The sequence below is a fragment of the Pan paniscus genome, chromosome 2, assembly GCF_029289425.2.
Source record: "Pan paniscus chromosome 2, NHGRI_mPanPan1-v2.0_pri, whole genome shotgun sequence".
NCBI classification, from domain to species: Eukaryota; Metazoa; Chordata; class Mammalia; order Primates; family Hominidae; genus Pan; species Pan paniscus.
The window spans coordinates 121,404,481-121,860,615 of NC_085926.1; the positions used below are offsets into that span (position 1 = coordinate 121,404,481).

At 44.1% G+C, this 456,135-nt stretch overlaps 2 protein-coding genes, 2 long non-coding RNA genes and 1 other non-coding gene across 15 annotated transcripts; 3 read left to right on the top strand and 2 right to left on the bottom strand.

Moving 5' to 3' along the window:
* Positions 1–40,307: 40,307 nt before the first annotated feature.
* HACD2 (3-hydroxyacyl-CoA dehydratase 2) lies at positions 40,308–136,553 on the bottom strand. The gene is made up of 7 exons (XM_034957204.3): positions 135,931–136,553; positions 133,254–133,371; positions 118,839–118,857; positions 76,818–76,906; positions 51,289–51,410; positions 49,251–49,429; positions 40,308–43,715 (listed from the first exon to the last, which is right to left on the bottom strand). The coding sequence occupies exons 1-7, from the start codon at positions 136,083–136,085 to the stop codon at positions 43,633–43,635; spliced, it is 765 nt and encodes a 254-aa protein (XP_034813095.1). The 5' UTR covers positions 136,086–136,553; the 3' UTR covers positions 40,308–43,632.
* A 16-nt stretch (positions 136,554–136,569) lies between these two features.
* Positions 136,570–182,291, top strand: LOC117979742 (uncharacterized). Of its 3 annotated transcripts, none has more exons than XR_004670688.3 (3): positions 136,570–136,859; positions 180,964–181,151; positions 181,966–182,291. It is a non-coding gene; the product is annotated as an uncharacterized LOC117979742 (long non-coding RNA). The 3 variants fall into 3 exon arrangements; XR_004670689.4 differs by having other exon boundaries at positions 136,598–136,852; XR_004670686.4 differs by having other exon boundaries at positions 136,604–136,859; positions 180,961–181,151.
* Positions 163,777–435,482, bottom strand: MYLK (myosin light chain kinase). Of its 9 annotated transcripts, none has more exons than XM_034957195.3 (34): positions 435,356–435,482; positions 427,704–427,762; positions 382,748–382,870; positions 344,947–345,114; positions 303,550–303,757; positions 291,244–291,292; positions 290,188–290,353; positions 288,669–288,834; positions 286,688–286,706; positions 284,977–285,512; positions 284,186–284,392; positions 277,255–277,389; positions 273,478–273,630; positions 261,087–261,224; positions 260,031–260,228; positions 259,088–259,337; positions 252,794–252,865; positions 251,379–252,364; positions 244,102–244,218; positions 233,620–233,706; positions 218,576–218,626; positions 217,658–217,785; positions 215,545–215,698; positions 208,571–208,873; positions 200,615–200,647; positions 200,425–200,518; positions 198,677–198,880; positions 191,767–191,984; positions 189,547–189,670; positions 180,944–181,096; positions 178,288–178,411; positions 171,673–171,802; positions 170,108–170,239; positions 163,777–165,818 (listed from the first exon to the last, which is right to left on the bottom strand). In XM_034957195.3, the coding sequence occupies exons 4-34, from the start codon at positions 345,109–345,111 to the stop codon at positions 165,574–165,576; spliced, it is 5,745 nt and encodes a 1,914-aa protein (XP_034813086.2). In that variant the 5' UTR covers positions 345,112–345,114; positions 382,748–382,870; positions 427,704–427,762; positions 435,356–435,482; the 3' UTR covers positions 163,777–165,573. The 9 variants fall into 9 exon arrangements, with proteins under 9 accessions (XP_034813086.2, XP_034813089.2, XP_034813092.2 ...); XM_034957198.3 differs by having other exon boundaries at positions 170,108–170,236; positions 435,356–435,462; XM_034957201.3 differs by lacking the exon at positions 284,186–284,392.
* LOC117979743 (uncharacterized) lies at positions 252,785–270,047 on the top strand. Its single transcript, XR_008624855.2, has 4 exons — positions 252,785–253,133; positions 255,222–255,362; positions 263,700–265,657; positions 266,167–270,047. It is a non-coding gene; the product is annotated as an uncharacterized LOC117979743 (long non-coding RNA).
* LOC112439455 (small nucleolar RNA SNORA5) lies at positions 365,330–365,460 on the top strand. The gene has a single exon (XR_003027732.1). It is a non-coding gene; the product is annotated as a small nucleolar RNA SNORA5 (small nucleolar RNA).
* Positions 435,483–456,135: the final 20,653 nt, after the last annotated feature.

Sequence of the window (456,135 nt, forward strand, 5' to 3'; positions counted from 1 at the left end):
AGACCACACTCCTACCCAGCCTGGGCGTAAACAGCTTTTACTTTCCCCTTCTTCATCCTCCAACTCTCTCCCCAGAGCTTCTGACAGGGAGCCTAGAGGTCTAAGTGAGCTTCCTTCTTTGTCTCTCTCTGCTGGTCATCTCTGCAGACTGGAAGATAAACCTTGCCAGAGTTACAAATTGGGAGGAGAAAAATTCCAAGAGGTCAGAATAAACTAACCCTTGAGTAATCCAGCCTTTGAGTATTCCACTATTAGCCAAGTTGTAAAAAAAAACATGAATTTAGTCAATAAAAATTCTAGAGAACCCTCAATGTACAAAGCACTGTGCTAGTTGCTACCAGGATAGAGAGATGACCAAACTCTAGACCGGGAACAAGTCGAACAAGTCAGTGATGGAGAAGAGCTAGCCACTATCTCTAGGTCAGAGCAAAGTTCTGGGTTCAATAGAAGTGCAAACAGCACCTCGGGCATTCAGAGAGAGGGGGTGTCACTTCCCACTGTGGGGGCCAAACAAGGGCCTGGAAGTCAAACCTGGGTCTAGCAGGGAAGGATGTCTAAGAAAGGGAGGATGGACTAATTAATATTTTCTAAGCAACTGTTGTATGTCTGTAAACATTTTATTGTCAGATAACTATTCTGAGGAAGGTTATCCCCACTATAAAGATGAGAAAACAGACTTAGGGAATCAAATAGTTTGTCCAGCCAGGCATGGTGGCTCGTGCCTGTAACCCCAGCACTTTGGGAGGCTGAGGCAGGCAGATCATCTGAGGTCTGGCGCTCATGACCAGCCTGGCCAACATGGTGAAACCCGTCTCTACTAAAAATACAAAAATTAGCCGGGCGTGGCGGTGTGAGCCTGTAATCCTACTCTGGAGGCTGAGGCAGGAGAATCACTTGAATCCGGGAGGTGGAGGTTGCAGTGAGCCGAGATCGTGCCATTGCACTCCAGCCTGGGTGACAGAATGAGACTCTGTCTCAAAAAAAAAAAAAAAAAAAAAAAAGGCCGGGCATGGTGGCTCACGCCTCTAATCCTAGCACTTTGGGAGGCCAAGGCAGGCAGATCACGAGGTCAAGAGATCGAAACCATCCTGGCCAACGTGATGAAACCCTGTCTCTACTAAAAATACAAAAATTAGCTAGGCGTGGTGGTGTGTGCCTGTAGTCCCAGCTACTTGGGAGGCTGAGGCAGGAGAATTGCTTGAACCCAGAAGGTGGAAGTTGCAGTGAGCCAAGGTCGCACCACTGCACTCCAGCCTGGCAACACAGCGATACTCTGTCTCAAAAAAAAAAAAATTATATATATATATATATATATATATATATGTTTGCCCAAAGCTCATAGTTGTAGCAGTCTGCTCGTTGTATTCTACCATGCAGCAATGTAGCAGATATGACATGGGTGGCACCCTCAAGACATAGTCAACTGCACGGACAGGGGCCACATGGCCAGAGGTATCAAGGCTATTGATCAAGGTTCCATCCTTGATCCTCTCATCTTCTCATTCCCAGAGCTATCCCTAAGTCATTCCTCTTAATTTTATTCAATTTTTAAAAATAATTGTCTTACAACAAAAGCCATGTATGATTGATGTGGGAAAAAAATTAAAAAGAAAACACACTCATAATCATATCACCAAAGAACCAGTATTGGCCGGGCGCGTTGGCTCACGCCTATAATCCCAGTACTTTGGGAGGCTGAGGAGGGCGGATCATGAGATCAGGAGTTCGAGACCAGCCTGGCCAACATGGTGAAACCCCATCTCTACTAAAAATACAAAAATTAGGCAGGCGTGGTCGTGGGCACCTGTAATCCCAGCTACTCGGGAGGCTGAGGCAGGAGAATCACTTGAACCCGGGAGGTGGAGGTTGCAGTGAGCCGAGACTGCACCATTGCACTCCAGCCTGGGTGAAAGAGCAAGACTCCGTCTCAAAAAAAAAAAAACAGTATTAATATGTTAATTTTTTTCTTGAACAATAACTGGATCTTTTACTCTACAATTAGAGTCTACCGTTTTCTACTTAGCAAAATATTGTGGATTTTTTTTCATGTCAATAAGCATCCATCTACAATATCCATTTTACTGTCCAAATTGCATGGGTATAGTATACTTTATTTAACCAATCCCCTACTGTTAGGCATTTTTCACTGTCATAGCAGTTTATAAATAAAAGTTTCCCCTCCTTTACTGTTATAAACAGTGAGCATTTCTGTAGATAAATTTTCACACAAGCTGGGCACCGTGGCTCACATTGGTAATCTCAGCTACTCAGGAGGCTGAGGTGAGATGATCTCTTGAGCCCAGGAGTTCGAGGCCAGCCTAGGCAACATAGAGATAATGCTGTCTCAAAAATAAATAAATGAATAAAAATTTACACATATCCTTAGGAAAAATTCCTACAAATAGAATTGCTGGGCCCAAGGATAAGCATGTTTTTTTCTCTAAGATATTTCTGAAATCTGTATCTTCAGCCCTTGCCTCCCTTCCCAGTTCCAAGCTTCCCTCTGGCTACTGGAGAGCTCCCCATCGATGCTCCTTGGGACTCACCAAATCCCAAATTCACTGATTCTGAAAATAAGGTCATCTCCCAAGTAGCTTGCTCCTCACTCCCTTTTCATGCTGCTGGTGGAATTACCTTCGTCCAAACTCTGTGATCTTAAGAGTGGTAATCTCTCCTCTGCCTTGTCTTTTCGCATTTGTCTCTTCTTCCACATTCTCTTACCACAGCCTTCATCCCGATCATCCCCTTCCTTGCCTGGATAATTGCCAACTCTCCCTCCTTGCCCTCAAATCTGTCCTCCGCCTTGTCCTCATCTGATCTCACTCCCACTGAAATCATGTCCACAAAACAGCCTGTTCCTACCTGCCAGCTTTCACTGTGAGTTCACCACCTTCCTGTCACCCAGCCCCCATGAACTGCTCTTGTGCCTCTGCAGAGATAACCCTTTTTCCTCCACAAATCAAACTCAGCACCTGAGGGAAGCCCTCCCTAATACCCCTCCCCTCCCTCCACCCCTCCCCCATGCCAATAGGCACTCCCTCCTCCTCCTCTGCCCCCAGCACACCTTGCTTATATCTATTATAGCACCTGTCACATTGTATTATCTTGACTTGTTTACAGAACGGTCTCCACAGTCTGCTGAATGCCTTGAGGGTAGAGTTGGGATCTTATTCCATGCCCAGTGTTTAGCCTGGTGCCTGGCACATAGGAGGTGCCCAATAGTTGCTGGATAAACACATGGTACATCTGGGGAATGGTAATCAGGGTGGAGTCTCGGTATATGTAGGGGAGGAGGACTTTCGACAGTGGGTGAAGATGGACAGGTGAGTTGAACTCTGGAACATAGTGCAGAGGAGGTTGGGCTTCAGTTTAAAAACAATAAGGAGCCCCCAAATTTAGGGACAGAAGTCTCCTGGTTCATTCTGTTTTAAGAGGCAAACTGGTGATAATGTTACTACATTCAAGAAACAAGATCCCTGTAATCCCAGCACCTTGGGAGGCCAGCGCAGGAGGATCACTTGAGGCCAGGAATTCAAGACCAGCCTCGGCACCATAGCTGATAATAGTGAGACCCCATCTCTACAAAAAAAATTTAAAAATTAGCCACGTGTGGTGATGTGCCCCTGTAAAACCAGCTACTCAGGAAGCTGAGTCGGAGGACTGCTGGAGCCCAGAAGTTCAAGGCTACAGCGAGCTATGATCATGCCACTGCACTTCAGCCTGGGTGACAAAGTGGGACCCTGTCACTGGAAAAAAAAAAAAAGTGGGAGTGTGTGTGGGAGACCAGTCAGGAAGCTATTGCAGAACAGATGTAGATTGGGCCAAAAGTGACCTGGTGATGGGAATGATGCCATTGGCTGGAAGAGGCCTGTGGAGGGCTGAGAAAGAAACCCTGCGGGGCTAAACCCTGGGTAAAGGAGGAGTCTTCACAGTCAGAAGAAATCAAGAAAAGCTGAGGATCACAGGAATGAAAGGCAGAGGTTTTCAAGACAAACTCCAAGATGTGCACCTGGTATCAAAAGGAAAGGATGAGGCCAGCACAGCAGCTCACAGCTTTAATTTCAGCACTTTGTGATGCTGAGGCGGGTGGATCACTTGAGCCCAAGAGTTCCAGACCAGCCTGGGCAACGTAACAAGACCCCATCTCTCCAAAAAAAAAAAAAAAAAAAAAAAAAAATACAAAAATTAGCCAGGCATGGTGGCACATGCCTGTGGTACCAGCTACTCAGGAGGCTAAGGTGGGAGGATACCTTGAGCCCATGAGTTCTAGGCTGTGGTAAGCTGTGATCACACCACTGCACTCCAGCCTGGGCAACAGAGGAAAATCCCATTAAAAAAAAAAAAAAGTAAGAAGGATGTTGTCATCAGAGAGAATGCCGACCTAAGCACCATCTCTTGTCTCTCTCTTAAGTGAATGCTTAGTTTGCTGGAGGTAGGGGGACGACAGACTCCAGAGCACAGCAGGCCCTTTGGGAGACCTGTAGATACACCTCTGTCCTCCTCCAGCCATCTTCCCCCTCGTGCCTCAGTTACCCTTCAGGACTTAATTCTTCACTCCCACAGGCTGCTTTTTATAAGAATATTTCTATTTCACAAATCAGAATATTCACATGTTAATATTTTAGAATAATCAGAAATACTTTTAGAAGTGGGTAGCAATAATACTCCCCTACCTAAAAATAACTCCCCCACACACTGCTTAGAACTCCACTATTAGATAGTCATGCTTTGGGATAACACTCATTTGCTAAATTGATTCAAAATCAATGCAGAAAATTGAGAGACAGAAAGATTAGTGCTTGCCTAGGCCTGGGGAAGGAGAAGAACGGGGAGTGACAGCTAACAGGTATAAGATTTATTTGGGGGGTAACGAAAATGTTCTAAGATTAGTTATGGTGATGATTGTACAACTCCATAAATACAGTTGAACCTTGAACAACACGGGTTTGAACTGCGGAGGTGCACTTATACCTGGATTTTCTTCTGCCCCTGCACTCCTGAGATAGCAAGACCAATTCCTCCTCCTCAGCCTGCTGAAGATGAGGATGAAGACCTTTATGATGATACACTTCCACTTAATGAGTAGTAAATAAATTTTTTCTCTTCCTTATGATTTTCTTTCTTTCTTTTTTTCAGACGGAGTCTTGCTCTGTTTCCCAGGCTGGAGTGCAGTGGCGATCTCAGCTCATTGCAACCTCTGCCTCCTGGGTACAAGCAATTCTCGTGCCTTGGCCTTCTGAGTAGGTGGGAGTACAGATGTGCGCCACCGTGCCCAGCTAATTTTTGTATTTTTAGTGGAGACGGAGTTTCACCATGTTAGCCAGGTCTTAAACTCCTGACCTCAAATGATCCACCCGTCTCAGCCTCCCAAAGTGCTGGGATTACAGGCATGAGCCACTGCGCCCAGCCCCCTTAACATTTTTTTTTCTAGCTTACTTTATTGTAAGAACACAGTATATAATACATATAACATATAAAATATGTGTTAATTGATGTGCATGTTATCTGTAGGGCTTCCAGTCAACTGTAGGCTATTGGTTAAGTTTTGGGAGAGTCAAAAGTTTATATGTGGATTTTTTACTGTGCAGGCACTGGTGCCCCTAACCCTAACCCCTGCATTGTCCAAGGGTCAACTGTATACTAAAAAGCACTGAGCTGCACACCTAAACCAGGTGAGTGTTACGGTATGTAAGTTATATCCCAATAAGATGGTTGGAAAAATGAATGCAGATACCCCTGGGAGGTTCAGAGATTTGCGGCAGGACATCAGTCTTTGACAAGTCAGTGTAATGAGTTTTTGTTTTGTTTTATTTTGTTTTTGAGATGGAGTTTCACTCTTGTTGCCCAGGCTGGAGTACAATGGCACGATCTCGGCTCACCACAACCTCCGCCTCCTGGGTTCAAGCGATTCTCCTGCCTCAGCCTCCCGAGTAGCTGGAATTACAGGCATGCGCCACCACGTCCGGCTAATTTTGTATTTTTAGTAGAGATGGGGTTTCTCCATGTTGGTCAGGCTGGTCTCAAACTCCCGACCTCAGGTGATCCACCAGCCTCCGCCTCCCAAAGTGCTGGGATTGCAGGCGTGAGCCACCACGCCCAGCCTCAGTGTAATGAATTTAATCAGCCTCTGCTACTACTTGGCCAAGGTTGTGGGCACTAGGAGAATGAATGCTTGCTATTTAGGAATAGGGATGAGTTAGGAAGGAGAGAAGAACCCTTGGGACCAGAGAGCATTTCCTGGGTCAAATGAAACCATAGAATGGGAGACACTAAGTAGAAGAGGGGCTGAGGGCCTGGGTGCCTGGGAGCTAGAAGGAGGAGGGCAAAAATGAAAGCCAGTTAGGAACTGGGGGTCAAAAATGAACTTTGCCCCCTGCACAGTTTTGTCCAGGAGAGACCTGCACTGTGAGTTATTCAAAAGGAGTTAAGAAACTCTATGAACCCAAGGCTCTCTTGAGACTGAAAAGGATCTTAAAGATCATCTCATTCCGACAGTCAGGTAGAAATGACTCTACAAAGTGTGCCCAACCTCTCCTAGATGTTTACATTTTGAGAGCAAGCCCCATGCTCCAAACTAGAGAGATGACTTACCTTTCCCGCAGGGAACTATCTACTTATTTTCCCTAAGTCAGAAAATAGTTAACAGGATGGCGCATTGGGCATCTTGTGGGCTGGTCATCCATCAGGCAGTGGGGCCCAGCATCTTAGCCATCAGGTACAAATGACTGAGTCCCTGGGAACCATCCTCCACTGCAGCTGGGACCCCACCATGAGCTCTGAACGTCAGCCCTCTTACTCTTGACCTTTGGCTTGGAAATCAAGGATGATACGTTTGTAATTAGCCATCTGGGGAACTGGACCCTAGATTTTTCCAGACCCCATCCTTATGTCTAAACCTCTGGGCCTCAGGGAACAGGAAATACTCAAAGAGCTCAGATTGGAGCTGAGGTGGAAATGGCTGATAATAGCATGATCTGCCACTCTCCCAGGTGTTGACATTTGCATTTTAATGGAGGCGGTTAAGGCCTCCAGTGCAAGGAGTGACTAATATGTTATTTCAATTGCTCCTGGAGGTAGGTGGGAGACCCTTTGTGGCCCAGGGCCTTTTGATGTCCCTCTAGTCACATCACAAGGACTGCACCTGATTGGTAGCTGCCAACCCTTTGGACTCTGATACCCACATTCTACATTTGATCTTTGTTCCTGTTCTTGATTTTACTTTCCTTCTTGCACTTTTCCTGAATCCTTTTTTACTAAAAGTCTGGGAACATCCCCGTGAGTCATTTATTCTTTCAACATACATAAACTGATTACCCATTTGAAGCAGAAAACTATGCTGGGCACAGCTGAGTGGGGTGAGTAGGGGGCACTTGCAAGGTATGTCAGCAAGATCCACCCCCAGGAAGTCAGAGGTGAGGAATTCACAGAAAGAGCTAGAGAACAGACAGCACAGCAGCAGCAGAGATGGGCCGTGCAGCTTTTGCCAAGTGCTTCTTGAACACTCCAGACAAGAGGGAGTGAATTCATAGAAGAAAAATATTCCATAGTTTGGAATGAGCAAGAAGTCTTTGGGGAGGCTGGGCGTGGTGGCTCCCTCTTGTAATCCCAGCACTTGGAGAGGCCAAGGTGGGCAGTTCGCTTGAGTCCAGATGTTCAGGACCAGCTTAGCGAACATGGCAAAACCCCGTCTCTACAAAAAATAAAAAAAATTAGCCAGGCATGGTGGTGAGTGCCTATAGTCCCAGCTATTCAGGGGATACTGAGGCAGGAGGATCACTTGAACCTAGGAGGCAGAGGTTGCAGTGAGCCGAGATGGCACAACTGCACTCCAGCCTGGGTGACAGAGTGAGACTCCATCTCAAAAAAAAAAAAAAATTAGCCAGATGTGGTGGTGCACACCTGTGGTCCCAGCTACTTGGGAGACTGAGGTGGGAGGATCACCTGAGCCTGAGAAGGTCAAGGCTGCAGTGAGCCACAATCGTACCACTGCACTCCAGCCTTGGGCAACAGAGTGAGATCATGTCTCAGAAAAAGGAAGGAAGGGAGGGAGGAAAGAAGGAAGGAAGGAAGGAAGGTCAGTCTTCAGGGAATGGAGGTGGTTGGGGTGAGAAGGGGTCTTAAAGTATGCATAGGAGTTGGATATATGAGACTGGGTTGAAAATATCCCACTAGTCTCAAAAAAGCACATACTATATGATCTTGTTTATGTGAAATGTCTAAAAGAGGCAAATCTATAGAAAGTAGATCAGTGATTACCTGTGTCTACAGCCTGGGGGAGGGAAATGGGGAGTCATTGCTAATGAGTACAACAGGGTGGCGAAAAGAGTTCTAGGATTATGGTGATATGGTAAGAGCTTCCATGACTCTGTAAATGTACTAAAAATGAATTCCACACTTGAAACTTATGGTATGTAAATTATATCACAATAAAGCTTTTTTTAAAAAAATTGAGGGAAAAAAGTGGGGTCAAAGAAAAGCAATACTTCAGTAACCCTGCTTCATAAGTATGGAGGAAATATCCTAGTTTTAAGTCCCTCGTCTTTTTTACCTTTAAAGTGGGCCTGCATGACTTGTCATGAGGAACAGAACAATAATGTGATGGTCCTTTTCAAATTATTCACCCTTACATAAAATGGGAGGCATTCTTAATAATAGCAAATTAATAAGTTTGCTCTTAATAAATCAGGTGTTCATTTATGAGGTTAGCATGGAGTGAAATACATCCCCAGGTCTCAAGCGCTTGCATACATTTATGGATGGCTGTGATAAATATTTTTATGTCTGTGCCGTATGTGTACCAACTCCTCTAGTAGTCTGGGAGATCTGCTCTTTCATCTCTTCTGTGTTCAAAGCAGGGCCCCCAGGGCCATGCAGATGAGGTCTCTGTTCTCAAAGACGTTCCCTCTTTCAGGATTCTGACAGACTACAGCCTGCCTGCCCCGCAGACTGGAGAGCTGCGTCCTCCTGCAGGCGTGGGTGGTGATTAGAGTGGCCTGGGGAAGCTTGAGTGGTGCCGAGCGTTGTTTCTTCCTCAGTGGCCGCTCTGGCCTTGGAGTGGTCCTGCCCAGTCTCTGTGTGGCCAACTCTGAATCTGTGATTGAGGATGGCAAACCAGGCTGTGTTAGAGATCGTGCTGGGGCTGGCTGACCTTCCCCAAACCCGGATAATCTCTCTCCTTGGCAACAGGCTGGGGCACCGGGGGACAGTGACAGATTGTGAAATCCTGTGGCTGGGCTTTCTAGAATTTACTTAAAAAGAGAAAACGGTAACAATACATTGCATTTGTGTCATGCTTTTGGAAACAAAGCAAGCAAGCAGTCTTTAAAAACTGCTCAAGGAGAAAACAGCTTTAGAACTGTCTGGTAGAGAGCAAACCAGGTGGGTAAGAAATGTGTTGTCTTATTCTTCTCCACTCAACAACATTGAGATGCCGAAAGTGTTAGGAGAAATCATTTTCTTGGGGGGATGCAGAGAAAGAGAGAATGGGAGTGACTTGATCAAGATCACACAGCATTAGGGGCTGCGTTTGACCTAAACTTCTCGACTTTTTTCATCAGCCCAAAGCAGGCAGACAGGATGAAGTGGGATGACATTACAGTTCACTTGGTCCACCTGAGAACCTGAGATTCTGGTATGTACACAGCTTGTCTGAGTCAGGTTGTGAACTTGGTCCTTTAGGGCACATGAAAATATGTCTCTGCTTATAGGTCTGAAAGTAATAAGGAAGAGTAGGGTTTGGGGCATGAGAAAAATGGGCATTCTCCTGCAAAGTCATTTGCATTAAGTATCTTTAAGCAAGGCAGGACCAGACTCAACAGATAGGGATGGGTGGGACTGCTTCTGTTGCCTAGGGAAGCTTAGTGGAGTTTGGAGATTTAAAGGTGAGCAAACTCTGACCAGTGGGCCAAATACAGCCCACTACCTATTTTTGTAAATAACGTTTTATTGAATCACTGTCACATTCGTGTATTTATTGGCTCAGTCTGCTTTTGCTCAGAGATCAGACGGCCCACAAAGACTAAAATCTTTACTATCTGGCCCTTTAAGAAAAATTTGCTGATCCTTGCTTCACACCATACACATAAAAAATTAACTTAAAATTGGGCCAGGCACAGTGGCTTACGCCTGTAATCCCAGCATTTTGGGAGGCCGAGGCACACAGATCACCTGAGGTCAGGAATTCGAGAACAGCCTGGCCAACATAGTAAAACCCCCTCTCTACTAAAAATACAAAAATTAGCCAGGCGTGGTGGCACGTGCCTGTAATTCCAGCTACTCGGGAGGCTGAGGCAGGCGAATCACTTGAACCCAGGAGGCAGAAGTTGCAGTGAGCTGAGATCTCACCACTGCACTCCAGCCTGGGCGACAGAGCGAAACTTCATCTCAGAAGAAGAGTCTGGGCGCAGTGGCTCACGCTTGTAATCCCAGCACTTTGGGAGGCCGAGGCGGGCAGATCATGAGGTCAGGAGATCGAGATCCTCCTGGCTAACACGGTGAAATTTTTAGTACAAATATTTTGTACTAAAAATACAAAAAATTAGCCAGGCATGGTGGCGGGAGCCTGTAGTCCCAGCTACTCGGGAGGCTGAGGCAGGAGAATGCTGTGAACCTGGGAGGCGGAATTTGCAGTGAGCTGAGATCGCACCACTGCACTCCAGCCTGGGCAACAGAGCGAGACTCCGTCTCAAAAAAAAAAAAAAAATTTACTTAAAATTGGCCGGGCTTGGTGGTTCATACCTGTAATCCCAGTGCTTTGGGAGGCCGAGGCAGGAAGATCACTTGAGGCCAGGAGTTCAAGACCAGCCCAGGCAATGTAGCAAGATCCCCATCTCTACAAAAAATTTTAAAAATTAGCTAGGCACAGTGGTGCACACCTGTAGTCTCAGCTGCTCAAGAGGCTAAGGTGGGAAGAGCCTGGGAGGTCGAGCTGCAGTGAGCTATGATTGTGCCACTACACTCCAGCCTAGGTGACAGAGTAAACCCTGTCCTGCAAAAAAAAAAAAAAAAAAAAAAAAAATTAATTAATTTATTGTAAGTGTAAAATGTAAAACCATAAAATTTCTAGAGGAGCATGCAGGAGGAAAATCCTTGTAACCTGGAGTTAGGCAACAATTTCTTTGATACAACACCAAAAGCAATTTATTATTTTTCAAATTATTCAAATTTTTTGATAAACTTTATAAAGAACTGCTCTACAAAAGAAATTATTAAATGAATGAAAAGATAAGGCACAGGCTGAGAAATTATGAACAGATAACATATCTAATAAAAGATTTGGCTGGGATCAGTGGCTCATGCCTGTAATCCCAGCACTTTGGGAGGTTGAGGCGGATGGATCTCCTGAGGTCAGGAGTTCGAGACCAGCCTAGCCAACATGGTGAAATCCTGTCTCTACTAAAAATGCAAAAATTAACCAGGCATGGTGGCATGCCCCGGTAATCCCACCTGAGGTGGGAGAATTGATCAAACCCGTGAGGCAGAGGCTTCAGTGAGCCAAGATCGTGCCACTGCACTCCAGCCTGGCAGCCTGGGCAACAGAGCAAGACCTCGTCTTACAAAAAAAAAAAAAAAAAAAAAAAGATTTATATGCAAAATCTCTAGAAAATGCTCTAAAGTCAGTAACAAGAAAACAACTCAATAAAAAATAGGCAAAAGATTTGAATAACCGCTTCATTCAAAATGGGTGAGGATATATGGATAACATATACGGACATGAAAGGATACTAACATCATTAGTCATTAGGGGAAAGCAAATTGAAATCACAATGAGATACCACTACACACCTATTAGAATGGCTAAACTTAAAGAGTGGCCATACCAACTGTTGGACAGAATATGAAGCAACTGGAACTCTCATACACTGCTGGTGAGAATGCAAAATGGTACAATCACTTGGAGAAGAGTTTGACAGTTTCTTAAAAAGCAAAGCATACTCGTACCGTAGAATCCATTATTTTACTCCTAGCCAAGAAAAATGAAAGCATATGAACATATGTCCACAAAAAGACCTATATGCTAATGTTTATAGCAGCTTTATTTGTAACTAGAAATAACCCAGATATCTGTCAACAAGTGAACAGAAAAACAAGTTGTGGTATATTCATGTAATGGAATAATACTCAGCAATAAGAAGGGATGAACTATTGATAAATAACAACATGAATGGCTCTCAGTTATAACTATCCTGAGTAGAAAAAGCCAGACACAAAAGGAGTACATACTGTATTATTCTATTTATTAAAAATTCTAAAAAATGCAAACGAATTCTATAGGGATAAAAGCAGATTGGTGGTTCCCTGGGGATGGCAGGGGGCAAGGAAGAGCAGAAGGGCTTGATTGCAAAGGGACACTTGGAATTTGGGGGTAATGGATATTCATTATCCTCATTGTGGTGATGATTTCATAGGGGCATGTGTATGTTTGTATAATGTCAAAAGTTATCAAACTGTTCACCTTGAATGTGTGCACTTTATTGTATGTCAGTTGTGTCTCAATGAAGCTATTTTTTTAAAAAAAAGAAAAAAATCCTGATCGTGTCATTTCTTTCTTTAAACACTCTGTGTAGTTTAAGCAGCCAGTCCAACTCCCCAGGCTTTCTGTTTCTTATCTCACCACAGTGGCTAGCTCAGCAGCCACTCTGTCCTCTGAAGCCTTCCCCTTCATTCTAGGTGACCACAGGTGAGATCTGTATTGCCACTATGAGTGATATGGACTACCAGATGCTATCTCCCAATGTAAATAGAGGATCATTGTTGCCTTCCAATCCAACTAGGTAAGAGAGCCAATCTCAGATGCTCATTTCGTTAAGAGTCTGTTGCTTGCCACCATCCTGGTGTCAAACACTCTATTGGGGAGGGTTAGTCACGGAAAGCAGAATCCACTCTACCTAGTTAAAACAGAAAATAATGTATTAAAAGATGCCGGAGACAAGTTCAAGGAGAAAGTTCTCAGCCATTTCTGCATAAGGGAATTACCTCAGTATGTGAGGAATGATCTGACTGTAGAATGATGCTATCTCTGTTACAGAAGTACCATTTAATGGTGCGTCTCTCCAACACATCATAACTTCCCAAGTCACCTTCTTATCAAACTGCTACTAAAACTCAACTTAGAGCCTTTGATGAATGGCATATTCCAGGTATGGGGTAGGGAAAGGACAAGGTGAACCTGGAATACCTCATCGGGCTAGAAAGCAAAGATGTGCTCAAAGATTGATGGAGACATGTGAAAAGAACATGGGATGATACACATCTGTTAAAATGGATGAAGCAAAACAACAACAATAATAAAAATCTGACAAGGTTGCAAGAAGTGATTCCAGGCTCACTCCAGGATGATTCAGCGAACCAGCCGTCTGATGTAAATGAGACACCTCCCACAGAAGACCTGGACGTGGATCAAAGACAGAGGATCAGCCTCCCTGGGAAATCTTTGAGGAAGCCACCAGGATCGTGTCCTGGTGGAAATCAGGAGTCTTGAGTTCTAGGCTGGTCCTGCTGCTTACCAGCTCGTGCCTGCCAAGAGCAAGTCTTTTCCTCCTCAGAGCCACAGGTGTCCATGTGTGTTAATAAGTGGGAAGGGGTGGACACTAAGAGTTTTCAAACTGTGTTCCTTGAAGCCCAGGACTCCTGGGAATTGCTTTGGGATGCTGCAAGGGCCAGAGGGAACCGGGTTAGGGGAGAGCTGCACCCAGAACAGACCAGCTTTTATCTGCTTTATGTTTGGCAGGTTTCATTCTCAGTTGACAACCTCAGGGGGTGCAGAAAAATCAATTCCTTTACTTTCTAAATTTCTAAATTAATTTCTGACTCCCAGAACCCATCCCAGAAGCTAGATGAAGTGTTTACCCCAAATATTGTTTTTTTTTTTGTTTTCGAGACAGAGTCTTGTGCTGTCGCCCAGGCTGGAGTGCAATGATGTGATCTCTGCTTACTGCAAACTCTGCCTCCTAGGTTCAAGTGATTCTCATGCCTCAGCCTCCCGAGTAGCTGGAATTACAGGGTATGTCACCACATCCAGCTAATTTTTGTATTTTTAGTAGAGATGGGATTTTGCCATGTTGGCCAGGCTTGGTCTCAAACTCCTGGGCTCAAGTGATCCAACCGCCTTGGCCTCCCAAAGTGCTGGAATTACAGGCATGAGCCACCACGCCCAGCTAATTTTTGTATTTTTAGTAGAGATGGGGTTTCACCATGTTAGTCAGGCTGGTCTCGAGCTTCTGACCTCAAGTGACCCGCCCACCTCGGCCTCCCAAAGTGCTGGGATTACAGGTGTGAGCCATCACACCCGTTCAGATATTCTTAGGGTTCTCAGACAAGGGTGCCCACTAACAAGCCACATCCCTGCCCAGTGGCCCCTGTGGGCCCAGCTGTCTCTGCTGATTCTGTGTCACTCCTGAGACATGGGTGCCTTTTGGGAGCTCACCAGTGTCCCCCTGCTTTTCTCTCCTCATCCCACAGCCCCACTCCCCAACCTGGGAAAGCCCTTCCTAGCCTGGGGGAACTCTCCCTTTGTGTTTCTTCAAGACGTTCATTTAGTCTTTGCCAGAGTCCCCGTTATGGGATAAATTGTGTCTCCCCCATCCCCAAATTTCGTTTGTTGAAATCCTAACCCCCAGTACCTCAGAACAGACCTTCTTTGGAGATAGATTCTTTACAGAGATAAGTTAAAATGAGGTCATTAGGATTGGGCCTAATCCAATTTGACTGGTGTCCTTATAAGAAGAGGAAATTTGGTCACAGGCATGCATAGAGAAAGATGATGTGAAGAGATGCGGGGAGTAGACAGCCATCTACAATCCAAAGGAGAGGCCTGGGGCAGATCTGCCCTCACAGCCTTCAGAAGCAGACAACCCTCGTGACACTTGGAGCTAGGATTTCTAGCCCCCCGAGCTGTGAGGCCATCCATTTCTATCATTTAAGCCACCCAGTCTGTGGTATTTTGTTGTTAGAACCCTAGCAAACTAATACAGATTCCTTCCCCATCTTTACCTCTCTTGCAAACCCTCTAAGTTCTCCCAGGTATTACAGGCTATTCCCCTAATGTCTGTTTGAATGGGAGAAAGGGATAGGGAGAAAAATTTAAGTTAACTACTTCATAATCTAATTCAGCTACACATACATAAGGTTCCGTTTGAACAGAGGACCAGAAGCTAGAAAGAGTTTTAAAATGACGGTTCGGCTGGGCATGGTGGCTCATGCCTGTAATCCCAGCACTTTGGGAGGCTAAGATGGGTGGATTGCTTGAGGTCAGGAGTTTGAAACCAGCCTAGACAACATGGTGAAACCCCATATCTACTAAAAATACAAAAATTAGCCAGGCGTGGTGGTGGGCGCCTGTAATCCTAGCTACCTGGGAGGCTGAGGCAGGAGAATCGCTTGAACCAGGGTGATGGAGGTTGCAGTGAGTCGAGATCATACCACTGCATTCCAGCCTGGGCAACTGAGCCAGACTCTGTCTCAAAAGTAAATAAATAAATTAATTAATTAAAAATGACTGGGTTGATGAGTTGATGAGTGTTATCATTGGATGATGGGTCTATGGGGGTCAACTGTATTATTCTCCCTACTTTTGTGTATATTTGAAAATCTCCATTATAAACTGTTAAGAGGGAAAACAAGAGAGTGAGAAAACATCACTTAGACTAGACGACTCAGGTGTTTCCCACCTCTAGAGTCCATCATGGCATCATCAGTCCCTCTCCTTGTCCCTACCAGCCAGGCTCAGCTGACAGCATCAAGAGCCATCCTCCAGCCCCCACAACCCCCACTGCCACCAGAGCCCATGGCCTTCCTTCTCCAGCTGGGCTTGGTGCAGAGACATCCGTATCCCCGGGCAGCCACAGCGGAGCAGAGCAGGCATGGCAGCCAGACCCCCAAGTACCGAGCAGACTCCCCAGGCGAAACTTGGCTGCCTCTCTGGGTCCTCCTGAATGGTCCCTGACCCCAGCTCCTCTCTCTCTGACCCCAGCTCCTCTCTCTCTTCTCAGGAGTCATTTTCCCTGAATCCTGTAATACCATTTAAAATATCAAATCACAACTCCAGTGTTACTAATGACCACTCAAATCATTTTTCTGGGACAGCACAGTGGCTCTTGCCCAGGACTTCTCCTCGTTGAAAGCTCTTGTTGACCCCCAACAAGGTCAAAAGCTCCTGTTGACCCCCAACAAGGTCAAGGCAAAAGAACCCATAGAAATAACAGTATTCGTGGCATTTAAAATGAGTTCCAGATACTATTGGTACGAGGGTCACAGGTCACATTACTCCTGGCACTGCAAGGGTCACGTTACTCCTGGCACTGTGGTTAAATAGTTACTAAATAGCAGCCCAATCCTTCTCAACTTCCTTATGTCCCATTTCAGGGGCTACTCTTTATTTATTCCCTTTTAATTCCTCCTCTAAACTCACTTCTTCCTTTAGAACCAACACTAATGTTGAAATTTCCACTGACAAAATGAGAAGAGGAAAATGAGCTTTTCATGGGACTGATTTCATAAAATTTAAGAGACTGTCTTTTTTTTTTAATGATTATCTTCTTACTTTTTGGTCTTAAAATATCTTTTCTTTCCTGACACAGTGGTATCAGTGTGTCATGATGTATCAGTCAGAGTTTAATTGCAGGTACAGCAGTCACTCTAACTATTTTAAGCAGAACAGAATTTAACACGGGGATTTAAGACTTTACAACATGATTGGAGGGGCTGGTGGTGCAGACTGAGCCCAGGCTTCTAGGAATGCCTCCCAGCATGGTAGGACTGGTCTGTCAAGAGCCGCACCATTGATGCCAGTGTCAGGAATCTCGGGGGTCAGGAAGCCACTGCCCCCATCTGCCAAGTTCAGGACTGCATCACCAAAATGGATGCTGCAGAATCTGCCTCTTGACATCCACAAAACTAGAGATGGGTCCTGGGCTCTTTGCCATGTCTGCCCCAGGAAAATCAACCATCTCACCTCCAAGCTTTCCAGGAGAAACAGTGGAAGCAGCAAAAGCACAGGCTTGGCCACACTGCTGCCTTGCAAATCTCATGCCAGTGCACCTGCCTGGCAGGGGGCTGGGGTCGTGTGTGGACCTGGAGCTGTAAGGCCTGCTGCAGGGGTGCAATGGAGTTGTGTGAACTAATCTGCAAGATCCGCCACTGGTGATAATTTGTTTTCCTTGGCAACATTGTGGCTGATCTGCCATATTATATTCATTTGTGAAATGCAAAATCTGAGAGTGGGAGGCATCAATCCTAAGAGAAGCCCCATCAAGGACAGAAATTAAACTACCTGTATTCATACCAGAATGTCCAGCACATAGGGAAAGGTGCTCCTCTTCACTGTCATCAGGGCAATGCAAATCCAAATCATGATTAAGTCACAACTAAAGTCATCACTCCATACCTTCTAGAATGACTAAAATGAAAAGGAGTGATAATGCCGAGTGTGCACAAGGATGTAGAGCAGCATGTGTATATTATTAGTAACGCTTTGGGGTGCCACAGTGCCTACTAGAGCAATGAGTGTGGGTGACCTCTGACCCAGTAATTCCATCCTGAACCCATCAGAAAAACATGTACGAGAATGTTCATGGCACCACTGCTTATTTATTTATCTATTTATTGAGACAGTGTCTTGTTCTGTTGCCCAGCCTGGAGTGCAGTGGCACAATCATGGCTCACTGCAACCTTGACCTCCTGGGCTCAAGCAATCCCCTGTCTCAGCCTCCCAAGTAGCTGGGATCACAGGCACACACCACTGTGCCCAGCTAATTATTCTTTGTAGAGACGGGGTGTTGCTATGTTTCCCAGGCTGGTCTCAAACTCCTGGTCTTAAGTAATCCTCATGCCTCAGCCTCTCGACTAGCTAGGACTAGAAGCACATTCCACCATGCATGGCAAATTTTTAATTTTTTTTGTAGAGACAGGGTCTCACTACGTTGCCCAGGATGGTCTTGAACTCCTGTCCTCAATTGCTTCTCCTGCCTTGGCCTCCCAAAGTGCTGGGATTACAAGCATGGGACACTGTGCCCAGTGGCACTACTGTTTTTAAGAACCAAAAACTGTAAACAACCCAGATGTCCCTCAGCAGCAGGATGAATGAATATATTGGGGTATAGTCACACAGTGGAACTCTACACAGCAATGGGAGACAACAAACACCACCGAGCAGTAGCACGGAAGAACATCACAGACATGATGCTGAGCCAGTAAGGACGGACACGAAGAAGGCACACCATTTGTTTCCATTTATAAACCTCAAGAGCAGGGCCTTAGCAGTTAGCACAGTGGCCCCCCTTGTAGGTGGATGGGAACTGGAAGGGAGCACAAAGGGGGCTTCTTGGGTGTGGATCATGTTCTGTTTCTTGATCTGGATGCTGGTGACACACGTGTGTTCACTCTGTGAAGTTTTGTCTTGCTCTACACTTATGACATAAGTACTTTTAAATATGTATAGATACTTCAATAAAACTGACACAAACCAAACAACTACTTAGCGTCAATCTTTCTTTCTCTGAGCACCCTCCCACTTACACCAGGCTGATGATCACGATGGTTCCATTTATGGAGCACCTGCTGTGTGCCAGGCTCTGCTGATTCTCATGACCTCGGGGCAAGGTGGCAGGATGCTTGCCCCATTTTGTGGGTGAGGTGGCCTTCCCACAGCCCTCCCAATCACATACCCCTGCAGTGCAGCTCACTGCTTCTCCACTGTGCTCAGTCTCTTTTCCTCGTCTGCAGCCTGGGTAAGTGGTCCTTTGCCAAGGATGTGGCACTTCCCTGTCCCCTCCCCTCTGCTGCTGTCCCCGAGATCCAGGTTGGTAATGCTGAGCAGCTGCCGCCATCGCCAAGCACCCCAGAGGGCAACATGTTGTTCCTTGATGACAAGCCTCAGGGAGCCATGCAGTCACTGCCGGCCACACGGGGGTGGTCTAGGATTCTGGAACTTGTTCTTCCCCTTGTGCCAGTCTCTCCTGAGAGAAGTATGGGCGGTGCTTGAGGGATCTGCCAAGCCAGGGCCCACAGGGGCAGGGAGGGAGGGCTTGTACCCAGGACTAGCCCCTTGTGGTTACCTGCACTGCTGCACCATCTCTGGGGAGAGTAGGTTCAGAGCCTCTGGTTAGTCTAAGCCCTTATACCCCAGATGGCTCATAGAGGACACTCCTGATGTCCTTCGGGAGGACCCTTCCCCAAGCTTTGGGAATATTGTGCAGGTGCATGTGTGTGTCTGGTGTGCTCCCTGAAGGCAGGCACTGCCTCATTCTCCCCTACCCTCAACCTGACACTGGCAGTGCCTGGCATCAGCAGAATGAAAAGAAGTGCCAGGTATGGACAGATGAGATCAAGAAAGACACACTCTCCCTGCCCTCAAGTAGCTTATAGCATTGGTGATGATAGCAACTGACATTAAGTAATTAAATTATTTATTTATTTATTTTGAGACAGAGCCTGACTCTGTCACCCAGGCTGGAGTGCAATGGCACAGTCTCAGCTCACTGCAACCTTGGCCTCCCAGGTTTAAGTGATTCTCCTGCCTCAGCCTCCCAGTTTGCTGAGATTACAGGCACCTGCCACCATGCCTGGGCTAATTTTTAGTAGAGAGGGGGTTTTACCATGTTGGCCAGGCTGGTCTTGAACCCTGACCTCAAGTGATCTGCCTGCCTTGGCCTCTCAAAATGCTGGGATTACAGGTGTGAGCTACTGCACCAGGCCCACAACTAACATTTATTGAACACCCACTATTTGCTGAGCACTGTTCTAATTTCTTTCTTTTCTTTTCTTTTCTTTTCCTTTTTTTTTTTTTTTTTTTAGACAGGGTCTTACTCTGTCACCCAGGCTGGAGTGCAGTGGTGCAATCATGGCTCACTGCGCCTCAACCTCCCAGACTCAAGCAATCCTTCCACCTTAGCCTCCCAAGAAGCTAGGACCACAGGCATGTGCCACCATGCCTGGCTAATCTTGGAAAATCTTTTGTAGAGATAGGGCCTCTATGTTTTCCAGGCTGGTCTTGAATTCCTGGGCTCAAGCACTCCTCCTGCCTAGCCTCCCAAAGTGCTAAGATAACTGGTGTGAGCCACTGCGCCCAGCTCTTATTTCTTTATAGACATTGTCTCATTGAGGTCTTAAAACAACTCTTTGAGGCAGGTCCTATTGAGTCTCATTTTGCTGACAAGGGAACTGAGACTTAGAAGTTTAAGGGACCTGTGGAAGGCAGCCTCTGAGAGGGCCCTGGCATCCCACCGCCTTGTATTCATGCTCTCATATAGTCCCCCTCCAGTCCAGGGTGGACTCTCTCCTACTGAGCAGAACAGGGCAGAGGTAGTGGGATGCTGCTCCTGAGATTGTTACTCAAAGACTGTGGCCTCCATCCTGGGTGCTTTCCCACTCTCTTGGGTCACTTGCTTCAGGGGAAGCCCTCTGCCGTGTTGCTAGGCAGTCTCACGGCGATACCCTCACGAGCGAGCTTGGACCCTGTTCCTCTCTTAGTTGAGCCTTAAGGTGGCTGCAGCCTTGGCCTGCATCTTGACTGTAACCTCATGAGAGACCCTGAGCCAGAACCACCCAGGTAAGCTGCTCTCAGGTCCCTGCCTGACCCACAGAAACTGGGAGATAGTAAGTGGTTGCTTTAAGCAGGCAAACGCTGGGGTAATTTGTTACATAGTAGTAGACAGCTAACACACTTGCCTGTCCTCACAAGGCCTGTCTCTGATCCTGCTGGAATTTGAAGCCAGTTATGTCTGACCTCAGCATCCATGCTTTTTTAAAAAATTGCAACTTTTATTATAGATTAAAGGGTACACGTGCAGTTTCGTCACTTGGGTAAACTGCATGATGCTGAGGCTTGGGATCTCAACCATCTCATCACCCAGGCAGTAAGCATAGTACCCAACAGGTGGTTCTTCAGCCCACATCCGCCTCCTCCCTCCCCTCTCTAGTGATCCCCAGTGCTATTGCTTCCATCTTTTTCATGTGTATTCAATGTGTAGTTCTCACTTATAAGTGAGAACATGCAGTATTGGTTTTCTATTCTTGCATTAGGTCATTTAGGATAATGGCTTCCAGCTCTATCTATGTTGCTGCAAAGGACATGATTTCATTCATTTTTATGGCTGCATGGTATTCCATGGTGCATATGTACCACATTTTCATTGTCAATTCACAGTTGATGAGCACTTAGCTTGATTCCATGCCTTTGCTATTATGAATGGTGCTACAGTGAGCATACAGGGGAATGTGTCTTTTTGATAGAATGAACTTTTTTCCCTTGGGTGTATACCCAGTAGTAGGGCTGATGGGTCGAATGGTGGTTCTATTTTAAGTTCTTTGAGAAATCTCCAAACTAGAGTCCATTTTTTTTTTTTTTTTTGAGATGGAGTTTTGCTCTTGTTGCCTGGGCTGGAGTGACCTTAGCTCACTGCAACCTGTGCCTCCTGGATAAAAGTGATTCTCCTGCCTCAACCTCTGGAGTAGCTGGGACTACAGGTGTGCACCACCACGCCCAGCTAATTTTTTGTATTTGTAGTAGAGACAGCGTTTCACCATGTTGGCCAGGCTGGTCTCGAACTCCTGACCTCAAATGATCCACCCGGCTTGGCCTCCCAAAGTACTGGGATTACAGGCGTGAGCCACTGTGCCTGGCCGCATCCGTGCTCTTAACCACTCCCCTATACTGCTTCCCCTGCACAGAAGAAACATAGTCAATGCTGCTTGGACTGAATTGAGACTACCCTGAACTGATAAGAAAGCTGAGGGATGCCTAACCCCAGTAGATTCTTAACCATTCTGGGCCGCAGTTTTCTCATATGAAAGATGAAAATGATAATAATACCTAATTTCATAGGGTTATTGTGAGGAGTAAACAAGTTTATAATCGTGAAGAAGAAGGTCTTCGAGCAATAACAGCCATTATTAGTATTAGATGAAATAACGTATGCAAACTTTTTTTTTTTTTTTTTTTTTGAGGCAGAGTGTCTTGCTCTGTCACCAGGCTGGAGTGCAGTGGCGCAATCTCGGCTCACCACAACCTCCGACTCTCTGGTTCAAGCAATTCTCCTTCCTCAGCCTCCCGAGTAGCTGGGATTACAGGCATGTGCCACCATGCCCGGCCAATTTTTGTATTTTTAGTAGAGATGGGGTTTCATCATGTTGGCCAGGATGGTCTCGATCTTCTGACCTCGTGATCTGCCTGCCTTGGCCTCCCAAAGTGCTGGGATTACAGGCGTGAGCCACCTTGCCCAACCTAATGTATGCAAACATTAAGTGAAATAATACTTGGCTCAAGCTCCTCTGACAATCAGTGTTCTCCTTTGCAAAATGGAGATATCAATGTTGTCATTCCTTGCTGTCAGGATTAGATGGACTGGCCCAGTGCCTGGCAAATACTAGAGGCTTAATAAATGGGCCAGGTGCAGTGACTCACACCTGTAATCCCAGCAGTTTGGGAGGCTGAGGTAAGTGGATCACCTGAGGTCAGGAGTTTGAGACCAGCTTGGCCAACATGGTGAAAACCCATCATCTCTACTAAAAATAAATAAATAAATACAAAAATTAGCCAGGCACGGTGGCAGGCACCTGTAATCCCAGCTACTCAGGAGGCTGAGGCAGGAGAATTGCTTGAATCTGGGGGCCGGAGGTTGCAGTGAACTGAGATCACGCCACTGCATTCAGCCTGGGTGACAGAGCGAGACTCCGTCTCAAAAAATAAATTAATTAATTAATTAACTAATTAAAAAATGGCATCCACAACATGATACATCAACAGATTTTTTTTTAATTTTTTAATTTTTATTTTTAGAGATGTTGTCCTGCTTTGTTACCCAGGCTGGCCTCTAAATCCCAGCCTCAAGCAATCCTCCCACCTCAGCCTCCCAAAGTGCTGGGATTACAGACGTGAGCCACTGCACCCAACCCATTGACTGATGTTTGAAGGGCGGCACGTGGCAGATGAGTGATCTGTAATAGCTGTTACGGGGCACCACTATGGATCCTGCTCATTGGAGACACCCCATTTCCCTGCCCTGGAGTCTGGGAGCTGGCTGAAGGTGGAGGGCAGGGTGAGGGTGTGGCATGAAGAGCTTGTGAATCGAGGGACATCTAAGAGGCTTGGCCCTTCCTCTTGGTCCTTGGGAATGTTCTCCTTCAGAGGCCCACAGCAGGCCCACTGTGCTGGCTGCTGGCAGGACCCTCGACTCTCCAGTGAAGGGATTATGTTAACAGTCCCAAGAAGGAAATTGATTCCATGAAAATCCCCAATCCCTGGGGCTGGGAAACTTAATGAGTCCCAGCACAAAGGAGTCCCCGCCATTTCTCGTTCCAATTGGATCTTTCTTGCAATGGCATGGTTTGTGCTTCAAATGTGCTCCAAAAGAAATAAATGAGTAAATAACGCAAAAAAGATGGGCCTTACTCTGCAGCCCTATGTGGAAATGTTTGGGAAATTGTGATGACCATCTTCAAAGATTTGGAGATTTGTGAAACATGCTTGTATAACTTCTTTTGCCAACTTCTTGTTGAGTTTTTTTGGCATATTGAAGTATGAAATATCATAAAAGGGAAAACAAAAAACACGTAGCCCCCAAATGACACTGGAACATACTTATTCAAAAAGTTCATCTGCAGAGCACCCCAAACTTTATCATTTTCACTGAGGTGGATGTGGGCTGTGAACTTAAGGATGGCAAAGGTGAGTTGTGATCTGGCTGGGACAGATCACTTCCCTTCTTGGATTTTCTCATCCACTAAGTATCAGGCTTGGACCTGATCAGTGGTTTTCACACTGGGTTCCTTGAAGCTCCTGGGGGTGCCCTGAAAGGGCTCCCAACCTGTTACATCCATCAGAACTGTTTCCCTTTCGTCAGCCTCACATTTTAGAGATGAGATTCTCTAACTGGGAAAAGGGATTTTCCTGCTTAGGAAAAAAAAGGCTCGAAAGTTTCTTAGATCATCTGTAAGCTCCCGTGAAGTTCTGATACTGTGAGTCTGCGTTCAAAAGAGGGAAAAGGGATTGAAAATGGGATGCAAAGTATAAAGTCAAACTCAGAAAAGAACTTCCTAACAGCAAACAGCATAAGTCTCTGTCACAAGCAACGTGGAAGGAAAGCTGAGGAGTTTTCGTTTGCAGGGCTCTTTGAGGAGAACAGCAGAAGAGTCTGGACGCAGTGAGGAAATTGCCCGTGGCTGGAGGATTCCATGCTCCTGTGAAATTCCTAAGTGGGCCGAGCAATTCCTAAAAGGGGAAAGGCCTTGCAAGCCACAAGGCAAAGTCTACTTTTCACATTTCTTTCCTTCCACCTGGACTTACTCCTCCCATATTTCCAACTCGAGTTGTGCCCTTGACAAATGTTTGCTGAGTGCCTACTACGTGCCTAACGCGATGCGCGTAACGCGATGCGCGTGCTCGGGAGACAACGCTGAACAAGTCAAGAATCGCTGCCTTCTCGGAGCTTCCCTTCTGAGAGGAAATGAGGCAGAACCGGAACTACTAGCCACAGGCACTTAGGGATGCCTGTGCCAGGACTCAGAGGGAAAAACATAGAGCAACAGAACATTTCCAGGGGAGTCGGACACAGAGGGCTCCTGGGATAGGCTTCCCGGAGAGGTGATGTTTGAGAGAAAACCGGAAAGACAGGTGAGAATGAACCAGGGGGAGAGGGAAGGATCCCTGCAGCGAGTGAGGAGCCCTCTCCAATGAAGGAAGTTATCGGGGCGCCCCAGAGATGGCTTCTCTGATGCACACACATGCTGACCATGCCTTGTGGGTTTAGCTCGTTTACAAGTTCCAGATCAATGAGTTCACTCCCTTCGTTGTCTCACTATCTGGATTAGCTCCCTCCACCTCCTCTAAACCTGCTGCAGACCTGCCTGGCTTTTCTCTGTGGCTCCCTGCCTCCTCCTGTCTTCTTATTTTGGCTGGAACGCGAGGAGTCCATTTTCACATGGTTGTCACTGCAGGGACCAGGGACAGGAGACAAAGAACCAGAGAGGGTAAGGAAGGCAGGGGTGAAAAACAAGTGGGTTTCACAGATGAGCAAGCCGCTGGCCCGAGTGGGGGCAGGATGGACCCCATGGGAGTGAACTTGGACACTTGGAGGGGCTTTGAACTTTGGAGCTTCTCCCACCTTTGGAGCCCAGGACCCCTTCCCCAGCCAAGGGAATAACTCCAACAGAGGCTTTTAGAGGCACCTCTACAGAGGGGGCATGTTCATTGGATTTTAGCAGGGTTGCTGTGCTGTGAGACACTTAGCCAGCACGGCAAGTGCTCAGTACAACATAGTTCTTTTTTTTTTTTTTTTTTTTTTTTTGAGATGGAGTCTTGCTCTGTCACCCAGGCTGGAGTGCAGTGGCGTGATGTCGGTTCACTGCAGCCTCCGCCTCCCGGGTTCCAGTGATTCTCCTGCCTTAGCCTCCCAGGTAGCTGGGATTATGGGTATGCCCCACCAGGCCCAGCTAATTTTTTGTATTTTTAGTAGAGACAGGGTTTCACCATGTTGGCCAGGCTGGTCTCAAACTCCTGACCTCAGGTGATCCGCCCGCCTCAGCCTCCCAAAGTGTTAGGATTACAGACGTAAGCCACAATGCCCAGCCCAACATAGTTCTTAACAACAGCCACAGTAGCGGCTCTGGTTGAGGAACTGATCCCATTGTGGAGACTCAGCCAGGATCCCACCTACCTTGCCCAGCTGTGAAAGCAGAGGCGGGCAGTAGGACTTCTATTTTTGGCTGTTTTGTTTTTGTGTTTGTTTTTTGGGTAGTGAAGATTTAGGAAACAGAGATCAGCAGCATAATTAAAAGAAGCTAATAACAAAATCAATCTGCCATGTAATTATATATGTAGCTGCTTTTTGCTGCATGGTAATTAGTCATAAATAATAAACAGTCGATAAAAACAAAGGTAGCTGATTTGCCTTTCACACAGCCAGGCCATGGTCACAGCCTTCCTCTTTTTGTCTTCTTAGTGCCCCTAGACTGGCCATGGATCAGGGCTGAGAGTTTACCTGATGCCAGGGAGCATTCAAGCACACTCAATGCTGACACTCATCTGTCGTGCCTCAGTTGCCCCTATGCCCCAGGCCATTCCTTTCATCCTCTCATCAACCCCAGAAACTGCCCACATCCCCCCACCGTGGGGGTGTCCTTTGGCTCCATTCAGCTGCCCCTTCATGTCTGCTCTGACCTCAGGCTGCCTTCCTCCTCCAATGATCAAACACTCTGTGTGCTCCTCCTCGATGTGCCAGGCTTTGCAGCAGGTGCTGGAGGGACAAAGGTGAAGGATACCAGTTAGATTATCAGGAGAAAACTGTGAAACATTTGGGTGTATGATGATGAAATATTCTTGCTCTGTGATGTCTCTATACACGTACATATTATTGCTCGTGACCAAGATATTTTTGTAGGACTCAAAAAGGGTTATTTTAAAAGAGAGAGAGAGAGAGATGAATAAGATCCAGTTCTTGATCGAAAGGAGCCAATAGGCTGGGAGAGGAAACAGCCTCTATACAGCTCATCCCGACGCCCATGCTAGAGGGGCGTCTACAAAGGCCGCGGAAGCAGATGTGCAGGCAGTGCTTTCACTTGGGTGAGAAGAAAGGGGTTGGGAGACAGCTCAGAGCAAGTTTCATTGAGTTGCATCTTGAAGGGTGAGGAGGAGTTTGGCAGGTGGCAGAGGAATTGTGATAATAGCTCACATTTATTGAGCACTTATGAGGCACCAGGTGCTGTTCTAAGAACCGTATGTGTGCTGACCCATGTAACCTTTGAAACCACGCGGTAAGGCAGATGTTATTGTCTTCATTTTTAGAGGAGGGAACAGGGTGTAGTGAGTTGAGTTTTGTTCCCACCAAAAAGATGTGTCTAGGTCCTGACCCCTGGTCCCTGTGACTGTGACTTTATTTGGAAATAAGGTCTGCAAATATAATTAAGGATGGAGATCTCATTTTCAGATATTAAGAACTTATCATGAGATTACAATCTCATTTCTTGATGAGATAATTTTGATTTAGGGTAGGCCTTAAATGCAATGACTGGCGTTCCCATGAGAGAGAAGAAAGGAGAGGGGGATTTAAGGCACAGAGACACGGGAGAATGCCGTGTGAAGGGAGGGGCAGACACTGGAGTGAAGCTGCTGGAAGCAAAGGAAACCTGGAGTCTCCAGAGGCTGGAAGTGGCAAGCAAGGGTTCCCCCTAAAGCCTTCAGGGGTAGCATGGCCCTGCCTGTAGCTTAGTTTCAGAAGCCGTAGAACAAGCTCTCCTCTGGAGAATCATTGTCTTGAATCACTGTGAATGATCACCATCTCTTTTTCTCCCTCCCCACAACAGAGGTCTTTCAGTTCCACATCAATGAAGGGTAAGGCTACCCCCTTTCCCCAGGGTAAAAATCAATGACCCAGTGAACCAGGTCCCAGACTTGCTTTAATGCACTACAAACAAGAACCCTATGAGCTGATGATCCTTTCCCTGAACAGCAGGCTGTTCCCACTAGTGTGTGCCTGGGCCACCAGCAACAGTTTGACTTCAAGAGTCACTCAGTAGGGGCAGTCCTAGGGCTAAGGGAGCCCCCTAAGTGGAGAGACAGGAAAAGGCTGGGCTCCTGCTTTGGGGAGGAGTCTCAGGGCTTTAGGCCAGCAGCAAGCTTGGCTGCCTGTCCTGTCAGGAAGAATAGAGACTCCCTTGCAGGCTGGTCCACACCTCCAGTGCCACTGGACTATTCAGATGGACGGTGCTGGAGCAGGCAGAGCTTTCAGGTGTACAGTGCTGGGGCAGGCAGGGCTTTCAGGTGGACAGTGCTGGGGCAGGCAGGGCTTTCAGGTGGACAGTGCTGGGGCAGGCAGGGCTTTCAGGTGGACAGTGCTGGGGCAGGCAGGGCTTTCAGGTGGACAGTGCTGGGGCAGGCAGGGCTTTCAGGTGGACAGTGCTGGGGCAGGCAGGGCTTTCAGGTGGACAGTGCTGGGGCAGGCCAGGGGGCAGGACTTGGGCAAGGGGCACGTTTCTGCGTCTCCACCATGTTTTTGTGTTTTCGCTCCTTTGTCCTGATTCTCAAGAGACGGCTGGGGACTGGCTGTTTTTTTCTAGGGAAGTCAAGTCTTGCGATAGCAGGAAGGAGACTTGGTGCTCTCATGGGAGGTGAGAGCAGCAGCCAGGACCTGGAGAACCCGAGGATGAGGGCGGGCAAGGTTTGGAAGCCTGTGGAAAAGAATCATATCATGTTTCCTGGGACCCTGAGCGCCTGGGCTTGGGAACTAATGGACCACAGGGACACGCAGGTGCAGGTCTAGAAGCCCATGAGTGTGCTGAGCAGCTCCACCAACGTCTCAGTGGGAATTACCCCCACGGAGGGCCAGCTGCCCAGCTCAGGGCCTTTGCAGGGCTGAGGAGGACTGGACTCCTGTCAGGGCAGAATGCAAGCGGATTTCCTCCCTTCTTTGCTTAGATTCTCCATCTACTGGTCCCTGCCTGGCATGCCTTCCCCTCCCAGGGTAGCTATTACATTTCTGCCAGGGTCTAAGCAAGAAAACAACACGGCTCCATTGTGTCAGGTTCTGAGAATTCTTTTTGTGAGCGTCAGGTTGGTGTCAGTGTCCCTAGGAGGGGCTGAAGGAGCCCGCCAGTCCCAAGGGAAAGGGACCCAGCCTGCAGGTGCAGAAGGAGCTGTATCAGGCCCTCAAGGCTAGCACTGAGCAAGACGGCAAAAATGAGGAATAGAGATGTGGGGATTTTATCATTTTGTGGGCACTTGAATGGGTTGCTTTATGTTTGTGACAACAAAGGGAAGAGGATTTCATTGTTGAGCACTTACTTTCTCTGTGTGATCAAAAGATTGACTTCAAAACGAGAGTTCTATCTCCAGGCATTTGCCTATTGCGGGTGTTGTTTGGGCTCTGCCATGACGCGGTGCTCATGGGTACCCAGCTTGTGGGCCAGGCTGGGCTGCTGCAGCTGAAGTGATTCAAGATGGCGAGAGAGGGGCTGAATGCTCAGCACGGGGCACCGCGGTCTGGGAGCTACAGTAAAAGCGGTATAATTAGCACAGTCATGAAAGGTGTAAGTTCTGGAACTCCACAGCCTCCCTTTATAGCCAGGCTCTACCACTCACCTGCTGGGTGATTTTGCGCCAGTTATTTAACCTTTCCTCAATGATTCCTGTTTCTTCCTCTGTAAAATGGGAGTCTAACAGTGTTGAAGTTGTAGAATTATTGGGATAATTTCAGGAGTTAACGCATGTGAAAAATATAAACAGTGCTTGGCACAGTACATGCTGAGCAGTATCAGCAGTATTCCCTGTGGTCCTGGGCAGGGGCAGACACCTGGCTTTGGGGATTTTGGGGGAGGAGGGGGAAGCATGTCCTGAGATCCTGGGTGACTCCTGGGTGGAGCCCAGCCTGGGCCTGACTAGTGTCTAGCAGCCCGATGAGGCTTGTCACTTAGGGGAGTTCCTGTCCTCAAGTGTCAGAGGCATTGGCACCTCTGGGCCCCACTGGGGGTAGCCTGTGCACACGTGCTATGTCCTGGGACTACAGAATGGGGAAGTGGCTGAGGTTTCTGCCGGGCCAGGAGAGGAGGCCACAGTCTCTGCTCTCCACTGAAACAAACTCAGCTGTCTTTGACCATTTCATGAGCTAGGGAACAGGGCAACCTTGCAAACGAGGTATCATTTTCTCTCTATTTTTTACATAAAAGAGGCTCAGGAAAGTGGTGAAGACAAAAAGTGGAGCAGGAATCGAACTCAGGCCCAACTCCAAAGCATCGCAAGGCTCTGTCTCCAAGGAACCAGGCAAGGGCTGGGAGATTGGTATTGGGCAAAAATAGAACCACATAAGTCAATGATATAGGGTACTCAAGAGAAGTGTGAGAAGAAGGGAGATAACTCAGAAGACTGAAGAGTGAAGAGTGAGAAACCGAGGGAGGAAAAGGAGAAATGAGGCCCTATGGTACCAGGGGTGTCTCTGCTCTATCTCTGCTGGAATGGAAGGTCCCAGGTATGTGGAGCTCTAAATCCAGAAATCTCCAAGGCCCAGGCAGGGAACTCAAATGAATGCACAGGCCTGGTGAGGTGACCTGGAGAACCCACTTGTAGAAAGGGGACAGCCTCCACTCAGTCCCCGCGGGTGTGCCGAGGCGTGCAGGAACCAGGCCCAGGCTTGCCAGAGTGCCACATCTTCCTTCAAGAGAAGCAGGAAATTCATTTTTTAAAATGTGAACTCTCATAATTTTAAAACGCTGGTAACCAAAACAATTTAAAATATCATTTTAAGAAAAACAAAAACAAAAACGAAAAGCCTACTGGCTGCCAGGATACAACCTCTGCTTTATGCCACTTGTTTACATGAGGGGCTCATGGTCAGATTGCAAGTCAATCCAGGGCTTCTCAAGACCCCAGGAGGAGCAGAGCGTGTGTGTGTCAGGGCGGTGAGAATTGAGGACTCTGAGGAAGAAAGCATCCAGATTTCCAGAGAGAAGGAAACAGAGTAAGACCAATGCATTGCTACCAGAAAATGCAAAAGGGACATTTGCCTTTGACCACTGAGGTGCCTTCCACCAGCCCTTCCCTGTCACAGTGGGGCAGGGCCTTCAGCTCCACTGGAGGATATGAGGATACCCGTGCAGAGAGGGCTGAGGGAGGCAGGGAGGAGGGGTGCTTGGGGGCGGTGGAAGCCGCTCAGCTGGGCTGCTGAGGAGTGAATCACATTTCCATGTGATAGGTGCAGTTCACACTTTGTAAGGGAGCAGGGAGCCTGACTTTTCTAAATATACCAGGCAAGCCAAACAGCCACCTGGCTTGGGATTGACATTCCTGACAGGAGGCTGGGCAAGCCCTTGGATTCCGTATCTGTAGGCTGCACCTCAGGATGCTGCTCTGACTAGGGGAGAGTGGCTGAGGCAGGAGCTGGGCCTTCTGGAAGGTGCCTACAGATAGCAGTTCTTGGGTAAATACATGTAGGAAACTCGGGAAAACCCTCACAGGCCCAGATTAAGCTGTGCAACCACAAGCTTCCAGAGGGGTTACTGGAAACTCCTGGTGGACCTCCCTCTTTCTGTTGCCCTCGGTCCTCCCCGGGCTGCCTGAAACAGTGGCCCCCTGGTTGTGTCCTCCAAGCTTATTCGTGGCAGTATTCACGACATCCTTCTCAGGGCCTGGGAGGGTCCCCCCTAAATCCAAAATCTCCCGGAAAATCCCCACCTGAGATCACAATGTGGGCAGCCCTGACTCTGCCTGCCTTGGCAGCAAGCTCAGGTCCCTGGAGGAGTAGGAAGTTACCTTCTTGGCTTACCCTGAAATGCCCTGCACACCATCCTGCAGGCTGTAGGGTGGGGTGGGGGGGATGAGGAGTGGCTCCTATCCCTCTGTTGCCCAGGCTGGAGTACAGTGACGCAATCTCAGCTCACTGCAAGCTCTGCCTCCCGGGTTCAAGCCATTCTTCTGCCTCAGCCTCCCGAGTAGCTGGGACTACATGCATCCGCCACCATGCCCGGCTAATTTTTGTATTTTTAGTAGAGACGGGGTTTCACCATGTTAGCCAGGATGGTCTTGATCTCCTAACCTTGTGATCCACCCACCTCGACCTCCCAAAGTGCTGGGATTACAGGCGTGAGCCACCGTGCCTGGCCAAGTGGCCCCTATCCCTCTTGGCATCAGTTTCCAACTCTGTACAAGTGGAGACTGGAGGTGACAATGCCAGTCTGAGGCCCCTTCCGCGCCTGATATGGCATAGTTCCCTCAGGTACGATGTGGGCTGGGAGCTTGTGGTGCTGTAGCGGGTAGGGGCAGTCTTCCATGGAGCGGGTGGGGCTGCTCTTCGGCCTACTTTGGGCATGAGGTAAAGCAGCCCGAGCTGTGGGCAGGCAGTGTCAGTGTGTGCTGCCGGGCCCAGAAGGGCTTTCAGGGAAAGCTGGGGCTTGAGCTGCCCTAATGCTGGGAAGAAGAGGCAGCAATGACCCAAAGAAACACAGGCAATGTGGGCTTTAGGCTGTGGGCAGAGGTGCCCCTGGCATGGCCCACCCAGCCCAGCCCTGGGGAGGGGGCTTGGTCCCAGGATGCTGCAGATAAGGACCTGGAGGCCTGTGAGAATCTTGTGAGCAGACTCCGAGCTGCCAGCAGCTCTGCTAATGACCGGGACCCGATGGTGATGCTGGGTCCCAGGAAAGTCAGGAAAGTTTGGAGCTCAGATGCCCAGTGCTCTGACTACAGCAGCCATGGAATGGTGCTGCAGCCTGGGCTCCAGGAGGTGGGGTCCTCCCAGCACCTCGACGTCTTATCACATTCACCGTGCTTGTCAGGAGCCCCAAGGGCTCAGAGAGGCTCCAGTCTCTAAGGAGCTTCTGCAACCTTTGAGAGGCTGCCTTGGTGGGCAACTCACATGATATTCTGCCACAAATGAGGCTTGACCCTGGTGGAGGGAAACAGTTGTGGGCTTTGGGGTCAGTGAGATCTGGTTCAAATCCTGAATCACTCCTCAGAGAGACTTCATCTGACCACACTTTCTAACACATTGCCTTTCTAGGTTTCTTCACAGTCCCTTAAACTACCTGATTTAATCATCTGTTTATGAGCTTCCTGACATCTCCCAAACCCCAGTGAAAGGCTGGGCCCTGAGAATACAGTGGGAAGCAAGCCTGATGAAGTTCTTACCCTTGGGGAGCTTTCCGTCCTTGGTGGGCAAACAGGTAAGAGGCGGCAACGAGGACTGTGATGGGGAAACATGCTCATTGTCACAGAGCAAGTTAGCAAATTATTTAAAGTGTTGTTTTTTTTTTTTTTTTTTTTGAGACGGAGTCTCGCTCTGTTGCCCAGGCTAGAGTGCAGTGGCGCGATCTCGGCTCACTGCAAGCTCCGCCTCCCAGGTTCCCGGTTCATGCCATTCTCCTGCCTCGCCTCCCGAGTAGCTGGGACTACAGGCACCCGTCACCACACCCAGCTAATTTTTTGTATTTTTTTAGTAGAGATGGGGTTTCACCATGTTAGCTAGGATGGTCTCGATCTCCTGACCTTGTGATCCGCCCACCTTGGCCTCCCAAAGTGCTGGGATTACAGGCGTGAGCCACCGAGCCTGGCCTAAAGTGTTTTTAAAAAAATTATTATGTTTTCGTAGAGTCATGGTCTCACTATGTTGCCCAGGCTGGTCTTGAACTCCTGAGCTTAAGTGATCCTCCTACCTCAGCCTCCCAAAGTGCTGGGATTACAGGTGTGAGTCACTGCACCTGGCAAATTATTAAACATGTTGCTGGACACACACTTATGCTGAAAAATTCTTCATTGTTGTCTGAAATTCAAATTTAGCTGGGCTTATTTGTTTTGACAACCCTGGCACTGTGGGAGCATCTAGGAGGAGCACCATAGCCAGTTCTGGGACCTGGGGCAGGTATTTCCTGGAGAAGGGGGCCCCAGTCACACCTGAAGGATGGAAATGAATTAGCAAGGTGGAGGGGGAATGAGTCTTCCAAGTGGAGGGAATGTGGTGTACAAAAGCCAGGATGTGACAGCCAAGTGCCCCGAGAGCCTGATAGGCTTTCTCAGGATGGGGAGCGGAGGGGCTAGGGACACAGGCAGGCAGGCACAGGTCGATGAAGGTCTTAGGTCGTGTTCGGGAGTCTGGACTTTACCCCAAGAACAACACACTTACTGAAGGCTTTTAAGTGGAAAAAACATGATCTCACATTTCGTTTTGTTCATTTGGGTTTTTTTTAAATTTTGAGATGGAGTCTCGCTGTGACGCCCAGGCTGGAGTGCAATGGCGCAATCTCTGCTCACTGCAACCTCTGCTTCCCGGGTTCAAGCAATTCTCCTGCCTCAGCCTCCTGAGTAGCTGGGACTATGGGCATGTGCCACCATGTCTGGCTAATTTTTGTATTTTTAGTAGAAATGGGGTTTCACCATATTGGCCAGGCTGGTCTCAAACTCCTGACCTCAAGTGATGCGCTCGCGTTGGCCTCCCAAAGTGCTGGGATTACAGGCGTGAGCCACCACGCTTGGCTACATCTTGCATTTTTAAAAGTTGATTCTGGCTGCTGTATGGAGAATCAATTTGGGAGACCAGAAGTGGAAGGTGAGAGGCTGGTTAGGAGGCTTCAGCTGCCATCCAGCTGAGAGATGATGGTGGCGTGGACAAGAAAGGAGGCAGTGGAAGAGGGAAGTTGATAGATTTGATAGATTCAGTCCATCCTCAGCAGATAGAATCAACAGGATTTAGCTACTGATTCTAAATGAAGGGGGCTGGGGGCCAATCAGGGAGCAGAAGAGGAAAAGTGACTCCCAAGTTCTTGACTTGAGCAACTGGACGATGGGATGCCATTCAGCGAGGTGGGGGAGACAGGAGGAGGGCAGGAGGAGGAAGAGGAAGAAAAGATTGGTGGCAGAGGAAGAGGAGGGTGCTTCATTTTGGATAGGTTGAGCCTTTGGTGCTCATGGCATACCTCAGTGGTGATGGCCAGCAGAAGTCTGAAATGATGCAGGCTTAGATAGAGGCCTGAGCCACCAGCATGGAGATGCAGCTGGAAGCCATGGGAGCCTTGCTGCTCCTCTCCAGCTCCTGCTTCAGAAACCTGCAAGGCTGGCTGGGCAGGGACAGGGCTGAACCAGAGTCTCTGGACAGGAAGCACTGGGGCCTAAGCTGAACCCTTTCCCTAGTGCTCCATCCAGTGGGGCAGCTCCCCCTGGTCCTTGCAGATGCCTGACAGGTAGGAGTGTGGACTCCTGGAGCCTCACCTTCTGATTTTTCTTAGATGGTTACATGATGTCTCTCAGTTTTAAAGTGTTTATAACTGGTTCCACTTTAATACAATGTGGGCAGAACAGAACACATGGGCCAGATATGCTCTGGGGACCACTGGTCAGGGGTCTGGGGTTCGAAGTGAGAGGAGATGCTGAACAAAACCCTCAGGATCAGGCACCTTTAAGGCAATGTTCCCCCAAATTAACCCAGAAGCCCCTGCATCAGAATCACCCATGGAGTGTGCCTAAAAATGGAACCCCAAGCTCTGTCTCCAGCGATTCAGATTCAGAAGGCCTGGGGAAGGTCCAGGAATCTGATTTTAACCAGCGCCATAGGTGCACACTCAAGTCTGAGAACCTCTGAGTTGGGGGGTTGGCAGGGGAGACAGGGAAAGGTTGGTTTAGGCAGGAGAAAACCAGAAGAACAGGATCTCAAAAGAAAAGGTCATTTCAGGAAAGATGGCTGGCTGATGGGAAGGAAAGATGTTGGCTTCCTGGGAAGGATTCCAAAGTCCATCTTCATCCTTCTCCAACACATCTTCGTTCCTCCCTAAGGAAGAGGAATGTTGATCTTAATGTTCAGTTCTGAGATTGTGATGGAGCTGCATTTGCTAGTGGGAGTGATGGAGCCAATGGGCATTAAGAGGTCTGTGCACAGGGGTGTGGTTCCCTCTTCTGTCTCTCCAGTCCTAAGTGGTAAGTGGAGCGGGGTGGGCTCTCTTCTTGGATGCTTTCCTGTCCTTCCTGGCCCTGGCCCCCCACCAGCCGAGCATGGTGGCACATGCACTCAATCTTTATGAATTTCTGTCCCAGAGCTGGGGGTGTCGGAGCAGCCTTTCTCCCCATTTCAGTGGATAAGAGCTAAGTGCTAGGATGGAGAATGGGATGGGGTCGGGTGAGAGGTGAATTGAGCAGGTCTCACAGTTTCCTGTGCTGAAGCCACTACCTCTCACTGGTTTAGGAAGCAGGAGTGTTCTGTGAGGTTCTGCCCAGACTACCATAATCCTACCCTAGGGCTCAAGCCAGTTAACTGCAACACGAGTTTGCTTGCTTTCCATTGATTCTTTTGTATACAACTCCACTGGGAATGCATCGAGGAGAAATGAGAGTTCTGGGCTGGGACTGGGCATTGTTGGTCCCCCCAGTCTACTCCAAAACCGTATCATTATTTCTAACATCCAGCAGGACTGCACGCCAACTTCAACCACAAGACAGAGACAAAAAAGTGTGCACTGGCTTTCATAACAAGGTCATTAGTGACCTTGAACAGAGAGGGATGATAGGAAAAGCCAGGCTACAGTGAGACAGGAAGAGTGCCAGATAAGAAAGAGAGAAGTGGGCTGGGCACGGTGGCTCATGCCTATAATCCCAGCACTCTGGGAGGCTGCGGCGGGTGGATCCCTTGAGGTCAGGAGTTCGAGACCAGCCTGGCCAACATAGTGAAACCTCGTCTCTACTAAAAATACAAAAATTAGCTAGGCGTGGTGGTGCAGGCCTGTAATCCCAGTTACTAGGGAGGCTGAGGTAAGAGAATCACTTGAACCTGGGAGGCAGAGCCTGCAGTGAGCTGAGATCGTGCTGCTGCACTCCAGCCTGGTTGACAGAGTGAGACTCTGTCTCAAAAAAAGAAGTGCTTCATAGGTATCTCTTCCAGAGGACAGGAGAGAGGTGGAAGTAGTGGAGGACATGGGGTCAAGGCCAACATGGGAAGAGCTGGCAAAGAGGAAGTACAGAGAGAGAGAGAGGGAGAATTGACAGAGTGAGGTCTGTGAGGAAAGGGAAAGATAAAAACATCTGGAGCACAAGGTAGGGATTAGTTTTGGTGAAAGGTCACCCCATCCATTCTAACATCAGGAAAAGGAAAGGATGATCCCAGCAAGGGCAAGTTTATAGATCTGGTGACAAAAAAAGTGGAAGGAATTACTATCTGATGGCTCTGTTTTCTCTGTGAAATTGGGGGTGATATCCTGGGCTGATAGTGAGTGAGAGATTGAAAGATGAAGTTTAAAGGAAATTACAGAGAGTGTCCCAGGCAGGCAGCCCCAGGGTGAGGCCCAGCAGATTGATCCCAGCACCACAGCTGCTGCCAGTCCCAGCCCAGTCTGCTCAGACAAGTTCACATCAAGTGGAAGCCTCCAGCCAGTGCTGCCGACACCTGGGTTCTCAGCCTAATAATTCAATTACCTATTTGATGATGGTGATTTCTATATATTTTTAAAGCCCCAAGGGGCTGGGCATGGTGGCTTACGCCTATAATCCCATCACTTTGGGAGGCCAAGGCAGGAGGATGGCATGAGCCCAGGAGTTTGGGGCCAGCCTGAGCAACATACTGAGACCCCAGCTCTACCAAAAACCTCCAAAATTATTCAGGTGTGGTGGTGCATGCCTGTAGTCCCAGCTATGGGGGAGGCTGAAGTGGGAGGATTGCTTGAGCCCGGGAAGTTGAGGCTGCTGTAAGCCCTGATCATGCCGCTGCATTCCAGCCTAGGTTATAGAGCAAGACCCTATCTCAAAAGAAGAAAAAAGATCCCTAGAAACAACAGAGCAGGAACAAGGAAAAATCTTCCTAGAGCCCAGGCTAAACCCCCATCTCTCATTTTTCCCCTTGGATAGGTCAATATTCCCTGATGGGGACAGCTGCCACCGATAGATTAGTATTTTTCAAAGTGTGTTCAAAGAACTTTAGCCCTGAAGACGTTTCAAAGATAAAGGTGAAAAACAGGTTCGGAAAATCCTGCATTAACACTCCTCTTGGAGGTTGCATTCATATACAGAAAGATCTGAAACATTTAGCAGGAGAGAAAACTTTAATTTTTGTTTCAGTGTTTTAAACCACAGACTCCTCTCCCTAACATGCCCATGTTCCCATGATCACTGAGAACTAATAGTCTGTGGATTTCACCTTAACATATATTCGTTAAGTCAGCAAATCACTTGAACATGACTATCAGCCCAGGCACAATCAACTAGTTGTGGTTAGTGAAGGACATTATCCATTTGGTATGTCCAAAGTGGTTGTCATTTAAACAACTATCTCTTGAGGAAGATTTTCAGCCTGTTGAAGAGTGAGAATAATCTGTGGCATGAACAGAAGCATTTTAAATCTGTGAGAAAAATCACAGTCCAAGAGTCAAGTTAACTGAAATCCACAGAATAGACTGAACATGCTGCAGACAAGCATTCTTGGTCCAGACACCGCCTTATAAGGTGGCCTGACATTTTCTCATGGCCCAGGCCACCCTCCAAAAATATCCAGAGACAGAATAAGAGTGGGAACTGGCCTCCCTGAACGTTTCAAATATGAACAAGCAGGCTCTCCATGAAACAGGAGGGCTGACACCTGCTTTGCAAGCCAGCTCCAAAAGCGCTCTGCTTTTCAAAACCAAGTAGTTGCAGGGTCTGCGATGGGGAGGAGGGCTCTGCAGCTGGGAGAAAATAGATTGAGCCTCGAAGCACGCACCCAAGCTGGTTTCTTTGCTCCAAAAAAAGTGTTATTTCCTGTACTCCTCCAGAATATGCTTTAAAATCTGTCTTTGCTTTATATGGACAATAAAAGATCCGTGACTGATTTCATTAGACTGCCTCTGCCCCTTTCCGTGTCCTTGGGATGAAGCTGTTTCCCAAACTCCTTTGGCTCTTAAGGCCCCGATCGCTTGTGAGGTGCTGCCCCCCAGTGGGGAAGCCTGGCTACAACACCGAGGGGGAAATACAGATCCCGGCTTTAACCAAGTGCAGCATCTGGAAACACATCTGGATTGCCTCCACCCAAAGCCAAAGATAGATGTGAAAGCACTACCATGGTAACAAGTCTATGCTCTGGAATTAGGGAGCAGAAAGCGTGACTTCCAAACATAAAAATATTTATGAAATGGGCACTCTAGGTGCTTATATACACAGCCTTTCACATTCTTATTTTTGCTCACCAAATGAGATTTTAGGGTGAATTGCCTTTTGTGGGAAGGATTATTTTTGGTATTGAGACTTGCCCTCATAGCACTAATATATCTTTAAATTAAAAGAAGTATTGGTCAAATAACCACACGGCTCTCTCTTCTAACTCTGGTTCTGTTATAGGCAGAGAAATGTTAATAGGTATGGCTAATTTTGGTAATAGTTGCTTAGAACAGTTTCTTCACCATTAAACTGTATGACAATGAGCCAGGCTATTTGTGAGGCTGGGATTTTTTTCTTTTCAATAATAAAAGGAATTGAAAAGCTAGTCCTCATTCTTGTTAAAGGGAATAGAAAAACACAGCAGTATTTTTGGAATGCTGTGTAACAGTAGGTCTCTTAATTATACCAATGGTAATTCCTCCAGGCTAAGGCTTATATTAACATAGTACACATAATTGCCACAAAATATGACAATGACAAATTGGAAAGCCCTTGTCTCCATTACCATGCTAACATTGTAAAGGTTGTGTTTTCTGAGTAGCCTCTACTATTAACTTTACCATCTGTTCCGCAGTTTCAGTTGCAATACTTTTTTCATAAATGAAAAAGCCAACCTCTGAAGCTGAATAGGCTCTACACGAGGAGAGGTGGTCTAACCTCTGAGCTGGGAACATCTAGGCTGCGATCAGATGGCATTTAGAAGGGAAGTGTTCTCCTTTGGAACAAAGACCACACTCTTAGGCCGTGGTGATGATCTGAGAAAGAGCCGGCAGACTCAGGTGGGGAGCACATCACTGCTGCAGGCACCATGATCAAGTCGTCACTGGGAAAAGTGACTAGAACATACCCAGCACCAGAGGCCTAGAGCTAGATCAGCTGTGACCCAGCGGAGGACACCCCAAGGCAGTGTCCTTCCCACCACTTCTTACTGTGAGCCTGAGTAAGGGGGGGCCACTCCTGGGATTCCTGTGTTTGGAGGCATTTTCAGAATGAGGTACTTGAACTTCACCACATCTTGCTTTAATGTAAGATGAACAGTTCTGGGCAACAGGATCTCCCGCTGAACTTCTGTTAGAAAAGTTACACTAACAGGCTGGGCGTGGTGGCTCACACCTGTAATCCCAGGCGTGGTGGGAGGCCAAGGCAGGTGGATCACCTGAGGTTAGGAGTTCGAGACCAGCCTGGCCAACATGGTGAAACCCCATCTCTACTAAAAATACAAAAAATTAGCCAGGTGTGGTGGCGGGTGCCTGTAATCCCAGCTACTTGGGAGGCTGAGGCAGAAACATTGCTTGAATCCGGGAGGTGAAGGTTGCAGTGAGCTGAGATCGTGCCATTGCACTCCCCTGGGCAACAATAGCGAAACTCTGTCTCAAAACAAAAAAAGAAAAGTTACACTAACAAAACCCCAGCTTGTTATAAGACAAGGTTCCTCAACCCCATGCTGATTAATATCTTAGATTCCCTGGTCACTTGCATGAGGAACCCCTTGTCCCTCTGCAGCCAGCTTGCAGACTGGCTTAGCCTGAAGACTGACTGGCAGGGAAGGACTTTTTGGAAACCTCTTAATATAATCTGTCTTTCCTGTAAGTGCAGAACCATTATGAATAGCAGAATTAGATTTTAAAATTGTCAAAGAGCTAGAGTCCATAATTGAACTGAAATTCTCCCATATTCCTGCAACACCACATTCAGGCCTACTGACTATGAAAAATCACTGCACTCACTGGTAGGTATTTCAAATCCAGGCAGAGCACACACCAGTTTATTTTGAAATGCAACACAGATCAGTATTTTATGAATACAACTTATTACTACATTAACATTATCAGGTAAAAACAGCTTTCAAATGCATGCATAGAAAGTTAAGCGTAGTCTCTGGACTCCTTATTTCTAAATATACAAAAAATACATTTAAATTATATAATTTTAGTGAATCAAAGACTTATAAAATTACAATTTTGGTTTTCACAACATAGAAAAAATACAAAAATGACTATATATACGGTTGTATAATTTTTTACCCAAATTTCAAAGGAGCAGTATGTATTGAATTTAATGTTTTATAATGTTTTATCTGAAACTCAGAACTGCAAGTAATTTGCAGGTTGTACCACATCAATGCCAACCTTTTATTATAAATGAATAACCAAAAAAATAAGTGAAAAATGAGGGCACGATCTCTTCTTACACCTCTTCAACTCTCCAGCATCTAAACCTTTCCTGTCAGAAGTCTGCTCTGGAGACTTTTTTCATCTGCAAGGACAGTGCTTTATTCCATGACTAACTCTCCATGGTGCCTCTGGATAATGGTTGGTACGTGTTAAATGAATGAGCCCAACCTCAGCAAACAGAACGCAGCAAGATGTAGATTAGCAGTCTGTGCTGACAAAAGCACTACTGCGGACCTCAAAGAATTCTCTGTCAGAAGAAGGCCCCCATGGGGGGATCTGAAACACATAATCAAGTGGGTAGTTGGGAGGATGATGCCTTTGACTATGCCCTGAAATGAAACCTCTAAGTCTGACAAAATACCCACAAAAACATGACCTTCCTTGTTCACACTTTATAAGAAGGTGTGACATTTGGTGGTGTGGTTGTTCTCAATTTATAAAATAATAAATGACTTCAAAGGAGAAATGAATTCATGTTAGGGATAAAGAAACCAGTTACTGAGAGAGGTTACTGAAGGACACAGTGACATGCCTTACTTATCTGCCATAAGTATTCTAAATGTTGATGTACAAAAATACACACGGGTTGAGACCCTTTTTGAAAAGGGAGCTGTGTGCTGTGTTCTCATTGCCAAAGTTCAATTCAATGCAACACCACTGTTTGCAACAGAATGTTTTTTATAAGTAGTGACAAATTATAATACGGAGGCCCAAATAAAACCCCCAGTCCAGCAACCCTGGAAAAGCTGCATTTTTCATCCTGATTTCTAGAATTTTTCCAAAAACAACTGAAAAAATCTAACAGAATAAAGTAAATGACAAATATAACCCAAGTTGATTCTATTTTATAGTAGAAATACATTATGGAAGAATAAAACGAGAAAAGCCATGCAAAAAATCTTTCCCACATATTTTGTCTATCAAATACAAGAATAGATTCTAATTTCAACATGTCCAAGTTGAGTGCTGACTTTAAGAAGCAGAATTTTAATGTTCAATTCAAAAATAATTTATTACACACCTGCCTGCATTAAAGTTTCAAACTTCTATAAAAATAAGCACTTAAAAATTTAGTTTTCCAGGGGTTGGGTGCAGTGGCTCATGCCTGCAATCCCAGCACTTTGGGAGGCCGAGGTGGGTGGATCACGAGGTCAGGAGATCGAGACCATCCTGGCTAACACGGTGAAACCCCGTCTCTACTAAAAATACAAAAAAAATTAGCTGGGTGTGGTGGCGGGCACCTGTAGTCCCAGCTACTCAGGAGGCTGAGGCAGGAGGATGGCGTGAACCCGGGAGGTGGAGCTTGCAGTGAGCCGAGATCGCACCACTGCACTCCAGCCTGGGCAACAGAGCGAGACTCCGTCTCAAGAGAAAAAAAAAATTTAGTTTTCCAGTATGAGTTTTCTGATATTCGCAATTATATTTTAAATGACAACTACTCAATAAGCTAAACTTTTAAACTCTTAAAGTTCAACATCAACACCCCCCCCAAAAAAAAGGCAGCTGCAGGGGATGGGGGAGGAAAAAAGGCTCCATAAAGAAGATACTGTGCTATTTAATACTTAATGCACATCTAAACTTGGGCTTTCACACTTTCATCCAACTCTTTCTTTCTTATTTTTTTTGTTTACCTACAGTTGCAGTACCAATCCTTTCTTGAGGAGTTTTAAATGCATGGTTGAGCAATTAAATTGTATGAGGATGTGACATGGATTAGACAATGTCGGTAGTACCAAACTATTTCTTGGCTGCTCCAACATGCAGAGATGATACTGCTTTTAGCTCATGACAGCCCAAGTGGAATGTTTTACTGACTATGGACTTATAGCCTGGTGGAAATTAACATAGGACGTTAATTAGCAAAAGTATCCAAACAGAAGAGTGAATGAAAATTAAAAAATAAAACAATAATGGTGTATAAATCTATTCCTGAATGTTTTTCCTGACTACCTTTCTAAAGCAACACCTTCCATGTGCTTTCACTAACACAGCCTCCTTTCCTATGTGACTGGATCCGCTTCTTCAGGGCCATCAGTGCATCAGTGAGAATAGCTACTGGCAAACACGTTACTCAGAGGTGTTCTGAGAACGGTGCTGTGAAAAGGACTTGTCACTTATGAGCTATTGAGCTCCCCCTTTCTGAGACCTGTCATTTTGTTAAGACATGATTGAGGCTGAGCTCCAGATAAGATATATTCTTTACGGTATACACATACTTATTAGATTCAAGCACGTTTCTTAGTGGCAGGCAGTAATGACTCAATTGGAAACAAACAAAAGGGTTCTAAGTTGTTTTCTGATTACGGGCACTACCCCGAAGCTTCATAGACATATACATTCATTCATTAGATATGAGGGGATAGGTCCCAGCCATAACTTCAGAGCATTCCAGAGAACAGAGTTTGCCGCTTCAAAAATACAAAGTTTCCAGCATGCAGTCAAGCACTTTGACAAGGGAATGCTAAACACACTGCAGACTGAAACATAACTATACTGCAAGCTGGGCTATTCAACTGGTACGACTTCATTATTCAGACTGTAACTCTCAAGTACTTAGTGTTACAGGTCTTCATTGATCAGATACATGAAGGACACAGAAGGACATAAAATGCCAAATCCCTTTCTAGTGCCATCATAAATATTAAGAACTTCTGGTTGAAAGAGCATGCTGAAATGAACTGGCCAGGGTGTTTTATGTAACAACCTTTTTCTAAAATAAAATCTCAGGCCCATGTGACACTGGATTTTTGTTTTAGTTTTGTTTGAATATTTTAAAAATAGTTCTTACTTATTTTCTATGAAACGTATTGGGAACTCAAAAAATCTGCAGCATTTTTTGATCATTGAAAAGTTTGTTTTGGTGGGAGGTGCAGAAAGCAGGAACTATTCAAATTTCTTGTGTTCTTCAGTATGAGAAAGGATCTTTCTTCTCTGGTGTATCATGTGGAAGTATAACTGGGGAAAAACTGAAAAGAAAAGAAAAATTGGTTAAGAGGATGGTTTAAAATTGCATATGCTCTATTTAAAGCATATGAAGTTGAGGTCCTCTCTGACCCTCTGACTAATTTCTCATCCAGCAACCAAGGAAGGTAACAAAGTGGGCTTGGGGAAAGGAAGAAAAAACACAGAGAGACTTACCTCCTTTCTTTTCCTGCTTTAGCTGAGGGAAGAAGTGGTGTGGAATACAATGACAGACACTATTGTCACTATCATGACCTATATCGATGCCACAGAACAGCCAAATAATATTCTGTACACTCATTCATGTATTATCTCCACATTTATTCTGATTAACTTCACAACAACCAAGTGAAGAATTCTAGTGATGAAGTTATTATTCCTATTTCAAAGAGGAAGAATTTGAGCCCCAGAGAGGGTAAGCAACTTGTCTAGGGTCTCACAGTAAGCCACAGACAGAGTTGGGACCAGGCTCTTGGCTCCTGACCCTCAGCCTAGCCCCATATGGTCCCAGGGCAGGTGATTCTTTGGGAAGAGCAACCTCTCTTGGGAAGTAGTTTCGGGTAAAGACTTGAGGAGGAGGAGGAATGCCACAACATTTGCTTTGAACACAACTAAGCCAGGTTTGGATGTCAAAAAAAAAAAAAAAAAAAGGCCTTATGAAAAGCAAGCCAGTGTCTTAGGCACTGGGGATTCTTCTGTTCTTGGTCATTTTGTAGAATACTTTAGAAAGCACTGGTTCTCAAATGAATGGGATGGTACTGCCTCCCTCGGAACTATTTGGAACTATTTCGATAGTTTGACTATTTGGAAATAAGGGAGAAAGGAAAAGGTTACTGGCATTTGGCATATGAGACCAGGGATGCTAAAACATGCCACAATGCATGACAGTACCCACTACTAAGAAGTATCCCACCCAAAATGCCTATAGTGTCCCTGCTAGGAAATACCACTTTGAGCCACCTGGCCTTCACAAGGTTACTGTGTGTAAACAACTCCAGGTAAAATGCTCTTTGTTGTACAATATCCTTCCTCTCCTCATCTCTCCAACAGCTCCAATCTCTATTTTATTGTTATTATTTTTTTAGACAGGGTCTTACTTTGTCACCCAGGCTGGTATGCAGTGGTGTGATCTTGGCTCATGGCCTGGACCTCCTGGGCTCAGTCAATCCTCCCCACTCAGCCTCCTGAGTAGCTGGGACTACAGGTGCACACCACTTCACACCCAACTAATTTTGAATTTTTTGTAGAGATGAGATCTCCTACGTTGCCCAGGCTTGTCTGGAACCCCTGGGGTCAAGGGGTGTGCCCGCCTCAGCCTCCCAAAGTGCTAGGACTATAGGCATGAGCTACCAAGCCCAGCCCAGTCTCTCTTTTTTATACTGTCACGAATATTTTTTCGAAGATAATTTCTACTACTACCAACTCTCTCCTGACAAGTTTCTTCCTTTTTAAATGGGTTCCAAGCTGGCCAAATTTCAAATGATCCTCCCAAAGTATGCCGGGACACCAGTGCATGTGTGACAAAGATCTGCTAACCTGCAGAGGAGGCAGCACGTGGAACAGGGCTGCCATCCACGCCATTGCTACTGCCAGGCAGGACGTCGTTCACAGAAAAGACCCCACTTAAGCATATAATTCGACAGGCAGAGAACTATTTTGGCACGAAAGCCAGAAAATTTGACAAGCTCTATAATCTAAAAACTGGAAGTAAAGATATAATTAAACCATTAGGAATGTTAATGGTAATCATTTAAAAATGTGGGGCCAGTCCCATTTCTATAGATTTACTGTAATGAAGGGAAACTGTGAGCTGGGCATGCACAAGACCTTCCCACTGGTTGCATTTGTGTTCACACAACCCCATAATGGGTGGCTGCAGTCTCACAGCTGGTTCAGAGGGCCCGGGGAAGGAGAATGACCTGGAAGTCATGCATTAAGCCCTTGGTGGCAGTTCAAGGAAGATGGCCACGCAGACCTTCGTTTCCATGGGCAGGGCCTGCCACCTATCAGAAGGGTCAGATGATGGCGCTTTCACTCCTTTACATCTCCCAGAGATTCCTCAGTACCCAGAGAAAGGAATGTGGATGGGAGGCCAAGGGCCTAGGGTGTCTGGCCTATTCTCCAAAGTTCAGGCAGTGGCTTCTGGCTGACCAGAACTATGATTCTGTCTCCATCTGAATCACCTACATGTTCAGACTGACCCGACCATGAGACTGAAAGCTTTTCAGATGCACGGCTGCTACTTTTAACAACATGAGCTACATTGAGGAATAGCACTGAAAAAACCCCTCAACCCGACAACAGGCTATTGAGAATTCCACCTTCTGATGTCCCAACTCAGGGAACACAGAATGGGGACACTGCTGGGCACGTGTGTGTGTCGGTCCCTGTGTGTTGGGGATGAGGGGGGTGTGGGTGCTGCTGGGCCCTCCTTTCTTTAAGAAGATGGCCAGCCCTCTTGGGGCTCTCTTCCCCTCTGGGGAGAGAACTGTGGAGGACGACAGCACCAGATATGCTCTCTGCCTGGGCCAAGTCTCCTTGGTTTCTCTAAAAATCAGAGGTGTGGTTACAGTCACTGACAACCTGGAAAGCGCCAGCTTCTCCAGGTCCTCACCCCTCATCAATGTATCTTGCCCTTTTTTGGCTCCCTCCACCATAACCAATTTTCACCAATTTGAGGGTGGAATGTAAACAGGCCTTAGACATCTACTGAGTCCTGCAGGGACTGTGTTGTACTAATCCTGTATATATTGCAACTACAGCAGAACAGGAGAGGAGCACCTGGCCAGGGCACCCCAATATGAGGAAACTCCTGGGGTCAAGCCTCATGAGCCACAATTTAGGCTATGTGTGCAACAATGCAACAACGGATGAGGCCCATGAAAAGGAGGTGTTACTTTATATAATACATGTGTATCATCAACTTGCCACTAAAGATTAAAAGAATGCTACCTTGTTTAGAAAGAAAGCCAAATTTGGTAAAGGAGACTGCATGTCAACAGCAACCTCTCCTAATTCTGCATTTTCTTCTGATAAATACAAAGCTTTGGAAAGTTGGAAATGTGCAGCTGGCCAGAATGAACTGTACACTCTGGCCTCAACAGTAACAACCTGAACCACTGAGAACATCCAGAGCTGCTGGCTCAGGCCACAGCACAGTGAGGCCAGCAGGCACCAGGGTGACTCGCATCAGGAGAGGTGGTCTGTGTGCCATCTTGAACCTGGGTGAGGAGTCAATGGTTTGCAGGGAATCTTTTAATCATTATTTGAGATCCACCCTTTTCTCCGGTCTACAAGAGGTTAGCTGCCTTAGAAAAAGAAATTATGTTAGACTTTAACTGAGCCAAGTTCTCTTACCAAAAGGAGGCTGAGACTGCAAGGGGGAATTACTTAAGGTAAAGAAAGCAGACTTCTGTTGGGAGGAGAGTCCTTCCCTACTCTCTAAAAGAGGGGTCCCCAACCCCCACCTTGGAACAGAGCTGCACAGCAGGAGGTGAGTGGTGGGCAAATGAGCATTACTGCCTGAGCTCTGCCTCCTGTCAGACCAGCAGTGGCTTCAGATTCTCATAGAAGTGTGAACCCTGTTGTAAACTGCACATTCAAGGGATCTAGGTTATATGTTTCTTATGAGAATCTAATGCCTGATGATCTAAGGTAGAACAGTTTCATCCTGAAACCATCCCCCGCACCGCCCAGGGAAAAGCTGTCTTCCCTGATGCCTAAAAGGTTGTGGGGACTGCTGCTCTAAAAGACAGCTGGCTCTGGGGTCAGTGTTTTCTCTTTCCTCGATCTCTTTCAAGACCAAGATGAAAAGCTCACAGGAGTGGGTTTCCCTCAGGAATGCTATCGTCATGGAGGCTGCGTGTGGTACCCAGGCACTGTCACTACACCAAGAGCTCAGAAGGAAGAGGCAAAGCTCAGCACTGGTTGGCTACCAGAGCATAAAGAGACAAACATGCAGACAGATGGAGGCTGCCCTGGGGAGTGGTTCCTGGAAGGAAGCCTTGCTTCCTAGAGAGGTTGGAAGTCTTGCAGGAACTCTCAGGTAAGAACGCCTAGATTTTTGTCAGTGTGGAAGCAGCTTGTTATGGATCTGATTTCATAAAAACCTCCCTGCCCCTTTCCCAGTCACCCAATATGGTACATATCTCCTATTCATTTGACTATGGTGAATTCAAATAAAGCCTGTGGTGCCCACTGGGATAATATGTGTTAGTTACTCTGGGTGTGGTAAAACTGCAACTGTGAACTGCTGCTCTAGAGACTGGAAAATGAAACTCTAAAAAAAACAAAACAAAATTAGAAAGGTGATAAACTATCAGTTAATTTTTATTACTTAAAAGTTCAGATGATTTCACATTTATCATCTGTTTGAAAATCAACTACTTTTTACATTTGAAGAGAGATGGCCTCTGGTCGCTATGATTCCAGCACTAGAGAGGAGGACTCAACATGAATAAAGAGTGGAAAATGAATCATGAAGCAGAACTGTATCCAAGAATTTCTGCAAGATAAAACACTCACATGAAATCTGGATGTAGTTTTTTTCTCACAATGCATGAAATGCAATTTTCCACAGAGGGACACAAGCATGTCGCTTTGTTAGGGTGATTCATTCCGATGATGCCATGGAATGAGAAGAAGTCCAACCCTGTCTGAATTTAACCTGGGGTTTAGGGAAGAATACAGTATCTTTTCTAGATTAAAATAAGATTCAGAGTTACAGTGGTTATAGAAATAGCAAAATGAGAAGAACCACTAACACTGTATGTCCTTGGTTATAAGAAGATCTTTTGGTATATAGAAATCAATCATAGGATTTATAATTGAACATCAGAATTCCAGCAAAGGACTAAACTCCTCATCCTCAGAAAGTAGGGCTCACTTCACAGAGACATCAAACATGTCTTTTTCTCTGTCACTGAATACACTGATAGGCACATTTGATTATCCATATACTTAAATCTTCAGCAGTACTATTAAAATAATTGGAAACCATCTTGAAGAGAACACTGTGTCCCAATCAGTGCTCAACAAGAAAATGAAAAATTTAGAAAAAAATAAATCTATTATTATTTTGTTATGTTTCTAGTTAACTACCAATCCCTTCAAAATGAAGTTAAATGTCTATTTTGATATAGTAACCAATGCAAAAATCTTTTTATCATGTTTTTCAAATACTGTAACAAGCAGTTCTTAAGACACAGAAAACTACAATCAAGGTAAGGCCTTTAATGGCTTTTTTGTTTTCCATTCAATACTTTCCCCAATACATACTTAACCTAGCCTGGTATTCAGTTTCAAACCCACATGCTGAGAAGGGCTGCATTTTGGCAACTGTATTGAGAAGGGTTCATCTTTATTCAATTACTACTGGAAAAAAATTCCTTTTGATAGTCAGCATTCAATAAAAACCAAGAATTCCCAATAAATGAGATTTACATTTACTTGGATATAGTGCAAAAACAGTCAAAGATATTTAGTTATTGTAGAGCCAAATTTTAAAACATAATTAAATATACGCATAACTGTTTACTTACTTGGAATGTAGGAGATCATTATTAGAATCAGGAATGCATAGTAGTCAAAAGAGAAATTGTATTTGTTGGGTAAACTGATGGAATATAGGCCAGCTTGTCTGACAAAGGGCAGAGCTGCATATATTGTGAGCAGTTCTCCTGACACTCCCATTGGGTACAGCACAATGAAAAGTGTGTACCTAAAACAAAACAAAATATTCATTACTGAGGCTCAAAGTCAGCTTTAGAAGGAAGCTGCACTTCCCACCCTTCTAATCAGTACTGGTCTTTTAGAAAATGATTGTTTATACATTTTCCTGTTTACCTGCTATTCAAATTCAGGTTTTACAAGCCAGTTTTTGAAACCAGCCTACAGCAGGTATATGTTTCCAAATGTTCTAACGACAAAATAAAGGCCGTTCAGGCAGCCTCAAAATTTGGTCTGACAAAATAAACAACTCTTCAAAATTATGCTCTAAAATAACTAAAGTGATGCCAAATGTTGGTAAAGTAGGGGAACTGAGTCATGGTTTATACTGACGGGTCCTGCCCTGTGGGTCTTGGGATGGGGTTGGGGTGGTAGTGGCGGAGGTGTTGGAACCTGTGGTCTAGGAATTCCACACCACACACAAAGACTGAACAACAAAAAAAATAGCATAAGCATCTGTATACTGCTACTATTTTTCAAATGTTTGTACATGCTATTGTGAAAAATCAAATATATGCAATTAAAAAAATTTAAAATTCATAATAGCTTTTGGTTACTATGTAATTTTCCAATCAAAACACCCCACAATTACAATTATCGTCACATGGGAGGGGAATCTGCATAATTTTTTTCTCTTTAAAAAGGAGTTCTCCATATTCCACAAAGAATTCAGAGAGCAGTCACTGTCCCATGGAACTGTAAGCCACTGTAAGTATTGCTAAAGGAATCATCAGCTCAGACTTTAAACAGCCTTTGGCTGTTTGTGGCTCACAATGTGCAACGGACTACAAACTTCTGGGCACAGGAATTGTGATGAAAATCTCTGAAGTGGAAGGGAAGACATATTCCCCACTGCCAATTTTAGCCACACTAAGTAGGATGGTGGAAAAAAATCTTTCAGAGGCCATGGAGAACAGTGGACGAAAGAATCTTTCTCCAACAGTAAAATCAGGGCTTGGTCAACAGACTTCCCTAACAACCAGGGTAAAAAGCTTCCACAGTGGCTGTCCAGGTTGGTTAGTAACTGCTATGTTTCCCATTCTTCCCCTTTCCTAATAAAAATGTTCATTGCAAATGAGAGAAATAATAAAATAACGAAGGAGTTCCCATACTCAAAATGTTGGAAACAATCGGATTATGTCCCTAATTTAATTACTGAACTCATAAACAGTCTAGGAACCACTGCTTTCCTTCCACCAAATAAGGCATTTCGGCTCCAGGGACTTGGATCCTTCTGCTTTGTCACTCTCCCTCAAAGTCCTTCCCAGCTCAGAAAACTGCCTACAACTGTCTCATGGACTCATTAAGGTAAGCAGATGAACTACTAGCCTTTTACCAAAGTCATCATTACTTGTAAAAACAATCAAAGCAAAACAAAAGTGATAAGCTAAAACTGACATGTAATGTTTGTCATTACTTAAAAATTAATTTAAGAGTCACAACTTCTTGGCAAAATTGAGACTAGGAGAATAGGACTTGGTCCAAAAAAACCCATCACAATGGCAGAAGCTCATCAGTAAAAAATGTGATGATATGGACAAAAAAGGGCTGTTACGGCAAATCTCTATTGATTGCTACTTGGTGATGAAATTTTTTTAAAAAAGAAAATACTGCATAAGAACTGATCCCAATTAAAATAATTTAAGTAAAATATAAAAACCTTAAAACAGTATTTCCGTCAGTCAAAGTTAAGTACAGACTCCTATTCTGATGAAATCTACAGACAAAATTTCTACCCAACCCCTGTCTCAATTTTATTTTTAGAAACTTTGAGGCAATATTTAGGCAATAAAGGGCAAATGCAATGACAGATCATTTCAAAAGTGAGCCTTTTGAAATGTGCTTTTTTACCTGGCCCATTTGATGAGGTAAGGCAGATGGTTTAATAGACTGAATGTATAAAAGGAGTAACGAATGATTTCCGTGATCGTCCAGGCAATAACAAACAGGAGGACACTGTCTTCACTCTGTACCTGAAGGAAGAGGAAAACAAAAGAAAAAAAACACACAGACAACGTTAATGAAGACAGTGTGCCGCACCCAGCAGAGCCAGGGAGTGAGTCGGCACAGCCGCTGGTCTCTATCCTCAGGACCCCTGTACAGCAGAAAGAGCTTGCGTGTAGAGCTGGGGCCTAGGATGACAGCTGTGTACATCCCAGAGATGAGGGCCAAGTGCAAAGGGCCTCAGTCACCAGGAGCGAGAGCAGCAGGGTGGGGGTAACAAACACGAGGGGTGGGGATTTACAGGTTTGCCAGCCTCATGCGGAGAATGTGGACTGATGTCAGTGGTCACGCCTGTAATCCCAGCACTTTGGGAGGCTGAGGTGGGTGGATCACATGAGGTCAGGAGTTTGAGACCAGCCTGGCCAACGTGGTGACACCCTGTTTCTACTAAAAATACAAAAAATTAGCCAAGTGTGGTGGCGCATGCCTGTAATCCCAGTTACTCAGGAGGCTGAGGCAGGAGAGTCGCTTGAACCCGGGAGGCGGAGGTTGCAGTGAGCCGAGATAGCGCCACTGCCCCCCGCCTGGGTGACAGAGTGAGACTGTCTCAAAAAAAAAAAAAAAAAAAAAAAGCACAACTGAAGATGAGGCTAGCTCACAGAGCAAGAAGAATTCCAGTGAGAGGAGGGCTCGGGACCATCTGCAAGGCAAGGGCCCATTTATTTCCTCCCATTAGAGACTTCTTCCCCCAAAGGAGGCCTGCATTAACTCCTCCATGATTAGGGAAGCTTCCAAGCTGTTCCCAGGAGGCAGTTAGAGCCAGAGAGCTTTGAAATCCCCAGTCTCCTCTGAAGTTGTTTTTATGCTGAAAAAAAACAATAAAGGTTTAAAAGAGCCCCTAGGTGATTTTTAGGAGGTATTCTCTTGTGTTGAAAATTTACTGCCGTGGCTTTAACTTTCAGCACCTCCCCCAGTCCCTTCCCAGCTGGGTTTGTAATGACCTTTTGTGCTTGAAAATCAGCAAGAAACACCCTTGCACCCCAATTCATATTAGTTTCCATGCATCAAAAGAAAAAAAAAAAAACCATCCAAGAGTCGGATGTAAATAAGAAATCCCACCCCATAAACCGAACAAATCTTGATGACAAGATGGACTTTCTGTCCCACTCCTAATACCTAATACAGCAAGGGAATGGCATTGTAGCCTTAACTTTTGCTTCTTTCCATTTGCAATGTTAATAGTTTTTAGCACTTATATTCTTCCTCAGAAAGTGTACATGGAGCGGTCCACCTACACAATGAAATAAGTAGTCATTTACATATCTATTAACTAAATTGCTCTGACAAAGAATTTCATAAATGCAGTTACTATTCTCTAAAAATAATAAGAATTTTATACTGTCAAGAGCAAGAGTACTTTCTGTTTTCCTGGTGCTCTCATATTAGCCAAAGTAAAGCAAAAGCTAACCACCTCTAAAGCTTTCATGGTGAGATTTTTCAGTCTGTCTCCAAATCCTTACTTGAATCCATCTATAACAAAATATAATATAAATATAAAAGCACACTTTGCTTTTTGATGTATTTTATAATCCTCTTTATCTTAAGGAGATATGTTTTTACAGCTATGAGTGGAAGCCTTGCCTAAAGAGCTCTGGGTTATAATAGGAAGTTCCTCTAATATTTTGTACTGTAAACATCTTGAAAGCAGGGAACGTGTTTATATTCATCTTCTGTTTTCCAAAAACACTTTGTGCTTTTCACAAGTAAGAGCTCAATAAATAATTGTGGAGCAAATGAATTCAGTCCTAATTGGGTTACTCCGAGACTCAGTTCCCTTCTTTATGGTGCCTGATAGTTTCCGTGTAGTCTTAGTGACCTTCAAATAGGTTAAAAAAAACAAACAAACAAAACCCAAAACCGCCCAAAACCTCCTGCTTTGACCCAGCCTAGAGATTGGTTATTATTCACCTACCATCCGTCCCCAAGTTAGACCTTAGCCAAAAGAACTATGACAAACTCAGACTCAGGCTAAGTATGAAAGTAGTCTGTTCCCAGAGTCCAGCTGTGAAGACGATGGCATAAGTCTTTTAAAAAAGACTAGGGATGCAGGAAATGACCATTTTGTGCAAAATGATTTCTTCCAATCAATAGGAAATGCAACATTGTTATCAAGAAGGTATTTGGATAAAGAGATTGACCTTATGTGATTTATAATTATACAACAAATAACTCAAAATGGACAAATGTAATGTATAACTTAAAACCAGCATGATCAATGAGACTCGAAGAGATATTTGTACACTCATGTTTATAGCAGCATTATTCACAACAGTCAAAAGGCAAAGAAACCCAGGTGTGTACTGATGGATGGATAAGCAAGATGTGGTCTATACATACAGTGGGATATTATTATATACATACAGTGGAGTATTATTCAGCCTTAAAAGGGAGAAAATTTTTACACATGCTACAATGTAGATGAACCTCGAAGACATCATGCTAAGTAAAATAAGCCAGTCACAAAAAGGTGAATACTGTGTGATTCTACTCATATGTGGTACCTAGGGTGAGGCAGAGACAAAGAGTAGAGACAGAAGGTTGCCAGCAGCTGGGAGGATGAGAAATAGAGAATTATTGTTTAATTGGTATGGAGTTCCAGTTTGGGAGGATTAAAAAAGTTCTGGAGATGGATGGTGATGATGGTTGCACAACAATGGGACAGTATTTATGCAACTGAACTATACACTTAGAAGTGGTAAATGGTAAATGTTGTATGTATTTTACCACAAAAAATAAATGAAAAAACCCCCAAACCCACAGTAACATAAATTTAATAAGTCTAAATGTAATTACATGACTTAGCAACAACAAAATGACTCCAGATCAGAATGGAGAAGACCCACCTTATGAAATCAAGAGATCTGGAGTTTTTGGTGAACCATAAGCCTCACAGGAGCCAACAGGGTGTGAGGTGGCTGTTCAAACAAACAACACTCCAGGATTCAGCCACATTAACAGTCTTATCCCAATTACTACACTGTAAATAGATGAGACCCCATTTAGGGAACAGAGTCTGCTAGAAGAACTCTTCAACTAGCAGAGCTGACTTTGGAAAAGGAAAGAGAGGGTAAGTACTTTAAAATATGTAAAAGGATACCATGAGCAAGAGGCATATGGACATGAGACTAGTAAAACTGGCAGGGAGTAAAATGCTGGGTTCAACCTAAGAAAAACTGAGTAACAAACCAGGCGACTAATCACATAGGCCACCGCACAAAGTTGTGTGCTTGTGGGCCCTGGACATATCCAAACCAGGACTGCCCAGGAAGGTCCTACCAAGGACAGGGGGCTGAGCTGCCCTGGGGCAGCCAGGGCTGCTGCTGTTCTTTGGAAAGATGCGTGCCCATGATCCCTCCACAGGCAAGGCGTGAAACGCTGGCTAATACTGACTTCCTTGCATGAGCTGAAATTATTCTAGTTGGTGAAAAAAATGGGTAGAGGCTTTGATAATCTTCTTAAAAATAATTTTTTCCTTCATCCAAAAGGCCAGAGAGGAGAGAATAACTGACAAGCTCTCCTGTCATCATTGCTGACTGCTGAGCATGTGAAACGTGAACAGTTCTCTGGCAATTACTCCCTGCTTGATGGCAAGGTCTTCAAGGGCCCAGGTCTCATCATTTGGCTTCCTCAGTCCTGACAGAGGTCTGGACACAGGGACGTGTGGAATCAATGCCCCTTAAATTAGATGATAACTTATATTTTTCTTTTCCTCCCCATTTTTTTTCCTTGAGACTGGGTCTTGTTCTGTTACCCAGGCTGAAAGGCAGTAGCACAATCACAGCTCACCACAGCTTCAACCTTCAACCTCCCAGGACAGCCTCCTCAGGACTGATCCTCCCACCTCAGTCTCAAGAGTAGCTGGGACTACAGGTGTGTGCCACCACACCCAGCTAATTTTTTTTTCTTATTTTTTGTAGAAATGGGGTTTCACTGTTGCCCAGGCTGGTCTTGAACTCCTAGACTCAAGTGATCCTCCCTCCTCGGCCTCCCAAAATGCTGGGATTACAAGTGTGAACCACTACACCTGGCCACTTTTCTATTTTGAAAACAACAATTGGGAACATTTTTATAGTAAGTGGGGAGCCTCCTTTCTATTAAGTGCCAGTGACTCATCAATAGCCTCAGAGAAGTAAGAAAAGCTAATTTAGCTCAGGAGGGGTTTTTTGAGGGGCAACGGATTTGGATTATAAGAAGTTCTACTCAGCTGCTTTTTGAATTTATAACTAGAAACATATAAACATATGATTTTATTAATTATCAAGAATAAGAGGCTTATGACTGAGTGGCTCCTGCCTATAATCCCAGTGTTTTGGGAGGCTGAGGCAGGAGGATCACTTGAGGCCAGGAGCTGAGATCAGCCTGGGCAGCATAGTGAGACTCCGTTTCTACAATAAAATTAAAAAGTAGCCAGGGTGGTGGTGCACAACTGTGGTCCCACCTACTTGGGAGGTGAGGTGGAAGGATCACTTGAGCCCAGGAATTTGACATTAAAGTGAGCTATGATGGTGCCACTGCACTCCAGCCTGGGTGACGAGCAAGACCCTGTCTTTTAAAAGAAGAAAAAAGGAGGTTTAATAAGTCTGCTCAAAGATTTTAATGCAAATGTTCATAGAGTACTAGTCATAACTGAAAAGTGAAAACAACCCAAATATCCATCAACTGGTGAATGGATAAACGACAAGTGATATATATATATATACCTGTACAGTGGAATACTATTCAGCAACAGAAAGGTAAGACATATTGACACATGCGACAACACAGACAAGCCTCCAAAACATCATGTTGAATGAAAGAAGCCAAAAGCAAATCATCATACATTATATGATTCCATTTATATGAAATATCCAGAAAAGGCAAATCTAGAGACAGAAAGTAGAATAGTGGTTGCCAGGGGCTGGGAGTGGGAACTAATAATAAAAGGGCATAAAGTCTCCATGATGTGCTTATTTCACATTGCATCCCTGTATCAAAACATCTCATGCACCCCATAAATACAGATACCTACTATGTACCCACAAAAATTTTAAAAAATAAAAAAAATTTTTAAAAAGGGCATGAGGGATCATATTTGGGTGATGGAAATGTTCTAAAGTTAGATTATGGTGATGGTTGCACAGCTTGGTACATTTACTAAAAACCATTTAATTATACACTTAACATGGTTGAATTTTGTAAATTACACTTCTGTAAAGTTATTTAATAAAAAAGTATCTGGGAGGCTGAGGTGAGAGGATAGCTTAAGGCCAGGAGTTCGAGACCAGCCTGTGCAACATAGTGAGACCCCCCCTCTCTTAAAAAAAGAAAAAAAAAGGAGTTTGCTTTAAATACATATTATTGCCTTTTAAGATAAAAGGGGCATTTAGGGCAAAGAAGGAGAAGGGAGATGATGAAGATTTACCAAGGATTACTAAGGAGAAAAGGGAGACAAAAGCCAGGTTTAGGATAGGTTGCCAAAAATGCCATAAAGCCGTTTCAAAGTTGCATATTCAGAACGATGGGCACAAATAGGGGAGCGGGTACCATGAAGCCCTTCCTGTTAGGGAATCTTTCTTTGCCTGGCACAGTGAGCTGTGTATTGGATACTCCATGCTGCAGACGGAAGGTTTCCACCCCCTGCTCTAAAGCGAGGGAGGAGGCGGCTGGGTGTAGGCGGCTTGTGTAATTTAGCCAAGGGAGTTTACATAGAAATTCAAGCTGGAGAAACAAATGGGTGCAAGAGAAAAACCTTTACACACAAATAGCATCATATGTTTGACTTTAAAAGGCACAGGGAGTATCAGTACATGAAAAGCTGTCATTTTTATTACAGTCAAAGAAAAACAGATGGTGCCACATAAGAAAACCACTATTGTAGAAACCCTATTCTTCTTAGCATTTTGGAACCCGCTGCTTACTGCGCTGGTTATTTCAAAGAAATTCCCTGACCAAGCTTTACAGCAAGCATTCTTTCCTCTTCTTAAAACCCCTTTCATTTGTGAAGAGATTTGGTAAAATCTAAGAGGGTAGGACTAGGCTTTGCTTTTGGAAAAACTGTACCTTTGTCTTAGTCTGCTCAGGCTGCCATAACAGAACACCATAGACTGGGGGGCTTAAACAAGAGAAAAGTATTTTCTCACAGTTATGGAGGCTGGAAGTCTGAGATCAGGATGGCAGCATGATTGGTTTCTGGTGAGGGGTCTTTTCCTGACTTGCAGACGGCCACCTTCTAGATGTGCCCTCCTTCACATGGTATCTTTTTTCATAAGGGTGCTAATCCCATCATGAGGGCTCCACCTCCGCATGACCTCATCTAAACTTATTTCCCAAAGGTCCCATTGCCAAATACCATCGCGCTGGGGGTTAGGGCTTCAAGGTATGAATTTTTTGTGGGAGGAGACACAATTCAGTCCATAGCAATGCTCTAGACTAGGTGTTGGCAAACTTCTTCTGTACAAGGCTAGTTAGTAAATAATTTAAGGTTTGCACCACATGTGGCTGTTGTAATATATTCATCATTGTTTTTTAAACCCTTTAAAAACTGCAAAAACTATTAGCTGGGCATGGTGGCATGTGCCTATAGTCTCAGCTACTCAGAATCACCTGAGCCTGGAAGTTCAGGCTGCAGTGAGCTGTGATCGCATGACTGCACTCCAGCCTGGGCAACAGAGCAAGACCCTGTTTCTAAAAAACAAAACAAACCCCACCAACCAAGAAAAAAAGTAAAAACTATTATAAATTGCAGGCTAGATTTGGCCTATAGGCCAACCTCTGTTATAGATTCATTTAACCCCTCCAACCTTCCCCTTCCTGTGACTTCTTTTTTTTTTTGAGATGGAGTCTCGCTCTGTTGCCCAGGCTGGAGTGCAGTGGCGCAATCTCAGCTCACTGCAGGCTCCGCTTCCCGGGTTCATGCCATTCTCCTGCCTCAGCCTCCTGAGTAGCTGGGACTACAGGTGCCTGCCACCATGCCCGGCTAATTTTTTTGTATTTTTAGTAGAGACGGGGTTTCACCGTGTTAGCCAGGATGGTCTCGATCTCCTGACCTCGTGATCCGCCTGCCTCGGCCTCCTAAAGTGCTGGGATTACAGGTGAGCCACCGCACCTGGCCCCTGTGACTTCTTTAGCATACAAATGTTATTCTGCAACATTTCTCTGACAGATTGTGTGGGGAGGCGGGGAGAAGGGAGTCAATGTCTATCACCAATGGACACTATGGGGGAAAAAACAACCTTGTAAGAACATGTATAGGTAGGTTTTTCATCTTACCATCATTTTAATATCTCAGTAATTTCTTTGTGTGTGGATAATATAAAATAAAATTTATCATTTAACAATTTAAAGTGCATAATTCATTGGAATTAAATACATTCACCATATTGTGCAACCATTACCACTATCCATTTCCAGAAGGATTTCATCATTCCAAACAGAAACTCTGTACCCATTAAACAATCACTCCACATCTTCCCCTCACCGCCCCCAGGTACCCACTATTCTATTTTCTATCTCTAAGAATTTGTTAATTCTAGGTACCTCATATAAGTGGAATAATACAGTATATGTCTTTATTTTTTTGAGATGGAGTCTCACTCTGTTGCCCAGGCAGGAGTGCAGTGGTCCAATCTCGGCTCACTGAAACCTCCACCTCCCGGGTTCAAGTGATTCTCCTGCCTCAGCCTCCCGAGTAGCTGGGATTACAGCCACCCACCAACACGCCCAGCTAATTTTTATATTTTTAGTGGAGACAGGGTTTTGTCATGTTGGCCAGGCTGCTCTTGAACTCCTGACCTCACATGATCTGCCCGCCTTGGCCTCCCAAAGTGCTGGGATTACAGGCGTGAGCCACCGTGCCTGGCCTAGTATGTGTATTTCTATGTCTGGTTCATCTATGTGGTAGTATGTATTAGAATTTCCTTCCTTTTTGTGTCTGAAAAATATGTCATTGTACGTATATACTACATTTTATCATTTGTTGATGGACATTTGGGCTGTTCCTATCTTTTTGGCTATTATGAATATGCTGCTATGAACATTGGTGTATAAGTAAGTTTAAGTACTTGCTTTCAGTTCTTTTGGGTATATTCTTAGTAGTGGAGTTATTGGACCATATGGTAATTTTATGTTTAACTTTTTGAGAAACTGCCAAACTGTTGTCCACAGTGGCTGTACCATTTTACATTACATCCCTACCAACAGTGCGCAACAAGAGTTCCAATTTCTCCACTGCTCATTTGCTGTGTTTTTTTTTTTTAAATAATAGCTGTCCTAATGAGTGTAAAGTGGTATCTCACGGTAGTTTTGATTTGCACATCCCTAATGACTAGTGACGTTGAGCATCTTTTCACGTGCTTATTGGCTGTTTTATATCTTCTTTGGAAAAATATTCAAATCCTTTGCCCATTAAAATGTTTTTAGTATCTCTTTTTAATATTTATGGTGACAGCAGTAAAAATAATTATACCTAATTGTTACTGAGCTCTTACTATATGCCAAGCACTTTTTAACATATATTACCTCATTGAATCCCCATTTTACAGACAAGTAAAGTGAGGTTTACAGAATTTGAACCCAAGGTATGTCTCCTAAACCTGAACAGCTCTGACTTGTCTTCTTGGGCTTGGGGTCTCACATGCATATGCACACACACACACATACACACATACACACACACATTATGGGGTAACAATTATCTTTCAAAATCAATAACTATTGGAAGGAACCCTATACAAGAAGAGCCTAGAGAACAGATAAGGTAAATGTGATGTTTACTTAGTGTCAAGAAAGCCATTAGTTCTCCAATAAATGTTGCCTACCTCTGAAAAGGGAATAGAGAATAATAGGATTTGGACTTCAGGGACTGAGTGGAAGAGGTTCACCAAGAAAGACTGAGTAAAGCATAAAAAACTACAGGTCGCTAGCACCCAGAGGTATCTCTAATATGTCCATGAAATGACTTCTAGTTGTGCATCAACTGACCCAAGTTAAAACACAACATAAGAACTTGAAACAAACCCTAATGAATTACCTAAAGTTAATGTAATCTTCTTCCCTGAGTCTTGTTTTGCTAACAATCATTTGTTTTTTGTTTTGGCCCTCCTATGGGTTAGGATATTTGACCCTCCAAACCTCATGTTGAAATCTGATCCCCAATGCTGGGGGTGGGACCTGGGGAGAGGGTGAGTAAGTCCTTACTGTTAGTTTCTGATCTGCTGGTGAAGAGCCCGTTGCCACCCCCAGCTCCTCTTCGCCATGTGACCTCTGCACAGGCTGGATCCCTTCACCTTCCCCCATGAGTGGAAGCAGCATGAGGCCCTCACCAGATGCAGGTGCTGGTACCATGCTTTTTATACAGCCTGCAGAACCATGAACCAAATAGACCTCTTTTCTTTTTAAATCATTCAGCCTCAGGTGTTCCTTAATAGCAGCACCAATGGACTAAGATGAGCCCTGTTTATTTCTGGATTTAACTTATTGTCAAGACCCCTAAAAATCTATCTCGAAAGCTTGTTTCTCTTTTCTATCTCTGCTAAGCAGAAATTGAAATACAAAATATGATTTCAATTCAAAATGAAAAGAAATGCATCAACACAAATATTTAAAAAAGAAAACAGGAAAAAAGGAAGAATGGAGTACTTCACTAGGCAAGCTTCTGGTTTTCCAGAGACCAGCCCAATCATCTCAAATATGTCTTTGGGTAAGATTCACCTGAGACTCGCTTCTTTCCCTTCCCCACGTGGAGGACACAGTATGGTGGCTGAAAACTCAAGGTGGTGAGGACATGGAAAGGTGAGGGAAGGTGGTGGGCTAACACAGGTATGAACCAGAGGCCTGCAGTTGAGAATGGGGGTGGTGAAGGAGAGACAGAGGTGACAGGTGGAAGAGATGGCCAGTGTGGCGGGAAAACCAGTTACATGGAGCGAACAGGCAAACTGAGCAAAAAAATCAATATATTAAGAAAAATGGGCTTCTTGCTGTTGGAGGAGGTATTAACAGACATGGAGGGGAAAATGCTAGAAAGAACACTGAGGTATTAGACTGTGGTTGGAGGGATCAGTATGAACCCATGATTTATATACACACACAGCTATATAAATACTCCAGATGTAAATGTGTGTGAGTGTATATGTGTGTGTATGTGTGTATATGTATATGTACCCAAGCTTTCTCTACTGAGAGGGCCTAGAAGCAATGACATCTCAGTAGCAGTGAGCACATCATCTACCCAGATCCTGGGTCCTAAGTTACCATCCTCTACTAAAAGGAACCAGGCAGGGCTCTTTGGCAAAATGGCTGATTCCAGGGCTGGGGCTGGGGAAGTACAAGATGAGTCTGGAAATCTTTTTGTGCCAGATCATAAGGAAATACTCAATGGATGATGGAAGGAAGTTAAAAGGACCAGGAGGAAGAACTCCCACTGGCCAAATCCTAGATAGTTTTAGCATCAAAATAAATAATAGACTATAACCCATTGAATTATACAGGAATTAATGAGTCCAAACAGATATAAATAAAATAAATAAATGGGAGAAAGGGAAAGCTATTTCTTATAGAATGCCAACTCCTATGTGTAAAAGAAACGACAGAAATAGACAGTTGCCATTTGATAACCATCACAGAGGTGGCTGACACAGGCAGGAGTCATTCCCACAAAATACTAATTAATAAAAAGGAGGTGAACTGGAGGTGGAGAAACCCGGCAGATACTAACAGGAGCAGGTGACAGAGGTCAACGTCACCAGGAGTGGGAAGGGTAGTCATGGCGTGCCTCCTGAGAAGAGCAGGCATGGCTTGAATTGGTTATCAGGGAACGCTGAATGGACCTAGGCTGAGAACTTACAGCCTGTACTCTTTAAAACTGACATAAGGCCATGAGGGACAGGGCAAGGCTGAGGAGATCGTCCAGACTGAAGGAGTCTGGAGAGACCTGACAAAGAAACATCACACGGATGTGGCAGGACCATCACAGCAACCGCATGTCTCCTTCTCCCATGAATCCCAGTGCTCAGCACGAGACCTGGAACGCAGAAGATACTGATTATTTTCTCCATTCCAGAATGGAGAAAAAAGACATTGTTTGGACAGTTAGTGGAATCTGAATGGAGTATACTGGATTAGACAGTAGTGTTGTACCAAGGCTGATTTCCTGATTTGGAGAGTTCTATGCAGGTGATATAGGAGTGTCTAGAACACATACTCAAGTACTTATGGGTGATAGGATGTTACACACAGGTTGCTCTCAAAGTTCAGAAAAAATAAATGATAATGCATATAAAAACAAAGAGAGGCTGAATATGGTGGCTCATGCCTGTAATCCCACCACTTTGGGAAGCTGAGGCGGGCGGATTGCTTGAGCCCAGCAGTTCAAGACCAGCCTGGGCAACATGGTGAAACCCTGCCACTACAAAAAATACAAAAATTAGCCGAGCGTGGTGGCAAGCGCCTGTGGTCCCAGCAACTCAGGAGGCTGAGGTGGGAGAATCGCTTGAGCCCAGGAGGCGGAGGTTGCAGTGAGCCAAGATCTCGCCATTGCACTCCAGCCTGGGGCACCAGAGTGAGACTTGTCTCAAAAAAACAAAAAACACAGAAAGAGTAGGAAACGAAACAAATGAAGTAAAATGCCAATAATTGGGGAATCTGAGTGAAGAGAATATGAGAGTTCTTTGTCCTGCTCTGGCAACTTTTCTCTAAGTTTGAAATTACTTCAGAAAAAATTGTTTTCTAAAAATCACCTAAATACTAAGCAACCACTCCGGGGGTACAATGAGAAGGAAATATAACTATTATCTGGTTTTCTAAACATATTATTTTGGGTGTGAGGCCTCAGGATCTGCTGGAAGAGGTGGGTTTTATAACCATAAAGACATAACATTTATAAGAAAACATATCAACAAGCGTACACGAATGGAAGGTAACTTGAGAGGGAACAGCAGAATGAACACTGGCCCCAATCTACCTCCCCATCAGTATTGTCTTAGACCATAAACAAGCCGAAGGCAAGGTCACAAACTTGCTTTGAAGAAGGGCTAGCTTAGTTATAAGGCAAAATCAAATTCTTAATAAATGCTTTAGATTGGGATAATAATGATGATTAAGATAATGATAGTTCCCATTAGCAGGGCTAATTATTCCTTAAGAATGATAAAAGTAATTATGCATAAATTTTCACCAGCTAACTGTGAAACTATTTTAGTATGTATAAAGAACATATTCAGTTCTGTGTGAAAAGCCAATTATATCTCTGTTAGAAACCTCAGGACACAGAATTCAAAACAGTTATACAGAAATTTGTCATTAAATTTTTGGGGAAAGATTAGGTTACATTATACCCAGTAGGTAGCTAAGATTTATTGAGCACTTACTAAGCACCAGGCAGTGTTCTAAGTGCTTTGTATGTGTTAACTCGCAGACCACCTCATGAAGGGAACCACGGGGCCTGGGAGACTGGCACAGCTCCCGAGGAACTGGAACAGCCTACTCAGCCCTCAACTGGGCAACTGAGGGATGACCCAGCGGTCACAGCACTGTCATCCCTCTGCCTTAGCAGTTATCCCACTCACTATATGGTGTTTGCTGTCTGCTGGATTCTGCTTGACTCATACTAGGCTGGAAGCCCTGTGAGGGCAACAACTGCATCTGTCCTTTTCTCATGTGTCTTACTTAGTGCTTAGCACAATGCCTGGGGCATAGAAGATACTGAATAAATATTTGTGGAATGAACAGGAATGAAGAAATAATAGATGGCAACCCAACTGCAGTCTCAGCAAATGTGCTCTGACTCAGCTGGTACAGCCTTGGGTGGGAGGGCAGCTCCTAAGGGGCTGCAGTGCTGATGCTGGTTGGTCCGTCAGCTGAGGGCTTGGGCTCTAGAACAGGACAGTTCTAACGACAATCTGGGTCCTTTCTCTAACTTGATTAAGCTTTTTTGAACAAAAATGTAAGTCATTTGGTTATTTATCTAAAAGGAATTTCATCCTTGATATTGAAATGTAATAGTAATAGATACACACATGGTGGTTTAAAAAAAAAAAGATATTTGGATGAGTATGTTGGGGTTTTTTTTTTTTTTTCTTTTTGAGACGGAGTCTTGCTCTGTCACCCAGGCTGCAGTGCAGTGGCACAGTGTCAGCTCACTGCAATCTCCGCCTCTCCAGTTCAAGTGATTATCTTGCCTCAGTCTCTGGAGTAGCTGGGGACTACAGGTATGCACCACCATGCCCGGCTAAATTTTTATATTTTTTTGGTGGAGACGGGGTTTCACCATGTTGCCCAGGCTAGTCTCAAACTCCTGATCTTAAGTGATCCGCCCTCCTTGGCTTCCCAGAGTGCTGGGATTACAGGCATGAGCCACCGCGTCTGGCCTAGTATTAGTCTTTTCACACAACAATTTTATGTATAAAGTGTCCTTTATAATTTATTAAAAATCCATGATAAAGTTCCTGCTAAACAAAATACTATTCCTATTTTATGAAAAATGTGAGTTATAAAAATATTAATATTTCTTCCCCTTTAAAGGAGAGAATAATGTGCAACATAGATTTTTTTTTTTTTTTTTGAGATGGAGTCTCGCTCTGTCACCCAGGCTGGAGTGCAGTGGCATGATCTTCTGCTCACTGCAACCTCCGCCTCCCGGGTTCACGCCATTCTCCTGCCTCAGCCTCCCGAGTAGCTGGGATTACAGGCGCCCGCTGCCACGCCCGGCTAATTTTTTGTATTTTTAGTAGAGATGGGGTTTCACCGTGTTAGCCAGGATGGTCTCAATCTTCTGACCTTGTGATCCGCCCACCTCGGCCTCCCAAAGTGCTGGGATTACAGGCGTGTGCCACCATACCCGGCCAGATTTTTAAAAAAATCCTACAGTGACAAAGGAAACTGGTTAAAAAGTTCTTACCATTACAACACCAATAACTGAGAACTATTTTTTTGATGTGAATAATGGACTAGTTAAATGTTCTGGCCTATCAAAACAACTCTTGGTCACAAAGTAAACTTTTCTGAACATGCAATGAAAAGATATTTAAGCATGCAATCAACAAGCGATACATGATCGATTCTGCATTTATGACAGGCCAGACATGCAGAATGCTAAAATGTTCCCATTAGTCCAACTTTAATGGTTCCTATGTATTCAGCCTGTTGTCTGGAAAACACGAAGAAAGGATGGTCGGTACCTCAACTAGCCTAGCTTCACCACCACTGGCCTCTACTCCAATTGAGTGCAACTCTGGAGTCAAACAGATCTCCAGACTTCCTGGCTGCATGTCCTGAGGCAAGTTACTTATCCTCTCTGATCCTCAGCTTCCTCATTTGTAAACTGGAGAGGTCAGAAAAACATATTAAGTGCTTAGCAAAGCCCTTGCCATTTGAGCAGTTACCATTATTATTCCATGAAGGGAAAAATTCAATTTATTGAGATCCTACTATCTATTCTAGTCACTGCTGAGACTCCATACAACCTGATGGCTGTCTCTTAGGCTTAATTACAAAGAAATGCTTTGTGTTTTTCTTGTTTTGCTTTTTGTTGCCCAAGTATTGTTTAAAAGATGCCACCTCTCCCTCTACTTGAAGGTTAACATACGTCTACCAACTCTGAGATGTCTAAGGATCTCACCAGCTGCTAGTCTTTCCCAATATTCTTCCTTAGCCCTGTTTGATTTGCTCACCTCCAAAAAGCGTGTTACTAACTGAAAAACTTTCATGCAACTATTACCTTCAACTCAATTCAAACACAGACACTGCATCAGAATGGAGTCATATTTAATCCCAACCTTCATCATATATATCTAATCCAGTCTAAATATTCCATGAAGTGATAGTCCTTTAACTCCAGCAATGATAGCCCAGAGAACAATATTCTCAGCAATTGGTGACTGTGGCCCCAAGGAAAGAGCTGGGGCCTACTCATCCCACAGTCCGCCCCCAAATCTCCAAATGCAGTATCCCAATGTGCCCACCCAACACTCCAGTGGGGAGAAGATTTACCACTGACAGAAAGGTAACTGAAATGTCAAAAGAACATGAAACTGGCAATATATTTTTGTGAAATGTCATGGTTCTTTCTGTTCTATGGCAGTGTAATAATTGCAAAAATTTCAAAAGGTGGGAAAAAAAAGCTATGAACACCATCTCTTGGAGCAGAAATATCAAAATGGTGACCTACGGTCCCTGACCATAGATGTTCTGTTTGGGCTTGTACAATGCTTTAAAAATATTTGAACCAGTTTTTAAAAATTAGGGGATTTCTCATTTTACAAATCTAGATTTCTGCCTTTTCTCAAAAAAATTAGATTTTGCACTACTGAATCTATCTGGCAATCTCTAGCTGAGGTGCACACTGACTGCTTGTGTGAGATGGCATGCACCCTCCAGTCACCATGCTTTTCTTCCATGTTCTTTTAAAATCCTGTGGGACAGACCTCTGCCGCCAGTAGATAGCCTCTGCTACAGATTGTAAAGTGCTACACAAATGTCATGCAACATATTTGAAAACTCTAAAGTTTCAAAAACTTTAGTTATTTAAAAGTGTTATTTAAAAGTCTGATTAGTTTTTACACTTGAGGCTCTGAACATACTTTTCTTTAAGGCAATGACCTTGGCAAAAGATTCTTTAAACCTGACCTAACAAGACAGCACACCAGTGCAGAAGGCAAAAGAGATTCACAATTTTCACATTCTGGGTTATTCTGGCAATAAGCCAGAGCAAAGGCCGGGCGTGGTGGCTCATGCCTGTAATCCCAGCAACTTCGGGAGGCCAAGGCAGGCAGATCATAAGGTCAGGAGTTCAAGACCAGCCTGGCCAATATGGTGAAACCCCATCTCTACTAAAAAATACAAAAATTAGCCGGTGTTGTGGTGCGTGCCTGTAAGTCCCAGCTACTAGGGAGGCTGAGGCAGGAGAATCGCTTGAACCAGGGAGGTGGAGGTTGCAGTGGGCCGAGATCGCGTCACTGCACTCCAGCCTGGATGACAGAGTGAGACTCCAACTAAAAAAAAAAAAAAAAAAAAAAAAAAGCCAGAGCAACAGGAAGTGAGAGGGAGAAGGTGCCAAAACTTGTCCTGCTAAAAAACAAACCTTTATGGTCTGAAGAAAACAAAAGCTAAAACTCTTTAATGTGGCAAGCCTAATAATTAGTTTTTCTGAAGAAAACAAAAGTTAAAAATCTTTAGTGTAACAAGCCTAATAATTAGTGTTTCTTCCCCTCTAAAATGCAAAGCATCCCCTTAGCATGCATACACACAAATCCACACATGTACACCAAGGCACATCTTACAAATTCCAGAAGTACACCAGGGTTTTATTCCAGACTTGGAAAGAGTCCTCTCTCTGGAAAATGCAGACAGCTTAGTCACATGCTTTATTTTTTCTGTGATGCATCTCAGTTTGCAGTGAGAGGTTTTGACTACAGGGCTTCTTGATATGGGTAAGTTTAAAAAGGTTACTAAACTCTCTTCCCTGAAGAAATGGAAATACACTGTGTGGATATTTCACAGGAGTGATGGGGGATAATTTTTTCAGGTTCCTCTATGGTCTTTAAGATTCCCAAAGAGATCAGTTACCTGACTGAATTTACTGTGCGTGACAACTATCAAGGGGTTATAGGTACTGGTATTCTTGTCATATTTATGTATTTTTAATTAAACTCTCTGATATCCCCTATTAGTATTTCAAAATAGATTTATTTTGAAAAGCTACACTACATAAAGGACTGACATTTTGGCAAAGAAGCAGGTAATACGAGAGAGTTCCTCCTCCCGCAAGTTTTCAAATGAATATTAATCAATGCTTTAAAAATGCCACCCATTGTACTGTGGAGCACATCTGCTTAAAAGTAGTTTACAGGTAATAGTTTCTAACTTTTCTTGGCTTTGCTGACACAGTTTAACATGCTCACGATGCATACCAATCACCTCACTTTTACAGTGAGAAATGAGAATCTTCAAACTCAGTGGGATAATAACGCTGACTGTACACCTATGGCATATTTTAACTCAAATAGGAGAGAAAAGGCATGTAAAATGGTTTCCAACAAAGGCAAACTTATCAGGTGAATCCATTGCAGAGGCCAAGCTGCAGCCCTCTGAGAGGTGAGGCCTGTATGGCCTCCTGACTCACCATCTAACCAATTGCTACCTCTGCAGTGCATGAGGAGAACACCATCAACATCATTTCCCACACCTGCAATTAGGATTTTTATGACAATTTAATCTAAAGTACTAAAAAAACCCCTTAATTTAAGGAATACAACATACCAAACATAACTTATAAATTTTCTTTTGTTCCTTTAAAAGAAAAATTATACAGCCATTCACATACACGTAAGATAAAATATATGAAAACCGAATTGCCTAAAATCAAGAGAATGGTAAATAATGTCATACTGAATAGCCAGAGCTACACTGTCTAATAGTGCAACTTCTAGTCACATGTGGCTATTTAAAATACAATTAAACTGAAATTCAATTCCTCAGTCACATTAACCATATTTCAAGTGTTCACATATGGCTAAGAGCTACTGTATTGAAGAATGCAGATACACAGAACATTTCCAGCAATGCAGAAAGTTCTATTGGACAGTGCTGGGGTAGAGGAAATACCCACAGCAAACATGTTGGTAACCAACATCTTTCCACCACTGTATGGTACTAAAAACTTATTTTTTGTCTTGGAATAAACAGTCTAAATAAGCACCTTAATTCATTTCACTTTGAAGCCATGGATTAAAGCTGGTTTGAATGTCAGGATTCACTTACTGGTGACTCCCCACTGATAATACAACTTGACAACATAGTTTAAACATAGAGCCTTGTTTCCCCGTGTTATTCATTAATTTAAGCTGATCACATATAACTAAAGTTAAAACCACACAGGCTCTTAGCCTGGAAATCTCGTGTGCTTATTTGGAGAACTACTATTTTAAGCCCAAGGTAATGATTTTTTTCTTCCTTCACTCTCATTCCTTTTCTATGACAGTTTCCTAAAGTGAAAAGTCAAGCATCTTTGTTAATCCCAGAACTGCAAGTAACCAGATTTAAATCTAAACAGGCTTCCCACTATCGGAAAGTAGCATCAATACATATGTTAAGATACCACCCAACAGTATAGACACATCTTATGCTTGAAGAGAATGTGTTCCAACAAGCTTGTCAAAAATTTCACCATCAAAAATAGGAGTAATGTAGGAGACCCCATGGATACATCCAGAAGATAAATTAAATGAGAGGGGGTTAGTATCATATTTTAGAAGGCTAACCAAAATGCTAAATGCACTGAAAAACCTATAATCTGGAAGTCCTGGGGCAGAGGGAGAGGAAGAAGTTGATCAGTGCTCAAGCCTGAAGGGACTGGCGTCTGCCAGGACAGTCTGGAATGGGGTAGGCTAGGGCAGGGACAGCTCTGAGTCCTAGGGGAACCTCAGGACAGTGGGACATTTTTCTCTGGGGCTACTAGGTCAGGACCTGGCCCTTCCTCTCCTGAATGAGATTTCCCCAAATTAAGATAACTCTGCAGACTTCTGGTATAAATGTCCCTTCTTGCGTTAGAATTGACAACTAGGAATGGTGTATATCAGATTTTAGCCCTTGAGGTGAGAGAGCCAAAAAAAAAAAAAAAAAAAGGCCCTGAGAAGCTTCCCATGTCTAGGTGTTTTCAGGAGCAGAGTCACCACAGGGAGGAGGGTGCAGCGTGCAGTGGAGGTGAGCCCAGAGCAGAAAAAGATTAACATTAAAGACAAGTGAAACCAATTTCCTGATTTTGCTGAGCTTGGAACCTATCCAACTATTGCTTGACAAAGAGGTCCTGTATAAAGTACGGTATAAAGTGGTGGTAACATTGGATTCTGTGATTTAAGAAGACGCTTGCTTGCTTGCTTGCTTTCTCTTTCTTTTACATGTAACTAACTAAATTATCATCAGGGGATATTATATTTTAAACAACAACTGAGTTCTGGTGGAATTTTTCAAGGGCTATAAAGGAACTAAGACAACAGGAGAAAGATGCAACATGGGATGACAGAAGTGAGCCCACTCTTGGTTGGTGTGGTGGCTCATGCCTGTAATTCCAGCACTCTGGGAGGCTGAGGCAGGAGGATTGTGTAAGGCCAGGAATTGGAAACGAGCCTGGGCAACGGTTCGAGACCGGGCCTCTACAAAAATAAATAAATAAATAATAAAAAATTAGCTGAGTGTGGTGGTGTGCACCTGTAGTCCCAGCTACTCAGGAGGGCAAGGCTGGAGAATAGCTTGATCCCAGGAGTTTGAGACTGCAGTGAGATGACTGTGTCACTGCACTCCAGCCTGGGTGATGACAGGATGACAGAGCAGGACCCTGTCTCCAAACAAAAAAAAAAAAAAAAAAAGAGAGAGAGAAAGAGAAGTGAATCTACACTGAACCTAAAAGATCTAAATATTTTTTCAATATTTTGAAATAAAATCCTCATACACAGTACAAGGAAAATGTTGGAAAGGGACAGGCAGAAAAACACTGAGAGAAAAATAGACATTCTGATTTTGCCAAAACCATCTATGCTAAATATAGGTAACGGCAAAAGGATCCAGCTAGCTATGAGATAACTAACACAGTCTTTAAGTGGAAATGCCACTAAGTGCTGCTGCATTTGTCTAGGAGCTGCCTCAAGTTTGACAGTGTCTGATTAACAATCAAATAAGGAGACTTTTTTTTTTTTTTTTTTACCTTTAAGAGAGGTGCTATTTTAAAATGAAGGTGATGTAAATCCACCTACAAGAATATTTAAAATAGAAAGTAACCAAATAGATGGAGTAGGGTGGAGGATTTTAGACATTCAGCTTTTAGTGGGGACAAAGGATACTGAATATAACTCAATGGCCTTTGCTAACTGAGCTGCAGTGTCACTGTGGAAAGGGCACTGGGGCTAGACGACAGGATGGCACAGCTTTGGTCCAAGCACAGGGCCCAAGGAAGAAATGACGTGCCCCTGACACAGCATCTCATCTCCTCATCTGAATGATGGGGGTAAGAAGCTGCCTTTCTGCCTCACCATGATACCATGTTCACGGATGGCGCATGCTGGGAAGTCCACAACACAGCTATCAGGGATAACACAGAAGGCGTGCGGCCACAGGAGACACGCCAACCAGGGAAGTGGCCTCAGAGGCAGGAAGAACATGAGCACACTGTGACCCAGCTTGAGGACCCAGCAGGGAGGAAAAACCCCCAATAACGAAAACAGGTCCGGAAGCAGGGGCATTAGGACATTATGTATCTGGTGTTTTGGCTTCTACAGGAGTTGAATGGAAGAGGGAAAGAGGAAGAAAGGAAAACCGTGTTCTCTCTCTGAAGGAAGTGGCACTCCTCTGCACAAAAGCCGCTGGCTGCTTTGTAAGGGTTTCAGAAGCTGCTCAGTGAAAACCTGCATGCTGGAGACCTTGAATTCTCTCTCGATAACTGCCACCTTGTTCTCATATATCCTTCTCACTTCATCTTCACAAAAACGGCAGTATAGCAGACAGGGCAAATATTAGCATTATTATTTTACAGATGAGAAAAACAAGACTCAGCAAGTTGAAGTGCTTCATCCTGTCACAAGGTAAATGTTAAAGCCCAAACTCATCAACCCTTCACCTAAATTTTGGGTGCTAAGCCTCCACATTCTAGAATACTGAGTTCTAATTACCTAGAAAAGAATAAAACTGTCCAGGTGAGGTGACACTTTTGAGGAATTCCAGGAAGATGTGTCGGCACTGTGTTACCTCAGGTGGGAATGGCCTCTGAACTGATCTCCCTGACAGCTCTGTGAAGAGATCTCCCTGATGGCTCTGGCCCACAGCATGAAGCACATGCCTGCTACAGACCCTTCCCAGCAACTCCACCCCAGTGTGAGGCAGCTGGATTCCTTGGGCCTCTCTCTTAAAAACAAACCAAAGTCAGTCTTGCTTCTTCAGTGCAATGATTTCAGATCTTCCTCTGCCTTAAGGCAGGCTCCTCAAGCTTCCTCTTACCTAGTCATCAGCAAAGACGCTGGATTTTGGACAGAGCACCAGAAATTCCACAGCATCTTTACTTAGCAGTTTAAGGGAACTCTAAGGTTTTCATTCTTCAAGAATGAAACAATGGCTCTTGGAGTTAGAAAAGAGATGCTGAGATTGGGTTAGGCTTCAAGTAAACTAAGTAGAAAAGTAAATTAAATCAAGGGAAGGTCACAAAAATTACAGCACAACACATAGGTATCTTAGATCATTTCTCAAACCTTGGAATTCTTAAAATTATTTGAGAAGCCTAAAAAAAATTCAGATTCCCTGGTCCCACTCCCAGACATTCTGTATCAAGTGTAAGGTGGGTCCTGGAATATGCGTTTTTAATAAGCCCTCTGGGTGATTCTGGTCCAAATAGTGCATACATCCTAGTTTGAGAAAGAGTCTTAGAACTTTTAAGGAGAAAGGCTAATTGGAAGGATTCATCTCAGAGCACTTGAGCCGTAAAAAAACAGAGAAGCAATGTGTTGCAGATAAGCACCTAGGACCCACAATTGATGTGTACATCTGATGTACAGATGATTTAGCAGGAGAATCATATCCTAATGTGAATATGGCATGGTGGAACTGTTGAGGAGGAAAAGCACCTATGGATCTCACACAGGCATTTCCACTCCATAGGAGAGTGAGAGAAGTCAGCACAACAAAAGTTAAAAACATTATGTTTACGTCAGGTGTTCTTGTTTTTTGTTTTGTAGAGATGAGGTCTCACTATGTTGCCCCAGCTGGTGTTGAACTCCTGCCTCAGCCTCCCAAAGTGCTGATATCACAGGTGTGAGCCACTGTGCCCGGCCACCATCATGTTTTTAAAGGGTGAGAAGGTGGCAGCTCTGATGCCGCAGAAAGACCCTGGATTTAGAATCCAATCCTGACTCTGCCATTTATTGGGTGTGCAATAGTCACTTTGCTGCTGTAGCTTCCAAACTCTAAATGGAGACTACAAGCTACCTATCTCAAGGCATGGTTGTTAAGAGAGAATGATCATAACGTACTTTAATAAAGCCCTCTGCAAACCGTAACATATCAAACAAAAACCAATGCTATTGTAAAAAATATAAAGGAGGTTACTTTCTTTAACACTAATTACAAGATTTTCGCAAGCATCCTGCTGAAAAGTTGGTGAGAATGGTAAGTTAAGTGTCACAAAGCCCAGCAGCAAGCCAGAAGGGGGCGGGACACAGCTGGCTTGTTTCGCCAGAGCTTTTGTTTGTTCATTTATATGGTCTCTTGGAAACGAAAAAGGTGGATGGGGTATTTGCTATGTTAGGTCAAGGAAAAGCATTTGAGCATACGGATCACAATTCTTTTTTTCTTTTCTTGCCTCTGTGTATTGATTCAAATTTTTTCATTAATATCCTGCTGATCAAGGTGTCACACTAGCTGATGGGTAGATCCTTACACATAAGAGAAAACCATCTGATCACTTTTTAGTTTCACAATGTACGTGATGACATTTATGTGACTAGCATTCCAAAGGGTAGAGAATTAAAATGACAAGCAATGATGCATGTCCCATAGGGCTTCTTAAAAGGAAATATACCTCACGTGAAAAAAGTAGAGTCTAGTCTGAAAAGGTTATATAGGCTACACCCTAGCACATCATGTACAGGTACAGAAAAACAAGGGAGATGAGCAAAGGAAACACGCAGGGCAGAGGGGGTGGAGCAGGAGTCCAAATTCACATGTAATGTGATTAAAATGAAGAATTCTTGTCCACTTTAGAGGGGAATATGATATAAAAAGAAACTGAGAAATGATAGTAGTGTGAAAAGAATTTGAACATTACTACAAGAAAGTGAGATATATGTGATTAAGCAGTTATTTCTAAGGTCAATTTCCTTATGCATTAATTATACAGTTCCCACCATGAAAGTAAGCAGAGTTGAATATTAAGGAAAATAAAGATATTTTTAAGATGCTTCAGGAAATCAAAGAACAGAAGTCATATGTGATGTTATACAGAACAAATTGAACTATAGCTAATATGAAACTCCAAGGCAGGAAAAATAGCATTCGGCCAAGAGAAGGGTCCAGGGAACAGTTGACAGAGAGCAAGCACTGGCCTCTGAGGGGCCACAGCAACAGCCTTTTCAAGGTGACATATAGCAAGTACTGGCCTCTGAGGGGCCACAGCAACAGCCTTTTCAAGGTGACAGTTAGTAAGCACTGGCCTCTGAGGGGCCACAGCAACAGGCTTTTCAAGGTGACATATAGCAAGTACTGGCCTCTGAGGGGCCACAGCAACAGGCTTTTCAAGTTAGCTGTCGAAGACATAGGGCAGGGATGGAGGGCACCTACTGCTCTAAACAAAACGATGAATGAGGAGTTCTGTGCAGAGAAAAAGAGAATGAGGAGAAAAGAACCATGATCCTAGGACAGCAGAAACGCTGAAGTCCAATTACAAGTGAAAAGAGTAAGTCAATTCATCAACAGTGCATATGTAAAAACAAGAGGATCCAAGAGGCGATGGGAAGGCAATAAAATATACTGAAGAATGTACTACATACTTCAGAAAATGATATGCCTTTTCTTTTTCTTTTCCTTTTTTTTTTTTTGGCAGGTAAAGAAAATGATATGTTAATGTTAGCAGAAATTGAGTCACTCTGGTTGTAGAGAAACAATTTTGAATATGGAAATGTAATGAGTATATAACAAATTACTGTAAAGCTCAAATGTAATAATGTATGTGAAACCGTCTGTTATATGTTAAGTCCTTTGCATCTGGCAGGCAGCATGGTTATGGAGGATGACACCAAGTCCATGTACCTATAATCCACAGAGACATTTAATAGCTTTGCAAGCCAACCAGTTTCAATGATCTACACAGGAAATCCTGGCAAATGTTGCTAACAGCAACTTGACTAATAGAATTGCTTGATTTGAGTTGTAAAGCATTTTTGACGTACCTGTCTACCTGCTTTGGCAGATGTGCTCATAGCCGAGGAGTGGCCACTAAGTGGAAGGGAGGAAGCAGAGCCCATGAAGAATCTATCAACTGGTGGATTAGCACCTGGACAATTAATATTTGACTATATTGGCAAAGTGATTGGATATTTCATAGTGAACAATACTTTGACTTCATGTACCTAGCACTTAATTACTGAAAGTACATTAATTATCTATTTAAGAATGTAAATTAGTTACTACTAGGAAGAAGTTTTAGGTCATTGGAGACTACTGGAAGATAAAATTATGAGTTGTTGGTTAAAATGAAAAGGAAATGGTATCTACACAAAAGTATGAGAGGAAGAAATATCGCAGTCCTTGCTTATCTGGAGTTTCACTTTCCGTAGCTTCTGTTACACCTGGTCAACCACAGTCCAAAAATATTAAATGGAAAATTCCTGAAAGAAACAATTCCTAATTCTTAAGTTGTACACTGTTCTCAGCAGCATGATGAAATCTCATGTTGTCCCACTCTATCCCACCTAGGACACGAATCTTCCCTTTGTCCAGTGTATCCACACTGTATATGCTACTGGCCCATTAATCACTTAGTAGCTAACTTGGTTATCAGTGCTTGTGTTCAAGTAACCCTTATTTTATTTAAAAACAGCCCCAAAATGCAAGAGTAGTGATGCTGGCAATTCAGATATGCCAAAGAGGAGCCATAAAGAACTTCCTTGAAGCGAGACAGTAAAAGTTCTCAGCTTAATAACAAAACAAAACAAACTGTATGCTAAAGTTGCTAAGTCCTACAGTAGGAACAAATCTATTTGTGAAATTGTGAAGGAAAAAGAAATTTGTGCTAGTTTTGCTGGTGAACCTCAAACTGCAAAAGTTGCGGCCACAGGGCATGATAAATGCTTAGTAAATATGTAAAAGGCATTACATTTGCGGGTAGAAGGCATAAACAGAAACGTGTTTCGGTCAGCAGCAATCGGGTTGTGTGCTAGCCACGGTTTCTGGTATCCAGTGGGGGTTTTGGAATGTATTCCCCTTGGATAAGAGGGAACTACTGCATAGGTTTAAAATGATGACTTGGGTCAGGTGTGGTGGCTCATGCCTGAAATCCTAGAATTTGGGGAGAGTGAGGCAGGCAGATTGCTTGAGCTCAGGAGTTCGAGAGCGGCCTGGGCAACATGATACGAACAAGATATCAGAAAAATATAACTGAGTTGCAGACCACATCCACACCATCTGAACCTCCATGAGAACTCAGATTACAGGACTTTACCATTTAATCAGTCTTCTTTTTAACAACACTGCATATCTGGGTTTCCCACTATTAACCCAGTTCCTACAGTGAATGTGAGCTTTATCTCAGCTATATTGACATGACCTGGAACTCTGACCTGGAACTCTTTAGCCATAACAAACATGTGAATCAGAAAAGTTGACTAGTGTTTGTTAGTGTTGACATTATTTTAGTCTATATAAACACTTACCTCTTTGACGCTATGTGTTACTGCCCATATTAGAAAAACTCTTGACATCACCTGGAAAGAAGTCAGGACAACAGAAGATGGAACAATTCCTGAAAGAAATTTTGGGATGGATAAATAAATGTACTGTACTAAGTTTCGATATATAATATATTTTCTAAAACATTCCAACTTAAATGTTTAGAGTCAAAACGGTCTTGAGCAACTGAAAGGTGTCTATATTGCTACACAGACTAAGTTTTCAATGCAGTCCACATTAAAACAAAGTTTTCTCCCTAAAAACAATAATATTTTTAATGGTATTATAAAACCATGGGATCCAGGTACCTTTCTTAAACCTCTCAAAACCACTGACCAAGTACAGTATTTTTTACACTTACTGTATAGATGGAGAAAGCAAAACCACTACCTAATCTTTAAAATAAGACTCATTTTACAATACGGGTTTCAAAACAAATAGGAAACAAAGGATGAGAAATCAATCCTATTTGTGTCTAATGAGTGCTGGAAGCTCATGGACATCAGACTTGATACACTATCTAATGGTTAAGTTAGGTATCTTTTATTATCTACTTGAATATTTTGCCAAGAAGCATAACAACATAAAAGACTATCTTTAAAACCTTTTTTTTTTTAATCACCTTGTTCATTACAAGCCCTGGCACAATTATCCTCCCAATGTCCTCGAGTTATAACACTGGAATCATCTTTGATTATTTTATTTATTTATTTTTTGAGACAGAGTCTCACTCTGTCACCCAGGCTGGAGTGCAGTGGTGCAATCTCAGCTCACTGCAACCTCCACCTCCCAGGTTCAAGTGATTCTTGTGCCTCAGCCTCCCAAGTAGCTGGGACTACAGGCATGTGCCACCATCGCTGGCTACGTTTTTGTATTTTTGGTAGAGATAGGGCTTCACCATATTGGCCAGGCTGGTCTTGAACTCCTGACCTCAGCTGATCCGCCTGCCTCGGCTTCCCAAAGTGCTGGGATTACAGGCGTGAGCCACCACACCTGGCAGTGAGTTATATCTTAACAAAGCTGTTACTAAAAAAATAAATGGCCAGAAACAGTGGCTCACGCCTGTAATCCCAACACTCTGGGAGGCTGAAGCAGGAGAATTGCTTGAGTCCAGGAGTTCTAGACCATCCTGTGCAACATAGTGAGAACTTATCTCTACTAAAAATAAAAAACATATTAGCTCGCCATGGTAGCGTACGCCTCTAGTACCAGTTCTAGGGAGGCTGAGGCAAGAGGATTGCTTGAGTTTGGGAGGTTGAGGCTGCAGTGAGCTGTGATCATGCCACTGCACTCCAGCCTGGGTGACAGAGTGAGGTCCTGTCTCAGAATAAATGAGTAAAAGTAAATAAATACATAAATAAATGTATAAATGAATTATAAAACCTGGTTATATAATTGTGTAATACAGCTAACAAAGCTAATTAGTCAGTCAAACATTTAGTGAATATATTTAGCCAGATCACACTTAGATGGGACAATATGCAGCTGTGGATTTCCTCTAGAAACCAATTAAAAAAAAAAAAAATTGAAGATGGAAAGCTCATATACTGCAAAACAAGGCTTATGTTTTAAGCCATTCTTGTAAAATAATGTTTAATATTTAGGAAAATGGCAGAATTGTACTCTTCCATATTTCTATTATAACAGATCTATTTTGAAAATCATATTTTGCTTATTAACATGTTAAGTTTCATTTTGCTGGGAGAGGGGGATTAATGAGGTTGAAGCAATAACTACCTAGGCACCTGTAAGGAAAGCACCCATATAGAGGAAGCCTTTGATTTCTTTGATTTCAAACAAACAAACAAAAAGTAAAAAGAAAAGAACTGAGAATTAAAGGATTTCTTTTTTTTAAAAAAAGAGACCAGATTTCACTCTGTCACCCAGGCTGGAGTACATGACGCCATCATATCTGTCACTGCAGCCTCAAACTCCTGGGATCAGGCCATCCTCTCGCCTCAGCGTCCCAAGTAGCTGGGACCACATGGTGTGCCAGGTAATTTTTTTTTTTTTTTTTTTTTGAGACGGAGTCTCGCTCTGTCACCAGGCTAGAGTGCTGTGGGGCGATCTCAGCTCACTGCAACCTCCAACTCCCTGGTTCAAGGGGTTCTCCTGCCTCCGCCTCCCGAGTAGCTGGAGTTACAGGCATAAGCCACCATGCCCGGCTAATTTTTATATTTTTAGTAGAGATGGGGTTTCATTATGTTGGCCAGGATGGTCTCGATCTCCTGACCTTGTGATCCGCCTGCCTTGGCCTCCCAAAGTGCTGGGATTACAGGCGTGAGCCACCGCGCCCGGCCTGCCCAGGTAATTTTTTAAAGTTTTTGTAGAGACAACGTCTTGCTATGTTGCCCAGGCTGGTTTCGAACTCCTAGGCTCACACAATTCTCCTGCCTTGGCCTCCCAAAGTGCTGAGATTACAGGCGTGAGCCCCCATGCCCAGCTAAAGTAACTTTTTTTTGTTGTTGTTGTTGTTTTTAGATGGAGTTTCACTCCTGTCGCCCAGGCTGGAGTGCAATGGCGCAATTTCGGCTCACTGCAACCCCTGCCTCCTGGGTTCAAGTGATTCTCCTACCTTAGCCTCCCGAGTGGCTGGGATTATAGGCACGCGCTACCATGCCCAGTTCATTTTTGTGGTTTTAGTAGAGACGGGGTTTCACCATGTTGGTCAGGATGGTCTCGATCTCTTAACCTCATGATCTGCCCGCCTCAGCCTCCCAAAGTGCTGGGATTACAGGTGCTAAGAGTAACTTTAAACAAATGGAACTAGAAGGTCTAGGGGCAAAAACTGCAATTCAGCTGAACACAGGTTTATTAATTATTCCCTCTCCACTATAAATCACCCTTCTCTAGGGAATATAAATTTGTATTTGTCTCCCTTTCAAAAATGCCATACATAAATTAACAGTGTTTTTCTTTTCTTTTCTTTTTTTGAGACAGTCTTGTTCTATCGCCCAGGCTGGAATGCAGTGGCACAATCTTGGCTCACTGCAACCTCCGCCTCCCAGGTTCAAGTGATTCTTGTGCCTCAGCCTCCTGAATATCTGGGATTACAGGTATGCACCACCATGCCTGGCTAATTTTTGTATTTTTGTTAGAGGCAGAGTTTCAGGTCATCTGAAACTGACCTCAGGTCATCCACCCGCCGCCTCGGTCTCCCAAAGTGCTGAGATTACAGGTGTGAGTGAGCCACCACACCTGGTCAACAGTGTTTTTCTTAAAAATGCTTTAGTATCCACACACACACACAACGATTTATTTAGTGTATTTCTCACCAGTCTTTTCCTCTAAGCATATTTTAAACCAGTTTAACTTCTACTGTTTATATAGTTTTTGCTTTTCTCATTTAACATTTTAAGAATTTTCCTTCTCTTCTTCAAAAGATTTTAGCTTAAATCATGATATTCCTTTGAGTTAATATGTTTGTTTATTCTCCTTCTGTGGGACATTTAAATTGCCTCGAATTTCTTGATACTATAAATGAAGTAATGAAGCATTACAAATAACACTCAAAATTCGAGGCTTAGACCTTTTTTTAAAAAAAGGATTATTTCCTTGGGACATTTTCCCAGGAAGTAGAAGTACTAGGTCAAATGGCATGAATGCTTTTAAGGCTCTTGAAATGTATTGCCAAATTGCTTTCTAAGAAGTTTATTATCAATTTATACTCCCACCAGCAATATACAAAAGTGCCTGTCTTAGCACACCTTTGGCAGTAAATTTAAATCTTAATAAGTAGTGAACAAAAAGCTGATCAATACTTTCTAATTGATGTAGATGTCAAGATGTTTCTGGCCTTGCCTGCAGGTGCTCCTACCATTCTCTATCCAGTGAACTCGCCTACTTAGACACCTTAATTTCCCCCAAATCATGTCATTCAGACCAACTGTCACTTAGTTTCTCTGTAGCATAGACAAGTACTTCAACCAGTCACCCAGCAAACAGCAGTTCAGGCCCTCACCTGACAGCACAATCTCGAAATGCCTGCTCTACTGGACCAGTCAAAAGGCCAAGAGCTCTATCCCTGAATTTAAGCTAAAGAACAGATGGCCACATAGATGGGCATTATCTCAGCTCTGAACAGAGCTGGCATCACCAAGTTGGGCTTATCATTATTATCAGGTGAATTTCATAAGAAACTAAGGCCAGGCACAGTGGCTCATGCCTGTAATCCCAGCACTTTGGGAGGCTGAGGTGGGCAGATCACCTGAGGTCCGGAGTTTGAGACCAACCTGGCCCCTGGCCAACATGGTGAAACCCCGTCTCTACTAAATACAAAAATTAGCCAGGCGTGGTGGCAGGCGCCTGTAATCCCAGCTACTCGGGAGGCTGAGGCAGGAGATCTCTTGAACCCGGGAGCGGAGTTTGCAGTGAGCCGAAAACGTGCCACTGTACTCCAGCCAGGGTGACAGAGTGAGACTCCGTCTCAAAAAAAAAAAAAAAAGACTGTCAAACAGTATTAATGTTACCTTATTTGCCGTAGGAATGGTGTACAGTATAATGTCCACCCTATCACTCAAAGCCTCTCATACAGGTAGGAAATTTGTTTTAGAGCTCAATGTTAAGAAAGGTTTGCTCCTTTCCAATAATAAGAATTATATAACTCTGTCACCCTCTTTAACTTGGTAGCCAGAAACCTTCACGCTAGATCTGAAGCATACTATAGTGTGATATTTTGTGTATGAGCTACCACAAATCCTTGTAGAATGTGGAATATAGATAGACAAGACAGACTAGATTCTCTCTTTGATTGGACAGGGTCTCACTCTGTTGCTCAGACTAGAGTACAGTGGCACAATCATGGCTCACTGCAGCCTCGACCTCCTGGGTTCAAGCTATTCTTCTGCCTCAGATTCCCAAGTAGCAGGGACTACAGGCATGTGCCACCACGCCCAGCTAATTTTTGTATTTTTAGCAGAGACAGGGTTTCGCCATGATGCCCAGGCTGGTCTCGAACTCCTAAGCTCAAGTGATCTGTCCGCCTCAGCATCCCAAAGTGCTGGGATTACAGGCATGTGCCTGGCAGATAGATCCTCTTTCTTTCTGGCACTTCTTGCAGTCAATCCCACTGTTTTTGCATTTACATGCCATTACTTCTTATTTGAACACAATGGCATAGCATGTTAAAACCAAAACTACAGATATTTTTGTTGTTGGCTACTTAAATTGGTTATTTACAGATGACAGAGAGATTCTGGAATCTTACTAGTAAACTCTCACTAGCCTAAAATTCATTCAAAAAAGATGTACCAGACATCTACTATTTGTTAATATTTGTGGAGCGCCTACTCTGTGCCAGATACCACTCTCCACACTGGGGATGCAAAGGGAAGACAGTGTCCCTGGTGAGCTCACACTCCCAGGCTATGACTGATATGTTTTAGCGTAGTTCTCAAAAATAAGACTTTTTCCTGAAGGTGATGAGGGGTGACCAAACATTTGTAAACAGGAGGACAGCATGATTACAACTTGGTTTCAGAAAGATATCTCTGTCAGCAGTGCAAATCTTTGGCAAGGCAAGGTTATAACTTGAGAAATAGTTATGGGAATTTATGTTGAAAGGGCAATGAACTTTTGAAGCAAAAACACTGGCAGATAAAAGAAACATAGTGGAGTGTGTGTGTGTGTGTGTGTGTGTGTGTGTGTGTGTGAAGCAAAAGCTGTATAAAGGGGATCTGGCAATTGGTTGCTTGCTTCCCCAGAATGAGGGTGCTCTGAGGACTCCCCAAACCACTGAGCCCTGCAAAGCTGGGCAGCACTAGAAATCCTCCCTGCCTGGTGCAACCTTCAGATGGGGCAGGTTAGTGAAGTTGGGAGACTGGCTATACCTGACAAAGACCAGGTTGACAGTTGAGTACAGTCACGCACCACACAATGGCATTTCGGATAACGACGTACTGCACATATGATGATGGTCCCATAAGACTATAATGGAGCTGAAAAATTCCTGTTACCTAGTAATGTCCATTGTTAACATTATAATGCAACTCATTACTCATATGTTTCTGATGGTGCTGGTATAAACAAATCTAGTGTGCTGCTAGTCATATAAAAATAGTCATATAAAAAATAGCATGTCATATAAAAGTCATATAAAATATAGCACAGTACATTATATACAGTACATAATACTTGATAATAAACGACTATGTAACTGGTTTATGTATTTACTATACTATAATTTTTATTGTTAGAGTATAGTCCTACTTACTTAAAAAATAGTTAAGTGTAAAACAGATTTAGGCAAGTCCTTCAGGAGGTATTCCAGAAGAAGGCATTGTTATAGGAGATGGCAGCTCCATGTGTGTTAGTGCCGCTGAAGACCTTCCAGTGGGACACGATGTGGAGGCAGAAGACAGTGATAGTGATGATCCTGTCCCTATGTAGACGTAGGCTTGTGTGTGTGTGTGTGTGTGTGTGTGTGTGTGTGTGTGTCTTAGTTTTTAACAAAAAAGTTTTAAAGAGTAAAAAAAGAAATTAAAAATAGGAGAAAGCTTATAGAATAGTAAAGTATTTCTGTACAGCTATACAATGTATTTGTATTTTAAGCTAAGAGTTTTACAAAAAGCAAAAAAGTTAAAGAAAATTAAGCTTATGAAGTAAGAAGGTTACAATAAGCTAAGGTTAATTTATTATTGCAGAAAGAAAAATATATTTTATAAATTTAGAAGCCTAAGTGTACAGGGTTCATAAAGTCTACTGTAGTACACAGCAATGTCCTAGGCCTTCACATTCCCTCACCACTCAATGATTCATCCAGAGCAACTTCCAGTCCTGCAAGCTCCATTCATGGTAAGTGCCATTTTAAATCTTGTATACCATACTTTTACTGTGCCTTTTCTATGTGTAGATACACAAATACCACTGTGCTACACCTGTCGTACAGTCCAGTAACCTGCTGCAGAGGCTTATAGCCTAGAAGCAACAAGCTAGACCATATGGCCTAGGTGTGTAGTAGGCTAACATGATAACAAGAGAAATCAGATCACAGAATCTCCCTAACCAAATACAAAATATACTGAATCTAAAGTAATAACATTAAATCACAACAACAGCAACAACTACAAAAATTACCAGCAGCAACCAAAAAGCAATAGGTACAACTTAATGCCATGTATTTTAAAACATGCTAGTCAGGACAAGAAAGAGATTATGGCACAGTCTCTTCCCCCAAAAGTAATATTGGTGAATCAACAAAATCCTGAATGTTTATTAATGAGCCAGATTTGGAGAGAAATACAAATTTCTGGATAGAGTGTGACAGAACTGGAGGCTGAACAGCAATGGTGAAGTGGGGGAAGTGACTAACTAGCAGCCACCTCATCCATGCTGAGCCTTCCGGGCCCCACACTGAGTTGGAGACTGATACAAAATTCTCTATGGGAACCAGGGACACTTCCTTCAGGGTTGAGGAATCCTACAACAGGGCAATTAAATCTCAGAACAGAAAGCAGTGCCCACATATTTAATACATAGCTCATTCATGTTGCTTAAGATTCAAGAAGTATAAGAAGATACACAGAGAAAATTCTCCCTCCCAATCCCATCACTACCCAGGTCCCTTTTCCACAGGTAACCAATTATTAATTCCTTGTCTAGCATTCAGAGATAAAGTATATAAAGCAAATATGTAGGTGAATGTATAAAGACATATTTATATACATTCTTTTTTCAATTTATATAAAGGAAGAATTTTATACACATTCTTCTATACCTTGCTTTTCTTCCCTTAAAATTTATCCTGAAGATCTTCCTATATCAATATGTAAATTTTAATGACTGAGGCTTTATAATGTTTTCATAACCATACACTCTCCTAACCTGTACCCCCATGTCCTCAGGGTGTAGAAAAATGTGTAAAACAGAAAAATTCAAATCCTTAAATTGTAGCTCAGAGGGGAGAACAAGTGAATCTTCAATACTGTGGAAATGCAGGCAGGGAGAATTTGGTAATAACTCTATCAGAGCAAATAAAATTGCTGGACAGAACTGCTAACACTTCAACAAGATGAAGAGACATGGCAACAACACAAACAGAATACAAGAAAGCAAGGAAACAAAAGGAAACCACCCATTGCATCCAGGGGGAAAGTCAAAGATTAAAGCAACTGGAAGATACTATGGAAAACGAAGACAACCCAACATAAGGATAACTGTTATCCCCAACGACGGGGATGCAACATGGAACAGAAACCTGAAATGAAAAAACCAAATCTGCACTGAAAGAATACACTGTGTTCCACATAACAACTGATAGTGAATGACTAAAACTGAGAAATTTCTTGGTTACAAAAATAACACTTCAGAGATCCAGACCAAAAAAATTACCTATAAAGTAGTAAAAACTCAGCCTGAGTTTAGACTTCTCCATAGCAACATCCAAAGTAAGAAGGCAATGAAGCAACACTATAAAGGTCTGAGGCAAAAAGAGTATGTTCGAGGATATCATACCCACCCAAGAGGTCATTTCAATACTACAATAAGGCAAAAGGTAGACATCACCAAATGTGAAAGAACTTCACGTATAATGCTTATGTGACCTTGAGAAACACAAGCTGTCAGAAACTCAGCCAAATGAAATAAATCAAAATAAAGAACTCAGGAATGGAGAAGTCATAATAAAAATGCCCATGGTGGGCACTAAATCCATTCAAATATAATATTAAGACTAAACAATTCTGGTAGTTATGGTCATAGACTATATTATAAATGCTATGAACAATAATAAATTAATAACAATTTAAAAATAGGAGTGAGGGAAGAGATACTAATTTCCTTAACAGAATTAAGAATATTGTCTAAATGTCCTTAATAGAGTTAAGAGATGTTATGTAAAATGAAAATATAGGTAAACATAATTTGAATCTAGAATTTTCATAACTTTTTTCTTATATCTTTTAGCAAATAGTGTTGCCAGGCATGGCAATCCCGGCTCTTTGGGAAGCCAAGGTGAGACAATCACTTGAGTCCAGGTGTTTGAGACCAGCCTGGATAACAGTGAGACTCCACATCTACAAAAATTTTTTAAAAAAATAGCCGGTCATGGTAGCGTGTGTCCGTAATCCCAGCTACTCAGGTTGAGGTGGGAGGAACGCTTGAACCAGGAGTTTGAGGCTGCATTGAGCTATGATGGCACTAACTGCAGTCCAGCCTGGAATGACAGTGAGACCCTATCTCAAAACAACAACAAATACACACACACACACACAGTAAAAAAAAGTTAAAAAAATTTTTTTTGATGAATAATGTATTTAATGAAAAATGTCTTTTTCATGATAGTATAAGCTATGTCTGTCTGCCTACTTTTTCTTTCTCATATTGATATACATGTGAAGAGAATGCTCTCTGGAATGACATTTAACTAATACTAATGAAGATTAGCCCTATTGATAGAATTTAGAATAATTTTAAACTCTCCTCTTTATACTTTTCCACATTGCCTACTTTTAAAGAACACAAATTAAATTTTCAAAATTAAAAAAATCATTATTCTTAACAATAAATTAAACTTTTGGCACTAGCAAAAAGATAATTCTAAAAGTGAACCACTTCTAATCTTAAACAGGAATTTTCTTTCTTTCTGTTAGAGTACAAGCTAATCTCAGGGTAACAGAAAATATTTCTGACCAAAATGGAGAAGGATGGGATATAAAACAGGAGCTGGAGCAGATTCAAACACCATGGGACTCAGAAAAGAGGATGGCTGGTGTTTTCAGAGGACTGACAGAGGGCAATTCTCTTTTCTTTTTTCCCAGAACATAGAAAACTGGCCATGTCTCTTGGGGTTGCAGCTCCCGACCACCCCCAGAAAGCAATATTCAATACATTTCACATAACCACACTTAGGTTATTGGGTTCTGACAAAAGAAATTTGTCTTAGACTGAAATCAATAGCAAAACTATGGTATTTGTAAGTTCTGTGGATTTGCTTGAAGTTGGCATTCTGAAATATGTACTAAACTTTAAAAGGGCATTATATTTTCTTTGTGCTAAAAGGATAGTGTTACTACATATATTCATGCTTAATTGTAATGAAACAGAAATGAATATTAAAGGAGAAACATAAGAAATCAAGTATATTGATATTTCAGGTGTCATCATTGGTAAGAAGTGTGGGGCTAGATTGAAATCTTTTCCATTTAAGTGACAAAACTAAGTACAGAGGTGCTTCTCTAACTAGGGCATGCATACCCAAAAGATGTAACAGTGGTGTCCAATCCAGTGACATCCTACTAGTGGTGAACTTACTCAAACTCAGCTATATGAACTCAACCAAAACAAAATGAACAGAAAAATAACTTAGTGTGAGCAACTGCACCCAGCATTTTACGATGTGAATATGTGCACCAGAATGAATGGTGGTCTTAGGTCCCCTGGCCTCTCAGCATGATGATTGTGATGTTACTGTTCTTTATACTATCTTTGGATAATGTAATTTTAATATAACATAGTTCCTAAATGAGAGCCAATTATATCATATGGCATTCAAATGAAGGAAGAACGAACACTTTCAACTGGAGAATAAAGCAGCTGTGCTAGACTTACTAGGAGCCGATACTAAGTTGTACTGTGATGTACGAGTAATTTAAATTTAAGGTATTTTTCATAGGAATTTTACCCCTACATAAGCAATTCTACTTCAGAAGATATAGCCACTGGATATATACAGTATATCTTCATGGAATATTGATTTTCCCTGAAAACTTTGGGGGAAATCCATTTTTACATTAAATAGATAAAAGGGGACCCAAAGGTGTCTCATTTAAGGAAGGCTACCTTGCCTTTACTCTCAAAACCTTCTGGGGCGAAATTATATTCCCCATTGGTGTTTAGAAAACTTGGGAAGAAAAGCTGAAAGAGCACTATAATACATCCCACATATGGGGCCGGCTCGGTGATTCACGCCTGTAATCCCAGCACTTTGGGAGGCCGAGGTGGGCAGATCACTTGAGGTCAGGAGTTTGAGACCAGCCTGGCCAACATGGTGAAACCCCATTTCTACTAAAAATACAAAAATTAGCTGGGCATGGTGGTGTGTGCCTATAGTCCCAGCTACTCGGGAGGCTGAGGCACAAGAATCACTTGAACCCAGGAGGGCAAGGCTGCAGTGACCCGAGATCTCGCCACTACACTCCAGCCTGGGTAACAGAGTGAGACTCGGTCTCAAAGAAAAACAAAATTAAAAAAAGTATGGTAGAAGTCAGGCTCAGGGAAAATAAGGGTAAAAACAATAACTTAAAATCATGAGAGAAATTAATACCTAAACAAATGCAGAGAAGGCCTGTGCACCTGTTTGAGGTGGATCACAAACTTGGCTCTGAGCTCCTTTACAACCAATACAATGAGAGAAAATAATCCAGTTGTACAATTCATAGGGTCCATGAAAGAAAGAAAACCTGGGCTGGGCGCGGTGGCTCATGCCTGTAATCCCAGCACTTCAGGAGGATCACTTGAGTTCAGGAGTTTGAGACCAGCCTGGGAAACACGGCAAGGCCTCGTCTCTACTAAAAAAAAAAAAAAAAAAAAAAAAAAGACAGGCATAATGGTGTCTACCTGTAATCCCAGCTACTCAGGAGGCTGAGAAGGGAGGATCACTGAGCTGAGTCTGAGGCTACAATGAGCCATGATCACGCCACTGCACTCCAGCCTAGGGGACGGAGTGAGACCCTGTCTAAAAAAAAAAAAAAGAAAAGAAAAGAAAGAAAAAAATCCTGGTGCTTGGTTTTTTGAGCCGTGTTCCTATATATTAATGACTTTGCTGTACTGGTTTCTAGTTCACTGGATGTACTTTATTCATTTTCTTTTCTACTTCCTCCATTTCAGATGGCCAGCTGTCCAAATATCTGCCACTAGCATCTTACTCATCCAGGTAAAAAATAATAAATTGGTTTCAAGAGAGGGCCCAGAGACCTCTTAAGGGAATGACTTTTTTGAAAGCTTTCTCGAACATTCAGAGCCTCCTCACTTGCTTGTTTACTTTTGAGGTCTCCACTCTGAAAGTCTAACCTCTGAATGAGAGCAAAATATAGACATGAAATAAATGACACATATTTCCTTTCTGAAGATAACTTAAAAGGGTGTCACGTTTTGAAAAAGATGAAAATGTGAAGATAATAGATGTCATTCTCTGACAGGACACAGTGAGTCAATTGTAAGTCATGGAAACTTACTCAAATCTCTGTATTATAGTTAGCATTCCAATAGTAAATTCCCACCCTATTATTTTTATTGTTTATGGAATACCAGTGTTTTAAACCAGATTGTTAATTAGAGCCTTGAAATATGAATGGTTCATATGTATTTCACCAGCAAGAGCACATCACAGACAGTTTTTTTTTTAATTAGTAAAACTGTCAGGGCCGAACAAAATTGAACTTTTAAAAAACAGTTGAACTATTATATATATCATCACTTTTTGCTAACTTATACTAATAACCCATAAGTATCTTGAATGCTGGATAAAAAAAATTATTAGTATTTCTATTTTAAAAATTTATCAAATACTGTTTCAATATACTTTTGAAAACTTTTTTATGCAAAGCTTTTTCAAAAAGCTAAACCCAGCCGGGCACGATGGCTCATGTCTATAATCCCAGCACTTTGGGAGGCCAAGGTGGGTGGATCACCTGAGGTTAGGAGTTCGAGACCAGCCTGGCCAACATGATGAAACCCCATCTCTGCTAAAAATACAAAAATTAGCCGGGTGTGGTGGTACGCACCTGTAATCCTAGCTACTCAGGAGGCTGAGGCAGGAGAATTGCTTGAGCCTGAGAGGCGGAGGTTGCAGTGAGCCAAGATTGCACCACTGCACTCCAGCCTGGGCAACAGAGTGAGACTCTGTCCACAAAAAAAAGCTAAACCCAACCTAATAGCCACTTTCTTGAAATAACACAAGATCTAATAAACAACAAGGTTGAGAGAACAAGTCATTTTCTCTTGACTCTACTAAACCAGCGATCGCAGGATTTCACTTAAGCAAACCAAGAAATATACTCCTATTGGCAATGTTCCTTCTTCAGAGTTCTACCAAACTATGTGGGCAGGGAAAGAAGACTGGAGATAATATTTAGCTGTACTAGAAGGTTGTGAAAAAAGGCATCCATGGGAAAGATTCTGTATGTAAGAGAGCAAGGAACTGCTGGGGTTAAATATGGTGCTTTTTTACTAAGAAAATGTTGGCTGTCAGAGTTGGAAAGGATCCAAGCAATCAAGTTCAATTCAACACTTGATAGATGTGAGGTTGGGAGAAAGTAAAGTGACTTGCCAAGCTTACATAGATAGTTCAATATAACAAATTGGTATGTACGTTTAACATTTGGTGGTCACTCTCTAAGAAGGTAAATTAATGGTCTTTATATAACTAGGACAAAATCAAATATTTGCAACCAATGTTTGAAATGTTCACAATGTAAAATGCTTGCAACCAATATGACAACAGATTAACATTTAAAGTATATAAAGAATACAAATTGTTTTTATCTTAAAAAAAATCAAGATGCTAATAGGCAAATGAGCAAAGGGCATAAATAGACAATTCACACAAAAATGGCCACAATTAATAAACAAACATATGGAATTATATTCAACTCCACAATTAGCAATAAAGCGCATCAAAGAAACTATTAATACTTATGATTTTTCTATAAGTAACTTAGTGAATATTAAAAAAGAATCATAATACCCAAATGCTGGTACTATGTTGAAACAACCATACTCACATTTTGCAAATGGGCACAATCCTTTGGGAATTCAATCTGGTAATATTATTTAAGAGTTAAAAGAATATTCATATGTTTTGAATTAGTCATTACACATAAAGATGTATGCTAAAGGCATAAGCCAAAGACTAAAACATCTATCTATCAACAGAGATGCCAACGGCATAAGCAAAAGACTAAAGAGTGTATATATCGACACGGACATTGGTTGAAAAATTATTTCTAATATTTTAAAAATGAGAACAACTTGTTCTCCACTGAGAGAGACATGATGATACATCTCATTATCAGGTATTTTGTAGTAATTTAGAAGTATTAGTGAATACAAGATGAGCCGAAACATTCTGTCGTATCAGAAAGCAGAACATTATTAAAGATCACTGGGGTCCTTTCAAAAAGGACTCAGAAGATAATCTGAAGATGCTCCAACTGGCCAAGAATGGGCTAATATGAGCATCAGAAAGAATCGTTAAAATGGATGGAATCACATCAAATATGTTAAAAGCTATGAGATTATGACAAAATAAAATGAAAACCTTCACTGTCCCTTTGACACTCTGATTCTTGCTGTTTGGGGGGAGGGTGTGTGTATACGTCAGTATTAGTGCCTGTCTGAGTTGGGAATATTACATTCCAGGTTCTGTATGAACAGAGGGCTGTATAAAGCAACAGGAAACACCAGCCCTCATTCTGTTTTAAATTACAGACCAATGTAAAACTAATTTAAACTGGATTTCCCCCCTCAAAATGGAAACAGTTATTTTCTTTTAGAGTTAATGAAGTATTGGTAGCTGAAGCCAATTTGACCGTCAACGGATGAGAGGTATTGCTGTCTGATTTCAAACTAAACCCTGAACCTTTTTTTAAAGAAACCAATAAAACACATTTTACATGGAAAAAGAAACCCTACACACTTTCACTGGTCTTCTTTAGAGGATTCCGGGAAACCAACACATTATCCTGAAAACTCGTAAATCAAGGGAAAGAATCAAAGTAAAAAAAACAAAGAATATTGTTATATCACAAGAAATGAGGAAAAACTGTTACCTCTGAGGAAGGGCACTGGATGGCTGGGGGACTGGGGTGGGAAAGAGACTCACTTTCCACTGCATACCCTTTTATAGCTTTTGCATTTTATACCATGTGAATGAATTACTTATTTAAAAAAAACTCATTTAAAGTGTCACTATAAAGGATCACATAACAAAAGGGAAAAATGATTATATTAAAGGAAAAAAACTGTCAGAATCCAAATGATAGCCACTCGAATTATAACAATGTAGACACTGGATATGCATACAGACCAGGTCTAAAAGGAAACACAGAAAAATAAAAATTATTGACCAGCATTGCAGAATATGGGGGCATTTTTTTCTTTTCATTAAAAAGAATTCCGTTGCTATATTTATAATTTATTTGTCTAATAAGTAATGTTACAGTGACATTTAAATGGAAAAATACAGTCTTTTTTCCCTTTCTGTCATTTATACTTTTAGGAAAGCTTGGCTTTTTGAATCTTGAGCCCATAATCAAAGCACCAAGAACTGTTTGGGGGTAACAACTCTGAGTGCAGGCAAAAGATCCAAGAAGGATAAAAGGGACTCTTGAGTGCTGTTCACACAGATGTTAAAAGTACAAATGACTTTGCCCAGCTCTGCTTTCCCATCCTGTACTAATACGGGGGTGGTGGCAGTGGTGGCGTTCCCCGAGTAGGAGGCCCACAGAACATGGAAAGAGCCTGTCGACAGCACATAAAAGACACACACTGAAAACACTGCTCGCAGGAGGAGTGAAGCTTGTCAAAGTACTGCAGAGGCTGGGAAAGTGAAGAGAAGAGAAAGAGCAATTATAGCCCGCACCTAACAATTTCTCAGCTAAATTTAACTGGAGAGGTGGAATGTATCTGCAGCTTGAAAACGATAGGCAAATGAATGTTCAGGTACAAGAAGACCCAAACCACACAGAACATTAAATGGTCATTGCAAAAAAAGATATTTTTTCATATCAATCTTCTGTAATATTCTGACATTTCCATTGTCATGCCCCCAAATAAATAAATGGCCTCAAGAAGGAATAAGGAAATGCTAGGCTCAGAGTGAAAGCTTTTATTTCTTGTTAGAAGATAAATCAAAATCAATAAGAATTTATCAATGTCAGGTTTTTTCAGAAATGCTACCTAAAAAATTTCCAGCTATAAATAATGGAAATAAAATGTTAACTTTTATTTACTTTTTGAAGGTTTAAATGGAATTATTTATCTAAAGTTTTCCAAATTTTTATGTCAAGAGATATCTCAGCTAATATACTTATTCATACTGAACTATGTTCACAAATAATTCCAAATATAATTTCTAAATTTCAAATGCCATTTTTGTTATGCACAGAAATGTATTTCAAGATGGTAACACAGGCAGGAGGAATGCTTGAGCTCAGGAGTTTGAGACCAGTCTGGGGAACATGGCAAAACCCTGTCTCTCCAAAAAATACAAAAACTAGCAGCATGTGGTGGTGCATGCTTGTGGTCCCAGCTACTCGGGAGGCTGAGGTGGGAGGATTGCTTGAGCCCAGGAGGTCGAAGCTGTAGTAAGAGAGACCCTGCCTCAAAAAAAAAAAAAAAAAAGGGATGGTAAAAATATAATTATTTCTGCGTAATGAGATCAAGGGTGTTATTTACCTTCTTCTTTAGTACTTTGGTACTAGCTGTTTTTTTTTTTTTTTAACAATGTGTATGTGTTACTTTATATTAGAAATAAAGTCTTTTGGTCAGGCGCAGTGGCTCACGCCTGTAATCCCAACACTTTGGGAGGCCAAGGCAGGCAGATCACTTGAGGTCAGGAGTTTGAGACTGGCCTGGTCAACATGGCGAAACCCCGTCTCTACTAAAAATACAAAAATTAGCTGTGCGTGGTGGCACATGCCTGTTATCCCAGCTACTCAGGAGGCTGAGGTGGCAAAATTGCTTGAACCCAGGAGGCAGAGGTTGCAGTGAGCCAAGATCATGCCACTGCACTCTGGCCTGGGCAACAGAGCGAGACTCAGTCTCAGTCTCAGTAAAAATAAATAAATAAATAAATAGAAATAAAGTCTTTTTACTTTTAAAAAAAAAAAAAAAGACCACAATTTGATTTAATAGTCACCATATTGCCAATTCTGTTAAAAATAAAAATGGGTACAATTTCCACTGAAACAATATACAACAATCATTTTCATATACAACTTATTTACAATCATCTTACCAAAAATATATATAATAAGAAGATTTTTTTTTTTTTTTTTTTTGGAGACAGTCTCCCTTTGTCGCTCAGGCTGGAGTGCAGTGGTGCGATCTTAGCTCACTGCAACCTCCACCTCCTGAGTTCAAGTGATTCTCCTGCCTCAGACTCCTGAGTAGCTGAGATTACAGGTGTGCACCACCATGCCCAGCTAACTTTTGTATTTTAGTAGAGATGGGGTTTCACCATGTTGCCCAGGGTGGTCTCGAACTCCTGACCTCAAGCAATCTGCATGCCTCAGCCTCCCAAAGTGCTGGGATTACAAGAATGAACCATCATGCCTGGCTCAAATATATAAAAAAAAAATCTAAATGGAAACAGCTTTTGGAAGAGTTTATTTATTCAAGTACCCCTTATTATTAATGAGGACTTTAATGGGAGGAAAACAAGATCACGTACAAGATCATTATTGAGATTTATGACCACGTATATTACCTAGGGGTAAACTACTCTGTGTTTTTGCTTCTGGATTCCAACACTAAAGATATAGAGCCGATTCATTACTTACACTGAGTACTGTACTATCACTATGTGCTATTGCCAAGTGGATGGACTCATGGATTGCTCTATCGGCTCAGGACTTGAGCAACCATCCAAACCCTTATGGCAGACAATACCATTTGCTTACCCACTATACAAAGTCCCTTTCTGTCTCACTAACAGAACACTGATCTCATCTGGGTTAGCAATGTACCCTGCTAAAACACTAGCTTTCTTGGGATCCCATGCAACTTGAGGAAGCCACCTAGCACAGTTCTGACCAAGGAAACATAAACCAAGTTTCTGGAAAGCCTTGCACTTTCTGCCTGGAATGTAAACATGACACCATATTAACTCATCACAGACGTCTTATAACTATAAGACTACAAGTACAAACACAGAAGTCTCACACTAAGGATAGTAGAGCAGAAAGACAGACTTCCTGTTATATAGGAAAAATAAATCCCCACCTGATTAAAGCCACAGTAGTCAGAATTCTGGTATGCATAACCAAATGCAATCCTACTTATCCTTTTATAGTTGAGAAAATGAACTCAATATCTGAAGAGAATCTGGGTGGACTTAAGAAGTCAAACCATCAGAGTGCAGGACAAGGCAACACTTTTAAAAGAAGCCATTTCAATTACACTTTTCAGTCATGGAAAGCAATGACATCAATAAGAAAAAATATGGTGGAAATTTGGTGTAATAATTTTTTTCTGGTAAACAATCTTCTGAATCATCTATAAAACAGAGTTCACATCTAAAAAAATTCGCTAGTATATTATGTCCAAAAATTTTAAAAATCTGCTTGCTCTTACAATTTTGACATGTAGTATTCATGAACATCTTTTAAAAACATCTTTCTAGAGCCAAGAATGTGGCAACTCAATGTCAGGTCAAGATCTACCAGATATAAATGAAGTATTTAACGAATGTACTTAACTATTATAAATAGTTGATTGCCCTTTAATAAATAATTTTCCTTTAAAAGTGTTGGAATTGTGATTACGCCTTCCTCCACACAGATTATTTTAAGGAAAAAATTTCCACCCATAAGCATTATACTCTAACCAACTAAGCAAATCAGCCCCAGATCTAAGATGAAAATGTTATATGAATAAACTCTAAAGAGCTAGGACATATGTATTCCCCTTGATTCTTCACAGTAGATAAAGTACTGTGGGAATTACTTTGCTTTGAATTCCAGGGACGTTTCATAAATATTTATGGACTGAAAGTGTGAGTGAATGTGGAGAACACTGAACACAGCTCACAGGTCCCAGAGCAGGTTCCTGTCAAGTTTAGGAGGAAGCCCTTTCCAAGTGAGAGTTCTGGAAGGGAAAGGGATATTCCTTACCATGTATCAACAAGAAGCTAAGAGCCCTCACATGCTATACTACTACAGGTGGAGTCTGCACTGAGAGTCATCAGCCCACTTGGCTCCTACCATGTATGACCTACCAGGATGACCAGAGCCTGTATGAGGTGGTGTATGTTAGACCAAGCATTATGTTAGATTACATAGAAATAAAGGGAGAAACAAACTGGGCTATACTGCTGTTCAAACGACAATAACGATACTAAAAGTTAACATCTATTAAGAGCGTTCTATGCATCAGGCCTGGATCTACATCCTTTACTTATATTAATTAATTTACTTCTCACACACTTCTGTGAGGTAGGCACCATTTTCCTCAACGCATACATGAGGGAACTGAGGTCCAGAGAAGGCAACTCACACTTACTAAAGCACACAGTAAGCAAGTGGAAGAACCAGAATCAAAGCCAGGCAGTCTGGCTTCAGAACCATGCTCTTAACTACTAAGCTGTACCACCTTCAACCTAGGAAGAAAAAAATCAGGAAAAACAAGCCTGTGGTGGGTGGTGCTAACAATACATCCATGAATTCTTTGATACTCCTCCCTTCACAAGGCAGAGCCTAATTCTCCGCTAGGGCGTGATGTGGGCTTAGTAACTTGCTTCTAACAAATAGAAAACAAGCAGAAGTAATGGTATGTGACTTAAAAGAGACTGGATCATAAAACGCACTGCAGCTTCCTCCTTGCCCTCTCTTAGACCTCTTCTCTTCCTTGAGGAAAACCAGCTGCTATGTCACAAGGGACATTCTAGCACGTGGTGAGGAGCCAGGACCCCCTGCCAACAGCCATCCCCCAGTTCCAGTCCAGTCTGCAGATGACTACAGCCCTAGCCAACACTTTGACCGCAACTGCATGAGAGACTGGGCCAGAACTACTCACCTAAAGCGCTCCCGAATTCCTGACCCACAGAAACTGAGATTGGAAACATTTTGTTTTAAGCAACTAAGTTGTAAGATATGTTTTAATGTATCAATAGAAAACCACTACTACTACTATCCAAAAATAGATTACAACAGGCAGAATCTTTTATCAGAGCCAGTTTTTTTTTCTTTTTGAGATGGGGTCTCGCTTGTCACTTAGGCTAAAGTAAAATGGTACAATCACAGCTCACTGCAGCCTCCACCTCCTGGACTCAAGCAATCCTCCTGACTCAGCCTCTCTGAGTAGCTGGAACCACAGGTGTGTGTCACCATGCCTGGCTAAATTCTTTGATTTTTTTGTATATATAGGGCCTCACTATATTGCCCAGGCTGGTCTTGAACTCCTAGGCTCAAGTGATCCTCCAGCTTTGGCCTCCCAAAGTGCTGGGGTTGCAGGTATGAGCTACCGTGCCCAGCCCAAGATTTTCAATATCAAATCATATTTAGATAAGCTATAAATTGTGTAATTACTTAATGATCTCGTATGTTTGTTCACTCTCTGGAAGCAATACCATTTTGACCATTGCAGAAGGGTAGAACAACATATCCTTTATGTCCCTTCAAAAGCTTAATGAATAGAACTAATTAATATCTGAAATTCTACCCTACTTACTTTATTAAACAAGGAGTATATTAAGGTTAAAAGATTATTCCTGCCTTAAATTGTCACATATTCGCTTAAGTCAATAAAAAAACAATATATTCCACCTCCAAAAATCTGTAAGAACAAGCTGTCTATTCAAGGTGCTAATCTGCCATTATTTATAGACCCTTGACTCCTTTCTGAGCAGCCGTCATTAACAGAACAATTTAGGAGTTCAAAATACTCTTTACTGAACTCAACTGCCTCCTGAAGTTATTACTCATACTTCTCAAGGCTACAGTGTGATAAGTGCTAAAGATGAACTGCATCTCAAGAAGGCTGTGAAGAAGAGCCACCATCAAAAGCACCAAGATCAGGGCTGGGAGCGGTGGCTCATGTCTGTAATCCCAGCACTTTGGGAAGTCAGGGCAGGCACATTTCTTGAGCTCAGGAGTTTGAGACCAGTCTGGACAACATAACGAAACCCCGTCTCTACCAAAAATACAAAACTTAGCTGGGCGTGGTGGCATGCACTTGTGGTCACACCTACTTGGGAGGCTGAGGTGGAAAGATTGCTTGAGCCTGGGAAGTTGAGGCTGCAGTGAGCTGTGATCACACCACTGCACTCAAACCTGGGTGACAGAGCAAGACCCTGTCTCCAAAAACAACAACAACAACAAAAACACCACAAAGATCAGCTGCTGCTTGCAGACTGACATACCTCTAAAGCCCTTCTTCCTGATCATTCAGATATCTTTTATTAGGTTTGAGGATTTCTGGGGGTGTTTTCTGCCCCAAAATTATAACTGCAGTCTTCAAGGCACCCCAGAGTTGTCATTTGGGAATCCAGGTATGCTCAGAGGACAAATACTGGCCTACCTCTTGGTGTAGAAGGGAAAGAGAAACAGTAAGTTGGATTTTAGTCTAGAAGTATTTAAGGCTGAGTGTGGTAGCTCACACCTATAATCCCAACACTTTGAGAGGCTGAGGCAGGAGAATTAATTGAGGCCAGGGGTTCTAGACCAGCCTGGGCAACATAGTGAGACCCTGTTTCAACAACAACAACAAAAAGAAGTATTTGATACTTTGCTTACCCCATTCTCCCATGCCCCAGGCTTTAGCAATGGCCAGCCTCAAGCTGTCCCATCGAAACTCAAATCCCCTAAAGGAAAAAGAACAGGCTCAGGATCAAGATTGGTATCTGCGCAGTGAGGACTGAAGAGAATGTGAATAGGGAATGAGAAGGAACCACTAGAGAAGCAAGAAGAAAAAGAGAAATGGAGAAAATCAGCAGCAATGAAGCGGCTAGAAAAATACAGAGAAAGAAAGGGCAAGAGGGAAGAGAAAAGGGGGAGATTTAGAGTAGGGAATGAAGGCAAAACAGGTTTTGTTTTAAAGAACAGAAACACATTGAGGCACAGAAGGGTGAAATAACTTACTGATGGCCACACAATTAGTTGGTTAACAATGGGAGAAAAAAATTTTGATGACTCGGGCGGCGGCGGCGGCGGCGGCTCGGGTGGCTGCCCTGGGAGGCGGCGGTGAGAGGCTCGCACGCCTCCAGCCCGACCCCGGCCCCCCGGGACGGAGAGCCGAGCAGCCCCGGCTCTGGGCTACGGACTATGGGCGAATAGCTCTGACCACCCGGCGAAGCATGCCGCCTGCCTTGGCCTCCCAAAGTGCCGAGATTGCAGCCTCTGCCCGGCTGCCACCCCGTCTGGGAAGTGAGGAGCGTCTCTGCCTGGCCGCCCATCATCTGGGACGTGAGGAGCCCCTCTGCCTGGCTACCCAGTCTGGAAAGTGAGGAGCATCTCTGCCTGGCCGCCATCCCATCTAGGAAGTGAGGAGTGCCTCTTCCCGGCCACCATCCCATCTAGGAAGTGAGGAGCGTCTCTGCCCAGCCGCCCATCGTCTGAGATGTGGGGAGCGCCTCTGCCCCGCCGCCCCGTCTGGGAAGTGAGGAGTGCCTCTACCCGGCCGCGACCCCGTCTGGGAGGTGAGGAGCGTCTCTGCCCAGCCGCCCCGTCTGAGAAGTGAGGAGACCCTCCGCCTGGCAACCACCCCATATGAGAAGTGAGGAGCCCCTCCGCCCGGCAGCCACCCCGTCTGGGAAGTGAGGAGCGTCTCTGCCCGGCAGCCACCCCATCCAGGAGGGAGGTGGGGGTCAGCCCCCACCAGGCCAGCCGCCCCGTCCGGGAGGGAGGTGGGGGGGTCAGCCCCCCGCCCGGCCAGCCGCCCCGTCCGGGAGGGAGGTGGGGGGGGTCAGCCCCCCGCCCGGCCAGCTGCCCCGTCCGGGAGGGAGGTGGGGGGGGTCAGCCCCCCCACCTGGCCAGCCGCCCCGTACGGGAGGGAGGTGGGGGGGGTCAGCCCCCTGCCCGGCCAGCCGCCCCGTCTGGGAGGTGAGGGGCACCTCTGCCTGGCCGCCCCTACTGGGAAGTGAGGAGCCCCTCTGCCCAGCCAGCCGCCCCGTCCGGGAAGGAGGTGGGGGGGGTCAGCCCCCCGCCCGGCCAGCCACCCCATCCGGGAGGGAGGTGGGGGGGGTCAGCCCCCCGCCTGGCCAGCCGCCCCATCCGGGAGGGAGGTGGGGGGGTCAGCCCCCCACCAGGCCAGCCGCCCCGACCGGGAGGGAGGTGGGGGGGTCAGCCCCCCGCCCGGCCAGCCGCCCCGTCCGGGAGGTGAGGGGCACCTCTGCCCGGCCGCCCCTACTGGGAAGTGAGGAGCCCCTCTGCCCGGCCAGCCGCCCCATCCGGGAGGGAGGTGGGGGGGTCAGCCCCCTGCCTGGCCAGCCGCCCCATCCGGGAGGTGAGGGGCGCCTCTGCCCGGCCGCCCCTACTGGGAAGTGAGGAGCCCCTCTGCCCAGCCAGCCGCCCCGTCCGGGAAGGAGGTGGGGGGGTCAGCCCCCCGCCCGGCCAGCCGCCCCATCCGGGAGGGAGGTGGGGGGGTCAGCCCCCCGCCCGGCCGGCCGCCCCGGCTGGGAGGTGAGGGGCGCCTCTGCCCGGCCGCCCCTACTGGGAAGTGAGGAGCCCCTCTGCCCAGCCAGCCGCCCCGTCCGGGAGGGAGGTGGGGGCGTCAGCCCCCCGCCAGGCCAACCGCCCTGACCGGGAGGGAGGTGGGGGGGTCAGCCCCCCGCCCGGCCAGCCGCCCCGTCCGGGAGGTGAGGGGCGCCTCTGCCCGGCCGCCCCTACTGGGAAGTGAGGAGCCCCTCTGCCCAGCCAGCCGCCCCGTCCGGGAGGGAGGTGGGGGGGTCAGCCCCCCTGCCCAGCCAGCCGCCCCGTCCGGGAGGTGAGGGGCGCCTCTGCCCAGCCGCCCCTACTGGGAAGTGAGGAGCCCCTCTGCCCGGCCAGCCGCCCGGTCCAGGAAGGAGGTGGGGGGGTCAGCCCCCCACCCGGCCAGCTGCCCCATCCGGGAGGGAGGTGGGGGGGTCAGCCCCCCGCCTGGCCAGCCGCCCTGTCTGGGAGGGAGGTGGGGGGGTCAGCCCCCCGCCCGGCCAGCCGCCCCGTCCGGGAGGTGAGGGGCGCCTCTGCCCGGCCGCCCCTACTGGGAAGTGAGGAGCCCCTCTGCCTGGCCAGCCGCCCCGTCTGGGAGGGAGGTGGGGAGGTCAGCCCCCCGCCCGGCCAGCCGCCCGGTCCAGGAGATGAGGGGCGCCTCTGCCCGGCCGCCCCTACTGGGAAGTGAGGAGCCCCTCTGCCCGGCCACCGCCCCGTCTGGGAGGTGTACCCGGCAGCTCATTGGGAATGGGCCATGATGACAATGGCGGTTTTGTGGAATAGAAGCGGGGGAAAGGCGGGGAAGGGACTGAGAGATCGGATGGTTGCCATGTCTGTGTAGAGGGAGGTAGACACGGGAGACTTTTCATTTTGTTCTGTACTAGGAAAAATTCTTCTGCCTTGTGATCCTGTTGATCGGTGACCTTACCCCCAACTCTGTGCTCTCTGAAACATGTGCTGTGTCCACTCAGGGTTAAATGGATTAAGGGTGGTGCAAGATGTGCTTTGTTAAACAGATGCTTGAAGGCAGCATGCTCGTTAAGAGTCATCACCACTCCCTAATCTCAAGTACCCAGGGACACAAACACTACGGAAGGCCGCAGGGTCCTCTGCATAGGAAAACCAGAGACCTTTGTTCACTTGTTTATCTGCTGACCCTCCCTCCACTATTGTCCTATGACCCTGCCAAATCCCCCTCTGTGAGAAACACCCAAGAATGATCAATAAAAATAAATAAAAAAAAAAAAAAAAAAAAAAAAAGAACAGAAACACAAGTGGCAGAGAAATGATGTTCCCTGAAAGGAAAAGAGGTAGACAGAGAAGCAGAGGGCAAATGGTGAAGAAGACAAAGGCTGACACCCCAGGTTCCTGATTAGGAACGAGGTGGAAACTGGTAGTGCCACTAGCAGATCCAGAGTACAGAGGAAAGCAGGTCGGGGAACAATGATGAGGTGGCTTCTGCACATGTTGAGTCTGTGGTGTCTGCAGAGGAACCATGTGGAGATGTCCAGGTGGGCAGCTGGGACAGAGATGCAGGAGAAGGATGTGGCCCAGAAGTGGTATGTGGGAGCCACTGAAGCTGTGGGAAGGTACAGTGGCACCATACAGGGAGACTGCAGAGGGGAAGAGAAAGGTTATGGGCCAGAGCACATGGAGCACCATTTGCGGGATGCAGGGAGAAAGAAGAACCCATGAGGGAATCTCAGGACAAAGGCAGGTGACTAAGGTGCAGGATGAGAGCTGGGAGAGAGACTGGTAGTGTGGGAGAGTGAACAGCCTCACTCACCTTGAGTGGCAGCAATGTCCTCAAGTAGTCAGGTTTTCAGTAAGGTAAGAAACTGAGGATGTTCGTACTCTGTGAGGACAGAGGTGACCTTGTTTATAATGGAAAAGGGTTCCAGAAAGCCCTGCGGCCTTCCTTCTGTGTTCCTCTACCTCTTTGAACTTACCCTTTCGGCGAAACATTTGTCACACTGTCCCTCTGTGCTTCATGTTTACCTCCTAGGCTTAAGGGCAGGTGTGGGTCAGACTGAGTTTTGTATCCTCAGTGCTTTGTCAGTGCCACGCCTGCCACCCAGCAGAAACCCGATAAATGATAAATATAGGCCGGGCACGGTGGCTCACACTTGTAATCCCAGCACTTTGGGAGGCCAAGGTGGGTGGATCATTTGAAGTCAGGAGTTCGAGACCAGCCTGGCCAACATGGTGAATCCCCATCTCTACTAAAAAAAAAAATATAAAAATTAGGCATGGTGGCGGGTGCCTGTAATCCCAGCTACTCGGGAGGCTGAGGCAGGGAATCCCTTAAACCCGGGAGGCAGAAGTTGCAGTAAGCTGAGATTGTGCCATTGCACTCCAGCCTGGCGACAGAGTGAGACTGTCACAAAAAAAGAAAAAAAAAAAGAAAAATTAATAATAAATACTTGTGGGTTTTCTGGAGGGACACTGGGAAGTCTATATTAGTAAAAGCCTTGGAATATATAACTTTTGACCTATTTCTGGAAATTTATCTATAGAGATTAATCACAGCTGTATAAAGATTAAGCTACAAGTAGTTATAATTTGCACACTTTAAAACCACCAACATATTTAACAAATAGACAACTGGTTAAAAATCACAATATATCTATATAGCTGAATATTAGAAATCCTCCAAAAATCTATACAGATCAACAGTAACAAATACAAGCATACAAACCTCACATCTTCAGCACAATTAATTGACACAGACTACAGACTCAATACACCTGTAAGTAAAAATAATAAACAGCAAATTCCAAGCACAGCTATCTCCTGAGGTCCCACTGCAAATCTTTGTGGAAAGTGAGGAGAATTTGGAAAAATGGCATGGAAGAGAGAAGAGCAGAACAGAAGGCCTAAATCTGAGCCAAAATCACTCCTGAAAGAGACAGTCTACCCTAATTATAAAAACACTGAAAAACATCTTATTTGGAGCACTAACCACAGGGAAGAGACAGAGTCTGTGGGATGCTATGGCAATCTGAAAAAGGCATTGCTTCTAAGGAAGAAATGAGTAAAAAAGAAGGGAGAGGAGGTGCCCTCTAGTGACTGGATAGGGAAGGAGAAAGAGGCAGGAGGAAATTTAGATTCCTGTAACACAAAGGCGAGGTAAAACAATCAGGGTCATATAATTCCTCCCCCACCGACCTCTTCAAGCAAAAAGCCATCCACTAAAGAGACTATACTTCACTGCATTTAAGCATTACAGTGTTTGCAAACTAGGGATCTTATAAACCAACCCAAACTTCCAATCTTGTCTACAAAAGGAACAGATGCAAGTAGTTTACAACTATACAAAACCATTTTCAGGAGAAAATAGAAAAAGAAGATCAAAACATTTCAGCTAATGAAAATGCCCTCCAAAAAATCACAAAGGAAACTTTAACACAATAACCCAAACTGAATTAAATATCCTTAAATAGGCATTTGGGCTATGAAAAAAATACATGTTTAATCAATTCAAAAACTGAAAATAGAAATGGACTAAAAGTGGGCAGAACTGAAAGAAAAATTGATTTAATTCAGTAAAAAAAAAGAAAAAGATAAAATTATATCTGAAATGAAGACTAAATTTCAAAGCGCCCAAAGGAGAACAGATTCAAATAAAAATGTAATAAAGAAAATTGAATAATAAAAGGAAAATAACCATGAGAATGAAAATAGGATAAGTAAAGAAGAGGGATCAGAGTAAAGCAGTTGAAAGGGAAGGAGGCAAAGAAGATCCAACACACATATGTTTGGAATCCTTAAATTAAAAGAGAAACAAAATAATGAAACAGAACTAAAATTTAAAACTATAGTCTAATAACACTTTCAGAAACAAAAGAAGGCCCAAATCTACATACTGAAAGGGCCTATTGGGTATCTGGGAAAATCACCCTGTAAAGCTCAATTGAGGCATGTCCTAGTAAAACTATTAGACTTTAAAAAGTATGTATATTTACAGAGACAGAGAGAGAGAAAGATCTCAGAGTTTTATGATAAAAAGACCACATATCTCAAAAGGGCAAGATAATTAGGTTGGCATCAGACTCCCCAAGGGAAACATAAAAACAAGGTGACAATGGAGCAGCATTTTCAAGAAATTTAAGGGAAGAAAAAGTCAACTAAGGATTTTGTATCTAGCAAATCAGTCCTTCAAATATCAAGGCTACAGAAAAAGTCTTAAACATGGATGGACTCAGAGAATACTATGCCCATAGCCCTTCTTGGGAATCTTTTGGGGGCAGGCATTCTGCCATGGGCCCTGGGCATTCCTGCTAGGTATGCCAAAAAGGCAAGCTCCTGACTGCTCTTTTCCCAGGTCATTTCTTAGGCTTGTGTTTTCAAGGAGCAACCTGGAAGGATAAGGCAGCATTGATTCCCAAAGAGTTTCCATTTACTATAAAAACACTAGATTCCTCAAGTGCTCTAACATAAACCACTGCATATTTAGATATTCATCTAGACGCACATGTGTCATCCCCATGGGACTTGGGGGACATGGAGAACTGATGCAAATGAAGAGGGTGTTCTGGCTATTGTTTTTCCCATGAGTAATATGGCAATATATTTGTACCTGGCCCAAGAGTCTCATGTTTTCTGTCAGGATCCATGAAATGCTAACAAACTTACTAGCTTGTGAGTAAGGTGGCGTCTCCAATGTGTCACAGTTCCTGACACTACTAGAGAATGAGCTTCATCCAACTAAAAGAATAATATATATTATTCTTTTATATAATATATATTATTCTTCCCTTGACTTTTTTTCCCCTTAAATTTCTTGAAAATGCTGCTCCATTGTCACCTTGTTTTTATGTTTCCCTTGAGGAGTCTGATGCCAAACTAATAATATATATTATTCTTTTATATAATATATATTATCCTTCATCCAACTAAAAGAATAATATATATTATTCTTCTGCCCTATGCCAACCTTTGTTTTAGTCTTAAGACCACATTTAAATATATTAAATGTTCACTGTCTGTAAATATATTTAAATGTGGTATTAAGACTAAAACAAAGGTTGGGATAGGGAAGAAGAATAATATATAAATGTTATATGTTCTGACAAGCTATAAATAATGTAAGTTTAAAAATGGGAGAAGGGAAAGAGGAAAGTAGAATAAGCTCACTGTTATACTGGCAATAGGTGGGAGTTAAAAGACAACCTTTAAAAACTGACAAGCTTGAGAGTAAAAAATTAAATAAGAAAACAGAGGACTAAGGGCATTTAAAAAGATATAAAGACATATCAGTAGCTGGACATGGTGGTACACATCTGTAGTCCCAGCTGCTTGAGAGGCTGAGGCAGAAGGATCACTTGAGCCCAGGAGTCCAAGGCTAAAGTGTGCTATGATCACTTCTGTGAATAGCCACTGCACTCCAGCCTGGGCAACACAGTGAGATCCCATCTCTCGAAAAAAAATTAAAGAAAATAAAGAAAACACATCAGGTAGGGAAATACAGCAAATATAACAGAGTATGTAGCAATTATAACATAAATGTAACAGAGTAAGATAAACATATCTGTCATATCAAAAACTATGAATGGGCTTAACTCACCTATTATATGAAAGATTTTCAAACTGGCTCACAAAACAAAACCCAACTCTATGCTAATATTAAAGTGATTGATTAAGGGACAGAAAATAAAGGAATGCACAAGGGCATATCAGGCAAATGGAAACAAAAGAAAGTAGAGGGTCATGATTTTGATTCCGATAAAGTAAGATTTAAGACAAAAAAGCATTAAATCTGACAGACTTTTTTAAATGCTAAAGTCACAACTGACAATGAAGAAATAACAGTTATAAATATTTATGCATCAAATAACATAGCAACAACTTTTGCTAAAGCAAATGCTATAGAAGATGCAAGGAAAATTAGAAACACATTAATACTTAGAGATGTTAACAACATTATCATTCTAAGTGCAAGACAGGTCAAGCAGACAAAAAAATAAGTAAGGATACAGAAGAACTTAAAAAAATAGACATTGAATTTTATACCGTGATAGTAAAAATGAAGTAGAAAGTGTATATGCCTTCAAAATTGGTTGGGGAGAAAACTGAGCTAGGAATAATTTTATCTTATTGAGTAAAGAATATGAAGAATGTCATACTGGAAGTCTTAGCCAGTGCAGTAAGACAAGAAAAAGAAATAAAAGGTAAATAAACTGAAAAGCAAGAAATAAAACTGTCTTTGTTCAAAGATGATATGATTATCTATATAGAAGATCTCAAAGAATCTACAAACACACACACACACAAAATCCTAGAACTAATTAGCAAGGTCACAGGATATAAGATCAATATATGAAGGTCAATTGCCTTTCTCTGTACCAGCAATGAACCACCAAAATTTTAAAGTTAAAAAAAATCATTTATACTAACACCAAATAAAAACACATATAAATCTAACAAAACAGAGAATTGCTATGTGAAAAACTGCAAAACAATGATAAAAGAAATCAAATATCTAAATAAGTGGAGAAATATTATATGTCTGTGGATTGAAAGAGTCAATATTGTTAAGGTGTCAATTATTCCCGACTTGCTCTATAGATTCAACACAATCCCACTCAAAATCCCAGGAAGCTATTTTGTAGATGTTGACAAAAAGATTCCAAAGTTCATATGGAAAGGCAAAAGACCCATACAATACTGAAAAAAGAAGGAATAAAGTTAAGAGGACTTCTACTACCAGATTTTAAGACTTATAATCAAGATAATCCTGGTATTGGCAAAATAATAAACACATACATCAATAGAACAGAGGGGCCAGAAATAGATCCAGCAATAACTGATCTTTGACAATGGCATAAAGACAACGCAATGGAGAAAGAATAGACTTTTCAACAAATCGTGCCGAACAACTGGATGACTATATGTAAAAAATAAATAAATAAAACTAGACACAGACCTGACACCTTTCACAAAAATTAACTCAAAATGGATCACAGACTGAGGCGGGAGGATCACCTGAGGCCAGGAATTTGAGACTGGTGTGGGCAACACAGCAAGACCCCATCTCTAAAAAATAAATTGAGGCCGGGTGCAGTGGCTCATGCCTGTAATTCCAGCACTTTGGGAGGCCAAGGCAGGCAGATCTATTGACCCCAGGAGTTCAAGACCATCCCCGGCAACACGGAGAAGTCCCATCTCTACAAAAAGCACAAAAACTAGCCAAGTGTGGTGGTGTGCGCCTGTAGTCCCAGCTGCTTGGGAAGCTGAGGTGGGAGGATCACCTGAGCCCTGCAGATCAAGGCTGCAGCAAGCCATGACCATGACACTGCACTCCAGCCTGGGTGACAGAGCAAGACTCCGTCTCAAAAAAAAAAAAAAATTGATATACAATAGATGTGCATATTTTCAGGGTACATGTGATATTTTGATATATTCATGTAATATGTAAAGATCAAATCAGGGTAATCAAGATATCTATAGTAACAAGTTTTCAGACACAATACCAAAGCACAATCCATGAAAGGGAAAACTGGTTAAGTTGTACATTATTAAATTTAAAAATCTGTGCTTCCTCAAAGACACTATTAAAAGAATCAAAAGACAAGCCCCAGAGCAAGAGAAAATATTTGCTGAACACCTGTCTGATAAAGAATTTGTATCCAAAATATAGAAAGAATTCTTAAATCTCAACAAAAAAACAATCCAACTGAAAAATGAGCAAAGACCTGAATAGACACCTTGCCCCAAAAGACGACAAATGAGCATATGAAAAGATGTGCCATAGCATTTGTCATTAGAGAAATAAAAATTAAAACAACAACTACCACTACACGCCTATTAGAATGTCTGAAGTCCAACAAACTGGCAAACTGGACTTGACTAAAATTAAAAATTTCTGCTCTGCAAAAGATACTGTAAAGGGAATAAAAAGACAAGCCTCAGACCAGGAGAAAATATTTGCAAAAGATAATATTTGACAAAGGACTGTTATCCTAAACTTAAAAAGACCTTAAAACAGGGGTCCCCAGTCCCTGGGCTGCACAGCAGGAGAGCAGCAGGTGAGTGAGTATCACTGCCTGAGCTCCACCTCCTGTCAGATCAGCAGCAGTGTTAGATTCTCATAGGAGCATGAACCCTAGTGTCAACTGTGCATTCAAGGGACCTAGGTTGAGTGCTCCTTATGAGAATCTAATGCCTGATGATCTGAAGTGAAACAATTTCATCCCAAAACCACCCCCTCCCCTTATCCCCTGTCCATGGAAAAAATGTCTTTCACGAAACCAGTCCCTGGTGCCAAAGAGGTTGTGGACCGCTGCCTTAAAAGATACTTTACCAGGCTGAGGTGGGAGGATCACTTGAGGCCAAGACCAGCTTGAGAAAGATAGCAAGATCCCATCTGTACAAAAAATTAAAAAAATTAGCTGGGCACGGTGGCTCACACCTGTAGTCCCAGCTACTTGGGAGGCTGGGGCAGGAGGATCACTTGAGCCCAGGAGTTCAAGGCTACAGTGAGCTATGATTGCTCCACTGCACTCCAGCCTGGATGACAGAGTGAGACTGTCTCAAAAAAATAAACAACAAAAAACACCTCATCAAAGAGGACCTACAGATGCAAATAAGCATATTAAAAGATGCTCTACGTCATGTATAATCAATACACCACTACACACCTATTAGAAGGGTCAAAATCCAGAGCACCGACAATACCAAACGCAGCAGAGGATGTGGAATAAGAAACTCTCATTCATTACTCTTGGGAAAGCAAAACGGTACAGACACTTTAGAAGACTGTTCGGCAGATTCTTACAAAACTAAACATACCCTTAGCATATAATCTAGCAATCATGCTCTTTGGTATTTATCCAAAGGATTTGAAAACTTGCATCTGCACAAAAACCTGCACACAAATGTCCATAGCAGCTTTATTCATAATTGGCAAAACCTGGTAGCAACCAAGATGTACTTTACTAGGAGAATGGGTAAATTGTGGTACATCCAGACAACGGGGTATTATTCAGTGCTAAAATGAAACGGGCTATCAAGCCAAAAGACATGGAGAAAACTTAAACACATATTACTAAGTCAAAGAAGTCGGTCTGAAAAGACTGCATACTGTATGACATTCTGGAAAAGGCAAAACCATGGAGACAGTGGAAAGATCAATGGCTTCCAGGGCTTTGGGGGATAAACAGGTAGAGCACAGAAGATTTTTAAGACAAGCCCCAGAGTGGGAGTGAAAACACTCTGTATGACAGTATAATATTAGATATATGTCATTATAAATTTGTCCAAACCCAATGATTGTACAATGCTAAGAGTGAACTATGGGCTTTGGACAAAAATGATGTGTCAATGTACATTAATCAATTGTAACAAATGTACTACTCTGGTTGGGGATGTTGATAATGGGAGACTATGCACGCGTGGAGGAAGGGGGCGTATGGGACATGTCTGTACCTTCCTCTCAATTTTGCTGTGAACCTCAAACTGCTCTAAAAAAATAACATATTTTTAAAAATTAATGGAAAGATGTTTACAGTGAATGAAGAGAAAAAAAATCCTCTCCCAAGAAAAGGGAACTGAACTATAAAAATGACATATCACGGTCATACAAATTTTCCGAAGCTTTCTTGCTCCCTTTTAACACATTGTAACCATTCAACTCCTGCCACAGAAGCATAAATCAAATTATTCTTTGGCTAAAAGATGACTCAAGTTTTCACTTTTTGGTTCAACAGGATTTACTCAACTTGGTAACTACGTGGTGTTCCCAACTTTGCAGGACTAACCTTGCTTTTGAAGCTAAGAATAGGTGGAAGGTTGACTTCAGACTATCACAAACCATCGCACCAAAGAACTGCTGAAATATGGAACCCATTTTCATCAAGCAAATCAAACTCATCTTGGATTTAAAGGTATCTTATGCTTTACAATTAAGAAATATTTATAAAATAATCTCCCTCAGGGCAATGTAGACAGCTCCAGCTTTTCCTTACCTCGAATCTTAAGGATCAAGTCATCAGACAGTGATAGAAAAACATCCATTTCTATTTTCTCTGCTTAACTTGCTCATTCCTCAGTTTCAGCTATTGATTAATTACTATCTATTTTTATTAGAAGCCATCCCGAAGCCCTATAATTTCTGAGAAAAATCTCCTTACTAATACAAGGGTGCCATCTAGTGGTGACCATAGTAAACGTCTGTTACAGAAAACGTGTTGTGTGTGTCCTCTCTCAATTCTGCATTCTGATGGGACTTTCAAAATTTATCTAGAGGGAAAAAGGTAGTAGAACTACTGTACTTGAAATGAATTTCCAAACACTCATACTTTGGCACGTTTAAACATCTAGCATACCCTCCCTTTACATCACTACTCAGATCATTGACATTCATTTCTGAAGCAACATCACATTTACAGGTTCACAGAATTTCAGAACGAGTGGCTGTAAGGAATGATAGAGATCATCACGTATTCAGTCCAATGCCCTCGTTTTTCACATGTGGAAACTAGGCCCAGAGGGAAGGTGTCTGACTTGTCAAACGACTAGTAATGTTTCCAACAGGGTGTGCCCTGGGTTGATTTCTGACGGACTGGACAGCCAGCTAATACTATCTCATAGAGAAGGCACCTTAAGGTCTCAATAATAGGTTTCCATTCCAAAGAAACACTTAGTTGTTCCTGCAGGGACAGCAGAGGATAAAATTCCCTGATCTGGGCTCTCTTCATAGCTTTCCCTTCTGAACTCCAACTAGGCACAGAAATCCTCGGGGACTGTTTTTGCCTCATACTTGGGTGCTGCTCACTGAGTGCTTGCAAAGTGCGAGGTACCAGGTGGTGTATACCTGGGTAAGTCTTCCACCCTCCCTGCTCAGGCTCTTTAGGCTACAAATGAGCATGCTCTATTTCTCTCTTCCTTTCCTTCATCTCAGTTACATTCACACAGAGCAGGGAACAACTAACAGAGCTTGGTGTTCCAGGCCAAGGAAACCATATGTACAAAATTATGGAGGTGTGAAAAAGCAAGGTTTATTCAGAGAACAGGGGCTGAAGCTTTGTGTATCAGGAGCACAAGATGCAGGTGCATTTTCTTCTCTCCTTGTCTGGAGGGGAGCAGGGAACATTTGATCAGGAGACAACAGAATGAACCAGAGCTAAGGCAGAGGGAGGCTACTAAGCTGGTCTGGTCTGAAGGGCTTAACTGATTTGGGAAAGATTAAAGTTTGAATATGACCACTTATGGTCTTGACCGTTAGAGCTCCATTGTCAGGATGCTGGAAAACTACTGTATTTGAATAAATGACAAAGGCAGAATTAATTGCAAAGGAGGGGAAGGTTGGATTTGGCAACCTCCTACCCAGGCCTCCAATCTCCCCAGGCGGCTCTCCAGGGGTCAGCCTTAGAAGCCTCTAAGCAGGGGAGACAGGCTAGCTGCCTGGCTAGGTTACATCCCTTTCTCCCCCATCCCCCTGCCATCACCACCACTAAACATGCTCCCAGGCAGAAAGCAATATTTAAATCTGAATAAGAAATGTTTGTTATCCATATTTGTGACAGGGGTCCCGGTAAGAACAAGGCTTAAAGAGAGCCAGTAGAAGCTGCGCCAGCCCCCAGAAACTAAAAGAGAGTTAGAGCTTTGGATCAGAAACTTGTTCTTTGGGGATGGTGGTTTTTACACTGTACTGTCTGTATTTTGGGTAATTATTCCTTTTTGTCTCTTTCTTACAATTTGGTAAGGTTCATTTTTAAAATGTCAGCTAAGTGGAAACAATGCAGTAATGTTTCTGTGCCCAGCCACACTGCTGAAGGCTGGGCACAGGTGTGAAAGCAGAATTCCAGGAGAGAGAAATTTGGAGGAATTCCCCCCTTCCCTCTAAGATGCTCTCCTTCCAGAGTTCTCTTCTGCTAAAATTTGGTGGGTTCTGTGTCTGGTTTTAAAAATAAGTGATGGCAGTTCCTTTACAATACTGCATTGTGAATGACTGATAAAAGCTTGGCCCTCTCAAAGTAGGGGGGGCAGAGGAGGGAGTGTTACAGTTCAAGGGAGGATTCAGTTAGCTCTAATTAGTGGGCTGGAAAGATTTTTTTGGTAGGAAGAGGGGTGGGTCTCCCTAGCGGCTGCTCTGCTTCCTACCTGGCAACCTTTGTTACCTAATAAAATCAGTCTGGAGCCATACGCTACCAATGAATATTAAGGTGATTATAATTTTTTTGGAATTCACTTAAAATTTTTTAATAAAGTGTCTTCTGTTTGAGGGAGGAGTGCAAGCTGGCACACACAGCAAATATCTGAAACCACAAATCCAGGATATCCTAAGTGAAAGGTCTTTTGTCCCTGCCTGTTGATGAAATTAAAGTGCGAATACTAAACTTTAGATATAACTCTCTGGGCTGTGACTGAGCTACAATTTTCTATCAAAAGAAAACTTCTAGAGTTGGTAGTACAATTTCTGACATGAAAGTTCACTAAATGCACAGTGTCACATCTTACCAAGAGTATCTTCAGTTCCACTACCTGCACCTCTAATCCCCATCCATAAAGAGGGGAACCATATTGCAGAGTCAGCTGAGAACCATAGCCCCCATGCCTCTTCCACAATCTAATCTTGAAGACGACACAGAAAAGATATAACACTTCTTAATACTTCATTCAACACAAATCACACCACATGAATAAAAAACCACAACTCTTCTTTGCAGTATTACGGAAAAAAAAAAAAAAACATATCTCAGGGTGGGTTTTGGTGTCTGTTTATTTTTTGAGACGGGGTCTCACTCTGTCGCCCAGGCTGGAGTGCAGAGGCACGATTTCGGCTCGTTGCAACCTCCGCCTCCTGGGTTCAAGTGATTCTCCCACCTCAGCCTCCCAAGTAGCTGGGACTACAGGCGCCTGCCACCATGTCCAGCTAATTTTTGTACTTTTTGTAGAGACAGGGTTTCACCATGTTGGCCAGGCTGGTCTCGAATTCCTGACCTCAGGTGATCTGCCCGCCTTGGCCTCCCAAAGTACTGGGATTACAGGTGTGAGCCACCACGACTGGCCTATTTTTTTAAATTCTCATTTCTAAAAGGAAAAACACTGAATAAATATAAAAGCTTTGCAAATCTTAGATTGAGGGCTGCAGCCACAGCATTTGAGAAATCCCATCCTTCTATTATCAATACAAAACAAACCACCTACTTTGAAAAAGTTGAGGTGTGGGAACTCATTTACAGCTACACAGAAATGAGCCCCTCCATGGATTTTAGTTGATTGTTTCTGGAGGCCGTATTTGCCAAGTTGCATTGTCACAACCGTGAGCAAGACGCAACCCCAACTCATACTAAGAATGAAGGGCCCTGAAGTGCTCACTTGCAAAGAAATTATAATTTAAGAAAATTAAGAATATGAAAGAGTTACATTTATATATATCTAAATATTGAACATTAGAGGAACAATAATCTTTTAATATTCTATGAGATTATGTTGCTTAAGTAATAATAACAGCTACCATTTTATTGGGCAATTTTCAATACAGCCATGTTTCAGATATTGTGCTGAGTGTTCTTCATGCATTTTTCCATTTAATTTTCACAGCAACCTGTGAGGTAGGTATTCTTATCCCCCTTTTACTGATGAAGAATTAAATGAGCACAAAAATTGAGTTACTTCCTGGAATCACACAGCTAGTGAGTAACCCTAGTCTGACTCAAGTCTATACTTTTCATCAACAATATGTAAACTAAAGGTATCTCAAGGCTTTAAAATAAGTTTCTGAAGACTAAGTTGTTGTAATGAAAACTTTCAGAATGCTACCGAAAAATAAACCATCATTCCACAAATAAACTTAAGTGATCTAAGTAAAAATGAAGCATTGCCTTTAGGTTAATGCTAGAAACAGCTTACTCCTTATTGTTATCTCTAATTCCTTTAAGGAACTGAAATAACTTTGAAATAAGTTTTGGAAATTCCCACCAGAATTTGGTAAGATGATGATCAAATATTCACCAAACTCCTGCTAGGTACTATGTACTTACTGTACTTACCAGGATACAGAGATCAATAAGAAATAGCTCTTGCTCTAAAAATATTCAGTGGTACTGGTGGGGACATGGGTGCGGTGCCAGACCACACACATAATACATTGTGGAAGGTATAAAACCGAGTTAGGTGCAAGGTATTACAGAATAGTGAGGAAGGGTCTCTACTCTAGCTGTGGGTGGTAGGGAAGTTTACTGGAAGAGACACACAGAGCTGGCCAGCTGAAGGGGCTGGGCTGCTCATTCCAGGCAGAGAGCAGAGCCTGGGCACAGCGCAGATGAGCATGGAGTGGGAGGCAGGGAGTAGGCACTGGAAAGACTGGAGAAGTGGGCAGGGCACAGATCACGAAGAAATTTAAACCAGCAAAAGGTTTTAAGTAGGCAAATGACATGCTCAGAATGGTCCTATAACTAAACCCACAGGAGCAGTGTGGAGCATGGACTTGGAGCCACACAGCCATAGGTTCAAGTCCTGGGCTAGGGCTTAGTGCTGTGTGAACTTTGGCAAGACATGATACATTTCTTCTTTTTTGAATTGACAAAAAAAAAAATATATATACACACACACACACACACACACACACACATACTTATGGTGTACAACGTGATGTTATGAAATATGAATATACTGTGGAATGACTAAATCAAGCTAATTAACATATGCATCACCTCACACATTTATTTGTGGTAAGAACAAAGACAGGAAACCTTCTAACCCTCAGTCTCAGCTGGAAGATGGGAAGTAAATGAGATAATGAATGTAAAGCACTGGAATACAGTAAGTATTTAAGAAATGGTGGCTCATTATTATTATTATTGCTATAAGCCTAGAAATTCAGGAAGATACATGGGAATCCAGATGAGACATACTGAGGTCCCAAGTAGGGATGAAGAAACAAGACAACCTGAAAGACACCCAGAAAACTGAATTGACAAAACCTGATGACTGCCTGGCTACAGGCATGCCGGTGAGAGAGGAGGAGACACCATCGACAAGGTCTCGTCTGGGATGAATGACTGAATGGCTGGTGGCCGGCGGCAGCCCTGACAGACAGAATAGTGAGGCAGAACGAGTCTGGGAGTGTGGGTCATGCTGAGGAGGTGCCTGTGTGCACCCAGGAACAGACATCCAGGAAATCAGTGGACAGGGCTGGAGTCTGGGATGCAGGTGTGGCTTGGAATTGGAAAGGTATGCATATCTCATGCCATGAGAAGAGATCACCCACAGAGGGTATGTTCAGTCAGAAGGGCAATGAGCTAAGACAGAACTCCAGAAACACTCACGATTAAGGGACAAGGAAAGAAAGAAAAGCACCCAAAGAAAGAAAAGGACCACAGAGGATAAGGTATTCCAGGAGGGCTCAGTCCAACGAAGGCTGAAGGAGCAGGATCTCCAGGAGGGAGTCATCAGCGGTGCCCCATGTAGCTAAGTCCAGGAACTTCCAACAGTGTCCTCAGAATCCAGTAGACATTGTTGCTGACTTTAGACCAGAGGGTGATTTTTTTGTAGAACAAGGGGAACAGACACCCAACTGCAAGGTTCAGGTATCGATGGGCATGAGGAAGTAGAAAGAGCCTACCATAAATCTGGGAAAAGGGACGGAGAACAGTTATATAGTAGTATAAGGGAAATACAGGGTCAATGGCCAGGTTAAAAGATTTTTAAGACAGAGTGCTCTGAGCATTTTGTGCACTGAGAAGGAAAAGGCAGATAGCACAGGGTGATGAGGCAGGAGCAAGAGATGCACAGACAGAACAAGGTCCTTGAGGATATAAGAAGGATCCTGCCGCTGGGCTCTGGGGATGCAGAGCTTAATGAAACAGAATCTGCCCTCAAGGAGCTCAGAGTCTGAGGGGGAAGCAAACCTGCCAACCCTCTGAGCAGCGTGTGATGTGCACACCAGTCCTCAGGATGCACTATACCAGAGGAACTCAGGGGATGCCCATCTGACTGTGGGTTTCCTGGACCTAGGTCTGAGCCCATTCACCTCTCTACTCCCACTGCCCAACAGCACCTGGTATGCACACGTGCTAGGCATTCAATAATTTTCTTGGTGTGAATGAAAAAATATACTTGTCAGAAACTTTATTTCCAGGTGTAGAGAAATTTTATAAAGACATATAAGGGTATATTTTAAGACAGATAAAGGGATTTGGGGTATTAAAATAAAACTAACATTAACTAAAAATCATAGTACACATGCTTGGTGCTGTACCCTGAATGTCTACGTCCCTCCAAAATTCCTATGTTGAAACCTAATGCCCACTGCAAAAGTATTAAGTGGTGGGGTATTCAGGAGGCGATTAGGTCACAAGGGATCTCATGAATGGCGTTAGTGCCCTTATAAAAGGCCCAAGGGAGCTCACTTGCCCCTTCCACCATACAAGGACACAGTAAGAAGCTACTGTCTATGGGCAACAGGCCCTCACCAGACAGGGAATCTGTCAGCACCACCTTGATCTTGGAATTCCCAGCCCCCAGAACTGTGAAAAATAAATTTTTGTTATTTATAAGCTACCCAATTTATGGTATTTTGTTACAGCAGCCAGAACCGGCTAAGATACTTGGAAAAGACGCATCTGAGAGCTTTATACAGAGACAGCTGAAGGTTAAGAGAGTTGAGGAAGAATGAGGCAGGGTTCAGTCATGTGGAGAAGGCCTGAGAGGTTCCAGAACTCTCTCTGGCCAAATATATCCCCCAATCTGCTAGGATGTGCTTAAGATTTATTTAACCGTTTATGAAAGGATAAAATTTTTCATTTCAAAATTAAAAAGGACTAAAAAGGAAATGCGTGTAAGACTGCACAAAAGTTTAATACCCATTCATCATAAAATGAAATCAGGCAGGTGTCAGACTGACCTGTCTCCAAATGAGCTTCCCCATTTGCCAGCTGTATGAGCTGGGCCAGATCACTAGTTTTCTCTGGGAAAGCAGACCACGGGACAGATGAGCCCCCAAGCCACTTTCAAATCTACCATTCAAAGGTCCTAAGCAGTATTTCTTAGCCTTTTGGGAATCACAGACTCCTCAGAGAATCTAATTGAAGCTATGAATTCTCTCCCTACATGCCCCTCCAAATAAACACAGAAACATACATATAAAATTTTGCACATCATTTGAGGGGGTCCCTGGACTCTCTACCCGTAATCCCAGGTAAGAAGTGGGAAACCAGTAGAGATGCAAATCTTTTAAATCCTTTTTTTTTTTATTTTTTAAACAGAGACTCACTCTGTTTCCCAGGCTAAAATGCAATGGTGTGATCGTGGCTCACTGAAGCCTCAACCTCCTGGGCTCAAGCCATCCTCCCACCTCAGCCTCCTGAGTAGCTGGGACCACAGGCATGCACCACCACACCTGGCTCGTTTTTTATTTTTTGTAGAGATGGGGTCTCCCTGTGTTGCCCAGGCTGGTCTCGAACTCCTGGCCTCAAGTGATCCTCCTGCCTCAGCCTCCCAAGGTGCTGGTATTACAGGCATGAGCCACCACACCTGGCCCAAGGTGCAATTCTTTATAATAAGGTTCTTGGCCAGGCGTGGTGACTCATGCCTGTAATCCCAGCACTTTGGGAGGCCAAGGTGGGTGGATCACTTGAGGCCAGGAGTTTGAGACCAGGCTGGCCAACATGGTAAAACCCCATCTCTACTAAAAATACAAAAATTAGCCAGGCATGGTGGCGCACGCCTGTAATCCCAGCTACTCAGGAGGCTGAGCTATGATCGCATCAACGCACTCTAGCCTGGGACCCTGTCCCTAAAACAACAAAAAAAGAAGGTAATGGAGCCAGATATCACAGTGACCTCTGCTAGACCCACAGTGGACAGTCTGGTGTTCTCTACCTGTGCGCCCATCTGAACTGTAAGTTTCCCTGAATATAGCAACTACCCACTTAAGTTATGGATTAAATTGATGGGGCCATAACGGTATATAGATTTGCAGTTCTCAAATTTTTTGACTTTCAGTGCTTCTAAGTATCAACTTCAAATCCTCCCTTTGGGAGACATACCTGGAGTGCACAGCAATCACTACGGGCTTGCTCTATGGGGTCTATCAACTTTCCAAGACTGGATTTTATTCAATTAGAAGGTTCTAGCCACCCCAAACTAGACGTTATGCCTCTATTCCACAGCAATATTTGATGACTCGCCGCTCCCCACAAAAAGGAAAAGAAAACATATTGTATCTGCTTTTAGTAGAAATCCCCTACATTTGTATAACCCTTTATACTTAGTACTTCTTTAATCCCTCTCACAAACATGTAATATTCACCTGGGAGGTAGGCAATACTCCCATTTGAAAGATAAGGAGAGAGAATGATACCATTTAAGTGATCACAGAGAGGGCTTTTCAACACAGCCCAGCACCAGAACTCCAGCCACATTTTTACAAAAATGCTAATGTTTCTATTACCCTTACACTGAGAAGGTGGGAGACACCTCTTTTAAATTAACAGAACAAAATAGCTGTGAACTTTAATAAAGTGTTCAGTCATAACATCTAAATAGTACCTATGATTTCAGAAACTGAAAGCCACTCTAATTTCAGCAATTTCATACATGATGACTAAATCATTTCATTTTTTCAATATTTAACAGAAATCAATCAAGCCTATCATCTATGACTTTGTAAATAAGCAGAATTCACTGTACATAGTAGGGGGGAATATCCATACTTACCTATAGCACAATGTAAAATCTAGAGGAAAAAAGGGGAAAAAAGAGGAGAATTAGTAAGAATCAAGATATTAAAGTTTTATTTCATATAAACTAATGTTTCAGTAAGAATAGAGCAGCGTCTGCCAGCAGTATTAAATATGAAAAATGAACATTCCACTTTTAAACTTGGCTACAAGCTGTTTAACAAAATGTAAATTCTTGTTCAGTTTTGTTTGTTTGTTCATTTTTAGTTTGTGTATCTTTGAAGGATTTTCTGAGGAGGATTTACTCTTCCCACTCAGTAGCTTATCAGATATCAAGGGCTCTTTCATAATGCACAAACTTGTTAAGAGCAATAAGTGTACAGCATCTCCATGTCCCATACGCTATAGAACAGAACCACCATGGACTCCAGAACACGGGGTGAGAAGGGCCTTTGTTGGCTCTTCTTGCCTGGCAGGCCCTTCAATGCAGACATTCATTCTACTAAGTTCCACCCTCAGTCCCCATCTTGCCTCATTCAATGATCTCACTGCAGAGGTGCTCTCTGGTCCAATCCAACCCTGTCTCCTGGGGATCTGGGCCTACATCCCAAGCTGCCTCTGGACAGCTCCATCTGGGAGCCACAGCAGCGGCTCAAACACAGCCTCAGTGGGAAGCACACGCTTTCCTTCCATTCCGCCCGTTATCCCTCTTGATAACCAGCCTCCCAGTCTTTGGGGTTCAACAGTCCTTCCTTCCCCTCATCCTCAAGTACAACCATTTCTAAGTCCTGCTGGTGATTCTGGGGTCTGTCTTCCCCATTTTTATTTCCAGTGCATTGAGTGAGACTGCCATCTCCACTCCATCTCAATGGCCATCCAACTGGCAAATTAAGTCCTTCTAAATCCCCTTCCAACTCATCCTTAATATAGCAGTGATTTAACTCTGGGGGTGGTGGTGGCAAAAAAGTAATTTGAAGCCATTTATAAGATTGATTTAATGACCAAAGCTTTTCTAGATGATATAACCTAACAGCTACTGTAGGGCATTTCAGAATTTTTACATTTCTCTAGCAGTCTTTATATTGTTTGATCCTAACAATTACCTGGCAGATAGGCAGGACAGAAAATCTCTACTTGCAGACAAGAAAACCAAGGCTCAGAGAAGCCACACAACTTGCCCAGGGCAGTAAATGATGGTCAGGACCAAGAACTTAGGTTTTATTTCTATTCTATCATATTATTTCATTGTGCATTAGTTATGAGAGATCTACAGAGTCAGACTTGACAAGACTTAGCTTATCTAAAACATGCCTGAGCCTGATAAGGCTCTGTGCCTTATCAAAAACTACTATTTCACTCAATTTGTGGGGGAGGGAAGTGGGGAGATTGGATTAAAAAAACAAATCAAGCTGCACAATGTTGCTGGTAACTGACAGGAGAACAAAATAATTACCACATTGCAAATCTTACAGTCTTTTTCAATAGAAAACACTGTTAAGTAGATACTAAAGTGTAAATATGATAAGCTACACCTCCTGCTGCAAAGTTCAGGAGAACTAAAAGACAGATCTAGATCAAAATGGGGAATGAAAAACATTATTTGAAACAAGAAGACAGATGACAGTACCTAGACAGAAAACCTGTTCATTTTTTTGGACACAGGATCATATTCTGTCACCCAGGCAGAGTGCAGTGATGCAATTACAGCTCCCTGCAACCTCAACCTCCTTGGACTCAAGCGATCCTCCCACCTCAGCCTCCTGAGTAGCTGGGACTACAGGCAATTGCCACTATGCCTGGCTAATTTTTGTATTTTTTGTATGGACAGGCTTTTGCCATGTTGCCCAGGCTAGTCTTGAACTCCTGGGCTCAAGTGATCCGCCAGCCTTGGCCTCCTAAAGTGCTGGGATTACAGGCATGAGCCACTGCACCCGGCCCAGAAAACCTATTCTATCCATGTATGCAGAAAGACACCCAGACTGGCCGGGCATGGTGGCTCACGCGTATAATCCCAGCACTTTGGGAGGCCGAGGCAGGCGGATGACCTGAGGTCAGGAGTTTGAGACCAGCTTGGCCAACATGGTGAAACCCCATCTCTACTAAAAATACAAAAAATTAGCTGGGCGTAGTGGCGCATGCCTGTAGTCTCGGCTACTCAGAAGGCTGAGGCAGGAGAGTCGCTTGAACCCAGCAGACAGAGGTTGCAGTGAGCCGAGATTGCGCCACTGCACTCCAGCGTGGGCGAGAGAGCAACACTCCATCTCAAAAAAAAAAAAAAGACATCCAGGCTGCTGATTAGCAACAGGACACTGCAGGAGAGGACACACAGCAATGAATGGCTAGCATGTCTTCTTTGCATGACAGAGCAGTAGGTCTCAGTCCTCAGATGCACTCTCCCCTTTTTAATCACACATATTTTATAATGCCTCCTCTACCATTCTGAAAAGAAATTCATAGATAAAATGACCTACCTACACAAAATTTTCAAAAGCAAATAAATACAATGTCCCAACTGATACGCAAAGAAGAAATAAAGTAATTTATTTTTCAAAATACGTATTTCAACTTGTAAATGGGGACATAATGATGCAGTCAGATGTACATAGTAAGTTATGAAAATAAGTTTGGATTTAAAAATTAGAGTAACAGAAACCACTGTGGACAAGCACAGGAAAATAAAAGGGCAGATGTAGAGGTACAGCCTAATACTTGGAAAAAAGAGTATTAATAATAGAAATAAAGAAGTAACCTTATACAAAGTTGGAATAACATGCTAAAGTAAGTAACAGTCAAAGTAGAGAAATTGAAGGAGTACATTACTATTTCAAATCAGCTAGGTCTTATTTATTTATAAAGTGTCAAAATAATCTAAATAATCTCCTAGGTTATGTCATGGGATGGGGTCGGAGGAAAGTATCACAGAAAATCTATCCTTCTGCCTTGAAATCCTATTGAGACATACAATCAGTGTACGGTCTGTAAAAAGACCTTGAAAATGTATTCTTTAAATGGTGCAACAAGGAATAGGAGAGGAATTAGATGTAAAAAAACTGTAATGCAAGAGGCAATAAAGCCATTGTGTAACAGGGGATACTTTTAGGACAAAACAGAAGACGAGCTATCCCAAAATAAAATTTACATTTCACAACCTAGATTTCATACCATTACACACACACACACACACACACACACACACACACACACACACAGGCAATAATATGAAATATTAGTCTATATGAAAGAAATCCAATGAAATCCCTACATATCATGTGTCTCCAATAATTTAATAATTGAAGTCTAAACAGGAATCTCAAAACTGATTTTCAATGATTTTCACTACTGCGCTGAAATCCTTTTCAACTAAATATGCAAACTAGAAATGCTGTAATGCTTACAGAACAGAATGTGCAGAGAGAATAAATTACTTAATTATTTTGAGACAATACCTTCATTTCACTTAAGCTTCTCGCTTCATACCAATGATGGTGGTAGGGCAGCATTCTTAAGGCGATCCCCCACAATTACTGTTCCTTGGCTATTCAATCAAACACTAATCTAGGTACTGCAGTGTAGGGATTTTGCAAGTGTAATTAAAGTCTCAAGTCAATTGATTTGAAGATACAGATATTACGTGGGTGGACCAGACCCAACCAGATGAGCCTTTTAAAAGCAGTTTCCTCTGGCTGGTGGCAGAAGGGGAAGTCAGAGATATTCAAAGAACAAGAGGGATTCAGCAGGCCACTCTGGCTTTGAAGCTGCAGGGGAGTCACGTGCAAGGCCTGGAGAGCAGCCTCTAGGAATGAGGAGTAACCTCCTACTGACAGCTAGCAAGGAAATGCAGACCTCACACCTACAACTAGATTCAGCCAATAACCTGGAGGAGCTTGAAAGTGGATTCTTCCCCTGGAGCCTCCAGATAAGAAATCAGCCAGCTTGGCTGACAACTTGATTTCAATCTTATGAGACCCCCGAGCAAAGAACCCAGTCAAGCCCAGCTTCTGACTTAGAAAACTATGAGCTAATCGATGAGCATTGTTTTCACAGCTGCTAGGTTTGTGGTATTTTTGTTTTACAGCAACAAAAACTAAGACCACAACCTTCTTCTAACTTAATAAGCTTTTTAATTTCTCCTGAAGATTTTTCAGTATTAATATGTACTACAAAATGGTCCATTTATATTTGTAGAGGGGTTGGCCTGGGGAGATATGCAGAAGCCAAGGAGGATGCAGAACAAATCTTCATGAAGTTGGACTGTCTACATATCGTAGGACATCTAGCCAGTAGCATCTCCAGTCATTGTGGCAATTGAAATACTCTCACAATTTTCCAAAATGCACTCTGAAGTGGTGAAGTGAAGTGGTGGCACTGCTTTGTTGAGGTCCACCAAGAATCACTGGATAAGAATAAGCACACCTCATCAAAAAAAATTTAGATGACTTGCCATATTCAAAATCTCCCTTGAAAATACATGTTGCACCAGGCACAGTGGCTCATGCCTGTAATCTTAACACTTTGGGAGGCCAAAGCAGGAGGATCACTTGAGGTCAGGAGTTCAAGACCAGCCTGTGCAACACAGTGAGACCCCCATCTCTACAAAAAAATTTTAAAAACTAGCTGGGCCTGGTGGCATGTGCCTGTAGTCCTAGCTACTTGGAAGGCTGAGGCAGGAGGATCACTTGAGCCCAAGAGGTTGAGGCTGCAATGAGCTACAATCATGCCACTGCACTCCATCCTGGGCAACAGAGCAAGACCCTGTCTCAAAGAAAAGAAAATATGAACCATAAACTCCTCTCTCCTCTTGTGTCCCTTCCATTTCCACTGGCAATAAACTGATTTTAGTTTTAAAATTTAACCTCAATGTAAAAATGCCATTTGCACAATAAATTACTTGGAAACATCTTTTCAAAGTTTCTAAAATTTGAACTAGGGGAATTATTTTTGTAGGTTACCAACAATTCTGTTCAATTTCATTTTTAATCCAAGGTAAAACAATAACAACAAAGTCCCAAAAAGTTTAACAAGTCTCAAAGGGAATAGAAACCCAAGCAGCTTTCAAGACCTCAGCTGCAGCCCATGGACTTAATGTGATTCATCTACAGTGATTCCCCATCTCTGTCTTTCAATTCAAAATTCCAAATTCTTGGGAGGAAAAAAAAACCTGACTAGCCCACTCTGGGTCAGTTACGCACCCCTGGATCAGCCAGCTATGGCCTAAGATGCAGAGTCAGGGAATAGAGACGTAGCTGCTAAGGGTCCAGCCTTGAGAACCAGACAAATTCCAGAGAGGATACGCTGAGCTGGGCAGCTCCACAGACATGTCCACCACACTTGTTTTACGGTGCAGAGGTCCATAACCAATTTGAGTTACATCTACCAATATCTGATTTGTTTTAGGAATTATCATATTCTACACATATATGATTTCATTCTTGCTTAAAACTTAATAATAATAATATATAGTCTTCAAGGATAGACACCAAAATGTTAACAGTGGTTATCTTTGGATTATGACTGCTATGCATTTTCTTCTGCATCTGAATTTTTTCTACAATGAATATATAGTACTTATTACTGGGGGAAAACACCTTTCCACTCTCTTCTGGTTTCTATAAGGATGGATTTCCACCACATAGTACTAGTCTCCTTTAATTACTTTACCTCTGGAAAGGATGACTTATTTGAGCGTAAATTTGGGAAGAATAAATGGGGTGTGTTCAATTCAGCTCCACTAGAGAGGTTTCATAGAGAACCTCAAGTTTTCATGGTTTCTTCTAAGACAGCCCATCTGCTGCTGCTCAGGACAGGGTGAGTGGTGAGTCTAACTGTGGAGTTCAGTTAGCAAACCCATTTGACTCACACACTAAAGCATGTCCTCAGCCTTTATCACTAATAAAGGTGATTTTTAGGATCCTTATGTAACTCCTTTGAGTTATTGCTCAATGTTCAGAACATAAACAAGCAAAAGGGTGTTGGTTATTCACTGGGCTCCCTCAGACTCCAAACATGTTTTCAAAATCCTTTTACATCCAATTTTAAGGACGAAATAGGTAAAAAGTTTCCTCAATTATCATTATTTTTCCTTTATCATTTAATTTCACCTTTCTTGCTATTTCCACCTCTATAATTTATTAATTCATTATTTGCTTAATTTTCATATTTTGATAGTGAAATGTTGAAGTCTCACAGAACTTAAAAGTGGGGAAAAATGTAAGGTCACCTAATCCAGGGTATTCACTGCACATAATGAATTGAGGGCGAGAGAGGTTAAGATCAAGGTCACAGGGCTAATTAATGGCAAAACCAAGTCTTCATACCCAAACCGTGACACCTCTTAAGAACAATTCTATTTTTTAACTTCTATAGCATTTCTGCCAGCTTTTTACATATTTTGTTTCTCTGTTCAGATAATCATTCATTCATCATATGATTTCACCAACATGTGTCTCCCATGTTCTTGCTACTGACAAACTGTGAACTAAGGTTCTCTTCAGCTTCTGCTCCGAAATCAACTTTATCTTATGCTGTAACTGGGTAGTCCTGCTTTTCTTGACACTTGGTCATGGCAAGCTGGTTTGTCCCTTAGTAAACTTAAAGTCAGTCTCATAAACAACAGATTGTTAGACTAGTTTTTAACCAGTAACCATCATTTCATCTTTTCATCTTGATAAATTTAATCAGTCCATTTGCATAAACATAAAAAATGATGTATTTTTACTATACTCTATTATGCTATAGGTTTATTATTCTCCTGCCATTAAAAAAATTAACAGGATTTGTAGATGTAAAACTCTATTTCTCTTTAAATCGAAAAATAAAATAAGCTGCCTATTGTCTTCCTTTTTCAAAAAACTTTAAAATCTTATTTTCCTCATTCATCTTGTTTTCAATTACATATAATATAGAATTTTATTTTTAAAAATTATAAGTTTCATGTAAGTGATATATAAATATATACTAAAGTATATTAAAAGTGGTAATCTTTTACTCCCCCCCTTGCCCCAAAATACCACGCCCCTCCAGAGGTAAGCTCTAATTAACAGTTTGATATATACTCTTCCATACCTTTTTCAGTATCTGCAATCGTGCTTTTATTCCCTATTGATTTTCCTAATCTGAAAACATCAGCATATAACTATTCTCATTATTATCAATTTAAAAATTTATGAACTCTGGAGTGATACAAAATTTACATCGTTATGTTTATCCTCCTTCCCACTTCATTCTATCCTGGTAAAATCTGAACTATCTTATGGGATTCCACATGATCACACTGCATTCTGTACCATGGTCTAAAGGCTTATACTGTGCAGCCACTAGCCATATGTGCCTATTTAAACTTAAATAAAGAGTAAAGAATTTTCATTTTTTTTTTTTTGGAAAACAGGGTCTTGCTCTGTCTCCTAGACTGGAGTGCAGTGGAGTGACCATAACTTACTTCAGCCTGAAACTCCTGGGCTCAAGCGATTCTCCTGCCTTAGCCTCCCGAGTAGCTAGGACTAATATGCGCCACTGTATCCGGCTAATTTTTTAAATTTTTAAAATTTTTTGCAGAGGCGAGGTCTTGCTATATTGCCCAAGCTGGTCTTGAACTCCTGGCCTGATGCGATCCTCCCACCTTGGCCTTCTAAAGTGCTGGGATTACAGGTGTCAGCCACCACTCCCGACCAAAAGTAAATAAAATTAAAAACTCAGTTTCTCAGACCCACTAGCCACATTTTAAGTGACTAGTGGCTACTGTTTTGGACAGCGTTCCAACGTTATCACTGCAGAAAGTCCTATTGGACAGTGCTAGTCTGAAAACTTGGTTAATTTTATTTATTTATATAACAGTTACTCTTTGATAACAGCTAACTACTCTGATTAAAGTTAAATACTCTTTGGTAAGGTGCTTTCAAAGTTCCATTAGCTTTTCTAAGTGTTTTCAAAATGTTTCCAGCTGTAGGAAACTGCATGGTCTGTTATCCAGGAAACTAATAATTCCTACTACACGGGGATTTTTTCTTCTTTCAAGTTTAAGGTCCCAAGTTGTTTTTAACTATTACATTTTAAAATCCGCTCTTTTATGCTGGAAATTGTTTAAGTACTCAGGAAGGGAAGAAATTTTTTTGTTGTGGAACACCATAAACTCTCACTAACCATAGTGAGGTGGCCTTTCAGTTCAGCGAAGTTTTCTATAACTTTTCTCCCTGATTATTTATAAGCTGTATATTCCAACCTTTTCTACTTCCTCTGGTAGTCTTACTTTTTGAAAGCTTATACACCCTCATCAGGTTTTCTAGATACATGGGTTCTATACATATTGTTTTTCTGTTACGTTTTGTAATGTTTCTTTTACATGGTGAACTTTGAAAATTTCCCTATGACTTCTGTTCTGCAATTCATTTTATATGAGAACGTGAGTGGAAACTCCCGCCTTTTTTGAATCTTCAGTATCACCTATTTCTTGCACTGTGGCTCCTTCGTGCCCTATATTGCCACCATTGATATTTTTAGTTCTTTTTTTTTTTAATTTCAGTACATTCCCTTCTACAGATGTTAGCTATTGCACCTCTTTGAATACCACATCAATTTGCTTCTATTTGCTTTAGTCACCAAGCAGTGAGGCCTGTGTGGGTGGGTTCCTGTTTCCTTCCAGCTCCCTCTTCCCTTCTAATGTTGTGACACTTATTAATTTTAATCAAGTTAGAGTTTTCCTCTGGTTTTCACACTGTTTGAGAAGCTGGTTTTTCTGGGATTTGTTGTCATTCCTATTTGTGTTAGATATCTACACTATAACTTGCTCTTGCTAGCTTTTCAAAAGCCTCTTTTAGAGATGTGTTTCCTCAAAATTGGTCCAGAATAAAAGGAGCCTAACACATGCATGTAGCTTGCATTTCAGAAGTTCCTTTTTGAGACTATTACTGGGAAATCAGAATGTTTCCACAAGAAGGAAAAATATAACAGACAACGGTTATGTCCTCAAACCAGTTCACAAAAGCAGTCTGAAGCACAATACCTCCACGGCAAAAATCAGTTAGTGTTTGAGCCATAAAGAAAGAAAAACTGGCAGGGAGATAAGAAGGGATCTTTCTTCTTAAGGACACTGCAAGTTTCTAAGACTTTGCTGTATTTTATAGAAATACCCAAAATCAGTTTCCTATTCATTAAAGGATCTGAAAAGCATTGTGAAGTGAGGTCTGCAGAGTGAGACCGGAACACACAGATGAGGCTGAGAAAGTGGTGGGGTTAGAAGACTAACAAAAGCTGTCTGCTGTCTCCCACCACTTCTCCAGACCCTGCCCTAGATCAATTCCAGGACACGATCAGAAATGAGATTGGGTTGTTTATTCATTTTTGTAGATAAAGGGTTTTAAGTAGAAGAAAGATCTGGAAGAGAATGGGAAGAAAAGGGAATTCCTGTGGTCCATCAGGAAGTCCCAGATGCACAATGGTAGGTAAATGTCATATACAGCAATGTACATATGTTGAAGATAGCCTGTATCAATCTCAACAGTTAACCTCTTTGCAGAGCAATCTTTAACCCATTTGAAATCTCACTGTCAATCACAGAGGCATATCCAATCATGAGTATTTGAAAGTGTCTTTGGCCGGGCGCAGTGGCTCACACCTGTAATCCCAGCAATTTGGGAGGCCAAGGCTGGCGGATCATGAGGTCAGGAGATCGAGACCATCCTGGCTAACACGGTGAAACCCCGTCTCTACTAAAAATACAAAAAATTAGCCGGGCGTGGTGGCGGGCGCCTGTAGTCCCAGCTACTCGGGAAGCTGAGGCAGGAGAATGGCGTGAACCCGGGAGGCGGAGCTTGCAGCGAGCCAAGATTGCGCCACTGCACTCCAGCCTGGGCGATGGAGCAAGACTCTGTCTCAAAAAAAAAAAAGAAAGTGTCTTTGCTATAATTACAGTCTTATGTTAACCAAAGATATTTAGAAACCCAAATTCTCTCAGACATAATTTTAAACTGCCATAACTGCATTAGTCCACTAATTTTTAATCTAACTATACTTGACAAATATGCAAAGATAACATCTGCCTTATCAATGAATATCATGGACTCCAAAAAATGAATAAAGTAGAAAACACCCACAGCTCATTACAGAGGAACTCGTTTTTTAAAAACTGACATATAATTCACATGCCACAAAATTCACAATTTTAAACTGTACAATCTAGTGGTTTTTAATATGTTCACAGAGTTGTGCACCCACCATCACTATTTCAAGAACAATATCATCACCTTAAAAGGAAATCCTGTACCATTAGCAGTCACACCCCACTCTCTCTCCCCACAGCCCCTAACAATTCCTCTACTTTCTGTCACTATGGATTTGCCTATTCTGGATATTTCTTATAAATGAAATCATACTATTTGTGACTTTTTGTATCTGCCTCCTTTCACATGCATTTTTTCAAGATTTATCCAGGCATATATCAGTAATTCATTTGCCTTTATTAATTTTATGAATGTTTATATCCATAGACCACATTTTATCCATGAGTAGTATTTTATTTATAGATACTTTTTTTTTTGGAAATGGGGTCTTGCTCTGTCACCCAGGCTGGAGTGCAGTGGCACAATCATGGCTCACTGTAGCCTTGAACTCCTGGGCACAAGTGATCCTCCCACCTCAGTCTCCTGATTAGCTGGGACTACAGGCATGTGCTACCATGCCTGGCTAATTTTTAAATTTTTTGTAGAGATGGGGTCTTGCTATGTTTCCCAGGATGGTCTTGAATTTCTGGCCTCAAGCAATCCCCCCATGTCAGCCTCCTAAAGTGCTGGGATTACAGGTGTGAGCCATGGTACTCAGCCAGGCTTCCTTTTGTACCTCGCTACTACATGCTCCTTTGTACTTGCTTGGTAAATGTTTTTATGTCTTTTAAAAAGCAAAGTGTTATTATTTTCCTAAGAAGATGTGAAATTGGAGAACAAGTAATTTCGATTTCCTTTTTAAGTAAACTCCCACAGAACCTAATAAAGAATAACATTTAGCATAAAGAGATATAAATGAGTAGCTGCCTTCCCTGGATTCATTTTCTCCTCCTGTAAACAGGATATATGTCAACACTAATAATTCCCATCAGGATAACTTATGTGTAATTAAACAATACCACACACATCTAATTATTACACAGTGTAGATGGGGTAGGCAATGAAAAACTCCTCAACCACAGAAATTGTGGTTTTAGCAAGCCTGCTCTATTGCCCAGTCCAAGGGATTACTTCCATCACTGACCTTTGCAACGTTAATTGCCTGCATGTTCCTGGGAGTCTTCACTTCCTTATGCACAGACCTTTTCCCAAAATCAAATCCAGGATTTGTCACTTAATTGGTTCTTAGTGGGGATAACAGAGATAAAACCAAAAATCCAAGATATTTTCCTAAATCCCTATTAAAAATTCTATAAGGATAAACAGGCTAATCCTTCAAAGTCTAAGACTTGGTTCCTGAGTGGATTTTAAAGTATGACACTGTTTAATGTCCCTACCTTCCATAAGATATACTTAAATTTTAAAAATTATACTTCTAACATTACCAAGTTTTTTTTTTTGAGACAAGGTCTCACTCTGTCATCCAGGCTGGATTGCAGTGATGCAATCATAGTTCGCTGCAGCCTCAAACTCCTGGGTTCAAGCTCAAGCCTCCCATTTCAGCCTCCCAAGTAGCTGGGACTACAGGTACCCACCACCCAGCCCAGCTAAAAAAAAAAAATTTTTTTTTTTGTAGAGATGAGGTCTTGCTATGTTGCTCAAACTGGTCTCGAACTCTTGCCCTCAAGTGATCCTCCTGCCTTGGCCTCCCAAAGCTCTGGGATTGCTGGGACTATAAGCATGAGCCACTGTGCTCAGCCCTAATATTATGATGTCTTAAAGAGATAGAAACCCCTTTAAATTATTGAAGTATTCCAAATGGGGACAACCCCCTACTATATCAAGTACTGGGAGTCTGATGGTCTTGACTCCAAATTTGCTTCTCTGTAGCTTGTGGGAACTGTACTGGCCAAGGCTCTGAAAGAGAAAGTACTACTTATTTACTAGTGTCCGCTTCCAAAAAAAGTTCAAGCCTCTAAGTTTAAAAAATGGTTCACATTAGGATTTGTTAAAATTTCCTCACACTCAAATGGTTAGGCTAGTAAGGGACTTTAGAAATCTACTTTAACCTAATTATTTACAAATGAAAAGGAGGTGGATAAGAGAGAAAAGACTTGCCCAAATCTATAGAGTCAGTTGGGAAAACTATTATACTTAAAATAAAAAGGTACTCAGGCTTCCAGCTGGAAGCTCATTTCATCATACCACCTACTTAAAATGCCTAAGTTTGGACACTATTGAAATTCCTCTGTGTTGCAGTGAGCCGAGATCCCACCACTGCACTCCTGCCTGGGCAACAGAGTAAGGCCCTGTGTCAAAAAAAAAAAGAAAAAAGAAAGAAAGAAAAAAAGAAATTCCTCTGCCTTCTAAGAGAAAAAAACAAAAGCAAAATGGATAACTTTCTGATCTAGAAAGTGAGAGTGGATCCAGCCTGGGAAACACAGCCAAACCTCACCTCTACCAAAAATATAAAAATGAGCCAGGCACGGTAGTGCACGCCTGTGGTCCCAGCTACTTGGGAGGATGAGGTGGGAGGATGGCTGGGGCCTGGGAAGTTAAGGCTGCAGTGAGCAGTGATCACACCACTGCACTTCAGCCTGGGTGACAGAGTGACTCTCTCTCAAAAAAATAAATAAATAAAGTGAGAGTGGGCTGGGTGCAGTGGTTCACGCCTGTAATCTCAGTGCTTTGGGAGGCTGAGATGGGAAGATTGCTTGAGCCGAGGAGTTTGAGACCAGCTTGGGCAACACAGGGAGACCCTGTCTCTATGAAGTTTTAAAAATTATCCATGTATGGTGGTGCAAGCCTGTGGGCCCAGCTACTCTGGAAGCTGAGGTGGGAGGACTCCTTGGTCCCAGGAGTTCAAGGCTGCAGTGAGCCACGGCCATGATGGCACCACTGCACTCCAGCCTGGGCGACAGAGCAAGACCCTGTCTCAAGAAAAAAAAAAAATTGAGAATGAAAGGTAGAGGTATCACACTTCATTTCATGAGATAAAGAATTTTTTTTTTTTTTTTTTTTTTGAGACAGAGTCTCGTTCTGTTGCCCAGGCTGGAGTACAGTGGCGTGATCTCAGCTCACTGCAACCTTGCCTCCCAGTGGCTGGGACTACACGCCCGTGCCACCACACCCGGCTAATTTTTGTATTTTTAGTAGAGACGGGGTTTCACTGTGTTAGCCAGGACGGTCTCAATCTCCTGACCTCTTGATCCACCCGCCTCGGCCTCCCAGAGTGCTGGGATTACAGGCGTGAGCCACCGTGCGAAGCGAGATAAATGATTTTTTCTTAAGTATCATTCCATAGTTCAGGTTTTAAAAGTTGCCAGTAAAGTATAAATGTTATGATGGTCTTGCCTGGAGGCTAAGCAAAATGAACCAGATCTTCCCTGCAATCCGAAGGTTTTTCACCATAATGAAATATACGAACTATGGCGGCTATTGATTTTGTGTGCCCAAAGCTATCCCCATCCCTCTTTTCCATAAGCAAAGTCTATAGTCCCTTGGACAGAAGAATGGGCATGTGTCCCAAGATTGGCTAATCAAGCACCTCATATCATTGGCATAGTCTAAGTAGGGCCAACCAGAATCCTCTCTGGGAACTGTGTGACACAGATGCTGCGAAAAATAAACACCCTCCCTGTTTCCCACCATGTGGAGAGCCCAAGACCAACATTCAAAGAGAAACAGACAAGCAGAAATGAGAGAAAGCAAGAGAATCTGGCAGTGTCAGCTCCTTGGTTCTCATTCCTGAGCTAGTTTCTTTGTAAATTAATCCTGTATCTGTATCAACTACAGAGGCCAGAAAATTCCTTTTTTGCTTAAAATAGTTTGAATTGGGTTTTTGTCCCTTGCAATTCCAAAATCCTAATCTATACTTACCCCAAGAGAGAGGGCTTGATATACATTGCCCTTAATGCAGGGAAATCAATACATTTTTGTTAAATTTTTAAAATTTGGACGCCTCTAGACAGGCTCTCTATTATGTCTTCTATCTATCACTTCCAATATCCTACACCCACCAACTTCACTATTTCTATTACATAAACCCTGAAAGCATCTGATTTTGCCAGTGATTCCCCAGGATGTCCCTAGAATTTTTAAAAATCCTAATATAAGCTTGCTTCAGTTGATTTCCCAAAAAAGTCGAATATAAAATACATTCAAGGTAACCTAAGTTAAATGAGATTTTACCCAATCTAGAACATCAAAAAGCCTAGGTATCGACACTTTAGTATGTGAGGAGGCAAAATTTCAAAATTTAACATGAATCCAAAGGGGGTATGCTACTTCAATATAATTTAGTTGCATGTTTTTCTTCATACCAATGGAAATCAATAACAACAATAAATCTCAGGACCTACCTCCAATAAGGCTCCAGTTTGAAAGAATTTCAAAGGCTTTTCAATTGAATAATAAAGGCTATGGTAGCTACCCTTAGCCAGGTATGCTCGGACAAGACCAACCGCTATAACCAGCCACCTAGTAAAAGACAAAACAGCAATCAGGAAAAAATAAAAATAAAAAAAAGTAGCATTTAGGTTAACAGACAGCTGTGGCAATAAAAGATATTGCTAAAGGTGACCTCAAGCATGAGTAACCTGGATTTATGGACGATAGCTCTCAAATGCCAAGCTGTAATGCACTGAAATGTTGCAACACCGACAGCACCTTACCAAGAGGGCTCAGTGAAAGCATAGTGGCACCTCACCCATCTGGAGCTCATTTTTTTGGCAACTTTGCTATTGAGATCAAGGCCAAAAGGAAAGGAATAAGCTAAAATGGTCCTTGTGCCACTAAATCAGGTGCCAAGAAAATCTAAGACAAGAAAAAAACAGTTAAAGGAAAATTTTAAACAGCCTGTGCAGTTAAAGGGTTTTTAATAATTACAGGGTGGAAAGAAGATGCTTTAAACTATTGTTATAATTGTCTCACTGGAACAATTACCCATACCTTAAAATCTATCCTTTTAAAATTATGAATAAAGGGCTCTTGCTTAAAAAAAAAAAAAAAAGTTTTTTAGCCAAATTTCCTAAAATCAATGCAGAAATGAAAGCCAGATCAATACAAACCACGAAACAGGAAAGCACTTAAGCATACAGCTGTGAATGTTATATTTTTGTTCCACTGTCCTTCTCAAAAATAAACACAATGTTTTGTTAAGTTCCATAATAAAACAAATGGACCTTTTTATTAAGGTATGTCTCCTGGAAGGATTTAGATAAATGTATAGTATCAACTAGGCAATGGGGTGTGTATGGTCTATGCTATTTCCAAAAACTATCACATAAGGACATCAAGTAAGAGTTTGTAAAAGAAGAAATTATTTAATGGTGTAACTGGTACAACCATTAACAGCCTTAAAAAAAAGCTTACTTTGCTCTCACAATCTCAATTTATCTTCCTGGTTTAAGATACCACTCCTTACCCTCCACCCCATTCTCTATGTTCACTGGTCAGGAATAGACTTCTTTCTTCTTACCAATGTACCTCAAAATCCCTCTCCAGTCCAATGCCCTCACCGGCTCTTGCTAAGACAACAAGAATTTTATATATAAATATTAATACACACAGTGAGATTCCTGGATGTTTTTTTAAAAATCAATCTATGTGACCACTGATGTGATATAAAGCTTGTATCTGTACTAGTTCTTCATTGACCTGTGAGTCAAGAGAAATGATTTCTAGATCTGGAACTTCTACTAACAAGTTCTATGATCTCATGCAAGTCACAACTTCTCTGAGCCTAGGTTTCAACACCTACCATTTCTAATACTAGCAATACATATATGATCCTCCCACGATATATTTTCTTTTTCGTGAAAAAAAAGCAAGGTGCTGAACTGTAAAAATATTAATATATTGGCATTTGTCTTATTTTAAAAAGGGATAGGGGGATGTATAAACATATTTGCTTGCATCCGCATCTTAAGGATACACAAAATTAACTGCCTCGAGGGAGGGGAGCTGGGTAGAAGGGAAAGGTGGGAGGAAAGATTTTCACTGTATTCCCTCATGTTTTTCATTTTTAACCCTAACAATGTATCACCTACTTTAAAAATAAATAAAAATGGATGTTCACTATACAATTCTTTCAACTCTTCTGTATGTTTGAAATTTTTCATAATAAAATGTTAGGACTTCTTAAAAAATTACAAATGAAGATAACTTAAAAATATATAACTAATTGTCTGATGCTGTGATCCTACTCACCAAAATGACAAGATAAAGAATTGCAGAGCTGAAGGAACCTTCATCACCCAGACCAACCCTTTAGTTTTACAAATGAAAAAACGGAGGCTAGAGAAATAAGATGATTTATCCAAAGTCACACAGCTAGTTAGTGGCAGAGCTTGAACTAGAAACCCGCCGGGATAAGGGATGGACTGAAATGAAAGAGACAGAAGATGGGTAAAACCGTTTCGAGGGTCCATTCTCCCCCTTTCCAGTAACTCTGCCTTCTACTCCCCAGTTTCTTCCCCACCCCAACCCATCCTAAAAGTCTAAACTCATCTAAAGCCTAGCTCTGCTCATGTCGCTGGCCAAAAACTTTGAACGCTTTCCCAATACCTTTCAGATTAAAGCGCAGCCCAGATTTTGAAAACAGCCGCCCAAATGAATGGTCACTCTGCAGCCACAGCTCCTCCACTCCCCATGCTGGCGCCGTTCAACATCCGAATCTGGCCGCCCAGGACGGGCTCCGCGCCGCAGGTCGTCCGGCCGCTGCCCCCGGCCCCGCACCTGTGGCCAGCCCCACCTTTCCTCCCGCGGCCCTCGCGAGCCAGCGCCCGGCAGCCGTCCCCGCGCCCCAGTGCCTGGGAACTTGGCTCGACCCCCAGCGCAGGAGGGAGCTCGCGGGCAGCCACCGGGGCCGATTCAGCGCTCGGCCGCCCTCAGCGCCCAGGTACCGGGTCCCGGGCACCCCCCGCCGGGAATGCACTGCCTGCGGCGGGCCGCGCCGATCCTATCCGCCCCGCCGCTGGCCGCAGGGCTCCCTCCCCGGCCGCGCTGGCTCCCCGCCTCCCCGAGCCCCAGCCTCACCCGGCTGTCATCACCACATTGTAGATGACCAGGTACGCCGTGGCCAGGGGCCCCGGGCCCTTCTTCTTCCGCGTGCCGCTGGCGTCCCCGGCCCCGGCCCTGCCACCGCCGCCCCCGTTCCCCTTCGCCGCTGCAGTCGCCGCCACTGCCGCCATGTCAAGTGCCCGAAGCCCGCTCTCCTAGCGCGAGCGGCTCGGGCCGGACTACGCGAGGCGAGGGGGCGGAGGGAGGCACGAGGGGAAGGCGGGGCCAGGGCCGCGGGGCGGAGCCGGGACAGGGTCCACGGCAGCCGCCATCTTGGCTGAGGGCAAAGACGCTCCTGGCGCTCCCGTCTTTCGGCTTGCCTCAGTTGCCACTGCCATCTTGGATCAGGGTAATTCCCGCCTCTTGGGCGCTCCAGGTTACAACCTCGGCGCCATCTTGGATTAGTTCAATGTGGCCACCCTCTCCAGGCCCGCTGCTTCTGCCAGCTGGATGTTGCGTCGTCCCTCGCTATTCGCCCTCCTATAATCACTGCTTCCATGTTGAATCAAAACAATTATGCTTTCGTTCTCCCTTCTTCAATGGCCCTATCTTCACACCTAAACACTATTGCTCCGGTATCCTGCCATTTTGGATCAGGGCGGTTGACGGTGGATTCACTTCCCATCAACCCTTGAGGCTCCAGGGACCAGCCCTTTGCTAGGTGCGCTTTGCTTCCTAACCCGTTGCCGGGTTGGAGATTCCACCTCCGAAGTTTTCTTTCTGACTTTTGATTTTACATTCCTAGTACAGTGGAGAAGCCCAGGCGGCCTAGAATCCAGTGTCGTCCGTGAGTGCTTGGCTGGTGGTCAAGTGCATCTTCCAGCCTGAGACCGCGTGGACTCGCTCATCGTGAGGGCGAGAGGAGGATAAGCCCATTGGGCTGTCGGCTGAGAGTGAGGTGCGGGGTAAGGGAGTAGATTTATAGCTATAGTGACTAAAAATAAAAGGATGTTGGCTTAGGTGGAAAACCTGTCTGCTTTGGGAAGCTGGAGCAGCTTGTGGGCATTGCTTCAACCAGCTGATCCCACTTTCCATTCATTGCTTTGTTTCAGGAGGTTCTTTATTTGTAAACGTCCCCTGCAATTTTTTACACACCCAAGCAGCTCCTTAAATGTATTACTGTATATGTGGTAGTATAAAATATTTATGGGTTCATTCCAGCAAGTGTTTATGGAGCGTCCACAAAGTTGCCCTGGAGTTCATGGCACTAAGTGAAAGAGACAAAGTCGTCAGTCTCCCAGGGATTATATAGAGCAGCGGCCCCCAACCTTTTGGTCAACAGGGACCGGTTTCGTGGTGGGGGGGTGGATGATGGTTTCAGGATGATTCAAAGGCATTACATTTATCATTAGATTCTCATAAGGAGCACACAACTTAGATCCCTCCAATGCGCAGTTCACAATAGGTTCCCCGCTCCTATGAGAATCTGATGCCACCGCTGATCTGAGGGAGGCGGAGCTCAGGAGGTAATGCTCCCTTGCTTGCTGCTCACCTCCTGCTGTGCCTCCTGGTTCCTAACAGGCCAGGGACTGGTTCTATCCGCAGCCTGGGGCTTAGGGACCCCTGAGGGAACCAGACGAAAATGCTCGTATTAGTTGGTGAAAAGTGGTATCAGGAAGTTATTACAATAATCCAGCCATGGTGATAGTGGTGTGGGCCAGAGTGGTGGAAATCGAGGTGATGAAAACAACAATGAATTCTGTGCGTATTTTAGAAGTAGAATTATAAGATTTGTGGATATATTAGTTTTGGAGTGTGAGGTCAAAGGCGTTTTGAGCAACTTGTAAGAAACCATTTTTAAGGCGGAAGTCGGGAATTTTCTTTTTTATATGTTGAATTTGAAATCCTTATTAAACATCCAAGTGGAGAGGCTGGATAGACAATTAAATTTAGACCCTGAGGTTCGGGAAGGAAGTCCAATGGGCTAGAGATATAAATTTGAGAGTTGTCAACCTAAAATAATAAAAAAGGTAAGAATCTAGTTTAAAAGAAGTTTATTCAAGCATAAAGGTTGAAGATGGCTACCTGGGAGCATAGATTCAAGTTACCCTAAATATACACTCTGATTAGCAGCAGTTATGAGTGGGTTTTTAAAGGAAAAAGAGGCAGCTTCTAAGTTGTTTACTAAGAATTTACATTAAAATTACATTAGCTATTGATTGGCTATAAACTATTCTTTGTATCACAGATTCCAGGAACATGAAGATACTGGGTGAGGCTGCTAGTCAGGAACAAAATGTCTAAACAATTGCCCCCAGGCAAACTCTTGTCTCTCTGGGCCTGATAAGTTTTTGCATACTTCACATAGCTCAGACAGCTCAGAGCTGTCTGAGCTATTATCTTTTCTCAGAGTTCTGAGGGTGGTGGTGGTATTTAAATCCATGACACTGTAATCACCCAATACGTTCTTCCTGCCCACTGCACAGACAAAATCAATTCATAGAGACCATGGCATTGCAATAAAGAATTTAATTGACATGAGATAGGTCTTGGAGATGGAGTTATTACTCCAAATCTCCCCCAAAATTCAGAGGGTAGGGTTTTTCAAGAATAGTTTGGCTAAGATCTGAGAGCTATAGTCAAAACAAAACAAAACAAAACACACCCCCCCCCCCACACACACACAGTTTGGCAGGCAGGAGGCTGGAGGAATGGGTGCTGCTGATTGGTTGGGAATGCAATTATAGGGGTGTGGAAAATGGTCCCCCTGCACTGAGCCTGCTTCTGGGTGGAGGCCACAGGACTGGTTGAGCCAAGAGTCAAAGGTCTCATTGGGGTCGTCAGCCATCCGAAATGCAGAAGCTTGAAAGTTTATCTCAAAAGGCCAATCTTAGGTTCTACAATAGTGAACTGGGGAAGCTGCAAATCTAGTGACCTCTGGAATAGTGGCTGGTAATCATTTAACTTAACAAAGCCTATGTCTTAGCAGAATTCAAGCTCCTCTTATCCTTCTAACCTGGTGGCTTTTCATTAGTTTTACAAAAGTGGTTTAGTTTTGGGGAGGGGCTACTATCGCTTAAACTGTAAACTAAGTTTCTCCCAAAGTTAGCTTGGTGCAAGCCCAGGAATGACCAAGGGCAGTTTTGGAGGTTAAAGATGAGAAAGGAAAACCCCAGATTCACTGAGCCAAAGGGAAAAGTCAAGCTGGGAACTGGGTCACACAAACCTGCCTCCCATTTGGTTCCTAAATAAGATAGCTACAAAGATAAAAGCTATATACTTCCCTCACATTTTACCCACAAGGAAATTCCTTTTAGGCCCAAAGATCTTTACTCTAAAACAGTTCTGTTGAATTTCAACCTGGCAATGTAAGTTGATATCTTCACAGGTATGGGACATAGGACAGAATTCAAAGTCTTCCCTCTCCTCACCTGAGACAAATGCATATCTGATTGCTTCCTCTGCCCTATTGTCTACGTTATCTTATGTAAAAATACAGATTAACTGAGCCAGACTAAGGCATGAATATTTCCTCCACTCCCCACTCACATGAAAATTGTGTATTCAAAAGGATGCAACTGTTTTATCTTTTTATCTACTGACACAATTTAAAAATATTTCTTGGCTGGGCGTGGTGGCTCACGCCTGTAATCCCAGCACTTTGGGAGGCCAGGCAGGCAGATCAGGAGGTCAGGAGTTTGAGACCAGCCTGGCCAGTATGGTGAAACCCCATCTTTACTAAAAATACAAAAATTAGCTGGGTGTGGTGGTGCGCGCCTGTAGTCCCAGCTACTTGGGAGACTGAGGCAAGAGAATCGCTTGGAGTTGGAGGTTGCAGTGAGCCGAGATTGTGCCGCTGCACTCCAGCCTGGTGACAGAGCGAGACTCTGTCTCAAAAAAAAAAAAATTTCTCTTCCCCCAGTATCCACCCTTTCCCCTTTAAGTACTGAAGCCCTCAAAATCATCTTTGGAGATAGGCATATACCTGCCTCCCTGGCATGCATCCTTTACTATGGCAAATAAACCTCCTAAAATGATTGAGACTTTCCTTGATCGTGTTCTTTGATTTACAGAGTCAAGGTGGGGGCTGGTTAGATCAGATCTCTCTCAGTCATAATTTTCTCACTGTTACAATTTTTGCAAAAGAAGTTTCAAGACCTCAAGAGATGAAGTGAGAGGCATAAGTTGACAATTGTCAGGGTCCCATCCTTTCCCGCCATGGCAGATTGTTTAGAGATTCTGTTGCCTTGTTTTCCTGAAATTTTTTTTTTTTGGAGACGAAGTCTTGCTCTTGTCCCCCAGACTGGAGTGCAATGGCACACTCTTGGCTCACTGCAACCTCCGCCTCCCAGGTTCAAGCAATTCTCCTGCCTCAGCCTTCCAAGTAGCTGGGATTACAGGTGCCTGCCCCCACGCCCGGCTAATTTTTGTATGTTTAGTAGAGACGGGATTTTGCCATGTTCGCCAGGCTGGTTTCGAACTCCTGACCTCAGGTGATCCACCCGCCTCGGCCTCCCAAAATGCTGGGATTATAGGCATGAACCACCACACCCGACTTTCCTGAATTTTTTAAAGAGCAAGTTGGTGAGCCCAAATTGCACACTGTGATCAGAGGGCAAAGAAATTTCTTTGCAAAAGAAATAAAGAAGTGAACCATTTTACAAAACCAAATAATCATTCATCTAAAAGCTTCTTTCATTCATTTGACTAATTTTTTTTTCAATATAATCTACTTAATGGGAAAGTAGGAGGAGGCAGGAATGCATAAAGTTCTGTTCAGTTGGAAATCAGTTTAAAACTCAATGTATCTTCTTGCAGTCACTTAGGCCCAACTCCAGTCTGTTGTTTATAGCAGCAATCTCCAACCTTTTTGGCACCAGGGACTGGTTTCATGGAAGACAATTTTTCCATGGACTGGGGAGGGAATGGTTTCAGGATGAAACTGTTTCACTTCAGATCAGCAGGCATTAGATGGAGCCTGCAACCTAGATCCCTCACATGCATGGTTCATGATAGGGTTCGTGTTCCTATGAGAATCTAATGCCGCTGTTGGTCTGGCAGGAGGTGGAGATCGGGTGGTAATGCTCACTTGCCTGCTGCTCACCTCCTGCTGTGTGGCTGGGTTCCTAACAGGCCATGGACCTGTACCAGTCTGTGGCCCAGAGGTTGGGGACCCCTGCTCTACAGTACAGCCAAAGTGATCTTTTCCACATACAACCTTGTTCATGTCTACTACCTTCCTCTGCCCCACCCCTGAAGATATTTAAATGGCTTTTGATGACACTTAGGATAAAGCATAAAATATTTAATGTGGTATACAAAAATCTGCATAGACTAGACCCTACCTGCCTCCTCAGTCTCACCATGCCCCTCCTAGTCATACTGGCCTCATCTTAGGTCTTCCATCAAGCAGTACTCCTTTTTTGCCTCAGGGAATTTGCACATGCTATTCCAATCATACCTTCCCAACAGTACCCCAAAGTCTTAACTCATTTCAGCATTAACTCAAAAGTCCAAGTTCAAAGTCTGATCTGAGACAAGGCAAGTCTCTTTCACCTACAAGCCTGTAAAATCAAAAACAAGTTAGTTACTTCCAAGATACAATGGGGGTACAGGCATTGGGTAAATGTTCTCATTCCACATGGGAGAAATTGGCCAAAACAAAGGGGCCACAGGCCCCATGCAAGTCTGAAACCTGGTTGGGCAGTCATTAAATATTAAACCTCTTAAATAATCTCCTTTGACTCCATGTCTCACATCCAGTGCATGCTGATTGAAGAGGTGAGCTCCTAAGGCTTTGGACAGCTCTTAACCTGTGGCTCTGCAGAGTACAGTCCCAAAGGCTGCTTTCATGGGCTGGAGTTGAGTGCCTGAAGCTTTTCCAGGTCCAGGGTGCAAGCTGTTGGTGGATCTACCATTCTGGGGTCTGGAGGACAGTGGCCCTATTCTCAGATCCACTAGGTATTGCCCCAGTGGGGACTCTGAGTGGATGCTCCAACCCCACATTTCCCTTTTGCACTGCACTAGTAGGGGTTCTCCATGAGGGCTCCGCCCATGGAGCAGACTTCTGACTGGACATCCAGTCATTTCCATACATCCTCTGAAATCTAGGCATAGGTTTCTAAACCTCAACTCTTGGCTTCTGCACACTTGCAGGCCCAACACCACATAAAAGCTGCCAGGGCTTGGGGCTTGTACCCTCTGAAGCAATGGCCCAAGCTGTACCTTGGCCCCTTTTAGCCATGAGCTGGAGTGGCTGGGACACAGGGCACCATGTCTTGAGGCTGCACACAGCAGTAGAGCCCTGGGCCTGCCCAGCCCAGGAAACTATTTTTCCCTCCTAGGCCTCTAGGTCTGTGATGGGAGGGGCTGTCCTGAAGATCTCTGAAATTCCCTGGAGACATTTTTCCCCATTGTCTCAGCTATTAACATTCAGCTCCTTGTTACTTGTGCAAATTCCTGCAGCCTGCTTGAATTTCTCCCTGGAAAATGGGTCTTTGTTTTCTACTGCATGGTCAGGCTGCAAATTTTCCAAACTTTTATGCTCTGCTTCCCTTTTAAACATAAGTTCCAATTTCAGATCATCTCCTTGTGAACGCATATGACCGTTTGCTTTCAGAAAAAGCCATGTGACATCTTGAATGCTTTGGTGCTTAGAAGTTTCTTCTACCAGATACCCTAAATCATCTGTCTCAAGTTTAAAGTTCCACAGATCTCTAAGGCAGGGGCAAAATGCTGTCAGTCTCTCTGCTAAAGCATAGCAAGAGTGACCTTTGCTCCAGTTCCCAATAAGTTCTTCATCTCCATCTAAGACCATCTCAGCCTGGACTTCATTGTCCATATCACTATCAGCATTTTGGTCAAAATCATTCAACAATTCTCTAGGAAGTTCCCAACTTTCCCACATCTTCCCCATGTCTTCTTCTGAGCCCTCCAAACTGTTCTGACCTCTGCTGTTACCCAGTTCCACACTTGCTTCAACATATTGAGGTATCTTTATAGCAGTGCCCCACTCCCAGTACCAATCTTCTGTATTAGTCCATTTTCACACTTCGATAAAGAACTACCTGAGACTGGGTAATTTATAAAGAAAAGATGTTTCATTGACTCACAGTTCTGCATAGCTTGGGAGACCTCAGGAAATTTACAATCATGGTTGATACAATTACGCTGTGTTTCCACCCACATCTCATCTTGAATTGTAGTTCCCATAATCCCCATGTGTTGTAGGAGGGACCCAGTGGGAGGTAATTGAATTGTGGATGCGGTTACCTCTATGCTGTTCTTGGGATAGTGAGTGAGACTCACAAGCTCTGATGGTTTTATAAGCATCTGGCACTTCCCCTGCTGCCATGTGAAGAAGGATATGTTGGCTTCCCTTTCCACCATGATTGTAAGTTTCCTGAGGCCTCCCCAGCCATGCAGAACTGTGTCAACTAAACCTCTTTCCTTTATAAATTACCTAGTCTCAGATATTTCTTCATAGCAGTGTGAGAAGGGACTAATACAATGGTGGACAGCAAAGGAGAAGCAAGCACCTTCTCCACAAGGCAGCAGGAGAGAGAGAGAGAGCAAAGAAGGAACTGCCAAACACTTATAAACATCAGACCTCGTGAGAACTCACTATCACTAGAACAGCATGAGGGAAACCACCCCTTGATCCAATCACCTCCCACCAGTCCCTCCCTCAACACGTGATGATTACAATTTGAGATGAGATTTGGGTGGAGACACACAGCTAAACCGTATCGCTCCTTTTTTGCATTTATAATTTTTAAAATATCACTTATTCTTCCCCCTCTACTTACTGGAATTTGTACATCTTGCTTCTCTTCTTTTATGGGTTACCATAGAAATTACAGCATGGATCATTAACTCATTAAAGTCTAATGTTAATCAGTATCTTTATCATCTTCCTAAACAATACATAAACCTTTCAAATCTGTCTGGTCATTTTTAATAATCCCTTGTTCCTTGCCTATATGAATTTTTATGAATATATAATACCATGTATCTGTCATGGCACATTGTACATAATAGTTTCACTGCCCTAAAAATCTGTGCTTTACCTATTCATCCCAAACCAGCCTCCTCCCACACCCATAGTAACCATTGATTTTTTTACTGTCTCTACAGTGTTGCTTTTTCCAGAATGTCATATAGTTGGAATTATACAGGATGTTGCCTTTCCATTGTTTTTTTTTTTTTTTTCACTTAGCAACATGCACTTAAGGTTTGTCTGTGTCTTTTCATGGCTTGACAGCTCACTTCTTTTAATCACTGAATAATATCCCATTGTCTGGATGTACCTTCTTTTTTTTTTTAACCTATTCACCAATCGAAGGACATCTTGGTTGCTTCCAAATTTTGGCACTTATGAATAAAGTTCATATGAACATTCATGTGCAGGTTTTTATGTGGACATAAATTATGTTTTTTATTTCATCTTTTATTTTCTTGAATATTTTATACAGGCTTACTTTATTTTCCCTATATGATAATTCCAATATTTGAAGTTTCTGGGGGACTAAATCATTTTTTTGTTGTTGTTGTTTTTGTTCACTGACTCATGGTGGCTTAATCTCCCTGTAATTTTTTATTGTTGAGTTTATTTCATTGAATTTAAATCAATGGAAATTCCAAGGGCCTACATTTGGGATGCTTTCCTTCAGAAGGACTTTTATATACCTCTGCTAAAAGCCAGATGGCATCCGGACCACTTTAGTGTGCCCTTCAAGGATCCTGGAGCTTCAGCTTCCTCATGTTGCCATGGCTCCAGGTTTAGCTTCTCATTCACAGAACTGGTGTTGGCATTTGCAACATAGTGAAAACTCCCATATCTAATTTTTTAAAAAACAGAAATTAATGCAGAAGAATATTACTTCAAAGGTATAGAATTTTAAAACTATCAATGTCACCAACCATAAATGAGAAGATTCGTACATTTGACTATATTAAAATAAAGAACTTTTGTTTGCCAAAAGATAGCATGAAATAAGCAAAAAAGCAAGGTACAGAGTACAAGATATTTGCCACATGTATAATTGATAAAGAATAGCCTCCAGGATATATGAAAACTCTTTCAAATCAATAATAGACAATCACATTGAAAAAAATGAGCAAAGACTTGAACAGAAGAAAATATAAATGGTCAATAAACATGCAAATATGCTCACTCTCATTATTAATTAGGGAAATGCAAGTATAACCACAGTGAGATACCATTAACTATCCTCTAGATTGGCTAAAATTCAACAGTTTGATAACACCAATTGTTGGCAAGGATGTGATGCGGCAGAAACTCTTCAGACTGCTGTCGATTAATTGGTGTGTTCAGTTTGGGAAACAATTTGGCATTATCTAGTAAAGTTGAAGATACATATATCCCGTGATGGCTATTCTACTGCCAGGTCGATGATCTTAAAGATCTCCTAGGATACATGCATCAGGATATTCAAAGCAGCATTGTTCATCATACCCCACACTGAGTACAACACAACGTCTATCCACAGTAAAATAAATAAATACATCATGGTACATTCCTATGATGGGATACTTTACAGCAATGCAAATGAACAAATTGCAGTTCTACTCAACAACATGGATGAATCTCATAAACAAAATATTGAATGACAGAAGTAAGGCACAAAAGAATATACACAGTATGATCCATTCATCTAAAGTTCAAAATGAGGCCAAATGAAATGATGTTGTTTAGGGATACAGACACAGGTGGTAAAACTGTATAGAAAAGCCAAGAAAATGATTATCACAAAAGTCAGGATAGTGGATACCTCTGATGAAGAGAGAGGAGTTTATGACCAAGAGGGGACAAAGAGAAGGGACTGGGAGAGGGTATGAGGAGGGGTTCTGGGAGTAGGAAGTGTTTCATTTCCTCACATTGGTATGGTTCTGTATGTTTTCCTTTCATGATGTTTCATCAACGTGTATATTTATGTCAGTTATATTTCATAATTGTTTTAAACAAAGGAATGATCAGCACAAGGAGCGGCAGAGGTATGACATCCAGGAAAAGTGCACGGGTAGCTTCACCATTGTTGGTAATGTTCTTAAGTTAGGTGTGGATTCATGAGTGTTCATTTTTATGCTCATAACTTACATATAGTTTATATGTTAGATACATCTTATACGTTAAATATGCATAAGCAATTTATAATAAATTAAAAGCAGAGAGGAATCCTGATAGTAGGAAATAGGATGGTTTGCACCAGGATTGTCATCTAGGAAGCTATCGTATAGTTAATCTGGACATAATAAGAATGTTAGAGACTGGAGTCACTGCCATCTCTTTCAGGGAAGAGATTGACAGACAGGGGCCATATTTTCTACCATATTATTCTCATTCCCCTGACTACATACATAGATGCTAAAACTATAAAGCAAAATCATGAAATGTTTATCTCAAAAGTCAGGATAGTGGATACTTCTGAACTGGAGGTGGGCACCCCTCTTTCTTATCTTTTTGTCTTCATAGAAAAGTACAAACAGACATATGTACTAACCAAATTTCGAGGTTCCTAAATAATGGAGACTAACTCTCGGTTAGTTAGAGAGAAAATGAATTTATTGAAAGGACATTACATAGCTCACAAAATTGATGGAAAAGCTGAAGAATGAGGCTTGGAACTTGGAAAGGAGCCATGGGAAATTAGGCAGCCCGAAATAGAGACCAAATCAATACACAGGAAGCATCTGGTTAGTATCCAACTGCGTCTGTCATTGGCACAACCACCATCGGACATTGGACAGTACCCTTATTGCTTCCTCTTCCACCTCTGGAAAGATTCTAAGTGCCATTTGCTTCTTTCTGTTACTCCAGAATCAAGGTCTTAGGTAGGAGTGTCTGATTGGAAGGTCCTGTGCCCAAATTCTAGAGACAAGGGATCTGGAAAAGGGGCTATTTGTCCATACTTAAGCTTCTTTATTGGATTTTTTTCCAAATAGGAAGTGTTAGATACTAGGAGGCCAAAAATGAAAAACTCCTATCACAAGGAATATTAGAAATAAACATATCTGGCCTCTGCCTATTCACAGCGAGGAGAAAAGATGAATAGGATCAGTTAAGATCTGTGAAATTCACAGGGCCATGCTTTTACTTGGAGACAAGGGATTCTGCATAGTCACTGAACTGAAAGGCAGCCAGGCTTTCTCTTCCTTCTGCTTTGCAGTGCACCACTCTCTCTTTTCTAGTTTTTCTGCCTGTGATTGGCAGTGGGAACTGGGGTGGAATTCTGATCAGTCCTGCCAGGCCAGGAAGCTATCTTTAATTCAGGAAGGTGAGATGTGACCCTGCTGCTGTCTCCAAACTGGCCAGCATCAGAGAACTCTTCAAGGGTATGTTTTTGGGTGCCTGACCAACCACGAAGACAACTGACATTTGGGCCGGGCATGGTGTAATCCTAGCACTTTGGGAGGCCAAGGCAGGAGGATCACATGAGCTCAGAAGTTTGAGGCCAGCCTGGGCAACATAGTAAGACTTTGTCTCTACAAAACATAGAAATATTAGCTGGATGTAGTGGTGCACGTCTATAGTCCCAGCTACTTGAGAGGCTGAGGCAGGAGGATGGCTTGAGCTGGGGAGATTGAAGTTGCAGTGGATGGTGATAGCACCACAGCACTCCAACCTGGGCAGGCAACAGAGCAAGATCCCATCTCAAAAAAAAAAAAAGACAGCTGACATTTGGATTCTTGTTTGGCTGGTGATCTAGTTTTTCTGTCATGCAAAACCCTGGAGGAAAAGAGGGATGGGTGATAGGAATCAGACTCTAAATTCCACCCTAAACTTCCAGTTAGCGGTGCCTTAGACTGGCTGGTGATACAACCTAATATGAAATGGCTATATCAGATTCATCTCTTTGAGAATCTGAACTTGGAAGAACTGAGCCCTCAGCAGATGTGGGGAGAGAAGAGACACATGTGAGAGGCTGTGTGATAGTTGCCTTAGTATTTGATGACGCTGTGATCAGCTGCAGGCCATAGTCTCCCTACAAATAGTTAATGAACACACTAATGAAGTTCAATCACGTTTATGAATAAACACTGATTAAAACAATGAGATAGATGTCTTCTTCTTTTTCTTTTCTTACTCAAAATGTCAGTAACCCTGTTGGCAGGGGTATAAGAACAGTTGTGCTCTTACACTTTGCTACTGAAAGTATAGATTGATAGACTTTCTGGAAGACAGCTTGGAAATACATAAATACATACTGAAACTTTAAAATTATGCGTGTCCTTTGACCCAACAATTACACTTCTTGGAACTTTTTTATTTTTATCTGTTTTAGAGATAGGATATTGCTCTATTGCCCAAGTTGGCTTCCAACTCCTGGGCTCAAGTGATTCTCTCACCTCAGCCTTCCGATAACTGGGACTACAGGCACACGCCACTGCACCCAGCCATTGGAATTTATCCTAAAGAAAGAATTTAGGATGTGAAAAAAGATTTAGTTATAAAAGTTCATTCATCACAATGCTATTTACAATAAGAATATTTCCAAACTGTTGGAAACAATCTAAATGTCCAGCAGTATAGACTGACTAAATTATGATGGAAGCTTAAAATAGTATATTCAGCCATTAAAAATGGTTTTGCAGAAACTTACTTTTAAATGAGGCTTCTGAGTCAAAAACAAAAACAATCATTTGTAGCAAAAGCAGCAGCCCAAGCAACATCCTATGTTGGTTTCCAAGGGTCATCGTGAGGGCGAGATGGTACCTGCACATGCAGCGGGGTGCATTACAGGAGAGGAGCCCTGTAAAAATTAGGAAACTCTGATCTTCTATATAACTGCCAGAGACCTGCCCATCATCCTCTCCAGAGAGAGAGAAACCTTAGTTTACTCTGGAATGTAAGCAAGTCTTGTCCAGGAAGGGAGGAAGAAGAGTTCTTTATCTTTACTATCCTGGACCATCTCCAGGGAGGTAAACATGTCTACGCTTTACTATCCTGAGATGTCTCCTTATATAAGTATTCTTGAATTGTTTGCAATTGCCTTTGATCAGAGGACCTGAGCCATGCAGAAAAGTGAGATGTTCAGGGTAAATCTTCTTCTAACATTGATTGTATGTGAAGGGCATTAGATGCAACTGTCAATTTTTTTTTCTCAGTTTGAAAAAGTTTTTATTTTTTATTTCCCATTTTTTAGAGACAGGGTCTTTCTCTGTTGCCCAGGTTAGAGTACAGTGGCATGATCACAGCTCACTGCAGCCTCGAATGCCTGGGCTCAAGCCTCAGCCTCTCAAAGTGCTGGGATTATAGGCATGAGCCACCATGCCTGGTTTTGAAAAAGTTTTAAGAGAAAGTTTGGGAAAATAATATTGCATAAATGTATTTGACATGGACGTTGTTTAGAATATGCTAAGTAAAAAAGTGGATTATACATGGCATGTAGTAAGATCCCATTTTTTAACAATTAGGTATAGGTGTTTGTCCATGGAGAAAAAAATCTGGAGGGGGTATACCAATATATTAATAATGTTTATTTTTGGGTGAGAGACAGCATCATTTGTTTTCAAATGTTCTTTCTGTTTATATGTGTTTTGCTTTTTCTCCAATGAATGTAGTAGTTTTTATGATTAAAATTTCTTTTTCTTTTCTTTTCTTTTTCTTTTTTTTTTGACAGGATCTTACTCTGTTGCCCAGGCTGGAGTACAGTAGTGCAATCATAGCTCACTGCAGCCTTGAACTCCCAGGCTAAAGCAATCCTTCTGCCTCAGCCTCCTGAGTAGCTGGGACTACAGGTGCATACCACCACATCTGGCTAATTTTTAAATTTTTTGTAGAGACAGAGTCTCCGTATGTTGCCCAGCTGGTCTTGAACTCCTGGGCTCAAGTGATCCTCCTTCCTTGGCCTCCCAAAGTGTTGGGATTACAGGCATGAGCCACTGCACCTGGCCTTAAATTTTTTCTTTGTATCAGAAACTATAATTCCTCTTTTTCTTTCTGTCTTCTATTGAGGGTAGATATCAGTAATATGGGTTTTTTGTTTTTTGTTTTTTATTTTTGCTAGTTTAGCTAAATCTTGGATAAAATTAAACTTTCCTATATGAGGGAAGAGAAAAGGGTAAGAGGAAAATAACAATACTAAGAGAGAGGATGGAGGCCGGGCAAGGTGGCTCACACTTGTAGTGTCAGCACTTTGGGAGGCTGAGACGGGTGGGCTGCTTGAGCCCAAGAATTTGAGACTAGCCTAGGCAACATGGTGAAACCCCATCTTTACAAAAAATACAAAAATTCGCCAGGTGTGGTGGTGGGCACCTGTAGTACCAGCTACTCAGGGGACTGAGGTAGGAGGATAGCTTGAGCCCAGGAGGTCGAGGCTGCAGTGAGCCTTGAGTGGGCCACTGTACTCCACTGCACCAGACAAAACCAGAGAGAGCATGGGGGAAAAGTAAAAACAGGGAAACTTGGGAGAAGAGGCAGGTCTTGCGGGGGTTTGAAGTGAAATGCTGATTGATATAAACTCCTTTATCCACAACCCTTACAAAGTCAGTAAATTCCTTGATGTTTTCATATGAGTGGAATTTTTAGTGGGAAGCTCAGAGAAAAGGAAGAGGAGACAATAGTAATATAGGTTGCATTTTGGGTGTTGTATAGGTGCTTCAAACGAATGTGCTTAGCTATATTTAGAATAAATGATCACCTAGAATAGTGGTTCTCAAACTCTTAAAAGTTATTGAAGATCCTAAAGAACTTTTTCTAATGTGGCTTATAACTATGTATTATTTACCATATTAGAAATTAGAACTAAGAAATGTAAAATCACAAGAAAATATAAACCCTCACAATGATGACTTCGTTACGCATCGGGTAGACTCTGGAAAACTCCCTTCTACATTTGTTGGTGAAAGAGGGTGAAAAAGACAAATAACAAGTTAGCATTATTATTAAAATAGTATTGACTTCATGTTCTCCCTGAAATGGTCTTGGAGTTCCAAACCAAACTTTGAGAACCACTGACCTAGACAATTAATATTTTGTGAGGTAGGATATTGACTTCTACTTCTGCCCCATTTTCTCTTTTCTCTCTAGTGTTCTGTTGTTTATATATTGAACCTCTTCTGATTCTTTTATCTTTTCTCTTCTGTTGTTCATTGTCATCTTCTTGTTTTTCTTCCCTTCCCCCCCCACTCCTCCTCCTCCTTCTTATTTTTTCTTCTTCCTTTTTCTTCTTTCTTCCTGCTCTTCTCCTTCCTCCTCCTCCCCTTCCTAATCTTCCTCTTCCTCCTTCTCCTCCTCCTCCTCGTCCTCCTCCTCTTCTTTTTTTTCTGAGACAGGGTCTTACTATGTCACCCAGGCTGGAGTGCAGTGGTACAACCACAGTTCACTGTAACCTCAACCTCCTGGGCTCAAGTGATCCTCCTACTTCAGCCTCCCAAGTGGTTGGAACTACAGGCACACACCACCACACCTGTCTAATTTTTTAAAAATTTTTTGTAGAGATGGGGTTTCATTATGTTACCCAGGCTGGTCTTGAAATCTTGGGCTCAGTTGATCCGCCTGCCTCAGCCTCCCAAAGTGCTGGGATTACAGGTGTCAGCCACTGTGTCTGGCCTCTTTTTTTATTTCTTCCTGGGAGATTTCTATAATTATGTTTTCCAACCTAATTCTTTGAATGCTGCTTTAATTTTTCATTTTTATTTTTTGTATATAGCATCCTGTTTGGTTTTGGGTATAATATTTTCTTAAATTTCTTTGAGGATATGAATTATTGTTTTCCTTTCCTCCCTATATGATCTCTATTTCTTCCAAGTTCTTTTTAATGCTCGTTGTCCTCTTTGTCTTTTGTGTTAGAAAATTTTCCTCAAATATCTGATGTTATTTAGTTGTTTGCCTGTATTTAAGAGTGAAGCACTAAAAACTGAAACTGTGTGACTAGCTGGGGCCTGTTTACTGTGGGCCTTGCTGTAGAATGCTCACAGTCATTAGAATGACCTTAGCACTATCTGACAAATCCATGATAATGCAGAATTTGGTTGGATATCATTTAATGTCCATAGGGGTGTGACCCTACCATAAAGAAGGACATGAAAACATTTTGGGATTCTACCAACTCCAAAAAGGTTTTAACAGACTGTGATGGTTAATATTGAGTGTCAACTTGATTGGATTGAAGGATGCAAAGTATTCTTCCTGGGTGTGTCTGTGAGGGTGTTGCCAAAGGAGATTAACATTTGAGTCAGTGGACTGGGAGAGGCAGACCAACCCTTAATCAGCTGCCAGCACTATCTAATCAGCTGCCAGGGTGGCTAGGATAAAAGCAGGAGGAGGAAAGTGGAAGGACTAGACTGGCTTAGTCTTCTGGCCTCCATCTTTCTCCTGTACTGGATGTTTCCTGCCCTTGAACATCAGATTCCAGGGTCTTCAGCTTTTGGACTCTTGGACTTACACCAGTGGTTTGCCAGGGGCTTTTGGGCCTTTGGCCACAGACTGAAGGCTGCACTGTCAGCTTCCCTACTTTTGAGGTTTTGGGACTCGGACTGGCTTCCTGGCTCCTCAGCTTGCAGACAGCCTATTGTGGGATTTCACCTTGTGATTATGTGAGCCAATACTCCCTAATAAACTCCCTTTCATATACACATTTATCCTATTAGTCCTGTCCCTCTAGAGAACCTTGACTAGCACACAGACTTAAATAAGAATCCTGAGGATCCAATGGAATGACCATAAGTATCTTTACAGGTAGTTGGAAAACATTACATATCTAAGGAAAATTGAAGAAATGTAAAACCAAGTAGTGATGAAAGATGTTAGCTACAATATTTTTTTTGAGACAGGTTTTCACTCTGTCACTCAGGCTGGATGCAGTGGCAGATCATGGCTCACTGCAGCGTCAGCCTCCTGGGCTCAGGTAATTCTCCCATCTTAGCCTCCCGAGTAGCTGAGACTACAGGCACACACCACCACACGCAGCAGATTTTTTGTATTTTTATTAGAGACAGAGTTTCACCATGTTGCCCAGGCTGGTCTCGAACTCCTGGGTTCAAATGATTCACCCGCCTTGGCCTCTCAGTGCTGGGATTACTGTGCCTGTCCTAGCTACAATCTTATTTGGGGTTGCAAACTCCAGGAATAAAGGAATATTTAGGACTGAAACTCAAGGACTGGATTTTAGAGTCCAGAATGTAGTGACTACAGAAAGGAACTTAGCTCGGCAATCAGAGTCACAAGAAATATTTCCAGGGTGTGTTATAATTCCAAGTCTCATGCTCAGCTGAAGTGTTTGGTCAGAGTAAACTCAGCCAGCTGAGAAGATGATGTTCCCCTAAGTGGAAAGGCAATGTTTCTTCAAATAAACAACTTTCTTTAACTTTATGAAATTTAGAATTTAGAAAAGTTACAAAGTAAACATATGGTATTAAATGTTAGTTAAAATCCTTATTTTAGGTACTCCTTTTTATTCTTTTTTTAGAGATGGGGTCTTGTTCTGTCCTGTCAAGGAGCAGGTGTCCCTGAGAACCCAAACATTCCAGAGAGTATCTGAGAACCTACCTGGGAAAAAAGTCCCATAACACACACAGTAGGCAAAGAGCCAGAAAATTAGTTTAAAAGCAGCATAGGGATGGGAGGCAGCATGGGCCTCTAAAGCTGTCCTGCTGCTGTCCGGTAGTACCTCCTATATAAGTCCTAATAAACTCATCTACTTGCCAAACTGGACTTGTCTGAGTCATTGTTTGGTCTCTTGGCTCCCTCCCAGCTTGGGGGAAGGTTTTTCTATATGATTCCAGGTTTTTCTCATTACAGGCATGATAATGCATGCATGTAGTCCTGAGCTACTTGGGAGGCTGAGGCAGGAGGATTGCTTGAGTCCAGGAGTTTGAGGCTGCCGTGAGCTATGTCAGCACCACTGTATTCCAGCCTGGACGGTACCTTGCTAAAAAAAATAAAATAAAATAAAAAGGCATATTAGAGAAACAGATTAGCCTGTGATTCCAATTTAACATATAAATTGTGTAACTGACTTAGATTTGGGATTCAAGATTTAACTCTTACTAAATTTATAACAGTATTGGACCATTTAAGAGACATTAAGTCTTATTGTATTTATAAATTTAATTATCATGAGACATTTCATTTGAGAAGTTATTTGTAGGAGCTTTTCTTGGGAAGTTTTGTTATAAGCCAATTGAAGAATTTAAAATGAAAATGAAATTATTATACACTAGTAATAATTTTCATTTGTTTGTTTGTTTGTTTGTTTTGAGACAGGGTCTCACTCTGTCACCCAGGCTGGAATGCAGTGAGGCCATATCAGCTCACTACAACCTCCACCTCCTGGGTTCAAGAGATTCTCCTGCCTCAGCTTCCTGAGTAGCTGGGATTACAGGCACGCACCACCATACCCGGCTAATTTTTTTATTGAGACGGAGTTTTACCATTTGGCCAGGCTGGTCTTGAACTCCTGACCTCAAGTGATCTGCCCACCTCAGCCTCTGAAAGTGCTGGGATTACAGATGTGCACCACTGCACCCAGCCATGTTTGTTTGTTTTTTGAGACAGAGTCTCACTCTGTTGCCCAGGCTGGAGTGCAGTGGCACAAACATATCTCACTGCACTCCTGGCCTTAAGCAATCCTCCCACCTCAGCCTCCCAGGTAGCTAGGATTACAGGTGTTTATTACATTTATGAACATGATTTGAAAATGATTAAGGGAATTAATTAATTAGATGCTAAAAATTCCCTTAAAAGTTAATATTGCATTTTGGTAGATTTTATAAACCTACCAAATCAGATCTGGAAATTGAATTTAAAAGTTTAAGGAAGAACTAGGTTTTAAAAATTGCAATAGGTAAAATATGAATTAAAAAGAACAAACTGGTCTCTGAATAATTTTTCTGTGTGCAAAAAATTGCCATTAAATGCATAAAGTACCCACATTGACAATTTGATGAGAATTGGAAGTTTTTATTGAGAAATTCCCATATGACAGTATATGTGGGTCATTTCTCTAGATTGTCCAGTTTCCAAGAACAGTCCTTCAATCCCTTGCCTGTGCAAGAATAACCTGCAGCAGGGCTGGCTTCATGGGCCAGCATCCCATGCAGTCTCACAGGGCCCTGCTCTTAGAAGGACCTCACACTTGTTCTAATGCTCTGCTCAAAAAAAAAAAAAAAAAAAAAAGGCATATTAGAGAAATAGATTAGCCTGTGATTCCAATTTAACATATAAATTGTGTAACTGACTTAGATTTGGGATTCAAGATTTAACTCTTACTAAATTTATCACAGTATTGGACCATTTAAGAGAAATTTTGCCATCTTGAAAATTTTATTTTAAACAAGGAGCCCTACATTTTTATTTTGCACTGGGCCCTGCAAATTCTGTAGCCAGTCTTGCCCTGTAGTCAGAGTTGTGGCAGCCAAGCAGTGGGAGAGGGCTGGAGTTTCAAAGGTCAGTGTGCAGACTCTCCCCAGTCCCTGAGTTTTCTCAGTTGCCTCCCTGTCACCCGCCAAGTTGTGCCTATTGTCCACCAGTCCGTGGTCTCTCCAGTCCAACTTTAAAAGATCCACTTTCCTGCCAGGGTCGAGGGGAGGAACTGTCAGCTGGCCATATGGGCTAGAGGAGGAGGAGATGAGGGGGATATCTAGTTCCCCTGCTTTTGCTAATTCTGTGGTAGGAATTACCTTGCCTTTTTCATTTGTGTTTTTGAGACAGGGTCTCATTCTGTTGCCCAGGCTGGAGTGCAGTGGCATGATCATAGCTCACTGAAGCCTTGAACTCCTGGGCTCAAGCGATCCTCCCACCTCAGCCTCCCGAGTAGCTAGGATTACAGATATGCACCACCACACCCAGCTTGAATCACCTTGTTTTTGAGGCTTTCTCCCCTGCAGACACTTGCAGAATGGAAAAAGTTGAAACTTAATTACCAATTAGCCTATTCCAAAATTTTGCTGACATCTCAACTCTAATGTATCTCCTTTCTCATTATTTGCCCTTATGGATTTATGCCTTTTGTTCCTTTATTTAGGTTTTGGGAGAAACAGGAGAAAATGCAGGTGTTCAATCTGCCGGGCATGACAAGTAGTCTCAATTTAGCTTCCATAGAAACAACTACTTTTCTCCTTAGTACTCGATTTTTGTTGCTTTATGTAATACTTAATCAAATGATATAATTACAATGACAAGTACAACTGGCATAAATAAGCTTAAGAACAAACCCATTTTGGCCGGGCGTGGTGGCTCACGCCTGTAATCCCAGCACTTTGGGGGGCCGAGACTGGTGCGTCACGAGGTCAGCAGATCGAGACCATCCTGGCTAACACGGTGAAACCCCGTCTCTACTAAAAATACAAAAAAATTAGCCGGGCGTGGTGGCAGGCGCCTGTAGTGGAGGCTAAGGCAGGAGAATGGTGTGAACCTGGGAGGTGGAGCTTGCAGTGAGCCGAGATTGCGCCACTGCACTCCAGCCTGGGCGACAGAGTGAGACTCTGTCTCAAAAAAAAAAAAAGAATAAACACATTTTGACTCTTGGTAAATATGCACCTCAGTTAGTGGGGACAGAAGTATGCGGGCATTAGTCATTTTACAGAAGGAATGAGAGTTGTGGTTAAGTTGGGCAAGTTGGATTAAATGGAGATTAGTCAACTGAATTTCTATTTTAAATAAATGAATATAAGGCATTCATTAAGAGGGTGCATTATTGAAAGTCTAAATGATTTGGCTTCTTGGACAACCAATTTAACTTTAAAGAAGCTAATCTGTCTTTTTTTTTTTTTTTTCTTTAGAAAAGAATGGGGTTTCATTCTTTTTGCCCAGGCTGGAGTGTAGTGGCGTGATCACAGCTCACTGCAGCCTCAATCTCCCAGGCCCAAGCGATCCTCCCTCTTCAGCCTCCCAAGAAGCTGGGACTAGAGACACATACCATGACACCCGGCTAATTAAAACACAATTTATTTTTGTTTTTGTTTTTGTTTTTGTAGAGACGGGGTCTCCCTATGTTTCCCAGGCTGGTCTTCAAGGCTCAAGGAATACTCCCGCTTTGTCCTCCCAAAGTGCTGAGATTACAGTTGGGAACCACCGTGCCCAGCCTAATCGGTGTTTTAAAAAGCCTTAAGCAAACAACTGCCTTTCTGGGATCAGAGTCTTTTCTGCACTTTGACATGGGTAGTATCGAAGAGTCCAGAGTAACCTCCTGACTCTTGGCCCCTGCTCTGTCCTAACTCCCAACAATCCCTGCCTCTGCCTTTATCTCCTAGTGGACTTTTGAGCTGCTTTGACCTCAAAGACCTTGGTTTGCATGTATGAGTCATACCTTGTGAGGCTCCCTTTCATAGGTACCTGGCTGTTTAGCCTCTAGCCTTTGGGGAATTCAGGGCAGACTGACTTGTCTTTCTGTTGGCTTCCTCCAATGCAGGATGTTAGCTTCAGTTTCTCTGCTCTACGTCAGTTATCCATTCTTTGTTTTCCATCTTCCATAATTCTGACATTTTCCATCTATCATCACCTGTATTTGTCTTTATATTTGAAGAGTTTACATCTCTCTTTTTTTTATTTTATTATACTTTAAGTTTTAGGGTACATGTGCACAACGTGCAGGTTTGTTACCTTCACAGATGGGAACTGAACAATGAGAACACATGGACACAGGAAGGAGAACATCACACACCGGGGACATCTTTTTTAAAAACATTGTTATCCCTTTACTATCAGTTTAATGGAAGTTCTGAGGGGTAGAGAATCACTGCTTCTCTTGAGTAATTCATGTTTGACTTTCTCTCTACTGTGGTAGGTTCCTATTTCCTAAGCTGATATTTCCTTCATCTCCTGATTCTTCTGAAAACAGGAGTCTCAGTTTTTAGCTTTCTAGACAATTTGAAAAAGACATCTACTCAGCCTTCAGAGCCCTATTTGTTCTGTGGTTAATATGCAGCCAGAAACAAGTCAATGTAAGTCAGCTTTTGCAAATATCAATTAGAACTTAGGGGATGTGTCAGGATAAAACTTAAAGTGTAATTGGTTTAAGTCAAGCTAACTCTGGGAAATTTCCTCTTGATAGAAAAATAATATTCATAAGGTCAGATGAGCTTTTTTCCTTTGACTGTGAAGAAGGGAATATTTAGGGATTGGAAGTTAAAATTTTCCTTAGAACAAGATTTAGATTTGTAACATTTCCTAAACTCACAGCAATTGTTTTTTTGTACAATTGCATGGCACTTTCAGTTTCAAAGATCCTTTTTTTTGGGAGGTGGGTAGAACTTAAAATAATACCTTCCATCTTTAGTACAGTTGTTGGTGGGGTATTGGTTCCAGGACACCCCCACAGATAACAAAATCTGCAGTTGCTCAAGTCCCTTATATAAAATGGCGTATGTAGTATTTGCATGTAACCTATGCACATTTTCCTGTATGCTTTAAATCATCTCTAGATTACTTATAATACCTAATACAATGCCTACACATCACTTCTTTCACATAGATTCAATGTAGTACTAGGTGAACAGCAAATTCAAGTTTTGCTTTTTGGAATTTTGTGGAACTCCCCACCCCCAAATATATAATATATATTATATTATATATTTAATATATATTATATATAATATAATATATATTATATATTATATTATATATAATATATATTATATAATATATATAATATAATATATATTATATATTATATTATATATAATATATATTATATAATATATAATATAATATATTATATAATATATAATATATAATATATAATATATAATATATTATATATTATATATAATATATTATATATAATATATAATATAATATATAATATATAATATAATATATAATATATAATATATAATATATAATATATAATATTATATATAATATATAATATATAATATTATATATAATATATAATATTATATATAATATATAATATATAATATTATATATAATATATTTTTATAATATATAATATATAATATATAATATATAATATTATATATAATATATTTTTATAATATATAATATATATTATATATTATATATAATATATAATATTATATATATTTTTTATATTATATATAATATATATATAATATATAATATATAATATTATATATATTTTTTATATTATATATAATATATATATAATATATATTTTATATTATATATAATATATATTTTATATTATATATAATATATTTTTGTATTATATATAATATATATTTTATATTATATATACTATATATATTTATATTATATATACTATATATTTATATTATATATACTATATATTTTATATTATATATACTATATATTTTATATTATATATACTATATATTTTATATTATATATACTATATATTTTATATTATATACTATATATATTTTATATACTATATATATTTTATATACTATATATTTTATATTTTATATACTATATATATTTTATATTTTATATACTATATATAATATTTTATATTATATATATTTTATATTTTATATATATAATATATAAAAAATATATAATATATAATATATATTATAATTTTACATATATAGTTTATTTATATATATATATATATATATATATATTTTTTTTTTTTTGAGACAGCATCTCGCTCAGCCACCCAGGCTGGAGTGCAGTGGTGTGATCTCGGCTCACTGCAACCACTGTCTCCCGGTTTCAAGCAATTCTCCTGTCTCAGCCTCCTTAGTAGCTGGGATTACAGGCACCTGCCATCATGCTCAGCTAATTTTTATATTTTAGTAGAGACAGGGTTTCACCATATTGGCCAGACTGGTCTTGAACTCCTGACCTCAGGTGATCTGCCCACCTCGGCCTCCCAAAGTGCTAGCATTACAAGCACGAGCCACCACACCTAGCCTCCCACCAAATATTTTTCATCTCCAGTTGATTGAATCCATAGATTTGGAACCCATGGATACAGAGAGCTGACTGAATATAACTTTTTCACATATTTGGGGTTTTTTTTTTCCTGCAGAAATGTAATCTGTTCTTTCAGAGTAGAGATTGTTTCTGATACATCTTAGCATCTCTGAGTGCCAGAATGAGGGCGTACCATAAGGTCAGGCACATAGAGCTTGTTTAATCTATCAAGCCATGAGTGAGGAACTACTATAACTCTAATTTTATAGCTGTGGAAACTGAGGCACAAGCTACACAGCTGTAGTAAGAGGTAGAGGTAAGAGGTAGTAACTTATTTTACAGAGGGAATGAAAATGGTGGGTAAGTTGGACAAGTTGGTTCCTAGGATAGCACCAAGAGGAACTGACTCCACTGATTAACCAGGTTAGCTGCCTCCTACCCAAGCACACTGCAGGATTTGCCTTCAGTGACAACATGCAAGGTGCTTTCTGGAGAGGCATATCTGGGACTTCATGGAGCTTGCAGAATCGGTTGTATGGCTGCTGGCTAGTAGGTGTTTGACAAGTTTGGCCTGAGACTATCTCTGAAACATACCACCTGAAGCATGGTTGTGGAGAAGCCCCATAGCTCAATCTTAACTATTGGAGGCTACTGATACCTGCCTTAAAGATGTTATTAATAATAAATATGAATGACCAAATTGACTTAGGTTAATTTGTAACCTCCTTCTCCCTTAGTTATCTCCAGCCGAAAGAAATCTAGTCTAAGAGAGTCACAAAATATCTTGTGAAAATTTACCACAGGCCTCAAACAGAGACTCGGGGGACTGAAGTCTCTGACATGAAGCGCTTCCTGCAGGGTATAAGCATTTGGAACACGGGTAAGGCCTATGGGCTAAAATCTCCAACCAGCAGCGGTTAGAAATTCAATGTTGTCCCCAAGCACTTTAGATCTCCTGAGTGTTTTGAATTCCAGTGGGAAGGGAGTTCTGATAAAAGGCAGCTGAGTTTGGAAGGATTGTAGCCTCAGGATGGCTCCTCTCCCTTTTGACCCATGGTTGAGGAAATTCTGCCTCAGCAGCCCTGTCTCCCTTTCTGCATCCATCTCATAGTCCCCACTGGTGATCCCCCATCTCAAGTAGCAAATTCCAAAGACGTTGGAGAATGTTGGCCTTGTTGGTTGTCTCATATCAGAAATAATCTGAGAGTTGCTTGTGAATTGCAGGACTATTTAGATTTTGAGGTCAGAAGCGTAGAACTGGTACTTTTTTTTTTTTTTTTTTTGAGATGGAGTCTCACTCTGTTGCCCAGGCTGGAATGCAGTGGCGCAATATCCGCTCACTGCAAGCTCTGTCTCCCGGGTTTATGCCATTCTCCTGCCTCAGCCTCCCGAGTAGCTGGGACTACAGGCGCCCGCCATCACGCCCGGCTAATTTTTTGTATTTTTAGTAGAGACGGGGTTTCACCGTGTTAGCCAGGATGGTCTCAATCTCCTGACCTCGTGATCCGCCTGCCTCGGCCTCCCAAAGTGCTGGGATTACAGGCGTGAGCCACCGCGCCTGGCCAGAACTGGTACTTTTAAAATGTCTTTTTATTTTTTAATTAATTTTTTTTAAAGAAATAGAGATGGGGTCTTGCTATGTTGTGCAGGCTGGTCTTGAACTTCTGGCCTCAAGCGATTCTCCTGCCTTGGCCTCCCAAAGTGCTGGGACTACAGGTGTGTACCACTGTACCCAGCCTTTAAAATGTCTTAAAAAGTGAAAAACTATATTTGAATATAAATAAAGAATTAAGAACAACACTTGAGTATTGAGACTATATTATCCAATACAATTGAAACTATAGACCATACTCTCTAGACTTTCACACAAGCTTTTCAGTTTTAATTTCACATAATTTGAAAAGTGATGTACATGTGACTATCGAGCATTTGAAATGTAACTCATACAACTGAGGAACTGAATTTTTTATTTTATTTATTTTAAGTAACTTAAATTTAAATAGCCACTTGTGAGTAGTGGCTACCATCCTGGTCACCACACATCCAGAACATGGTGATAAGCCTGTATCAGGATAGTCTAGGTTATGTTGCAGCCACTGAGAACCCCAAAATCTTGGTGATTTATAAGAACAAATGTTTATTTCTTGCTTGTGTTATGTCCCCATTTTGGGTTGGCTAGAGACCCAGATGGCTGCAGCAGCCACCATCTCATGTGTTGCCCGTCATTATGGAGAGGCTTGTACCAGCACATAAATGCTCTAGTCCCGAGGGTACATACATCACTTCTGGTCACAGCTCACTGACTAGGACTAGTCACATGGCCCCATCTAACCAGGAAGCCGAGAGTGAAGCCCTAACTCTGTGCAGAGATCCTTAGCAACAACTGCCACCAACATTAGCCCCCCCTTTCAAAATACAGAGAAGGAGTCCCAAGGGATAAAGAGAGTAGTGCTACTTGTGTTTTCTTGAAAAATGGAGAATTGAGTTTCTCACAACTCAATTATTTATTACCTCCTATGTACTTATTAGCACAGATTTATCAAAAACAGGTGAGGTGTGGAGCAAAAAGCAAATTTCAAACATTTTAACAAAAATAAAAAATCTTTACATAAATTTAGAGCTGACAACAGTCAGCATGTCTTATTAGTTGCATGTAGGAAATATCTTTTAATAAGATATGCAATGCAAGGAACAATCAATGGATTATTTTTTATATGTTTGGGATGAAAATGAATGGAAGAAAGTATATCTGTTATTTTTCTCAGTGCAGCATATAAATTGTACATTTTTCACTAGCAAGGAATAAAAAGTCATTTTCTTTAAAAATGATAAATTGCTAGGGACATTTGTGGATTGTGATTGTCTTAAAAATGAAAACACTAAATATTTATTAACTGGACAATGGATTGTTTCTTTCCAGACTACATCAAAGAATCAGAGAATTATCTAGCCCTACATTTAACAGCATGTCTTAAACTCTTTCTAGACCATCCACAATATTGTTTGAACATCTGAAGACATGGGGGACTTGCCATCTGATATCTGATAACAGACTTCCTGTAAAGCAGGACTGGTAGTTTCCTGATAACAAATTCTTCAATATGAAGATATGGATAAAGCATTTGGCTGCCAATAATGAACTGCACCAAAGTCACCAATTCAAACCATGCATAGTATCATCAGTGATGATGATGATGATGATGATGATGATGATGATAATGTCACATGTTAAAAATGTCATATAGATTTTAGCATCTTGAGGACCTGATACTCTGTAACAGTGGTCCCTAACCTTTTTGGCACCAGGGACCACTTTCATGGAAGACAGTTTTTCCGTGGACCAGGAGAGGGGGTGGTTTTGGGATTATTCAAGCACATTACATGTAGTGTGCATTTTATTTCTATTATTATTATATTGTAATAATATATTTTATTATAATATAAAATAAGTATACAACTCATCATAATGTAGAATCAGTGGAAGCCCTGAGCTTGTTTTCCTGCAACTAGACTGTCCCATCTAGGGGTGATGGGAGACAGTGACAGATCATCAGGTGTTAGATTCTCATAAGGAGAGTGAAACCTAGATCCCTCACATGAGCAGTTCACAATAGAGTTCGTTCCTGAGAGAACCTAATGCCGCCGCTGATCTGACAGGAGGCAGAGCTCAGGCGGTAATGCGAGCAATGGGGATCGGCTGTAAATATAGATGATGCTTTGCTCACTTGCCCACTGCTAACCTCCTTATGTGTGACCTGGTTCCTAACAGGCCACTTACTGGGGGTTGGGGACACCTGCTCTATAAGATATCCTTCTAGAATGATATAGTACTAAGCTGATGCTCAAGAGAAATTTTGAACTAAATGTGTAAATTCGGCTACCTATATAAACAAGAACTTCCTAAATCATTCTGTTCCATAGCAAAACACAACCACATAAGCCAGTTCTTCACATCTAGGCACCACAGTGTTTGTTAGATATAGCTGTGTCCTTTACAACTGGTAGCATGGAAAGAAAGAGAAGTCTGCAAAGATTGAACAAACAGCATGCACTGTGGTATCCTTTATTTAAAAATTGTGAGCTGACTACAGTTGTAGTGTTCTCATTTACCATTCTGATGGCATAATAAACCAAGAGAACATTAACACAATTCCAAGAAGCCATTAACCTGTAACACACATATACGCCACACATGCACACACACAACATACACGCACACAAAGGTTATATTCTGAACACAAAAGTGATAGAAAAAAGCTTTGAATGCACTAAATCAAATAAAAACCCTTTATTATAATAAACTGTGGCAATACTGTGGCTATTATGAAAAATATTGTAACTATTTTAAAAGCAAAAGGAAAAATACTGGCAGTTTGAAACTAGCAGCAAAAAGCAGATAAAAATAGAATGGAAGATAACATAAGACTAATATCAAAATTCTAATGTTGATACTGTGTAGGATTGCACTGAAGTAATTTTAAATTGGTTCTTAAGGAACTCTTAAAAAGTCCCTTAAAAATATTAAATTGTTGCACCTTACAAACAGTGGAAAAGAAAAAAAAGTATTTGGAATGTTACACACACACACACAGAGGAAATGTATTAGGTCTATCATCAATTATGGTCTTTGTTTATGACCTTCAAAAAGTTTTATAAAGAAAAAATTTAAGTGCCAATGTAGTGAAAGAAAGTTAAAAATTCCTAAAGACGCAAGTCTGAGTGCATTTACCAGGTCTAAGAATATATTTAAAGGTTGGGGGCAAGGCATGATTGATGCACATTTAAGAAGAAAAATATGGAACCCATAAGGTAGGTCAAGTTCTTTGGAGAGTGTTGAGAATGAAGATGTATTAAACTCTGGCTATCTTGGAGGAGATTCCAAAGTACATGGAGTTCTCCAGCTCTTTATCAGTTGAAATCTGTTTCATCGTGGCCAATAGATAATTAAGACTAACTTTTCAGCAAACTGATTTCTCCTACATTCAAACACAAAAATCTTTACCACACGTTCAGAGCTGATATTCTATAACAGCACAAATAAGAATCCTGGTTTACAAAGGAAACCACATTAGCAAGGATATTTTTTTCCCCATGGGTTCTTAACCAAATGTCTGAAGCTGCTAGACATCTGCAAAGAGGGGATAAGTTTAGATTTCCTACTGATTTTGGAAGAAAAATATTTTCCTAAGGAAGCTGGAGTCATCCATGAGCAGGGACCTGTCTTCAGAGTCTAAGAAGCATAATGTCCTTAATGCTTAAACTCATGACAAGTTGAGAGTCAGCAAAACTGGCAGGTGGAAGGGGAAAGAGAAATGGAGAGTTTGAACATCTGCAGTGTACTTTGGAATAAAGTGGCTCAACTGCTTTCAGAAATGAATTGCTGGAGTACTGGGAGAAAACCCAGTTCTCTAGAGTCAGGGGGTGGGGAGAGGGAGGCTTCCCATCCCCAGGAACCCTCTGGGCTGAGCTGTGGCCCAGAACTCTTGTTTTGGCCTTATTTTTCATGAGCGCATTCAAGTGGAGAATTTATGACTTTGCCCAGATAAATATTTGGTTTGGTTACTTTCTCTCTAAAATCAATTGGTCAGTCAAGTTACTGGTGATTTCCCTAAATGAAATCTAGCTGCACTAGTATCTTAAGGTGCCAGCTAACGTAGATTAATGCCCATCAATAACGCTGCTAGGTATCAACTGCTGTTTCTGAAGAATCAACCCACAAATGACCTAACCGATAATCTATCACACTAGGTGCTTTTACTATCTTGAGTTTTTTTTTTTTTTTTTTTGAGTTTTAGAGAAATAGTCCTTTTAATATGACTTAGAAACTGCTTTTCTCTGGCTTTGTTTCACTCTTCTTCCTCTTCCCCTTCCCCTTCACCTTCCTCCATCGTTTCCACAATGAGCTCTGCTGTGCAGGTGGCTTCTCCAAGACTGTTGACAGCCTTGCAGGTGTACTTGGCATCGTCATCCCCGCAAACATCACTAATAATTAAAGAGCAGTTCCCGTCCTCATCGTAGTCTATCTGGAAGTGGCGGGACTCCCTGATTGACTGGTCATCTTTGAACCAGACAACCTCGGGGTCTGGGTATCCTGCATCACAGGGAGAGAACACAAGTTGCAGGAACTGTTATTCAAAATTTCTTATCAACTCATGCAAGCAACTTGTCAGCTACCACTATTGATTAAGGTGGTTAAGGAGAAAATTTTGATGTTGGCCTTTATCGACTGTTTTGATATCTACATTAGAATATGGACATGTCTTGTAAATACCAATATCTGAAACCCCAAATAGAATATTTTAAAGTTGTTCCATTTCCCACACATGTTGGACTAGCACCACATCCCACCTATTAAAAAACTTATTTAATAGTTTTTTTATTTTTTTTAAAGTGATGAGTCTCACTCTGTTGCCTAGGCTGGAGTGTAGTGGCATGATCGTAGCTTACTGTTGCTCAAATTCCTGGGCTCAAACCATCCTCCCTTCTCAGCCTCCTGAGTAGTGAGACTATAGGCATGAGCGACCGTGCTCAGTTAAACATCCCACCTTTCACTTTTTGGGGGGTAGGGGGGCAGGGTCTCATTCTATCACCTAGGCTGGAGTGCAGTGGCATGAACATGGCTCACTGCAGCCTCAACTTCCTGGGCTCAAGTGATCCTCCTCCCTCAGCCTCCCAAGTAGCTGGAGCTATAGGTACATGCCACCATGCCTGGCTAATTTTTTAAAAAGTTTTTTTTTGTAAAGACAGGGTCTCCCTATGTTGCCCAGGCTGGTCTCAAACTCCTGGGCTCAAGTGATCCTCTGACCTTGACCTCCCAAAGTGCTGGGATTACAGGTGTGAGCCACCACACCCACCCATCTTTAAACAGACATAGAGTACTACCTGAGGCTAGGCATGGTGGCTCATACCTGTAATCCCAGCACTTTGGGAGGCCAAGGTGGGCAGGAGTTCAAGACCAGCTTGGCCAACATGGCAAAAATAAAAATTAAAAATAGAGTACTACCTGAAATACTGCTCCAACTCCAACTCTACACCTAGATCTGAATACCTTCTTAGATTGAAAATACAATTTTCTTTTTCCTTTTTTTTTGAGACAGAGTCTCACTCTGTCGCCCAGGCTGGAGTGCAGTAGCGTGATCTTGGCTCACTGTAACCTCCGCCTCCTTGGTTCAAGTGATTCTTGTGCCTCAGCCTTCTGAGTAGCTGGGATTACAGGTGCGCGCCACAACACCCGGCTAATTTTTGTATTTTTAGTAGAGACAGGGTTTCAGCATGTTGACCAGGCTGGTCTGTATCTCCTGACCTCAGGTAATCTGCCTGCCTTGGCCTCCCAAAGTGCTGGGATTACAGGTGTGAGCTACCTGTGCTCGGCCGAAAATACAATTTTCTATCTTTTTTTTTTTTTTGAGACAGAGTCTCACTATGTTGCCTAGGCAGGAGTGCAGCAGCATGATCTCGGGTCACTGCAACCTCCAATGTCCAGGCTCAAGTGATCCTTCCACCTCAGCCTACTGCGTAGCTCAGACTACAGGTACACACCACCACACCCAGCTAATTTTCGTATTTTTTGTAGAGATGGGGTTTCACCATGTTGCCCAGGCTGGTCTTGATCTCCTGGACTCAAGTGATCTGCCTGCCTTGGCCTTCCAAAGTGTTGGGATTACAGGCGTGAGCCACTATGCCCAGCCTAAATTTTCAATTTTGTATAACAGTTTAAGTGAAATAATTTAAATGAAAAATAAGAGTCAAAACAAAATGGGAACAAGGGATCTTTCTGGAGTGATGAAAATGTTCTAAAATTGGATTGTGGTATAAATTCATTAAAAATAATTGAATTGTGCATTTAAAATAGGTGAATTTTATAGTATATAAATTATAACTGAATAAAGCTAATAACAGCTATATAAAACATAATTTAAAAGAGCTGATAATATTGCTAAGAAGAAGAAAGCAATATTTGTCTTAGTCTGATCCAAAGCAGGTAATTTGCCTATGGACAATTGGAAATGGACCTCACCAATGAGCCTTTATGCATTAGTCATATCTCTGCAAAGTTCAGCATTAAAAAATAAAATACACATGCATATAAAATATATATTATATGTATTTAATGTGTATGTGTACATATATATGTACAGAAGCATTACCAACATTATGCATTTTGTTTGCAGGTACATAGTATATACATGTACCCCGCTTTTAAAGTCATATATATACACATACCTTTAAAAATACACAATATATTCCACCTGACTTTCTCTTAAATGTTGGTGAAGTATTTTTATAGGAAAAAAATTGTAGCCCTGATACGGTTTGGATATTTGTGCCCCTTGAATCTCATGTTGAAATGTGATCCCCAGTGTTGGAGGTGGGGCCTGGTGGGAGGTGTTTGGGTCATGGAGGCCGATCCCTCATGAATGTCTTGGTGCCCTTCCCGAGGTAATGGGTGAGTTATTGCTCTGTCAGTTCATGCGGATCTGGTTGTTAAAACGTGGCACGTCCTTCTCTCTCGCTCTCTCACTTGCCATGTGACATGCCTGCTTCTGCTATGATTAAAAGCATCCTGAGGCCTCACTGGATGCAGATACTGGCACCAAGCCAAATAAGCTTCTTTTCTTTATAAATTTTCCAGCCTCAGGTATTCCTTTATAGCAATGCAAACAGGCTAATATGAGCCCTAACCAGAATAAAAATTATACATAAGAAATCAAGAATTCTAATGTTCTTTTCAATGTTGTTTTTTCAAAATAATTTTAGAAATTGTTTTTTTGAAGTAATTAGGAACACCCAGACCATGAGGAAAATTGGGTCAGGAAGAGCTGGTCATAAAGTACCCTCCACTCCCATGCCCTGCACTCTCAGTGCAAAAGTTTCAATTTTGTTTTTATCATAACAGCATCCATATGCTTTAATTTCTCATCAGAGCCCCAGGCAAAAGTTACATAAATATCAATGAAACAATTCCAAAGAGAAAATTAAGTATGAAACAATCCCAAAGAGAAAATCAAGTACAAAATGATAATCATTATGTTATTTTAAAACATTCAAAAAGGAAAAGAAACTTCAGAAGACCCAAATGCAATGGTAATGGTGAGAATTGCAAGCAGTGGCTCCAGAGCGTTCAGCAGAATCCCCAGTCCGAGAATTTTCACATTATCAAAGGCAGCACATCCACTTTCTTTTAATTGAGTGAGGAAAGGAAAATGACTATGGTAGACGAAGCATTGATAAGGCACTTTGATAATATAAAGATGCAGAAGAAAAACTATTTTTTCCATTCCTAACTTTGGGTTATTTTACTCAAAAGGCATTGTCTAGTCACATTGCTGGAGAATCAAAGAAAGTGAGAGGCACAGTTTGTTCTGACTGCTGTACTGTGCTATGCGGCCTTGGGAAAGTTGCCTAATAAACTTCTGTGCTTTATTTGGTCAGACCAAAATGGGCGATAACCCACCACCCTGGTTGGCAGGTGAAAGTCACAGACTTGAAGCAAAGAGCCTGTCTTATCTTGTCCCTTCTCTTTCTAGACGGTTGCAATCTATATGAAAATGGAAACGCTTTGTGTCATCAACTTTGCTCATTTCTCAGGTGCTATGCCATGACCCCTTAAGGTCCCTTGAGCTCTGACCACTGACAGGTCTGTGGCTGCATTATTCCCAGCAGGCAGATAAGCAGCCTGGGGAAGATGGTGCCGGCTGAGTGCTTTGTCCCGGGTGCCTGGCTCCCAACTGGCCTCAGTCTGAAGTCACAATGCATGCACTCTCTCTGTACCTGCCAGTCCCACAACTTTTCCCTTTGCTCTGTGACATCTTTACAAGATCTAAAAGGTTCCCCCTTCTCACGTATGTCCCCTCACAGAATCCCCAGAGCCACTCCATGACTTAGCTATCATCTTACAGCAGAGGGACCGTAACTCAGGGGAGTTGGACCACCATCCAAGGTCACACAGCCTGTGGACGAGTAGCAGAGCCTGCCGATTCCACATCCTATGCCTTTGTGCCAGCCTTCCTTTGAGGGCCTCGTATGGGCAAGTCACATGCTTTTCAGCAGTTTGCAAAGCTCATTTCACTAAGCATGTTCCAAAGCCAGGTAAGTCCATGCAAGGCCATTTCTAAACTTAGGTCTAGTGGCTGGTGTAAGTAGGTGAAATTTCAAATGTGCCCCCTGGGGAAGTGACTGAAGGACACACCTTCAGGAGGTGGGAGTGCAGGGCATAGCCCTTTATGAGCAGCTCCTGCTGACCCAGTTTCCCCCAAAGCTTGGCGGTTCCTCATTGTCCCCAGCTGCACAGAACTGACTTCTTGCCCAGGGTGCATGGTAGGGACTCTACCATCCAGCCACACCCTATTCATGGTGAAGAGAAGCACAGCTACAACTTACCTTCAATCTTGCAGTCAAATCTAGCAGCACTTCCCTCCACAACTTCTAAATCGCGAATGGTCTTAGAGAAATAGGGTTTTACATGAGGCTTTTCCTCAGCAACAGCCTCAAGGAAAGCTTGGGACACATCTTCTAGAAGACAGAGAAGAAGACCAGGTCATTTCTTCACTCGTTGTTCTCGCCTCGCCTCTAGCTTAAAGAAACTAACTTTTAAAAAAGTTGCTATGATTTAGCAAAGAAGCCAGCTTTGAGAACTGAATCATAAGCACGCCTTTCTCCTGGGGACAGGTTGGCCTGCTGCCAAATGGTTTTTGGCAGAAGAAGAAACTGTGCCCAAGCTGAGGAAGTGATCAGACTCCCCCTTCCCCTTATGCTGACATGTTGAAAGAGGAAATCATCTTTAAAAAGGATTTCTGGCTGCATTTCATGCTGTTTTAGGATTCAGCTGAGGGTATCTGAGCAGGGCAGGACCTCACCAGCCTTCCTAGTCTTGGTATCCCTCTGCCTTCCTTCTGCAGCAGGTGTTCCACCTGCTTTTTACAAGGGAGGAGTCAGGTCCTAGCCGCATCTTTAGCTTCCAGTGGCTCTTTCTCCATGCTCACACTGCCTTCATGCTGTGTGACTGTGGACCAGGATGTGGGATTGGTTCAGGGAAAAGCTGTAACTTGGAGGGACACCTGTATCTCCTCCCTTCCCTTCAGGCTAGTCTGGGTCATCTGAGGAGGGGCAGAAGTGGCTCAGGAGGGACCAGGCCTGTGTGCTGCAGTCTCTATCCCTGGCTGTGGGGAAGCTCCAGAGCAGGCAGTTGCTGGCCTCACCAATAACCCTACCTTTGCTCACCAAGGGAATCTAAACTCAGATTCTCACCTGTGGATACAAAAAGCACCAGGCAGGGAGGGACAGAGGGTGTCTCTGGCCAAATGAGATAAGGGTCTGGCCCTGCATGCAACTGAGGCAGGAAAAGGCTGGGGCTTTCACTGAGGAGATGGACGGGACAGCATCTAAGATGGTGAGCAAGTAACTGACCCTATTAGTCTCCAGGAGGAGACCTGCCAGTCCCAGTCTGCCCAGTTCAAATGACACGATTCAGCATCATGAACAATGCCAAAGAATGTGGACCATATGAGTTAATTTTTATTTAAAACAAAACCACAAAGATGGTAGAAAATAGAATATTTTATAAATCTTACACAACTACATGTAATTTTAATGTTATTTTTGCCTATTAATATAGAATATCACTTTTGCCATAAGAACAAAAGAAGATTTTAATACAGTCTTTGTTAATTTTAACACAAAATATATGAAAAAGCATAGCTGAGGTCATCTAGTTCTATTAGACAAATAACAACTTTCCCCCCGAAAATAGTTAAGCTTAAAGTTAAACGATTAAGAATAATTATTAGACTTAGTAATTGTCAGGGCAACCCAAAATTACTTCTGAATTTATCCTTGCAGGGAATATTAAAAAAAAAAAAAAAAAAAAACCAACCAAAACCTCAAAATGCCCCTTTGTTCCCCAACCCTTTCTTTCTCACCAGCTGGCTGGAGAAACTCCTCCTTACCTTCAGATTCTAGTTTTTCTGCATTGAGCGGGCTGGTTGGTGACCCTGTTGAGGATTTCCTGCCACTGAGCCCTGAGATCATTGCCATAGAGGACAGTCTTCCAATGGCTCTCACAGCATTGCCCGTTTTCTGGAAAATAGACACGAGGGTTGGACTCAGGCGTTGTCCCTGGTTCCAGCTGGGTAGTGCGAGGGGCTGCAGGGAGTAGAGCCCAGCCCCAGAGAAGCAGCTGTTCCCTGGAACAAGGACCTCCTGAGAGCCGAGGTTCTGCCAGAGGAGCGAACCCAACCTTGCTTTGCTCAGCACTGTCAGTGTGTCAGAAGATGTTCAGAGAATGGAATGGGGCCTGGAACTGATGTGTGCGTTAATGTGACTAAACAAGGTCAACATGAGACAAAAACCCTTTTCATACAGTGCTTCAACTCCCATAAAAGGGATAGTTTATATAAAGCAACTGCAGGCTGAGACAGCTCCAAAGACTTATTGCTGACTGGGCCTAGCGGGGCTATTTCTCGTAAAACAATGCCAGTGATGTGATTATAATTGGCCAAGAGAATAGTTACTACAGATCCCACAAGTCCTGATGCAAAAATAATCATAATAATAATAACACAGCATCCTGTTGACCTTGGGCAAGTCACTTAACCACTCTGAGCTTCAGTCTCCTTCTCTAGGAGGGGGCTGGACAAGATGATCTCCAAGGTCCCATTTAGCTCTGTTTATAATTCAGAGACTTAAAAGATTTTGAGAAACACTCTGGCTGGCCCCTGCACAAGTCCATGATGCAGTGAAGCTCTGGAGGGGAGCTCTTCCTTGGTGTGCATTCAGGCACCAAAAAGAAGCATTGAAGAAATAAAAGGCAACGGCACTTTGCTTCTCAGTGACTAGACTTGGGAGAGGAAAGAATTTCTGCTGAAAAGGATCAGAACTTGAGATGTAATTTATTTACATTGCAAAAATTCTACCAAGCATAGGATCCCTAATAATGTACAATTGTGTCTTATTGTTTCTTTTCTTTCAGTAAGTTTTTCACCTTTTTTCTAAGGTTAACAGGAATGACTAAGATAAGAAAACTAAGGCACAACCAAGTCTTTCCACCCCTGCACCCAAAGCATCTTTTTTAGGCATCTAAAAGCTGTGCATCTAGACAACAGATGTCACCACAGACTGGCTACTTGTCCCCCCTGAGAGAGGGAGGAAACAGCCTCTTCATAGGCAAATGGCTTGTACTCATTGCATCTCAAACTCTGCCAGCAAAGCCATTTTCCTCCTCAGTTCACTTCACATGCTCAAGTACTTCAGTAAAGCCTCACAATTTAGGACTAGTTGGAAAGCCAGTAAGCTTCAGTAAAAAGACTGATCATTTTGAAAGTAAATAACTTCTGGGTGCTAAGGAAACATACAGAAAATTGTGTGCGTGTGTGTATGGTTAAAGAGGAGACCTACTGCAGTGAGCGGGATGACCTTACTGTCATGCCTCCTGCCATCCTTGCTGCAGACTGCTCTCATGCACTTTGGACAGACATTTCACCTTGCTCTGTCCCCTGGCCATCCCTTCTCACACACATCACACTGTATGGTGTGGGTATGTTTCTGGCCTCTGCCACCACAGTGAGGCTGGGTCGCTGAACAGAATCCACGCAGCCCCAGGTGGAGGTGATGAGGAGGGGAAGATGGTGAGAGATGAAAACTGAACAACTTAACTGTGCGCAGAACCACCGTGTGGCCCTGCGGAGAATGCCTCTGCAGGCTCAGGCCACGTGGCAACCTTTCATGCTCTTCTGGGAGATGTTACTGGTTCAACCTGTTTGTTGTGCTAGACAGAGTGTAGAGAGAGAGAGACCCAGCTCTTCCCATGGGAGGTTACCCTGCCCTCAGGAACAGGTAAGAGGTGGTACCAGCCATGGCAGCCCTCCCTACGTAGTCAACGTCAGACCAGCCTGCTTCCTAATCAACCCGATTCTCAGACTCGGCCCTTCTCTGCTCTCCATTCCCTTTATCCAACACAGATTGGTTTGTCCTGGGCTAGGAGCCTCTAAACCCAGAGGGTTCATTCCCAACAAGGGACAGGTTAGTTCTCTAACCCTAATTGCTGGGAGACCTTGTGCAAGTCAGTTCCCCTCTCTGGGCCTCAGTAGCCTGGGAGCAGAAGATTCTAATCTTCCTGCAGTTCCAGACCTCTACAGAACGACTCTGGTTTATATCCATAAATGTGTAGCAAGGAACACCCGCCTTGAGCCCATGGGCTCCCCAATTCCAGACATCAGGATTGGGACTGATGAGGACTGTCTTCACCTGTGTGGTGTGGCGAGACGATGTCTTTTTTCTTCCAGATTTTATTTCATAACAAAATGACTAAAATGAAGCTATCAGAATGAGGAAACAAAAGAGTTATAGCATTTCAGAGGAAGTAGTAAATATATTAACAAATAAATATGTCTCACATAGGGAGAACTTTTCTAAAAGATGGAGATATCCAGCATATAATTTTTAAAACATAGAAAAATATTTGGAAATTGATTTGTGAAAAAAAATTGCCGAGGAAGTTATTTGTCAGAACTAGAAATGAATATATCAGTATGTTCTAGTCTTCCAGTTTTATGCCTTTGAGCTGACAATTGGTTGTTGCTTTACTGACCAAAGACCTTTGGAAATTTTTGGAACATCAAGATCGCCAAGTTTTGATTTTGTAATTTCTCCCTTTTTCTTGCTTGAGGGCAATTGCCCAGGCTGGGTTCCTGTGTCGCTGGTGAGCAGTATCTGCACCAGCCTCCTTCATGCAGCACAAATTCCCTGCCCCTTGGAGAGCTTGTGGGGCCAGCCATCCTGGCTTGCCCAGGCAGGCTTGTGGAGTTTCCCAGGATTAGGGTCTTTTGGCACCAATACTAAGACATTCCCTGACAAACACACAGCAAGCTGGTTACCCATCAAAGCCCCCCATATATACCAGTAGCCCCAAGACTACAGTTTCCCCTGAGCAGTGCATACCATCCAAATGGGATGGCCAAGAATACTCCGTGCTATACTGAGTCCAGTGTTTTCTCCCCTAATGCCCTTGGTCCATACTGCTGGGGTCTTTATGGTTCCCAGAAAATAAAGATGGCTACCTACGGGCCTCTGATGTCTAGTCTTTTGCTTCCAGTGTGCATGCGGAAACCCTGTTAATCTGCTCAACCTACCTGCCCCCATTGCTACACCTTTCCAACATATCTTTGTAAAATTCTTTTAATATAAATTTAAAATATACCTTCTTTCGGAATAACTTGATTCTAAGATGAGTAATATGATTAGTCATCTATACCCAGCCTAGCTTTGCTTGTAGGGATTTGTTCCCATGTCACTTCATTCCTTCTAGGGCTTTTTATGAAAACCACACCAGAATAACAAGAAGGTGCCTTCTCTGGCACAGCTGCAGAGAGTTCTGGGCCACCTGAGCCTGATCTTCCCCTCTCCCTCTGCCCCCGCCCACAGCCCACTCCACCCCACTGCACAGAACCTTGGCTGCTGCAAGAGGGAACCCTCATATTCCAAGGGGAGCTAAGGCCCTGGTGATTGCAGTTAAAATGCAGAAAACATTTTCCTGAGGGAGCAACGTAACATGAAATGGTTAGAGCTGTTACCAGGGAAGCTACTCTTCAGGGAAACTACTTGTTGAATGGAATTTTTGTGGACAACTTTTGTGTGCAATTTTGTGGAAAAATCATTTCCAAATGTTGCCATCTATACTAAAATATAAAATTAAGGTTCATTCTCTGAATTCTACCCTTTTCTTCCCCCGCCCTTCCAGAAAACCCTATTGCTAATAATGCCGTAAACAAGAAGAAAAAAAAATTGATTAAAATATCAGCATAGGCTGGGCACTCAACACTTCGGGCAGCCAACGCAGCAGCATCGCTTGAGGCCAGGAGTTCAAGACTAGTCTAGGCAACACAGTGAGACCCTGTTTCTACCAAAGGAGAAAAAAAATATTAGCCGGTCTGGTGGCATATGCCTGTAGTCCCAGCTACTCAGGAGGCCGAGTCGAGAAGATTGCTTGAGCCCACGAGGTTGAGACTGCAGTAAGCTATGATTGTACCATTACCCTCCAGCCTGGGTGACAGCATGAGACCCTGTCTCTTTAAAAAAAAAAAAAAAAAAAAAATCAGCACCACTATGATTCCCTGACTGATTTAACTGAAAAATTCCCTTTGCCTCCTCTCCTGTTTCCTCATCTCTTCTCTGCTCCTAGCCCCTGGGTTTAGGCATCCTCCTGGCTTTAGTTCATCTGCAGATGTTCCCAGGTGATAAGGCTGCCCCTTAACCTATAGCCTCAGCCAAGCAATATCCACTTAGACTCGCTGCTCTGAGGACTGCCCCGCCCTGACATCAGCTTCCCTATCCTTTCCAGAAATATTTCTTTGAGACCTGCTGGCTACAGGATTATTAATACAGCTGACTTTGACTTTGTAGATCCTCCCCCACTTTTTTAAAAAGAATATTTGCTACTCAGATCCTAGTGGCACCAAAAGGTAAGCAGCTACAGATGTTTCAACTCACCTTGCACTTGAGGGAGGCCTGGAGACCCACCTTCCCATGAGGGGTGTAGCCAGGAACTGACTTCCATGGTGGAGGAGCACAGCTGATATGTGCTCGGGATGGTGGTCACTTAAACTCCACACTTGTGGCCCCCATTCGCCTTTGCTCCCTCTTTCAACCTCTGAGTGACACTCTACTTTTTGAGGCAACTGTGATTTAGTCACCTGGTGTGGTAAATGACCAGTGTTCCAGTTGCCTCCAACACAGTGATTTCCCTTTTCTTTGCCACCCAGGCAAAGTCTCAATGCCCCTGGGTCCCTTGAGTATCCAGCTAAAAGACTCTGCTCCTGTCCAGCCGAGCCCAGCCGGAATGGGTCCGGCTCCCACCTCTGTGCCTTCTCCTCCACCTGTGCAGTCCTCTTCTCTGTATTCTGACTGAGGTTCCACACCTAATTCAAACTCCTGCACCTGGGAGCATTTCCTCATAATCACATCCAACTCTGGTTGCGACCAGGTCCGTTCTATCCATACACACCCATGGCTATGGAGAACTATCCGGATAGTTTATACATCTTGGTGCGTGTTACATCCTTTCATGTCTAGTTGCTTCAGTTCCCCATTGCACTACATAGTCCCTGAGTAAGGAAACCATGTCCTCCCAATTGCTTGAACCTGGGAAGCAGAGGCTGCAGCGAGCCGAGATCGTGCCACTGCACTCCAGCCTGGGTAATGGAGTGAGACTTTGTCTTGAGAAAAAAAAAAAAAGAAACCATGTCTTCTCCAGCAGCCTAAGAATTGTAATTCTAGGTCGGGAGTGGTGGCTCACGCCTGTAATTCCAACACTTTGGGAGGCCGAGGCGGGTGGATCACGAGGTCAGGAGATTGAGACCATCCTGGCTAACACAGTGAAACCCCATCTCCACTAAAAATACAAAAAATTAGCCAGGCGTGGTGGTGGGCGCCTGTAATCCCAGCTACTTGGGAGGCTGAGGCAGGAGAATGGTGTGACCCGGGAGGTGGAGCTTGCAGTGAGCCGAGATCATGCCACTGTACTCCAGCCTGGGCAACAGAGCGAGACTCCATCTCAAAAAAAAAAAAAAAAAAGAACTGTAATTCTAATTGTGGTAATAAAAATGATAAAATAGGTGATGATGGTGATAAACTGAAAAACATCCTGTGGTTTTGGATAATAATTTTATCCACCCATGCCTTTTATCAGAGGCAGTCTTGGGGTTAAGACTATGTGTTTTGCAGTCAAGCTCTGGGTTTGAATCCTGACCCTTCTGCTTATTAGCTGTGTGATCCTGGATGGCTTTCCTAACCTTTTCTCTGCCTCAATTTTGTCTGTAAAGTGGGGATAATAATAGTACCTGCCTCCTAGGGTTAAAAGATTTAGTGCATAGGTAGTGCTTTAAATAGTCCCTGACAGATGGCCTACCTTCATACCTATTAGCGACTGGGATCGCTTCTGGACACTCACCATGTGCCAGGCATTGTACTACTAAAGGCCACATGAGGATGATCTCGTGTAATTCTCATAATTATCACAACAATGCTGTGAAGTTGGTACCACTATTATCCCCGCTTTATAGATGAGAAAAATCCACAGCAAGGTTACATCATTTGCTAAGGACACATGGCTATTAACATACAACCTTCCTAGATGGTGGGACCATGTCTCTCTCTTTAGATCATGTGCCCTCCTTCATCATAAAGAAATGTGAAACCACCATACTACCACCCCATTCTCAGGGTTGACAAATGGACCTTAAAGTGATGTTGCTCATCCCAAGCCATGAAGACACAAAATGTCATTGGCTTAACCTGAATAAGGGTTTACGGTCCCCTGGGGCAAAGGTGAGCAGGAACAGAGAGACAGCTAAGCTAAGAATCCATCCCATCTCCTTGAGAAAGGGACTCTGCACTCAGGACTAAGCAAACCAGTGTACCTTAATCAGCTGCCTAAATTGGTCCCAGACTACTTCAGAAATAAATTTAAACTTTCTTGGTGTGAGGCCAGGGCAAGCTGGAAATGAAAGTGGCTTGAACAACACAAATATGAGGGGCAACATCCCAGTCCAAAGTGACCCTCGCATTACCTGCCATTTCCTTCTTGCCATGTACTTCTTCATCCGGTCCTTGGAGAGTTTCTTGGCCTCCATGTTCTTGGTATCTTTCATTAGCCATGGATGCTGAAGGCACTGCGTGCAGTCCAGGCGGTTTCTGACAGAGGCAGAGATCAGGAGATTTTTGAGCAGGAGGAGACCTCAGAGACCACTGGTTAGTTCAGAAATGGGAGGCCACCTGTCCCTGGTCATGAGGGCAGAGCCCAGGGCCCCTGCTCCCGGACCATCCACCGTGATCAGGATCACTGTGCTCTTCACCTTTCTCCTCACTTGGTCTGGGTCACACTAACCAGAACCAGCATGGGTTGGTGTTAATGAAAGCCCAAGCACCAAGGAAGTGACTGGGCTCCATGGCCTGCTCTTGGGATCGAGGAAGAGTAAGTGCTGCAGGGCAGACGTTTCTGGGATTGGCTGGCACCCTATTCCAGGGTGGCGTCATTCTGCTCCTCCCATGAGGGCTGGGGCCCACAAAGCCTAATCCTCCTGCCACCCTGTCTGGAGGAGGGGAGAGTTAAATCCTAGGATAAAATCTCCAACAATCACTGAACTTTCATGTTTAATGTCTTACGGTGTTGTTGAATATCAGGTTTTTCCATTACAACTCAAAGAAGTAGGTCCTGCCTATAACCTATGAATTATGACTACTTTAGAACTGCGCTGAAACTCACTTCATCTTTCTGAAAGCTCTGGGGATCTAGAAACATTTTAGAGCCATTGCCTTAACTGTAACAGGACTAGGAAAGCCTAAAGAACCAAATGCCAACATACATAGAAAAATGACTGGAAAGAAGTATAGCAAAATGTAGTGATCTTTAGATAAAGGGATTATAGATGATTTAAATTTTATTATATTCTTCAAATCCTCTATAATTTTCATGCATTATTTTTATAGTAGGAAGGAATTTTTTTTTTAAGTGCTGATAGGTGGTGATTTCTGGTTGAAGAGAGGCTGGGTATAAGAGTTTATGGGAATTTAGTGTCTTGATCTATTTGAATAAGATCAGTTCTTTGGTGAATCCATTTTATGAGCACAGAGGGATCCAGTACAGCCTGTTACTGACTTAATTCAAGGTCAGATGAGAAAATAAGATATATACACACACAATACCTTGTTTACCAAATCTTCAGTGAATAAAGCTTGGATGACAAAAGCCATCCTTGTACCAGAGTTACTGAGGAGGTTTCCATCTCCTGAGGCACCTTGGGTTTGGGGGTCCCTCATATTGGAAGAGAATTTAGACTTCCCACAGTATCTCAGTTCTCCTTGGGTCATGCCCATTTCTGATACAGACTGTGACAGCAAAAGGCTAAAAAGATCTCATTGTCAAGGAGTGTAGAATGGGGCCTCTGGGGGAGTTTGGCCCTGAACTGGCTAAAAAGGACTGAGAGTGGGGTGCATCACAGGAAAGCCTGACAGAGCCATCTGAGACACTCCAATATTGCTCCTTCAGCAACTAACTGTGCCTTCCTGCCCCAAACAGCCATTCTTCCTCGGGGGAGCCATCGGCAGCCCCGCAAGGCTGCAAAGTCACCTGGGAGTGCAGAGCCTCCTGCCTGCCCTGGAGCCAGGCCCCTCCCCTTCTCTCTAGCACGCCACCCATGTCAACACCACCCTTCTTGGCAAGGCTACAACTGCTCCCTGGGATTGCCAAGTATAGCTCCAAGCTCCTCGGCACCCCTACAGTCAGGCCCTGCCTCATCTAGTCACCTATTTGCAGAGTGGGTGAGCTGCCCAATAGGCCAGCTGTTCTCACCTGAGTCCCACTGCTCCCTTTCCCTGGGCAGCTCTCCCTACACATACAGAGCCCAGGACAGTTCCTTCCAGGAGATTCTGTCTAGGCACACCCACTGCCCACCTTCAGCCAACCTCCCACTCTGGTCTCCTCTACAACTCCAAGCTCCAATCTTCTACTGAAACACAGAGGGCTTGAGTGCCTGACCTTTCCCCACAGCCCATGCATGCTGACCTCCCACCGTTCACTTCCCTATGTTCACAGCTGCAGCAGGCACAGGTGGGGAACCTCAACAGAGGAGGAGCTGGGAGAGGGCTAAGCCCAGTGGTCTGGGATCATAGCCTCCCTTTGGCCAGATGTTAGAAGGTACCTGGCTGTATTCAAGCAGGCAGTTATTAAATAACTGAGATATAAAAAAACACTAAGCCAGAATAATAATAATAATCTGGGGATATGATCGGGACCCACAGAGAAGATCTAAGATGCCCGTGTCCTCTGCTCTTGCTTGTTGAGAGGGTCCTTCCCCTGCAGCCCCTGAAGAGGGCTATGGCTGGCCACAACTGTACCCAGAAAATAAGAAGGGCGGTCATTATTCACACAGAACAGCTGCCCCTTGCTCTGTAACGTGGTCAAGTGTCGCTTTTCAAGTCAGGTGTCTGAGCCTCTGAAGGTGAATCCCATGTCTAGCTCCAGGGGGCAGGGCCTAGGAAGTCGCCTCCCCAACCCACATGCATTTGGGTCTCTTACCATGCCCACCCTCCCTTCCTCAGGGAATGCTAGGAACGACCCAAGGCGGGGTGGCAAGGAGGGCACCCCAACAGGCAAAGGAATCCCCCTTTGCTTCCCAACACAGGGCAGGGAGTAGGGAAGCAAAGACTGAAATCCCAACTCATTACTTCATATCTTTCTTCAGCAGATTGCTGATGAAATCCTTGGCATCGTCGGAGATCTCATCGAATGCCTCGTCGTCGAAGTCCCAGGTGGCTGAGGTAACGTTGGCCAAGGTTTCGTTATCGTTGTCTCCCATGAAGGGGGAAAGGCCACTGACTCTGGAGAGACAAGAGCAGGACAGCAGGTGTGGCTAGGAGAGGGCGCGACGACCAGGTGAGTGCTAACTGAGGTCAAAGGCGAGGGTCGGCCAGCCTCCCCACCCCCAAACTCACGCTCTGTGGGCCTTGCACCTGCCTTTCTTCCACTTGTGGAAAGAAAAGAGGGTGTGGTTCACAGCCCTGTCTTTTCTTGGTCACCTGCCTCTTGACACCACCTACCTGTGAGGCTGAGGTGCAGCAGGTTGGCTTTAGATTACGGGCTTCTGCAAGGTACGCGGCAGGGCTGATAAGTCCCTCTGTCCCGGTTTTCTATTATTCTCCAAAGCCCAGGCTAGAGCCTTCTCCAAGCCCCTTCCTCCCGTGCTCCTGCCCCCTCTCTGTGGACTGGGCACATGGTAGTGATCACCACTGCACCCTTCTGTCCCCTCCTTCCCGCCTCTCTCCACACACCTTCAGCTCTAAGAAGAGGGCCCGGCAAATAGGAGAGGCTCAGCAAGTGAAGTGTGTGCCCAATGGATAGATGGACTTTGAATCAGCAATGTAGGTTCAGGGAACTTGAGGCATTTATGCCAAACTAGAAAACTTCCCTATGAGGTGCCATGGCAGAGGACAGAGTGCAGCCTCTCCGCTTGCTGGATGGCCTTGGACAATTCCCTGATCTGTGTCAGTTTTCTCCTCTAAAATGGAGAAGCTGCCATTTAACTATAGGGTGGTCACTTCTTCATCCTCATAATCATCATGATGGCAGCAGACATTCATTGAGCTTTTTCTATGTGCCAGGCACTGGGTCAAGTGCCTAAAACAAGTGAACTCACTTAATCTTAACACTGCCCTATGATGCAAGTAATTCTTATAACTTTGTTTTACAGATGAGGGAATTGAGGCACAGCCCAGGCTCAAGTAACCTGCCCAAAGATTCGCAGCCAGTGAGATTGGAAGCCAGGTATCTGCCTCTAGAGCCTGTCCTCTTAAATGCTATACTATCCTAACATTTCTGTGAAGATGAAGTAAATTGCAGTGTTCAGCACTGGCACCAGGCCTGGTCCACAGTAAGGAGGCAGTCCATGCCTGGAGATCTCATGCAGTTCTGCTGGGTTCCCTCCACTGCCTTACCAAGCTGTGAGTGCAGGAATGACTTTGTGACCAGCAGCTTAAGCCAAATAAACTTTATAAGGTAAAGAATTTCAAAACAAAATAGAGCAGATTTGTGGCTTATTGACCTTACCTCTCACCTCTGTGCACCTCACCTTCACAGCAACAACTCACCCCACTGTTCATGAGGGCCTTGTGAGTCAGCCTCATGGGTGTTTGACCAGCACAGTTGCCCACAGTCCCACCCTTAGACGGGCCCTGTGCTTGGTTTAATGCTCTGCTGCTGTCATCTCAAGATTCTCAATAAGGTTTGAACAAGTGGCCCCACCTTTTATGTTGCAAATTATGTAGCTGTTCCTGCCCTGATCTCAGCTGAGCCCCATGAGATGGGTCTGGGGGCCAGGCGTGGTGGCTCATGCCTGTAATCCCAGCACTTTGGGAGGCCAAAATGGATGGATCACCTGAGGTCAGGAGTTTGAGGCTAGCCTGGCCAACACGGTGAAGTCCTGTCTCTACTAAAAATACAAAAATTAGCTGGGCATGGTGGAAAGCACCTGTAATCCCAGCTACTCGGGAGGCTGAGGCAGGAGAATTGCTTGAACCCTGGAGGTGGAGGTTGCAGTGAGCCAATATCGCACCATTGCACTCCAACCTGGGCAACGAGCGAAACTCAATCTCAAAAAAAAAGAGAGATGGGTCTGGGGCCCTCCTGCCATCAACCTGTCAAGTTAGGGCTTTACCAATGTCCCTTCTCCCAAATGCTTATGAATCCATCATCATGAGCCAAGCACTGACAGCTTCAGGAGTAAGGCTTTGGTTGAGTTTGACAGAACAAACCCCACTTGAAATATTGGGAGAAAAAGCTTGCCATGGGAGGAACCCTCTGGTGAAACCTTTTGTAAAGAGAAGAAAGCTTTTACAATGTGAATTGTCTCATCCTAATCAACATATTTGTGTTTCTGAATAATAGATTTTTGTGGATGGGATTTTTTTTAAAGCAAGACCCTGATTTATGTTTTAAGAAGGCAAAGAGAATCATTCTCGGTCATGTCCCCATGAGGGAAGGGTGGGCATTTACCTGTCCCCGAGTCTGCACTGTTATCTGCTGCTCCTTTCCCCTCTCTGGGCCTCAGTTTCTCCTTTTTCTTTTTTTTTTTTTTTTGAGACAGAGTGTTGCTCTGTTGCCCAGGCTGGAGTGCAGTGGTGCGATCTCTGCTCACTGCAAGCTCTGCCCCCTGGGTTCATGCCATTCTCCTGCCTCAGCCTCCCGAGTAGCTGGGACTACAGGTGCCCACCACCACACCCAGCTATTTTTTTTGTATTTTTAGTAGAGACGGGGTTTCACAGTGTTCGTTAGGATGGTCTCGATCTCCTGACCTCGTGATCTGCCTGCCTCGGCCTCCCAAAGTGCTGGGATTACAGGCGTGAGCCACCGCGCCTAGCCAGTTTCTCCTTTTATACATCAAGGGGACTAGGCTAGATTTCCTAGGGGCCTCCCAGCTCTCTCTGTCTCTGTGACCCCGACCCCCACGTGGCCCATGCAAGCCCCATCAGGAAGCAGCCTGTCTCTTGCCTGTCAGCCACCTGCTGCTTCTTTACATTTTCCACTGGAAACAGAGAGGGGGGAAGTCCGGCAGTACTCCAAAAGATGGCAGGAAAAGCAAACAACCCTGCTGTGGAATGTAGAAAGTTCCCCTTCTGCAAACCTCTTTTCCTTATTAGGAACTATAATCCTGCAAAGATAGGTCTTAATCTCTGCAACTCTGGGCACAGTCAGGGAGAGCCTCCTCGCCTCTGGCCTCTGGCACTCCTCCTTCCTGGCAGCCTATCCATCTGAAATACTCTCCTCACCCTGCCTGGCTTCTTGCCTGCCCAAGTTCCCCCAGCATTCTTCCTATTAAAGAGCATGTGTCTAGAATAAAAAATATAACACATACACAGCATGTTGACAAAGAGGGTGTTTGAATTTTCAGTAATGCTGTTGCTGGGTGGTGGGGTTTTACAGGATTTTTAAAAACCTTTTTGGGGAACTTTTTCTTTGTTGCAGAATTTGCATAAGGGATCATGTCTTTTAATTTTTTTTTTTTTTTTTTTTTTTTGAGATGGGGTCTTGTTCTATTGCCCAGGTTGGAGTGCAGTAGTGCGATCTCAGCTCACTGAACCTCTGGCTCAAGCGATCCTTCCACCTCAGTCTCCTGAGTAGCTGGAACCACAGGTGCACGCCAACACACGTGGCTAATTTTTTGTATTTTGGTAGAGATGGGGTTTCACCATGTTGCCCAGGCTAGTATCAAATTCCTGAGCTTAAGCAATCCTCCCACCTCTGCCTCCCAAAGTGCATTACAGGCATGAGCCACTGTGCCCAGCCTTGTTTTTTTATTTAGAAAATGGTCATTATTATTATTTCTTTTTATTTTTTTGAGACAGAGTCTCGCTCTGTCACCCAGGCTGGAACACAGTGGCGTGATCATGGCTCATTGCAGCCTCAACCTCCCCAGGCTTAGGTGACCCTCCCACCTAAGCCACCCAAGTAGCAGGGACCACAGGCGCACGCCACCATGCCCAGCTACCTTATGTATTTCTTGCAGAGATGGGGTTTTGCCCAGGCTGGTCTCAAACTCCTGGGCTCAGGCCATCCACTCACCTTGGCCTCCCAAAGGGCTGGGAGTATAAGCATGAGCCACTGCGCCCAGCTAGATAACAGTCATTATTTGTTAAAAAAATCAACCGGTCAACAAATAATGTTAGCATTAAAACACCTCTTTATCTCCCTGGTCTTATCTAGTTTTTAACTAATGGATTGATCTGTTTTTCACAAAATTGTAATCAGTCTGGGCAAGTCCTTGGATGCTTTACTTTTTCTTCACTGGATGTATCAAGTACAGCCAGACTCTACATGTTGATTTTTAATGGTCAAATATTAGTCTTTGTGCTGATGAAACACAATGGTCATGAATGCAGGGCATTCTAATTTCTTAATTCTCAGCTCATTGCAAAAGAAATTCCCCCAGGGAATCTGATGTGGAAGCCTGTTTGGCTGTGGGGGCAGAAGGTTAGGAGAGCAGAGGGTGCAGAAATGCCTCTTGGACTACACTTTCTGTGTGTGTGTGTGCGTGTATGTGTGTGTGTTTTAAGAAATGGGGGTCTCGCTATATCAGCCAGGCTGGTCTTGAACTCCTGATCTCAAGTGATCCTCCCATCATAGCCTCCTGAGTAGCTGGGACCACAGGTGCACACTACTGCACCTGGCTTCTGTGTTGTGTTTCAAGCAGCAGACAGATGCCCCGACTGTACCAGTGGCCAGCTAAGGGGACCACACATCTGCTGATGGAACTACTGACTGCTAGGAAGGGGTTAGTCTTTTATCCATATTAGCCATCTGATACTCTGGTGGGAGAGCTGAGAGGGCTGAGTAGGTCCACAGGAAGAGCTGTGCATCATTTTGTGGACTGGCCGAGGAAGCAGCGACCTGGGGTTTAGTTGTGTTAGTAAAAGTTGAAGGTGGTGGCCGGGCTTGGAGAGGGAACAGGGATCCTAGGGCTGGAATCAGAGCGTATTTCCAGGCTCAGCAGCAGAGAGGGCAGCGGCAGCCCCAGGTGGGGAAGGCAGAGGTTACTGGATCTGGCTGAGGAGCCCTGCAGTCAGACCCTGGTCTGAGGAGGCCCCCGATGCCCCGGCACTGTGACCCTTCCTCAGCTGACTGGGCAGCTGTCACCAGAAGAGCTGACCTGCCTCCCCACCATACACACCTCTCCTCCCTCCTGGCATCTCCCGACCACACACCAGGGTGGGGAGGGACAGCTGACAGCTGTCTGCACCACGGTGGGTGTTGGACAGACAAACAAGCATGAATGGGAAGGCTGTGCTGCTGGGCCTGGTCAGGAAGAGGCAGGAGGAGGAAGCAGAGCAGCCATTGCTGGTTCGCTCTGGCTTGAGGGAGGCTGGGAGAGAAGGCATTGTGGAGTAGGGTGAGGGAAGGGCTCGGAGAAGAGCTGTTGTGGCCTCCCCACAGGCAGCAAGGAAGTACCAAGTCCAGGAAGTAGGGGAGGGAGACAGCAGGGGGCGGAGGGCTCTTAAACGGAGATGGACTTAGGATTTCTCCCGTATGGAAGTGTGGCCTCCAGCTCTCTGGTATTCTCGCTTCCTGCCAGAAACCGCATGGCTATTGCTAACTTCAGAAGGTCTCTAGGTACTCACACAACCTACTATCTCCTTTCAGGATCCGGGGTAAGAGTGTGGGGGCTCCACGACCCCATCCTGCTCCTTCCCTATAGGGCCAGAAACTGCCCTGATGGCTGGGCTGGGTGGGAGAGAGTAAAGTCACATCGTCCTACGGTGACACGGTCTGTTGCCTTCCCTTCCAACTCCCTGGCCTCTCCATCTCTCACTGGCCCCAGAAAGGAGAACAGGAGGGGCTCTGTGGTACAAAGGTGGAAGTCGCCCTGACAGGGACTGCCCGACAGATGACTAGGCTCCAAAGAGAGGGATAGAGTGGGCCAGAGGATGCCATGAGGGCCACCAGAGAGCCTCTTTTGGGTGCTCCCAGCAGTGGCTCCAGAGTTCTGCATAACAGGCGCTTAAAGGAAACCATCTCCTTGGCGCCAATGTTTGTTTTCAGCACCGCTCTCTGTTGAGAGCCCTGGCTTGCCGGGGGAACTCCCTGACTTCCATCCATGCTGAGAGAGCCAGCCTGGAAAAGCCCCAGAGGGCAGTGGCTCACAGTGGGGGTCCAGGAGCTAAGATGTGGCACAGGATTGATCCAGCCTGAGTCTGTGCCACCTGGCCTGGGTCCTTGCCACACACACACCCCTCCTCCCTCCTGACAACCCTCTGCCCAAGCACTGGCAGCATCAAAACTATCTTCTCCCCATTTCCAAAACTCTGCCCTAGTTCTTGGTCTTTGCTTTAAAAGTAATCTGGTAAACAAGGTAACATAGTGCCCAAATTACTATGTTCCTCCACCGAAAAGAACTCTCATTTGACAATAAAGTGCCCTATGACCCAGTTATTCTAGTTCTAGATTATATATCCAACAGAAATGTACAAATATATTCACTGAAACACGTGAACCAGAATGCTTCCAATGGCCAAACTGGAACCCACTCAAAAGCCTATCAAAGCAGAACGGATAAATTAACTGGATTATATTCACACAATGGGATACTACATAACACTGAGAATAAACAGTCTACAATGACACATAGTACTATGAATGAATCTCACAAACGATGTCAAGCAAAAAAAGCCAGACACTTCTTTCTGTATGATTTCATTGACATTAGCCATGAGGGTAATGGTGACCTCTGGGGGTTGGTAACAGGGAGGGGTGCCAGAGGGCTGTGGGGGCCTGGCAGTGCTTGGTTTCTTGATCCGGGTAGAGGTTACACAGGTGAAAACTTAGTGAGCAGTCTAGTCACTGCTCTGTCACTGACCAGTAGAGAGACCAATTGTCCTGGTTTGCCTGGGACTGTTCCCATGTTAGCACCAAAAGTCCTGTATCCTGGCAGACTGGGACGACTGGTCCCCTGGCCCGACTGTGGGAAGTGGGCAGCCACATGGGCTTCCTTGGCCCCTGTCACCTCAACGCCACATGAAGATGGAATCCCTGCCATGACCCACTCTTGGGTTTGTTGTGAGCATCAAACAAGGTCCTATGTGAAAATCTGTAGCTGCAGAAGATCCTGATGCCACGGCAGTGGGAAAACCCACTGAAGAATAAACAGTAAGGCAAGTCTCCATGACGGCTGGAGGGGGACCCTGGGACCAAGCGAGACCACAGTGCAGCTGGGGCTGAACAGAGAGAGCTGACCAAGGACTGCTTCTCAAGGGTCTGGTGTTTTTCCCAGGGCCAGAGGTTAGCACTGCCCAGGCCTGGGGCCGCCCTGAAAGGGGCAGGCTGGCCCCACCCCCTACCCTGCTGTTCCTTACTTATCTAGGGAGCCAGGGAGTCAAGCTCCAGTCCAGCTGCTGTCTTCACTTGTCAGCGCCCCTTCTCCAAGAGGGGGCGGGGCAGGGAGACAGGCAGGGAAATGCACACCTGGCCCGGGGTTTTTCTGCTGATCTGGGGAAGGCTGTGGTGGTGGGGCTAATCCCAGGCAGGAAAGAGGATAACTGTCTGGGCTACAATGCCTGTGGCGCAGGTTCCACTGAGGGGACTGTCCTAACAGGCTATAGTGAGTAAAGCTCCTGAGCATGTGAAAAAGTCACATTGCACAAAATTCACACCACTTCTGCTAAAGCTTTTATAACACTGGTTTCTAAACCTGGCTATGCATCAGAATCGCCCAGAACCTTCTCTCACACTGGAGTCTGAAGGCCCCAGAGGTCTAAGAAAGTATTCATAGAGGTCTTCCTCATTTTCTATGAAAATGTTAAATTTTTCCTTTTGTTCTGACAGTAAAAACATTATTGAATGAAAGCATACACATCTGCATCTTTGGGGACACCATCCCATAACTGCATGTGGCCACACAGGTTCAGGGGCTGCCACACAAGTTCTGAGGCTAATGACTGTCCGCACCCTGGGGCTTCAGGGACTAAAGCAGCCAGACCCCACCGACAGAGTGTTCTCAAGCCTTGTTACTCAGAGCGCAGTCGTTGAACCAGCACATTCGCAAACCTAGAGCCTGTTAGAAATGTGGCATTCCAGGTCACCCAGACCTGAACAAAAACCCTGCAATGTAAGGAGACGCCTAGGTGAGTCAGGCATGCTAATGTTTGTGAAGTGCCGGCCTAGATGGCTGGCCTCCCCTCTCCTGCATTATTGTTCATTGAAATGGCTTTGGATTTCCCACCTGATTTTTCAGTTCTAATTACTGTGTTACTTTCTTTTATCTGTTAGTCCCATTGAAGGCTCGATCATCAATAGTGTTTATTAATTCATCCATATACTAGACTCAAAGATGAGGCTGGTAGTTGGGGTCCCCATGCCTTGGGGATGGAGTGCTATGCCCTGAAGACAATGAGGATGCCCAGAGATTCACCCCTGGCCTCCTGCCCTCCTTCTTTGTGGACCCACACAAGTGAGGTTTTATTACTTGGTGCCAGCCACATTTCCCACCCTCCTGACCAAAGGCCCCAGGCTGGCCAGCCTTGGGGACAGTGAGCACCCAGAATGGGGATCTTAGCATGTGTAGCTACATGATGCTATAGAATATGCATGCTACTGACTCCCTGGGAGCCCAGGAGCAGGGTGGGCTGCCAGGGATGGGAGGGGAGCCTGCCACCCTCCTGACTCTGGGGGGGCTCCCCATCATGACAATGGCAGGGCAGCCTGGGGACCCTCCTGTGGAACCCTCAGCCCCCACCCACTGGTCCACCAAGTGGTCCACCAGTCCACCAAGTGCCCCAGGACTCACAGGATGTAGCAGATGACCCCGATGCTCCACATGTCTGTGGCGTAGCCGATGGGCTCATAGTTGATCACTTCAGGAGCCACAAACTCCGGGGTGCCAAAGAGGACCTTCAGAGACCCCGCGTTCTCTGAAACCAGGATGGAGAGGGATAAATTGCCAGCACATCACGGAGCCAGCTTGAGACCAGCAGCTGCCCGAATCTGTGTGTTGACCTCAACCTGGGAGGGGCCAGACACAGGCTTTGGCACAGAGAACAGGCACAGAGACATCTGACCTCCTTGTTAAACAGGTGCGTCAACACACCAGTGAAACCAACAAACCTCACACTCACCTCAAATGTCCTGTGCAGGGTGGGCAGGGGGAGAAGAGGCCGCTAAATCACCCGCCCCTGAATGGTCTTTTTGTGAGTCTGTCTCATGTGTTAGTTCCCCTAGGCAGGGACTGTGACTTATGCTTAATAATAATTTCTAGCATTCACTATGTCCTGTGTACCCCACCGGCAGCTTTACAAGGGTTCTCAACCACCCCAAGGGGTAGGTATAATGCCCGTGCTACTGAGGACATGAGTGAGGCCCAGGGAAGTACAGTGATTTCCCCACCCGGTTAACAAGTGGTGGTCAGGACTCAAGCCCAGGTAGTCCGACTCCTGAGGCATGCTTACCACCGTTCCTCCCTCCTGCCTCTCCTACTCCTCACACAGCTTCATGGCTGTCGTTCAGGAGCTACTGGGAGGGTAGTCGGGAGAGGCTTCAATCCCAGGGTGGTACCTCTTGGCCATAAAGGACCAGAGATGCCTGTTAATATGTGCAAAAGGCAGGTACCTGTGGGCTATATCTGGTCTTGCTTAACTTCGCAGAGCTCACAGCAAATGTTCTAAAACAAAGCATTTAACAGCCCTCAGATGTGAAAGCTCTGCTCCAATTCCTGCCTCTCAGCCCTTTCTGCTACATTTTAGCCACTTCTCAGTTATCCGGTCCTTGGTGGACACAGTTGTTCCCACAATATCCCTCACCAGTGAAACCTGGACATTGTGTTCCCTGGGCTCTGACACTGCCGACTCCTGAGGACAGCGGCCTCTCTATTTGTTTAATTTATCGGTGGTCACTGTTCAAAGGCAGGCCCTGTATGCCAGCGACTGCCCCTACCCTGTCCTCTTAGCAGGAGTGAGCAGAGCAGAGCAGGCACACGCGCCCAGCGCCGAGGCATGTTTCTCACCTGACTGCACTGACCACCAGACCGGTCATAGTCTATCGGAACCTCGCCCCCGCTTACCCCTTTCCTCTTTATGACCAACACAGCCTCAGCCAGCACTGAACATCGTGGGAGACATTTATTGGGTGGCATTCATTTGGCCCCTCCTTTCTACTCCCTGCAGGGTGGTGAAATAAAGCCAGCTCACCCCAGCCCTCGGGCTCCTTGCTAGCAGGGCAGTGGCTAAGAAGGGAGGATGAAGCTGTTTCCTCAGTCACCGGGACATCAAAGGGCTGCAGAGGCAGGCTGGATGCAGGCAGAATGTGAGCCAGGCAGGCATCTACCAAAGTGCTTTCAGGGCGGCCTTGAGACCCTGACCGCCTACCCCTGTGACCTCTCTCCTGGCTAGCATAAGAATCAGAGGTGCTGCAGAGCACCCTGAGCAAGGTCTGGGGTCCTTGTTCCAATCCCAGCACATGCCCTGGCTCACAGTGGGACCTCCTGGGCAAAGCTATTGTGAACCTTTGTTTCCTAGTCTACAAGTTGGGGCTCATAAAATCTACCCTGCTCACCTCATGGTGAGAATCATAGGGATTATTTTTTATGTGAAAGTGCTCTAGAAACTGTACAGTATGATGCAGATGTGCAGAGCCACCATCACCAAAATGACTTTTGCTGCTAATGGCACCAGAGTGAAAAACAAAAGGGGATAATCATCATCATATATACAGCTAGCACCTAAGCAGTCTTACTATGTGCAAAGCACTCTTCCCATCCCTTTACCTATATTAACACATTTGATCCTCCTAACAAATCTGTGAGTTAGGTCCTACTATGATCCCACTTTTCTGATGGGGAATTTGAGGCTTACTGTCACGTCTAGTATGTGGTAGGGGCAGGATTCGAACCTGAGAAGTCTTCATGGTCTCAGATTTAACCCCAATACTGTATGTTTCCTCTCACACTGAGTGTGAGAGGAAACGGCCAGTGCAATACACACTGGTGTCCATGGGAGAGGCAGATGAGCCTTACCCAGCCTCCTGGCCAGACCAAAGTCGATGAGCTTGATCCTGGTGCCCGTCTTGTTGACACACATGATGTTCTCCGGCTTGAGGTCCAGGTGCACGATGCCCTGCTTGTGGATGTACTCCACCCCCTCCGAGATCTGCCGCATGTACTTGATGCACTCACGCTCCGTCAGCTCAAAGTCCTCGTCAATGATGCGCTCAAACAGCTCCCCTCCTGACACGCTGCGGGAACACGTGCACGGGGTGGTCAGGCCACAGGCTCATGGAGGCCAGGCTGGCAGGGAGTCTGGCCAGGGTAGGCTGGGGGTAGGAGAAACTGGCAGGAAAGCCCAGGGAATGGGGGTGATGGGCAATTCCTGAATCCCCACCCTCCGACATGGGAGAAGGGTCAGGGCCTCCTGGTTTCCCATCAGGGAACCCTGCCCTGCACCTTCTAAGCTGCTGGGGACTCAGGGAAGCATCTACACTAGGCAGTTTCAGAGGTGGGTGTGAACACAGAGATCCAGACATGATCTTCTTAGCAAAAAGAGTGACCTCTAAACAGTCTCTTTCCCTCAAATGACCACACATGCCTAAGGGAACATTCTTGTACTCTAGCCGTGTCTTTTAGTCACAGGGAACTCAAGTTCAAAATACTCACAGTTCCCACAAGCATTTGTTCTGCATAGCCAGGAACGGAAAAATATCTTCAATCATCAATAATGAGCCTCAGCAAATTTTCTAAAATTAGTTGGCTGTAACTCATTATACCTACAGCTGTGACAGATTTGCTTACTCTGGCCAGGCCTATAGTATTGGTTTACTCCCTGCAGTCATAATTAACTGGTCTCCCTTGGACCCCTTCCTTACCCCAGCTGTGTAATCCTTTCTAACTGGATAGGCTTTGGATCCTGGCTATTTCTAGTGAACTTTGCTTCTGCAGCCACAGGCATGCATCCTCTGCTAGGGACTGCCCCGGGGTCTCAGCCATCAGCATATTGCCCTTCAGTGCAAATGCATGGCCCCACCGCCTGAGTTGCATGAGTCCTCTCTGTTCCCCTGTCCTAGCCCTCTGACCCACCTTTCTTGGTCTCTGCTTAGCAAGTTTAAAGCATCTCTCTGGTAACTTATGCAGCACCCAGATATCAGTAAGCTTGCTTTTCTTTTTTTCTTTTTCAATTTTTTTTTTTTTTTTGGTAGAGACAAGGAGTTCAAAGTTATGTTGAGCTATGATCACACAACTGCACTCAAGCCTGGGTGACAGAGCAAGACCCTGTCTCAAAAGCGAAAGAAAGGAAAGGAAGGAGGAGGGGAGGGGAGCCCAAGCTGGTCTGGAACTCCTGGTCTCCAGCGATTATCCCACCTCAGCCTCCCAAAGTGCTGGGATTACAGGCATAAGCCATCATGCCTGGCCTACAACCAACAAACCTACCTATCTTCCTTCCTTCCTTCCTTCCGTCCTTCCTTCTGTCCTGCCTGCTTTCCTCCCTCCCTCCCTTCTTCCCTCCCTCCCTCTCTTCCCTCCCTCCCTTCCTCCCTTCCCTCCCTTGCCTCCCTCCTTTCCTCCTTCTCCCCTCCCCTCCCCTCCTCCTTCCTTTCCTTTCTTTCGCTTTTGAGACAGGGTCTTGCTCTGTCATCCAGGCTTGAATGCAGTTCTGTGATCATAGTTCAACATAACTTTGAACTCCTGGGCTCAAGCAATCCTCTTGCCTCAGCCTCCCAAGTAGCTAGGACTACAGGTATGTGCCACCACACCTGGCTAATTTTTTTAATGTTTTGTAGAGACAGGGTCTCTCTCTGTCACCCAGTCATAAGCTCATGTTTCTGCAGTGGCCTGTAGGTCCACCAGTTGAACAAGGCCGGGTGGGTTCTGGGCCTGTCCTCTTGCAAGGGTATTTCCTCTCCTACAGAGAGTCCTCACGAAGAGGAAAGGAGCTGAGTTTGAATCCTGCTGCTGCCTTTTATGAGCTGTGTGACATTGGGCAAGTTGCTTAACCTTTCTGAGTCCCAGTTTCCTTATCTATCCCTGCCTCATAGAGTTTTTAGGAATGTAGGAGGCTTTGTAAAGTATCATGCCTAACACACAGAAGGTGCTCAACACTTATTACTTATCGTTTGATAAGCTGTGGTGGGCTAGGTGGATCTTGTCACTGACCCCTGCAGGAGAGAGACAGGGATGCACTGTGGGGCCCAGCATACCACAGCCTCTGCCACGTGACACACACACTCACTTCTGGAAGGGCTGAACTGGAGAAGGTCAGTCTGTGCCAGTGACAGCTGGAGGCAGCTAGAACTCATACTTTAAAACCCATCTGAGAAGAAGGTCCCCAAATGGCCAGCAGGTGGCGCTCTTGTCCTTATGCCCTCCATTTCTATTGCTCTCTGCCAAGGCTCCAAGACAAACCCTCATCTACAAGAATTCTTAGGTCTCAGCCAGTTCTTAACATCTCTGTGCTTCATTTTCCTCATCTGTAAGATGCAGATTAAAAACAGCCTCACCTCACAGCGTGGCTCCAAAGACTAAATGAGTCAACACAGGTAAAGTGCTTGGAAGTGTCTGGCACACAGTCAATGCTCAATATTAATGATCAATTTTCTATGTAAAGAATCACTTGGGGCTCTTATTAAAAATACAAATTCCCAAGCTCCTCCTCTGGAGATTTTGATTTAGAAAGTCTTGGGAGAGATCTGAGGATCTATATTTGTAATAATTACTCCAGGTCATCCTTATGATCAGACAAGTTTGAGAAATACTGGCTTACTCAACTACCACTCCTGGGAGGCCAGCTGAAATTCACGCCCTCTGAAAAAGTCACTCCCCATTTCTTCACATGGAATGATCTTTCCCTCACTGGGCATCCATGGCCTTATGTCCATGGCCTCATCTCCGCACTTTGTGTATCAAGTTGGCTTTGCCTTGAAGTTCTGAACACATCACAGGTGGCAGGCTCATCTCTAGACCCTTATTTGCCTCTGACTATATTTGGCACAGACAAGGTGCTCCAAAATGTTTACATTTAAATTTTAAATATTCTGAAAAAGCAAGCAACCATTGTTTTCAATGCCCTTGGGAATGTCTGAGGCAGTGAGTGGTGGGAATCTGAGCCATGGAGATAATTCCTGCTGCATTTCTGGAGGAAACCTATTCAATATAAATTCAAATAGGTTCAATCCTATTCAGATATACTTATTATATTTTGAAAACTGTTCCTATGGTTCAACTTTCTAAGATGGAAGGGGTTAAACAGGTAGGATTAATGGTTCTGTGGGTTTATCTTCAAAATACTTAATGCTATGGGTGGAAAATATTGGTTTGATAGACAGAAACTGCCACCCACAGTAATGGGATAATGCCAAGGGCCAAGATTAGGCTTAAATTAATGGTGAGTGAGTGAATGACTAAATAAATAAGTGATCCCTATCCTAAGGAATCAGATTCATCCCCCAAACCCTAGACCTTGGCTAGCCCTCATAGGAAGCAAGAAGGAATGGTGCTATCACTGGACTCGAGACCCCCCGCTCCTTGCCCTATGGCAGCCAGCTGGAACGTTCTTTGATAAATTTTGCTAATAGTAGCACAAACATGAGATAAGCCATGGATGACACAGCTTAAACTTCACATTGTCTTCAATGCTCAGGGTCCCACAACCACCTGGAATGTCCCAAGCACTTCCAAAAGGACAAGCCCAAGTAGGCCAGGGGCCTGAAGGAACCGCTGTGTCAGACCAGCTGCTATATGGTGGGGGCTCATCCAGTAATCAGAAGTCAGAAAGGATGAAGACACATTCATTACTATTTCCCACTAGATCTGAGGCAACTGAACTTAAGGCTGGGACCCTGGAATACATTTCCATTGTTCTATCCCCAGGCATCATCCTTCTTTTAATCTCAGTTTCTCCATCCAACAAGGTTAGCACATTGCACTGGTGAAAATCATTCTTTCCCTTCTCAGTGGTCAAGTCTTAGAGTGTTTAAGCTGGAAGGGATGTATAGATGGAGTATGAACCTGTTCCCTTCTTCTTTGGTTGACTGAGTTCTTACCAAGTTCCTACTCTTGGCGACCTGGCCAAGGTCCCAAGTGCAGGCAAATTTTCTGGTATCTGGGCATGGAAGACCTGCTGCTGTCCACAGGGGAGGCATGGGGTGGAGGGATGAAAGCCAGACTAGCTGAAGCTTTCTTACATTTTCTCTTTGCTTTTTCCATCCAGCTTGCCAACTCCCAATTCCAAGCTAAGTATGGTATTCTGCCCACTGGTGCTGCTGCCTAGCCTTCCCCAGGCCCTGTGACTCCTGCCCTCCCTGCACCCTCTCAAGAACTTGCTCAAGGTTTAACTTCTAAAGATAAGACATTTCTCCACATGTCCTCACATGCCCACACTGCCTGGACTAAGCAACCTGTTCTAGAATAAATGTGAAAAGATGCAGCCCACCGGGCTATTGTGAGGGTGTAAAGAATGAGGTCACAGATGTGGGCTACGTATTTCCTGAAAATGGGGAGGAACATTTGAATTTGGGGCTGAATGTAGATTGTAAGATACGAATGGAAATTCTTCACCGCATCTTTTATGGTTCCATGAAATAGTAGAATTTTATAACCAAAAGGGGCATCTTGAGATTGACTGTTCTAATCCAAGTACTTCTTCGTGCTGGTAGGATTTGACAATTGCAAAATCATGACTCAGTAGTAGCAGAAACTGAAGCCAGGCTTCCTGAATACTAGGGAGGATTTGTTCCACAACACCTTGTTGGAAGTTAAATGCTCAAAAAGTATTTTTAAGTGGAAAAAGACCAGGATACAAAAAAAGTCAATGTATCATACTACTAACAATAACTCCCCATTATAGAGCACTGTGCCCTATATGCATTATTGCATTGAATCCCACAGCGTTCATGAGGTGGGTGTCGTATCTACATTTATGGATAATAAAACTAGGGATTGGTACAATAGAATAACTTACTCAAGGTCAAATAACAAGTTAGAAGCAGAGCTGGGATTTGAAGTAAGGTTCATTTGACTCAAGCCTACACTCGGAACTACTATTGCCTTTCCTAAGGAACACATACGGAAAGGAAATACTTGTGTGCCAGAATGTTAATGGCATGAGGGGAGAGAAAAGACTAATATTCCACTCATATCTACAGCTTGGGGATGTCTTACTGGACTCAACTTTCCCGGGAGAGAATTCCAAGATGCTAACAGAGCCCTCACCAAAGGACAGAGACCCCCCCAAGTTCAGGATGAGCATTTCAAGGACGTTGAAAGCAATTTCACACTATCTCTAAAGATTTCAAATGTGCATACCCTTTAACCCAGCTCTCCTTCACTTCTGGGAGTTTATCCTATAGATATTCACAGGCATGAGTGAAAAGATGTGTGTACAAGGTTACAAACGATGCTTGTTTGTAAAAGCAAAAGGCTGGAAACCACTCAATCTCTATCAAAAGAAGGCTGCTTAAATGAATTGTGATTTTCTATACAACAAAACCCCACAGAGCTGTGAGAATGAGGAAGCTCACTAGGTAGTGAGATGGGACTAACTCCCATAGCAATTTGCTGAAAAAGCAAAGTAGGTTGGGTGCGGTGGCTCACGCCTGTAATCCCAGCACTTTGGGAGGCTGAGGCAGATGGATCGCTTGAGCCCAGGAGTTCGAGACCAGCCTGGGCAACATGGTGAAATCCTATCTGTACAAAAATACAAAAATTAGCTGGGTGAGGTGGCGTGAGCCTGTGCTGAGGTGGGAGGATCGCTTGAACCTGGGAGGCGGAGGTTGCAATAAGCCGAGATGGCACCACTGCCCTCCAGCCTCGGCGACAGAGTGAGACTCTGTCTCAAACAACAACAACAAAAACAAACAAACCAAACTAAAAAAGCAAAGTATATGATGGTGAGTATAAGAAGTTACTTTTTGTGTTAAAAGGCAAGAAAATAAGAATATATATATATGTGTGTGTGTGTCTGTATACACTTATATTTTCATAAAGAAACTTTGGAAGGATACAGATAAAAGCCAATAAAATTGTTTGTGTTGGTGATGGTTGTGGTGTTTAGGAAAGGATAGACAGGAATAATGGTGGAAATTAGACTTTTCACTGTGTATTTCCTAATATTTTTTGAGGTGATTGTAGCATATATTCTAAAAATTCAGATAAAAAAGGAAACTGTTAAGAATGCAGATGCTGTGGGGGATGCCTGGCTTGCTGATGCCAGTGTGCATGCTTGACTGTATGTGTGTGTGTGTGCGTGTGTGTGTGTGTGTGTACACGCATGCACCAACAGCTCAGAGGTAAGGGAGGTGGAGGATTCAGGTGCAGAAGAAACAATGAATTCTGCGAAAGGCTTGGCTGGAGGTCATCTGATAATCCCCCTGCCTTTGTACAACCCCATAGGGAAAGCACCACTCTTTAGTGAGTGACAAGTCCAAAGAGTACAAACAAGAGTAGACCAGGGGCATGTGGAGACACAGGATGGGACTGAGGACCAGAGAGAGGCTTCCATCCTGGATTTCAAGCCCCCAGCCAGGGGCCCCCTTATCTTTCACAGGGAAGTCAGGAAGCTGCCCTGTCCCTCCCCTAAACCACCTTCAGGTGTGAATGCCCCGAATGAAACCAAGGAGCCTAGGGATAGCTTTGGCCCTTTCATGGGGAGATGAGGGCGAGAAAGACACCAGGGTCCTCAAAGATCTACTGGTTTGTTTTGGAAATAAGCACAAGGCTGCAGCTGGGCTGGTGCTCAGAGGCTCAGGGCCAGCACTGTGCACAGACCTTCGGTTCTGTTTGGTCAGGCCTGGCTGTATGGCTGGTGAGCATCTTACATATCACACTCCTGTCTGCAGTGCTTTCCATCTTGGGGCAGAGGTGGCTGGGGTAGGGCAGTAGGGGAGACACGTTTGGGGGCTCCCTGCGGTGCCCACGCTGCTGGCAGTGGGCCACTCACATCTCCAGGACCATGACGATGTTGGCCTTTTCTTCAAAGGCATCCACACACTGGACCAGCTTAGGGTGGTGGAGGCAGTTCATGATGCTAATCTCCTGCCGGATATTCTCTTTCTCTTTTGCTGAATATGCCTTGAAGAACTTCCCTGCCCAGACTTTTCGAGTTTTCTTTTCTACAAGTCGAAAGACCTGTCCAAATTTCCCACTGCAAATGAAAGGGGGAGGAGAGAAAAGCCACATTTAGCCAAGCTTTCCGCTAACTTGGGGTTGGCAAATTATGGCCCATGGGACAGATCTGGCCCACCTCCTTTTATAAGTAAGGTGTTACTGGAGCACAGCCCTGCCTGGCTGTTTGCATGTTGTCTATGGCAGCTTTTGTGCTACAGTGGCAGAGCTAAAGGCATATCGCCCATAAAATCTAAGATATCAGCCTTTATGAAAGGCCCAGACTCCTGCTCTAGAGCAATGAGGCACATTTGTTTTTTCTTATCTTTAAACATTTTTTTTTTTTGTAGAGATGGGGTCTCGCTATGTTGCCCAGGCTGGTCTTGAACTCCTGGCCTCAAGCAATCCTCCCACCTCGGCCTCCCAAAGTGCTGAGATTACAAGCATGAGCCACCACACCTGGCCTTTGAGGCACATTTCTAATGTTGACAAGCCTACTGTCAACTTTGGCTGATGGCATCTCTTCCCCTCCCTGCAGTGGAACCCATGAAGATGGGTGGAGACAGCCCTTCCCAAATGCAGAGAATTACTGAGCAGTTGCCTTCCTTCCTTCCACTCCCTACCACTGACCCCCTGGTGATGGCCCAGGCAGGGTCCTGCTTCCTACTGCTGAGAGAGGGGAGAGTGGGGCTCCTCTGTGATGGCACTGACTTCTTTCTGACACTGTTACCCAGTTTGCATCACTCCTTCATTTCCCAGAAACCACTGGAAATACAAGTGGAGTCCCACTCCTTTCTCTCCCACCTCTTCTATTCCTCCAGGGACAGCGTAAGGGCAGATGAACAGCTTGGCTCAGGGTTGGGGTCTGAGCCCACTCTATCTTCCATGCCCTAGGGAGAAGCCAGAGTAAGCAGTGCGAGCCAAGTTCATGAGGGAGCTTGATGACTGCTGCGCGTTTAATGGAGCACTAGCGCAGGCATTGCTTTACAGTGAGCACTGATCAGGCTACACTGACTTCTGTGGATCAAATGGAAGGGATGCCAAAGATAATCTGATCCAGTCCTCTCATTTTATTTTATTTTAAAAATTATTTTATTTTATTGTTTTTAAGTTCCAGGGTACATGTGCAGGATGTGTACGTTACGTAGGTAAACGTGTGCCATGGTGGTTTGCTGCACCTAACACCCCACCATCTAGGTATTAAGCTCAGCATGCATTAGCTCTTCTCCCTAATGTTCTGCTCCCCGCACCCCCTGCTCTCCCCTGACAGGCCCCAGTGAGTGTTATTCCCCTCCCTGTGTCTCATTTTGGTCCTGGGCTCTGAACAGAGGCACAGAAAAGGAAGGACTTGCCCACAGCCTTTGCAGAGTTGGGGCAGTGTAGGACCGCATGGGCAACTCTGCAGAGAGTCCTGGGTGAGTGAGTGATGCTTTCGTGGGTCAGTCCTTTGGATCCTGCAGGACTCTCAGTCTGGGGAGGAGGCAGGCCCCAGGGAGCAACAGGAAGCTGAGGCACTGAATCTAACTGTGAGACCCGCACCACCCTCACCCTGGGAGCCCAGAGGCAACTTCCCACTCCACTTACGATCCTAATCTCTCCTCAATGTCGTAGAAGTCAGATACTTTTTGTTCAGTATTGATTGTCACTGTCCGGTAATCAACCTCGGGCTCCTTCTCATCTGTGGGGCACAGGTCAGGGTTGGTGTGAGTCTCAGATGCCCCCACTCAGCCCCTCCACCCCAAGAGCCTGACCCAAAGACAGGGGCTGCACTCACCATCGTCTGACACCTCCACTTCATCCTTCGGCTCTGGGGGGGGGGGCACAAGGAAGGACAGAGAGGACACAGGTGATTAGTACTGAAGGCCCACTGAGAGCAAGATGTGCTGGGGGCCCTGCCAGGCCTCAGCCTCCCCAGGCAGACGACTACCAGGCCCAGAGCTCTGGGCATCCCCTGGGGCTGGTCAGTCTATATAGCAAATAGGGCCCGGTGCAGACTGGCAGGTGCCAGCCTCCTCCCTCCACTCAGCTCCACTTCTCCACCAGGTCTCCCCTCTGTCCCATCCTCTCTAGCCTCATGGTCCCCAGATATACCCTTCTCCACATCTCATCCAACCCTTTCTGACTTTCAGAACCTACACACAACTGTGACAGTCTCTTTCTGCCCTGGCTCAAAAGTCAGCAACTTATAACTGCTTCTAGTGTCAAATCCATGTAGCCATTCATTGAACATTGTTGACGGCATCCCAGCACTGGACCAAGCATCTTGAATGCCAGTTATTGTGGGCATTCAAAACATATTACACAGAAGGCATGGTCTCTCCTTTCTTATAGCTTATAATTTAGTTCAAGAGGCAAAAACATATATACTTGAAGTAACAATTTACTAAGTGTACCATAATCACGCACATATCCCCATGGTTCAAAGTGAATACACAACAGAGGAGGGTGACACAAAATGGGGCAATTGTAAGTGACAGCAATTATTCTTAGAAGAAATAGCCTTTGAGTTGCGTCTTACAGGAAATGATGGAATACAATGAAGGCGTGAGTGACGTCACACAAATGAAACCAATAGGTATTTGTGAGGCAGGGCAGGGAGGGACACAGTCATGCCAGCTGCTCCCATGGCCGTGTCAGGAGTGAACAGGGTCCGGGGAACAGGAGGGGTTCCCCGGAACAGGGGGGCATCCAGCACAGCACACCCACTTCAGAGCTCCAGGCCTTCCTTTGCCTCGATACAGGTTTGTTTGTTGACAGTCGAGCCACTCTGGCTTCCTGACCTTGGCTGATTGCCTTTCCCTTCCTGGGCCTTGGTTTCCCCATCTGTAAGAGGAAGGGTTGCACCTGATGTCTCTGGCCCTGGCTAGCTCTGGATGCCACGCTTCGTCATGTGCTGTGTGTTCCTCAGCCATCGTCTGGGCTGCGTCCTGGCTGACAGCTGGACAATGAATGGGAGGTTTCCCAAGGAAGCAAAACAAAGACAGGAGAGAAAGCATAGAGGGAGGAAGAGGATTTTTAAAGTGTGAGTGTGTGTGTATGTATGTGTGTGTGTGTGAGAGAGAGTGGGCATATGAGTGTGAGTGTGGGTGTACCGGTGTGAGTGTGAGTGTGAGTGTGTTTAGAGTTCTTAAAATGCTGCTGACAAAGCTTAGTTTTTTTAAAAAAAGACTAAAACTAAACATGAATGGGATTGGAAAGTATATTTTATCACAGAAAGGAAGCTGCCATGGAAAAATAAAAAAGGATGAGATAGACAGGGACACCCAGATAGTCTAGCTGAAGTATCAGAGGTGGGTTTCACGGTTACTGTCGGGATGTGGGCCTAACTGGTCAATATTCCTAAATCCACATGTTGGAGAGTTAAGAGTGGCATTGTCCAATTCACAAGTGGAAAGGATGACCTGAGAGCAATACAACTAGAAGCCAGGAATGGAGTTAGTGTTCAGGAGAATCTGATCATTCTACCTTTTAGGGTGGTGAACCCTAAAGTCCATAGTTAAAACCCAAGACAGAAAGAGCAGCTCCTCAATCTACTGCTCGGGCTGTCAGATGCTGTCACAGGGCAAAGTGTGCACGGGCCCCAAACAGGGGTGAGTACTGGGTAGCTGTTGAGAGTGCCCTGGGTGCCTGCCCTGGAGCTCTGGCTGTCAGCAGTCCAAAAGCCACAATGGAGCTGGAGGTGGCAAGCAAGACCACTGAAGGGAAGGGCTATGTCTTAATCAGAAAAGGTAAGGCCTCTGAGGTTGGGAAAGAAGTCTAAAATGGGCATGACTTTAAAGAGAATCACACAATCGCCAAGGGTGAGATGAGGGTTTCGGACTTTTCATCAACTCATGACTACTGCACCTTGGGGGAACCATTTAGTGTTCTACCTCACGTAGGAGGAAGGCTGGAGGGATATGGAACTCACACATGAGAAGTACCACTAGAATAATAAGTATGTTCAATAGACATTTAGGTTAGTTCAGTGATGATATTATAAACAGGGTTTTAAGAGAAGCAAAAATATTGGAGTCAATGAGTGATGGGACACCAGGTGGACCAGTCACTGGACTAGGTCTTCGACACAGAATCATCCTATTTACTGTCAGGGAGGCCCCTGTCTTGACCTGTGGTGCTGCTGCCTGATATAGTGGTTCACCAGTTGAGTCATCCTTTATTTCTTGTTCCTGTGCCACATTTTCCCGGCGTGGCATGGAGACCAGTGTATTCCAAGCAGCAGAGTGAGAGGGAAAGGAGAGGGCAGCTTTCCTGGCCTGGTGTCAGGAGGAGCAGTCTTGCCAATGGCCCGGCAGCAGGAGGCTTTCCCTGCGTGCCTTGAAGGGGGCATCCAGTCCTAGAGCTGGCCCCTGCCTGTCACTGTGAGTCCAGGTAGACAGCCACAGGGCCAGCCTCTGGCCTCACTCATGAGCCCACATCCACGCCTCACCTTCGCCTCTCACCCCAGAGGTCTGTGGCAGATCTGATTCTCCTGCTAATGCTCTGGGGGAAGGACCTAGATCATTCTCAAGGAATTCCAGCCCCTCTTTCTAGTGCACTGTGTTCCTTTATGCTGCAGGAAACTCGGATCAAGAGTCCGGACTAAGCAGGGAGCAGTGGCAAGTGCCTGTAGTCCCAGCTATTCGGGAGGCTGAGGCGGGAGGAATGCTTGCGTCTAGGAGTTCAAATCCAGCCTGTGCAACAGAGCGAGACCCGATCTCTTTAAAAAAGAGAAAGATTCCAGGCTGCTACATCCCCTTCTGCTTTTCCCTTCTTGTCCTGCCTCTCTTCTATTTGACCACAAGGGGAGGAGTGAGAGAGAAGTAGAGGAAAGACCACAGTTCAATTAGCAGAGCTCTTGGTGCATAAAGGGTTGTTGAGAAAGGTGAACTGGTTTCCATCTTTCCACTAGGGAAGGGTCTTCCACTGAACTTAAAAAAAAAAAAATCTGTTCAGAATGAGCTATGAGATCCATGAGCTAAGTGGAAGGCTGTTTGGAAGATGGTTCTGAGATATTTCTGCAAACAGATGAGTCTCGTTACCCTGGAGTGTTTGGGAGAGGATCAGCTGAGTGCTCAGGACCCTCACATGGCACAAGTCCAGTCAGTTCCCTGGACAGAGAATTGTCCCTTCCTGCAGCCAAGGACTGTTGCACACCCAGAGAACACTAGAGGGCACCCCCGCCCCGGAGACGGCCTCTGAGGCCAGGGCGTAGCTGCAGCCTGGGATGGGAGCGGTACAGGCTTTATATCTCGAACTGTCCTGGGGGTTGCAAGGAGGCTCCAGTTCTGCAAGAAGCCTCAGTCACAGTAGCTGTTTTGCTAACAATTATACAGACTAGAACAAATTAGGGTAAGGAGCAGGGATGGAGTGGATTTGAGTGACAGCAGGATTTGAGGAGGAGTACAGTTCAAGACCTGGCTGGGCTGGGAGGGAGCGGGGCTGTGGTAAGGTTCTGGCTCTGTGCACTTGGGTTTGGGAGTACATTGTCAGTTCAGGGACCCTAGTCTTAGGAGTGGCTCTGGCATAGAGAAGCCACTGGAGCTCCATGGGGAACCCATGCTTTGTCCCCCAGTGTATCCCCAGTGCCCATGGCAGTGCCTAGAACACAGGAGGGGCACAGAACACATGGTGAGTGGATGTGGGATGAGGGCTAGGGTACCAACAGGGATGCAAATGAGGCATGAGAATGAAGTAGAAGAGCGAGAGGCAGGAGTGGCAGTGGCTGTGGTGGTAGTGGTGAAGGTCAGCGCCAACATTAGCTGGGCTTCATGGAGTGTGGGTTAATCAGCACTGCCTTTTTAATATGATCCCACCCCAACTGCTCCACAGAAATGACCTACAATGACCTGTCACTTGATCCCACCTCTCTGCCAACACACACACACACACACGTGCGTGAACACACACGCCACTTCCCTGAGAGCCATTTCCCTCTTCAGCAGAGGGATGGCCTATGAAGCTTTATAACTAACAAGCATCTGAGCAGACCGTGGAGGACTTTTGCCTGGAATCCCCTCAACCAGAGTCCCCTGCCCTGAGGCCTAACACTTGCCAACTGTTCTGCCCTCTTCCTCCTCCCCCTTGGTAATCCAGCCAGCCTCAGCTGGGGAGTAGCTTCCTGTCTGGAAGCCCTGGGTGGACTGGACTCCTCCTCTGGATTTCAAGTGATTTCAACATTGCCCTTTGTCTATTCCCAGCTGGGAGGGGTGGCAGCAGGGGAGGGGAGTCTGAAGGCCCAGAGAGGGTTCAGCGGGCTGATGGCTGGGAACAAGGGAGAGGCCACTTGCCCCAGACAGGCAGTCCCAGCTCTTCCTCCTGGCAGAGTCTCCACACAGCCCTGGGAGCAGCTGTCCTAGACCCCTGGGGGCCACACCTTGTAGCTCCCGTGGCCTCTGGTCCTGCTGCCTGGGGTTAGTCGGGGATTCTCCAGTCTCTCCCTCTTTACACCATAGCACAGACCTGGATGATTTCCTTTCCAGCCAATGAACATCTTCACACTGCAATCTTACTCCTTTTCCTGTCACTTTTCCAAGTAACATCCTAACACCACAGACTGGAACTTGATTGCCCCCCTGGGACCCACACTCTATGCAGCCCCCACTCTGCTCATTTCAGAGGGATGGTGTGTGTGTGTGTGTGTGTGTGTGTGTGTGTGTAAGAAGACAGTGATGGCAGTTTTGTTACTCAGTGTCCCCCGACAGACATTTGGGAGTGGCTAGTGGTTGGGATCCCTGCGAAAGCTGTCCCAGGAGCAGGCATCACGCCTCTGTGACTTGCACCATAGCTCTCAAGGAGACCTGCTCTACGCATATTGACATGGCTCAACGGGTAAAGGCCGCCCGACACACAGCTGCTAGCATAAAATTGTAAAGTTGGTATGTTTTCCATTGGTACCCTAACTTTCTTTCTTTCTGGAGCCCTTGTTTAATTGAAAGTAAAATTTTAATACCTATTTTGTACCTAATTTTCAATTTTTTTTTCAAAACTAAACAGGGTCATTGAATCAGATGACAGTTTCCATACTCACGATGGCTCTAGCTCTCTGGTGATGCCAGGCCTGCTCGCTTTCTCGCTTTCTGAGCTTTGCTCAGGTTCACTATTTCCCTCACTTGATTTCTAATTCCTTGTAATTAGAAGAAGTCAAATACATTCTCACCTACTGATCAGTTTTGGTTTTCAAATGACACTCTGCATGTGGAGCTCAGTCTCCTTTGATACTTGAGTCTTCTACCATCTGCCTCACAACTCTACATTCTCCTGTCTCCAAGAGCTCTCTTCCCTTGATGTCCCTCCACCTTCTCCTAACCCCCAACTTTTTCTTGTCCTATATTCTTTAATTCTTTTTTTTTTTTTTTTTTTGAGACGGAGTCTCACTGTGTCACCCAGGCTGGAGTTCAGTGGCGCAATCTCGGCTCACTACAACCTCTGCCTCCTGGGTTCAAGTGATCCTCCTGCCTCAACCTCCTGAGTAGCTGGGACCACAGGCGCATGCCACCATGCCCAGCTAATTTTTTGTACTTTTAGTAGAGATGGGGTTTTGCCATGTTGCCCAGGCTACTCTTGAACTCCTGAGCTCAGGCGATCCACCCGCTTCAGCCTCCCAAAGTGCTGGGATTACAGGTGTGAGCCACCACGCCCGGCCTCTTATCCTAAATTTACAATGTCCTTTTCCTGTTCTTCACATAAAACTTCTTGAAATAATATTCCATGCTTCTGGCCTCTCTTTCTTCCATTTATTCCTTAACCAGGGCAACCATCTTTTCACTCAGTGGAAACTCTACAGACTTTGATCACAAAGATCACTACCAACCAAAGGACTAAATCCAAAGACCCTCTGAGTCCTCATCTTCATTTTTATTTAGCATTGGATGCAGTTTATGAAGCCGTCTTTGCACCTTCTCCCTCCCCTGTTTCTTTGAGACTCCAGCCTCCTCTTGGTTCTCTCCCCTCTCAGTCCTTTCTCCTGGTACTGCAAGTTCCTTCTTTATGGTGTTGGTATTGACTTTCTCTACCACACTCTCTGTAACCTTATCAATGCCCGTGGTTTCAATTATTATTTAAATAGTGAAGACTTCCAAGCCTGCCACACTAGCTTAAACCTTTCTCCTGGGCTCTAGACCCAACAGTCTTAGGATACCTTCCCTCGGCTAGCCCTTAGATGCCTCAACTCAGCAGGGCTGAAACCGCAGCTCCCCTCTCCTCCCAGACTGTTATGTAACCTCCAAGTTACTCAAGTCAGGAACCTGGAAGACAGCCTGACCTCTTCCCTCAGTCTAACCAAAGGAGCACAAGCTTCAGGCCAGACAGCTCTGAGTTCAAGCATCAGTTCACCAATTACAAGCTCTGTGACTTTGGGCAAGTAGCTTCTCCCCTCTAAATCTCATTTCTCCTATCTGTAAAATGAGGGTAATAACAGTATCTGCTTCATTGGGCTATTGGGATTGGATGAAATGATGCATATAAAGTGATTAACACATCGTAAGCTTAGAGTAAGTGCTCAATACATGTTAGCCATGGTGAATTATAACAATAAACCTCTAGCTGGCTCTTGAATTTGTGTTCAGTTACCCCAGCCAGGAACTGTAAGTCATCTTAGAATCTTCCAGTTCTCTTCCTCAACTCACTATGCAAAAAGTCATCAAGTATGGCCAATTCTACCTCCTGAGGCTTGAAGTTCGTGCCCTTTCCATCCCTCCCCTGGACTGTCATCCCAGAGGCCCATCTGGTATGGCTGACTGCAGTCTCATCTCCTCTGACCCACCCGCCACTCCAGTGCTTCTCAAATGTTCGTGTGCCTCTGAATCCCCAAGGAGTGGATCATTTTCAGTCAAGGCCCAGAAGGGCCTGGGGGAGTCTGCTTGCTAAGAAGCTCCCAGGATGCCAAGGCTGCTGGTCCACAACTGCACTGTGAATAGCAAATCCCTGCTTTTTCCCTAGTTCTCTGAAAACCAGATCTAATCGTCTCGATCCCCTGCCTGAGAATCTTTGATGAACTTCACAACTTTACCTAAAATGCCCTTTTAGTCTTACTTCCTCCTGTTCTGTCTCACACAACATATGCCTTGGCCACACACGAGCATCTGAAAATGCCACACACTGCCATGGCTTTGTAACCTTTGCTCATGCTGTTTCCTCTTGTAGAGTGCCTTTCCTTATCTTCCCTGCCTTTTAGAATCCTATCCCTTTTTCCAAGACTCAGACTAAGTGTCACCTTCTCCAGAAAGCCTTCCTTGGTCTCCATGGAAAAATGCTCCATGCATTTTGTTATGTCCCCTTGGTTCTTTTTTTACCCAGCTATAATAGCATGCATCCCTTCTCATTATAGTTAGCCATACACACCTCTCTTCCTCTAGATTTTAAGCTCCATGTCTTATCTTTGTGTTCCAAGAATCTGACACCAAGTAGACACTCAAATATGGATACAAGAGGAGGAGAGAAGGGGTGGAGAGTGGAAGAGGAACATGAGGCCGCTTGAACTCCTATGCTCCTGAGTAACATACCATCACCCCCTGGTGGCAGCATGCCAAAATTGCTGGTTCAGTGTTTTTTGAAATGTCCTAAGTATTAATACTTTTTTTTGAAGAATGGCTCAACATCACTGTCTTGGAAACCAAGACCCCAAAAGACCCTGCCAGTCATCATTAATGTTTCCTCAGTTCCTTTTCACCCCTTTCAGTACAGTCTTTACATACACAAGGTCAGTCACGCACATTTATTTCAAGCCACTGATGAAGTGATGGCAGCCTACCTTCAGGTTTCTCTCCTACCGTTGTGAGTTCAGACTCCTGGCTTGGCTCACTGGTTCCATACACGTTGATTGCACGTACACGGAACTTATATTCGTGGTCAGGCAGCAGGTCCTGGACGTTGAAAGAGGTGCTGCGGCATGTGGCTAGTTCCTTCCACGTCTTGTTGGCTGAGTCCCAGATCTCGATGCTGTAGGACTGTACAGCACTGCCCCCATCATATGAGGAGCCATACCAGGACAGGGTCAGTGAGGAGCTCCGAATGTCAGAGGCACAGGGTGTGCCAGCTGGGGGGTCTGGCTTATCTGGGGATAGAGAAGCACAACATCACCCACACTTTCCAGAATTGCAGGCAAAGGAAGTTTTTGAATTACCTGTGTCATGGGGGGAAGGCAGCCTAGAGAACCCAATCCAAAGTCCCTGGTCCTGCATCTCTTTCCCTCATCCGCACATCACAGTTAGAGCTATGTACAAACCCACCTGTACGGAAAGCCCCATGTATAATTATTTGCTCCAAAAAAGGCCCCCTCACTTTTTTTTGCTAGTTTTCCAGTCTACATACAAGTCACGATTTCCTGTACTTTGCCCAAGTCATAAACATATTTGTCAGAGTAAACAGATCTAGGAAGCTGCCCAGAAGGCGTGGACTATTTCCTATCGAAAACATGTTTTGAGAGAGAGAGAGTTCAGCATGAGTGTGTGTGTCTGTCCTTCAGGCCCTTGGCCAATGACCTGTGACATAACCAGGGGTCTGCCTCCACTTTCTCTGGGTCTTGAGAAATGCCTGCCCCACCAAGGGGCGGTATAGCGCAGTGTTTGTGCTCTGAAGTCAGACAGATTCAAGTTTGAACACAGATCTGTCCCCACACAGTAGCTGTTAATTGCCCTGAGCCTCAGTTTCCTCATCTGTAAAATGTGAATAACAACAGCACTTGTATCACAGGTGGTTGTAAGAAATTCTTAGAAGAGTGGCTGGCTTGACTAGTCATTACTATCAAGATTATTGTAGGAGTTTATTTCTAACTTTATATACTTAAAAATTACTCCTACCCTACCTCTTTTATTCTCAGAGGGCTGTTGAGATATAAATAATTTCAAAAGCAAACCACAATAGCAAATCACAGCCATCCCTGACTAATGGACAGAAAATGAGCTGAGGACACAAATAAGAAGTGGCCCTTTTGGCTGGCTGCCTTCTCATTCAGATGACCTGGCCTCAGAACTAGCAGTACTGCCAACTTCAAGTCAAATCATGGTAGCCAATACTTTAATGAGGCTCTTGAGTTTTGCTGATTTTATTAGTTGCTTATCTGAGCAAAACTCTCCTATTCTTCAGATTTAGTTTTTGCAGATGGTTGGTTAGTTACAGATATCTGTGTTCATTAACCCTTCATCTCCCCCAATGCTGTTTGATTTCATGAAGCCTCACAAACTAGCAATTGAAACCATGCTTTTAAGCTATGTCAACCCCAGCAAATTTGAAACTGGTTTGTTTGCCTGGCTTTCTCATTCAGAGAATGGTGCTAATATGTTCCTACCTCTTAGGGTTTTTGCAAGCATCAAGTAAGCAAACATAACTAAAGTACTTGACCGCTACTCTCCCACCTCCAGCAAGGCAGGAAGGCCAAAGGCAATGGCTGCAAATGACCCTGTGTATATGGAGAAGAAAAATCTGCATGTATATACATGTGTATATGAGTATATATACTCATACTCATATTCATTCTTGTCCCCTCTCCCAGCCCTGCCGATCCACATTCCAGCCCAGAATGCACTGCCCAGAAACTGTCTACCCCAATAACCAAAGCCCTGGGAATGATTCTGGGATTGTGACACAGCCACTTCCCAGCGCTGGCAGTCATGCCAGAGGCCTCCTGTGATGGAACCACTTTCACTGGCTGTTTAATATGTTCTCTTAGAAAAACTGTTTGTTCTGAGAGATATATTAGCCTTTTTTGAAACATTTCTGGTTTTGGCTAAGATGTTTATTACTCTAAACTCTCTTAAAGACAAGTGGTTCAAGTCCTCTCAAGACCCAGCTAAGGAAGTAAAAAAACCTGAAGAGGGATGGAAGACAGACCCACTACTCCTCCCAGAGAAGACTGCCTGGAGACCATGTGATTGGCCACAGTTGGAGTCGTGTGGGCTTATAAATGAATGCACTCTGCCAACTGATCTTCCTTCTGCTTTGGTCAAGAAAAGAAAACTGAGAAATGGGTGTTGCAGAAGAGGTGCCATTTGTACCCTACCCTGTTACAGATGTCTCTTGGCTGAAAATGAGAACCTATACATGACATATGTGACACATAAGACTTGTCACACAAGAGAAGATGCAAAATTTGGGGAGACGGACTTTAATTCCAAGTAAAACTCCAACATTTTTAAGGAATTTGCTACCAAATTAGGGAGTTCAGAAAAGACCCAAGTCAGAAGTCCTAGGAGATTGGAGGCCTCCCACCCCTCCACCTGCCTTTAGAGCTGTGGGCTGCACCTAATGCTTTCTGTTCTTTCTAAGCTATGAGCCCCATGCAGTGGCTGAACTAGTAAAGGGATGAAAACCCTCAGAAAAGAACAGACGTCCTTAGAACAGGGAGCTCCTGTGAGTGTGTCCTCCACGGCGACACACTCAGACTGGGAGGGAGACCCTGGGCATCTCTGGGCAAAGGAGACTCCACATTTCCTCTGAATTCTCCCAGGGCTCCCTGGAGGCTTGATTAACAGAATAGGAAACTCAGCTCAGTCTAAGACAAGAGTCTCCAATGGCAACAGCTCCAGGATTTTCTCCTCAGCAAATGTTCTAATTCCCAGGAAAATGGAGGATCCTGTCCTACAGCTTCCCACTAGAGTAACTGCTCTTGAGGTCTCTTGGTCCTCGCTTATTTGAAGATGACCAGTGGCTATGCCTAGCCCCACCTGGATGTCCCTTCCCTGGGACTTCAGCAGCTGCTGGAAGGGCCCCCAAATGTCATCTACCTGGATAATCCTAGCCCTTGGGAAATGGGTCCTCAGCAGCTAAGGCATTTTGCTTATCAAGAAAACCCAGTAGTCAGTGGCAGAGTCAAAAGGAGATTCCAAAAAGCCTCTGGACCCTCGCTCCAGGGCTCAAGACTTTCCAGGCTATCAGGCAGAATGAGCTCAAGAAGGCATCTTGCTTAAGCCTGAGCTGAGCATTAAGATGGGAAATCATGCAAGCTCCAAACTCAGTTAGTATTTGGGGATTATTGGGTATTTGGGGTTCTCTCTACTTTGTTTTTCTCCTTTAAAGATATGAAAAGAGACCTGCTTTTCTCGTGCTGGGTGAGTGACCTTAAGGAATCCATCTGGGTGTGCTGCTCACTGTCCCCTCCCTTATTCCCCACAGGCCAAGACCAGGGGTGTATGTGCAGGAAGAGGCTCTGAGCATTGCAAATTCCTGGGCTGCCTTTTAAAGTATAACAATAATAAGTCTCCAAAATAGCTAAATATCACTCATTTAAGCTAACAGAGGGAAAGGCTAGTTTTTATTATTGTTTGAAAAATAGGAGCCAGAGAGGATCTGAAAAGAAAGTGGCCCTTTAAAGAATATACAATAAGAGAAGTTTGCTGCTAACAAGGAGGAGTTGTATTAAACTGGCCTTATTTAGCTGGTCTGTAAATGCATGAAAACTGTCCGGAGCAGACCAAGTGATTCCTGTTTTACCTCATGTACATTTTACATCTGCTTAATAAACCCTGATCAGAGAATACAGAGATGTCCCTGGAGATGCACAGGTAAATCTGAGCTTCATCCAGGTTTACTTTGAACTAATTCTAAGTGTACAGGCTCTGAATGAATGTGGCTTTGCTGTATCCATCAATGTGAGTCCTATTTTATTGAGCAATTCTATTCTTAGTTCTTTGAGGGGGAGGCAGACAGAAAGCCTCGGTTCTCCTCCATTCCATTCCCCTCCCAGGACGGCATTTAACATGCTGCTCCTGCCAGCTGGCAGACAGCCACGCCAATGGCCCTGTCAGCACTGGCTGCAGAGAATAAGAAACTAAACCATAAAAGGCCAGAACTGCAGCCCGCGCAGTGGTGATCGGAGGAGGGGAGTGCGTGGCACTGCGCAGGAGCTGGGCATCGTGGGGGCTGGGGGGAGGGAGAGCTTTTCTGTAGAAAAGCAGTTCAAAGAAGCTGACCCCAAAGTTGCTTAAGGAGGAGCAGATGAGAGAGAACATCAAAGAAAAGTTTAAACTGATGCTTGCTGATAGGACGGGAGTACAGGGCCAAATCAGTGCTTCAGAACAGATCTAAATGTACCAGTAAAGTGGATCACTAGCACCAAGCCTCCACAGGTTCCTGACTCCTTGGGAGGAAATTATTCAAATAAACACCTGGAGTCACCAAAAAGAGACAGAGTGAGAAAAGGGTTGTTCTTCTCCTTTAGAAATGAAAAACCCATTCCCTGACCCCTTTGTACACCAGTCTTCCCCGATCTGAAACTTCTAACCAAAAGAAACAAAAGAACGGGGTCAGAGGAAGGAAGACAAAGGGAAAAGAGGGGACGTGGGACAGGGTGACGGACACTGAGAAATGGCTGAAACAGAACACAGGGTGAAGAAACAAGGCCAGGGAGAGGAACAGAGCAAGAGAGAAGGTAAACAGAAATATGGACAACTGGGGGTGGGGAGTGGATGCTGGAGCTCAGTCCTCTGTGAATTCCCTCTCCCAGGTCCCCTGTGTCCAGGGACAATCTTCCAGGGGGCTTTGCAGTACTTCCTCTCTGGGGAGTCGGGCCAGGGTGTGGAACCTGTGGTCTGTTCTGGTAGCTGGCATGGGCATAGCTCACTGGCCACCTCATTTGTCTTCCCAGCTCTGTATTACTTTGACCTTTATCCTCGTGTCTTCCTTATTCACCTGGTTGGACAAGGACTTCTTCTTCCCCAGCTGCTTAGGGGCTGAAGGGAAGTGCTACAGGGCTTCCTAAGGCTCAGCATGAGAAAAATGGAGGCACAGACATCAACAACTCTCTGGCATGTGGACAGCTCCCCAAAAGGCTTGCATGTCCCCCCTCAAGAAGAGTTTTGCAGCCAGAGTGTTCCTTTACCTTTTGGGACATTCTGTACCTACTTCACACTCCCATGAGTGGCACTGGAGGACAAGTGTTTGAAAGTTTAGAGCTAGTTCCCACGTAGCCCCTGATGCGCTATGTTACTTTGTTCAGATTAGGCCTCAGTTTCTCCTGCATAAGGCTGGAAACATCAGTCCTGTCCATCCTAGTCCTAAGGTGATGATACGAGATGAAGATAGGGGAGAAAAACTGCTTGAGAACTAAGTCAGGGAATCACAGAATGTCAGAGAACAAAGTCAAGGAATCACAGACCACCAGAGAACAGAGGTGAGGAACCATAGAATGTCAGAGAATAGAGTCGAGGAATCAGAATGTCAGAGAATAGAGTTGGGGAATCATAGAATGTCAGAGCTACAAGAGACCTTAAGAGTCAATGTCTACAACTTCTAACTTCATATCTAGATACTTCCATAAGAGAGATTCCAGTGGAAGACTTCTAACCACTGTAGCCACACAAGCCCTGTTACCAACAGATCCTTTTGTTCTGTGTGCCCACGTGTGTGTGCACCAGGAACACACAGGAAAGGCTAGTTTGCAGGAAGTTAAGGTTGGGATCAGCACACACAGCTGAGAGTTTTGTGCACTGCATAAAAGGGGTCTAGTAGGGGCATCTGGGCCAACCTGTCCTCCCCAAGGCCAGGTCATGAGTTCTGGGGTGAGGCTGGGGGTGCTGTACCCTTTTCACTCTGCCCAGCAAGGCCCCTTTTTCTAATTTTCACAAATGTACCCTATAAGCTTGAAAGCCAAGGACAAATGGAAAACCCACTCGGGTCTCCTGCACATATCAATAAATGCCAGGTCAAAGGCTTTCACATGCACAACATATGACGGCCCACAAATGCATGAGGCATAGAGTCTACTCTCTCTCTGTCTGTTCCTCTGCCTGCTCATTCTTCTGCTGTCCCAAGCACCTGCCACACGGGGAACAACTGGAGCAGAACATGACAACAGCGGGAGACTGGTTAGAAAACTCTCTTGATGCTCCAGGAGAGAGCTGACCAGGGCACGAAGACAGTGGTAAGGGAGGAGAGGAAAAGTGAACTTGAGAATCAGTCTGGAGACAGACCCCACTCAATCCTGGGATGAAGGAAATCCTGGTATGAAGGTAAGGAAAATCGAGTGGAGTCAGGATTGGGAGGTCATGGTGACCTCAGAAGAACAGTCCCTGCAGACTAATGGGGCGTGGGGGTGAGGCCCTAGGAAGCTGGAGGGTGCTGGGGGGTGAAGAAGCAGAAGTGCAGTAGAGACTCACCCCTGTCAGAGAGAGAAGGTAGGGTGGCTAGAGTGAGAGAGAACATTGCAGGAGTTATTAATGCCTGTGCATCTGGCTAAGATGGCGACACTTATGGGCTGCTGGGAGGAGCCAGGAGAGAGGAATAGGTTGAAGAGAGAAGTAGGGATGGTGGAGCCCCCAAGGACCTGGGGTCCAGAGCACAGGAGAAGGGAGCAGCCTTTGGTGGGACCAAGATGGGCCATCCCCAGAGCCTGGAGGGTGGAGTCAGGATGGGGACAGATACAGACACCTGTGGCGTAGGGGCCAAGAAGTTGACCAAGTTTATGCCTCATGTCTCTTATTTCTCAAATAAGCTAGATGCCAAGGCCTGAGGGCGGGGAACTCCAGGAACAGCTATCACAGAGAGGTGTTGATAGAGACAGGGAAAAGGATTTCTGCCCAGCCTTGGCCCCTCTGCTGAGCCTGGAGGTCAGCAGGGTCTAGCAGGGAGTCTGTGGGTTGCCGTGATCTTCTTTCTGTGGTGCCTTATAAATCAGGCACAGGAGTGGTGAGAGATAATGGGTGATGAAGTCCTGAGGCCCACGTATCTTGCCTGGGGGCTCCCTGCCTTCCCCTTGCCCCAAGCTCCATGCCACCCAGCCACCAGACTCACCCACGACAGTGAGGTTGACCTGGGCCTGCCTGCTGCCCAGCTTGTTCTCCACCAGCAGTGTGTAGCAGCCGCAGTGCTCCTGGCGCGCGGCCAGGATGGTGAGCTTGCTGCCATTCTCGCTGTTCTCCACCTTCATGTGCTCGCTTTCCTGGATCTAGGGGCGGAGGATGGAGCAGGTGCTGGAGCCTTGGGCCCCTGGGCTAGGAAAGGAAGGGGGCTCCTCCCCATTCCCTACTTCCTGAAGGATGCAGCTGGACAAGCTGTGGGGGGGCTCAGTCTGGTCTGGACTCTGCCCTTCTCCCTGAGGCCCCTTCTCTCCTACATCCAGAGTCCAGCTTCCCTGAGGGTGCCAGGTCTGGGGTGGGCAGGGAGGGTGTGGAGCAGGGGCGGATGGATGAACTAGCTGAGCACTCACTGCTCCCAGAAATATCCTGGTCTCCCTCTGCCTCTCTGGAATGGGATGATAGGAGAACACATCTCAGCAAAGTCATTCACAAGGTCCACTCCAGTGGGTTCTAGCCTCTTCTGTGCTGTCCAATGCTGTAGCCACTAGTCACATGTGGCTATTTAAATTTTAATTAGTTAAGTGGAAACAACCCAGATGTCCATCAACTGATGAACAAATAAACAAAATATGGTCTATCCTGACAATGGAATATTTATTATTAATTCATTGAAAGGAATGAAGTACTGATTCATGCTACAATAAGAATGAGCCCTGAAAAGAGTATGCTAAGTCAAAAAAAGAGAAAGCTACACAGAGAGAATGACATACTGTATGATTCCATTGATATGAAATGTCCAGAATATGCAAATCCATAAATACTGAGAGTAGATGAGTGGTTGTCAGGGCCTGGGGGAAGGAGAGGAATGTCTGCTAATGGGTCTGGGGTTTCTTACTGGGATGATGAAAGTATTCTAGAATTAGATAATGGTGATGCTTGCACAACCTTGTGAATCTACTGAAAACCACTGAAGTGTACACTTCAAGAGGGTGAATTTTATGGCATATGAATTATATCTTAACAAAGCTGCTATAACAATTTTTAATTAATTAAAATTAAATATTCAGTTCCTCAGTTGCACTAGCCACATTTCAAGTGCTCAATAGCCCCATGTATATGGCTGGTGGCTGCCATATTGGATAGCACAGAGATAACACTTTCATCAGGGCAGAAAGTTCTGAAGGACAGAGCTGGGACTTGGCTAAATGTCTCTGAAAAGTGATGAGATTCCATCTTATTTCAGACAACAGTAGTCCAGATGTCGCTCAGGGCAAACATGCTCTGGGATGCTAAAGGCAAACTTCTCATTTCCATCTTTTGAGACCAACCCTACTTTCCTCCCTGTTAGTACTAAGTGTTCATCTCTGGGGCTAGGAGAATTTGAGTGATTTTAAAACAGAGTAACAGAGGGCTCAGAATAAATCTTCACAACTTCCCACTCCTGTGCCAACCCATCATTCCAGGGTCTCTGCTGATCATGCATACAGGCACACACTACCACCGTGGATTGGTGGAGCTGCTGGGCTCCCCAAGTCCTTTCAATGCTGGTTGTCTAGAAATTCAAACATTTTTCCATAGGAACCATTATGATAAATTGTAGCTAGATTTCTGGGTCAGTCAGACACAATTCTATTTATCATACAATTCTTCTATCCAAATACTCACATTTGCTTTTGTCCCTTCAGCATGTGGCAAGTTTAAGTGGTTATAACAGACAGGAATCAGTGGGCTGGCACAGAATCACAGCAAGCTCATGGAGTCTAAGGGTCATCTTGGGTCACAGGCTCGACTTTCCTGACTCTGAATAGGATTCTAGACTGTGCTATCAAACCAGATGAGGGACATGGATGGTTTCTACTTTTCCCCTCACACTTCTCTCTATTACACAAATTGTCTACAAAGGCGGTGATTATTGGTAGGTTCAGAAGCAAAGGTTAACAAGAACTCAGGTTTGGCAGGTGAGCAATGGGTAGGGGAGTGGCCTCTCCCATTTCTAAAGCTACGAAGAGTGAGGCCATCTCCAGCACGGCATTTCTCATCCCTTTCGGCCCAAAGGCTGTACGGATTATTCCCAGCACCCCCAGTGCCCACCCCATACCGTCACTGACCTGCTTTCGGAACTTCATCCAGGTACAGGTGATGGGCTGAGTGCCTGTCACTTTGCCAAACAGCTCCACTGACTCTCCTGCGCGTACCTTCTGGTCCTCAGGGAACTGGATGATCTGAGGGGGCATTGCTGAGGGAGGACAGGGAGAAAGTGAGCGAGGCAGAAGGGTCTCAGGCATTCTGATCACATTCGACGCCATTGTCCACAGTGGTCTGTTGGCTTCTCTCTTGGCTTCCGGAACCTTCAGGGTAAGACTGAGGGGCAGTGATCCTGCTGCAGGACATCCAAGTTCATGGACCTGCTAGGTTTGTTCACCTCTTCATTCTGATTCCCTCAGAAGTGACCCACACTACTTACATGGCATGATTCTCCATTTATGGGTTGTACTGGAATTTGTGTCTTACCCTAATTTTTTGAATTGAGGTCCTAACTCACTTATGAATTAAGCAGCACCTTGCCTTCTAAACTCCAGGTCACCCTGGCTGGCAGGCTTGATTCAAGTCCTCAAGTGTCATCCAATGGAAAACAGACAAGGGCTCCATATAACAAGGACACACGGAGCCGGGCACAAAAATAGCCCCGAGAGGGTCATGTACACAAGGGTAGGGCAGAGGATGGACAGCAGGGCAGAATTCGTAGAAGGGGCAGGCAGGAGAGCTGCTAGTCCTGTATGATGCCGTCAACATGGGAGGCAGATGGAAAGACAAAGCTGTGGAAGGGGACCAGGAGCCAGGCTGTGCAGAGGCTCTCCATGAGCAAACTCAGCCTGAAAAATGCAGAGCTGGAACTGAGGGTGGGGGTGGGGTTGCAGTGGGGTGTCTCCTGGGATCACATACCCAGGAGTCAGTCTAGCAAGGTAAAGGCAAAACCCCCATGGTAGATGACTTCTTTGACCCCAGATAGTACCGTGGCCAATTACCTGCCTTCGGAGGTGTCTTGGGGGCAGGTTTCTTTTTCACAGTCGCATCACCTGAAACAAAGAAGTCCACAAGTTATTTCCTGTAGTTCTGTTTTTTTCACAAAGTTCCTGATCCTAGGAAGATGCAGTCTTGTCCACTGGCCCCTCATCCAGGGAGGACTCTTATTTGAACATGTCTTTTCAGGCTGAGCACGGTGGCTCACACCTGTAATCTCAGCACTTTGGGAGGCTGAGGCAGGTGGACCACTAGAGGTCAGGAGTTTGAGACCAGCCTGGCCAGCGTGGTGAAACCCCATCTCTACTAAAAATACAAAAAAATTAGCTGGGCATGGTGGTGTGCACCTGTAATCCCAGCTACCCAGGAAGCTGAGGCAGGAGAATCGCTTGAACCTGGGAGGTGGAGGCTGCAGTGAGCAGAGATTGCACCACTGCACTCCAGCCTGGGTGACAGAGTGAGACTCTGTCTCAAAAAAAAAAAAAGAAAAAAGAAAGTAAATGAATATGTCTTTTGAGAGATCACCTTGCCCTTTCACACAGACAACCTCACAGACAAAAAAGAATATCAGTTCTCAGGGACCTATGAAAGGGTCCCTGAAGCCTCCAATGAGATTAAAAACTCTCCAAATGCTTGTGCTCCCATAGCCCTTTTCGAAGATGATAATGCCACATTCATTAACAACTCTCTCACCCTAACTTTCAGGAAACTCAGAAAGGAAATTATGTCATGTCAGATAAACCAACTAAAATTAGCCTTTGGTGTGGATCCAAGGGTCGCAAGCTTCCTTTGGGTCACAGACTGTTGACTGGTGGCTTTCATTTTTTTAAAGTTTGTTGGATGGATGAATGGATGAATGAATAAATGGTCTCCTCCCTTCTTACTCCTACTTCCTCCAAATAACTCAAATGAGAAAAATGACTCAAACAGAACAGTCATGCAGCACAAACCTATTCACTTGGCTAAATCACAATATAGTGCACGTGCGAAAACATCTTGAGCTGTCTTCACGGCTTGTTTCAAATCCTTTCCAGGTCTTTGCTCAAAAGCCATCTAACCTATCTATCCAAATGAAATGAAAACCTACAGGCACACAAATATCTGTATGCGAATATTTGCAGTGGCCTTATTCATAATTACCAAAAACTAGAAGGTATCCAAATGGATGAACTGTGGCACTTTGATGCCACCAATAAAAAGGAAGAAACTACTGATACACAGAACATGGATGAATCTCAATGATTTCTCTTTTTCTTCTGCTCAGAGAAGCCAAATTCAAAAGGTCACATACTGTATGATTCCATTTATACGACATTCTAGAAAAGGCAGAACTATAGGAATGGAGAACAGATTAATGAATGGTTGCCAGAGGTAGGGTGGGGGAGGGGTGGGCTGCAAAGGGGCACAGGGAAATGTTCTGTGGTGACAGAACCAGATCTTGACCATGCTGGGAGTCCATGATGACATTAATTTATCAAGACTCACGGAACTGTGCACTAAAGAGGGTGAAGTTCACTGCAGGGAAATTATACCTTAACATAAAAAATGAGGAAAAGCCACTTCACCAGTGAGATCTTCCCTAACCACCCCATACAAACGGCAGCCCTGCCCCCAGCACCCCTCATCCTTCTCATCTCGCTTTATGGTCCTCCCACCCCGTAGCACTTATCACCATGTGAAAAACTATATCTTCACTTATTTATTTACTGTCTGCCCTTCTCCTCCTAAACTGTGAGCTTTTTGAGGCCAGGGACTTTTTTGGTTCACTGCTGTATATCAATGGGCCTGGCACACAATAACGATTTGTTGAATGAATGAGTGGGCTAATGTTAACAATTATTCATCCAGATAGCTTCACCTCTGCAGATGAAGGGGAAGCGGTGTCATTGGCTTGGATATGGGTTGCCCTGTGACCACAGGCAAATTAGTAACTTGTGGAAATTGTGCATTTCCACGACAGGACACGTGCTGCTGCCCAGTGAATGCCCCAGGAGGACTGCGTGAGGCAGCGATCCCTGGCAGGGGCACACTGAGATCACCGAGCTGATGGCTGCCGGCTGTGTGGTTAAGCCCAGGGTGAGGGCTTCCACCAGGTTCCCTCTGGCTCATTGTCATCATTGATCCATCCGTCCATCTCCAAAAAGTTACTCAGGGCCTACTGTGTGCCAGGCAAATGCTAGTCAGTACACACGACTAACCTGGGTACTGAGGAGGAAACCAAACAATGTAAGAAATCAGGCCTCAAGGTCTTAAATATCAAGACATGGTCCACAGGAAAGAGGAAAGGCTTTTTTTTTTTTTTTTTCTTTTGCCATAAAGGACATTTATAGGATAACTGGCAACATCTGAATAAGGTCAATAAATTAGAGGATAGTATTGGATTAGTGTTAATTTCATGTTTTGATCATCAAACTGTGGCTTTATAAGAGATTGTTCTTGTTTTTAGGAAATACACACTAAAGTATTTAGGTGTAGAGGGTATCCTGTGTGCAACTTTCAAACTGTTCATGGTATATACATATATATATGTGTGTATATATACATGTATATATGTGTGGAGAAGTAGAAGGAAGAGAGAAATGGAAAAAGAGAGGGAGAGAAAGAATATATGAAAAAGCAAGGCCAGGTGCATTGGCTCACACCTGTAATCCCAGCACTTTGGGAGGCTGAGGCGGGTGGATCACCAGAAGTCGGAAGTTTGAGACCAGCCTGACCAACATGGCAAAACCCCATCTCTACGAAAAATACAAAAATTAGCCAGGTGTGGTGGTGTGTGCCTGTAATCCCAGCTACTCAGGCGGCTGAGGCAGAAGAATTGCATGAACCCAGGAGGTAGAGGCTGCAATGAGCTGAGATCGTGCCACCGCACTCCAGCCTGGGTGACAGAGCGAGACTCCATCTCAAAAACAACAGCAACAACAAAAAAAAGCAAACATGGTAAAATGTTAACCTTTGAGGAATCTAGATGAAGGGTATATACAATAATTTTTCATGCTATTTTTACAATTTTTTCTGTGAGTCTCAAATTATTTCAAGATAAAAGTTAAATAGAAAGTTATAAAAAAAGATGTGTTATTCAGTCAACATGATGTGGCTGTTTGAATGGAAAAAGAACACTGTTGGTGGAGGAGATGGTTAGTTAGAAGGCTAAAAGATAGGATGTAAGATGGACCTGAAGGCTAGGGAAGGTCTGAACTGGAGAAAGGGGAGAACCCACAGGTCAGGAATAGACAGTGGCTCAGAGGTGAGACTCAGGGTGATGTTTGGTGGAGGCTGGCAGAGCACAGGGCTGATATTGGACAGCAGTGGTATGAGGATAGTGGGCACTCTAAATTAAAGAAAATTAAGGTGAGGCATAGTGGCTCAGCCTGTAATCCCAGCGCTTTGGGAGGCAGAGGTGGCAAGATCACTTGAGGCCAGGAGTTCGAGACTAACCTGGGCAACACGGCAAGACCCTGTCTCTGTAAAAAATAATAAAAACAGCCAGGTATGGTGGTGCCTGTCTGTAGTCTCAGTTACTTGGGAGGGATTGCTTGAGCCCAAGAGTTCGAGGTTACAGTAGCTATGATTTTGCCACTGCACTCCAGCCTGGGTGACAGAGAGAGACCTTATCTCAGAAAAAAAAGAAAGAAAATTAAAAATTTGGTTCCTTGGTTGCACTAGTCACATTTCAGGTTCTCAATAGCCATAGGTGGTTAGTAGCTATCACATTGTGTTGACATAGGACATTTCTTTCATCACAGAGGGTTCTGTTAGACAGTGCTGGCCTCAAATGCTAAGCTCACGAGCTAAGGCTTTGTCCTGATTGAACAGCGAGTCCTCACTCAAACAGCAGTCAGGCTGGGCTAGAGGTCCCTGATAGCTCTTTCCAGCTCTTGCGGGACAGATCCAATTAGGAGGCTATTGCCATACCTTGGAAGGCACTGATCAAGATCCATGCAGAAAAGAAGATGCAAATGAGAGGCAGAGGAAAGTTAAAATAATTTAAGGGGCTAAACAAGAAGGAGGTACACAGATTACTTTGAGATTTCTTGCATAGATACACGTGGAAAGTCATATTGAAGGAATATAGAATTAGGAGTACAAGATTAATATTTCAGCTTGAATCTGTTTGTAGGTTAGAAGCCCAGGATCAGAATTCCAGAGGGAGGTTTGTGGAGACCGGAAGTGAAAGATTCCAGAATTAAAGAAGCCATTAGAATGGAAACCTTGAAGATGGGTCAATTCTTTGGGGAAAGAGAATGCAATGAAAGAGGGGCGGAGGCCAGGGTTTGATCCCAGGTGTGTCCACAGAAAAGAAGCCGAGACACAGGAGAGGGCTGTGGAAGGACCCTGAGAGCAGGAGGAGTGTCGCCACAAGTAAGGGTAGAGGACAGATGCTGGGAAGAGCACCAGGTGTGCCCAGCATGGAGTGAGAGATGGTGATGCTGGAGAGGCCAGGTTCCATGGGACAGCATGGTCCAAAGTCACCCCAGAGGAGATTCTTGAGCAAACAGTGGGGAGTAAAATAGTCAAGGATCCTGGAGGTGAAAGGACAAAGAGAAGCAAGGAAACAAGAGGGAATATGAAGCTCAGGTTTCTTCTGAGGTGAGAGAAGAGAGAAGATGACAAGGTGGAAGGCAATGGCTAGGGCACAGTGGAGAGAGAGAGCCCAAAGACACTAGAAGGAAGAGCGTGGGGAGCCAAATCCTTTGGTGGGGGAGACCAGATGGGATATGGGACGCCTGTGACTGGCTGAGCCACAAAGGCCCTGCCCCTCTTTGTCCAGGACTGTTGGGAAGAGAGAAGCCCTCCAGGGAAGAAGAGAGGGTTTCTACCGGAGCCCAGATCTGATCTCTGGAGAGAGGAGGCCATCTGTTCAGAGGAGCTACGTGGAGGGCTGTTGTCATGGGCTCAACTGTGTCTCCCCAAATTCACATGTTGAAGCTCTAACCCTTGGTACCTCAGAATGTGACCGTATTTAGAAATAGGGCCTTCAAAGAGGTAATTAAATTAAAATGAGGCCATTAGGGTGGGCCATAGTCCAATTTGGTGTCCTTATAAGAAGAGATTAGGAAGAAGAGAGACAGGGGCAGGGGGAGGAGAGAGAGAGAGAAAGGAGCGAGAGAGAAAGAGGGAGGAAGGGAGAAGGAGGGAGGTGAGCGAGAGAGACCAGACAAATGCACACACAGAGAAAAGACCATGTGAGGACACGGGAAAGACTGCCATTTTCAAGCAGAAACCTCGATCTTGGACTTCTAGCCTCCAGAGCTGTGAGAATCAATTTCTGTGGTTAAGCTACCCAGTCTGCCGTACTTTAAGTCAGCCCTAGAAGACTAATATAGCTGTGGATGGGCATCATTAGTGGGGTGGGCACCAGTGGGGTGGGCACCAGAGGGTGTGAGAAGGAGGTTGACAATCCCTGGGGTGATGAGCTAGGAGCACAGCATGAAATCAGGGGACTCCAAAGTCCTGCCCCATACTTGGTGGCTCTGGGTAAACCCATTTGACTGGAAGAGAAGCCCTAACTAATCTTTCAGTGTCATGGTTAAATAGGATTGAAGGCCAAATTTTTATGTTTGTTCTGTAAATTTGGAGCTACCATTGTTTGAATTGGTTAGCATTTGAAACTGGCTTGGTTCCTATCAGTAAAAACAATTTAAGTGTTAACAATGTTTTATATCCTATTCTATACATATTTTATATGACCATCTGCTGAAATCCACTAATTGTGTGCTGGGCTTATAGGGGAAAGCACCTGGTTCTAAAACCCGGTTTCTCAGAGGGAGCATTTCACTTGGTTCTTATCCCAATCAAACACAGCAGGGAGTATCATAATGTTTCCATTTTATGAAAAAGGAGATGGCATCTCATAAAAGTCTGGTGACTTGCTGGGTTCATAAAACCTGATGTTCTGGAGCTGGAAATGGGACCTGAGCCTCCTGCCACCCAGGGTATGGAATGAATAAAATTTGTTGTAAAGAGTTAAGCTAAATTGTAAAGAAAGTATAGCATATAGTGCAGCATGTTCTTTTTTTCTTTTTCTTTTTTTTTTTTTTTTGACACAAGGCCTTGCTGTGTCATCCAGGATGAGTACAGTGGCATGATCACAGCTCACTGTAGCCTCGACCTGCTGGGCTAAAGTGATCCTCCCATCTCAGCACCCACTCAGCTAATTTTTTGTAGAGACTCACTATGTTGTGCAGGCTGGTCTCAAACTCCTGAGCTCAAGTGAGCTCCCACTTCGGCCTCCCAAAGTGCTGGGATTACAGATGTGAGCCACCATGCTCAGCCTCAGTGCATGTTCTAACATCAGCCCCTCCCCCCACTCCCCCCCTCTCTGAAACAAACAGATCCCCAGAGGACTTCTCTGTCCTTTGGGACAAGTTTGGCCCTTTCATCCATGTGGTACCCTGTTGGTCAGTTCAGCCTTACACTAACCTGAGAGCTCTCATGTGGCACCTGTGCTTCTTCTCCCCAGTCCAGGTCCTCAGAAGAGGGGACATTCTGCAGGTCCAGATGCCCAAACAAACTCACAGTACTCCTTGGCTCACTAACTAGTTTCCTCTCCTCTGGAGTCACTCCTATTATCTTATTATTCCTGTCAGCCCTGTGTCTCTCATCCTCTTCTCTGACACCCTAAACTTTGTGTACCAGCCAGTCAGAGAGGAACATCCTAGAAGGAAAATAAAACCCAACCACCTTTGCAAACTCCATGATGGCTGCTGGCCATGGGACAGGCAGGGAGGGCAGAGCACGCCCTACTCAGGCTGCTCCTCTGAAGAGGGGCTCAGCCACCTCCTTTAGGCAGTCAGCCCAGGCAGCACATCCTTCCTGGTAGAGCACTGCCCCGGGGTACTGTGCTCATCGCTGCCCTTTGAGCTCCTCTTTCTATCCCCTATTCTCTTTCCTCCATTTCCCCTGAAGCCAGACCTCTCTCCTGAGCCCATACCAATACATCCAACTACCTGACCATCATCTCCCAGGGAGATGCCAAACACGTACTGCCAGCCCAACGTGCAAAACCAAATCCAAGACCTTTTCCCCAAACCTGCTCCCTGTCCCCATTTCTCCCAAGGCCCCCTCCCTGCCCATATCCACTGACTAATGCCTGTTGTCTACACAAACTAAGTACCTCCTCAGTCTGCCAATTTCTACCTTCCCACCATCAGCATTGTAGTCCCAACTGCATCACCTCCTAGGCTTCTGGTCCCCTGTCCCCCGTCACATTTGTCACTCTGTGGCCAAAGTGATCTTTCTCAAATGCAAATATGATGTCACTTCACTGCCTGAACCTGTTCAGTGGCTGCCCACTGCCACTCAGGATCAAATTCAACTCATCTTACGAGGTCTTTGAGCTCTGTCCCTGGCTTTCATCCCCAACTTTCTTGCTTGCTTTCCCAAGAGGGAACAACTTTCATCACAACCTCAATACTCAATATCAGTGGTTCTCAAAATTTAGCCTACATTATGATTGCCTGGAAGACTTAATAAAAACATAGATTCTTGGCTTCCAGGTGCTGGTGCTGCTACTGCTGCTGGTCCCTGCACCTTCCTTTGGGAAGTACTGCTCTGTAATCTACATGGAATGTCTTTCAGTTTCTGCAAAACCAGGCTCTTGCCTTCGCTCCTTTGCACATGCTGGGCCCTCTTCTCTTGGATGGCTCTTGCATATTCTTTGGGCAGGTCGTCCCAGCTCATGCACCACTAATGCCCCACTGGGTTCATGGCCCTCTGAGGTAGCTCCATCACAGCATTCATCAGGCACCGCTATTTCAGAAACCTGTCCCCAACATGGACACACCATGGCAAGCTTCTGGGGACAAGGATAGGGTCTACCTTCTGTATCTGCAGTGCATAGCATAGTACCTGGCACATGCCTGATAAATGGCCATTAAAGGAATGAGTGAAACCCTCAAGGATTTCTGTTAACCTGGGAATTCCCAAGGAACATTCTCCCCCAGTCCTGGGCACTGATGCTGAGAAATATAGCCCTGGGGCTTGAATTTTTATATAACTTTCTATGAAAAGGATCAGTCTCTGCTGTCCCCTCTGGGATCAAAGCTGCCAGGTGCTGAGCCTTCCACTCTAGATAGGAGACTGATATTAGAGGAAGTGAAATAGCCCAATAAAAACATGAATCAAAGCATTGGATCTGGAAGCCTCCTGGGAAACCTGGAGCAGGGGTGGGGAGGCCAGCCTCTTAATTGTTCAGGTAATCTGTTCCAGCTGACCCAAGCCCTAACCTAGTCCTGGGGGAAAAAAAGGAGGTCAGTAACCCACAGAAGTTTCCAGATGCTCAGTCTGAAGGCACCTGAATGCCTCACTCTGAAACATGGAAAATCACCAGGGCAGAGAGACCAGAGTAAACATTTGCAAGATAGGTGCAGAGCCTGAAGGTGGGTCTCACAGAGTCAAAAGGTCTGAGATAATGGAAAGCAAAGGAGAATTAGGGAACTAGCCTTACCAGCCTTGGGTACAGGGAGGTCCCTGGATGTCTGCCTCTCTGGGGACATTTCCCTTTTTAGGTAGGTAGTTAAAAATAGACATCAAATCCTTCACAGTTCCCAAAATCAGCATGAACTTTCTGCCAAAGGCTCCTGGAAAGGACTCCAGCTGGGTTGAGCATGGAGTGAGCAACCACCCCATGAGGCTGTATCGGAGCAGGAAGGAGGTGGGGGTACCTGAGGATGGAAGGCTGAGTCCTACCACACTGGCCCTGGGTGACCTGACCCACTCCCTTACTGTATACGCTGGTCTCATCCAGTACATGCTTACAGATATGTGGAGGAATATTGGTCATTTTCCCAGAATTAACATCTCTGGGCAAATTTCTTGCTCACCTTCCTCAAAGCAAGGGCTGTCACATAAGAAGATTGCAAAGAAACACTGCTCCTCTGATTACATCCATTCCCAAACCCCCAGGACACAGAGCGTCAGGATGGTTGTGAAAGAGGTGTGCTGGGCCAGGGGTGCCAGCAGTGCTTGGTGGGTACCTTCCAGGTCTCCCCTCTGGCCAGTTCACTGGCTTATGGGAGACACTGGGAGAGTTGGGAGGAGTAGTGGGTGGAAGTCATAGGGTCACATACCTGTGGGTGGGAGTGTGCCAGGTAGGCACTATTCCTCCTCCCAGACCCACATTTTGGTTGGGAGTAACTGGGAGTTGGTGCCAGCTTTCAGAAACATTCATGGAAATAGCCCAGCCTCTCTCCCAGGGCCCCACATCTTTCACTGTCAGGCAAGTCTTGATGCCAAATCCCAACCTCTCTTCCAGCCTTTTGAATCCCATCAGGATTGAACATTCCTCATGACCTGAGGAGGAATGTTTAAAAAAAAGATTTGATCCTGGGGAAATCTTGCATGGAAAAGGGACAGTTTTTAATATCCAGAGATGCTTTCAAATTGACACAACTTTCCATTTTAGAGGCAGACACATATGGGAGGTCTAGGCAAAGATATCTGAGAGTCTCATAATCTGGGATGTTCTAAAGTGACTGATGTCAGAGGTGAAGTTCAGGCCAAGGCCAGGCATGGACTGCAAAGGGATGTTCCATTGGCATCATCCCCAGTGGCAGAACCACAGTGGAGGCAGGGACCCTTGGAGCATGGGAACTTATGAACTGGTTTGAAAAATCAAACGTTTATTATAAACCTACTGAGAGACCAGCTAATGAAGTTTTGGAGATGGACAGGACCTGGTTTCTGTCTTCAAGGTGTAAAAGCCCCACATGGATGTCCGTTTATATCTCTTCTGAAAGACCATCAGCTTTACAGACTGCTAGGAGGAATTCCTAGAGTCTGGTATCAAACTGGCATCACCTCATGTGCATTTCCTAAGGCCACTTCTTAAGCCCCATCAATGCCTCCTTTACACAGCCAGCATGCTTGTCTCCCCTCACGCAAAATTCCCAAGAACTCCCCTGGCCATTTGGGCCCCCTCCAGCTGGGACTCCCCTAAACCTGTATGCTTAAGGCCTCTTTCCCTCAGGACACTTTTGCTGCTGTGTGACCTAAACTATACTTGCTGTAGCTTTGGACTCCTTCACACTTCAGATGATATGAAGGAGAGTTATTAATCTCAACTGAACTGTGTCACTCAAAAGCTTTCCATCCAACGGGCTGATGCTGATGTCAGAGCTGGGAAAGGCCTGAGGTCAGCTGGAGAAACTCCCCATCTGACTGGCAAGGAAGCCCAAGTCCAGAAGAATGAAGGGCTTTGACCAAGGCCACATATTTAACTACTGGGAGAACCAAGACCTTCGTCTCCTGCTCATTGGCTTTCTTGCTGTGTCTTGTGCCTGAGTGTTGCCCCAGAACTGATCATAGTAAGTTGGCACCTGGAGTCTGACAGGAGTATTTCTGTCTCCCCATGCCCTACTCAGCTTAGGTGGAAGAGTGTGGGGTGTTTCTCCCCTGGGCCTGTGAACTTCTTTCCTGTTCCATCTCCAAAGGGAGGAGAGGACCCACTCTGGGCTGGAGGAGTACACGAAGTGTTTTAGGAGTGTTATTATTAAATATTCATCAACAGGAGAAAAAGATAGCCATAAAGAACATTATTAGAACAATTGACAATAAATGTAGACTATGAATCAATTAGACAACAGTATTGGTTCAATGTCAAATTTACTCTTTGATTTTGATTTCAATAATTGCATTGTAGTTATGTTCTTAGGACAACAGCATAGTTAGAATTCAAGGGCATGATGTCTCCAATTTGGCCTAAAATGGTAGGTACCTATCTCTATCTAAATGAATAAATAAATGAATATATATATATATACACACACAGAGTACATCCTGAGACTGCGGCCAGGCCAGGGTGTGGTGGCCAGAATGCAGGTCAGGGTTGGCACCACAGTTCCACATCTTACTAGCTGTGAGACCCTGGACAGGGCAGTTTAGTTCTCTGAGGCTCTGTTTTGTTCATCTCTAAAATGGGAACAGCTATTTATAGCGCAGTTGAGTGAGACTCGGCTGAAGTGACATAGATCGAGCTCCTAAGGTGCTCCCAGTGCACAGGCACTCGGTAGACTCTGATTTTGTTCAGCCTGCAGCTGTCCTGAGACAGGTGCCCTCACAATCTTCACTCCAGCATCTGTGTGGCTCCTCCCTGTCTGCCTTCTCCCCAACTGATGTTATCATTTTCTCTCCAGCCAAACCACATAAACCACATTCCTCTCCTCCTCCATAACCTGACCCCGTTTTCCTCATCCCGAAATCTTCCCAAGCTGCTCCCAACTCCCTCCTGCACTTGTGAGTCGGTGTCTGGCAGGTTAACTTGTACTTCTGTCCGCTTTCTCTCAACCCGTCCTTGCTTGGGTTGGGGTTGGTGCCCTTGGCTTTTCCCTCATGCTTGTCAGTGCTCAGCAGGGAGGGGGGTGTGCAGAAGAGGGAACTGGTCATGATCTATTTGATGAAAAAATCACCCAGGCTCACCTCAGGAAAGATGGATTTCCCTCTTAGACTAGGTACTTCTCGGCCCTTGACACAGAGGAACACACACACAAACACACACACACACACACAGCCAGATCACTCATGGAATCAGAGGTGACTGGGACTGGGGTTGGCAAAGCTAAGAAAAAAAGGCAAGTTGCAGAGGTATACAGACTGTGCAATTCCATCTCTGTGGGGCAAAAATCCAATTGATGTACTTGTGCCTGTATATAAAAATGCATAGAAAAAAGTCACTGAGTATTTTTGGGGCGTGAGTAGAATTGGGGTGAGATGAAAGAGGACTTTCACATTGTACCTAGTATATTTCTATATTGTTTAAAATGGTTAAATAAGAATGTGTGCATATATAATGTAAATAATCAATAAACTAACAATTATCCTCCAAAGGGAGAAAAGAATGGGTGCAAATCTAAAAGACATCTTCGGCTGGGCGCAGTGGCTCACGCCTGTAATCCCAGCACTTTGGGAGGCTGAGGCGGGCGGATCACGAGGTCAAGAGATCGAGACCATCCTGGCCCACATGGCGAAACCCCATCTCTACTAAAAATACAAAAATTAGTTGGGCGTGGTGGTGCGCACCTGTAGTCCCAGCTACTCGGCAGGCTGAGGCAGGAGAATCGCTTGAAACCAGGAGGCGGAGGTTGCAGTGAGCCGAGATCGCGCCACTGCACTCCAGCCTGGTGACAGAGCGAGACTCTGTCTCAAAAAAAAAACAACAAAAAAAACCAAAACAAGACATCTCCTTCACTTCCCATCTCTGGGCAGCTGCCTTCTCAGGAGCTTCTCAGGAGGCTCCGGAAACAAATCCCAGGGTATCTCTCAGGCCCCCAGGGTACAGGCTTCTGAAGGACAAGAGTGCAGGGGTGCAAGCAGGTGGAGGGCAGCTAGAGCCAGCCTGGCACCGCTCTCAGTGTTGGGGTAGCAGGTTTGGAGTAACAGAGATTGGAGGGTGGGCCAGCAAAAGGGTACAAAGTGGCCATGACTTCGGAGTGTGTAGAGACACACACTCCCATTCTTTCAGGGGCAAGATGTCTGAAATTCCAACATGGGGGCTCTGCACGCAGAGTGAAATCCAAGTGGGGTCTACTGGAGTTAATCCAGTCATGAATGTGTGTTTTCTGTAAAGATGAAGCACTTGCTACTAGCCTGCTGCTCCCCCACTAACTCAGACTGAGCTTCATTCCCTGCTTCCAGCTTCTCCACCACAAGGTGCTTTGTTCGGCTCTCTGGGCAACATGATACTCTAAGGATGTTGATGTGAGGGTCCCCGAGGCAGTTCCACACTTAACAGAGGCAGCAGGGGAGACCCCCTTCTGCTTCTCAAGACCCACAGTGTGGGCACCAGGTTTCTCCCAGGAACAGCTGGTTTCCAGCTTGACTGCACATGGCGTGACCTGGAGCTTGAACAAATACTGAGGCCTGGCACCCACCCCTGAGATTCTGATGTAATTGGTCTGGGGGCAGGGGAAGCCTGTGCGGCAGTGGTTTAAATGCTCCCCAGGTGAATATAACACACAGCCAGGGGTGCGAGCTGCTGCTCCAGACTCGGACAGTGACAACTTGCCTGGGGTTTCCACAGCCTTCTGTTCTCAGGGCAGAGAGCCCAGCTCCTGCTCTGCTCATCGTCTCAAGCTTGTTTTCCTCCTCCACAGCTCGGCTCTGACCCCATCTCACCTCCTCAGGGGCTCACTGGAGTGGGTGTGCTGGAGCTGAGGGCTGGAGGCTGCCCACCAGATCAATACCTGCACTGTAGCTTCTGCACCCAGGAGTGGGGGACAGCCATGCCATAGCCCCAATTCACAGCCCCTGGTGCCCTTCCTACATTCTCTATCTCTTCTGCTCACAGTTTTCCATACCAAGTATAGCACAGGTCCAAGGAATATTTTTGGAAGATAAAATTATTAACCCATTCTCACCAGATTTTTTCTTGGTATTATGTATGCATTTCCAACAACTTATTAAATGTCCATTCTTGATATTCTCAGGCTATCTACCTTGGCTAAGTATCAATGAGAAATTAATTCCAATTTCTCTGCCCCGACATACTGAAGGCTGAGTTCCCCCAACAGCCTGGCTGGGGTATGTTTGAGGAACCCAAGTTCATCATTACGAAGGTAAGAATAAAGTAAAGTCACAAAACACTGCATTGTAATGGAAAAAGATTGTAGTCTGAGTTAACCCGGCTCAATTACTTTCCTCTATCAGTATGGGCAATTAGGAGCTCATCTTGTTTTTTGTTTGTTTGTTTTAAAACACAGCATGTGCTGGGGATGTTCAAGCAACTCTGCACCCTCTGTTGAAATTGTAGTTTTCAAAGGGTAGTTCTGCTGTCAAAGTTAGATTAAAAATTATAAGGGAAGCCAGGGTGACATTGTGACTTCTGAGGCACTACTGCCTTTATAGCCCCCTCCTCCACCAAAAAAAAGTAAATAGATTTAATTACATATCAAGTATTATATTTGAATTATGTAAACTACACTTTTAACTGCATGGGTATAAAGATGAATATATTCATATCATGAATTAAAACATTTTCTTTGACTTAGAAGTTCACCTTTTTCTTCTAATTTTATAAGATATTACAGCATTTGGCAGGCCTGTAAAAGCACTGTGGACCCTATGCATGGTGCCTAATGGATGTGTGGGCTATGGGGAAGCTGAGATCCAAAAAGAGGGAGGTAGCTGCCTATGGTCACGGAGAGGCTCCTTTCTCTCTTGGCTTTTTATACCACACTGCGATTCGACTCTAAGAGAAACTGGGAAGGGCCTTCCACGAGCAAGGCGCAGCATGTGTCATTCTGAAAGGTAATTGCTTGAACAGACCCTGTACAATGGAGGAGGGAGGATGAGACCCAGACACATCTCCGTGACATTGGGAAGGAGGTAGTGGAGGAGCCAGGTGCTGACACTGTGGGAGCTGAGGTGAGGAAGAACTCAGGGATGAGAGACTTTTCAGAGGAGTTTGGCAGAAAGGTGTCCCATGGAGAGAGGTGCCAGAGAAGGCATGAAGGAAGGAACTTGGGGGCTGGGTAGTGCGCAGTGAAGAGCTCAATTTGGCCTGAGTATAAAATAGAAGTAAAGGAGCTGGGGGCAGCACCGGGAAAGACAGGCGGGGGGCAGGCCACATGTGGGACCACGTGTGCACATGCGAGCTAGGTATGTCCTGGGCACTAACATGTGGAGCTTTGCTTGTGGGTTTTGCAGGCTCTGGGGGCCACTACATATTTCAACCAGGAGTGATGAGATCAGAGTTACAATCCAGAAAGAGCCCCTGGGAGGGCAGGGTCAACTGGGGAGAAATTAGGAGGAGCTCTCCTAGAGTCTTGGTGGGAAGTGAAAGGGCATGAAGGAGGTTGGTCAGGGGAGGTAGATAGGAGCTCAGATGAGATGTGCAACACCACCCAGGCTGGAGACAGGCTGGAGAGAGCACTGGGATGGGGTGCTCTGTTATTGGGAGTTCACTGGGCACTTCAGGGTGTGGGCAGACATCAGACTTCCAGGGATTCAGGCAAGAGTGAGTGACCAGAAAGTGGGGGCTCTGAGGCTGCCCTCAGTCCCCGGGGTGCCTGCCCCTGCCTCTGCCTCTGCCTGGTGAAGCTGGGCGAGTACTCACTCTCAGTTCCTAGCACGGGAGGAAGAGAGCTCTTGGGCCTCCGGGATTTCATCTCTGGGGCCTTGGTGTTCTCACTGGCTGGAGCATCTGGAATGAAACAGGTAACAATAAATGTTAGCAGCTGCTGAGGAAATGAGCAAAGGGGGTGTCTCAGTCAAAATCCCACCTCAACCAAACTCCTCCCCAACTCTGAGGGCCCTTTGTGCCTGCTGGGCAGAACAGCGCCTGTGTCCAGGCAACCTATTTCACTCTCCATGAGAGCATCAAAGAAGGACCGTCCACTACCCTGGGCCTGATTAATCCAGTGGGGACAGCACCGTCACCTTGGCAAGATGAGCGCACAGGCTGCCCAGGGAGCTTGGGATGCTCCCCTGGAATGCCATTGCTGGCAGAGTCACCCCTTGCTCACCTTCCCTGGCTTTCTCCTCCATCAGGCCTTGTCTCCCTCATGCTAGACATCTTGGGTCTCCTCTCCAACAGGGGCAGGAGGGGACAGGGTCCCCGCCCTTGGGATCATGGACTAGAGGTGGCGCACAGCTTCTGATTTCTCTGACTTTCTTCTGTAGACCAAACTTTGCAGTGACAAACCAAACGGAGGCCTCTGAGCACACAGCCAGCATGCCTCCCACCTCTGAGACGGGGTCTAGGCCCCACTGTGGGGCTTCTGCTAGACCTCCCCCAACAGGCCCAGTGAAGCTGGGCACAGCTGCCTGCTGGGCGGACCTAAAGATGCTGGGCGGTGCCTACCTTCAGGCTCTGTTCCACACTCCCTCTGCCAGAGGAAACCCTCCCTCATGGAGGGCAAGCAGGGCAACATCACTTGGCTGGGCTGGGCTGGGTGGAAAGGCCCTCATTGGCCCCCAGGACACTATGGGGAAACCATCCAGGAACTGGGATAAGGAGGAGCTGGTTGAGTGGCTATCACTGGGCCCCAGCACTTTCACTGGCCTTCCTTTCCCCACAAGGAGCACTCTTTGGGGACGGCGCTGAGAGAGTCTCCCCCTTGAAGCCCCCTCCTTGGGCATCCTTTTCCTGCTCCTGAGGAGAGGAAGCTAAGTGGGGGTGGGGGTGGGTGGGGGGACTTTCCAGCAGAGGCTCCGCCACATTCCTGAGGCTTGGCTGGGGAGGAAGTGCCCTCTTATGGTCCACCTCCAGGACTGGCAGTCAGGGCTGATCTTGCCTAGACTGGGCTCCTGGGGTTCTGAGGGGTGGGCGCAGGGAGCAGAACTGGGGGCTGGGAACATACTTCTCCCAGCAAGTGGACTCTGAGCTGCCTCTGGATGCATTTCTCCTTCTGGGAGGCATTTAGGCCCCTCGCCTTCTCCAGAACATGGATCTGCCTGCATGAGTCCCTCTGCTCATCATCACCCCGATAGGCTTTCTTCCCAACCTAGTGCCTGCCTCCTCTCTGTTATGGGTAATCCAGGGAGGAGGCCCTGTGCGGGTGTTGCAGGCTCATGGCAGCTCAGAAGCAGACAGGCCTCCGGGGGCTGTGGGGGCAATCCCCCACCAAAGACAGCTGAAAGACCTGCATGCACCATTGTGGGCCTTAAGTAGGACTACTTAGCAGTATGTGACGGGGTGTTGGGGGGAGCAGACAGCCAAAGCAACCCTTTCAAGTAGCACTTGACACCAAAACGCTCCCCTGCCTCCACTCCCCACTGCAAGCTGAACTCCTGCCACCTCCCATATGGGCAAAGGAGCCCCAGATGGCACACCAGGGGTCCCTGCTATCTGGAATGGACACTCTTAAGCTCCTCAGGAGGCTGCCTGTAACCCAGCACGCCAGTTCCATGAGGACACAGAGAAGCAGAAAGCCATGGGGCAGGGATGATTTCATTTTCTTACACTGGACATTTTCCCCAAGGATCGTGGTCATTCTCAGCTACAGAAAAATCCTCTGGACATAGTTATTTGTCAGCCTCGGTGGATCTCAGCCTCAGCTGTATGTTAGAAGCACGTGTGCCAGGGTATCACACCCCACAGGTCCTGGTTTCATTGGTCTGGGTTGGGGTCTGGGCACGATATGACCCAGAAGCTCCATGGATGACTGATATTTGGCCAACAGAAAACTCCTCGCCTCTCCTCAAGCACAGGGAGTGCGTAGGGAGTGGCTCCAGGACTATTCCAAGAGGCAGAAAAGCCTGGCAGAGCTTCCCCTTGATATCTGGGGATGAGGGTGCCATAAACCAGGGGCATAGAGTCAGTCTAAGCTTCCCTTGTCCAGGCCTCTTCCTTCTTCCCTTCCTTGAAGACCAGGATTTCTAACAGTCACCAATGACAATGTAAAGAAAGGTGTACCCAGTAATTGTTTTGTTTGTTTGGCCCCCTTTTTTTTTTTTTTTGAAATGGAATCTCACTGTGTCACCCAGGCTGGACTGCAGTGACATGATCTCGGCTCACTGCAACCTCTGCCTCCCAGGTTCAAGTGATTCTCATGCCTCAGCCTCCTGAGTAGCCTCCTGAGTACACGCCTGACTAATTTTTCGTATTTTCAGTAGAGATGGGGTTTCGCCATGTTGGCCAGGCTGGTCTTGAATTCCTGGCCTCAGGTGATCTGCCTGCATCAGCCTCCCAAAGTACTGGGATTACTGGCGTGAGCCACGGCACCCGGCCCTTCTTAAGGAAGAGGAGTACAGGGCAGACTATGTATGCAGTTCTGCACTCCTTGGCTTCAGCACTCATTCTCCTGGTGAGTCTTGGAGCATAGAGGAGGGAGAAGAAGAAGGATCAGGTTTGCTTTTTTAACTGATGAGTAAGCTGAGGCACAAGAAAGCAAAGTATGAGAGGCCCAGTTTTCCTGGGCTCCTGAAAGAAGGGCAGCAGGTACTGAGACTCCTTTTGTCCTCATGGGGTTGTGTTGGGCTTTACTTCCAAGCATCACCACAGTAGAGGCCAAGAGAGAACAGCTCTAGCTTTGGCTTTGTCATCAGCAACCTTGGGAACTTGGGCAAATAATTTAAACTGTCCCATCTCTGTTTCCACATCTGTACAAGGGAATCACTTATTTTCTCTACCTCATGGTGTTTTGAAGCCCAAAGGAGAGAACACATGCAACAGTGTTTTGGAAAGCAGGAAATGATCATTTATCAGCCCAGTGTGGTGGCTCACGCCTGTAATCCCAGGACTTTGGGAGGCCAAGGCAGTTGGATCACTTGGACCCAGAAGTTCAAGACCAGCCTGGGCAACATGGTGAAACCCCGTCTCTACAAAATTTACAAAAAGTAGCTGGGCACTGTGGCATGTGCTTGTAGTCCCAGCTGCTTTGGAGGCTGAGGTGGGAGGATCACCTGAGCCCACAGAGCTTGAGGCTGCAGTGATCATGCCGCTGCAGTGATCATGCCACTGCACTCCAGCATGGATGACAGAGTGAGACCCTGTCTCCAAAAAATGAAAAAAAAAAAAAGAAAATGAAAATGATCACTTATGAATTAATTCCTCTTGATAGCCACATTCCCTTACCTCCTTCTGAATCAGCTTTAAAATTTTCCACCTTCAGAAAACACTCCCTGCCCTGCCCCATCTGCCTCTGCCTCCGTCCTCGGCCCTAGGGTGCTGGGTTTTCACTGGACGTGTCAGTACACTACCCTGTAATGTGCTTTGAGTCTTATTTTTAGAAGTTCCTGCAGCACTTTATCTTTCCATCTGGCCATGAGGAAAGGGGCTGAAGTCCCCCTTTCAAACTAGGCACACCCCAGACTTGGAGCCCCAGGGGGTGGCCGCGCTCCTCCTGAAGTGTCAGCACGGTGGGGCTGTGCATGCACCACGGGGCCCTGCCAGGGATGCGGAGCCAGCAGACCTCCATGCGAACTGCAGCAAGGAGTGGGCTCGAAGGGCCATGTGCCTATCAAAACCAGCTTTGTGCTCACATGGCTGCCCAGGGGATAAAAATAATAGTAATATAAGTTTAAGAGCAGCTTGTATTTTCTATTTTAATCATTTTGTGATGAAATTAAACTCCATTTCTAGATCTAGGACCCCAAGGCTGAAGTCCTTTGCATGTGTCCTCAAAGAAGTGTGGGGGAGGAAGATGGAGGTGTGAGGAAGTGGGGGGCCTCTACATTGAGAGGAAAATGTGTCCTTATATAGACAATGCCTCACCCCTTCCACTCCTGGGCTCTGGACTCAAGCTCTCTGGACAGCGTTTTTTTTTTTTATCTCCCCCAAGAAGCTGGTTCCCTGAACTCTGACCCCACGCAGGGGGCATGAGGTCTTGGGAAGCTTCTGGGAATGGTCCAGCTTCTAGGGGCCCCCAGTGGGGCAGGGCAGAGGGGCTGGGCTCCAGCCTCTCCCTGGGTTGGCTCATCCCTCCTTGCTGGCCTCTCTCTCTGACTGAGTGCAAGCCGTGTGCTAGCGTAGTAAGGAAGAGAGATCAGGATGCTTGCGCTCCTTTCTGGCTCTGCTGCTTAGGAGTTGTGAGTCCCTGGGCAAGTTCCTGAACTTTTCTGAGTCTGAGCTTCCTCACAAGGAAAACCGAAATAACATCACCTCAATAGAAGAGTGAGGGAGGTGTGGCCAAGTCGTAAGGTGATGGCTGACATTTACTGGGTATTGACTCCATGTATGCACGGTGCTAAGTACTTTGTATGCTCAGATCAGGTTGAACTACACCATTCGCCAGTATTGAAGTGTTTTTGACCTACAAAAACAGCAATTTTATTTAGTTCCACATAATACCCGTTAGTTGTCTGTGATGATTTAAAGAATAAATGTGGGCCAGGCACGGTAGCTCACGCCTATAATCCCAGCACTTTGGGAGGCTGAGGCGGGTGGATCACCTGAGGTCAGGAGTTTGAGACCAGACTGGCCAACATGGTGAAACCCCTTCTCTACTAAAAATACAAAAATTAGCTTGGTGTGTTGGCGGGTGCCTGTAACCTCAGCTACTTGGGAGGCTGAGGCAGCAGAATGGCTTGAATCCAGGAGACAGAGGTTGCAGTGAGCCGAGATCATGCCACTGCACTCCAGCCTGGGCAAAAAGAGTGAAACTCTGTCTCAAAAATAAATAAATAAATAAATGTGGGGGTGGGAACAGACTTAGTAATATGGCAGGGCTGAGGCCAAGAAAGGAGGGGTGGATCAAAATCAGCTCAGCAATAATCAGAAGTGCCCAGGGGCCAACATAACAGTGGATCACAGTGGTTAGGCACCAAGGCTTGGGTTTAACTTCCCACTCTGCTAGTTAGGGTGACCTTGAGCAGGTGACTCAGTCTCTGTATGCCTGAGATGAGGCTATTGTTACTATCACTCCCCTGAAGCCCTCTTGCAAGGTCACCAATGACCTCAATGTTGGCAAACCCAATAGCCAGTGCTCAGGCTCATCTTTATTTGGCAGCAGCACCTGACCCTTCCTTCCTTCCTTTCTTCCTTCCTTTCTTCCTTCCTTCCTTCCTTCCCTTTCTTCCTTTTCTTCCTTTCTTCTTTTTTTTTGACAGGGTCTCCCTCTGTCCCACAGGCTGGAGTACCGTGGTACAATCTTGGCTCACTGTAGCCTCAACCTCCCATGCTCAAGCTGTCCTCCTGGCTCATCCTCCTGAGTAGCTGGGACTACAGGCATGCCCCACAGCATCCAGGCAACTTTTGTATTTTTTGTAGAGACAGGGTTTCACCATGTAGCCCAGGCTGGTATTGAACTCCTGGCTCAAGCAATTCACCTGCTTCTCAAAGTGTTGGTATTACAGGTGTGAGCCACCACACCTGGCCTGGCACACTAATCTTGATCATTCCTTCCTTTTTGAAGTTCTTAGCATTTGGTTTCTGGGACACCCCCATCTCCTGGGTTTCTTCCCATCTCACTGGAGTACTTCCTTCTTAGTCTTCTTCGCAGGCCCCTGTCCTGCCCCTGCCTCTCTCTCTCTCCCTCTTCTTATCTCCACCTCTGTACTCTCCAGGGACCTCATTCAACCCCAGGGCAGTGAATGGCCTCTGTGTGTGGATGGCTCCCTGTATCCCGCCTCCAACTCTGACATCCCCCTCAACTCCAGGTTCACCTAAACACCTGCCTATGTGACAGGACCGCTTGAGAGGTCAAATAGGAATCTTAAACTTCACATGCACTAAACTCTTGATCGTGCCCCCCAGCCCCACCATTGGTCTTCACTCCCCCATGAAAACTGAGTCATCTTTAACTTCTCTCTCTCTCCATACCCAGCTCACCAGCAACTCATATCAGCTCTACAGCCAAAGAGGTTATGAATCTGATCACTTCCTGTCCCTATTGTGGCAACCCCCCATTGTGCTCCCTGCTTTCCCTCTGACTCATCCTGGGTCTGGTCATCACATGGACATGAGTGATCCTTCATAAATGTCCAGTGTTGGCCCATAACACTTAGAATAAAATCTCATTTTTTTTGTCCTAGCCAACACTGCCTGGATCTGGTCCACGGTCCTCCTCAACCTCACTTCCTACCATCCTGCCCCTTGCTCATGGCTCCACCACCCTGGCCTCCTGCCTCCTGAAATGCCTTAAGCACAGTGTCCTCAGCTCAGGGCTATGCTCTTGTTGTCACCTTGTCCCTCTTCCTTCCCTGCTTCCTTCAGTCTCTGCTCAAATGTTCCTTCCTCAGAGGGGCCTCAGTAACCACCCCCTCCAAAAATGGTATTCCCTCCCCCATTACCCTGCTTTGCTTTCTTCATAGCTGGTGACATTACCTGAGGATATGACACAGCTGTTCACCTGCATTACTGCCTCTTTCCCACTAGAAAAGTCCCAAAAGCTGGAACTTTTCCTACTTCATTTACTGTTTTAAAACCAGCTCCTATGGCAGTGCCTGGCACAGAGTGGGCACTCAGATATTAGTTGAATGACTGAGTGATGGCACGAGTACCCACTGGAGTGTCCCTTCCCATCACAATCATGCATGACCCTCTGTGGTCACAAAGCCCTGGTCTCACTGGTACCAAAAGCTGGATGCCCTGGCCAGGGTGGCTGGGGACAGGAGGCCTGAGTTGAGAATGACTAGATGAGCCAGTGAGGGGCTAAGGTGTTTTTTGACTCCTCTCATGGGATTCTGGCCTAGGAAGGACTTAGTTTCCTCACTGCTCATCTGGGTCGGAATGAGAGGAAAGGGGTTACTGAGTCCCACGTGCAGAAGGACCTCCCCACAGGGAGGACTGTTACTCAGGGAGGTCTGGATCACTCTGGGAGCGGGCCCCACCATGGTAATTCACTGCCCGGGGAGGCTGTGTCAGGCTGTGGAAAGGAACAGGTTTCCGAGCCAGACCACTGAGTCCTGCCAGGATATTTCATGTTGTAATTCACTGTGCAGGGTGGAGCCCCAACACCAGATCTACATCTACTGTCTGTGGGGCCTGGAAGGCAGCTGACCCTTGGTGAGCCTCAGTTTGCTCACTGAGAAAGACACCCTGCCCAACTGTTGCATAGACTGAAAATGCAAAGTGCACAAGAGTCTCTGGCCAGGGCAGGCATTGAAGGTCAGCTTGTTCTCCTCCTGGGTGAGTTTTCGGGCAAGTCCACGTTTACTCTAGGTTTTAGCTCCCTTCTATGTGGCACAAGTTAACCCTTGTCTTCTGCTGAGTTCAGAAGGAAGGGTGATATGACCATAATCAAGAAAGTTCATAAACACCCCTTTTCTTAGGAAAAAGACCCAAACGCATGATTAAAATAGCCAGCTGTGCTGTGTTATAAAGGTTACATCCCTTATCTTTATGATATGAGGGAATCAGTAGTGTGGGTAATGCAGACCAGCCAATGAGCCCCATTTGCCTCATTTTTATGAAATTTTGAAAGCTATGTTGGCCTCAGATGTATGGTCTCGATGGTGTTTGGCACAGGATGAGTGAATGATAGCGACTTTCAGGGGCCAGGCCAGCCCTGCTGAGTGGCTGGGGAAGCCAGTCTGAAGTCAGCACCAGCTGTAGTCCCATCGCCTAGTGGAGATGGACCTCACTGCCCCATAAGAGGGATGAAGGCCTGGTTCTATGCAGAGGTTGGGTGGGCAGTTGCAGCTGGAGACAGGCTGGAAGAGCCCACACAATGGCTGGGCTTGAAAATTCAGTCATTGTTGCTGCTTACGGCAAGTAGTTCTTCAACGTATTCTGATTCATGACTCCTTTTGAGAATTTGACTAAAAACTATGGACCCCTCTCTTCAGAAAGATGCTCCAACCCACATAATGCAACATTTTGCCTGTAATTTCAGGGGAGGCACAAACCCACTGGGATCCCGAAGTCAAGTATGATGCCTTGGGGAGTAGGGAGAGCTGAGGGGATGAGGGGACAGAACGAGGGCAGGAGACGTAGCCTAGCCAGTGGGGTGGAGCACCAGACGATAGAAAGGCGACAGGGGAGCTGTCAAAGTGACCACAGTCCTTTACTACTTTCCTAGAGAGGCTCTTGATGAAAAAATAAAGCTAAATGTGGGCAAACAGGATGCTAATATATCTGTAAGTATAGCAACAGGGAAAGAAAAGCAGGGGGAAGAGGCCACCCTTATCCTTGCTGTCAACAAAACCAAACCCAATGGACTGAAAGTCAGTCCTGTTATCTCAGCTGGGCTCCCTCCTATCACTTTTCTAGCTCTTCTTCCAAGACCCAGCTCCCAATTTGCAGCTGGAGGCCTAACTCTGCATTTGAAGGAATTAGGGATAAATAATGATGGTCATCAAGATTAGTGGAGAGGACAAGGGAATCTGCCAGCAGACTCTGGGCAAACAAAGCCTTTTAAGTTGCAGAATGAATTCCCCAAACCTAAAAAAAAAAAAATCCCCAAGTGTATTCAGTAGGGGAAAAGGAAATTTCATCTTGAAAACAAATCTGGAAAAGGTGCTGACATTTTACAGATAAGGAGAATGAATTGCTCTCCTGCCTTCAGCTAGCCATGTAAATAGGACCTAAAGAGGCTCCGAAAGCCGATAACCTCCTTCACTAGCTCGGGAACCAGTGTGAGTCCCAAATGAGCAGAGGGGTGTTAGACGTGGGCTTCAAGGATCATGTTTTCAGAAACGCTATACTTTACAGTGCAGCACCTGTACAGAAAGAAGTAGGACTGTGATCTGGGTGGGTGACAGCCTGGGTGAGGAGAGACTCCCACACAGGAGTCATCAGCCACAGCATCCACTGTGCAGAACCTCAAAATGTGTCCCATGCCCCCTCTGAATTGACCATAAACTTGGACACATCAAGTCCGCTTCCTTAGACTCAGAGCCCCTATAGCACATATACGCACGATCTCCAAGGAGAAGTACACAGTATTAGATGAGTTCAGCTTACCTTTCGGCTATTAACAATTAATTCGTGCTGCCATTGTGTTTTTATAAAAAAGACGTTCTTTTCCACCTCTCTCCCATTCATCATGTTCCATAGAGCTCAGCTCTGTGATCAGGAAACCAATTGTAAAGTCCAGAATGAGGACATGGGCTCTACATGGTGTGGAATGGCAGTGAGATGGGCTACGACTTCAGAACTCAACTGATCACACACAGGAGGGAGAAGAACAACCAAGCTGGGCTTCAAGATGCCTTATTTGGACACTAGTTTTTGATGTGTCTCTGATGGTTATTAACCAGACATTTCAAGGGCAAGAAACTATTTCCCCAAAACTACCTTTTGAGACATTTCCAGGTAAGTGCCAAATACAAAGAAATGATCCTGGGTTGTGAGTCCTGGGATGGGGTTCTGGCCCCAGCTTGGCCCTAAATGGGCCAGAGAGCCCCCCTCCAAAATGCATTTCCTTTCTGGATGCCCTCAGTTTCTTATCTGTAAAATGAGGGTGTTCACCTAAATCATCACGAGGTTCATCCTACTTCTCAGGTTCCAATTCTATACTCCCCAGGAAGGAGAGAAAAAAGAGTCATGAATGCACTTCCTGCATTTCCTTAGGACAAAGCCCAGTTCCTCGCAGCTTGGCACTGCCTCTTCCTAACACAGAAACTCCGCTAAGACCTGGCAGGCCTGCTCTCTCCCCGATGTGTCCTCCCACCTCCCTCTGCAGTATTATTATTACTACTACCATTTTGTTTTGGCAGAGGCTGCCCTGTCCTCTCTATCCAGAGACTCAGCCCCGACTCACCTCCTCTGGGAAGTCTCCCACATGGACCTCGCTCTGCTCCCTCCTCCTCACGGCTGACCCTGCTGGGTCGTCCTGCCAGCTCGGACACTTGTTTGTTGTGGCTTTTGTAAAATACTCTGTAGTCATTTTCCTGTGGGTGTGTCTTTTCTACTGCCCGGTGCCCCAGCTTCCCAGCTCAGAAGGTTCTGGGTGTGGGGATCAGGACTGGGAGGGGGACAGGACAGCCAGGGGAGGGGTGAAGCCATGTAGGTGATCAAGTAGAGCTGCCACTTTCCTTCCTGTCTCTTTTTCTTTTGGCAAAAGATATTCATTCATCCAAAATGAATGCCTTTGGGTAGGGAGGGCAGTGTTGGGAGCAGTTCTGTCTGACAGGCAAGGTATGGTAAGGAAGGGAGGGGCTGAGAAATGGGACCCCTGTGTATGGGTGGCGGCAATGGGTGGGCACGACCTACCATCCACGGTGACTTGGCAGGAGCACTCCGCCTGGCCAGCGTCATTCTTGGCTACACACTTGTATAAGCCTCTGTCCTCAGGCAGTGCCTTCTCGATGGAGACGGAGCAGAGTGAGCCTGGGGAGGAAGAATTGTTGAGTGAACCAGGTGTGGTCGTAGTACCTGCCCTGGCATCTGGAGCACAGCAGGTGAGTGTTACTCACACGGGCAGCCTCTGGGAGCCCAGAAGCCAGAGGCCTTGTGGGAACCAATCCCCCACTCCTCACCAAAGCCAGGGAACTTTCCGCTTATAACCCATGTCCAAAATAACTGATCCCTAAATACGTTCCTTCCTGATACCTCCTCCCCCACTCCAAAGAGTCCTCTTGTGGGGACATAATAGAAAGCTGCAAAAGAAGGGAGAGAAATAGCCTCTGCCTTTGGAGACCATCCAATACAACAGAAGGAGATGCACACAGGCCCAGCTCCCTGGACGTCACCAAGAGAGAAAAGGAGTCCGACACAGGGTTACAGACCTGTGTTAGGAACAGTGACAGGTGAGGAGGTCCCACTTTGTTTACAGCAGTGATGCTGTGACTGCATTCTGGAAAAGGGAGCTTTGAAGCTTTGAGCAAAGAAGTGGGTGGAGGAGGCTAGGAGCCCTTGTCCAGGAGGGGCACTGGCCTGTGGGAAGATCTGTTGGGAGGTGGTGACTACAGCCAGGGCCCCAGGAGCTGACTTTTTAGGAAAGGTGTCTGAGCTGGAGAACCACGGCCAATGAGGGGCACTGGGCCTGCAGAGGGGCCCTCTGGGGCTGCCTCCCTTCAGAGTTGGGTCTTCTGGTTGCCCCAGAGAGAAGTGGGGATGGCCTTCCTTCTCCATGGACTCTCCCCTGGGCCTGCCTTCACTCCCAGCACCATCTTCTGGCCTGGTTTGGGGAAGGAGGTGTCAGCTAGGCACACACAGGAATCTAGGGTCTCGTCCTGGCCCCTGCCAGCTCTCTCATCCCAGAACTGGTTACTTCTCCTCTGGGCCACCCCTTGGGGAGGTTCCCTCAGGGTGTGGAAAGAGGCCTGCTGGGCCAGGCAGAAGGGCAGCAGTTCCTTATTCTTGCTTTCAGATGCACAAACAAGTAAATAGCAGGGCATCCTGCTCAAAGCTGCCCCTGTTGTCAGGGCAGCAACCGTCACACAGGAGGACAGAGCCAGGGCCACATGCACTTTGCTGCCTGGAGCTCCCATCTCATGTCCCACAAGCCACTGGCATTGGGAGGGAAGAGCTGGGTGCATTCTGAGTGGACACCAACTACTGTCCCTGCCCCCCATTACACAAATGCACAGCCTTGACCAGCAAATACAAGGAGATTAGAAAGAGTAAGGATGATATCAGTTCTGCCCAGAAAACCTCACTAAGGCTGGAAGAGGAAGGAAGGGTGTAATATTCCCCTTTACTCCTTGCCACCAGGGTACTGTTTTAAACAGAGAAACCTTCATCCTATAAACCACCTGGGGCAAGAGGGCTGATCTGCACCCCGCTCCCCACTTCCTATACCCTTATACAGACCCCAAACCTCGGGAAGGCTTCACTCTGTTCTCTTCCCTTTGTAGTTAGGAGTCAGAATTTGTAGAAACTGTAACGGAGAGGATTTAGGCTGGAGTTTTAGGAAGTCTGTCATAAGAGTAAGAATTGTGAGGCACAGGAGTGGGGAATGAGGATAACCATGTCCTGGAGAGAGAACTTTCCATTCATCTGGGTGGGCGGGAGGATGCCAAGATGACCTCTAGCCCCAACTAGAGGGGCTCAGAGGCTTAGCAGAGACCAATCCCATCTGGAAATTTTCCCTCAAGTCAGGGTGGGGCTAAGGCTTTGGGAACAGATACCCCACCCCCAACGCACATCCTGTTCAAATCCTTGATTTTCTTTCAGTTTCAGTCCCTCAGCTGCCTTGAGTCTTAAGTCAAAATGATACAAGCTGCAAAGACAGTACACAGAGAGTAGAGGGGCATGTGGACCCAGCCCCTGCCTCCTCTCCCAGGGCAAGGCATGGGGCAGGCAGCTTTTCCAACCTGCCCAGAGCCTGGACCCCTGGCCATGTGCATGGGCTTGGGGAGGCCCCCCTAGCAGGCTTGCAGGCTTGGCTACCCCAGATGAAGAATCTGGTATTTCCTGTGGGACAGTTCATTCTTGACCTCCAGAAGAAAAGCTGTTTCCCAGAGGTTTTTTTTTGAGAAGCCTCAGCCTGGTGGGGAATTCTGAGAGGGAGATGAGGGGGATGGGAGAGGTCAGCATCACTGCAGAGCTCCGCCTGGGAGAGCCCCTCAGGGCTGTGGTGGAGTAAGCGCTCCTGGGTCTGAAGCTCCCCCAGCTCTCTCCTTTTCTGAGTTGGGGGCAGAGGGGAGGAAGGGGATGTGGATGGAGGGAGGGAGCTTCCTGGAGGCTCTGCTATAGGGCTGCCTCAGTCAGCCTACCCAGCCCACCTGGCAAGCCCAGACAGTAAGACTCATCTCCAGGTCACCCCTGCAGGCATGGTGTCCTCCTTGTTCCCCCTAATCCCCCAGGCCTAGGCGGACCTCTTCTGTGCTCCCAACTCTGAGCTCACCCATGTCAAAGCACGGCTCACAAGGCCATTGCTGACCTGCATGCCTGTCTCCCACACCAGCTCTCAGAGGGCAGTGACCCTGTCTAACACCACTGTTTTTCCTAAGCCTGGAATGCAGTCACGGTAAAACATATTTGTCATTCTGAGAAGGATGAAGGCATATTTCTGTAGCAGGTGATCTGGTAGGATCTATGTAAGAAAAGGTCACAAACAGTTAAATATAACTTACTATTGAAAAAGATAATATATAGTTTCTGAAAAAAGAAAATTCAGAGTTCTTCGAGTGGATTATGCACACAACAAAGGGCGTTAGAATAATGCCTTGCTCATAGTAGATGCTACATAAATCCATTTTTCGTAGGATGAACTTACATGGGTTTTTAAAAAGCCTTTGCAAAATTCTACCCTGAAGGCAATTAAAAATGAATTACCTATTCACAACAGCAACAAAAATGAATCCTCATTGTTAGAATCGGAAAAGTGTCTTGCCAGGAGGAGGAGCCTGGCCTGGAGACAGGAAGCAAAGCATAAAGATAAAGCTCTTCTCAGGCCACCACAGAGCTCCCCTCAGCTCACGGGACCATCGGCCTCCCACCCCTCAGCAGAGGCAGGTCCCAGAAGGGCTAGGAAAAGACTTGGGGGCAGAGGGCAGGCCCAGTTGGTGGTAACTCTGAATCCCATCAGCCCTGCAGCTCTAGGGGTACAGGAAGAGGAAGGACACCTCCACGTGTCTGTGTCCTGCCACAAATCAACTAGTGGTGAACTCCAGCCCATGGCTGTCAAACCTCTTCTGCTTTCCTCAGCACGAAAGGGGGTGAACTAAATGGGGTGATGTAATCCTGTTTGGGGGGGGGTCTGTGGGCTATGAGCCCTATCTAAGCTACAGACATCAGAGAAGTCCCCTGAAACCTATAAACAGCACGTCCACTAGCAGTTGGTGCACGCAGATACACAGGTTGATGGGGAGGGGACAGTGCAAGAGTCTCTCGTGGCCAAAGGTGGGTGACAACAGGAAGGCATCCTGGAGGAAGTGAATCTTGTTTGTAGCAGAGCTGACAGGGTGGGGATCAGTGCAGTGGAGCAAAAAGGGCTCCAAGTCAGGAAGCCGGGGGCAGGGCCAGTGCTGAGCTGAGTGTGAAGGATGTAGGACTGGAGGCCAGCGGAGCCATTCCCTCACCTTCCCCTAGAAGCCTCCTCCAACCACCGGCTTCCTTATTCCCACTGACACGACCACTGAGACCCCAGCCACTCAGGCACCCACACTTAGTGGTCTTCCATTCCTTCATCTTCTTTACCTACCCCCATCCCCATCCTGCCCTTCCAAGCCAGGCAACAGGTGCCATTACTTCTATCCTTGCTTCTCGAACTGGTCATTCCCTGACTGTGGTTGTGGCTACTACGCTAGTCTAGGCCTCACCATCTTCCTCCCGACCTCTTCAGTAGGCTCTGTTATTTGTCTTTTGGGCACAGAGTCCACCAAAACCCCTAAACTGAGCTTCATGTACAGTGCTCCTCATCCCAAAATCTTGCATGATTCCCTACTGCCTTTAGACTGGAATTCCTTGGCAGAATATAGGATGAAACTGGGGCCATGTCATCCTCTCCAGCCCAGAACAAGCTGTTAGCAGGATGCCTCTGCTGCTGCGGGGCCCCCGCCTGGAAGCCCGTCCCCTCTGGCCTGTCTTCGGGGCTTAGATCAAAGTCCAGCACTCAGCTCCCTCTCTTCCCACTTCCAGCAGCTCCTCCCGACACACTCATAGCACTTGTCAGCACTTGGCTGTAACAATTTTATCACTGTGAGTGTGTCTTCTCTTTCCACATCTATTGAGAAAAGACTCCCTCCACCTCTCAGAATGCCCTACTGCCTGAGGAGGGACCTGCTTAAATGGTGACTGATAGATGAAGCCTTAAGATAAGTTTTTTCCTTAACAAAACACTGGGCTCTTGAAGTCTTGGCGAGTGAAGGGACAGAAGGTGGGGCCGATTTTTTGAGACAACGCACTCTCCTGTATTGAAGCAAGACAGGCCCATTGCAAGGTCTGCTTCCACCACTGCAGGGAAAATACCAGAAACGTGGCAAGGCTGGGGGCACCATCAGTGTTTCAACCTTTGGACAACTCTTAACAAAATCGAGGAGTAAATAGTCATTAGTGTTTTCTGCTGATAGACAAATTCTCAGCTGCCACCAGTACCCTGATAAAATAATAGGAATTAACTAAGAGGTCATATAGCACGGTGGTCTAGGCACGGGAACTCAGCCACCTGAGTTCAAATCCCAGCTCTGTTACCCCCAGCACCTTGCATTTGGCAAGGTACTTAACTTCTCTGTTAGGTGGACAGTACAGTTATTGTCGGGAGGATTAAATGGGTGAAAAGTGTAAGAGGCCTAAGATAGTGTCTAACACATGGTGTTCAACATATGTCAGCTATTCTTTAAACACAATTTAAAAATATTTAGAAGATGTCTTACAGTTTGATTTGGGGCTCTCTCTGGAATCCCTTTCCACCTCTCCTGGTCTCTCTCTCCCCTCCGTGTGCAGCCTTCCTTGGATCATTTCTTCTGCTGCTGCTCTGGATCTGAACTGTTCCCTCTGGGACGGTTTCCATGGGAAGGGAGGCTGGAGTGGCTAGGATCTCTAGGCTCTTTACCACTAAGGGACCAGCAGGGAAAACATACTGCAGGCACTCAGGGCACGAGAAGACAGTGGCTAATGGCTCAGAAGAGTTTCTGAGACCAGGCCTGGGCTTAGTTGAGTGAATTGTTTGTAAGTGGCTGTTGATGGCTGTGGGTTTAAATCCCATGCAAGCCCGAGAATAGCTGCCCCCAACTGACTTAACCTCAGTTTCCCTGAGGCTGGAGCAGCCACAGACCTCCCAACGCCAAACCTGCTGAGACCCTGAAGCCCATGGGCAGCGCCAAGCCTGATGAGAACCTGAAATCCACTAGCAAAGAAGAACTCAAGAAAGATATTAAGAATGATGCAAACTGCAAGAGAGGCCATGCAGGGACCACAGATAATGAAAAGAGATCAGAGAGCCAGGGGACAGCCCCAACCTTGTCCTGAGGATGGTGGATGCCACCCTGCATCCTGCCTGGAGAGATCACCGTAGGGTGACCTGGGAAATGTTCCCAGTCAGGGTTTCCAATCAGTTTTACCAAGGACTTTCCAAGTGGGAGAGCCCCACAGGGGCGGCAGGACAGGTTGTGGCGTCTGCTCCTCTGAAGTCACCCCAGCCCAATAATCCCCCATGCCTCAGGGGAGGGGGGCTGAGCCAGCAGAGGTGGGGGATGGAGGAGACGACTTCTGGAGGACCCTGCCAATCTGAGGACATCCACATGGAAAAGTTACTGCGTCAACACATTAGCAGAAAATAACACGTTTCTCTCTGCCAGCCAGTGTCCCCTTCACTCTTTCAGCGCTGAGATTCAATATACTTAGCTGCTCCAGGTGTGCTGTCCCAGATGTAGAGGGAAGACAGACCCTTACTGGGGGCTGAGAGGGATTCTGTGATCTTCAAATGCTCCATTCTGCTTGTGAGGGGAAGGCAGGCACGATAGAAGGTGAGGGAGGGAGTGGGGAGGGTGCTGCCAGGGGCCAGGGAGGGGAGCAGCCCACAGGAAGAGCACTCTGACACCTCAGCTGACTCAGATTTGACAGGACCTGTCCACTCCGGCTTCTTCTGTGGCTGCCCTCTGCCCCTCAAGGGTGAAATGTCACTTCCTGGGAGCTTCTTTGTACCCTGCCCTGTCTGGAGCCACCAGCATCAGCTCAGGCAGGACTCTGTTCTGTGCTGGCAACCTATCCCTCCGCTGGCTGCCAGAATGGGGTGTGGAGGTCGGCCTGCCTCGGAGCTCCCACCCAGACTTGGGATTTACAAAAGCACTTCAAACCAAATTGAGGGTCCAGAGAAAATACTCCTGTGTCACCCCCATCTCTTCTCCAAGTATAAATTGGCTCCTCTGAAAACTCCAGACCCCAAAAGTCCACACAGATGGAAGGATTTGGGGCCCCCCTCCTCTCCCCACCATCCAAGAATGTGAAATACCAGCAAACAAAAGTCTCATCCAAATTAGGAAGCGAGTAGCTCTGTCTGCCCGTGAGTGTGTGCTGTAGGGGCTGTTTTGGGATTTTGGGTTTCCCGACAGATCCCTTCAAACCCACAGTGCTATCAAGACTGAAGTTATTGTTGACCCCAACTCAGAGCTCCATGCCATCTGGTCACTGCACACCGTTCCCCAAACCTAAGATGCTTCTCTAAACAGCTCTTTACTCAGAGCTTCTCCCTGGCTCCAGCCTCTGTGTCCCCCACCTCCAAGCCTGTAGACAGAGCCCTCTCCATGCCGGAGCTTGGAATTAACTCAGGCTCAGGTCTCCTCTGGGGAGCCACAGGTGGCGGTGCCATGAGAGGGCTCTGCCAGATGGGTGCCGAGATGTGGGCATGTGCCACAAGGACCAGGATCCCAGCCCTTAGCCCCAGCCTTGGTGCATGTACCCAAGGCCCCTGAGCCGGTACCTATCCTTGAGTTAGCAGGAAACAGGGACGTGGCCCTCCTACCCAGCAGGCCCTTCTACCTGCTAAACCAGGTTAGCAGCCTACCTATGGGCTGCTAACAGGGGTCAGCGAGACCAACGCTCCATGAGCTAGGAGTGGCCCTGGTACAGAGGCCCCTTCTTCCCCAACCCCCATGCTCATTTACCTTCCTGGGAGAGGATGATGAACTTGGTGGTCTTGAGGGTCTTTCCATTCAGCGTCCAGGTGATGGTGGCTGGGGGGTCAGAAGACACCTGGCACTGGAGCAGCAGCTTCTTGCCCTCTGCCACATGAACATCTTGCAGCTTCTGCTTGAAGGCTGGGGCTGTCCCCTGGCTCTCTGATCTCTTTTCATTATCTGTGGTCCCTGCATGGCCTCTCTTGCAGTTCACATCATTCTTAACGTCTTTCTTGAGTTCTTCTTTGCTAGCGGATTTCAGGTTCTCGTCAGGCTTGGCATTGCCCATGGGCTTCAGGGTCTCGGCAGGCTTGGCGTTGCCCATTGGCTTCAGGGTCTCAGCAGGCTTGGCGTTGCCCACGGGTTTCAAGGGCCCTGAAGGCTGTGCATTGCTCAGGGGCTTGGAACTTTCCACTGCCTTGGCATTCAGGGTCTCGGCACTGCTGCTGCCATTCTCTGCTGGTAATTTCTTCTTGCCACCCAGCACTGAGCGAAAATCCGGGGTGGCAGGTTTTGGCGGTGGCACCTTCTCAGGCACGGGGGTCTTGGAAGTCCCCTTCTTGGCCAGGACAGAGCGAAAATCGACCTGCTGGGGGCTGTGCACCTTCCTCTCTTCCTCGGACACAGTCTTTGGCTTCACTTGCCGCTGCAGGTTGGCACGGAAATCCATCTGCTCGGCTGGGATCTCCTTCAGGTCGTCTTCCGATAGGGTCTTTGTACTCACCTTCTTCCCCAGGAGGTCTCGGAAGTCCAGCTGCTCCACCTCCTGCTGGCGGATCGCCTCCTCAGTGTGCTGCCTCGTCTCCACGCACCTCTTCAGCACCCCTCGCACGTCCTCGCCGTCTTCCTCCTGTGGCCAACCCTGCCCTCTTGCTGGCCAGCCAGGCCTCAGGGACCCATAGCGGTCACTACCACCACCATCAGCACCAACTCCTCCACCACAGAGGTCCTCGCAGCTGGCAGGCTCCCTCCCCCTGCAACCAGTGAAGGGAAAAAGGAAAGTAGCAGGAGGAAAAGGGGCTGGGTAAGAAAGAAACGTCAGGGGAGAGCAAATCCCTGAGGGTGGGAGGGTAGAGGGGAGCGGGAGGGGATGGGGGAGGCCGGCCAGGCTGTGTTTATAGATGGGAACATTGGTGAGAGGCGCTCGCTTGCTTAGTTGGTTTATTACATCGGTAATGACTTCAGTAGCCTTATAAGGGTGTGTGCAAAAAAAAAAAAAAAATCACCCCCCTCCTTCCCCTGCTCTCCCTCCCTCATTCCCCTTCCAGGCTCTCCCTTCTGGCTTTGGCAGCCTCAGCTGCAGGACACAAACAATCTAGGGCTGCTGGGCTGGAGCTGCCGGGGCCAGGAGGAAGGTGGGGATGGGGGCATGGCCTGGAGGGGCAGCTCCTGGGGGCACTCACCGTGGAAGGGCTCTGGCAGAGCTGTTCTGTAGCATCAGTGACACCTGGCAACTGCATTCGCCAACCCGGTTCCTGAAGAATTCCAAAGATCAATAAAGATCAAGAGGCCCTCTGGGCAAAGGGCCTGTTCAGTGTGGACTTGATCACAGGCTGCTGGCCAGCGGGGAAGATGGAAGTCGCCGGCTTGACTGTGACATTCACCCCAGCCTTAGATTTAGGGCAGGACCCTCTCACTCTGTGGTCACCCTTTATTTTCTCAGCTCTTATTTAAAAAGAAGAAGAAAAAAAGAATGTCTGGACAACAGCTAAGGCAGGCATCCAGAAGTAGGAACACTTTTCTGTAAGTATATAATATAATCATTCAATCACTCACTCACTCAACCAATAAAAGGGGAAGGAGAAAGGCTAACCCTGCCGGGAACTGTGATGTAGCAGCTTGGTCTAGACAGATAGGCCCTGGTGGTGGGCCTGCCCAGTGACCTTGACTCTGACTCCATGATCCCTTAACACAGAAGTAGTTCCTTTCCCTCTCTTGCTCGGGAATGGAAGCACCCTTAACCCCCACTCATTGATAATGCTCTCAGATCAGAACTTTTTGTGTTAAAAACCCAACAAGTGTTTTCCTACATGAGTGGCCCTTTCTCTTCTTCCTTCAGGTGGGGAGGGCTCTGGATTCTTCGTGTCCATAAACCTGGTCAGTCTCCTGCTGGTGCACAGAGGCTCAGGCCCTCTGCTCAGGGGAGGGGCTGTACCCTGTCTGGCTACAGTGCAGTGGATTTGCAGCAGATTGTCCCTCCAACCCCATAAGGCTGCCACCTGCTGGCATTTCTGAGCTCTGACCAGACAAGAAGGTTCTGCTCAGGCTAGGGGAAGGGGTGGGGGCAGGTCTGTGAGCCAGAGGTGACTAGTGATGGTTATAACAACTGCATTTCATACAGCACCCTCCAGCTTTCATGACACCCACACGCAGTTCTTTCTTGATATCCGCAGCATGCCAGAGAGGTATAGGGTACTGCCATGCCCAATTTAAAGATAAGGAAAGGGGGCTCTGGGGTGGGACCCTCAGGGTCTCTGACAACAGTGGTCCCACTCATACCCCTGGATGTGGCCGTCTCACTAGCACTCAGACCCAAAAGCAGATGTGCCAAGCTCTGTGACAGATTCTTTACATGAGCCATCTCATTTAATCTTAGAACAGCTCTGTGAGATTAGAGTCACCACTGTTTTTATAAGGTAAGAAATATGAGGCTTATAAAGGTAAAGTAGTCCAGGCGCAGTGGTTCATGCCTGTAATCCCAGCACTTTGGGAGGCTGAAGTGGGAGGATTGCTTGAGCTCGCAAGTTTGACACCAGCTTGGGCAACATAGCAAGACCTTACCTCTATTAAAAAATAATAATACTAAAGGTCAAGGTTAAGTAATTTGCCTAAACACACAGAGCTTGCTAGTGGAGGGAGGGGTTGGGACCTGTGACCCTATGACCTTTGCACTCTACCCTACTGTGCTTATCAGTACAAATCTGGTCTGGGACATGTGTGTGTTCATGCACATATGTAGATATCAACCATACACATGATGCACACATATACTGGTCTAGCTGGCAGGCACCTGCACCTGGAGGTCTGTGTTTGGGAATATGTGCACATATGAGTTACATCCACCTGGACAGGCATCTGAGCATGCGTTCTTGTGTATTCTGCTGGCGTGTGTGGGTCTCCACCTCACTCTGCCTGGCCTCCCTCCCAGTGGACAGACACTGGTAGCCCACGGCCTGGCCCAGGATTCTCAGGGGCTCTGGGGCGCTGCTCACCCTTGGGTGCTGGCACCCATTTGAAGCAAGGAGAAGCCAATCGTTGCTATCCTCCAGCCCTCCTCCCGCCTGCTGGGCTCCTCTCCTTTGTCCTTCTCTCCAGTGCCCTCGTGCTGTCCCAGGCTGTGCTGGTGCAGGTGCCTTCCTGACTGCCTTAGCTCTTTCACTCCTCTCTCCTCCCTGGCCATGTATCCCATAGCCTGTCCCCTCCCAGCCACCCTCCTCAATGCTCAGACTGTCAGAGGGCACAGATTCAAGGTGCAGGGAGTCTCAAGTCTGGAGAATTTTGAGTTCAGGTTGTTCCTTTGCTCAACAAACAGCAATTAGAAACCTCATGGGTGCCAGGCCCTGGGAGAACGAAGAGGTCCTCAGCATGCCCCGAGTTCTCAACACTTAAAAAGGCTTATGGACTTTGGGTGAGCTTGTAGAATAACTGTGTGAGGTCACCCTGCTTCTGCCAGGCGGCTGGCCAGTGTCAGGCCACTCTTTTCCTACCTTTAAGCACAGCCTTGTGGTGCCTGGGTTGACGTGGAGCAGGAAGATGAGATGCCCAAGGGCTGTGTTTGCCTGGCAGCCCTTTCAGCATCTCCTCAGCAGAGTTTCCTCCTGTCACCAGTAGAACACAGCCCAGATGCAAACATCAGGAGCAGACACTGCCCAGATGGCGGCTTTACCCCAGCTGGACTCCTCTGAGGCTTTGGTGGTGGACAGCCCTGTGCCCCAAGCTGGAGTAAGCCGATTCTCCCCATGGGGGAAGCAGGTAAGGGCTTCTGTCACTTTCCATGACCTGTGCTCAAGGTGGGGAGCACAGACTCAGACAAGCCTCTCAAGGGCTCCTGTCCAATCCAGCCCTAGGCCTTACCCTGTGGCACCCAGCAGCCTAAGGGGTCAGAGGAAGGTGGAGGACTTGGGATACAAAGGCTGACGCATTAAGTGGATCACCTGGTGGCAGGGCAATAGCAGTAACTATTCCTACAGCCATACCCTTAAATCTCTGCTGGGCCTTTAAAGCAAACCATGGGTTCATTTGCAGCCTATAAAGTTCATAGTGGCCTCCTGCCTGGGACCCACATGTCAGATCACCTAAGCTGCTGGAACAGGGTCTTGGGGCCATCTTTGACATCTGCACATAACCAGTTACAAAATCAGGGCCGGGGCTGAAGATGAGGCCCCATCCCAGGAGCTGCCACAGAGCATATGGGGCTATCATCCTATCAACTGAACCTTTCACAAAGAGTCCTTTTGCCTTGGCTTACTAAGCTCTGAATAAGAGTTCCACTCTGGTTACAAAGCCTTGGATCCTGTCCCACCCTGAATCATCTACCTCTTGGATGGGTTCTATATGGAAAAATTACTTTAAAGAACTAATTTCGGACATTTGAAAATATGTCCACAAGGCCGGGCGCAGTGGCTCACACCTGTAATCCCAGCACTTTGGGAGGCTGAGGTGGGCGGATCATGAGGTCAGGAGATTGAGACCATCCTGGCTAACACAGTGAAACCCCGTCTCTACTAAAAATACAAAAAAAAAAAAAAAAAAAAAAAAAAAAAAAATTAGCCGGACGTGGTGGTAGGCACCTGTAGTCCCAGCTACTCAGGAGGCTGAGGCAGGAGAATGGCGCAAACCCGGGAGGTGGAGCTTGCAGTGAGCCAAGATCGTGCCACTGCACTCCAGCCTGGGCGACAGAGTGAGATTCTGTCAAAAAATAAAAAATAAATAAAAAAGAACTAATTTCTTGGCAAGTGTCAAGTGTTTCAAGTATTCCAGCTGGAATTTTTAGCTGACTTTTTGTCATTTCCCCTTTTGGTACAGTAGACAAGAGCTAGGAAGGGAAGAGAGGCAGAAACTACCCACCCATACCTGCCTCACAATCCTAGCACGGACAGGCAGGATCTGCCCACCCCTCTACCCCCTGCACACCAGACCCCCGGCTTCCTCTCAGCCATCCAGTCATTCCCCTCGAAAGGCACCCTGCTCTACGTCTAGGTTGCTGGAGGAGTGAGGTCTCTGGCAGGCCTGCCACGTACCCTCAGGAAACTCTCCACTGACTTGCTTCTTCTCAGGTGGGGAAAAAGCCAAGGCCAGGGCAGTGGCCTCCGAAAGGAATGAAGAGGCTGGACTTTGGGGAAGAAAAAGAGGCAAAGGCTGCAGGCTGGAGGCTCCAGTGTGGTTTCCCAGGTCCTTCCAGTTCCCTGTGCACTTGGGAGAAACTCCCCAAGCAGAGCCATAAGGAATGGAAGAGCATCTGATTTAAGTCAAAAGATGAGGGCTTGAACTTGGGCTCTGTTACTTGCCTTTGGATGGCCACAAGCAAGTCCACGACCCTGAGACCTCAGTGTCCCCCGTTATTAAATGACGATGAGGCTGGATAACTTCTGAAGCCCCTTCCTGCTGGGACAGTCTAAATTTTATGACTGTCCCCAGCTGGCCCCAGACAGTCTGCCTGCCGACCTCCTGGTGCACGCCTCCTCTCTGGCCTGGCAAACTTCCCACAGCCCTTTGCTTGGCTCTGCCCCCACCCCACCCTTTCTTGCTCGGCCTACTCAACAGCTAAGCCTTATCACATTTGCCAAGACTCAGTCTTCCTTTTCCATCAAAATCCCCAAACAAGCTCATCTCCTCTAGGATGTCTGGCTTGAGTAATGTAAGTATTATCTCAAAGTGCTACTCCTTCTATACTGACGAGATCATCAGCAGGTATTTTTACACATCATCAGTTTCCATTCTTTGTACTGACCTAGGGGGTAAGCGTGTACCTTCTCCCCATTTTGGAGGCAGAGTGGCCTTCCTGGTAATAACTAGTTCAAGCATAATGCAAAGGCAGTTGATGCATTCTGAGTGTACTGCTAATAATAGCAGGGTGACCAGCAGCTCACAAGCATCCCATCACTTGACCGCAACAGACATGTCATTGAGCTCAGCTGAGATTAGCCTTGCCTAAATCAGCAGAACTTTATAGGAGACCCAAAGACTCCTAAGAAATAATGAAACTGCTTTAAAAATAAATGAGCTATTTTAATAGTTATTAAGTATTGGGGTGGTTCGTTATGCAGCAAAAGATAACTGATTCAGGTATAAAGCACATGGTCACAAAGGACCTAAGGGGATGGGGTATATATTGGGTTTTGCAGTAGCCTTGGCATTTAGCTCTAGAGCTTATTTGTAGCTCAGAGCTGTGAACATGATGGGCTCAGCATGGGGAGATGATAAAGTACAGGCGAGAAAGCCCCTTGCAAAGTGGTCAGGCACCCGGGCCAGGACAGGTCTAACCATCCTCAGGATGTGGCACGACCTCCTATTTGCAGGTTAGGTGCAAACAAATGCTCTTCTTCGATGCTTACGCCAACCCCAGGACCCACAGAAGGCATTCTGTCTCCATCAATCCAGGGCTGGCATAGGATTTTAAGAGACAGGGCATTTTCAAGGTAAAAGAGCATTTCTGAATCACATTCATCTAATAAATAGCTACCCAATGTCGACTATGGGCTCTCCACTGTTTCGGGCCTGGAAATGTAGCAGTGTGCCTCATGGAAATGTAGCAGTGTGCCTCATGGAGCTGACCTTCCCATGTAACCTAGCAAGCCCTTGAAAAGGAGAGAAAAAAGTAATGGGGAAATGTAACCTCCCTGTGGTAGTTTTAAAATGTCTGCAAATTCTTCTCTCCAAGAGGTGGAACTGAATTTACCTCCCCTTGAGTATGGGCTGTACTTAGTGACTCACTTCTAACAAAGTCGGAAGTGATGGCGTGTGGCTTCCAAGGGTAGGTCTTAAAAGACAAGCTCTGACCTGGGCTCTCTCTTCGATCACTAGCTCTGGGGAAGCCAGCTGCCATGCTAAAAAAGACACTCAAGCAGCCCCACGGAGAGGTCCACAAGGCAAGGAGCTGAGTCCTCCCACCAACAGCCAGTGAGGAGCCGAGGCCTCCCACCTACAACCAGTGAGGAGCTGAGGCCTCCTGCCACAGTCACGGGAGTGAGCCTTGGAAGCAGATCCTCCAGTGTCAGTCAGGCCTTCAGAAACTGCAGCCCCTGCTGACATCTTGACTGAAACTTCAAAATCATCCAGCTAAGCTGCTTCCAAATTCCCAGCTGGGAGATGATAAATGTTTCAAGCTGCTAAGTTTCAGGGTAATTTGTTACACAGCAACAGATAACAAATGCATTCCCCCTATCCCCCTGCTTTTCCAACTTTGATCCATTCCTCCTTCCTTCATACTCACCATACACCACATAATGGGGGAACAAGGATGTAACAAGACAGGATTCTGGGGAACTGAGCTCAAAAGGGAAAGTTCTAATGAACATTTGCTATACTGAAGTGGAAGAAGCAAAAGCTTGTGAGCAGCACTGAGCCCGCACTTGCTTTACCTGGAAGTCCAAGCCCCACATCAGTTTGTGCTTCTTCTGGCTGCCCAGACCCAGGTTAGGGGAGCTAGGAATTTGGAGGGAAGGGTTAAGGGAGGCTGGCTGGACATGCAGACTCACTTGAGCAGGATCTCATACTGGCCGGCATGCCAGGGCTGCACCTTCTTTAGAACCAGGGTGAACACGTCCTCATTCTGAAGCACCTCGAAGTGGCCAGTGTCTTTGCAGAGGGCTTTGCCATCTCTGAGCCAGTGCACGGTAGGAAAGGGGTCACCAGCTATGGCGCAGGAGATGAGGACACTCTGGCCCAGGGAGGCTGTCACTGAGCGAGGCTTACTGATGAACCACGGCTGGGTGCCATCGTGAGGCTCTGGAAATTGGCAAAGGGCAGAGCTAAACAGGGATGTCCCTCAGCAGGCAGTGTCCACTCAATTCTCCATGGAGGTGAAGGATGGGAAGATAGCATGTCACCCAAGTAACAGATTGTCCAGAAATCACTGTGATTGGATACACAAATGCAGCACACCCTTCTCATTGCACATCCATCTCGGATACATTCTCAGAGGATAATATTAACATGACTGTATATCCAATGTAAGGGGAGGTAGCCCAGAAGGCACGGGGCACCGAGCCAGGTGCTAATGATCTGTATCCAATGCGTGTGATTAAGAGTTGTCACTCACTTTATGTGTGCTTAACTTGCCTCTCCTCTTAAATATGTTATCTAATGGCAAGGACCCTGTTAAGCCCATAACTCACTCAAAATCTATTGCTGCCAAATTGTTAAGTGTATTACAGATTTCCCTCTTAGTACTCTATGCACCTTGGCACCAGTAACCCAGAGAGGGCAGGGACTTCAGAAAGCTGGGAAAGGCAGCCCCACTCAGTCAGAGCTTGTGATGTTGGACAGGGAGCTGGCCTCTGGGGCTGGGGTGGGACTGAGGGACGAGAGGGCCCTCAGTGGGAACAAAGTAGCCTCATGTGGTTTCCTTGCCTCCAAATCACTTTTGGAGAGGCTGCAGCAGCATCTCCTTCCCACTCGCTCTGAGTGGGTCAGCCTCACCTTGTACCGTGAGCACGGCCTGGGTGCGGACCTCTCCAGCGCTGTTCCAGGCCTCGCAGATGTATGTGCCCGTGTCCTCCGGGAACACTTCCTGGATACAAAGGCTGTGCTGAGTTCCTCTCTGTTCAAAGTGGAAGTCCTCTGACTCTTGGATCTCATTCCCATTGTGCAGCCAGATGACTTCAGGGGGTGGATTCCCTGAACCAGGAGAAGGGGAAGGGGGATTGGTTAGGGAGGTCCTCCCCGGCCATGCAGCAACTCTGCACTGAATGCAGTGATATTGGATGAAACACTCCAACAACTCTCTATGCTTTCACTTCCCCATCAGTAAAATAGGAATTCAAATAGGATCTACCTCATGGGTTTGTTGGGAGGACCTTAAAATTTGAATAGTGCAACTGAGAACATCTTCTGAGATTTGGGAAGTTCTCACATAATTTTTTTTTTTTTTTTTTTTTGAGACAGAGTCTTTGCTCTGTCGCCCAGGCTGGAGTGCAGTGGTGCGATCTCGGCTCACTGCAAGCTCCACCTCCCAGGTTCACGCCATTCTCCTGCCTCAGCCTCCCAAGTAGCTGGGACTACAGGCGCCGGCCACCACACCCAGCTAATTTTTTGTATTTTTTAGTAGAGACGGGGTTTCACCGTGTTAGCCAGGATGGTCTCGGTCTCCTGACCTTGTGATCTGCTGCCTCGGCCTCACAAAGTGTTGGGATTACAGGCGTGAGCCACCGTGCCCGGCCCATAATCTGGTTTTGTACCAGTCTTCAAAACCTTCCAGCTACACTGGCCACACTATATTTTCAAATTAATCTTTCACTGCTCTAGCTCTATGGCCATCTTCTTCCTCTGGACCATTTAATCATGAATCCAGAAAATCCTACCCAGAGAAGGCAGAAAAGAGAGGACAAGAGTCTCCATTTCTTTGGGTCCATCACCTGATGGTCCCATCTGATTTTCTGGTGGATCAAGGATCTGAGCGGGTCCTCGGAGAGCAATACCCATTGCAACCAAGACCATTTTCATGTTAATCCCCAAGAGAGAGCTTCAGAGACAGACCTGACACTTGGACAGTCATAGTGACCTGGCTTCCATCCATGACTTTGAGATCAGAGAGGCCCTGCAGGAAGATGGGTGCAGTGGGCTTGCTGGGAGCCACAGGCAGAAGGTACTCGCTTTTCCTGCTACTCTTCTTTTCTGTGTGGTAGAAAACAGAATGTGGGGTGAACATTCATGCATTCATTCAACAAACACAGACTAAATGACCACTTGGTACATGACTGTGTTGATGCTCAGTTCCCACCAGAAACTGGCAGCTAACAGATAAAGAGTGTTTGGAGTTTCTAGAGATCATTAGGAACAAGATGCCTCCCATTTCTCTGCTTGGCAATGACGATGTTCTTGCCTGATAGCCAGGAATGAACAATGAGTTCTTATAAGTTTGTGAGTTTTAAAAAATATTTTATTTATTTTTCAGATAAATGATACACTCACATGGCACAAAATTCAAAAGGTACCAAACAGTATGGCAAGTCTCCCTCCCACCCCATCCCCCAGCCACCAGTGATCTCTCCTCAGAGGCAACGAGTTTTCAGTTTCTTGTTCATCTTGCCAGAAATGATCTACGTGTGTAACATATAAAAGCAAACAGGCATTTATTTTCTTCTTAAAAAAGTAAATGAAAGCACGTTACACAAAATGCTTGGCATCTCTTTAACAATACATCTTGGTGTCTCTTATAAGACAGAACTGAAGAGCTTCTTTGTCATTTTCGATAATTATATGGTGCTCCATTCCCATCCTAGGAGGTTTTAAGCACCTCACAAAAGCCAAAGACACTACACTCATTAGAATGGCTAAAAATAAAAAGACATCACATCCCAGGAATTGGTCTTGACAAGGATGTGGAAAAACTTGCAACTCTCATACATGGCAGGTGGTACAGAACCTTCTGAAAACATTTTGGCAGTTTCTTAAAAAGTTAAACATATACTTCCCTTAGGATCTAGTCATGCTACTCCTGGGTATGTCCCTGAGAGAAACGCAAGCACATATCCATACAAAGTCTTGTACACAAACATTCAGAGCAGCTTCATTCACAATAGCTGCAAACTAGAAATGACCCAAATGTCCATTAACAGGTGAGTAAAACAAATTGTGATATATCCACACAATGGAATATTACTCAGCAACACAAAAGAATGAACTACTGAGGGTACCGCAACAGGGATGAATCTCACAATAATTATGTTGAATGAAAGACACCAAGCTGTAGTCCCAGCTACTTGGCAGGCTGAGGTGGGAGGATCACTTGAGCCTGGGAGGTTGAGGCTGCAGTAAGCCATGATCACACCACTGCACTCCAGCCTGGGAGACAGAGCAAGATTCTGTCTCAAAAAAAAAAAAAAAAAAAAAAAGGAAGATGCCAAAGAGAGAGTGCATGTTGGATGACTCCATTTATATAAAATTCTAGAAAATGCAAAGTCCAGTGACAGAAAGCAGGTCAGTAGTGGTGTGGGGCAGGGGACAGGGGGTTGGATTATAAAGGGGCATGAGGAAACATTTGGGGACAATGAGAATTTCACTTTTAAAAATCATGGCAAAGGTTTCATGTGTGTGCATATGTCAAAACTTATCAAACTGAACACCTTAAGTCTCCATAGTTTATTGTACATCAATAATACCTCAATAAAAACTGGGAGAAAAAATCAATTTCTCTGAGACAGGGAGTGTGTCGGCAAGTCAAGGAGGAGGGTGAGAGGCCTGGCGCCTCACTCACATTCAGTTTCTTGTGGAGGTGGGTGAACAGCCTTTCCTCATGCTTGGAATCCCTGCCTCACAGGAGCTGAAGGGGAGGGGACTGCAGAGTGGCTGGCCCTGCCATCCACGTCTCACAGGGAACAATCCTGGTGCAGGACAAGCCATGGCTGCCCAGCCTCTGGTCTCTCCCTTGGTTCTGTGAGCCAGGCAGCTTGACTTTCAGTAATGCCATTTTAGCAATTTTTGTTTTTGTTTTTGGCAGGTGCAACTGTTGAGAAAGGGAGGGTTAGGATATCTCTAACTTAAACCCTAAGTTTCTGGGGAAAGGGCCACAGGCATTTTGGGTTCTTATCAACACAGGACCACAAATACTAGACCTTCTTCAGGAAGTGGAGCCATGGGGAGGTTTCCAGGGTATGTAATGTATCTGGGCAGGTGTCACCTCCAAAGTTGCCACCGAATTTTTATCCACTGCCACTGAAAATGAAAGCAGGCCTACTGTAGAACTCTCCTAGCCCAGCCTCTGGGAACCTGGATGGGGAGAGGCTGGGAAGGTCCAGGAGGCTGGAGGAAAACTTCCCCCAAAGCAGGTGCAGTTGAAGGGCATGGAGCCTGAGTGTGAGAGCAGGTAACCCCCTACGGTCCCCTTGGAAGATGGGGCTCTCAGGCCCCTGCTGCTCTCTGGTGCTGCTGACTCAGCACCGCAGCCTTTGATGGAGGGCCACCAGGGGCCTTGGCAGAAGCTCTGGGAGTGGGCTTGGGGGCACAGGATTGGAAATGCATTGATCTATCTCGTTTCTCTCACTAGGCTGCAGCAGTCAGGAGAGCTGGCTGCCTCGGGAGAGTTGAGGAATTTCCTGTCTTGCACAGACTGAGAAGGCTCAAGGACAAAATGTTTTTGTCTTTCCATAGCACTCCCTGTTCCTGCCTCTCTGCAATCTCAGCGAGTCCCCAGCCTTACAGAGCTTCATGCAGATGGGCTCAAATTCCTAGATGCTACGGGAACATCACCAACTCCAGCGCACTCCCCTTTAAGCCTGTGGCAGTCTCCTCTTCAACCCCACCTTCTCTGGGTTCTTCCCACAGCCCCTGTTTCCTGGGGGTTTGGCAAAGCCAAGTCACCCTGTGGGTCTCAGCCATTGGGGACTAAAAGCCTATCTGCCTCTCCCTCCCCTGGGAGCTCAGAAGTATGCATGAAAGGGTGGCCTGGGAGCTGCCTCCCACCTGGCAGCTCACTGGTTCCACCTGCAGCTGTGGAGGGGATCCTGGCCTCAGGCAAGTCTGCCTCCGTCTGAAGCCCCACTTCCTCATCGGTCTCTAGGGGGAGTCGTGGTATCATCACAGGACTTTGGGTAGTTTTAAAGAGATAATAGGTAAAAATACTTTGTACAACCATTCATTATCAATGAGAACATTTGTATGAGCCTAGCATGAGAACTGACTCACATCTATCCACTTGGGCTCAATTACTCAATGGGTTTATCAGCAGTCAAAGAACCAATGGAGTCTGGGCTTCACCCAAGGATTATGGACTCATTTTTATGGGACCTGAGGCAAATACTATTAGGAATACAAATGCGTTGCTTAAAAATATCATGGGATATATCTCAAAGTAAATTGAGGACAAGCTTTCATTGCACCCCCTCCAGGAGATGAGTGAGTGAACTTGGGGGAAACCGGCCGATCGGCAGACATTTAGTTCGGTGTCACTCATTGCCCCCGGTCCTGTGTTTTGTTCCCCAAAGCCCTACAGCAAGAAAGAAGGGAAGATGGAAATGATTGGGAGTGAATGTTCAGAACGAGCCTGTTCTCAGACCGGCAAGGTGGGACCCAGTCCCAACTCACCATTCCACTGTACTGGTGTAGAGACCAGGAGAGACTTAACTAACGGGAAGTGACTTGGCTAACATCATGGGGCCAGTGTGGGCAGACTCAGAGCTCATGCCCAGGCCTTCTGATGACAAGGCCGGGATGTTACGTAGGCGTCCCTTCAAAGGGAACCAGTCTCCTCCAACGGTGCCCATGGTGACCGCTCCAGGACAAACACACTGTCAGCTGACCCACATCCTAGATCCTTGACAACTGAGAAAAACTAAAGCAGAACAGAGACAAGCCAGGTGAAAAGAGCAACACAATGTGTGTGTGTGTGTGTGTGTGTGTGTGTGTGTGTGTGTGTGTGTATTGCAATTCATTCCAAAGCCAAACAAATTATTCTGGCTCATCTCTGGCCTCTAGCCTCTATCAGTTTCTGCTCACTCTTCTGTGGACTTAAGTAAAATACGAAAGGACAGATGGAAACTGGCATTCTTAACTCGTGGCCCTGGCTGTGTGATCTGAAGCAACCTTCCCAAAGCAAGCCTCGGTGTTCTCTCCTCCAAACTTATGGCAACATAATACTGAGAAGTATGATGTCTGCATCATCAGTCTAATGCATGGTAATATTGCAGGGTTTTAGATGATTAGAAAATAACATATAAAACAGCTAGAACAATACATGGCACACAAGAAGTATAAAAATCAATGTTTTCTGACTTTCCCAACCCAACTAACTCCTTTGGTTGTGGAAATTCAACCTGATAATAACTCCAATGAGAAAAACCCCCCAAACCAGAACTTTCATGTAACGATGATTCCTTATAAAGCCCAGCGCTCCAGGATTCCAAAAGATGTTCATAGCTCATTCAGTGTTACCCTCAACATCTCGGAAGTATTGGGCAGATTGTGTCTGTTTTACAGTGGAGGGAGCTGAGACTCAGAGAAAGAAGCTCGCCTGTCCTAAGGTCCTGGGGCTGCGATGCCCCATGAGGAGGGAGATGCTGCTGGCGGGGTCCTGGTCTGGGTGCTTTCCCTTGACTGTCCTGGGAGCAGAGGTAGGTCTCAATTCTGTGAGGAGCTTTCTGTCATCATTCATATTCATGTCCAGAGCTACCCATTACCCTGGGAGTCACTCCTCTCTGCTTGTCCTTGGCCTCCTTCTAGCATCATCCTGGCTTAAGGACCAGGGTCTGAGGCAAGAGGCCCCCAGTGACAAGGTTGTCTCAGAGAGCCCAAGACTTCTTCGTCTTGGGAGGACACCCACTGGCCATGGCACACAAATAGCAAGGGATGCTTTGCTGGGACCCAGTGACAGACTTGCCCAGCTCAAATGGGGCCAAACTAAATATACCCCGTGTTTCCCCACAGCTGTGCTTCCTGCTGCTCTGCTGAGACTGAGCCCAGAGAGGGCCTTCTTTCTGGAGTGCAGAAAGGGCTGAGTCTCCTTGCTTTCCTTGCCTAGGATTAAGGATCTAAAGTGCATTTATCTGTTGCTCTGTTACTTGGTATTAGCCAATTCACTCCTGGACTCAGTCATTAAACTGCCACTGTCCCATTTTGACAGAATGGAAAAGGATTGATCGGGCCATCGTCCAATGGGAAAGACAAGCACAATGACTAAGAATAAGCCCAAGCAGATTGCTGACAAGTAAAAATGATGCCATGTAGACGAAGCTGTTAATAGGACTTAAGAAAGAACAAGAATGGAGAAAGGGAAGAACAGAGAGAAGAGAAAGAAAAAGAGGCAATGTGAGGAAGAGAGGGGGGAAAAGGGAAGCAAAGGAAGGGGGAGAGAATGAGAGACAGACAGATATACGCACTCTCCCCTTTATGATTCTACTGACCCACGGAGTTTTTCCGTCCTTGCCATTTTGGCTGTTTTTGACTCATTAGAAGTTGTTTTTGAAGCCAGTTCCTAGTCATGAAACTAAACATGAAATGATCGCTCTGGTGAAGCAAAAGCATCAAACAAATGACCTATCAGGATCCAAGAGCAGCCACGCAGAAAGCCCATGGGCTGAAGCAGGTGGTGGCCTGGTGCTGCTGCTGATCAACTGGACTACTGTGGGCAGCTGACATCACCTCCTGAGCATCACTTTCTTCATCTGTAAAGTGAATTCGGAAGTGTCAAGTGGAGTTGTTGTGAGAATTAAATAAAACAAGCCAGCTTTTTTAGCCAATTAGACTTTCCTATCAAACAATTCCTTCTTAAAAACAAATTGATAGTGGTTTTACTTTAAAAACCTAATATAAATTGATACCCAACATGGCGTTTTGGAAAGCTTTTATTTAGAGGAAGAGTTAGGAGCAGTTTGCTACCTCTTGCACTAATTCTTCTTATAAAATAACCAGTAAAGCCTCTTCTTCAAACCCAGCACCAGGAGCGAGGCCTTTACCTCCTCTAGGACCTGACACTGGGAACCCACTGTTGCCTTTGTCCTGGTGGCTGGCCAGGATCTGCCATTTCCTTCTGCACTACAATAATTCTCCTGTCTTCCCTTCACAGCCCTTCCTTTTCTTTCCGTGGTTTTAGTAGGAAAAACAACTAAATTCTGAATTTCTCCTTATAAGTGTGTTTTTCTACCTGCCAACATTTGCTGGTCAACTTGCTACTTTCTGAAGCCCCAAGGTCCTGGATCCAAATTTGCATTCAACGCATGTTTGCCTTAATCTTGGATCTACCAAATATTTTCCTTAGGCTTTGAACATGAGCTGTATTCCTTAGTTATTACAATGCAAAATGCCATTCCAACAGCAATTCTGATTCACTCCAAACCCCGTTATACTACGGAAATTCAACAGATCACCAATTGAGGGGGCACCATGGAAGCACAGTGCCCCCATCTTTCTTTATTTGGAGTTCAAAATCCAGCATGGTCCAGGGATCACCACCAGCCTCCTCCTTTCCCTAAATTCCAGGATTGTTAACTCTGGAGGATTCATCAAAGGAGAGTTACATTCTCCCTGCTGACACGCCACACAGCCCCTTCCCATTTCCAGGGGGTTTGTGCAAGCTGTAAATCCCTGGGGCATCTGAATTCCCCTTAAACAAAAGTCTGTCTCCTAACCAAACAGAATCTTCTTGAACCAAACAGAACCTTCTTGAAGTCAGCAAAATGGCTACTTTGTGGCATTAAAAGGATTTTTCCTCCTATAGCCTTGTTTTCTTTTGGCCTCCCTTCCTCCCAGAACTTAAGAAGCAAATGGGAAGAGAAGTGTGCGAGGAAAAGAATGAAAGGAACAATGACGTATAATATCCCAAAAAAGATCTCTGACCAGTAATGATAGGGTTGCTAGCTGGGAAGCAAGGATCACTGAAACCACAGCCTTTTCACTGTCTTAGAAGCTATAATCACACTCTAAACATAAAGGTATGGCATCCAAACCACCCACTGTTCCCTCCCAGTGAGGGCCTGGAAGCCACACTCTCAGTTACACTGTCATCATATGGGTCACATTTTGCCACTAGGAGCTCAATGCTGCGATTCTGGATAGCATTCTTGATCTGGGTCTCCATGTAATTACGACTGACTATGGGCTGTAGAGGTGGAGAGTTATAAAGCTCTATAATGGCCCTATTAGTAAAATGAGGCTCAAATTCTATGGTATGGGCACAAACGTACACGTATATGCTCAGAAGTCTTTCTGTAACACAAAGAACCCATGTGGTACACAAACCCAATTCTGTACTCAACCTACATAAAATGAAAATACTGGCTATAAATTTTAACATGTAATTAATTGCTTGCCTTCTTAGAGTTTAAAGGCCTGTGGACAGATGTTTTGAATAAACTAAGCTTCTTAATATATATAAAAAAGGCAAGTTAAAACTGGTATTTATTCTTCTTCAATATATTTTTCTGTAGCCAATGTAAGTATTTAAGAAGTTGTCAGTGTTTTTAAGCTTGAGGAGGTCAGGATCCATACGTTATGTTAACTGCACAGATTGTATAGTGTCCAAAGTACCTGTGCATAACCAGGGAAGACAAAGGAGGTGGCTCCAGGCTGCCCCGCAGAGTGCCTGGTATTAATCTGAAAACAAACTGTGCCTCTACTCATTGCCAAGCAAACGCTGACTTCACTGGTGCCTGTTGTCTTCATTAGAAGCTCTGCATCAAAACAAATACTCTAATAAATATGCTTGTTATATTTTATTATCTATTCTAGAGATAATCTTTTCATCTTTTTAACTTACCCACATTTTATGTCCTTAGATGCCTTAAACAGGCCCACTAGGCCTTCAGTTAAATAAACAAACCATTAGGCTGAGAAACTATGTCAAAATGGGCACAACTGGCAGGCTATTAATAAATCTAGGCACTTAAGAATTTTAGCCTTGATGGAGATACTCCAGGGGGAAAAAAATTTAAAATATTCTAGCCCAAGGAAGCCCCCAGCAATGACTCAGTCCAAACGCTGTGAAATATATACTGTATTTCAGATATTCCTGGGATCTGCAGGAATTTGAATTAATCATCCTGGATCAGGACTCATCCTGGGTCAGGAGGAAAGACATTCATTGCTTGGTTAACTATTGGGGAATTTTTTTTCCCTAGCCTGTGTTGGGGAAAGAAGGAATATTTGTTGAAGGACTCTTTTTTTTTTTTTTTTTTTTTTTAGACAGGGTCTTGCTCTGTCATCCAGGCTGGAGTCCAGTGGTGTGATCAGGGCTCACTGCAACAGCAGTCTCGACCTCGCAGGCTCAAGCAATCCTCCTGCCTCAGCCTCCTGAGTAGCTGGGACTAGAGGCATGGGCCACCACTCCCGGCTAATTTTTGTGTTTTTTGTGGAGACGGTGTGTCGCTGTGTTGCCCAAGGTGGTCTCGAACTCCTTGGCTCAAGAGATCCACCTGCCTTGGCCTCCCAAAGTGCTGGGATTACAGGCATGAGACACTGTGCCTAGCCCTGTTGAGGGACTCTTGAAGGTAATTTGCAGATTTCCTGCACACCCTAATGGGCACTGAGCCCCCAGAAAAGCGAGGAATTCTAGGGAATGCCTCCCTGCACTGCAGGGGAGGTTCGGCAACCTCTGTGCTCTCATCCATTCAGGGAATGCATGCTCCCATGGCAGGCCTGGCTCTACACACAGTATGACGTGATCCCTCCCTGCAGGGAGCTTACAGTGTGGAGAGGAAGATAATTAAGCAAGTAGAGTAAAATGAAAGTGAATTTTCACGGAGTAAATTGTTTTCTCCTCTCCTCCAGAGGCCTGGAATGGTGAGCCCCCGCATTCTGAACTCACTTTCTATCACACTGCCCCGTCTACTTTGCTGCAGCCACAGAGGCTGCTGTCTTGCTGCTCCTCGAATGGGTCAACCTTGCTCCTGACTCAGGGCCTTGCACTTGCTGTGCTGCCCGCCTAGAGCTCTCTTTCCCCAGGCCATGGACACCTCTGAGGCTTCCTCACAGCACTAAAGATACACCCTCTCACCCTCCTCGATTCACACATCCCACTCACTGGCTTTTTCTCTTTATAATTATTCCTTTGTGACCTGCTCATGTTCTTAACAGCACGTGCCAGCATTTGAAATGAGGCCAGGTGCTGACTGCTGCTGGCATCCTCATCAGAACGTAAGCACCCTGCAGGCAGGGCCCTCAGCTGTCCTGTCTACTGCAGTTTCCCCAGAACAATGCCTGGCACTGATCAATATAGGCGCACAGTAAAGACTTGTTGATAAGTAAGTGTAATACTAGAAGCACACGGTGTTCAGGGAACGCATTCTGGGGTGATTAGGGTAGGCTTCCCAGAGAAAGTGACATTTGTGGGAGTTTCCAGGATTTGGAGAAGAAGAGAGTCACTGAGGAGGGAAGGCAGAGAAAGCATGAAGGGCTGGCTGCAGAAATCGCGTCTGAGGGCTGCACCAGCAATCTCGATGATTGCAAAATCTCGGCAAAAGGCGAGAGGTGAGAAAGAGCCCCTGCATCTGGCCTTTGGCACAGTATCTGCTGAGCTCTCAGAATAAGCTTGCTTGCAGCAGAGCTGCCCCTCAACCACCCCCGAGAGAAGACAACTGGAGGGACACGCGTTGCTGCACGGCGCCACCTTGTGGCCAGAGCCCTTGGAAGCAGGCACGAGTGTTCATGGCTTGTGTCTGGCTGGACACCTCCCTCCTCTGATTCTCTGATGGCCAAACAAACACACAATACTGTAGCAAAGTCGATCCTTTGGGAAAACCCCTCCTCAGTCTTGGCATTTGTAAGGATTGTATCTTGTTTAAAGGTGGGCTCTGCTGGACAATCATAATCACAGCACATACCTATGGAGGGTGTGTGCTATCCTATGCTCTGGGGATACTTTGCACATTCATTCACTTAATCCTCACAGTACCGCGACTGTCAGCATCTCCATTTCACACAAGACGAAGCTGAGGTCTGGAATGCTAAAACACCAGGGTGCAGGGCTAGTAAGTGGCAGAGCAGGACTCACACCCAGGCCGCTGGCTCCACATCCATGCTCCCCACCGTGGCCTGGTGCCACACTAAGGGCAAGAGAGGGCTGGACCTGGACAGCTAAGGGAGGGGTGAAGCAGCCATCAGTGCAGTAGGGAACAAACACCTCCACTGTGATCATCTCCCCCAGCCCAGGCTTGTCCCGAGGATCCAGAGCCAACGGGGCTGCCAATCAAGTCAGAAAAACTCCACAGCAGAGGACAGCGCAGGGAGCAGCCCCGAGCCTCCTGAGTGTCTCAGGGCACCGTGCCAGGGGGTGTCGCTGTGCCAGGCTCACCCTGCTCCAATCCTATGCCAAGAGCCCAAATGCTGCCGGGCCTGAGTGTGCGGCTGCGTCTTCAGCCTTGTTCACCATTTATGGTATCTGAGCCTGTCTGGTCTTTATAGCCCAGTACATCCCCCACACTGGGAGGGGGTTCTCTCATGCAGGCCTCTTCTCCGAGAAAATCCAAACTTCCTTGGCAGAGTTTTTGCCTGAGACCTCTCTGTGCTTTTTGTTTTCCTTTGGATGGGTGGTGATCCTTCAGGCCCCAGCCCCCACAGGCCCGGGAGTCAGGAGGATGGCCCTAAAGAATTCTTGATCCTTTGCCTGGGACTCCCACCTCCAGGGGACTCTTAGCTCAGCTGGGTCACTCTAATCCAATCTAAACACAGGCAAGCCAGGACAGACATTGGATTAGTCCTTGGCTGTGGCTGTGGAGGGAGTATCAGAAAACAGAGGGCTGAGCCACGCGGCTCTACGTGTAGCATTCTGACTCTTGCTGCCCCTTACTTGACTCTGGGGTTGGCCACGCTGGCCTCCAAGAAGAGCCCCCAGGTGAGTCCTGCTTCCTGGACCTCAGAGACAAGGTTCTCAGCAGTTCAGGTTTCCTCTGAAGTCTCATTATCACAATTTCCTGAGCTCCCCACCTGGCTCCCAGGGAGTCATGAAGTTAGAACTATGAGGATAAATGAGTAAGTTTGTAAACCAGAATCTGGCTGGCAAATTCCCAGAGGCCAGAGCTGGGCTCTGAACCCAGTGTGGTGGGTTTCCTGGAAGGAAGGGGTGGACCAGTTTCTTGTGCTCACTCCCGGCAGAGAGCTTCACAGAGCCAGCGTCAGTCACATTCTCCATTAGTGCCAGCTCCTTCATCCCTAAGGGACTGACATTGCCCAGCCCACAGTGGCCAGTCTTCCCCTTTGAGCCAGGGGATGTGTCCTCTGAAAAAGGTCAGGGCATAGGAATGAGCACAGACTTGAAAGTCACAGGCTGTGGGCTCCAGGGTGCAGCTTTGCAGACTAACGTGATGCGCTTAGGCAAGTTACATTCAATTCCCGAGACTTCCAGAGCCTTCTGTCTGAAATCAGGACAGCATCCTTGTCCCCTAGGCTACTGAGGTCTCAGTGAGAGAATACGGGTGAGGTGAAAGTATTTAACACAGTAAGCCATAAATGTTTCTTCCCCTTTCCTTTTCTGCGAAACTTCCTCCTGCAGCCTCCCAGACAGTGGCTACTCATACAATACGGAGATGTTCCTGACAGGCCTGAGCCCTGGGGAATGGAGAGATGTATTCTCCTGCTTGTCTGATGGGAGACCAGTCACGCTGCACTCAGTGCTAGCACCAGAGGACCCAGTCACGCACAGGAGCTGGGGGCATAGGCTCAGGGTGAGGGTGAGATCAGGCTTACCTGAAAGCCCTGGACCCAAGAAGCACTTCCGTGGGAACTGTCACCAGGTCTGCTGATACCACAGCCCAGACAGATCTCTCTTGAGTCTGTGGCTCCCTGCAGTTCCTGGGGACTAAGTGCTTGGCTGATGAATGGATGACCATGATAATCAGATTACTGGAGACCAGGCTGCTGATGTGTAAAAACAAGCCTGGGCCCGTGAGTAGAAGGGGGGCAGAAAGGGGACAACCTGTGACCCTCTGGAAGCCTCAGTGTGCACACTGTGACCCAGGGGTCCCCCAGCATGTAAGGGGTCACTGGTGAGGCCAGTGACTGCTCAGGGAATATGTGAGTGCTCTCCCAAGTCCTTTTGTAGTGTGCGAGGTTTTCTTCTGACCAGACCTGGAGCTTCTGGAGCTAAGGGACCCTCATCTCTTTCCCCCATATCTTTCCATGACCCCAGTGGAGTGAGGGGGTGAGGAAAAGGCCACCTCTGATGGCAGACCCTTGTCGCTGTGAACTCCTGGAGGTCATCTCCCTCACTTCCTACCTGCAGGTGCAGCACTTTTTAAGGACCCTCTCCTCTGTCCCTAAGAGGTTGCAGCAGCCACTCCTCTGTCACAGCACCTGCCGCTGCCAGTGGTGTGGAGTAGTGCCATGTGCACCTCTGCTCCCTGGATTTTAGCTCATGATACCATTTTCTACAAATATGCCCTCCTTCCAAAGCAGAAGTGCCTGCAGGAAAGGTGCTTCTACCCAGGTGCCCAGAGGCTCCTACCATGGACAGTGACCCAGGCGCTGCAGGACACCTGCCCCAAGGCATTCTCAGCCAGGCAGGTGTAGGTGCCATGGTCCTCCGGCAGGGCATCCTGGATGTGGAGCTCAGCCACGCCGGCCTCGCAGGTAGAGCGAGCGTACTGGATGGGCTGCCCTGTGGAGGAAGCACAGGAAGGCTCAGGCCAGGCAGCATTGGCAGTAGGGACGGGAGCCCTGTCCTCAGCAGGGCTGCTGCTGTCATGACACTGAGACTTGTCATGCTTGCTCAGATCCATTGAGGGCTAATGATGTACCATGCACATCTCCAGCCAGCTGGACAAAGGCTTATGGGCTGGAGAAAGAGCCAGGGGCTAAGGAGATGAAGGAAAGGGAGTAATTGTGTGGTGGAGGAGGAAGACGGGGCCTAGAGGGATGGGGGAGGGAGAATCTGGAGGAATTAAAAATGCAAGAGGGAAAGGGACAGAGTTTTGGGCATTCTGTGTTAAACAGTCTCCAAATCCACATCCTCAACTTCACAGAATTCTGAGCCTGGAGAGACTTTTACAGGGTCATGTGGCCCATAGCCCAGCCTCAGGCAAAACGGAGCTTTCCCAGGCTGAACATGGGGTGCCCAGCTCCACTTAGATGTCTCCAGAAACAACGATTCAATTTGCCACTGTAGATATTTATCAAAAAGCAATTCTGCATCCCCCACCCACTGTTGCAGTTAGGTACATTTCTTCTATGCAATTAGGTGTATTTTAGGGTTCACAGAAAAGGTAAATATAGAGAACTAAAAATGACTCGGCTCCTTTTTTCCAGAGTCCCTTCCATGTGACATGTTCCAGGTCACATAAAGTCCTGCATGGAGACAGGAGTGCATGCAATGAGCTTCAGTGGTTTCCTTAATGCTCTATGTTCCTGGGAGTTTATCATTCTGGGATGTGACTTTTCATTTCCAGGAAAAAAAAAAATCTCATTACTGAAGAGTCTGGCTTTGGAGCAGGAATGTGTCCAGCTGCCATATAGGAAGCAACTGTCAGTTTCTTCCCTTGCCAGGCCCCAGGGTCCTGGTTTGCACTTCATAAAATTGGGGGCGGCCAGTGGGGAAGGGAGACAGTACAGAAAGAAGTCGTCTCCCTGCAATGCAGTGTTTTCTTCTGCACATAGCAACACTTCATGTCTCCATGACAGTTTGGCAAAGAGACCAGCAAGCACATCATAGGACTAGAGGGGAAGATTCCTCTCAACCTATTGCATTTCATAAAAGTGGGGCCGAGGGCTGGGAAAGGCAGGGGCCTGGATCCTGCCACTGAGAGAAGTGAGCACTGCTCTTTGTTTTTACTTTTTGTCACAATGGTACCCTTCAAACCTCTCTTCCTTGACAATACCAGTGTATTCCCTGACTGCCGCCAGTGTGTCTCTTCTGTCCAAACATGTGCTGACAAGCCTTTTGAGAGCTCTCCTTTAACTGGAACGTAACTCACTGTGGCCCCACAAACATGGGATGGGATGGAGGCCCCAGAAAGGAGCTGTTGGCTCAGGGCACATCAGAATTGGGAGACATTAGGCTCTCCCAGCTCGGAGGCTGGGTTAAACTAGAGTTAGCAGCCAAGGAAACCCAACTTGAGCATGATCGCCCTCTAGTGGAATGGGTGTGGAAACGCTAAGAGTCGCTGAGAAAACACCGTCTTGAGTGATGTATAAACTAGGAGACAGCAAGCTATGGCTCCTGGGCAGAATGCTAACTGCAGCTTGTTTTTGTAGCGCCTGCAAGCTAAGAATAGTTTTTACATATTTTAAATGGCCGAAAAATATAAAGGTAATATATCTCATGACATGTAAAAATTATGTGAAATTCACATTTCAGTATTCATAAAGTTTTACTGCAACATAGCCACACTCGTTCTTTCACTTATTGTCTATGGCTTATGTATTGTCTATTCTTTTATTTTTTGAGACAGGGTCTCACTCTTATTACCCAGGTTGGAGTGCAGTGGCTAAGTTTTGCTTTTTTTTTTTTTTTTTTTTGTAGAGACAGTTTCACTGTGTTGGCCAGGCTGGTCTTTAACTCCTGAGCTCAGGCAATCCACCTGCCTTGGCCTCCCAGAGTGCTGGGATTACAGGAGTGAGCCACTGCGCCCAGCCTCCTATGGCTGCTTTTATACCACAACAGCAGAGTTGAGAGTTGTTAAAGAGGCTGTATGGCCTGAAAAGCTGAAAATAGCTTCTACCTGGCCCTTTATAGAAAATGTTTGTTGATACTTAGTCTAGACTCCGTTATTAGTCCTTAACGCCCATATTGCATTCCAGCCACAAGGAGGCTGCCTCCTTGAAGTCAATCACTGGATCCAATAGGACTTCTGTCCTTTGCTAAGGGCTGGGAGGGAAGCAGACCTCAATTCTCACTTACCAAGAACACTACATGTAGGAAGACTAGATGGCACTTCCTCTTACTCACTAAAGACAGCTTCTAGCAAAGCCTGAGCAAACTACACCAACAAGGAAGGTTCACAGGCAATACATCAATGACGCAGACACAAATGGGGACTATTTGGTGCATAAGTGTTGGGGACCACTGCTCGCTCGCTTGCTCGCTCTTTCATTTATTTATTTATTTATTGGAGTTTTGTTCTTGTCACCCAGGCTGGAGTGCAATGGCGCAATCTCGGCTCACTGCAACCTCTGGCTTCTGGGTTCAAGCGATTCTCCTGCCTAGCCTCCGGAGTAGCTGGGATTACAGGCACCTGGCACCATGTTCGGCTAAGTTTTGTATTTTTAGTAGAGATGGGGGTCTCATCATGTTGGCCAGGCTGGTCTCAAACTCCTGACCTCAGGTGATCCACCCACCTCAGCCTCCCAAAGTGCGGATTACAGGCATGAGCCACCGCACCTGGCCCACTGCTGTCTTAAGGAGTGTATTCTATTAGGTGTGAGAGTGAGCTGAGATCCCAAACCTTCTTTTCCACCCTATCTTCTCATAGATAAAGAAGCTGGTACCCCGAGGGGTGAAGTGTCCAAGGTCACCCGACCACTCAGTGGTGGAGAAGGACAAGTGCCTGTGTCTCCTGACTCTCAGCAGGGGCTCTTTCACCCTCCCTGGGGATCCCCACAGTAGTCCCTGCTCCATCTTATCAGTTTAATGGACAGTTCTCAGTCTTCTAAAGTCAGAGTTCTCCCACACTGTTGAAATTAAATGGTCCTTTAAAAAGAAAAGGGTGATAATATACGGCAAATAATTTTTTAAAGGACCTTACTTGACAAAAAAAGAGTTGGCGAGTCTCTATAGGACTATCAGTTTAAAAAGAATAACTGGTCTGTGAGTCCCAGAACCACCTGCCACTAAATAAAAGGTAAGATCCCTCATGCAACTTTGAGAGTGGTTCATTAGTTTATTCATTTATTTGTTCATTTATTGACTCAATAAATATTAATTGAGGGCCTACTATGAGTTTGGCCATAAGAAAAGAAATCCAACTGCTCATGCCCCTATGTGTCAGGCATCTCATTAACCACTTTATAGAAATAATCTAATTTAATTTCACAACCACCACCCTGCAGATAGGCAGCATGATTCCCGCCATGTAGATGGAGAACTCAAGGCTCAGACAGGAGTAGTAACTTGCTCAGCCAGTCGGGAGCAGGATCCCAGTGCCCGTGCTCTCTTTGTGCCCCGTGCTTCCTTCTCATACCACCGGGATGTCCAAGGCATAAATGGCTCAGAGGGATAAGTGAGAATTCAGGCAGCGCCAAAGGGCCCAGGGGATGGGAGAAGAGAGCTGGGGCAGGGGGAACTCACCATTCAGCAGCCAAGTGATCCGGGGCACTGGGGTCCCCCGTACGGAGCACTGCAGCACAAAATCCTGGCCCTCAATAACAGTGCAGTCCTTCAGGACACTGGAGAAGGAGGGGGCCACCTCCATAACGGCAAGCCCTGTGAGGGAAAAGGACAGGTCAGCTCAGATCACAGCTTGCCCGCTCTGGTGAGGCCTGCAGTCACCCCAGCCTCCCAGGCACGCCTCACTGTCCTGGACACCTGGGTACCCTCGGCAGCCTGCCTTTGCCTTCTCTCTCTTCACGCTTAAGAAACAGGCAGCACCAGTGATGTAGGGACATGGAGCCTGAAGCAGAGTCACCCGCAGGGGCTTTTTCACAGTCACAAAACACCCTAGCCCTGGGGTGCTTAGAACCTGGGCCTGCCTTCTCTCCTCTGTGACTCAGGTGCCTCCTGCTTTGCCTTGGCTTTTGCTGCCCTCGAGCCTCTAGAGAGCTCCTTCCTGCTTGTTGGTCCTACTCTACTTTCTAGTGTCTCTTATCTTCTTTAATATGTCCCATCAGTGATTACACAATCTTGTGAATATCTTTTTACTTGTATAAGCCACAGGCTCACAGGTGAGGACATTTCAATTTTAAATTATTACAATGATTTTTTTCCAATTCCAGAACTGAATCATAGGACTCACATGTGCTCCAGCTTTCTAAGCACAGCTTGAACCCCATTCTAGGTCAAGGGCTCAGAGCTGCCGGGGACCTGGGAATATGCAGTAATGATGCCCTTGTGTGGTTTGAATGCACATTCTGGTTGAGAAGTGCTGAGCTGAACTTTCCAAAAGCCTTCTACACCAGTGAATTAGGGGACATTTTCTAGTTTGGGGACCTTAATTAAGAGCAATAGGGATAATCTCTTCTATGACAACCAGAACATGCTGTACATGTGTCAAGGTGGCTGATAGCTGAGAAAAGGTGGAACTGGATTTGGTGCTTAGAAGATATATCACTGGTGCTTTTCAAGAGAGCCTATTCAATACAGAAATGAGAAGAAATGTCATATTATACTGCAGGGGTTTATCGGCAAGAAAGCTAATAAGATTTGAGGGCCTACTATATGCCAGGTACTTTTCCAGATATGACTACGACAATGCTATGAGGTTGTTCTCTTGAGTTCATTTTACAGACAAGGTTACTAATTTCCCATAGTTGAACTCGATGCTGAAGCCAAGTTTTACAGCCAGCTCTGACTGTACAGCTGCACTTTCTCCTCCAGATCCTAGGGGAGGATAGGCGACGGGAGGGCAGCGACAAGACAGAGTGATGGTGTACCTGGACAGGCCTGGCACTAAGGGAGGGTCAGACAGACCACCCGGAGGGTGTGGGGAGGCACCCTCTCCATCCCTCCCCTTGGCCAGTGTTGAACTCCCTCATTAGAGAAATGCCTTTGGGAGTTATCAAAAAGGATATAGGCTTTCATGCCAGGTCAGTTTGGGTTAGAAATACGCTCTCTTTTACAAGGCATGTGAACTTGGACAAGTCATTTAACCTTACTAAAGATCAGTATTCTCATCTAGGAAATGGGTATGATTTTCTTGTAAGATTGTTGGGATAACTAAATGAAACAATTCAGGTAGAGCATTTAGCACAAAAACCAGCATAGCGCATCCTCAGTGAGTGTTAGCTGTTGTTATCAAGTAGAAGCTGTGCATAGAGACTCGACTTGCGGCAAATATAGTCTAGGGATGAAAGAGAGTGGAGGGATAGAGTAGGAGCTCCAGGGGCTCTCAAGCGGAAGGAAGATTTTCTTTCCTTTTTCAGCATAGGGACAACTACAGCATGCTTGTAGGGAGAAAAAAGAGGTCTCTCAATAAGGGAAGGGGAAAGATTGAAGAAGTGGTGAGAGAGTAAATCATTGTTAGATCAGATCCTTGTGAAGATGGGAAGGGACAGAAAGAGAAGTCTTAGGAAGGGAAACAGACAGGTATTCTGTAGTATAGGAAAACAGAAAGAGAGAAGTATGTAGGAGGAGCTAAAAGAACACCCATCAGATGACCTGCTTCATGGTAAACTCATCTGCCAAGAATTAGCTAGGATGTTTAGGAACTGGAGAAGTTTTAGAAAAGCGAGTGTCTTCATCAAGAAGATAGGATGTGGAATGGCAAAGTAAAGACCTCTGAAGATCTACTCCTCCATAAAAGCAACAACAATACTGGCAAAAAGAGTCAAAAGCAACGGTTTCAGAATGCCAGAAATTAACCACAGGCTTGCGACATTCTGAGGAGCATTCAGTAAAAACAAACAAACATCCAGGAGTGGTGGCTCAAGTCTTTAATCTCAGCACTTCGGGAGGCCAAGGCAGAAGGACTGCTTGAGCCAGAAGTTTGAAACCAGCCTGGGAAACATAGCAAGACTCTTGTCTCTACCAAAAAAATAAAATTAAAATATTAGCCAGGCATGATGGCATGTGCCTGTAGTCTCACTTAGTAGGCTGAGGCAAGAGGATTGCTTGAGCCCAAGAGTTTGAGGCTGTAGCAAGCTATGACCACGCCACTGCACTCCTGTCTGGGTGACAGAGCGAGACTCTGTCTCTAAAAAGTAAAAACAATAACAACAACAAAAAACCCCAAACAACAATACCCTGCCCCTCCACCCTCCCAAAAAACAAACAACAACAACAACAACAACAACAACAACAAAACATAGCTGAATCTTGGTAAGAACAGCAAGCTATGTGCTTTTTCACTCTTGTGCCCCTTGCCCCAGCTCTGGGGTAACTCTGAAAACCAACAGTACCTATGGTACTTGTGAAAATCAGCCACTTAGCAAGGGGCAGGATGGGTTCAGAGCTCCTGAAAAACCCCATCCATAAGAGAATGGTCACTATTTGCCCTGTCTGGCAGCTCCTTCAACGACTCCATTTTCCGGGTTGTCTTTGTTTAATCCGACTCAAAGTTTACTCTGTGTGGATGGCCCTGTCTCCAGGATGTTTGTTAAAATCAATCAGTAGCAATTGTTTAACATTACAGCTACTTGAGACAGCAATATCATTCGGAGCTAACAAGAGTCTGACCAAAAAACTTCAAAGGAAAAACTGGGGAATGAGATGTCCAGGACTTTGAAAAGCTCTGACAGATTCCTGAGAACTGAGGAGCCCAGATGGATGTGCAGGGCTGTGAGCCTGCCCAGGAAAGATGTAAGAAGGCCCTCCTGTCTCACCTCTGGCTGACTTGGAGCTTTGGTGCAAGCAGAAAGTAAAGGCTAAAGCAGAGCTGTAAACTGCTGGCCGGAGCACTGAAGATGGGCGTAACACACACACAGAGCCCCTTGGCAAAGGCTGGGAAAAGTATTAGTTCAAGGCATTTAAGGAACTCTCCATCCAATCAATTAGGTGATCACTAAACTAACTAAGCAGGGACTTCTGTGGCCACACATGACAAATAATCCAGCCTTTACAGAATGGGAGAGGATTATTGTAAATCATGTCTGGTAAATGACTTGTATCCAGAATACATAAAGAACTCTTGCAACTCAACAATAAAAAAGTAAATGATGCAATTAAAACATGGGTAAAGTATTTGAATAGGCATTTCTCTGAAGGAGATATACAAATGTCCAATAAGTATATGAAATGATGCTCAAAATCACTAGTCATCAGAGAAATGCAAATCAAAATTGCAGTCGGCTGGGTGTGGCAGCTCATGCCTGTAAACCCAGCACTTTAGGAGGCTAAAGTGGGAGGACTGTTTGAGCAAGGAGTTCAAGTCCAGCCTGGGCAACATAGTGAGACCTTTTATCTACAAAAATAAACAAAATTAGCTGGGTATAGTGGCATATGCCTGTGGTCCCAGCTATCCAGGAGGCTGAGGTGGGAAGGATCACTTGAGGCTGGGATGCTGAGGCAGCAATGAGCTATTATCATGCCACTGCACTCCAGCCTGGGCAACAGAGTGAGACCCTGTTTCCAAAAAAAAAAAAATCATAGTCAGATGATTGTGAATGGCTATAATGAAAAAATAGAAAACAGGCTGAGTGCAGTGGCTCATGCTTATAATCCCAGTGCTTTGGGAGGTTGAAGTGGGAGGATCACTCAAGTCTAGGGGTTTGAGACCAGCCTGGGCAACATAGTGAGACCTCCATCTCTACAAATAATAAAAAAAATTAGCCGAGTGTGGTGGCAAGCACCTTTAGTCCCACCTACTCAGGAGGCGAGGCAGGAGGATTGCTTGAGCCCAGGAGTTCAAGGTTACAGTGAGCTATTATCATGCCACTGCACTCTAGCCCTATTGGCAAAGCAAGACCTCACTTTTAAAAAAAAGCAAGAAAGCAAGCAAGCAAGCAAGAAAATAAGTATTGGTGAGAATGTGGAAAAACTGCAACATTTGTACATTGCTAGAAGAATGTAAAATGGTGAAAAACAGTTTGTTAGTTCCTCAGAGGGTTAAATCCAGAATTACCTTATGATCCAACAATATATGTGGTCTAAACATCAAAATCGAAAACAGGTATTGAAAACAACTCATACATAAATGTGCATAGCAACACTTTTCACCATAGCTAAAAAGTAGAAACAACCACATGGACCTTAACTGATGCGTGGATAAACAAAACATGCTATATCCATACAATGCAATATGATTCAGCCACATGGATGAATGAAGTACTAATACCTGCTACAACATAGATGAACCCTGAAAACATTAAGCTAAGAGAAAGAAGCCAGACACAAAAGGCCACATATTGAATGATTCCATTTAACATCAAATGTTCAGAAGAGGAAAACCCATAGAGACAAAAAGTAGATTAGTGGCTATCAGGGGTTGTGGGGATGGGAGAACAGGGAGTGACAGCTAATGGGTAGGATTTTTTTGGGAGGGGTAGTGAAAATGTTCTGAAATCAGATGATGGTGATGGCCACACAACTCTGTGAATATATTAAAAACCACTGAATTGTGTACTTTAAAATGGTGCTTTTTATGTTATGTGAATTATATCTCAATAAAGCTGTCACACAAAACACAACAAGATAGGGAATCAACCTGAGATGTATTACCCCATGACGCGAACAGGCTAAAAATAGTCTTCTATGACACTTAGATGAATTCACAGCAGAAGAAGCCACAGGAGAATCTAGGCCCTCTGGATATGCCATTAATCTGTGGTGGACCTGACACCATATTTCTGTCCCCTGCGCAGGGATAGAGACCTGGCCTGGATGATGAGGCTTGATCTCCTAGACCTGTGAACTCTGCCTACCAGCACTCCCACCTGCAAACGGCATGGATAATATTTCTTGTAAAGGAATTCAAGAGGATAGTAAAAATCCCAGTTAAACAACAGTTAAAATCCCAGTGAATCAACAGTATACAGTGAAAAGTAAGATGTCCCATTCCTTCCTGTGAACCCCTAGTTTCCCCTTCCTAGAGGGACTTTTGTGCTCTTCCAGAAATGATTTGTGCACACACAGGCATCTTTTGCATGTGTGTACACAGATCTTTTCTTCCATTTACACATGAGCCTGTACTTTGCTCCTCTCCCTTCCTAGTGCATCTTGAACATGTTTTAGCATCAGTCTACAGGATGTTGTCTGGCATTCTACTATATGGATACATCACTAAGTCTTTTTTTCTTTTGGGAATGTGCATTTTGAAAATTTTCAAACACACACAAAAGTAGACAAAGCAGTGTAGTGAATTCCTATGTACCCATCTCTCAACTTTCATTTATATCAATATTATTTCATTGATATCCCTGCCAGTGCTCCCCAAACATGAATTATTTCTAAGTCAAATATAAAAAGCCATATCATTTCACCAGTAAATAACTCAGGATATATCTCTCAAACAGATGAACTTATAAAAAAAAAAGTAACAAGACCACCATCACATCTTAAAACACCACGAATTCCTTTATATTAAATCTTATCAGTGTCCAAATTCTCTTGATGTTCCCATAAAAACTTTTTAAAGATTATCTCAGTCAGGATTGGCAGAAGATTATCAAAAATTATTGTAATTGTTGATGTTACTATATACCTTCTAATATAAGTTTTCTATAGGTTGTCTTTTTTTTTTTTTTGCTTGCAATTTGTATGTGGAAAAAAAATGGGTGAAAGTTATTTGTTCCACAGTTTCCAGCAGCCTGCAATTTGCAGATTCTACTCTTGTGGTATTTGTTAATGCATTTCTCAAGGGTATGGCATGGGCCTGGGGCTTACATATGCATTTAGAGTAAGGGGGAAATTTTATAGAGATAGGTAGAAGAATATTTATCATAGGTATGTTATAATAGTGAAAAATGGAAACAATTTAATTATTCAACAAATAACAGCATACCTAAATTAGATACAGCCATTTCATGCAATATTATATGGCTACTAAAAGTCATGCTTTCCAAGAATTGTATAAAAAGATGTTAATATCACATGAGCAAATTAGGATAGAAAGCAGTATACAAATACCACAATGGTAAGTTTGTATAAAAAACATTAAAATATAATTTATTTCTGAGTCATAAGGTTATATATTGTTTAAATTCCCCACAATGAACATGCATTACTTTTATAAACAGACAGTACAATAAACATAAAAGATGTGGGATCCCACATCATCTCACATTACTCTAAACCTGTATATTTAATGAACACTCAGTTCTCTGTGGTTACAAACGTGAGTCACGGCACTATTCAAACAGCTGAGGGACCTAGGAAAGGTAGCTGTCAGTTGGGCTGGGCGTGGGGCCATGCATGTTTATTTTGAGGTGATTCTGATGTGAACTCCTGATTATGAATCACTGGCCTAGAGCAACACACTTGGCCTTGGCATGTGATTGGGGGTGACATTTCTGTCGGGCTGTGCACCAAGGCAGGGGGCTATAGGATATGAACCATCTGCAGAAGGTGAAGCACCCCATGAATGGTTGTCCCACAGAGAATGCGGGGTGACCTGGAGAAGTGTACTCACTTTCCACTTGGAGGGTCCAGCTACAGGACACCTGGCCTTGGGCGTTGGAAGCAGTGCAGCTGTATGTCCCACTGTCCCTGGTCCGGGCTTTCAGCAGGCAGAGGTAATGGGAGCCAGCATCTTCATAAACCTCAATGCTGCCTTCCTGTCTCCTCACGGGGGTGCCTTCCAGGAACCAGGCCACTTCAGGCTTTGGAATCCCGGAAACTACAGGGCCAGGTAAAGAACGTGAGCTCCCTATGCCCTGGAGAGCACCCTGTGGTTGTGAGGTAGGTGGGGAAGGTGTGAGCTGGAGGAAAGGGCTCAGTTTGGTGTGGAGCTGCTCTCCCACCTCTGAGTCTGCTTCCTCACCCTCAACCACACTCCACAAGACGAAACCTCTTGAGAGAGTCAAGGGCCTTGAGGAGGATGAATACAGGGTGATGGGCAAGGTCTCCAGGTCGGCCAAAGCCAGGCAAGGGGAAGAAAGGGCGGAGGAGACCATGAGGTTTGCTTTTTGATGTTGGCGATAATGAGTGTGTTTCTTCTAGGGTGGTAAGAACTAGGGCCAGGGCCAGTACTCTATCCAACAGCAAACAACAGGCTACTGTTAGGGGTCTCTCCACAATAAAGGGCATTTCTACAATAAGTCACTCCTAAGGGGAAGGCCCTTGTAAGGTGGTTTTCTAGGGGAGCTAGTCCAAGAAGATGAGTGGATATCGGTGGTGCAGACTAGCTGGGTGCTGAAGGAAGGGAGTGGCCACCAAGGGGCTACATTTTGGCAACCGGTGACCCTAATTACCTCTACTCACCTTCACATCTGAACTTGACAGTTTGATTTTCCCTGACCTCCTGGCTTTGGGGCTTGCTCTCAAATTTGGGGAATGCTGAATCCCTCTGGCCCTCCATGGGGATTCTCCTGGTAGCAGCCTTGCTCACAACATCTTGGCTCCCCAGGCCAGGCTGCCTGGTGGGGAAGGTGGCTGGACGGGGAGGAGCTGGCCTCTTCCTCTCTTCTCCAGAAGGTGATAGGACCCCCAGGCCTGGTGCTCTTCGTTCCGGCTGAACTCTTGCGGCCTGCAGGGTGATGGAGCTGGAAGTCTTCTGAAGGACCGGGGTCTGCGGGGCCGTTCTGGGCGAGTCCTTGCATGACTCCAGCTTGGACTCCCTTGGGGGCTGAGGCTGGCTGTTTGCAGCCCAGGGTGGGGAGCCACCTCTCTGGGGGCTGGAGCAGTTCTTGCTTTCGGCTGCAGCCTCCAGACTGTCCAGCTTCGACTCCTTTGAGATTACACTGGTCACCTCTTTCCTGACATCTGAATTGGTGGCCTTTGTTTCTCTCCCAAATGACCTGTGTGGTGGTGAGGGTGGGGGTAGGGTGGGTGAGGAGAGGGGAGAATAGAATGATCATCTGGTTACTCACAAACATTACTCATCACAAGCACGGATTCCAGGGATCACAAAAGCCCACAAGTTAAGAGCAAGTAAGAGCATCTTTCTCTGCAGTTTGCCCAGTTTCCCAAGCCACAGCACAAGCAGCCATTCCCGACACTTGCCTGTCCCACAACCCTGCCCAGAGCCCTGCTTTCCCTACAGTTCCCTTCTCTACTGGTGCCTCCCTAGTTCAACCCCTGCCACCGGTGTCCTGTGTCCACTCTGCCCTCTCTAATCTATTTTCTATACAGCGACCATAGTCGACCTTTTAAAAACATTAATCAAATTATGTCATTTCAAGCCCAAGGATTTTCCAACAGCTTTTCCACTACTTTAAGAATGAAACTGAGCCCCACAAGAGGGCCCACAGGAATGCCAGCTCCTGATCGTACAGACATTGGCCTGCCATTCACCAGGCTGCGGCCACACTGGCGTCCTTCTGGGTCCCCATGGGCCCATCTCTTGGTTCACAGCTTGTACATGCTATCCCTGCTGTTTGGAGCACACTCCCTGAGCTTTTCTTTACCAGCTAACATTCCTTTGCACAGGTCTGAGCTCAAATACCAAGTTCCCGAAATGGCTTCCCTGCCCCTCTATTCTAATCAGTGCCTTCCTGTTGTCCTTCCTCACAGACGCATCCCAGTTGGTAACGTGCGTTCGTGTGGTTTAAGCCCTCCTCTACGCCCACCCCTGCACATCCAGCATCTAGCGCCGAGCCTCACACACAGGAAAGAGGCTCCTGCTGGGTCTGGGCTGGATGAGTGAACAGATTCCGCCCTGGAATGAGGAAGGCGGCCTTCTCAGAGCAGTGTTCTTCCTCAGGATGCTAACCATAGAAGAGACTGTGTAGATACTGTGAAAGGTGGCAACACTGAGTTTTCCAGTCTCAATACTGACAGCAACCTGAGATAGAACCCGTGTGTCATATTACAATAAGAGAACAAGACAAAACACCCAAAATAAAACAACATCCTCCAAATGGCCAATTCTTCTGCCCCATAAGATGATTCAGAAATTCAGGGCATTTCTCGGTAACATCCTTGCAGGGCATTTCAAGAGGGAAAACGTAAAAGTCACAAAGCCTAGACATACCTATTGGCACTGTCCAAACCTGGAAAAAGGGGGAAGGGTGGAAAGACTGTTAGTAGAATGCTGTATACACCAAAATTTCCCTCCCCAGGCACTTCCTCATCACCGTGGTCCCACCCTGCTGGCTCCTTCCAGCTTCCCTGGTGCTGAACGTCTTTGGCCTTTGAACTCCCCCCAGCCCTAGAGTACACTGTCAAAGGTTCAGGTTCTGTCCTTTGGGCTTTTTAATAGTGGCTGGTGCTACCATACCCTGAGGGCATGGAATCTGTTTCTGTTCACTAAACAGAAGGAAAAAAAACCAATCCAGGGACAAACAAACATCTACTGAAAATTCCAAACCCAAATGCTGTAACTTACCAGTGTACAGAAAAGCATACTTTTAATGTTATCCAGTTCTTCAAAGAAAAAACATAAAATACCTATTTTTCCTGCTATATTCTTTCTCAAATTTTATCATGGTAAACTTCAAAATATACAATAGTAGAAAGAGATAACAAACCCTGAAAGCCATCACCAGGATTAAGGAGATACCACATTTTGCCAGTCTTATATATCCATTTTTGTTTTCTTTTGTTTATTTGTTTTTGAGTATTTTAAAACAAATATCAGGCAACATATTTTGTCATGAAGTCCATCAGGAGGGAATAGTATTTAACTGAACGTCAGGGCAGGCACACATTGCTCTGGGTGTCTGGTGGCATCTCCTTATTCAGCAGTGAGCCACCAAGTCAGGTTCTCCGGTCAGGACCAGGATTTCTTGTTTTAGTGATGTCAAGTGAAATAGAGAATACCAGCATGCACTGCACACAGTACAGTCAGGATGGTTTCCTGAAACTTGTTTACCTATGTATACATGTTCTGGGTTGCAATGTACTGTGAAATATATTTCTTTCTGTAGATTGTGAAAAATACCCAGGCCAAAAAAAGTAACAAGAGCAAAGATGAATCGTTTCTAAGAAGAAGGAGATGCAGAACAGAAAAATCAGAAGAAAAGAGGGGGACAAAGAAGGAGGAAGGACTGAAAGCCACTTCCCTTCCTGACCCCCGAGTTCCTGCTCCAGTAAAGTGACATGCAGCCTCTTCCCCATCGCTGCACTCCCTCCTCAGCCTGGACTTGAGGAACCAAAGAACTGTAAGGAGGAGACGTGTTCAACAAGACTTACAAGGAAGAACTGACAGGGCTGACGACTCAAGGAGAAAGAGGCAGGGGTCAAAAGGATGCTGGAAAGTCCAGTCTGGGTGTGAAGGAACATGGGAACCCTGGTAGAGGGAGTCAAGTCGAAGGATCGCCTGACTTGAAAGACAGAGTAAACTATCAGTAAATTCTGGGCAGGTTAAATTTGGGGTGATGGCAAGACGTTAGCAACATTCATTCTTCCAGTTGGCAACCACAGATACAAAAGGGAGCCCGGGTGAGAAGAAAGGACTGAAGACATGGTGGGGGAGACTATGGGAACACAAGGGAAGGTGGCAGCCAAGCACAGGGCATCTTCCCTCGTGGCCAGGTCTGTGCTGCCCTGTTCACCCTTTCTTCTTGTCAAAGACCTGCCCCTTGTGGCCGGGCGTGGTGGCTCACACCTGTAATCCCAGCACTTTGGGAGGCCAAGGCAGGCAGATCACTTGAGGTCAGCCTGGCCAACATGGTAGAACCCTGTCTCTACAAAAAATACAAAAATCAGCCGGGCGTGGTGGTGTGTGCCTGTAGTCCCAGGCACTCAGGAGGCTGAGGCAAGAGAATCGCTTGAACCTGGGTGGCGGAGGTTGCAGTGAGCTGAGGTCATGTCACTGCACTCCAGCATGGGCGACAGAGCAAGACTCTGTCTGAAGAGAAAAAAAAAAAAAAAGACCTGCCCCTGGGGAGTGCCTGGGTGTGTGAGTGGGCCAAGTGTATACACACACAGGTGCGCAGTGAACAAGCAGCTCCTCTAGGAGGGTGCGGCACCAGGCAGGGATCGTTCTGCACTAGCCCTCCACTGGTCGATACCTTGGATGGAAAGTTCAGCTGACATCGAGGCCTTCCCCGACCCGTTCACCACCAGGCACGTGTACATTCCCACGTCATCTTGGTTGACTCCATGGATTTCCAGAACCTGCATGCCGTTCTTCTCAGACACAGACACACGGGCACTCGGCTGCAGTGGAACATTTCCCTGTGGATGGCAATGGGGTAACTTGGTCATACAAATCTGCTTACCTTCTGGCTGTGTCCTCCTGCCTCCTGCCAATCCTAGTGGGATAGACTCCAGGGCCTGGGCAGCAGCGCCCTCTGCTGTGGGCCCTGTCAATGTGCTCAGAGAACCAACTTTAAACAGTTCAGGGGCCCTGACTTGAGGTCTGTGGATGTGGTGTGGTGCTCTGTCCCGCTTAGAGCAGTTGCCTGGAAACTGTTTCAAAGAAGCCTGAGTTTGAGGTAGGAAATCCCATATTCCTCACTTCAGTTTTTCCTTACCTCCCCATTCCTTTTATTCTTTTCCTAGGGGAGTTCAAGAGAATTAGGAAGCAGGTAAAAGGTGTCAATACCCACTTTTACCCAGGCATTCCAACTCTGAAAAACCTATTCCCCTGGCCATGACTCTACCTGTTCCCCTAGGATCCTCACTGCCGTGTTTCACAGCCATCCCCAACCCCATGCCACTGCCTCCCTGCCCGCCCACCTCTCCCACTTAAGCTTCACTTCCCCCAGCCCTGAATGATTTATAAATCCCTTCTACATGGAGCCTGCTGACAATATTTTGAGGTAGGTGGTATTATTTCTATCTCACAGATAAGGAAACCAGGATTCCAAGAAATCAAATGACTTATCCAGCTTCACAGGCTTTATAAACCAGGGAGCTGTGGCTTAACACCTAGAACCCTAACTTCACAGTCCACTCTTGAGATTGTCAGGCTTGTCTTGACTCAGAAGTTTTCTGCTATTTTGTGAGTGTGAGAATTGTCAGAACACTGTGGTCTGAGTAACAGAGGGAGAGTTGTAATAGGGACAGGAACATGCATCCCTAACAAACATACACTGAACCCCTGAGAACCGCCTGAAACAGGAGGAACAGAATGGAAAGACTCCTACTAGTTGAAGGGTCTAACCCTGAATTTTCAGGGTCCCTAGGGCTATGATATGGTTTGGCTGTGTCCCCACCCAAATCTCATCTTGAAATGTAGCTCCCATAATTCCCACGTGTTGTGGGAGGGACCCAGTGGGAGGTAACTGAATCATGGGGTGGGTTTTCTCATGCTATTCTCATGACAGTGAATAAGTCTCATGTGATCTGATGGTTTTATAAAGAGGAGTTCCCCTGCACATGCTCTCTTGCCTGCCACCATATAAGGTATGACTTGGCTCCTCATTCACCTTCTGTCATGATTGTGAGGCCTCCCCAGCCATGTGGAACGGTGAGTCCATTAAACCTCTTTCCTTCATAAATTACCCAGTCTCGGGTATGTCTATTAGCAGCATGAGAACAGACTAATACAGGCTGGATCAGGGTCAGGGCAGACAGAAACCTCACCTTGAGCCAGGTGACCTGCGGTTGGGGCCGGCCAGTGATCTTGCAGGAGAATCGTCCCATCTGTCCTTCTTTGACCACAACTCGGCCCAGCTTGGTAGCAAACTTTGGTGGGCACTCCCCCCAGATGCTAGGACGGGTCTCCACTGCTGGAGCTGGAAATCTATCCCTGTAAGGAAATTGGCAGAGAATCCAGTCCCAGACAAGGCAGCAATTCAACCGTCCTCTCTCCACCTCACTCAAAGGCACTAAGTTAAGGTCAGAAGCCATCAAAGTGTAGCCTTCCCAATTTTATGCCTCAGAAACTTTCTCATGCTCTCTCTAGAAAAATGTGTGGCACCAAAACCTATTTCCTCTACCTCTTGGGCATGCAGCTAGACTTCATTTACTAGCCTTCCTTGCAGTTAGGCATGCCTGAATTCCACTGAGCCCTGGCCGAAAGCCTGGGTTTTAGCCAGGAGACCATGGGCAGAAGAGCTGTATGCCACTTCCAGGGCCGACTCATAAGAACCTCCTGTGAGGCTCTGCAGTCTCTCGTCCACTCTGCTGGTGAGATGCAGAAGGCCCAGTGGGGGCTCAAGGGCCTAGGAGATGAAACTATAAAATGGAAGAAGCCTGGGCTCCTGGAAGATAATGTGGAAGGCTCTCCCCATGTTCCAGGATATCTGAACTGAACTTTCCCTGAGTAAGAAACAAACTTTCCCTGGGTTGAGCCACTGTGATTTGAGGCTTGTCTGTTACAGCAGCTACTGTTACCCGCCTCTTCTAGGCTTGCTTATTTCAATCTTCTGACTATTGCCTTGATTGTTAGAGTCCACTGCAGACTCTGGCCACCTCTCCCACTTCCTTACATTTAGCAGCTGGGCCAGTCAAAGGAGCCAATCACAGAGGCAGCCAGGTCAGGAGGTGCTGTGTAAATGACACATCTCATTGTACTAGGCTCCCGCCCTTTGGTTATTATAACCTAGGAGAGCCAAGACTTACTCCCCAGACCTATCCTGCTTAAGTCAGCAGGAAAGCAATCCAACCCTTACTCTGTCTTGAACATCCAGGACTTACCCTAAGGTTTTGGAAACAACAGGTTGACCAAGCTGCTTCGCAAAACTTCCTGCAAGAAAAAGAGTTGAGGAGTCAGGTCTGAGCCACCAACTTGGAGCAATGAAAGTAAAAAGATTCAACAGCAGGGGTGGGTGGGATAGTGATGGTGATCATTAATCTTGACTGAGTATGGGCTGGGCTGTGTCACTATGGATACTATGGTAGGTGTTTACATACATTATCATGTGAATTTCTTGCAATAATTTTATGAAGCTGATACTACATTATCCTATTTTTTAAACAGATGAGAGAAATAAGATTCAGAGAAGTTAAGTCATCCATACAAGGTCACAAAGTCAGTAACAGTGCAGAAATTCACCCAGGTCTGCCAGATTCTAAAACTCTCAACCACCCTGCTGAGTTGTTAGGGTGGCACGCTCTACCTTCCATTTTGGGGATTATTTGGGGGTGATTCAGGACCTCTCCAGAACATTTTCTCAGTTAAAGGGAGGGAGGGAAAGGCCCATGCCTATCTCTTACCACACCTACTCTTGACTGACACAATCAACACTCCATTCTTCCACTTAAGGCCTGGAAAGTAGCAGCAAGCTGAAAGAGAGCAGGACAGGTCACTGCAGATGAGCTACAGCGGAGCCAGCAGCTCCTGCAGAATCTGCAGTGCTGCCACACTGAACACTGCCAGTCCTGGGCAAGGCGCTGCTATGCTGGACACTGCCAGTCCTGGGCAAGGCGCTGCTATGCTGGGCACTGCCAGTCGGTCCTAGGTGAGATGATGAGGCCATAGTAGGCGCTATCCTACTGGGCGCTGCTGATCCTGGGTGAGCTGCTGCCGCGCTAGGCAGGAGGCCATTAAATAGCAAAGCCAGCAAGGCAGCTGGGGTTAGCTCCTTTCATCCAGCTCCTGCAGCTGGGAGGGACAATTCACAATGTGACCACGAAATAACTCTAAAGTAGTGGGAGTTTTATTTTGAGGGGTGGGGTGGGAGGAAGAGGTCATTTTTGAGATGATGATCACCCTGAAAGTTGTTCTTCTTTTGCCGCAAGCTGGGGATGTTTATAAAACCCTATCCCAGGGAGGGTAGAGTCATCCTCTGATATCAGCAGACAGTTGCTGTGGGGAATTTGCAGGGAGTTTACTGCAAAAGAGTAAACTTCCTTAACTTTGACTCTGATCACATTTATATGACTGTGTAAGAACATAGGTGTGGAGGAGAAAAGTCATGGCTGAGTATTTTCATCATCCACACCCGGTTTAAGATTCCACCAGAACTTTAGTGAAAAGGGATTAATAACAAACACTCGCATCACATTTAAGCTGTGGCTCCATATAATTGGTGATTACGATACAGGCATTTCTGTTTAACATTACTTAGTGAGCTGTGTCTAGTTTTCATTCCTGAAAGTGTTTTGGTTTTTGTCATTCCATTCTCTATTCAAAAGTAAAAGAACTTCTAAATTGATAAAAGGAGAGACTTGTTTTGAAAGGACCCAACTGACAGTCAAGATGCTGGGCCCTCAGATGCTGCTGGAGGCAGAGCCAACTGTCCAGTCCTCCTGGAAATACTTGAGTGAGGAAAAATCATAAGCTTTAAAGATGCTCTGCTCTTGGGCCAGCACCTCCGTTTCTGTGACTCCATTCAAAGGAAACGACGCTAAAGTTAGAAGAGAAAGTTTACACAGCTATTCGCTTTTACCTTATTTGTAATAGTGAAAGTTAGAAGCAACATAAATGTCACTCAGTAGGAAGAAAATAAGTAGTTAGGTAAAATGTACAATTAGACATCTTATTCTGCCATTAAATTATGTTTAAGAATATCTGAAACATGCAGGTACATGTTAGGATATTATCTCATTCGTTCCTCAGCACACTCCAAATGGGCTATGATCCTCTCCGCTCCACTGGGCTTCATCCCAGCCACAATCTTGTCAAACCCAATGGTTGACACTCTGTCTCCATCTCACTCAGATGCTCAGTAGCATCTGACACAAGGTCCCACTCCCCTTCAAAGCACTTTCTCTTCTAGACTTTCCTGCTTTTACCAGGTTATTCATCTTCTCTCAACCTCCTTCTCTGCTCAACCTTTGCATGCTGGGGCACCCTAGGGCTGAGTCCTGGGCCTCTCCCCAGCCCCATCTAATTTCCCCCAGGAGGTCTTAGTCCCATAGCTTTAAATATCATCTATATGCTAAAGACCCAACCCATATCCCCACTAGAACTTCTTATTCACTCATCAGATGTATCTGGAACAAATCCCAGCACATTGTAGGTATTTAAATATTTGTTAAATACATTTTGTGCAGCGTATAAAATTTCCTATTTAATGTGATCATAATTAGGTAAAACTAAAATACCCAAAGACAGGAAAATGACAAGAAAAGGTATCATGTTATTAATACTGATTATTTTGGGGGTTGTGGTACTCTGAGTAATTTTATTCAGCTGTATTTTCTAAAACCTATAAATACAATGGTAAAGAAGAAACAGAACATGAAAAACATAATCTAGCTGCAAAAATAGGGGCAGGGAGGAAGAAAGTAAAATCTGGCATCCAAATAGAGGATGGATAGGGCCTTCTAAACATGCTCTATACAACAGCATTATCCAGTCTCTAACATTTCATCACAAAATATCCGTGTACCATCCATTGTACTACCCACACTACTGTATCACTCATTTCATCTGGGAATAAAGATTTTATAAAAATTAGACTGATTAACTGATGAACAGATAAACAAAATGTGGTGCATCCATACAATGAAGTATTATTCAGCTGTAAAAGGAATGAAGTACTTAACACGTGGTACAACATGGATGGACATTGAAAAAGTACATTAAGTGAAGGAGCTCAGACCCAAAAGGCCATGTATGATAGGATTCCGTTCATATGAAATGTCCAGGAGAGGCAAATCCATAGAGAAAGATGGTGGTTAGTAGTTGCCAGGAGCTGGGGGAGGAGGGGATGGGGAATTAATGCTCAATAGGTATGGGGTTTCCATTTGGGGTAATAAACAAGTCCTGGAATGAGATAGCAGTGATGGCTGCACAACACTGTGAATGTACTTAATGACAATTGTACACTTTAAAATGGTTAAAATGGTAAATTTTATGTTAGGTATGTATATTTTACCACAATAAAAAAAATTAGACTGAGCATTTTAAAAAGTCTTGGGAGCTAAATATCTTAATCCAAAAGGCTTAAATTCCTTTGTTCCTTAAAAAATAAATAAAAGCAAAAACATGGCACTTTCCCAAAGAATAGCAAAAGAATGCTGGGGAGAGATACTTCTATGTCAGGGTAAGAGGGTATGATGAAAACGTAACACATAAAGCAGTCAGCTAAAAATGGAATTGATGGATGCTTATTTTAATATGAGTTAACAGAGAGTTCACATCAAGACAAAAAGAATTTAGGCTAAAATTACTAACAGGGTCTATTTATAGGAAAAATTTGAAGTTGCAAATTGTTATATAAGGCAAAATTAATTTTGTAAAAGTATGAAAATCTGGCAGAACAGTAAGATTATGTAGAAAAATAAGTGGAAAGGGGATTAAAGTAGAAAGTCAAAAAATAGAAGAATGAGTTAAGAGAACTGGTGAGGACAGAAGCAAGTTGCTGAGAAAAAGAAGAGGCCAAGACACTGACGGTATTTGATCTTAGATTTTTCAAAGACAAGTAAAAGAGAATGCTGGCAGGTCTTAGGATTGGAAAGTTCAGTGGTGGAAGGGATAAGGTAGACCTAGCTCTGTTTGTCAAGTGATACAGAAAGACTGAATCGGGTCAGAACATACTGCTCAAAAAGTGAATAATGTGATCAAAATTGAAAGGAGCCGAAATGCTTCCAAAAATGTGCGGTGATATAATTTATCATCCAAACAGAGACTCTCAACACTGAGAGAGATGCAATTAATAATCATTCCAGGATAGCAGGAGAAAGCTAGGACTGTTCCAGGAAAAGTGGGGAGCAGTCACCCTACTTGTAGCCAACTTCAAAGTATTTTTTGAGGATTACTTAAAATAGTGGTTCTCCACTCTATCAGAACAAATAGCCGCTGTTTATAACACGTATTAACTGATATCCCCATGCGACCCTGATCAAAATTCCCTTCTAATCACACATACACTTATGTGATAATTTCAAAAAGAAAATAAATGTAAATCCTTAACTAAAGCATTACGGTGATATAGAGGGAAAGTGAATTATAAAAATATGGATTTCAATATGCAACTGTTCAAGCATGACCATTTCAATTTACATAAGTGCTCAGGCATGTTAGACGACAATGAAATGGCAGATTCTTGCATTAACTCCTAATGCATGTTTAGATTTAAAAGTAAATGATGAAAAATCATACTGTACAAGTAGCACAGCAAAGTGAAAGAGCACAGGTCTACAGTGGACACTAGAATATTCAAATAAAAAGATGTATTATATAAAAAAGAAAGAAGAAAATAACTTTAAAAGAAGATAACATAGCAAGACAAGTTACAGACCACTGAAGTAGAGAACATTTTTAGAAAGATGATTAATGTATTAATGTGGTGTTAAAACAATTCTCCGTTTTATGATATGGGGTTGAGTAGTAAGAAAATTATCACAGTAAAATTTATCACAGGACTTCAAGGTAAAATCTCACCTTACCTTGAAATACACATTCAGTGAATGGTTTTGACGAAGGAACAGTGATAATAACAAGAGACTATAGAGAAGCCATGTGCTAGGATGAAAACAGCAGTCATCTCCAAAAAATAATGGAAATACATAATCTTTTTTACAATATAGATTTATTACTGTTCCCCAAAGTTTTAAAAAATGTGAGATGGCAATAAAACTCAATAAGATGCCTACATTTTATGCATCTCCATTAACTTAATACTATTTGCTTCTAATATTAAGAGTTTTAAGTCTCCTCTGATCCACATTTTCAGAGCAATAGTGTAGTAACAGCACTATCCATATATACAATTATATGAGGTAATTATATATAGATAGAAATGTTATATTTCATTTAGTAGAAAATTTGTGCAGAGTAAATTTTTCAAAAATTTTGGAGCTATAGCTTCATTCCTTTTAATCTTCCCTCTAAATGATGACCATTTCTTCAATTACTGGGCTCTTTTTTTTTGTATTATTGAAGACTAAGGAACCACCGATTTATATATTTGTGGTGTCTGTTCTGGTAGGACTGTGAGGAACTGGGAAAAGATTCTTGCTGTGAAGCCCATCCTGTACCCCTAGTGCTTGCCCCCTAAATCCAGCAACATTCCCAATCACTGGGAAACCAAAAGGGCCCCCATGAATCTCCTAAGTGCCCCCTAGAGGGTGGTACTGTCTCTGTTTAGGGCCAGTGGCTTAAGAAAACCTCTGGAGAAGTGCCTAGAACCAGAATTTCTGGTTGAATATTAAACTTGGTATTGAAGAAAAAAGGAATGAAAAAAGTCAAAACTAAAGGTCACTGAAATTGCTCAATGTGAATAACATTTTTGCCAAAATTCTCCTCTTTGAAGCACTCTTTTAAGGCTCAGATATTATTCTGGATTTTGTTGTACATGTTAGTCTACTTGTTGAAGCTCTGACCAGTGCTTATATATACTAGGAATGGAATCCCTTTCTTAGTACAGGGGATGAAGTACCAAAGGCAGCTACAGAGGCAGTCAACAAATATTTACTGAGCTCTTTCTACAGGCCAGACCTATCATGGCTCAGGCCCTGTGCTAGGTTCCTTACACTGGGGATTCAGTAACTGATAAAAAGAGACATGTCTTGCCTTCATGGAGCTTACAGTTCTAGCAGAGAAGAAAAACATTTAAAATACTTATTTATAATTTATTTATTTATTTTTATTTTTTACATATTTTTGAGATGGAGTCTCACTCTGTCGCCCAGGGTGGAGTGCAGTGGTGCAATCTTGGCTCACTGCAACCTCCCCATGTCGGACTCAAGTGATTCTCCTGCCTCAGCCTCCTGAGTAGCTGGGATTATAGGCACCCGCCACCACATATGGCTAATTTTTATGTTTTTAGTAGAGAGGGGTTTCACCATGTTGGTCAGGCTGGTCTTGAACTCCTAACCTCAAGTGATCTGCCCACTTTGGCCTCCCAAAGTGCTGGGATTACAGGTGTGAGCCACCATGCCCAGCTTTATTTACAATTTAAAGACAAATAAGTTCAAGTATAAAGAACTGTGAAGCCAGGCATGGTGGTACATGCCTGTAGCCACAGCTTCTCAGGAGGCTGAGGCAGGAGGATTGCTTGAGGCTAGGAGTTTGAGCTTTATTGTTCTTTATATCCTAGCACAAAGTTCAATAAAATCTGAGGAATGAAGAAGAGGCTAGAACTAAGAACAACTGGGAAAAGCCTAAATCTACAAAAAGCCAGGGGTGGAGATGGGAGAAGGAGGTGGAGGAATATGAGATGGAAAAAGGAGGGAGCATCAGTATCAAAAATTTAAGTTAGGCCAGCAAGGGCAACCCGTGTGTATTTTGGAGGGAAAAAGAGGCAAAGGCAAAGTGGATGGTGAAGATAAAGGAGGGAAGAGATTCCAGCTAAAGGAAATTTGGAAGTCATCCTTCAAGAACAGAATGGGACCAAGTAACTTTCCAGCTAACTCTTTTGTATACTAAATGAGTAAGGCTGCTTCTGCAAAGGCAGTCTTGAACACACAACTATTTTACAGCAAAGAGTCTGGTGGGGCAAAAAGAATAATTTTCCTTTCTATCACATTTGTATTGTTAACTTTAATGAGACAGAAAAGGACAAAAACTCAGAGCATTTTAAGATTCTGCCTAGATTTTAAAAAATAGGGTATATACCCCTAGAAAATGAAGTCATTGGGGAGTTTTAGAGGTTGAAAAGCATTTATAAAGAACATAAATGGGAAATATAATTATAGGTCCTTCAGATGGGTAGAAAAGTTAGATAAAGAAAGACAGTCTGAAAGAAATAAGAGCAAAAAGAACCAAAAGAAGAACCATGACAAACATCCAGGAGGAACACAGTAATTTAAAACTCAGCCAGTATAAATAGACATGGCCTAAAAATGTATAATGTCATCAATCCAACCCAACATGAAGATAAAAGGAGTCTAAGAGATCTGCCCCTGAAAAACGGCAGTGGCAACAAAAGATGGCACAGGAGCATTTCCTACGAATTCAAGGTGGCCCGAGAATCCTGGTGTCAGTGGCACCACCAGAGCTGCCTTAGTGGTCACCAGGGCTACTCTTCTCCCTTAAATCTTGTGACAGGGAGTCATTCTCCCTTCTGCTGTCACAGTCTAGGTGACCTGCTGGCTGGCCCTCTCTCTCTCACATAGTCAGAGCCTCGGTCTGCACTGCAGTAGTTTCATGCGGGTGTGGATAGCAGGAGCTGCGGCACTGAGGGGTGGCTGGGGGTAGGGAGGAGGTGTGCTTGGACCATCTGGGAGGGGAGAGCCAGGCAGACGGCTCCAGCCCAGTCAGTGTTTTCAGCAGCCCTCCGGGTGATTCTGATGCATGCTCAAGTTTGAGAATCACTGTACTAGGTGGAATATATCACACATGTAATTAAATCCCTCCTTGCTACTCCAAGAGTGGTCTGTGGACCAGCAGCATGGCATCAACTGGTGGCTGGAAATGCAGACTCCCAGGCTCTGCTCCAGACCTATGGAATCAGCATCTGCATTTCAACCAGATTCGCCAGGTGATTTCTGTGCACATGCATTTGCACTAACCAATCCTGTAAGGTGGGTGATCCAACTGAGGTCTGGATCTCCTCTGGGGGCTGCCAGTTTGACTTTCCCTGGGCTCCTGAGCTTATGTCCTTAAAGTTAACCCTTTATTACCTGAAGTGACTCTCTGGTCCTTGAAAAGTCAAGGGCCTTCTCAGACTGAGACCACTGGGGCTGGGGCACACCCACCGTTTGGGCACTCACTCCACCTCATGTCTGATGCTCACTGTGTGGATGTGTGATGACCCAGGACTACTCACCACCTGTTAGTCTGTTCTCGCATTGTTATAAATACCTGAGGCTTGGTAATTTACATAGAAAAGAGGTTTATTTGGCTTGTGGTTCTGCAGGCTGTACAAGAAGCATGGCACCAGTATCTGCTCTTGGTGAGGGCCTCGGGAAGCTTACAATCATGGAGGAAGGTGAAGCAGGAGCAGAAATGTCAGATGACGAGAGGGAGAAAGAGAGAGAAGGGAGAGGTCCCAGACTCTTTTAAACAACCAGATCTCACGTGAACTAACTGAGCAAGAATTCACACATCACCAAGGGGATGGTATTAAGCCATTCATGAGGGATCCATCCCCATGATCTAATCACCTCCCACCAGGCCCTACCTCCAACCTTGGAAATCACGTTTCAACATGAGACTTGGAAGGAACAAACATCCAAACCATATCAACACCTGTTCATCCATGTGGCTTTCTCTTTTTGTTCTGTGTAAACCTTGTTTATTCCTATTCAGGTGGCAGCTTCTAGAACTGCACTGTTCAAAAGAGTAGCTGTTAGCCACTTGTGGCTATTGAGCACTCAGCATTATAGCTGGTCTGAAGTGAGGTGTGCTGTAAGTGTAAAATACATCCCAGATGTTGAAGAATGTAAAATATCTCATTAATAATTTTTATATCGCTTATACATTGAAATGGTAATATTTTGGATATAATAGGTTAAATAAGTATTTTATTAAAATGAATTTTACCTGATATCTTAAAATGTGGCTACTGGTAAACTTAAGATTACACAAGCCTGGGCAATATGGTGAAACCCCATCTTTAAAAAAATAAATACATAAGGCCAGGCACGGTGGCTCACACCTGTAACCCCAGCATTTTGGGAGGCTGAGGTAGGCAGATCACAAGGTCAGGAGTTCAAGACCAGCTTGGCCAACATGGTGAGGCCCCATCTCTACTAAAAGTCCAAAAATTAGCCGGGCATGATGGCACACGCCTGTAATCCCAGCTACTTGGGAGGCTGAGGCAGAAGAATTGTTTGAACCCAGGAGGCAGAGGTTGCAGTGAGCCAAGATCGTGTCACAGCACTCCAGCCTGGGTGACACGGCAAGACCCTGTCTCAGAAAAATACATACATACATACATACATACATACATACATACAAATACATAAATTAGCTCAGTGTGGTGGTGCAGGCCTGTAGTCCCAGCTACTTGGGAGGCTGAGGTAGGAGGATCGCTTGAGCCCAGGAGGTCGAGGCTGCAGTGAGCTGTGATTACACCACTGCAGTCTCGTCTGAGCAACAGAGCAAGACCTAGTCTCAAAAAAAAAAAAAAGATTATATATGTGGCTCACATTAAATCTCTACAGGACAGGTCTGTGGTCCTCCACGGGAGAGGAAGTTCTCAGAGGGCAGGTACCACGTCTCTTCCTTGCTCTGCACCAAGCCTCATGACCTGACCTCTGGAGGTGGGCAAGTGTCACAGCTGTCTTCAGAGAGCCTTCCAGGGGCTCAGACCGAGGTTGATTTCCATCATGTAAGGCCCTGAATAACTGCATGGCCCTCATTAAGGCACTGGTTCTCTTGGGGGATTCTGAATGTTTCTTGGGCCTGATCACTACATTAAACGTCAGATGAGGAATCTTTCTCTCTTGCAGATTTCCCTTTTTAAGTAGCTAGAAGGACGCTAATGCCAGTTCAAACAATGATGAAGCTACCACTTTCTGGGTGCTATTTCCTACTAGCTGTGCTTATCCTTGTACCACACTGTGGGGCAGCCATGAACTCCAAGTCACAGAAAAGGAAGTAAGGCTTAGGAAGGTTAATTTCTCCATAGTTAGAAATTAGTAGAGCTAAAATTCAATCCAAGACCATTTGACTTTCTTTCCATTGCACAACACTGCCTCCTAAACTTGACCACTAAAGGATTACAAAACTCCACATATGAATTACACTCTGAATTCTTGGACCTCTGCTCACTCCAAGTAAGAAGCATAGCACAGAGAGCTGGAGGGAAGGCAGTTGGGCTGCTAGGTTTCCTTTGTAAAGGGTTGGGCTAGCCTGGCACAGCCAACAACTCATCCATGGCAGAAGGGCCCAGAGTGGACTCTTTCAGGCCTAGGTCTGTGGGGTGGCCCCAAACCACACATTAGCTTAAAACCGGTCTTGCTGCAGAAGCAGAATGTGCATAGGACTCACACACATTTAAAGAGCTGCATCCTTTAGGTTGTTCTCTATCTCCTAGAGTTAGAAGACAGAAAGTATCTTACATTTTATGTCTTAATTTTATTTTAATTAACTGTATTTTAATTTTAATTTGAGGGCCTGAGTCTCCCCAAATGAACACCAAAGGGGAGGGGTGGGGTTGAGAGCCTTAGCCTGCTCTCCTTCCTCTATAGCCCTCAGCCTGATTTCCTTTCCCCTGCCCTGAGTACCATGAGCTACTAAAAATTTTCCTGCTTGGTCATGACATCAGATCTCACTTCCTGAACAGTGCGGATTGAAGAAAACGTTTTCATATTATCTAGGTTTTATATGCCTCCCCTGTATTCCTAACAGACTCCAGTCTTCCCTTAATGTGGATCATAGAAAACAAGGGCTAGTCCAGGTTGTAGAGACCACCAAAGTCAAACCCTTTATCCTGCAGAAAGACAGGTGCAGAGGTTTAGAGTCACACATCTCATTGGCACAAACTCATAACTCAGTGCTTTTTCAATTTCCCCAGCTCTAAACAGAACTCAGAAGAGGGAACAGGGTAATTTTTATTTGTAGGCATCAACACAAAGTTCAGGCATTGAAAGGGGGTTCATGTAGGGGAAAGCACAGCACCAGGATGGCAGAGCTGAGGTCCATCCTGAGGTTCTGAGCAGGGGCCACTTTCCATCTGGAATGCCCCAGCCACAAGCACTCAAAGGTCATTAGAGTAAGTGAGTCACTCAGTTAAAGAATTTAAGGAAAGCATCCAAACTATGCATGCTCCACTCTGTGAAACAGCCTGTTGGCCCTTCTGTGATGTGGGGAGACAGGGAAAACAGGGCAAAGGGCGGCCATTGGCCCAGGTGCACCTCGCCCCCTTCTGGAACCTTCCCTGACTACCTTAATTCTCCATCTAGTGTCCCCTGAAAACCAGATTGGGAGGACAGTCTTCTGAAAGAGGAGAAGTGAGTCTGAGCCTTGGTTTATAAACTTCCAGTCTTAGAAAGACCGGGAAGGGTCAAGGGAACCTTGTGTTACTTCTGAGGGGCTGACAGACCCCATGTCCTTCCTGATATCAAGGCTTTAAGTGTCAGCCAGGGACCTGAACTAGAGATACTCTTTCCAGTGGAGTGGCTTCAGCATGGCAGAAGGACACACTAGTAGCAAAAAATATTTTACTTATGGTCCAATGTTTCTCCTAGAAGTTTTAAAGTTAACAGAATTTTTTAAAGTACAGAGTGGGGAAAAAGACAAAAATATTAGGTTGGTGCAAAAGTCATGTGGTTTTTGCAATTACTTTTAACTAATATGTTAACACATTGATGTGTTTACTTCCTACATATTTTTCTGAGTTACATAATTTTTAATAATGAGCATGTATTATTTCATAATGACGCTAAAGATGATGTTAATGAGGATAAAAACATTGTTCATTCATTCCTCAAATATTTCAGTATCTACCATGTGCCAGGAAGCTTTCTAGATGTTGGAGATAAGGCAATGAGCAGAGAAAGTCCATCTCCTCCTAAATCTTCCATTTAGTGGTGGGGGATGGAGAAGACACTGCAATGTGAGATGGTAATACGTCTTAAAAGAAAAACCTCGAGTGGGGTGAGAAGATGGAGAGTCATAGGGCTGGGATGGTTGGGAAAGGGCCTCTAAGGAGCAGACATCTGAGAACAGACTTGAAGGATGTGAAAGGAGCGTCAGGTGAGAGGCTGAGGGAAGGGCTCTTCTTTTACAGAAGGAACAGCAATGGTGAAGGCCCTGTAGCCTTGCTCAAAGAAGGGCCAGAGGTGGGTGTGACCACGGTGGGCTGAACAGGTGCAGAGTGGCAGAAGATGGGTCTGAGAGCTAGGGAGGGGCCAGATTGGGTGGGGCTCTGTAAGACCATCCTAAGGAGTCTGATTTCAGCTGCAGTGTGAGGGGAAGCCATGGGAGGGCTCAAGCAGGAGACAGGTGATACCTAGTTTGACAAACATTGTCTCCTGGATGCCTCCCTCGTTCGCAGGGACCACATCTCTCCCATTAGATTGGAAGGTCCGGGGTTCAAGGATGGGGTGTGTTTTCTCTTGTCAGTTCCTCCATCCTTCAAGAGAGGGCTAAGGCAGGAGCTGCAGGCCTTGGGGTAACTGAGAGCTCAGCTCCCTCCTGGACTCGGGCCTCCTGGGACTCACCTTCTACTGTCAACTCCACTGTCACCTGGCGAGCACCACTGCCATTGGTGGCTTCACAGGTATACTTTCCCCTGTCCTCCTCATGGACAGCATGAATCACAAGGCTGAAAGTCCCCCGGATGCCGCAATCCAGCAGGAAGCGGCCCCCGCTGGTGATGGGTTGCCCGTTTCTGTGCCATGTCACCTGGGGCTCTGGGTAACCCCGGACCTTCAAGAAAAAGAAGAAAGGGTAAGAGCCTGTATTTCATGAGTACTCTCTCTGTGTCAGGTATTGTTCGGAGTGCTTTACATGTGTTAACTCATTTAATCCTCATAACACCCCCATTTCATCCTCATTTTACAGATAAGGAAATCAAGGTACAGAGAGTTTTGGCAATTTCCCAAGGTCTCAAAGGTAGAAGGTGGCAAAGTCAGGCATCCTGGGTCCAGAATCCACTATGCAAATGACTCTCAAGCCCGGCTGCATTTTATAATCATCCAGGGGAGCTTTAAAAAAACACTAGTGCCGAGGTCCCCCCTTAGACCAATTAGATTAGAATCCCAGGGGGCCAGGACTGAGTATGGGGATTTTAGACCAGTGCTTCTCACTCTAACATGCTAATAAATCACTTGGTGATCCTGTTAAAATGCATATTCTGTTTCTACAGGTCTGGGCTGGGGCCTGAGATTCTGCAGTTGGGACAAGCTCACAGATGCTACTGATGCTGCTGGTCCCTGGAACTCACCTTGAGTAGCAAGGTTCAGGACCTGCACTGCCCAGCACGGTAGCCACTGGCCACAGGTAGCGATGGAGCACTCAAAATGTGGCCAGTGAGACTGAGTTGCACTGTAAGTGTGCATTACACACTGAGTTTCGAAGACAATACAAAAAAGGGCAAAATATCTCAATAATTAAAAATATGGATTAGATGTTGAAAAGCAGTATTTTTGATATGTTGAATTAAATGTATTCAGATTAATTTCAGTTGTTTCTACTTTTTAATGTGGCTACTAGAAAAGTTACAGTTACATCCAGGCCTTGTGACAGTCCTATGGGGTAGTGCTGCTCTAGACCACTTGCCTTTCTCTAACTGTAGTAAGCAGCTGACATTTGCTGAGTGCGAAGGGTTCAGCACTTCTCTAAGTACTTGGCTCATCTGAGTTTCCTTTTTTTTTTTTTGAGTTGGAGTCTTGCTCTGTTGCCCAGGCTGGAGTGCAGTGGTGCAATCATCTGAGTTTCATAGCAACCCAGTCGGAGAGAAGACATCTCTCAAAAGAGGGGAAAATGCAGAGATAAATTCAAAGAAAAGAATTCACTTTGAGTTTTAAAGAAAGGAAGTCCCCCAAGGGCCTTCAAACACTTGAAACTCAGTAGGCTCTTCAGAATTAACTCATCTTTGGAGGAGTAGGGTTCAGAATGGCTCACTAATGCACAGCCAAGGACCCAGAATTGGGGATTTTAGCCCTGGAAAGTAGAAGGCATCATAGGAGCTTCCTGAGAACAAAGTTGTTTGCATTACAAAACAGTGGTAGCAATAGTTTTATCCATGTATTCACTTCAAGAAAAGAGAGAATGGATACGGATGAAGCAAAATCAAAATTCACTGAATGACCCCCATATTGCATTTACAAAGAAAGGCTTCACTGATCTGTAGCAATAATCCTACTCACACCCCCTGCAAGGTCACAGAGTGATGCTATATTGGTGCATGTGCACACAGGCCTGGGCATCCAAACACAGTCTCTTCCCTAAGCATACTAAGGGAGGAAAGAGCTATGCTAAAAAGCGCCGGTCGTTGTCTTTGGACTGTGCTCAGTTTCCTTCCCAGGTGTTCAGCCCCTAGCCCACCCTTAGACCAGAGTCTCTGTAACCAGGATGCAGATTTCTTCCTAAGGAAGGAAGCCTTGAATAACAGGGAAAACTCCCAAAGTGAACAATCCCTCTTTGATTATTCCATATAGTCACCCCTCAGTGCCAGTTTGTGAATCTCACAAGACTGCCTTTCTGTCCCCACTAATTTGTGGTCAAGCTTCAGTGAAAAAGAAACAACAATAAAACTCCAAATCAATATGGTCCATCTTATTTACAATGTCTGGAAACAAAAATATATCCCTTTCCTATCAAAATCTAAACAATACTCATGACAGAGATTGAGTACTTTGGAGGAAATGCTGAGACTCTGGAGTGGATTCCCCAAAAGCCATGTGAACAATGCCTGAAGCCATCGTAGCCTCACCAAAACAAGTGTTCCAGAACTTAGGCTGACAGTGTTGAAGGAGACCGCATCCATTGGGATACACAGGGTCTCACAGCCACTGTAATATAAAATGGTGTGTTAACAGCTGTTGTCTCTGGGTGGTTAGGATTGTGAGTCTCCTCCTTTCTTTTTAGTTAACTATTAGTTTCTGAGAGTTCTGCAATAGTACACCTGGCCTTTGCAAAATAGAAAAAAGAATTTTACTTAAAAAATGCATTTCTTTTATATTAGTGTGCTGTATAATTAATGTATATAGCACATTCATTAATTTGTTGAGGGCCTCAAGGAATTTAAATCTAGTAGTGGAAATAAAAGAGCCATGCAAATAAACGTTATGCATGTTTAAAGGTGACAGAGGTCATGCACCCATATAAAATCATGTCATCTTGTGGCCCTAAAGGCAGAAACGTTCATGCATGGGAACATCAGACAACAATTACACTGTTAAAGTATTCTTCTCATGTGAAACCCTTTCCTACAGAAGGTAGCCCCTCAGGACTCTGCTCATACAGTGAATCTGCAAACCATCATTGTCTTCTCCTGCACTCCATTAGGCAGGGCTGGTCTACCCAGCCTTCTATCAGCTTCAGAGAATGGGAGTGCCAAGCACTGCAACTAGGAGGAGGTAAATCATTAACTGCGCCAAAGGCGTCCTGGCATTCCATTAGCAAGCATACTGGCCCCCTGCAGCAGGGCCAGCTCTGGTGGCTCACTGGGCTCTGGGGCATCAATGATTAACTGGGGACATTGCAAACGTTCCAGACCTCAGGGACACGATCCTTCTGTCTCTTTCTCTTTTCCTCTCACTTTCTACACATACCCCAAGCTTACCTCTGAAATGCCCTCTTAAAATAAATATTTAGGGATTTGAAAATATGCTGAAACTGGCATCACTTAAGAAAGTTGCAGTTCACTATGATACTTTTATAGCACATTGGACCTGAAGCAAAGGCAGGAATTTTTGTGACCTTGTTCAGTTCCAAGGTCTGAATGATTTGAAACTTTAATACTTGCCCTCCCAATATGGAAAATCAATCCGTTTTTACTGTCTGCCACTACCCTGGACCTCTGGGTGGTGAAGGAATAAGCCTGGGTTCACATCCTTGGGATGCATGACAACAGCCCTGCCCTCCCAGGTTGCCTTATCTGCTGTCATCACTGGCCTTCCACCAAGAAGTCATAGCTGGGATTTTTACAGTCAGGATCTTCATCAAGAGCACAGTAAAAACTCTTTGGTCCTGTAGTTTTCAGAGGGCTGCCATGTATAGACTCTTACTTGACTCTTGCAGCTATGACGGAGATGTCTTTGGTTTGGATACCCAGAAGCAGAACCTCAGATAGGGCTTCAGAGACCCCTGCCTGCAAGTCCTCGCCAACACTCACAGCAGCTGGGAATGGGCCTAATGAAGGTATACAGGTAGGGCACCAACAATGTCCACAACAGCTCACAAAGCCAGTCGTTTTACTGGGCCCATGTAGCCTAGAAAAGAGGCCTGGAGAAGTAGATGGTTTGCCATGATCTCACATGGCAGCTTAAATGGCAGATTGGAGACCATAATTTTGGTTTCCAGGTTGAGTGGTTGTCTCCATGCCTCATCGTAAATTCATGTTTTTGGTGAGGTAAGTTCTGTAGAACCAAAAGTATTCATAAGCGTCTATCTCCAAGAGACCCTAAATCCCTTATAGGTTAAAGCAATATCTGCTCCCCACTTTTGGAAAGTGTCAAATGGTTCACCAAGGTTATAATCACACCATAAGCAAGTCTTGGGCTATTCCCTTGTTTTCGTAATAGGACAGGATTGGTGCCTGCCAGGTGTGTACCTAAGACACCCCTAGGAGAGTCAGTGTGGTACAGAGAGGCTAGTATGCAAGCCAAGGCCTGCACACTCTGGGCCTGGCTTGGTGTCCCAGCTTTCTTGGGTTGTAATTCCTTCCTTGTATTAAGGAGGAAATTGCTTTTGGTATCTAAGGTTCCTCCCATCTCTGAAGTATTATGGTTTTAAATGGTGACCCACTTAGCTTCTTAGGGAAGATTCTTTCCTTTCCCCTGCATTCTCCTCTGGGTCCAACCCACAGCCTTAGTACCCTCTAATCCTCCATATGAGAAAACCAAGTAACCACAGAAGAAATGCTCACAAACATGAATAGACAGCCCCGAGTTTTCACCACAATGAGTTTTGGAAATGGCCCCAAAGAGGGTCACTCTAAGGAGAGAATCGCATTCTTGACACAGTAACCACATTTAATTGGAGGTTGTATTCTCGAACAAAAGCCCGGTATCAAATAAATCAAGGGTATAACCAACAACTTGTCATAAAAATAAAGATATAGTCACCATAACCCCTATAATAATTTTAAATAGTAAAACTGTGCTCCAGCTTCATAAAATGTCCTCAAAAACCTTTATGGCCTCAAAAGGCCTTTCAAAGGAATGAGGGCTCATTCTGTGCTTGCTGAAAGTTGAGGAGAAAGCTGAGCTGCAGGCAGGCAGCCGCTTGGCCACTGCATTCTACCTGCCTGTCTCACTTGAGAGGCAGTTTCCAGAACCTGGTGCTGCCTTGAGATTTACTTAATGACTAAAAGCAAAACATCTGTTAGAGCACTAAGCGTTTTGGTTTTTCTCTAACATATATCAAGGGCTTTCAACTTATCCTCAGTTGCTTAGGACAGGCTACCATAGCCTGTGCTCAGAGCAGTGGCAAATTCTTTGTCCCCATAGGTCCTCCAAGACTCAAAGCAACATATCCATCTTCTGCAAGCTTGATGAGTAGCAGAAAGGGGGTGATTGTGCTGATTCTGCAGATCTGCCGCATGTCTTTTTTGTCTGGCAGGGCCTGGCGCAGTACACACACTACAAACCCACACAGCTGCAGGGCACAGCTGCGGTGGCCCAACCGCAGATAGGTCACATGAGCAGGAAGAAGGAACTGAGGCTCTGCCCACATCAGGGATGGAGGAAGACCAGGAAGGAGAGAAAGCAGGATTGAGCTGAGGCCAGGGAGAAAACAGACTGCCCAGCAGGGCACTGGGGATTGGGAAGATGCACCAAGAAGATATGAGCAGTGAGCTGAAGAATCTTTAGGGCTGGGAACAACAGACCCGAGGGGTTGCCACTGAGTATTTACTTGATTGTTAAGTAACTGAAGGGATGCTGGGAAAGGCTGGGCCTGGATGAGGGGACATTAAGGAATTCTTCTAGATGGACATCTCCCCTAAGCTGACAAAGCCTCATTCTGCAACACTGTCTATGTATTCATGATTGTTGCCTACCTGCCTGTAACACATTACTGTGAACTTCTTACCCTGTTACAAGTGTTGTTTCTCCTATGATAAAAGACTAGAAGAGGACTGGTGATTAAAAACTGAAAAATAGTAGGAAATAAAACCAATGGTGCTGAGGGATTAGCTGAAGAAGAATCAATCTTCTTCTGCCCCATCTCCAAGTATAAGCTCACTCAGATAATAAATGGACGTGGTTGCACAAAAAAAAGAAGGAAAACATTAACACCCCAAACAAATCAGACCACAGAAAATGTCTATAAAACTTACCTCATGGGTATGTTATGAGGGTGAAGAGTGAAGGGTGAGCCAGGGGCATGGCATGACCAAGCTTCAGAGCCTGCGTCTGTGTCAGCAACTGGCACTCAGCCCCATAAGCAGGCAGGCACTTAATTAAGGCTTTGAATAATCCCATTGCCAACAGTCAAAAGCCTTAACTGAACCCACAGAACCCATCAGGAAGAGATCATACCAACTAAAAACAGCAATTAGTGAGAGGCTTAAACTGCTGGATGCTCCCCACCCCCATGTCCAACTTGTAAACCAATGAGGACAAAAGTGCTTCCGTGGAAATAAAACCAGAATGCAGAGAATTGTTCCTCTGAATGGCTCAGCAAATGCCATGTGGGTCTCCAGGGACAGATGCTCAAAGTCTCTTTCTCTGTGATCAGCCACTCTCACTTCCTATGGCATGCTTTCTTTTCCTATGACCCGAGACATAGGAATCCCTGCACCTCGACATCTGCAAGGCTGAGGACTTGTTTCTGTCACTGAAAACACAAGGCAAGTTATAGCTCCATAGCTGGGGGTTACAATTCAAGCCCTTCTGGACTGCTTAATCAAAAAGATCTATTTCCTTTTATCTAGACAAACCTTATCAACACATGCAACTTTTTGATTCCCTTTTAATGATATAAGCATCTAAAACCCTTTGGAGCAGCCAAACAAAGATACAGATTTTTTTTTCTTTCTTTCTTTCTTTCTTTCTTTCTTTCTTTCTTTCTTTCTTTCTTTCTTTCTTTTTTTTCTGAGACAGGTTCTCACTCTGTTGCCTAGGCTAGAGTGCAGTGGCACAATCAGCTCATTTTGCAGCCTCGAACTCCTGGGCTCAGGTGATTCTCCTACTTTAACCTCCCAAGTAGCTGGGACTATAGGCATATGCCACTATGCCCAGCTAATTTTTTGTACTTTTGTAGAAATGGGGTTTTTCCATGTTGCCCAGGCTGGTCTTGAACTTCTGGTCTCAAAAGATCTGCCTGCCTTGGCTTCCCAAAGTGCTAGGATCATAAGCATGAGCCACTGTGCCTGGCCAAAGACACAGAATTTTAAGTGTGATGGGCAACCTCTCACGTTGATACTTTCCTTGTTCCCCCAAATGCATTGTTTTCATAGCAAAACAGATGTCCTTCTGGTTTAACTCCCAGCCCTTCTGGGATAGTTGTGGGGCTCCAGGCTTTCCAGAACCTCTACACAAAACTTTGGGGTTCTGGCTGTACTCTCACCATGGGTCTCCACGGATACTGTGTCTTCTGCTGGAGGAGCAAGCCCAGGAGATCACTCTTCTGTGGCAGCTCTCCAGTTTCTGCTACCAAATAGAGATGCACTCTCAGACATATTAAGTATTAATGAGAGGCATGTGGCATTGCAGAGGTTTAACAAATTAATGCTGTGGTTTGGCGTGGTTTTGATTTGCTAGGCTCTCCTGCCTGCCAGTGTAAGCAGCATTCCTCTCCTTTGGAGGAAGTGCCTCCTCCCTTTCCACCCATTATGTGTTAGACCCGGTGGGGATGCCAATTGGTAAAATGCCTCCTGGCCAAAGCACTTGGTCTCAAACAATAGGCATATGTTCCAAGCCAGCCAATGAGAGATCTTCCCTGCAACTTTATCTTTGAATATTGAGAGACCAAAGCTGTCTCTTTTCACAGAGACCCAAAACTGAGAAGATGTAAGACTTAGCCTATCTGCAGCCATTCTCTCCCAAGCCCCATTATCTATTTTCTTGCCTCCTCCCAGAAGGAGGAAGCCATCTGGAGAATAAGAGCTGATATATACAGTGAAGAGAAGAAATGGAGACAGAGTTGACAGAGCTGTGGTAGACTCTGGACCCGCTCAGGTATATGAGACAATACATATCTTTTGCTTAACCTAGCTGGAGTTTCTGTCACCTGCAAAAAAAAGTCCCACCTACTTACTTCAGGAAGGTATATGGCCTTTGGAGTCAGACAGATCTGTGTGGATGTGGGCTGCATCAATCATCAGCTGCCTGACATTGAGCAAGTTACTTATTTGGCTCTGAGTTTACGTAACTGCAAAGTGCAGATGATATCAGAATCTACTTCCATGGAGAAGTATGTATGTATGTATGTATGTATGTATGTATGTATGTATGAGACAGAGTCTTGCTCTTGTTGCCCAGGCTGGAGTGCAATGGTGTGATCTTGGCTCACCACAACCTCTGCCTCCTGGGTTCAAGTGACTCTCCTGCCTCAGCCTCCCGAGTAGCTGGGATTACAGGCATGCACCACCATGCCCAGCTAATTTTGTATTTTTAGTTGAGCCAGGATTTCTCCATGTTGGTCAGGCTGGTCTTGAACTCCCGACCTCAGGTGATCCATCTGCCTCGGCCTCCCAAAGTGCTGGGATTACAGGCATGAGCCACCACGCCTGGCTGAGAAGTTTATAATTAAATGAGATAGCACATGTACAATACCACATTAATAGATTCTAAAGGTTAGACTCTTCCTCTCTTCTTTTCTTCAAAGTCAACAATTTTTTTTTTTATAATGAGGTATCCTAAACTCCATTTCACTCCCAGCTCTGTTAATGGCATGAAACTACTTCTGCCCTAAGAAATATCAGAACATATAAACTTCTGGGCTTGGTATGCCTCATCTTACACAACTTTCATTCTTATAGACAACTTCAAGGCATCACACTCTTAACTAGGTAAAAATCTAACCCTTTAACTGAGAACATTCTGCTCTGGTTGAATTGGCTTATTATTTTTATTTAAAGACCGAAACCCAATTTGAAAAGTGATCCTTGTTTTTATGTATTATTAAAAAACACATTTTAAAACAAATATCCAGTCTGCAGTTTTACTGTGCCATTATTCCACTCCCAAAATACCATTTGAGCCTTGGAGACAGAGACCATCCCCTGGATTTCTGCCTCACTGACTAATGCAGCCCTGGAATTTCAAGAAGGATGGGTGAGTGTCAGGAAATAAATCTGGATAATAAATCTGGAGTTTTTAGCCAGTCATGATTGGACCTGGAGAGAGGGAGAGACATACTTCACTGGCAGTAGGAATGGAGTGGAGGGCTGCTCCCCAAACAACACAGAGACTATAACCCCTCCATCAGCAGAGCCTGCTGCCCAAGACACAGACACTGGCCACAGATTGTTCTGTCTTATTCTCTGACAATTTCTGTTTAAAAGCAAGGGTGGGCAAAAGTAATCTGAGGGTCTCAACACCCTGAGAACATCATGACTTGGCTTCCTTGGCTTTGTTTCAGAATTTCTGATCTCTGCAGCCTGTCTGTGTGACCCAACACCTGCTCCACGTTGGGTCAGAATCCACCACACAAAGCATGCATTCTGCTCACTCTCCCAGGTGGTGGCTCTGAGGGACGGAGTGGAGCAGGTGGGGCTATGAAAGCAGGATCTTTTATGCCACCTGTATCCATGTGGCCAGGAGAGCATCTCTTTGACTCTGCTGGAAAATACCTGGCACAAGTGGCAGACAGCAGCCTCATGAAAATGTCCCTTTATGCTTGAATGTCTGCCCCATGTCCCAAGCTGCCCAAAGGCATCATGATTTGCATACAGAATCATGTCAGAGAAGGAATCAAAAGTTGTTACTCATGCAATGTCAGTGTCCGACTGGCCATTAGGCTAAAAAAACCCAGATCTTTATTAAAACATTTTTATTCTCGGCCAGACGCAGTAGCTCACGCCTGTAATCCCAGCATTTTGGGAGGCCAAGGCAGGTGGATCACCTGAGGTCAGGAATTTGAGACTAGCCTGGCCAACATGGTGAAACCTCATCTCTACTAAAAATACAAAAAATCAGCTGGGCATGGTGGCGGGCACCTGTAATCCCAGCTACTCGGGAGCCTGAGGCAGGAGAATCACTTGAATCCAGGAGATGGAGGTTGCAGTGAGCCGAGATTATGCCATTGCACACCAGCGTGGGCAACAAGAGCGAAACTCCGCCTCAAAAATATATATATTTTTATTCTCACCAAAACACCCATACCTGGTTAAAATGTGAATTGGTACTATAAGTCATAAGAAAGCAGGCCGCCCTCCCACTCCCATTTCCACTTCCTTGAGGGCAATCACCTTCAATGCTTTTAGTCATTTCTTCTGATATTTCTTCCATTATTCCTAAACAATAGTCTTACACAACTAATATTCTTTTTTTTTTTCTTTTTTTGAGATGGGGTCTCACTTTGTTACCTAGGCTGAAGTGCAGTGGCAGATCTTGGCTCACTGCAACCTCTACCTCCCATGCTCAAGCAATCCTCCCACCAGAGCCTCCCAAGTAGCTGGGACCACAGGCACATGCCACCATGCCTGGCTAATTTTTCATATTTTTGGTAAAGATGAGGTTTCACCATGTTGCCCAGGCTGGTCTCAATTTCCTGGGCTCAAGCAATCCGCCCACCTTGACCTCCCAAAGTTGCTGGGATTACAGGTGTGAGCCACTGCACCTGGCCTACTTTATTCTTTTTAATTTTATGCATTATCTCTGCTATGGTTTGAGTGTTTTTGTCCCCTCTAAAGTTCACGTTGAAACTTAATAATCAATGCTACAGCATTAGAAAGTGTGGCTCAGGTGTGGCTCATGAGGGCAGAGCCTTCAAGAAGGGGTTAAGTGCCCTTAGAAAAGGGCTTGACGGAGGTAGTTTGCCCCTTTTTGCCCTTCGGCCTTCCACCATGAGATGACATAGCATTCATCCCCTTTGGAGGATGCAGCAACAACGTGCTCTCTTGGAAACAGAAAGACTGGCCCTCACCAAGTGGTGCATTGATCTTAGACTTCTCAGTTTCAAGGGCTGTAAGAAATGAATTCCTATTGTTTATAAATTACTCGGTCTGTGGTATTTTGTTATAGCAGCACAAACTTTAAATGGACTAAGACAATCTCTTAAGTTCTCTGTATGGAATGTGAACTTTTAGCTCTCAAATCTGCCCCCACATAAATCCATCCCTTACCCCCACAAAATGACATTACACATCGACATGACAAAAATTGTGGTCTTCACTACATTCTAACTTTGCCCACTGCCATGCCACATAGTATATTACAATAACTATCTTGAACTATTTATTTTTCCTGGAGTTAATAACTGCTTTACTTTGATTTCCTTAGTTTTTTAAGGACTCCAACTTCTTAAGAGAACCATACATTCTTCTCAGTAATGGTCAAATGCATCAGATAATTCATCAGTTGCTGTTATTTTTTTCTCCTTTAGAGATAACCCTCCTGGAACATTTTGTCATCCTCCTCTAATCTACACTGGATGTTTTCTGGGCTTGATGCATAGTGGTCCTGGGACATTCCTTCACCATCCTCTTGGAAATTTCTCATTCTATGCCACCGTTTTGATAGAATACCATTCCAATAGTTTTCTAAGAATGAATGCATGGAAAGTTAAAATTTTTAGATCTGGCATTTCCAAAAGTATCCACATTCTACCTTTATACTCAACTGACATTTTGTCTGGAGATGGAATTTTAAGTGGAAACCTTTTTTTTTCTTCAGAACTCTGAAGATACTGCTTCGTGGCATTTGAAGGCAATTCTGGCATCCAGTGTTGCTGTTTGAGAGGCATAATGCCACATGGACTCCCTGATCCATCATCTGTGACCCATTATGTGTGTGGGGTTGTGTGTGTGTTTTCCTTTCAAACTTTTAGAATCTTCTTTTCATTCTGATATTCTAGAATTTCATGATGACCTGACTTGGTGTGGGTCTTTGTTCACTGTCCGTCAGACCGTTGGTAGATATTTTCATTACTGGCAATGCATGTCTTTCAGTTTTGAGGAATGTTTGTGTTTTGAGAATTCTCTCTCTACTGTTTTCCTCGATGTTCTCTTCATGGAACTCCCATGAACTGGACATGAGCCCTATTAGACTGACCTACATTTCTTTTCACACTTTTTCTACCTCAGTCTTTTTATTCTCTCTGGGAGATTTCTTTGACTTTATTTTCCAACTAGTATATTGAATTTATTATTTTGGCTATCATTAACTTCAAAAAACCCTTTTTCAGTTTTTCAAAATTGTTTTGAATTGTCTTCTCTTCTTGCTTAATAGACGTAACATCTTATTTCTGAGGTGAGAGAAACTTCTTTGAAGTTCTGTTTCCTGCAGTCTTCTGTTTCTACTTGGTTCCTTGTTCGGTTCTTTATGTCTGTTCCGTAACAGAGGATTCCCTTGGACATCTGATGATCCTTTACTGATTTTTCCTGTATGTAAGTGAGGAAATACAAAGTTCCAGGTGCACAGATGGGACCTGTCAATGTGTCGGACCTCATGGTAGAGGGATTGAAATTAAAACATCAACATCAATATCTGCAGATCTTCTCCCTTGAGATAATCAGTTTCCATAAAAAGGCATCTTCCTAGTTGCTGCTTTGGTGGTGTGGGGTGGAGGGTGGGTACAGCAACTAAGTCTGTCTACCAGCATTTAGTACACTGAGTGAGGGAAGACCATGGCAGGGTGGGAAGGTAAATTGGTTATTTTCCACATGCTGACTTTCACTCGGCCCCTCTCCCTTTTGAGTACAACGCTTCGCCCTGCCTGCAGCTGTACCTCATGTCTAGGACATGACAGCTGGTCAGCTTTGGCCTCTCCACGGAGGAGCTTTCAGTCTCCTTGGGTGTAAGGGAGGAGAGGGGTCTGGGGCATGGACTACAGGGGGGATCCGGGGCCTCACTGCTCCTTATCAGACCTTTCATCTTCCAGTTTTCAGCTTCACTTCGCAACCCAGGCTCTGGAAGTATGTCATCTTCCAATTTCTTCATCATTGCCTACTCTCCTAACCACAGGCATAGCGCGTCAGAAGACTGAAACCCAACTCAGCCAACCATCTATTCACATGCCATCATCCACGAGTTTGTTGACATCTCTCATTTGCTGTTGTCTCTCCTCATTCTTTCTGTCCTCATAGGTTTATAAGTTTTCATTTTCTTTCTTTAAAAACTCATTTTAAGGACACCATTATTTTTTTAAAAAGCAATAGAAAATAACAAGTATGGGCAAGGACGTGGAGAAATTGGAACCGTCGCACACTGCTGGTGGAAATGTAAAATGGCAGAGTTCTTCAAAAAATTAAAGTTCCATTATCATATGATCCAGCAATTCCACTTCTGAGCATATACTTAAAATAATTGAAAGCAGGGACTTGAACAGAAATTTGTACACCCAGGCTGGGTGTGGTGGCTCACACCTGTAATCCCAGCACTTTGGGAGGCTGAGGCAGGTGGATCACCTGAGGTCAGGGGTTCGAGACCAGCCTGGCCAACATGGTGAAACCCTGTCTTTACTAAAAATTCAAAAATTAGCCGGGGGTGGTGGCACATGCCTGTAATCCCAGCTACTTGGGAGGCAGAGGCAGGAGAATTGTTTGAATCCAGGAGACAGAGATTGCAGTGAGCCGAGATTGCGCCATTGCACTCTAGCCTGGGTAACAGAGTGAGATTCCACCTCAAAAAAAAAAAAAAAAAAAAGGAAAAAAAACAAAAGAAAAAAGGAATTTGTACACCCACATTCATGACAGCATTATTCACAACATCCAGATAGTGGAAGCAACCCAAATGTGCATCAACAGATAAATGGACAAGCAAAATATGATATATGTGTACAATGGGATATTATTCAGCCTTAAAAAGGAAGGTTCTGTGGTTTGGCATTACATAGGGAAAAATTTAAAAAGGAAGGAAATGCTGACATATGCTACACTGGTGAACCATGAAGACATTATGCTAAGTAAAGTAAGACGGTCACAAATACATTATAATTCCACTTATGCGAGGTACCTAGAGTAGTCAAATTCATAGAGACAGAAAGTAGAATGGTGGTTGCCAGGGGCTAGAGGGAAAGGAAGTAAGAAGTTATTGTTTAATGGGTGGGAACTTTCAGTTTTACAAGGTGAAAAGGTTCCAGAGATAAATGGTGGTGATGGTTGTGCAACAATGTGAATGTACTTAGTGCTGCTGAACTGTCCACTTAAAAATGGTTAAAGTGGTAAATTTCACTTCATGTGTATTTTACCACAATAAAAAAGTCAATGAGCCAATATATAAAAATCTATTTCTGAACTCTCTGTTCTGTTTCAATTAGCTATATGTTTATCCCTTTGCCAAATGTTACACTGCCTTATAATAAATAAATCAGACCAAAGCCACTCTCTGTTTTGAAAATTTCCAATGAGTTCTCATTGTGCTATGAATAAGACCTGGCCTGCCTATTTCTCTCCACCCTCATTCCCCCTTCTCTGCCCCGTGACCACACAGGCTCCAGGCCGCCCAGAAGTGGCTCGCAGCCTCGAGGCCCACAGCACATGCAGTCAGGGCTGTGTAAGAGGTGTGTGCTGAGGACCATGGGAGCACGGAGGAGGGTAAGGGCTCCATAGAGGTGTTGCTGTGAGTTGAGCAAGAAGGGAGGACCACCTCTTAATATAGCATCTGCCCCAGGGGAGCAGCAGTAGGGGTGACTTACAGGGCTGGGGCTGGCGCCCAAGGGTTTGTAGGGAAAGGGTGAACCCAGTTTGCACTAGAAGCGAGATAGCTCCCAACAGCCCTGCCCGCCTTAGGAGGGGTCCTCGGAGACCCCAGGTTGTGAGCCGAGGCAGATTCCAGGTCGTGCCAGCACATAAACAGCTCTTGCTGAACCAGAGTAGCTCTCCTCAGCCACTTCTGCCTGATCTATTGGCTCTTGCCAACTTAGTTCCACAGGGCACAGCCCTCTCACAAGCTATTGCTCAGGAATTTTAGGGCAATGGCCCAGGGGTTGCAGAAAAGAAAAGAAACACATACCAACAACCCTCCAATCAGGACCCATTGTGAGCAAACCCTGCCTGCGGTTGTTCTCTGGGTATTTGTTGGTAGCCTGTTTGGGGGCTGGGGAGCACGAAAGGGGTCAGAGTCCTGGTTCAAAACACACATTTAAAGCAGAATTAGACTTCCCAGTCCATGCCACTGAAATCTCTTTTCTAAAGAAGCATCTGGAAAAATGGAGGGAAAAGCTGCCCAGTTACGTAGTAAAAAACAAAACTCAAACTTTCCTTTCCCCCTCCCGCCAGTGTCCCTTTCAAGTCTGTGATCCTCGGGGAGGAAGAATTGGCGGGGGGCTGGGGCCCGGCTGAGCCACTGTTAGACAAAAGCAGTGGGTTGAGAAGCCTGCAGGTAGGGCTTGGTCTCAGTACAGACAACTGCTCAGACCACCCAGCTCAGAGAATTTCAGGCGCAGCGCAACTCATTCTTCGTCTGTTAAAAACAAATGCATGAGGCTGGGTGTGGTGGCTCATGCCTGTAATTCCAGCACTTTGGGAGGCCGAGGTTGGCAGATCACCTGAGGTCAGGAGTTCGATACCAGCCTGTCCAAAATGAAGAAACCCCGCCTGTACTAAAAATACAAAAATTAGCCAAGCATGGTGGCTTGCACCTGTAATCCCAGATACTCAGGTGGCTGAGGCAGGAGAATCACTTGAACCTGGGAGGTGGAGGTTGCAGTGAGCCAAGATTGCGCCACTGTACTCCAGCCTGGGTGACAGGGTGAGACTCTGTCTCAAAACAAAAACAAATGCATGGCTGGTGCCAGAGCTGCCCTAAGGCCTTTGCTGCACTAAGCACGTTAGCCATAGTGACCTCCAGGTCTGAGGAGTGGGGAAGAAGTAAGGATGGGTGGGTGTCAGTCCCATGGGGGTGTCAAGAAGTGACAGGAAGTACTTGCTAAGGATGAATGATGCCTGTGGGTGTCTTTAGGGGAGTGGGCTGCTGAGAGAGGCCTGGTGGCTCTTGAGAAGATGACTTTTTTTTGTGTTGTTAAAAGGGCCAGCTTCGGGTTAGGAATTGGAAGGGTCTGTAAACTTGTTACACTCTAGAGAGTCCTCTTCAGCCTAAGGGAGCCTGGACTCCTACCATCACCACTTGGCTTCTGAAGGAGCCCCTAGGCTCTGGGAATGCTGACCGAACTCCTGTCCTCTCAGCAGCAGCTTCTCACAGTGACCACTCGGCTGACACTGCTGTCCAGGAGGGCTGTTGCCCTAGAAGCTGAGGGGAACCAGGAAAACCTGCAGCCCAAAAGAAGCAGGCATGCCTGGAGAGCCCTTTGCCCCCAGCTGCAGGACGCAAGCATGAGAGCAGTGCTTATTCCAAAGCTGTTTTCTGTCTTAAGAGCTTTACAACTGGGTCCAGGGTCAGGGTCCCATTTCTAAGCTTGGTGTTTTTCCCTTCCTTTTGCTGGTCAGGGGGAAATGAAAAAAGCAATGTTTCCCTGGCCCCAGCTGCTTCTTCTGCCCCTGGGAAGGACTGCCACCAAATGCAGGTGAGGACAGAGTCAGAATTCTCAGCACTGACTGCTCAGCTATGTCACCTGAAGGGAAGACCCATTCAGTAAGGACAGCCCTGACCTGAATGACCCACCCAGCCCCTCTCTAAGGCAAAGACCCCTAACACCATGCAGGGCTCAGGCCACTGCTGCTCCTGGCCCCTGGCCACAGTGGGCCTAGTTCTCTAAATACACCTAGAGATTAGGTACTGGGGACCCAGATCCACCTCTAAGTAGGTAGTATTTGTTTGTAAGGCTGAAAAATAATATTCTAAAGCCAGGGCTAAATGCTGATACAATCAATTTTCACTTACCTCCTTGTCGCAAAAGGGGATAATCATAGTTCTATTTCTATTTGTCTATGGGATGTGTCACACATCAGATTTTTCCTCCTAATTGTGTCCTTTCGAAACATCTTCACCATACACTGTCTGGTGAACAGGATAGGGGCCTTAGAAATATGCGCTGCTGGCAGAGCCAAGCGAGGAGCAATTCCAAAAGGCCACACAAGTGCACTCTCCCCCTCTCTGCCTGCTCCTCCAGGACCACTTGCTCTGCCTCTAGAGAGCCTCCCCAGTTACTCTGGCTGCCTCTGATCTTGCCCTGCTTCCACCTTGCAGCATCTACACTATTATCTACAGTGGTCACATTTTAAAAACGCGTGCATGTTGATCTGATCACAGTTCAGACTACTTAAAATCAGGCCTGTCCCAGACAATCTGAGACAACTAATCACCATGACATCACCTTCCACATTTCTCTCTGCCCTACACCAAGCACAGGACCATATTTTCCATTAAAAAAATCAGGATACATTATCTGACGAGAGATTTACGAGCAGCCTGCAGGTGCAAGAAGGAGTTGGTGCTATAAAAGTTTCAACATCAAAATACTGGAACTCCAAGCATATTTGGATAACTTTACTGGAAAAATGAGAATATTTTAAACCAGAATGGCTCATGACAATCTGAGGTGACAGCCCTTATGCCAGTAACACGGGTTATGTTTCTATTCATTCCAGGTATATTTGACACAACTTACTGCAAGACTGTGACTTACTCATGAGAGGGAAACAGGCATTACACCTATTCTGAACTTGTCTCCACACTCAGCATGGCCACTTCCTTTTGGCAGCACTGAGTAGCTAGCTGACTGATGTCTCTCCTCTCCAATCTTTATATCCCAGCCTGGGTGTCACTTCAGAGACACCTTTGTTGATTTCCCAAACTAAATCATGCTGTTATGCTCTCACTGCACCCCGGGTTTTCCTTCAGTGGGCCTCATCACGGCTTATAATTCATCTGTGTGCACAGTCACTCCTGCCTGTCTAATCGCACTAGACTGTAACTGTCTGTGGAAAGAGCTACAAAGCTTTGGCTCACTGGTGAATTACCAATTCCCAGCACAATGACTGGCACATAGTAGGTGATCAATAAGTATTTTTAAATTAATGTCATGGTCTCTCTGGTAGGTCCCAGGACTTCCTCTTTTGTTTTTGTTGAACATTTTTATTCCGTTGAATTTATTATTATTATTTATTATGAATTTATTACTTGAATGGACTGCAAGGCTGCTCACGAGTACTAAAGTTGGCATTAATCCTGGGAGTATACATATTGGCTGATAGAATCAATGCTCTAAAAGAACAAAGTCAGGCCGGGTGCGGTGGCTCATGCCTGTAATCCCAGCACTTTTGGAGGCCGAAGCGGGTGGATCACCTGAGGTCAGGAGTTCGAGACGAGGCTGACCAACATGGTGAAACCCTGTCTCTACTAAAAATACAAAAAAAAAAAAAAAAAAAAATTAGCTGGGCGTGGTGGCGGGCACCTGTAATCCCAGATACTTGGGAGGCTGATGCAGGAGAATCACTTGAACCTCAGAGGCAGAGGTTGCAGTGAGCTGAGATCATGCCATTATATTCCAGCCTGGGCAATAAGAGCAAAACGCTTTCTCAAAATAAAATAAAACAAAGGTCCGAATCAAGATATATTAGGAGAGAATAAGTCTTGTGAAGGTTCTAAATCATCAACTAGACAAAATTAGGGTGGAAGGGCAGCTAACATTGAAAGGAGCCGAGCATGAGTCTTTTAAACATTATTTAACCTTAAGCCATATTAACAGAGCATGGTGTCCACACAGGGAGTGGGCAGTCCCATTCCACATGGGCATCACTGACAGACTGTGTCCAGGTACAAGTGCCACGTGTTAATAGGATATTGAGGAAGGGGCTCAAGGTGTGTGAGGGGGTGATGCCCAGTGCCCGTCTGGCACCTGGTAGGTGCTCAACAGATGTTTATTGAAGGAACATAAAGTATAGTTGATGGAAGTTGGTCTATTTAGCCTGGAGTAAAACACACCAAAAGGAGGGTATATCTGTCTTCAAATGTATGATGAGCTCTTGTATAAAAGTCTACATGCTATGTAGTGCCAGAGGACAGACCAAGGATAAATCGGTCCATAATTCTCCAGAGGCAGATTTAGGTTCATATAAGTAAGACCAGCAATGCCTCAACAACCAAATGGACCAACTGTGACATGGTAGATCCCCGTCCCCAGAATGTTCATAAGAAGATTGGAGAACCATCTGGCTGGGATGTTGTCAAAAGAAGCCTTCCTACCCTCTAAGATGCCTTACAGCCCCAATCCTAGTTTTCCAAGAATTTCACAGAACTGAATGTATAAAGGTGAGAGAGACTATGAAAGAAATATTCCATTTCATACTGTAAATAACCTTTGTGCTACAAATACAGAGCTTGGAATGATCTACTCCTTGAAGGTTTTAATGAACTCATCTATAAAACTATGTGGATCCAGAACTTTCTCAGGATATATTTCTTCAACTGTTTCAGTTTCTTCCACTGAACTTTTCAGGTTTTCAACTTTTTTTAAGTTAATTTTCTTAGAAAAGCATCTACTTCTTTCAAGATCTTCAAATCGGAGTTTACCCTGAAAATCTCATTTTTATCAACTACAGATCAGTGGTTAGAGTCCCATTTCCAAATGTTAGGTATATTTTCTGTCCTTCTTTGAATGGCCTAGTAGGGTTTGCCTATTTCCTATTTCTAAGACCAGTCCTTAAGTTTATTCCTAAATATTGTTTTTCTCTTTGTAGTACAATCATTTCTCCTTTTATATAAATGTTTTGCTTCTGCTTTCCTTCGGCTTGTTCTAGTCTTTGATTTTGTGAGTTGAATGATTGGCTCACTAATTTTTAGTAATTTTTGTTCAATGATAAAAGCATTAAAGGCTATGCATATACAGATGCTCCTTAATTTATGATGGGTTACATCCCAATAAGCTCATCCTAAGTTGAAAATTTTCTAAATTGAAAATGCATTTAACATAGTGACTCCATCAAACATCATAGCTTAGCCTAGCCTCCCTTAAACATGCTCAGAACACTTACATTAGCTTACAGTTGGCAAAATCATCTAACACAAGGCCTATTATATAATACAACATTGAATATCTCATGTAATTTATTGAGCACTGAAAGTGAAAAACAATGGTTGTGGGGGTACTTGAAGTGTGGTTTCTAATGAGTGGGTATCATTTTTGCATAAAGTTGAAAATGTAAAGCTGAACTATCATAATTTGGGAACCGTCTACACCTCTGATATTGGCTTTAGCCAGTTATAACCTACTCAAAAGTTAAAACTGTTTCCATATCTAGTAGCTATTACGATTAGGAAAGGTATGCACATGCACTTCACCTAGGAACAAATTTAAGAAATGTGAAGATCCTATATAATTAAAGTTTCAAAACTTTCTAAACAACATACGAGAAGTCTTGGATATATAAAGAGAAATACTTTGTCCTTGTATTAAAAGTAACCAGTAGGATTATATGATTAGATATGGAATGTTAAAAAGCAACAATTATTAAAACCATTTTGGTTCACATATTGACTAATGAAATAGTCCAGAAAAATGCTAAAATAAACTCTATACATAAGACTTTAGTATACAGTAAAGGTGGCCTCAAACTAATGGGAAAAGAATAGATTATTCAGTAAGTGTGGATAACTTGAAAAAAATCCTATTCAAGATCCCTTCCTCACATTATACACAGAAACATCCATTTTGATTAAAATGTTAAAAGTAAAAAAAGGTAGAAGAAATGTGGATATAATCTTAGAGATTCCAGGCATGACACTAATAGTGGAAAGCATAAAGATATGTGACCACTAAAATTTAAAATTTCTGTACAAAAGTAAACTTAGGATAAAAATTAAAAGGTAAACAAATTAAAAATATTTCAAATATATGTGTAAAAAAGGTGAACTTTTTAAGATATAAAAAGTTTGCATGACTAAATAAAAAGAACACAGAAGGAAAAAAGTAAAGGACATGAACAAGAAGTTTCTGAAGTAGCCAAACATATAAAAATGTTTAATTTAAAATTAATCAAACAAATGTAAAATAAAATGTGATATGTTTCTTTTAAAAAACGTGTTAATAGGTAAAGTGATAACTAGTGCTTATGAGTGTGAGAAAATTAAATTCTTAAACATTGCTGAAGGAAGGGTAGTAATTTAAACTTCATTTTTCTTTCCTATAAAATTGGCATAGTAATGTTGACCTTATAAGGCTATTTTTAACAATTTGGAAATAGCTATCCAAAGATTTAAAAAGATTCAATAATTCTATTTCTAATATCTCTTAGGAATTATCAAAGATGTCCATGAAGATGTTTATAAGTTTAATTTATTTAAAAGATTAAATATTAGAAATCAACATATCAAAAACATAGTCTATTTGAAATAATAAGACCAAAATACTATACAACTATTAAGATTTATCTTGAAGAATTTTAAAGAATATGAGAAAGCATTAAGTATTAACTAAAAAGGCAGCATATAAAACCAGTTACTTAATATCCATAATGTAACTTTTAACGATATACTTTCTCCTTGTTACAATAGAAAAAAAAGAAATAAAAAGGAAATCTACTAATGTGTAAATAGCTGTCATCACTGGATGGTGGGATTGTTTTCTATACTTTCTGTATGTCAAAACTTTTAAAGTAAGAAACACGTTTTACTTTCATGAACAGTAAAAAAGTTTAAAAATTTTACTTACTGAAATTCAAATTATGCAAATTTACTAGGAGCACATTTTTAGAAAGTAAATAAAACAAGAGACTGGCAGTGACTAAATGTCCCTTTGAAATGAAAGAATAAGGGAGTGGCATGCCATATTTGTCTTCAAGAAAATTCAGCTGAAATCGACATGGTTGGTGAGTAGTTGGGATAAAACCAAATGGGCTTCAGCTGTAGCAAAGCTAGCAGCCTTCCGATAGAAAAGCCTCTGTGGCAGAGGAGGGTGAGGCTTCTGAATGGACATATGGGAGGGCTGTGCTTTGAACAGTATCCTCATTCTCTAGCTGGTGCCCAGCAGGACAGCTGGGAGGACTTCAAAGGACAACACAGCCCATCCATCACACATCCAGTAGGCAGCCCACACCCCTGCCACGAAAACGTTGCACTGGTTAACTCATCCTGCAAGAACTCAAGTCAGTGGCTAATTTCAAGACCTGGAAGAAATACTGACTGGTGGCCTGGCAAACTCCTGGCTTAACTGGTTTTGATCTTTGAGATGGAGCCCCAAGCTGGGCAGAGCCACTGCCTGTCACCAGCTGAGGCTGCCAGAGCCCTTGGCAGGGTCCTGGGGCTGAGCTCAGTCCACTGAGCGAGACAGCTCTGGGGCATGAAAAAGCAAGGAGAGGCTGGGCGCCAACCTTCTCCCCAGCTGTTTTCAATAAGGCTCCACTTCTGAGGTTGCTGGCAGACCTCTGGAAAGATCTGAACCAACCTCACATAATGTTTTCCAACAAACCCACAATTAAGTAATATTCTCTTAACTCATAAACTGCATACAAAACCTTTTTCCTGTCACTTCTCAGCTCTCCTCCTAAGCAACCTACAAGCAGGTCAGGCAGAGGTTACAATACTTTTGCAGGGTCAGTGGAGACTGCATCACAGGCCTCCAGAGGCAGTTACTCCTCCCCCTGCTGTACAAGCATGGATGGGGTTGGGCGTTCATTCTCGGGAAGTACAGGCTACATTATGCAAATCATTTCAGTTAATCCTCCCAATACCGCTGTAAGGTCAGTGTTACCATACTAATTTTATAGGTAAGAAAAAAAAAATCTCAAAGAAGATAAGTAATTTACACAAGGTCCCCAGATTCAGGCTTGTTCCTCCATAGCTCACTACTTTTCAGGGCAGTCAAACAGAATCACGGGCAAGAAAGTTCCAAGTATCAAAAAGTTATGGCAAGGCTTCCTAGTCTTTTGGCAAGATATTTCACCAGTGTCCCCTTAGGAGTATTCTTCAAGAGCACTGTTAAACACCACACCCTTATTTTGTAATTGAATAAATTAATGACTCCTAGAAAGGCCTAGAATGAAACCGGCCTTCTTCATGAGGTCTTCTGAATGCTTCTTTCCTATATTTTTTGTTGCACATTTTATTGTATTAATATACCGACCATAGAGCATAGGGTCTTGTTCATTACTAGTGTTTGTTTATGCGCTGGATAAAGGCTCGTTGAGCACCCTTCACCGTTACTGTGCTAGACACTGGGGATGCAAAGAAGGTTAAGGATCTAGTCTCCTCCCACAAGGAGTGCCTACTGTAATAGGGAAGATGGAAAAGACAGATTCAACATGGTAAATTTTTTTTTTTTTAATTTTAGAGATGGGGTTTTGCTCTGTCACCCAGGTTGGAGTGTAATCATAGCTCACTGCAGCCTTGAACTCCCGGGCTCAAGTGATCCTCCCACCTTAGCCTCTCAGTAGCTGGGACTACAGTTGCATACTACCATGCCCAGCTAATTTTTTTTATTTCTATTTTTTGTAGAGACTGGGTCTTGCCTTGCTGCCCAGGCTGGTGGTCTCGAACTGCTGGCTTCAAGCAATCCTCCCCCAACAGCCTCCTGAAGTGCTGGGATTATAGGCATGGGGTACCTCACCTGGCTCTCAGCATCGGCAGATCTCACAAAACAAATGTAAGTTCAGGAAAGTGTGTGCATGCACATACATTTTAGTACTTCAATCAGGCTGCATTAACGCTTAGTGAGCAAGAACTGAGTCTTAGCATTTCATGCCTCTTAGAACCCAGCTCTGTATTTGTTGTGCACCTATTTTAGAGTCAGTACAGTAGATGTGGCACCTGCCTTAGGATGCTCACTCTCTATTAGGGGAGACAGTATCCAACCCAAAGGCTCCTAGTCTGGAGCCCAGTGAAGACAAATTGACAAATATACTCTAAATAAGAATATGAGTTCAATGGAATGATTAAAATTAATGACTATGTGGGCCAGGACCATGATGTGCAGAGAAGAAAAGAGAAAAAGGGGAATGACAAGTACCAAGTAGTTCAACATTCGACCCTGTGTGGCTGGAAGAGTCTCTCAGCTTGAAATTATGAGGTCCTCTATCAGTCAAAGTCAGTGAACCTCTGGGAAGAAGATGGTTCTCCTTAAACTCACGGCTCTCTCACTGCCCAGCCTTTGGTTTTCACTTCTTAATCACCTACTGTGTGTCAGCCATCATGGTAGGCACTGAAGTCTCCTGAGCCCTGGGCTGTCTTGATCTTTCTGACGACTAGGATGAACAGGCCTGATCTCTGAGTCTGCTTGCTGTTCTCGCTCCCTCTGCCACCCCAGCAGATGCCATTACCGGTCTCAGCTCTCACTGGACTCTCTGGCTTCCTGCCTCCCACCCTCCTGACCGCTTGGTACCTGCAGGCCCTGCTGGTCCCCGTGTGGCAGCAGGACAAGAGGCCAAGCTGCAGGGCAGATACAGACTGAGATCTACTGAAGGATTCTTGGTTTGGAGGGAACCAAGCTACGAGCTGGGGCAGGAAGGAGTTGGTGGAGGGAGGTGCCCCAAATGTGACAAGGCAAGTGTGAATCTCACAGATCAGGGAGCAGGTGGGCCATGAAAACTGGTGCTATGTCTTCTCCCTTACTGATAACAGTGCAAGCTGAAGAAGACAAGCCTCTTGGAAAGTACTTGTGCTTAAAGATGCCCGAATCCTTGTCCCATTCACCTCTCTTCTGCCAACTAATCAATCCCAAGGAAATAATATTAAATATGGAATTAAAAACTTCATGTATAAAGATGTTGATGAAAATTTAATTTATAAAAGGAAACGTTGGAAACCATCAAGATAACTGCCAACAGAGGAATGATTCAGTAAATGGTAGCATATCAAATTTAATGGAATATTCACCATTAAAATTATGGTGACAGAGTGATTTGAAAAATGCTATGTTGGCTGAAAAAAGCAGGATACAAAACAGTATGAATAATTTTAGTTATGACTAAAAGTTACTGAGCACTTATATTACATATGCAGCAAAGATATTTCACTTAAGTAATGCCATATTATAGGTAGTATTATCCCCATTTTATAGATAGGAGCATGACCTGGAGAGTTGGCAAATTACTCATGATCACAGCTGGTAAAGGATGGGATTGAATTAAAAATCAAGTCTGACCCATGGCCTGTGATGCTTCCACAAGCCACTATGCCCCTGTAGATCCTGTAGTTATCCCTATGCTGAAAACAAAAGAAACCCCCAGCTTAGAAAATAACTATAGGACAGAACGATTAAACAAAACAATAATAAAGACTGAGAGCAAAGCAGAACCATAGGTAATTTTAGCCTTCTTTCTACCTTTGTTTATCTGCTTTCTTAAGTAGAATATTGCATTTTTACTTTAAAACATTCTCAAAGTAAGCCATTTAGAGTGGTGCTGTGGACAGATCAGTGATCCTGATTATATTACTATAGTACTATGATGCCCATTGTTTTATTAGGCAACTGCTATGTGCTGGCGCACATCTGCCATTGCATCAACCCTCCAACTATGCTGGGAAGTAGGAATTATTATTCCCATCTCAGCTATGGGACCTAGAGAATGTAAGCAGAACAAATTCAAACTCAGATATCCTGGCTACGAAATCTGTGCTTTCTATTCTTTCCATGGCCCCCCGACACAGAGTTTCTTGATTTCCTGCCCTGATGTTTTTTGATCATTTGAGCTCTGGCAAGCCCATGTTTATAAGCACGGGGCTGGCCACTGCTCCCTGAAGAAGAGGTCAAGGTGAACTGGTCCACCCTGAGGTATATACCCACACTCTGCCACAGCTCGAGTCTTGCGCTCACCCTCTCTTCCCCCGTGAAACTTTGGAGAGGTTCAGGAAGCATGACCAAGTGTAGAACAGAGACCTGAGGGCCACAAGGCAGATGAGGCGAAGAGCAGTGAGAAGGGGCCTGAGCCAGCTTGGGAACAGGGCTGAGGGTGTGGAGCAGACGATAGTGGTGATCTGAGTTCAGGGTAGGAGGGGAGATAGAACACAGAACAATGACAGAGCCAGGGGTCTCCAGTCTACTGCCCAAAAAGCATCTCCTGCCACCTCTAGCATCCAGACAGCTCCTTGTTTATGCACAGGGACATGTGTATATACCCACACGTGATCTCCAGAGTTCCCACTAGTTAGGCCTTTGACTGCATCTCCTGAGCAAATGGGCTTATTTTTTACAGACAAAATGATTTCCAGAAAGCTAATAGTCATATTTGCAGCCCATCTCTAACAACTATAATACAAGACTGTACAGTGCTTATTTCTGTATGCTATTCTTACCCCAGGTTTATTATTTCCTACTCATATTTTCCCTTCTCTATTCTGACTCCACACCTCTACTCCAGAAGAAGATTCTAAGCATTATAAAATTTAATCTATATGATGATGCATTCTCAAGGGGGTAATATCATCCCTAAGGGGGGGCGATAATTGGTTCTCAGGAGTAAGGGGCAAAAAGTCTTACTCTTTTTACATATACACACAGATATACTCCAGTACACATATATGGTATAGAGTATAACTGTGGTATTAAATTTGCACTAGGGGATTCCTCGGGAGGGTGATAATGGGGAGATAATGGTGATAATAAGAATCATCAATCCCCATCTCTACTAAACAAAATACAAAAAATTAGCCGAGCGTGGTGGCAGGCGCCTGTAGTCCCAGCTACTCAGGAGGCTGAGGCAGGAGAATGGCGTGAACCCGGGAGGTGGAGCTTGCAGTGAGCCAAGATTGCGCCACTGTACCCCAGCCTGGGCAACAGAGTGAGACTCTGCCTCAAAAAAAAAAAAAAAAAAAAAAAAAAAAGAATCACCAATCTATAAGTCAGCAATATGCTCGAGCAGCCCATCAACAGACAGCCCCTTCCCAGGGCCTGAGATTGTCAGACCCGCCACCCTCAGAAGTAAAATCAGGCAAGACGCAGAAGCCCAGTCACCCCTTCCTCCACTGCCCAGCCACTTCCCATGTGCTCGCCCAGGGGCGGCTGAAACCTGCAGGTGTGACCTTTGTTTCCATCTCTGGAGACTAACAGCTGCCCCTTGAGTGGCTCATAGAAGAACCTGTTTAGGGACAGTGTGTTCAAGTGCAGATTCCTTGGTCTCACCTCAGTGGGTCTGGGTAGGACCCTGCAGGCACCCAGTGGCTTCTGCAGGATCCCACCTTGAGAAACCACTCTCGACAAAGTGCCTCCACGAATGATTCCAGCACTAAGGTGTCCAGAATTTCACTTCAAACCCCAAATAGCTATGTCCTGGCAGCTAAAAATGAAGAGTGGGGGTGGGGTTGGGGATGACTTGAGTTTATGACAAAAGAGCTTTGTCTCAGATAATTCATTAATTCAGTACCAGTGTTCACCGTGCATGTGGGGGACTGACTGGCGCCAGTCTGCTCCAGAAACAGTCTTTCCCCACTCCTTTCGGGACTGAGCCACAGCAGCTCTCCCGTCCTCTAGCCCAACAGAGTATGGCATTTGATGGGGTTGTGCCTGCGCCTGAGCAGACTGGCTGGGGGATGGTGGCCTGGGAACCAGTCTCCCTGGGCCCAACATCCCCTTGCTGCGCACGGATGAGGCAGGCCCAACATGACAGGCTGTGGAAAGTATGTTCAGGTGCCTGGCTCCCCTCAGCCTAATGCCTTTTAAGTCAGGATCCAGATTTGATTTGATTTTCCTTGCCTTCCTGGCTCCAACTCTTCCAGGCTCATTTTTCACTCCCCTGTCAGGCTTCCCAGCATTTGGTGGCCGGGTTGAGCCAAGTTCTTCACACTCCACAGACAACCTCCCTCCCAGGCTTGGGACTCTGTGCTCACCATCTAAACTCCAGCTCTCAACAGGCTCTGCCTGCCCCCACCTCGTCCTGCCGTAATCCCTGCTGGAGTTTTCTGAGTGGCTGAGAGGGACCTGCAACTCTTAGAGGAGTTGCTCAGGGACTCAGCGTGCCACCACATGAGAGAAGAACAAGTGAGTCTATTGCTCATCCTCACCATCACTATCAGGACATAAGTCTCTTCTCACCATCACCATCTCCCACCCGCCTTTATTTCAGAGTTCTTCAGCAGAGGCAGGGGACAGGGATTAATTTGAAGGAGACATCAGGTCCAATGTGTGACATCAGAACACACTTCCTCATTCCCACACGACATGCCAGCATTCAAGGTTGATGTGCATGTAGAGGGTGTGGGAAGTGCAGATTTAGAGCCTCAGCAAGTTGAGGATGTCAAACCTTTGAATACAGGGACAGTGTCTTGGTTTTCTCTGTCATCTGTTTATTGCATGAGTACAAACATCCTGCATACCATTAGTGTTTACTGAACGAACCTGCAAACTAGTCACTTAAGTCAGCCTGTCACGTAGCAGTGGGGTCAACTGGTAAGCATGCTCATAAAACCACCAGGTCCCTACTCCAAAATCTTGTTTAAAGTTTATTTTTATGGTTGGGCGCGGTGGTCATGCCTGTAATCCCAGCACTTCGGGCGGCCTAGGCGGGTGGATCACCTGACGTCAGGAGTTTGAGACCAGCCTGACCAATGTGGTGAAACCCCATCTCTACTAAAAATACAAAAATTAGCCCGGCACGGTGGCACATGCCTGTAATCCCAGCTACTTGGGAGGGTGAGACAGGAGAATTGCTTGAACCCAGGGGGCAGAGGTTGCAGTGAGCCGAGATTGCGCCACTGTCCTCCAGCCTGGGCAACAGAGCGAGACTCTGTCTCAAAAAATAAAATAAAATAGAAATAAATGTATTTTTATGAAACCATGTTATGTTGGAACAGGAAGGGGCATCACAGTCATCTGGTTCAACTCTCTCATTTTATAGGATGAGGAAACTACAGCCCAGAGGACAGAGTGAATTAGAGACAAAGACCCAAGCACGTGATACCAGAACTGCCCTCCTTCCAGATCACACTATTGGTCTTAAGAGAGGCAGCTCCTTAAGATAGCCGACAAGCTGCCCAATAAACATGTTTGCAAATGACAGCACTTTGGCATCACGGGGCTGACTGCAGTGCCCCAGAGTATTTAAATCCATCCCTGCTCAGCCATCACCTAACCAAGTCTGACTGAATATCTACCACGGGCCGGGCACTGTCCTAGGTGCTATAGAGAACACAAAGATGAATAAGAGATTGTCTAGAGGCTCACATTCTAGAGACAAGTACTTAAATAACCAGAACATAAAGCCAAAGATACACAGTACAGGAAAGCCCCAGGGTGATTCAGCAGGAAAGAGACCACAACTGGCAAGGAGAAGTGGGATGGGCTCCCTGGAAGAGGTGACATTTGGAAGAAGCAGGGTAGCACTATGACAGATTAGGGGTCCGGGCTCCAGTTAGAAAGGATGATGGAAGTCCAAGAGGCAAATCCTGGGACCTGCTCAGGGAATGTAGGGCCTGGCAACTGGGAAGAGTGCTGGTCTGGGGAACTAGCCCCACATCGTGGAGAAAGGCAAATGCCAGGCCAGGAGTCTGCAGTCAGAACAACTGGAGGCTTCTGGCCAGAGATGAAGTGCTCCAAGCCAATTGTTGGGAAGACCCTCACAGTAGATGAAGCCTGGAAGGGACTGAGGGAGGAGCTCTGGGAGCACTGGGCCACCAAGTCTCCAGTAACTCTGCCCTCCAGTGGCTGGACAAATGGAATCCTGACGGGGTCACTAGAGGCCTGGCCTCATCCTTCAGTCGAGCTCTCCTGGAGGGTGCTGTGCTCTTAGAGGCACTGGCCCTCCATGCACATACTTCCCTCCATTTCATTCTGCATATCTTTCCCCAAGTGCTGACAAATGGGAGAGGGGGTAACTAGCACTCTCTACCCTCTAACAAAACTAGAAGGGGTTCTGTAAAATGCCACACAAACCTATGGCATACTATTAAAAATCAGATGTGATCAGAACAAACCACAAAGAAAACTCCAACAACCAACTCCAATACAAATAGGCACTGAATAAAATAATAAAATATTGAAGATGGGAGCAACGGTCAAGATGATTTGGTCCAACTCTCAGCCTGATGTGTAGATCTCAACACCACAGTCCTCACAAATGATGGCCAGCCCTCCCCAAGCACCTCCTCAAACCACAAACAGCCTACACAGTAGCCAGCTCATGGTAAAGTGCTTCATAAACATTACTTGAATGAATCAAATCTAAACACTCAAAATCTATCTTAAATAAAAAAAGAACATTAAGGAGACAAGAGATTAATATTTAGAAAACTTACAGACTGAATAAATAATCTCTTTTTACTGGGCATCTACCAGGAGCTGGCACCGAGGTGTGTTTTATAAAAACTAGGCATGTAAAACAGAGAACACACACTACAACAGACACATCATAGAATTTCAGATGTTGAAGCATCTTAGGGATCATCTGAATCGTGATTTTATAAGAAGGAATGTGAGACTCAGGAAGGTTTAGTGGTTTGTAGAAAGTTTAAGGCAACTATGTGGGAACTAGAACCCCAGTCCAGGGCTCTTTCCACAACACACTACGTTAATTATCTAATTAAAATCTAAATTGTAGAGTGCAGAATACAACCCTCTTGGAATATGGAAATGGAAAGAAATGCAATGAGGTAGAAGAGCTAGAAAAGGCTTCATAGAGGAAGGAAAGTTTAATTTTCTGTTTTGATATTGAGAATTCATTAGTTGCAAGATCACTGAAGACAGCAATCATGTTTTATTTTTCTTTGTATCTCCAGAGTCTGGAGCACAGAGGAGGCTCAACTCACATTGGTCATTATTTATGAAAGTAGTGTCTTACTTATTAACTTTACTTAGAGTTGGAAGGAAGATAGATATTAGAAGGAATCTGAACATCCTGGGCTCTCCAGAAATTGTATCTATGTGAACAAATGAACCAGACCTCAGTGCTATCGCTCATGCCTGTGTAGATCCCCTACACCACTTTGAGTATACAGTTAAGAGGAAGAAAACCCCAATGTGGTCTCTTTATCTCTCATCGGTCATTTTGCCACTCAGCTTTGTTTCCATTTCAAGGCAGACAGTCGAGATAATTGGAAACACGTTAAAACAATAGGAGCCTAAGGCCTTATTAGTAGAGAGACAGACATATCTAGACAGCGCCAGCCATCTAGTAAGTAAACCATCACTGAGAAATTTTAAAAACACAGATACTTAAAGAACTTACAACAAAAAATAATTCTATTCATACAGTTCCAAATCCTCTTCTAATTTTAGGTAGTGAACACATTGATGGATTTTCTATGGTTGTGATCAGAGTGTGCACAGTGTTTGTTCTACTTTTCTTCCTACTTTGTTATTCACACGCATTTTCATTTACGGATATAGCTACCACAATGACAAATAGGTGATTATGTAATATCTGCCACATTGATGTGTTTGTATAATAATCTATCTCCTTTTGAGTACAAACTAGTTCCTTTTTTGTTATTAAAAATAGTGCTTTGGACATCTTTGTAGCAACTACATTTTTTCTTCTCCTTTAAGAGTTAAGTTATAGTGTCAAAAGCAGAATTCTTGGCAAGGCACATCAACAGTTTTATTGCCCTTGTAACATTCTGCCAATCTAAGCCCCAAGGAGGCTGAACCAATAATCAATACTTCCAACAAAGGAAAACCTCACCTGTTTCCTCACAGCCCCAGCAGTGGGCTCTTGGTATCTTACTTTGCTAGTTTTTTAGGTGCATACATACTTTTAAGGTATTTTGATTTCCATTTGTTTAAATGCCAGCAGAGTTGTGTAATTTTTTAAATGCAGTGTTATATATTTTCCATGCCCGGACTTTGTCTACACTTCTTTCACTGTAAACTGTGTATTCATCTTTGACCATCTGTCAAATAGAATCTGGACATTGAACTCAGACAGCTGTACTGAGTCTTCTTGCAGGCATTTTTATTGTGCTTTAAAAAAATATACAGAAGTAATTCCTGTCTACTGTTTACAAAAAATTCAAGCAATAAGAATGTGTACAAAGTAAAAGGTGAAAGTTGAGGGTATAAAATGGCTAAAGGTTTCTTTCCTTCTTTATCTTTCCCCTCCGTGCAATAGTATTACTTCTCAGCTATAACCCTTGACATAATCCTTTTTTCTTTTAATTATTTTTATTTTGCTCTGTGTCTATTTCTTGATTTAAGAATTTAGACAGCACTTAGTGGAGTCCCACAGGAGTGATGAGAAATTTCTCTGGCTTACGGTGCCTCCCTCTTACTGGCCTTGACTTGATTTTTAGATCTTTTATTGGACATTTATAGCATAATCACTAACTCCAATGCCTACAGAGGCTGGGCAGGAAACACATGTAGGGAATGTGGGCTGGGACAAGAAATGTCACGAGGCCCTTCCTGTCCATTTCCTGCTTTCCCATTATGAATATAGACTTGGCTAGGAGAAAAGGAAGGTCCTCACTGGCAACAGGCACTTGTCCTTAGTGTTGGGAGATGCCTTGGAATGGTGGGGACTATAACGACCTGGAAACTAATGTCAGACACAGTGATGGCACCCTCTGGGCCAGTGTGGCCATGCGGAAACATTGCCAGCTCTCATTTGTAAAGAAAAGCCACTTATACACGAATCATATATGTACATTTTCCATTTGCAAATCTTTGCTCAAACTTTTTGAGAACACCACTGGCCAAACACAAAAGGTCTGTGTGCCAAATACGGCCCATGGGTTGACTTTCTTTTTTTTTTTTTTTTTTACCTCTGTCATTATGGTTTTAAGTCACATACTTAAACCTGTTATTTGATCCATCCATTTTAGGTGGAATCTCTTTACTTCCCACTGTGTAAGATGGGGACATTAGTGTCACTATATTTTTCTCTTCCTCTGTTTTTCTGTCTCTACCTTACCATTCACCATCCCTCTACTTTTGGCTTGCCAAAACTTACAGGATTTACTTTCTGTTCTGTAACTATAATGAACATTTTGACTTTTGTCTATGGATTGATTTTTAAAAACAACAATTTTCTTATAGCAATATTATATTGTATAAATGTTGTTTTCAGACATCTGGTGTCCATGAATTAACTGTTAACCATCAGTGGCTGAAGAACTAGTTTCCAAATGCAGGTGGCTTCTGTGGGTTTTCTACCTCTTGGGAGTAGTCCTATCTCCCTGAATGAGGGGGAGGACTGCAAGCCCCACATGGGGAATGTCTATTAGCAGGCTTCACGTAGAGGACTTGGTCATAGTCACAGGCTTGGTCATGGAGCAAGTGGGCAGATGATGGCACATCCAACACACTTCCATCCTGTTTCTTATAAACTAACATCTACAGCAGGAGCTTCAATTCTCTCCATATACATGTTTAGTAAATAGGCTTTCCTTTAATCACCCCGACTTCTGCCCTACATCCACTCCTAATCTCCAAATCCTTTAATCTCAAATATATGGCTGAAGCCTCACCCCTTAACTGTTCTGCAGGCAGAGCTAATATGTCCTTCAATGCAATGCCAAGAAAATCTCTCATCCACTAATGTCCCTCTCACGTTTTTAGCGCAGCTATGAATGCATTCTCTTTGGACCGCTTCATGTTTATTTCGATGTCATATTTGTCAGGAAGGGAAGTTAAGACATCTGTTCAGTCCACCATTTTGAACCCAAAGTGACCACCAGCTGTTGACTATGGTAAATTTTCAGTAATACTTGCCCTGCCACTTCTCACACTGCTGCTTTCCCTTTGAGTACTTTGGAAACTCTGTGACACCTGGGCTACCAGCCACATGGAATAGACACCTGTGGAAAATTTGGGAGCACATTCAAGCTTGCTGGGATATCAAGGTTAGCCATTCTACAATGAAGATGAAGGACAAAGATTCTCTCATCAACAGATCACATTTTTCTTTGAATGAATCTTGAGAATTCACTTAATTCTCAAGAATGTAATGCCTTCATTTTATTGTGAATGGGACAACTATTTCCAGTCTATCTTCTAGCTGTGGGTTAGTGATATACAGTATGGGAAGTTGAATTATGTGTGAGAAGGCTCTCAATCAGCCCTGTCCGAAAGGACATTCTATGATAATGGAAATGTTCAAGAATCTGTGCTGTCCAATACGGTAGCCATTAGCCCCATGTGACTATTCAGCACTTAAATAGTGCTGATGTGGCTGATGCGGCTGAGGAACTGAATTTTCAATTTTATTTAATTTAAATTCACGTTAATTTAAGTAGCCACATGTGACTAGTGGGTAGGTATCCTATTGGACAATGCAATTCTGTATCTTGAACAGCTCACTCTCATTGAATAAGCAAAAGATAAACAATAATGGATCAAATTATAAATTGATTAAAAAACTGATAAAGAGTAGGCCGGGCACGGTGGCTCACGCCTCTAATCCCAGCACTTTGGGAGGCCGAGGTGGGCAGATCACCTGAGGTCAGGAGTTCGAGACCAGCCTAGCCAACATGGTGAAACCCTGTCTCTACTAAAAATACAAAAATTAGCCGGGTGTGGTGGCACACGCCTGTAGTCCCAGCTACTCAGGAGGCTGAGGCAGGAGTGTCACTCGAACCTGGGAGGCGGAGGTTGCAGTGAACCGCGATTGTGTCACTGCACTCCAGCTTGGGGCAACAGAGTAAGACTCCATCTCAAAAAAAAAAATTGATAAAGAGTAAAAATGAGTCTCATATATATATAAAAGTATCATAGGCGTTCAGAGAAGGGAACAATTGAGGGTTAGAAAGTTCAGGATTACAGCTGTGAAGTGGATCTGTGTGCTAGTGTGAAAACAAAAACACCGAAAGACATTCAGTAAAAAGAGCAAGTTGCAGATGGTTACCAGAGGCTGGGAAGGGTAGTGGGAGGGTGGGGGTGGGGGAGGAGGGGGGGATGGCTAATGGGTACAAAAAAAAAAGAAAAAAGAAGACCTACTATTCGATAGCACAACAGGGTACCTATAGTCAATAATAATTGTATTTTTCAAAATAAAGAGTGTAATTGACTTGTTTGTAACTCAAAGGATAAATGCTTGAGGGGATGGATACCCCATTCTCTACAATGTGTTTATTTCACATTGCGTGCCTTATCAAAATATCTCATGTACCCCATAAATATATATTTCCTACTATGAACTCACAAAAAAATAGAAAGAGCAAATTGTAGGTTACTATGTACACATGGCCCATTTGTGTATACACAAGGATATTCAGATATATGCTCATATTTGTATAGATCATTTCTGAAAGGATACTCAACATTATTAATGGTGGCCATCTATGGAGAGTAGAAGTGAGGGCTAAGGCAAATAACTTTTAACTTTGTCTGAATTTTTGTTTTAAAAATAGTTTAGCATTTAAATCATGCTTTTCTTTGTAACATAGTTATAGGCACAGAGATTATTAGTGAATAATACCTTTTTAAAAGGCCAAAGTAGTCAACTCTTTCCTGTGGCTATTAGTCAAGAATGATCTTATATGATTATTGTGAATTTTCCACATCCTATAACCATGGCTCTTCTGTACTCTAATGAAATGCTTTAAAAGGAAGCATTAGGAAAGTAGCCTGAAGGAGGTAGAATTTAAATCAGATCCTGAGGCTGCGTAGAATGGAAAGAAGGAAGGGCATTCTTGATATAGGCACAGGCTGTGGAGGAGCAGGAAGCAGGTGCACAGGGGTGTGGCTGGTGCGGAATGAGGGCTCTGAAGCCAGGCAGGGAGTGCTGATGGGGTAACAGAGACACAGGACCCTAGAAGAAGTACAGAGCCAAATCCTTACGGGCTTGAATGGCAAGACACCGGGAGTCTTAGACACTTCACCACCGTGGTTCTCCTCAGGGGCACCAAACACTGCTTGAGCATTCATCATATGGCAGGCATTCATCTTATTCAAAGATGGACAAGAAACGGTCATCACGTTCAAGGAACCAGATGAGACATGTGAAGGGGCAGTGTCATGCAGCAGGAAGAACATGAGACTTAGGTCCATTAAAACTGGCTCCATCACTTACTGGTGTAAATGTTATAGTCCCTTGGAGCCCCCAGGTTCTTACCCTATAAAAAATCAGGATAAAAGCTGCCTTGCCAGGAGGATAAAATGATTAAGATTGTAAGCCTAGCACCAATAAGCCATTAACAAATATGTTAGTCCCCTTTCTATCATATCTACCCCATTCCTAACCCCAAACCAGTAGGGAGATAAAATATGCTTCTTGTTTACCCTTTCTCCACAAAGGTGGGGCCAGAGCACAGGATTTGCACTGTGCCTGTGTGGGCCAAGGGAGCAGGACCATCACCAAAATACAGCAGATGGAAGAAGGGAGGGAAAGGAGACAAGGCTGGAGGGTGAGGAGCTGGTCATCAACGGCCTTTTAAGCAGTGCTGCAGAATTTCATGCAAGGGGAACCGTCCAAGGTTCCAGCGTATAACGCAGGAGGTGGCACCGTCAGATCCACGTGGTAGGAAGATCACTTAAGTAGCAGAAGGAAGGATGAACTGGAAGGGCAGAAATCAGAGCAGGAAACCAGTCTTCAAGCCACTCCCAGCCTCATCTTAATCTCTCAATTCCTATAGTAGAAACTATTTTTTGAAGAAATTCAAGCACCTAATTATACACTGTCATATCTTGCTGTTTTATATGCACATTCTTCTCCAGAACCACATCATTAAGACTCCTGAGGACAGAAAGCAAACCAGACATTTCTTTCAAATTTTTTTTTTTTTGATTTGTTATTTCTTTTTTTTTTTTAATTATACTTTAAGTTCTAGGGTACATGTGCACAATGTGCAGGTTAGTTACGTATGTATACATGTGCCATGCTGGTGTGCTGCACCCATTAATTCGTCATTTAGCATTAGGTATATCTCCTAATGCTATCCCTCTCCCCTCCCCCCACCCCACAACAGTCCCCAGAGTGTGATGTTCCCCTTCCTGTGTCCATGTGTTCTCATTGTTAAAGTGCTAAACATGGTGGCTGATTGCTTCTGAGCTGGAAGTGAACTGAGTTGAAAGTTATTGGGAGACAGATACACTATTGTTTAAAGTGGAAACTGAGGAATTATTCATGCTTCCATGGTTCAGTATTCTCATGTTCCCTTCCTCCACCTTCCACAGCTTAGACAGAAACATGCCTTGACAGGGCCAGGGCTGGCTCTTTATCACAAAGCCCACTTCAGCAAACGCTAAGGCCAGCAGTGTGAGCCGAAACCTCATTTGGGCTGTACTTCTCAAGAGACACTAAAGTATTAGCTCATCTGAGTCACAGCACAGCCAGGGCTTGTCACCATGTTTGCTTTTTTTTTCTGATAAGAATAAATTCCAGGGTAGAAGGGAAGAAATCTCCAGTAATTTCAGCATTTTTCCCACCATTGCTCTTTTCATACTTGACTCTGGTGGGGAAAACAGCCCATCAACACTTCAGCTGCCAGCATGGGCAACAGAGCAGCTAGGGGTGTTTCCGCCAGCCCCTGGCATTCGTGGAGCCCTGGCTGTCTGTACATGGAAGCCCCCAGCCACCCCTGAGGCCCAGCAGTGAACACCAGACAGTGGCGCAGTCCTGTGCACTTCTCGCCCCACCCTACTTACATCCTGTTCTACTAGGCACGTGAGCAGAACACAGAGCGCGCGTCTGAATTTTCATCTACCTCACTGTCCTTCCAAGCAAACAGCTGCCCTTTGACCCCGCCCCCCCAGGCCTAGCAACATCTTCTCATGGGAGGAGGCCTACACAGGTGTTAGAAGTGTGCTCAGGGCCATTTGGTAAAAAATTCCTGGGTCCTGGGTGCCCAGCACATGGGGGAGGTTTGGCTCCGGTGGGCGTATCCCTTGGGCAGACAGGTCTCCTGCTCTGCTGCTCTATGGAGAGAGAACAGCTGGATAAAGGAACAGGGGCTTCTAGGTTGTGGGCACGGGAAGAGGGATCTGGTTGCCTGGGTCTAAAGGTGGAAATGAGATAAAGTTGTATTAATTCCTGAAAATATAGTCTCCTCAAGCTTTGGGCTGGCAAAGCAAAAAAAAAAAAAAGAAGGAACGGAAGGGAAGAGATGGGAAGGAGAGGGGAGAGGAGGGAAGGGGCTTAGATCAAATCAGTAGACACTAATCAAATAGTAGTTGTTGACTTCCTCTCATAAACCCTAGGCCCTGCTGGTTCAAGCCTAATGGCCACAGCCAGGGAGTGAATGAATTCTTCGAGAATGATTTCACTGCAGGACCATAATCAACTCAGAATAAGGAACCCCCATCCCTGTGCAATGTCTTCTCTCCTATTCATTCCCTTCATTTAAGGAGACACTATCTCCACATGCATCTCGCGAGCTATTTATCAGTTAGGAATACTTTCGGTAACATTTCCTGTGTGAATCACTGCAAAGATCGTATCTGGGACAGGCTTTGAGCTTTAGGATTTGTGTCTCTTAGCTGCTGGTTCTTTTTACTCCCTCCACTGCTGTCCCCCTGCCCCCAAACAATCCTTAGTGTGCAGGCTTGTTGCCTCATGGTTTTAATCTGGCTGCCCAAGCACCAGGCATTACACCTGTATTCAAGGCAGGAAGCAACGGAAGGGTGGAATATGAGAGCACCAGTGATGTCTTTTTATCTTCCTTTAATCAGAAAAGCAAGGGCTTTTCCAGAAGCTCCCTATCTGACTTCAGCCCAAATGTGTCACTGGGCTACCCTTAGCTGCAACAGAAGCCTCTAGAGTGGACCCCATCACGGAACAGGGCAAAGGCAAAGGGGCCTGGTCATGGGTTATGTGTTGGCTACCCAATGTATCTCCCACAAGGTGGAAAAGCCCTAAAGGCTGTGAGGGACTGAGCCCACAGAGATGAGCATCTCGTCGTTTGGAGCTCCTCGGAAAGAGGCTTGAACCCCCAGGGGGTGCCTGTTATCCTATCTTAATGTCACCCAAGTCACTAGATAGAAAGAGGAGCTTTATTGGAGGAAGTGGTTCATTAAGTCCTTTGTCTAAAAACAGGCATAAAAAGGAAATGGGGCAGAGTAGGCAATAGTTCTTAACGTCTTATGAGAATAAAAACCAAAAGCACACATTTGAAGAACTTCTGATTGGCAGCTCCAAAGGCAGTAGGAAATAAATCTTTAGAACTTTGTCACATCTGTGGTGTCCACTGTGCTTCTCAGTGATGGGAGGGTCCCTGAACCTCTTTCAGAAGAAGCTGGGAAGTCCTAGGTCCCTCCACTGCCTCCACCGTGGGTGCAACTTCACGGAGGAAAGCGGGCAGAGGTGCTGTGGGCAGAGGCCAGGAAGAAGATTCCTGTCAGCTGTGACGGGGACCAGCCTGGGCCCAAGAAGTTGCTTGAAGGCATACTTTTTAAGTTAGTCACTCATAAGAGGTTCTGCAAGAGCTCAGTTACCAGAGAAATGTGCTCCTGAGGCCATCCTGAGAGTGATACCAGGACTGGTTCTGTGACGATTGAGCACCTAGAACAGGACCTGGAGGGAGGGGTGTGTCCCAGGACCTGGAGGGAGGGGTCAGCTGCAGGCAAGGTCAAGTGGCCCCAACAGTGAAGGCTGACATGCATTGAAGGCAGATCACCACTGACTATGCCCAATAGGGAACTGCAAGTTTTGAGTGTTTGGAGCTTATTATAACCAGCAACTCCTGCTCAAAACCCATGCCACCTCAGGCTAACACCACCTAACTTTTCACTTCTTTGAGATCACCAGGTCAGAAACACCCCCTGTTTAACTTCGTCTTTGGTATCAGAACAACCAGCTCTCTTCTTCTGGGATCATGTGATGTTGCCCTTCCCTGATGCAAAAGTCTCTTTGTGTTGTTTCCTACACTAACAATACACACTTGCAGCATGCTAGCTTCCAGGGCATTTTCTTCTACAGTCTCTCCCTCTGCATTTGTCTCTGCAAGACAGCTGGATGCTTTCGATGTCTCTCTGGAATAGTCTTTCTTCTGTATACACCAGTGTGCTGCCAAGGGATTGTTCTGGGTTAATTCAAGTCAGGTGGTAAGTGGTCAAGTAGCACTACAGTCTGACTCATAAGTAACACATGCATTTTGACATATAGTCCACATGTAATATACAAGGTCAACTCTTTCATCCATATAAGAAAAACAAAATTTTCACATAGAGAAAGCTACATTTTAAGAATACTGCAGTCAACACTGAATTAAATGACTCTAAATTGTTCACATTAAAATGGTTAAATTTATGTTATGTAAATTTCAACTTCTTAAGAAAAATACTGTCTTACCAAAGTATACTTTCTAACTTTATGAAGTACTTTTACTATCTATCAACTTTTCTTCTTCCACCCCTGTGGGCCAGAAATACAGAAACAGCCAGTGGTCTTTTCTCAGAGAAGGAAACCTTAGCCACATAGAAGGTATGGCTTGCCAACCAGAGGACACTGAGCAACAAAGAACTCCAGTGTGTTGGCTCCTGGCCAGTGCTCAGCAGATGGAAGTTCCAAATCAAGTCACTCAAGGCATGGTTCTTTCATGACACCAAGGTCAGCAAAGGAAGCAAAAGCATCATCACATGACTTGGAGGCCGCCATCTCTTCCTCTCCATATTTGTTTGAATTGAGGAAGGAGTTTATGTCTCAGAAGCAGTATGGTAGGAGACTGTGTGTGCAGTTAAGATCCATTTTGCTGTCTGAGTCATTTCTCAAATGTTTTTACTTTTTAGTTTTCTAAGTGTATAATTCAGTATTTTATAATTACTGTACATTGAAAAGTTGTACAACCACCAGTACTAATTTCAGAACATTTTCATCAGCCCCAAATAAATCCTGTACCTATCAGCAGTCACTCCCCATCTCTCTTTCCCCCAGCCCCTGGTGACCACCTTTCTACTTTCTGTCTCTATAGATATTCCTATTCTGGACATTTCATATAAATAGAATCCTATAATCAGTGGCTTTTTGTGTCTGGCTTCTTTCACTTAGCATAATGTGTCAAGGTTCATCCGTGTTATAGCATGAGTCAGTACTTCATTCCTTTTTATAGTCATCTAAGTCATTTATGAGCCCCCAGCGATTCTTCCTGTTGCTTCTCTCCTGTTAGCTATGAGGATAAGAGGACAGAGGGAACCAGAGTCAGGGCAACAGAAGACAGCCCTCATCCTGGTAGTGCCCAGAGAGAAACAGACTCCTCAGGAACATCACTAACATCCCCAACAATCTTCTGGTAAGAGATATGAAAGGACTAGTAGGTCAGAATCATTAGCAAACAGTCTTGACTACACAGGTCCATGCACAGCATGCAATTCAGTACAGCCCCAGGCCATTTTCAAGGCAGCAACCCCTGCAAACTCTCCAGACAACCACGTAGCCAGACCTGCCACTTACACAAAGGTAAGGTCCGGCATCATGCAAAAAGAATCATCCACCTGACCCCCTCCTACAAGCTTTCAGGTGCTCCCTCTTAGACTGCTGAGTCATAGTGCAACTATTCTTCAGTGTTCTCTTCTCCTTTGAGTACAAGGTAGACAAGGAATGATCATGCCTATTTGTAGAAGAAGAAGTGGAGTCCCAGTAACGGCAAGTGACCAGTATTCATTTACGACAGGTGACAGAAGTGAAATGAGAGGTCCTATCACGGCTCCGGGTATACCAAGTGGATGTACAAGAAGGTCGGCTAACTAAACACTCCTTCCACGGAAAAAGCAAGAGAAAAATTACAGTCAATTCTCAATTGTCCAGATTTGAGGACATATATAAACCCAAGCTGTATTCTTCCTGCCACTGGACCGTGTCTTCTTTTTCTGTAATTACATAGCATGTACCCAGAACACAACCTACATTAACAGCAAAACATCACAGGATGGTCAACTTGCAGCGTCCTCCCCACCCCCAAGTTCTCCAGCACAGACCAAAGCCCATCACAAACAAAAGAAAGAGAAAAGTGGCACAGGTTTGTTTTACATGAAGGTCCAAAAGAAAATTGAGCCTTCTCTTAGATCCAGCCGGCCCAGGAAAAGGCTTGACAAGGAGCAGTGGCCCCTGCCCATCCTTCCCCACAGCCTCCCCATCCAGCCACACTTCTTACCCGCCCTTCGAACTTGGCGGTGGCTCCTTCTTTGATGCAGAGGCTCCGAGGGGGCAAAATGAAAGCAGGGGCCTCTGTCAGGGGCATGGAGTCAATTCTTGAGGGATCCACACTGAGGGAGGTTTTGGAAATGTGTGACGAGGAAACCAGCTTCACATCCCCCATGGTCTGCAAAAAGGAAGGAAGAGGACAAGGTCAGATCAGACAAAGCACAGCCCTGTCTTCCCTTCAGGCATCAGGTGTGTCCAGTCTGGAGGTGTGGCTTTTACGTGGAGCAGATCCCCAGTTAGGTCAGTGTCCACCCACAGCTACTCCGTGAAGATGAGAGGCTCTGTCTTTTATACACAAAGTGCCAGGACAAGGCAGAGCCCATCCCAGACAAACACTCCGGTTCCCAGGGCGATGCCCTGCCTCCTCAAAACCCTGTGGGGAACTTCCCATCTTTTCACTGACCCCTTCTTCTAGGAAAGGGGAAGCTGGGGACAAGAATGGAGAAATAGTTCTTATAATAGGTATCTATAATCTGTATTTAATAGCCACTAACTCTTCAGGACCAACATCTACGTTAAGCACTTCTGGCAGAAGTAGAAACTGCTTTAGCCTGAACTGCAAGAGTCACAAGCTATAGAAAAATGGGATCCATACTCCAAGAGAGGAAGGTAGTTTGGGGTTAATATGGCAAGGACCCTGGGTGAGGTAAGGGGAGAGTCTTGGCTGAATGAAGGGAAGGAGGTAGGCAAGGGGGGACATCCCACCTCTGAGGACCAGATTGTGAACAAGGCTCCAAGATCACAGATCATCAGAGAAGGGGGGTGTTTTCAGATTACCCAGGCTAATGCCTCTGTTTATAACTGAAGCCCAGAGAGGGTAAGTCACTTGCCCCAGGAGACAGAGCAAAATGACGGTATCATTGATAAGAACACCTTAAGCCCTGACTCCTGGTCCAGGGCCTACTGGGGACTAGATAAGATGTGACTGGGGCTGGCAAGGGTAGCAGAACAAGGGGCTGACATGAGAAGTAACAGACGACTACTCATTAGAGCGATCATCAACTCTTTTGTGATATTTTATTATTCTTAATTTTAAATACATTTCATCATAAAACTTGAAAATTACCAATATGTAAAAATAATGTTATCATTTATTGAGAATACACTCTGTTCCAGGCACTGTATCAAGCACTTTTTATATTATCTCATTTGTTTTAATCCTCAGAACAACCCCATGAGGTATGTATAGTCATCATTTTGCAAATAAAGAAGCTGAGGTCAGACAGGTGGAATAACTTGCCCATTACACAGCTATTGAGTAGCAGAAGTAGAAGTTAAACCCAGGCAGGCTCCAGAGCTCTTTTAAAATGTGAAAATGTGAACCTGAAATAAAAGTTTTTTAAGTGAAAATATCCATAATTCTATTATACAGAATGGTGGTACATTTCCCTCCAATTTTCTTTTTATCAATATAGAAAAACACATATCTTACATGGTTGAAAGCATACTATGTAAATAATGTTTTCTATTTTTTCCCTACAACTTTTCTTAAAATAAGGTGGAAAAGTTGCTTTTAAGAAATTTGATTTTCAAATATCCATCATATTGATGTATGACTTACATAACTATCCCCTACTGCTGGCCATTTGGATAGTTTCTAAATCTTTTATGATGCCTGGTGATGAGCCTATGTGTGCTGAAACCTATGCCCGAATTCCTAAAGATTTCCTTAGGAATGATTCCAAAGTGGAATTATTATAAGTACATATCTGAGTTCTTGATTGAAAGCAAGAGAAGCTAACTCTGGCTCTTGTAAACAGAGAAAGGATTTGTTGGAAAGATGGTGGAATTTCAGGGGGAGTTTCCAAAATCCATAGAAAAATCTGAAGAACCAGGCTGGGAAAACGTTGCAGTTGAGAAGAGCTAGGTGGTCGGACTCCAGTCAAGGCCATTGGACAACAACTGCCACCACCTGGAATACACCAAAAGTGTCCCTGTCCCAGGTTCCAAGTGCAGGTGGGGACAGATCCAGGCTGACGATCATTTCTTACCACAAAATCCCTGATGACTGGCCCAGACGTGGGGCACACATCTGCTGAACTGAAGAGAAGCCATATTCCTAGATTTGCTTTTCTGTTCATTTTCTTTGGCTGTCTGGTCACATACTTAAGTCCTATGCTGTGAGTCAGGTAAACTGACACAAATGAACAATGCTCTCTGGGACATGTAATTAGTTTGTTTAAATTTAATAATCTCTAACAAAAATAAAATGGGGATATCTCTTTTGAAGTTCAAGTGAAAGCAGCAAAGGGACTAGGCTCATTTGTAATAGGGCACATCCCCTGCTTGAAAAACCCAGCTTTCTCTTTCACTGATAAGATATTAGCTTTGCAAACAAAATTCCTTGCTGAATGGTAAGACTCACAGGTTCCCTGCAGTAGGTAGCAATAAAAGCAAACACTTGTGTAGCACTTACTAGATGTGGGGAACTCTTCCAAGCCCTTTATAAATAATAAATATAAATAATAAATAGCTCATTTGCTCCTTACAACAACACTATGAGACAGATAATCTTGGTATCCCCATTTTGTGGATTAGACACCTGAGGCACAGTGAGATTGAGAAATTTGTCCAAGTTCATGCATTTAGTAGGGGGCAGAACAGGCATTTGAACCCAAGCACCTGGCGCCAGAGCTGCTATTCTTAACCACTAGGCCCTCTTGCCCCCTGTAAGCAGTCAAATTGGCTGATGGGAAAGGAAAAGTAAAAGTTGGGATAACAAGGGGAAAAGTTGAGAGCCGCTACCACATATGTATAAAATTAAAATATTCTGTAATACTATCAACAACGTTAAAAGATGGGTGATAACCTGGAATAAAATGTTTGCACCAAACAAAGGTCTTTACATATCAGAAGAAAGCAGCCCAGCAAATCAATGGACGGATGATATGACCTGCACAATGCACAGAGGATGTACCACTGAACACTCTTGGCTCCAACAATAATCCAAGAGTGCAAATTAAGAATAAGCTGTTACTTTTTAAAAATGAACCAAAACATTTCATTTAAATGACATTTAAAAAGAAACATAACATATACTGCTGGTGAGACCATGATGAGATGGGCATGCTCATACCCTCTGTGGGGAATAAAAACTGGTGTAGTCTTTCTGGAAAGCAATTTGGTAAAAAGATTCTAAAAAATACTTCCATGTCTTTTCCCAATAATCCTACATTTAGAAATATATTATTGGGAAAGAATCAGAGATACAGCCCAAAATTTATTTATAAGAACACTATTTGCATTATTTAGGACAGAAGCTAGACCATATTTTAAAAAATCCAACAGTGAGAACTGGTCAAATACAGTGGAATACCAGGTGGTTTTATGAGTACATATTTACAGGGAAAATAATGATAAGAATTTGATGATATAGAAATTTTAAATTTAAAAAATTATTATGGAAAATTTCAAACATACAGAAGAGTAGAATTGAATGATAAAATGAGCACCCCAAATACCTATCATCTAGATTTAACAATTAACATTTTGCCATATTTATAGCATCTATAGCATTTATAGCATATAGTATATGTTTGCAGAACCATTTAAAAGCAGTCATACTACAATTTTAATGGCGAGCATCAAGATATATTCATTCACTCAATTAAAATATATTTACTAAATATCTACCATGGGCCAAGCTAGAGACTTGGTATACAGCAGCAGTTACATGAGTGGGGCATGTGTGTTGTTGTTTGTGTGGCGACCGTAGAAACACAGGGCTGGGGAAGGAATGGGCATCTGATATCCCACATAGCTACCCAGGACCACACCCCAGTAAGAACACTGCTCCCTGTGCCCTCCTCCTCTGCCACAGAGGTGAAGTGATGATACACTGTGCAGCCAGGACCAGGTAGAGACTTGGGATGAAGGTGGGGACAGGTATCATGAGGATCAGACTTTTGTGACCCTGCCACAAACCCGGGGACACGGCCACTTTCCAGCTGTGAGCTGGGCAAGGTGCTCCAACCCTCTTGGCTTCAGTCTCTTTCTCTGTCAAATGGAATGATCATATCAGCCTCATAAAGTTGAAGGGAAGGTTTGAACAAGAGTGTATGTAACACCCATAATATAGCATAAAAGGCATTCAATAGCAGTGGCTGTCAACATCATTATCATCCAGTTCCCAAAGGGATGCCCGTCTCTCCACCCTGAATATAGATATAGACCCTTTCACCAAAGACAGCAAGAAGCCCCAGATATCTTCAGGCAAGGGTCTATGAGTGAGATGACTGGAAAACAGTAGCAGGAAGCAGATGGCAGAATTCCCTGGGAAGGTAGGGAGGAGGGCCTGAGGCCCATGGGCAGCTTCCCGCAGCACCTTTGTGTCTGTACTAGCAGCACCATTTAATAAGCAAGGTGTACGTGCTGACATCATGCTGGGCACCCATCTCAATCAGAAAGAGCAGTTCTAATGATCACCCCTTCACAAATGAAGACATAGAGGCTTAGAAAGCCAACTACTCTTGTCTAAGGTCACACAGCTAAAAAGTGAAAACCAAACCAAGGTCTGATTACAAAGCCAAAATCTGCTGGCTTCTCGGAGGCCCCCACATCTCAAATGAGGTATTTCTTGCCATCCCCAGTAATGAGAGATGCAATAGGCAGAGGGTTGGGAGTTGTACAGAGGAAGAGGGGCAGAGCATGTGCCTCCCCCTTCTGCTGTCAGGCCTGGCTTTGAAGACACAAGACTCTTCTCTACCTTTGCTTTCAGGGGAGCTGGAAGCTAGGAGTGGTGAGATCCTCCTGGAAGGTAGGAGTGGCTCAGGACCCTCTGTGCAAGTCCTCTTGTTCTAAAATCAGAGGCCCATGGAAATCTCCTGAAGGCCCCAGATGTTCTCATCAAAAGGCACCTGCTTGATCTCAACAGCACATTAGACAGGAGTCATCCATCCCTAGGAGAGGTCTGGCTTCAGGTTAGAAAAGGAACAGGCAAATCAATACAGCAAGGGAACATCTAGTCCCTTGCAAAGTGCTTTTGTGGGGGAGAGTTACTCAACTATCACGCGGGCAGGACCAGAGCCCAGCCACATCAAACAGCTCTGCTCACCCTCAGCCCATCGCCCCACCCACTGCCATCATCAGCATAAACAGATCCCTGCCACACAATTAATGGTTACTGACATATGTGGAATGCTCTATCAGAAAAAAAATTAATAATAAAGTAAATTAGACCAAACCTTGTTCCTCTCTAATCCCTTGTCAAGCCTGTGGACTATATTCCAATCAAGAAAACCAGAGAGGTTGGGTGATTTCTACAATAATTTCTCTAATGCAGAGCAATGCTCAGTGGCTAGAATCAAACACACCCAGCTAGGGGGTCTTATTCAATACAAGCTAAACACAGATCAAAGGGGAAACACAGAGAAGTAAGAAGAAAAAACAGGGGAGAGGGTCAAAAAGAGCAGTGGTTCAAGAGCTGGAAACTCCCCCTTACCCCCCTTACCCCTCACCCCTCACCCCTGATGCTTGGGCCAACGCCCACCTCTAAATGAGGCTTTCACAAGTAACATAATTTATTAACTATTTGAAGCAGCATTGAGTTAACTGGACTTTAATTTGATCAAAAGCACTTTAAATTGTCTCTTGAACCCAGAAAGGAACGCTTTCAACTACAGCGAAAAGAGATTGCAACTATAAGGTAAATGACTCAGAAAAAAAGTTTAAAAAATCAGGGCTCAAGTAATACCACAGAACAAGTTTAGAGAAACCAGTTATCCCCTTCCCTACCCAAAGTGTATACATTTTAAATGATCATTGTCTTGAAGCACCTGGTCAGTTTGCCGGGCATCTTGGAAATACCATACCTTCCCTAGAGGGAGGGGCTCCCAAGCAGGCTCCGCAGTCTACCATGAACCCTACCTCCAACAGCACACATCAGAGGCAGCAAAACCACCCACGTGCAAGTGCCCCAGGCACTGACAGCTCCCTCTCCCACCTTAATCCTCTCTGCAATGCACTCAAATCCTGACAAGTTCTCTAATCACTCCTAATTCCGGAGTGCGCTGCTCCTCGGCTGTGCCAGGCTGACTTGCTATGACCTACCGGAGCAAAGCTGGGCAGGGCCACACACCAGTGAACGGGACACACCTTACCGCGGCTTCTTCCCCGGCAGCTCTCACATGAGTCAGGATGCGAGGCAGCCACACTTCACCACCACCGTACTGCAGAGGTTCCTGTCCAAGGTCCAGCCAAGAATGGAGAGTGAAGGAGTGCCGGGCGCCACAGAGCCCAGGGCCAGACCGAAAAAGTTAAGGGGCTTTTGTTCTGACTCTGCTCGCAGATGTTGCAACTTGCCTTCCGCTGAGCAGCCAACTTCACCCGATCCGGGAGATCTGTTGTTCTAATCCGCCCAGCTGGGGTGACCTTTGAAACCTCTGGCTGCCACTGCAGAGGCTCTCAATGGAGTCCTGGGGGAGCCAGGGGTGGAAGCTCACAGGTTTTTATTTTTACTTGCTCAGAGCTGCAGATTCTAATCTGAGTGTGGAGCAAAGGGAGGACCCTGTCAAGCAGAGAGCTGAGTCCTCGGAGGGGCTGGGCACTCTCCCAATTCCACATCTGGCCTGGAACACCACTCCAACCCCTTGGCACATCTGGCCTGGGATTACCACCCAGGGATCATAAGATATTTCCTCCTGAGACCCAGCTCTTTCTTCCCTAAGCTGAAGAAGCCCTGTTTATGATCCCTAGAGCAGGATGCAAGCCCAGCAAGCAGATGGATGGAGAACTCCTGTGCTGTGTTTCTCATAAGGAATTGCGCTGATGAGGCCCAGACTCCACAGACTGTGTTCATGTTGAGCACGACTTTGCCTCGTTGGTCCAGAGCCCTGGAGAGCTTCAGGAATGATCCTTGGAGCACTCCTCTAAAATGAGGCAGCAAGGTGATGCCCTGTCCAGACCTTTTCCTCCAGCAAGAGAAGGTATTTTCATAGTTCCAAAGGAACATCCTATGCAACTCACACCTTGGGGCAGACTGTGGACATCCGAATCGGCAATGACATGAATTTAAGTTTTCCCTTGATTCATATCTGATTCTTGAAGAGCTGGTATTCTTTTAACACCTAGGAGACCCCCTACCTGCTTTCCCAGTAGTTCTCAAACATTTTTGTCTCAGGGTGGGCCTCTTTATGCTTCTAAAAATTATTGAGGGCCCCCAGAGAGCTTTTGTTTGTGAGTTACTGCTGTCAATATTTACAGTATTGGAAATTAAAACTGGGAAATATTAATTCATTTTAAAACATCAATAAGCCCATTATAGGCTAACATAAATAACATTTTAAGAGAAAAATATATTTTCTAAGACAAAAAAGAATTTAATGAGAAGAGTTGCTCCTTTTTGCAAATTAATGTCTGGCTAGTAGAAAACAGCTAAATTTTCATATCTGCTTTTGCATCCAATCTATTGTGACATCACAGCTACCAGAAAACTCCACTGTATGCTTGAAAGAGAATGAGAGTGAAATAAAGCAAATGATGTTTTCTTACAAAAATAACTTGGACTTCAAGGGACCCTGGAAGAGTCTCAGGGACATCCAGGGCACATTTTGAGAACCACCACATTAGCCTATCTCCCTACTCTCTCTGTTACCATCTACTCTCATTTCTGTCCTTCTTAAAATACACAAGGAGAAAGGGAAAAGTGGTCTTCTTTATTTTTTAACTTTTACTTTATTTTCCCTTTAAAAAAAACTTTTATTCTAGAGTAAGGGAGTACATGTGCAGGTTTATTACAAAGGTAGATTACATGATACTGAGGCTTGGGGTATGATTAAACCCATCATCCAGGTAGGGAGCATAGTACCCAATAGATAGTTTTTCAGCCCTTGCTCCCCTCCCTTTTCCCTCCTCTAGCAATCCCTAGAGTGTCTATTGTTCTGTTTTTATGTTCATGTATACCTCATGTTTAGCTTCCACTTACAAGTGAGAACATGTGGTATTTGTTTTTCTGTTTCTGTGTTAGTTTGCTTAGGATAATGGCCTCCAGCTATACCCATGTTGCTGCAAAGGACATGATTTCATTCTTTTTTATGGCTGCATAATAGTCTATGGTGTATATGTGCCACATTTTCTTTATCTGCTCCACCATTGATAGGCACCTAGTTTGATTCCATGTCTTTGCTATTGGGAATAGCACTGTGAAGAACATACAGATGTATGTGTCCTTATGATAGAATGATTTATCTTTCTTTGACTATATACCCAGTAATGAGATTGCTGGGTCTAACGGTAGTTCAACTCCTAGTTCTTTGAGGAATCTCCAAACTGCCCCAGTGGCTGGACTAATTTACACTCTCACCAACAATGTATAAGTGTCTTTCTTTTTTTCTCCACAGCCTTGCCAACATCTGTTATTTTGGACTTTTAAACAAAAGCCATTCTGACCGGTGTCAGATGGTACCTCATGATGGTTTTGATTTGCATCCTTTCTACTCTTTGTTTCTCAGTCTTCCCAGCTGTGAAATGGGCACAATCACAGCCTGCCCTGGGTACAATCTCAGGGTTTCCTGCTGGCATCCTTGAGTGACTTGGATCCAGGTCCCTGGGTTCCCACATGAAAGCAGGCAAAGCCAGCCCACTCTTGTCCCAACAGTTGAGTTCTTCCCTGAGCCACCAGGCAGCCTCTCCCTCCCCATGGCTTCCTGGGCCTTTCCTCTTGGAAGACACATTAAAGGAGGGGCTGGGCTTCTGCAGGCAGACAAGCTGCCCACATCAGCTGGGCCACATCAGCAGAGCAGCAGACCACGGGTGGGAGGAGCATTTCTGCTCAGCAACACAACCCTGGTGCCCACATCTTTGGCAGAAAGTTATTTTTAAATTTTCTTAAAAGGGGACGACGACAACAACAACACACACAGACACATGCACACAGATCTAATCAAATCCACACACCTAACCTCACACACAGTGTGAAGGAGCAAGGCCTGGTCTCCTGGAGTTGTTCTCTTCCTGCTGGAATTCTTGCTTTATTTGGGATTTGATGGGAACAGGCTGAGAGAAGTTTTCTGCGATACAAGTCATATGCAAAAGAAATTAAAGCCAGAACCAGAGCCCTGCTTATAACTAAATTAGCGAAATGCACACTCCAGCTATAATCCTAAAGTTCACTCACTTCATTCTTAGGTTTCACCCCCTCAGGATTAAGTTTGGGGTATCAAGTATACTTATTGAACTCCTACCACCACTGTCTCCTTCTCAAATACCATGCCCCCCACTCCATTCTGCCAAGCAGAACTGTGCCTTGTGTTTTAAACCCTATGAGATGAGGTGTGAGTACTCAGGTAGGGGCAGCCTCACAACCCTTAGCCCACTGAAGCCCAGGAAATCGACTCAGGGAACAAGAACCGAGCTCATGGCTTCCAATCCCTAGGAGGGTGGCTTGAGGCAATTGACAATCTCTCAAAATCTTAGTTGATTCCGCTGTACAATGCGGCTACTGCTAATAGCCTCCTAGCTGCAAGATTGTTACGAGGGTCAGCAACGTGCATAAAAAGCGACCTCAGCCTAGTCTCTCACACAGAATAGGAGCTGAATCTATGATGGCTGCTATCGTTAATGGTGTTACTGCTTTTATGATTTTAAAGTTTCTGTCAGAGGCTCAGAGAATAAAAGCAACCTTGCTCAAAGTACGGGGAACAGGAGAAATCCGGATGGCACTGGAGGGTGAGATAGCACAGAAGAGTCAGTGACTCTCATGCTTATTGTGGTGCTGCCACCCAAACCAGCTGTGTGATCTCAGGAAAGCCACCTTCCTTCTCTGGTCCTCTCTACATGGCCTGAAGGGTCTCTCTGGGCATTTCCTGTCCTAGTGCACCTTTCTCTAAGACTGCCACCAGCTCTCCACAAGACATGTGGGCAAGTAGGAAAGGTTCCAGCAGGGGGAGCCAAGCCCAGGCAGGGATGAGCTGCTGCAGGACCCCAGGAGAGGAGGCAAAGCTTATATCCAACCGAAAAGACTTCTGTTGGGGCTCCCTGCGCAGGGCTACCCGCCAGGCAGGCAAATCAGGCAGGCACACCTGGTCCTCGAGGCACACCTGTGAGACAGCGGCACAGGCTAGGAAGACTCTGAGGGCTGGTTCAGTCCCGACCCACACCTGTGCAGTTATTCTAGCTCCTCTGCTTCTGGCCAGCTCCCAGGTGGAGCCCTCTGATTGGATGAGGTCTGTCCAGAGAAGAGCTGGGGCTGGAAGAGCTAAGGGAAAATCCCAGGGGAAAAAGGAGAAAAAGAGAGAACCAATAATAGTTGCCATGTACTTAGCACTTACTGTCAGGCATTAGACTAAGTACTTAAGGTGACTTAGAACTCATTTAATCCCTTAGCAGAATGGCAGATATTAACAGCAAAATTAATGGGGCAGGATGTTGGGGAGTATCATTTGCTCATAAGGTAAATGGAATATACTGAGTACCCTGTCTTTCAATCACTTCATTCTTCCTCTCCCTCCCACTCCCTCAACTCTGCCAGCATTTGGTAATGTGAGTTATTTTGAAACAGAAATCTTGCAGGGGGCAGGGAGGGAAGCCGGGGAGAGGGCTAGCAAGTGGGTTTGGGCAGCCCATGGCAGTAGGGTGTGCTATTGGTGCTGTAGGGTCACAGGACTGAGAGGAGACCCAGAAAGGAGAGGGAGTAAAAAGGGTCACCTCTCTGTGGCAGGAGTCTGCCCTGCCCTCCCCTCCTCTCCAACAGTGGTCTGTGAGAAGCCTAGGAAAGCCCACTTGGGAAAAGAAGGTGCAGGAAGGAAATGCACCTCATGATTCTGTAGATCACACACTTCCCTGGAGCAGGCTGTGAGCAGGTTCTCTACCTGCAGACTGTAGATCCCATGCCTTCTGTCTAAAATGGCCTGAAATACACACTGCCTCTCTGCTTTCTGCAGGGAGCTGGTTCTGTGGGGATGATCTTAAGGGACAAGCCCAGAGGATACTTTGCTAGGAAGACCCTTCAATTCTGAGGGCATGGGCACAAGTGAACTGTGAGAGAAGCTGCCCAGGCCTGGCTTCTAAATGTGGCCCCTGGTCCTCTCTATGCAGTTTAGGGGAGGCACCAGGTCCCATGGCCTGTTTCCCCTGGGAAAACTTTAGCTCTGTGATTCAACTAATACCTGACTGATTGGAGGAGAGGGAAGAAGGAAGGCGCTTCTGTGTGTGTCCTCCTTTCCATGTGAGCCTAAGCCATTCAGCTGGAACAGGTCTTCCAAGCGGAGAGGGAGCAGGAAGCACTGCTGACAGGAGGGGCTGCGGTGACATGGTTGCCAGTAGGATCCCAGACTCTTATCAAGTGAAGACTGTCACCAGCCCCAGCTGTCCACAGCTCCTGCTGGACCCCCTGGGGCCAAAGGCAGTTGCCATTACTCGTTTGGCTCTGGTGCATCCATGATTGACTCGAGCTTCCATTACTGAAAGGCCTGGGGATACTTCTATTCCAAATCCTTCCCCATGTGACACAGCAAAGGAAAATGAGACATGAGCCAGCCTGGTTTATCAACTCCTTTGGGACCTGGGATTTGAGAAGCAGGTTTGCAGTTTTCTAATTACATCCATCAACACAATCTGCCTCCCGTGGCTGAAGCCCAAAGCCTGGCAAACGGTATTAAGGATTTCTAGTTTTACTTCCATCCTTGGTTAGCACCGAGAGGAGAAGGCAGGTGCACACGGAGGGAAGTGAGGAGGGAGCCGAGACTGGGTTTCTCCAACACGCCAGAGGAGGGAAGGTGCTAAATCTAGGTGGAGGTTTTTCCCATAAAAATCTCAGGCTGGCTGCCTCAACTAAAGAGAGAGAGGGCCAATTCCTAATTCAGGGTCAAGTCCAGAGCTGTATCATAAACACAGCTAGGGTAACCAGCAGTCCTAGGAGAGTAGTAACAACAGATTTACAACCTAAGAGGAAGCACAGTGGTGACTGCAAGACAGAGGACTTGGGTGGAGCCATCACGTCACCGGCTTTGTTGTTACACACACCTAGACTTGAACCCTGCTACTGCCACACAGTGGCTGGATGACCGTGGGTGATTTACTTAACTTCTCTACACCTCAATTTCCCCATCTGTACATCTGCAGGGTAGTATGATTAGCAGCAGCTTTAAGCATCTATCAGAAAGTAGATACTCAAAATACTCAATTCATTGTAACTGTAATAGGTAATTTCTAACCATGTCTGGCATGTAGCAAGCACTCAACAAATGGTAACCATTTGATAATAGTCAGTTATGATGAAGACTCAGGTATCACATTTCACTTAAATGTTTTAGTTCACTTAAATATTGCTACAAACATTGCCCTATATATCACAAGGAATAGATTATTAATTCATGCTTTTATTTTTATTTTATTTTTTAATTCATGCTTTTAAATTGCTTTTTTAAATCAATTACTTATAATTGGTTGGACAATATGCATTGCTCTCATCTTCTCAGATTCTAGGTTACTGTTTTGCACATTGAAAAATGGCTGGATTGCAGAATGTCAGCGATGAAAGAGAACCTAAATCATGTAGTCCGCTCCCTTATTTTATGGATGAGGAAACTAGGGTCCAGAGTGGACCACTGTATCTTCAAAGACTGAGTTGAGATCTCTGAAGCTGGTAAAGCACAGAGAACAGGCCATGGTAATCTAAGCAGGTGAGCCCTCCGTATAGAGCTGATCTAGGGAGATGGTGGTGCTTGTATATAAGAGCAAGGAAACTCATCTGGTAAAGAGATGGGTCAAGAGAAATGTTGAAAAATAGTCATTACATTGATTGAGACTAGCTTGTGGAGGGCCTAGAGGATGGTGATGCTTAGCTAATGTTACCAAAAGGGTTTTTACTTAAAATGAACATTTAGCTACTTATTTAACAACTGATGAAATACTTTCCTAATCAATATCCCATTTCAACTTCACAACATACTAAGATATTTATTTATTTATTTATTTATTTTATTTTTTTTTTTGAGATGGAGTCTTGCTCTTGTCACCCAGGCTGAAGTACAATGGCGTGATCTCGGCTCAATGCAACCTCCGCATCCTGGGTTCAAGTGATTCTCCTGCTTTTGCCTCCTGAGTAGCTGGGATTACAGGTGTGCACCACTACACCTGGCTAATTTTTTTGTATTTTTAGTAGAGACGGGGTTTCAGCATGTTGGCCAGGCTGGTCTCGAACTCCTGACCTCAGGTGATCCACCCACCTCGGCCTCCCAAAGTGCTGGGATTACAGGCGTGAACCACCGTGCCTGGCCAACATACTGAGATATTTTATAGCACCACTTTATGGATGGAACACCCGAAGCTCAAAGACCAGGTGAGTCTTGCCTAAGGTCATATAGTTCATAAAGCAGTACTGGAATCCAGTCCTTCTGAACTTCAAATCCAACTTGGCAACATGCTTAGAAAGGGTTTATCAAGATATGTTAAATCTTATGGCTGGGCATGGTGGCTCACACCTGTAATCCCAGCACTTTGAGAAGCCAAGGCGGGGGCATGACCTGAGGTCAGGAGTTCAAGACCACCCTGGCTAACATGGTGAAACCTCCTCTCTATCAAAAATACAAAAGTCAGCTGGGTGTGGTGGCAGGCGCCTGTAATCCCAGCTACTCTGGAGGCTGAGGCAGGAGAATCTCTTGAACCCGGGAGGCAGAGGTTGCAGTGGGCTGAGACAGTGCCACTGCACTCCAGCCTGGGCAATGGAGCGAAACTCCATCCCCCCACCAAAAAAAAAAAAGCTATGTTAAATCTTATTATAACAAATACCTTACACAACAGGAAATTTCCAGTGTAACAAATGTATTGATATCCCCTTAGATTTTTATTGTCATGACATCTGCTGAGTATGAATTTGACTAAGTCATCAATCCCTTGCCCAGGGAAAACCCTTACATTTGCCCTAAACAAACGGGGTGACTTCATTTGAATCCCTCATGCCTGAGGAAGAGACCATGCATACTGGCAAATTTGTGCAAGGCTGACACCACCATCAGCAGATAGTCTTTCCCCACGCACAGAGAGGTTCCCAGAATGTAGTTAGAGATCGTTCCCATTCAAAGGCCAGAAATCTCTGTGTTCTCTCCAAAACCTTGCTGCCCTTCTCCAGACTCCCTCAACTCTCCTCCCACTGGCTGGGCACAAGCCCAGACCCCAGCCTTAGGTGCTGCATCAGAATGGCCAGGAGGCCTTGGCAGTGTGACAAGCTCTATGTTTCCACATGCAGTTCACCCCCTGCCCTCACTGCCCTCCTGAGATATGAGGGCTCCTCCCCAGACAGCCTCCAGCTGTGGATGAGAAACAATGGCTTAGTGCTTCCTGGAAATTACCTGGGGAGATGGAGAGCTGCCAAGCCAACCCTGCCAGGGTCATCAGCTCAAGAGCCGACAGTCAGGCCCAGACACAGCCCGGCTCTTCCTCCAGCCTCCTTCACCCTTCACTGCAGAGGGCTGTCTCTCTCCCTGTTTCTGCTAGTTCCACTTCCACACAGCCCTGTCCATTCTCACCAGGGGCAGGGCACAGGGATCCCGCTTCTCAGGTTCCTTTAGAATTCTTTGGTACCAACCTTAGGTCCTTTGAGGATGAGACTCACTTACTCTAGGTGCCTGGAATTTCACAGCTGGAAGGGACCTTTGAAACTACTTTCAATCCCACCTCCAGCCCAGAGGGGTGTGGCTGTATGCCCTTTGGGATATTTGAGGCTACCTCACCCTAGAACATCAACTTTACTCAAAGATTTGGGTGAAGCATTTTTATATTACAACCAAAAAATTCAGATCATTGTATAGGATACCAACCGTAAGTAGATTTTACAAATAAATAGGAGTTCAAAGAAATGCCAGGCTTTCTGCAAGCTGCTACAGGCTACACCCCAAGCCCCTAACCCTAGAATACATGCTCTTTCTCTACTGTCCTCAGGGATGGTTAAGTCAGAGAAGCACTGGTCCAATTACAGAAAGGAAACCTAAGGTCCAGACAAGTGCAGTGACTGAACCACATATCGATTGTCACTAATACAAACAACCCATTTATTGAATGCTTATTGAGGACTAGGTACTGTACTGAGGGCTTTATCTAAGTTTACTGTAATTTTCAAAGTAATTCTATAAGATACATACTGTATTACTTTCATTTTAAAGATAAAGGAAGCACTCAGAAGTTGAGTAATAGTAGCCAAAGTTCTCAAAGCTAATAAGTAACGGCTACTTATTATCAACTGGATTTGAACCGAGGTCTCTGATTCCAGGCTTCAGACCCTTGGTGACAAGGTCACATTGTTAGAGATGCCACACGGAAGAGCTAGGAGTGGACTGGAGTTCAAAGGTCCTGGTGTCCTGTCCTGGCTCTGCTGCTAGATTGCACATAATCACAGAACTCAGAGAGCCCCTGGCTCACCTTCTCAGTCTATAGATAAGAAAACCAAGGCCTACAGAGAAGAAACTGACTTAAGGCCACAAAATTTCAGGGACAGGGTCTGCTAACAGTGAGGCCCTGAGGGAGTGTCCTAACCTCTCTGGGGTTAGAAGACCTCTAAGCAGGCCAGGCGTGGTGGCTCACGCCTGTAATCCCAGCACTTTGGGAGGCCAAGGTGGGCAGATCACTTGAGGTCAGGAGTTCGAGACAAGCCTGGCCAACATGGTGAAACAGCATCTCTACTAAAAATACAAAAAGGTAGCCAGGCGTGGTGGCAGGCACCTGTAATCCCAGCTACTTGGGAGGCTGAGGCAGGAGAATCGCTTGAACCCAGGAGGCGGAGGTTGTGGTGAGCCAAGATTGCACCATTGCACTCCAGCCTGGGCAACAAGAGTGAAACTTCGTCTAAAAAACAAAAACAAACAAACAAAAAGAAGACCTCTAAACATATAATCTTAGGTGCACATCCTGGCAGTCTCTCTGTGAGCTCCAGCACCTGCAGAGCCACTTGCACACTCTGCTCTGCAGACAGCAGCTCAGACACACTATCCTAAATCTCTCACCAGTAAGCAGGATGGAGCATACTAAGGAAACCCATTTGACAATCCCAGTTGCCCTGCTTCTGAGACTAGCTTGTCAGTCTGCTAGTGATGAGCTAAGCCTTGTATTACAGGAAATAGGACGTACACGCAGTAGCCAAATGCCACAGCCACAACACACAGCCCTCTCAGCAAGGAAATTCCAGAAGTTCATAATTTCCTGCGGTTCTTATACATAGGAATCCTCTTCCATATTCCAACTTCTTAGGCCACTGTTGTTTGTCTAAAAGGCCTACTCCACAGCTGGACAAAAGGATTGAGAAGATGGGACTCTCCTGACTATTTCGAACAGTTTACCTGATCATGGTTCTCAAGCTTTATCAGGTTTGTGCTCTCAGCAGAGCAGGAAGAACTAGGGCCTAAGGCTCAGAACTCATTACCTGTCCACACACCCATCACTGTGTATTTACTGAGTGCCCACAATACCCGCTAGGACTATAAATAAGGTGAGAGGTTCAACTACCTCCTCCCAATACAATGACATAAGCGCTGTAGGTGAAACGCGGACATAGGCCCCTCCCCCAGACCTCAGGACAGAATGGCCGTGTTTCCTGTGGTTCCCATAGTCTCCCTGTGACTTCCCTCTCCTCCCCTGCCCCTGCTTCCCTTCCCAATCAAGGTGGCCACTCTCTGGAACGAAGAGTTCAATCTGCATCTCCCTGTGAGCCATGGGTGAGCAGGGTGGCCCTGGGTCTGGAGCTGGCGTCTGTTGAGCCTGGGCCTTTCTGGGCCTCAATCTCAGGCTTGGGCCGGCCCACTGTGTCAGGGTTCAGCCCTCTCTGCTTCATTTCTGGCGCTCAATAGAATACAAAATGAGGAAATGTAAGCCAGCTCTAAGCCTGGCCCTGGCTCTGCCAATGGGGATGCCAGTCGTGTCTCTTCTAGATGAACAATCCCCCCAACAGGCTCAGGACAGTTCTCACCTTCCCTGTCGTACTCCTCAGGTAGGCAGGTGAACCCACTCAAGCACCAGCTGCATGCAATGCCTGTGGCAGGACTGGCCAGGAGTCCAGTCAGACCCTTGGCTGTCCTCATGTGACTCACACAGGCCCTTTCACACCATGCCCTGCCTGTCTCCCAAAGGACACCCTCCAGTTCCAGGTTGTCTGCAGGGCAGTCAGTGATGTTGCTGAGAACAACTGATTTTTGCCATCTGCAATGATGGGTGATAACAGAGATTGACACACTTTTCTCCCTTAACAATCTCATTTTTCTAGCAATCATGGCTACCTTTTTCTCCTCACACTTCACCAAAGATACTAATGAGGCGAACACATGTTTCTCCTTTTCTCCCAGCCCTAAATCTCTTCTAGAGTGGGGCTAACTGGAAAGAAATGGTGACCTCTGGGAACCTGAAGAAGATATGGAGAAAACCAATGACCAACTGAGAGCACAGCCCATCAGCAGGAACACAAAGAGGAACTTCTGCTCGGAGGTGTCAGCTCAGCTGGTTCCCAGTGGAGAGGAGAAAGTGCGTGTCCCCTCTCAACCCTCTCTGAAACAGGGAGCCATTTGCACTTGGGGTGAGGGAGTCCTTCCACACAGGATCCTCCATCAGCTGCAAGGGGGAAGTACAGGCAGATGCAGGGCCAACAGGGAGATCAATGGACCACCATCAGCTATTAGCTGCACTCATACCTGGCTCAGGGAGCATGGGCCTTGAGGATATGAGGCTCAACTTCCAATAGGGAATTTGGAATCCTATTGGAGAAAACAGATTATCAAAGAGAAAAATAGAGCCCCAGGAGCCAGGAAAGTGGGATGGAAAATTAAAAAGCTAATGGGGCATTGACCTGTTCAAAGGCCCTAAAACCCTTCATGCTTGTCTACTCCTGAACTTGAAATTCCACACCCTACCAGGGACACTGTGCTAAACAAAGGCAGCAGTTCATTTTTTTTAGCATTCAGCCTGGAGTGCCTAGCATTTATTGAGTGTTAGATGCTCTTTCTCGCCAACAGTAACAAGATTGGTATAGTGCTCTGAAGAGCAGTATGTTGTTTATCATCCCTGTAAAGCTTTGAAACGGCAATTCTAGTGCCAGAACATTTTCTTTCAAGCAATTTAGGTAAGCTTCTACCTGGTGGACACAGCAGCCAGCCAGCTAGGCCCCTCCAGGTGTGATTGATTAGGCCAGAAAGCAGTACTTCACATACTTATTTGTATCATTTTTCTATAAAAACATATCTATTAAATTAACAATTCACTTCTAACTACTAACCCCCATTTCTAACAGTTATATAACATTGAACAGAATGCTATCACCTGGAGCTTTTATCATTAACGCTCAATATAAAGAATCCATTTTTAATCTCACTCTGGTTTTTTGTCATTACCCAATATGGAACTGTTCTTAGAGAAAGCAGACCCCTGGGACTTCTCAGAGTCAGTGATAGAGATTCAGGACGCCTACACTGAAGAACTCTTGCCCCCCAGTTCTGTTCCCCCTCATACCTATTAGTCAGGGCTGGGTTCTATCACCTTAATGGCTTCATCCTGCTCTGCTTCTGGGCTCAAGAGAAAAACTGAATTCATTATTGACAGCACCTGTTCCTTGTGATGTAAGCTTAAACCAAATGAGGGGCGGTCAGAACCAACTTGCTTACACCTGTTTCAGTTTAAGACTTTGCAGTGGTACTTTCTCCCCCACTGAAAGTCAGGTTTCTCCACCCAGCCTCTCTAGGAAGCTATGGTTTGACATTAGCCCATGCTTGCTCAGGTGTCCTCTCCACAGATCCCGGCCAATTCCTCTAGCCTGGCCTCTAAAGCAGAGCGTTCTCTCTTGAGTGAGACAGTGGTTTCCCCTTATCTCTTAACTAGAGACTTAAAACAGTGTCCAGGTGCCAAAAGGTAATTTCTTGCTTAAGTCCAGGAAAAGCCAGAGTTTGCCCCAACACTTGTCACCTGTGCCCCTCAACCAACCAACTGAACAAAACATCTATGAAAGACCTAGATGTCTCTTTACTTTGGCAATCCCTGATGCAGGGCCAACTGTTAATCTGTTTGTTCACACATCCAGTCAGCTGTGCCTGTCACGGCTTCTCCGTTGACTGGGGGCCCCACTGAGCTGAGGCTGTCTGTGAGGAGATACTGTGTGAAGGTCTTTACCTCCTGTTTCCCAGTGCTCCCAAGATGTCCAGCCAGGCATATTGGGGCACTCAGGGTCACAACAATTCTCCTGTGGGCACAGGGAAGGGGGCCTTCTCCACAATCCCACCCCACTTTTCTTGCAAGATGAACCTAGGCTTGGCTCCCAGGCTAGATCACTGATGGTCAACTTGGCAGTCTGCTCAGTAATGGGGTTCCCAAAAAACGTGCCTTGACAGAGCCGATAGAAGAGAGGGCAGACAGCAGGAAGGAAACAGAGCCCACTCAGGCCAAGTCCCTATCTGCTTAAAGTTATCATCCTCTACCATTTGAACTGATTTTTGCACTAGCCATACCAGGGCTTTTTCATGAAAAGTCAAGAACTTGCTAATGCTAAAAGGTTGCAAATAGGGGAAGGTTCAGCTGGCAAATTATTTACCCTTACTTAAGCTTCTGCTTATTGAGATTTTAATGGTCATGTACCAGGTTTGTGGGATGGGGGAAGAAGACTGCAAGGGGAAAAGGAGCTCTTGGGTCAAAGTTAAATATGAATTCTAGCCACATGCTGGGGCAGCTTGGGAATAATTACCTTGGTTATCTTAATCAGGATAGACAGCAGAACTGTATTCATCTACAACACCTGGGCCACTTCTCCATCAGGCTGGGCCCACCTCTGCATCAGGGAATCTCAATTGACTGTCTCTCTCTCTCTCTCTTTTTTTTTTTTTTTTTGAGATGGAGTCTCGCTCTGTTGCCCAGGCTGGAATGCAGTGACATGATCTCAGCTCACCGCAACCTCCGCCTCCTGGGTTCAAGCGATTCTCCTGCCTCAGCCTCCCGAGTTGCTGGGATTACAGACGTGTGCCACCACGCCTGGCTAATTTTTGTATTTTTAGTAGAGACGGGGTTTCACCATGTTGGCCAGGCTGGGCTCGAACTCCCAACCTCAAGCAATCTGCCTGCCTTAGCCTCCCAAAGTGCTGGGATTACAGGCATGAGCCACCATGCCCGGACAATTCATGGCCTCTTAAGCACTAGAGGCAACCAGCAGAGCAATTGTCATCAACCCAGAATGTCCTCCAACCTCCTTTTCAATAATTAGGGTGACCACATAACATATTATCCAAATGAGAGCTCTTGAGAATGGAAAGGGCTCTTTGAATACTCATGCTGGGACTATTCAGGGGAGCCGGGCTATACATAAGGCCACCTCTACCCTAATCACTCTCATGTCTCCCTAAGTCTAGACACAAGACATGACTTCAAAGATATCTTCCCCATGCAGCTGTGTCAAATTTGGTGCCTGCCCTGCCTGTGTAGGCACTGACCCAGAAGGCTGCCACAGAAACACTGACTCATGGGCCCTGTTCCTGTGTCTCGGGCTCAGGGATAAATTTGGTTACAGATACCAAGCCTCTAGAAAAACAAAAGACAAAGGTGTCTTCCCCGGCCACATTCACCCTATTCCGGCCAAGCTCAGGCTTCATGTCCCCTCTGTCCAGGAACCTGTTATTTCACACTCCGGGTTATTTTGGACATGTTCTCATAGCTGTCCTTACTCCTTTGCTAGACAGACAGTGTCCTGGTTTCTGACTCTTTACAGGAATGTTGAACTCACCCAAGTTCCCTTGTCTCATCATCTTTTGTCATTCACAAACAAATAAACAATATTGGCTAAAAGTCTGGTCGTGAGTACGATTACAAATGACTTTTCCCCCAATATAAATACTATAATTTTCTGTAATATTTTTCCAATCTGTTTCTATGTATGTACTTTTAAAAATAAAATTATATATACAAATTATCATTGCCTTCATTTTTCATGCTTTTCCTCAGATATGGAACACTCTTCATAAATCTTATTTTCAGTGACTGTATCATATTCTAGCAAGTAGACAAGCCAAAACTTAATGATGCCCCTGTTATTTACTATTTAGGTTGCTTCCAATTTCATTAAAACAAACAGTTTCATGGACATAAACTGATCCTTTCTTTCTTTCTTTTTTTTTTTTTAGATGGAGTCTCATTCTGTTACCCAGGCTGGAGTACAGTGGCACAATCTCGGCTCACTGCAACCTCCACCTCCCAGGTTCAAGCAAGTCTCCTGTCTCAGCCTCCCGAGTAGCTAGGACTACAGGCACCTGACACCATGCCTGGCTAATTTTTGTATCTTTAGTAGAGACAGGTTTTCACCTTGTTGGTCAGGCTGGTCTTGAACTCCTGACCTCAGGTGATCCACCCACCTTGGCCTCCCAAAGCGCTGGGATTACAGGCATGAGCCACCACACCTGGCCCCTTTATTGCCATAATAATCCTTTAGATTATTTCCCCAAGATACATTTCAAGAACTTCAATTACTGAGTCAGAGTGCATGGGATTTTATGGCTCTTGCAACCAGGTCCTCTTGATTCCTGTCAACTTGCCTGGTGCTGACTTGTGGCTCCCCAGTATTTTACTCTCCTGCCTCAGCCTCCATTTAAGCTTGTTCTTCTTGATCTGGTGCCAGAATTCAGGCAAGTATCAGGTCCAGGGATTCTTACATGGTTTGAAGGGATGTACACTTAGATACCCAACCAAGTTAGGCAAGTCTTGGGAAGTGAGGCAAGTATTGAGTAAGACAGAAAAGGATCCAAGCTTCGAGAAGTCGTGAAGTTCAAAACGATTGCTATCAAGCAAAACATGAGGCTTCTGCCCTCTCCAGTATAATCCTGCCAGTGGGGGCAGCTCTGGAATGCCTCCCATGGTCTTTTCCACCCAGCTGAGTCCTACTCCAATCTCAAGGTCCATCTCTTCTGTAAGCCCTCCCCACCCAGCAGGATCTAAGAGCCTCTAAAGCCCTATCTATGACATGGGTCCACAAGCACCCCATCTGTCACATCGTGCCCACCAACCTATGAAAAGTAAGAAAAATGAAGACAACATGGGGAGCTTTTTATACCGCTTAATGTACATAATTTAAAAGGCTGTCCTCTAATCTCAGTTTATGTCCTTTGAACTTTTTAGAAATTCACGTGTCCTTTCATTTATTTGTAAAAATGTAAATGGCTTTGTTTAATTAGAAGTTTGTTCATTCATCACGTTTTTGAGAGCTTACTACCTGCCAGGTGCTATAATAGTCCCTGGAGACATAGCAGTGAACAAAACAGAAGAAGCTTCCCCTGCTCAGCCCAGCTCAGATTCTGCAGATCAAGGCCTTGTCTCCCCAGCTGCAATGCCTATGAGCAGGACCTGGGTTTGTACATCTTTGGATCTGCACATAGTAAGTTCTTAATACACACTTGCTGAGGACAGAGTTTTATAATGATATCAACACTTCCTGGGAGGATGGTGGGAGCACTGGTGTGCACATCAGTATGCATTGATGGCATACATCCTATGGGTCTCCCATATGTATGTATGGCATATGTATGCATGCATGGAAGCATGAAGTAGGCGTTGAAGTCAGCCAGCTCTGGCACCACACTGCCTGGCTTCCAGCCCCAGCTCTGCTGCAAGACCTTCAGCAAAGTTCTTGGACCTTTTCAGCTCATGTCCTCCCTATAATGGGGGGAAGATGGTAACAGCACTTGTCTCAGAGGTCATGAGGACTGAAGTCCTCAACACAGTGCTGGTTCCCTGGAAGCCCTCCTTAAATGTGGCCTGTTGCAGCTATGACCATAGCACCAATCAGGTGCCAAATGAACCAGCTATTAGGCGACAGAGTCAACATTAAACCAAGAGAAAACTTTCACACTCCGGGGAACCAACCTGAAATTGAAGATGTATTTGACTGGTTGGCCAGAAAAGTTAATAACATAAGACAGAAATTTTCATTTGTACATAAAAGAGAGGGAAAAAAACTAGACAGACTTTCTCCTCCTTCTCCAAAGATGCCAATAATAGAAATATGGCACAATGCCCCTGCCAAATCCAGGTTTCTGTAATGATGGGCACGTGCCAGAACTCAACCACAAACAGCCAGGCTGAGTTGGGGGGAGCAGAATTTGGGAATAAACACACACAGATCGGGGACTTTCCTGAAGTATGGACATTCCACAGACAGATCATTTCCGGTGCCACAGAGAGCTTCAGAATTTAAGAAGTCTGAGGGAGGGTGCAGAAGGGTGGGAAACAGAGCATGGGCTACAGCCAGCAGAAGGACAAAGGCCCAAGTTTGTAGAGGCTGCTGTTAGCACTGAGATTTAAGTGGAATGCTGTGCAGATTTAGTATCAGTGGCGCAGATAAAATAATGTCAGCAGATTGGGTAATTAAAGCTTCTTGGCTCACTTCCTCACTCTCTCACTTTCTGGAAGGATGTTCAGAGGGAAAAGAGATGGGTGCAATAAACCAAGAATTCCTCAGGGTTATGAGGATATTTTTAGTTTCTCCTGACATCTAGGATAGCAGAGACATTATTTCAGGATCAGATATTGACTATGCCCTTTACACTGGGCTAAGCATCACTCTTTAAAACCCTTTGATGAAAATGAGATTCTTTTAAAGATGTCCACAGAGTAATTAAGACTACTTCTGGGGAGTCTTTAGCCCCCAGCAGAGGCCGTTTCTAGCAGAGTGGAACATATACTGTGAAGCCAGTTGCCACCACTCCTGTTTCTTACCATCTCCCCAAATTCCTTTCCCTACCTGCCCAGGGTTCCCCTCTGGGCCTGCATCTGGATCAGATCTGCTCAGCCCAGGCCTACAGCTACACCAGGGGAGTTGTCAGGGGGCCGTAGCAAGGTCATCACAGAGCAGCACTGGCCCAACCACCTGTTCCCACTTGCTTTTTAAAGCTTGGGCTACTTGACAAGGAAAGAGTGAATCAAAGCACCACAGAATCTTATTCTGTCCCAAACTGGGCAACAGTGGGCCTGATGTGTGCAACGAGATTTGCCAGGGTATAGCTGAGCCATGAGGCTGGTGATTACAGGCTGATAGCTGGTAAGGAACCAAAAATAGTGCAGGCCTGAGAGTGCGAGGAGCTGCAGAACTAACTCCTCCAGATCCTTAGGGTGGTCCTGGATTCTCAAGAGGTAAGGCACCCTCCTCACACATGGAGAAACCATTTCTGTGCATGTCCAACAGACCTGAGGCCTGAGGCTCCAAGAAGGGACAGGGGGCATAGCAGGGGAAGGAGTTCAGGTCACTGTTAGCAGGTTCAGCTCTCTTAGGAAAGGTCTAGAGAACCTAATTAGGGCCATCCTCTTCCATTGCCCAGCTCCTATAGCAGAGGGGTTTATTGTGGGGACCTTGACAGAGCCCAGACAGCACATCTCTGAAAGGTAACCACTGAGTTACCACCCTCACAGGTAGTCCATTCTCTTTTGATGTCAGGGGGCACTGTATTATTCAAGAAATGATTTTTGCTGAGCCATGATATGCCTCCCCGTAAATGGACCCAATTCTGCCTCCTGCAGTCACACAGAGTGAACTCTCCTCTTCTATAAGACATGCCTGCAAATATTTGAAGACAAGCATCACTTATCCTTTATCGTTCTGCAGATTAAACAAAATCAGTCCCACTTCAACTATTTCTACTTGGCAGTTTTCAAATACATCCACTTCCTCTGGGCACACATTAGTTTGACTATGACCCTCTTGCTATGACTCTGAGGAATGAAGAAAGAACACAACCACAGGGCACCTGTAATCCCAGCACTTTGGGAGGCCAAGGCGAGTCAACCACTTGAGCCCAGGAGGTCGACACAAGCCTGGGCAACATGGCAAACCCCAACTCTACAAAAAAACACAAAAATTAACTGGGTATGGTGGTGCATGCCTGTGGTCCCAGCCACTCAGGGGGCTGAGGAAGGAGGATTGCTTGAGTCCAGAAGGCAGAGGTTGTAGTGAGCAGAGATGGCACCTCTGCACTCCAGCCTGAGCGACAGAGCCAGACCCTCTCTCAAAAACAAAAACAAAAACCCACAACTCGCAACCACACAGTGGTTAAATGTGCAGATTTGAATCTCAGTTCTGTCACCCACTGTGCCTTAGTTTCCTCAGCAGCACCTGATAATCTTAGTTGTGGTGAATTAAATCAATCAATTCATGGAGAGCTCTTAGAATTGTGCTTGGCACCTGATAAGCATCTAATTAAGTTTTAGCTACTTCTTAGCACAATGCTTAGCATATAAGAAGTACATAATACATACACAAGTCCTCCACCTAGATATTCCAGTTCCCTGACTCACCAGCTTCCTTACCGATAAAACAACAACAGTACCACCCTGGGCAAGGCTGCTTTGAAACTTTGATGAGGCAAGAAACGAGAAGTCTCCTGGTCAGTGCTTGGTGCATAACAAGGATGAAATAAACATTAGCTTCCTTTCCTTTTTATTGATGCAACAGTTGGGAGACCATTCTTCATGTCTCTCACAGTTTTGCACATCTTGCAAGCAGAGGCACTGACTGCCTTTGTTCCCGACTATCTTTTCAAGAAGATTTGCATAGCAAACAACCTTCAAAGAGAGAGTTTCCCTCAGGATGCAGCAAAGTGCAGGCACACTTACTGTTCATTACAGAACTCTCAAGTTCCCTAGGCTCAGGAATTCTCTCCACTGTGTGTGCAGGTATCACCTGGCCCTCTTGGTGTCAACCTGTGGGGGTTGGAGCTCAAAGAACCAGTACAGGAAAATGATGATGTTCTGATTACTGTTGCTGTTGTGAATCATAAAGTCCCTTATCTCTACCCCATGAGTCTCATCTTCTGCCAGCAGGTATGAAACTGTGGCAGGTTAACTCCTTAACTTGAAAGTATATGAAATCTAAGACCCTTCACAGCTATTAGCAAAAGCCTATAGAAAAGATAGTGGCAAAATAAACTCCTTTCCCATAGTCTTTATCTTAAAATGTCATCTACCCCTTCACATCCTAGCAACGTTTAGCTGACTTTTTAAAATTTTTAAGTAAAGAATGTTTCTTTATTTATTTTATTATTCCTGTTGATTTTCATCTTCTGGATTCTAATTCAAATTTCTGTTCATTTGAGATATTTCTAAGCCTCCTTTTTTTTTTTTTTTTTGCAGGGGGCATTCTTTTGAAGACTCCTCTTTTTAAGTTCCTTTGTCTGAGATGCACAGACCATCATCTCTCCTTACATCCCATTCATTCCTCCCACCAAAACAGGTGCACCACCCTCCTTCTAAATCTAGTCTCTTAACTGTAGCATCAGACACCAGGTCTGTACTGAATAAAACTTACGGAGAGCTTCTAACTTCATTCAATTTGTTGGCAAGAGAACTGAAAGTTCTACCAGCATCCTAGGGTGCTCTTCTCCTCTCCCTTCATCCTTCACTGAGAGCACAGAGCAGGGCTCTCATGCTAACAACCCTGCCTGTAAAAGGTGGGGATGCATGACCTGAGGGTGTGACTCAGGCAAAGGCCAGCAGGACACCAGCTGTTGTAGTTGGGCAGAACAGGTAAGAACAGAAATCTGAGAAATCTGGCCTAGAACAGCTGACTAACCCACATCAAGCCAGGATCTAAGAACATGGTTGTATGAATGGGAGCAGGGAAGTACAGATACTGCCAGACTCACCTCAGGCATTAAGAAAAGGAGGGAACACAGTTAAGGATAAGGTTATGGAAATGCCTAATGTAATTTCTACTCACCTCAGGCAGCTAAGTGGAAAGCTGGTAGATACAGAAGCAGTCATGGCTCCACGTCTTTTTCAGATACCCTAAATTAATGGGACATGATCTTCACTCCTGCCTCCTACCACTACTTCCACTGCCACTCATTTTTAGATAGAGGATTTGTGTGCATGATAAAGTCTAGCTTGCAGATACCCATGGACTATTGAGCTAAGCTACCAGTGATTGATTTCCTTCCTTCCTTCCTTCCTTCTTTCCTCTCTCTCTCTTTTATTCTTTTCTTTCTGACGAAGTCTGACTCTGTTGCCCAGGCTGGAATGCAGTAGTGCAATCTCGGCTCACTGCAACCTCTGCCTCCCAGGTTCAGGCAATTCTCCTGTCTCAGTTCCCCAAGTAGCTGGGATTACAAGTGTGCACCACCACACCTGGCTATTCTTTTTTTTTGTATATTTAGTAGGGACAGGATTTCACCATGTTAACCAGGCTGGTGTCGAACTCCCGACCTCAAGTGATCCACCCACCTCGGTCTCCCAAAGTGCTGGGATTACAGGCGTGAGCCACCACGCCCAGCTGAGCTACCAGTGATTTTCAAAGTTTTCTCTCTTGCTTTCTATAATTACCCTCCCTCCCCACTACAAAATTGGTATATCTAAGTCTCAGCAACTGGTATGAAATTATAACTAATGATTCTTTTAAAAATAAATAAAAAATTAAAAAGCCAACAAAACTCTTGAGCTATCATGCTTTGCTATTATTCATCTTTTTTTATATTTTGGGTTTTATTTTTAGATTTTACTGTCTAAAGATCTCTTATAATATATTTTAAGCAGGGCAGGGTATCCCAAGATCTCAACATCTGGTCATAAGTTACTTGCAGAACTGTAGCATAGTTTTCTTTCTTTTGAAAAATAATTAGTCTGTGATGGCTTTAATGGATAGCAAATGAATAAAAACAACTTTTATCTTAACATAGTTTTAGCAGTAAGAATGAATTTTATCAGGCCCCATGATCAGGGATTATCTGGAAACATTTAGTAATAAGTTCCAAGAAAAACTTCAGGGGATGAACCCTTGATCTGCAGGCCTCCTACCAGCTTAAACTTTACAGGGCTAGGGGTCCACCTTCATCCCGCACCCAGGGTCTCCTTTGTGTTGTAGGGGCTCAACTGCTGGTCCTGCCTCCCCCAAGATGGCTTTCCATTTTGTCAAAGTGTTCACAAGTGCCCCAACCAGAAATTACTCTTATGCTTTCCTATGATACTATGGGTCGTCTGCTTTCATTACGTTTATGTAAGAGACAGGACAAGATCCAAACCTCATCGCAATCTCCCAATTGCCAGAAAACCCAACCCTTTACCTATATAGATTAACTTCCAGTTTGTCCAACCCTGTAGGGGGTTGCTGTGGTTTGAATGTGTCCCCCAGAATTCATGTTTTGGAAACTTGACTCCCACTGCAACGGTTTTGAGAGGTGGGACCTTTAAGAGGTGATTAAGTAATGAAGGCTTTGTTCTCATTAATAGATTCATGTTATTTCAGGAATGGGTTCATTATTGTAGGAGTGGGTTTGTTATTTAAAAAAAAGTCCAACCCTCCTCTTGCTCTCTTATTCTCTCTTGTCCTTCTACCTTCCACCGTGGGATGACACAGCAAGAAGGCCCTGGCAAGAAGCCAGCCCTTGAACTTGGACTTCCCAGCCTCCAGAACTGTAAGAAATAAGTCTCTATTCTTTATAAGTTACCTGGTTTGTGATATTCTTTTATAGCAGCATAAAATAGGCTAAGACAGGGTCTTCAGGCTATTCCACCACAGATACTGCCTCTAGTCAAAAATGGCCAGACCCTCAGGCCTGGGTACTCCTCATCAATACAGAGAAATGAAACCTGGTCAAGAGAAGAGGCCACTGCTGTCCCAAAGCGCAGCCCATAGAATTACTCCCCAGACACAGGTACCATCTAGATTATCCAGTCTTTGTAAGAACCTGAACTGGTAGTTCTGTGTAAGAAACCTTCAAGGGAAGCCATGAGGGACTCCTCCATCCTTCTTCATCTGCAGCAGGGGGTCATGTGTACTTTACAGAGTATGGTAAAGAATCCCACTGCTGCATCAATCAGTGGGCAAAGAGCCCATCATGACCCATCAGTGTCCCTGCTTCCTCAGGTTGAAGTTCTATGACCACGTTTGTGGGGCTGACAGTTTCTGAAGTTAAGAATCTGACACATTTGTGCATCTGTCCTACTTCTTCCATCTGTCTTCTCCTCTGCCACCCAACCCTTCTACTCAGAGTTGGGACATCAGTAGCCTCTTCTGCCTAGGAAGGGACTAGTCCTGGACCTTCCTTGTCATCACTGTCCCCACACCACCCCAATACACAACTCCAAAAGTAGCTCCTCAGGAAACGTCACTTCAGGCCTCAACCTCACACTGCAGAGCTTTTGGAGTGAGGCAGTTAAGGGACAGCTTTAAGTGGCTCTAAGTGCAAACAGAAGAAAGAAATCATCCCTGGCTTCAATGAGGTTCCAGTTTAATGGGGGAAGATGAGGTCCACGAACACATATGAAAGCAGGAAATCACCAAGAAAGCATCATTCCTTGTGTGATAATGGGTTTAAACACCTCGTGGCTGCACTAACACATTAACACAGTTAATCACCACCCCTGCTTCTTGACAGACTTTCTTCCCTTGGTTTCTGGAATGCCATGCTCTCCTGTTTTTCTTCCTACTTCCTTTTCCTGGTCTGTAAATGACTGGCATGCTCACTCCTGAGGTGATCAAATCCAGTCCTGTGGTTTTATACACCATCTAGAAGCTGGTGATCTCCACACACATTTCTTATCCCACCCTCTCCACTGACCTACAGAATTTGACATCTCACTGTCTACTCCAGATCTCGACTGGCTTATCTAACAAGACATACAGGACCTCTCCATTTCCTCCAGCCAAATGTGCTCTTCTCACAGCATTTCCCATGCAGGCAAAAGGCTCCACTGTCCACCCAAGTGCTCAGGCCCAGAATTCATCCCTCACTCCTCTCCCTCCACTTCCAATCCATAAGCAGCTCTGACTGGTTCTAACTTTAATCTTATCACTCCCCTCCACCTCCACTGCCACCAGCCATCCAAGGCACCATTGTCATGCTTTGAGACCACTGTAGCAGTCTCCTATGTGCCTCCCTAATTCCACTCTCACTTCCCTATAGTTAGCTCCCTCACACAGTCAGATTGTGGTGCTCCCCACTCAACACCCTCCAACGGCTGCCCACTACACACAGAATAAAACCCAAACCCCTTACCATGGCCTACACGGCCCTGCATCACCCAGCTCTGGCTCACTGCCCCAAACTCATCTCCTATTAAGCTCTGCCCTCCCACTCTTACACTCACTGGCCTACTTTGCTGTTCCTCCAACCACACCAAGTTCACTCCTGACTCAGGGTCTTTGCAGTGGACAGTTTACCTATCCTGAATAGTTTTCTTCCTCCAGATCTTCTCAAGACCCCCTCCTTTATTTTATTGTTTTCTGCTTACATATCACCTCCACAGAGGGGCCTTTCTTGACCACTTGACCATCCTATATAAAATACCCCTCTACCCAATCTCTTCATCCCCTTATGCTCCTTATTGTACTTTATTGTTTTTTTTTTTTTTTTTTTTTGAGACAGAGTTTCACTCTTGTCCCCCAGGCTGGAGTGCAATGGCGCGATCTCAGCTCGCCGCAACCTCTGCCTCCTGGGTCCAAGTGATTCTCCTGCCTCAGCCTCCTGAGTAGCTGGGATTACAGGCCTACACCATCATGTCCAGCTAATTTTTGTATTTTGAGCAGAGACAGGGTTTCACTATGTTGGCCAGGCTGGTCTCAAACTCCTGACCTCAGGTGATCCATCCGCCTTGGTCTCCCAAAGTGCTGGGATTACAGGTGTGAGCCGCAGAATCTGGCTCTTACTGTACTTTAAAATCACTGCTGGATGTTACTGTCTTCCTGTTCCACTAGAATGAAAATTACATGAGAGCAGGGACTTTGCCTCACTCCTCATTCAAAGAGCACTTGTTAAATGAATGAAAGTCATGCCTGGTAGAATGTCATGTCATGTTAGCCACATTGATGGGAGTTACATTCTTTTCTGGGGAAGGGGACTGAATTTTTCATAGAAACAATAACGTAAGAGATGGTTACACTATTGATCAAGGTCCTAATGCCCACCTTTTAAAGAAACATGATCAAACCCCATATTTAACTACAAGTTATATATCAAGCAATATAGAGCTCTCTAAAATACATGTGCTTTCATTAAAAAAAGAAAAATAATAATGAAGCATATGTAAATATAATTTGATATGATATATATCATAATTCATTGTTCAAAGTTATTATATCAAAAGCAGAATGATCATCTTCATTAAAAACACGGAATTCATAAGGCTGGGTTCGTTGGCTCAAGCCTGGAATCCCAGCACTTCAAGAGGCTGAGGTGGGAGGATTGCTTGAGCCCAGGAGTTTGAGGCCAGCCCTGACAACACAGCAAGATCCCATCTCTACAAAGAATTCAAAAGCTGGATATGGTGGTGTGTGCCTATAGTCCCAGCTACTTAGGAGGCTGAGGCAGGAGGATTGTTTAAGCCTGAGAGGTCGAGGCTGCAGTGAGCTATAATTGTGCCGTTGCACTCCAACCTGGGCAACAGAGCAACACCCTGTCTCAAAAAAAAAAAAAAGAAAAAAAGAAAAAAAAAGTCATAGAATTCAGATAAGAGACTTTCCACTGACATCTCTGAAAATACCTATGGAGGAAACTACAGGTTACTTGCCCTTTTGAAACATCTATTGAGAAATGTTGGTAGGGAGAGTGTTAGAAAGTAGTAGGGCATGGAGATACACCTGTGGTGTCCAGGAGGGCAGCATGGAGCCACCCAACTTCTGCAGATCTATCTCCCCTGCCAAGATTGTCTGGAGTCAGGAGAGACTTCTTGTTGCAAGGAAAAGATAAGCAGAAGATCCCCACCCGTCCCCATTGGCATTGCAAACACCTACAGTCCTTACAACAGGAGAATCCCACAGTCCTTACAAGTCCTGGGCCCAGTTTGGAGAGCCACTGGAATTCACACAGCCACATTGCCCTGACTTAGGAGCACAAAGTATGCCTTCCCATCTCTCCCATCCCTTGTGAGCCAAGCTGCTGCAGCAAGGCACAATCTTGAGACCTCAGCCACCTCTGGATTGCATCCTGCTCTGGGGGCCAGTAAGTACTGCACCTTCCAGCACTGGAGCTCCATTTTCCTTACACCAAGCTTACATGGGTGGCTGTAGCCACAACCCCAGTTGCATGGGCCCAAGATCAGCTGTGACTCTGGTCCTGTACAGCAGGGAAACCAACCCCTGCCATTGCACTTCCAGCCAGAGGCACAATCTGTCAGTTCTGCCTGGGGCAAACCCACCCTTGAGCCAGCCAAATGGTTGCATGCCCTCCTCTAAATAGGAGAGGCCCCTGAGGCTTCAAGCAGTTGATATGCCCCTGCACCAGCAAAGTGGCTATGCATCCACACTCTGGACCTGAGAAACAGCTCCATAATAGCATCCCCCCTTTGCAGGCATGTCCCTGGCTTGCCTAGTGGCCCTGTACCACCCCCACCCCCAAAAAAGGGCCTGAGAAACCCACAGGACATTCCTGGCAGGTATGCCCTTATGCCAGCTGAGCAGCTTTGCACCTGGGTCCCAAACCTAAGAAACAACACTGTGGACCACCCCCAGCAGATATTCTCCCAGGCTGGCTGAGCAGCTGTCTGTCCACGTCCCAGCCTGAGATACAGCCCTGTGGGCCACCTCTGGCAGGCATACCACCACACCAGTTGAGCAGCCTTGCACCTGCATCCTGGGCCTAATAAGCAGCTGCATGGGCTGCCCCTGGCAGACACATCACCAGGCTGGCTGAGCAGCTATAAGCCCATGTCCTGAGATGAAGAAAGAGCCCCATGGGCCATCCCCAGCAGACATGCCCCCCAGCCAATCAGGCAACCATGCAGCTGTCACAAGCATGAGAAACAGACCTATAGGTAGTCCCCAGCAAACACAACCTGAGTCCAGCCAAGTGGACTTCTTTCAGCATCCTGTCCTGAGTCTGAAAAGCGGCCCCACAGACCACTCCTGACAGGCACACTAGGTTGGCCAAACATCTGCATGCTCATGCTCCTGGCCGAAATAACAGCCCTGGGCTCCCAAACCCAGCAAGCTAGACCCAAATTTGGTCAATCCATCCTTTACATTTATATCCTCCAACCTTAGAAATAGCCCAGCAAGCCCAGCCTGGCAAAGCTGCACCACTGTCACCACAAACTCTTTCAGCCTAGGTCACTAAGAAACCACAAATGCCACTAGTGTGGATTACAGGTGAAGAAACTAACAGAGACTACACTAATGCATCCACCTAGAACCCAGGCAAATGCACCCCACTGAACCGACATCACAAGACACATTCATATAAGTCTTTCTCTACAAAGCCTACTTCATAAAATTGGAAGAGGCAACTTTTCCACCAGATGCATAGAAATCAATGTAGAAACACAACCATAAAAAAATCAGAAAATATGTTACCTCCCAAGAAAAATAGTAATTATCTAGTAACAGACTCCAATCATAAGGAAATATATGAAATGCCAGAAAAACAATTCGAAATAATAATCTTAAGGAAAATCAGTGAGATAATCTGATGAAATCAGGAAAATAATTGAAGATTTGAATGAGAAATTCAACAAAGAGATGGATATCATTTAAAAAGAACTAAAAGGAAATCAATTAATGCAATAAAAATTAGCAGAAAACTTCCTAAGTCTTAGGGGAGAGATGGACATTCGGGTCTAGAAAGCTCAAAGAACCCCAGATCGATAAAACCCAAACAGGTCCTCACTAAGGCACATTATAATCAAATTGTCAAAAGTCAAAGACAAAGAAAGAATTTTAAAAGCATCAAGAGAAAAGCACCAAGTTACATATAAGGGAATCTCTATTAGACTAACAGGAGATTTCTCAAAAGGAATCTTACAGGCCAGGAAAGAATAGAATTTAAACTATTGAAAGAAAGAAGGGGAAAACTCTGTCAGCGAAGAATATTATACCCAGCAAAGCTAACCTTCAGAAATGAAGAAGAAATAAAATATTTCACAGACAAGCAAAAAGTAAAGGAATTCATCACCACTAAACTGGCCTTACAAGAAATGCTCAAGGGATTCTTACATCTGGAAATGAAAAGATGAAAAACACCATATATATATATATATATATATATATATATATATATATATATATAAAGACTCTACCAAAAAACTTAGAACTGATAAACAAATTTAGTAAAGTTACAGGATACAAAATTAATATACAAAAATGAGTAGCATTTCTACACACAAGCAACAAACTAGCTGAAAAGAAATCAAGAAAGCAATCCCATTTACAATAGCTACTAAAAAAAAAATAGGAATAAATTTAACCAAGGAGGTGAAAGACCTCTACAAGGAAAACTACAAAACACTGATGAAAGAGATTGAAGAGGATACAAACAAGTGGAAACGCATCCTATGCCCATGGATCAGAAGAATTAATATTGTTAAAATGACAATATTATCCAAAGCAATCTACAGATTGGATGCAATTCCTATCAGAATACCAATGAAATTCTTCACAGAAATAGAAAAAAAAAATCCTAAACTTTGTATGGAACAATGAAAGGCCCTAAATAGCCAAAGCAGTCCTGACCAAAAATGACAAAGCTGGGGGTATCACACTACTAGACCTCAAAATATACTACAAAGTTGTAGTAACCCAAACAGCATGGTATTAGCATAAAAACAGACACATAGACCAACGGAACAAATAGAGAACCCAGAAATTAATCCACATAGGTACAGCCAATTGATTTTTGACAAAGGTACCGAGAACATCTTTGGGAAAAGGATACTCTCTTGAATAGATGGTGCTGGGAAAACTGGATATCCAAATGCAGAAGAATAAAACTAGACCCTCCACCGCTCATCCTATACAAAAATCAATTCAAAATGGATCAAAGACCTAAATGTAAGACCTGAAATGATAAAATTACTAGAAGAAAACGTAAGGAAAATGCCTCAGAACATTGGTCTGGGAAAATATTTTATGAATAAGACCTCAAAAGCACAGGGAACAAAAGCAAAAATAAACAAATAGTATTATATCAAATGAAAATGTTTCTGCATAGCAAGGGAAGCAAATAAAACAAATAGTGAAAAAACCTACAGGATGGGAGAAAATATTTGCAAACTACTCACCTGACAGGGGATTAATATCCAGAATATACAAGGAACTCAATTCAACAGCAGAAAAACAATCTGATTAGAAAATGGGCAAATGATATGAACAGACATTTCTCAAAAGAAGAAATATAAATTGCCAACAAATATATGGAAAACTGCCCAACATCACTAATCATCAGAGAAATACAAATCAACACCACAATGAGGTATCATCTTATCCCAGTTAGAATGGCTATTTTCAAAAAGACAAACAACAAATGCTGGCAAGGATGAGGAGAAAAGGAAACTCATATACTCTTGGTGGGAATATAAACTAGTATAGCAACTATGAAAACCAATATAGAGGTTCTTCCAAAACTAAAAATAAAACAACCATATGATCCAGCAATTCTACTACTGGAAATTTATCCAAAAGAAAAAAGGAAATCATCGAAGAGACGTCTGTATCCCCATGTCTACTGCAGCACTATTTACAATAGCCAAGAAATGGGATCAATGCAGGTATCCAACAGAAGATGAATGGATAAATAAAATGTTGTATAGATACACAATGGAATACTATTCAGCCATAAAAAAGAATGAATCCTGCCATTTGCGGCAACACGGATAGAACTGGAGGACATTATATTAAGTGAGATAAGCCAGGAACAGAAAGTTAGACACGGTGTGTTCTCATTCATATGTGAAAGCTAAAAAATATTGATCTCAAAGAAGTAAAAAAGTAGAACAGAGCATACTAGAGGCTGGGAAGGGTAGGAAGAAGGGTGGGAGAGGGAGAGATTTCTAAAGGATACAAAATTACAGCTAGATAAGAAGAATAAGTTCTACTGTTCTATACCATGGTAGGATGACTATAGTTAACAATAATATATTATATAGTTTCAAATAGGTAGAAGAGGATATTGAATGTTTCAAACATAAAGAAATGATAAATGTTTGCAATGATGGATATGCTAATTGCCCAGATCTGATCACCATATATTAATTGTATCAAAACATCACTATGTACTCCATGAATATGCACAACTATTATTTGTAAATTTTTTAAAATTAAATTAAATTTAAAAAATGTTTACATCTTGCTAAGGAGTCCTGTATTACCTATGAGTGTCCCATTGGCTCAGACTTTAAGGGACTCACAGAGAAGGGCATGAGTTCTAGACTGCCTTTGCACTGACCAGATGTATCTCAAGAGCTTTGCTCACATGGCCCCAGTGATGTGAAGAAAGGAATACTGGGTGAGTCCTATGGTGTCATGTGCCCCTAGGCTTTAAAACTGAAGTTTTATCGCATTTTTATTTACTTCTTTTCCTCACTGCAAATGTCCCTGTCACAGCATAAAGTAGGTGACTAAACAAAGAGGGCTTCTGGCATAGCCCGCTCACCAGTACCAGAGGCACTACTTTCATCCTGACTTTTGGCCAGGCAGATGTGTCTTTAAAATAGAAGGGACTTGCATTATTTTGTGCATCCTTTGATCTTCTACCTATGGTGCTTCACAGTGTGAAAAGCCTTAAGGCTTTCCTTTAAAGGACGCCTTGCTCATATGTTCAGTGTTCGCTTTGGTCCAGCCTCCCACAAATCCTAAAATAAAGCCCCCATCTGAGCCACATATGCTGTGTTTTCTTTCAGGCAGTAGCAGGACACTGCTTTTCCCTTTATCAGCCATATTAGAGTCCAACCTTATAGTCACTTTTAAAAAAATTCCTTTAATGTTATGGGATTTATTTCCTTAACAAAAGAGCAGACCCTACATACTTCGATATGTCTTTCAAAGTAATCTAAGAAGCTATTCCCTCAAGTCAATGATGGGGCCATAGTTCAAAGCAGGTTTAGCACCATGGGGGAAATTATCAGTATTATTTTTTTGAAATCACAGACCACACTTCCTGTTATTAATTCATGCCTCCCCATGTCCACCACCCACCAACCTTCTCACTTTCTTTGTTTCACTGGTATTGGTTTTGGCCCTGCCAGCCTCCTCTGCACTGAGAGTTAACTGACACCCTCACCCCAGGCTGATGTTAGCTGAGGACCCCTGAAGTACTGTAGTAGTTAGACCCTAAGGAGGGGGTCAAGGGTAGCAGCGGGAAACCACCTTCCTCACTGCTAAAGCTGCAGAAAGCAATGGAAACACCCTAAGCCCCAAATTACACATATGAAATCCCAAACGATCACCCACATTTTGGAATATTATTTAGAATATTTACTATTGTACAGCTGCCCAAAGAAGGCACTGTCTTTGTTAAACAGGCTCACTCTACACCTATTATCACACAGGATTTCTCACCAAACAGAGTGCAGGTGACCAGGTTATGGATAGTGCTCTGGAAGCTGCTCAGTCCCACAGAACTAGCTATGGTTATGGGTCCAGGTAACACAAAGTTCCACCTGTGTTCCATCCCCAACAATGCCTGCTTGCCAAGGAACCATGGAGTCAAAGGAGAAATCAAAACCAGAGTTAGTCAGAGCAGCCTCCTGGAGCAGCAGGAGGAGAAAGTTTTCAGCCAGCTTGGAAGGATGGAGTACCACAGCATGCAGTGTGAACAGTTTCTAGCAGCAGCCAGGGCACCCCGCAGGCCCTTAATCTTGTTTCCTGGCTAGTTCCAATGATGATTCCCACCACCTTCGCCAGTTCAAGAATTCTGACCAGCTAAGCCAAGATCAACAGACAATGCTACAGCATACTGCCTTCACTCCTACCTGCCTGGGCAGCTGGCCAGGTGCCATCTCACCTTGGGGGCAGCAGTCTCTTCTGGGCACCTAGAAAGACACACAGCTCCCCTCTCTGCAGCCTCCCCAGGGTGGACTGAGGAGGAATGGTCAACAGCATAATGTAAACTATGTTCACTCACCACCGTCTTCTCTGTTGTTTGTTGTGGCAACTGAGCCAGCGGGACAGGAAAGGCGTCCTGAAGCTCTCAGCTGGGAAGCTCCTGAAGTTGCTCTGAACTGCAGCAGAGGCAGCCGGGAGCCACCTGGGTGGGTGGGAAGGAGGAAAGGAAAGCCAAATCAGAGACAGACACGCAAAAGGGATGTGGGAGCAGCTGGGAGGAGTACATCACTCTGGGACAGGCTATGTAGAAATAGGGAAGCATCCCAACAGTGACGATGGGTGGCTTTTATTGCCGTGTGGGGGGGTTATACGTTTAGAGTTCAGGAACAATAGTTACAAGGAGAACCAGAACGAGGTACTTTCTTCCCCCACAGAGGACAGACGCAGAACCATGACGGTGGTACTCAGGGTAGATTGCAGGGTCTAGGGAGAGGCCCTCGCAGGGGTGAGGGAGGAAGGCCATGGGAGCTGCCTTCCTGCAGGTGAAAGGCAGTGCAGGTAGGTGGCTGTTGGGGCCTTCTGGAGGGAGCTGGCTCCTGGCTATCAGGGATCTGGCTTCGGTGACATGGCCAGGGGAATAAAGGGCTGACAGGGCAGGAAAAGAAACACCAACACACTGGGAAAGCACTGTGCTTCTAGAGGAGTGTCTCTCCTACCTCCACTGTCCCAGGGCTGGGCTGATATGCTCTGTTCCCCCAGCACCACACCAAGGCGGAACACGGGACCCCCCCACTCAGCTTGGCCCAGGCTCCTGAAGTTCCCCCTTCTCCTCCCTTCAGACACTTTTGTTTTCCTCTGAGGGCAAATCTCACTTCTTAAGAGGGAAACAAATACCTACAGTAAGTAGCATTCCATTTCCTCAGAGGGACAAATAACTTATTTCAGAGCCCTCCATAAGCTACCCATCCAGATGGTGTGTTAATTTGAAAAGGACAGTTTGAAAATCCAAAGGAAATCAAGCCCTCACAATGGCATTTGCTGTTTTTGAATGTTTTCTGTTCCCTCCCAAAATTTATGTTGAATCTTAATCCCTGATGCAACAGTGTTAAGAGGTAGGACCTTTAGGAGGTGATTAAGTCAAGAGGGCAGAGCCCTCGAGAATAGGATCAGCAACCTTATAAAGGGGCTGGAGCGAACTGGTGAGGCCCTTTTTTGCTCTTCTGTCTTCTGCCAAGTGAGGACAAAGCAACTTGGCACCATCTTGGAAGCAGAAAACAGCCCTCACAAGACACCAAATCTGCTGGTGTCTTGATCTTGGACTTCCATTTTCCAGAACTGTGAGGAAAAAAATTTCTACTATTTGTAAATCACCCAGCCTCAGGTATTTTGTCATAGCAGCACAGATAGACTAAGACAGCATTTCAGCAGGGGACTTCCACACTGAAAAAGTCCTTACACAATCCCTTAATAAATCACAAAGGAGACAGAGAGGGTGGAAACCCTGAGTTTAGGGTTGTGGCTTCCCCTGACACTTTGAGGGACACTTTGAAAAGGAAACAGGAGAGACGGGTCTCTCAAAGAAGGGGCAGGATGAGGTGGAATTCCCACCCCATTACAGTCCCACAGCCAGGTGCTCTTTTCCACCTGGACAGGAAGTGTCAGCAGAAAGTTCATTTCAGGAATGCCAGCCTTGTCTGCACCCAGTTGCTCCCTGTAATCTGTTTGGCCACAGGACCAAATGAGAGCTCAAGCAGAACAGGTGTTTCTATAAGGAATGGTTTCCACATGTCTCATAAGCTAATCCAGGCAATCCCAGCAGGACTTCTCTTGATCTTGAAGAGAAAGGTCAAGCTCAGGACATCTGCTGCCACCCCACTCAATGTATATCCATCTCTGGTGAAGGTTTAGGGATACCTATCGCTTCTTAGTTCCTTAACCTCGACCCCACCTCCAGTGAGCACACCTGGCCCTTCATTCTCAGCAGCCCCCTTCCGCTTTCTACCAGCCAGAGGAGCCTCCAAACCTGCTGCTCTTCCTGTCCTCAGTTCCCTACCCTGCCCCATGCACACGGGAGGCCCCTGGGTGCTCTGTCATTCCCGTTCTTTTGCCCAGCTGATTAGGCCACATCTGGCTATTATTTCACAACTCACCTGCACCACAGACACTTAATACTCTCCTGCTTCTCAAATAATTAGAAGCCACTCACAAGAAAACAAAAAATAAAGCTGTTAATTATTTAAAAATTAAAACTATATAAAAGCTGATAATATGGGCGAAATGATTTTCTAAGCTAATTTTTCAACCCTATCAAGCATTACATCTATCCCCGAGTTCCCTGACACTCATGGCAAAAAAGGAAACAGGAGAGGTCACACAATTCTCCTTGTCAGATGAGGACACGAAGCCACTTCATCAGGTGACAGGGCCCTCCAGTGCTAACCTCCAAAAGGTCTCTCTCCAGAGAGAGGACTGAACAACACAATGGACAATTCTACCAATAGGGTTTTCAAAAGGAAACATTTGGCATTTCATTACTGTTTTTTGTTTGTTTGTTTGTTTGTTTTTTGTTTCTTGGAGACAGATCTTGCTCTGTCGCCCAGGCTTGGGTGTGCAGTGGTGCAATCTCAGCTCGCTGCAACCTCTGCCTCCCATGTTTAAGTGATTCTTGTGCCTCAGTCTCCCAAATAGTTGGGACTACAGGTGCACGCCACCATGTCCTGCTAATTTTTGTATTTTTAGTAGAGATGGGGTTTCACCATGTTGGCTAGGCTGGTCTTGAACTCCTGACCTCAAGCGATCCACATGCCTCGGCCTCCCAAAGTGCTGGCATTACAGGCGTGAGCTACTGCTCCCAGCCTCAGAGTTTGGTAACTTTTTAATATCAACATTTGATAAAAAGGAAAATAATAAAATATGTCTTGGGATTTTTGCAGGGATCTAAAGCAAAGGTCTGGACAGGTAATTTAATAAAGGTCTTGGTGGTTCTCAGTGGAAAGTTGAGTTGCCCTCATCACCCATCCTGGAGGTGGGGGTGCAGGTGGGTAAAGGTGGTGCAGGCAGGTTGCACGGGGTTAAGGGTTAGGGGGATTGAGGGAGCATTGGGATGTGCAGTGGGATTATTGACTGTCACAACGACTTGAGAACAAGGGAAAGGAGCTGAATGTCCTACATTAAATAGAATGCTCATTATAAAGAGCATTATAAAGCATTTTGTCTTGCCTAAAATGCTAATAGCACCCCTGGAGAGAAACACTGGAAGGGAAATGAGTAATTAGCATGACTCTTCTAGTGCCTCCTCTAAAATACCAATTAAGTCTTTACAGGGAGTTGATGGCAGTGACCACAAGAATGTCTGCTCCCGGAAGTAGAGATGAAGGAGGATGCCAGGTTTCTGATATGTCAGCTCTGCTGGTGGTAAAGTGCATATTGTCTTATGAGGCATAACGAGCCTGAAGGGCATTGTTGGCTGGACAGAGAGCTGGGCAATGGTGCACTATAAGCATGCCCATGGAAAGGAACATAGCTCTCCTTTTATTTCTTTATATGTCTAAATGAAGACACAACTGGAACACAAAAACTACACATCAATCCATCGTAGGAGAAACTATTTTAGGATAGAGCAGTGTTTCTCAAAGTGTGGTCCCTAATTAGCATCACCTGGGAACTTGTTAGAAATGCAGATTATTGGGTCCTACCCCAGACCTGCTGAATCAGAAACTCTGGGTGTGGGGCTGAGAAACCTGCGTATTGACAAGTCCTCCAGGTGACTCTGATGCAGGCTCAAGGTTGAGAACCACTGGTCTAGAAAGCCTGAGGTTCAATATGGCAATCAGTCACAAGAGAGATTTTAGAAATCCTGCTTCATCCCTGTGTAGAGTTTCTATTAGGCTCAGAGATGGAGGGGAATATTTGAATATGTCTGTGGCAGGCAACTGATCAGGAGTGGAAGACCTGAAGACAGAAGACCCCAGGGATGAGAAATAAGGACAAAGAGTAAATTATCAAGGGCCAATCTGAGCCTCAAGTTTAATTAACCATCCTAGGAAGATTTTGTTTTAATTTAACTTGTATTCCTGTCTGAATAGCAAATACAGTTATATGGTTTGAAATTGTTTTGGGGCTCAGAAAACAATACCCCAAAATGAAGGCTTCAGAAGCAGCCTCAGAAGCAAAAGTTTCTCTCTGACCTTCTTCTTCCCTCCTGTCTCTGGCCACTCATTCTCCTCCAAGGACACCAGAATCCCTCTTCCCCAAGGCAGGTTATAGAAACCAGAATCCCTTTTCCTTAAAGCCAGCCATGAAACCTAAAAATATTATTCTAACTTCTCCCCCTGGCCTTTCTGTGTAAAAACTGGCCATAAAGAAATTATCTGACCTACCTTGTTTGACTGTAGGTCATAAGAGCCCCATTCTAGAGAGAGTCTTGCCCCATCAAAAGAAAGAAATGCTGCACAGAGAGGAGGAATACAAACAGAAAGGCCTTGCTGAGTTTCCCTACTCAGTCTATTAGCATTAGATTATACCCTTTTTGTCCAATCATATTTTTACACAGTTGTCCACAGTTTATTGAACCTAAGCATAAAAATGAACAGTTTCCTTTGTATCTTTGGGTCTTCATTCGAAGGCTCCCATGTCATGGAAAACTATGATCAAATAAATTTATGTGCCTCTTCTATTATTAATCCACCTTTTGTCATTTGATGTTTAGTGAACCTTCAGAGGGCAAAGGAGAAGTTTTCCCTTGCCCCTTCAACTGAAAAGATACAAAAGTATATAGTGAAATGTCTTTCACCCACACCTGCTTCTAGGTACCCAGCTCCTAGGTATCCAGCACCAACTTCTCTTCCAGAATCAGCCATGTAATCACATCTTCTAGAGATATGTTTTGAAAATACATGTATATTTTTATACCCACTTTTTCTTAAATACAAATAATAACATATTATACACACTCTTCTACACCTTGCTTTATTTTGCTTAATATATTTTGGGGGTTATGCCATACCAGAAACATCAAGAAACACTTAGAAGTGTTCTGAGTGTCTGGAAACATACAACACTCCAGGGCATGGGTATCTTTCCTGCAGATAAGGAGCACCTGGTAGGCTACCACATGATGTTTGTGGATTTCTTAGTGAACCTCCTGTAGGAAAGCTGTACTAAAATTCTCAGTTTGGAGAACTCTCCACAGGCCTACTTGTATTTTGTTTTATAACAGAAGGAGGTAATATGGAAACTCTCAGCCAGGTCATTAAAATTCAACAGTATCACTACCAGATAACACTAGTACCTGGTGGGTCAGGCGTCCAAGGACACACAGCAGAGAGGAGTTTGACCACTAGGTAGAACTCAAAGCATCAGGATGACTTGGAACTTTTAAAATTTATAAGACTAATAACTATAAATTACAAAATACATGGAAAGATAAAGACATGGACTAATTAAGAACACTTCCTACTTAATAGAGTCATTTTCCAACACTTAGAATCAAGTATGTAACACGGGACAAAATAATAATTCCTATCCTTCCACCAGCTTCAGTTATAGTAACATTTCTTTTTATTTTTTTGAGACGGAGTTTCGCTCTTGTTGCCCAGGCTGGAGTGCAATGGTGCAGCTCACTGCAACCTCCACCTCCTGGGTTCAAGCAATTCTCCTGCCTCAGCCTCCTGAGTAGCTGGGTTACAGGCATGCACCACCATGCCTGGCTAATTTTGTACTTTTAGTAGACACAGGGTTTTACCATGTTGGTCAGGCTGGTCTCGAACTCCTGACCTCAGGTGATTCACCCCCTTGGCCTCCCAAAGTGCTGGGATTACAGGTATGAGCCACTGCGCCCAGCCTGTAACATTTCCTTCAGAATTATTTTTGTTCTATACACCCTTCAGCACCATCAGTAAGATGTCTGGTTCCTTCCTGATTCTAATCAGAGTTTTATCAATGTGGCCTTTGAACATAAAAGATGAAGTTGTATATATTATATATACATATTATATATAATTATATATTATATATTACATATAATATATATATTATATATAATACATATTTTATATATATATGCTCTATTGAGATATAATTCATATACCATACAATTTAAAGTCTTCAAATCAATGCTTTTTAAGTATAGTCAAAGAGTTGTGCAGTGATCACCTCAATGAATTTAGTGCACTTGCATCACCTGTAAAAGAAATGCCATACCTATTCACAGTCACTCCCCATAACCTACCCTAAGGTTTCCCAACCCTAGGCAACCAATAGTCTACTTTCTGTTTCTATGGATTAAGGATGGCTTCAACAGGCTCACAAGCACACTCAACACAACTGGGGAAACAAAATCAGTGATTTTGAAGATGAGTCAACAGAAATTATCCAAACTAAAACACAAAGAAATAAAAGAGTAGGGGGAAAAAAAGAAAACAAAGAATCTAAAAGCTATGGAATAATATCAAATGGTCTAAAATGCATATAATTGGAATCTCAGAAAGAGAAGAAATAGAGGATGAGTCAGAAGAAATACTTACATAATAATTAAGCATTTTCCAAAAATAATGAAGGACATCAAACCACAAATCCAAAAATCTCAGAGTACTTCAAGCAGTATAAATACAAACAAAAACAACCAAACACACCTAGGCATATAATCTTCAAGTGGCTGAAAATCAAAGGGAAAGAAACAATCTTAAAGGCAGACAGGGTGAGGGAATACATGAAAGCATACTTCTCATCTGAAAAAGTGCAAACCCAAAAAACAACAAAGGAAGTCTTAAAGGTACTGAAAGAAAGAACCCTGTCAATCTGGAATTCCATACTCCTGAAAATATTTCTCAAAAATAAAAGAAAAATACAGACTTTGGAAACTAAATGAAAAGCTGAGAGAATTCATTATTAACAAACTTGCATAACGAGAACTAGAAAGAAACTTCTTCAGGCAGAAGGGATATGTCAGACAGAATTTGAATCCAAACAAATAAACTAAGATCTCCAGAAATGGTTAAAATGAAGGTAAATATATAAGACATTTTTAAAAATGTTTAATTGCTCTAAAAGATGATTGACTTTTTAAAGTAAAAATAGTAGTAATGTACTATGGGTTTATAGGGTATGTAAAAGAAAAATGCATAACAACAACAGCACAAGAGTTGAGAAGGAAGAACTTGGAGTATAATATTCTAAGGTTTTTATACCATAAGTGAAGTGATATAATTGGAAGGTAGACTGTGATGAAAGATATGTGTTGTAAACACTAGAGCACACATTACATTTTTAAAAAGAAGTATAATGATAAGCCAATAGTGGAGATAAAATGAAATAATAAAAATTCTCAGCTGGATGTGGTGGCTCATGCCTGTAATCCCAGCACTTTGGGAGGCTGAGGCAGGCAGATCAACTGAGGTCAGGAGTTTGAGACCAGCCTGGCCAACATGGTGAAACCCCATCTCTACTAAAAATACAAAAATTAGTCAGGCATGGTGGCATGTGCCTGTAGTCCCAGCTACTTGGGAGGCTGAGGCAGGAGAATTGCTTGAACTTGGGAGGTGGAGTGGCAGTGAGCAAGATTGTGCCACTGCACTCCAGCCTGGGCAACAGAGCGAGACTCCACCTTAAACAAAACAAAACAAACAAACAAATCTCAATAAATACAAAGGCAAGCAGAAAAAGAGGATAAAAGGGACAAGAAAAAGATGAAACAAAAAATATTTATGGTAGTTTTAATCCAACCATATCAATAATTGCATTAATTATAAATGGCCTAACTACATAAATTAAAGATTGTTAGACTGTATAAAAAAGTAAGACCCAATTATATGCTATCCACAAAAAAAGCTCACCCTGAATATAAAGACAGAAATGGGTTAAAAATAAAACAATGGAAAAAGATATAAATGTAAGCACTAATCAAAAGAAAACTGAAATGGCTATATTAATATCAGACAAAGCAGATTTCAGGAAAAGGAATATTACCAGGGATAAAGAGAGTAATTTCATAATGATAAAAGGATCAATTCACTAAGGAAATGTAACACTCCTAAATGTGTACACATCTAACACAGGGTTCCAAAATACATTATCCAAAAAGTCTTAGGCCTGAAAGGAGAACTAGGAAAATCCGCAATTGTAGTTAGAGATTTCAACACTCCTCTCTCAGTAATTGATAAAACAAGTACACAGAAAATAAGTAAGAATTTAGAAAGGTGAACACCACTATCAACCAACTTGACTGAATTGACACTTGACCCAACAAATGCAAAATACACATTGTTTTCAAACGCAAATGAAAGATTTATCAAGATAGACCATATTCTGGGCTACTAAACAAACCTGAATCAAATTAAAAGAAGTGAAACCACATAGAAATATTCTCTGATCGTTATGAAATTAAACTAAAACTTAGTAACAGGAAGGTATCTAACAAATTCCTAAAATGCTTGCAGATTAAACAACACATTTCCAAATAACTCACAGTTCAAAAAATAAGTCACAATGAATATTAGAAAATATTTCAAATGGAATGGACATAAAAGGGCACAATATGTCAAATTTGGGGGGATGCAGGAAAAGGTCAGAAGAAAATGTGTAGCATTAAGTGCTTATATTAGTAAAGAAGGAAAGTATTAACTCAGTGATCTAAGCTTCTACTTTAGGATAAACTAGAAAAAGAACAAATTAAAACCAAATTTCTCAGAAAGAAGGAAATAATAAAGATAAAAGCAGAAATCAATAACAATGAAAAGAAAATCAATGAAGCCAAACGTTTGGTTTTTGGAAAGATCAATAAAATTGGTAAGCCTGTAGGAGGCTGATCAGGAAAAAAAGAAAGATGGTACAAAAATAAATCTCAGGAATAAAATAGAGAACATCACTACAAATCTTACAGACATTATATATAGATATATGAATCCATATATATAGAACAAGTCTCTCTCTATATATATATATAAACAAATCTATGTCATAATATAAAAACTTGACAACTTAGATAAAATACAAAAATTCACTGAAAGACACAAACTACCAAAATTCCCACAAGAAGAAATAGAGAACCTCAATTAAAGAAATTTTATGAGAGCAACATTACTTGATATGAAAATAAGATAAAGACATTATAAAAAAAAACCATGGAACAATATTCTTCATAAATATAAACACAAAAATCCTCAACAAAATATTGGCAAATCAAATTCAGCAATATATTTTGAACAAAATATATTATTATTCTGTGTGGTTTATCCTGAAAATGTAAGGCTGGTTCAACAACTGAAAATCAGTGTAATTTACAGTATCAACTTAGTGACAAAGAAGAAAACTACATAATCATTTTATTTAGATATTTAAAAATCAGACAAAATTCCATTTTCATTCATGGTTCTGGGCAACTGCTTTAGTCTGAATGCAAAAAACTGGAATTCCTTGTTTTAAAAAGGCAAAAGTTTCTTGGGGATCCAGAAGTCCTCTTATCAGACAGGTCTCAGGTAATGTTAGAAGATGGAGTACGAAGAAACAGATACATGGTGGAGACTTCAAACATATAATGAAATTATATTCATGATATGCTGTTCCAGAAAGAGCTTGTTACATATAGGCAGATTTCTATTGAATAAAAGAGGAGCTTCTTACTACCAGACCTCTGGACAAAGGCAGCAGCTTCATATTTCAGGTGGTAGATTCTTAAAACCACAAGTGTTCAAAAGGTCCTGGACAACTATCTGTGAAGGATGCTATAAAAGGTCTCCTATCTTAGATGGGAATATAGACTTGATGAATTAAAAGTTCTTCCTAGTGCTATAAAATAGTAGAGACAGAAAATCCAGTTGGCCTAACTAATGTTTATTAAGAGCTTGGTAAGGAAATATGAGATTAATCTATATTTTAAAAGTCATATTGCCTATGTTTACATAGTTTACACTAATAATTTAGTAGAGATGTATATTTCTATGGAATACCTTGTAAAAATATTTTTCTGTATATCCCTTTCTCCCTGCTTCTCACTCTAAAGAAGCTGATAAGTGATAGCTTAGTCCTTGCCTCATTAATACCTTCAACCACTCATTTTCTGTCAGTTCCTTTTTTTCTGTCTTCAGACATCCTCTCTTAAAAATACCAACGAGACCTACTCCCTTTTCTAGCTACCATCCTATTTCTAGCCTTTCTTTCCACTCATATGTTTTCAATGAGTCATCAACATCTCCTGCCACAATTTCCTTTCCACTCACTCCCTCTTTAACCCCCTACAATCAATCCAGTTCTTTTATACACCACCTACAAGGTCAGAATGCTAGGGTTTAGAGAGTTTGAGAGTGTCAGGAAGATATAACATTTGTACCCAAGGAGCTAATCAGAAAAAATCTACTTAAATCATCCAAATATCCACTAGGAAGAGACTAGAGACAGGGGTTAAAAAAGAGAACTAACATTTATTAGGTATCTTCTGGTATACTGTTGTGGTAGATTATCTCCCATCATGGCCATCAGCAATTCATCCATCCAGGTATACTCATGTCTCTCCAACTCTAACTTTATCAGAAATCACAATAAATATAAATGGACCAAATTCACCCATTAAAAGACAGATAAAATATTATTATACAATATTATATACAATATCTATCTATATCTGTAGCTATATATTCCACCTATATACTATTCATAAGATGAACCTAGAAAACACAAAGGCATTGAAAATAATAAATGAAAAAATAAGTTAGGCAAAAACTAACCATAAAAGAGTTGGAATAAGTAAATTAATATCAGACAAAATAGACTTTAATATAATTAATCAGAAAGAGAATCACTATATTATAATAACAGAAGTGAGATAAAGAAGTAGAGAATACCCCTGGCATCATCAGTTTTAGAAATGGGGGTCTAGTAACTATCTCCAATATCACAGTTCAGAATCAGGCCAATTCTGCTCAATTTAATCCAATCTCACAATTATTTGTGTGAAAACTCCCAAATTTGTCACCATGGGCAAAAAAGCTTAATCTAATAGACATATATAGAACCCTATGCCTGATAATTACAAAATATGCATTACCCTTTTCAAACACATAGAAAATATTTTCAAAAATTAAACTGCAAAAGGCTATAATGCAAGTCTCAACAAATTCCAAAGAATCATATAGTCAATAACAAAAAACAAGATCAACTTGTCTGTTCATTTCCTCTGCCAATATCTTATCTCTCTGAAACTGCCTTATTTATTTGTACTTCTCTTTTGACATTGTTCATAGACATTGTGTCCATTTATGCAACACATTTGTATTAAATACTTACATACCAGTCAGTGTTCTAAGCATAGGGGATACATTAATGAACAAAGCAAAATAGACAAAGATCTCTCCTTTGAGGTGCTTACATTTCTAGCGTCACTTCTATCACTAGACTGCAAGTGCCCTAAGGCAAGACTATGTCTAATCCAGATTTGGCTAGCTCCCAATGTGCTGCTGGGACGGACACCATGTTGGATCTGACAAGGTACAGAACCCACACACTCTGATATTTAAGACAGAGGGCTTGCTGAGGCTTAAGGTATGATCTTCGGATAGTGTGGAATACAGCTTATCAGGCAGGGACCTAGAACCAGAAAGAGTAATAGAATCAACACACCCCTCACAACTCCCGTATCAGTAATTCAATAGCTCAAGTCTCAGCAGTCCATGGGTCAAAGCAAACTGAAGTCTAAACCATGTTGTCAAAGCAGAGATGCCGAAGACCAGATGTCAAAAATACTGGAAACAATGAAATCAGACAGATTAGGAGAAATAATCATATATTTTAATATGTCCTTGCAAATTGGGGCACAGTTTAAAGAGGCCAGATAAGCCAAGTGACTAGTGACCACATCTCACAGGTCTGTCTGGTTGTAAGGGCCCTTTCATCCTTCCTCTATGAGATAAGAATGAACATCCAGGTCTAAGAGCATCCAAGCTAGGGAGCAGGACAAGGAGACTATATATGTAGCTTGCTTCAAACAGATTCATGTTCTAATAGGAATAAGGGTAAGGTGGCTGGCTTTACAGAAAACTCCGCTACGTTCCAGAATGGCAAGTTAACAGGCAGCATAACCAAGAAAGAAAAGGGCCTGAAAAAGAGAGATGCCTCCAACTTCTGACACAGGTTTAAAAGAAGACTGGTTCCTTCTGCAGAGACACATCCCTTTCCAAAGGCCGTATCAGTCCAGAGAGAAAGACCAAAACAAAAGCCCCACAGCAAGAAACAGGAAGGAAGGGGAACTATTCAAATTCCCTGCCCCTCTCCTCCAAAGCACACAATAGCTGGGACCTCTACTGGGGCATCATAGCTCCAAAGGAATCCTTCTGACATGGTGTTTTCTGTTTTTTAAGCCTCTGTTTGAGCACTGTCACTACGGCAACAAGGCTGGGATGCTTCTGCTCTAAGTGAGAGGGCTTATCCCTTCAAATATGCTTCTTGAGTCAGCAACAAAGGAACTCACTGAACCTCAACTAATCTCATATTCTCCTTGGAGACCTCTCTCAAAAGGCACTTTCCCTCCTTGCTCCCACAAATCTTCTAGGTTTATGCTCTGTGTTCAGCCAACAACCACATTCACATAATGATTGAGTTTACTCTCACACACCTATCTCGACCAAGCTCTGAGGTGTCCTCTTTAGTCACATAAGCCTCTCCCATACCTATTAAACGGAGACAAAGCAAGGACCTTGGTTTGGGGGAGGCCTCCCAGGAAGGCTAGTGGACATGGGCCCCCAAGCTAGGATGGAACAGAGGAATGAGGGGTAGGAGGAGCAGGAAGCCAACTTGTATAACTTTCTTTTCCAGAGGGAGGAATCCATGGTGGCATGTAGCCCTGGCAGGCCTGATCCTCACCACCTGGATCTGTCCTCAACCTGTCCTAGGCTAGCTGCTCTGTCTTGGCTCAGGTTCCACATCATTCCCAGCCACAGCTCTTTCAAGAGTAAAAGTTGGCTCTGGGGAATACATCCTCCCTGCCTTCAGAGGGGTCTTCCTTAGTCATGAGTTCTTAGAATCCTAAAATATAGGCCTACCTCTTATTAGTTTTATTACCTTAGGGAAGTCACTTACCTTTCTAAGCCTGTTACCTCATCTGTAAGACAGGAGCAATTGACCACTCCAGCGGGTTGTGATAAAGACGGAGGGGCAGGCATACATTCTACAACTCTTAGTTCTGTCTGTACCCAGCCCACTCTTCCCTCAGAAGCAGACAGTATCTAATCTTAGGAAGGTCGTAAGCACAGAGAAAAAAAGATGCACCAACCTCACCTTGATAACTCCAGCTCCAGTGTGTGTCACCATTTCTGGGTAATATATAACTCTTCTCCTCAGTTGTTTTGTTTTTTTTTTTTTAAAGACAGGATCTTGCTATGTTGCCCAAGCTAGCATGCAGTGGCTATTCGCAGGTACAATCATAGTGCACTGTAGCCTTGAACTCCTGGCCTCAAGCAATCCTCCTGCCTCAGCCACCTCAGTAGCTGGCACTGCAGGCATGAGCCACAGTGCCTGACCTCTCCACTAGTTTTCAAAGCAAACAAACAAATAAGAGAGGGTATTCAGTCTCTTTTGCCTTTATTGTAAGAGACAATGAGGTGACAGCAAAGATAATTCTAGGAAGCAAACTTCTGGGTTCTAGTCCTTTTTGCGCACCGAGTTCCTCAGCCTATCCTCCAGAGGACTGACCTCCCTGTGGAAAGGGGCTGCACAGGGCACTCTGTTAGGGTCCATTCCAACTCTAAGATCTCTGGGTCTTAGGTGAGTACCAAATGACCCAAGAAATTCGAATAAAGAAGACTTTGCAGAGAGACTGGTACCCTCTAGGAGTGTCCTAAAACAGGGCAGATGAGACATGCAGGACACAAAGACTAGAAGCATCATTTATACCCAGGAAATATTTACCACAAGGACATGTCAGGAGTCCATCCACCTCAGGGACAGAGTTCAAAGTTGACAATGCTGGGGAAATAGACATGAGCACCTTTTGGGTTTTTGTTTTGTTTTGTTTTGTTTTTTTGAGACAAGGTCTCACTCTGTTGCTCAGGTTGGAGTGCAGTGGTGCAGTCACAGCTCACTGCAGCCTCAAACTCCTGGGCTCAAGCAATCCATCTGCCGTAGCCTCCCAAGTAGCCAGGACTACAAGTACATACCACCATGCCCAGCTATATTTTTTATTTTTTAGAGACAGGGTCTTGCTCTGTTGCGCAGGCTGGAGTACAATGGCAATCATAGCTAACTGCAGGCTCAGATTCCTGGACTCAAGCAGTCCACCCATCTCAGCCTCCCAAATAGCTAGGACTACAGCCACACACTTCTATGCCCAGCTAATTCAAGCCATTAAAAAATTCCACCACCTTCCCACTGTTTAAAATAAATGTTTTATTTGGGAATAACATTATATTCTTAGAAAAATTTCAGACATGATACAGAGTCCCTGGTACTCTTCACTCTGTTTCCCCTAATGTTAATCTATTACATTACCATGGTACATTTTTCAAAACTAAGAAACCAGACTTTATTTGGATTTCACCAGTTTTTTAACTGATGTTATTTTTATGTTCCAGGATCTAATCCAAGATACCTCATTGCATTTAGGATAAAGCTCTTTTTAATGGTGAAAGATTTCTATCATAGCGACAAAACGGATTCTTGATTAAAAGAACATCAGATACATTTGTGTCTCTTTGGGAACCCTTTCTTCCCATTTCCATGTCTGTTCCTCCTGTAAGAACCATTATAAACTCATTGTTTTATCATTCCCAGACATGTTTGTGTGAATGCACAGAAAGACAGTATAAGCACAAACACTGTATATATAGTGTTGTTTTCCAGGCTTTAAAACTCATATAAACACTATTCTTTTCATAGCCTCCTGTAACTTGCTTCTTTCATTCAATGTTGTTTTTGAGATTGATCTCTTAAGAAATATAACTATAGTTCTTTTACTGCTATATATAGTATGCATAATATTTCATTCATTTTCCTACTGGTGGAAATTTGGACTGTTTCCCATTTTTTGCTGCAATGAACACTTTAATATTAAACGTCTACTCAGGTACACAAGAAAGATTCTCCATCTAGGACTGAAATTCCTGGGTGTAAAGGGTATAATCAAATTGTTTCCTAAAGCTGTAGTACTGTCCTTCCAGCAGTGTAGGAGACTGTCATTCCATATGCTCATCCATACTAAGAAGTACATTTAACTTATGAATTAATTTGTGGAGAACTGGCACCTTTATAATGAATCTTCCAGTTTATCAATATAGCCCTTTTCTCCATTTATTAAGGATCTCTTTTTTTTTTCCTTTCAACAACTGTAATTTTCTTCATAAATATTCTTGTGTACTTTTTGGTTAGGTGTACTCCTGGGTATATTATGGCTTTTGTTACTGCTGAAAATGGGATCCTTTATCTATTAATTTTTCTAATTGGTTATTCCTGGTAAATAGTACTTTAATATGTTGATACTGTATTTATGGAACTTGGAATTCTTACAGTATACAGTTGGTTCTCTATATCCATGGGTTCTGCACCCATGGCTTCAACCAACTGCAAATCCAAAATATATTTTTTAAAAATCTAATAAAAATAACAACACAACAATAAAAATAATACAAATAAAAAATACAGTATAACAACTATTTACATAGCCTTTACATAGTATTGGGTATTACATATAATCTAAAGATGATTTACAGTATACAGTAGGATACATGTAGACTATATGCAAATACTATACCATTTTTTATAAGGGACTTGAGCATCCACAGATTTTGACACCCAAGGGAGGTCCTGGAACCAATCTCCCATGGATAGTGAGGGATGACTGTATTTTCCACTTAAAAATCCCAAGAAAATCTTATTGGTATGCAAGTAAGAACATTTTAATCTTTATCTTCAATATTCACATTTTTCTTGTCCTATTGCATTGGCTAGAACCTCCTGTACAATGCTGAATATAGCGATAAAGGGCATTCTTGTCTTTTTTATGACTTTATTGAAAGCGAGCCTGATGTTACTGTGTATTGTTAAGGATTGTTTTTTGCTGTACTATTTTGATAGATGTTCTTTACCAAGTTAAGGAAGTTCTCTTCTATTCTTAGTTTTCTGAGAAGTTTGCCTCAATTGTGAATGAGTGCTAAATTCTGACTAATGTTTTTTCTGTATGTAATAGATTATAGGCATTATTAATCTGTTAATATTCTTTATGACATTAATATATTTTCTAATGTTGAATCATCCTTCTATTCCTTTCACAAACTCTACTTAATCAGAATGTAAATATTTGAAATAGATTTGTAAATATTTCATAAGCATTTACATTTATAAATAAAACTGGCCCACAATTTTCCTTTCTTGTGTTCTTCTTGTCTTATTTGGATATTTAAGTTATACTATCATTATTTTCAAAAGACAGCTTTTCCCCAGTTTCTATCCTCTTAGACAGTTTGCACAATATTAGGATTATTTACTTCTTGGAGTTCTACATGCAAAAAACCATTTAAGCCTTATATTTTTGGGAGAAGAAGTCTCTTAACTATCAGTTTAAATTCTTTATAATTGTTATTTTACTGCCGTTTTCTATATCTTTTGAAGTAGTTATGGCAAATTATATTTGCCCAGAAAGTTACCCATGTGTCCTCCTAATCCAAATTTTAACATAAAAATTTTCAGAGTATAGGTTTTTGATTTTTATTATCAATTTCATATCAGGAGTTATATTTCCATTTCATTCAAAATATTATTTGTGGGTCTTATTTTGAAAAAAAAAAAGCCTTACTAAGGTTTTATCTATATCACTTTTTTAATCCTCCAAATGATTTTCTATTTCATTTGTCTTCCTTTGTTTCCTTCCTTCTACTTTTCCAAAGGTTTCTTTAGGATTTTTTTTCTAGGTTCTTGAGTAGGATATATATAGTAGACAACAATAATTGCTTACACAATATTTATAATATTCTCCCTTGTTCCATACTAACATACCCTTATTTGGTTTGGGAAGGCAATACACCATGCTAAAATAAAAAAAAAAACTATACTTCCCTGGCTCCCTTGCAGCTAGGAACTGCCAAATGACACAGTTCTAACCAATGACATGTAAGTGAAAGTTATTACATAGGGCTTCCAAGAAAGCTCTCTAATTAAAGGTAGCCAACTCACTTGGCACATGCCTCTTTCAAAACCTGTCCTTTCTCCATCATGCTTGGAATGTGAATGCTAAACTGGAAGTAAAGCAGCCATTTTGCAACCATGAGGCAGCAAGCATGAGTATGAAAATTATGTTTAGATGAGTGGATGTTAAAAGAGCCCAGGACCCTGATGGCATAATGGAGAATCCATATTTGCCTTGGACTACCTCGAAACTTCTTGTTATATGGCAAATGTTAAGCCCCAGGTCATTAAAGCCATGATCATTTAGATTATCTTTTAAATATAGCCAAATAAAATTTATAGTAATACCTATTCAACATGTTATCCTTTTCTTTTTGGTAGGAATTGAGGGCAGATGGGGTCTCGCTCTGTTGCCCAACCTGGAGTTCAGTGGCATGATCACAGCACACTGTAGCCTCAGCCTCCCAAGCTCAAGATATCCTCCCACCTCAGCCTACTGAGTAGCTGGGACTACAGGCCCGCGTCACTACACCTGGATAATTTTTGTATTTTTTGTGGAGGCAGGGTGTCGCCATGTTGCTCAGGCTGGTCTCAAATTTCTGAGCTCAAGTGATCCACACCTTGGCCTCCTAAAGTGCTTGGATTATAGCTATGATCCACCATGCCTGACCTCAACTTATTTTTCATATGTTAAATGTTTCATAAATGCATTTAAGGCCATAAATTTTCCTCAAAGAATAGCTTTAGTTGCATGTAGTTAAGAGATCAGTTGTGCTGGTCCAGATCAGAAATACTACCTAGCCAACCCAAAGAATTGTGATATAAATAAAAATAGCTATGGTTTAAGTCTCTAAATTTTGGGGTGGTTTATTATGTAGTAAAAGCTAACTGATACAGCAGTTGCTTTCAAATGTGGGGTGGTGCCATAAGAAAAATTATAACATGTGGTACTGGCTTTGAAATAGTGGCTTTTCTAGTGGCGAGAAAAGCAGTAAGAAAACAGTTTGCCGGAGAAATGGAGAAGAAACTGCTATAGCAGGCTGGCAAAATGATGGCTCGTGTTGGGTTGAGACAGAACAACTGGTGAAACTAAAGCTTGCAGTAACTTAAGAGATTTTCTTTTTTTTCTGAGTACATTTATTCATTTTTTTTTTATTATACTTTAAGTTCTAGGGTATATGTGCACAACGTGCAGGTTCGTTACATATGTATACATGTGCCCTGTTTGTGTGCTGCACCCATTAACTCATCATTTACATTAGGTATATCTCCTAATGCTATCCCTCTCCCCTCCCCACACCCTACAACAGGGCCCAGTGTGTGATGTTCCCCTTCCTGTGTCCAAGTGTTCTCATTGTTCAATTCCCACCTATGAGCGAGAACATGCGGTGTTTGGTTTTTTGTCCTTGCGATAGTTTGCTGAGAAGGATGGTTTCCCGCTTCATCCATGTCCCTACAAAGGACATAAACTCATCCATTGTTATGGCTGCATAGTATTCCATGGTGTATATGTGCCACATTTTCTTAATCCAGTCTATTGTTGTTGGACATTTGGGTTGGTTCCAAGTCTTTGCTATTGTGAATAGTGTTGCAGTAAACATATGTGTGCATGTGTCTTTATAGCAGCATGATTTATCATCCTCTGGGTATATACCCAGTAATGGGATGGCTGGGTGAAATAGTATTTCTAATTCTAGATCCTTGAGTAATTGCCACACTGTCTTCCACAATGGTTGAACTAGTTTACAGTCCCACCAACAGTGTAAAAGTGTTCCTATTTCTCCACATCCTCTCCAGCACCTGTTGTTTCTTGACTTTTTAATGATTGCCATTCTAACTGGTGTGAGATGGTATCTCATTGTGGTTTTGATTTGCATTTCTCTGATGGCCAGTGATGATGAGCATTTTTTCATTTGTCTTTTGGCTACATAAATGTCTTCTTTTGAGAAGTGTCTGTTCATATCCTTTGCCCACTTTTTGATGGGGTTGTTTGTTTTTTTCTTGTAAATTTGTTTGAGTTCTTTGTAGATTCTGGATATTAGCCCTTTGTCAGATGAGTAGATTGCAAAAATTTTCTCCCATTCTGTAGGTTGCCTGTTCACTCTGATGGTAGTTTCTTTTGCTGTGCAGAAGCTCTTTAGTTTAATTAGATCCCATTTGTCAATTTTGGCTTTTGTTGCCACTGCTTTTGGTGTTTTAGACATGAAGTCCTTACCCAGGCCTATGTCCTGAATGGTATTGCCTAGGTTTTCTTCTAGGGTTTTTATGGTTTTAGGTCTAACATTTAAGTCTTTAATCCATCTTGAATTAATTTTTGTATAAGGTGTAAGGAGGGGATCCAGTTTCAGCTTTCTACATACGGCTAGCAAGTTTTCCCAAAACCATTTATTGAATAGGGAATACTTTCCCCATTTCTGGTTTTTCTCAGTTTTGACAAAGATCAGATGGTTGTAGACGTGTGGTATTATTTCTGAGGGCTCTGTTTTGTTCCATTGGTCTATATCTCTGTTTTGGTACCAGTACCATGCTGTTTTGGTTACTGTCGCCTTGTAGTACAGTTTGAAGTCAGGTAGCGTGATGCCTCCAGCTTTGTTCTTTTGGCTTAGGATTGTCTTGGCAATGTGGGCTCTTTTTTGGTTCCATATGAACTTTAAAGTAGTGTTTTCCAATTCTGTGAAGAAAGTCCTTGGTAGCTTGATGGGGATGGCATTGAATCTATAAATTACCTTGGGCAGTATGGCCAGTTTCATGATATTGATTCTTCCTACCCATAAGCATGGAAGGTCCTTCCATTTGTTTGTGTCCTCTTTTATTTCGTTGAGCAGTCGTTTGTAGTTCTCTTTGAAGAGGTCCTTCACATCCCTTGTAAGTTGGATTCCTAGGTATTTTATTCTCTTTGAAGCAATTGTGAATGGGAGTTCACTCATGATTTGCCTCTCTGTTTGTCTGTTATTGCTGTATAAGAATGCTTGTGATTTTTGCACATTGATTTTGTATCCTGAGACTTTGCTAAAGTTGCTTATCAGCTTAAGGAGATTTTGGGCTGAGACGATGGGGTTTTCTACATATACAATCATGTCATCTGCAAACAGGGACAATTTGACTTCCTCTTTTCCTAATTGAATACCCTTTATTTCTTTCTCCTGCCTGATTGCCCTGGCCAGAACTTCCAACACTATGTTGAATAGGAGTGGTGAGAGAGGGCATCCCTGTCTTGTGCCAGTTTTCAAAAGGAATGCTTCCAGTTTTTGCCCATTCAGTATGATATTGGCTGTGGGTTTGTCATAAATAGCTCTTATTATTTTGAGATACATCCCATCAATACCTAAATTATTGAGAGTTTTTAGCATGAAGGGCTGTAGAATTTTGTCAAAGGCCTTTTCTGCATCTATTGAGATAATCATGTGGTTTTTGTCTTTGGTTCTGTTAATAGGCTGGATTACGTTTATTGATTTGCGTATGTTGAACCAGCCTTGCATCTCAGGGATGAAGCCCACTTGATCATGGTGGATAAGCTTTTTGATGTGCTGCTGGATTCAGTTTGCCAGTATTTTATTGAGGATTTTTACATCAATGTTCATCAAGGATAGTGGTCTAAAATTCTCTTTTTTGTTGTGTCTCTGCCAGGCTTTGGTATCAGGATGATGCTGGCCTCATAAAATGAGTTAGGGAGGATTCCCTCTTTTTCTATTGATTGGAATGGTACCAGCTCCTCCTTGTACCTCTGGTAGAATTCGGCTGTGAATCCGTCTGGTCCTGGACTTTTTTTGGTTGGTAGGCTATTAATTATTGCCTCAATTTCAGAGCCTGTTATTGGTCTATTCAGGGATTCAACTTCTGCCTGGTTTAGTCTTGGAAGGGTGTATGTGTCCAGGAATTTATCCATTTCTTCTAGATTTTCTAGTTTATTTGTGTAGAGGTGTTTATAGTATTCTCTGATGATAGTTTGTATTTCTGTGGGATCGGTGGTGATATCCCCTTTATCATTTTTTATTGTGTCTATTTGATTCTTCTCTCTTTTCTTCTTTATTAGTCTCGCTAGCGGTCTATCAATTTTGCTGATCTTTTCAAAAAACCAGCTCCTGAGATTTTCAAAAAGAAAAGACCCTAGTGAACTCCTAGTTGCAGCTAAGTAGATCTCCAGACAGAATTTTGAAAGTGTCATTTAGGAGCTCTTAACTGCATATGCTAAAGTATGGCAAGACAAAGGTGAGCTAAAGAAGGAAATGTTCAGTTTGCAACCAGAATTTAGATGGAATATAGAAGGTCCAGGATTTGCGGTGTTGGAAAATAAAACTGTCCTTCGTCTCCAGTCTCCCCATATTTGACAACCTTTGAGTAAAATATTCTCAGAGTAAAAGGAGGCCTTAAAAGAGCAAATTAAGAGTTGGGTTGTATGACCATTTGTTAAGGCCTCTGAAGGATTTAAGAAAGTGCCTAGCACACCTTATCTTGTCAAAAAAGCTCCTAAGAATCTTAAGGGCCTGACAGAAGCCTAATCCCAAGTTACCGAATAACTCTAGAGAAAAAAAAAAAAAAATTGTGGGTGTAGTTTTTATACAATGAGTTGGGCTATATCCTATTACATAGAAAGCCCACAATATTTTAAAGAAAATCATCCCAACAAAACACCATCAGCTTGGACTGGAAGGGACTAAAATTGATTAAGCCACAAAGAGGTCTCTGGGCCCTCAACTATGGAAAGAAAGACAGATGAGAGAGGGACTCATCTGCACTATTTCTTATGGAAAAGGAAAGGCTTTTTAAGGGGGAGAACCAAGATACTAGAGAATGGAGTCAAGAGCCTTGGAGAACAACAAACTGGGAAGACATCCCAGAGAGCAGAAGCAATGGTCCTAGATTAGATGACCTGGCAACATTTGCCCCAGGGGAATTTTGATTTGTTACAGACCAGTAACTGCTATGTGCCTTTTGTTTTTCTCCTTTTTGAAGAGAAATGTCTATTCCAGTTATCCTGCCCGTCTCACCACTATATGATGGAGGTGTAGGGAGCAGGTGACTTGTCATTTTAAATTCTGGATCAATAGCTGCCGTACCCAAGGAGCTACAGCTGAGGACCCTCTTTCATATCTGAATGTGATAAAATCATGAGATCGTAGACTTCCAACCTGATGCTATAAATAAGACAGAGAGCTTAGGATAAGGATGAGCATATTTTGCATACATGAGAAATGAGGCCAAAGAGCAGACTCTGATAGATTCCAAAAACACCCATAAATTATTTTACTTCTGTCAAGATGTGGAGTCTATTTCTCTCCCCATTGAATCCAGGCTTGGCAATGTGACATGCTTTGACTAACAGGACATTAGCACATATAACATAAGCAGAGGCTTAAAACGTTTTTGGACAGTTAAATGCTTCTCTCTTGCTGCATTTGGAAACCTGGGTCTACCATGTGAATACCCCAAGGTAGCCTGCTGGAAGATGAGAAGCAATTTGGAAGAGAACTAAGACATCCAAGGATCAGACAGTCAACTTCCAGACATGTGAGTGAGGCTATCCTAGATCATCTAGTCACCGGCTGACCATAGAGGCATGATAGAGTCCAATCAAGATCTGCTGAGCTGGCCCAGATTTAAAAATTGCCCAACGAACCCAAAGAATTGGAAGCTAAATAAGATAATGTTTATTTTGGGCCACTGAGTTTAGTAATGTAGCCTAACCCTCTGGGTACAATTGATGACTACAGTTTTTTCTTAAAAACTCTATAATTATTATCTTCCTGACTCTGAATATGGCTTTAACATTTTCCCCCAAAAAATCTGCACCATCTTGCTATTGTTGCCTAGTCTTCATTTTAATCATGTTTTTCAAACCATACACACTTATGAATTTTTTGCATAGCTAACAAATAAATATAAATATATTTTATCAATTTCTATGTTTACCATTGCCTCTTACATTGTACATATTTTCTCACTGTTTAATTTTTTCTTTCCAAAACATATCCTTTATGGGAACAATAGACACTGGTGACTCCAAAAGGAGGGGGAGGGGCAAGGGCTGAAAAACCTCCTATTGGATACAGTGTTTCCTATCTGTGGGTGATGGGATCAATAGAAGCCCAAACCTTAGCATCTCACAATATATTCTTGTAATTTGCACGTGTACCCACTGAATCTAAAATATAAATGGGAATTAAAAAGAAACAAACACTCAAAATATATCCTTTAATAGTTATTTTAGTGAGCATCTTTGTATTTATATTCTTGGTCTTTGTTTTGCTCTCATTCTCCTGGGATAGTTTATCTAGGTATAGTATTTTAGGGTCAACACAGAAAAGTTACTCCTCTGTCTTCTTACCTCTCTTGTTGCTGATGAAATACCTGTCAGTCTGTCATTTATTTATACATAACTTGTATTTTTATTTTGGATTTTTAAGTTGCTCTTTTTTCTCTTTTCTGAAGAGAAATAAAAAGCAGTTTCTGCAGTTTCACTATGTCTAATTGCGGGTTAACTTTTGTTTAGCTTTCAAAGTATTAGGAGACACATTTGTTCTGAGAACTCATGTTGTTACTCAATTCTGGAAAATTATTAATCATTTATTTAAATATTGCTTCACTTCCATTCCCTTTTTAAATCTCTTTCTGTAGCTTTTATTAAATAATGTTGAAGCCTGTCATTTACCTTCCATACCTTTAAACCGTTCTTTCATGTTTTTGACATCTTTATATTTCTGTGCCGCAGCCAGGCTAAACTTCTCTGTACAATTTTCCAATCTGTTAACTCATGCTTCAATGGTAACCAGTCTCCAGTGTATCCCATCTATTGCATCTTATTTCAATAACTATATTTTTCATTTATATATGTTTTTATATATACCTGATCTCATTGTTTATTATTTTTTTTAAGAGATGAGGCCTCATCCTGTCACCCAGGCTGGAGCATGAGCCTGTAGTTCTAGCTACTCAGGAGGTTGAGGTGGGAGGTTTGCTTAAGCCCAGGAGTTGGAGGCTACAGTGAGTTATGATTGTGCTACTCTGCTCTAGCCTTGGTGATAGAGTGAGACCCTGTCCTTAAAAAAATAAATACAAGAAATTAAAAAATAAAAACAAAATTAAAATTTTTAAAAAGGAGAAAGAGATCATCTGTGAATGCCAACCATTCCTAACTGGTGCCCCAGAAGCATCATCACTTTGCCAAAGCCTCTCACTCCAAAAGACAAGCATGGTAACCAAAGCAAATAGACCCCGATCCTGCTTTTTGCCACCACTACCTGCCCTAGAGATTTGGGACCTTCTGCTTTTACACCAAAGCTTTCACTGATCAAGCCACCTAGAGCAGAGGACTTTGTCAGGAATTTTAAAGACTAACATAATCTTTTCCACTCATTCGAGTGTAAACATTTCAGGTAGAAAGAGTGAGATGAAAGAGGAAACAGTGAATACTGCAATTTGTTTATATCTCAAAACTGCAAGTCTATTCTTTCCAGAACAGAACTTGGTACACTGGGGCCTGGGCACCTGAGTCCCCAGTGTTTGTGATGTTATCCTTACTCAGTTACTGGACATATAAAGGGAGGACACCTAGTTTGGAATCAACAAATGGAGAATCTATGACACTTCAGTAGTTTTTCTTCCTCTTTACCTGGAAAGGAACACTTTGTTGCCTGTGAGTGTGGAAGGAGAAAGTTGGTTCCCAACTGGAACATTTTCCTCTGTAACACACCACTACAACTCTCTCGTTTGTGCATACACTGGGAACTGCCCAGAATTGGTCTCACCAGGGTACCAGGTTGAATGAGGCACATAAATCTCAATGCTAACCACCTAACAACAGGGGTTATTTCACATGTGTGCTTCTTTTTGGTTTTGCTTTTGCCAAGTCAACCCTAACACAGCCAGTCTTCCATTTAACTATATTATCCACTCAAATATTTATTGAGTACCTCTTAATAATAACAGCCTTTATTTAATGGGGACCTTCTTTATGTATTACAGTGCATTTTATATACGTTCCTAATCTTCACATCAGCTACTCATACAAACCAGGCAATGTTATCTTCATTTTTCAATATAGGAAACAGGCTCAGAGAAGTTCAGTGATTTCTCAAAGTGTTACAGAGGCTGGACTTGAATTCACATATGACTCCCAAACCCAAATTGTTTCCATATTGCAAACTGAGGACACCTGATCTTTGGTATAAAAAAAAATTGTGCAAAATTGACAAATGGGATCTAATTAAACTAAAGAGCTTCTGCACAGCAAAAGAAACTACCATCAGAGTGAACAGGCAACCTACAAAATGGGAGAAAATTTTCGCAACCTACTCATCTGACAAAGGGCTAATATCCAGAATCTACAATGAACTCACACAAATTTACAAGAAAAAAACAAACAACCCCATCAAAAAGTGGGCGAAGGACATGAACAGACATTTCTCAAAAGAAGACATTTATGCAGCCAAAAAACACATGAGAAAATGCTCACCATCACTGGCCATCAGAGAAATGCAAATCAAAACCACAATGAGATACCATCTCACACCAGTTAGAATGGCAATCATTAAAAAGTCAGGAAACAACAGGTGCTGGAGAGGATGTGGAGAAATAGGAACACTTTTACACTGTTGGTGGGACTGTAAACTAGTTCAACCATTGTGGAAGTCAGTGTGGCGATTCCTCAGGGATCTAGAACTAGAAATACCATTTGACGCAGTCATCCCATTACTGGGTATATACCCAAAGGACTATAAATCATGCTGCTATAAAGACACATGCACACGTATGTTTATTGCGGCTCTATTCACAATAGCAAAGACTTGGAACCAACCCAAATGTCCAACAATGATAGACTGGATTAAGAAAATGTGGCACATATACACCATGGAATACTATGCAGCCATAAAAAATGATGAGTTCATGTCCTTTGCAGGTACATGGATGAAATTGGAAATCATCATTCTCAGTAAACTATCGTAAGAACAAAAAACCAAACACCGCATATTCTCACTCATAGGTGGGAATTGAACAATGAGAACACATGGACACAGGAAGGGGAACATCACACTCTGGGGACTGTTGTGGGGTTGGGGGAGGGGGGAGGGATAGCATTGGGAGATATACCTAATGCTAGATGACGAGTTAGTGGGTGCAGTGCACCAGCATGGCACATGTATACATATGTAACTAACCTGCACATTGTGCACACGTACCCTAAAACTTAAAGTATAATAATAATAAAGAAAGAAAGAAAAAAGAAAAAAAAAATTGTGTGTCATGGGCTATGGCCCTAACTAAGTTTTCAATCCTGGGGCAAATCCAGCCTAATAGCCTACACTGGGCCTGTCACCCTAGCCTGTATATATTAATTTTCCCTTGCACTTCAACCCTCCCACTTGCACTTGGGGCCTATGGCCTGATGACTCTCAGCCACGGGCATAATGTAAACCGAAGGACAAAGGACTTTTGGGTACCCGCTGGTATTGGATTCTGGGCCATCTTCAGTGCCCTAAGGGTTGGTAGTTTTCTTGCTGCTGCTCCTGCTACAGAGGCTCTTGGGAGCTATCTGCTTGTCATGCTTATGTTTATCACTTGCAATAGTGCCCAGATCCTATGGTATTGTCCTTGGACCTGAAGATGATTTCATAGACAGAAAAATGTGGAGTGCAGCTTGGGAGAACTGAGAGGTCTCCAGAGTGGGAGAGGTTTCAAAGTACTAAGGAAAGGAAAATAGGACTAGGTTCTCCAGAAATGTGATTCTAACCTTTCACCCATTCCCTTTGTCTCTTAGGTCCCCAGACAGCCTGAGATAGCCATAGGCCTCTTAGTCCATTTTCTGTTGCTTATAACAGAATACCAGAAACTAAGGAGTAAGAAAGAAATGTATTTCTTACAATTACAGAGGCTGAGAAGTACAAGGTCGAGAGGCTACATCTGGTAAGAACCTTCCTGCTGGTGGGGACTCTTAAGATTCCTGAGGCAGTGCAGTATGCTGACCATGCTAGCTCAAGGCTCTCTTCCTCTTCTTATAACACCACCAGTTCTCCTCCCTTGATAGCCATTAATCCATTAACACATTAATCCGTGAATGGATTAATCTATTCATTAACCTATTAATCCATTAATCCATGAATGGATTTATCCATTCATGAAGGCAGAGCCCACATGACCTAATCACCCCCACCAAAGGCCCCACCTCTCAACACTGACACACTGGGGACCCAGTTTCAACATAAGTTTTGGAGCAGACATCCAAAACATAGCAGCCTCCTTTCACTAAAATGTATCTGTTCACTCATATTAACAGCTCTCTTCCTACCAAACTGGCTTCATCCAGGAGAGCTGTGTGCTTACCAAGAGTCAGCTGGCTTGTCCCTAAAACCGGTTATGCCCATTGTATTTATTATTGAAATTGAATGACTAAATTTACATATAATTTAAATAGTATATAAAGTGATTAAATGTGAATATAAAAGATCTGTTTCTGTGAAAGTTAAATGATAGAAATGAATTGTTTAAAAATTACTATTGAATTAGGTTTGGATGGGACAACTGTAAAAAACAGAGAAAAATTATAAAAACTAAAAGAGTTCTGCATTCTGATGGCTTTCAAAGTGCCTGAATTCCATTCTACACTAAAAAGATTCAAACTGGAATGTGCAGAAAATGCCATACAGGCATAGAGCAAACAAGTAAGATAACACAGGCTCCCATTAGTAAACCCAGTTGGGTCCCATAGTGAAAGTTTGGCAACTAAATGTTTAACATTATATGTTTTAAGTTAAAATGTTTTAGGTATGTATACATGAAGTTTTCATCAGCTTCTCAACTAGTCAATTACTCATCCTAATCACACCTCCAACACAGTCTGTCTATTCCTGATTACATCTGACTCCAAGTCCGTGACAGGTTTAAGTCCTTCCAGACATGGGTACTGAAATAACATCGCTGAAGTCACTTTAGCCTGACTTAATCAGTCACAAGCCATGCATTTCCAAAAATCTAATTTATGTTCAAAAGATGAAGCTGTGTCACAACACAAGATATTAAAAGAACTGTCCATATACCGCTATCATATGAAGAGCTTCTATAGCTCAAGGAGTAAAAGACAAATCGTTTAATAGAAAAATGAGCCAAGGACAAGAACAAACAATTCACAAATAGTCAAAATACATGGAAACATGTCCAACCTCAGTAGTGGTAAGCACAAATTAACAATGAGATAGCATGTATTACCCATGAGGTTCACGAAAGTTTAAATGACTGGTATCATCTGTTTCTGGTAACGTGTGGGGATCAAATTGCTGCCAATAATTTCCCCTTTAGGTAACAGATACAAAAAAACAGATACATATATAAATTTTTAAGTGATGGATTCTTTAATATTTTCAGATGCAGTTAGAAGAAAAAAAAAAAACTCCCCCTCGGAAGGAAGGAAAAAGGCATGATTCTAAACTAAACACAATTCTAAAAGTGAAATTCCAAAAACATTCTGAGCAATGGCATCATCACTAGCATAAGTATATACTTTCTGAAGAAGGTTATTTTGAAGGACATCAGTGACTGGGATGATGCCTTCTGTTGTGCTGGTTAAAATACCCTCCTTTGATTCTGCAGACAGCAGAGCAGTGCTCACACCCTGGCAGGCCCGGCACACGGCTCCAGACCAGAGGTGCAGGGGGAGCCATGATGCTGAGCAACCAGCATCACTGTCTCCTAGACCTGCAGTTCTTCCCTACACCCTGTGTACAAGGCCTGCGTTGCACTGGGGTGGACAGCTGGCTGCTCGAATTCTTTGATCAGGGCACTGCTGTGTCTCCAGCTTCTCATGCTGAAAGAGACTTTCTGGTATTTGAGCCTAACGACACCCAGAACCTGGAATAAAATAAAGACCCACCTTCTCTAGAGGATCAGGGAGCCAAGGACATAGTGTTCTAGCTATACAATGAAATGCAGATTTCCCAATAAAAGGCAAAATTCTTCACTTCAGGAGGTTGAATAGGATGGAAAAGAATTCCAGCTGCTTAAATTTATGGCACTGAAAAAAGCCCTGTCTGAGAATAATTCTTGTGTCTGAGCCCAAGATGCTGTCACCTTGCCATGGATCGTTAAAGTACTCAGTGTGCTCCCATCCTCAGAGCTGTGCCCTGAGACAGCCTAAATTGGTCAATAAACACAGTAGTTCTGTCTTGTTGCCTCTTCTTCTGAAATTAAGAATATTTTAGCTGAGCCAGTGTCAGAGTAAAATGCATAGGGGGCCGTATTTAGGTAAAAACTGGTTAGACACAGGCCGGGCACGGTGGCTTACACCTGTAATCCCAGCACTTTGGAAAGCTGAGGAGGGAGGATCACAAAGTCAGGAGATTGAGACCATCCTGGCTAAAACGGTGAAACCCGTCTCTACTAAAAATACAAAAAATTAGCCGGGCATGTTGGCGGGCGCCTGTGGTCTCAGCTACTTGGGAGGCTGAGGTAGGAGAACGGAGTGAACCCGGGAGGCGGAGCCTGCAGTTAGCTGAGATGGCACCACTGCACTCTAGCCTGGGCGACAGAGCGAGACCCTGTCTCAAAAAAAAAAAAGAAAACAAAAAACAAAAAAAACTGGTTGGACACTGTGTGATTGCCTGTTGAGACCATGAAAGAAAATGTCAATCATCCTCCTTCCTGCTCTATATTTGAAAAAGAAACTAGCCAAGCAGCCCCGAGGGCCTACCAAGATAAGCTCTGCAGCGAGACAGCTGGGTTCACACCCAGCACCATCGCTCACCAGCAATGCACCTGTAGAAGCCTGTAGGTGTCTGTCCTTCAGATCCCTCGTCTTAAATACAGAGGTACTAACAGAGCTCCCCTCATGGGGTCATCATAAGGAGAACCTTAGTTAACAGCTCTAAAGTGCTGCCCTCACAGTGAACACTCAAATATCAGTTATTACTGTTGGAAGGGAGAAGGTACTGGAGCTGGAGTAGACGCCAGAGGGCCTGAATGTCTAGCATTAGTGTGACAACCCTTGTAGAAAGCATTTATCCATATGACTCTGCCCAAGCTGTCTTTGGCCATTTACATCTGGCATATACCACATACCTCTTTATGTGTATCATTCACTAACTATATTGAGCTCCTGGTGGGCAGGAAAACAAGTGTCCTAACCCAGCACAGAGTCTCAACAGGTACCCAGCAGGTACTTAATTGACTCTGCTTCCTGCCTATATGGAGAGTGGACTGGACTCAAAATGTCAATCCTACAAACTCCATTTAAATGGGCTTTTCTAGAAGTGGGGCTAGATCAGGACATAGTCATCAAAACCAGGGATAGACGTGGGTTTCTGTGGGCCATCTGGGCAACAATACACTTGAGGTGTCACCCCTTCCGCAGGCAGGAGTATCCTCATGCTTGCTGTCAGGGAGCTCTCTGTTCACTCAGAGCAGAAGCACCTTCCCTGCCCACTCCAGAGCTCCAGGCCCGTGGGGGCTCCATTGGAATCCGAGCCAGCAGTCAGTGCCCTTCCTAAGGAAGGCTCTAAGGCCATGCTGGCTCAGCGTCACCAGTCTGGGCTGCCTCCTGCACCACCTTGAGTATTTAGAGACCAGCTCAGCTCATGGTCCTAGCTTCTTACTCTAACTTCATGGCCATCTGTGCTAAAACTATGCAGTTACACAATTTAAACTGGAGAATCCTGTGTCCCTGGAGTTCATCTGTGTATTCAGCAAGTTTTCCTGAGGGTCTACTATATTTCTGGGCCTTGACCACATTCTTAAAATACTGAATCTTAAAATAGCTGACACACCATTATTGAGCTACTATTCTAAGTGCCCTAAATCCATTGTCTATTTTAATTCAGTGAGGTTGGTGTTATCTCTATTTTACAGATGAGGAAAAATGAGGCACAGAAATGAAGTAACTTGCCTGAGATCACAGAGTGAGCTGCAAGGCCTGGATGAAGACCTGAAGCCAGGTCTGTCTAACAGAGAGTAGGCATCCTAGACATGATGCTTGCTGACTTTCCCTACCTCTACTTAATCTATTTATCTTCTCTGGCTTTATGACTCTTGCTCATGTCACCCTTACTACCTAAATTCAAAAGATTTAGACTAGCTGTATCTTGCCTATTTCATGACTCTTCTAGACCAGGATTGATATGACAGAGAACCAATCCCCTGATGCTAAATAAAAAAGGTGAAATCCAGGTTAGGCTTAATAACATCCCCTTTCAGCAGCCCCCACCTCCCTTCTCCCCTACTTGTTCTTCCAAGTTTTTCCTTCTTTTTTCTATCTTCTCCCCACTGTGCCCACTCAGGTATCCCATGGGCTCCCCAGCTCAATCCCAAACTGAACTCCCCTGCTTCCTGAATTCCCTACCAGGGCTTTACACTGAGCTGCCTGCATTCATGTTGAAAACCTGTCATCCACATAAGAAGGGTTATTATAACACAGTGGTTTAAATACGTGCTCTGCATCCAGACTGCCTGGGTTCAAATCCTGGATCTGTCTCTGCCAGGTGTGGTTACTTAACCTAGCTCTGTCTCAGTTTCTTCTTCTGCAAGAGAATAAAAACAGTACCTAACAAAAAGGAAGGTGTTTTTGCAACAACTGGGGCTAGAACAACGGATATCCACAGGGGCAGAAAAGAAATCTTGATCCCTACTTCACACTATATACAAAAATTAATTTGAGATGGATGACAAACCTAAACATAAAAACTATAGTTATAAAGCTTCTAGATGAAAAAATGGTGATTACCTTGGTAATTTGGGGGTTGGTAAAAGTTTCTTTGGACACAGAAAAAAAATAGCCTTGCCAAAAAAAAAAAAAAAGTAAAACTTCTGCTCTAAGAAAGAAAATGAATAGGCAAGCTACAAATTAGAAAAACATGTTTGCAAATCACGTATCTGATAAAGAACTGGTATTCAGAATAAAAAATTCCTACAACTCAACAATAAAAAGACAATTCAAATTTTTAAATGGGCAAAATACTTGAATAATATTTCAAAAAGAAAGATACATAAATGGTCAATAGGCACATAATAGCGCTTAATATCCTTAATTATTAGGGAAATGCAAATTACAATTATAACAGGATACTGCCATAGCAGTATCCACAAGAATGACTAGAATTAAAAAGACTGACAATACCAAATGTTGATGAGGATGTGAAGCAACTAGATTCTGATACACTGGAAATATAGGTGTATAAATGTGGAAACAGACACTTTGGCAGTTTCTTACAAAACTAAACATAGACTCATCTTATGACCTAGCAATTCCACTCCTAGATATTTACCCAAGAGAAATGAAAACATATGTCTACCCAAAAAGACCTATACAAAAGTATTCATAGCAGCTTTATTCATAACAGCCAAACTGGAAACAACTTTTTTTCCAAAAACTGGAAATGGGATAAGTAAACTGTGGTATAGCCATAAACAAAATACTCTTTAGCAATTAAAAGGAACAGACTGATACACAAAACAACATGGATAAATCTCAAAAACAGGCCAAATGAAAGAAACATTAAGCCAAAGAATATATACCATACAATTTCATTTATGTGAAGTTCTAGGAGAAACAAAACAAATCTGTGCCTTAAATATTAGAATAATGGTTGCATCTGGAGGGTGGGGACAGAAATTGGAAAGAAATATAAAGGAATTCTGTAGGATGATGGTAATGTCCAAATCTTGAAAGGGGTTTGGGTTTCACAGGTGCATGCTTTTGTCCAAAGTCATCCAGTGGTATGCTTAAGATTTGTTCATTTCACTATAAATAAGTTTTACCTCAAAAGAAAAAGTAATGTAAACAATATTCAACTCAAGGTAATGGTATGCATGCTTAAGTATTTAGGGGAACGTACAATTTCCTAATGTCTGTGACTTAAACATATTACAAAAACAAGATGGACTGATTGATGATGGAAGGATGGACAGATAGGTGATAAAACAAATACAGGAAAATGTTAACTTTAGAATCTAGGTGGAGGGAATATATGTATTCACCATACATGTGTTTAAACTTTGCTGTATACTGGAAAATTTTTATAACAAAATTATAGAAATTAGTCCCTACAATGTAAGTGTTCCTGGTGCTTTGGGAGGCTGAGACAGGAGGATTGCTTGAGGCCAGGAGCTTGAGACCAGCCTGGGCAACATAGTGAGATCCTGTCTTTACAAAAAGTAAAAAAATTAGCCAGGCACGGTGGCATGTGCCTGTAGCTCCAGCTACTCAGGAAGCTAAAAGCAGGAGGATCATTTGAGCCCAGGAGTTCGAGACTGCAACCACTGCACTCTAGCTTGAGTGACAGACTCCATCTCTAAATATATGTGATTGTTGCATCATCTTTTACATTCTCTTTTTTGTCACCTCTCACATGGCCCCAAACACCTGCTAACCTCACAATCACTCACATCCCTCCCCTTGCTGGCTTTCCTGCAGTTTCTAGCTTGGTTCAGGCCCTGGTTGCATACCTGGATTTCAAATCTCTGTTTTGCCCATCTGTGGGGTTCCCTACTCCAATCTGGTTTGAATGTCACTGGCAGGTCAATCTTCCTAGTTCACAGCTCCTATTACATGTACTCTGCTGCTCAACAATATTTGATGACTCTTCATTAATGAATAATATCTATACTCAGTGTCCTGTAACAAGGCCCTTACATTCTAGCCTTATTCTACCATTGTCCTAGGAAAATACAGAAATTATTAGCTATCATCAAACCAGATTACCAGTATTCCCTAACATACCATACAACTTCTATCTCCATACTCATGTCTCTTCCACAGGAATCTATTCCTAACCCACAGCTTTCAGCAGTGCAGAATATGAATGGAAACTGGTTAGAAAACTTTGGCCTTAATAGACAGGAGTTTCAAGTCTTCCTGTAGCTACTTAGCAGTGCTAAGCCAGCCACAGAAAACACCCATTCCCTGTGTTTGTGCATTCATTCACTTGCTTGCTAACTTGCTTAGTACTTATTGTGTGCCAGATAATGTGCTAGGTGCTTCAAAAAACAAACATGGCAGACTCTGTCCTGAAGAAGCTCCATTAGTGAAGAGTGAGGTAGAGAACAGGTATAATTCACCATAAGTCCTGATCTGAAGGTGGCAGATTTTTACTTCAGGTTAACTTTAGATTGAGACCGGTGAGAAAGTGGTAAGATTCCTGTGGCAGTTTTAAAACATGGTCTCAAAATCTTTGACACTCCTCCTACCAAGGTGCAGGCTTATGGCTGCTTTGATCAACAGAGTACGGCAAAAAGCAACACTATGTGACTTCTGAGGCCAGGTAATAAAAGACCAGGGAGTCTTCACCTGGCTCTCATGGAATGCTCCTTCTGGGAACACTTGCTCCAGGAACCCAGCCACCATGCTGTGAGGAAGCCTAAGCCACATGGAGAGGCCATATGTAGGCACTCTGGCTCCAGGTATCCCAGCTGAGCCCAGCCTTCAAGTTGTCTCAGTCTAGAAGCCAGGTGGTAAGTGAAGAAGCCTCCAAATGATCCAAGCCCCTAGCTGTTTGAGTCACCTCAGCTTTTCAGGTCTTCACAAGCCATTCCCACTGTGTCCTGTTCAAATTCCTGACCCACAGAACCCCAGAGCATAACAAAATGATTGTTGTCTTATGCCACTGTTTGGGAGAGTTTTCTCCCAGCAATTGATGAATGGAACAAACCCTGCAGAAATAGGTGCTACTTATGGCAGGACCCTGGGCAGTCTTGGCTAGGGGGCTGGAGCCAGGGAGGACTGAGACCTTTCAAAGAATATAACTGGTACACCCCCTTTAAATTTTCACCCAATTTATCAAGTTTACCACATCTTCATTTATTCAACAAATACGTATGGAGTGCCTGGTATGTGATAGGCATTATTTTAGAATTGGATAAAAATCCTTGCCCTCAAGGAGCTTACTGTTTAGTGGGAAAAACAGGCAATTAGTGAGGAAAATACATAAAATGTAAACCATGTTGGATAGGGTATAAGTATAAGGAGAAAAATTAAAACTGAAAGAGGGGACATGAAATATCAGGATGAGGTTGAAATTTTAGAGAGGCCAGGAAAGGCCTCATGGAGAGGTGACTTGAATAAAGTCTTGTTGGAAAGACCTGGGATGGGAAATACCACATTGTCCCCTCCCCAGTACCCACCCATATCAGCTGCTCACACCTCGTCACCCAGACAGACCTCAGGACAACCCTTAGAGTCAAGGAGCTTGGGTGTCTCTAAAATGTTACCTCTCCTGTTAGAATTATATAATGCCAAACAGAAAGGGATGTCAGAAGCTATGCAGTCCCTCCCTCCTCACCCTTCAATGGGGAAACTGAGGCCATGGTGTTCCAGGTAGCCTGAGACTTAACCTGAGATCTGCATGTCTGCCCAGTCCCGTTATTTCTATGACTCCCCACTGGCTCCTAGAACACCCCTTTCCCTTGGTGGCTAAGCTCTTTCTGCTATGGCTGCATCATCCCAGCTAGAAGCACCTAATACTTATCAGTGACTAGTTTTGTGACAAATCCTTAGGGTAAGTGGGGCTGGGGAGGCCAAGAACAGAAGCAGCACTGGCCCCAGACACCTGTCCAGCATTCCCACCAGTGACACTACCACTGTCCATAATTTTCTCCACCAACAGCCCCATCCACGGTGTAGTCTGTGATATGAAAAATGGACATGTTCCATTTTCTCTTCCCAATCCATCTGTCATGGGTTGAAGTGTGTCCCCCCCAAAATCTTATTGAAGTCCTAACCTCTGGTACCTGTGAATGTGACCTGGTTTGGAAATAGGGTATTTGCAGATATAATCAGGTTAAGATGAAGTCATACTGAATTAGGATGGGATTTAATCCAATGACTAGTACCCAAAAAAAAAAAAAAAAAAAAACCAGGAGGAAATTTGGATGCATTGGACGCAGACACACAGAGAGGAGGACATCATGTGAACATACACTGACACAGAGGGGAGAAGTCCATGTGAAGATGGATGCAGAGACTGGAGTGATACACATGCACCCAAGGAATGCCAAGGACTGCTGGCAGCCACTAGAAGCCAGAAGAGTCAAGGAAGGATCCTCCCAGAACCTTCAGAGGAAAGCTTGACTCTGTTTGAACCCCTGATTTCAGACTTCCAGCCTCTGGAGCTGTGAGAAAATGAATTTCCATTGTTTTGAGCCACCTGGCTTGTGGTACTTTGTTACACAACCCAAACAAATGCATACACTCTCCTACATAAAAATTCTGAAGCCACACATGGTTCCCATACAGTCTTCCTCCCTACAGTCCTCAGGTCCACAGCTCATAAGCAACTCCTGCCTCCCCCAACACCACTCCTTCTTATCTACCTGCTGTGTACATGCAAAGACTCCCACAGAGCCCTACAGAAAGTGAGTTGAGAGGTCAGCCATTCCTAGAGTTTTTAGTACAGTTTGCTGATTAGCCGGGTCCTATGTCTTGCTGTAGGCACAACCTAGTTTATAAAGTTTGGCTCCAACCAGTCTAGGATCTGTTGGTCTTTTTGAAAGGTGATAATTATAATCCTCAATGACTGATAAATGACTGGTATATGCCCTCTGATGGGCTGAGAGGTTGCACAGAAGTACCACCAGTGGGAGAGAGTTCACTCTCATGGGTCTAGTAGCAGCCTTTTAAATGGGAACCATCCTTCTAAAGGGCTAGTTGGCAATATGGAACAAAGGCAAAAAAAGAGGATCATATCTTTTGACCTAGCAATGCTTTTCTTGGAATATAATCCAAGGAAATAATACAACAGAAAAAATAAACCATTTGGACAAAGATCATTATAACAGTGTTACTTACAATAGTGGAATTAAAAACTGAAAACATTAATTGTGGAACAATTAAAATAGAGTATCGTAATAATACCCAACATTTTCTGAGCACTTACTATGTGACAGGCATTCCCCCAAGCACTTTGCTTGGATTCTCTCGTCTAATCCTCACAAAAACTTTACAAGTTTGTTGTATTATCCCTGATTCTTTATAGATAAATAAACTTGTTCAAGGTCATACAGTGAGGAAGTAGCAAGTGAGCACTAATTTATACCCTGTGCTTAGTTTGACTTTATTGTGGCCACCTGATCTTGGACAAATTCCTTTTAACTTCCCTAAACTTTGGGCCATCAACTACAAAGTGGGAACAAGAACAATATCGTAAGATTGACAAAGATTAAATGCAAAATGTACAAATAAACTGTAAAACATTATCCAAATGATAAGTATTTATAGCAAAATAATAACTGAATATTTTATGTGGCAGGCCTAATTGCAGCCTATTTTACATGCCACGTTGAATAGCTGAAATTTTGTCTTTTAGGTAGCAGGGGATTAACATTGTTTTTAACCAGGGGTGTCACAGTGAGATCTGTGTTTCAATACTGTTTTCAGGTACAATAATACAAGATTATCTCAGGGTGACAAAATTGGAACTTTATCTAGTTCTTGATCCTTAACAAGTTTTATGAGCTCTCCAGTAAAAGCCTTGGTCTGATTGTCCCAGAAGGCAATGAGGCCTCAGTCTGGGGTGAGCAGGGCGGCCTAGGAGCTGTAGTGCCCTTAACTCACAGACTCTGCAGGAAAGCAGGGTCCTCATCCCCTAACACCTGTGCAAAAGGGTCTTGAACCTTGTCAAGAGGAAAGCAGAAACCTCAGAACACATGAAAAGGCGGTGGTGTTCTGAAGGCAGTTGGAGGTGACTCTCCTCACTCCTCCCACACTGGGTAGTCATAAGGAGGGTTATTATTATCAACAGGTCCAAGAGGCCTTAAATTTTCCCATTAAATCCAAGGCAATTATGCAACTAATTCCACTAAACCAGGACTGGCACAGCTCCAGGTTCCTATCCCAGTGAACCTGGCTGAACAATGAAAGACAAGAGGCCCAAACAACCTAAGGCATCATCCAGACCTAGGGTGGTCTTGCTCCAGAGCAGAATCAGAGGCTTGGCCCTTGAATCACCCCTCCCCATCTTTCAGCTCGGAAATATTCTAGGCAGGAAAAGGGGACCAGCACACCCTCTCCATATCCCAGTCTGCAAATGGATTCTCCCATGTTTTCAAGTCGTTTTGCACTTCTGTTGTCCACCACTCTGCTCACCTCTGTCAGCCCAGGAGAGAAAGTGAGGGACTTAACATACCCCTCACAACAATTCTGGGAGGTTGTTACATCTCCATTTTATAAGGGAGTGAACTGAAGTTCAGAGTAGTTAAATAATGTGCCCAGATTCACCCATCTAATAAGTTCTTGAGCTGGGATTGAAACCCAGATCTGTTAGCTCCAGGCCCTTCCCATCAACTGCCCACCCAGCCCTCCCAATCAATTAGGAAAATTGGCTAAGATGGATGATGAAATCTACCTGTGCAAAATCCATTTGTAATGCCTTGTCACATGGCTCTGTCTAGTCCACACTCCACAGGCATGAAGGTCATTTAGGAGCCAGAAGGGCATGGACCCTCCTGCTCTGCCCCTTCCCACACACAGGCACACTCCTCTATAAAAGGATCTAGAAAGCCATGGTCCTGGAAAGGGGCCAATCAAGCCCTTTTAGAATACCACCACTGGGCTGGCACCTGGAGGCCTGAATTCCTGAGCCTGCCAGCTATGGTGCCAACCACATCCCCCAGAAAAAGGACAGAGAGTAATTAGAAAGCAATGCCTCACAGACCAAACATGAGTCACATTTCTAAAAGAGTCTCAAAATGAAAGATCAGCCTGGGGCCTGCAGTGACAGCACTTGAGCCCAACTCCTCCACCCAACCTCCGTTTCTTCTAGGCTCCTGGGGGGACCAAAAAGGAAGCTGCAGCAGAGTACCACTGAAGGGCACAGGTGTTTCCACCCAGCCACAAAGGTTCACTAGCCATCTACCATATACCTGACAGGAGATCAGAGATGGCCCTATTGTGGCCCTACCCCTGAGAAGCTCATGGCTCAGTGACAACGCAAGCTGAGAAACAAAGACAGGGCCAGCACAGACCAGATGCTCTAAACCAAGTGGAATTTATCTCAAGAATACAACTTGTCTGGAACAGTTGAAAATCAATCAATGTAATTCACCACATTAGCAGACTAAAGCAGGCAGGTGTAGGCAAACTATGGCCCATGGGCCAAATCCAGCTTGTTGTCTATTTTTGTAAACCAGGTTTACTGAAACACATCCATGCCCATTCATTTACATGTTATCTACAGCTCCTTCCGTGCTCCAATGGCAGAGATGAATACCTATGACAGAGATGGTATAGCCTGCAAAGTTGAAAATATTTTCTATCTGTATCTGCCTCTTTACAGAAAAAGTCCACCAGCTCCTGGTCTAAACTATTAGGAGAGAACCCTTTCATCCAACAAAACTGCAGGAACTCCAACTCCCTTTCCTCTCCTTTCTACAGACCATATTGGGAGGCAGATGAGCATTAGGGTCCTAGACTGTCAGGGTGGGAAGACCAGGCCACTGCTTCCCATGAAAGAAACAGTCCATGGTGTGACCATTTGCCTCCTTCCCATTGGTCCCACCCCCAAGCAGAAGCCTCAGGGCTCCCTGCTGGTAAGGCTTTTACTAAAGCTCTCCTAATAAATGCTTAGAGGTAGGAAAACTGGTTCTACACCTCCATGTCCCCTTTCCCAACCCAATTGTCCCAGAAAAGGAGAACCCTAGAAATTATCAGAAAAGAAGAAAGGTCTCAAATCAATGATCTAAGCATTCACTTTAGCAAACTAGAAAAGGAAGAGCAACTGAACCCAAAACAAGCAGAATATATGATAAAGAAAAACCAATGAATCTGGAAACAAAAAACATTGAGAAAACTCAAACCAACAAACACCTGGTTCTTTGAAAGAACCAATAAAATTCACGAACTGCTAGCCAGATTGACCAAGAGCAAAAGAGAAGATACAAACTATAAATATCAGGAATAGAAAACGAGACATTACTACAATTCCTAAAGAAATGAAAAGGATAATAAGTTAATATTATGAACATTTATAAATATTCTGTCTTTTAGATTAAATAGACAAATTATCCCAAAGATACAAACTACTGAAAATCACTCAAGAAGAAACAAATAACCTGGACAGTCCTATATTTATTAAATAATTTAATTTGCTGTTGAAAATCATGCCGCAAAACAACTTCAGGCTCAGGTGTCACTGGCAAATTCTACCAAAACTTTCAGGAATAAATAACAACAGTTTTATGCAAACTCTTCCAGAAAATAGAAGAAGAAGGAACACTTTCCAACTCATAAGGCTACCAATATACCCTGACACCAAAACCAGACAAAGACATCGGATCAATATCCTTCATGAATATGGACACAAAAAACTTCAATGAAATTGAGTAAACCAAATCCAGCAATATATAAAAAGATTAATAATATACCACAAGTGGAGTTTATTCTGGGAATGTAAGGCTGGTTAAACATTTGAAAATCAATTACTGTAATTCCACATATCAATAGACTAAAGCAAGGATCGGCAAACTATGACTGGGAAAACTACGACCGGCAGGCCAGATCCAACCTGCAGCCTGTTTTTGTAAATACAGCTTCCTGGAACACAGCCACATCCATTCACTTATCCATCTATTGTCTGTGGCCGCTTTCATGCTGCAATGGCAGAGCTGAATCACTGAGTAGAGGAGATTTATGAGAGTTGGGTAGAGAGTTGAATAAAGTACCTTATGGCCCACAAAGCCTAAAATATTTGTTATCTGGCTATTATGACCTGTTTTTAACTCCCAGAACACTTCTGACACCCAGCTATGTGGAGTTTTTTTTCCTCATACCAACCGAATCTCTCTCTAGACACCAGCTGCGTCTTACAATCCAATTCAATGCTAACACTATCAACCTTGAGTTAGTGTTAGATCCTACAGCTTAAGGGCTCAGTCCCCAAGACTGCCCCCATTTCAGATCACAAGTCCTGGGCCCCTCTTATTTCTGACCAACCGACGATAAGTTAGGGATTCCCATGACCCCCTTCTTGGGTTTGATAATTTGTTAGAATGGTTTACAGAACTTGAGAGCCCTCTTTCCTTATATTTGCCAGTTTATTTTACAGGATACAACCTAGGAACAGCCAAATGGAAGAGATACATAGGACAAGGTATATGAAAAGGGGCAGGGAACTTCCATGCCCTCTCCAGGCATTGCCAGCACCTTGCCAGCATCTCAGTGTGCTTAGTCAATTCCAAAGCTCTCCAAACCCCTTTGATTAGGAGTTTTTATGGAGGTTCCGTTACATAGGAATCACTGATTAAATCACTGGCCATTAGTGATTTACTCAGTTTTCAGCCCTTCTCCCCTCCCCAGATGTTGGGGCAGGGTGTGCTGAAAATTCCAACCTTCTAATTACATGGTTGTTTCCTCTGACAATCAGCCCCCATCCTGAAGCTATATAGGGGCTCACCAAGTGTCACCTCACCAGCATAAACTCAGGTATGGTTGAAAGGGACTTATTATGAATAACCAAAGACATTCCTCTCACCACTCTCACTCAGGAAACTCCCAGGGTTTTAGAAGCTCTATGCCAGAAACTGAAAATAAAGACCAAATATATATTTATTATTTTTCTCACACTGCCCTTTGTGAAAAAGTTTGCCAACTCATGGACAAAAGAAAAAATATGATCATCTCAACAGATCCATAAAAAGCACCTGAACAAATCATTATTCATTCACGGTAAAGACAAAGAAAATCTAAGCAAACTAAAAGGAAACTTCCTCAACCTGATAAAAAGTATCTACAAAAAACCTATGACTAATATCATACAAGATGATATAAGACTCAACACCTGCCTCCTAAGATTGGAAATAAGGCAATGATATCTGTTTTCACCACTCCTGTTTAACATTATACTGGAAATCCTAACCAGCACAATAAAACAAGTAAAATAAAGGCAAAGAAATTGGAATTGAATAAATAAAACTGTCTTTATTCAGAGATGACATGATTATCTATGATGAAAATCTCAAAGAATCTAGAAAAAAAAGCTACTAGAACTAATAAGTCAGTTTAGAAAAGTCAAAAGATATAAGGTCAACAAACAAAAATCGATTGCTTAAAAATAATTAAAAAGTTCAGGGAAATAGTTAAGAGCAGATGAGGGCTGAAAATTGATTCTATATCCCAGCCTTTTAAATTGTTTAAGTTACACATTAGATTTAGCTAGCTACTAATCACATTAGATTTTCAAACTCTGCAAGTACATATTTTGCTGTACTTTATTCTGATTTAAATTTTTTAAAAATCCATTAAAATACTAAATCAATTGTAGTTATAAATACTAGCAATGAACAATTGGAAAACAGAATTTTACTAAAAGTACCATTAAAAATTGCACCAAAACATGAAATACATAGCTATAAACATGACAAAATATGTTCAGTATATATATGCTAAAAACTATAAAATATTGATAAGGAAATCAAAGATGACCTAAATGAAGAAATATAGTTTATTTATGTACTCAAAAATCCAACATTGTTAAGATGTCAATTCTCTCCAAATTGACTTATAGATTCAATGCAATACCAACAGACTTCCATCAGGAATTTATGCAGATGCCAACAAGATGATTCTAAAATTTATATGTCAGGCCAAAAAATCTGTAATAGCCAAAACTATTTTGAAAAGAAAGAACTAAGTTGAAGGGCTCAAATTTCCTTACTTCAAAACTTACAATAAAGCTACAATAATCAATACAGTATGGTATTGTTGAAAGAATAAACACATAAATCAATGGGACAGAATACTCAGAATAGACCACACATACATGCTCAACTGATTTTCAACAAAGGTACAAACACAATTCAATAAGAGAAGGATAATCTTTTCATTGTGGTGCTAGCACTATTGGACATTCATACGCACAACAGAATCTCTATCTATAACTTACATCATGTATAAAAATTAACTTAAAATGGATCAGAACTAAATATACAACCTAAAACTGTAAAACGTCTCGAAGAAAGCACTGGAGAAAATCTTAATGACTCCACATTAGGTTAGTATTTCTTAGATATAACAGCAAAAGCATAACACATTTTTAAAAATTGATAAATTGAATTTCATCACAATTAAAGACTTCTGTCATGCAGTAACAGGCATTGTTAAAGAGAATGAGAAGACAAGCTACAGACAGCAAGAAAATATTTGCCAAACATGTACCCAATAAAAGATTAATGTCCAGAATATATAAAGAGCTCTCAAATCTAAATCATAAGGAAACAAACAATCCAATAAAACTTGGGCAAAAGACTTAAACAGATACTTCACCAAAGACAATATATGTTTGGCAAATAAGTACAAAGATGTTCAACATCAGTAGTCACTAAGGAAATTCAAATTAAAAACACAATATGATAAAACTATACCTATTAGAATGTCTAAAATTTTTAAAATCTGACAATACCAAGTACTGACAAAGATGTGGAAAGTATAACCCTCATATATTACTACCAGGAATGCAAAATGGTACAGCCACTTTGGAAAACAGTTTGGTATTCCATTACATTTACCATACCTCCCAGAAAACCCAATCCTAGATATTTACCCAAGTGAAATGAAATCTATGTTCACATAAAAATCTGTTCACAAACATTGATAGTGAGTTGTTCATTATCACCTCAAACTGGAAACAGCCCAAATGTCCTTCAACTGGGGAATAGGTAAACACACGGTGATACGTCTTTACAATGAAATAATACTCAGCAACAAAAACGAATAACCTATTGATATACCTACCACCATGGATGAATCTCCAACACATTAATGCTAAGTGAAAGCAGGCACACTAAAAAGCCTACAAACCATGACTCCATTTATATGACATTCCAAGATAGGAAAGAACACAGGGAGAGAAAGATCAGTAACTGCCAAGGTCTGCATGGTGGGAGAGCAGACAACAAAAGCTCACAAGGCAATTCTGGGAGGTGATGGAGCTCTTCTGTATCTCAATTGTGATGGTGCCTATATGACTATATATACATTTGTCAAAATTCAGAACTGAACTTCCTCATAATTGTGTATTAATTGTTCAGAATTGTACATTAAAACAGGTGAATTTTACTGTATATAAATTATATCTACTTTTTTACATGAGAAAGAAAAAGAGTCTTCAAAAAAACCTATTATGATGCAGCATTGAAAAGAAAAGTTATTGTGTACCTGGGAAAATGCTGATCATTTGTCAAACAATGGAATAAAAAGACAGTAGAAACTGCCAAATTTACCAGACCAGAATACACCGAAGCTAGGAAAAGTTGGTGTGACTGATTTATGTGCAACAGATGATCAGGTAGATACTGAATATTTATTTTTTTCAAAGTTTCCAGTTAACTTTTAGAAAAAGATATCTAACTTTTAGCAATATTACTTATAGAAAAGGCAGAACTCAAAATTTAATCTAAAGAATACATAGACAAAACCCTGGTAGACTTTAATATTCCTCAGACTTATTCTGTCAATCCTAAAGGTGCCAAAAATGTCAAAATTGTGGGCACATACAAAACTGGCCAAGGGAAGCAAAGACAATTAATAGTTCAATCTCACTTAGGACTACAGATGTAAAAAACCAAAATAAAATATTAGAAAATCAAAGTCATTGGGGTATTTTTTTTTTTAAAAACTATACATTATGACTAAGTGTTTATTCCAGGAAGGCAAGAATGCATCAACACTCAAAAATCATGAACACAGATTATGAAAAACAGCATTTCACCTTGAAATCATATGTAACTCTGATAGATTATATCAGTTATCACATTATCATAGTTCAGAAGGATCTTTATATTTTGATTATAATGATGAAGAAACTGGTATGCAATTTCAAAAATTAAGGTATATTGTAACTTAGAAACTTTTCTAAAATTGTCTATATGAAAGGAAGTGCTTTTTCCTGAGAAACTATAAAGTGATACGAATCTTAGTGGCTATAATTTGGAATAAAGAAAATATAAGAATCCATCTTTTATCATGCTATTACCTTTATTTTTTCTCTTCAGCTGGCCCGAATTGGTTTCTGTTAATTTTGAAGAATCCTTCCTAATACACAAATCAAAGAAATAATAGAAACAATTACATAGTGAAACATCAAATCAGGTTGACATCAGAAACATCTGGAAAGCTTTGTTAAACCAGAGATTCCCTGACCCCACCAAGGTAGTCTGGGCTGGGACTGGGGAGCCATAGATTATTTTTCAAACAAGGTTCCCAAAGAGATTTTGTTATCAGCCAGTTCTGGAACCACTGCTATGAGGAAACAGAGGCATTAACATGTCCTTCCCTTGATGTTTTTTTCAGTATAGTTACAGATATAAAATTTTAGCATGAGAAAAATTAAACAAATGATAAAAACATACCATAATAATTTATGACTTGTCTCTGTAAAAAGAATTTTACAGAGACTTATTTCTAGAGAAGTTGAGGCTGAAAAGGTCAGAGGCAGCCTCTGGGGGCAGTATCTGACAGTTATTAGGAACTTAACTCATTCCCTGAACAAATGTTTAAGGATAGAAGAACCTGTCAATCAAAGAGACAAGTGAAGAATATTCCAGGTGAGGATGAACTCACAGTCACAGTCAGAGACACAGGAAAGTATCAATTGGGCTGAGACAAGAAGTCTGGTTGTAGTGGGATCAAGGAGTGTGGGGGTGGCTGCTGTGAGACTGGGCTTGGAGGTCAGATTATAGAGGCCTGTGAACGGCTTAAGGCTGTTCTGTGTGAAACAGGGAGCCACCGGGGGTTCCTGAAGGTGGTGACACAGTCAGACTATGTTTTAGATCAACAAAGCAATCAAGTGTACGATGTATTTGGGCTACAGAGAAGCCACAGTTAATCTCCAAGTGTGAGCTAGTACGGTCTGGTCAGGAAAAAATAGTAATATTAAAGTAAAACCAAGTGTTTCTCTGCCTGGGATAATCAGCAGGCCCACAGGGGAGGAGCTGAGTCCCTAGGTGCCTGCCCAATCACAATAAGAAGCCTGAGAACTCCCTAAAACATACTATTGGGTAACATCAGTAGCAACTGCGTTGATTGTATCATGTATACCATGAGTGACTACTGGAAAGGCAGGAGCTTTTGATAGTAATCAGAGGCAGGTTGCAAGATAAGAACTGTTCCTCCAGGCACGTTCTAAAGCCACCTGCTGCTTCCTCGTGAACATACTTGTTTCCACAAGATCAGCAACCAAGTGATTACGAAAATGATCACCCTGTTGACACTAATAGGAAAATACCAAATGGAAATTTAACTTGGACAATGGGGAAGGTTAGGAATACATCTGCTTGAGTCATGTTCTATGAATGGACTCAGTACTCGGCTGGAAAGATGCATAAAGCTCAGGAGAAAAGTTAGAATGAAGTATATACCTAGCCCTACAGAAGACATAACTGAAGAAGTGAGGTGAATGAGTGGAAAGTGCCTTCTCATGGAGTGGCACACAGCAAATCCCTTAGAATCTTCTCTGAGCACCTCCATTTACCCCATTAGCCAGTCCTTCCACCCAGATGTACTGAGCACCTGTGGTGTGTCAGGCACCAGGCTATGAGTAAGGATACAAGATGAACCACAGCTGGTGACCTCCAGGAGCACAGTGCCTAGCAGGACACTACCCTTACGACCACAGCACAAGCACAGGTTGCCAAGCACGTGTTCATCTGCCTACAGCCTCATCAGATGAGTAGAGAAGGGCTTCTCTGTCCATTTAAAGGTGCACAATCTGAGACCTGGAGATACCACGTCACATAGCAGGAGACAGTGCTGAAGCTAGCCCCCAAACCCGGGGCATCTTCCTGGTGTTTCCCACAGCCTCAGATGACATTCCATGTAGTCTGACCCCAGGAAAGGGGAACAGCACTCGGTATCCAGGGGCCCTGAAGCAGACAGATGGCAGTGATCACAGGCCAGATAAAGGAAGGGCATTCACTCCTGCTCCCCATTGGACCCTCAGACTAAAGAGGACAGCCTTAAAGGACTCTAGAGAAGCAGGTGGGCAGATGAGGGAACCAATGTGTATCCATTCTTCCTGCCTATGTCAGGCCCTTCACCTTCCTATGCCATCACCATCCTCCACCAGGATAGGTAGTGATGAGAACTCTGGCTGATGCTGGCTCTACTACTTGGATTTTTTTTTTAGACGAAGTCTTGCTCTTGTTGCCTAGGCTGGAGTGCAGTGGTATGATCTCAGCTCACTGCAACCTCTGCTCCTGGGTTCAAGTGATTCTCTTGCCCCAGCCTCCCGAGTAGCTGGGATTACAGGGGCCTGCCATCACACCTGGATAATTTTGGGATTTTCAGTAGAGATGGGGTTTCACCACGTTGGTCAGGCTGGTCCTGAACCCTGACCTCAGGTGATCCACCTGCCTTGGCCTCCCAAAGTGCTGGGATTACAAGCGTGAACCACCGTGCCCAGCCACCACTTGGCATCTTAGGCCAGAGTTTCCTCTTCAGTCCAATGCAAAGGTCAAGTGGACCTGACCCTTAGTCCTAACACCCTGTGATTCCAGAACTAGGAAGTGAGCTACAATATATGAAGCATGAAAAGAGAACACAAAGCCCCAGAAACCCAAAAGTCTTCTACGGGCCTCTGGGCTTTCACTCTGGCCACCCAACTGCCTCTTAATATTTTTGATCGAGTATAAAATAAAACAATTTCAGATGTTTTAGAAATATTATTGGCAGCAGAGGGAAAACAAGGCCAGAATGAAAACCACCCCCAAAATAAACCTCAGGACAGGCACACCTGCATGTTTGGGAGCGCGCTGCAAGGTCAAAGGTGTTGTGCCAGGGCCCAGCAAAGAAGGAGCTGACAGCCTTCAGACACCGGAGCCAAATGTTCCTGCCTTCCTCTCTCCTGGCAAATGCTCACCCTCCCTTCCTTCTCTCCATTTTTGAGGCCTTCCTGCATCACTCTAGCCCCTGAATTTCTTGTCATCCTTTAATTCTGTTAATGAAACTTGGAAATTGCATGTTGTCCCTGCTTTCTAATTACCTTATATGTGTTAGCTCTCTTGCTACCCACCCAGAGTCTGTTAGCATAGGCACATTACCTTTGTTTTTTGTTGTTGTTGTTTGTTTGTTTGTTTCTTGAGACGGGGTCTCACACTGTCGCCTGGGCTGGAGTGCAGTGGCGCCATCTCGGCTCACTGCAAGCTCCGCCTCCTGGGTTCATGCCATTCTCCTGCCTCAGCCTCCCGAGTTGCTGGGACTACAGCCGAGTAGCTGGGACTACAGACGCCCGCCACCACGCCTGGCTAATTTTTTGTATTTTTAGTAGAGACGGGGTTTCACCGCGTTAGCCAGGATGGTCTCAATCTCCTCACCTTGTGATCCACCTGCCTTGGCCTCCCAAAGTGCTGGGATTACAGGCATGAGCCACCGTGCCTGGCCCACATTACCTTTGTTTTATAATCCTCTACAGAGCTCAATAGAAAGTAGACATCATTAGTGTCTGCTGGTTGATTTACAAGTCATTCTATAGACCTGGAGAACACTGCCCGGTATATATAATAAAAGCTATTCTTTGTTTTGTGCCTACTTATATTCCTATATTCATTTAATTTTTATAACCGCCCTCATTGTCAGATGACAAAACTCAAGTCAGCTCACAGAGGTTAAAACCCATGCCCAAGAACACCCAGCCAGTAAGTGAATGGGATGGAACTGAACCCAAGTTTAACACCAAAGATCACATTCTGCCTGGCTGCCTCCTCCTGCCAGAAACCTGAATGAGACCTACTATACATCAGAAATCCTCATCTCTAAAAACAAGAAAGGTAAACAGCATCCTCAACTATAAAAGCCCCAAGTTGCAGGTGTTCGGTTCCCCCAAAGATTATGAGAAATAACCCATAAGGTCCTGGATTAACAAATTAGCATCAGATCTGAGCGCCCAGAGCCAGGGGAAAAAAATCAAGAAGCAGGTCTGAAAGAAAAGGAAATCCTCTCCTCATCCCTTTTCTTTTGTCTCCAAAGGGGCTTTCTGTCTCCAGAGGGCTCTGCACTGAAGACCCAGGGAAGGAGAGCAGAGGGTGGAAGGGGGGCAAGGAAGTACCAACAGAGGGGGGATGGGGACAACGTGGGAAATCTAAGAAGCCGGATCTACACAAAAATTTCCACAGCTCCCTAGTGGGGTGCCCATTCACCCTCAGACACTGAAGTACAGTGAGCAGGAGGGCAGGGAAAAGAAGGTGGTGGGAGCATCTGGAAACACAGCCTTACCTTCCAGCCCATGAGGCAGCAACTGTTGCTGGCTCTCCTCCTGCCCCAGCCGACTGGGCTGGCTGTCAGTAAATTTCATGGGGGCTGCAACCCTCACACACCAGGTGCATGCAACAAGGAGGAGGGATGCACCTGCTGGCCTGCAGTGCAAATACGGAGGTCCACCCACCTTGAGTTTGTGTGGGGAATGCATTTGCTCAACCTGTTGGCATCAAACGAATGGAAAAGTGTGCAGCCAAAACTCAAGAAAGAATAAAGAGAATCCATCTGCAGAATGGTGCAGGTGGGAGAGGGGCGTGGCTTATATGGGCACTGCTTCCCCGCACAACCATGTCTGCCTGCTTGTAAGGTAGGAGGCTGGGGGAGCACAGGGAAGAGATAGAAGTCACATAGCATAGGAGCTCATCACAGTGACATCGCTCTGTCCCACTCTGGCTCACTGCTGGATGGTTCCTTGATTCTGAGCACTCAGGCCACCCAATAGACCCTGCTCAGGCCTAAGCATCCACATGGACATTTTCCATGCAAATGGCCCTGCCTCATGTCCTCTGCATGCACCCTCTGCTGGCCAAGTTGAGCGAGGACATTGTCTTTTGTTGGGAAAGGATACTTTTTAAGTGTTGTTTCTAAATTTTACTACATTTGCTGAAAAGACAGGACAGGAAGCTTTTAAGAATGAACAATCTCCCAGCCTGTGTGGGTTGGTTTGAGCTGTGAGAGGTGCAGCTGGGCTTCCAAGTAGGCTTATATTTCCAGACTCCCAAGAAGTATTGTTCTCAGAAAGATACTAAATAAGACTCCCCATACTCATGGGACACTGTACCCATGTCCCCAAGCAAGGCTGAATTCTGAAACCCCCACCCCACCTTATGAACTTCCTAAAAGACAGACAAGCCAACTAGTTGTGTTTCAAACTCTAGGCTCATCTTATATTTTGAGGATAAAAGCAAGGGGTCATTCTCAAAGACACTGAGTATATGGTGACCCCAGTGCATTCACAATCTAGGCCTCTGAGACCAGCAAAGATCTCCCTAGCCAGAGACCCAGAACCTTTTCCCACCCTTGGAACTCAAAGGCCTCTCCCCTCTGCACCATCTGGGTCACCTCCTTCTCTGACAAGCCTTCTCAGCAGATTCCCCCCGCCACCTGCCAGCCAGGAGCCCCTCCTCTGCAGTGACTGTAGCTGTCTGTCTACCATTTTCAGGCAGCAGGTGGGGCCACCTGGCCTTACCAGTTAGCCTAGGAATGTTCCAAGGCCTAGTCTGCTCTGCATATGTTTTCTAAGATCTGGCCCCTGGGGAAGCAGCCCCTGATGAAGGGGTGAGCAAACCTCACACAAACAGCAACTACTCTGGCTGGGTGCAGTGGCTCATGCCTGTAACCCAGCACTTTGGGAGGCAGAGGTGGGCGATCACTTGAGCCCATTAGACTAGTATGGACAACATGGTAGGACCCCATCTCTACAAAAAATCCAAAAAACTAGCCAGGTGTGGTGGCACACACCTGTAGTCCCTGCTACTCAGGAGGCTGAGGTGGAGGATTCCTTGAGCCTGGTAGGTCAAGGTTGCAGTGAGCCGAGATCATGCCACTGTACTCCAGCCTGGGCAACAGAGCCAGACCCTGTCTCAAAATAAAAAATAAAAATAAAAATACGACAAGGAAACATCTGCAATGCTGCAGCTACCCTCCTCCTCAGCTAGCCAGTTATTACACAAAAGAAACTGAACATGGGAGATAAACCAGCATAAATGCTTCCCCACTGTGGGGTGGTTCTCCAAGCTCATGCTTAGCTGCAAATGAGGTCCAGCATCCTTTGTATCATCAGTGAACAATGAGACAGACCTGCACATCTTGGCAAAAAAAGCTCTTGTGCATGTCCCCAGAGTACCCGCTACCCAATCCAGCATCCAGAGTCCAACCACTCCGGACCCAGGACCAACTGCTCAGGTTCCTCCCAGACCCAAGGCTCCTGGCCCACTGAGAGTGGGAGAAAAAGGGGTAACCTCACTCTGGGCAGGAAGGAAAATTCCACGCTGCCCTAGAGCACTGTGGTGCCAGCAGCATCATCCTCCACAGTCCCACAGTGTGCAGGCGGGGAAGAGACTAAGAGAATCACAGAAGAGAGAAGGAGGTCAAGAATTTAAGAGAAAAGAAAACAGTTCTATTAGAACCCTAAATGCCTTGTAGGAACCTAATGAAGTCACCAGATGCACCTACACTTCTCCCAGAGACTTGCATTGTTGATTCCTGATTCTTTGAAGTGTGGGCAGGGTTCCCCAAATGGTCCTCCTAAGCCCACCATCTGGAAATAATTTATTGATAAGTGCATTTTGACAAAAAGTATTCCATTCAGGTGGAGAAGAACACAGCCTCTCTTGGAAGGGGGATGCAGCTCCAGGGCAGGCTCTGAAAGGCTGTGGGGTGGGCAGGTCATTGCATATACTCTGGTCTTTGCACTTGGGGAGAGGAGGGATGGTAAAAACCAACGGCCTGAGGTCTGGCATCATGCCCACTGCCCAGGTGTTTCCCTACACCCACCCAGCTCCCTGAATCACAACAGCTAATTTTACTCCCTCTAGACTCTAGTAGAGCTGGGTCTTCTCCTTCTGGCTACGAAATAGAAAGTGTCCCGCACCCCAACACACACACCCCAATCTAAAAAAAAAATATCCTTGAAACCATTTCCCCATCAGCCCATCTTCACATCTGCAATGCCACTCCTAGAAATTCAGTCCTTTGGGTCTTGAAGGGTTTTAGTTCCATAAGTTCCAGGGAGGGGTCTACCTCAACCATTGACAACTCATATCTCCTGAGAAGTTTATCCAAAACTTTCCAACTGCAATCATCGGCGAACAAGGTCCCTCAACAATGGGACCCCAGTTAACGCGAAGGAGGCAGAGCGAGGCAAGGAGCTTAAATGAGGAGTATGGAGTAGGAACAAGTCTGCAAAGCCCGCGCCCCAGCTTCGCCTGGGATGGCCAGGTCTGGCACTCGCGGGCCGCCTTCCCCGCCCTACCTTCCCGGAATCACATTTGGGCTGGAAGGACCTTCACGTGGCACCCACTTCCCAGAGGCCGTCACCGAGTCCTCTAGCGAGGGTCTGGGAGCTGGGAGAAGGGTCCGCTTCTCCTCCGCCCCTCAAATCAAAGGCACCCCCTTCGGATGATTCCTAGAAAGGCAATCGCATCAGTGTCCCCAAGCACTTCATCTCCCCAAAAGAAAACTCGTGCAGCCTGGCGTCACTGGGGTCGTCTCATTACGCCCCTGACTCCTCGCCGCACCCCGGGGCCCCTCTCCATTAGGGGAGTCGGGAGGCACAGACGGTGGGGGTCCCAGCCCCCACCCAGAACTCCCACCCTCGGAGCCTTGACTTCCAGGGCCCGCGCCTGGACAAAAGCATGGGGCGGGCTCACTCACCCGCGCGGCGAAGGCGGCCCGGGAGCCGGGGCACCGGCGCTCGGCGGGGCGCCCCGGCCGCAGGCGCACAGCGCGGGCTCCGAGCTCGCTCAGCGCCCTCCTGCCGACCGGGCGGCGCGGGGAGCCCGCGAGGCGCGTCCGGGACTGGGCAGGGCGGGGCGGGGCGGGGCGGGGCGGGGCGGGGGTGAGCGAACCGGCGAGAGAGAGAGCAAGTGGGAGAGCGGAGAGCGGACGCGCGCTGAGGAGAGCGAGTGAGAGCGCGGCGCTACGGGGTCAGGACTCAAACCACCCGCTCCAGCCCCCATGCACTGATTTGCATGACATTTGCATAGCGCTCGGGGAGTGGACCTGCTGCCCTTCCCGCCAGGCCCACCCGCCTTCTGCTTCGGAGTCCGGAGCGGAGAATCCGCAGCCAAACCTAGCGCCAGACCCGGGGCCCCCTCGCACTTATCCTGCACCGCCCCAGTTAACTCCTCGCAGGCGGCGGTCAGCGGGCTGGTACTGTCTTGGTGCGTGTCTTAGTCCTACACTGGGAGACCTAGGCCTTAGGTCGGGGTCTGATGCTAGCTTCGTGAGCGTGCATGAGACACTGGCTGCCTCTGGGCCTCAGTTTTCTAATCTGTAAAATGAAGATGTCAGCGGAACCATGGGGCTAAAGTTTTAGTGCTGGAAGGTTGTCTATGTAGTTTTTTTCAGACATCCTCCAGTGGTGCAACTCAGCCCCACGGTTCCTCTGACATCCTCCCTTTGTGTGTGTTAAGAATCTCTCATTGGTTTGGAAGATACCTACAAAGTTCTTTAAATTAAAAAAAGGGGAAGGGGAGGGGGAGGGGAGGGGGAGGCGGTGTTTCTGGTTTTGGCTTGCTTTATATTTAGTTTGCACCCAATATGAAATATTTTATAGCTTCTGATCTCTTCACTTGGACCTTCTTTTGTTTTTTTAAAAAAACTGTTTACTGCAGGTTAAGGAGTGTTTTTAAAAATTTTTTAATTGTAAAATAAAACATAAATACAGAAAACCACAAAAAACAAATATATAGATATATAGACTAGTGAATTATTATAAAGGGAACATCCTTGTAATCACCACCTGGATCAAGAAATAGAACTCTGCCAGCCACCCCGGGAGCCTCTCCATGTGCCCTACCTCAATGACAACCCCCTTTCTCCCTCCTCCCAAAAGTAACCGCTAACCTGACTTTCACGTAGTCACTTCTGCTGCTTTTGTTTTTCTTGGTATCTTCCAAGGGTACACCTTACCCCTCCCCCCACTCTTTTTTTTTTTTTAATTTGATTTGCCTTTTCAGTCTTTTCCTTACAATTATTTGTTAAATAACTTAAGCCCTTGATCTGTGAGGTTTTCCAGAGTCTGGGGGTTGCACATTCATGAGGCAATTCAGCATGTTTCTCTGTCCTCTGTATTGACAGCAAGTTGGCAGCTGATCCAGGGTCTTCCTCAGACTGAAGTTTGATGTCTTTTGTAAGATTATAGATGGTTGTGTGTTCTTTTCATCAAGAGGTACATGATCATGATGTCTGGTGTTTGCTCTTTTTTGAGGTTAACAGCCGTCGATGCTCAATTCCTAGATTCATTAATTAATTGAAGTTTGCAAAATCATGATATTCTAATAATTTTGTTTTCATTTATTAGTTCAATAAGTGGATAAGGAGATGCTTCCTCTCATCTACTATTTGACTACCCTGAGATAGGAAAGGCACGATGAATACCTGCTTTTTTAAAAAAAATTTACCCAGTTTTCAAGTTAAGGAATTGATTCTCTGTCATTCTTAGATTTCTTTAATATCATTATAAATTCATGAATTTAAATATATTTGATAGGTTTCCATCTACGATATTAGAGCTCAAATTGTCCCATCTTTGGCCAGTAGGAGCTTCTTCAATATGGCTCCTGGCTCCTTTTGATAAGATTCTAGTAGTCTTTTCTCTCTCTCTCTCTCTCTCTCTCTCACTAGTGTGCAAAGAGCTTCAAAGACCCTAGAAGTCTTTGATAGCTTCCTTGCTATCTGATATGACAAGATGTTCCAGGCACATCTGTACATTTGCTGCCTCAAACCTGGAATCAGCCATTTCTCCAAGAAGCTCTAGTTTTTTTGTTTTTTCTTTCCTTCCTTCCTTCTCTTTCTCTCTTTTTCTTTCTTTCTTTCTTTCTTTCTTTCTTTCTTTCTTTCTTTCTTTCCTTCTTTCCTTCTTTCTTTCTTTCTTTTCTTTCAGATGGAGTCTCACTCTGTCACCAGGCTAGAGTGCAGTGGCACGATCTCGGCTCACTGCAACCTCCACATCCCTGGTTCAAGGGATTCTCCTGCCTCAGCCTCCTGAATAGGTGGGATTACAGGCACGTGCCACCACACCCAGCTAATTTTTATATTGTTAGTAGAGACAGGGTTTCATCATGTTGGCCAGGATAGTCTCAATCTCTTGACCTCGTGATCTGCCCACCTCGGCCTCCCAAAGTGCTGGGATTACAGGCATGAGCCACCCCACCTGGCCAGAAGCTCTAGTTTCTTTTGTTGAAATTTTAAGATAACAATATGAGCACTAGGAGTGTTCATTGTTACTAGATTGGTAACCGTTTCTAGGCCTTTTCAATAGACAGAGCTACTAAAGAATACTTCATTTTTTTATATTCTAGAGAAATATTATTCTTCATAATATTTTCATCAGTTTATATTATTTCCAATTTAATTTCAGGACTGTAGTTTTTACTTAACATATATTACATTAGGACCTCTTTTCTTTCATGTAGAGAATTCTGGTTCTCAAGGACAAAAGGGAGGATGAAATTAGAATATCCCAATTTACTAATTTGCTTTAGTTTGCATTAAACATATAATAATAATCTCAGAATAACAATATTAATACTACCATCATCAGTTTTGATTCTTGAAAACAGTTTTTTTTGCATATGCTATTCATCTTTTATAGTTATACTCTATCTAAATTATCAGCTTCTATAGCCATCTATACCATAATCTTCCTATTTAACCCTAATTTAGTCTTAATTTTACAGTTCTACAATTCTAATCCTAATTAAAGTTCAAATATATATTTAATGCTTACCATTAGTTCCTTATGTTTATGTATCTTTAGTCATTTTGGTTGTCTGAAAGCTTGTCCTCTACTAGATTCCTTAGGAAGGGCTTATGGGAAGAATATGCTCTGAGTTCTTGCATGTTGCTTACAGTTTGTTCATGCCATTTTACTTGAAGGTCAATTTTGTTGGATACAAACTACTTGGTGTCTTGGTCCAGCTGGGTTGCTATAACAACAACAACAAAAAAAAAACACAAAATAAGTGGCTTATAAACAAGAAACATTATTTCTTATAGTTCTGGGGGCTGGGAAGTCCAAGATTTCTGGTTTGTAGACCGCACCTTCTCACTTTGCCTAGATGCCCAAATAACTTTATCTTTTTCTTTCAAATCCAGTAATTTTATTAGAATGTTTGTTGGTCATTCTAGTTTGAAAGTAAACAGTGTGTATTTCTTTCAAAATGTGGTTTCAAATACATATATTTTGTTAATTTCAGGAAAGTTTTCTTCAATTAAAGTCTTAAATATTTGTTCTGTTTTGGATTGCTTTAGATTGCTTCTCTGGAGACTTCTATTATCTGCATATTGAACCTCTTTTGTCTATCTTCAACATTTGTCACTTTCCCTTAAATCTTTTTAATTTCTTTCTTCATTTATTTTTAAGTTTATAAATTTCCCTCCTTTTTACCTTATTTTCTTTTAAGTTTTTATTAGTTATATTTATGTGTTCTTGTGTTCCTTATAGGTCAATCTTTATTTCTCAAATGCTTTTTAAAATGTTTAATTCCAAAAAAAATAAAAAATAAAAAATAAAATAAAACGTTTAATTCTTCTGTGAGTTCTGTTCCAATTTCTGAGTTTCTCTAATTCTGATGTATGTTGTTCTTTCATGTTTAATGTCACTCAGTGTGTATTAGCTTTTCTAGGACATTATAGCTTTAATTTTTTTTGAGAATATCTTTCTGGAGGTTATTATGATCTTTATTCACTTTGTTGTAGTAGCTATATGAGAGTTGACCTTAGTATTTTTTTTGTTGATCATTTTTACATGAATTTTGTTTTCTTGAACTTTTAAAAGGAGATTTGGTCCAGACAGTTTTTCAAACTTCACAAAGCTTTCCCGTTTGTTGTTTCTGAGTAGTGTCAAAAAATATATATGGTGGCTGGACTTCTAAGATTTCCTGGCTCTGTTTCCCTCACTCACTTTTATCTGGCTCTTCTTTTTCTTTCAACTTGTATTAGTCAGTTTTCACACTGCTATAAAGAGCTACCTGAAACTGGGTAATTTATGAAGAAAAGAGATTTAATTGACTGACAGTTCCTCAGGCTTAACAGGAAGGATGACTAGGGGGCCTCAGGAAACTTACAATCATAGCAGAAGGTGAAGGGAAACCAAGTGCTTTCTTCATATAGTGGCAGGAGAAAGAGAGAATGCAGGGGGAAGTGCCATACACTTTTAAACCATCAGATCTTGTGAGAACTCACTTATTATCATGAGAACAGCAAGGGGGAAATCCACCCCCATGATCCATGATTTAATCACTTCTCACCAGGCCCCTCCTCCAGTTCAACATGAGATTTGGGTGGGGACACAAATCCAAATCATATAATTCCACCCCAGCCCCTCTCAAATTTCATGTCCTGCTCACATTGCAAAATATAATTATGCCTTCTCAATAGTCTCCCAATCTTAACTCATTTCAACATTAACTCAAAAATCCACAGTCTAAAGTCTCATCTGAGACAAATAAATCCCTTCTGCCTATGAACCTGTAAAATCAAAAACAACTTAGTTACTTCCAAGATGCAAGGGGGATATAGGCATTGGGTAAATGCTACCATTCCAAAAGGGAGAAATTGTGGCCAGGTGCAGTGGCTCACACCTGAAATCCCAACAATTTGGGAGGCCAAGGCAGGTGGATTACTTGAGGTCAGGAGTTCAAGACCAGCCTGGGCAACATGGTGAAACCCTGTCTCTACTAAAAATATTCTTAAAATTAGCCAAGTGTGGTGGCACGTGCCTGTAATCCCAGCTACTTGGAGGCTGAGGCAGGAGGATCGCTTGAACTCAGGAGGTAGAGGCTGCAGTGAGCCAAGATCGTGATACTGCACTCCTGTCTGGGCAACAGAGGGAGACACAATCTCAAAAAAAAAAAAAAAAGGGAGAAATTGACCAAAACAAAGGGGCTACAGGCCTCATGCAAATCCAAAACTCAGCAGGGAAGTCATTAAATCTTAAAGCTCTAAAATAATCTCTTTTGAATTCATGTCTCACATGCAGGGCATGCTGATGCAAGGATGCTCTTCCAAGTCCTTGGGCAGCTCCACCCCAGTGGGTCTGCAGGGTATAGCCCCTGTGGCTACTTTCACAGGCTGGCATTGAGTGCCTGCAGCTTTTCCAGGTGCATGGTGCAAACTGTTGGTGGATCTACCATTCTGGGGTCTGAAGGATGGTGGCCTGCTTCTCACAGCTCCACTAGGCAGTGCCACAGTGGGGACTCTGTGTGGGGGCTCCAACTCCACATTTCCCCTCCACACAAACCTAGTGGAGGTTCTCCATAAGGCCTCTGCCCCTGCAGCAGACTTCTGCCTGGACACCCAGGCATTTCCATACATCCTCTGAAATCTAGGTGGAGGTTCATGAATTAGTCCATTTTCAAGCTGTTGATAAAGACATACGTGAGACTGGGAAGAAAAAGAAGTTTAATGGACTTACAGTTTCATATGGCTGGGGAGGCCTCACAATCATGGTGGAAGTCAAGGCAGAGCAAGTCACATCTTACATGAATGGCAGCAGGCAGAGGGAGGGCTTGTGCAGAGAAACTCCCATTTTTAAAACCATCAGATCTTGTAGACCCATTCACTATCATGAGAACAGCACAGGAAGGACCCATCCCCATGACTCAATCATCTCCCACCAGGTCCCTCCCACAACACATGGGAATTATGGGAGCTACAAGATGAGATTTGGGTGGGGACACAGAGCCAAACCATATTATTCTGCCCCTGGCATCTCCCAAATTTCATGTCCTCACATTTCAAAACCAATCATGCCTTCCCAATAGCCCGCCAAAATCTTAAATCATTTCAGCATTAACTCAAAAGTCCACAGTCCAAAGTCTCATCTGAGACAAGGCAAGTCCCTTCCACCTATAAACCTGTAAAATCAAAAGCAAGTTAGTTACTTCCTAGATACAATGAAAGTACTGGCATTGGGTAAATATGGCCATTCTAAATGGGAGAAATTGGCCAAAATAAAGGGACTATAGGCCCCATGCAAGTCCGAAATCCAGCAGGGCAGTCAAATCTTAAAGCTCCAAAATGACCTCCTTTGACTCCATGTCTCACAACCAGGTCACACTGATGTGAGAGGTGGGTTCTCATGGTCTTGGGCAGCTCTGCCCCTGTGGCTTTGCAGGATGTAGCCTCCCTCTTGGCTGCTTTCATGGGCTGGCATTGAGTGTCTGTGGTTTTCCAGGCGAATGGTGCAAGCTGTCAGTGGATCTACCATTCTGGGGTCTGGAGGACAGTGGCCCTCTTCTCACAGCTCCACTAGGCAGTACCCTAGTAGGGACTCTGCGTCGGGGCTCTGACCTCACATTTCCCTCCCACACTGCCCTAGCAGAGGTTCTCCATGACTTCCCTGCCCCTGTAGCAAACTTCTACCTGGGCATCCAGGCATTTCCATACTTCCTCTGAAATCTAAGTGGAGGTTTCCAAACCTAAATTTTTTACTTCTGTGTACCTGCAGGCTCAACACCATGTGGAAGCTGCCAAGGCTTGGGGCTTGCACCCTCTGAAGCCACAGCCCAAGCTCTATATTGGCCCCTTTTAGCCAGCTGGAACAGCTGGGACACAGGGCACCTAATCCCCAGGCTGCACACAGCACAGGGATCCTGGGCCTGGTCCATGAAACCACGTTTTCCTCCTAGGCCTCCTGGCCTGTGATGGGAGGGGCTGCCACAAAGGTCTCTGACATGGCCTGGAGACATTTTCCCCATTGTCATGGGGATTAACATTTGGCTCCTGTTACTTATGCAAATTTCTGCATCAGGCTTGAATTTCTCCTCAGAAAATGGGATTTTCTCTTCTATTGCATTATCAGGCTGCAAATTTTCTGAACTTTTATGCTCTGCTTCCCTTATAAAACTGAATGCCTTTAACAGCACCTAAGTCACCTCTTGAATGCTTTGCTGTTTAGAAATTTCTTCTGCCAGATACCCTAAATCATCTATCTCAAGTTCAAAGTTCCACAAATCTCTAGGGCAGTGGTAAAATGCTGTCAGTCTCTTTGCTAAAACATAACAAGAGTCACCTTTGCTCCAGTTCCCAACAAGTTCCTCATCTCCATCTGAGACCACCTCAGCCTGGATTTCATTGTCCATGTTATTATCAGCATTTTTGTCAAAGCCATTCAACAAGTTTCTAGGGAGTTCCAAACTTTCCCACATTTTCCTGTCTTCTTCTGAGCCCTCCAAACTGTTCCAACCTCTGCCTGTTACCCAGTTCCAAAGTTGCTTCCACATTTTCAGGTATCTTTTCAGCAGCACCCCACTCCGCTGTTACCAATTTACTGTATTAGTCCATTTTCACAATGCTAATATGCTAATAAAGACATACCCAAGACTGGGAAGAAAGAGAGGTTTAATGGACTTACAGTTACTCATGGCTGGGGAGGCCTCACAATCATGATGGAAGGCAAGGAGGAGCAAGTCACATCTTACATGGATGGCCACAGGCAAAGAGAGAGCTTGTGCAGAGAAACTCCCATTTTTAAAACCATCAGGTCTCGTGAGACCCACTAACTATCATGAGAAAAGCACAGGAAAGACCCGCCCCCATGATTCAATCATCTCCCACTGGGTCCCTCCCACAACACATGAGAATTATGGAAGCTATAAGATGAGATTTGGGTGAGGACACAGAGCCAAACCATATCAGTTCCCAAAAACTCAACTCTTGCCTTCTGTGCACCCCCAGGCCCAACACAACATGGAAGCTGCCAAGGCTTGTGGGTTGCACCCTCTGAAGCAATTGTCTGAGCTGTATCTTGGCCCCTTTTAGTCACAGCTCAAGCTGGAGCAGCTGGGACTCAGGGTGCCATGTCCTGAGGCTGCACAGAGCAGCCAGGCCCTAGGCCTGGCCCATGAAACATTTTTCCCTCCTAGGCCTCCAGGCCTGTGATAGGAGGGGCTACAGTGAAGGTCTCTGAACTGCCCTGGAGACATTTTCTCCATTGTCTTCAATATTAATATTTGGCTCCACTCATGCAAATTTCTGCAGCCAGCTTGACTTTCTGTCCAGAAAATGGGTTTTTCTTTACTACCATATGGTCAGGCTGCAAATTTTCTAACTTTCACAAGAACAGCACAGGGGAAATCCACCCCCATGATCCAATCACCTTCCACTAGCCCCCTCCTCCAATTCGACATGAGATTTGGGTGGGGACACAAATTCAAACCATTTCACAACTCTTCCCTGTCATGTTAATTTTTTCACTTTTTTATTGTAGCAAAATATACATAACCCAAAATTTATAATTTTAACCATTTTTTTTTTTTTTGAGACGGAGTCTTGCTCTGTTGCCCAGGCTGGAGTGCAATGGTGTCATCTCGGCTCATTGTAACCTCTGCCTCCCAGTTTCAAGTGATTCTCCTGCCTCAGCCTCCCAAGTACCTGGGACTATAGGTGCCTGCCACAACACCTAGCTAATTTTTTGTATTTTTAGTAGAGATGGGGTTTCACCACATTAGTCAGGATGGTCTCAATCACCTGACCTTGTGATCCACCCACCTCGGCCTCCCAAAGACCTGGTATTACAGGCATGAGCCACCGTGCCCTGCCAATTTTAAACATTTTTAAAGTATACAATTTAGTAGCATGAAGTACATTCACAATATTGTGTAACTATCTATTTCCAGACTTTTGTCATAATCCCAAACAGAAACTTTGTACACATTAAGCAACATCTCCCATTTCCTCTTCCCTCCAACACCTGGTAACTTTTATTCTACTTTCTGTCTCTATCATTTTGCCTATTCTAGATACCCCATATAAGTGTAATCATATAATATTTGTCCTTTTGTGTCTGTCTTATTTCATTCAGTGTAATGTTTTCAAGGTTTATCCAGGTAGAATATATCAAAACTTCATTTTTTTATAGCTGAGTAACATTCATATCTAGCATTATTTTGTTTATCCATTCTTCTGTTAATGGACATTTGGGTTGTTTTTACATTTTGGCTATTATGAGTAATGCATAATATGAATATTGGCATATGAGTATTGTTTGAATGACCATTTTCAATTCTTTTAAAAATAAAACATACTTAGGAATGAAATTACTGAGTCATATGTCTATTTTTTTTAACTTTTTTGAGAAACCACCGAACTGTTTCGATGGCTGTGCCATTTTACATTCTCACCAGCAATGCACAAGGGTTCCAGTTTTTCCATATTCTCATTAATATATATTATTTTCTATTTTTTGATAGTAATAAACTTAGCAGGTATAAAGTGGTAGTCCATTGTAATTTTGATTTGCATTACCCTAATGACTAAAATTGTGGAGCATTGTTTTTGAGTATCTTCTTTGGAGAAACGTCTATCGAATTCCTTTTCCCATTTTAAAATTGGGTTGTTTTGTTATTAAATTGTAGGGTTCTTTACATATTCTGACTATTAATCCTTTTCTAGATATATGATTAGCAAATATTTTCTCTCATTCTGTAGGTTGCTTTGTTGTCTATGTTATTGATGTCATACCAAAGAAACTATTGCTAAATCCAATATTTCATAAAAATTTTCCCTATGTTTTCTTCTAAGAGTTTTACAGTTTAGCTCTTAAATTTAGATCTTTCATCCATCTTGAGTTAATGTTTGTACATGGTATAAGGTAAGGGTCCAACTTTATTCTTCTGCATGTGGATATCCAGTTTTCCACCACCATTTGTTGAAAAGACTGTTGTTTACCCATTGATTTCAAACCTCGTTGAAAATAGGCTGATCATATAATGCAAGGGTTTATTTCTGGACTCTCCATTCCATTGGCCCATATGTCTGTGCTTATGCCAGTACCACACTGTTTTGATTACTGTAGCTTTGTAGTAAGTTTTAAAATCAGGAAGTATGAAACCTTCAATTTTGTTGTTCTTTTTCAAGATTGTTTTAGCTATTGGGGGCTCTCTGAGGTTCCATATGGGTTTTAGAATGGGTTCCTTTTATTTCTGCAATAACATTGGGATTTTAATAGGGATTACATTGAATCTGTAGATCACTTTGGGTAATACTGTCATCATAACACTATTGTCTTCCAATGCATAAACACAGAATGTCTTTAATTTATTTATGTCTTCTTTAATTTCTTTTTAGCAATAAGTTTTCACTGTACAAGTCTTTCACCTCCATGGTTAAATTTATTCCTAAGTATTTTATCCTTTTTGATGCTATTGAAAATTGAATTGTTTTCTTAATTTCTTTTTCAGATTATTTATTGCTAACATACTTAAATATAACTGATTTTTGTAAGTTGGTTTGTATCATTTCCTATTATGTACATTTTATTCCACTTCTAAAAATTTCTCCTTAGTTTGGAGTCTCGTTCTAAAAAGGAGCCTGAGCTGGTCAGTTTCAAGAGTTAATGGGGGCTAGATTGTACCAGTTCCCCTAAACTCTGGCTAGTGACTAGAGACAAAGAGGATCTGCACAAATACCTGAAGAAGACCATGTCCAAACACACAAACCTAGCACATTATAATGTCTGGTGTGTCAAGACAAAATAAATTTCCTTCAGTGAGAAATTGTCTGTTTCCTTAGGCCTCTTGAAACAATGTAAGTTAGCCCCCACTGCCCCAAAGTGACATTAGTTGTAGAAAATTTTCCTTGGCTTGGTGGGGAGGGAGTGCCCATTTATTTTTACTACCTTTGCAAAAAGTTTATTCTGCAAGCCTGGATCTCCCATCCGTCTATGCACATCCGCTGCACTTCCTTCCTGTCTCTGAATCCTTCCCTGGCTTGGCCCCCTTCACTGCTTGGTCCTTGTTTAAAAATAAATAAATAAATAAGCCAAAGGAGAAGGAAAGGGAAGGAAAAGATGGTAAGATGTCACAATTTATTAATCTTACATGGGTGTTGAATAATATATTAGCTCACCTTAGCTCATGAATGTACTAAATCTATCTAGATCAGCATTGGTGGGCTGAAGCTAAAAGCCTGCTAGTTCTCAAGTCTAGCTGCACAATGGACTCACTTGCAGAACTTTAAACAAAACAAAACGAACAAAACAAAACAAAACATGTATGCCTGGGTCTTACCCCCAGAAATTGATTCAGTTAGTCTAGGATGAAGCCTGGGGAATAATTTTTTTGTTTGTTTCCCCAGTAATTCTGATGTGGGACCAGAGTTGAGAACTACTGACAGCCTAGGTAAAACCCCCAGCAAACAAAACAATTTGCATATTAGACAACTGTGCTTCAGTTTGCTCTTCTGTTCTAAAGGCTAATTATTTGTTTAGAGATTACTCTCTTGTGGAGAAAAGGGAATGCTTATACACTGTTGGTGGGAATGTAAATTGGTACAACATTACGGAAAACAGTTTGGAGGCCCTTCAAAAAACTAAAAGTAGAATTACTATATGATCCAGCAGTTCCACTTCTGTGTATATATTCAAAAGAAATGAAATCACTATGTTGAAGAGATAGCTGCATTCCCATGCTCATTGCAGCATTATTCACAATAGCCAAGATACAGAATCAACCTAAGTGTACAACAGCAAATAAATGAATAAATAAAATGTGGTGCTACGGTTTGAATATCTGTCCTCTCCAAAACTCATGTTGAAATTTAACCGCCAATGTGGCAGTGTTGAGAGATGTGGTCTTTAAGAAGTGTTTGGGTCATGGATTAATAGACTAATGGGTTAGTGGATTAATGGATTATCATGGGAGTGGTGGCTTTATAAGAAGAGGACTAGCACGCTAAGTCCCTTTGCCATGTGATTCCCCGGACTGCCCTGGGACTCTACAGAGACCTCACCAGCAAGAAGGCTCTCACCAGATGAAGCCCCTTGACCTTGGACTTCTCAGCTTCCACACTATAATAAATGAATACCTTTTATTTATAAATTACCCAGTTTTAGGTATTCTATTATAAGCAACAGAAACTAAGACATGGTATATATAGACACACAACGGAAAATTATTCAACCTCAAAAAGAAGAAAATCCTTCATTTGCAACAACATGGGTGAACCTAGAGGACATTATGTTACATGAAATAAGCCAGGCACAGAAAAACAAATAGCACATGATCTCACTTACATGTAGAATCTTTAAAAGTTGAACTCACAGAAGCAGATAGTAGAATGGTAGCTACTAGAGGCTGGTGGGGGTGGGAGGGGGTTAAAATCTTTTTTAAAAAAGATCAGTTCCTTGATCAGGAGTATTAACATATGAAAATAAAGACATACTAAGCTTTAAAATGTGATTTGTAGATTTGTTCCTATAAATATTCACTGTACACTGATTTTCTGTACTTTAAATCCTGTTATCTTATGTATGATTCTTTAAATCTTATTATCTTATGTATTAACCAAAGGTTAACTTTTCCTATTATATAAGAATAAGATAATAGCGATTTAAAGTACAGAAAAGTCATGTGGGCAGGGGCAGGGAAAATGTATTACCTCCCCATGTACTAAGTCTTTACAATTGTTATCACTTTAGATCAGCACCCCAAAATTCTATAATTACTCCCCACCTCCTACCTGCATTTAAGAGGAGATAAAATCATACAACTGGTAAGTGATGGCATTGGGATTTCAACCTGAGTCTCTCTTGTTACAAAGCCATTAATGAGAATGTAATTCCAAAATCTGAAAAAAGTTTAAATTAATATTTTAACCATAAAAATATAAATGTTAATTGCAAGAAAAAGGGAAAGAAAACAAACATTATAGAAGGGAGAAAATAAAATGTATCTATCATCTTCCTCACAGCCACACCCTGTAATCCCCTAAGTAACTTTGATTGAGAATTTACTGGGCATCTTTCAGGAAAAGACTGTTTTATTAGATCACTTATTATAATAATTCTAAAATTTAGTACAAAATATTATTTTAAAGTTCCTAGGATTATTATTATGTTACAAATAAGTTTAAAATCCAAACTGATTATTTCAAGCTGCAGAACCCCAGATTCCAAGGAGGTGACTGAAGTTGAAGTGGGTGCTGGGGCCAGGACTCAGATCTCCCACCTCTTCCTTGTTCAGAGCAGTTCTGCTTTTCCGTAGTTCATGTACTGTATTGGGCTTTTGTGTAAGACTTTGCAGAACATTTAAGTCCACAGTTTTAAAAAGTCTGAAAGAATAGAAATGACAACATAAACAAATATAAACTTGGGATTACATTCTATTATTCTACATTCTATCTGTCATCCTTCCTTCATATTCTACTTTTATAAACCTATAGGTTCTCCGTTTGGTACCCTCAAGAGCCCTATACCTCCATTCTAAACACACTGTAGAAGTTTATCTTAGAAACAATAGGTGATCTGGGCAGAGGGGAGGGAAGGGATCTGAAAACCCAGCACATCAAAGGCCATGTTTACAGACAAAATGAGCACATGCAAATCATGGCTGAGAAATCTATCTACTGTATAAAGTAAATCTGGAGATATTTTATATGTAAGACCTCTGATGTATACAAAGCCTATAAACTCAATTTCCTACATAATGAGAATCTATAGCCAGATGATATCATCTATGAAAAATCCCTTGTTTTGCAAAAGACAAAGCAGAAGGTAGAGGATAAGTAGTGCATTTCTACCTCAAATTGTGTGGAGGGACTATAGTTTAGTGTGAACATCTGAGTCACTGAAGCTTTGTTATTAACTAGCTATGTGACCTTGCACAAGTGACTTAATTTCTTCTGGACCCGAATTTCCTAATTGTTAAAAAACAGATACAAATGAGATAAATAAACCCCACCCACTTCATAAGGTTGTTGTGAGGGTTGCACAAGAGCGCACATTGCAAAGCATATCAGCAGAGTGTTTGACACAGAATAATTGTTCCACAAATGGTGAGTACTTTTCTGTGGAGTACCAATTACTTAATCGTGCCATGCCAAACTCAGTTCTCTGGCCTCTGGTAGGCTAAAATTCTTTCCATTATTCTGCATTGCCTCTTTTTTGGTAACCTCTATCTGTGCAGTCTTCATTCAGTGCCAGGTTGGAGAGACTGTGAGCTGTGACCCATGGTCCCAGCCAAGGCAGACATGATGAGTGGCAGCTGGAGAGGTGGTGCAATCCAAGGGAACTTATAGGTGAGTGGAGGATTGAGATGGTGGTCTGGATTATCTACACCTGATGAATCCTAAACAGGTGTGAAGTGAAAAACTTAAGTTTGAATCCAGCACTTGTGAATATCCCAGTACGTTTTCTTTTTCTTTGAGACAGGGTCTTGCTCTGTCACCCAGACTAGAGTGCAGCGGCACAATCTTGGCTCAATGTAGCCTCCACCTCCTGGGTTCAAGTGATTCTCATGCCTCGGCCTCCTGAGTAGCTGCGATTACAGGTGTCTGCCACAATGCCCTGCTAATTTTTCTAGTTTTTTTTGTTTGTTTGTTTGGTTTTTTTTTTTTTGGTAGAGATTGGGTTTCCTCATGTTGGTCAGGCTGGTCTCAAACTCGTGACCTCAAGTGATCTGCTCTCCTTGGCCTCCCAAAGTGCTAGGATTACAGGCCTGATCCACCATGCCAGGACAACAGTACATTTTCACCTAGTTTTTTGCATTCATGTTTATAATTGTTTATTAACAAAGTCAGAAGTTATTTTAACAAGTAGTACTTGAGTAGAAGTATAAATGGAAAGAGCTTATTTATTAGCTTTTCTGACTTTAAGATGTTTATTGTTTAATCGGTTTAGCTTCTGAATTAAAAACTTATCAGAGGTTCTTAGTTCTGTTGTAGAAAGTATTCATCTGCTAGCTTAAGTCGTCCTTGATAACTGCTGTTGGTATATGAGAACATGAACTAAGCCTTGAGTACTCCACCCTAGCTCTGCATGCTTCCTAACTCATCTCATGCCCTCACATGGTTTCAGATACCACCAGTGATCCCCAAATGTAAATCTCTAGTCTATTTCTTCTGAGTACCCAGCTTTTGGACTTCACCTGGAATTCATGTCCAGTATTGCCCTCTTCCCCTCATCCCCGGGAAACCTGCCCAGCCTCCTGGCTCCCAGATTAATGACACTGACACCCATCCAGCAGTCCTGGCCAGAAACCTGGGTCTTTCTGCATTCCCTTTGCCTCATCAGTTGCCCATGGGATTTCCTACCTATGCAGATGGCAAATTCCTCTCCTCCCCAGTTCTCACTACCACTTGCCTTACCTGTCCCTTAGGCTATTGTGGCAGCCTTCCAACTGGGCTTCCTGTCATCAGTCTTGTCCCTCTAATCCACACTAATAGAATGATTTTCTTCAACATAAATCTGTTAACGGAAGTCTCATCTGTAAACGTCTGTAGCTGACCAAACTCCTGATCTTTTTTCTGGGTTCTTCTGTAGCTACTCATCGTAATGTCAACTCCAGCCATGGGAGCACCTCACTATTTTCTGAACATGCCATGGTAGTTCAGGACTCATTAGTCTTTTCCAAGCTTGAATGATCCCTTATCTGTGAAACTGACCGAACCTCACCAGTTTGATTAAGATGTCTCTCCTCTGTGCTCCAATAACATGTGCCTCATACTGAGTAATCCATTTGTGTATCCTCAAATAGACTGCAAGCCTTTGAGGACAAGGACTAGGTCTGGCTTTTTCTATATATCCAAGCAATAAATGGAGAGCTTGACACAATGTGGGTTAATAAATACATTTATTGCATTACTTATCTGTGGAAATAAAAAGCTATTAATTGCAAAAACAAAACAACCAAACAACATCATAACAACAAGGTGGAATTTTTAAGAGAGAAAGAAAAAAGAAGAAATACTTTGGGAATTTTTTGTTCTGAATTATCCCAGCATGTTTTATAACGGTCTCCCACACACCCATGTACCCACTGGAAAAACTGGCTAATTAAGTCAAGAGCCCTCACATGAACAGAAGCCTGACATTAGGAGGCTGCCTAAAACAGCAACATTCCAGATTCCTTTTCTGAGTAGGTCTTCCAGGACTCCTCTGGTCCTTCCCCCTATCTCTCAGCAAGACCATAACTGAACAGTCTTAGAAAGGTGTATATCCACTTTTCCTTCCTGGTAATGTGAGAGGGAGCCTTCAACTCAGTTACGAATTCCAGCGACTGGACGTTCTATCGGGAAAGTTCTTTCTTATGTTTACATAATAATTCATGTTGCTAATAAAAATCTATTCAGATTAAGATAGTGCCAAAAGTTTTAAATACTTATACATTTAACAAGATCAACTCTAGGCTTATATTTTTTTAATTGTGGAAAAACTATTAAAAGACACAAAGTATTTGAATAGATTTAAAGTCGTATCATGTTCCTGGAAGAGAATACTTAATATAAAACTGTTAATTCTAGAAATTTTAAAATATTAATTTAATGTAGTTCCAATTAGAATTTCAACAGAGTTTTTATTGGAATTAGATAAAATGATTCTAAAGTTTATATAAAGAAAGAATGCCAAAGAATAGCTAGTAAAACTATAAAAAATGTAAGAAGACAGAGTAGGCCAGGCGCAGTGGCTCACGCCTGTAATTCCAGCAATTTGGGAGGCTAAGGCAGGCAGATCATGAGGTCAGGAGATCGAGACCATCCTGGCTAACACGGTGAAGCCCTGTCTCTACTAAAAATACAAAAATTAGCCGGGCATGGAAGCAAGAGCCTGTAGTCCCAGCTACTTGGGAGGCTGAGGCAGGAGAATCACTTGAACCCAGGAGGTGGAGGTTGTGGTGAGCTGAGATCATGCCATTGCACTCCAACCTGGGCAACAAGAGAGAAGCTCCATCTCAAAAATAAAAAAATAAAAAAAAAAAGAAGACAGAGTATACAGGGGGGCTTATTAAGATATCAGTGATACTATAACACTTATAAATTCAATTCAATATAGCATTAGCAAGAATACAAAATATATTTCTGGAACAGAATAAATAATTAATGATTACATTGTAGTTATTATTTAAATGTATTACAGAGTGGTAGTTCAATGGGAAAAAAGTTGAACTTTTTTTTTTACTATGCAGACATAACTGGCTACTCACTTGAAAGAAAAGTGTTGAACTGCCATCTTACACTACATTAAAATATAAATACAAATATATTAAGCATTTAAATGTAAAAAAAATTTTAAGTTGAAGAAAAATATCTAGGAGATTATATGTACACACTATGGTTAGAGGAGACTTTCCTTACCAAGAACTATAAAATAAAAGATAGGCATACTCAGCCATTTATAAATCACTTTTTTGGTATGGCAAATAGTACTATAAACAAAGTTAATAGCAGTCAATGTGTCTGAAAAAATCTTTGTGCTACTATATTCATACAAAGGATCACTTTCTATACAAAGCACCCTTAAAAACTGATAAGACGGTGACTAAAAACTGACACAACTGATTAGAAAATTGTGCAAAGGATACAAACAACTTACTAATGAGTAGTATCAAAAGGCCCAACAAACATATGAATATGATTCAAGTTCACTAGAAATCAGAGAAATAAAAATAAAAGTAACAAAAAAAATCACTTAACACCCATCACACTGGCAAACATAATGACAGACATAGTAAAGCTTCCAAAGATCAAACATGGGACAATGTAAGTATCAAAGAAAATCATAACTGCAATGGATTCAAACACATCAAAGAAGTTTAATCCATTACTTCATAATGATACTAAAAAAACCAGTCATCATTAAAGGATGCTAAGGAACCATTTCATTATTTTGAAAACTGGTAAATAATGGGAAAGAATCAAGCACTTATGTTGCTTTATTTATATGAACTATACCATTGGGTAACCAAACAGCAGAGGTGAGAAAGTTTTTCTCTATAGACAGTACACCTCATAAATGAAAAAGAGTAGATTTAGACTGTCACCATTCTGCAATCCTAATGAACAAATAGATCTGGGTACTGAGCATCAATGGTTGCTAACCAACATCACTCAATCTCAAGAGGGAGACAACCAAACATTATGTGACTCCTGATGGAGAAACAATCACTGCCTTTGAATTCTTCTTGCCATAAAAATCAAACCTGAATCTGATTAAGCTTTTAGATTCCATTAACAATTCACAGGCAATAAGGATGAGGAAAATCTTCCACCAAAACATAGAAATGCAACTTGCAAAATTCAGACTGTGGGAAGCTTTACAGCACCAAAAACTTGGTTCCTTCAACAAATAAATTGTATGGAGAAAAAAGGATATGGCAGGGGAGACAATTTGTTAAAAGAGACATAAAAGACTAATCAATTGCAACTTGTGTACCTTTATTTGTGTACCTCAAATAAGATGTAAATACTAGCTAACTATTTAATGAATAATTATTGTTAATTTTTTTAGATATGATAATATTGTGCTTATCTTTTTAAAAAAATTTTTTACTGTAAGTTCTGGGATACATGTGCTGAACATGCAGGTTTGTTACATAGGTATACGTGTGCCATGGTGCTTTGCTGCACCTATCAACCCATCATCTAGGTTTTAGGCCCACATGCATTAGGTATTTGTCCTAATACTCTCCCTCCCCTTGTCCTCCACCCACCGACAGACCCCAGTGTGTGATGTTTCCCTCCCTGTGTCTATGTCTTCTCATCATTCAACTCCCACTTATGAGTGAGAACATGCGGTGTTTGGTTTTCTGTTCCTGTGTTTTAGAAATACATTTATACTTATATTTATGGATGAGATAATAAGGCATCAGGAACTTGCTTTAAAACAAAATGAAACAGAAGGAATTGGATGGGGCAGGTTTGGCCATGGTTATTGGGCTGGCTGATGGACACACGGGAGTTCACTAGGCTATTTGCCTTTTTTGTGCATGCTTGAAATTCTCCATAATAAAAAGTATTATTTTTCAAACACACACACATACACACACGACAAGCCACAGCATCTATTGCTTATTGCTGGTGGTATCTATGAAGGAAATTTTCACACATTTATAGCAGAAGTGTAAAGTGTTACAACCTCTTTAGAAGGCAATTTGGCAAGATCTGTTTTTCAAAATGAGTATATCTTTTGGCTCAGCAGTTCTACTCCTGGGACTCTATTCCTTAGAAATAGCAGTAGACACACACATGAAGTCATATGGCAATTGTGTGACAGTGTTCGTAGAAGACCCCAAACTGGAAACAAAGTGAATGCTCACAGCAATAGATTTGGTAGACTGGCCCACTCTCTGTTTAGTTAACCCCTTTCTTGTGTGTCTTTTTATTTTGCAGAGGCTGGAAAGCTAAAGACATATTTCCAACTCTCCCTCAAAGCTAGGACTTTAGATTGTGATTTAATCTTTCCAGATGCGCTAGTGTAGATCTGACAGACACAACGTAGGTCCGGAGTAAAAAGTTCCCATGGTAGCCTCCTGATCCTCAAGTTGCAGCTAAGGTAGTGTGATTCTGAAGCCAGCAGCTGGAACAGCAGCTTCTGGAATGTGACAGAGACAGCAGTTCTCTTGGAGAGAAGGGTCTGTAGGACTGTTGTAGGCATGATTCTTTGAGGCCCAGCCTAGAGCCTGCTACTTCGGCACCTCCAGTTATTTTGTAAGTCCCAAATTCCCTACGTTAAATCTCTTTCTACTTAAAATAGCTATTTTCTGTTATGTATAACTGAACAAAATGGTTGAATGAATTATGCATTATATAATAATTCCATATCATGGAATACTAACTAGCCATTGAAGAGAATAAATTAGATCCATACTAGATGACTTCTTAGTCATCTAGAGGGATTTCCCTAAGGTACTTCTAAGTCACAAAATCAAAATACAGAAAAGTTACATATGATCCCATTTTTGTGAAACGACGACCAGCTCTCTCTGAAGTCTATATAAATCATGGACCTATATGACTTCAAGAGCATGGAGAAAACACTGACAATCACCCATTAGGTTATGAAGATAGGTTACAGGTGTGTGGCTAGGGTGTGGGAAAGGGACTAGTATGAGGAGAGAAGGTGGTGAGAGAAGGTGTTGATGAAAAAAATAGCAAGCATGATATGATCCTATATATCTAGAATTACTTGTGTATTTTTATGTGTATGTATAAAGAATGCTTAAAAGGATAACCAACTCGTTAATCTCATGATGGTGGGATTTCAGGTGGGATTTACTTTTATGTGATTAGGAACAAACTAAAGGTCTTTTCATTGTGGAAAAAAAGAAAAAAAAAACCCTGGGATGTGCAACTGTAACAAAAGCTATAAGGTACCTAGGAATAAATTCTATAAAAGTTTAACAAGATTTTTATGGAGTAAGTAAATGGAGCGTTATACAATATTAATGAGTTGGAGGTTTCAATATAATAAAAATGGCAGTTCTCCAAATTAACCTATAAATTCTAAGCAATTCTAATAAAATCTCAAGAGAATTTGTCACAGAATTTGATCAACTGGTCCTTCACACAGAAGAGTAAAGGCCCAAGCATAGACAAAGACAATTTTGCAGATGAATGGGGGGAGAAAGGATCATTTTACCTGATATGAAGACATTATAAATCTGCAATAATTAAAAGTATGGTATTGCACAGAGACAGGTAAAACAGATGAG

Coding starts and splice junctions, on each gene's coding strand:
- MYLK (XM_034957195.3), bottom strand. CDS start 345,111: ATGGGGGATGTGAAGCTGGTTTCCTCGTCACACATTTCCAAAACCTCC. Junction 252,866..259,087: donor CAGTATGAGATCCTGCTCAA/GTGAGTCTGCAT, acceptor GGAATTCTTCAG/GAACCGGGTTGGCGAATGCA. Junction 189,671..191,766: donor TGGTCTGGCCAGGAGGCTGG/GTAAGGCTCATC, acceptor TCCTGGTTTCAG/AGAACGCGGGGTCTCTGAAG.
- HACD2 (XM_034957204.3), bottom strand. CDS start 136,085: ATGGCGGCAGTGGCGGCGACTGCAGCGGCGAAGGGGAACGGGGGCGGC. Junction 133,372..135,930: donor AATGTGGTGATGACAGCCGG/GTGAGGCTGGGG, acceptor GTCTTTTACTAG/GTGGCTGGTTATAGCGGTTG. Junction 51,411..76,817: donor TAACACATAGCGTCAAAGAG/GTAAGTGTTTAT, acceptor CTCTTCCTTCAG/GTACAGAGTGAAGACAGTGT.